The sequence below is a fragment of the Ylistrum balloti genome, unplaced genomic scaffold (genome assembly GCF_031769215.1).
Source record: "Ylistrum balloti isolate Yb309-2 unplaced genomic scaffold, AGI_CSIRO_Ybal_v1 Utg369660, whole genome shotgun sequence".
Taxonomy (NCBI): Eukaryota; Metazoa; Mollusca; class Bivalvia; order Pectinida; family Pectinidae; genus Ylistrum; species Ylistrum balloti.
Window position 1 is genome coordinate 3,296 of NW_026781911.1, and position 535,851 is coordinate 539,146.

The 535,851-nt window shown below is 35.0% G+C and overlaps 18 protein-coding genes and 1 long non-coding RNA gene across 22 annotated transcripts in view; 11 read left to right on the forward strand and 8 right to left on the reverse strand.

The window, feature by feature from the left end:
* LOC132558677 (protein unc-93 homolog A-like) overlaps window positions 1-11,105 on the forward strand; it is an 11,375-nt gene extending 270 nt beyond the window's left edge. Inside the window, exons 1-4 of the mRNA XM_060223275.1 lie at window positions 1-690; window positions 3,087-3,222; window positions 8,955-9,086; window positions 10,445-11,105. The exon at window positions 1-690 is cut by the window's left edge and continues 270 nt beyond it. Coding sequence (XP_060079258.1) covers window positions 1-690; window positions 3,087-3,222; window positions 8,955-9,086; window positions 10,445-10,740 — 1,254 coding nt within the window. The 3' untranslated portion in view covers window positions 10,741-11,105. The remainder of the gene's footprint in view (window positions 691-3,086; window positions 3,223-8,954; window positions 9,087-10,444) is intronic.
* A 12,531-nt stretch (window positions 11,106-23,636) lies between these two features.
* On the reverse strand, window positions 23,637-61,469 carry LOC132558796 (pyruvate carboxylase, mitochondrial-like). Of its 2 annotated transcripts, XM_060223405.1 has the most exons (22): window positions 61,400-61,469; window positions 52,627-52,904; window positions 48,750-48,934; window positions 47,064-47,229; window positions 46,714-46,859; window positions 45,329-45,446; window positions 44,601-44,871; window positions 43,850-44,012; window positions 43,143-43,325; window positions 41,969-42,203; window positions 41,396-41,422; window positions 37,925-38,149; window positions 37,463-37,619; window positions 36,154-36,260; window positions 33,831-33,964; window positions 33,122-33,371; window positions 32,385-32,513; window positions 32,065-32,180; window positions 31,263-31,442; window positions 30,526-30,774; window positions 29,788-29,928; window positions 23,637-29,341 (listed from the first exon to the last, which is right to left on the reverse strand). In XM_060223405.1, the coding sequence occupies exons 2-22, from the start codon at window positions 52,823-52,825 to the stop codon at window positions 29,081-29,083; spliced, it is 3,642 nt and encodes a 1,213-aa protein (XP_060079388.1). In that variant the 5' UTR covers window positions 52,826-52,904; window positions 61,400-61,469; the 3' UTR covers window positions 23,637-29,080. The 2 variants fall into 2 exon arrangements, with proteins under 2 accessions (XP_060079388.1, XP_060079396.1); XM_060223413.1 differs by lacking the exon at window positions 41,396-41,422.
* A 96-nt stretch (window positions 61,470-61,565) lies between these two features.
* On the forward strand, window positions 61,566-72,778 carry LOC132558610 (TAF6-like RNA polymerase II p300/CBP-associated factor-associated factor 65 kDa subunit 6L). The gene is made up of 12 exons (XM_060223203.1): window positions 61,566-61,651; window positions 63,607-64,043; window positions 64,511-64,597; window positions 65,350-65,500; window positions 66,614-66,673; window positions 67,129-67,217; window positions 67,398-67,475; window positions 67,736-67,837; window positions 69,074-69,198; window positions 69,521-69,653; window positions 71,035-71,163; window positions 71,568-72,778. Exons 2-12 carry the CDS (start codon window positions 63,873-63,875, stop codon window positions 72,714-72,716), a joined length of 2,274 nt encoding a protein of 757 aa, XP_060079186.1. The 5' UTR covers window positions 61,566-61,651; window positions 63,607-63,872; the 3' UTR covers window positions 72,717-72,778.
* Window positions 72,779-86,093: 13,315 nt separating this feature from the next.
* LOC132558522 (ryanodine receptor 2-like) lies at window positions 86,094-243,528 on the forward strand. Its single transcript, XM_060223095.1, is given in 119 exon segments — window positions 86,094-86,168; window positions 121,560-121,682; window positions 129,460-129,561; window positions 144,184-144,255; window positions 144,515-144,590; window positions 145,515-145,627; window positions 146,082-146,178; window positions 147,373-147,466; window positions 149,172-149,246; window positions 149,470-149,626; window positions 149,850-150,017; window positions 150,198-150,319; window positions 150,641-150,765; window positions 151,048-151,112; window positions 151,466-151,601; window positions 152,054-152,155; window positions 152,323-152,441; window positions 152,638-152,771; window positions 153,096-153,334; window positions 153,548-153,734; window positions 153,996-154,206; window positions 154,649-154,753; window positions 155,104-155,207; window positions 155,532-155,618; window positions 155,938-156,097; window positions 156,238-156,311; window positions 156,658-156,749; window positions 158,572-158,656; window positions 158,940-159,060; window positions 159,261-159,357; window positions 159,487-159,623; window positions 159,936-160,000; window positions 160,408-160,512; window positions 161,104-161,223; window positions 161,766-161,941; window positions 162,736-162,894; window positions 165,461-166,295; window positions 166,837-167,020; window positions 167,481-167,567; window positions 167,712-167,977; window positions 168,448-168,569; window positions 168,846-169,101; window positions 169,576-169,725; window positions 170,203-170,312; window positions 170,515-170,567; window positions 171,020-171,118; window positions 171,370-171,468; window positions 171,683-171,971; window positions 173,310-173,434; window positions 174,274-174,422; window positions 174,646-174,865; window positions 181,957-182,086; window positions 182,221-182,460; window positions 182,636-182,861; window positions 183,043-183,305; window positions 183,639-183,835; window positions 184,096-184,316; window positions 184,475-184,565; window positions 184,812-184,949; window positions 185,249-185,412; window positions 185,517-185,595; window positions 185,748-185,837; window positions 186,178-186,312; window positions 186,504-186,569; window positions 186,664-186,739; window positions 186,998-187,121; window positions 187,841-187,873; window positions 190,035-190,278; window positions 190,446-190,564; window positions 190,814-190,924; window positions 191,088-191,326; window positions 191,759-191,840; window positions 193,582-193,608; window positions 199,136-199,284; window positions 199,767-199,902; window positions 200,100-200,144; window positions 200,482-200,600; window positions 200,898-201,073; window positions 201,476-201,634; window positions 201,874-202,146; window positions 207,438-207,467; window positions 209,665-209,724; window positions 210,035-210,169; window positions 211,717-211,761; window positions 212,628-212,675; window positions 215,026-215,138; window positions 215,825-215,918; window positions 216,695-216,865; window positions 217,677-217,748; window positions 220,010-220,109; window positions 220,345-220,424; window positions 220,559-220,635; window positions 221,102-221,256; window positions 221,689-221,906; window positions 222,263-222,367; window positions 223,192-223,273; window positions 223,639-223,709; window positions 224,509-224,574; window positions 225,075-225,154; window positions 227,981-228,299; window positions 230,015-230,113; window positions 230,306-230,391; window positions 230,606-230,806; window positions 231,101-231,307; window positions 231,714-231,866; window positions 232,040-232,133; window positions 235,516-235,602; window positions 235,865-236,227; window positions 236,420-236,538; window positions 236,898-236,958; window positions 237,146-237,292; window positions 237,674-237,805; window positions 238,544-238,592; window positions 238,837-238,944; window positions 240,073-240,137; window positions 240,439-240,539; window positions 240,689-240,740; window positions 241,719-241,751; window positions 241,753-243,528. Coding segments are annotated over 119 exon segments (15,981 nt in total). The 5' UTR covers window positions 86,094-86,108; the 3' UTR covers window positions 241,996-243,528.
* Window positions 91,621-112,527, reverse strand: LOC132558669 (uncharacterized). The gene is made up of 2 exons (XR_009554562.1): window positions 111,909-112,527; window positions 91,621-92,950 (listed from the first exon to the last, which is right to left on the reverse strand). It is a non-coding gene; the product is annotated as an uncharacterized LOC132558669 (long non-coding RNA).
* Window positions 243,529-246,517: 2,989 nt separating the features above from the next.
* On the reverse strand, window positions 246,518-284,809 carry LOC132558529 (UPF0696 protein C11orf68 homolog). Of its 2 annotated transcripts, none has more exons than XM_060223115.1 (3): window positions 284,764-284,809; window positions 253,895-254,060; window positions 246,518-247,610 (listed from the first exon to the last, which is right to left on the reverse strand). In XM_060223115.1, the coding sequence occupies exons 1-3, from the start codon at window positions 284,768-284,770 to the stop codon at window positions 246,962-246,964; spliced, it is 822 nt and encodes a 273-aa protein (XP_060079098.1). In that variant the 5' UTR covers window positions 284,771-284,809; the 3' UTR covers window positions 246,518-246,961. The 2 variants fall into 2 exon arrangements, with proteins under 2 accessions (XP_060079098.1, XP_060079091.1); XM_060223108.1 differs by lacking the exon at window positions 284,764-284,809 and adding an exon at window positions 259,031-259,091.
* Window positions 259,374-273,500, forward strand: LOC132558648 (tubulin epsilon and delta complex protein 1-like). The gene is made up of 8 exons (XM_060223247.1): window positions 259,374-259,488; window positions 261,705-261,804; window positions 262,375-262,580; window positions 263,276-263,440; window positions 263,678-263,776; window positions 265,615-265,701; window positions 271,524-271,712; window positions 271,840-273,500. Exons 1-8 carry the CDS (start codon window positions 259,375-259,377, stop codon window positions 272,230-272,232), a joined length of 1,353 nt encoding a protein of 450 aa, XP_060079230.1. The 5' UTR covers window position 259,374; the 3' UTR covers window positions 272,233-273,500.
* On the forward strand, window positions 281,131-286,760 carry LOC132558546 (globin-1-like). Its single transcript, XM_060223127.1, has 3 exons — window positions 281,131-281,336; window positions 285,755-285,974; window positions 286,258-286,760. Exons 1-3 carry the CDS (start codon window positions 281,131-281,133, stop codon window positions 286,381-286,383), a joined length of 552 nt encoding a protein of 183 aa, XP_060079110.1. The 3' UTR covers window positions 286,384-286,760.
* Window positions 286,761-293,572: 6,812 nt separating this feature from the next.
* On the forward strand, window positions 293,573-294,930 carry LOC132558513 (uncharacterized). Its single transcript, XM_060223083.1, has 3 exons — window positions 293,573-293,775; window positions 293,962-294,181; window positions 294,675-294,930. Exons 1-3 carry the CDS (start codon window positions 293,573-293,575, stop codon window positions 294,798-294,800), a joined length of 549 nt encoding a protein of 182 aa, XP_060079066.1. The 3' UTR covers window positions 294,801-294,930.
* Window positions 294,931-297,705: 2,775 nt separating this feature from the next.
* Window positions 297,706-317,364, forward strand: LOC132558619 (two pore calcium channel protein 1-like). Its single transcript, XM_060223215.1, has 19 exons — window positions 297,706-298,243; window positions 298,557-298,639; window positions 299,235-299,355; window positions 299,625-299,753; window positions 300,081-300,203; window positions 303,183-303,301; window positions 305,166-305,270; window positions 305,502-305,628; window positions 306,314-306,515; window positions 307,121-307,265; window positions 307,550-307,714; window positions 308,419-308,483; window positions 311,460-311,541; window positions 312,156-312,225; window positions 313,734-313,956; window positions 315,076-315,166; window positions 315,489-315,605; window positions 316,519-316,712; window positions 316,920-317,364. Exons 1-19 carry the CDS (start codon window positions 297,992-297,994, stop codon window positions 317,039-317,041), a joined length of 2,535 nt encoding a protein of 844 aa, XP_060079198.1. The 5' UTR covers window positions 297,706-297,991; the 3' UTR covers window positions 317,042-317,364.
* A 46,069-nt stretch (window positions 317,365-363,433) lies between these two features.
* LOC132558551 (NF-kappa-B inhibitor cactus-like) lies at window positions 363,434-367,226 on the reverse strand. Its single transcript, XM_060223140.1, has 4 exons — window positions 366,452-367,226; window positions 365,427-365,868; window positions 364,958-365,191; window positions 363,434-364,737 (listed from the first exon to the last, which is right to left on the reverse strand). The coding sequence occupies exons 1-4, from the start codon at window positions 366,844-366,846 to the stop codon at window positions 364,720-364,722; spliced, it is 1,089 nt and encodes a 362-aa protein (XP_060079123.1). The 5' UTR covers window positions 366,847-367,226; the 3' UTR covers window positions 363,434-364,719.
* Window positions 367,227-367,381: 155 nt separating this feature from the next.
* Window positions 367,382-375,571, forward strand: LOC132558636 (phosphatidylinositol N-acetylglucosaminyltransferase subunit H-like). The gene is made up of 5 exons (XM_060223236.1): window positions 367,382-367,597; window positions 371,206-371,281; window positions 372,010-372,137; window positions 372,546-372,623; window positions 373,282-375,571. Exons 1-5 carry the CDS (start codon window positions 367,382-367,384, stop codon window positions 373,360-373,362), a joined length of 579 nt encoding a protein of 192 aa, XP_060079219.1. The 3' UTR covers window positions 373,363-375,571.
* Window positions 375,572-379,618: 4,047 nt separating this feature from the next.
* On the forward strand, window positions 379,619-389,704 carry LOC132558727 (DNA replication complex GINS protein PSF1-like). Its single transcript, XM_060223326.1, has 7 exons — window positions 379,619-379,693; window positions 386,979-387,043; window positions 387,416-387,511; window positions 387,942-388,032; window positions 388,705-388,821; window positions 389,360-389,434; window positions 389,633-389,704. Exons 1-7 carry the CDS (start codon window positions 379,619-379,621, stop codon window positions 389,702-389,704), a joined length of 591 nt encoding a protein of 196 aa, XP_060079309.1.
* LOC132558659 (uncharacterized) lies at window positions 379,835-383,919 on the forward strand. Its single transcript, XM_060223258.1, has 2 exons — window positions 379,835-379,909; window positions 382,187-383,919. Exons 1-2 carry the CDS (start codon window positions 379,862-379,864, stop codon window positions 383,531-383,533), a joined length of 1,395 nt encoding a protein of 464 aa, XP_060079241.1. The 5' UTR covers window positions 379,835-379,861; the 3' UTR covers window positions 383,534-383,919.
* Window positions 389,705-392,639: 2,935 nt separating the features above from the next.
* Window positions 392,640-410,442, reverse strand: LOC132558561 (adenylosuccinate synthetase-like). 2 transcript variants are annotated; one of them, XM_060223149.1, is made up of 13 exons: window positions 410,251-410,442; window positions 405,687-405,789; window positions 402,906-403,019; window positions 400,440-400,497; window positions 400,057-400,102; window positions 398,830-398,891; window positions 398,222-398,309; window positions 397,992-398,115; window positions 397,556-397,710; window positions 396,970-397,094; window positions 396,659-396,756; window positions 395,782-395,931; window positions 392,640-395,535 (listed from the first exon to the last, which is right to left on the reverse strand). In XM_060223149.1, the coding sequence occupies exons 1-13, from the start codon at window positions 410,440-410,442 to the stop codon at window positions 395,477-395,479; spliced, it is 1,374 nt and encodes a 457-aa protein (XP_060079132.1). In that variant the 3' UTR covers window positions 392,640-395,476. The 2 variants fall into 2 exon arrangements, with proteins under 2 accessions (XP_060079132.1, XP_060079140.1); XM_060223157.1 differs by lacking the exons at window positions 405,687-405,789; window positions 410,251-410,442 and adding an exon at window positions 402,555-402,614 and having other exon boundaries at window positions 402,906-402,995.
* Window positions 410,443-413,646: 3,204 nt separating this feature from the next.
* Window positions 413,647-418,362, reverse strand: LOC132558696 (uncharacterized). Its single transcript, XM_060223294.1, has 6 exons — window positions 417,916-418,362; window positions 417,046-417,235; window positions 416,598-416,803; window positions 415,970-416,129; window positions 414,784-414,929; window positions 413,647-414,330 (listed from the first exon to the last, which is right to left on the reverse strand). Exons 1-6 carry the CDS (start codon window positions 418,338-418,340, stop codon window positions 414,180-414,182), a joined length of 1,278 nt encoding a protein of 425 aa, XP_060079277.1. The 5' UTR covers window positions 418,341-418,362; the 3' UTR covers window positions 413,647-414,179.
* Window positions 418,363-422,615: 4,253 nt separating this feature from the next.
* On the reverse strand, window positions 422,616-441,918 carry LOC132558707 (crossover junction endonuclease MUS81-like). Its single transcript, XM_060223303.1, has 22 exons — window positions 441,775-441,918; window positions 440,331-440,403; window positions 439,782-439,838; window positions 439,419-439,615; window positions 438,927-439,028; window positions 433,342-433,422; window positions 432,962-433,050; window positions 432,607-432,783; window positions 432,204-432,283; window positions 431,725-431,809; window positions 431,092-431,293; window positions 430,648-430,666; window positions 429,472-429,775; window positions 428,874-428,983; window positions 427,352-427,362; window positions 426,531-426,629; window positions 425,752-425,868; window positions 424,843-424,938; window positions 424,446-424,562; window positions 423,644-423,747; window positions 422,835-422,918; window positions 422,616-422,682 (listed from the first exon to the last, which is right to left on the reverse strand). The coding sequence occupies exons 1-22, from the start codon at window positions 441,916-441,918 to the stop codon at window positions 422,616-422,618; spliced, it is 2,415 nt and encodes an 804-aa protein (XP_060079286.1).
* A 2,007-nt stretch (window positions 441,919-443,925) lies between these two features.
* On the forward strand, window positions 443,926-456,024 carry LOC132558589 (Bardet-Biedl syndrome 1 protein homolog). The gene is made up of 15 exons (XM_060223180.1): window positions 443,926-444,014; window positions 446,198-446,364; window positions 446,617-446,706; window positions 447,394-447,518; window positions 448,110-448,156; window positions 448,532-448,643; window positions 449,581-449,712; window positions 450,087-450,193; window positions 450,656-450,779; window positions 451,274-451,502; window positions 451,746-451,904; window positions 452,156-452,289; window positions 453,445-453,579; window positions 454,056-454,142; window positions 454,575-456,024. The coding sequence occupies exons 1-15, from the start codon at window positions 443,974-443,976 to the stop codon at window positions 454,659-454,661; spliced, it is 1,776 nt and encodes a 591-aa protein (XP_060079163.1). The 5' UTR covers window positions 443,926-443,973; the 3' UTR covers window positions 454,662-456,024.
* Window positions 456,025-456,380: 356 nt separating this feature from the next.
* Window positions 456,381-531,049, reverse strand: LOC132558785 (1-phosphatidylinositol 4,5-bisphosphate phosphodiesterase beta-4-like). The gene is made up of 33 exons (XM_060223395.1): window positions 530,999-531,049; window positions 517,634-517,751; window positions 510,810-510,890; window positions 507,853-507,918; window positions 501,249-501,386; window positions 500,886-500,965; window positions 487,179-487,232; window positions 486,689-486,770; window positions 485,245-485,345; window positions 484,997-485,057; window positions 484,208-484,316; window positions 483,766-483,976; window positions 483,182-483,275; window positions 482,928-483,007; window positions 482,171-482,255; window positions 481,730-481,820; window positions 481,110-481,244; window positions 476,448-476,620; window positions 473,943-474,084; window positions 472,611-472,695; window positions 470,251-470,323; window positions 469,666-469,769; window positions 468,369-468,471; window positions 467,526-467,690; window positions 467,199-467,298; window positions 466,873-466,977; window positions 466,399-466,623; window positions 466,017-466,230; window positions 465,667-465,703; window positions 464,944-465,119; window positions 464,341-464,442; window positions 463,692-463,836; window positions 456,381-463,317 (listed from the first exon to the last, which is right to left on the reverse strand). The coding sequence occupies exons 2-33, from the start codon at window positions 517,715-517,717 to the stop codon at window positions 463,249-463,251; spliced, it is 3,570 nt and encodes a 1,189-aa protein (XP_060079378.1). The 5' UTR covers window positions 517,718-517,751; window positions 530,999-531,049; the 3' UTR covers window positions 456,381-463,248.
* Between the last annotated feature and the right edge of the window lie 4,802 nt (window positions 531,050-535,851).

Below are 535,851 nucleotides of genomic sequence, written 5' to 3' on the forward strand. Positions count from 1 at the left end.
CGGAACCTCTATCTGCTCGTGCCAATTTCTGTTATGTGTGGCGCCTCTCAGGCGGCAATGTGGACTGCTGTCAGTACCTATGTTGTGGATCTAGTAGTGCAGCTCGAGGACAGAAGGTCTCTGGAAGTGCTTTCTAGAAGTCTTAAAGCTAGAATGTTTGGCATATTTTTCTTCTTTGGATCATTGGCGCCTGTGTTTGGAGCTCTCTTGACTTCCTTTATACTCTCCTACAACAGGAATGAAGGTCTTCATATTTCAGTGGAACGTAACATTACAAATTGTGGAAGCCACGAGACTTTTACCTCTAACTGTAGCAATGTGTCGTCTATAGGTAACGTAAATACGGGAGAGTACCGTTCTACAGAGACTGTGAACACATTGTGTGGCCCGCGGTTCTGTCACGCTAACTTTGATGAATATGCCGAAAGGGCTGTAAAGAAAGAAACGCGTACCCTTCTGTTCGGAGTCTATACAGCTTGTATGGCCATTGCCCTGCTTGGTTATGCTTTTCTTCTAGACGGCAGCAAAAGTTTGAAAGAAGTTCTATGTTCTAGTGAAGTATGTGTTGACTTCGCAAAGGACACCAAATCAGTCTTTAAGCTCTTTGCGGAGTGTAATTTTCTATTGATCAGTCCACTGATTCTATTCCATGGAGTACAGACAGCTTTCTTCTCAGGCGAAATCACGAAGGTAAGTCACAAAGCCAAAGGCCACCCTTGTGTATGCACTATAACAATCTAAGGGGCACATGCTTTAGTTAAGTTTGCCATATTATCAACAATGCTTTATAGTACAGTGATATAATCCTTAATAACAACCGAAATTCCTACTTCTAAATAGCTTCCAGTTATTGTCTTAGTCATTAACACACCTTTGTGAAAGAGTTGATGTTTATATATGTTGATATTGATATCTTTGTATGGCCTGGATATTAAAATTCTTGTTGTATGTCATGATTCCTGGATTTGGTATTTTTTTTGTCGAATCACCGACATGATAAAACTGACCATAATGGACACACAGCACAAATTATCACATCAATTTATATATATCCATGTCATTAATTTGCCGACTTAAATTAGTTACCTCAGTTAATTAAATCTTATTGTCCCTTGTATGTGATTGGGTTTTTACTAGAATATACTAATTTTATATCGTGTTTATTTGAGGTTTATAAAGTGTCGAATTCAACAGTATCATACGTTGCCCTCTTTATGACCCGGAGAAATGTCAATACACAGAGTATACCGTGGATATAACAACAATCTGGACATACAACAATAATTTGTTGACAGAAGATGTCATATTGTTTAAACACACCTAGGATTTTGGTACACCTGTACTGTCGTTTCTTTGCTATCGATATACACATTGTGATACGTAATGTTGATAATTAATCCAGATTTTATAGATCAACACCTCCGTAATGGTCTGTTCCATAAGCCAATTCAAAACAACGTGACAAAGAAGACGACACAATTACTTCATGTTATGTGTTGATTCTATGTTAAAAATAACCATATTGAATGCTGATTCAAAGAAAATTATTAATGGAGATTATCGTTTTTAATGAATTACTGGGTGTATTCTCTATATCGACGGTAATCGAGAAAGTACAAAATGCAAAGAAACACTTATTATATAACTAAATACCAAAGTACAAAACACACAGAAACAATGACTATACATAGTACAACATACACAGAAACGGTATTCATATATAGTATAAAACACACAGAAACAATGACTATGCATAGTACAACATACACAGAAACGGTATTTATATATAGTACAAAACACACAGAAACAATCACTATACATAGTACAACATACACAGAAACGGTATTTATATATAGTACAAAACACACAGAAACAATGACTATACATAGTACAACATACACAGAAACGTTATTTATATATAGTACAAAACACACAGAAACAATGACTATACATAGTACAACATACACAGAAACGTTATTTATATATAGTATAAAACACACAGAAACAATGACTATATATAGTACAACATACACAGAAACGGTTTTTATATATAGTACAAAACACACAGAAACAATGAATATATATAGTACAACATACACAGAAACGGTATTTATATATAGTATAAAACACACAGAAACAATGACTATACATAGTACAACATACACAGAAACGGTATTTATATATAGTATAAAACACACAGAAACAATGACTATATATAACAATGACTATATATAGTACAACATACACAGAAACGGTATTTATATATAGAACAAAACACACACAAACAATGAATATATATAGAACATATCTCACAGAGACAGTGACTACATATTATAAGAAACTCGCAGACTATTTATTGTACAAAGCTCACAGAAACAGAGACTTTATAATGATATAACTTTCGTTAGAACCTTTTTTCAGTGAATGTGATGAAAGATAGCTGACTGAAACAACGATAACTCTTTGATAGCCAATCAGAGTTTCACCATTTCACTTTGAATTATAATTGATATCGCCTATATTTGATAGGAATACGATTCTTCAACCAACTGATTTTTCATCGGTTATGCCGGTGTTAAACTCCACTAGCTGTTTTTTTCCATACGATACTTAAATTATCGAAGAGCTTTTCAAAAGTGGCCACAAAGATCTTGCAAAGTCCTTCTATTTCACTTTCAGATATATTGATGACGACTTATCTTTATATACTCACCAGAATTGAAGATCAAGGACATGACACACTCTTCAACATCAGCCGCTAATTTCAATCTTTTCCTACAACGAAACCAACATCGACAGCTTTCCACTAAGCTGCATGATAAGCGTGATGATTTGAATTTTCCCATTGTGAATTTTCCATTTCTGGATAGCAAACACCATACGAAGATTTACATGGCGGGACTCGTTGATATAGCAGAAGGCGTTTTTTCTCTTCTGGAACACCTGGTCTTATTCTCCTTGTACTTTTTCAGAAGTTTCCGTAAAAATCTTTCCTTTTTCATATTTGTTGATATCTAACACAAGTTTCATCAAAATTCAAGTGTGGATTTTCTTATTGTTTTTGATGACGTTTTCTGCTGATGTAGGCTTTTGCTGGCTGTCTATACGGAGTGGATATGGTCGGTTATTTCGTGGCTGTGTATGGTACCAGTGCTGCCCTTACCGCCTTCACAACAGGTTTCGCCTCAAAAATTGTCAACCGAACATTTCTTCTATCTACAGGCAAGTCTTTATAATTATCACACCTTTTAATCTAAATTGAAATAAAATACATATCGTCTGTTATATTGCTGCACTGAGTAAGTACCGTATCACATACCGTCTAAACACCGTTATATAGTCTTGTCTTAGTGTCATATCCTTACGTCAGTTCTCTCTGTGGAGATCGGGCCAGTCTCCCTACTGTACACTGAATATTTAACCATAACCATATGAAAAAGAATCTACCTATGAAGCGGAGTTTTATTACGAATATCTTAACCGGGTACCGAGATGCCCTAAATCTACATGAACAACTAACCACACTCCACCACACCCCCTCATGATTAAGTGCTCGAGCATCACCACACCGACCCTCCTATAATTAATCGATCTCGTATCACCTCACAACATCCCCATGGAAAAGCGCTCCAGCATCACCCCACCACACCCTCTATATTTAAGTGGCTCCAGCATCACCACATCACACCCCCTGTAGTTCAGCGTTCCAGTATCACCCCATCACACCCCCTATAATTAAGCGCTCCAGCATCACCCCACCACATCCCCTATAATTAAGCGCTCCACAGAAATATGTATATAAAAAACTTTTTGTCACAAATATCAATCTTTCATTGTATGTTACAAGTTGTATGCTTATGTCATGCACATCATTCTCCAGATGCATTTTCTAAAAGTATTAAGCAAAAAAAGTAAATTTTAGCTTGTTTACTTTCAATATTGCCTACTCGAATTCATTATGGTCTACTTATCTCCATAAGTGAAGTAAGTGAAGAAAAGTAGTCTTCAATAGATACTGATATTAAGTACTAAATTTAAAGGATTGGACAAAAGACACACAAGTGAATAACACCTTCGAGTTAGATACAGTAGAGCCAAACAATGAAGCAAACAGCACTGTACAGCTGTTTCGTCCTTCTAGGACTCGTCAGTGATGATATGGGCTTACATTTTGAAGCCTAGGAGGCGACTAAGGAAATGATCGAAAGAAAAGTCTAGACGGAGAGGTGCAGCAGCCCCACAATGAAATAAATTTCGTTATTTTTATATACCAGATAATTTTAGAAAACGTGAAGTACATGTGTGTGTGAAAGTCGAGGCAAACCTCGTAATGTACTAGAAATGAAGTTTTTTTTATATCTATATCAGAAAGACAGTATCTGATACTTACGATTATTTACAATTAAGAACGACAAGCATTATACAAATTCTGGTGGATTCATAACTAAAGTCATAGCTAGTCATAATTAGTCATAACTAGAACGTGCATTGCTAACAAAAAAAAAACAGTGAAACGAAACAGAATTAATTTAAAAGGAAAATTTATACACATATAATGCACATGCACTTAGTTAGAAATTAAATACTTTCATCTTTGTTAACGCAAAGTGGTTCGATGAAATAGTATATCGTCCCATCAACACTAGAGGGCAATCGATATAAGGTCGGTATCTTAACGGATAAATACCTAAACATAATGAAGGTCATGCCTTAAACATAGTGTAGGTCAGATGGTCAATATTACTATCTTACGTGCCACGTGGCGCTGATAATATGGTCGTATTGAGCGATAAAATATGTGACTTATAAAAATGTAGTTATAGAACATGTCATGTGTATGTCCCTATGGATTTGAAAAGCTATAAAACTGGGTACATAACCATCAATATTAATACATCAGGCCTCTGTCGAGGTATAAATTATATTGATCACAAGTATATACTTCTGTTTCATTTCACCTTGCTCATCTTATATTTTTCAATGTTTAACATATTGTTTTAGCTGGTGGATGTATTTCTATTGGGTGTTTAACTTATTCACGATGCAGGTAACTATTCCAATACCTCGGGTAAATATTAACACATGAGGCAAAAGAAGCAACTAAAGCAAAAAAAAAAAAAAAAAAAGAGGATATTTTCTGCAAGGATAAAATTTAAGGAAAGGGATAATATTGGCATTTATCATGTACAAAATACACTGCCCGAAGTGTTTACACGCGATGTTCTATTACAAACTCAATAAAACATGATTTGTCGTGAGGACAATATCATCATCTGTGTATGATGATTTTCTGGTTGATCGGTTCTCTCCCAAGCAAAGTGTCGGACAGTTAATCACATTACGTTTGACAAGACTGAGCCATTTTGAATTGGCCCTTACGCACAACATTCAACCTTTTCATGCCGGGATCTACTAACAAACATTTACGAAATGGTTATTAAATATGAATTGCAGAAAAGCTGCAGTTAACACAGCAAAGGCGATGTAAAAAAAAAATCAAGTAAATAGGTGAAGTTAATGGAAAATTGTCCCCGGTATAATCACTACTTACATCTGCATATCTAAAGGATATATATATATAACTGATAGCGAAGAGCAATGGTACATATGTACCTATATTTTTGTGTTAAGTCATGATGCTGCCTTTAACAGTGCTAATGGGTCGCACCAAAGTCCACGTCCAATACCAAGTAGGTCACCAGCCAACAACCTTTCAATAGACTTTGTAGTTTAAATTTTAGGTCAAGTAGAATTTATTTCATGAATTTAAACTGTCTATCTATACGAGTATAATACAATTGAGGATTATCGTGTGACTAACACATTCTTGATACTATGATACACCACAGCACATATATATGCTGGGGCATATTCAAAAACGTGAACGTGAATTAGTCAATTGAAAGAACATCACATGTCAAAGGAAAAAAAAGATTGATACATGTGAACATTCTGAACCAAAGTTACACAAAACGCATGTCTAAACAATTTCATTACACTAGATGACATAACAGGAAAAACACTTGTGACATCATACATCAATACTACAGTGAGTGTGACCTCATAAATGGGTAAAAAGTCACATCGAATGGCTTATGCTTTTTTCATTGTAAAATTAGACAAGGAATATAATGTTAACACATAAAACTCATATTAACATACTATCGAGATGAAACTGGGGTTTTCTTTATATATTCTCTCGTAATAGAATAATGCCATGTCCATACCTCGTTACGGTGAAATAATGTTTTACCAGGTAATTACTATTCAGTGAAAAAGGCACGCAAGTCAAAAGCACCTTTCAATACAAATTAAGAACTAGATAGAGTAGAGCTAAATAATGAATTCAATTGCATTATACAGCTATTTTGCCCTTCTAGGACTAGGTCAGTGATGCTAAGGGTCGGCATTGTTAAGACGGCTGAGGAAATACAGAATGACTTCAAAGAAGTGTCCAAGTACATATTTATATAGAAACGTGACATAAAGGTTACGACATACCTCGGGGACCAACTGAAGTGTTTACCACCTGCAATCTCAAAAAAATGCACACACGTTAATAGCCCCTCTCAGTACAGTTTAGAATAAGATACAGTCAAATATTGTCGTCTACGACTCGTCAGTACTTTCCTATCGTATTATATTACATTTTTGCTAGTAAAACATAAAAAGATATCAATTTGATACAAACTGATATCATCACTAGCCAACCTTTTCAGTAGTGCTGAATAATATGATTTTCCATCAAATAATTCGTTGTTCTTTTCTGTTTTTCTTTAATTTTGTATATAAGATATAATATGGTAACAATTCTCACCAGAAATCAGCATAGATTGGTAGAATTACATTATAAAGCATCCTATTTGATATGTTGATGTGGAAGGAGTCGCTAATAAACAAAACCTTTTTAAGAACAGCTTTATTGTATGTTCTTTTGAATTCGTGTTTCCTTCGAAAATGAAACCAGAAGACTGAATGGTTTCTCTCGGAATATTTATATTTTTCACTCGCATGATAAACAGACGAAACCAAATACTTTCCTAGATTTGCAAGGTTACTTATATATAAAAATAGACAGTTGTTTATTCGTGATATCGGATAGAGTACAGTTATGTAACTGTTTAAAAGATAAAGATTTAAAAGATTGATTGACGGTAATAATTTATCTTTGTATGTATCCCGCAGTGCAAAGTTATTTATAGTGTATGGATGGTCAATACCGATCGTGCTTTGTTTGTCGTACGTAAACGTTTCCTTTAAAGCCCTATTCTTTGGCGGATTTCAACCAAATTTGGTCTGATGCATCATTGTGTGAGGGTAATAATTTGTCAAATTCCGAATTTTGATTCGATCCCTAGGGGTCGAGGGACGGGTACCCAAAATGGGAGAAGCTGAAATTAGCTTTAAAAGCCTATTCCTCCTTTCTACCTGGGTGGATTTCAACAAGCTTTGACCTGATTCATCAGTTAGGGTAGGCAATTATTTCTTTAATACAGAAATTTGATTCGACTCCTAGGGACTGGGAAGGAGGAGGGGGGAGCAAAAGAGGAAGTTATGCAATAGTTTGATTTCGCTACTCTTTTTTAATGCCTAGGTAGATTTCAACAAAATTTTGTATGAAACATTGTTGCAGGTGGGTTCTCATTTTTTTTTAATTCATAAACTTATTTCGACCTCTGGAGACCTGGGGCGGGGCTCCAAACGGAAAAGTTAGTCAAAACGCTACTCTTTCTTAATACTTGAGTGGATTAAAACCGACTGTGGTCTGAAATATCATGATTTGTCACAACAAAACCTGCAGATTCTGAAAAATAAGAATAGGTTATATATAAAATCTATTTTATCAAATATTTACATACATAAGATGAAGAAATAAGAATTCATAGGATTGATTGATAAGAATATCCGATATAACATAGTTGAATCAATGAGTACAGGAATTGTCTTGTATACAATACTAATTATATGCACCAGTTATATGCAATATGTAGTGTCGTACTAAAAGTGACCTCTGGAAATATGCACAAGAGAAGAGGTTACTTTCAGTCATCAAACTGAATGAAAGTATTCCTTCTCTTGTTAGGGAGAGGTGCGAGTTTGTACAGTTGTGAACTGTTCTAAAGCGTATTTCGTGAATATACGTCTCATTGACTGGATGTTTTTTTCAACAGTCTCTTGGTAAACCTATGAGAACAAAATATGTCAAAATGATGGTTGTGATTTCTGTTTTCATACGAGGCTCCGTAAAGTTCATCAATCAGACACAAAAACCTTGCAAAAACCTTCATTATATCGATGATGACTTGTCTTTATTAGAAATTGTTTGATAATGTCCATAGTATATACCCATCTACCGGCTCATCTGCTGAATTTGATGTTTGAAAGGAACCTAGCTGTATGATAGCGGGATGATTTCAATTGCCTTTCAGTGGCGCAAACTTGTGATGTATACTGCCGTAATTGATTCTATTCAATGTCCTATTAACAATACCGGGATTTACATGCTTAATGCACAATATAATATGAATTTGGTCGTGGTTTAACTTGTGATTTACCTTTTTTATTATTTGGGAACGTGACATTGCTTGCTTGGATTGACAAATGTTTACATTGTGGGTATCGTCGAGGAAGCAAAGCACTTTACCTTTCAGAAAGAATGGTCTTATACTCTTTGTTTGTTTATTTTTGTGGATGAATGATTCGTTTGTTCCTATTTTGCCACATTTCATCAAATTTGGGCTTGAATAATGGTTCTTTTGACATTTCGGTATTTTCGATGTTGCTCATGAAATATTAATCAAAGCGTTAAAAGAAATTGATTGCTAGATTTTGTCTAGTGATTTCACGGCTTTAATTTCGGAGCAATGAGTCCCTTTAATGTCTATGTTTATATAATTACGACTTTAATTTCGGAGCAATTAGTCCCTTTAATGTCTATGTTTATATAATTACAGCTGCAGTTGTGGATCTGTTTGCTCTAGTTGCAATGTTGATATGGAGTGCTGAGAATGGCGACATGCTGTACGTGTTTTCCCTTGCCTTCCTGTGGGGAATAGGGGAAGGCATATGGACCACGCATCTAAACAGTGAGCAAATACACAATAATGTATTCAATAGTTCCCATAGGTGGTCAAGCAACGAGTTTGTACAATCAGAAATTAGATGTACAGCTCATGTACTAGTTGTGTTCGGTATATTGTATAGTTTTACATGGAAACAATATGTTTGACGTCGTTCTGATTTTTTTTCATAGTTTAATTGATCCTAAATGTCGAAGGAACACGTTCATGAAGCATAAAAATTGTACATATGGTATAAAGATATATAGTTACAACTATATCATAAAACAGTTAATGTGCTATGCCATTAAAATTAACAGTAAATCACTACACAGCGAAACTGTATTTTATCAAATTGATCAGTGTTTGACAAGTTTAATTGGTGTTTTGATTACAACTTTGGACTAGCTAGATAGGTAACTTATTCTTATCATTAATATTTTATATTTAATATTTATAGTTGGTACCCTGTAAACAAATAACCAAGTTATTGATTTAGTTGGTGTCATGTACATAACCAGGTTATTGGTTTAAGTTGGTGCCGTGTACATAACCAGGTTATTGGTTTAGTTGGTGCCGTGTACATAACCAGGTTATTGGTTTAGTTGGTGCCGTGTACATAACCAGGTTATTGGTTTAGTTGGTGTCATGTACATAACCAGGTTATTGATTCAGTTAATGCCATGTACATAACCAGGATATTGATTCAGTTAGTGCCATGTACATAACCAGGTTATTGGTTTAGTTGGTGCCATGTACATAACCAGGTTATTGGTTTAGTTGGTGCCGTGTACATAACCAGGTTATTGGTTTAGTTGGTGCCGTGTACATAACCAGGTTATTGGTTTAGTTGGTGTCATGTACATAACCAGGTTATTGGTTTAGTTGGTGCCATGTACATAACCAGGATATTGATTCAGTTAGTGCCATGTACATAACCAGGATATTGATTCAGTTAGTGCCATGTACATAACCAGGTTATTGGTTTAGTTGGTGCCGTGTACATAACCAGGTTATTGATTTAGTTGGTGCCATGTACATAACCAGGTTATTGGTTTAGTTGGTGCCGTGTACATAACCAGGTTATTGGTTTAGTTGGTGCCGTGTACATAACCAGGTTATTGGTTTAGTTGGTGCCGTGTACATAACCAGGTTATTGGTTTAGTTGGTGCCGTGTACATAACCAGGCTATTGATTTAGTTGGTGTCATGTACACGAACTACAATATAATTTAATCTTGTTAGTTTTTTTAAAATATTTACTTGACAAACGAATATCCATGTTATTGATATGGTTGGTACCCTGTTCACGAATAATCAGGTAATTGATTTGGTACCTTGTATAAATGAATGGCATTTAAAAAAATGTTATTTGTATTTTCCTAGGTTTAGTTGGAGTCCTGTATGCTAACAAACCAGAGGCCGCCTTCTCTGCCTACAACTTGGTTCTGTCTTTCGGATTAACAGTTGGTTATATATACTCCAACTATGTGTGTATGGATAGTAAGATATACGTGACTGGGTGTCTGTGTATTATAGGTATGTTTAGTTATGCAATATTTACAAGGAAGAAACCGTCTTATCAGACGCGGGAAGAAACCATTATAGTGCAAGTAACAGCAAATACTGATGTATTGGAGACCGAACAACTAAACACGGACTCGTCCCAAACCGAAGAATGAGGCCTTACATCTCACAATGTCTGACTCTAAACTAAGATGAATTCCAAACCGAGGAATGAGGTTAAAAAGGATACATTCCAGACCAATCGGTTCAAAACCAAGACACGTACAAGGGACCAGATAGCGTGTCTGATATTTTCAGATCGTACGATATACTACACATGAATGGTTCCAACTCCTAGAACGCGGACTATGCCAAAACCCATTAGGTTTGCTTTTACGTCTAAACAATATGCATTATGTCAAAACGTTCAGGACAGAACTGTAAATGTAATTTCGTTTTAAAATGAAGCTGAGTCGTGGTATGTACAGATCTGTGAAGTACAGAGTAATATCGGGACCAACTTGTACTTAGGCGTGTTCGACTCTCCATACAGAGGATCGACATTAATATCGGTACCAACTGTACTTAGGCGTGTTCGACTCTCCATACAGAGGATCGATATTAATATGCGTGTTTATTTATATGCATTAGTTATTTTCACTTTTACGTGACATCTGTATTTATCATAGCTTAATATTCAGCTGTAAGGTGCCTTGTGTAGTTAACGTACACTAAGATTATGGTTAATTGGACATAAAGAGATCTGGTCATTTGAATGGTAATCTAAGAAATGAAATTAGAATTCACGTCACTTTAGCAGAATGTACCAGTAAGCTTTGAAAAATCCCGCATCAAGACAATCTCAGCAAAAAATATTCAATCACTCTTTCCACATAGATGCTTTCCCAGAGGAACTATGGTCTTGACACTTTTCCGGAAATTTAAAGTCTCCGCAAATCGACGTTTCCCTGGAGAACAAATCTTCGAACACCGAGCCATTCTGAGGGGAACAAAAATGACTTCGCTCGCCATCACACCTAGAGAAAAAGTGAACTTAAAACATCACCAAAAAAGCGTGACGTCAGTCACTGTATTCAATGTTTATTTCTGATCACGATGCTTGTTTTAAACGAATGCGATCACAATCGCACAACTAACTCTATACGCGAATCAAATTAACTCATTTTAGATGGTGGATACATTCTGAAGACCAACACATATATAATGTCATTAATCAAACTTTGGACGTATCATGCAGGATTAAAACACACTCTAAACATCGCTTGGAAGCTGATGACGCCATACTCTCTTGTTAAGGAAATAGAACAAATAAAATGCTGAATCAGATGATATTTTGTATAATTTACATGCGTCTGTAAAGCACAGGGCAATCTGAATAAGAAAACCACGAGACACGTATAAAGTAATTATTAGTTATGAGTATTAAGTAGTACAAGGAAAATCCAATTATTATGACGATGTTTTATTACCTATCTAACGTTGTTGCACTGTGGTCAAACTTGGAGAAATTCTGGTATACTTGTGTATACGTCATAAGCTACACTGGCACAGATAACAGTGAATTTTCATGTTTTAGACACTCTTTATGTAAACTATTTAATATACCTGTTTATTTTATAAAAAATGTATCAATTGACCAAAAGATACCTTTTTGAAATGCCTTATATGTTCAATATAACTGTATCTTTTTTTGGGTTATCTACTGATGTTACAAAATATTGTTATACGCCCAATTACAGTATATTGTTACACGTCTAATTACAGTATATTGTGATACGCCTAATTACAGTATATTGTTATACGCCTAATTACAGTATATTGTTCTACGCCTAATTACAGTATATTGTTATACGCCTAAGTACAGTATATTGTTATACGCCTAAGTACAGTACATTGTTAGACGCCTAATTACAGTATATTGTTATACGCCTAATTACAGTATATTGTTATACACTTGTATACTTTATATTTTTATACATCTATATACAATATATTGTTATACACTTGTATACTTTATATTTTTATACATCTATATACAGTATATTGTTATACACTTGTATACTTTATATTTTTATACATCTATATACAGTATATTGTTATACACTTGTATACTTTATATTTTTATACATCTATATACAGTATATTGTTATACACCTATTTACATATTGTTATTAATTTTGTAAACATTTACGTGAGTATATTGTTATACAACTAGATACAGTATGTTGTTATACACTTAGGTAAGTATATTATTATATCCATTTATAGAGAGTGTTGTTATACACCTACGTACACTATAGGGCTAGGTACAATATATTGTTATACATCTAGGTACATTATATTGTTGTACAGCTAGGTACAGTATGATGTTATACACCTAGGTACATTATATTGTTGTACAGCTAGGTACAGTATGATGTTATACACCTAGGTGCATTATATTGTTGTACAGCTAGGTACAGTATGATGTTATACACCTAGGTACAGTATGATGTTATACACCGAAGTACATTATATTGTTGTACAGGTATGGACATAATTATGTTGTACAGCTAGGTACATGATGTTGTACAGCTATGGACATGATATTGTTGTACAGATATGGACATTATATTGTTGTACAGCTAGGTACAATATGATGTTATACACCTAGGTACAGTATGATGTTATACACCTAAGTACATTATATTGTTATACACCTAGGTACAGTATGATGTTATACACCAAGGTACATTAGAATGTTGTACAGCTAGGTACATAATATTGTTGTACAGCTGGGTGCAGTATAATGTTATACACCTAGGTACAGTATGATGTTATACACCAAGGTACATTAGAATGTTGTACAGCTAGGTACATAATATTGTTGTACAGCTGGGTGCAGTATAATGTTATACACCTAGGTACAGTATTATGTTATACACCAAGGTACATTATAATGTTGTACAGCTATGGACATTATATTGTTGTACAGCTAGGTACAGTATAATGTTTTGTTACATACATATGAATGCTGACAATGAATAATATATACAGTTAAAGACAAGCAAATATGATTAATCATTACCATTCAAGTTAAAATTCCTTTTGTTGATATTTGTAGGTAAAACTCATGTCATGCAAACGACGTCAATGAACCAAACTATCAACTGGGTTTTTTCGCAAACACATTGACTTATCATATAACGTTCTTAAAACGCCAATAAATAATCCGAATTTATCATGGTAAAGACATTGAAATAAAATATGTCTATAATACACTAGTGATAACGAACTACCAAACAAAATTCTATAGAATGATATTATATGGATTACTTTGTTCTAAGAAACTACATTAGTATTGCCTCCGTACATAAGGGACTGAACAGACGAAGGCAGAAGGAGTCTCAATCAGTTTACATTAATCATCATTATTTTCAAACCTTTATGTGTGTTTGTAATATTCTTGATTTAAAATGTACTAAATACTTGTGTCTTTTATACAATCTTCATGATTGCAGGCCGTGCAAGCTGTTGGTCGACTTCTAGTCTCAGCTGTTTGCTGCAATATGATTTAATCCATTCAAATAGCGGGGCACGGTAACAATATACACAAGGCATTTTCTGTTTTGAAAATTTCAAAATGTCCTGAAGTATTGGACTAAAGCACCTCCCCTACTAGAGTTTTACATTTCTTTCGATCATTTTTTTTTCAAATTTCCTCTGCTTCATTAAGTAATGTCACGTTCTCAAATGAGAACAATTCATATAACAACGGAACCAACATACAAACTAACGAGCATTAAACACGTCTAGCTTCATATGGCACAATGAAATAGAACATTTATCAATGAGATCACTATGATGACCGTAAAAATGTTCACCAACCTGCATATTTTGAAACTCTGTGTTATGAGTTTGTCCGTCAGTCGACGAAAATCATAATGTGAACAGGCCCTTGAATACCGAATCAAGTACTACATGTAACCAACAATGGTTGTGGATCCATGGTTTGCTATCCAGAAATGGAAAATTCACATAAGAGAAACTGAAATCATCATGCTTATCATACAGTTTGATGTCCGTGTTGGTTTCGTTGTAGGAAAAATAAAGATAAAGGTTGTGTCCTTGATTTCCCATTCTAGTGGGTATATACAATGGGCGTGGTCGATAAATCTCTTCTTAGTAAAAGACAAGACGCCATCAATATAAATATGCAAGGTTTATGTGACCGACGTTCATTGCATATACCCGCCAGAATTGGAAATACATAAAACAACCGACTTTTCTACATCGACCGCTTAAATCAACCTTTTCTTACAATGAAACCATCGTGGACAACTTTCCATAAAGCTGTATGATGAGCGTGAAGATCACAATTTGCATGATGTGATTTTTTTTGTATATTTCTGGATAGCAACATACCTGTATCCGCAACCTATGGTGTTTACATGCTACAGTTATTTCGATAGTCTAGGACTTGTTCTCAGAATCACGATTTTCGTAGAAGATGTCGACACATGCAAAATGATGAATATTGTAGAGAAGTTTACGGTCGCCATAATGATCTTGCCCATCAATATTCTATTTCTTTGCATGATATGAAGCTCGACGTGTTTGATGCACTTTCGTTCATATCTATCCCAGTTTCATAGAATTTGTGTTTGAATAAAAGTTCCGTTAACATGTAGGAATTTACCTTGTTTGTTTTTTTTTCAAATACGTGGTAATGCACAGTTCCAGATATAAAAAAATGTAATCCTGGTGCTAAATCTAAACATAGTAAACTCTAAGGTAAAATATACAGGTAACAGAGACCTACAAATAACACTGCGACTTAATACTGCTCGAGATGAGTACACAGGTCAACTTTCAAGACTCATAATGCCCACATCAGGAGTAAAATCAACTTCATGTTTCAGACGGACGGACTGACGGACGGGCGTAGGTAATTACAAAAGTATCAAGACCAAGACATTGTTATATGCTGTGGTGTTTTCTACGGAACCGTATGTGCAAAATTATATGATTTTATGTATTTCTTGGAGGTTTTGAATACACAAAGTTAAATTATGTTGTTTCTACGTATTCCTGATTAAAATGGCATCTGTTCGTTGAAATGCTGTCTTGGCGATGCTGCGTTGTGTTGACTATTGGTTTTACAATTGAATTGTTCCATTGCTTGTCGGAACTTTGAGCGTAAATTTCATAGATTCCAATTACTATGATTACTCTTGAGATTTGTAGACCTGGCGTTACATCTCGGAATTATTCTACAAACCATAGTTTCTATCCCAATAGATGTGGTGACACTGGTCTGTTGTTCCCAGTCATGATTCTGTCTCCATACCATAATGTTGGTTTTACCACTCCCTGAAGTCCGTCTTCCATTAAAGTCTCCAGTTACTATGACATGTGCCTACAACATCAATATGATCGGACAAATATATAAACGGAGTTTTGTATGGCAACATTGATTACATACCGTTTATACTCTACCAATCACCCTACTTGAACACGTTATACACTTGTAAGTAAACGAATACTAACAAGCTCTACATGAAATCCAAAATCTAATCCTCCTGAGTTTAAAGTCACACCTCCTACTGTTATAGAGAATAGGCCAGGTGCAGAATACATAAAGTAAGTCATACCTCCTACTGTTACGGAGATCAGGTGAGGTGCGGAATAAGTCACACCTCCTACTGTTACGGAGAATAGGTCAGGTGCGGAATACTAAAAGTAAGTCGCACCTCCTACTGTTACAGAGAATAGGTTTCAGGTGCGGAATAAGTCACATCTACTATTACGAAGAATAGGTCTCAGGTGCGAAAGACTAAGTCACACATCCTACTGTAACGGAGAATATGTTTCAGGTGCGGCATATGTGACTTCTCATTCTCTTGCAAAGAATAGGTTTCAGGTGCGGAATAAGTCACACCTCCTACTGTTACAGAGAATAGGCCAGGTGCAGAATACATAAAGTAAGTCACACCTACTGTTCCGGAGAATAGGTTTCAGGTGCGGAATAAGTCACACTTCCTACTGTTCCGGAGAATAGGTATTAGGTGCGGAATAAGTCACACCTCCTACTTTTACACAGAATAGGTTTCAGGTGCGGAATAAGTCACACCTCCTACTGTTACAGAGAATCGGTTTCAGGTGCGGAATAAGTCACACATCCTACTGTTACGGAGAACAGGTGAGGTGCGGAATAAGTCACATCTCCTACTGTTCCGGAGAATAGGTTTCAGGTGCGGAATAAGTCACACATCCTACTGTTACGGAGAACAGGTGAGGTGCGGAATAAGTCAGATCTCCTACTGTTACAGAGAATAGGTTTCAGGTGCGGAATAAGTCACACATCCTACTGTTACAGAGAATAGGTTTCAGGTGCAGAATAAGTCACATCTCCTACTGTTACAGAGAATAGGTTTCAGGTGCGGAATAAGTCACACCTCCTACTGTTACAGAGAATAGGTTTCAGGTGCGGAATAAGTCACATCTCCTACTGTTACAGAGAATAGGTTTCAGGTGCGGAATAAGTCACACCTCCTACTGTTACAGAGAATCGGTTTCAGGTGCGGAATAAGTCACACATCCTACTGTTACGGAGAACAGGTGAGGTGCGGAATAAGTCACATCTCCTACTGTTCCGGAGAATAGGTTTCAGGTGCGGAATAAGTCACACATCCTACTGTTATGGAGAACAGGTGAGGTGTGGAATAAGTCAGATCTCCTACTGTTACAGAGAATAGGTTTCAGGTGCGGAATAAGTCACACATCCTACTGTTACAGAGAATAGGTTTCAGGTGCAGAATAAGTCACATCTCCTACTGTTACAGAGAATAGGTTTCAGGTGCGGAATAAGTCACACCTCCTACTGTTACAGAGAATAGGTTTCAGGTGCGGAATAAGTCAGATCTCCTACTGTTACAGAGAATCGGTTTCATGAGTCTTTCTTGTGAATATTTTACCACCGGGTTTTTTTTTATTTTGAATGAAGATTTTGTTGACATGTCGGTGTTTTTCCTGTTGTTTTATGTTGTAAGTTTTTTCTAAATATCAGTTTCAGTAGTTCCCAATGCCCTATAAAACGTCCATTCTCCATCCTGACAGCGAGAACATAGTCTGGTTGGTCTCCCACCCTCCGGATTTGAATGAACAGCGAAGACTTAGGGTGATGGAGACTTTCATATTCTTCAGAGTGCGTATACGACTAGCTAGTATTGTTAAGTGTATTTTCCCGTGATTTCACGGCCTCGGTCCAGGAAGTCTGTTAACCTTGCTATCTTCAAAATATGTTTCACCCTCTTTTGCTGACCTTTTTTTGTGCAATTCAGATGCTTCTACTATAAAGCATGCATTGGTGTCGAAACCCAAGAAAATATCACTTGGATGTTTCATTTGTTTCCACCCTATATCTTGTGGGTCATTTCTGTCTGTCTGGAGAATATTCCAATAGTTTATAAAGATCCAACTAGTAGCAACGCAAACGTAACACTGTCTAGTCATTAAGTCTGTAGTTTGGCTCTTTTGTGCAATCATGCTAAGGTAGTTTTGGGGGGACCAACACATTCAACTCAGTCTACCATTATATCGTAGGTAGATCAAGATTGAAGAATCATTTACATGCACACTGACAATACTTCGTCAATACGTGGCAGTACATAACCAAAGTGACTCCTCACATTGACATTAATCAACGCTAGATCTGAGATAATACGTAAAGAACAGTGACCAGGCCAGTGGTCTTCTGAATCACTTACATGTTATATCAGTCTTAGGAATCAGATGTACCAGTCTTACGATTCAGATGTACCAGTGTCCTTCAAACTTCAGTCTTAGGATTCAGATGTACCAGAGTCCTTCAAACATGTCTTAGGATTCATATGTACCAGTGTCCTTCAAACATCAGTCTTAGGATTCAGATGTACCAGTGTCCTTCAAACATCAGTCTTAGGATTCAGATGTACCAGTGTCCTTCAAACATCAGTCTTAGGATTCAGATGTACCAGTGTCCTTCAAACATCAGTCTTAGGATCCAGATGTACCAGAGTACCAGTACCAGTGTCCTTCAAACATCAGTCTTAGGATTCATATGTACCAGAGTCCTTCAAACATCAGTCTTAGGATCCAAATGTACCAGTGTCCTTCAAACATCAGTCTTAGGATCCAGATGTACCAGTGTCCTTCAAACATCAGTCTTAGGATCCAGATGTACCAGTGTCCTTCAAACATCAGTCTTAGGATTCAGATGTACCAGAGTCCTTCAAACATCAGTCTTAGGATTCATATGTACCAGTGTCCTTCAAACATCAGTCTTAGGATCCAGATGTACCAGAGTCCTTCAAACATGTCTTAGGATTCATATGTACCAGTGTCCTTCAAACATCAGTCTTAGGATTCATATGTACCAGAGTCCTTCAAACATCAGTCTTAGGATCCAAATGTACCAGTGTCCTTCAAACATCAGTCTTAGGATCCAGATGTACCAGTGTCCTTCAAACATCAGTCTTAGGATCCAGATGTACCAGTGTCCTTCAAACATCAGTCTTAGGATTCAGATGTACCAGAGTCCTTCAAACATCAGTCTTAGGATTCATATGTACCAGTGTCCTTCAAACATCAGTCTTAGGATCCAGATGTACCAGAGTCCTTCAAACATGTCTTAGGATTCATATGTACCAGTGTCCTTCAAACATCAGTCTTAGGATTCATATGTACCAGAGTCCTTCAAACATCAGTCTTAGGATTCATATGTACCAGAGTCCTTCAAACATCAGTCTTAGGATCCAAATGTACCAGAGTCCTTCAAACATCAGTCTTAGGATTCATATGTACCAGAGTCCTTCAAACATCAGTCTTAGGATCCAAATGTACCAGTGTCCTTCAAACATGTCTTAGGCTTCATATGTACCAGTGTCCTTCAAACATCAGTCTTAGGATTCATATGTACCAGTGTCCTTCAAACATGTCTTAGGATTCATATGTACCAGTGTCCTTCAAACATCAGTCTTAGGATCCAAATGTACCAGTGTCCTTCAAACATCAGTCTTAGGATCCAGATGTACCAGTGTCCTTCAAACATCAGTCTTAGGATCCAGATGTACCAGTGTCCTTCAAACATCAGTCTTAGGATTCAGATGTACCAGTGTCCTTCAAACATCAGTCTTAGGATTCATATGTACCAGTGTCCTTCAAACATGTCTTAGGATTCATATGTACCAGAGTCCTTCAAACATGTCTTAGGATTCATATGTACCAGAGTCCTTCAAACATCAGTCTTAGGATCCAGATGTACCAGTGTCCTTCAAACATGTCTTAGGATTCATATGTACCAGAGTCCTTCAAATATCAGTCTTAGGATTCAGTTGTACCAGTGTCCTTCAAATATCAGTCTTAGGATTCATATGTACCAGTGTCCTTCAAACATCAGTCTTAGGATCCAGATGTACCAGAGTCCTTCAAACATCAGTCTTAGGATTCATATGTACCAGTGTCCTTCAAACATCAGTCTTAGGATCCAGATGTACCAGAGTCCTTCAAACATCAGTCTTAGGATCCAGATGTACCAGTGTCCTTCAAACATCAGTCTTAGGATTCATATGTACCAGTGTCCTTCAAATATCAGTCTTAGGATTCAGATGTACCAGTGTCCTTCAAACATCAGTCTTAGGATTCATATGTACCAGTGTCCTTCAAACATCAGTCTTAGGATTCATATGTACCAGAGTCCTTCAAACATCAGTCTTAGGATTCATATGTACCAGAGTCCTTCAAACATCAGTCTTAGGATCCAAATGTACCAGAGTCCTTCAAACATCAGTCTTAGGATTCATATGTACCAGAGTCCTTCAAACATCAGTCTTAGGATCCAAATGTACCAGTGTCCTTCAAACATGTCTTAGGCTTCATATGTACCAGTGTCCTTCAAACATCAGTCTTAGGATTCATATGTACCAGTGTCCTTCAAACATGTCTTAGGATTCATATGTACCAGTGTCCTTCAAACATCAGTCTTAGGATCCAAATGTACCAGTGTCCTTCAAACATCAGTCTTAGGATCCAGATGTACCAGTGTCCTTCAAACATCAGTCTTAGGATCCAGATGTACCAGTGTCCTTCAAACATCAGTCTTAGGATTCAGATGTACCAGTGTCCTTCAAACATCAGTCTTAGGATTCATATGTACCAGTGTCCTTCAAACATGTCTTAGGATTCATATGTACCAGAGTCCTTCAAACATGTCTTAGGATTCATATGTACCAGAGTCCTTCAAACATCAGTCTTAGGATCCAGATGTACCAGTGTCCTTCAAACATGTCTTAGGATTCATATGTACCAGAGTCCTTCAAATATCAGTCTTAGGATTCAGTTGTACCAGTGTCCTTCAAATATCAGTCTTAGGATTCATATGTACCAGTGTCCTTCAAACATCAGTCTTAGGATCCAGATGTACCAGAGTCCTTCAAACATCAGTCTTAGGATTCATATGTACCAGTGTCCTTCAAACATCAGTCTTAGGATCCAGATGTACCAGAGTCCTTCAAACATCAGTCTTAGGATCCAGATGTACCAGTGTCCTTCAAACATCAGTCTTAGGATTCATATGTACCAGTGTCCTTCAAATATCAGTCTTAGGATTCAGATGTACCAGTGTCCTTCAAACATCAGTCTTAGGATTCATATGTACCAGTGTCCATCAAAACAGCACAAGTCCAGCATCACTGAATTTGTTCTATTATAATATATCAAAGGCTTTGAAAGCAGCACCTTTATGTTGTATATCTTTTCTCCAAGTCCGTGTTTCCTGAACTTTATAGTAATTTATTAGAGTGATACTGGTTAAGGAATATCTGTTTCTATGTATGTTATAAAGAGATGCTGACCACTGCTATAATGATAAATCAATAAATGGACTACAAGCAGTGTTTGTGTATCCCCTTTTTAAAAATAGTATGACTGAAATGACTCAGTGTTTGTCTTTTTAAAACCGCATTGAAGTATTTTTCTATTTGTGATCATTTCACTCAAGCAAGAAAGGAAATAGGAAAAGAAGAATTCATGTTTATTTTTTATGAAAAAAAAAAAAAAAAAAAAAAAACAAAACAAAAAACAAAAAAAAACACCCACCTGAGTTGGAGAAAACTAGACCTCACCTGCTGCCACTGTTAAGCCTACACGATCAGTCATTATGGAGAATCTATAATTTACACAAATCTACACTTTTGTCCAGCTGTGCCCATTATATGCAATGCAAATATTGTAAAGTGTAACAGCAGCTTAAGGTGACATATTCACGGCATATGGCAACCTGTAATCAAAACATACAATTCTATCTATATTTAGTTACTGAGAAGTCACATGTAACGGAATCCTAACTTTTTTAACAAGCCCTGAAAACCTTTAAATCTCCCAAGCCACTGGGAACTTCTTTAACTACCGACAAGCACTTATTGAACCCTCTAACCAGAGACTATACGTGAATATTAAAAGTCCCTATAACAACTAGCTCATAAACTTTTACAGTGATCTGACCACAAATATCAAAAAATTATAAAACACCATAACAGTATGAAGGAAGTATATCTTTATCTTCAAGATGGAGATAATTGCAGCCATATTGGATTTTAGACCAACTCCAAAAATAACTTTTGGGAAGGATCATTTTGGGATCATTTCAGTATGACAGGTGAGCTGAATCTAATAGATGGAAAATGAAGATTTTTTTTCTTGAAAACCAACTGTTCACTGATGTGACTGCCATAATGAACATTAACAGCACTTTGTCAGCATCCCTTCTTGCAATCCCCACCAAAGAGGAATTTCCGTACTCTACTGTAAAGTATCCAGCTGTATACTGTAAGGTACAGGGAATGCTTATAATGCTACATCTATGTCCATGCTTACTCAACAGTAAAATATATAGCTATAATGTAGGGAAACTCTTGTATGGAAAAATCTACATCTCTAGGACTCCTGGTATATTATCAAGTTATATATCATTAAACACAGGGAATCTTTATTATGGGAAATATACCTCCATATCCTTACTTCCCCTACGGTATGAAATATACCTCCATATCCTTACTTCCTCTATGAAATATACCTCCATATCCTTACTTCCCCTACGGTATGAAATATACCTCCATATCCTTACTTCCCCTATGGTATGAAATATATCTCCATATCCTTACTTCCCCTACGGTATGAAATATACCTCCATATCCTTACTTCCCCTATGAAATATACCTCCATATCCTTACTTCCCCTACGGTATGAAATATACCTCCATATCCTTACTTCCCCTATGGTATGAAATATATCTCCATATCCTTACTTCCCCTACGGTATGAAATATACCTCCATATCCTTACTTCCCCTATGAAATATACCTCCATATCCTTACTTCCCCTACGGTATGAAATATACCTCCATATCCTTACTTCCTCTATGAAATATACCTCCATATCCTTACTTCCCTTTGGTATGAAATATACCTCCATATCCTTACTTCCCCTATGAAATATACCTCCATATCCTTACTTCCCCTACGGTATGAAATATACCTCCATATCCTTACTTCCTCTATGAAATATACCTCCATATCCTTACTTCCCTTTGGTATGAAATATACCTCCATATCCTTACTTCCCCTATGGTAATGTAGCCCCCAATATACTACAATAAACAGGACACCCTTACTATGGCACATCAACCTTGATACCAGGTTCAGTCTTGTGTATCCTGCCATCCACAACTTAATACACTTTCGCTCTTGCATGGCTTCATGAATGAATGATCCAACAGAAAATCACAGAGTGATTATCTTATACTCCTCCCACGTTTTTCTAGCTTTTTCCATCATTAAGCTATATATGTCTAGGCGATCATAAAAGACTCTTTACTCTTTATAACGTTGACAGTCACCAATCCTCCAAGGTCAATTAAGTACCATTATAATGTCTAACTGCATTGTAACTTTCCTCCCACACGTAAAGGTTAATGTTTTATAGCTTCTGTGATTAACCAAACATGTCTTTCAATAACCACACAAAAACAAAAACAATTCAATTTCATTGTTCACTTTTTCCTATATATATTTCCACACATAGCTTCAATCAAAGAGAAAACAAGACACATGCAAACACAAACAACATCAGCAATAACAAAGAATAACATGGATAGTCTCTCTGTTATTAACACACAGAACAGGTTGTACTTTAAGTCAAGAAAAAAAAAATTGGGTTTTCTCACAGTCACATGAACATCTACAAACAAATCCAATATATATATTTTCATAAATATATGTAACAAAATGAGTAATCATGAAAGAAATATTGGGGTGTAATTCTACAGCAAACACCTGATACCATAATGTATATATTGTACAGTGTTCCTCTGTGGATATTCTACTGACCTGTTACCTGGGTAAAGTTCATAATATAATGAAATTTTCTGTTTAAATCTGTTTCGTCCTTAATCTATATAATATGTACAATGCAACATTTGACCTATATAAGTGAAAACACCTACAGAAATCAGGACTCCATTACTAAAAATAGCAAAGACACAATAAAGGAAAAATCTTCATCTAAGTTATTTTCACTTACCTTATTCATCAGAGAATAAGCACATTTATCAAAAAAAAATTGAGTTACATGGGGTAATTTTTTTCTGAAATATAGGTTACCTAACAAAATGATATACAATGATAGATCATTATGGACTTATTGTCTAGTGAATATGCTGTTGTATGGACTGAAAAATAATCAATTGACCTGGTAGAGTTGAAGCATATTATCCAGTCAATACAAATGTATCAAAACACTTTCATCAGGTGAGATGTCCAAAACGTTTACCTGTATCATGTCAATTCTGAATGAAAATAAAGAAAAGCACTTAATGAAATGAATGTTATACTTTAATAAATATATTCTATGTGGGCTTAAATGGACCTTAAATGTGGTTGTGTCAATTATGCTGGGAAGACTTCACATTTAGGATGTGTATGAATTAATGGTACACTGTACTGTAGGTCAAATGAACTACCTATGGCTCGTGAGAAAGACTGTTTTTCCTCTTGTCTATTAAGTATTTAGTATGTACATGTATTTATATATATGGGGAACACTTGGGGAAGCACACACACACAATTTCCAATTATCAAAATATCAGATGATTTATTACACATGTCTATAGCACTATTCTATCTATTCTATATATATTAATGAATCAAAATAACTTGTGGATTGAACCATGTAACATTTGACATATAACATAGAGTATCAACTTCCTACACTCCCAATGGTAAGATGGTACTTTGATTCATGTGTATGATGTACATATGGTATGGGAGAGTAAAGAAAAATGCATAGAAAAAAAACTAAAAATAAATAAATTAGAAGCACTTATTACTGTTTCATTAGAAAATATCAAAGAAGTAATTAAAACTTAAAACACAATTGATAATTATTGAAATTATCATAGTGGCTGAACCTATTCCATTTACAGTAACATGGCGACTGATATAAAGCTGGAAAATTAGCATTTACAGATAACTTGTGGTATACATATAAACTGATATTATCATAGTGTTATTCTTAAGTAGATGGAATGTCATTTTTATGTTGAGCGTATTTTTCTCCTGCTTTTATCAAGTATTTCTGATTATATGTTTTCCTATTATATAATATGATTAAACCATCTCTGTAAACACTCAAACTAGCAAAGGAGGCATTATAAAACATTGAGATTAAAGTTACTGACAGAGGATGTTACTACCTCTGCAGTCCATCCACAACCAATATACTTCATGTGATTAGGAACTCTTTGGAGATGGAGGTGATTTTAGACATGTCATTGGGGCAACCATGTAAACAATAACCATGACACCTAAATTCAAACCACTAAATGGTGCTGTTCATAAATGGGGATTTAAGCTGATAATGCCTGATCAGCAGAGTATCAAGAATAACAACAAAGTAACAAATATTCAATCAAGTACTGTTTTAGTCCAGTTTAAAATTTTTGGTTTCAATTTAACTGTTAAAGTGCATTCAGGTACTTCATAATATGACTTTTAGAAGTTCACGGTTTTCTGTTCAGACACATATCTTCACTGTAATGCTTTGTGATCTGCCTCCAAAGTCATGTGGCATGTTGATAAGTTTGGTGGCACAATGAAGGGAAATAACTCTGCTGCAATTGTAATAACTCATATTCAAGTAAACAAAATTGCATAATTAAACACAATGTGGATATATTCCAACAAACCAAAATTCTCAAATTTGGCTGATTTAAAGTGAAATTTCCAAAATTTCCTACCTTGAGAATTCAAAATCAAAATTTTAAATCAATTCATTACAGTATTATGCATTTATACATTTCAAAGAATAAACTCTCCATTATTTATTTTTTCAAATAAAGGAAACATTGATTTTCTTTATAATATTTGAATAACAAAATAAGGTTCTAAGTGAAGGCAAAGACATCTAAGTGTATATGATAAAATAGTTAATAGTCTTTCCACACTACCCAGAACCCCCAAACCCCAACCCTAAAACAATCTGTTGTTACCAAAACATTTATAAATTATGCATTTATACATTTCAAAAGATTAAATACAAAATTAAATTTCAACAGGAAACATTGCTTAGCAAATAATACTAAAAAATAAGAGACTAATTCTGAAGATACTTCAAATGAAGACATCTACATGTTATAAACAAAACCACCTCTCGCCTTGGATATGTCTTTAATTTCCAAAGTTATATTATGCTTTTTACATTTCTAAAACAATAACATTGTTATTTTTAAAAAAAACCTTTATTCTCATCATTAAAGATAAAGAGCCCTGTCCCCTGTATATTAGAAAGTAACTCCTTTGTCTGGTCCTTACTTCAAATGAGTTAGCATTGAAAAACAGCTCATGTGCCATGAAATATTATCATTATTACCATGTCCCAGTTCGCCATCTTTATGAAATGAACACCAACTTTACCTATTGTATAATCATCCCCCAACCCCACTCCCATGCCCTATCCTATCTTTACATTTAAATGAATCAGTGTCCTGTTCAGTACATACCAGCTGTATAATCTTTTATATAGATGTACATAGTGTATTTTTTGACAATAAGACATATTGTGGTATATCTGAACTGGTGAACTCAACACTACCTGCACACCTTCGGACCTGTACCATAAGGTCTAATTTATCTGTTTTGCCTTTTTTTTTTTTTGAGTCTGGACCGATATAAATGAAAAATGATACATCTTTTAGAATAATTTTGAAAATACTGTTGCCTGTAGTGGTGATATTGATATGTATACACTACACATACTAGTTAACAGTTCTGAGCACTGGTGAACACAAAGAAAACTAGAATCCTTTTTTATTATTACCCGTATCATTTCGTAGGCTCAGATGTAAAAAATTCGTAAGTCTAAAAAAAATTTAATAATATATAACAAACTAAATATTTTTCAACTAGATCACACACACTATTCAAGAAATATTTTTAAACATTGATATTTAAATGCATCAGGTGAATACAGAAATATGACAGTAAGAATAGATGGCAGTAAGTCATACATTTGTAGTGAGAGATTCTCATATTTGTTGAGTGTTACTGACAGTAGATTTTGGCATTCTGATCCCGTAAAGTCATTTCCACAAAGGTTTTGAAATGGCTGTGACTAGATTTTTAATAATCGAGGTTATTATCAATATTTTGTAATGGAAATTCCATACATCATTTAGGAAATATTTTAACAAACTCCACCTAATGTAGTATGGTACACATCTTTACTGTTGCTGATCAGTGATAGTTAAAAGAAAGCATTTATGAAGTTACATTGAAGTTGTCAACAGTCAATTTCATCTGTATAAAAAAATAAAACAGTTTAGAAAAATAACTACTACAAATGCCGTTAGCTTGAGAAAATGCCCAAGAAATGTAGAATTTATATGTTATGTAAATAAAAGTAGATTATGAAATTGAATGCAAATGAAATAATTAGCACGTTTTATATGTATATGTGGTAGTTTAAAAACTACAAATATATCTACATACCTCCTAACACAATCTATTGTTCATATAACAATCATCAAAAAATATAAAGCAGCACCTTTGTTGACAAAGGATTATAGGCTGTACGGTTCAATTACATATATTAATTTTGAGAAAAATCCAAATTTGATTCAAGTACTAAAGCACACAATGCTGTGAAAAGAAATGATCCAAACATACATAGACCTATAATGTTCAAAATAGAAAATAATCTTTGACATAAAAAGGTATGGATTTCCAGAAGCCAAAGGACCTTCACTTTATTACAACAATGTGAAACATGGATATGGGCCTTCACTTCCTCGTGACAATGTGAAACATGGATATGGGCCTTCACTTCCCCAAGACAATGTGAAACATGGATATGGGCCTTCACTTCCCCGTGACAATGTGAAACATGGATATTGGCCTTCACTTCCCCGTGACAATGTGAAACATGGATATGGGCCTTCACTTCCCCATGACAATGTGAAACATGGATATGGGCCTTCACTTCCCCCTGACAATGTGAAACATGGATATGGGCCTTCACTTCCCCCTGACAATGTGAAACATGGATATGGGCCTTCACTTCCCCATGACAATGTCAAATATGGATATGGGCCTTCACTTTCCTACAACAATGTAAAACATGGATATAGGCCTTCACTTCCCCATGACAATGTGAAACATGGATATGGGCCTTCACTTCCCCATGACAATGTCAAATATGGATATGGGCCTTCACTTTCCTACAACAATGTAAAACATGGATATAGGCCTTCACTTCCCCATGACAATGTGAAATATGAATGCTGTTGTGTAGATATCCGAGAATATATTTGGTTTACTATGGTGAATTTTCTGCCCAGCCACCCTTCTCTCTTAACAAAAATTCAGTAAATAACCAGGGTACCCATCTTGAATAAAATTTAACACAATGAAAAGACATTGTGAAACGGATAACTGAACAATTCATTGGGATTAGTTTTGACAATCATTATGACAATTTCTTCAAGTCTTGAAATGACAATTTTCTTTCAAGAAAAGGTTGATTGAAAAAAAAAAGATATAAAAAAAAGAAAAATATCTTTGAGCCTTGATAAAAACCACATTAAAAAAAAATCTAGGTAGTACTGGTCCCAAGATGTTTGTGTCTACAGAATGATAATGGCGACTCTTAAAGCAGTGAAATTCATCATTATAGTGTTGATGTAAACTAATAATCATGGCTCATGTCACGTCTTGTTTAAATCAATCCCCAGTAAATAATTCTGATTAAAACGATGTTTCTGATAGGTGTTGAAGCAGATAGTGGAAGGTCACAGTCGAGAAACTGGAAAATAAAACTATTAGACTTTACAAATACAGACGCAAACAGTTCTAGAGTAGTAGAGTATCTGATGAAGTTGTTAGTGAACTGGTTGTATGTGATCAGCAGACTCAATGTTAATGAAGCGTTAATCTTTCTCACACTCCATTTCTAACAATAGGTCGTCTCCCTCCAACTTTGTGTTGAGTGCCACTGCCACACTTTTGACAACACCATCAGCAGGTGCATTGACCACCATCTCCATTTTCATTGCTGAAAGAACAACAATGGGGTCACCCTTGGAGACCCTGTCTCCCTCCTTGACCTTCACTTCCAGGACCGTCCCAGGCATTGGTGCCCCGATGGAACCCTTAACTCCCTTTTGTGCCTTTGGATGAACACTTAGCTCCTACAATGGACAAGGCATTGTAATCACCTTGGTGTAAATTATCATTAGAATTTTATTAAACCATCACTGCAACAGATTGAGAATATGACCGCTGAAGAAACAGTACAACCTGCTGATATATACAAACTTGTGATATTGCTAAACCGAATAAACAGTTGTTTGATGATACATCAACATGTGATGGGAAAGTTGCTATAGTGATAATCAAGATTTTGAGAGAATAAAAACGGTGAACTCGTCTATGAGGATGTGTGATTACACACCTGTACATGAAGATCAGAATACATAATAATGATTAATCACTTAAGCTGGTTTCCCCATCCCATATATCATGTAAGTAATTGATAATTAAATGAATTTTGTTAAAGACAAATGTGTATGGTTCATGAAGGATGAAGAAATAAATCTATTTGAAAAGCTTTATAAAGAATTTGTAACAGTTTTACCTTTGTTGCCTCACTATCTGTGATGATGACAGAGCGCAGCTGTCCATTTAACTCAAAGAATACCTCTCTCTGGCCAAGTTTGTTGAGATCTCCAACAGCCAAGGTCTTAATAGACAAGGTCTTGCCTTTCTCTATGTCAACCTGTAGCAAATCAATGTCACACCATCTTAAAAATCATCCTCTCAGAAAACAAAGTAAAGTAAGTAAAAAAATCCCTTAAGTATTTATGATACAACCCTCAAAACCAGGCCTGCATTCATGAAACTGGTCTCATGCTAAAGCATGAATTTTGTGCCCAAGTCTTATGTCTTGTTTAAGTTAAAAATTAATAAATAAGGCTGATTTTGCCGAAGATTGAAAAACAATTTTGAAAGGACTTCAAGTCAAAGCTATATTCAAGGTTTAAATTTGACATTTGTATTATTTTATATTATTTAGGTGAATTATAAAAAAGTTTGCTTGAGCACAAAATCTATGCTTGAGCTTGAGAATGGTTTCATGAATACGGGCCCTGACAGGAGTTTACAGTTTCAGTCTACTTCATTCCTATATAAATATACAGTATGTACTGCTAACAATTGATAATAACAGCACATGCCAGGACTCAGTGGGCATTAATTACTGAGTCTTGCTCTTCAATACTTTTCCATCTTTACCAAGTCATTTCACATTAAACATATTCTCCATATTCTAGATTTCCATAATGTTGGTTGACACTAATTTATAAATATACTGCACCTCTATTTCCTGTGCCATCTTGGGACCAATGAGGAACATCCTAGTGTCCAGACAATCTACAGGACCATATTTACTGCGGAACTCAAGGAACTTGTCTGTGACTTTCGGGTACAGAGCAGCACTGATCACATCCACATCGCGCACGGCATTGCCATGCTTCTCCTCCAAATTTGTTTTGAGTTGATCAAAGTCCATGGGAGGCAGTGACTCTCCAGGTCTGTGTTCAATTCTCTCCTTGTCTTTCAGAATCTGACAGTACAAAATAGTCCATTTTATTCATCATCATTGACACATTTAATAACATATATTTTGTAATTTCATGGAGAACGGTTACATAGGTTAAGTCTGTCTTATCCAATGCTTTATGTAACAAAATTTGGAGAGAAATCTTATTGCTTTAAGAAAACAATAAATAATTCTACAGTATGATTATGTACGTACCATTTCTCACTGAAATGTTCTCAAATGAATATATCATGTTAAACATCATGTCCTGTACCAAAACACATAAATGATAAAACAAACAAGGGGGTTAAGTGAATAAGCCAAACCCAACTTGTACATTGTTTGGAGGATATATGTACAGATTTTACTTGCAAATTTGAAAATCACACATGATTATCAAGTTATAAGTGTTCAAATTTTTGATTGGTACTGTTTTGAGTTATGATTAATTGTAACTATATTATATAATTGATGGTGATTTTACAATTACTTGTGTTGATGTGGAATGATACCTTTGTTCTCAGAGGCTCAGGATATCCACCTGGAGGGGCACCTAGGAAGCCCTGGAAATACTCCACAACCGATACAGGGAAGGACAACTCATCTGCCTTCTCCTCCACCATAGCTGCACTGAGTTTGTTCTGGACCATGAACTGTGCCAAATCTCCCACCACTTTGGAGGAAGGTGTAACCTATTAACACAGCAAAAAGATACATACAATGCATTCATATGTACCTAATATTACCGATATAGTCTTAACTCCTCTGAATCTTCTCATTGCAATGTATAGAGAATACAAAACATCTGTTGAGACTGTAGTACTATCTGGTCATGTGACAACCATTGTGATGCTGTTTATCTCATTACACTTACTCTGCTGATCCAAGAATTTCACAAACTGACATTAGGAGAGCGAAATGCTTAGCTTTCTTACATTTGTCAGCACTAGAAATGAATGTTATAGGACCTTAATATCTTTGTCTATATAATTCATGTCATACATGTAAATATTATACAAATTATGCAAGTGACTTCATGTAAAGTCAATTAAATTTCTGGTTTAAAATGTAATGTAAAATGAAATATTATTATTATTACACATAAAAATTCATTAGGGCTACAAATTTGATTGATGAAATAACTTCAATACCTGGAATCCATTAACATTATACAACAACAGATTCTGTCTTTTTAACTAAATAAATAAGTAAATATACTCATTTACGATGAAGAATTCATGTTAATTCATTCTCATTTCATGAAAGTAAGAGTATGCACCATTACATTTTCAGTAGACTACATGTAATCTATACCTTAGGGATATCTCCCATGAGTTTGTTGGCTACAGAGTATGTCTTCTTCACCTCTTCAAACTGGTCTGCCAGACCAAGACTGAAGGCCTGGAACTGTAGATTGGTGTACTGGCCACCTGTACAGACACACAGATTATCATCACACATCCTGATGTTGATCATATCATCTCAATGGAAAGATTTACCACTATTTATCACACATATTACTTACAAGACAACCATGACATTCTGTTAATTAGTATCTGAATGATAACATAAATTTGAAGTAATGAAATAAGAGATTGTGTATCAAAACTATTAGATCTGTATACTGGCAATACCTGGAATTTCATTGTTGTAGATGTCTGAGTTTCCACTCTTCATTGTTACACAGCATTCGAATGGAGCATACAGGTTCCTGGTTTGTTCCCAGTAAGATGAGTAATTTGACACATCAGGTAAGCTTATTCCTGTATCAACCAAAGCACAGGTTATCAGTAACATGTAAAACTTTAAACATGTTTTAAAGTATAAAACATTTCTAATGAATAATCCTAGTATAGGTCAGTTTCTCTAAAGATGTTTAATAGATCATATGTTCTTCCAATGTGAGGTGATGTCAGTTATTCTTTCGCTCAAATTTTATCTATGATAAGATATTCACATGCCATGTGCATTACATGGCATGATCTTACAAAATAAGTAAAACCATATGTTACTTGTATGTGTTCAAGATCAATTTAGTCAAGGACCGATATTTTGAAACAAAATCTCATGTGAGGGGAAGTCAAGAAGGAGAAGTTACAAAATATCAATCTGAGTCTGTGATAGTAATGGATTCTCTTTCTTGCACAAATATTAGTCAAAACTGTCTATAAATTACTCTCTAATATCATTTCAAAATTATTCAGTAGATTACATTACCTTCCTTTACAGTTATACATCTCAAAGACAATAGCATATAACAGTTAAATTATGGCAAATAATGGTACCAAATATTGTGAGAATTATAAGCCAAATATTGCAAGGATTAAAAGTCTGATCTTGAAGAACCTCAAGAGAGCACATCATGCAGTACCTGTATCTAATGCAGATCTTTCTAGGGCAGCTACCACAGCACCCATGCTTGGCTGGGAGGTCATTCCTGACATTGAGTCAACAGCCACGTCCACTACATCAGCCCCTGCATGAGCACATGCCAACATGGAGGCCACAGCAGCTCCAGCTGTGTCATGTGTATGAACATGGATGGGGATGTCAGGGAAGCGGTCCCGCAGTGCTCCGATCAGCAAGGTGGCTGCCGGTGGCTTCAGTAGACCTGCCATATCCTGGATACACAATAAATGTTTTATCACTGTATTATCAAACATATTCAGCTTATATATTTTAGATTTCTTCTTTTTGGAAAAACAATAAATGTGTCTTTATAGATGAATGCATTATGATGTAGATCAATGCCTGAGTCATCAACCAATAAGGAGTATGGACTTTTCTGACTGTGCCAGGTATTGGTTCCTCAAAGCTTAATTACCTAAAGCTGACAGTACTTTATGGATATATTAGAACAATATTTGAATTCTTAAAATCTCAACCAATGAGAACTAAAACATAATCAAGTGAAGACTTTATGCATTGATGCTATGGTGAATATATGAACAGAGGAGATATGTTTTTGTACACAATTTTTGTATTTCAAAAGTTGTGAAGTGTGATTTGTGTATTAAACTTAACACCAAAACCAAAAACCTAAATACTAGTCTTTACGAGTTGTGACATTGTGTACTTACCTTGACACCAAGGATGTGAGTACCAGCCTTAACGAGTTGGTCAGCCATGTCTAAGTAGTACTGCAGGTTGTACTTAGTTTTGCTGGGGTCTGACACATCACCAGTATAGGACATTGAGGCCTCTATTACCCCACCTACAAAAGATATGTCACATACAACATAGTATAAGCTACTGTTATTACTCTAATCTGACTTTGATGCGATTCCATAATCAGGTTACAACTCATTTATCACAATACAGATCTAACCATATTTCAGAGCATTTACGTCAAGTTGGTCATATCAACAGAATAGAAGTTTTTATATCACAACAAGTAGAAGATTTAAGTGTGATGTTTCAATGAATACATGGTCACCTTCATCAGACAAAGTGTAACCAAATTGACGACAGTACATTGTTACCATCTTTTATACTTTTTTCTCCTATAATCTGCTTACCATTTCGTCATACTATTTTCTGCCTTAGTGTTCATAGGATTATAGTACAGCTGAAAAAGTTATCAAACATATTCAGCTTATATATTTTAGATTTCTTCTTTTTGGAAAAACAATAAATGTATCTTTATAGATGAATGCATTTTGATGTAGATCAATGCCTGAGTCATCAACCAATAAGGAGTATGGACTTTTCTGACTGTGCCAGGTATTGGTTCCTCAAAGCTTAATTACCTAAAGCTGACAGTACTTTATGGATATATTAGAACAATATTTGAATTCTTAAAATCTCAACCAATGAGAACTAAAACATAATCAAGTGAAGACTTTATGTATTGATGCTATGGTGAATATATGAACAGAGGAGATCTGTTTTTGTACACAATTTTTGTATTTAAAAAGTTGTGAAGTGTGATTTGTGTATTAAACTTAACACCAAAACCAAAAACCTAAATACTAGTCTTTACGAGTTGGTTGATTCCTTACCATCTTGATACTATGTACATCAGTGCTAGTACACTTCACACAGGTCATTTGTCTGATGAAGGATACAGTCAATAAAAAGCCACACTTTTAATCTTCTTTTCTACTGCTGTATGATATTGCTATTTACCAATCTGTCAGTATTTAAGGTAAAAGCATGAATATGAAATCAGCCCTTTTGTCACGGATCAACATCAGAACACTCATCATACTGCTTTAATAGTAATGCAGTAGCTGTGCTGTGTTATTTTCACTGCTCTAACGATAATGTGGTAACAATTGTGCTAAAACTTTTTTAGAATTGAAATATTTCTCTGACTGTTTTATCATTCCTTATGATATCAATATTTGGGGGTGACATTGAAGCATTCCATATACCAGATCTTGATATCAAATTTAACTTTACCTTTGATTTAACCACCATAAAGACACTTTAATCCTGATATCTACTGTCCATATTAGGATCATTCTGTTTAGTGGTATATTCATATTTACTCAAAAAGTTTTGAAGAATATTTTTTGGTCTTTGCAGAATTTTGAAATGACTGTTACAGGATTTCACAAAACATATCACTATTATTCACATAAGGTTACAAAAGAAATTTAGTACAATGTATTACATCTCAATGAACTTTTCAATTCAATTAAATGAAAATCAGCCAGCATTGAAACTCCTATAGCACATCATTCCATTTCTTGCATTCTCTGCAGATAAAGACATCAAGCTCAGCAGCTATAGAAATCAATGGGTTACTCATCAGAATGTTAATATACTGCTTTAACCATATTGCAACCACCATACACCTTAACTGCTATAAAACTTACTGCTGTTGTCATACCGCTGTAACCATACTGCTATAATCATATTGTTGTTATCTTAATGTTGTAACCATACTGCTGTAACCATACTGCTGTAACCTTTACTGCTATAAAACTTACTGCTGTTGTCATACCGCTGTAACCATACTCTATAATCATATTGTTGTTATCTTAATGTTGTAACCATACTGCTATAACCATACTGCTATAACCTTACTGCTGTTACTGTACTGCTATTACCATACAGCTGTTACTATACTGCTATAACCATACTGCTGTAACCTTTACTGCTATAAAGTTACAGCTGTTATCATACCATTGTAACCATACTGCTTTAATCATACTTCTATAACCTTACTACTGTTACTGTACTGCTATTACCATTCAGCTGTTACCATACTGCTGTTACTATACTGCTATAACCATACTGCTGTTACTGTACTACTATAACCTTACTGATGTTACCGTACCACTATTATCATACAGCTGTTACCATACTGCTGTAACCATACTGCTATAACCTAACTGATGTTACTGTACTGCTATAACCTTACTGCTGTTATCGCACTGCTATAACCATACTTACCAGCTTTTCCAACAGCCTCCATTCCAACTATAATGTTTGGCATATAGTTCAGTGAATCAAATATCCTGAAGATGTCCATACCATGTTGTACAGCCAAGTTACAGAACCTAAAGAAAAAGTACAAATCTCAGCAAAGAATAGTGTAAGTGAAATCCTACTTGTCTGTAACCTGTCTTGTTTCTATCCTGGTTTATAATCCAACAGCCAGGGTCACTTTGAGGTGAGGTTTCCTTGTAATATCTGTTGGTTATTTCACTAAATTACATATGGCACATGACAGCTAGAGCAATGAGTGAAACTCAATGAATGGATAAATCTAGGACATAAATATTATGGGAGAATTTCAGGGTGTGGAGAAAGTGGAAGGAATTTGCCCATTAAACAAAGCACATTCTTAGAATTTCAATAAAACCCAGAGTGATGTCTTGTCAAGTGTTAAGGATACAACTATGTCAGCACTGACTGGTCCATTCCCCAGTTTCTGTGGATACACAAACTGCCCAAGTAAAGAAGTGTAAAACCATGCACCTTAAATCTTGACCTGAGATTATGGTGAAGCATACTCTGCAGACTGAACTATTGCAGCCCTCTATCTACCTGTCTTTAAACTACCACTGGTAAAGTAATAGCAACCCACTGATAATCAATACCTTTGTCTAATTACCACCTGTATATAACAATCATCTGTCCATAACTACCACCTGTGAATAACTACCATGTACCTGTGTATAACTAACACCTGTGAATAACTACCATGTACCTGTGTATAACTAACACCTGTATATAACAGCCATCAGTATATAGCTAGTACCTGTATATAACTACCATCAGTATATAGCTAGCACCTGTATATAACTACCATCAGTATATAGCTAACACCTGTATATAACAACCATCAGTATATAGCTAACACCTGTATATAACTACCATCAGTATATAGCTAACACCTGTATATAACAACCATCAGTATATAGCTAACACCTGTATATAACAACCATCGGTATATAGCTAACACCTGTATATAACAACCATCAGTATATAACTAACACCTGTATATAACTACCATAAGTATATAACTAACACCTGTATATAACAACCATCAGTATATAGCTAACACCTGTATATAACAACCATCAGTATATAGCTAACACCTGTATATAACAACCATCAGTATATAGCTAACCCTGTATATTACAATATGTACCACTTGTTTATGTTCGATATTATACCATAAGGGTGTTTTTTTTTATTAATAATTACTTCTTGTCTACATTTTGTTTGAAGTCTGCATGACAAATAGGTCACTTACTTGTACACAACATTATCAGGGTAGTTGGTATAGCCCACAGCATTTGCCCCCCGCAGCAGCATCTGGAATGGGACATTGGGGATTAACTTGCGCAGGGTTGCAAGTCTCTCCCATGGGCATTCGTGCAAAAATCTCATGGCTACATCAAAAGTGGCCCCTGAAATATACAGAATTAGGTACATAGTAATCTTACAAACTTAAAAATATGATTGAAAATGATTGAAAGTAGTCAAGAATACATAATAATTTGGAATGTTAGACAAATGTACCACGCAAGTCAAGGCTTGTCATCAAATTGTGCTGAAACATTATTTTTGAAAAGAAACACCTAACAGTTATATTATCACCACTTTTCACAAACAAGATTTCAGAAAAATGAAATAATTGTTTAGTTTTTAAACAAGTTTACATAACAGAAAAAACCCAACAAAGACAAATATTTTGTGGCCTATTTTGACCTACCTCCCCAGTTTTCACAGCTGTAGAGGTTACTAAAGCGGTGCGAAACATATGGCGATATCCTTTTAAGGTCATGAGTTCGGACTCGTGTTGCCAATAGCGACTGATGCGCATCTCTGAAGGTTGTATCCATAAGCAACAGACCTTCATGCTGCCTGACTTTTTTAGCAAATCCCTCAGGACCCTCCTTTAGAATAACATCCCTCCATCCTGCTGGCGGGGACTTCACTGTTATAGAGAATATTTAACTCAAGTACACAGTATAAGCAAGTTAATACAAAATAACGTCGATCAATATCAATCTGCCAGATACATGTATTACTGTATTTATACTATAAGTCCAGGGGGCCAACACATTAACATTGGACTCCAACATCAGGAGTTTGGCTTACTACAGGATAATGAAACAGAGATGTTGATAATGCTACTAAACAGCAATAGATGTGGGTGGGCTTATTACCAAGCATAAGCTTATTGCCGAATAAAAAACAAAAAATGATGAAAATGGTCATGACTTGATCAGTGCTCATTTATTTTTACACCAGAGAGAGAAACTGTGTCACTGACAAAGTACCATATTAATCTTTTCTGAGCTCTGCTGATCATTATTACTTAACCATAGCCAAAATCAATTCAAGATGTTAAAGAATTTACTAAAGCCATCTGGGAATTTTCTTCATTTCTGTGGTGATCTCATCATGAAAACCATTTTTCATACAGTTCTTGCTATTTGAAAAGTTGACCACTTTAAGGAATTAGCTATATTTAGTCTTTTGATATATAAGCCAGTTAGAAATACAGCCTGAAAAACCATGGATAAACTGTTTATATGAAAAGTGTACTTCACATATCAGTCTGTCCCATGAAAGACATATCTACTATCTTGTTTGATTCTTAAAAAACTTGACAAGAAAACTTTAAAAACTACCGGGTATCTTACTTTTTGTTTGAGACTGAATGAAAGCACTTTGGGTTTTTGACAATGACCATACAGATGTTATAATTTGAATGAATGCATGTCAAATACTCTACGCATGGTAAGAGAAACTAAGGAATTTAATCCTTTATCTGCAACAAGAGAAGAGACATATAACAGCACAGTTTTCATTGAGAGTATAGGGTCTAAAAACTGGTAACTTTGTCAATATCAATAACTGTGAAGCACCTATACATTGTATTGATGAGCAAGACATCTTATGGCCTGCCTATAAAAGTTTTTGGTTTATTACTAGATCGTCCTCAGACTCAATTAATACGGATTTCACTGTCAGCTATATAACTAGAGACAGATCAAGATCACTCCGGTAGGTATGCTTTGTTTTTCTGATTTGATTCAACATCGATCATGGCAATGAGAATTATCTCCCCAGCCCATTCAACAAATTTAAACTAACCAAATGAAATCAAATCAAATATGAATATATATGCATAAAAATTAATCACAAGGCATAGCATCCCCTCCCCCACACAAAACTGTTGGTATGGCAATCCAAACAAACTGTTTCCATGGTACCAGGTAGAGAAAAAATGGAAAAAAAACAAAACTAAAACCAAAAAACAGATAATTATTATTCAAAATTAAATGACACAACTAGAGCAATAAGATAGTAGTTGCAGAGATCAGTTGTCAACATGCAGTCCACAAAAGCCAGCAAACAGTGAACTTAAGCATTTGTGATTATTTCTTTTGATGGAAGGAGAAAGATATAAAAAACGAAATCTTGCCAACAGCAAATGGCACAATTAGGGCACTAGCCCCATTTTTACACCCAATTTTGATCAGATCAGTTGAAAAGTTTATAAGTTGAAGCTTTGAAAATTCATAACTTTGACACCAATTGTTGTCTGTGGACTTTGTTTTCCCCCTACAATCAGTCTTCAGATGAAAAATGCATAACAGTAGATCAAGGGTAGATAACTTATAAAATCTGAGATTGATTCATAGTGTACTTACTTAGAAATAGCAATAACATCGGTTGCCTGTCATGGAATTTCAAACTGGTCCGAAAAGAATTTCTTAAGAAATTGTAACAACAAACGGTATCAATCAAAAACATCCAAGATGGCCACCTGTTGGTCATTATTTTTCTGTACATCTAGAGACCAATGGAAATCTATATATGACATTTAGAAAAGATCTATCCTTAACATCTCAAAAAATAGAGATAACAAGGTTAGTTCAAGGACAGACAATGGACCATGGACAAGGTTCAATATGAACAGCCCACCATCGGACTATGATGGAAGTATATAAATTTAGAAACAAGACAAAGGAAGGCTATCAATAAATACATAGAGAAGTTTAAAAACAAGAAAGAAGAAGACGGACAACCTTATAACATTAGATTTAGGCAATTAATCAACAAAGCAAAATATCTATGTTATTAAGCTACCGAAGCTCATTATTATCAGCTTACCAACCAGTAGGTCGAGCTGGAGGAAGTAAATCTGAAGTAATTTAGAATCTTGATGTATCAGGATGATGTACTGTATATATATTGTTACTTACAACCTATGAAGTGCACATAAACTTACTCAAATCTTCCCTTTCTGAAATGTAATTGATTAAACGTGATAATCAGGCCACACAAAGAATGTTCACATTGCATTTTAAATATGTCCATTCTTTCTGGATTTTGATAATTCTTGTTACACAGAACCTAAACAATAGTCTTGTTTATAAACTGCAGAATACAGTATAATATAGAGCTATTATCCGTTAATGCAAAATAAATTTTGTTGTCAAATAAAGAGTGAGTATGGACTAGCTCAATAGGACAATACACTCCACTACCATCAACACCCATGTTTACAGGTTTGAGCTTTTAGCATTCAACAACAAACACAAAAATTTGCATGTGCATTTCAATATTACCATTTAATTACTTAAATATGAATTTCTAAGCTGCCTTATCATCAAATGATCAGATTCTATCAAAGAACAGCATAAAGGAAAATTGATGATAGCCAATACCACACAACAAATATTTTGAGGAATTCCAATAGCTTGCCTCTACAATGTAAGGATCTCTGCACAATTCATTAATTCTACAAAAAGCTTCATGCTCATACATGCCATACCAATACAGATCAATAGACAATAATAACTCTTTTAAAGGAAAAGTTGGTATCAGATGGCAGGATGATGTGCAACTGATGAGCTTACTTTCCCTTTGACTGAAAATTACAATATTTAATTGCTAATGACAAATGATAGTTAAAGAACTGCTGTAAAATTGGTAGTGGTAAAGAGAAAAGAGAAAAATGTTCTCCAAAAGCAATTCTGGATCTAGGCTTTGATTTTCTGGACTAGTGAGTATCATTATATTGTGAAGATCTATTTTCACTGTCCAGACTGTGACTTTTCTGAACTACTAGTGACCAGAATAATGTAAGTCCACTGTATATAGGAGGCATGGTCATCAAACTTTGTCAGGAGCCAATAATATCTAGGTTGGGTAAAGATTTTCTTACCATTATTTCTGATATCATCCACTACAACTACATAAGGACAAAGCACAATACAGCTTAAAATAGTACAGGCATTTCATACAAGATTGTAGAGCAGGAAAAAAGCATAATAAAGAAATCCTCCATAGAACACTAACTACCAGCAACAGAAAGAAATAACAAGATTGGAATAATACTACAAAATTTATATAGTTCTTCAAAGCTTTTTACAGTACTCTCATGTTCCTTGTTGTATTCAAGCAAAAACTAGTATTCAGAAATATAAAACATACCTAAATATTATTATCTTATATCTAGTGTTTCAAAACAACATGTAGAAAAGTAATACTATAATGATAGGAAAGTCTATCATTACAAAACCAGCTAGTCAAATCTACATTATCTACAACACTGGTCTGCTGAATGACATTTTGACATAAGATCTGTTTTAAGAACAATGAGAAAGCCATTTCACATTGTCCTGATCATTTATGATGAAGTATATCTGAGATTTTCCAAGTACATTACTCTGGAAATGCTTAGACAACTTAAACTGGTCTAAAAACACTTTCGCAACACGTATGTAAAAATACCTACTGAAGGGAATCTCAGGGACTGAAGGAATGATTTCAGACGGTTCCTGTGGTGTAGCGAGGGGAGTCTGTGGTCCATTTACCATCACCTGTCCTAGGTAGTGCAGTAGTTTCTGGGCTCGATTCTGGGTGGGCTCGAAGGAGAAGAGCTGTGGGTTCTCATCAATGAAGTAAGTGTCTACAGAACCTGATAGGAACTGCTGATGCTGAACAACATTCAACAGGAATGGGATGTTTGTCTGAAACAAGTGATGATCATAGATTCAAAATTAATCAATTGTAACAAGATGCATTAACACTGTATAGGACAATGAATGCAACCAAAAGTTACACAGGTACACACTGACCCTGATGCCTTGTTGATAACATTAATTGTTTAACATGTTTTCTTCTGATCAACTTCTACCTATTTTCATGGATATCAACACTTTCCACTGCTCTGATCAACTTCAACTTGTTTTCACCAATATTAATGGACTCCACATTGTTATAACCCACTTCTACTTATTTTCATGGATATCAATTGGCTCTAAAATGTTCTAAATAACATGTTTGTGCAGATTTATTGATCTGGGACTGTGAATGTTTCTGCTCACACAATAAATCTTCTGAATAGTTTTCGACAGATATTTGATGGGATGACTATTTGTCCTTTCGTTTTGTTCTTTCCCTTGGTGTTTCCTTGTTTTTTTGCTAACTTCAAATTCATTGTTGATTTTCCGGATTGCCCAATCAGAGTATCCACATGCTTTCATGGCACTCTGGATGTGATTTTGGTCTTGCTTCTGTGACAATTGTTTCTCATCTGTTGAGCAAGGTTCGTACAATTCCCAACGTCTAGTGTCAGGGGTGGTGCGTCTTTTTCCTATAGACCAATACTTTGATAGTACCATCACTTTTCTTAACTAGGAGGGTGTCAAAGAATGGCATAGCGCCATTAATTTCTTCCTCACAGGTGAATTTGATGCTATTGGTGGTATCTACTGTGACCCTTTTCTTACTATTTCCAATATGTCATCAAAATATTGCTTCCACAGACTGGGCATGCACTCTATGGGGGCCATAGTTTAGCCTCTTTCTCTAAGTGTTCAATGAATAAGTAGGCCACAATTATAATATCCCACATTCTTAACTCTACACTGACTCCAGTAAGCTACAAGCTACATATTTTCACTAACCTTTACACCACGTATTCTGAACTCACGGAGAGTCCGCAACATTTTGGCGCAAGCTGATGGGTGATCTGAGGCGTGAGCAATCACCTTCACCAGTAACGAGTCGTAATAAGGGGAGATAATAGCTCCAGCGAATCCTAAAGCACCATCAAGTCGTATGCCCATTCCCTCTCCACTGCGGAACACCTGTGTGTAAATCATATGGATACAGTATAAACATTTTACCATAATGCAAATAGTATAATTTCTTTTGCTAACTTTTACTTCTCCTTAACTTTCAACATAAATAAAATATTTAAGTAAAATATTAAAGCATAAGCTGTAATATATCAAATATCTTCAAATATGATCATAAAAAACAGGATTCCACAGCTATTTTTAAAAAAATTTTTAGTATGAAAATTTGTTAACCATGCCATCATAACCATGATTATCTACGTACACAATCTCAGTATCCTGTCATCACTGTTACAGTTATTACAAAATCCAGCCTCCCTAATCTGTCTGTCCATATTTCTAGCAACACATAACCAGTGGCCCACTATCCTACTTCATTAATCCAGATAGAACTGATACTGTGACTTCATATTCCATCCTTGTTAATCCAGCCAACACACTAGAAACTTCTGATGGAAATGCAGGTGGTTCAATTAGAAGTTTTAATCAATTTCATTACATATATATGAGTATTCTGAAATAAATAGTTGTACCTCTATACGACCAGTGTCTGGCTGGAAGTTCTTGGCGGGGTCCTCTGTAGTCATTCTACACTGTATGGCGTAGCCATGAAGGTCTATGTCCTTTTGCTGAAGACCAAGCTGTGGGAGGGTATAACCTTCTGCTATCTTTATCTGGGACTGCACCAGGTCAACCCTACAAGGCACAGAATAAAATGATGTCTATAACACGTTAAATCTACAAAACACAAAAAATTATGTATTTACATCCCTATAGAAGATACATCCAGAGTTTGGCATAAGAGAGATTGTACCTTGTGACCTCAGTGACAATATTAAGTACAGAGTTTTTACCTTTATACAATATGACATGATCAGTATAAAACACTTACTCTGTAACCTCTATGACAGTACTGACCTATACAGAAAATGTACCTCGTGACCTCTGTAGCATTACTGACCTTCATGGAAATGGTACCATATGACTTCTGTAACAGCACTTAATCTACATAGATTTGTAACCCATGACCTCTGTTACAGCACTGACTTATATGGAAATTGTACCCCATGACCTCTGTGATAGTACTCACCTATCTTATTAACAGTGCTGGCTTGTTATATATAGAATTTTTGTTGTGTGAGCTCTACAGCAGTACTGACCTACATAATATTTGTACCCTCTGACCTCTATAACAATAATGACCTATATAAAATTTGTACCCTGTAACCTCTACTATAGCACTGACCTATATAGAATTTTGTACCCTATAACATGATCAGTTACCCTGTGACCTGCTCTGTAACTGTGTGTTCCACTTGAAGCCTGGCATTGACCTCTATGAAGTAGTAGTTGCCATTGTTATCCAGCAGGAACTCCACTGTACCAGCATTCTCATAGCCAACATGTTTAGCAAGTGCAACTGCATCAGATGCCATTTTATCGCGAATGATTGGTGACAGGTGTGGGGCAGGGGCTATCTCCACCACTTTCTGATGGCGACGCTGTACAGAGCAGTCACGCTCATACAAATGAACAACATTTCCTTCTCGGTCACCTATTGCATTAAAACAGTGAATTATCATCAAGTCTTTATATAATTATCTTTCTTACTTTCTCTAGCATTATAATGTTACATAAATTTGAAGTTTTAATGCACATTTTTCTTTTGTAATTTCAGGTCTTTTTCCAGTGGCCCCATTCCAAATTAAAATTTATTTTTTCATATGACCAAATTGCCAAAATATATAACTCCTGAACATTTCTGTCTCAATCACCGATTTTTTCTCTCAATATGAGATAAAAAAAGCCCATTACCAAATGAGTAGAGAAAAGCCAATTTTCATCAATGGTGACAATACTACACCAGTTAAAAGTAATCTTGTTTTAAAAAGTTTGATGATTCAGTCCTAAAGGTTAGGGATTAGGGATATGAGCAACCATACAACAATCAATGAGATCAACTTACAACAATTAATCATCTCTTTGTTTAAATTAATCTTGTATTTACTTACCTAGGATCTGGAGCTCTATGTGTCTCGGACGCTCTATGAACTTCTCCAAGAATAAAGCACCATTTCCAAATGCTGCCTCAGCTTCAGAAGAAGCTCTTTTGAAATTCTCCTCAATCTCCTACATATATAAACACAACATATTTGATCTTCCATAAATAGAATATTCAACCATTCTAAATACATTACAGAAAACACATCTTTCATGTATGTTACAGCCAGGATTTCTATCATAAAAGTGGATCTTGGTTCCCACTATTGTTTGGCCTTCAAATATTTGGATCTCTTTCTTTCTTTTGTCTTCTTTTCTTTTCTATTTGAAAATTCCTCAGAAGAAATAGTGATATTAATCTTCAACTGTCAAATAAAAAATGGTCTTCTGTTAGTCAATTTATTTTCGAAAAAAAAAAAAAACCAAAATCAAAACTGCCTGTCTAGGGACCATGGGGAATCTACACATGAAAACTGATTAAGATCTATCCAGTACTTCTCAAGAGACAACAATCACAAACTTTTATTGTCAAAATCCAAGTTGGTCACCTGTCAGCCATTGTATTTTTCTGATCAGTCCAGAAATCAAACAGGCACAACTAGGGACCAAGGGGAACCTATATATGATATCTAAGATGGAAAATTTTGTACTTCTAATGAAATAGCTATTTGCAATCTTTCCTACTCAAAACTCCATTTTGCTGAGGGCACAACAAGGAACGTAAGGGAACATATATAGGAAATTTGGGAAAGATCCATTCAGTACTTCCAGAAATAACGATAACAAATTTTGACAGTCAAAAACCAAGAACCAGCTCTCTGTCTGCCATCTTGTTTTTCTGATCAGTCTCAATATGGGTTATGTACAAATAAGGACCAAGGTGAACCTTATGTTTGAAATTTAGTTTAAAAATGATCTAAATGATAACAAAGTATAGTTTGAACACCCCCCCCCCCCTCACCCCCATTTAATGATGGTGGGTTAAATACACTGGTAATCATTGCCTCCATCCATTTCTCTGTCCCAAGATATGACCTTGAAGCATTACAAAAAGTCTGCGGAACATTTTTTTACACTTCCCTTCTGCTAATGATTATTAAATATGAAATAATTACATCGATACTTCCATTATACCCTTCCATTCCTCTCTAATGGTGACCTTGGACCAAAACAATGAAAATTCCCATCCTCTCTACTGGTGACCTTGGACCAAAGCAATGAAAATTCTCATCCTCTCTACTGGTGACCTTGGACCAAAATAATGAAAATTGAAGGAAGTTTAGCAAAACAATAAAGCAAACTTGTATCTGACTCCATGACACAACATCAGTCTGAACGCTTTGACAAGTCTTTCGACCCCGCCTTTCCCCTTCCTTGTGATCTGCAAAGTACTTACATTGAAACTCTTGACAACTCTCATGCCCCTTCCTCCACCACCATAAGCAGCTTTGAAAATGACAGGTAGGCCATACTGCTTACAGAACTCCTTAGCTTCTTCTATAGACTGTACTGGACTGTCTGTTCCAGGTACCACCTGAACACCTACAACACAGATTGATGCATTTCAACATTTAATTGATCAGTTTACATCTACCGTGTATTTCATTTTTTTTTTTAATTTGTAGAACTTCCAACTTGTAAGAAGAAATCATTTGAAAGATATCTTATGCTCCTTTTCATCTATTAGTCTAGTGTATACAAAAAGATTAAAGATACACCAGCTAATTGACCAAGAGATTGACAAACCTGCACTAATAGCTGCCTGTCTGGCCTCAACTTTGTCCCCCATCTTGCGTACTACCTCTGGGGACGGCCCCACAAACTTAATTCCTTCATTAATTATCGTCTGTGCAAAGTCTGATCTTTCTGACAGGAAGCCATACCCTGGATGTATAGCATCAACATCATTCTCCTGAAAAAATGGCAAAATGTATAGATAACTACAGGCAGGAGCAGTGTACACAGAAAAACATATACTCACCATTGAAAATGGAAATATATTAAGTATCTAGAGAAGTTTTTTAAGAATCATATCCTTTACAACTTACACCCAAGTCTATGTGTTTAAAATGAATACTACATTTAGGAAAACTTTTGCCATGGCATAGATTTCACCTATTTCATCTTTTGACCATTTGGGCAAAGATAAAATGTGGGTGAAATTTTGAGGTTAGAGCTAAAACATGTTTCTTTATCTTCTTTGGGGTGCATTTAACTTTATATTAAAATGAAACACTTTATTGAAGGGAAATACACCCTCAGCCAATGTTTCCCTGTGTACAGTTGTAAACCATCAAATAATCAAACCAGAATGTTAACAGGTCATCAAGGTCCTGCTGTTCCTATCCATGTATATCCCTCATACTTAATGCAATTCAGAATTTCCTTGTCCTATTTAGAAACTTTGACTTTAATCTTATAGAATTTGTTTGCTGGGTTTTACGATCCCATGAAGAGCCAAGGTCATTTAGAGGTGGGCCTGGGTCTTGTAGTAACTGGTGCCCTCTTTACTGAACAACATACAGGAGGCCCATTGCGTGCCATCAAGAACAATTAGGGTAAAGTGTCTTATCCTTGGACACAACCATAACAGCATAAACCAGTTCTTATAGAAAATCTCTCATATCAATAACAATGCAGTGACTGGACAGCAGGATATTTGAACAGTACATACAGCTGTAACATGTTCTTCAAACTAAGAGTTGAGGACAATTTCTCACCTTGAGTGTTCATGTTTGGCAAATGAAACATTCTAAGAGAGATCTGTAGCATTTTTGAATTCTTTGTCTGGGTTACCTTTTATGAAGCCACGCTTTTAAATAACTTTGATCAACCATCACATTGCTATTTAAACAAAAACATAAGACTTCCAATGAATTAAAAGTGAATAAGACTGGTTTGATTTATTCTTTTGCATATTGTACCATATGTTGTTTGTAAAGTGTCACAAGTCCCTCCAGTCAATGAACAGGTCACTAATGACCTGTGTCCTGCAAACGTCCTACAGTAGGCTCACTTGTCATGGCCAACGTAGCAATCAAATAGCGGGTGAATTCTATGATGGAGGATTATCATTCACAAAAGTAAATCCGCACAAACTTTCTTGGTTTACAGCCATTGGTAAAATCTGAAGCCGCTTTCATTTTACTATTCACAGTAAATAAAGATTGCATGAAATTAAGTACCTAGTAAGCATTTCTATAATGAATGAAAATCTGAAAATATATCTTCTTATTCCTGTATACATGGACACCAGTGAATAAACATGTATGAAAGTTACAACTCGCGAAATATTAACCCTGCAAAATTAAACAAATATACAGCACAAAGGAGTACTTTTACGTAAATTTTGGAATACTTTTTACACTCATCTTTTCCCTATACCTTTGAAAATACAATTAAAAAATGACATATCTCATGACCTTGACTGACCTTGGCTATGCGGATGATATCTGGGATGTTTAGATAGGCAGCCACAGGAGGCAGACCCTTGCCTATAATATATGATTCATCGGCTTTCTGTCGGTGCAGATGCATCATGTCCTGCTCTGAGTAAATGGCCACAGTACGAATGTTCATTTCCGTACATGCTCGGAACACACGAATGGCAATTTCACCTGCAACAAGATCAAGTGATTCTTCGTGAAGACCTTTGCTGCAAATCACTGAATGAGTTAAATACATTTTGTAAAACCTTGCTTCAATTTGTGGGACACTACTCATAGTTTTATAGTTTCCATCTCCAAGACGGCAAAAATGTACCTCTGGGTTTGGTCTTAGTTTTTATAAATTTAATTTGCAAAACACCAACCAGGTTTGGATGTGGGTTTCTGAAAACAATATAACACACACATAATGATATGTATTGTAATAAAGAAATGTCAACGACTGCTCAGTTTCATAAGATATTTCATTGATTTAACACTAATTTCATTTTTTGAATATTCATTTTCTTGTTTTGTCTGTTGGATCTACAGTCAACATTATGTATAGTATCTTTTAATTTGTGTATATCCAACTGTGTCCTAAAGCATTGACTTTTATTTCACACCAGGTTAAAAGTCAGTGTGTCCTACTACAGCTAAGGGCCATTTGCAAAGGAATTCAAGACATTACTGAAACCCTATAATTAGCTTATCCATATCTATTTTTTAACTTTTAAGAAAAACTACAAACAACAGTTGTATAGACCAAGTACATTCAGCATAGTGACTCTTCAATGAATGTCAAATCTCGTACATTTTATAAATTCTGGATTTTAATTGATGATCAACCAATAAATGAACAAATGAATTAAGTGTGTCGTCATATTTTGGTGCAAAGGTAGTCATAACTGCCAAAATCGTTGGAGTATAAAGGAAAAAACCCAAGTATATACCTATACATATTTTATAGTGAAGATAACTTAAAGCTAAACACACTCTCTCTCACTTCTGCCAGACCCCTCCTTCCCATCTGACTCCACAATCATTTTATTTTAACTAAATCTGTTGTTAAGTGCGTACTATAAAAGCAATCAGTAAAGGCAATGGCAAGAAAATTTGATGTTTTAAGTCAATCTCATTATTTTATTACCATCTAGATGGGTTGTTTTGTGGAAATGATATTTTCGCTACTTTGCTGTACATGCAAGTAATCCCAAAAATTATTTCTTGAAATGATGACACACTTGAGTATGAGATGTCCATTTACATCCAGATTGGGAAATTTTAATTGGTTAAAATATGATTTTATCATTTTAAAAGAAAATCACAACAAAATTGGCCTATAAAAACCACTTGCTAAAAAGTGTTACACAAACTACAAGAAGAGGTGGTCATTGTATACTTCTATTTAATCTACAACTCCATGAGTCAGGATATCAACCATGAAAGCATTATATAAAATTTGTTTACTGACTTGTTGGAAATTAAGCATATGACAAGACTTCAATAAAGGTCAAGATAGCCATATTGTTCTTCAAATCCACAAGAAAAATATTTGTTGTAGGTACTTAGTTTATTTAACTTTTGTTTGTAAGAAATAGGGCAGCCAAAAATGTTTTAGAGGTTTAATTTATACATAAAAACTATAGAAAATTTCCTTTTGGCTTTAATGATTTTAAACTAGTTTCAAATCCTGACTTTCATCAGAATTCATTATCTCAGGAGTACAGAAACTTTCTTTACTTATTTTACATCAATTATGAAACAAGCTACCTGTATCTGCTTTGATCAGCCACTCTTGTTTGACTGAATGAAAGTAGTCAAGGGGAGTAACCTGTGCAAGGAAATCAGAGTACCAAGGGAAAACCCATGTGTTAAGGCAGATGATCCCAATATGTTTATCCTCGAAGCAGTCTTTCCTAATTTTCTTTTACCATTCCCTTTAACTGCCCTAGCCTTGGCCCACAGAATATTATGGCCAAACTAGATTTGGATCCTTTCATACCTTCACTAATCAGTAGTGTTCTTTTATAGATAGATCTGTGTGTCTTAATCCTATTGTCAGTACCATACCAGTTAACACCTTCCCCTCCAGGAGGATCAGGTCTCCTCATTTAATGTAGAGAATTCCCTTGTTTAATGGAAGATCTACCATATATATGTTAAAATAGAATTCCTTCACACATATGCAGAAATAATATGAAAATTATTTCCATTTTTTTTATTGTTTGTCCCATGGGACCACATCTTTTATTTGCTATTTTATTATTTAATTTCCTTGACACTAGAACGATCCATGCCAGTGAACGTTCCTATCATCCTGATGGTCAACAATGAACAAGTCTGATTATATTTGAAATAGTACTATTGTTAATAAATGGCCAAGCATCCTTAAGATAAAGATGCTGCGTTCATAATCAAATCATTCTGCTCTGTCTGTGGATAGGAAGATCAATACACCACAATACATTGTTTCAATAACTTGACCTTGAGATGACTTTCAGTTTCACCAAACCACAACCTATACACTTAACACGATCCAGTAAATATTAACTAAAGATCAAAAAAATATTAACAGTTGATTCTTATTTTCTAATAAAAAGCAAACACATCCATTAAAGACGAACTCCCAAATGTGATTTGGGATGTGAGAAAAAAAAATGTTGAGTTATCTATTTGCAGTGAAGTGCTGATGGGGTATTGATTTAAGCTTTCACTGTTATGGAGTGTTGGGGCCCAAGCAGCCTAAACAAAACAGCCTGATTGTACAGAGGGATATAGTATAGTACTCATTGACAAAGATGTCTGTGAAGTAATATTGATTAGATATGGACAGGTGAATGCTATTTAATGCCAGGCTATAATGCTCAAAACAGATGTCATTATCTGTCTTGTACAACCTACCATTATCGTAATAGTCTGTGATCAACTCAGAGTTCTACACACAAAGTTAGGTATATTTAGATGTCATTAGTACGTTTAGACTACTTTTTGTGCACCATGGCATCAGTCTGTTGAAGGTAGTAATTAAATAATTGATGGGTAGTCAGCATAAAGACAAGAGCACACAGACTCATTCACAGACATACAGGGAGAACAGATTACACAGGCCTATACTTAATTCACTACACTTAACGTAGTCAAAAACCATGTTTATCTGTTACAAATAAGATGGTCCTGTACAAATAATTAAACCTCACAATGAGATCATTAAATTGAAACAACAACCTGTTGTCCAGGGGAATTTGTCTAACTCCGCCTATGAAATATAAAGTCATTACTTATCATAGCATTGTGGATAACCAGTCATTATGAGTCATAACTGTACTGTTAATTAATAACAGTTAAATTTTCATGTATTTATGTAATACATATAAATCAACATCTCTACACATTATTAATATAGGTAGTACTATCATCTAACCATAATTTGTAACTATATTCTATAATCAAATGTATCAGGCTTCAGACCATTCTGGATATGTTTCTTGTCAAGTCATTTTGGGGTCAGAGACTTTGAGAGGCCCACACATGACTATAAAGTAAAATATTTCTCTTCCTTTGTAACTTGTGATTTATTGCTACACACAGCACGCTAGAAGTACTCAGCAATACTATTATCTTATTTACAGAGTACATAGTGGAGAGAAGGCGTACATGACAAGGAGGAATACACAGAAGATTTTGGATATCAGTACTTTTCAATATCAAGAATGTATTTCTGATCCAGAAAGAATAGTAACTAGTTTATATCATAGAATGGTAACTAGTTTATATCATATATTGAAAACAAGATGGAAATCAAAATAGATTTAAATATTAAGACATATTAGTTATTACAGTTATTACATGTTACACCAACCGACATGACTTTTTATTATTACCTCTGTTGGCCACCATAAGTTTCTTAATCACCCGTTCATCAGTCTTAGGTACAACACTCGCACTATGTGCCGAGTATGCTGCGACTCCCTTTGGAAGTCGGAAGCCATGACAAGGCCTTTTTGTGGCCCCTACTTCTGAGAGCAGTTGGTTCCTTCCTCCAAGGCAGAGTTTAGAGACCTGTGCTTGCAGTCGCAGCATCACAGCAGTCCTGAAAGGTCCTAACTCTAGCTTTAATTCGTCAACTCCCTCAGAATCCTAGGTACAGATATTCTTATGACTGAAATAGAAAATCAGTTTATTATCAGTGTCAACCACAATTATGTCAATCATGTTAACTTATTGAACCTGCATTTAATAATAACAAAGGCAGCAAATTTCCTTCTGATTCAATGAAGTTAAGTAACCTCTGCATAGAGTCAGTGTTATAGTGCTGTTATGTGACTGAAGTGAAAGATGTCTGGCAATGACAATGGTAATATTCTATCTTATCTGATTGAAGTGATAAGAAGTCTGACAGTGACAATGCTAATATTCTAGGTTCTTGTCAGTATGTAGAAAGCATGAGAAAAATTTGTAACAAATTTTAGAAATGTAATAAACAGAATGTTAATTGAGTTTACATTTCATATCATATGTTTTTGACATAGTTTGTGAAGTTCTTATGAAAAGGAAACACTGTCAACAAACAGAGTCAGACAGATACTCAAAATACCACTTTTCCAGGAAATATGTTGAAAAAAAAAGTTCAACTCTATCAAATCTCTGTTCAGTTGAAACACTTAACTCGTGTGGAATTATTTCCCTCTCAGAGCCTGCATATTGTTATTGCATGTAACAAGAAAATCCTTAACTTGCCACAAACACAGAAAACGTTATTGTAGTCAATAAATAGTGTATAAAAATTTATAATTTGAAATACCATACCTAGCAGAAATGTAATGAACAGATCTGGTTATACAGGTCTAGCAATAAAAGTTCCTATTGTTTAGTTATATCTTTGAAACAAGTGAACAGCATTTGGGTATATAGACTGTAGTCTAAATTTAGACCTCCTGTCTAATATTATGAATATACAAATGACATGCTATATTTACATGCATTGAAACTGGTAATTACTTTTCAGTGACCCCTTTTTTTATATTGTACTTGTAGTGTTGGCCATCCGCATCATCCTTTCTGTGTAATCCACCAAGTGTCTATAATATAGATAATCATGACCAGAGTGTTGTATCATATGGTAGCTACATGCATTTAGTTGTGTATCCCTACCTAATGTAAGATCATGTTTAAGACCCATAAAAAATGTATATCTACTATTTATCAGCTGTGGGCAACCAAACACTTACAGGTGAACCATATACCTGGTAAACCATATTCCTGGTAAACCATGTATCAGGTAAACCATATTCCAGGTAAATCATATTCCTGGTAAACCATATATCAGGTAAACCATATATTGCAGGTAGACCAGCATGTACCAGGTAAACCATATACTAGGTAAACCAGAATGTACCAGATAAACCATATACCAGATAAACCATATACCAGGTAAACCATATACTGCAGGTAAACCAGCATGTGCCAGATAAACCATATACCTGGTAAACCAGCATGTGCCAGATAAACCATATACCAGGTAAACCAGCATGTACCAGATAAACCATATACCAGGTAAACCATATACCAGGTAAACCATATACTGCAGGTAAACCAGCATGTGCCAGATAAACCATATACCTGGTAAACCAGCATGTGCCAGATAAACCATATACCAGGTAAACCAGCATGTACCAGATAAACCATATACCAGGTAAACCATATACCAGGTAAACCATATACTGCAGGTAAACCAGCATGTGCCAGATAAACCATATACCTGGTAAACCAGCATGTGCCAGATAAACCATACACCAGGTAAACCAGCATGTACCAGATAAACCATACACCAGGTAAACCAGCATGTACCAGATAAACCATACACCAGGTAAACCAGCATGTGCCAGATAAACCATATACCAGCTAAACCAGCATTACCAGGTAAACCATATACCAGGTAAACCAGCTTGTACCTGATAAACCATATACCAGGTAAACCATATACCAGGTAAACCAGCATGTGCCAGATAAACCATATACCATGTAAACCATATACCAGGTTAACCATATACTGCAGGTAAACCAGAATGTACCAGGTAAACCACATACATGTTAAACAATATATTGCAGGTAAACCAAGTAAACCATATATTTACAATGTACCATATATCAGGTTAATTCATACTGTACATTACCGACATGGAAAAAGTCTTCTCATAGGATAAACTTTTAGAAAAACTATGTTAGACTTTCCATACATTATGTGCAACATCACCACTGACCACACCAGGAAAGTGATGTTCCCTGACCACACAAAATATAGCAACCAACAAAAATAAATCACAAGATTCTGTTGAAAAAAATACTGCTGAATGACACGTTCTGTTGAGAATCTGTTGTCAATCATAAATTATAATCATCTGCATATATATACCGGTATATATATATATTCCAGTGTTAAGTACAAGCTCTTTTAAAAATACATTGAATAATGATAATTCTCTACAATATGTGTACCTGATAAATGACACATTTCAGTTGAATCTGCTGTTGATTATAATGCAAAGTTACAGATATGGATCCCCTTACAATTAAATAAAGAGCTGTCCTTGATACATTGATGTTTATGTCCTTCTGAATTCTGCTTACAGTTAAACATGTAAACACTTTTCACTATATCCTGTTTTACAGGTGTGAGTCCAAAGTCCACAGATATCACAGAATCTCTCTCTCTTTCTCCATGTTATCTTATATTCAGCCTTATATTAATTTCGTCCATAGTGTATAGTTACCAAAGCACATGTTCATTTACATAAGGCTGAATTGGACAGCCTTATATTAATTTCGTCCATAGTGTATAGTTACCAAAGCACATGTTCATTTACATAAGGCTGAATTGGAGAATACAGGTAATGATAGCTAAAACAAAATTAGTATTGCATAACAGATACATCAAGGGAAATATTACATGATTTGCCTTTTTTATCTTGTTTACACTTATTGATCACTTGTGTCTCTACATATACACTACATTGTATGCTAGCTCCTGTTCAGTACCATCTGTCATGACCCATCAATTCACAAGTACCAGTTGAACAGAGATATACTATCTCCTATAGCTACTTTATTTAGACTGACACATATATTACACATCAATTCATCCGAATTTTATCAGTCAAAATCCTCAAAAAAATTCTCTTTTCTTTTGTCTTAAGCATGTTAAGTACCTGGTACATTGTCAAGTTTCTTAAAATAAAAAAAAATTGGTTAATCTTTTATTTACTTAATTTCAAATTTAGGAACATTTTCATGAAGAGTAGATGTAATCCATACACACTTACCTCAAACACATGACATACACAACAAAAGCATCATTTGGCAAGGTCACTCGTTTCATGGTACACCAGTTTTGTATCGAGTTATATATAATTGTGTAGATTTACATCTCAAGTTTACTACAGCGGTATATTTTTTCTACCAGCTATGTACCAGTTTTTAGTGGTATCTTTTCGGTAATGAAGGATGTGTACTACATTTGTAGGTAACAGTCCCATTAATCAACCACATTCACACCAGCTATCCAGAGTATAGAGTAAACAACCTCTGTGATATTTCAGTCACCACAGTTTATAACAGAACACAATATTAGCACATGAGCTATTTCTAACATAAACATGACTAAATTAATCGTCAGTTGCTATAAATTGAAGAAGTTCTATTGTTTTTTCTCTTTATACTTGAAACAAATAACAAATTCAACAATGTTACCCTTAAATAAATGTACTGCAATTATATGCAATTATAGTTCCTAGAAGGTTAATACAAAACTGACCTTAGGTTGAGTTCTTGCTGTTTTTATTTCAGGTGGACTGTACACTGCAGCAACGGTCTCCTAACTTTCCACGTTTACACATATAACAGAGGTCATTATTTAGTTCGATGCCCCCGCTAAGATTTGAACCTGGAGCCCCCGACTTGCTAGTGTGACACTCAAACGATCAATCTAAAGAGAAGTTATCTCTAGCCGAATGGTATAGTGTTTATCAAGGTTACAAACTCCTCCTGCAGGAAATAACTTGAGTTTCCAGAGATTACAGCGATGTCTGTGAGACAAAGCTAAATATTATTACTGAGTCCCTACATCGGCTGAATGTAACAGGGGTCATTATTTATTTCAATGCTGTCGTTAGGATTCGAACCTGAGGTCCCTTGCTTATTAGTCTGACACTCAACTGACTGAGCTAAAGAGAAGTTCTCTCTAGCTGAGGCTTATATTGTGGCTAGTATTTACCAGGTTTACTCACAACTAGCCTGAACACCATGTTAAAACATGTTAATTTTTTATGTTGATGACCTTGACCTTAGTGAATTTGTTTAAGCTTTTTTGAGGCCATGGCACAGCAGGAGAGCAGAGCACTGTGTGAGTTTCTCTTTGACCATATTGCTCACCCCAGCATATAACAATATTTCTTGGGGTGGAGGATTTGTATTGTTGCATGCCCTTGTGTTGATGCAGGAGAGTACTGGACGTGTCAAAAATTTCTAGTTTCAACTTTGTTTCTGTATAATGTATTACAAATGTATATGGAAGATTCAAAATCTTTTGAGAACTTATTATTCACTAGAAGTTATCTAAGTTTCAGAACCGAAATAAGTGCATCCCATATATATAACTCTTTATCCTTTAAGGTTATCTGATCCAAAATGAGGTATTTACATGTTTATGCAGTCAGAATAAATCATATGCTGCCCGTCAAAGGTATATAATACATGTGGGTTTTGACATATACATGTTTAAATATGTATCTATCAGATCCAAATCCAGATCCAAATCAGATATGCCTGAATCGTCAATCAAATGTATCATTTCTACAATAAGGTATAATAATGCGGTCAAAACATGGATATAACCAAAACATTTTCTAAATTTCTCAAAAAAAAAAAGTAGATGTTTGTGTACAATATGACACCAACACTGTACCAGTTTGATGAATATATGATAATGTCACAAACCTTTCCAATATTTGGGATAAATCACATAGCATATCCAATGCTGAATATTGTTATAGCATTCATTTAGTATAAATATATTTTGTTCTTTTGCCTGAGGCATGTATACATAGCCAATGCATATTTTGTGGTGCAAAAGCACTTACCTGTGTTAACATAGGCACTAAAAATGCTATCATTACACATGTAAGTGTGTTTACTATACTGTGCTGTCAATTAAGTATTATTCCACATAGTAACATGCATCCAATGTGAAATAGGCATTATCTAAATGTGAGCACAAATTGATAAATGGGTTGCACTCTGAGATATAAGATATAACATGCTAAGTAAAAATCTGCTTGTTACATGGCTACACATAAGTTGTTAATACTCCAATTTTAAAGGGAATTCTATGAACAGTCACATAATTCAATTTAAATATATCCTTAAATTTTGCATCAGACAACCATATCATTTTCACATGTTAGATCACTGAGCTCTTCTTGAAATCACACTTCCCTTCGATCATATTTTAGTAACCACATTTATCAGGTAATTTTAATTTGGAACTAATTTTTAGGTTAGTTCAAACGACAACTTGTGAATAACATTGAAGACTTGGAATGGGAAAGGGTACAAATCTTGCAGATATGGCTAACTTAACATGGCTAATGCATGTTTTATTTCAGGCTTATTGTGTATCTAGCATCAGGTACCTCCACCAGTGTACACACAAGTGTATAATATAGTGACAATGGGATACAACTTATCACACTGTTGGATGTAAATGAGATTTCCTGTTGGCCTAAAAGGTATAAAGAGCCAAGTCATATTGGTACCAATACATGTTTATATCCACAGTTCTTCCTGATCAGTCAGAAAGAAGACTCAATGTGACTTTAGTAACTCCTGTTGTAACCACGAACCGTCTTCAGATTGTATCTTACCCTTGAAGGAATAATGTCCCCAAACACCCTTGCCTTAACACCGATCCTGTTATGCCATGACTACTGAATGCTGGCGATGCCCTATATTTTACAAGCTAATGATATTTGTTTAATAACATCAAACTTTAATAAATTTGAGAAATTTTTATTGCTACATTTATGTATATATTTATGTACCAACATTTATGTGCTGACATAGGATGTCACAGATGAGTAAGTCATCTGAAGCTATTCATGCATAGTGACACAAACTGAGTATATACATTGTTTACAGATATACAGTTGCCACACTTCATGAAACACTGGCATCTTAATGGTGAACATTTAGACATGTTACACGCTGTAGAACAATTTCATCTTTATGAACGAATTATGAGCAGTGTGTAAATTTGTAAATAAACAAGGGATTCAAAATGGATCTTCACACAAACCACTATTTGATCTTATTGGTTCTATGGGCAGGTGTTTGAAAGGTCTCGTAATGGGTCCCAATCCAAAACTGTCCTGTATTTTCCCAACTATGAACATTTTTGTAGGATTTTTTCTGCGGAGTCCATAGCACGTATTTAAAAATTTTGATGATTCCAAATACAAAGACATATACATGTATTGGGCTCTCAAAATTTAAGCGAGTTCTACAGAAAAAGCATGAGCCAGGCAGGACTTAAATATTTGTGTACCAAAAATCACTGATGACCTTTTGAAAGATTAGCGGTTACTGTCTGCATACAAGATGTCTAGTCTGGTTTAAGTCATTGAATAATATTCTAAATTTAAATTTTGAGAAGCATTCTAGATTCTGAGAAGTCAACAGGATTTTTTCATTGCATTCACACATCAGCAAGCATATACAGTATAGTTGAGGTGATTTGGCTCTTAGTCGCATTGCAACCAGCTCTCTTACACAGTATATAAAATATTGCCATCAAAATTATAAATAACAACAAGTGTGTACATTTGTAACTATGCCTTTATATAAAACCCAAAATGGAAACTAATTTCCAATCTAAGTCTGTGGTTTCAGCTTATCTGCATTTCATAAAATTTTACCTTTGTCAAAAAAGTAAAATAGCAATATCAGAAATATATATAACACAAAGCGTGTTATGTCTCAGTCAATATTTATAATTTACAACTTTTGATATACATTTCAAGTGTCAACAAATACATACTACATGTCAGGTAGAGCATATATGCAGAACTGAAAAATCCATTTCTAAAATATGTAAATTACAGGTACATGTAAGGATAGAATGACTGTTTTATTATTATTTTTTTTTTTTTGGTCGTTGTATAATGAAGAACAGTTGTGTATATTAATATTTAAGTGTAACCGCGATGAAAATGATGACAATTTTAGTATTTAGTATTGGTAATCTTTCCTTTCATAAAAGGAAGTTTTTGGTCACCACATACCAGGAAACGTGTTACACCATTTGAATAATTTCAAATGTCACTTGTTTGGCTAACGTACATTTGAATACAACTTGTTAGGATGCTCAGGTTGACCGTTTATAAAATTGATAAGCGTTCCACATTGTTTCGTTGTATCTGTATAATAATTACAAAGTCCTGTACTAAGTATTAGATATAATATGATTCAAATATAAATTTGAAATGTGTTTTCTATATCATTCCTGTCATTTGAAAACACCAGCCCACCTGGAAATAGGTCAATAGTATACTAATAATGGACAAAAAAATTGTCTAGTCAGTATTTAGTTGAAACAATTTCTTATGTAATATTTCAAAAATATGAAACTGATGTAGTTTACTGGCACATGAAAAAGCAAACTTAGGATTGTCACTGTAAATGAAAGAAGAGAAACATATGTTAAGAATGGACTGTGAATGCGTGTTAGACCTATGATGATTTCTGTAAAGTATGTACAATATCACAAACATTTCTAAACTAACGATAGAATGAAAGATTGCCTAAAAAGTATCCATAGCTCGTCAACGTAAAAGGATCAATATTATTGCTTAGCTGCTAATCCTCAACCCTCGCCATTCCTGCAGGAGTGATCTTAGTACAACATTGGCCAGGTAAAGAGAAGGCTGTATATAATCCTCATCAATGGACATCGCTGCGAGAGCGATGTTCCAGCAACATCTCTCAGGTGGCATTGTGGGGTGTTTTTAATCCCTTCTGCTCACCCATTGCTCATCGCTCCCACAGAGTTTGAGAACCAAATCACCTCATTTATACTGTAAATTCACTTTGTATGCTTTATTCATGATCCATTCATTATGGTGCAGAGTGGCACATGTACAGCCGAAATTTTTTTATTTGTCCATCAATAACGAGTAATGGTAAAGTGCAAACTTAAATGCGCTCCTGTTACTTCATTACATGGATTTTTTCAACTTTTCGTGGCTGTCATGTAAATAGCTAACATTTCTGGAATGTATTATCATACGACATATACATCACTTTTGCAGCGAGAGCAAATTACATGTATGCACTCTAATTGGTAATAACACAATTAACAGTATCCCTCTTGAATCATTCGATAATGTATAAAACAATACATTTGTTTTTTTAGAAGACTGACATAGCGTAAGTACAATACAAACTTGATATCTGACCTGTTGCAAAACACCTTGTTCCACACACACGATACACTCGCCTGTGGAGTTACTGAGATTGCTGATCGAACACGTGCAGACGACGTGATTTTGTTGCGCTCATTTATATAATCTCAAATGCTTAAAAATCATGTGAAAATATACTTACTTAATTCAACGATATCCTTAATAACGAAATGACACACAGCTCTGCTTCGACCGAGTTAAGCTGTCATGTGCTATGAACCTACTTTGATGATGCTGAAGAAAACACGGCTATCTACGAAACTAAACCTGGATATAAAACCGGAAGTGAACATTGAAAATAAACATGGACGACACGGGCAGTAGCAGGTGCCCGCCGGATAACGTTTACAGTCAAAATGCATTATTTCATTCATCAAATTAGCTTGAATCGTAGGTAAGAGAGATGAAAGTTTCTTTTTGAGACATTTGAAGGCGATAGAAATAGTCTATGTGTATACTTGTCGCATTTACCGCTTTTACTGACATTACTTTTGTTTTCCAGTTTTCATCGGACCTGCAACATATCTATAGTTAATCATTTTTCTCGACGCCTCAGTTAGTTTTCATATCTTGTGCTATTGATTATTAGGCAGAAGCTATACCAAATGAGCTAAAGAACAAGGGTCGTAGTATCGGTATACAGTATTTATTTAACTCCTCTGCATGAAATAACTCCGCGGGTAACTATGGCTTGATCTATTTTGAGTACCGATGGGAACGTTGATCGGGTATAATCTGTTTTTACTTTTCATAATCGATCATCGTTTGTCAGTATTTTTCTGTTTTTTTTTCTTTGTTTTAGCAAATACAAACATTTATATCATGCATAATAAATGTCAGTGTTACAGAATAAATATAATATTAATTCCACTGTGAGTGGATAAGTGAGTTGGCGTTTTACGTCAATGTTAAAAGAAAAATAACAATGTCAAATAGATGGAAAAGCCTATCTGATATTACAAATAATCATTTATGGATTTTTTTTTACAAAATTTCAATGAGTGATTTTTTTATGCTTAAGCTTGTTCTTCTATTCCGTTTAAGAATAATTAATTCAGTTATCATATACTGATCTGTATTTTTCAGATCCAAGCTTTAGACCTACAGATTAAAAAAGATAATAAGGGAACAGTTGATGTTTGTATACATAGAAACTGGAACCCTGATGAATTGCTTCCTTCAATACTACTCCCGTTACCTTCCAAATTCTTACTCAAAATGCCTGAAAACCTGATTGAAATGACTTTCCTTTATTATACATATAATCCTGGTAAATACTAGCTCCATATATTGCTAAGCTAGAGAGAACTCCTCTTTAGTTTGATCAATTGAGCGTCAGTCTCAGACTAGAAAGTCAAGTGTCCCAGGTTCAAATCCTAGCAGAGACATTAACATAAATGATGACCTCTGTTATGTCGGTGCCCACATATAAATAATAAAGGGACTTGGGAATAATACATAGCATTGTCCCACAGACATCATTGTAACCCCAGGAAAATTTTTAGGTTGAGTTTTTTCCTGTATGGGGAGTATGTAACTCTGGTAAATACTAGCCCCAATAAACTGTTCAGCTAGAGTGAACTTCTCTTTAGCTTGATTGTTTGAGCACCAGTCTAATAAGCCAAAGTTCCTGGGTTTTGTTTCCTAGTGAAGGCATTGTAATAGATAATGGCCTCTGTTACATACACTGTATATTTTGTGCCTTAAAAAGTAAGAACTTATCTGAAAGTCATAAACATTTATGTACATGAATATTAAACATTAAAACAAATGTGAATTCAATTTTGCCCAGAATTTAGTTAGTTATTAGCTTTAGGGAATAGGCCTAGCAGAAGGTACTTGATGGAAACTTGCAATTGGCTGCAAGCTGAAACAATTGCAGAACAGAAAAAGACTGAATAGCAACTCCTGAAGCTATATAAAGTAGTTTGTATACTTCAACACACACATTTACTTATTGGTCTTTGGTTCTTCTTTCAGGATTTATTCGAGATTTTCTCTAATTCCCCTCAACAATTCATTTTGACTCTTTAAATTGACAAAGACCCTCTATTTACTCTATTTCTTATATGATGTGAGACCCAGGATTCTGAAAATTCATGAATTTAAGGATTTTAGAAACAACCTTGCCACTTTTTTTTGATGAAAGTGATGTTGTTGGGTGTTTAAATTTGGTCTGAACAATGATCCTCAAAATGATTTGATAGTGGTAACAAATTGTTGCTTGTAACTGCCAATCATACACATGTATATGGATATACAGTTGTGTGTGAAAAGAAAAGATAACTAAGCCCAGGACAAAAATCAACAGTAAATTATCTTTATATATTTTTTCTTCTTTTTCACCAGGTTACAGATTGGAGGACATACATGTGCATCTTGTAATGAGAAGTAGTGACGAAAAAAAAATGATGGACCGGTTGGAAAATATTGTTTTAACATAGTATAGGGATGAATTTAAATTGAACAAATACAATTATGATTTGTCTGCATTTCTTACAATATGCAATATTGCACCAGTCAGCATTTTAAATGGCAGATACTGCCATATATGTTTTTAGAACTTGAAATGTATTAGAAGAAATATTACATAGTGTCATAAAACATCTGTAATTATGGAGAAAGAAGATAGAAGACTCCCTATCATTGATGAGAAGAGGTTTGCCATCCTGACAAAGGAATCAATAAGACTCATTGCAGAAGCTGGAGGCCATTCAGACATACCTGATGATGTAGCGTCTCTGTTAGGAGAAGATGTCAGCTATAGACTTCGGGAGGCAGCTCAGGTATTAAATCAGTGATGATTATTGCCCTGTTTTACAGCTGATAAAAAGTCTTTTTCTCTGTAACTAAAAAATATTGTCTTTACAAAAAGTTGTAACACAAACTAATAACGGTTTTTGATTATAGAAATATTAAGTTTTGAAAAGATTGGTTGAATTTTATAATAGTAATTTTTTGAAAACTAGTCAATGACACCATTAGGATAGTGGTAAGATTTGCATCTTTGTAGTGTTATGCAAAATGTCTTCATATAGTATTTATTGTCACTGAACCCATTTTAAATGATGATGACTGAAATATATGGTGCAGAATAATAATTTATTACTAACTGATAATGATTATATGTGTCCCTGATCTTGTATTCATTAATTGTTTGATTATGTTAAGAGAAAGGATATATTTGATACAAAAATTGTGAAGTTATATATGCATGTAGTTTGTATGTGCAATGATATTTTCTTGATTCCAGAATGGGGCACAGTATATGAAACATGCCAAAAGAAAAAAGATGACCACAGATGATTTTAATAAATCTCTTAAAGTCAGCGATATTCAGGTGAGTTAATTTATCTGTCAAGGAATGCACTGCTCATGAGTCAAGTTGATTTTCAAAGTCAGTGATATTCAGCTGAGTCCATCTTTCACTTGAAGTCAGCAGTGTTCAGATGAGTCAAGTTTTCATTTACAGTTAGTGATATTCAGGTGAGCCATTCTGTAAGTTGAGGTATGCAGTGCTCATGAGTCGTCTTTCAAAGTCAGTGTTGTTTAAGTGAGTCAATCTGTCAGTCAGGGTCAACAATGCTCAGATGAGTCAAATTGTCTTTAAAGTTAGTGATAACCTGGAGAGTTAATCTTCCATTCACCCTGAGTCAGTAACATCAGAAAAAGTTAATATGCAATTATATAATATAAGTTAATGATATAAAGAAGCACAGCAATCTTATTTAGAAGAATGTCCCTTGTGTTACCTATCACATTAAAATGTGTCAGCTTACAAGCTCTAAACATTATGAAATGAAGTCCTAATAAATGTTGATGAATATGCCAAGAATTTCTACTTTCTTTGTACCAAGAACTTACGATAATGCTCACTGTATTATGCATATTTCTTATAAGGTATATTTATACCTTGTTTTCTGATAAGGAACAAAATATATTTCCGTTAACCGCATACATTATCATGTGTCTATCATCTGATAGATGTAAATAATTAAGATATTATGGCAAACATATAGATTTCTACTATTCATGTTATTTAATTACATTCACAATATTTTATATGTATTTTGCTCCTTCTTGACTTGATAGCCTATTGCTGGATACCGATCACCTGAAAATTTGCCTTTCCGACAGACCAAAGATGGAGAACTCTTCTTTGTTGAAGATTCAGAATCAAATTTTGCCAATGTTGCCTTCAGTAATTATGTTCCGAAAAATCCTGGAGAAACCTCCATTAAAGGTACATTTATAAACATAATACTAGATTAAGGGATAAGGAAACACAAGTACAGACTTGTGAAATATTTGAATCAGCTCAACAGATAGCTTCACATGTTTGATAAGCTTTTCATTGCTTACCCTATACCCAGTCAAAATATGAAAATGCATTTCAATATTTATAAGGTATTTACATATCATAGAAAGTTTTACTTAGAAAAAGTATATAAGTTTTGAAATTTGCATGTCATGTTAAATCATAATTTCAATTGCAGAATCATAAAGTCTGTAAATAGATTGCCCCACAGTGACGTAACTGTTCCACCTTGTATTATGCATATTCATTAACTCTACAGTTAATTTGTCACACACTGACTTAACTGTTACATCTTTATATCATGCATATTCTTTAACTCTATAGTTAATTTGTCCCACACTGACTTAACTGTTACATCTTTATATCATGCATATTCTTTAACTCTACAGTTAATTTGTCACACACTGACTTAACTGTTACATCTTTATATCATGCATATTCTTTAACTCTACAGTTAATTTGTCCCACACTGACTTAACTGTTACATCTTTATATCATGCATATTCTTTAACTCTACAGTTAATTTGTCACACATGACTTAACTGTTACATCTTTATATCATGCATATTCTTAAACTCTATAGTTAATTTGTCCCACACTGACTTAACTGTTACATCTTTATATCATGCATATTCTTTAACTCTACAGTTAATTTGTCACACACTGACTTAACTGTTACATCTTTATATCATGCATATTCTTAAACTCTACAGTTAATTTGTCCCACACTGACTTAACTGTTACATCTTTATATCATGCATATTCTTAAACTCTATAGTTAATTTGTCCCACACTGACTTAACTGTTACATCTTTATATCATGCATATTCTTTAACTCTACAGTTAATTTGTCCCACACTGACTTAACTGTTACATCTTTATATCATGCATATTCTTAAACTCTATAGTTAATTTGTCCCACACTGACTTAACTGTTACATCTTTATATCATGCATATTCTTAAACTCTATAGTTAATTTGTCCCACACTGACTTTACTGTTACACCTTGTATCATGCATATTCAATCTTGGTTTCAGCTCATTGGCTTGCTGTTGAAGGAGTCTCTAAAGTGTCATCTGCTCTCCATCAAAATCTCAGTAAGTTTTTTGTTGAGTGAAATGTCCTTGATATTTTACATTCTGGTATCATAACCTTGAATTTATGGGAAATAATAATGTGGTATATGTTTGGAGATTTATATATTGGTAATCATATGCATTGTGATGTCATCAAAGAATGCAATATAGAAAATCAATCTAGATTTTTGATACCAGTCTTGAAATGTTGTTTTCATTGCTTGTAGAATATATGAGAAACAGAATCTTATGTTCATTTCCATTTCATATGAGATTTATTAAATTGGTCACAAATTTTTCATTTTACCTTGATGAACTAAACAACTCACCAAATTCTTTTACCAATTTCTTTTGAAATGGAAACTCATAAAAAGATCCTCTATATATTGTTAAGGAAAGGGTCGAATGTATTTTTCAACACTTGGGTGTCCTATGCTTTGACCCTGGTAACATGTTGCTGTATATTTTATTTGTAGTCAAACCCATCATTAAACGCGAGGATTTACAGATGTACTTTGACAATGTAACAAATGCCATCCTAGGTTGTGACCCTGATGCCATGAAGGTTGGTATAGATTGTTTTTAATTATGAGAAAAGAAGGTAATAGAATGTATCCATAGATTTGTAAGTACATCCTAATTCTAAATTTCATGCCGAGTTGACTGAATATTTTATATCTGTCAATGTTGGTTCTATCATTGTTTGGTGTCAACACCCCAGTATGGTACTATTGTTAACTTTCAGATTGCTCTACAAGATCTCAGGACAAACTCCCAGATTGTCCCCCTTCTTCCTCGCTTTGTCAGTTTTGTTGCCAATGGGGTAAGTACACTGTAATTCAGAAAAGTTTATGTTACTGATTCGCATATGTGTAAATGTTTTGATGAACAAAGATTGACAACACTTGTAAATTGTTACATAAGTAGTGAAAAGATTGATGTAGGGAGTACAGGCATTTCCCTCATCTTCTGATGTATCTTTGGAAAAGCCTTGAGGAGTAATACATGTCTTTGTACAGACTAGTGAAAGTAAGGTATGAAGTTTGGTATCAGGTGTGAACAAAGTCTATTATCTTTTATCAGGTTAAAACAGTGAGCCATGATATCTGCCAACTGACCAAGCTACTTCATACCATAAAAGCACTCATCAACAACACCTCATTATATCTGGAGCCACAGCCATATGTAAGTATTATACCAGACAACACCTCACTGTACCTGTATTATACCATACAACACCTCACTGTACCTGTATTATACTATACAACACCTTACTGTACCAGGTATCATACTAAACAACATCTCACTGTAACTGATGCTTAACAATATCTCATTGTACCTGGGGTCTGTCTTGTATGTGCTTTATGTTTGACTTGACGACTTGGTTTGACATTTCTATAAATTGACAGCTGGTTTCAGTTCTTTATTACTTTTTTTTTCTCTGTTTGACAGTTGTAATTTTGTGATGCTGTTCATTTTCAAATACTTATTTCTATTAGGTTGTTTCCTCTTGGTACCTAATTATGCACTGGCTCAGATTGGGACTGATCCAAAAACAAAAAAAGGCCAACAGGCGGCCATTTTAGATTTTGATTATGAATGATTATTATTGCTGTTTCCTGTAAAGTACTGGATGAATCATTCTCAAATTTCAGATGAAGGTTTCCTTTGGTCTCTGGTTTTACCTTTTTGATTTTGACACTGAAATGGAAATGGTTTAAAGACTGCCTTCTTAGATTTTGACTAAAAAGTCTGTTATCTCTATTTATTCGGAGGTACGAGATGGATACTCATCAAATTTCATGAATGGGTTTCCCTTGGTCTCTACTTGTGACCTTTTACTTCTGAGACTGATCTGAAAAACAAAATAGCTGATAGGTGGCCATCTTGGATTTCGAATAGGAAAATTTGATATTGCTATTTCTTGGGATGGAACTTCATCAGACTGCATAAAAAGATTCCTGTTGGTCCCTTGTTGTGCCCTTTTGATTTGACTTTGGGGTTGATCAGGAAGATGAAATGACTGCTGTTTGGATTTCGACATAGAAAAATTGTTATCACTATTTCTTGAGAAGTAATAGATGAATCTCGGTCATGTACAGGTTTACCTTGATCCTGAATTGTGCCCATTTGATTTTGAGACTGATTTGAAAAACAAAATAACCAACAGGTGACCATCTTGGATTTGACAATTAAAGATTATTATCCCTATTTTATAAGAGTTTTTTCAAATTTCTTTTAGTAAGGAGCAACAACAGAAAAGAAAAAAAAAACAGATGAGGGAAGAAGGGATAATATCCAATGATAAAGACCAAATAAAGGTTAAACAACGGTCAAGATTCATCAGAGATCTATAGTATTTGTAAGAAATGGACATTCTTTTTCAGTTAAATGAAACTTAAAGGGATTTTCTTTTTATAGTTAAACCTAATGGTACAGGGTACCACTTACTGTCTGCTGGAACCTCTCGCTGCCTCCATTAATCCGTCCAACGATCATTGGGCTTTACGAGACTATGCTGCTCGCCTACTGGCTCAGATCATTATGTAGGTATCAAGTAGGGTACTTCTCTCTGATGATTCATAGCTAACTCTTTACAAAAAATATATTAGCAGATAATTTTCTGTAGAGCTTGTAACAGTTAGCTCCCTTTGTTCTGTTGTTCACTTAAATGAAATCAATTTACTGGTAATATTAATAAAAAAATTATGCACATTTATAAAAGGAAGTTATTAATCTGTTAACAAAAATATAGTGTATTAAAATGCACTGTGTATTTTAGAGGTAACAACAAGGTCACAAAGCCATATAAACATTTGCTATAGAGTTTATACATGTGGTGTTAAAATTGTATTACAAACTTGTCAGGTCCTGGTCTAGTCCCATCAACCATCTGCTGTACAATACTGTGAAGAACCTGAAGGAAGTTTTATGTGACCATGCTAAACCTTTCTGTTGTCATTATGGTGCTGTCATGGGGCTTACAGCCCTTGGTTACAAGGTCAGTATTGGGGGGTAAACCAGAGTCTTATCTATGTCGATTGCTCTAACAATTCATGTTTCTATCTCTAAACATTGATCACAAAGCCACACCAAACTGATACCTAGTTCTTTGGGGAAAAATACTTCTGAAATCTGAAGAAGAGAAGATTTTTTTAAATTTGTGCCTCTTCTAAAAAAATATCTGAATCTGAATTTGTTTTGGTCTGTTTATAATATTACATAATTCTAATTTGGGTGACTTAATGCTAGAATGGCAAGGAAAGTGAAGCATTGGGAGCATTTGCGTTAGACAACTATTTGCTCAATTGAAAACAGGCATTGTCTATAACCCAAACACGAACTGTATGTGATGTATGTATATATGGTATATGTATGCAAACAAAACGACACTGGATATATATCCTGCAACTGGCAGCAAGACAGTGTTAATAATTATCAACAGTTAGGCAGTTATTGTTTGGAATATTGAATCCTGAAAATAAAATGGATATACATTAACCATATAAATAATTTCCCTTTTAAAGTCAGCACATCTGATCTGGGTTCATCATGTAATTAAAAAAAAATCTGCATTTTCACTCAAGATGGAAGTATAATTATAATTATTCTGAAATTGATTAGAAGTAATTGACAGGAAACAGAACCATGGCTAGAAGTCTTAAATTTTGGAGTCCTAGGGTCAAGTTGATGTTTTTTTTATAAAAATGTACCTAAAATCAAATAACATATAAACATTAATTTGAGCACTTTTTTTAGGTTTTGAAACCAGTTATTGCTCAATCTTACCATTGCTTTCTCCAAAATTGAAAAATAAAAATTCTTCCCTGTTGCTCCTACTTGCTCAAATTTCTGGCTGATTTGTTCTTTTTAAGAACTAATCTTAATTACATTTAAAACTATTGTTAGCATATCTCTCCTGTGGTCAGTTTGGATATGTGAAATCAGTGGGAATACTCACAGCCAAACCATCCAAATATAGCACATCAGGGAAATCCAGAACTGAAAGGTCATTGGATCATCGATTTTTATGCTGGGTATTTGTTAAATACTCCAATGTGTATGCTTCTCACTAGAATTTCTGCAGAGGGTTACAATTGTATTATTTCATTAGATTTCTTTTCTATTGGTTTTAAAATTTACACAAAAAATTCATTCTGGTCGCTTACAACAATGCAAACCTGTCATGACGGGATCAAGGCGTTGCAAACATTAGTAAATCAATCTAGCTAGATCAGTAAAGATTTTCAGCAAAAGAAATACCTTGTTTTTGTTGGAATGGTAAATTGAGGTGTACCCTTTCCACAAGAATGTGTTATAAAGTAAATAATTTTGTACAGAATCTCCCTTTAATAGTAATTTTTGAGTTGTCTCCCTTACAGCCAGTGGAGGATGTGTTGATACCTCACCTTCCCGTCTACTGGCCACATCTCACTTCTGTGTTGGAGGACACATCTTATGCCAATGCCATCACAAAGGCAGATGCCCACAAGGTCCATGGTGCCATGCTGGTAGGTTGGAAAATCTTAGTTAACCAAACAGATTCACATACCAAACTAAGATATGTTTCCAAAAAAATAATTTAGAATGGAATATCAGGGGATATGTATACTGGTAGTGGTGATGGTATGTGGAAATCTGTAACATGTTTTCAAGAACTTTATTAATAAATATCTAAAAGACTAGGATAACTTTTAATATTCTTTTAAAAGAACAAATTATAAAGGAAACTGAAAGTTGCTAGTCTGTGTAGAAATAGACAACAACTTCAGTTATCATTGACCTATAAAGGTAGATTTTAGTATACACCTTAATATAGTAAGAGATAAAAACACTCTAACTTGCAAATGATGAAGTTTTGTTATCTTGAAATTTGTTCATGTTAATCTTAGTCAGTTATCACTTTTACTTTCAGTTGGCTGTAGAATTTGTGATGAAGAAGCATATCCGAAAATTTGAGGAGCAAGTAGAAGAGTATGAAAATAATAAATTCAAGTTAAGTGTCAAACCAAAGGAGCAGGCATCTCCAACAAAGATGGATACAAGCAATTCCCAGCAACAGGCCTCACTGGGGCAGTTTTATAATGATATGTATGATTACTTTGGTGATAGTCTAGCTATCCGACTTCCAGATCTGTGTGAAAAAATTGATCTCAGAGGAAAAGTGTTTGTGGCTAAGAAAAAGGAAAAAACAATATCTTTAACTGATCCAGAGGCTGCAAAAAGTGGGGATGAACTCCTCGCAGAGTTCATGGAGCAGGTCAGAATTCAGGAAATTCTAGATAAGGAAAGACGTGAGAGAGAGAGAATTGAAAATGCTAGACTTGAAGTATTAAGAAGAGAAAGAGAAGAGAGGGAACGTATACTTAGAGAAAAACAAGAAAAGATTGACAGAGTGAAACAAGCAGAGCAGGACAAACAAGCTCATGAACTTGAGTTGTTAAGACAGCATCACATGCGACGATCAGCAGAGTTGTTAGAAATTGAAAAGCAGAGACATAAAGATATGCTAAATCAAACCAAAAAGGACCTACGTGTGTTGAAAAAGCCAAGTTATAAGGAGGTAGATACCGATGATGAAGAAGATGAATTTGGTGATGATAGAAGAAGGTCTGTTCCTATCAAAATACCTCAGCAACCCCAAGTGAATCGTGATGTGGAGGCAGCAGAAGATGGTAGTTTTCCAGGGTCGAGTCAATCTCACCTAGCTGTGAGCACCGTCAGTGACACTAGTGAAGGCATCAAACTCAAGTTTGTTAGACGGCCACCATTAAAAATACAAATTAAACCTCTAGCTGTACCATCACCTCCATCACGTGATCAAAAAGACTCGAAACACAGTGGTAAAAAACGAAAACAGAGTCAGAGAACTAGCACATCAACATCTTCTAATTTTGATGCTTATGAATTTATAGAATCAGATCCAGAAGATTTTAAACAACAGTTATCATTTAAGCCTCATTATTATTCATCAGAGGGTGAAAATTCAGATGGTGCAGGGCATAAAAAGCCACTAACATTGAAACTGAAGGTGAAGGATCCACGTGATTTTACATCAGAATAACAGGTGTAAATATAGTGTCACCAACAGAAATAAAGCCTGATATAAATTAGAAATGATTAGTGTATCTGTGTTGGTTCTCACTGGTCCATCATTGTACCTGTTATGTTTGTCTCTGATTCCACTTAGTATATACCAAAAATCAGCTATGAAATGTCAGCACTGTCTATACTAGAAAACTTTTATCTCTTTTACTTAAACTTTACCGAGTAAAGTTTCACCCAGGCCTAGTAAAACTCTTACCATGACAAAATTTTACCCAGTACAATTTTCACTCCAATTGTTGTCAGAAAAATATGTTGCTTTTTTTCTCCTATTATTACAGTTATACAGTATCTCCTCTGCTAATATATGTCAAAATGCCATTATAAATTTGCCTCAAGCATGACACATGAATATTGAAACTGTGATGAAGATTTTTCTATAGTAACCAGAATGACATTGCATTATGTGAAGTTGACTGTGTAATTTAAGACTATTAACACACTTTCCTTAAGAGGATAGACGATGAAAAACTGTGATAAACATTTAGTTATTTATGTATTCAAAGAAAGAGAACTGAATTGTATGTTACATGGGAATATTAATATTTGTGAATTATTGCTATACACCTGGAACTGCCAGGTGAAAAAAATAGGATTTGTTATGAAAATTTTATCAGCTGTTCTCAAAAAAGTTAGTAAAGTTTCAGTATCAGTATGGACATCATAGTTACTAAAAACAAAACCAACTTTTTTTAAGTTATGAAGAGTGAAGACAATGAGAAAAATATTGTAACTTTAATCTTGGTGTCAACCTGTTTTTTAACATTTCCTACACTAGTAGAGAGAGCTGACAATGGACTGTCTCAAATTCATAGCTCACATGGCAAAAAATAAGGTGTAGTGCAGCATCCATCACCTGAATCCAGATATTGGCCAGTTGTTTCCTCAAATAAATGTCCCTGACCTACTTTTAAGATCACATAAGTCAAATAGGTTAAAAGCTTTAAATCACTCATTGTGTTGATTTGAACACAAACATATACTTACTTGTGTTAGGTTAGAGTCAACTTGAAGCACAGACTCAAACTTTGTTTATAAATGGTAAAACACTTCCTAGGATCTTAAGATTCCTGATGTTTGACCAGCATGCTTTAAAATTCATCATACTTTAAATGTCCCACAAAAATATATTTAGAGTAATTATTTTTGACTATGTAGGCTGACCATGTTGTCGTCTTGTTAGAACCGATCTTTTACAAAGTCATCAAGTAGGGAATTATTTCCAACAATCTGTGGTTACAAATGTGTGATATAGTGGTGAAATTACACTAGCACCACTATGATATCTCACTAGGACTTCATGTTGTAATGTAACTTCAGATTCTTTGATTCAGAACATATGTTTGTAGGAGATAAAAAGTATGCAGCCAGCTGTGATCCAATAATATGAAAAATCTATTGAAGTATCTGTTGATATGGAACTATATTTTAATACATATGTATTTACTTCCATATATTGGTTTGAAGAGGATCATGCAACAGAGGTCATTATTTCAATACTTCCATTTGGTACTAGCTATGCTGGAATTTCTAGCTTATTAGTCTTACTGATCGAGCTAAAGAAGTTTCTCTAGCTGAGAGGTGTATTGTGGCCAGTTTTTATTAGGATTAGTCATGTAGAAAAAAAAATTACCAAAAAGAAATTTTCTGAGAGATGGCTGGGACAAATTTGTATTTTGACATCCAGTTTGCTTCATCCCCTAGAGGTCTAGGGATGGGGCCTTGAAGGGGGAGGTGCTGAAATTAGATTTAAAAACCTACTCCTCCTTTCTGCCAGATTGGATTTCAATAACTTTTGGCCTGATTCATCAATAAGGGAAGGCAATTATTTCCTACATTCTGACATTTGATTCGACACCTAGGGACTTCTGGGTGGGTCCCCAAAAGGGAAAATATGATAATATTTTGCTTCAAAACAATACTCCTTTTTAATGCTTAAATGGATATCAACCAATTTGGTCTGAAACATCATTGAGAGTGGGGATCATCAATTCTTAAATTCAGAAAGTTTATTTGATCGACCCCTAAGGACTTTTGGGTGGGTCCCCAAAAGGGGAAAATAGTCAATACATCTGTATTTTGTTTAAAACACACCTTATTTTTAATACTTGAATGGATTTCTGAAACATAATTGATAGTGGAGAATCATTTCTGATCTTCAGAAAGTTGATTTGACACCTAGTGAATTGGGGCTGTGGCATCCGAAAGGAGAAATTAGACAATATTTTGCTTCAAAATGCTACTTCTTTTTTAATGCTTGAATGGATTTCAACCAAGTTTAGTCTAAAACATCATGGAGAGAGGGGAATCATTTCTTAAAGTTACAAAGTTGATTCAATCCCTAGTTAATAGAATTGACCTTGATCCACTCGAAAGGTCACAGGATCAAATATGTTAAATTGTTATAATTTTTTGCTCAATAACCCAAAAACATCAAGGATGGTGATATAAGGCCTATAGCATGCTAAGATGAAGAATTACTAACTTTGTTAATTTGAGCAACATTGACGCACTTTCAAGGTCACAGGTATCAAATGTATGAAAAACTTTAAATGACTTCTTCTCAATAACCAAATGACCAAGGATGATGATATTAGGTCTGTAGCATGCTAAGATGAAGGACTACCAACTTTGTTTATATGAATGACATTGAACAACTTTTAAGGTCAGTTATCAAATGTGTTAAAATAAGTAAATGATTTCTTCTCAATAACGTCAAGGACTAGGGTGCTGATATTGAAAAATTTTTCAAGGTCATAGTGGTTAAACGTGATGAAATGCTTAAGCAACTTCTTCTCAATATCCAAAGGGCCAAGGGTCTGGGCCTGTAGCTTGCTTTTTCAACAAGTAATATGTGCGAGATAATGGCAATTGTTTAGTGCATGTATAAAGAATATGATTTCAAGTTTTCAGAAAATGTCTAGATGAACCAACAATGTCTTCTATGTAAGCTGAAGAGTAGTTGAGCATATATTTTAGACCTATTTTGCCTCTTTTATATGTCTTTATAGTCAGATGAGCCTCTTTTTTCTACATCCATATCCTATCTACAATGTAGATGACCACCCTTTAGTTGTCACCCAGTGGTGCATGATTCCTTCTCAGGAAGCAGAAATATGGACTGGTCTGTGTTGTCATGGTTATGTACTTGGGCAAGATACTTTACACCCGAATTGCACTTGAAAGCATTTGATGGGCATCCTGTATGTTGTCCAGTGAGTTAGCCTTCAGCTAGTACAAAGAGACCTTGCCACAAAATGACCCTGGCTATTTCATGAGGTGATAAACCTACCAAACAAATGTCACCTAGTCACATATTTACTCTTCCATCATTAAATTAGTCACATATTCACACTCCACCTGGTACCCAGTCAAATTTTCACCCTTCATACCTTGCCCAATCACATTTTCACCCTTCATACCTTGCCCAGTCACATTTTCACCCTTCATACCTTGCCCAGTCACATTTTCACCCTTCATACCTTGCCCAGTCACATTTTCATTATTCATATGTAGCCCAGTCATATATTCACCCGTCATCTGTCACTTAGTCACATATTTATTCTTCATCTGTTCCATAGTCATATATTCACCCTTTACCTGTTGCCTTGTTACATATCCACCCTTTATCTATTGCTTTGTCACATATCCATTCTTCATCAGTTCCCCAGTCACATATTCACATTTTACTTCTAGCCCAGTCTTTTTCACCCTTAGTCCATGGCTAAGTCACACATTAACACTGCACCTATTTCCCTGTCACATAGTCACATTTTACATATAGCCCAGTCTTTTTGGCCCTTTTTCCATGATTTAGTCACATATTAACACTGCACCTATTGCCCTGTCACATTCACTCATTATATATCGCTCCATCACAAATCCATTTTTCATCTGTTCCCAAATCACTCATTCACCTTTCACCTATTGCCTAGTTTTTTTTAACCCTTTATTCATGATTCAGTCACATATTCATGCTTCACCTGTTGCCAAGTTTTGTTCACATTTCATCCATGGCCCACTCACATATTCACCCTTTATCCATTTGTGTGTTTATAATCATAAAATCTAATTTTCTTCCATACTGCTCTAAATGTGATTAATGAATGTGGTACAGCTTGTGAGCTAATATTTATTGGCCTGATAACAACAGTTATATAAAATACAATGAAAAGTTCTCAGCATACAGTAAAAAAGTACATGTAGCACCTAATCTGATATTTCATCATTGGCAGACCCATACGAGAGCACACTAGGTACAGTCGCAGATTACCTTTTCAATCACAACCAAAACTTAACATGGATAAGAAAGCATTAACAAAAACCTATATTATGAAATTGGATAAGATAATTTGACAAAATTTAAGATACACATTCCTTTTTTTAAAACCATATTTTTGAATGAAAATGAAACACTTAGGACAAAGGAAGGCTGACGTATACACACACAAAGTTTACAAAAATGATCCTTCCATTTCTTCTCCGGAATAGCAGCAAGAAAAGAAACCTTTTCCGTCAAAATTCCAAAGGCAAATTTTGTCTTATTGATGGTGCAATCTTTAAATTGAACTTCCTCAGCTACAAACAGGGAGAAATTTATACATGAAAGAGAATGACCAGTAGAGCTCTTCCTAAGAAAAAACAATAAGAGGTTTTGAAGGCTATACTAGGTGGACGACAGACCTCCAGGGGCGTAGCTGCATTTATCTTTACAAAAAGGAAATTATTTGCCCAGTCATGCTATCTTTCCAGCTTTTAGGGGGCTTCCACCCTCTTCAGTCCTGATATCCTATGCCCCTTGCCTCAGACAAAGGCAATCTGTCCATCTTCCCCATACATGGGACTTAACCTCTTTGCATATAGAAATACGAAACAATCAAACTCCGGGGAAGGGGTAGAATCAGAATAGGACACAATAAAAAATAAGGAGGAATGACAGATTTTCAGTTTAGGTAACATGCTCTCCTCTTACCCAAAATGCTGGATCCATGCATGTTCATGGCCTTTCTAAGTGAACTTTTAAAATGACTTCAAGACATAACCCAAAACAATGTCAATGATTAAACAGCATAGGGGTATCACTTTTTACTGCATGTACCCTTACTCTCTGTGTGTTTAAAATGTGTCCCCATGAAATGACCATTATCCAAAAGTTGTAAACTTGAGGGACCACTGTGATTACCATGTAATGTCAGTTTTTTCTGGATTTGAAATTCAAATAGGGTTATGTTGAAATGTTTATAGTGGTCTACTCCAGACTTAAACACATGGTTTTGTACTGTAGGCATTGATTTTATGAAAATTGCTGTTTGTGAACATTTGTCTTGCTTTCTCAGGGGAACTCATGAAAAATGAAACACAATGAAATAAATTGGCTAGTATTGTGTTGTTATAGTTCTCACTGACTGGAAAATGAAGGTCTTATACCAGCAGCTTTTGTAAGCTCCATTAAAATTGTAAAAGGTTCCCTTGAACTCCTGACAAATAAGATATTATTGCAGCTTTATGTGTGGAAATCTACCTATAACTCTAATACATTGCGACTTTGAGGTAAAGCTTAATATTTCTTACGAAACATGTAGTGCATTTAACTGCAAGGTTAATAGGTTGTGACAGTTGATGTGTTGGTTTGTCACCCTGCCTTAATCTGGTGACCTTTGGTCTTGTGTTGGTTTGTTACACTGCCTTAATCTGGTGATCTTTGGCCTGGTGTTGGTTTGTTACACTGCCTTAATATGGTGATCTTTTGCCTGGTATTGGTTTGTTGCACAGCCTTAATCTGGTGATTTTTTTGCCTTGTGTTGGTGTGTGACACTGCCTTAATCTGGTGATCTTTGGCCTTGTATTGGTTTGTTACACTGCCTTAATCTGGCGATCTTTGGCCTGGTGTTGGTTTGTTACACAGCCTTAATCTGGTGATCTTTGGCCTTGTATTGGTGTGTTACACAGCCTTAATCTGGTGATTTTTTTGCCTTGTGTTGGTGTGTGACACTGCCTTAATCTGGTGGTCTTTTGCCTTGTGTTGGTTTGTCACCCTGCCTTAATCTGGTGATCTTTGGCCTTGTATTGGTTTGTTACACAGCCTTAATCTGGTGATCTTTGGCCTTCTATTGGTTTGTTACACTGCCTTAATCTGGTGATCTTTTTGGCCTTGTTTTGGTTTGTTACACAGCCTTCATCTGGTGATCTTTGGCCTTCTATTGGTTTGTTACACTGCCTTAATCTGGTGATCTTTTTGGCCTTGTTTTGGTTTGTTACACAGCCTTAATCTGGTGATCTTTGGCTTTCTATTGGTTTGTTACACTGCCTCAATCTGGTGATCTTTTTGGCCTTGTTTTGGTTTGTTACACTGCATTAATCTGGTGATCTTTTTGGCCTTGTTTTGGTTTGTTACACTGCCTTAATCTGGTGATCTTTGGCCTTCTATTGGTTTGTTACACTGCCTTAATCTGGTGATCTTTTTGGCCTTGTTTTGGTTTGTTACACTGCCTTAATCTGGTGATCTTTGGCCTTGTGTTGGTTTTTTACATTGCCTTAATCTGGTGATCTTTTTGGCCTTGTGTTGGTTTTTTACATTGCCTTAATCTGGTGATCTTTGGCCTTGTGTTGGTTTATTACAATACCTTAATCTGGTGATCTTTGGCCTTGTATTGGTTTGTTACACAGCATTAATCTGGTGATCTTTGGCCTCGTGTTGGTTTGTTCCACAGCCTTAATTCGGTGGTCATTGAACCTGTGTTAGTTTGTCACCTTTGAAAGTTAGTCAAGGTCAGTCATTTGTACAATTGGATAAACATTCATAGGAACATGATTTATGGCATATATGACCCAGAGATGCTTGGTTTCTGGAAGAAGTTGTTTACAACTCATTTGACCCTTGCAATCTTCAAAGCAATTTTATGTCATTATTAAAAGAAGCTTGAAAGATCTCAATATTCCATGAGCTAAATGTATATTTCTAGGAACTGGAGAAGATTTTAGATTTTCATATATCACTTTTGACCTAAAAATGTCTCAAAGAAAATGTACAACTGAAACCCTCTAACATTTCTGTCCAAGTAAAAGTCCTGCATGCCATTGTTTCTTTCTGACTAGCTTCCTTTTTGACACTGAGGCTCAGGTAACAAAGAAACAGCAAGCGATACGAGCCCTGTTGGCCTGTTAATTTTGATGTACTCACCAACAATATTGGTGCAGTGGTTTCATATCTGGGTGTAGAAGTTTAACATGACAATACTTAGAGTAAATCCTGTGACTAAAGTTTTAAAGACCTTGTGATCAACATGCCTTGCAACATGCTAACACCAGAATTTCGAGGAGCTAGTACAGTTTAATTCCTGAATGAAGACAGGAATGTGCAAGATCATGTAAAGCTCGAAAGTGTGTCACATTGATGTCTTCATTTATTGTCACTACAGAATGACTCTAGGTACTCAAACATCAAACGGTGACAAAGTACACATAGTGTATGACAATCTGACAATAACCTTAGGTTTGGTATACCGGTGAGAAGATACACAGGCATTCTTTGCGGACTGATCAAATGTTTTCCAGTACAAGGTCACTAATCCATCTCTGTTTAAAATGAGAATAATTACTGGTTCTGTGATGGTAAATTGTTTCTGTCACATCCTAGAAAGTTCAGTTCTCATTACTTTGCTGTGAGTCTGAATAGTCTCAAATGAATCCTATAATTTGGTAAATGTCAGAGGTATTGAGCTATATTGATAGCCAAGCAGATGTCTTAATTTAGCTGCACCATATGTTTATCCACTTGTTCCCAAGAAGAGAGAGAACAACCTCCAGTATGAGTTTTTTTTTCCTGCTTTTGTATACTAGTGATCACCTTGGTTTAATGCTATAGCGTATCGCGTGATCAGGTTTGATTACAAGTCTATGGAGCACAAAGGTGGAGAGACGTATCCATGCAGCAGTCTGGACAACATTCTCAGATGAACTTGGTAAGTCAATTTGTATCAATTTCCAGATCTACACTCTGTATTTTGTCTGTAATTCTGTGTACTTTGATGGGTCCTTGTGTATCTGCATTTTGTTACTGATCACAATCAAAAATACTTATTGCAATAAGAGTTCACTGGAACAACATGAAAGCACGCAAGAATTCAAAATAAAGAGGAACACTCAGACCTTAGAAACAAAGTCAGTACCTTTGAAATTGTTGAGCACTTCTAAAAAAAGGAAGAAACTACAAACAAAACAAATAAATTTAAATGTAAAATGGAACTAAGTATCAAAGTCGGCAAAGTGAATCAAGTCTTCCTATTTCCTGTATCTTCATGTATATTTAATCAAATTCAATACATTTATAAAACATTATGTACCACATTCACAAAGAAAAATCGCTAAATTGCAAGCTTTCAATGCATGTAATTATACAGTAAATGCTAACTTGGTAATCATGAGTGTAGCTCTCCAGCTCAGAATACTAGAAACATGGGCTGTTTTTGTTTGAAATAAGGCAGACCTGCTGATCTTATTTTATTTTCAGGTGACTTTTGACTAAGCCTCTCAGGCCCTGTATTGATATGTGTAGGTCTGTACCAATTTATGCTGTACATGTTTATCTAATTGCTGACGAACAATTTATTTTTAGCATTAACAAACAGACCCATGGTGAATGTCACAACAAACATTCTTAGCTTGTCATACATACAATATTTTCATCTTTAACATGACTTCCAACACAGTTTCTACAGCTTTTGTCTGTTTATAGAATGAAAACAAAATCACACATGGAACTTCTGAATTGATTTCAGATTTCCTTTCCTCTGTATTACTCTACTTTAATATCGGGTTTTATCAGATATTGTTGGATACTCTTGCATTCTATGCTACACTAAGTTTGATGCTGCCTTTGATATCATTGACAAAAATGCAATCATGTATTTTGAAAAGAGAAAAAAAACCCTAATTAGGCTGAAATCTGAAACAATGAAATGAAGAGAAACAATTATATTTGTAATAGTTCCTACTTGTATGTGTAAATGGTACAGAATGGAAACAAGTATCTCTTTATTGCCATCGATTTGAACCAGCATAAAGTTTTAATTTCATTTTATTGTGGGTTGTTGGGTGTTGGGTAATGACAACCATCATGATATTCTTAACTATTGCATTTCTGCTGAAGCCATAAGATAGACAAGCAAAACTGTCCCACATGGTGTCCTCTTACTGACTCCAGACTTGCTGTACATAAATAAGCCGGCTGACCTTTACAGAAAAAGAAATGATTGTGTTCATCTGGTTTGAAATGATAAGTTGGTGAGCTGTAAAGGCTTTCACTGCACTGGTCTGGCTGGATGTATGGAAAATCAGACAGCAAAAAATCAAATTTGGGTCTCGCTGTTTTTTGTAATATACAAAAATTTTCTTAGATTTATATACACATTGAAATTACTACACACTACAAGCAATCCAATGATCCAATGAACAGAAGAACCTTGTAGAGTTATGGTTTTCTTTGTCCCTTGTAAACCTATTCGGCGAAACAAGGATTTTAAGCATACAGGTGGAAAATGGACTTGTGAGATGCATACTTTTCAATGAGAAGGTCTCCAAAGTACCATGACAATTTTTGTGTTTAAAATTTCCAATGCCAAAAACAAACAGCAAAAAGGCAAACAGTATTATGAGTTGGGGGACAGGGTTACAAAATTTTAAACATAAATTGTCGTTGTACTTAAGTAATTTTCTCAAACGAAAAATATGCATATCTTTTATTGTACAAGCACTAGTAGCTAATTTACAATCCCATTTTACACCCGATAGGGTGAGGGGACAAAAAAACATAAAATGCAAACTTACCAAGCATTAAAAAGGTTGGCACAATCAATGAGATAATTTTTGTTAAAAGAATGTGAAATAATGAATAATGCCAGTTTTATTTTCATACTTTCAGAGAATTATTATAAATGGCTTCACTAGATAAGGTAAGGTTGTACACTAATCAAAAGTTCCGCAAGGTGTCCTACCTGTAAATAAGCACTTTAATGGTGATGATTTCTTGTTGTAGTCCAACTAGTCAAGCATCCCAAATAGGATCAATCCGTAGTAAGATTACCTTTAATGTAGTGTTAACATTATTGTTACTCGTAGTTGGTTAAGGTATGAATATCAATGAGCAACATAGGACTTTTGTGGAACTTTAGAGTGGTGAAAGTTTGTATCAATACCATCCTTGTAATGTCAATCACTTGCATCAATGAGCATTTGAAAGGTTAAAGTCAAGTACAGCTATAACTACACAGACTGTTTAGCAGGTAGTCAGACTCTTGCAAAAACAAACACTGAAATCTGTGTAATAACAAGACTTGGTTGTAACTCTGTGTACACAGACCAGTGTCCGGGATAACAGGGCTGATTCTATTCATATCACTAAATTAATAAAATCATAGCTGTACGGTTTTACTACATTGCCTAATATACTAGGGGCAAATATAAGTGCTCTCTAGATTACAGGTGGTTTTTCAGTATGTATTTTGGCCATTTTCCTCCTCCCCCAGGTTGACCCCTATCCTGTCATGCTGACTCCTACACTATTTGATTGGCTCCTATCTTATCAGATTGACTCCTACCCTACCTGGTCAACTCTCAACCACTTCGATTAATTTGTATCCTATCCTATCGACTCCTGTGCCACTGGATTAACCCCTATCTTATCAGATTGACTTCAATCATGTCAAATTGACTGCAATATGCTATGCTATGTATAAGTGCTATGCTAGGTTATGCTATGCTATGCTATCTTATCCTATCCTATCAGATTTACTTTAATCCTGTCAGATTGGCTCCGACTCTGTTGGCTGACACCCCCCTCCCATCCTCTCTGATGGACTTCTGTGATTTCAAATGGGCTTGTTCCTCTCAGATTGACTCCAATACTGTCAGATTGACTCATGTCCTATCAGGTTGACCCTCATCCCCTGAGAGTGACTCCTATGCTGCCAGTGTGACTCATGTCCAATTTGACTTGTATCCTGTCAGATTGACACATATCCTGTAATAGTGAATCCTACCCTGCCATGTTGCTGCATGTCCAATTAAATAGAAAACTACCAGGATGACTCATTCCCAATCAGGTATATTCACAACTGCTTATATGACAAAGTTAGACCTGACAAGTTCGATAAATGTTAATACTATTATCATTGACAGATCTGACACAAAAATGCATGTGTGCAACATCAACATGTATCACAATGCAGTATTGTTAAAAACACTCACAATGTAAAACAATAATTTACAAATAAGCTAGTGTTGTATAACAACAACATAACAGTAGTGTAATGTTCAGCAGCTCAATCACACATTGTACAACAATAAGACATTTTGTTACAAAAATATTACATTGTTCAACAATTTAATTAAGTAAATAGAGCCAAAGTCAATATCAGGTAAGTGGTTTCTTCAATGGACCTCTTCACTTGAGCTTGGATATCAAAGGTATGCAGGGCGATTAACGAAATATTAAATATAAGACCGTTAGAGAATTAATCGCAACAAGAACAAGTGTCACCAGTTAGTGGGTACCTTACTTAATTGTCTACTAGTTTCGCCTCTATTCGAGGCTTCATCAGGACAGGGGGCTAAAATGTGTAAAAAAATTGTTCAACAATAGTACAATGTTAAATGCTGTACAAAACTAATACATTTTGTAACAAGAATAGTTATGTTCCTCTCTATCACCTATCAAAATGAGAGTTATCATTATCAAACAAAAATTTTCTTTAAATAGTTGTTTACCAGTATTATAGTTATGTCAATAAATTTCAACAAAAATCCCTGATGTCTCTACCCTAGCTATATTTTTTTTACAGTGGCCAGAATTGTGCTGTGTTTGATCAATTACAGAGTTGTACTATAAAACACTTGATAAGACAGAATCTACACCTGTGGAGTGATGTATTATGTCACCATAGAAATATATGTATACACAGCCAGTTGTTTATCTATATAACACTGTTGCATATCATACTCGTGGAAGAGAGTGAGGCAAATAGTCTGTTCTCAATTGACATTTAACATGCGAGTCCATACACTTATACTTCAGCAAAGAATGCTTATTACAGCAAACAAAACAGAGTCATTTAATATAAATTGACCAAAGATATTTCTAACTGGATCTCTTTTCCTGTCTATGGATTTATTTGTCATCTGGATATGATATTGTGAGTCTGGTAAATACTTTAGTCTAAAAGATGAAAAAAAAAAAAAATAAATTTTCAATAAGGTTAACAACTAGAATTTCAAACTATAGTTATACCTCTGTTGTAGATATCAGAGTTATCAAACAGATGACTGTATGAATTTCAGAAAAGGATGTGAAATATTTGTTCAAGTTGAAAGCAGAATGGCATTGAAAACGGACAAAGTGATGAGAAAGAAAAAATTGAAATCATGATTAGATAAAAGAACATATTTCACTTATGATGTTTGATAGTTGAAATTACAGCAGTAATAATTCTTGGTTATAACTCAGAGTAGGGAAAACTTAATTACAAAACATAAAGATAAAATGATTATACATGGAAATTTGATACAAATCTAAAAGGGTGACAAAACAACAGATTTAATTTCAGTATGGTTTTAGTGATGGAGTTCAAAACTGTAACGAAGGTCAGAAAAAATATCAAATTTAAAAAAAAATAACAAAACTGCACCAGATCTGACTTACTTAGTTAATAGAAAGTGATTTGGAAACTTAACATCAAAACGAAATTGAAAAAAAAATGATGGACTAATTGTTGCATGTGGACATGCAGATCTATCGATTGCTTTGTACCATCTTTTTGTTGCCCAATAGTACTAGATACATATTTCCCTTTATGGTTATTTCATATTTAACTTGGGTTTGACGAATTGATTAAATCTCTTGAGTTGGTGTGTAGAGAGCACTCGTAATTGTGTGTAATAACTTGTCTCGACAGACAATATTTTCAAGTCGACGATATACTTATAATGCCGGTTGTGCTCGCTCTACCTGAACGGAGTTTTTCCAACGGTAGCGCGTAGTCTATTTTTAGCACACCTCTGATGCAGCAGCTGCGTGACTGCTATCTGCCATTCCATGAGTTTGCCGGTGAGATTTTGTTCAATGGGCGTTTAATCTATGTAAATGAGCGTAACACTGCTGCTCAAACTGACCCTCGGAACCTGACAGACAATTTCGTTTCCTCATGTTATGATACCCGGCTAACGAATGTCCAGGATTAGACGAGATCGGAGGACAGTTAGGCCTAGTGCGCTGCTCCCACCAAGACCCAAATAAACGTTAGCCTTCTAGTGAAAACCCGACTTACATCAACACCGGTGAAAATTTCACATACACAACATGGCGGACCCCGGAGAAGGAGGGGGCTCGGAGCAGGATGATATCTCATTTCTCCGAACGGTATGTATGTGGCTTCATCAAAGGAATTAAACTACCGTACATGTATGTAATCTTCAAAAATCATCGATTTCTTTTATCAAACTGCCTTTGACATTTTTACGTGCAACGCACGTGCATGCATGTCCGTCGTCTGCCAAAGTCGATTATTTTATCGTTTGAGGTCGTTCACGGGTACGTGCAAGAGTGTGTGTGTGATGGAAATTGTTTAAAAATGAGCTGAAACTCGTGTTGCCGTTGATTCTCTTTAAAGAAATACATAAACGCTGATCTTAGTATGAAATGAAAGTAGTCTGTATACATTTAAGATGAAAGCTTCATAAAAATATGTCAGGAATAAGATATACTTTCAAATTCAGATACTTTCAAATTAAAAAAAAGTATCATATTGAACACGGATGCTTTAATTCTTATTACTGTCTTACTTTCTGTGATATTTTCTAGGATTTTGATAAATCTTGCTTAATATGGCAATGTTGATGATGATTATGATAACATTGAGATGATTATTGAAAACAAGTAGGAGTAAGCTTGTGTAATAGATCCATATGCCCCTAATGAACAGAGGCACATCATGCCACACCAATGTAAACAATTAGCAGTGGGCTGTTGAAGAGAGAGCCTTCATAATGCTGTGATACATGATCAGATAAGAAGTAGGAGAGAGAAGTAACTGGATCAGACTATCACACTGTCTGTGGGGGTAATTAACAGTAACTCAGCCTGGTAATTACAGCTCCCTCAGCTGATAAATTCGTTAGATTGATTGTTGATGATCCAATACTGGATGTGTGACTTGGTGTTTTTTACCAATCCTTGTTCTTCACTGTTAATATGGATTACATGATCTTAAATGACCCTACACACTGATTTGTCAGAAGTCATACTGAATCAGTTAAGTAAAATAACTTATACTGGGTTGTTTTGAACATTGATGTAGAAAAAGCTATCACTGGGTATGGTTAATATTGATGTACAACAACCCTATAGTGGGTTTTTTGAAACACACATACACTGAACATATTGGTTTCTTAAACCCTGTTTTGTTTTTTGAATATGTGCAAAACTTAAAAGGACCTAGGTTTTTTTTCTATTTCCCTTCCTATTTTTTCTCACATTATTACTCAGCCAAATCATCTGAATAAGATTTTTGAAAAAGTCCAGAGCTCAAAATAACCTTATCCTTGATTATATGACACTTAGACTGAATCAATGTTTAATATCCCTTATGAATTATATAACCATTAAAAAAATTACTGAAAGAAAAATCTCAATCCAACAGTAACACCTTTACCAGGTCAAATTAAAATTTACTTATAGAAAAAACTGCTCAGGTATTAGGACAAGCAGTTACGATATTGTAATTTGTAGGGTCCCATTATAGAAAAACTCTTCAAAGTGTTCCTAGTGTAGAAAATCTGAGAGGTTACCTGGGGTATGACCTTAACTATTTAACTATGATCCCATTGTAAGAAAAGGAAAATGGCTTCAGTTAAGATTTTTTGAAAAACCATGGAATCCTTTAAACTTTAAATGATCCTAATATTGCAAAGATGAAATGTCTTCAAATATGTGAGACTTTGTAGGAGTTCCAAATATGGATAATTTTTTAAAACTTTTACAGTGGAAAGCTGTAAAAAGCCAGAGGATGCACTCTGTGAGATTACAATGTAGCAATATCATGATAGGATTCAGTCAGAGGATACAAGATGGTTATATGATATAAATTACAACCTGTGGAACATAATAGTGTGTATGTGTAGAACGTTCAGAGGCATAATGAATACAAAAGTTACAAATGTTTCATTAGCATGTAGAAAGGTCCAAGTCGTTGAACCTGTCTAACAACCACTTTTAAAGCATGCTAAATTGTGTATCAACTATCTGTAAAAGTTTGCCAGTTTGTAATTTCTGTAAATAATTCCCAGTATGTGATTACCAATAGGTCACAATATTTTGATTACCAGTAGAAGTTCCCAAAGTGTGATTACCAATAGGTCACAATATTTAGATTACCAGTAGAAGGTCCCAATGAGTGATTACCAATAGGTCACAATATTTTGATTACCTGTTAAGAAGGTGCCAAAGTGTGATTACCAATAGGTCACAATATTTAGATTACCAGTAGAAGGTCCCAATGTGTGATTACCAATAGGTCACAATATTTAGATTACCAGTAGAAGGTCCCAATGTGTGATTACCAATAGGTCACAATATTTTGATTACCAGTAGAAGGTTCCAATGTGTGATTACCAATAGGTCACAATATTTTGATTACCTGTTAAGAAGGTCCCAAAGTGTGATTACCAATAGGTCACAATATCTGATTACCTGTTAAGAAGGTCCTAATGTGTGATAACCAATAGGTCACAATATCTGATTACCTGTTAAGAAGGTCCTAATGTGTGATTACCAATAGGTCACAATATTTGATTACTAGTAAAAGGTCCCAATATGTGTTTACGAGTAGAAGGTCCCAATATGTGATTACCAGTGGAAGGTCCCAATATATGATTACCAGTAAAAGGTCTCAATATGTTAGTTCAAGTAGAAGGTCCCAATATGTGATTACAAGTAGAAAGTCCCAATATGTGATTTCTTGTAAAAGGTCCCAATATGTGATTTCCAGTAGAAGGTCCAAATCTGTGATAACCAGCAGAAGGTCACAATGTGTTTCAAGATTAATGGTAGAAGATCTCAGTGGCAATAAATATGTAATCACCAGTTGAAGGTACCAATTTGTCATTTGTAGTGACAGGATCCAAGGTGTAATTACTTGCAACAGGCTCTAATTTGCATTGATGTTTTCAGTAAAAGTTCATAAAGCATAACTGCTGCTGGGAGAACTAGTCCCCAATGTGCAATGGTCTGAAAGCGTATCTACTGTTGGGAGAACTAGTTCCCAATGTGAAATGGTCTGAAAGTATATCTACTGTTGGGAGAACTAGTTCCCAATGTGAAATGGTCTGAAAGTATAATTACTGTTGAAAGTACAAGTGTAACTACTGTTGGGAGAACTAGTTCCCAATGTGAAATGGTCTGAAAGTGTATCTACTGTTGGGAGAACTAGTTCCCAATGTGAAATGGTCTGAAAGTATATCTACTGTTGGGAGAACTAGTTCCCAATGTGAAATGGTCTGAAAGTATAATTACTGTTGAAAGTACAAGTGTAACTACTGTTGGGAGAACTAGTTCCCAATGTGTAATGATCTGAAAGTGTAACTACTGTTATGAGTACAAGTGTAACTACTGTTGGGAGAAGTGGTTCTCAATGTGTAATGATCTGAAAGTGTAACTATTTATGAGAGTACAAGTGTAACTACTGTTGGGAGAAGTAGTTCCCAATGTGTAATGATCTGAAAGTGTAACTACTGTTGTGAGTACAAGTGTAACTGCTGTTGGGAGAAGTAGTTCCCAATGTGTAATAGTACAAGTGTAACTATTGTTGGGAGAAGTAGTTCCCAATGTGTCATTATCTGAAAGTGTAACTACTGTTATGAATAAAAGCGTATCTGCTGTTGGGAGAATTAATTCCCAATGTGTAATGATCTGAAAGTGTAACTACTGTTGTGAGTACAAGTGTAACTACTGTTGGGAGAAGTAGTTCCCAATGTGAAATGATATGAAAGTGTAACTATTTATGAGAGTACAAGTGTAACTACTGTTGGGAGAAGTAGTTCCCAATGTGTAATGATCTGAAAGTGTAACTACTGTTGTGAGTACAAGTGTAACTACTGTTGGGAGAAGTAGTTCCCAATGTGTAATGATCTGAAAGTGTAACTATTTATGAGAGTACAAGTGTAACTACTGTTGGGAGAAGTAGTTCCCAATGTGTAATGATCTGAAAGTGTAACTACTGTTGTGAGTACAAGTGTAACTACTGTTGGGAGAAGTAGTTCTCAATGTGTAATGATCTGAAAGTGTAACTACTGTTGTGAGTACAAGTGTAACTACTGTTGGGAGAAGTAGTTCTCAATGTGTAATGATCTGAAAGTGTAACTACCGTTGTGAGTACAAGTGTAACTGCTGTTGGGAGAAGTAGTTCCCAATGTGTAATGATCTGAAAGTGTAACTATTTATGAGAGTACAAGTGTAACTACTGTTGGGAGAAGTAGTTCTCAATGTGTAATGATCTGAAAGTGTAACTATTTATGAGAGTACAAGTGTAACTACTGTTGGGAGTACAAGTGTAACTACTGTTATGAGTAAAAGCGTATCTTCTGTTGGGAGAAGTAGTTCCCAAATATGTAATGGTCTAAAAGTGTAACTACTGTTGTGAGAACTGGTTTCTATTTGGTAATGGTCCGAAATCGTAACTGCAATTTGGAGTTAAGATCCCAATGTGTAATGGTTTCAATGTGTATCATCTGGTGGGAATAACGGTTCTCAATGTACCAATGAACATGAACCATTTTTGGTTGAATGGGATATGCTGCAATAATTGTAATATATTGCCTATTTTGTCATTGCTATAGTTCTTATTTCACATGTATAAAAATCTATCTTATGTCATTGATAAATGATGTCAGAAATGCCATGTTTGCCATCTTAAAGGGTACACATGTCATTTCTTTTTATAAGTTTAGTGAGAAATAGGATGTTGAATCCAAGGTCAAATTAAAAATTGAATTTTTTAAATTGATTATGCCTTTCTTTAAAAGTTCATGTCATGTTGAATTACAATGTACTGTAATGATTTTGTTATTAAATTTAATATGACATGGACAATCCTGTACAATCATCTACTGGTTGTCATGGCAATTCCTATTTTCTGAAACATAACATTAGTGATGATTAAATTTATTGATTCTGGTGAAAAATGTTGATTTTTGTACAAGGAGTGTAAAAGTGATATCCATCCACATGCAATGTACACACAAAATATGACCAATCACGGTCTACTGTTTACATGCAGTGTTGTTTGTTATTAAAGTATAAATGATGGAAATGAGAGGAAGTTTTACTGACTCGAGAGCTTTGTCTGATTGGTTTTGATTTGACCATTTCTAAAATGCATCGAGAGTTAATGCTTTTCTGCTATGTACTGGTGATTGATAAAGGGCCGTTAATCTGCAAAATCACAAGCAAATTTTCTAGAAAATGTTTTCATGATAAATGTCATAAAGTTGTGTAAAGTGGACAAAATATTGTACATTATCTTATTCAGTATATAGGATTACAATACTAAATATATATATAAAAAATCAACCCTGGACAGTTTTGTTGGACTATAAATAAATCTACAAGTTATGTTCAATCAAAAAAGAATAGTTCAACATTTCCATTTAAAACTATAAAAAATATGACTGTTTACCTCCAAATTGGAGCTACATTTGGAACCCTGTAGAACAGCTGTATACAATGGCTTGATTAAACCCCAACTTCGGGAGTTTTAGTGTATAAAGTGTTACTCATTCTAATCATCAAAATGATTGATTTACAAATATACTGTATATTTCTTATCAAATTATGATTTAATGATTAAGTGGTAACTTTACTCATTAGTGCAGGTCTTGAAAAAGAGATTGTCAGTTTACATTTTCACACTTACATAGAGAGATATCAAAGTTTATGCTAAAATCTAACCTTGTCCTGATCACAAAGCTCTGTTCATACATCAGATTCTGACATTATATACACACTTTGCAAATGGCTAATATGAACTCATATATTCTCCAGTACAATGAAGGTCCATCTGTGGTGTAAAAGACAGAAAAATCAATTGAAATAATCTCAAATTTTACAAGCATATCATTGAACACATTTACATAGTATATATCACCAGTGGTAAACTACACATTCCTCTCAGTACTTTAGAAGAAAACTGTACATTGTTAATCAATGGTGGAGCAATTTTAAAGTTTTCATTTGGCTGTGATTTGCGTCATTAGTGATCAGTCTTCTACAAGCTTGTCACGAAAGTGAGTAGACAGTGTGTTTTCACCAATTGCCTTTTTGTCGTTGAGACAATATAAGGTTCTGTTCTCAATGGTTCACAGTGTGCATCTGTAGATCTGTACATAAGATAGTAGGAAAAGCTCCTGAGCATCAGAAAACACTTTACACATACCTAGGTACTGGGCCTGGCTTGGCAAATCAGCCATAATATTTTGAATAGCTCCTACCACACATGCAGTACAAACAATGTACAAATGAGATATATATGTAAGAGGCAGAACATTGGCTTCTGTAGAAAGTTGTACAAAATGTACACAAACATATAGATGATATCATCTCATAGAAAAAAAATATCTGGATTTGATCACTTTTTGTGTATCATTGCTTCCAAGAGACTGTCTCTGGGAGCCTTAAGTACAGGGGTCTGGCAAAGGGAATAGAAGATAACATATAGATGTTTAGTCATGAAATTCACAACCAGACGATTCACTATAAGTATAACAGACAATGTGTTCTAGGTTTTGACAGCCATGCATTGAACAGTTGCTCTTTCAGTCACATATGGTTGGCTAAAGTAGATACCATCAGCATTTGGTGGAGAACACCATACTACAGGTATTTCTTCTGAGATAATATCCTGTTGTAGCCTCTTTGTGATCCAGTCCTTCTCCCAGGGAACCTTAATGATACTGATGTTGAGTCCCCATGGGGATCCTCTCACTGTAGGAAGAGTCTGGCAGATAGCATGTGATTCTCCTTACCACTGGCCTGGGTAGGCCTCCCATACAAGGATAGGCAGGTACTGATACCAACAGTATTCTATGACTGGAAGGCCTAACCATGTTGCAGCACTGTTTCCAGTGTCAAATTTCTTAATTTTCTTTCCCCTTTCAATATGAAAAAGAAATTTTATTAGAAACAAGAAGACTTATCAAGTTTTAGTGATGTGTGTAGCAAAGTATTAATGATTATCTGCATTTTAATTACAAATATGATTTATTTATTATCATAACTTGGACTTATAGTTCAATTATAGACTTTTGTATTACATACAGTATAAACATACAGACATTCCATTTGCTATACACTATTCTAAAAAAGTGTCTTTTACAGTCAATTCATTAGTTCAGGTGAGAATATTCAAGGTAGATTTATCCTTCTACAGGAAATTCATTATTATATCAGGTGAGAATATACAATGTAGATTTATCCTTCTACAGGAAATTCATTATTATATCAGGTGAGAATATACAAGGTAGATTTATCCTTCTACAGGAAATTCATTATTATATCAGGTGAGAATATACAATGTAGATTTATCCTTCTACAGGAAATCCATTATTATATCAGGTGAGAATATACAATGTAGATTTATCCTTCTACAGGAAATTCATTATTATATCAGGTGAGAATATACAATGTAGATTTATCCTTCTACAGGAAATACATTATTATATCAGGTGAGAATATACAATGTAGATTTATCCTTCTACAGGAAATTCATTATTATATCAGGTGAGAATATACAATGTAGATTTATCCTTCTACAGGAAATCCATTATTATATCAGGTGAGAATATACAATGTAGATTTATCCTTCTACAGGAAATCCATTATTATATCAGGTGAGAATATACAATGTAGATTTATCCTTCTACAGGAAATTCATTATTATATCAGGTGAGAATATACAAGGTAGATTTATCCTTCAAAAGGACATATGTAATAATAAGTGTTAAAATTAAATGTTAGTTTATTTACAAGTTTAACTTAGAGAGTTTGGTTTTTGAATTAAATGATCTCTACTGAATTAAAAGTATTGTTAAAGCTACAAAGTTGTTTCTGCACTAAATGCATGTACTGTGCATTAAGATAGAATGATCGAAACCACTGGAAAATGTAAACAAACTCATCCAGTGGCATTGTGGCTTCAATTTCAAAACAAGTACTTGTACATAATGCAATGTGTATAAGAATAACATATAGATTGCCAAGGCATGTATACAAAGTTTACATAGTAACCAGAGGAATAAAGCAGAATGAAATTAGGACAAAATTAACAATTAAAGTTGCGTTAAAACCAGTCCATGACTACATCATACGGTCATGTGACATAAGAAATTTATGTCTTTGTGTAGGTGCTATCAACTGTGTCAATATCTTAAGCAAGGTATGTAGTTTCAGTTAATTTTTTATTTTTTTTTTACAAGTCTTGTGGAAGTGCTTGTATTTTATTACCTATGAGCTGCATTATACATATATTTCTTGCGTAGAAAGTGAAGCCAGTGTGTGTGGATGTCAAGACTGACCTTACATGAACTATTATACAACTTGTATATACTTTTTTGTTGTTGTTCCTGTTCTCGTGTGATTAGCTGCGTCTCCAGATAGAAGGGATATCAATGGGAGTGATTTTCCAAATATTTCTGTAAACTTCCCAACTGTTACTATCTCATTGTAATAATGTGTTAATGAGTTCATATCATATTACTCTGGAAAGCTGACATACCAAAGTTTTGATGTGGATTAAATTACCCCTCTCCTTATATCTAAGTAGTGTTTATGTATATTTATAGACTTATTGTATAATGAAATATCAAGGTCAAGGAAGGTCAATAGTGTCTTAAAAACATGTATAAAATGAAAGATGGTAATCAAGATGCATGGAGATAACCATGGTATCTGGTTTTCCTTGTCATCTTGTACACAAGTTTGCTGTGTATATATAACAAACAACATCAGCCAGTCTGCCAAATTCCATGCAGAAATAGCCATAGGCAACTATTTCCAGATGTTGGGAACAAAAACCTTGAATCAGGATGAGACCACAAATGAGTACTTAACTCAGTGACTAATTTATTCTTGAAAGATAAATTGATAAACTTTGTGCACTCCTGGGGATAAACATTGCCAATGTTTTGTTTTTTTTATGGATTGGACAGCAATATATGGGGTACTTTACACATGTAAACATGTTACCTGGAAATCATGAAAGTTTCACTGATAAATCTGGCACAGATAAGGAAAATTTACCTAAACTTCATAGATATATGTCCTTTATGAGGCACATTGGAACATACAGGTAAATTATGGCTTGTGTGAATAGTGTATATGCTTAAGTACCCTCGAAGTCTGAGGTCATTAAACATTATGTTAGCATACATTACTGTATCATTTCAGTATAATTACATCTGTGGCTTACTAATAATTAATTAGAAATTGTCACTTCTTTAACATATTGGGCTGACTAGTTGACAGTAAAAACAAGGGTCATGAATTGTCCATCAAGAATGAAGTGGACAATTGAGAAATATTGTGGCAGCCAAATCCTGTGTAAATGAATTTATCTTTTTATTGGTTCTCCCAGGCTGTGTTTATCCTGTTGTTGTGTTGGAAAGAACAGATTGCCACTCATGTTATTGATATGGTGCTGTCTATCAAAGTGGTCAGCTTTGTAATCACTCAGCTGACCAGTGTAAAACAAATTTATTTGCTTCAATAGAGTGCTATGATGTTTAACGAAGAGCTAATCATACAGCAGCTGTGTAGCCTCCCAAAGCTGTGGAATAATTAGTTAATGTGGAGGATGGATCCACCATCATTGGTGGTTTAAAGGCCTGGTATGGCACATGGGAAGGATGGTCCCTGTGATACACCAGCATCTCAGCAGTTTCCTACTCTCATGTGGGGACCATTACCTGAAATCCTGTGCCTTACATAGTAAAGTTTGTAGAAACTTTCAGGACTTCTGTTTTACATGAAAGGGAGATAAGCTATAAGAGAAATGTTGCTGGGTGTACTGTAGGGGCAGGGTACCAATCTAGTTGTGGTATGATAATGAAATCAATCATTTCTGTAGCACAGGATGACAACAATGGTCTTGTTGATGAACTTCTCAAGATTTAAGAAGAAATTGTTGGATTAATTATTCAAAATTTCGGAGATTTCTTTTTCATTATTTTACGTTGTCGTAATTAGCTTTTTCAGTGACAGTTGTGATGAAAATATTCCATTTAATTAGTTTTTTGCAGTTCTTAGAAATTTTGATTAAAATCATGATAAATCTTACAAAAATCTGTTATCCGCATAGTGCCAATAAGATCTCAAAGAAATGACTAAGGTAGAAAGGTAACCTTATAGAAAACATGATTCCAGATTTTAAGGTAATGTGTTGTGTACAGGTATGTGAGTGTAACGGGAGCTGTATAGGAGTGCTGCTTGTCATGGGTTTGTATTTGAGCAACTTGTGAAAAACAATCCATACCACTTCACACTCTTAAGTAGAAGTGGAGTACCATATACAGCTGGAGTTCAGAGTGCTATTGCTGCAGTATTGGTAATGACAAAAGGAAAACTGTGGAGTGTAACCATTATCATAGTTTTAACACTTGTAGACTAGTGATAGTTACATGTGCTTGATAGAGATATTTTTCTATCATGACATTGTAGATCTGGTTGAATACAATATGTAGTAGTCTATAGATGATAGATAAATAATCAGAAAAAAATATATTTTCATTTTTCCATTTTGAAGGTGCAAAAGAATCTGAATGAAACTGAATGAAAAATTGCGAATGAATCTATGGTTTGAATGTTAATAGGTTTTGATTCAAAGTTTCATTACTTGAACATGATCCTCGATCACTGGTTGCTGTTATATCTGGAGATGGTTCAGAGCCAGCAGGAGATCAAGAAAATATTGTTAGTAAATACACTGATTTTCAGTACTGGTTCTAACCACAGGGGTCTGTAATAATGTTTGTAGGGGATAAGGGCTTGTATGGTATACTATAACTAATATGATATAACATACAAGTCCTGACCCCCTAGAAATATTGTTACAGGACCCTGTTGTTTTATTATGAATATGCAGGAATCACATTTATTTATGTATTGACAATTTATTAGTGTGAGATGTAAATTGAGAAAAGTACAGTTAGGTGTTCATGTGAGAACACAGTATTAACAGGAGAATTGCGGTGATATTGTGTATTAATATTTCATCAGCTTGTGTCTAGGTGAACGCAAATGTCCTGAACGGTAATTATGAGTAGGGTATACAAAAACTCCCCTCATTTCACTAATACCTATATAATTAGTTGGCTGCAAAAATGTTTTGGTTGAGAAAATTCTTCCCCATGGAGATAAGGAGGCTGATGGAATATCAATGTGGAGGATTCCTCTACCAAGTTCATATACAGAATGCCCGTACATTTTAACATACTATGTTATCGGCAACGTAGTGTCATCTAGTGCCATTTTGATAACGAAATCCTCCAGATGTATTTCAAATTTTGAATATAAATTTGCATTTAAAATGTTAGTGATCTATTACTGGTAAGTTATTTCCCAAGGTTTTTATCTAACTTCTGTAGATGATATCCGTTGTTATTGTGTACATTCAATTATTACAAGGGAAGTATTACATTAACACTTGCAAAAGAGAAATTCTAGCGTTCAAATATATATTCCGGTATTAATTATTCATGACACATTGTCAGTTTTCAATTTGTTCTAGTCACAGTTATTTGCATATTTTAACCTACTGTCATCACATGTTGGACTGTTAAAATCTGTCTTCGTCCATTGTTCATCATCTGTCCATCTTTAAACAATTCTTGTTATCACTATTTCTTGAGAAGTTTGATTAAATCATTACTATATCTCCTGTGTACAAGTTTTCCATGGTCCCTGATTGTGCATTGTTTATTTTTGGACTGATTGGAATCTTGGATTTTGACAGCTACAGATTGTTATCATAATTTATTGAGAAGTACTGGATGGATAATTCTTCTTTTTCATGCATAGGATCCCCTTGGTCTCTAGAATGTGAGTTGACTTATCAGGAAAAACAAAATGGCCGTCAGGCTGCATGTCTTTGATGGTTATAGTTGTTGATGCTTTTTCATGATAGCTATTGAATGGATTCAATTAGTGTAGGTAAGGTCTATTATATTTATTGATTTACCATATAATTTATTCACTTATCAATTCAACATATCAAAAGAAAGAAGAGAAAAGAGAGTAAAATATCTAACTTATAAAAACTAAGAAATATCATGCAGTGATGACTGCTGAGATCCGTACAGGATCTCCTGTTCAGAATGTCAGATGGTATATTTCACCACTATGGTCACAGAGTATTTGCCATCACTGGTAGTAAACCCATTGACCTTTTCTTTGACTGAGGTTGCTGTGGCAACTACAGAAACCTTGAAGGAATATACAATCATCCATTCTATAGAGAAAAAGAAGATAGGATGCGGGGCTAGGATGTTTCTGCATAATGCATCTCAATGAATTCTGCAAAGATCTAGTGAGACATGTGGAGATGCATGCAATGAATACTTTACTGTATATCATTATAGACTGTCAGAGCTAGATAGTGGTATTGATGAGGGAAGGTTTGGTTGTACTTCTCCATGACAGATCTCTTGACCCACCCTGCACATGATTGTTATTAGTGATATATTTCTCTGTGGCATTGAGAGCTGGGTTGGAAACCTGGACTAATCATAGAGGAGTGTTCTGTGACATCAGGTTTCTTAAAGACTCCAAAGCCTTTAATTTATGTAAAACAAACATTCAATACTCTAATGATGACTCAGTGATCCTGTTTAATTCTGAAACAGTAGGAACGATGTACCTGATCTCATTCTATGTTCATACTATCAATGAATCCTCAGACTTTCTGCATGCTTTGTAGACTCCATTCCATGATAGAACATGCCATTATCATCTCAGAAAAGTGGGACAAAAACTAAATCCGGATTTATAAAAGAAAAAATTGCAAAACTTAGAGTAAGTGTTTACTGGTATCTGCAATAAAAGTTTACTTTTTGCAATTGATAAATCAGATTTTGTCACCAAAGTAAAGTGACTTGCAGTTTCATGAATCCTAATGTAACTCTGTTTCTGTCCATATGTTCAGTTCAGATGTGAAATCCAATCCATGTTTCCCTGCTAAAGTCCGTCAAGCAGTCGTCAAAGAATAACATCTGACCTTGTGAAATCAATCAGTACATACTGTAAGTCACACAAGGCAATGTCCTGTGTCTACATACAGGCTGTTGACTATTTTCTATTGCATGACTCAAATTCTGCGGTACACAGGATGTCCAGACTCAGTTTACATAATAGCTAGGAGGAATTTGTTCTGAAATGAGCCTCACCAGTAATGCTTAGTGCCATGCATTATAATACCTCTTGGGAAACACTCACTTATTTTGCTGGTATAATGAATGAAAGCACTAGCTATTTTGAAATATTGACATGAATTTGCTTTCTTTCAATTTAATATTGTATTTGGAAACTTAGAAGTGAAATATCTGCTAATTGGTTTTGTGAGATGGACTGCTTTTGTAATCTATTTTTTGAATTCTGGTGGTAGGTTTTGACATATAATTAATTCCTAGTAAAATTTTATTCTATTAACTCAAGGTACTTCAGGAAATGTAACAATATCATCGTTTCCTAGGCTACTGATATTATAACCATACATTTATCCTTAGTTTCCCTGGCTACTGATAAACCATATTGTTAGTTTCCCTGACAACTGATAAACCATATTGTTAGTTTCCCTGACAACTGATAAACCATATTGTTAGTTTCCCTGACTACTGATAAACCATATAGTTAGTTTCCCCGACAACTGATAAACCATATTGTTAGTTTCCCCGACTACTGTTGAACCTTACTGTTAGTTTCCCTGACAACTGATAAACCATATTGTTAGTTTCCCTGACAACTGATAAACCATACTGTTAGCTTCCCTGACTACTGATAAACCATATTGATGGTTTTACTGCAGGCCACTGATATCATAACCTGATGTCCTGAGTTTCCCTGGTTACCAATATTGTAACCATATATCTTGGTAGTCATTTAGCTCTTATTGTTTGGAATCCTAATTTTCAGACAAGGTCTTTCTTTCCTGGTGGACAATTCTCTCGCACTAATTGCAGTGGTGTTTGTTCTTCCTTCAATCAGCAGTCCCTAATATAGACAGAATATTGATCAAGACTATAAAAGGAAACTTTATATGTCCACTTATAGAAATAGGGATAGGTTTTTATACCAATCAATGGCCACATTCTTACACAAGACTTTACATCAAGTAGTTTATGTCGATCAATAGAGTTCACGTAGACATTGTACAGCCGTCATCACTTCCTGTTGATCTAGCATTTGTAAAGATTTGACAGTGTACAAGATTAAAGCTTTTATATATCAATAAAGATTGTAAGGTTGAAAGTCATTTTATTTTGACTAACTGATACAGATTTCTTTGTATGTTTTATGTATGTATTATATCTGTTACCATGTTGGAAGCCATTGTCCATTTCTTTTCTAAATGTTGCTATGGCGTTGCCTGGTTTTCTGTCTTTAAAATCTGAACTAAAAAAAAGATGGGGCCAGAGCTTATCGTTGGAGGATATGCCCTTAATAGAGTATCCCTAGCAACAATGTCTGAAATAACATCGCTTACACAACTTGTAAGCTGAGACTGTGCAGCCTTTCACAAGGCATGAACTGTAAAGTACATTAAGCAGATTTCATTTAGATCTAAGTGAATTTGGGTTGGTTTAAATCTGTTGTAGTGTCAGCTGATGAATATCCTGTCACTGGAGTGACAATGCCATTAGTCATTGATGATGAAACAATGATCTAGTAACATTAATCAGAATTCCCCCCCCCCCTCCATTTTTGGTATTGCTATAAAAAGGAACCAAGGAACAAGGCACAAGTTATTGCAACTAATGAAACACCTTCTCCTGATCAGCATCGCCATGTCAGAATGATTCTACACTATTCAAGATGTATGATGACTATAAACACTACAATATTTGTTAGATTAAAATAGTATTTGGTTTTCCTATTTTCATATTAATATTTTGATTTTATCAATACTATATCATGTTTATTGTTTTTGTCATGAACCATGCCTTCCATTGTTAAACATGATAGAATGATGTTTTTCTGATTACTGACTCAAGTTTATTGCAAATATAGCTAGCAGAATAAGTCTTCTGGATGTACCTGGTTAATGATCTACCAGGTAAGCTTCGTATAGGTCTTGGTAGGTCATTGGGTGTACTTGGTACAAATTCAACAGTCACACCTCAGTGGTTCCAGTTTTTACCCCCTTCGTGCTGAATCAAGAAGAGACAGGATTCCAGTTATACTGCCTTAGTAATGAATCAATAAATGATACAACTCCAAGGTACTCGATTTAGTACTGAATTCATAGGGACAGGATTTTAGTGTCACTACCTTAATAATGTGTTAAGTGATGTAACCCAAATGTACTCGCTTTAATATTGAATTCAGAGGAATTCCAGTGTTGCTGCCTTAGTAATGAGTCAGCTGATACAAGTCCGAGGTACACTGTACTCATTTTAGTACTGAATCTGGTATGGAATATTTCATTGAATAGTGTTCCATGGTATTATAGTAAATCGGAACTGCTCCAGTCTCCTGTTGCCAGGCAGCTGATAATTGGTTGCAAAGTCCTTCTAGAGGTTAGAGGTCTTCAGTTCATATCCCAATCTGGTTAGAATTACGTTTACAGTTGTGATAAAACCAGTGAACATTGTCATGCTACAGTCATGTTTTGATTGCATTTCGGTACTCATCATTATAATTAACAAACATTTTACTGTCATCCCATACAGTTCATATGTCAAAATTGTATTGAAGAAATTGGAAGAATTAGATTTTTGTATCTTTTAAGTTTATACGATAGACTTAATGAAGTTATTCAATGAAAATTCGTCAGAAAATGGTTTTAAAGCTAAAATAGCAACAAATAGAATCATTAATTGCTTATGTACCATAACTGTTGTTTATTCTTTTGTCCTTAATGTTACTTGTTTAAACTGCCCATTTATCCTGTAGATAAAGTAAATAACCCTGCCATGTCCCAAAGTATTCCCTACCTAGGATCAATTAGTGCCCTTAGTGGGAGCACCAAGAACTGGCCATCAGATTGTCAATACCTTCTCTCTGGTAATCTGATCTCTACAGACCTCAGCAAATTGGCTTAGCTTATGTTTGTTCTGTACAAACTATCACCAACAGTGATTCTTTGATTTTTGATTGGATTAGTTTTATTCTATTTAGCAGAAATAAAAACGTTTAAGAATGGTCCTGCTGAACCATGATTTCTTTGATTTTGTAATATTGCGTAACCGCAGCAAACACTGGTGACCGATCTGCATGTTGATAGTTTGATGGATAGTGGTCAGTCTGAATGACAGTACAGGACAGTTAACATGGATGAACTGCTTAACCAAGAAACAGAAGAAGCAGCTGATATCAGCCATGGTAGTGAGATATTCACAGGGATTATTACCACCAAAAATAGAGGGCCTGAATGGAGAACTGACATCTACAACGTATTAACTGCTGTAGGTGTTGATTTTCCGTCTTTTCGATAACAGTTAATTAACTAAAATTTGAAGATGTGAATATCTAGAATTTTCTGAAGGTTCCGGGATTTTCAATCATTACTTATCAAACATATGTTTTTCATATTTTCTGATCTCCTGTACCAAAGTAAGACAGAATTTAAAAAGAAATAAGTTTTGAATTCCATACTTGATCAAAGAGCATATCATTTATGGAGTGGGTTATTTCCAATCTTCAGTAAGAAAGTTAGAAGAAAGTCTTAGGAAATTAAAATGCAGATCAGATTACTGAAGCTATAAAATGTTACATGAAATCATATGTTTTGATGTCGACTGTGACTGAAATATTTCTGTATTGTCTGACAATAACAGTTTGTGGTGAGATTTTATTGTTTAACAGTGACAAGTTATTGAAGTTGATTTGCATTTACCAGCATACAGGAAGTTTTTATTGTACTCGGAGCTGTCTGAGCCAAGCAGAGCTTGTTCCATCTTAGACTTGTTGAAAAAAACATCATAATAAAGAAAAAAAAAATTGCTCACTTAATACTTTTATACCGAGTGACAAGGAAGATATAATGGGGTCAATCCATTTCCAGGAACAATGATTTTTTTAGGTTTCTGTGTCAAACACATTGCCTTCCATTGATCATACAGGTCTATGGGCACCAGAACTTTGGCATTTATTGTTTGTTTGGAAGATAAACTTGTCTGGGGCTGTAATGATGTCTACCAGTTATGTGTTAATATTGTCTACTTTATTGATATGTAGGAAGACTTGTGAGGTAATTTGCTCCTCCACCTGATATTACATGGCATAAAAGATTTGAAAGTTTGTCATTTTTTTCAAATTGCAAACTGTCTGTACAGTGCACATACTAAGCTTGGTAGATTGTCATGCATCAGGCCTTGGTTTCTGTATCAAAAGATTACTGAGAGCATTTGCTCCTGCACATAACTTCCAGTTACATGTTCATGTAAAAGGTCATAGGTACCTTTACGTGTTAAAGGTAACATGCTCCTATGTAGGTGGTAAAGGTTGCATGTTCCTACAGTCATAAAAGGTCAAACTTATCTGCAGGTGTTAAAGGTCACATGCTCCTATGTAGGTGGTAAATGTAGCATGTTCCTACAATTGTAAAAGGTCAAAGGTATTTGCAGGTGTTAAAGGTCACATGCTTTTACATAGGTGATAAATTTTATATCTCTTAAAGGTGAAAAAGGCCATGGATGGGTTATTGCAGGTGATGAAGGTTACCTGTAACAAAAGATGTCAAAGGTCATGATTACCAGCAGATGCTGAAGGTCATAAGTTCCTGTGGTACATTTATAGCTATAGCAGCTCAAATACTCCACATGTATTTCCTTTAGACCATATACCAGTATGACTATACATGTATATGCATACAAAATATGATCGATCTATCACCAACTTCACATGAAGTAGAGTTTTTTATCAAAGAGCTACCAAATCTCTTTCTGAAGCCCGATCATTGTGGCTGGTGCTCAGTTTGTTAGAAACTCAATTAATAACCACACACTATAATGGACAAACATACCATAGTCAGTAGATCAGTTAAATTTTTTGATCTGCATAAAATATTTGACATCTACAAAATTCTCTTAGACTCAGTGACCAGGAAGGGTCTAAGCACCAATCATTTGGAACTAAATATATATCAGAAACTGTGACTTAATTAAGTCACTGAACACAAGCTTTTTGGAAAAAATCCATAATTATAACCCCTGTGAACTTCACAAGTCAGAGTAGAGATCACAGTAAAGGTCTTTGTAAAGGTCACAGCTACCTGAGAACTTGGACAAATAGAATAGTATATATGTTACCTACTCCCTGGATACCTTTAGCTGTAGTTCAAGTGACCATGTAAAATTGAATCTCATTGTGAAAACACTGAAACACCAAAACTGACAATATCATGCACAGCAGCGATAATGATGAATAAGGTAGCACTGAAATGTATCTAAGTGTAAGATCCCCACAGTTTCAGTGAGCTTCCTTGGTTACTGAGTGGACCCTCTGGGACCTGCGGACCTGCAATGTCATGACTCCCTCACTTACCATATAGACCGAGCTGTCAGTACCACAGGATGTCAGAGCACACACATCAATAATGTAGTATCTGTTGTCCCTCAGGGAATACTGATATTTGTGGGGCAGGACATGCTTCTATCTCTACTGTAATGAATGGAACATGTCAGCACACAGTCAAACAATGATCAGGAAAACACTTAGCTGTTGACATTCACTGTAACATCAGTAAGAGTCCTAGCTGTTGACACTGTAACATCAATAAGACACCTAGCTGTTGACACTGTAACATCAATAAGACACCTAGCTGTTGACACTGTAACATCAATAAGACACCTAGCTGTTGACAGTCACTGTAACATCAATAAGACACACAGCTGTTGACAGTCACTGTAACGTCAGTAAGACACACAGCTGTTGACTGTCCCTGTAATGTCAGTAAGACACCTAGTTGTTGGCAGTCCCTGTACTGTCAGTAAGACACCTAGCTGTTGACAGTCACTGTAATGTCAGTAAGACACACAGCTGTTGACTGTCCCTGTAATGTCAGTAAGACACCTAGTTGTTGGCAGTCCCTGTAATGTCAGTAAGACACCTAGCTGTTGACAGTCACTGTAACATCAATAAGACACAGAGCTGTTGACAGTCACTGTAACGTCAGTAAGACACCTAGCTGTTGACACTGTAACATCAATAAGACACCTAGCTGTTGACAGTCACTGTAACGTCAGTAAGACACACAGCTGTTGACTGTCCCTGTACTGTCAGTAAGACACCAAGTTGTTGGCAGTCCCTGTAACATCAATAAGACACAGAGCTGTTGACAGTCACTGTAACGTCAGTAAGACACCTAGTTGTTGACAGTCACTGTAACGTCAGTAAGACACCTAGCTGTTGACTGTCCCTGTAATGTCAGTAAGACACCTAGCTGTTGACAGTCACTGTAACATCAATAAGACACAGAGCTGTTGACAGTCACTGTAACGTCAGTAAGACACCTAGTTGTTGGCAGTCCCTGTACTGTCAGTAAGACACCTAGCTGTTGACAGTCCCTGTAACATCAATAAGACACAGAGCTGTTGACAGTCACTGTAACGTCAGTAAGACACCTAGTTGTTGGCAGTTCCTGTACTGTCAGTAAGACACCTAGCTGTTGACAGTCCCTGTAACATCAATAAGACACAGAGCTGTTGACAGTCACTGTAACGTCAGTAAGACACCTAGTTGTTGGCAGTCCCTGTACTGTCAGTAAGACACCTAGCTGTTGACACTGTAACATCAATAAGACACCTAGCTGTTGACAGTCACTGTAACATCAATAAGACACAGAGCTGTTGACAGTCACTGTAACATCAATAAGACACAGAGCTGTTGACAGTCACTGTAACGTCAGTAAGACACACAGCTGTTGACTGTCTCTGCACTTAAGTAAGAATCCTAGTTGTTGGCTGTCCATGTAACATCAGGAAGACACCTAGCTGATGGCAGTCACTTTAACATCAGTAAGACAATTAGTTGAGACATTTAGCTGTTCCAAGGTTTTACACCTGAAGATACAACTATTTGCTATTTAAAGATCCTATAAAAGTAGATGATGGGGACCCACCACTTTATCAAGACACAAATGTGCAACTGTATTATCTATATTTAATGTAAAGAGTATAGGGTAAAGCACCTTGATGGTAATTTAGAATAGAGTTGTGATGCCAAGTGATTTTGAAATGAACTACTGAATTACCAGTTAGACCATTTGTTCAAAGTTATAAAATCCAATTTTATTCTCATTAACATGCTTGGAAATCAACTTCATTTGGTATTTCATACATGTTTTTGAAGTGTTAAGAATAAAACTCAACTGTCTTTAACTTTATGAACTAGGGGCATAGATTTTGCAGAGGTCCATTTACAGAAGGCAAACTGACGGCATGCTTTATTATATGGTGCATCTTCAGTGGGTACATGTCTGCTGACTTCATATCCTAGAATCAATCCTTTGCATGGCTAAATAAGTTTTCAATATAGACATCCCCTGTTAAGATCAAGTACTCCTTGATTTGGTTTCCAGGTGCTCATTAACAGAAGCCGCCACCAGGATTAGTAGCCTTGTACATTGGATTGATTGGGAAACAGAATTGTGACCTGGGAAGCCCAGGGTTGATATGTACATGTTATAGAGTTACCCACCAATAGGTCACAAATGCTTGGAGCTGTGTAGTTATACAATTGCTACATGAATGTTTAAAATTGATCTGCTCCTGAAGCACGCCAGCACTCTAGCAGGAAGATAAGTTGAACATCTCAGTAGATGCTTTTCTATTTAATGACTTGGGCCTAGTTCTAATAAGGACATATTAGACCTCATGTAAAATTCAAGCTACTAATGCAATGCTGAATATGGTAAGGTTTCATATAAAACTTTGAGGTCACCAAATGTTTCAGAAGTCCTATGGTTACGCTGTAGGTATGAGGTATGTGTATGTTGGAGTATGTCATAAGGTTCTGTGCAAGGCTATAATGTTTCGTTGAAAATATGAAGACTAAAACGTTACTGATAAATCTATAAGGTTTCCTGTAAAGTTCCTTGTAATTCAATAAGGTTTCCTGTAAAGTTCCTTGTAATTCTATAACGTTTCCTGTAATTCTATAAGGTTCCTGTAAGTCTATAAGGTTTCCTGTAAGTCAGTAAAGTTTCCTATAAGTCTGTAAGGTTTCCTGTAAGTCAGTAAAGTTTCCTGTAAGTCTGTAAGGTTTCCTGTAAGTCAGTAAAGTTTCCTGTAAGTCTGTAAGGTTTCCTGTAAGTCAGTAAAGTTTCCTGTAAGTCTGTAAGGTTTCCTGTAAGTCAGTAAAGTTTCCTGTAAGTCTGTAAGGTTTCCTGTAAGTCAGTAAAGTTTCCTGTAAGTCTGTAAGGTTTCCTGTAAGTCAGTAAAGTTTCCTGTAAGTCTGTAAGGTTTCCTGTAAGTCTGTAAGGTTTCCTGTAAGTCTGTAAGGTTTCCTGTAAGTCAGTAAAGTTTCCAGTAAGTCTGTAAGGTTTCCTATAAGTCAGTTAAGTTTCCAGTAAGTCTATAATGCTCCATGGATGCATATGAGTCTTCCTGTAACTCTATAAGGTTTCCTTTATGTATATAAGGTTCCCAATAAATCTGTTAGTTTATTACAAAAACATTCCATATAAGACAGTAAGATTGTATTTTATCCCTCAAGTTCCCGATTGGATCTGTGATATTCTACTGAATACTAACTGTGGCTTTATCAATACTTAATCTATTATATGTACTGATTTATACATACAAAAATCACTTAGTGGCAATTCAATATATGTTTACACAGATCAAATGATAGTGTTGATTTAGTGTGCTGTTCTTGGGGACTTAGAATGTGCTTTATACTTTGATTTACTAATAGCCAATAGCTTTAATGACAATTGAGATAAAAATAGCAAAATTCTGATTAAATTTGAGCCAAAATGATATTTGGTTAATGTCTGAAGCATTTATATTATTTAAATCCCCAACAGAACATGTAGAAGTGATTTCCTTAAAAGCTAAAACATTTCAGTAATATTAAGAACTGTGAAGATACCGGGAGTTTTTTTTTTCATATTGAAAATGTTACAAAAAAAATTGTGTGGTAACTTTTCTTAAGCATTATATATTTTTTCATATCTTTTCTTATTTGAGATGTAAAGTAAAACAAACACATGCAATATAAGAGAAATAAAACTGTTTTCTGTTATTGATAACATTGATGGATGCTCTAGTGCTTTCAAAACAGCGGGATGGAGAACGAATTAATTATCTAATCAAATGCAATGTCTTTAAATTCTGTTAAATACGAAGCTATCTATCAGCAACAAGCATCTTGTATCCTCCTGGTGGAGGTCATACATCACTTTGAATAGCGTTACTAGTTGTTTACATGTGCACACGCACATTTCCCTGCAATTTATGTTTCTTTGATTGACAGCTAGAGTTTTAGAATCTTCATCGTACAACATGCACGGCTCTGGGACCTCTTACAATATGTTAGATATTTTTATATAATTTGGTAGAGTAATGAAAATATCACATCATAGGAGAGATATCAATGTAAAACAAGAATATCTTGTGTAAATACTGATTTACAGCCAGCAAGTTCTTTTTTATTCAAAAAGTATTAATTAGATTTTTATATTTAAGGTATTGTCCACATCAGGTAACTTACATCTAAGGTAAGATGTACTCGAATGCCTGTAGTTAAAAGTTCACAAGAAGTAACCTTTGATTAACAAATTAGATTCTGATACCCATTTGTTCCTGTTTATGTAAATTATTAATCAAATTTATTAGATAAGCAGATGATAGTCAAACAGAAGATAATTTTAAAATGAGAAAAGTTCTCTGTTTCAAAAGCGTTGCTATCTAATACAATGTGTGACTTTCAATGTGATGAAAGAAGACATTTGTGTCCCCTTTGAGTGTTTGAATTGCTTTATTACTGTCTGCAATGCTCACACCACATTGGCTGGGGAACAGATGAGGATGAAATATGGAGTGGATAATTAACAAGTTATCTCCCTTGATGAATTATCATGGGAATGGTATTGTGTAGTTTATCATGTAATAATTATAGTGAGAACTCATCAAGTCCCTTGTAGGGACAGGAAGGTTGTAATTTAAGGAAACCATAAAATCTGAGAATATGGAGGAAGATGTTGATCTGAGTTCAATAGAGAAATGCACATGCTTGCCAAATAAATATATACACAGTTTACTGAAGGCTATTGAATTTTTTATATATGTATGACAAAACCCATCCTCCTTAGGGAGCTTGTAATAAGGTCTGGTAAGATAGATGTGTTTTATAGGCTATGTATATAGACAGTGGTCGTAGATATCCTCTGGTCTTGAGAGTCTGCCCATCATCGAAAATCAGACATTTCTCCATTAAATAGAGGAAGGTGGATTGTGTTTGTTAGCACATGTGCAAGATCATTACTTTGTAATGAGAACTTAAAATGCATTAGCATGCCTGTGACCACTTATCATGCATTTTCTCAATATGACAGCCTCTTGGTAGCTAATGAATCATTATATATATATTTTAGAGGATGTTCTGTGGTAGCTTGTTATTGTGTTTGCCTTATATTTTAGCTTAAGCCTGAATTTTTTAACCCAACATCATATCAGATGGTAGGCTATCATCCGTGATCCATGTTTGGTGATCTGTGATCTGTCCCTCTGTCTGTCTGTAAACACTGTTAACACTATTTCACTAGTACAGGATGGACCTTTTATTTAAGTTTTGTATGAAGGTTCCTTGGTCCCAAGTTGTGCCCATTTGAATTTCGGACTTAGAAAATGGAAAAAGACTGAAAAAGTTCCATCCTTTTGAAAAACACCAAAGATCAAACAATGGTGGACACCAAGATCCCTTTAGGATAATTTCAGATTATGGACAATTACATAAAAAAAAAGAAAAACAATTATACTTTTCATAAATTGACACACCTTTGGAGAAAGACCCCATTTTGAAGTCATCCTTCTCTGTTACATAATGCTGAAGTTATATTTGATATAAAGAGCTAGTTAGAAAATGTGCAGAAAGATAGGTAAAGGTCAATGTATAGTATTGTACGCTCTCTGTTACTTTGTTAGTGGACCTTGTTATGTCCTGTAGGTAATGGATTATCGTAGTTGAGACCTGGGTCCCATTCCTTTTTGGGTACTCCGTAAGAATGAGTTTTACCCTGTTTCTTTATATTAGTGAATATCGATATCCAAGGTGTTGTGGTAAACAGTTTGTGTAGAGTTGGGGAAATCTCCAGAAGAACAAGTCAGTTTGTAGTGTAAATGGAATGGATCGACATGGCTTGTATATAAGTAGCATTAAACACTTTTTCTCTGTCATTCAGCTGACAGAGTATATTTCTTTAGCTCAGTTGGTAGAACTTTGGCTGATCAATTTTCAATTGATTTTTCACTTTGGATTTATATTCTATAAGGCATAACAAGTCTGAGAAAAAAATTAGATAAGTAAATTACTATTTACATCTGTATGAGGAATAAATAAATCCAAAACAATGCAGACACTGACTTGACAATACATCACTGACAGAACAAACTTACAAAGTTCAGGGTCAAAATTCATCACTAGACAATACCAGACACAGCACTGATCATGATGGACCAATCACCCCAAGGTTTAGGTCATTAGTCATCAGTAGAAAATACCCCATTTATACTAATCATGACAAGACAGTCACCCCAATGTCAAAATAAAAAAATAACTGAAGACAATTCCCCACATAGCACTGGTCATAAAAGGACAAACCACTCAAGGTCAATATTCATCAGTAGACAATACCACATTTGTACTGACCATCTCAAGGTCAAGGTCAGAACTTAACAGTAGACTGATCATGATGGGACAGCCACCTCAATGTCAAGGTAAGAAAATTAGCTGTTGACAATATCCCACATAGCTCTAATCATTAAAGGGCAATCACTAAGTTCAAGGTTAGATGTTCATCATTAAATTATGCTCATTATGAAGTATCAAGATCAGATTTTTTTCATTGGTAAAGACTGTGTAACAGGTTGTTAATGAAATTATCACCTGACATTTCAAGTATCTAGGCATTTGCTTTTTATGGGCATGGTATTTGAACCGGACATTTATGGACAGCCTTTGAGACACACTAGATTGCAGCTATATCATGATTAGTAGCTTACAGCACTGTTTAGTCTTAGGTAAGATTCATATTACTCTAGTTGTCATTAAGAAAGATTAGAAACATCAAGTACTTGTTGAGTTTTGGCTGTAATAGATTAGGGATAATTAGTATAAAGCAATTCAATTAATATCATTGGAATTTTATCTGGGAAAGGTTAATCCTGTACTTTAGTCTCAGACACTGCTCATGGCTGATGAGAAAAGCTGTCACAACACCCACTTATTGATATTTAACCAACATGTTTTGAATCTGATAGATTGGGTCTGTGGGATGTCCCTCAGTGTGTTGTTGATTAGCATAGTCTTGGGATAATGAGGCGGTTGACACATCAGGTTTATGACCCTTCCTACCCAATTACTGTCCCAAACATTCCTCCTATTCCTTGTATACTGGCAGCCTTCACTGTAGGTCAAGTGGACAGTAATGATCTTCATTAAGAGGCAGGTTCTAATTATTAACTTATGTGATGATACAGCATATCACATAGTGAGTATGTCTCGTTATTTGATCCACTGAAATATTAACAAAATCTTACAAAGACGTCACATCACTGTGACATTTCTTTCACACTATTTTCATTTATAAATACTTTGTATATAGTTCAGAAACAATAGCCTTTATATCTTGTTAAGAAAGTGTTTACATATTAAAATGGAAATGTTGCATTTACTTACATATTAAAGAGTTCTAAACTGATCCATTCAGCATGGTCTGTTTTTCATCTGTTCCATTGTAGTGATTGCCCTGTCAGTCCAGGACCTTAGCTGCTCTGACGTCTGTTAAATGTCCACTGATGTGGAACTGTACATGTGTCGTTAACTCTTTCATCAGCTGCTCAGTTGTAACACCTGGTCATGCGCTCAACTCAATTATTGATGTATCAAACTGCAAAATATCTGCATGTAGCAGCGACGGCTATATTTCTCCTATTCCAGCGGTCTCTCATTCACCGTTGACGTCTAAAAATCATATTGCTTGTCAAGTTTGACTGTATTTGACTGGTGGATGACAAAACGGTAGCATTCAATATTGTCTGTATTTGAAGGGTTAATTATTTATCTGAACCTGGCAGGCATTGGATACTCTGTTTGCCATTAGAACTTGAGAGTCTCCATTGATTCAGGCAATGGCTCATCGTAGATGTGAGGTTGTTCTCTTTAGCATCCAAGACATCAAAACTATCAAACAGTAGTAAATGGCCAATATTTGTGTAATCTGTTATCTCAAAAGAAAGTATTGTTGCTGCACATGTCCATGCTAAGTATGATTGTTCGTGGATGAGGTTGTTGATGAAGAGGTCTATTCATGCTTGACTTTTGACCTGTATCACATGGTGGATGACAGCGCCTTCATGTAGCATTGTCAGTTTAGTTATTGGGATACCATAACCCTGTCAACCAGACACAATGTGATAGCTGGTATTAATTTATCATCAGCTGGAGTTATGTTGAGGAACAGAACATGATGGCAGAAGTTGATTGCACTGTGTTATCTCTGATATCTTGGATTAGATGGATTCGTGCCCTCACCCAGTTTTATGCCAGAGTATGAACACCCAACACCATTTCTGCGTATTCCAACTCAACCATCTTCTCTAGAACAGGAGTGAGACCAGACCCTTTGGTTGTCTGTCTGATGGGCACACTATAGAACCTGCCTTCAAACTTTAACTGCTGTCCCAGGAGTTCATTCTGTTAAAGGAGGAAATAGCTTTATTGCTCTGATTTCAGATTTGAAATTTTGCCATCGACTGTCTACATGTTGAATGTATCAGGATTTTTATTTTTCAACACATTCATCTTTATGCAGAGTGAACATTACAGAAATCACCAACCTTTTTACAGAATTGTTGAATTCATGTTCAGACCAAATGCAGCTGGTTAATTAATTTGTTTCTACCTCCATTTGGTACAGTCTTGTGACAGATGTATTAAGGACCAACAAAACTCTACAAACTGGCCAGGAGACCGGTCAGTGGATTACTTTTTCTTCGCTAGTTTTATGTGATTTCTGTTATTGATAATTCTGGTTGACTGATTGAATGGTACGAGCCAGTCTTCAAGCAGGTGTTGGTTGGTCCCGTGGAGGTTGCGGATTTTTTTGCCTTTTTTTTTGTAAATAACATTTTGACACCAAATTAAAGCTAGAAGAGAAATTATTGGATACAACCATATGTGGCTATCCTCTAGGGCAGATCTGTGTTAATGTAGCTCGCCATATAGATAGGCCTAATTCATTGGTGTCGAGAAAAGCTATTGTCTTCTCACGCATGGTTTATGACAGGGAGAACAAACTGTGGTAGACATTGATGTTGATACTGTGAGTTCACTTTTTGTGTGGAAGCTACTTCGTAGACATTGGTTTTATCCTCAAAGCATCAGTTTGTTGTTAACAAGGGAAGCAGAAGGATGATATACCATTTGTGAATGTTCAGTGCTTGTCCATTTGGCAATTAAGTCATTGCTTGCTTAGTTGCAAGCAATTCATGTGAAGTGAAATTTAAGGAGAAATATTTGAGGAAAAATATGTGTTTATAATTTGTGCTCTACAAGAATAATTTTAGATCTTTAAAGCAAATATTTGTTAAAAGTTCTTGTAAGAAGCATTTCTGTCAGACTTAAATCAATCAGTGATATAACTTACTGAAATTGCAGTCAAAAAAACGTTTATATGTTGCCTATATAACCTGATGTTATATGAAGTCTGTATAGACCTGTACTGTGCATATGCACATTCCCCACGCACCTGATCAGTGTTCTCCAGAGCAGATGTATACAAACGGATGAAACCTGTTGTTAATGGTATTGATCCATGAAAATGGTTGTGAAAAATGAGCTCGAGGAATATGAAGAAGAATCCACGTCCATTATTCGATGTGTAAGTATCTCTTGACCATCTTTGTGTCCACTGTCTATCCAGTTCCAAGTCCGGCGAAGTGATAATTAGAAACCTCTTAGGCTTTGTGCTTACTGAATTTCTGTCCACAATTTGTGGACAATTAAATCAACCTATTTTCAATGAAGTTATGCTGGATTATACTGATTCCGTGGGAAGAGATTAGAGAAGGAAATCATTTGGAGTGAGAAGGATTGGTCAGAGAGGTAGGATAGAGAAGGAATCAGAACATATAATTAAGAGAGTTAGAGATAGGGTGATTGAAAGGTGCTCCAAATAGCCTGAAGTAAATCAAGGAAAGCACTTCTTACAGAACAATTTTAACAGGGTTTATATTGAAATGTTAGTGAAAAGGAAGGAAAGGGTTGTATGGAAGGGAGTTTAGGCTAGTAACAGATGTTCAACAGATATTGAGTGAGTATTGTGATAGTTGCAGAGATTAAATATCAAGTTGGGGGTGGGGGCTTGGATGTCTAAGGTAATGTACTCATATATGTATGTTCACTCGATTATATGTTTGTAAAACTATCAACATGTGTATTATATGTGTATGTTATGGGCTAGCTAACAAAGATCTGTTGAATGTTTGAAGTCTATCATAACTATAGGTGTAGGTTGAGCTTTGTAAGGCATTGTTCATTTGTACCTTTGATGAGATCCTTTATGTTAAATACAATAGAAGATAATGCAGAGTGGAGGATTTATATTTCTAGGCTAAATATGAATTGTAATGAAAATGGGAAAATATTCTAAAAAATAACCTCTATGTATCCATGGAAACTTTAACCTTGAAACAATGAATAGTGGCCACACTAAAAATTATTCTGTACACTTTGGTGTGACATGATAAATAGCCTGATACAATTTAGAGTTTCCTTGAGAGAACTTTTAAATAGGTTTATTCTATACAATTGCTTATTTTGATCATTTATGGTGTTGGCATAAGGATAGGTGTTTAGCTTGTTGATCATGTGTAAGTATTCACTGAACTTGCGTTCTTTAGTCTACAGCTGTTACCAACATTAAGTCTTTTCTGAAACAAAAACACACACCTATCCACTCCAAACCACCATCAGAAAACTTCATTGATATATGTATAAGAACTATTTTAATTAAGAAATTTGATTCTTGGGATGAAACAGAGTTCTGATATACAGCCAAAATTGTAAAATCCATTCAGTGAATAATAATGACACACAGGATTAGGTAGAGCGTATGTCATTCAAGAGAATGTTTTTGGCACAAAAGTAGAAATGTTTACATAAAGCAGATTCATCTTTTGATTCGGTGTCCTGATTTAGGGTCGATTGCGGACATGAGATATTCATGCGTCTTTATTGCTGTGAGGGTTAGAGGTAGGCTGAAGATCTGTGGGAGGCCATCCTGTAGTGTTAACTAGTTAAACAAATTAGTTTGTATGGCTGCCAAGGGACTGAACACGATATCAATTATATTATAAAAGAAAATATATACGTATAATACTAAAAAGTTCCTCATGTCTGCATCATCTAACAGATAATAAAGACAAATCTTATTTATGCTGAAACAGTTTCGAAACATGGTTTCTCTGTATCTGTTATTTCATTGGTCTTTGCTTTAATGTTGTTGTTTGGTTTAGAGTAATCGTTAAGGAACTTCCAGAAGTGTTGTTCTATGAATGAAGTGTTATTGTAGATTGTTTCATCAGAGGAGAAAATTTCAGTTATCTCTTACAGTCTAACTGGAACAACCCATTAAATATTCTCCTCATACATGTAAGGATTTCCGGTTTGTCAACCAAGTTTGTTAGATATACTGTAATGATTTGTCCTTTGAAGAAGAATGAGCATGTTACGGGTGCTCTGGTTATTCAACATAGAACTTTACAACATTACATTATTATGATGTCGAATCCGCTTAAGAGGCATTTGTATTCCAAATATGAAGGTCATAATTGATGAAAAAGTTAACTTTTCGTCATAATAGCTTAGGTATTTATTGACTAATTTAGACCCAGTATCCATTATTTTTAACAATGAAATCTTCAATGGCTACCTGTGCAGAAATATGAGTTTATTGTTTAGTTTGAAACATATATGTTACAACTGTAGAAGACAATATCCAGCATCATTAATAAGGCATAGAAGCCAGACTGTTATTATAAAGACATGTTTGTTGTCATGAAAATGTATGTATGTTGTCATAGAGACATCATACTGTTGTCATAGAAATATCTGTCTAATGACATGGAAATGTGTCCATCCATTTTAATAGATACTTTATAGACTGTTGTTATGGAAATTAGTGAGTCTTTTGTCATTGAAACAGGTGTCGTTTTGTTGTAAAAACATATAAGACTGTTGTCATATAAATGTGTCCATCTGTTGTCATAAAGATATCGTTGGAGTGTTATCATGTGAGACTGTTGTCATAGAGATACATTAGAATGTTTTCATATAGAGACATGGCAGTCTGTTTGGTATACGAATCATGCAATCAGCCTCGCTTCACAAATTTCAGCCATTCCTTGTTTAATACTATTCTAAGATGAAATATAGATTATTGTAAATAGCATTGGACTTACACATTAGTGAGGGATACATGGTATGATATCATCCTTAATGTGAATGTAACCTTGTTATATGCTTTACACTCTGCATAGGGGATATACAGTCTAGCTTAATTTGTGTCTTGATAAATGCTGAGATTGCCTGGAACATTTAAAAGCTTCTGTGTTACTTCTCTGTTTATATATATGTAGGTAACATCTTATATAGGTTTAGAATATATATAGGTATAGATCATGTATTTGTTCATAATTCTTTAATCACTACAACTCATAATGATTATCTTGCATCACAGTGGCACCCGTAAAATTCCTCTGAAGAATATCATATTGAGACACTTGTATAAGAAAAGGAAAGCAAGAAATATCCATTTAAATGATATATAATTATCATTAATTAATATTTTTCATCTGCAGTGACATTGAGAATTGACATATTGAAAAAAAGTGAATTAACCATCAAACAACGCGGCTGTAAACTTGATAGGAATAATGGCTGAATGATTATTATTGTGGCATTTGTGGTGACATACAAATGTATTGGACTGCTTAAAATTATAAAATAGAGTGATTAGGAAATGAAACTACTGTGCTATAGAATGTTGTGGAAATGTCATCAATATCCGCAGGAGGATAAAGTTTCTTGTTACCGCCAGTGTATTGTGATATAGAAACTAAGAGCAGAAATTATTGTTCAACAGCTCTTTGAATAGGACAGCTCTTTGAATAGGACATTGTCAGGGAGTGGAGACAGTTGTGTGTCAAAGATATATATAGGTCAGGCGTGAGATAATTTCAGGATCAAAGATCAGGATGGGTATCTATAATAGATACAGGGTCATATATATATATATAGGTCAGGCGTGAGATAATTTGAGGATCAAAGATCAGGATGGGTATCTATCATAGATACAGGGTCATATATATATATATATAGGTCAGGCATGAGATAATTTCAGGATCAAAGATCAGGATGGGTATCTATCATAGATACAGGGTCATATATATATAGGTCAAGAAATCAAGATCTTTTTTATCTATAAATCTGTATCGTCCTTAAATATTGTTGTCTGGATATTTTGATATTAGCGTGTGTGCTTTTTTTTTCTGTGTGTGATTTTCTGACAGTGTTATTGTTTCAGTTTTTCTTTGTCTTTTAGTCTTAAGTATTTTTAGTGTTTGCTTAATTATGTAACTTTTTTGTCTAAGTTTATGAAATTTTGAAAGTGTTATGTGTAAGAATATCTGCATAGTATTTTCATTTCAAGCTCAAAAGGGTTAGCCTCTCTAAAACGAAAATTTATGACCCTTTAGTACTACCTTAATGCATTTAATGATAATTCATTAAGGAATATACATGTGTTACAGTGAATATTGGTTTGTGTCAAACAGAATCAATAAAACATCACATCAGTGATCTATTGAAATTGCTTCTCTCAAAACCTCAAGAAAATGTTATCAGGGAAACAAAGTTTTATGCTAATTTGCTGGAAGTCAAGCTCAGAAGTCAATACTTCCACTATTTTAGAGTATTGACTAGCCATAGCCTATGTACCTATAGCTAGTTAGCCTGACCCAACTCTTTCATCTGTCCTAGAGTAATGACGAGTGTTAACCTCTGTAAATTGTTAGTGTGACCCAAGTTGCTGCCTGTGTCCTGTTGTATCTGATTAGTCTGACCCAACTGACTGCATATGTCCTACTTGTACTGTATTAGTCTGACCCAACTGACTGTATATGCCCTGTTTGTACCCTATTAGTCTGACCCAACTGACTGTCTATGTCCTATTATTCTGACCCAACTGACTGTCTATGTCCTATTTGTACTGTGTTATTCTGACCCCAACTCGCTGCCTGTGTCCTATTTGTACCCTATTATTCTGACCCAACTGACTGTATAAGTCACATTTGTACTGTATTAGTATGACCCAACTGACTGTATAAGTCACATTTGTACTGTATTAGTATGACCCAACTGACTGTATAAGTCACATTTGTACTGTATTAGTATGACCCAACTGACTGTATAAGTCACATTTGTACTGTATTAGTATGACCCAACTGACTGTATAAGTCACATTTGTACTGTATTAATATGATTCAACTGGTTGCCTATTTCTTACTTGTACCTTATAAGGATTACCCAAATGGCAGCCTATGTCCTACTTGTATGTAGTAAAGCTGAGCTGACCGAAGTGGCGGTCTATCTACTCCTTGTACTTGGTCATACTGACCCAACTTGTGTTTATAGGAGGGCCTGTGTTACTTGGCCATTGGACAGGGTTTACAAAGAAAACAAGTGATGTAGCAATAAGACTGAGAAATCTGTATTCTATTTCAGATCAACTCATCAACCCTACACATTGTCTGTATCATAGTCTTACTACCATCCATGTCCGTATACATTTTCTTATAGAATCCTGGCAGTTCACTTTCATTTTATTATAGGAAATTCCAGCATGTCTGTACAATGTCATTGGATATTATATACTGGTACAATGCCTAAGTGATGATATGTTTTGTACAAATGATATAATCATAAAGTTTTTGGTGAGATTTATTAGGTTATATAGTTGTAGTGATGGTTAGGTTCGTAAGTTGTAGTGATGGTTAGGTTTGTTAGTTGTAGTGATGGTTAGGTTCGTTAGTTGTAGTGATGGTTAGGTTTGTTAGTTGTAGTGATGGTTAGGTTTGTTAGTTGTAGTGATGGTTAGGTTCGTTAGTTGTAGTGATGCTAAGGTTTGTTAGTTGTAGTGATGGTAAGGTTTGTTAGTTGTAGTGATGGTTAGGTTTGTTAGTTGTAGTGATGGTTAGGTTTGTTAGTTGTAGTGATGGTTAGGTTTGTTAGTTGTAGTGATGGTTAGGTTTGTTAGTTGTAGTGATGGTTAGGTTTGTTAGTTGTAGTGATGGTTAAGGTAAGTTAGTTGTAGTAATGGTTAAGGTAAGTTAGTTGTAGTGATGGTTAAGGTTCTTAGTTATAGTTAGGTAGGTTAATTGTAATGATGGATAAGGTGGGCTAGCTGTTATGATGGTCACAGATGCTTAGCTTTCAGTTTTGAGTAAATGTTATTTAATTGGTGTTATGGATAGAGGGTGATTTGTTGTAGTTAAGATTGGTTAGTATGGTTTAAATTGTAGTTATGATTTTGGGCTGTGAGTTGTAAGTTATTTTGAAGGAATGTTAAGAGTATTATTTTGGGTGGTGAGTTGTAAGTTATTGTTAAAGAATGTTAACAGTATAGTACTGTGTGAGTGGAACCATTCCAGTTTCTGTAATGATCTATTGTCTGTGACAGAGGAGAGAATGTCAGTTCAGCAAAGCATTGATTTTGCTCAAAGGAAGTAAATCTTAATTGGCTGCTGATTAACATCATCTCTGTGAAACCCTGCTCATGTATAATCTGCAGTTGATCCACTTACTTAGTGCTAGCTTGGCTTATTTTGCTTTCAATGAGTTTTTAATAGTATACATTGGTTTACAAAGAATGGCCGTCAAATTCTACCTTATTCTGATTCTGAACATTTTTTAACAGTATGGCGTGCCTAAGTATGTTCAATATATTGCTATTATCGAGACAATCAAGTTCCTGATCTATCATAAAATTTCCTACTTTCATGGCAGCAAGCAAATAAGCATCAAACAGAGAGTGCAATTTAGCCTCCACATCAGTGTCAATTCATCAAGTTCAAGAGTTAGTAACAAGTTACTAGATACAAAATTTATATGTAAGATTTCAATGGAGATCTTCAGTCATTAAGTATACTTGATTGGCTGTGTACTGATAGGGATTGAACAATGTTTAATACACTAAGCAATCATATTGAAGTGTTGCTCATACACAAATGTCGGTTTAGATGACTACTGTTTGTACATACTGGTTTATTATAAGATCATTAATAACAGACTTGCTGGTGTATACTTAATGATTACTTTATTTACTACAGCAGTGTAGTTAGTTGGCTACATGAAAATATTGAAGAAATGAAGTTTTCCTCTCCAGCTTGTATAATGATGACAAGCATATCAAACTGACATGAGTAAACATAGCACCCTGTATGGGATTTGGTTCACCACACTGTCAACAATTTATGGTTGAGCTCTGTGGAACAATCCATTTAGTAATTGAATCATAGACCATAACCATTGATCATTTGATTCCCATACTCTACAAGCATCTGTCTAGCTAATTGATGGCTGAATCTGGGTCTCAGGAAAGCTTTATGGTGATGGGTGTAGTAAGTGGTGGGATATAGAGCATGCTGAACTGTAAGATCTTTGATCCGACCTAAACCATGGTGGTCAAGTTTGTCACTTCATAGGTGAAATATATTTAATCACATTGTTACGTTCAACAAATCAACACAATGGTGAAATTATACATCTGAAATAATTGCCATATATAACAACAACTTACAGACACTGCTATTACAATTGATACAGTGGTATTTTAGTGTAAAAAGTGATGAAAAAAAAGTTACTCCTAATATAGGTATGTTTAAAGCAAGTCACAAGCCAGGCCACTTGAGTGTCAATGTTAGAATACCAAAGGATTATGGAAAGCACTTACATGTACCGTGTATATGTCTTTCTCTTCTTCATTCCACTCTATCCCTCCCCTACACTCATTAATTAATCAGTTAAAAAAACCTAAAAAACAATAACAACAAACAACAACAAACATTATAAAATTAATTAATATTTAATCACTATGAACAATATCATATGATTGATCTGTTTAGTTTTCAAGCATGCAAACATCACATTACTTATTACAGCCTTAAGGAATAAATAATTACCGAAGCAGATGTTTTACATTGATTTGTGTTTTATTTATTGTGGCAATTTACTGATAAGTTACTGAAAAAAGTTTCCTTTTCTTTGTAGGATGATACAGTATGTCTCAGCTGTGTAACATCCTCGCGGGAGAGTAGTACAACTGAGCGAGTTTGTCTAGCAGCAGAAGGCTTTGGAAACCGAACCTGTTTCCTTGAAAATGTATCAAGCAAGGTAAGATTAAAAAAATAATTTTCTCACATGGTATTTAGTCTAAAATATTGTCTTATCCAGTCAGAGTGATGTTTGCAATTGATTACCATGAAAGTTGTCTCCCTTGTTGAAACATACCTTTAGATGATGTACTTTTAAGGTTTTATCCTTTTTGTTAATCGTAATGACCTTATTTTACTCTTGACAAACTGTTAAAACGATACTGGTAGTAATACTCTTGTGATTTGAAATTTTATTAAACAATGGCTTCATTCGTAAGCTTTGTTGGTTTATGCATTATGGAAGGATATAGTGCTTGATGGTGGAATAGCAGATACGCTGTTCAGAGAGATGGTAGGAGGATGAAAGTGTTGGATGGTGAGATAGTGAAAGACTATCTGTTCATAAGTGCAGAGTTTTACTTGAAAATTTACTAGTAGAATACATGTACTTTGATTCTTGTAATCATAGTCACTTATTTTGTATATGATTTATGATGAACAAGTAGGACAGATATGAGGCTTCTCTCTATCTGAATATCACACATGTTGTAGATAGAAATACCAGAGTGTAAATGTCTGTTGTATTGTCAATCTCACCCACATAGAGTACAGTACACCTCACTAAAGCTTGGATTCAGGGGAACCTTAGTGTTGAAATAAACATCAAGGGCATCAAGGCTATCTGCTACCTTATACATTACATACATAATTTGTGTTGGTTTACTAGTACCTCCCTTACCCAATTTAATTGTATTTTGTGGTACACATCACTTTCTCACACACTTACTTCAGACTTAAGTTATTTCCCTTCAACAATATACTTCTTAATTGCAAAAAGCAGTCTCCCTCATATATTAAACAAATGATTTAAGTTAGATTGACCTGTCTAACATGATCAAATTGTAATCTGTGTTATGTTTATCTCCTTAACACTTGATAGCTGTAATCTGTGTAAGAGTTATTTCCCCTAGTAATATCCCTTAATATTGGTGAGAGTAATCACCCTTGATGTAAAATGCTTATTTGAGATCTTAGTGGTGTAGTTACTGGCATATGCATGTCCTGTTTCAGTGTGAGTTTGTTTTGTAAGTCCTTAATAATATGTAAAATATTTTGTTGTATTGATGAGTGGTTGTTTCAGTAAGTTGGTAGGTATTGCGCATTGCAAACCATCTAGACAGGTTTTTTAACTGACAGTATAATGTGACAGACATAGACAGCAAACATGATTGGCCAGGAATAAGAATACTTGGGGAAATTAGAGTCAACTAGACTAGAAAGAACTGTGGCTTATTGTCTTGTTCTTTTCATTTACTTTCTACTCAAGTGATACTTGTGTTTCTATGACAACAACTCCCAAGATCTACTTGTACCGGAATCTGGTTCTTCTCTCTAGTCAAAATATATACCTAGATATTTACTATTTGCCACTGGCCAAAGAACATAAAAAGTCTATTCACTCAGTGATAAATATTCAGTGACATGCAACTGACCACTTTACAAAATATAAAATCTTAATTGCAATTAGGATAGTAAAGATTATGGTAGGTTCCTAGCTATCAAGCATGCTGTAATGCCTGGAGAGGGTTTCACAAGCAAATATTGACTTAATTTGCACTCTTTTTGTAACAGAAAATAAACATAAGGAAATGTATCACACCAGAAAAATCATCTGGGAACGGTGATGATAATTTTCTATGGATAAAATTATAATACCAACCCTCTATCTACAACATACTGAAAAAAATCTGACCCCATACCAAATTTCCCAACATAGAACTCTGCTCAAAGCCATCACACAGACCTCAAACAATAATCAGCTGGTTTTTTTTACAGTGGAGTCAAGTGAATCAGGTCATTGTTAATTCCTAGATTATTGTTCCACTTACAACTTTCCTATTTTGTAGCCATTATTTCAGTACAATAGTTCCTAAGATGTGTGGGACTGTGAGTTAAATGTTTGCAGGTGTTGTACAGTAAGAATCACCAGTACTTGGTGTTATGTTTTCGGTGTTGTCTCATCCTATAGGCATTGTTGGCACATAGTTGTCATCAAAGGAATCTCGGCTGTTAGAATGCCACGTTGCCCTACCATTCCTCACTACTCCATTTATATCCAATCAAATATTGCCACATAATCCATTCTGTTTGATTCAGCCAATCAAATTTTGCCATCCTTGATGTTCCACTATATCCAATCAAATCATACTACACCGATCCTAGGAAGTGAGGTCATTTGAGGTGAGAGCTGACCAGATTGGCCATGCCAAGCTAATAAGTTGGCCATATGTTATTAATTATGGTCTATTTTTGCAAGTTAGTAGAGTATATTGCCATGATGTTAGGAATATTCTGTGATAAATGACACGCAAACTTTATAGCTGACTTCACTGTCAGTAGGCAAGTATGGGAACATCTAGTCAAATTATCTTTGATTGCTGTTCCTTATTATGGCCGACCATACCCCTAGGGGAGGTAACTCCATTGTATTAAAGCTTGATTCCTTTGAACAATTAGTGATATAAGTGAATATTGAACAATTTGACTTACAACATTGTTTTCACTCAATTGTGTATGATTTTAAGACAGGAAGGAATTTTATGTGGTCAATCTAGCTCTTTAAGCTCAAGTGCATTTAGTTTCACTATAATGTTTGAGAACAACAAACACAACACTGTTTATGCCTGGTATATGCATCCGTTTTGAGATTAATGTTTGATTGGTGTCAAATATTTATTGATTTAATCATTTTCTGTCTGCACATTATAAATATGTATCAGGAACATCCTGTAAAATGATTCAGGCAGGAAACTATTGTGCAGGATACATGCTGTACAATGAGGATACATGCTGCACAATGTAGATAGAATTGTATTTCATTAGATTTTTTTGTATGTCTACAGATATATCAAACAAGTAGAAATAATTTCATTCAATGTAGCTAATTTAGAGGTTTTTTGAGCAATGAAATTGATCTCAGATAACTAAATAAACAAATAACATGGGAAAATTGTGTATATTTGTACAATTAACTCATCAATTATCTTGAAATCAGTTTATTCATCTGTGAAGCTATTGTGCTTTGTCTGTCATTGTCCGCCGTTTGCCATCAGTGATGCGTAAACTTTGGACATTTTTAAACTTCTTCTCAAGTTCCACCTGTGGGAATGAGCCCAGACTTGCCTGAAGTGATTCGGAGATGGTCCTGATTAAGTGTTGTAATTTTTCAGGTATGTCTAAATTAAAAAATGGCCACCATCTTGAAAAACATATTTTAGACTTCCTCTCCAGTTCCACTGGTGCCATTGAGCTAAAAATTGGTAGGGATGTTAAAAAAAGGTAGCCAACAAAGTGTTGTTATTTTTCAACCTTGTCAAAACTTTGACACAGCAGCCAGGGAGGCCATTTTGTAACACGATACGCAATCATGGTTTTCTTGTGCAGCACCTATTTCAAACTTCTTCTCAAGTTTCACCAGTTGGATTGAGCTCCAACTTTATAGTAAAAAAATAGGTAACACTTGTTACAGTCACATACTCCTGGCCAAAACTACTATTTGCTTTATGGAAAACAGCATCTTAGTAAGATTTCATTCAAAGTAGAAAAAATAACCCTTCTCCCGACTGAAAGTTTTTGTAGTCAGATGACTGTTAAGGCCTGGTGGCATGGAAATTCCTATGACATTCATGAGAGTATGATTCCATTAATTACAGTTTGACCTCTAGACTTTGATAGCAGTACAACCACATGGCATTCAGAACAGTCTGACTGCTTGACATTCATAGCAGTATGATCACTTGGCATTCATGATAGTAGGAACACTAGACAAATATGGCAGTATGACTGCTAGATATTCATGAGAGTATGAGCACTAGACACTGATGGCAGTATGACCACTTGGCATTCATGATAGTATGAACACTAGACAACTATGGCAGTATGACTGCTAGATATTCATGAGAGTATGGGCACTAGAAACTGATGGCAGTATGACCACTTGGCATTCATGATAGTATGAACACTAGACAACTATGGCAGTATGACTGCTAGATATTCATGAGAGTATGAGCACTAGACACTGATGGCAGTATGACCACTTGGCATTCATGATAGTATGAACACTAGACAACTATGGCAGTATGACTGCTAGATATTCATGAGAGTATAAGCACTAGAAACTGATGGCAGTATGACCACTTGGCATTCATGATAGTATGAATACTAGACAACTTTGGCAGTATGACTGCTAGATATTCATGAGAGTATAAGCACTAGACACTGATGGCAATATGACCACTTGGCATTCATGATAGTATGAACACTAGACAACTATGGCAGTATGACTGCTAGATATTCATGAGAGTATGGGCACAAGACACTGATGGCAGTATGACCACTTGCCAATTACAGTAGCATGATCTCTTTGCATTTGATATTGGCACTTGGGAAATATTGACAATTTTCACGAGCATTGCTGTAACCTCCAGAAAGCTCCAATATTAGTTCTTTCCTGAAATGGGAGTATGTAATGCAGGGAAATAAAGGCTGCAAGGTATCTAGAGAGAATATCACTTTAGCTTGATCCATTTAGGGTAGGACTAGTTAGCAAGAGGTTCTGAGTTCGATTCCTTGTGGAGGCATTGATATAAAAAATGACTTCTGTTCCAAATATATCATGACAGTTGGGCCTTTACTTCTCACAATAAGAAGCAATATCAACATTAATGTTATCAGGATGAAATACTGAATCTATTAAGAAGATATATAGGATGTGTATATTGTATGTAATGCTGCCATTTTGGAGCAGACAAGCTCCAGTACACAATGATTTGGCCATATTGTTTGTGTGTATAGAAAACACATGGAACAGCCTTCCCCAAGGACGCTACAAGCAAGGCCTATGTCTGAATAGTCATCATATGCAGAAAACTATAACTAGGTCTAAGATCACCTGATATAAACATATTTCATATATTTATAGTGGAAAATATTGCCATCTGTTCAGGAAGATTTATGGAAGGGAAAAATAGTATCTTTTTTAAAAAATTCTAATATAGAACTCTTAGGGAAATGGACTTGACTAATTGCTGATAGCCACATAAACAGGGTAATTTATTAAACAATCTGCAACTTTTAGGGTAAACAGATTAATATTTGAGATGAATAATAACATTTAGGATTAATAGGGTTATTTGTAAGACAATCTGTAACATTTAGGGTAAATAGGGTTATTTGTAAGACAATCTGTAACATTTAGGGTAAACAGAGTAATTTGTAAGACAATCTGTAACATTTAGGGTAAACAGGGTAATATTTTAGATGACCTGTAATAATTAGGGTAAATAGGGTAATATGTTAGAATACTATTAACATTTAGGGTAAACAGAGTAATTTGTAAGACAATCTGTAACATTTAGGGTAAACAGGGTAATATTTTAGATGACCTGTAATAATTAGGGTAAATAGGGTAATATGTTAGAATACTATTAACATTTAGGGTAAACAGAGTAATTTGTAAGACAATCCGTAACATTTAGGGTAAACAGGGTAATATTTTAGATGACCTGTAATAATTAGGGTAAATAGGGTAATATGTTAGAATACTATTAACATTTAGGGTAAACAGAGTAATTTGTAAGACAGTCTGTAATGTTTAGGGTTGACAGGGTAATATTTTAGATGACCTGTAATAATTAGGGTAAATAGGGTAATATGTTAGAATACTATTAACATTTAGGGTAAACAGAGTAATTTGTAAGACAATCTGTAATGTTTAGGGTAAACAGGGTAATATTTTAGATGACCTGTAATAATTAGGGTAAATAGGGTAATATGTTAGAATACTATTAACATTTAGGGTAAACAGAGTAATTTGTAAGACAATCTGTAATGTTTAGGGTAGACAGCGTAATATTTTAGATGACCTGTAATAATTAGGGTATATAGGGTAATATGTTAGAATGCTTGTAACATTTAGGGTAAACAGAGTAATTTGTAAGACAATCTGTAATGTTTAGGGTAAACAGGGTAATATTTTAGATGACCTGTAATAATTAGGGTAAATAGGGTAATATGTTAGAGGATCTGTTATAATTAGGATAAATAGGGTAAGATGTTAGAGGTTGGGTAACATTGATAAGCTTGTCTTAAGAAAGAACACTGAAGAAGGCATGTGATTAACAGCTACTGCTGATATATTGGTGAGCATGTGTAACTATGTTGTTGGCTTTCTGCCATTTTGTCCTGCATAATACAGCAACCAGGTGCAGCTTTTTGTATTGTCACTGAATGGTGTGATGATATATACATAACTGTTCTACTGAATTTAGGAATATTGATTAAGATATCAAAAATACATGTTGGTTGTTGATGTAAGAAATAAATGACACTACTCATAGGGAACTAAGTTTGAGGCCAACATGTTAATGATGTTTGATCACTGATAGAGACTACAGGTCACAGGTCAGTGGTACCGAAAACATGTTAGTGATACAGGCCACTGGTCAGTGGTACCGATAACATGTTAGTGGTACAGGCCACTGGTCAGTGGTACTGAAAACATATTAGTGGTACAGGCCACTGGTCAGTGTTACCAAAAACATGTTAGTGGTACAGGTCACTGGTCAGTGGTACCAAAAACATGTTAGTGGTACAGGCCACTGGTCAGTGGTACCAAAAACATGTTAGTGGTACAGGCCACTGGTCAGTGGTACCGAAAACATGTTAGTGTTACAGGTCACAGGTCAATGGTAAAGATATCCTGTTAGTCGTACAGGTCACAGATTAGTGGTAAAGATATCCTGTTAGTCGTACAGGTCACTGGTCAGTGGTAAAGATAACCTATTGGTTATATAGGTCAGTAGTTGGTTAATACAAGTTGAAATTTGAAGGTCTAGAAATGCTATGCAGTTGCACTGACATAAACTGATAACTACTGGAGAGAGATAGTTCTGTTGTTTATTTTATGCATAGAATTCTCCATGGAAAAAAATACCAAGTACAAATGGCATTATCATTATATACTCTATTGATGTGTTCTGTTAAAGTCCATGGCCAGCAGCCCAAATCTCTGTGTTGTATCATGACTGTAAATATACAGATGTCAAAACTATTTACATGTGTGATGGATTTGATGTTTTACAATAGTCTGATCACCGAATTCTGTATTGGCAAACATTCTCTACCAATACTTAACCATGTAACAGAATTATTCTGAAGGGTAGATAGAAGTTATTGGGGCTGAACATGCTAAAGAGTGAAATGATAAATAGGTTCTCTTGTTTTTTCGTTTTCTTTTGATGATGTTTTAAATGAAATCATCTTTTTTTGGTTTGTTATTTATGTTTTAGCAAGGGGAACAAGCAAATTTGAAATTTGGGAAAAAGTAAATGGATTGAAAAAAATATACAAATAATTAACCTGCTTGATTTTCTTACTGACATTGATAGACAAAATGAAACATTAAAGGCACAGAAGATAGGATAATAGTGGATTGAACAGTGACTACCATTGTCTCATTTGGCTGTTCTACTAACAGGGTTGAAGGAAAATTCACTATAGTGTAAAGAAAATCATTGAAATTATACACACAACAAAAACTTTCTAACATATAAGATATATTGTATCTCATTTAAGATAACTTCATAAGTTCCTGTTTCATATATCTAGCTAACAAATTGTTTTAGTCTAGCCTTATTGTCCTTATGATGAATGTATGATTCTGTGTTATTTTTTCATGTCATAATCAAGAATACAAGATGTGTTTTCTTTTAATATTTTATTCTTTTCTTTTGTAGGACACCCCACCAGACATATCAGTATGTGCATTTGTACTGGAGCAAGCTCTTTCGGTCAGAGCTCTGCAGGAAATGGTTGGCTCATCATCCCAGGATTCCACCGTAAGTCAAATGATGAAATTTACATTTTAATTGTTTGTGCAGTTTCAGTCCTGTGTGTAAACATTAAAGGTATTAAATAGCATTAAAGGAATCATAGTGCGCAACAATACTATGAAGCCATTTTAAAATCATGAGACATAAGTTGATAAACTATTCAGAATTTGTCACGTAACTTCCCTGTTATCATTGTATCAACACCCAGTACATCAATATACATCATGTAATAAGTAAATTGAATCATTTCTCTCTATCTGATTTTAAAACAGAAGAGTGTTCCCTCTTAAGTTATTTTTTATTAATTGATGGTTACTCTAAATCCGTAAATTTATGGCCATGAAAGGATAAACAGACAAACGTTGGCATGGATTACAGTACTAGAGGGTTTTTTTTAGCAAAGTTTATCCACAACATCAAGAATGAACAAAAATGCATCATTTTTGGAAACCACGAAAAATATATGAATTTACAGTATATAAACTGTGATACCATTGTAAAAAAACAATATCATCCTTAGTGATATTATCAAAGAGATGCACACTATGATTTTGTCAGCATCCATCTTACAGGCTGTCTGTCTTGTCACATTCTTGATTGTAAGAATATTGATGGTCACCATGTTGTAAAATACAATTCATTTAAGAACATCAGATTCTGGAAAGATTTATTGAAGGGATCTTAAAACTATTGTAACATTTGTGATAATGAACACCTCTTCATGTCTGTACCATTTCTGATGTAACTTCCCACCTCAGCATCCATTAGTACAAGTGGATTTCCTTATTTCATTCACTCACAACATGCAGAAAATAGGTGGCACTCTTTCAGATATTGACCATGTTTCGAAATTTAATTTTGTATCAGACATTCAGTTTTGATATAGTGGATGTATAGAATTTTATAACTGAATCTTTTTTATTGCATGTTTCCAATGCAAACTGGTTTCAAGGGACAATAATACATGAGATGATTGCCAAGAACTGGTTGCTACTTGTTGGTGCTTCAAGGTCAAGCTTTTACCCTTACAGACTAACATTTATGACTGTATTATTCTCCAGGATAGAATATTTTCAAGTCTTCTTGTATGACAATTGCGTTGGTTCATTTTCCCATAAACAGCGAGGGTCATTTTGAGGTGGGGTCTCCTAGTAGTGGTCAGAAACTACCCTACTGAACAACATACAGGAGGCCCATTACAAATAATCCATGGCAAATAGGGTTAAAGGTCAAGCATAAGGACATAATCAAATCAGTGCACACCAATCCATTTCTCAGTTTCTTGAGAAAAACAATCTGCCATGGGTAGGGAGAATTGAACCACACATCTCACATCTTCACCTGAGATTACGCAAGCCAATGCGCTGCTGACTGAGCTATGGCAAATATACATATGATTCAAGTTACAAGTTGGTATATAACATTCACTGACCAGTATATATATAGATGATTCTCATGAAACACATCTCACTATTACTTTGTTAACATACAGATGTGTGTAAATACAGACACAATTTCTTTATCCTCACAGTCAGCAACACATTATTTAGAAGCTGTTTTACGAGTAACATTGGAGAGGTTAGAACAATAAATAATTGCAATTTCTTCTGTCCTTAATCAATACAGCCTATACACATGAGGTAACAGTTTTATATAATCTTCATGACGAAAATTGCTGTTGTTATATCCTATTCTTACTTTTTAACCCTGATAAGAGATATGCCCTACTTGTTGTATTGATATTCACAGAATAACGATGTATTGACCTATACAAGGCTAAATTCAACCTTTTCTGGGTGGCAGACAATGTTGTGAGAGTGTTAGGTTGGTGACAAGGACGAAGGAACTCTGTTGAAGAGGGTAGTGTTAGAATATCCCCCAGAGTCCTGGTTTGGATGGTGTCACAGTGGTTTTCAATGTGGAAGATGTTTCAGATCAGGTTTATAGCTTTGTACTGTGTCATGTTACCCTCATCACAATATATATATTCCATCATACTTTATTCCCAATGTGTAGCTTTGCAGGGAATTATTTCAGTTTTATAGTTAAAATATCTGATCCATTGGTAAGAAAATACTTCAATAAAATTGTTTTGTTCTTTATTTTAAAAAACTGCTGTTTCAGAGATTTCTATCACGAACGTTTATTGATAAATTGTTATTTTACTATCATGGTAGCTGGGATGACTTAATAGGATTTACCACTGTTATCCACATAAAACCTCTGCAAGCCTCATAGATAAAACCAGATTTTCCTGGGTCCAAATGACAATCAAAGTAGTAAGTCCACGTGATATTGCTACCCTTAATGGTATTTATTAGCCTCTCTCTGTCCATGACCTTAGAGACATGTCCCTCTATGAGCTATCCGAGACTTTTTTGAGATGTATGTCTGTCTGTAAGCTCTATTGATCTCCCTAATAGTAGTATGTTAGGCTTCAGTCTTGAGTCAATCCTATTGTCTGTGGATTTGATTATTTTATATTGGTCACTGGACTAGACTTTTCATGTCAGGTATACAAAAGATCTTTTTAGGAGGATAACATATGGTGTACAAAAAGTTTGATCTATATAAGCAACTAAAATTAGAACTGGAGGTCATTAGCTTAACCTGTTTCTGTGTGATTGCATGTTAGGATCTAGGTATAAGTGTGGTCAAGATGTACTTGCTCAGTTGCTATAGTTACAAATGGCTTTCAATGATTGGGTAAAAATTAAAGAGAGAATTAAGCTTATCTATGTCATGTATAGATAGATACAGGACCTAACCAGTCAATAAATATTTAGCATTCGCTACACGTTGTATTACTCATTTTTCTTAATGATTCTTTAGGGGTGATTTTATTTGTCATTTTTCAATGCAATATGTACGAGATAACATGTTCTCATACATACACTTTCAGTGTTCTGATATATTTCCATTCTACTATCAGTTTTCTGTTTCGTTATATGTAGACTAGATAGGAGTATATTTGGTCAAGCATATGAATAATGCATTCAGGGGTCAAGGTGAGATGTACACCAAAAAGTAATTCTGGTGGATGTAAATGTAATACTGATATTCTGTGTTGCATTTATATATCATATATATCATTATTATCCTTAGTTGTAGTATATGAGACTGTACTTGGATTCACAGTGATTCAGTTGGGGTAAGAATAAATCTAGACGTCTCTGCAATAAACTGGCTGTCAGTCAGTTTTGGTATCAATATACTGACTGAAGTTGTTGGACTAAATAAAAGGCCTTCACAAAAAATAAGTAACTTTACAAATCTGTAAAATCATAACAGAACAAATTTATTAACAAACTTGTGATTTTGCCACCTAGTCATTATTATCACCATAACTTACAAGATGACCAAGTTTTTTTCAACTTTGCTTGCAAGACATCAATCTGACAGTCCAATCATACATGTAGAATCTGTTACACAAACAAAATGATGTCATTGATAGTGGAGACTTTCATTTATAATTCCATGGTCAATCTATTCTGAAAATCGCATCAATTCACTCCATGACATGGAAACGTAAATCATTCCTGCAGGAACACTAGATACATTGTTTCGTGAAATCTGACTGAGAGCCACATCACTTTTTATTGAAATATTAATGCGGAATAAACTGCTTTTATTTCAAAGGAACAAAATATTTTCAAAAAACGTTTTCATTAAACAAATTGCAATAGTTTACACTTTTACATCAATAATCAAGATAAATTTGTGACCATACTGTTTCGGTTGTTATTTATGAAGGCACAAGGAACTATTTTATTACCGGTGTTCATGAATTTGAGCTTGCTGTTGTTAGTGCTTAGTTTAGCAGAAAATTTACCTGACAAATTCCTGGTTTTTTTGTTTTGTTTTGTTTTTTATAGAAATTTGATAATAAAAATGTTAGAAATAAAATGTTAGCATGGGGTATACATTTAATATGATGCCAATGTGGATGGAAATTAGATAGAATTACACCATATTAACTGTAAACCTCATCTGGTAACAGTTAATTGTTTAAGTGTACACATCAATACTCTGATACATACACCATCAATATTCTGATACATACACCATCAATATTCTGATAATACACCATCAATATTCTGATACATACACCATCAATATTCTGATACATACACCATCAATATTCTGATACATATACTGTCAATATTCTGATACATACACCATCAATATTCTGATACATACACCATCAATATTCTGATACATACACCATCAATATTCTGATACATACACCATCAATATTCTGATACATACACCATCAATATTCTGATACATACACTGATACATACACCATCAATATTCTGATACATACACCATCAATATTCAGATACACATGCCATCAATATTCTGATACATACACCATCAATATTCTGATACATACACCATCAATATTCTGATACGTACACTGTCAATATTCTGATACATACACCATCAATATTCAGATACACATGCCATCAATATTCTGATACATACACCATCAATATTCTGATACATACACCATCAATATTCTGATACGTACACTGTCAATATTCTGATACGTACACTGTCAATATTCTGATACATACACCATCAATACTCTGATACGTACACCATCAATATTCTGATACATACACCATCAATACTCTGATACGTACACCATCAATATTCTGATACATACACCATCAATATTCTGATACATACACCATCAATATTCTGATACATACACCATCAATATTCTGATACATACACCATCAATATTCTGATACATACACCATCAATATTCTGATACATACACCATCAATATTCTGATACATACACCATCAATATTCTGATACATACACCATCAATATTCTGATACATACACCATCAATACTCTGATACGTACACCATCAATATTCTGATACATACACCATCAATATTCTGATACATACACCATCAATATTCTGATACATACACCATCAATATTCTGATACATACACCATCAATATTCTGATACATACACCGTCAATATTCTGATACATACACCATTAATATTCTGATAAATACATCATCAATATTCAGATGATACACCATCAATATTCTGATAATACACCATCAATATTCTGATACATACACCATCAATATTCTGATACATACACCATCAATATTCTGATACATACACTGATACATACACCATCAATATTCTGATACGTACACTGTCAATATTCTGATACATACACCATCAATATTCTGATACATACACCATCAATACTCTGATACATACACCATCAATATTCTGATACATACACCATCAATATTCTGATACATACACTGATACATACACCATCAATATTCTGATACGTACACTGTCAATATTCTGATACATACACCATCAATATTCTGATACATACACCATCAATACTCTGATACATACACCATCAATATTCTGATACATACACCATCAATATTCTGATACATACACCATCAATATTCTGATACATACACCATCAATACTCTGATACATACACCATCAATATTCTGATACATATACTGTCAATATTCTGATACGTACACCATCAATATTCTGATACATACACTGATACATACACCATCAATATTCTGATACATACACCATCAATATTCTGATACATACACCATCAATATTCTGATACATACACCATCAATACTCTGATACGTACACCATCAATATTCTGATACATACACTGTCAATATTCTGATACATACACCATCAATATTCTGATACATACACCATCAATATTCTGATACATACACCGTCAATATTCTGATACATACACCATTAATATTCTGATAAATACATCATCAATATTCAGATGATACACCATCAATATTCTGATATATACACCATCAATATTCTGATACATACACCATCAATACTCTGATACATACACCATCAATACTCTGATACATACACCATCAATATTCTGATACATACACCATCAATATTCTGATACATACACCATCAATACTCTGATACGTACACCATCAATATTCTGATACATACACCATCAATATTCTGATACATACACCATCAATATTCTGATACATACACCATCAATACTCTGATACATACACCATCAATACTCTGATACATACACCATCAATACTCTGATACATACACCATCAATATTCTGATACATACACCATCAATATTCTGATACATACACCATCAATATTCTGATACATACACCATCAATATTCTGATACATACACCATCAATATTCTGATACATACACCATCAATATTCTGATAAATACACCATCAATATTCTGATACATACACCATCAATATTCTGATACATACACATACACCATCAATATTCTGATACGTACACTGTCAATATTCTGATACGTACACTGTCAATATTCTGATACATACACCATCAATATTCTGATACATACACCATCAATATTCTGATACATACACCATCAATATTCTGATACATACACCATCAATATTCTGATACATACACCATCAATATTCTGATACATACACCATCAATACTCTGATACGTACACCATCAATATTCTGATACATACACTGTCAATATTCTGATACATACACCATCAATATTCTGATACATACACCATCAATATTCTGATACATACACCATCAATACTCTGATACATATACTGTCAATATTCTGATACATACACCATCAATATTCTGATACGTACACCATCAATATTCTGATACATACACCATCAATACTCTGATACGTACACCATCAATATTCTGATACATACACTGTCAATATTCTGATACATACACCATCAATATTCTGATACATACACCATCAATATTCTGATACATACACCATCAATATTCTGATACATACACCATCAATATTCTGATACATACATCATCAATATTTTGACACATACACTATCAATATTCTGAATGTTGATAGTATATATATCAGAATGTTCACCAAAAATATTCTGATACATTCATTTTCGATATTCTGATTTTTCTGATAAGTACATTATCAAATTTTCATCTGCATTGATCTTCTTTCACCAGAATTGATTTCATGTCATTGTGCTGAGATATGGGTTAATATTGAAATACATTTTGACATTGCCACTGCTCCAGGAAGTGATTTTGTGATTTGTGGTTGGAATTAATGACTAGTTGATCCATTAATTTCCATTACTGGTACATACTGATTGGATCATTACTTGTAGAATCCCATCACTCCTACATACCACATAATCGTAGGACTTGATGCACAATCAACACAGACTTACATTTAGCCTACAGTCAAAGAATGCGTTACTTGTAAAGAAATATGCTCTTCACCCTACGGTAGTCCAGAATCACATTTAAAGATTAAAAAAAACATCATTTGTCAGACTTGCCACTTGACTTAAAGTACATATGAGGATGTGTGTTCCATAGTATTTCCTTAAATAAAAAAGAAATAAGTTACTTTATCAGTGCATTTGGTATTGAAATGGCTAACAGTACTTTTTCGTCACGACCAATATCATCACTTGGGAATATTGGAAGCAGTGTTATACTTGTTTTGCATACAGGTTTTCAAGGTCAAGTCATTCTCAGCTTCTAGACCATTGAGGCTGTCTACAAAATTTCAATAAACTTACCTACTGAGATATGTATAGAAGTCAAAACAAAAAATTGTTTTGAGAATATGACGTATACAAAGGAAATGGGAGCTGGAGAAATCAATAGGAATGACTGGCTAGAAAGAAGACAGGTTTTCTGTGGAAGTGGTTACAACTAAAATAATTTGCACATTGAATATGACAGTTGCCGTCTGAGAAAGCCACCATTGATGAGTATTGATCTGATTGGCTGCTTTTGATATACTGTCCAGTTCTCTCTAATCCTGTGGCTGGCTTGATCCAATATCATGTGTAACACTTTTTTCACATGACCAAAGACACTGGTTGGATACAACAGCCCTTCACTAACTAAAGCTCACAAAACTTGATAATTCAGGCTTCACAGACTGGTATGCTCAGGAAACATAAGGCTTTAGGGTGTGAAATTTAGCAATTACCAGTCATCAGAATAGGGATTATAGCATCTGATTACAGAATGTGTGTGGTGGCATTTTGCTGTTTTGTATAAGCAAGGATCATAGATTTAATTAGATTGCATATTTTAACAGTATTCCAAACCCACTCTTGTCTCTTTACTATAAGCTTGTGTCGGACGAGTCTTTTGTCTTGCCTGAAATTGCCGTCTTTGTTGTGTAATCATATCAAAATATATTGATTAAGGTTGAGTGAAATAAAACATGTTATCTTTTTTTAAATTGAAGTGGAACATCGAAAAGTGTGAAGAACTTGGAGAGGATAGATGTTTAAGGGTGAAGGACTTGGGGAAGAATAGATGGTAAAAGGTAGGGGACTCGGGGAAGTATAGGTGGTTAAGGATGGAGGGCTTGGGGAAGAATAGATGGTAAAAGGTAGGGGACTTGGGGAAGTATAGGTGGTTAAGGGTGGAGGACTAGGGGAAGAATAGATGGTAAAAGGTAGGGGACTTGGGGAAGTATAGGTGGTTAAGGGTGGAGGACTTGGGGAAGAATAGATGGTAAAAGGTAGGGGACTTGGGGAAGTATAGGTAGTTAAGGGTGGAGGACTTGGGGAAGTATTGGTGGTTGAGGGTGGAGGACTTGGGGAAGAATAGATGGTAAAAGGTAGGGGACTTGGGGAAGTATAGGTGGTTAAGGGTGGAGGGCTTGGGGAAGTATAGGTGGTTGAGGGTGGAGGACTTGGGGAAGAATAGATGGTAAAAGGTAGGGGACTTGGGGAAGTATAGGTGGTTAAGGGTGGAGGACTAGGGGAAGTATTGGTGGTTGAGGGTGGAGGACTTGGGGAAGAATAGATGGTAAAAGGTAGGGGACTTGGGGAAGTATAGGTGGTTAAGGGTGGAGGACTTGGGGAAGTATTGGTGGTTGAGGGTGGAGGACTTGGGGAAGAATAGATGGTAAAAGGTAGGGGACTTGGGGAAGTATAGGTGGTTAAGGGTGGAGGACTAGGGGAAGAATAGATGGTAAAAGGTAGGGGACTTGGGGAAGAATAGATGGTAAAAGGTAGGGGACTTGGGGAAGTATAGGTGGTTAAGGGTGGAGGACTTGGGGAAGTATAGGTGGTTAAGGGTGGAGGACTTGGGGAAGAATAGATGGTAAAAGGTAGGGGACTTGGGGAAGAATAGATGGTAAAAGGTAGGGGACTTGGGGAAGTATAGGTGGTTAAAGGTGGAGGACTTGGGGAAAGACAAGTGTTGAGGAAGAATAGATGTTTAAGGATGGAGGATTTGGGGAAGGATAGGTGGTAAATGGTACAGGACTTGGGGGAAGAATAGATGGGTAAGGGTGGAGGACTTGGGGAAGGATAGGTGGGTAAGGGTGGAGGACTTGGGGAAGCATCGGTGGGTAAGGGTGGAGGACTTGGGGAAGAATCATAAGGTGGTTAAGGGTAGAGGATTTTTAGGAACACTAGGGACACCATAAGTGGATTAGGGTGGTAACGGAATTGGTCAAGTATCAGTTGATATCAGTAAGTACTTGATATATGTAATACAGAAGAAAAAATGATGTTCTTAGGAGAAGGAAAGCAAGATAAAAAAGTAAAATGTTAAATAACTGAAAATTAACAGATATAATAAGAAGAGGAGGTAATTCAACATGGCTAAATAATCAACATGGTGAAAGTAATAGATACACAATGATTCAAGGGAGGATCAGAGGGAGTAGGGGTTAAACAGATTGAAAGGTCAGGGATATAAGTGACTAGGGAGTAGGGGTTAAACAGATTGAAAGGTCAGGGATATAAGTGACTAGGGAGTAGGGGTTAAACAGATTGAAAGGTCAGGGATATAAGTGACTAGGGAGTAGGGGTTAAACAGATTGAAAGGTCAGGGATATAAGTGACTAGGGAGTAGGGGTTAAACAGATTGAAAGGTCAGGGATATAAGTGACTAATGAGATTGAAAGGTCAGGGGACTGGTAACTAAATATATGGTAATATCAAGTGAACTAGTGACTAAATAGATGGGATTGTCATAAAGACAAGTGACTAAACAGATTGGAAAGCTGAGGGACCATTGAGTAAAATGATAGAACAGTCAGAGAGACCAGTGACTAAACATATGGGAATGTGAAGTGAATTAGTGACTAAACAGATGGGTAGGTCACGTAGACAAGTATCTAAACAGACAGGAATGTGAAGTGATCTAGTGACTAAACAGATTGGAAAGTAGAAGCACCAGTTATTAAACAGATGGAAAGGTCAAAATGACTTAATAGTGACAAAAAGGTGTGAAGGTCAAGGGGCCAGTTACCAAACCAATGGGAAGACAGAGGGACTAGTGACTTAATAGAAATTCTGAGAGGATTACAAGATTACTTTGTTAAGAATGTAAATATACAGCACAGAATAATACAGTATAGTTGATATGATTACAAGATGTTTAAAGGTGTATTTGTAGTGTTGGAGCTCCACAGGGATGGGTAAACACAGGAAGATTTAGTTATGATGTGCTATGGTAAATGTGAATAAACATGTTAATATCTTGACACATCCATGTTACTTTGACTGCAAAAATAAATATTTACTCCTGACTGGGGGAGGATGAAGATCTTTCTGTAGAGACCATGTGAAGAATGATAAAGTTTGCTGAAGTATTTTGTTACTAACATAAAGCCCTTTCAAATTTATGGGTGACATGTTTTTTTTCGTTACTGCTTTAACTGTCAGTGATCGATATGTTATACAATAATAAATGTTACAATAAAATGTAACAATTCAAATTCTTGCCATCAAATTTGTGGATATTTACTGCAGTAAATTGCTATGCTGTCTGTGATGGAGCAGCTGCACTATGCATCAAGCCTGTGTGTAGGTGGGGTTGTTCCAGTGTAGCACTTAGGAAGTTTGGTACAGGTACCTAATGCCTGGTGGTAGCAGACTCTAGAGTTTATTATGAATTATGTAATAAAATCTGGGTGGCAGCATGTAGTCATATAGATTGATATGAAAACACCTCAGCCTTCAGTACTTCATTACTGCAAGTTGGAATATCCTGTGGAGGTGTAAAAAAACAACACCAAAAGGGTTTTCCATATACTTTAGTAGTTGGTGGCATAGAGCTATAGGGGTTGATGTTAAGCGGAATGAAGGGAGCCCTTGGTAGGAAGTAAATAGGGATTAGTAGGTATTTAAGTCTATAGTTGAAAGATTAAGAGGTTTGACCTTGAAGAAATGTGAAATGAGGCTGTTACAACCTGCAAACCCTTGACTTATTCTTGGCAATATGTGAATTGGGGGCTGTTATTAATTCTAGGGAACCTCTGATCTTCTTCTAGAGGCTGGCAGCAGAATACCATCATTTAAGCCACCATCATCTGTAATTTAAAGTGATAGTGATGTATTTGTAACATAATTAATTAATTTGATCTGCTCGCAATATCCTACATTTTCATCCCTATAGAGTAAGCACTAGTCTTGCTTTAAACACCTGTCCTTGTAATGAGCCGTTTTAAAAGATTATCATCTTTGTGACTACAATAGTTATAAAATAAAAATGTTTAATCTGTCCAGTTAAATTCTTCATCCAGTTTCCATTCACACATTTATTATTATAGATTTAATGTCTTTGTATGAAGATTTCATTCAAAACATTAAGACTCAAACAAGATTTCCAGATTGAATTCAAAATTTAGAGTCTATAACAAGATTTCCAGATTGAATTCAAAATTTCAGAGTCTATAACAAGATTTCCAGATTGAATTCAAAATTTCAGAGTCTATAACAAGATTTCCTGATTGAATTCAAAATTTCAGAGTCTATAACAAGATTTCCTGATTGAATTCAAAATTTCAGAGTCTATAACAAGATTTCCTGATTGAATTCCAAATTTAGAGTCTATAACAAGATTTCCTGATTGAATTCAAAATTTAGAGTCTATAACAAGATTTCCTGATTGAATTCAAAATTTCAGAGTCTATAACAAGATTTCCTGATTGAATTCAAAATTTAGAGTCTATAACAAGATTTCCTGATTGAATTCAAAATTTCAGAGTCTATAACAAGATTTCCAGATTGAATTCAAAATTTCACAGTCTATAACAAGATTTCCAGATTGAATTCAAAATTTAGAGTCTATAACAAGATTTCCAGATTGAATTCAAAATTTAGAGTCTATAACAAGATTTCCAGATTGAATTCAAAATTTCAGAGTCTATAACAAGATTTCCAGATTGAATTCAAAATTTCAGAGTCTATAACAAGATTTCCAGATTGAATTCAAAATTTAGAGTCTATAACAAGATTTCCAGATTGAATTCAAAATTTAGAGTCTATAACAAGATTTCCAGATTGAATTCAAAATTTAGAGTCTATAACAAGATTTCCAGATTGAATTCAAAATTTAGAGTCTATAACAAGATTTCCAGATTGAATTCAAAATTTAGAGTCTATAACAAGATTTCCAGATTGAATTCAAAATTTAGAGTCTATAACAAGATTTCCAGATTGAATTCAAAATTTCAGAGTCTATAACAAGATTTCCTGATTGAATTCAAAATTTAGAGTCTATAACAAGATTTCCAGATTGAATTCAAAATTTAGAGTCTATAACAAGATTTCCTGATTGAATTCAAAATTTAGAGTCTATAACAAGATTTCCTGATTGAATTCAAAATTTAGAGTCTATAACAAGATTTCCTGATTGAATTCAAAATTTAGAGTCTATAACAAGATTTCCTGATTGAATTCAAAATTTAGAGTCTATAACAAGATTTCCTGATTGAATTCAAAATTTAGAGTCTATAACAAGATTTCCTGACATTTTGGTTATCCAGAACACGATTTGTACTTCATGTTCGATTCCATATTGTTAAAATTTTATGTCAATTAAGGCAAGTGAATCTACCAAATCAGTGATATAGTGGTTGCATTGTGTACTAAGGATATTGGTGTAAACAATTTGTTTTTTAATGTCTCCTGGATTAATTGACATTGACAAGTATAAGTTTGCTGAAACTGCAAAACCAACACAAATGAATTCTGGAAAGGTCAAACTGCCTTGCCAGATGTAAATGCCATCCACAGGAAGATTTCTCAAATTTTCTGTGACTGTATTCCAATAAAATTTATTTGATTACTGAAGAACTCTTGGATTTAATTTGCATCCTTTGTAAATAAAGCCCCATGTAACAATGAAACACTGAGATATTTGTTGTGTTCTACAGCAATAGTGGTCAATAGTCATTAGATTACTTCTAAGGGTTAGTTTTGTTTCTAATTTATTCTTTGATTACATTTAACCTACCTGCACAGCTGATATAAAATGTACACTGATACACCTTTATTAATTTTTTTTTTCTAAGTCATTTGACCCAAAGGATCAGGATGACTTATTGACATTGCATTCCGTCTGTTGTCATATGTTATACAGAATGTCTTCTACATAAACTTTTCACTTTTTTGACTTCTTTAAAACTAATTCACCAATATATATCATATTTGGCCACAAACAACCTTGGGGAAAAGCAGTTCAAAATTGTGATATTTATGTGTCGGGGGGCCCGCTTGACTAAATTTCCTTGTAAAGCCATTAATTAGTTTTACAAAAATTGTGAGATTCAAAGCAGTCCTGGATCCAGGTATCCACTGTTAAGAAAGTGAAGTTTACTATGGTTTATACAGGAAAAGTATATTTTTGACATATTCTGCTGCATCAGTATGCCAATGTAAATTGTATTTGGTCACAATCATCCCTATAGCACAGCAGTTGTAAAATGTATGGATTTTACCTCCAGGAAGCTAGGGGGAGGGACTTCCAGTGTGGCAAAATGTTCTAAATTTTAGAATCTTTTCAACTAGTAGAAATATTTTCTCAGCGTATATAATACAGACAAACAACATACAAATGACAGGAATTGGAAGTTGTCTATAATATTATGTTGTAACCATCAACACTGAAACCATATTTGGTCTACCGTCACAGCCAGTTGTCAGAGGAAAACTGATATAAAACATACTACTGTCTCTGTTAAATGATTTAATGCAAACTAATGAAGAATGATACATACACTCAAAAACAAATCAGAATGGTTTTATTAGTTTCCTAATTGTTCCTGTTATCACTGCTGCTGTTACACCTGGACCTTCATAGCCAATCAAATGGCTATCAAGGTCTGTGTGCCTCTTGTTTTAATTTCTAACTCATGTTTATGTCCTACCAGTGGTATTGGTTAATTGATTATTTTCTTTACTAATTGGTTCACGGTTCATCATACAAAATCATTTATAAATCCATCTGAAGCATCATTACTTGATCATTAGGCAAGTAGGTCACTGCTACCTCAAATGTTTTGCTACAGTGATTGATAGTGTAGTAAGACATTATGTTTAACCCCTTTTCTCTGATATTGCTAAATGACATTAACTTTCTACACAGATAATTCTCCAGGAATACTCCATCATAATCAGATAAATGTTATACATTGTATACAGAGACATCTCCATCATTTCAGCTGCAGCTCAGTGAGATTAAATCTCATGTTCTATATCCTTATGTTTACCTTTTTGGATATTACAGGATAATGAGAAATGAAATCTTATGATTTTCTGTTAGCAGACAGCACAGTCCGGTCACAGAACACTTCTATATGGCCATGCTGTGTTACTAAGGCATCTCCATAGCAACATGGTGAGTAAGGATTTGTTAATAATCCCCTGAATTAAAGCTTTAATGATTCAATCCTATAAACCTATTGTGTGTAATTTTCACAGTATTTACTTCAAATAATTAATCATTATGTTTTGTCTTTTAAACACACGTATCTGCTGTTGGACCCCAAACTGTTTGTCCATCGTTTGAGATTGTAGTGAACTCTATGTCAAATATAACAGCATCATACCTTTACATACAATGTATCATCACAATTAGGTTTATTGTTTCATTACAGTATCTGTCCTGCCTGTCAACCAGCTCATCAAATGATAAACTCGCCTTTGATGTCGGTCTGCAGGAAACAGCACAAGGTACATATATGCATATGTCTGCATAATTATGTTAACAGTTAGTAATCAGAACCTGACTAGACAAATGGTTTGTACAATTGAGACATGTTAATTGTCATTTGTACTTAAGTTTGAAATTTCAAAAGAGCATTATTCTTCGGTTTGACTGAGCTCAAAAATGTTTTGTAAATTATTAACTACTTGTCCAGACATTTTTTTTATCGAGTATTGTTCTCTCCTTAATCTTTTCTATAATGGCCTTCAAAGTATAATGGAATAACTGATGCAGGTGCTTGTTGATGGAGTTAAGATACCTCGAGGGACACTACTAATGGAGTCAAGACATGCAGACCTAAAACATTTATTTTACCTATAATTTGATTGACAACTGAACAACATAAGTATGTTACTCTGTACTTGCAGCAGCCAGCATTCTCTCAACCTCCTTTCTAAGGGAAAAGGAAAATCAATAGAATCATCTCGTTTTATCAATTTAAAACATCTACATTCGGATCATATATCTTATTGAAAGAAAACTATTTTGCAAAATTTCTTATCAGGTAAAAAACTTATCAAATTGAATAACTTCTGTACATTGTCCTGATCACTTTCCTGAAGCAGATACCTGAAATTGGATATTTCAGTCCACCAGTTTTAAACAGCATTGCTCAGATTTTTTCTATCCTTGGCAAGTTACAGTCCATCATCTGTCCTAAGACAATTATTCTTGTAACTGTTTCTCCCGAAATTAAGTTCCAGATAAATCTGTCTCAATATTATAGGTTTCCCTTATCCATATTTTTGCATGTTTGATTTTTGAGTTGATTGAATTAAGGAAGCCACTAATTGTGAAGAACTATTGGATAGATTTTACAAAAAGTTTATAAAAGTTCTGCTTGTTCCTATATATATATACAAATTAATAACATTTTCTCCTGGCTATAGGTGAGTCCTGTTGGTGGACCATCCATCCGGCCTCCAAACAGAGGTCAGAAGGTGAAAAGGTCAGGGTAGGAGATGACCTTATTCTTGTTAGCGTGTCATCAGAGAGATATTTGGTAAGTGTTGATCAAGAAGTGCACAATACTTCAAATTTATTTGTTAGAAATTGGAGCATGTTTATATGTTTTTACATTCCTGAATACCCATTGTAGAATCTGTCCTTGAGATGGTCCAACGGTATTTATATAACTTTTTTTCAAGAACCAGTAAATCTGTTCTAATTAGCTTTGCAGCCTGTAAATATGTCCAGTTTTATGTTTATGAATGATCAATGATTTTTTTTTTTAAATTGTCTTCAAAATTATTTGAATGCTCATAAATCTAATCAGAAATAAAGGAAACTTGAGTGATATTGAACTAGTTGGGGAAGTTCTTGTCCGATCCATTGTTTCATCCTAAACTGTGCTTTGTCATTTGACCTACAAACCCTAAGAGATTTGTATTGGGAAGTACAATATTAATTTTTATAGTATCAGTGAATGATAGTTCATGCTTTGGTATATGTTTCAGCACATCTATGGAGGCTCAATGGTGATAGCATCGTTCCAGCAGACATTATGGACTGTAGTACCCATGAGTTCAGGAGCAATCAGTCAGAAATCTCTAGGTAAATCTCCACATAACTAAGTTGTCATAAATTTGACATAGAGAAAGTTAAATCTTGTGACATCATTTAGGTAACATTTGGATGTCTACATAAGATTGTGTTTGTATTTTGATGATATTGATTGTAGGCCACCTAGAATGACAATGTGTAGGCAATGTTGGCAGTGCTTCCTTTATTGAAAGTGCTAGCTGTCATACAATAAATGGAAAAAAGTTTGTTTTTTAACAATAACTTAAGAGGCAACTCAAACACTTCCATACCGTTCTTCTTTAGCGGGCAACCCAATCTCTTCCATACAGTACTTCTTTACCGGGCAACCCAATCCCTTCCATACAGTACTTCTTTAGCGGGCAACCCAATCTCTTCCATACAGTACTTCTTTACCGGGCAACCCAATCTCTTCCATACAGTACTTCTTTACCGAGTAACCCAATCCCTTCCATACAGTACTTCTTTACCGAGTAACCCAATCTCTTCCATACAGTACTTCTTTACCGAGTATTCCAATCTCTTCCATACTGTTCTTATTTACCAGGTAACCCAATCTCTTCCATACAGTTCTTCTTTACCGGGCAACCCAATCTCTTCCATACAGTACTTCTTTACCGAGTAACCCAATCTCTTCCATACAGTACTTCTTTACCGAACAACCCAATCTCTTCAATACAGTACTTCTTTACCGAGTATTCCAATCTCTTCCATACCGTTCTTATTTACCAGGTAACCCAATCTCTTCCATACAGTACTTCTTTACCGAGTAACCCAATCTCTTCCATACAGTACTTCTTTACCGAGTATTCCAATCTCTTCCATACCGTTCTTCTTTACCGGGTAACCCAATCTCTTCCATACAGTACTTCTTAACCAAGTAACCCAATCTCTTCCATACAGTACTTCTTTACCGAGTAACCCAATCTCTTCCATACCGTTCTTATTTACCAGGTAACCCAATCTCTTCCATATAGTTCTTCTTTACCGGGCAACCCAATCTCTTCCATACAGGTCTTATTTACCGGGCAACCCAATCTCTTCCATACAGTACTTCTTTACCAAGTAACCCAATCTCTTCCATACCATTCTTATTTACCAGGTAACCCAATCTCTTCCATACCGTTCTTATTTACCTGGTAACCCAATCTCTTCCATACATTTCTTCTTTACTGTGTAACCTAATCTCTTTGCCAATTTTTACAGGTAATACTCTTGGAGGGGATGTAATAAGACTATTTCATGGTCATATGGATGAATGTTTAACTATACCAGAAGCAGGGAGCGAAAATGAATTTACGTAAGTATTTATGTTTATATGTTTATCAGGTAATTGAATAACAATATATCCCAGACTTTGGTCACCATAGTGACTGACACTACTGAAGAAGGCACTGCAGTTGCTGATGTCACTCAGAAGGTGTGTCATCATATTGACTGACACCACTGGTAACACAGTGATTGATGCCACCCAGAAGGAGGGTCACCAAAGTGACTAAGTCGCTGGTGATGGTACTATAGTTGCTGATGCCGCCCTGTAATAAGGTCACCATAGTGACTTATCAGTTGTGATGGCACTATAGTGACTGATGCCATCTAGTAAGAGGGTCATTATAGTGACTGAACAGTGATGAAGGCACAACAGTGACAGATGCCACCCAGTGGAAGGGTTATCTTTGTTTATGTTATGGTAACAAAGGCTATATAGAAGTGATGAGTGTTATCATAGAGCCTGAGATCACTCAGTAATTAGTGTGACTAGGTAGAGTGACAAAGTGGCAGAGGCTAGTGAGCAGGGATCATTAATAGAGGTCAAAGGCAGCATTACTGGAAAACAATTTTTTTCTGTAGCTCAGAACTTTGACTGTAACATTAGTACATCTATGATCTAAACAGTTCTCATTTGCTGTTAGAGTGTAGATTTGTGTCTCTATATTAGGCCTTATAGTATCGCTATTGGCCAAGTAGTAGACATGTATATTTGTTGTCTCTCAGTTGACTCAGTATTCTTAGAAGCAGTTTTGCCCTAGAATTAATCTGTCAATCCTCTTACAGTCTCAATCCTGTCACTCTAGATTACAAAAAACATGCTTGCCTTCAGACAATCTGGAAATTTCTGTTCCTGGAAATCAATAAATTATTGTAATATTTTACACAAGATTAGCGGAGTGCTGTATATATGTCTCCACAGTGATATCAGTCGGAACAGTAAATGTCCAGTCTGCCATGATTTGAAAATGCCTTAAAGAATGAGAGTAAATAAAAAAGGGTTACTACGTAATCTGACTGATGAGGATTTTAGTATCTATACTTTTCCAGTAGACAGGACAACAGATTGTATGTTACTTCATTGTCTTCTTATTCATCAGTGTCAAGTGCTAAAAGCTTTGGCAGTTGTTTATGACATGTATATATATGATCCATTACATTGTGAGGATATAACAGCAAGCAGTCTTGTTGATGTAACAGCCATCTCTTAGGACCCAGAAACTGTCAAATATTTCATGATGTGTGAATATTTAAAAATAAAAAGCAAGTTTCTTATTTGAGTGTAAATAGAAGATGGAATGAACTTCAAAACATACATGAGTGATTGGATGGTGCAGTGGTAACTCACTTGGCCTTGCAGTAGTAAGGTGTTTAGTTCCAGTAATAGACATGAGAAATTATTGGTCACCTGCCTGACCACATGGGTTTTCATCAAGTTTTCTGGTTTCCTCATACAATGATATCCCTAATACATTTCCAGGCCAACAACAGTGATTATTATGTTTTAGAAAAACTTGTTTCACAACTTCAAAGATAATAAAGTTTAAAACCTTAAAACGATCACTATAAACAACCTTCAGAATATACACAAAGGGACATGATAAACAGCATAAAATGCTAGACAGCCCACTGCCTTCTTTGTACCTCTCTTCTTCTTCAGAGAAAAATGAGCATGTAGCCGCTTTTGCCAAGACATCATCTACTGCTTCATATATATAATGTGGATTTTGTTTCAGAGCGGTCATGTATGAAACTGGAGCAGTATGTAGCCATGCAAGGTCACTTTGGAGAATAGAACTTATACGAACAAAGTAAGTCAAAAAACAATAAGTCCCTTGAATATGTAAGAAGATCAGGAAAACATTTATTTTGAGCCATACAGCTATGAAATGTAATTTTCAACATATTATTATTAGCAAATGTTCATCAGCTAACATACATAATTTGGAAAACAAGTTATACATGTACTTCCCTGTGATGCTTCTATCTTAATAACCAGTCGTATTATTGGCAATCTGACCGTCTCCCCAACAGGTGGGCTGGTGGATTTATGGGATGGGGACAGCAGTGTAGACTACGCCACGTGACATCAGGCAGGTATTTGGCTGTGACCAACGACAACAACGTCATCACTGTCCATAGACTCAAGGCAGACGAGAAGAGCATCTCGTTTGTATTGATGGCATCAAAGGTAAAATCATTTTTCCCTTGATATTGTTCACATCTTTATCACCTATCCTTTTGTGATGATAAATACAGATCATACTGTGTTATGTCCCTTTGTTGGTTTTTTGATATTCTGTTTCCTTTTTCATACAAGAAGTGGGTTTTTTTTTGTTTTTAAATTTTGTTTTGTAACATCAAAGTGATATAAATGTGACTATATTGACTACCTGGATATTTTTACCTTATAGGATGAGAAAAAACAAGCAGAGGGTCGTGAAGATGAAGGCATGGGAAAAGCAGACATAAAATATGGTGACTCTATGGTTTTCATCCAACACAGTGATACAGGAAAGTGGCTCTCCTACCAGACATTTGAGACTAAGAAACGGGGACTTGGCAGGATTGAGGAGAAAAAGGTTTGCTAAGATTCTTTTAAAAGAAGTCATTTTATAACTGCCATCTTTTTTATGGTCTTTGCAATTTGGTATCACCAAGATAATTATTTCCAAATAATATCCTGTGACAGACAACTCATTTCATCAGTAAAGTAGGTTGGGAATATTATGAAAGTAAGTTCTACTCCATTACCGTTACAGGCTGTGATGCTGGTTGAAGGTCACATGGATGATGGATTTTCATTGAGTCGTGCCCAAGAAGAAGAGTCCAGATCAGCCAGGGTTATTCGCAAATGTCAATCACTTTTCACAAAGTTCATCAAGTATGTACATTATACATTCTTCTGAATGATTGTATAAAAAACGTACAAGTGAATAGTACCTTTCCGTTCAACTTTAATTAGATACACTAGAACCAAACAATGAATTAAACTGCATCATACAGCTGTTTGGTCCTTCTAGGACTCGTCGATGATGCTACATCATAATGGTGGTTCATCCTTCTAGGACTCATCATTGGGCTTAAAATTGTTTTGGATCAAGAGTTCTATTTGTAATTTATCATTTCAACCTTTAAAGAAGGAAACTCATATGAAATGTCTTTTAATGGTCACAGAGTACACTTAACCTATATTTTCCTGCAGAGCACTGGACTCCCTGAAAACGGAAGGCAAGTCTAGTGTGACCTGGTCTCGAGTTAGCCTTTCTGAAGTACTCAAGTGCCTTGAAGATCTTATCGACTACTTTGCTCAGCCTGGGGAGGAGGAAGGTAAGTTTATCTAGCTATTAATTAAAATTTTTGGTAAATACAGTAATGAAAGTTACAAAATGTTGTAAAAATTTATGCTTAATTGCTTGATGGACATTGTTTCAAATTTGCTTTTTGCATTCAAAAGTTGCAATATATCAGTGCTAAGAGCTGTTTATAACATTTTTCTATGAATATGTTCATTCTTGACGAGTTGTACAATCACATAACATTACTGTTGTTTCATTGTTTTTTTTATTTTTATAATGTATAAAACTAGATTTTTGCATTTTCATTTTTCAGAACATGAAGAAAAACAAAACAAACTACGAGCTTTAAGAAACAGACAAGATCTTTTCCAAGAGGAGGTAACTAGATGGTCAACCTTCAACAGTCAAGTTTATATATTATAGTGCCTTGACATGAAATTACTTTCAAATTCAGAAGCAATTGATATTTTACTGATTTCAAATTTGTTTTTCTCTTTTAGCTGTACATCTGATACAGCAAGCTTCTGATTTCAGCTAATTCTGATTTCTGCGGACATGTTTTCATAAAATTTTCTCTTTACGTATTTCAAATTGTTTATTGTACATGCTTAATTCAGTCAGTTTTCTAAGATTGTCGTCTTTATCTGATATTGTAAAAACTAATGAGCTGTAAACTTAGGGTGTCCTATTATAATTATGACTCAGCTAATTAACCCATTCTGTTTGACTAGGGTATGATAGCCCTGATCCTGGAGACAATAGACAAGTTCAGCCAATACAAAAGTCGCCGCCATTTCGCTCACTATGCAGGGGAGGATGCTTCCAACAAGTATGAGGACATCTCCAGTTATCTCTACTTACTGCTGGGTGAGTTTGTCCACTTACTGCCCTTTGATTGTCTCTGTTTGTCGAAACACGTGTCTTTAGTCTGGACAGCTCAGACGGTTAGAGCATTGGCCTACTTGGCTAAGATGAAGATCTGTGGTGTAGAGTTAGACATTTCCTACTCTGACTGTTTGTGTTTCTCAGAAGGCTTGTCTTTGCTGACATGATTGTGTCCTTGTGTAAGATACTATATAGCTTTACCTTTATTGCTCTATATAGTATACTACAGGCCTCTCGTATGTTGTGTGAGGTAGCTACTACCAGGAAACCTCGCCTCAAAATAACCCTTGCTGTTCATGGATCGATACCCAGCAAAGTCATCAGAATTATAAACAGTAGTATACATGTTGTTATTTAAACTTTTAACTTTCTGAAGTTTTATGCTTTAGTTATTTCTGAAGGAATTTTTACCTTGTGTATGTTTTTGTTTGTAGCGGCGATGATTCGTGGAAATCGTGCCAACTGTGCACAGTTTGCCCAGTCATACCGCCTTGATTGGCTGGTGGACCGATTGGAGAGTCAGCAATCTTCCAAAGGTCAGTATACATCTCCTTTCCAGTAAATAAATGCCTTTTTTAGTGAAACTGTAGCTAAAGTTCCTATGTTTGAAATATATGAAAGCAAGACATTTGTTTAATGATAACAGGTTTGTTTGACAGCTGGCTTGTTTCCGCTTTGTTATGATGCTGTCTTGTACTTGTAGGAGTGTTAGAGGTGCTACACTGTGTCCTCATCGACAGCCCTGAGGCACTGAACATGATCAAAGAAAAACATATCAACACCATCATATCCCTCATAGACCGCCATGGCAGGGATCCAAAGGTACGCTCTCCATTAGCCCATATCTCACTGCTCATACTCTAAGCAAAAAGTCTCATTTCACCAACAGTACTTTGTAAAATGGCACTCAAAAAAATTCCATTGAGAAGTTTAAAACATGTCATTAAGATGAATGAACAAAATTAATCTTGATAATTTTACATTTGACCTTCATCTCTGTATTTGACATTGACATCAGGTTCTGGATGTGCTTTGTTCATTATGTGTGGGTAATGGAGTAGCTGTGAGAACCAACCAAAATCTGATCTGTGATAACTTGTTACCTGGCTGTGACTTACTACTACAAACCAAGCTCATCGACCATGTTAGCAGGTATATTTTTGTCAAGGGAAATAACTATAGGGAGAATAAGTGAAAAAGAGAATATAGAGAGAATGACAACATTTTAGATATCATTTAAAAGATTAAAGGAAATTGCATGTACAGTGTGATTTTATCTTTTCATACTTGAGAATGTTTTATCCGTTTCACAAATCAATTTTTGAAGTTGACATAGACACATTTTTGATACTAACATAATTTCTTATAGCTTCGTAATATGTATTAGAAAGTAAGGCATTGGAAGTACAACAAATTCTAATGTGACTTTTTAAAGATATCAGGTATTCACACTATTTCTTTATGTTTTGCGATCAGTATGAAGCCCAACCTGTACGTGGGTATAAAGGAGGGCTCGTCTATGTACAAGAGGTGGTACTTTGAGGTGATGCTGGACCACCTTGAAGTTGTATCACATGTTCCACCCTTGCTAAGAGTAGGTTGGGCAAACACCCAGGGTTTCGTTCCCCACCCAGGAGGTGGTGAGAAATGGGGAGCCAACGGGACAGGCGACAATCTGTACTCCTATGCCTTTGATGGACAAAGTCTGTGGACAGGTGAGTTTGTTTTTTGCTGTCTTTTTAGGTTTGTAGAAGTAAACTATTGACCCCTACTAAACTTAATAAGAGAATATATTAAACAAAGAAAAAACCAATTTTAATTCATGGAACATGTTCTATTGATATAAAGTTCTAAGTGAATTTCTGTAAAATAATGGCTTTCACAAACCAATTAACCAACTTATGTTTTTGACTGCTCTCATTCCACAGGTGGTCGACCAAAACTTGTGAGAGAGGGAAAATTCTTCAAACAAGGTGATGTGATTGGCTGTACCCTTGACCTCTCTTTGCCTCAGATTACTTTCTCTGTCAATGGAATCAAGGTCCCTGGAGTGTTTAAAGACTTCAATATTGATGGGCTCTTCCATCCTGTCCTATCCATGTCTGCCAGCACGAGGTAAATCACACAGAATAAGCTTCTCCGATATAAGTAATACCCATTAAAACTAGTTTCTTTATGCTGTGGCAGTTACTAATTGGGGTAATTAATAAATCAAGATCATAATATACAAATATAAGCTCAATGGTGGCAAAGGAAAGTTGAATAACATTTATTTCTTTGAAGAAATCCAGACATATGATTTAATTAATCTTTCTCTTGGCATCGACGTGTCTTTTTGGATACCATTGTCATGTATATGGATGCTTTGTGTTACAGTTGTCGGTTTTTACTCGGTGGTGAGCATGGACGCCTGAAATATGGTCCCCCAGACAATCACTCCCCAATAGTGGAGTGTCTCCTCCCCAAAGAAAAGGTCAAAGTTGAACCATGCTTCATGTTTGGGGAAGTCCACCGTAACGTCATCTCTGGCCCTACAGAGATCTGTGAATACTCACCATTTGTGCCAAACCCTGTGGATACATCAAATGTAAGTGTATATTGATATAGGGACCTCTCTGTTCACCATGGATAATACTGAGTTGAAGTGTGGTTTATATCCACCAGTTAAAACTACTAGGTGTCTTTATCCCGTACCCTAATTGTTGAATATATTTTGTCATATACTATATCGGTTGAATGTGAGATCAGTTTCAGTGGACAGAACACTGATAACCATCTGTGAGATGAAACCTGGTGACAAATAGAATCATGTAGTGGAAAACTCCACAGAATTTTATTACATTAAGTGCTTGGATCCCAAACTCTGAGCTTTAGGGGAGGTATTTTCTGTGAGATCATTTTTCTATGTAAAAGTGGCAATACATTTCTATACTTCATGATCACTGTAATGAATCATCAGAAAAAGCAGCCTTAATTGAAATTCTTGCACTTAGAAATATTTTCATATGATCTGAATGATTGGTTTACAGATCCAGCTGCCTGTGTATATAGAAAATGTGAGGGACAAGCTGGCAGAGAATTTACACGAGATCTGGGCCATGAACAAGATTGAACAGGGCTGGTCTTACGGGGAGGTAAATATATGTACAATATAGAACAGGGCTGGTCCTACAGAGAGGCAAGTATAATTACAAGAGAGTACAGGGCTGGTCCTACAGAGAGGTAAATATATGTACAAGAGAGTACAAGGCTAGTCCTACAGAGAGGCAAGTATAATTACAAGAGAGTACAGGGCTGGTCCTACAAGGAGGTAAGTATATGTATAAGATAGAGTAGAGCTCATACTATAGAGAATTAAATGATTAATACTTGAGTTTATGAATTGAGAATTTTACCTGATGAGTAAATATAGTATATCCTTAAAATAGCTCCGCTTGATTTTGATATATTGTAGATTTTACCACTGTTTATTCTTTTGTCACAGGTGAGAGATGATCAACTGAAGATGAATCCGTCCTTAACCAACTTTGAGAGACTTCCAATGTCTGAGAAGAAATATGTGATCACAGTGGCATTTGAGACTCTTCGGTATGTGTAGCCAGGAAACATCTTATGTTGATTTTTTTCATTTCTTAAATTTCTTCCTCCCTTTCTCTCCCTCTCTCTCCTCTCTCCTCCCTCTCTCTCTCTCTCTCTCTCTCTCTCTCTCTCTCTCTCTCTCTCTCTCTCTCTCTCTCTCTCTCTCTCTCTCTCTCTCTCTCTCTCTCTCTCTCTCCATCTCTCTCTCTCTCTATCTCTCTCTCTCTCTCTCTCTCTCTCTCTCTCTCTCTCTCTCTCTCTTTCTCTCTCTCTCTTTGGTTTTGTTTTTGTAGTTATCTATTCACTAATTTTGTTTAATATGGTATGTTACAGCACACTACTGGCCCTAGGCTACCATATCAGTATGGACCTGAAGAAAGAACAGAACAACAGGATGAAGACAGTCAAACTACCTAACAAGTCAGTCTATATCTCTAGATCTTCACTAACTTTGATCGTTCAAAACAACACAGATACCACTTACTTGATGTATTACTCTGTGTTGAATTAGCCCTGTCATAGCTGAATGGAATAAAAATCAAAATGTTGAATCAACATATCCAATAATTTTTTTATACAAACATGTAGCACTTGATTAGATGTGAACCTGAAATAAAAAATAGGAAACAAACATCCATGTAGTACTACACCAGGCCTTTCAGTTGTCAGTGGCCTTTTCTTAATGAAATTTTATAGCACCACAAGAATGTATATGAAATGATGTTAATTTTATTTTCAGCTTTTTACAGTCAAATGGCTATAAGCCAACACCCTTGGATCTGGCAGCTGTAGACATGGACCCTACCATGGAGAATCTGGTGGACATGTTAGCTGAGAACACGCACAATGTCTGGGCAAAGGACAGAATTAAACATGGCTGGACATTTGGCTGGCAAGAGGTATAAAAATCCTTCAGGCTAGACAAGCATTCTGAAATTTAAAAAAAAAATAAAATTGTAATACCAGCTGAATGTTAATCTTATTTCTGCTGAAATCAAACCCTTATTTATCTTGTGATTTTATTTATTATCTATACAAGGATCCACACACCAAGAGGAACCCTCACCTGGTACCTTACAGTAAAGTGGATGACAACATCAAAAAGGCAAACAGGTAGTTTATCAGTCATATTCTCTAAACACACTAGTATAATATCAAAAGAAGAAAAAAAACCCAATTGTAATGATTTTATTGCAAAAATCTGATTCACCTGTCTTGACAGTTGTTTGCTAACAAATGTTATCTTTCTCTTGATTCCCTTCATTTGATATCTGCGATGTAAGGTTATGGTTTTCAGACTCCGATGTATGTCTGTTGTCGAGATTAGTATCATGGTATCAAATGATGTCACTGACATGGCGTTGTACACGTTAGTATTACAGTTCCACAGCTAACATAGATAAATGTTCCCCAATTTATGTTTATGTGTATTATGTTTTTTATTGAATGACGTATCCAGGGAGACAGCCAATCAGACAGTGCGTACCTTGCTGGCTTACATGTACAGTTTAGAGCCACCGACCAGCGAGACCGGCGAGACGGGTATGACAGGTTTGTGTTGCAGCTTATGCTTCAACTTACACCCACAAAAATCTCCAGACCCTGGTCTGTACATTATATCTGTGATTACAGTCATATAAATGCTTAATTTGATTCAAAATTTTCAAATTTACATCCTGTAGAACTTGGTCTGTCCTATTTTATTAAATTTTTCCCCCAATAATTGCTGTTTCTTCGATGTGCATATTCAGAACCTTTACCAATTTTTTTATCGCAAACAGAAAGGATTTTAAAAATTTTGCCTTCCAGAATCCAGTGGGGTTGAAAAAGTTCAAGCAAGTTTTTTAAAATCTTTAGTTTTGTGGAAAAGAAAATGGTTACAGAAAGTGAATACCACTTTGGTCAAGTATTTATCATGAAAACTGTCTTAAAACATATAGATTATTTTAGAAAAAAATGATTCTGGCAAGGATTTGATTTGATGATTTTCGTTAACTATTAGTGGAGTTTGAAAGTGGAATAGGACTGCTCCCAGTAAAAAATTCCCATTAAATATTATGGGACAAACCTTTGTAAGAATAACATATGTTCAGAGATATCTTCTTTGCAAATAAAATGTGACAGAGATGATCTTTTGGAATCATGTTTGAATCAGTAAGTACAACATAATCAGATATAGTGTGGATTTTTAAACAAATAATACACTTTGTGGCTGCAATGCTAGCTCTGTCTATGCCAGACATTGCTCACCTGTATTTAACAATGATTTTCAAATGCACACATACATTGTGAGGCTAAACAATAGATAATCACAGATTTACTGACCTGCTGATGGATATGACTAGCGCTACCTCCAATGTGTTCACCGAGTGATTGGGAGTTGATTGATTAACCCTGCCTTATCATTCCTGCTGTAAAGCAATATCGACCATTTTCACCTCATCATTATCCAATATAGCACCTGCTGTATTGCAAATAAATGATTTGGAAACCTCAGCACGCTCAAACTGTCCAGTAAAACGCTGCTATTATTCATATACAATTTGTACCCATATATATACATATATATATATAAACCTATTTGGCTGATTGATGGCTTGTTTAGGTGTTTGTAAATACTTGAACCAAAATAATTTTCCTGACAAAAATTTTGTGATGTACACTGGCTATTTATACAGTATATATATTCCTATATAAAACAGCATGTATGATCTGTTTGAAAAGCTTTTACTGTATGTATAGAGACTTTTGCTTGCTTTAATGCTGCTCTTAGGGAGTAAATTATTTAATCACTTGGCCAGTCATGGACATCGGAAAGGTAGGTCTACTTAATAGGATTAGCTAATATCAGCAGTGCACTAAAATCCAACTTAAGAGTGACAATAATCTCAAAACTTAAATATAGTATGGCTGCTATGAATTTCTTACAAACAAATCAGCATGTTTTTTTAATAGAATCTTCTACTATAAAGTCATACAGTGTGTGAAATCGTATATGTATCTGATAATTTTCTGATAGTATAAATGTTATTGTATAGTTGTTGGTATATGTTGTAGTGGCGACCTTGACAAAATTTAATATTGTTCTGAATCTCTTTAAATCATTCTTTAAACATGATTCATTGTTATAATATATAATTATAATACATGTGGTAGCAATGATCAGAATAAGAAGGATGAAATACACTTCTCTAGGTAAATCATCTTTAATGAACATTCATGCTACAAGCTAAGACATGAACATCAGACATGCATTTTTTGGCGAAAATTTCATGATAAATATTAAATCATATTAATAACGAAGAAAAATATTGTGTTGGAGGAGACATTTTGACATACTGTAAATAATTTTTGTATGGTTTTTATTGAACAGCCGTGAGCCAGGACACTCCCAGTAAACAGGTGACAACGAGAACATATCGTGGGGAGCTGACATATACTGTCACGTCAGGCAAATGGTATGTTACCACTTCTCTCTCTAATAGTTATCATAGGATTGCCTGTATTATTTCTACCCTGTTTGACACAATATATATATGTAATAGTGATACTTAGTATAAAATAAACCTTAAAGTCTATGAAAAAAATATTTCAAAGTTATATGATAAGTTAGATGGAAAATTTGAAGGCTTACAATTGGATTGTCATTGAAAAATCAGTGAGGTTTCTGAATGCAACCTTGATCATAGGATTTCACTGTAGATGCTGTAATATTTATACATGGATTGTTTTTGTATAAAGGTACTACGAGTTTGAGGTGATAACTCCAGGCTACATGAAGTGTGGATGGGCTAAAGCCTTGGCAGACCCCAGTACAGAAATTGGATTGGATTGCACATCTTATGCTTTTGATGGATTTTCTGTAAGTTTTGTTTTTCTTTTGCCATTTGGATATTTCATTTCTAGATCATCTGTTGGTTCAGAATCAGTAAAATTTGATAATTTGAAATTTGAGAATATAGGAAATTCAGAAGTAAGCTATATGGCTCTGTCCTTGTTTGATAATTTAGGAGTAATTATATTAAACTTTGACGTAAGTTTTGTGCGATTCTGTTGTCACAGGGATGTAAATGGTACCAAGGAGCAGAGCAGTACGGCAAACATTGGGCCCAGGGTGATGTGATCGGCTGTATGTTAGATCTGCAGGATAGGACCATCAGTAAGTAGTGGTAAAAAAATGTCAGGCATTGAAACTTAATCATTGTTGTTGGACGAAGATCTCCTTAAAAATGAAAACGTAATGTATTTGTAGACCTTAATGAGTGATATTTTGTCTGTGACTTTGTAGCATTCTCTCTGAATGGAGAACTGATGATGGATTCCCTGGGCCAGGAGATCGCTTTCAGAGGAATTGATTGTGATGATGGATACATTCCTGCTCTTACTCTTGGCTGTCATCAGAAGGCCAGACTCAATTTTGGGCAGGTAAGGAGCTAAAATGACTTGTATATTTTGGTAAGGTAAGAACGAACAGTACCAATCAACTTAAGACTGTAAGGAACTGCAAAGACAGATGATTTTGTATAGGTAGCAAACCAACAAAGCCAATTAATTTTGGATTGATGAGAATTATTTTCATATTGGTCAAGAAAATAATCCCAGTGACTACAACAGGTAAATGAGTGTTTTTTCTGCCTGTATATACTGGACATGTTGAATCTAACATTGTTGATGAGTTTTGCCAATGATAGCAACATTTTATCAAAGTAACATGCCCACATTTATTTTATATTTTAGGATGTGAACACACTGAAGTATTTTACTTACTGTGGTCTACAGGAAGGCTATGAACCATTCTGTGTGTATGTATATCTGCTGGTGTTACTGACAGTCCAGATTGTTGTCACCTATTCATTTTTTTCCTACTTTTTAAACATTTTTGTAACGTCACAACAACAATATCAGGTTTAATAGAATGCAAAGAAGTAAGTTTTTAGGTCTTCTTTGACAAAGTCTTATTGTGACCTATTGTGATCGCCTTTTGCCATGTGTCATGTATGCATATACATGTACTTGTAACATTTTTGACTTCTTTAAAATCCCTGATCCGATCAATGAAATTTTGCAGCAACATTCCTATGCTAAAGAGGAATCAAAATAACAAATTATATGGTCCCTACCATGTGATCATCAAGGCTGATAGGCCTCGAGTTTTAAAGTTGAAATCACAAAATTTATTTTGAAATGTTTCCAATATTTACATCAACAGGAACATGACTAGAAGAATGACACTGTGGTATGGGAAGGAACAAGCTATTTTTGAGTCTGTTACTCCTACTCACCCAAGCGTGCAGGTCCAGAGGATTCCTGGCGGGTAAGTATTATAATATCAAGTGTTACGGGGTCAAAGGTTTTAGCTGTTGTAAGGTCAGTGTTGAGATGATACAGAGTCAAGGTAATGAAACCAGGGTCAAAGGTTTTAGTTGTTGTATGGTCAGTGTTTAGGTGTTACAGAGTCAACATAATGAAACCAGGGTCAAAGGTTAAGTATTAATGGGTAATAGGTATTTAAATGCTACAGAATCAGATGGTGGATGTTACAGGGTCAATGTTTTTTTGTGTTACAGGGTGAAAAGTTTGGAGTTAAAGAATCAAATGTTATATATTAATGGCTGTTAAGGTGTTGCTGGGTAAGAAGTAAAGAGTTCCTAGGGATCAGAGTTGACATGTTACTGTGTCCTAGATTAATTGTTACATGATCAAGTGTTGTTGGGTTAAAAATAATTCATTGTATGGGTCACAGGCAAGTTTTCAGTTTGTCAGTGGTATGTGTTAAGGACAGGATAGAACTGTGGGGTCAGGGTTATGTAAAAACTAGATACTATGTACACTCTTACAAAATAATGAAATGATGATAATATGTTGTTAGTACAAGCAAGTGAATGTGGACTTTTCTTTTTTACAGAGCTAATGTAACACCATGTCTGAAGGTAATGTCCAAGACTTTTGGTGGTTTGGAGAAGGTACACCTGGAGTATCTACGACTGAGTCTACCTGTTAAATGTCATGACGAGTTTGTCCCTAGGTAAGTCATCAGAGAGAAAGGAATGGTATCAATGAAGACAAGGTCATCAGGAATGCTGATATCAAAATACTGTAGGAATTGTCATTGTTCCAAAAATCATCAGAGAAATGATCAAGTTCAAGGTGTTCAAGGTCAAAGTACAAAGGGTTAGATATGTGTATCTGAGGGGGAATATCTGTATAGTGGTGTATGGTCTTTAGAGAAATGGCTGAGGACAAATCCAGTCATCAGCAGAATTATCAGACATTGTTTAGAAACTTTTATTTGAGTGGAAGTTCTATATCAACTGCATTGCTCTCACACCCCATTTTGGGACTGGGGCCCGGAGCCCTTAGAATTGGGAAAAATAGCGGCGTTTTTCTTAGAATTGGGAAAACTTGGGGTCTAAATTGGGAAAAAAGATACTATTTTGCACTGGGAATTCGGCCCCAAATCTGGCAGATCGAGAGCCCTGAAATATGCCTATTACATAAATAATTCCTTTTCATGCTCACAGATGTTTGTTTTGAAGCTAAGGATGATCTGTAATGATACATTAACAGGGACCGTACCAGTGGCTATCCAACCTCTTATGAGAGGAGGATGAACCTGGAGAACATCCGTCACCATGAGATGGACATCGAAGAGGAGCACCATGACGACTATTACCCAGGAGAGGAGTCTAGTGATGCTAACATCAGTGAGGGCTCGTTAGAGCGACGCAGCAGACTAATAGCAGGTAAAGGTGAACAGATATTGACCCAGTGATCAGTATGGTGCCAAAGAATCAGGATTATTAAAAAAAAATTCATGAAATGTGCAGAATTGTTTGTATTTGCTTATTAAAATATCATCGTCCATTGCAAATTCACTGAATGCTTTTGATCATAAACTTCTTTGAAATTCTATAACTTAGTTGTTGAAGTTGATGCATTATAATTTAAATATTGCTACTGTTAAAGTTACTGACTTCTGAAATGACTGATGATAAATATCAGTGATAGGAGATTTAGTAACAAATTAATGAATAATCTAACGGGTTTCAAGATATCATGGACTTTGAATTTTTTGTTTTTGGTGAAGATTGAACTATACAATTTTATTGTAGTGATTATTAACGTATGTTGTTTAGAGGTTGGCATGGATTCATAACTACTGACCAGATTTTGACTAGCTTATAGTGTAGATGCTTTATAATCAGATTTAACATTGCTATACATTTATATACTTAACTAGCATCAGTACAGTGTAGACATTAACCTGCAGCCAACTCTTTCGAGAGACCAGAGTCGGACACGTACCTCTTTAAAGAACAAAACAACATACATTCTGCATGATATTTCACAGTCATCAGAACATTTCCTTATATACCAATAGAATTTAAGATTCACGTTGCTGAACAGTTAATCTTGGATTAAGTGATTGAAAAAACTTGATGATCATGTGACCTGATTTGAGATGGACAAAATTGCTCTATTGGAATGTGTCATCACTTAGAGGCTGCATGCTAAGCATGGTTTTATCTTCACACAGAGGGTAAGCAGAGGGTAGGGGATATTAGTCCCACCAGCAGTGGCGGGATGGACCTTCCAGGGTCAGCCATTGTCAACGGGAATGCCGGGGATACCACACCCATGGAAGAGAAATCCCTAAGTCATACTGGGGATTCTAAGTCCCAGACAACCACCTCTCGTAAGTCTGGGTTGCCCCCTCCTGTTTCCATACAGCCATTGTGGTATAAAGGGTTACCACCCTTCCTTGTCTGTCATCTATCCTGATAATCCCAAATTCCAATCTGACCAAGCGATTTGAAGTGAAAGTTCCTCTGTAGACAAATCCTCATCTCAGTGAAGAGTTATCCCCTTTAATCTATCTGAAAAGTAGCTTTTGGTTCTGTTGTATCCATCCACTTACCTGGTAATCAATTCCTGTCTGTGTTTTAGTTCATGAATTCTCAGATACATCCATTGCATTGTTGACTTTGATCCTGTGTTCTAGTTCATGAACTGTCTGACACATCCATTGCATTGTTGAATTTGATCCCGTGTTTTAGTTCATGAACTATGCAATGTGTGCATTATGGTAAAACACATTAAACCTGCTTTTCCTATTTGCTTGCTTTATTTTAACAATAAAGTACGGCCCTTTAGTTAGTGGACAGAGGATAGAGTCCAAAGGGAATATAGGTTTTCTCTAAAAGACTACTTTCAAGTTACTGATGTGGTGAATTTCACCTGACATAATCCATCAAACCTTAACAGAGGTACCTAATCCTATAGATACAAAGAGCATGACAATACTGCTGACAGCCTGTCTTTCAGTATTGATGAATTGATTCTAAATTTCTTTGCCATGGTCATCTTTAGGTTAAGAAAATTGAAAGGTCTATAATAGATGTAGCTTGGTGGTGCAGATTGATGGGCCTTATATCTGAAAGTGGGGTTGATCTTTCAAACACTACACTACCTTTAAATGAAAGGATTTCAAACTTACAACTTGGCCCTTAAAATGGGACTTGTATATAAATTTACTGAGTACCATGTGGCCATAGGTTATGTACTCAATTATATCTAAGCCTAATTGAGACCTACAAAGGAGAGTCCAATGTGTGAATAGGTAACATATGGCAGATATTACTAGTACTACTGTTTGGCTCGTGCAAAGTGATGTTCTCTTTATTCTGAAAATAATTAAGATGAGGGAATGATATGATTGCTAAATAGAGCTGTAGATCTAATTTAGGGCAGAGGGCAGGGCTTTCTTTATTGGAAAACAAAAAAAAAGAAAATTACTTTTGTTTCTCAAAATCTTATTTCAATCTCAGTATACCAGGTGATTAACACAGACCAGATGAACCTGCTGTCTTGTTTCTTATATGTAAACATACTAATCAGATAGCCATCTTACACACTATTAAATTGCATTATCCACCTTCCTGTAACTCACCCTGCATTGTATCCTATAAGTTATAGATAGGGAAGACCTAGTTCAGAAACCCTACACTAATATCATACATATAAGTTTGGTGACAAGTTCTAGCATACTATTTAATACTAACAGCACTTATAACATGTAAATCCATGGTACATTATGTAAGATCTATGGTACCAGTACTTAAATGATGTTTATGGTTTCACCAGACGATGAGGAGGAGGACTATACTCCGAGAAGGATGCTGAACGGTGGTCCAGACATCAGGCTTCGCAAGAGTAAGAAAGCATAAGGAATTCTCCTCTTGGTGTTGTAAAGTAGTGATCTGTTACTAGGATTATTTTGGTTTACCCAACAATTCTTATTCCCTTGGTATATAAAAGCAATAATAATTATTGGGTTGTGGCAATTATATATGCATGTTTCCATTTTTTTATGACTTTATGTTAAAGAAATTGCCAATAGTCATATATTCTGTCAACTTTAGACTAGTATGTATTTCAACGACTAGTATTTCATCAATATTTCCTTAAAAAATGTTTTCATAAAAGATTGCTTTTACAATAATGAATGCTGTGTCTTTATCATACGGGTGCCTTTGATAGTACTTGGGCATAAACTTGATGAGTATTTTACAGGGTGTGAGTAGATGGGTGAGTGGGGGGCATGACTTACATGAATGCTGGTACCTATGTAAGTCTGTCATGTCCTGTTCTGTTCATGAGAACCTCTCTTAGGATTTGGTTTAGGATTACCCTATAGCATCGTTATATCAAGGTCTACACCTGATCAGATTCTGGTTTACATAGGAGCAGGGGCATTCATAGCTTATAGTCATATTCTAGTTTAGTAAATCCTACTATAGCATTATCCACCTAATTTAAGAAGCACAATTTATACCTGATACTAGGAATTGTAGTATAGATTCTGGGGGACAAAATAGATATAAAACTTTAACCTCTTTCAATCGAATACAGCAAATGCTTTTACATGTGTGTGCATGGTGAATCGTTCAAGCATGGACCCATGTCAAATCTTGGATGTGTGACAAATGTATCGGTGCTCCAAATTGAAGGAGAAAAGTATGACTTTGTAAATTATATTGAACAGATAACAGCATTTTGTATTGATGATCATCCATCCATAGACTCGTATATGTAAAATTCAATTCTGTAAAGGTAAGTTGTAAATTAATGATGTCAGGATTATCATTAATCACAGAACTAAAACCGGTTTCTGTTCTTAATCAAATCTTTATGTATTTTACATTTAAAAGAATATATTGTTTGATTTTGGATAGATTATGTCCTCCTGTTATACTTCACAGCTATGCAGCGAGGGTATGATGACGACATGCGCGCAGGTAATCGTCGCAAAAACTTCTCCAAACAAGAAGGTCGAGGGCGCTCTTTGGATGAAGCTCATCCAGATGATCGTGCCACCACTGGACTCAAAACAGCTGTTAGTGAATCACAGCTTAATGGAGACCAGAGCAGTGGTCTGCTTGTTCCAGATGAGAAGAAGTCGTCCTCGAAGTTGTCTTTACTTGGTGACAAGCTGATAGACACTGCCAAACAGCTTAGTGAAAAGAAAGCCAAAAAGTCTAAGTCACCCTTTGGAGCATTTTTGAAGAAAGCACGTGACATTTCTCCTCAGGGTTCAAAACGTACTCGAAGTGTGGAGTATGGCAGTCTGGACAGGAAGCAAATGCCTGGTTATCAAATGCAGAAGGAAAAGAAACCGAGTCCTCAGCCACGGTCACAAACTCTGCCACCATCAAAGACAATAGATTCCATGACAACAGATGGAGACACACCCACCTCACAAGGACCAGTAATTAACATTGAGGCACCAAGAGGGATCATTCCGTATGAGTTCCAAGATGCAATGGGCAAACGACACATGTTTGGACGTGATTTTACAGGAAGTGAAGGCTCTGACCCAGACAATTCTGAAGGTGACCTTCAGGAATTAATGGCTATTGCTGACACCATTGATGAGTACAACTTTTCTGTGAGAATATTTCCTGGCCAGGATCCTGCCCAGGTGTTTGTGGGTTGGGTCACTCCAGGATTTCATTTCAATGAATCAAACTTTGAGATGAAGAAGACACGTCATGTTGTCCTTTCTGTCCTTGATGACAACTATGCCATAAAACAGAGGTAAATTTTTCACATTTTGATCAAAAGTTTGAAGCAAAACTCTTGTTAAAATTTTTCTTTTTCACAGAAGACATTAAATGGACATTGGTTTTCTATGTTAACATTTTTTCAAGACGTCTTTTATCAGTTCAGCATCAAATCTTGCTTTTGCCAATTTCATGGGGATGATGAATTGAGTTGCTCTTCAGGCAAATTTAATGAACGCTCAGTAGCCTATGTATCCATGGCATGAAGAGTTAAGTTTAAAAACAGTTCTGTATCAAAATCACTCAATAGATGCTCAGTAGGAGGTTGAACAATTTTGTAGCAGATGAGTCCAATTTGAGCAGAAATTGAAGTGTTACTTCTTTCTAAAAAATAGCAAAAATAAAGAAAACCTTTGAAATAAACTCCTTTATATTATAGGATAAAAATAACCTAGGGTTAAACCATTTCACCTGTTCGATGTGATGCATGGCAAAAAGAGTATATTTGAACCATTTTATGATCTGGTGTGTATAGTGTCTCTTTGATAAAGCTGTGCTGTGATTCTTTACTTTAGTGTGAGCCGTAAGAACACCTACATGATATCTGCTGGTGACCTTCAGCAGAGGTACGGAGGGACCAATCAAGAGATGTCTTCCAAACGGTCCTCCCCTGGACTTGTCATCGGCTGTTATATCGATATATCAACTGGTGTCCTCAGCTTCTCAGTCAACGGAAAAGAGGTGGCCAACAAATACCAGGTATGGGCCTCCTTGTGGTGGTAGACAGGACATGTGTATGAAGCTGGTTTAGTTATTGTCATGCTGCAAACTTTCTCTGATACCACATATAAAACAAACAGACATCAGTACTCCATCCATCTCTATCATGAAAACCATGAATTATATGACAGTGTTTTGAATTACAATACCAGGTTTAGACCTTCATGTGGTAGACAGAATATATATACTAGGTAGAGGGATACCTATACACCAGGGAGTGACCTCTCCCAGGTAGGAGCCACAATATGAAAGGGAGACATAAGCTTGCCCCACCAGTTAGCTACAAATAACCTCCTTGTGAAGCGAAGAAAATTCAAGAGCAAAAAAACGTTTAAGTGATTTAAATTAAAGATATGGTCAAATATATTGTGTATTTTACATTTTATTTGGGATATAATATTTATCAGAGAATGTTATCTATGTATACATCACGTAACAGGTGGAGCCTGGCACCAAGTTGTTTCCAGCTGTAATCTGTGAGCCCACCATCAAAGAGATGCTCCAGTTTGAGCTTGGCCACACCAAAGTAAGTATGCATTACATTTAGTCCTAATTTTGCAAGTGGGTTTGATTAAAATTTCTAAAAATATTATAAGATCTCTGCAAATACTAATCATTGTATGAGTAGATTAAATAACTTGTTAAAATAACTTATTTTTTACTCCTTTAGCAAACATTGCCCTTGTCAGCAGCTGTGTTCCGCGGCCGTAAGCAGGTGGTTCCAGCTTGCCCCTCACGTCTGGATGTACAGGTGCTGCGACCAAGTAGCTGGGCACGTGTACCACAGTCACTACTTGATATTCACACATTACGAATGTCCACTCGTGGTTACAGCATGCTGTGTAGTACACCAGAAAGTATGATGTCTTTATATATTCCGGAGGAAGACCGAAGTCTGGACATACTAGAATTGATAGAACACAAGACACTATTGGAGTGAGTCCTACTTTAGTTACCTTTGAGTGTTGATGTAGAGTTTAGGAGTTTTAATCATCGTCTTGCCTTAGCATTTCCCCTTTCCCTTTACAGTGATGTATGTGACTAAAGTTGTTTTATCCACCAATATGGATGTGCATTTGACGTGCAGGTACATGTACCTATAGCAGGGTTGTGATGAAAACTTCCTTCAAGGCTCATAGGCTTTAAAGAAAAAAAGGAATTTAGCAGGACTAGACACTGGAGGGATAAAATAGATGAGCAGGACTGGACCCTGGATGGTCAAATAGTTCATTTGGTTGAATCCCAGTCTAAGTAATAGAGGTCAATCTGGCCCTGTTTTACTGGTATCATAAAAAAACCTTCATACAAAATGTTTATATTTACTGATGACTTTTTTTAATACAGATAACATTTCAGTAAGATATAGTGATCAATTTAACATTGTCCATTGTTGTCACCTTATTCAGTTTTCATGCCAAGACTCTGGACCTGTACAACAGTGTATGTTCCCATGGTAACCACAGAGTAGCCAATGTCCTTCAACAACACGTCAACGAAAAACAACTGATGTACTGTATACAGAGTGAGAGTAAGTATCCATAGAAACGAGTTGTATACTTTATGCTCCATGAGAACCGGTAAACTGGTACATATTAAGCTTTGTATTTAATAAAGAGTTTAAATTATATTCTCACCCATTGTGAAATTGATACTAAGCAAGAATATGTGAGGGAATGACCATAAATGGAGATCAGACTTGATAGAAATTGGTCAACATAGCAAAATATTTATGTCTCCAAAGATGTAAGCTGTAATAATGTTCTCTTTAAAATGTATTTCTTGATAATATTGCTTGTTTCCATAGGCTTGTCTGGTCCATTGAGGAATGGCTATCATAACTTGTTGATCGCCATGCACTTGGAATCGCATGCTCAGTCCAGACTTAGAACAACCAATGAATTCATCATCCCACTGTCTGCACAAAGTCCCAAGTTGACTCTGTATCGTGCTGTTAGTACAGAGAATCAGCTCCATCAGACTAAACACACCATCCCAAGCATGGACAACAGTGTGTCCATTCGACCACAACTTGCTATTTCAGAAAAGGGTATTGAAGCCAGGTAAAAATGGTCATGACCTTTCTATCATGAGGAATTACACCAGTTAGAATTTGATAGGAAGACTCATAGATTTATCATCATAAAGCCCATTCAAATGCTGTTTATCTGGATAGGTAGACTTTATAACTGTCGTTCATTGGTTATAATCTTAAAACAAACCTGTGAGGAGTAAGACGATGGTACATGTAGTGTACGTAGAGACTCTGTAGGAATATCTATTGTTGTAAAATGGACTGTGATACCTGATGAATGTTGAAGAAAATTCTCTCTCTACCCTATCATTGTACATGTAGTGTAGGAAGAGACTTTGTAGGAATATCTATTGTTGTAAAATGGACTGTGATACCTGATGAATGCTGAAGAAAATTCTCTCTCTAGCCTATCTTTAACAGCAAACAGTTGGTTAACCATTATGACATCAAAATATGTCCTTGTATTACAGTAGTTTCAATCCGGTCATGGTATATGTTGTAGGGTTAAAAGTGGTGGTAAGGATTGCACAGCTCCATACTTCCCCATGGAAAAGCTCAAGTTCTTTGTGATGAAGGCAGTGAAGGAAGCTGTACAAAATGGTGGCGCTCACGTCAGGGATCCGATTGGTGGCAGTAACGCTAATCTGTTTGTGTAGGTACCAAGGGGTCAGCCTGCAAGTAATGAGCAGGGTAAAGGGCATCTTAACATGGGTTTCAGTCTTTTATGTTGTTAAAATACCTGCCTACAGGCAATCTGACTTTGATGAATGGGTTAATATGTGTGATATATGCAGATTTACTCAACCATAGTAGTATATCACTGATATTTGCCAAAGTCATGATTCCAGCATGATGGAGAAAAAAATTGAATAAAGTTTATTTTTATGGAGATTGTCAAAGGGACCATTTCAGAACTATAACTGAATTTCTTGTTCTCAGGTTAAGATTTATATGTGGTGTTTGAAGAAGTTGTTTTAGAGTTCTGAAAGTCTTGGTGTAGGAACTTAATTAATCATCTGAAAACAATAATTGTGCACTGTATAAAGATATGTATAGTCTATCGATGGTGCCTGATACAACTATCAATTAACATTATAATATAGATTCTCATGTTGTCATTGTATTACAGCCCTCTGTTGAAAGTGATCGACCGGCTGCTTGTAATGGGCTGTCTCTATGATGATGACCTCTTGGAACTCCTTCAACTGGTCAATCCAAAGGCCTTCCCAGATATACATAGTATGTTTAACAATTACAAAATGTTCACATGAAGTATTATGCTGCATTCTTGTTCAAGTTGAAGTTATCAAATTGTCTTGAATTATCTAAAAATAGTTCAATTATAACAACAAAGAATTTTTTTTTTTCGAATTTAAAGGGCAGATTGATATTTTTTTGTTGAATTCTTGTTCTAGATTTTAATGATTTATTTTCATCACAGCTGAGAATCCAGGGCTACTTGAAATGAAACTGGATGAGCCTGTGAAATTAGAGGTAAGATTAAACAATGTAAATTGTAGCACAGTAAAACCCCACATCTTTGAACCCGTATTATTCAGATACCCCCATTCTTTGAAATGATCTCTTGGTCCCGATCATCTCCTTCTACATTTCTTGTTATCTAACCTCAAATTCCTTCTGCTGTTATTCCTCCAAAAACCCACATGCCTCGGGTTCATTTTCATCCCGTCAATGTTCATAGTATTGTAGTGAGACAATATGAAAGTATTTGTCATTATACAATGTGCTTTCTATGTTACATGTTGTAAATGAAAAAATCAGAGTGACAGTTAGTTACAGAGAGCATCATAAAAGATGTTACAGGAAGTAGTAAAATATATATAAGAATTGGCAGTGACTAGATTATAATTATTTACTTGATTCATGTGACTTAATTCTGAATTTGACTGGGCAGTATTATAATTTGATGGCTTGTGTTACTACAGATGTGTAGAATCCTGCAACACCTCTGTAACCTCCAGCTGAGACACCGGGTGGAGTCTATCGTGTCTTTCTCCGACGAGTTTGTAGGCGACTGCCAAAATGTTAGTATGACATCTGGAATTCTAGAAACAGTTCATGAACCATTGTTCTGAAAATTAAATATTTGAATTTTAGTAAATTTAAATTGCCTTTGATAAGAAATTTTAGTGAAATTTAATATTCTTATCTTTGATGACTTTTGATAGAATTGATGAAGCTGAAATTCCTTTATTAATAAGTATTAAGTTTTTGAATTGTCCTTGAAAATGTTAGACCACATTAATGAGAGCTATGACTGCTTGGTGTTGTACAGGATCAGTTGAGAAGGTACCAGGAAATCAAACAGTCCAATCTATCATCTGCTGTCACTGCCAGGATCACAAAAGAGTTCCGTTGTCCACCTCATGAACAAGTAAGAAGAGCAATAGTCAGATATGCTGTCTCTTAGTGATCATTAAATACTGCTGAATTTTATTTACTTAGTATCAGAAGCGTCCTATAGTGTTTTAGCCTTTAACACTTCAGGTTTTGAAAGTTGAATTTTGTAAGGAAGAGAAATGGATATGAACCAGTTTGTGTTTGATTGAAAAGTATTCATTTACATATTGATTGTTTGGCTCCATTAGATGAGAAATTTGCTGGCCTTCAAAACTGAGGAAGACGCTGATCCCAACATGCCTTGTCCTTGCCGAGAAGACCTGAAAGACAGACTGATGAATTTCCACAACAACTTACTGCAACACTGTGCCATGCCGAGTAAACCAGAGGATGATGAGGAGAATGGTGAGGTTGCAACAGAAGAAAGGGAACCACCACCTTCCTCAAGTGTTGGAGAAAAACTCCTTAAATTGGTATGGAAGTCAAAGGAGGAAGAACAAGAGCCAGAGGTGTCCAAGCCGAAAGATGGTAAGATAGGTAATGCATGTGTGTTGTCACAGCGATTCTTGTATACTCACCGCACGCCTTAGGTGTAGTGGTAGTTAGCAGATGTAAGCTAGCTTTGTGAAGGCCATCGCTGCACCTGCTTTGAAGATATAAACATGATCAGGCTGCTACATTCAAGTTCAGTCGAAGGGTTGGACAATCTGCACCTGCACCAGTATTTTATAACAGCTTCTAAACACCAGAGTGGTTTGGGAATTTTTTACTTATTGCAAAACCAATTAGATTGCTTTTTTTTAACTGCTTAAAATTTTGTATACATCTTTGCTCAAGATGAATAAGAAATCAACAATGTATTTTTTCTCAGTTTTCATATTTTTTAATCAGAAAAATTGATATATTTTCTGTTCTGCAAAAGTGTCATACACATTTTTTGTAAACTATATCACTTATACCAATACTGAAATTTTTCATTCACTTTTTAATAAAAGCATGTTTCAGTATCTTTTTATTTTCAACAGCAAATTAAATGGTCAGTTTTACAGAGATTTTTAACACTTTGTTCTGGAAATATAAATTTAACAGGATATCCGGTGTTGGTTACTTTGGTACTTATCTTTTGGTACTATATAATCTTTTATCTCTTTCTGTTTTGTCTTCCTTTTTTCTGTATTATTAGTAGCTTTTTCTGGATATTAGAACATACAATATAGACTTACTTTGAACTATGTTGATTTAGATCTAATAGACATTAATTTGAAACTGGAACACATTGATTTAAATCTAAAAACCATTAAATTAAAACCGTAAAACTTTAAACTGATATAAGGTTGCATTGAACAGAATCTAGAATATATTTTTACTGATACAATAACACAATAAATTACATCAAGTTACATTCTCCTGAATCTAGAACATATTGAATATTTTGGAAATATAGCTCTGCAGTGTGAATTGCATGATTTGGTAGATAATAGTAGAAGAGATCTTACTTATAAAAAACCATAGAAAGCCTATTAACATGACATATATTTGAAGTGATGACATCTTAGATATATATATTGTGGAGTTGTTGTGGTACATATATCTTAATCTAGTTGCTTAGCAATGGCTGTTTTGTTTGAAAGAAAGTGTATCTTAACACAAGTTTTCTGCTTCCAAAAAAGATAAACAATATTTCTTTTATTTTATGTCCCAATTGATAAAATTTTTTAACAAAGTTTCATTCTCTTGTTACCTTTCTTAAAAGATCCATTTGAGAGGATTAATAACACATTTATCAGTCTAAAATATTAGTCAAATACTGGATACCTTATGCTGTGTCTAGCCTATACATTGTTTGTGACAGTTGATTTGATTGGTCCTTTACAGACAGTCTTCAGAAGCTGATTCAGAACACCATGATCTCCTGGGCGGAGGAATCATTCATGACAAACCAGGACTTGGTCAGAGAAATGTTTGGCCTACTTCACCGCCAGTATGATGGCATTGGAGAGGTATGTGTAAATATTACCTATGTAGGATGAAATATAGAATTATTGTGTTTAATTCTTTATTTATAGAAGAGAAGACAACTAGAAATAAAAATTCAAAGTTACATCAAGTTTTATTTTAAACTTTGTGGCATATTTTGGTCACTGCAAATTTTACTCGTGCTGCCAAAAGGTATTTGATTAGCCTGCACAACACAAGCATCAAGTTCAAGAAATCAAATCAAGTTCGCAAGTTCAAGTTCACATGTTCAGGTTCACACAAGTCAAATTTCAACAGTTCAAGTTCATCAGTTCAAGGTTCAACAACTATAATTTGACCTTGGGTAATTGGGGAGTGTCAACGGTCAAAGTTCATCAATTGCTTTAATAAATTATTTGTCCCTGGGAACAGTGGACAAATAAGTGACAAGTAGTCTAAAAATATTATCATGGTTGTGTGCTGTGCAAATGCCAAATGACCAAGACTTGTTATAAACATGACTTGGCCACTGCCACACATACTTTACAGAAATAAGACATCTTCTATTTGCAAGATTTAATGATTTGATTTGTTAACATTAGTAAATTTCATGTTTTATTACTATACATGCTCTGACTGCTGTGAGATCAAACAGCTGAACTATGATAGCAGATGAAATGTACACCAAGACATTTTCAGACATCATTCATGTTTTTATCTCTTTATATTGAGCACTACTACCATATTGATATGAAAAGTTTTTTCGCTTAAAATTTGATTAAGGAATAATTGAAACTGTCACCTCAGCCATGTTTTTAAAGTAGCATTGAGTTCTGCTGAATCTAGGTTGATGTACTATAGATACTATATGTTATGTTTACAGCTGAATACAGCCTTGGACAAAGCCTATGTAATCAGTAGTGGCAGTAAAGAAGATATTGACCATTTGTTGCACTCTCTGGGTAACATTCGTGCCCTTCTCTTGGTGCAAGCTGGCCCTGATGAAGAGGAGCTGATGAAAAACAGCCTCAAGTAAGTTTGTCCCCAGATCATGATAAAACCTGAAAGTGTGTGAAGGATTCTTTGTTTGTCCAAAACACTGGGTTACTAGGGAGGCACTTTACTAAATCTTGACAATACTGTTCAATATTACCTATATATTAAACGAAACCTTAAGAATCTCTAAATCCTATACACTATATTAGACAAATATGCCTTCTTCTACAAACCCTTGGTTGTCTTTCTTCCCTCACAGGGACCTGATGGACAACAAAGTGTTTTTCCAGCACCCTGACCTGATGCGTGCCCTCTGTGTCCATGAGACCGTTATGCAGTTGATGGTTAATACACTCAACAAGGCCCAGCAGCAGCAACAGTCTGCTACTAGTGGTGTGGCTGAACTGACCACGACCCAGGGCCGGCGGTCATCCTTCATCCCAGCAGGCACAATGGACAGCTTGGCGGAACATACTAAGGTTAGTGAGGTTGGATTGGAATCGTGTCAGAACATTTGGGTACTACACAATTAACTTCTTTTAATATTTAAATTTGTAATAGTCTTTTTTTTTCACATGAACACAGTTACCATATGATCTATAAGTAGATATCATGCTAGCTTGACTTTGTCTCCACTGTCCTCTTGTATCAATTCAACCGTAAACAAAAGCATATCTCTGAACTCTAGAATAATCTTCAATACGAACAGATTTCTCTCTGGTTTGATGAATTTACACAACAGTGTAAAATGGCAGCCATATAATTTCTTCTGCAGTTTCCATTATATGAAGACTCATGACTTAACTACTGTAAAATTAAATACTTTCAGGAGACTCAATTTTCACAGTTTAAAAATAGCAACTATTTCACAGACACTTGATTTTGTTGATAAATGTAGATCAGTAACTCCTCTTATTACATATTTAACAGTGAACTTATGATTTTAGTTACAAATAGAACCCTCAAGATCAATTGAAATAAATCCTCCACCAAAATATATATATACTGTAGCACTAAGAGATCTGAAACCTGTTTGAAAAATACATGTAAAAGCTACCCTACCTGTAGCAATATGAATAAACATAAGTGAACATGATGTTACAGGTGAGGGATCTTTTGTGAATGGTTGAGTTGATGATAGATTCATAAGAAAACTTTATTGACATATGCATTGTGTTTCATCGAGTTATGTTTGCATTTTGTTATCAAGAGATTGTAGAATTGTTTTGTGATCTGCATTGAGTCTGCTACAGTCAGCGATCGCTTTTTTTCCTTGCTACTGACCTGACCAGATCTTTGTACCTTAACATTCTAACATTGCTTTAATACATGTTGATGCACATTTGAGCTTATTTGTCCAAACGTTGGTAGAACTACTCGTCGTCCCAGACTAGGACAGTATTCAGAAAACCTGCGTATTGATTAAATTTGAGACAAAATTTTCCCTTTACTAATGCTGTAATGATTTAGGATATTTCCAGTCACACTTGTATATCTTCTAGATTGATGCATGACTTCTCTTTACTAATTTCATCAGCCTAGTAGCACTTTTTACTCTAATTGATAATATTCTTTATATTTATGCACAGATTCAAGTGTGTTGCACATGAAAGTAATATGTTTTTCAGCATAACAGTATTTTCTTACAGAAGTGTACTTGTACTTGTGGATATGCTAGAATTCCTGGACAAAATATGAGTTTTGTAAGGAACTATCTAGTGTGAGTGATTCCAGAATTCTTGCCTTATATGTAGGTTCATTGGTACATTTGAGATATGTGTGATGTGATCAGGTATTGGGCACATGCATGAGTCTTACCATTTTTCTCACACACATGCAGTCAATGCAGGAAATGAAGAAGAAATTCTGGGTAAGTGGTTACCCTGTCATCCACACACTCCAATACTCCAGATTTTATCTCCAGAAGGTTACTTTAAACTGTCCAAAGTGAGACAGGAGAACTTGTAATACCTTCAGCTATATGTAGTGAAAAAGTGTTTAAAATCAGGAATTCTAAATATTTGAGTAAAAAAAAATTGACGTTTATACTGGACGGCTTCTAATGAATCATATAGATTAACAAAGTAAACTTATTAATTAAAGAGGCACCTGTGTATACAGTCATCAGTGTAAACTTGTAAATTGGAGAGGCTCGTGTGTATACAGTCATCAGTGTAAACTTGTAAATTGGAGAGGCTCGTGTGTATACAGTCATCAGTGTAAACTTGTAAATTGGAGAGGCTCGTGTGTATACAGTCATCAGTGTAAACTTGTAAATTGGAGAGGCTCGTGTGTATACAGTCATCAGTGTAAACTTGTAAATTGGAGAGGCTCGTGTGTATACAGTCATCAGTGTAAACTTGTAAATTGGAGAGGCTCGTGTGTATACAGTCATCAGTGTAAACTTGTAAATTGGAGAGGCTCGTGTGTATACAGTCATCAGTGTAAACTTGTAAATTGGAGAGGCTCGTGTGTATACAGTCATCAGTGTAAACTTGTAAATTGGAGAGGCTCGTGTGTATACAGTCATCAGTGTAAACTTGTAAATTGGAGAGGCTCATGTGTATACAGTCATCAGTGTAAACTTGTAAATTGGAGAGGCTCGTGTGTATACAGTCATCAGTGTAAACTTGTAAATTGGAGAGGCTCGTGTGTATACAGTCATCTTGTAAATTGGAGAGTGTGTGTATACAGTCATCAGTGTAAACTTGTAAATTGGAGAGGCTCGTGTGTATACAGTCATCAGTGTAAACTTGTAAATTGGAGAGGCTCGTGTGTATACAGTCATCAGTGTAAACTTGTAAATTGGAGAGGCTCGTGTGTATACAGTCATCAGTGTAAACTTGTAAATTGGAGAGGCTCGTGTGTATACAATCATCAGTGTAAACATATTATTTATAGGAGAGGCTCATGTGTATACAATCATCAGTGTAAACTTATTCATTGGGAGGCCCCTGTGTATACAGTCATCAGTGTAAACTTGTAAATTGGAGAGGCTCGTGTGTATACAATCATCAGTGTAAACATATTATTTATAGTAGAGTGTAAACTTATTCATTGGAGAGGCCCCTGTGTATACAATCATCAGTGTAAACTTATTCATTGGAGAGGCTCGTGTGTATACAATCGTCAGTGTAAACATATTATTTATAGGAGAGGCTCATGTGTATACAATCATCAGTGTAAACTTATTCATTGGGAGGCCCCTGTGTATACAATCATCAGTGTAAACTTATTCATTGGGAGGCCCCTGTGTATACAGTTATCAGTGTAAACATATTATTTATAGGAGAGTGTAAACTTATTCATTGGAGAGGCCCCTGTGTATACAATCGTCAGTGTAAACTTATTCATTGGGAGGCCCCTGTGTATACAGTTATCAGTGTAAACATATTATTTATAGGAGAGGCTCGTGTGTATACAATCATCAGTGTAAACATATTATTTATAGGAGAGGCTCGTGTGTATACAATCATCAGTGTAAACTTATTCATTGGGAGGCCCCTGTGTATACAGTTATCAGTGTAAACATATTATTTATAGGAGAGGCTCGTGTGTATACAATCATCAGTGTAAACATATTATTTATAGGAGAGGCTCGTGTGTATACAATCATCAGTGTAAACTTATTATTTATAGGAGAGTGTAAACTTATTCATTGGAGAGGCCCCTGTGTATACAATCATCAGTGTAAACTTATTCATTGGGAGGCCCCTGTGTATACAATTATCAGTGTAAACATATTATTTATAGGAGAGTGTAAACTTATTCATTGGAGAGGCCCCTGTGTATACAATCATCAGTGTAAACTTATTCATTGGAGAGGCTCGTGTGTATACAGTTATCAGTGTAAACATATTCATTGGAGAGGCTCGTGTGTATACAATCATCAGTGTAAACTTATTCATTGGAGAGGCCCCTGTGTATACAATCATCAGTGTAAACTTATTCATTGGAGAGGCTCGTGTGTATACAGTTATCAGTGTAAACATATTATTTATAGGAGAGTGTAAACTTATTCATTGGAGAGGCCCCTGTGTATATAGTTATCAGTGTAAACTTATTCATTGGAGAGGCCCCTGTGTATACAACCATCAGTGTAAACTTATTCATAGGAGAGGCTCGTGTGTATACAATTGTCAGTGTAAACTTTTTCATTTTAGAGGCTCGTGTGTATACAATCATCAGTGTAAACTTATTATTTATAGGAGAGTGTAAACTTATTCATTGGAGAGGCTCGTGTGTATACAATCATCAGTGTAAACAGTTTCATTGGAGAGGCTCGTGTGTATACAATTGTCAGTGTAAACTTATTCATTGGAGAGGCTCGTGTGTTTACAATCATCAGTGTAAACTTATTCATTGGAGAGGCCCCTTTGTGTACAATCGTCAGTGTAAACTTATTCATTGGAGAGGCTCGTGTGTATACAATCGTCAGTGTAAACTTATTCATTGGAGAGGCTCGTGTGTATACAATCGTCAGTGTAAACTTATTCATTGGAGAGGCTCGTGTGTATACAATCATCAGTGTAAACTTATTCATTGGAGAGGTCCCTGTGTATACAACCATCAGTGTAAACTTATTCATTGGAGAGGCCCCTTTGTGTACAATCATCAGTGTAAACTTATTCATTGGAGAGGCCCCTTTGTGTACAATCGTCAGTGTAAACTTATTCATTGGAGAGGCTCGTGTGTATACAATCATCAGTGTAAACTTATTCATTGGGAGGCCCCTGTGTATACAGTTATCAGTGTAAACATATTATTTATAGGAGAGGCTCGTGTGTATACAATCATCAGTGTAAACATATTATTTATAGGAGAGGCTCGTGTGTATACAATCATCAGTGTAAACATATTATTTATAGGAGAGGCTCGTGTGTATACAATCATCAGTGTAAACATATTATTTATAGGAGAGGCTCGTGTGTATACAATCATCAGTGTAAACTTATTATTTATAGGAGAGTGTAAACTTATTCATTGGAGAGGCCCCTGTGTATACAATCATCAGTGTAAACTTATTCATTGGGAGGCCCCTGTGTATACAACCATCAGTGTAAACATATTATTTATAGGAGAGGCTCGTGTGTATACAATTATCAGTGTAAACTTATTATTTATAGGAGAGTGTAAACTTATTCATTGGAGAGGCTCGTGTGTATACAATCATCAGTGTAAACTTATTCATTGGAGAGACTCCTGTGTATACAGTTATCAGTGTAAACTTATTCATTGTAGAGGCCCTTGTGTATACAATCATCAGTGTAAACTTATTCATTGGAGAGGCTCGTGTGTATACAATTGTCAGTGTAAACTTATTCATTGGAGAGGCCCCTGTGTATACAATTATCAGTGTAAACATATTATTTATAGGAGAGTGTAAACATATTCATTGGAGAGGCCCCTGTGTATACAATCATCAGTGTAAACTTATTCATTGGAGAGGCTCGTGTGTATACTATCTTGAGTGTAAACTTATTCATTGGAGAGGCTCGTGTGTATACAATCGTCAGTGTAAACTTATTCATTGGAGAGGCTCGTGTGTATACAATTGTCAGTGTAAACTTATTCATTGGAGAGGCTTGTGTGTATACAGTTATCAGTGTAAACATATTATTTATAGGAGAGTGTAAACTTATTCATTGGAGAGGCCCCTGTGTATACAGTTATCAGTGTAAACTTATTCATTGGAGAGGCCCCTGTGTATACAACCATCAGTGTAAACTTATTCATAGGAGAGGCTCGTGTGTATACAATTGTCAGTGTAAACTTTTTCATTGGAGAGGCTCGTGTGTATACAATCATCAGTGTAAACTTATTATTTATAGGAGAGTGTAAACTTATTCATTGGAGAGGCTCGTGTGTATACAATCATCAGTGTAAACTTTTTCATTGGAGAGGCTCGTGTGTATACAATTGTCAGTGTAAACTTATTCATTGGAGAGGCTCGTGTGTTTACAATCATCAGTGTAAACTTATTCATTGGAGAGGCCCCTTTGTGTACAATCGTCAGTGTAAACTTATTCATTGGAGAGGCTCGTGTGTATACAATCGTCAGTGTAAACTTATTCATTGGAGAGGCTCGTGTGTATACAATCGTCAGTGTAAACTTATTCATTGGAGAGGCTCGTGTGTATACAATCATCAGTGTAAACTTATTCATTGGAGAGGTCCCTGTGTATACAACCATCAGTGTAAACTTATTCATTGGAGAGGCCCCTTTGTGTACAATCATCAGTGTAAACTTATTCATTGGAGAGGCCCCTTTGTGTACAATCGTCAGTGTAAACTTATTCATTGGAGAGGCTCGTGTGTATACAATCGTCAGTGTAAACATATTCATTGGAGAGGCTCGTGTGTATACAATCGTCAGTGTAAACTTATTCATTGGAGAGGCTCGTGTGTATACAATTGTCAGTGTAAACTTATTCATTGGAGAGGCTCGTGTGTATACAATCGTCAGTGTAAACATATTCATTGGAGAGGCTCGTGTGTATACAATCGTCAGTGTAAACTTATTCATTGGAGAGGCTCGTGTGTATACAATCATCAGTGTAAACTTATTCATTGGAGAGGTCCCTGTGTATACAATCGTCAGTGTAAACTTATTCATTGGAGAGGCTCGTGTGTATACAATTATCAGTGTAAATTTACTATTGTTATAGGAGACACTCGTGTGTGTGCAATCATCAGTGTAAATTTACTGCTTGCCAGAGACACACATACTCGCATTAAGAGTAAGAATATTAAAGTATGTAGATCAGATAATTAGTGAAATAAAGTCTGGTTACATTGGAGTGGATGGTGGATGAAACATGATTATGTAGAGAGTTGGATATGCACATCCCAGCCATCGCCATGTATATATATTAGCCAACATTTGAAGTATCTGACCATGACTTTTGTTGTATTTGTTCCCATGGCAACCAACACTCTTGTTGTGCTGTTGTACCAGTATCTTTGTTGCCAATTCAACAGAAATGTCATATGTGGCTTTTATAAGTGAACTGATGTAGTTGTGCATATGAAATGGCTAATTATTGCTGCAGATGAAACCCTGAAATCTTACGGAATCCTGTGTGTAATATTGTACTGTTTGGTGTGGTGACCCCTTCTGTTGACCTGTTGTTTCACACCTTGTAGAGTATGCATGATGCTGCTTTATCATGTAGTAAAATATTGTTTTTTTTAATTTTTAGTTAATTATATTTTTTTTGTATGTCAGTTTGTTTCTTTTGCACATTTTTGGTTCTGAGAGATGTTACACTTGTATTTAGTGCAGTGCCTGTTTTACTCCATGTAACCCATGTATAAATCCGTTGTATCAAGGTAACCTGATATCATGTCAATGTGACCTTTGAACTATTGTAAATTTGATGTTTTCAGATTAATAATGAACTTGTAGTGACTTTCATTTAAAAATGTAGTAGTCATTGTAAATGGAAACTGCATTGGTACCTGAAATTATTGACCTTGGTTTACTTACTACTCTAAATACCAAAGTTAAAACTAATCATCCTAGCATGAAGAGCTGTTGATAAACTCTAGATATGTTGCTATTTTACAGGATGCTGCTGCTGAGATGGTGGTGATGTGCTGCCGATTCCTCTGCTATTTCTGCCGTACCAGTCGCCAGAACCAACGTGCTATGTTTGAACATCTCAGTTACCTGTTGGAAAATAGTAGCATGCTTTTAGGTAAAAGTGCTTTATTGTTACAGTTACAACATTAGGTGTTCTTCCTATCAAAGTATATTTATTATATTTAAAGACATGATGGATAAAATTTAAAGGTAACCTGAATAATGTTTTAATATATCTACCATTGACAGCTCGCCCATCACTAAGGGGTTCCTGTCCCCTGGATGTAGCCTACTCCTCTCTGATGGACAACAATGAGTTGGCTCTTGCCCTGAGGGAAGCACATCTAGAGAAAGTGGCTGTCTACCTATCACGCTGTGGGTTGCAGTCCAATGCAGAACTCTTGGAGAAGAACTATCCAGACATAGGCTGGGACCCAGTCGAGGGAGAACGCTTTATTGACTTCCTCAGATTCTGTGTCTGGGTCAATGGTAAGCTATTTTAATAACTGTGATGTTTGAGTTTCATGAATAATAAGTTAATCATTGATTCAGTATAAGGGTAAATTTGATCAATTAATTATGTCCAGTAATGAGTACATAGTGGAGGTGTTGTATGTTAAATTGTTACTATAATAGGTGATTGAATGTGGCTTGATTTTTACAGGTGAGAGTGTTGAGGAAAACTCCAACCTAGTGGTGCGTCTCTTGATCCGCCGTCCAGAATGTCTTGGTCCTGCTCTGAAGGGTGAGGGAGGTGGCCTCCTAAAGGCCATGAAAGATGGCATCAGAATGTCTGAACAGATCGCTGCAGCTCGTGATGGTTTGTCTGCTGGCTTCCTCTCAGCCTTGAATGATGATGATGACTCTGGTGGAAGATATCTATTCCAGACGTATGTCTAGTTTATATAATAAGTATAACATTTAAAACTTTCTTCATATGTGTTATCACAACTAAGATAATCATCTGAAAGTGTGTCTGTGTTTTGCATGAAGTGCATAGATAATAATAAGGTAGACATATCGAAATTTTAAATGTGTAACATGAAGTACTATGGTAATTTTCTGGTACAGGAAGTACAACTTTAACCAGCTGCCACCTGAGGATGATGAGGACTACATTGACATGGGGGGAGCCATTCTGAACTTCTATGCAGGACTTGTAGATCTGTTGGGCCGCTGTGCTCCTGATGCAGAAACAATCAAATCTGGTCGCAGTGACTCGATTCGAGCCAGAGCCATTCTCCGCAGTTTGGTATCCATGCAGGACCTGGAGGGCGTCCTTGGACTAAAGTTCATTCTGCCCATCAACCAGGCTGCAGCACCGGGTGATGACAGTGAGTACTCAGAATGATTGTAATAAGTTAACAGTATAAAGTACCAAAGATGAAAAATCAACTTATTCTTTATATTAGAATTCATAAATTTATATTGTTGCAGTGTAATCATGTTTAAAATCATGTCTTTTACAGAAAATAATTATTTTAAAATTCATATATTTCAAATGTTTTAAAATGTAATAATATATTTTAACATAAATATAAATACATCTTAACAATATTTAAAAATATAAAAAAAATCCCCAGCAAATTGCAAGATCCTTTTGAAATGGACATTTGGCACCTATGATGGTCCATTTAGACTAATATGGAGCCAATGTTTATTTCTAGGTGAGAGTCAGGGTGCTGGGGCTCCTGCTATGGAATTACCTCCAGGCCTGTCACCTGCACACAAGGCCTCAGTCATGCTATTCCTAGAGAGGGTCTATGGCATTGAGGATCAGGCCACATTCTTCAGGATCCTAGAGGATGGAATCCTTCCTGATTTACGTGCCGCAACAACGTTGGATACTGTACGTCCAGCTAATGTAATGTATAAAACAGGGGTTGCAGGACACTTTTATTTATTATACCTGTGTGTTCTCTATCCCTGTTTTATCCCCAACCCTACTACCGGATAAATAATTATTAAACATGTTAATTCAGAACATTTTTAACTTCTGATATTGCTATTGAGAGAAATTACAACTAACATTTGGTGTGTATATAACTAGCATGACTTTCCCCTGCCACAGGTAATCTTGTGGTTATTATACAGGTGGTCCTTAGTATTATTTGTATATTATAGGCCACAGGATCAGACAGTGACACAGCACTGGCCCTGAATCGCTATATTGGCAGTTCCATCCTGCCACTTCTCACCAACTACAGCCACTTTTTCGGGGATGCTGACCACGCCTCCACCTTGCTAGACTCCACACTTAACACAGTGTATCGTCTCTCCAAGTGTCGCTCACTTACCAAGGGGCAGATGGAGGCTGTATCCGACTTCCTTGTTGCATTTACCAAGTAAGTATCAGGTTATCAATGCAATATCCTTACTTTTGTGATTAACATGAGATGAAAATTGATGACACATTGAATTTATAATTCATGATCATATAATGAAGTCATATCTATTTCTCATGGTATCAAGAAATGCTTAATTTGTTTTTTTTTTATTAAAGCCAACTTCGACCCCCAACAATGACTAGATTGCTGAGGAAGTTGGCTTGTGATGTACCAGCTTTATCAGAAAACACAGTTGTACCCTTAAGGGTAGGTAATTGATATTAGAATCATAGCCATACTGTAAGATATTTAATATTAGATAGACCTGTGACACAGTGTTAATTGTAGATCTGATATACCTTTCGTAACTGACTCTTAAACATAATTACTGGTTTCAAAGGTTGTCTCCCCTTGGATATGATTTGTTAATGATCTCTGTGATAGGTTGCCTCCATTCACCTTTGAAATAATGTGCCACTAATTATTTTTGTGATGGATTGCCTCCCTTTGTAGGTGCTGACCTCCTACTATGAGAGGTGTGGTCGCTACTACAGTTTCGGAGGCTGGGGGTCTTATGGATCTGCTACAGAGGAGGAGAAGAGGCTCACCATGATGCTTTTCAATGGAATTTTCGATGCTTTGGGTCACAGAGTAAGTTCTCACTGTTGCAGATTTATGCAGATTTTGATAACTTTTAGGAAAAATAATTTCCTTTCAATATCAAGGTTTTTATATATTCTTTGACACAAAAGTTTGTGACAAAAAAATATGGGCAACAAATACCATGAGACATTGTTTGCAGATGGGCATTTAGTTCCCTGCAATAAAAATTCAGGAACAATATTTTGATGATTCATTTCTTTCTTGCAGAAAAAAGAATCTCATCTCCATGTTTATTTTATAAAGTATGTTTTCTTAGATTTATCTATATCTAACCTTCTCTATTACAGGCCTATGACCCAGAACTGTTTTCGAAAGCTCTACCCTGTTTGTCAGCCATCGGTTGTGCTCTGTCACCTGACTACTCACTAACATACCAGGATGACAGTTGGCTGCGACAGGCAAACATGGATGCTGAGGGCACGTACAATCCTACCCCTGTCAACACTTACAGGTTAGTTATTTACCACTTTATAAATGCTATTGTTGTTGTTGATTGCTTGACTTTAGGAAATCAATATTCTTTTTATTTTTAACATCACAACATATATTTTGTAGGATTCATCTGACTCAGTCCCTGGAGTCAGCCATTACTAAATTTGCTGAGCACTTCCATGACAACTGGGCTTTGAAGAAGGTAAGGAACATTTGGTCATGTTTGTTTTACATAACTATCATGCTTTAAGGTTTACTGTGACTTTTTCTATAATACTATGTTATTGTGACTAGCTATGTCACTTTTAAGGGATTTGTTGTGTTCAATTGAGTTACATGTCTCTGTATTTCCAGATCGATGGTGGATGGTTGTTTGGTACAAATTACGACGACGACAGAAAAACACACTACATGCTCAAACCTTATCACCTGCTGGACGAAAGTGTAGGTATACACCATATATAGGTAAAATAATAAGAAATTAGGTTAAAGGTATTTAATCACCTGTTGTTATTAATGAAGTCATATTAATCTTCTGACAAAGAATTGTATCTGGTGGAACTTCACACTCAGTAATGAATTACTGAACGGATTTCTGTTGAGGATTGTTTCAGATACATTTTGCTTTTCAAATAAAGTTTTGAATATCAGAAATCCTCCTTAAACTGGTGACACCTCTCAATTCTTTACCTGGATAAATAAAAACACCTGTTGGAACAACAGAACTTAACCTTAGAGCTTACCAGAATCACTGTTGTAATTTGTTTTGTATTTTCCTTTGCAGGACAAAGTCAGGTATGAGGAACCTGTGAGAGAGGGAGTTAAAGCTATGCTAGCCTGGGGCTGGACCCTCACACAGGACCAGAGCAGGCTGGCTGCCAACAGAGAAAGCATGAAACGTCGCATGTCCAAGGATGGGGTGAGTCATAGTCACTGAAGTGATTGGATACTAGAGAAGGGATAAAAAAGATTGATAGAATATCACAAAATAACCAGTTTTTGTAAGTGTGACTTTGTCAGCAGGAACAAAATGTAGGTAAAAAAACAAAATATTCAAAGAGGTAATGTTTTCTACTGACAGTGCACTGATTAAATATACTTTTGTTTCAGCATGACCATGGTTACAGCCCACGACCTTATGACCTCAGAAACATGACCATCACCAGGGAAATGCAGGTAATTGTTGATCAGATAAAGTCTGGATTTTAGCTTTCATTGTTGATGAGATCATTTGAAATGTTCACAACCTTTTTTTCTTTTTTTCTTTCAGACACTCGCTGAGAGATTGGCAGAAAACTCCCATGACATGTGGGCCAAGAAGAAAAAAGAGGAATTAGAGGAAATGGGTAAATAAAAAATTAACATAAGATTCCAAAAAATTGTCATCCAATCACAATCTTTGCCCCGAATATCCTGTAGCAACAGGACAAGACTATATTGTACACTCTAAATGAAGGGCAATGCTTATTATCTTTCCTAATCTTCATTCGGTATAAATTCATAGGCCTATAGCTACCAGAGGAATATGTAAGAACATATTGAAGGAGAAGTTTGTAATGAGTGGTTAATTCTATAAATGAAATCCGATCAATGTATATGTACAGGTGGAGGAGTTCACCCACAGCTGGTTCCATACGACACCCTGACAGACAAGGAGAAGAAGAAAGACCGTGACCATGCTCATGAACTCCTCAAGTTCCTTCAGTTCCTTGGCTTCAGAATTCACAGGTAGGCAGACTGATAGTGATAGTTTCTGTAATAAGTGGTATGGTTTTCTTAGTGACTGGAATAGTATTCATGGTGACTAGCATGGTTGCAATGATAAATATTCCATATGAAATGGCAGAGCATCCATGGTTACTAATATTTTTCAATAATAGTTTGTAGTCTTGAACTAGACTGAGTAAACTATCACCAAACTAACAAATTGTCCACTTGCCTTTATGAGCTGGCTGATGATATGTCTATACCAACAACATCTATTTATTAATTCAGTAGTGTGTTACTGTCAGATTAACAGCATGGGCAGTTTTATAATGTAACCTTTGTTCAGATTCATTACCAGGAAACCTTAATATCATTTAAAGCTCAAATTAATCTATTGATATTGCAAATTACCCTTTGTATAATGCAAATTAATCCTTGCTAGTGGTTAATTAATATTATATCAGTATGCTGCAAATGGATATATTTGTATGGCTAATTAACCTTTGCATAATGCAAATTAACTGTTATAATGGAATATTAAATGTAAATATACCTTTAGATCAATAGATATGAATTCAACTTTTGTTTATGCTACGATATGTTACTTCCTAGTTAAACTTGGTGGATTAACAGCTCAGTGACTCCACTTGATCAATATTTTTTTTAATGGTTCCTTGTCTCGTGAGATCCATTACCATTGTGCAGAGCTGAGTAACTTGTAATGTGATTGCTTTGTTTAGTGAGAAGGTTGACCCTTGGGAGGAAGGTGTTAGGTATATACTTAACAACAGACAGTGTTGTGTTCTCCTTCTAAGACCGTATTGGTTGAAATCACGTTTTCAGATTTTTACAGCCATCTACTTTTGCTGTGGTGTCTGCACCCTGTATTTTGCTTTGCCATAAGACTATTGAAATGAATGTGTGAACAAATGATATGTGTAGAGTTTTTTTTATTCTTGATAATTGAGATTTGAAAAATGTGTTACCGATTTCTTAATAACACCTTTAATTATTCTTCTCTTCAACATAACAAGTAAAATTCTGGTAATGTTGTTTTAATATTTGAACATAATTGATACTATCAATTAATTTTGCTCACTCATATACATGCCATTAGAAATCTTTGAGCCAATGATAATGGATCCCTCTGATTGTAACATATTAACATGCATCTGTTGCTGTGTGAGTCAACCTTTTTCTCCTCACTTTTTAAATGTGCTTGTTTAATACATATTTTTACCAAAAAGCTTTAAACATCTTCTGCTTGATTTGTTTGCCGTTTTTTTTTTTTTTTTTTTTTTTGACCTTTTGAATTTTGTTTCCCATTTTGCTTATATCTTTTTATTCCATGTTTCGTATTATTTACACTTTCATATGCACTCAACGACATACTAAAGAAATGTTTGCTTTATTGATACTAGAACTGTTTCAGAGTTTATCAGGTTATTCCAATTCTGGCTCTCAAATCATGAAAATGCTGAAATCCATTAATTTGGTCTGAAGCAGAAAAATGTTATGATCTTTACCTTTTAAATGTTATGGTTATATGATAACTTAGAATATTATCTAAATACCTGCCATGTCTCATTCCTCCCTTACATCTTGAAGGGTTATGAATGATATCTGTCTGTACTGTTATCAATTGAGGTCCATTTAGACAATGAGATATCACTACATAACAAATGCACTGTATTAAATGCAAAGTTGTGGAAAACAGAAAAGACCCCAGATTAACAACGTTTTAAAGCATTCCATAGGACACAGTCTAGACCCCCATTATACTCCATTTTTTTTGTGTTACGCCAGAAAAAATCCAGGACTGACCAGTCGGCAATGCCTCTTGTTATACTCAAATATATCTTTGTTTTACTAGAAAATAGCCAGGACTGACCAGTACGCTTAGCCTCCCATTAAACTCTGATCCTTTTATATTACAACATTAAATTGAAAACATTTGGAAGTTAAAAAAAGTGCATGATCTACCAATGACAGCAGTTAATTTTTTGATGCTTGATATCTGCATCTTGGTATAGATAATATACTTGATTAACTGATAGTTACCAGGAGGATAAAATAACATCTTTGAAAGCTTCTTATCCTCAATAAGATAATTTTTATATGAAACAGGTTTAATCAAACCCTGAATACATAATTAAGTAACAGCGACATGATTTCCTGGACCAATAAATTGTTCTTAATTGATTTCTGAATCTTGTGCATGTTATGATTTAAATGATATTTAGTGTTTTAAATGGACAATATTCTTTGTTACCGTATAGAATACCCTTGAATTGGATCAGATGGTCTCACACTTTTATTGAATGGTCTGAAATTTGGTATTATGTTATTGACCTTGAATGTATATAAAGGCAATGAGTGTGTGAATTTTCATAAAGCTGTTGATTTGACTGATTAAAAACATTTATCTAAATGTACAATGAAAAATATAGTGTACTTTCCATTCTTAATTTTGCACAAGACAAACAGTTTTGGTTATGACAATTAGCATATAGAATAAGACTTTATTAAGTTTGAATTCATGGCAAACCAGTAAAATTATCTGGTCCATATCAGTTTAGAATGATTATACTGTGTATTTCAGTTTCAAGGGTAAGTCTATTTATTTTTATTCTTCTGCATAATATTCATAATATTTTCTCTTTCTCTTTTTTCTCTTCCTCCCTTTGTATTTGTTGTGCCTCCTCCCTGTGTTTGTATTTTTTGTCAATGTCTGTTTCTACTGTTGTTTCTATCAATGTCTGTCCTTCCGTCTGTTTGTACATGTTACAACCATCAATGTGTCTCTCCCTTTGTTTGTATCTATTGTTCATGTCTTATCGTCCTTTCAATGTTTTTTTTTCATTTGTGCCCTTGTCTCCCCTTGTGAATCCCTGTAAATGTCACACCTTTTCTCCTGTCCTTGGCTCATAACAGTGACACAGCAACAACGATGCCAAGCCAGAAAAAATCATCTTCCAGACCGAGCAAGGATTCAGAAGCAGACAGTGGGGTTGGTGTTTCGGCAACAGAAAAGCGCTTTGCCTACAGCTTACTGGAGAAACTACTTCAATACTTTGATGATGCCGCCATCCACATGACTCAGAACCGACCTAGCAGTCGTTTCTCCCGACGTGAAAGTTACAGCATAGCCACGGAAGATGTCAAGTTCTTTGGAAAGGTGGGGATATGAATCTCTATTTCTTATTACTACATGTTGTGATGACTGTGGCTGAAATTGATAAGATCACTTGTGTAACATTTGATGATAAGTTTATTTAATTCTAAATAAGTATCTGATCTTCTTTGTAAAAGTCTTGCTAATGAAATTAACTTAAATTGAACCAGGTGGTCCTGCCTTTTGTGGAAAAGTACTTTGCTGCTCACCGTGAATACTTTGTGGGCAAACCCAACTCGCCTACCTGCAGCGCTTCTGCCTCAGTCAAGGAGAAGGAAATGACTGCCAGGTAGGGCAACACTTTTAGCTGATGAAATGCCTGTACATGCAGAATCATTTAAAACATGCATTGATTACAGTGATACAGGTCTAAATGTGTCTTTTAAACTCGAAATTTTTAGCCAAGAAATCTTCTACTTGTAAGTCCCCAGCAGGTGGGAAAAAAATCCCTCTTGCTTAATATTTATATTCTTTACCATGCATGATATCCCAAGAATGAGAAGTGGGCAGTATACATTTGTTTTAATTTTACTTGTAGCCTGTTCTGTAAGTTGGCCCAGACACTGAGAGCAAGGATCCAGGCATTTGGACATGATGTGAACATCTCAGTACGTTGTCTACAGGTGCTTATCCAGGCTGTAGATGCCAGGTATGTTTTATCACATGAGCCTTGTGTTCTCTGATGTACATTTTTCTGTTGATGGATACACTTCTTGTGATACTCCAGTTTACGATCTTTAGAAAACAAATCTTGGGGCAGCTTGAACCAAGGAAAATATGTACCATTTAACATGAACCTGGTTCTGTTACAGGTCTGTCATGAAGAACAGCCCAGAAATGGTGCGTTCTTCATTGTTACCATTCTTCAACAACACTGCCGATGACCTTGCCCAGGTGGTGGATAATCTCAAGCGGGGTCGTTTCAGCCACATCAAGGGCACTATACTTAAGGGTGCCACCAGCCTGGACTTTGTCCATATGGTCATCCTTCCTGTCCTTTCCTCCCTCTTTGACCACCTAGGGCGCAGCCATTTTGGAGCCGACGTCATTGGTAAATATCACAGGATTACTCAAAAGTGCATCCAAATTCTGATACAGGATAGTGTCCACATTGATATGTTGTTGCCAGATTTGTTCGTGTTCACATGAAATTTAAAAAATCATTTCCTCGGGATGGCAATGGGCACAAGAGAAATATTCCATTGATGTTATCAACCATTCTATTTTTTGCTACTCTCAATATTTGCAAATAGATAACTTAGTTCAAGCTGAGAGAAATATCAGTAAAGCTAAAGAGATATACATTACAGAATTTTTTAACATGTTGTAGTATATACACTAAGGGATGAGATTTACCTCCCCCTGTCTTCAACAACAGTGTCCTTGAACATTGTATTGTATTGCCTCCTTTTGTCTTCCATGAAAGTTATAGTACATATATATATATGGTAAGTGGTGACAGTTGTCTACCCTTGTGTTCCAGTGGGAGATATCCAACTATGTTGCTACAGAATCCTCAACTCTCTTTACTCTTTGGGAACCAGCAGCTCAGAGATTGTACAGAGGTAAGTTTAACTTGCAGACCCGTCCCAAGTAGAACCCCAATGTTTCTCATATCTACATGTTTTTCATACATTGAAAAAAGATTATTTTTGATTGAAATTCAAAAGTTTATAGTTTGAAAAAAAAGTATTGAATTCCTAAATTTTTTGTAACTCAAAAGTGATTTTTTTATTTAAATTTTACTTTAAATGACTGCATAGTAATTAATGTAAGACAATAGAGGTAATTATTTTTGTGATTTTGTATTAAATATTTGTGATAACCTACAAACAGATTTTTAAATTATTTTTGAAAAAAAAAAACCAGATTGCTAACAAATTTACCTGACAGGATGTTATAATAGGTAATGACAGGTGCAGTTCTGTTATGCAGTTACATGTCAATAGTTGTTTGAGGAACCCTAAACGTTAAGTCTACTTCTGTGTAAACTAGTCCCAGTTTTTTTAGCTGTGGCATTGTTCATGTGGATCAGATGTTATCTGAAGTATTTTCCTGAGTGTTTAACACCCAGATCGATGGTCTAGATATTATTTCTAACAAACTTTCCACAAAATATCATCTTTCTAAAAAAAATTAGAAGGAAAATTGTTCCTTAAACTTTATATAAGCTTGAATGTATATTCTTTTATAAGTCAAGATTGTTTTTACACATTTTATTTTGTAACAGATGTCTTTGTTAAAAATTTCAATCTGTAGAGAATATGAAATATATCTTGTTACATTCTCAATTATTAATCATTACAGTGTTGTTAAACATGTATTAATTTGAACATTTTGAATTACCTTTCCTAGCTGGCTTCTCAATAAAACCCAGGAAGCTAGGTACCTTATTGCCCTATATATACTGGCAGTGGTCGAATGTCGTCGTGATGAATGTCCAGCATAATCACTGTGTATCATTATATGCTTTCTCAATTTTCATTTCATACAGTACTGTAGTGACAATGTAGGCACCCAGCTTGTCCAAGTGGCAATCGTGTTGTCTCAACATCAAGTTTATAAACTTCCATATTTTTGTTTCATTTACTCCAGAACATATTTAACAAATTTTCTTAAATATATTTTTAATGGAACAAATTTTTTCTTTTCAATATATACTTAAAATAGTTTTAGTTCTTGTATATTTTGATTGGCTTTATTGACAAATTAATTCAGAGACCCAGATATAATTTGAAATATCTGGATCTCTTACCTCCTTGGATCTGGTTTACTTTACATGTTACTTTAGCACTTGGTTTTCAGCAGAACAATGGTATTGCTGAAAGTTCCATTAGCATAAGGAATGTTATGTCTAGTGTCTTGATATATACATGTAATTGACTTTAAATGTTGAAATTTTTTGTAGAAATTATCAAAAGTCTTGAAACCAATTGTTCTATTGTAATGCTGAATCATTTTAGGCAAAAGTCTCAAGATTTGCAGTGAATATACAAAATTTTACCCATCTGGGTCTCTGCAAATCGGAAAAAACAACAGATTTTTACAACACATAATTCAGTGTAAAATTTACAGTATCTAACATAATTTGTTTTTAATGGTTTTCTTTAAACTCCCACAAAAATATTTCCTTGTTTTGAATAGTTCCAGCAACTTTAGTGTATAGAAAGTTGGCTTGCTGTCTCGGTTTGTAGTTGTATTTTCACATCTATGAATGTTTTATTTTGTTATTATTTATAAAGATTATGACTGTACAGTTGTGTTTTTTTTTTCTTTATTTCCCCCTTTCAACGTCCTGTGCTGTAGGGAATCAGTCTTATCGGAGTTGTCCAGGTATAGCTATTGTAATTCAGCGTGTGATGTTTATTTCATGTTAATTCCGCATGTTGTGACTTTTTAAAAGCTGATTCCTGTTTATCTTTTGTATGTATCCTTTAATATTTCATGGCAGGCTGTGTTACTTTTATACTTTTATTTCATCATCCATTTACTCTGCCGATCTTCAAAATTTCCTTACCCAAAATGCTTTGCAATTTTCAATTTCCTGTCAGATTTCCCATTGGCCCTATGCTATTTAGATGAAAATAGAGATTATTTTATGGAATGTTGTGTGTTTCCCCATGTAGAGACTACAGATTTTTTTTTTTTTTTTTGCAACATTTTTATTTAGAATATTTTATGGATGATGTTCATAATGTTTACATTAGCTAACTTTTATGTGATAATCATAATTACCAGCAAATCTCCTGAACAAAATAACACTGGCAAGTTCATAATAAACCAGTCTTTGCTTTCTAGTGTAGTGTGGAGAAACTTTCAGCTGTTCCTATCATTTTTTAACCACTCTTTAACAAAACAAAATGACCAACTTGCATTGGCTGAAAAAGACCACCAGTGTAGTTCCTTAACATTGGTAGTTAATCTTTACCACAGAAGTAGTTATAGGGCTGGTTTAGAGAACTTCGACAATTACAGCTTTATCGTCTCTAATTAGAAATTTCTATTTCACACTGTACCATTTGGTTTGTGCTTCTATTGTATAACATAGGCTAACAGTTGTGATATGCTTAAGCTGTGTAATACCTCTCTAGTCTGAACTAATGATAAATAATAGTTCATTACAATTAACAGTATCAAATTAACAAATGTGTGGATGATTAGTTTTAAAATTTCATTCTACATAATAAATGCAATGATCGTGAAATTAATGAATTAAAACTGAAATCAGGCCTTGTCTCAGTTTATATTTACACGATGTTGGGAAAATTGCATGTACTAGTACAGATATGTGGAACTATTTCCAGTGTTGATATCTACTAACTTGCCTCTGTTCTTTTGTTATTCTTGATATTAAACTGTATCTTTCTCTCAAGAGTAGGATACCTGTATCTCTTTAGAGTAGGATACATGTATCTCCCTCTAGAGAAGGATACATTTATGTCTCTAGAGTAGGATACATGTATCTCTCTAGAGTATGGTACCTGTACAAGTCTAGAGTAGGATACATGTACATCTCTAGAGTAGGATACATGTACATCTCTAGAGTAGGATACATGTACATCTCTAGAGTATGGTACCTGTACAAGTCTAGAGTAGGATACATGTACATCTCTAGAGTAGGATACATGTACATCTCTAGAGTAGGATACATGTACATCTCTAGAGTATGGTACCTGTACATCTCTAGAGTAGGATACTTGTACATCTCTAGAGTAGGATACATGTACATCTCTAGAGTATGGTACCTGTACAAGTCTAGAGTAGGATACATGTACATCTCTAGAGTAGGATACCTGTACATCTCTAGAGTAGGATACCTGTACATCTCTAGAGTAGGATACCTGTACATCTCTAGAGTAGGATACATGTACATCTCTTTAGAGTAGGATACCTGTACATCTCTAGAGTAGGATACATGTACATCTCTAGAGTAGGATACCTGTACATCTCTAGAGTAGGATACCTGTACATCTCTAGAGTAGGATACCTGTAACTCTCTTTAGAGTAGGATACTTGTACATCTCTAGAGTAGGATACAGGTATCTCTCTTTAGAGTAGGATACCTGTACATCTCTAGAGCAGAATACCTGTACATCTCTAGAGTATGGTACCTGTACAAGTCTAGAGTAGGATACATGTACATCTCTAGAGTAGGACACCTGTACATCTCTAGAGCAGGACACCTGTACATCTCTAGAGCAGGACACCTGTATCTCTCCATAGAGTATGGTACCGGTATATCTCTAGAGTAGGAAACCTGTATCTCTCCATAGAGTATGGTACCGGTAGGAAACCTGTATCTCTCCATAGAGTATGGTACCGGTATATCTCTAGAGTAGGAAACCTGTATCTCTCCATAGAGTATGGTACCGGTATATCTCTAGAGTAGGAAACCTGTATCTCTCCATAGAGTATGGTACCGGTATATCTCTAGAGTAGGAAACCTGTATCTCTCTAGAGTAGGATACCTGTATATCATTCCTCAGAACTTGATAGCTATGCATATGTGTGGTATATTGTTGTACAAGTGACTGGTATCAATGTGGGTGAGGATGTGTGTGTGTAAGGGTGTGTGCATGTGTGTGATACTCAGTATCTGCACAGCTGTCTATAACTTGAAATCTTTTGTATTGGTTACCTGTATGGTTGTCCTGTATTGTTACCTGTATGGTTGCCCTTTATTGGTTACCTGTATTGGTTACCTGTATGGTTGTCCTGTATTGGTTACCTGTATTGGTTACCTATATGGTTGTCCTGTATTGGTTACCTGTACGGTTGACCTGTATTGGTTACCTGTACAATTGTCCTGTATTGGTTACCTGTATTGGTTACCTGTACAATTGTCCTGTATTGATTACCTGTATAGTTTTCCTGTATTGGTTACCTGTACGGTTGACCTGTATTGGTTACCTGTACAATTGTCCTGTATTGGTTACCTGTACAGGTGTCCTGAATTGGTTACCTGTACAATTGTCCTGTATTGATTACCTGTATGGTTGTCCTGTATTGGTTACCTGTATAGTTGTCCTGTATTGGTTACCTGTATTGGTTACCTGTACAATTGTCCTGTATTGATTACCTGTATAGTTGTCCTGTATTGGTTACCTGTATTGGTTACCTGTATGGTTGTCCTGTATTGGTTACCTGTATTGGTTACCTGTATGGTTGTCCTGTATTGGTTACCTGTACGGTTGACCTGTATTGGTTACCTGTACAATTGTCCTGTATTGGTTACCTGCACAGGTGTCCTGAATTGGTTACCTGTACAATTGTCCTGTATTGGTTACCTGTACGGTTGTCCTGTATTGGTTACCTGTACGGTTGTCCTGTATTGGTTACCTTTATTGGTTACCTGTATAGTTGTCCTGTATTGGTTACCTGTATAGTTGTCCTGTATTGGTTACCTGTACAATTGTCCTGTATGTTACCTGTACAATTGTTCAATATTGGTTTCCTGTTCTCTGATATCACTAACCTGTAAGATATTAATTACCTGTACAGGTGTCAGATATCAGATATATGTAAAGTTTCAAATGCTGTTTGCCTGTACAGGTGTTATATATTAATTACCTGTGCAGTTGTCAGATATTAAGGTGTTGAATACCTGTGCAAGTATCAGGTAGATTTATTCCTGTGTAGTTGTCTGACTTAAGATGTTACTTGAACAGATATTTCTTCAAGTTATGTATAAAATTACCTGCATACAAATCTGTCCAGTATATTCTGAAGTATTTAGGTAGTGGCCAGGGAGCTTAGTGCTTGATGTATGTTTATAATAAGTTTCAATTCAGTGTGCATTTGCACAAATTTGTCTCTGATTGGTATGAGCACTGCATGAGTTAACCGCACCAGTTTGTCACATCTGTGTTCTGGTCAGGTGTAAGTTCTCACTTTTAACACACTTGGGTAACACTAATGATGTTCAGTAGAACTTGTCTGGATAGGGTCATGGAGTTAAAGCTTACCTGAAATCCCTTTAAATCTGATGATGGTTACCTGTAAGTATCCTGAGTGGCGATTTTTGGTTCACTATCATCAACTTGTTATTGGTTTTTTGTCTCTCATTGATCCTGAAACAGTTTTTTAATACTTTCTCTTATGAAGTCTAAAATGGATCTTTCAAATTACTTCTTCAATTCATCAAAACTTTTTAGACTATAATTAAAGGAATAATATGGCTGACGGTTGGCCATCTTGGATTTTAAAAATTCAGTTTGTTGTTAATCTGCTTTAATGAAGACACTTTAAAATGACAATCAAGAAATCAAGGCAATATTTCAGACACAGGAATATGATATTTAAAAAATAAGCAATGTGTTTATCATTGATATGAATGTCATTGCAGTAGTCAGAAACATTAGATAAAATGAAACTTAAAAATGATGATCATGTGATGTTGAGTGTGAAAATGTATCAGACATTTGTTAGCCTGTCTTTACAATGTTAGGCACCAAGATACATATGATATATAGCTTGTTTTCCTGTTGTTGAAATATAACAATAACTTCACTTTATTTATCATTAACCAGTTACTTGTGTGCATGTATAACAGGCAATCCACACAGCCGACTGGCAATGCTTTCCTTGTGTAGTTTGTTGTAGCTAATACTGCAGTGCACTGTGCAATATGCCATGTGGTACAGGTAAAAACTAACAAAAACCTAAATAAGGTATAGATGTAGTCACAGCCAATAGAATCCCATTAAGCCCCATCTTCACCTGTTGTAAAAAGCTGGAAGTGTAAGTTAAACTTTTTCTGTAGATTGCTATTAATGACTTTGTATTTGGGAGAGAAATATGATGATGGTAGGATTTTGAGGAAGAATTACCTGATATTGTACAGAAATTTTTCTTGTCAGGATAGCTAAGAAACAGATAATGATGAGGCTCCATCCAAATCCTCAGATCTTAAAACCTATTACTTTTTTCCTCTAAAAAGTCTTCATTAGGTTTGGTTGGCCCAGTATCTGAACAATTACTCCATCATTTAAATTAGGTAAATTATGGAAGGGGTTTACTTCTCCTAATTGTTGACACAGAATTTATTACTATCATATCATTAGTAAAGTTAAAGATACAAGTAATCTGATATAGGATGTCATTAGTTGAGTTTGATGTATGAAGTGCTTTAATAGGTTTCAAACTTTAGTATTGAGATATTCTGTATGGTTGGATATTTAATACATAACTAATTGATTGATATAATTTTGGACTATCTATAATTTTGTTCAACTTACAAAACTTAAGTGTAATATAAACATTGTTTAAGATAGTGGCAGAATTTGCTGGGTTTTTCTGGAGAGCTAACTGATTCTCAGCCATTGCAAGTTGGTTTTTACAAATCATGTTTAAACACAAAGATTCTTTTAATCATAAATTCACAATTTTTTGTTAGAAATTATTTCATTTGATTTCAACTAGCTATCTTTTATCACTACTCAGATAATTGTCCTGTTTCTTTCAATCACTACACTGTATCACCTTTTATTTCTTGATTATTTTTTACTGACAAAACACCAAGCTAACAACATATATTTAATGTTTTATGGAGGTTAAAATAACCTTTCCACTAAATTAGGGGATCAAGTCTCCTTCAGCAATAAAAGATATACTGACTGCCTCTAAGTTATGTACAGTTTTTATGTTATAATTAATACATATTTTAAAAAATGGTTTTTTTTATTATCAGTATAATATGGGCCGTTCTTGGGTAAGCAAGAAAGTGCTATAAGTCTGTATCGTCAGTTATTCTTTTCACGATAGATCAGAAGTTTTATAATCTGTCATCAGACTTAGATAATTTATAACAGTTTCAAAACTTAATTAGCTTGTTATATAATGACTACTGTGTTTTGACCAGACATCGACCAGCTCTCGGAGAATGTCTTGGATCCTTTGCTGCCTGCTTCCCTGTCGCTTTCCTGGAGCCTGACCTCAACAAATACAACAAAAACTCCATCTTGTACGGACTAGAGGGCAAGATATCTGAACATTCACTTGAGGCACAAGGTACGTAGTTACCATATTTCCCTAACAATAAAACCATGTCTGACAATAAGCCCACTAACATCCATTGATGTTCAGTAGATTTACATACAGCGTCTATTTCAATGTCCTGCAATTAGCTCACCTCTAGACTTTGAGTCAGACTTTATAAGTTGGATGGACCCTGCCTTTGTTTCTAGACATTGGCACAAGGACCAACATCCTGGCATAAGGTACAGGTACCAACATACAGGTAGCAATTCTAATCATCAGCTTGTTCAGGGTAAAAACGGTAACAAAATAGGGAAAAATAAAAAATAAGAATGAAGTTATAAAACTGTTTTAAAACCCAAACCTATTTGACAATCATCAGTTTCTTGTAGATCTTTTAGTCTATGAATTAGAAAAAAGTAGAAATCATTGCAATCTGATATTAGAAACTAGAAGACTTTTGGTGGTACACATATCTGGGGAGTATTATCACTATATTTATTGTTGTTACACAGAGGTGATGGACCAGCTAAATGAGAACCTGCCTGTATTAGACAAGATCATCCTGGAGATCGAGGAGTTAGCCCAGTCTGGGGGTAAATACCACGAGGCTCCTCACGTGATAGAGGTCACCCTACCAATGCTCTGCAGGTCAGTTTCAGCAGCTACTGATGAGGCTGATATCATTCTTTTCTTATTTCTGATTTCAGTTCCTTTACTTGTTCACTCTGCATTGATACCAGGCAGATATTCCATGACCAAGTAGCTTTTGATCCTTTAGTGTGGTGTACTAATTTTACACTAATGTCTTGCTTAAAACTAGTGTACATGTTGACTCTTTATTGCAGTTACTTACCGTTCTGGCTGGTTGAAAGGCAAAAGTCCATTGATTCGTAAGTATGACTTCACATATTGTAAAATGATATATTTTCAAAAAAATCCTATTGTCAGTGTAATTATGCTTACTTTAACGGTTCATGGACATATGAACTTGTGGATTTATGTACCTTTGAAATCAACAAAAACCTGAAAAATAGTAATGTTTTACAATACAAATGCACTCCATTTATGAAAACAATTTCATGAAGCAGTTGAAATTTATCGTACAGTTAGGAGATAAAGTTTTAAAATGTTTGCTTCTATCTTCCAAATCAATAGTACTCCAATAATAGTAATAAATGTTAAAGACAGGAAATGAATCATCAGAAATGTTTCAAAACTTTGTTTCAGAGTGACTCAGGTTACCACGGTAACTGGAGAGTTGATGAACAATGTTCTTGGTAATGTGCTCAAACTCATTAGGAACAACGTAGGCAGTGCTGACGCTCCTTGGATGAACCGGATAGCAAGTAAATCTCGTCCTCTGATGCTTTTTCTGCTTCATCGCCATGTGCTGTTCAAATCATATATTGTTCTGATGTTCATTTTATGATGGCAATCATTAGCATTTTTAATAAATAAATGTTTAGGGTTTGATGAGAGATTAATTTTTTAAAATTGATATTTCCTTATATATAAGGCTATAATACACCTGGCCATACTAGTTATGAAAGAGTATATATGGTTGAAAAAATTTAGTTGTTTATTGGATGAATGAAACTAAACTATTTGGAGGTCTACATGCCAATATTTGTCATTTTTACCAGCCCGAACCCAGCCAATCATTGTCAACTCCACTCCGGACATGATCAAAGAACACTTCCTACCCATTGCCATGAAGCTAAGGGAAGGTAACTCTGGTGTTGAACAGCTGGAGAAGCGCCTTTTGGCAAGCAAGCATAGTACAACAGATGTAGCTGACCTTGAACAGGAGACACAGGAGGTAATACGTCATGGAAATAGCTAGTTGTCATCAAGCTGCATTACCTTACAATTTATTATGTTATAAAAATTCCACTGAAGTATAAAATTACTCTTATCTTACACAATATTGTGGTTAGGTTATCAGTCAGTTTCAAATTAATTTAAACACCATGTATTATTTGAATATAAAAAGATCATGATCGTTTAAAGCATGGAGATGAACTTCACATTTTACTATGTCAGTCAGAATGTCAAAAAACTAAAATATCTGAATGATGACCTTGACCTTTTGCATAAAGCTATGGTCATCACCTGAAGTATATACTACAGTACTGATTATGACCATGACCTTTCTGTTAAAAGTTATAATAATTACCTGACTATGATATTGTGCTGATGATGACCTTGACCTTGTCTACAGGCCTTTGGGATCCTAGTGAGAGATATCTATGCATTCTATCCCCTGTTGATCAAGTATGTAGACCTACACAGGTCACAATGGCTGAAGAATCCGTCCTCAGAAGCTGAAGAGCTCTTCACCTGTGTTGCTGTTATGTTTGGCCTGTGGTCAAGGTCCATTGTAAGTAATTCACCGTTTTATGGGAAAGGCAAATATCTCTTTAGTGATAGTTAACACTTTTGTGTTCAGAATTCAATTTTGTAATAAGTTATGGATAAAATCTTTATAAAAGATATTCCATGATGAAACAAGAGTTGAAAATTTCTGATTGTAATTAGAAGTATAAGCAGTTTATTGTAGGAGGTTGATACAGAATCGGTGATCAAATTTACATAGTCATACTTGATTGTATATGACAGTTGTTTAAGCGCGAGGAACAGAACTTTGTGATGGCCAATGAAATAGACAACATGGCTTTGATCATGCCAAGTCAGACCAAAGCTGCATCGACAAGCAATCCAGAGAACGTGACTACCAATAAACGCCATGGTCGTAAACGTGAGAAAAAGAGGATGGAACTTCACAATAGTCTAAATGTAGCATGCTTGAAGCGTCTCCTTCCCATTGGGTTAAGTTTCTTCAGTGGACGTGAACAAGAGTTACTACAGCATGCCAAACAGAAGTTGATTGAGGTAGGTGCCGTTTACAGATTAATGACTGGGTGACATATATATATGTGTGAAGAATGGTTAAAGCTTGGTTGGAATATCAGCCACTTCAGAAAATGTCTTTAAAAACACAACTCAATGCACAATAAAACAAAAAAAAAAAAAGACTAAGAATGAACGAAGACATATGATTGATATCATTCTTTGCATTCAAAAATGATAAAAAAAAAGTGACAAAAAAAGTTTGGGTCCATGTGACCTGACAGAGTTCACTGGGAAGTTTGGGTCCCTGTGACCTGACAGGGTTCACCAAGAAGTTTGGGTCCATGTGACCTGATAGGGTTCACCAAGAAGTTTGGGTCCATGTGACCTGATAGGGTTTACCTGAAGTTTGAGTCTGTGTGACCTGACATATGAGTTAGGTTTGGTACCTCTTGGTAGACTGGATGTGGCTGATATATACCATTTGTTTAATCTGAATTATGACTTAAATATTCATCTATTGTGCAGTATTATTTTTTCTGATCCTCAAAACTGCTTTTGTTTATAATCACTGTATATCTGGTTATATATTTTGATGTTTGTAAAGCTGATTCCTTCACTTTGACATGAAATCCCAAACAGCATTTTAACAAAATGATAACCAGCTGTATGGTGCTCTATTTCTTGTCCCACAATTTTCCAAAAAAGAGAGAAAAAAAAAGAAAAAAAAAACACCATGAGTGATTTTATAACTTGTGATTTCTATTTACCTTATAAGGATATCCATTGGTCCTTTCCTGTCAGTGTTAATCAGTGAATTTGCCTGGTTTCAAACCTGTTCTTCCTTGAAATGTGATTAAGTAACAGGATCAATTCAGGGAAGAATGAGTACCCATTTACTACATCACGTACAAAAGCACTAGACTGCCAAACAATGGTGCTTGATAAATGTGATGTTTGCTTACATATAGTTAATCATTATAGGTCCTTACATATGTTACTAATATTAGATATATTTTAGTTAGAATCATTTGTTATTTTAATCATATTTGTTACCATTATTAGAAATATTTCTATGCTTACTAGGTATCACTTGTTCTTTGATTCCCTTGTTTGATACTAGGAAGCAGGAGTTGGGTTATCACATGGCTACAGGTTACACAATGAACCATGAGTTGGGTTATCACATGGCTACAGGTTACACAATGAACCAGGAGTTGGGTTATCACATGGCTATAGATTACACAATGAACCACGAGTTGGGTTATCACATGGCTACAGGTTACACAATGAACCAGGAGTTGGGTTATCACATGTCTATAGATTACACAATGAACCACGAGTTGGGTTATCACATGGCTACAGGTTACAAAATGAACCACGAGTTGGGTTATCACATGGCTATAGATTACACAATGAACCACGAGTTGGGTTATCACATGGCTACAGGTTACACAATGAACCAGGAGTTGGGTTATCACATGTCTATAGATTACACAATGAACCACGAGTTGGGTTATCACATGGCTACAGGTTACACAATGAACCAGGAGTTGGGTTATCACATGGCTATAGATTACACAATGAACCACGAGTTGGGTTATCACATGGCTATAGATTACACACGGATCAGGAGTTGGGTTATCACATGGCTACAGGTTACACAATGAGCCAGGAGTTTGGTTATCACATGGCTATAGATTACACAATGAACCAGGAGTTGGGTTATCACATGGCTATAGATTACACAATGAACCACGAGTTGGGTTATCACATGGCTATAGATTACACACGGATCAGGAGTTGGGTTATCACATGGCTACAGGTTACACAATGAGCCAGGAGTTTGGTTATCATATGGCAATAGATTACACAATGAACTAGGAGTTGGGTTATCACATGGCTATAGGTTACACAATGAACCAGGAGTTGGGTTATCACATGGCTATAGATTACACAATGAACCACGAGTTGGGTTATCACATGGCTACAGGTTACACAATGAACCACGAGTTGGGTTATCACATGGCTATAGATTACACACGGATCAGGAGTTGGGTTATCACATGGCTACAGGTTACACAATGAGCCAGGAGTTTGGTTATCATATGGCTATAGATTACACAATGAACCAGGAGTTGGGTTATCACATGGCTACAGGTTACACAATGAACCAGGAGTTTGGTTATCATATGGCTATAGATTACACAATGAACCAGGAGTTGGGTTATCACATGGCTATAGATTACACACGGATCAGGAGTTGGGTTATCACATGGCTATAGATTACACAATGAACCAGGAGTTGGGTTATCACATGGCTATAGATTACACAATGAACCAGGAGTTGGGTTATCACATGGCTACAGGTTACACAATGAGCCAGGAGTTTGGTTATCATATGGCTATAGATTACACAATGAACCAGGAGTTGGGTTATCACATGGCTACAGGTTACACAATGAACCAGGAGTTGGGTTATCACATGACTATAGATTACACAATGAACCAGGAGTTGGGTTATCACATGGCTACAGGTTACACAAGGATCAAGCGTTGGGTTATCACATGGCTACAGATTACACACGGATCAGGAGTTGGGTTATCACATGACTATAGATTACACAATGAACCAGGAGTTGGGTTATCACATGACTATAGATTACACAATGAACCAGGAGTTGGGTTATCACATGGCTACAGGTTACACAATGAACCAGGAGTTGGGTTATCACATGACTATAGATTACACAATGAACTAGGAGTTGGGTTATCACATGGCTATAGATTACACAATGAACTAGGAGTTGTTTCGTCACGTACCTTAGTTCATGCATTGAACAACAAGTTGTTTTCTTGTGTTGTAGGTAAGTTGTAGCAACTGTGTCAGTTTTTTTGTTTAAGTATTTTGTTTAAATGATTTGGTATGAATGGAATCCAGTTTCTGAAATAATGTGATAATTATGCTTTACCTGTCATAGGTGTTAGGGAAGGAATTATTGTAGAGGTTACGTGATATTGGAAGGTGTGATTTGCATGTAAAAGATACAATATCCTAGTATATGTAACTTTGTGGTCCTTTAGCAGGAATCACCATTGTGCTGCAAAGTTAAAACACAAGTATTAATCAGAAAACCTTGTTAGTGTTTGTTTGTGTCTTCTTATGTAGGATAGGGAGGTCATACCTGTCCTACACACTAACACTCTCTTATCTCATACAACAAAGTGAAAAAAGTCCAACTTTCAAACCTCTCTCACAATCTGACCAAATCTTTATTTGATGACATAATCAGATATTCTGTCTGACAATGTAACCGAGTCTTCTGTCTGACAATGTAACCAAGTCTTCTGTCTGACAATGTAACCAAGTCTTCTGTCTGACAATGTAACCGAGTCTTCTGTCTGACAATGTAACCAAGTCTTCTGTCTGACAATGTAACCAAGTCTTCTGTCTGACAATGTAACCAAGTCTTCTGTCTGACAATGTAATAGAATATTCTGTCTGACAATGTAACCAAGTCTTCTGTCTGACAATGTAACCAAGTCTTCTGTCTGACAATGTAATAGAATATTCTGTCTGACAATGTAACCAAGTCTTCTGTCTGACAATGTAACCAAGTCTTCTGTCTGACAACGTAACCAAGTCTTCTGTCTGACAACCTAACCAAGTCTTCTGTCTGACAATGTAACCAAGTCTTCTGTCTGACAATGTAACCAAGTCTTCTGTCTGACAATGTAACCAAGTCTTCTGTCTGACAATGTAACCAAGTCTTCTGTCTGACAATGTAACCAAGTCTTCTGTCTGACAATGTAATAGAATATTCTGTCTGACAATGTAACCAAGTCTTCTGTCTGACAATGTAACCAAGTCTTCTGTCTGACAATGTAACCAAGTCTTCTGTCTGACAATGTAACCAAGTCTTCTGTCTGACAATGTAACCATGTCTTCTGTCTGACAATGTAACCAAGTCTTCTGTCTGACAATGTAACCAAGTCTTCTGTCTGACAATGTAACCAAGTCTTCTGTCTGACAATGTAACCAAGTCTTCTGTCTGACAATGTAACCAAGTCTTCTGTCTGACAATGTAACCAAGTCTTCTGTCTGACAATGTAACCATGTCTTCTGTCTGACAATGTAACCAAGTCTTCTGTCTGACAATGTAACCAAGTCTTCTGTCTGACAATGTAACCAAGTCTTCTGTCTGACAATGTAACCAAGTCTTCTGTCTGACAATGTAACCAAGTCTTCTGTCTGACAATGTAACCAAGTCTTCTGTCTGACAATGTAACCAAGTCTTCTGTCTGACAATGTAATAGAATATTCTGTCTGACAATGTAACCATGTCTTCTGTCTGACAATGTAACCATGTCTTCTGTCTGACAATGTAACCAAGTCTTCTGTCTGACAATGTAACCAAGTCTTCTGTCTGACAATGTAACCAAGTCTTCTGTCTGACAATGTAACCATGTCTTCTGTCTGACAATGTAACCAAGTCTTCTGTCTGACAATGTAACCAAGTCTTCTGTCTGACAATGTAATAGAATATTCTGTCTGACAATGTAACCAAGTCTTCTGTCTGACAATGTAACCAAGTCTTCTGTCTGATAACCTAACCAAGTCTCCTGTCTGACATTGTTATCAAATATTCTGTCTGATAACCTAACCAAGTCTTCTGTCTGATAACCTAACCATGTCTTCTGTCTGACAACCTAACCATGTCTTCTGTCTGACAACCTAACCAAGTCTTCTGTCTGACTATGTAACCAAGTTTTCTGTCTGACAACCTAACCAAGTCTTCTGTCTGACAATGTAACCAAGACTTCTGTCTAAAAGCCTAACCAAGACCAGACAATATTTGCGGGACTTTGTGACCTAATTTCCTCAGTTTTCTTCTGCTTTGATTATCGTTTTCAAAATAACAACTCCTGTGTGATACAATCTGTTGGCTTTGTAAAAATTTCTGTCCTTAGGAACTTCAATTGATCTAACTCTATCCTATTTTGGTCTTTTTTCAGTTTATATAGTATGCTATTGTGTCAGATTTAATGTATGTGTTTTCTGTTTACCTGGTGGAAAGTTGTAGATGTCATTCTGTTTTAATTGTGATCCATTTTGCTAAAGAGGCAAGTGTTCTTCCCACTTTAGTGCTTTTAGTGGTCAGATTTTGGTGTAGATATATCTCCCAATGAAAATCTGTCCATTCTGATGTCAATGCATACCTTCCTCCTCACCAAGTTTACTGATGTGTGACCTGTAAGTTTGTGTACAGGCGGGTAGGATTTATTAGGTAATTGTTACCAAACTAAGATGTGCCACATCACTACTGTTTCAGGACACCGATCGTGAGGAAATCATATCAGGGGTATTGCCAGCTTTCTTGTCTTGTACTGGTCACTAGATGGCGAGTGGCAGTCATTTTGTATATTTTAAATACTTATAATTAGCTTTTGTATCCATTAATTCATTTGAGATAAAACATATTGAAAAATTCCTATATAAATTTGATTAATTTTAAGTTAAAGCATTACTTTTTATTCAAGAATATATCATTATATTGACACTTTGTCATCTATTAACATACAAAGGAAACTTACTGTATTGATACTCTTACGCTACAAAATGGCTGTCCCACGTCAATGCTGTGAACTATTGAACAATTGAAGTGGATGGTCCTTGCCAATTTATTTCTTCTTCTTTCCACGTTTCCTCTAGTTCTGTGTTTCAACGCGATTGGAATAAATCACAGGAAAAGAATCCAAGATAATTTGCATTGTTATATATATGTAAATTGAGGATCTAAAACAATCAATAAGAGAAACAATTGTTTTTTCAAAAGATGTTTTCATTTATGAAATTTGATGATTTGAAATAAAGGGGAAATAATTTTTTTTTTTAATTGTGGATCCATTGATAAAGGAACAATTGAGGGTCTTATGACTGCCTTTGCTTTCATTTGGTGTTAAAATTTAAATAAAAAAATTGATATGGAATTTTACATAATTCAGCAAATATTTTGAAATTGAATTCATTATTTTAGATGTTATATGAGTATAAAAAAATAGTTTTTTCATTATATTTTCAACTCAAAGGTAGATAAAGTTGCTGCACAGAACTAGCTACGTCTTGTTGCATGTTGTTATTTGGTTGAGAATTTTGTTTATAAAAAGTTCTCCGGTTTTGATAATTGTGTAGTAGGTAAATACCACATTATATATCTTCCCTTATGTAAACCTGTAATTACGTGTTGTACCTATATATATATCCGTAGAAGTTGTTGTATACATATGTATTTTATACCTTATAAACTGCATGATGTTTAATTCAATTTTCATATAGTCATTTTTCCAGACCACGTCATTTCTAATTTTCTTCAAGTACTCACATGCCATGTTGACCACAGTGTTCACTTGGATTTATTCTTTTGAGTGCTCAAATATCACGTCAACCATTATGTTCTTTTTCTGCTCACAAGTCAACCACAGCGAGATAGCTTCCATGAAGTTTCCTTCTCTCTGTTAAAGAAGTTCTCAAAATCTGATCTGTGTTATAAAATCATAAATTTTTCTTTTTTCCTTAACTTTGAAATACAGAGAAAAGATATGTTATGGAGAAATACAAGGAACATAGATGTAAGATGTGTAATACTTTGTTTAATACATTGGCATATGTAGATTTTCTTCCTTCTGTATAGTGTTTTTCAATTTGAAAAATGTTACCAATTCAGGTATTGAAAAAAATTAAGAAATGAATCTGTTGACGCTTCTTTGTATCAGCAGTTAAAGTTAAATATTGTATTGTACAGTATTGTGTTGAAAATAACTTTTTAATTATACCAATGGGTCTTGTATTTTGTAATTTACAAATTTTTGTCAAATCCATTCATAGTTTTCTGGTCGTAGTTGATACTTATCTAATGTCCATGTGCATTCATTCTCGTGTGTTATTCAATTTCAATCATTCAAGCATGGCATCAGTTTTTGCCTTAATTTTTTTACTAAAAATACTGTATCATTGGTAATTTTTTTTAAAAATCTATCATCATTTCCCTGTGTGCATTAGACAAACATTACATTGAGTTTGACTTTTTCTTCAATCTCTTCTCATTTTTTGTATTCGTTCATGTATCCTTTCTGAAAATGAAGTAGTATCTAATTTCTTGATCCATTTACAAGCGTGACCGTGACAGATGGTACTGGTAATGTATTAAATCAGAACTGACAGCTTCTGTAGATATGAGGAAGATGTATACCCAAACCATTTGGTTTTGGAGCATGCTACCATCAGTGGATACATTGAGTCTTGTGTCGGTAGAGGTGCTAAGTTATATTGTAGTAAACAATGTGCATACCTGTCTTAATTAGTCTGTGTACTCTGTAAAATTCATGTTTTATTTTGTAGATATAGGAGTTCCTCTAGTTAAATAAAAAGGATTTTTTTTATCTTTTGTTTATGATTGAATTGTTTTAGAATAATTAGAATGTTTTGTTTATGTTAATTGCTGTATATATATATTAAGATTTTTATTGTAACATTCATTATATGATTATGTGTGATTACAGAAAGATACAGAGGCAGATATTGAAGAATACTTGATTGAAAGTCTGGCAGCAGATGAAGGTGTAAGTATCAAACGATAAAGAACTGAAAAGTCCTATGTACAAGGCAGTCATAAAAATCATTTAATAGTACAAGGTAACTTTGACAAATCAAAAACATAACAAACTCTCTCAAAGTTTTAATTTCATGTTAAGTTTAAGTTCAATTAGAAGAAAGGTTAATTACATGACTTAATTAATGCAAAAATTTTAAGAAAAAAGAAGTTCCTTTATTGTCAAAATCCATCTTGACATCTGATTGGCTATTTCTGATTTATGATATTAAGAAAAGTTAAAAGAATAAAAAACTTGAATTTTCATTTTACATTTGTAGCCAGCAGATGACAAAGTAAAATGGCAGAAAGTGTTGTATCGCAAGATAGGCGGTAACCATGGAGGGGAGATAAACCAGAGACAGGCTATAGATAGGATCCTGTCCATGGCCAAGGTCATGCATGGTCTCCACATGGTATGTACAACTTTCATATTAACATACAGAAATATATAGATGTAGGGGTAGTTTGCATCGACTGTACATGTAGTGCCTATGATATAGTAGCTGTAGACCAAACTGATAATCACTCCAGTTTCACCAATGTTCTTTAACTAAAGTCATCCTATAGGAAAGCATTATTGTTGGCATTCAGGGAAAATCTTTCATGCAATTTTCCTTAACTTCAATAATGTTTTCTAACAGGGAAATTTAGATTGAGATATTTATACCTTGGATAAAAGAAAGTCCATGAAACCGGGGCAAAATACCTAATTGTTAGAGAAAAAGTAAACTTTGATTTTTAATGAACTTGATTAAATTATCTTGGCAGAAATAACTCTGTAATTCTCATGTATTGTAGTTAGTATATTAATGAAACAAATATTTTATGGTTTATGTATTAACAGTGTTGTTATAGTGGACTGTGGATATTAGTTGCTTATATGAAAATTTTGTTCACATGTAATTGGGTTTTTAAGTCACAAATTCCTTTGGAATGATAACTTTAAATCTTTTATGTTTTGATGAACAAGGGTGCTAAGATTTATCAAATTTGACTAATAGATGTCTGGAGGAAAGGCTATTATTCTTTTTCCATATGGAATAAATGTTTCACAAAGTTTGAACTAATGTTATTTGGATAACTACTTGGTATGTGGATGACCAAATGAATTCTTGCAGTGAACAATCAGGCCATGCTCAGTGTCTAGTGGCCTGCTCGGGTAAAGAGTGTTAACATCGTTAGATGTGATGAAAACTCAGTTTTTTCTAACTGAATACTTTATTCTAGAACCATAGCAGATGAGTACTATGGAGCCTTGTGTTGTGTTTTCTTTTGTAAAACATTAAGTCTGTAACTAAAGAAATTTGATATCGAAAATTTGAGTCAGAAACTTTTGGTAAATGTTTTGTATCTCAAAAAGTAAGAATTAACATAAATAAGCTCTTTTTATTGGCTTCTGAATTAAAGTTATATTTTTAAGAAAAAACTTTTATCTTTTAACATTGAACATTGAAGTTGTTTCTAGATTATGTATATTCATTTCCTTTGTATGGTTTTAGAATTTACTTTATTTTAGTAAACTGTTTATGACCTTAGAGCTATTTTGTGTCCAACTTTTTATAATGGCCAGAAAACAGATTGATTGTACCCAAGATTTTCATTTTTGAGAAGAGAAAAAAAGATGGGTTGAAATTTTTAAATAGAACAGTTATTAAATCATCAGTATACAATGTATATTTCAAGTTATATTTTTAAGTTATCTTCATGTATGAATTGAAAGATTGAAAGTGAGTGTGTTTATCTGACATGTGTGATCTTGGGTGATATTTTTTGGTGACATCATAGCAATTCGGGTGTCCGTAAGTAATTGTTCATCTCCTCTACACAGTTGAGCTGTATTTATTATACCTAGAGTAAGGCTTGGAATTACTACAAGATTTCTGAAATACTTAACTGAGCTGTTGTCACTGTCCTTGATGTATAAAGTGTAACCAGGGAGCTATCTTTGACGTGTTTTCAGCAACAGGATCCTTCGTTAGCTTCTAGCCTCATGACGAATTCTAAGGTAATCTTGTATGGCAAGAAGATGTATCTGTATGGATAGCTCACTCTTCACTTATGCCTGGTAGTTCAATAATATATCTCATCATCCCATTATTTCATGGCTGCCAGAACAAAGTATTTGTAGGATGCTTATCTACAGTCTTTGTGTAGGCAGTATCTGTTGTATTGTTCTTTGTTTCAGTAATACTTGCATGGAATACCTTCCACATGTCCGTGCATTTCAATCCCTGGTGATACAGGTTATCAAATTATGTCTTACTTCCACGTGTTGTAGAAAGGGTTTGAATTGCAGACAGCCTATCATGTAGACTTGTCTGGATCCAATAAATGCCAATGAAAGCCAATAAGAATTAGGGGTAATGCAAGAATTCCTCTCTGCAGAAGGTAGCAGATCTTAAGCAGATATTTGTTTTTTCATTAATTATTAGAATTTGTTGAATTAGAGAAAAGAAAGGAAGGAAAGAAATGGGACAGATGTGGCCTAGCTGGAACAGTTTGGCTTTATAACATTTTCTTGAGACGATCAGCTTCTATATAAGTTTGAGTGTAAGCTTGCATGAAGAAAAATGTACTTGCAGCATCAAGTACTTCAGCCTTAATAGAATGTATGGAAATAACTTTGCTCAACAGCTGTATTACAGGTATTGACAGAAGTTGTCATCTATATGACAAAGCTTAACATAATTCCTAGGCACACTGTAGTGCAGTAAACAAACTAACCCATCACAAAGAGGAGGTAACATGACTAATTAACAATGAGGTTTCAGAAAATTAAAGGAGTCCATAGGAGCTATCTTTCTTCCTTTTTTCATTTTTTATCATTTTGCCGTTTTGTGTAACCTTACTTGTTGTTTATTGCCTTTATAGTTTGAAATGAATGTGAAGGTGGATGGGAGGTATGGCGGCATGCTCTCCGTAAGTTGATAGGTTGTTGTATCGCGAAGTTACTCGTCCACTAAGAACACTACATGTTACTAATAGAAGGATTTTCTACACATCGACATTTTAATGCAGATTTTTGACATAGAATAGTTTGATGTTGATGTAACTTTAAATGCCGTTCAGATTTTTTTTTTTTTATTTAAACAAAAACATGTTATATTAATCACAAAAAATAAGGTCAGTCAAATAATTGTCAGCTCTTGGTGAAATTTTCAACTATTTATATTCACTCATTAGAACCATGCAAAAATTTCAAAAGCCTGCATTTTTGGAATATATCCCTCCCCTGTGTGGTTCTTCAGGGTTATACTGTCGACGGCTGTTCCTGAAAATTGGCTTATTTATTAACATGGCAATCTTAGTTACAGGAAAAATATGTTGAGCTGCTGTTGGAATGGTGTGGATACACTAACATTATATCCATACATAACTTCTCCCATTTTGAAGTTGGAATTGTATAATGAAACCTAAAAATACATTTACATATTTCTGTCTTTGTGGAATTCTATTATGTTTTTTTTAATACTTTTATTTTTGTGTTTTGAAACCCTTAACTTTACCAATGGGAGAATTTAATTTCATATTCAAGACAATGATTTGCTATTTCTGATAAAATTTAATACTCCTAAACTTCTGAAAGGAATATTTTAACACAGTAACTATAAATAGATCTCCAGTTTATTTTTTTTTTGCTTCTATTTCTTTTTTTTTTTTTTTTTTTTTTTAGTGATTATCAAGGGGCTGGAAAAATTGTAATATTTATGGTGAATGTGAATGATTTTTGAAAGTTAATACCTACAATTCCTCTCTTTGAGATATACATTAAATGTGTAAAAATAACTAATTGTTGAACAGAGCTGTTTTTTCAGGAAAATAATGTCTAGATAAGAGACTGATTTATTGTAAAAACCTGCATTATTTGCATAATTACATAGTGAGGGTTTAATTCATCATAGATAAATTTTTATGTTTTTGAAAAAAAATGACTTCTTTAGAAATATGATAATCATTGACTTGAAATCATCATGAGTTCAAAGCTGGAACCTAAACTTGCGAATTAATCATTGTTTTGTAGCACAGCTTGTGATTTGTAAGGATGGTGTGATTGTCACCAAGTCGTGGTTGTTTTTTATTGTATAATCTTTTTTGTGAATGCATTGTTTATATGTGTATCAGTATATATGTTTTATAACCTCTGTTACAAACCCTTTATTTTACTCTTTATCAAACATATCACTGATCAGTGATTGGTGTGGATTTCTAATTAATACATTCCGAAATGTTTATGACTGATTTCATTGAATTATAAACCATAAAGATTTTTGGATATTGGGGTATTTCAGAATAAGCAACAATTTGTTAAAGAGGGGTTTTTAGTGGTCAAGATTAGATTAAGGTTCTACTAAGGAGCATTATAGAGGTTATGGTTGCAGCTTTGTTATACAAAGGGAGCATTTTAGAGGGTAGAATTCTATAAAGGTTCTATAAAGGGGACATTTCAGAGGTGATAATTACATCTAAGTTATACAAAGAGGGACATTTCAGAGGTGATAATTACATCTAAGAAGTAAAAATGGGCATTTGGGGTGGATGTCAAGAGTTCACAAATTCTACTTCAACAAAATCAAAAGGAAGAACTCCATTATTTAGCAGCCTTCAAATCAGTACATAACAATACTTCAGAGATTCAATATCCTCTGAATGTTTCTCTTATATATCTTTTTTATTATCTGTTGTTAAGTTTGAATGAAATAAAAATTAGTTTGGTTACCAGATGGCTGAAAAACAGGTGATTTAGTTGATAGGTGGCTGTAATTAGCCGCCTTTGACACTAGCGTTACTACTTTCCTATATCCTTGGCTCTAAAGTAGTACGTAGAATGCTTCTCAGCTTGACATTCATGAAACTCCACAGGATATATTGAAGATACTAACCATATCTAATTTTCTTGGTTATGAATCATTATTTCTGTTTGTTTGCTTTAGTTACTTTGTCAAGATTTATTTTGCTTTTTTGTTTTATTTAGTTTTATTTCATTTCTTCCTTTCTGAATTTTATTTATTTGCTGCAGCTGATTATAACTGTATTCCCTGTAACAAGTACTAAAGTGATAGTGTAAGAAGGTGATGATACCTTGATGCCATCTCTATCTTCTCAGCCATCCAGAAATATTAATCAAATCAGGCAATTTTCCTCCACTCAATCTTTAAAAGACACTACACTATATTTGTCATTGCTTGATTGAGAGATATTTCTGGATTTAAGTATTGTCCTATGTGTGGTCGCCATATTCATAATCACTTTGTTATCTATCTGTCCACAGGTTGAACATCCTTCTCCATCTCACAAAAATGCATGGAAGAAAGTTATCTCCAGTCAAAGGAAAAGGGCTGTAATGGCTTGCTTCAGGATGGTACCTCTTCACAACCTGCCGAGGTAAGTCACTGTTACTCCACAATTTGCCAGAGTCACTGTTACTCCACAATCTGCCAAATTGAGTCACTGTTACTCCACAATCTGCCAAATTGAGTCACTGTTACTCCACAGCTTGCCATGGTGAGTCACAGTTACTCCACAATCTGCCAAAGTGAGTCACTGTTACTGCACAGCTTGCCATGGTGAGTCACAGTTACTCCACAATCTGCCAAAGTGAGTTACTGTTACTCAATAGCTTGCCATGGTGAGGCACTATTACTTCACAATCTGCCAAAATGAGTCCATGTTACTGCTCCACAATCTGCCAAAGTGAGTCACTGTTACTCGACAACCTACCAAGGTGAGTTATGTCTACTTCAAATCCTATCAAGGCCAAGGTGAGTCACTAACGATACATAACCTACCAGGGTAAGTCATGTCTACTTCAAAATCTACTAAGATGGGTCATTATTACTCCACAACATACCAAGGCCAAGGTGAGTTACTAATGATAAATAGCCTGTCATGATGAGTCTTGTCTACATCACAACATGCCAAAGTTACCATTGGAGGAGATGGACTGGAGCTCACACTTGGTGAAGAAAGTGATAACCAGAATTCTGATTAAAGCCATGTAGACAATAGTTTAAACGTTGTGACAGCTTTTGCTCCAGCACTAAAACTTATACTTACCTTCATACCAACAGGCACAGAGCCATCAACTTGTTCATGAAGTCCTACAAGAAGCAGTGGATGGATATGGAAGAAAGTGAGAAGAAAGTCCTCATAGAAGATCTCACGGTGAGGCTTCTTTTCAGTTAGTAACAAGAAATGATGAACAAGCGGTTTACATTGATGTTTTCTCATTGTCTGCGATGGCCAGAGCTTATACTGTTGTCCATGGCTTTCATTCTATCATAATTTGGTTTCCGCTCAGCCAATGAGGGTAATGACCTGAGTTCTATAATGAGAAGATATAGGTAAAGTTCTTAATTCATGGTCAACATATGTTTTCCAGAGTTATGTCATTCAACATCAAAATTGTTAAGAAATAATCAGTTTATTTTCTTTGCTAATAACACTGAAGAGCGCCATACTTTTAATTGATTGCTGGTCTATTTGGGTCATTTGTGTTGCACCAAAAATTTACTTCTTTTTTTTTTCTCCTAAAAAATCATATTTCAGATTTTATTTCATTTACACAACTTGTAGTAGTAAGTTATCATTAATGAGAAGTAACAGGTGCAATGTTAGAATTGTCTTTTCAGCAGGAAAGCGATGTATTTTGAAAGATTCCACATCACAGATTTAATAGAATTTGCACAAATCTTATATCTTTAGTACCCAAATGAAATTTTGAAAATTCCAACTCACTAAATATAACTGTTATTCAAATGTAACTATATAATATAAGCTATGCTAATTGTACATGTACCAATATCTCTACCCCATCTTTCTATACATCTGACTTCATCTAATCAAGGCTAAAAAACTCAGGATTACTGGTACAATAGAACAGAAATGACATGTTTGATATTTGTGATTTTCGTTTCAACATATAACCTTTGCATTTGTAGAAATCAGATGATGCAGAAGAAGATGCTGAGAAGAAGGAGACCGATGAGGAAGAGAAACCAGATTCCCTAAAACAGCTGATGACCTGTCTCAGTCGGGCAGCAACCAAGGAACAACAAGGCAGTCTTCCAGAGGATGAACTCTACATGGCTTACTCCAAGATCATGGCTCAGGTAGGTGTTAGATTGGCCATCAATGGTCATGACTCAGGTAGGTGTTAGATTGGCCATCAATGGTCATGGCTCAGGTAGGTGTTAGATTGGCCATCAATGGTCATGACTCAGGTAGGTGTTAGATTGGCCATCAATGGTCATGACTCAGGTAGGTGTTAGATTGGCCATCAATGGTCATGGCTCAGGTAGGTGTTAGATTGGCCATCAATGGCCATGACTCAGGTAGGTGTTAGATTGGCCATCAATGGTCATGACTCAGGTAGGTGTTAGATTGGCCATCAATGGTCATCACTCAGGTAGGTGTTAGATTGGTCATCAATGGTCATGACTCAGGTAGGTGTTAGATTGGCCATCAATGGTCATGACTCAGGTAGGTGTTAGATTGGCCATCAATGGTCATGACTCGGTTAGGTGTTAGATTGGTCATCAATGGTCATGACTCAGGTAGGTGTTAGATTGGCCATCAATGGTCATGACTCGGTTAGGTGTTAGATTGGCCATCAATGGTCATGACTCAGGTAGGTGTTAGATTGGCCATCAATGGTCATGACTCGGGTAGGTGTTAGATTGGCCATCAATGGTCATGACTCAGGTAGGTGTTAGATTGGCCATCAATGGTCATGACTCGGGTAGGTGTTAGATTGGTCATCAATGGTCATGACTCAGGTAGGTGTTAGATTGGTCATCAATGGTCCCTGTTAAATGAACAATGAATTGAAAGAGAGAGCAATTCACTGTGGATAAGAGATTACAGAGAGTAATTCATATTTCATTTCCATATATGTGAGCAGAGATTTTGATTTTTTTTCAGAGCTGCCACTGTGAGGATGAAGATGAAGATGATGATGGAGGTGATGCTGAAGGTCCTGGTTCATCATTCCAGGTAAATTGATGTGATCTTAGCTAGTTTTCTTCCTGAAGATATCTGTAATTCTATCAAGTTCTACTTTACCTGTAAGTGAATGGCAATGTTTCTTGTTACTCCTTTTTCTTCATTTGACTGTAAACAGTCAGGTCACGAAGGTCACAGGTGACATGTCAGGTTTTGTAGATCACAGGTGACATACTAGGTCCCAGAAGGTCACCGGTGATATGTTAAACCTGAAAGGACATAGGAGACACATTAGGTCTCAAAGGTCACAGATTAACAGGTGCTCATGAAACAATGTACATTATCATCTGTGTAAGCTTTATAGAGTTATTGCTATTATACATAAGTATACCCATGCCAATAACAGTAAGGCAGGTTTAGGAATGTTATTGTACAAACATATTGTACATATGTATCACCAAGATTTGTTTACACTCTGAAAAGCTGCTGCTTCGATGCTTCACACACATATAAAGGACCATAGCATCTCAAATGAGTTCAGGTTTCAGATTTGTATGGTCAAAGTCAAGGCCACTTTTACTATTCTTGGCAATTATGTGGCAGCATTCTAGTTATTTCATTCAGAATTTGCTCACCTATTAAGGGCTATAACACCTTAGACAATTATGAGTTTCAAGGTTGAAAGGTCAAGGTCACCATCTATCATTTTAGAAAGTCTTCGTCAGCACTAACAGCTTCATTATACCTACTTAGATGCATCCATGATAACATTGCGTACAAGATATCTCAGAAACATTGTGTTAGTAAAGGTTAAAGGTCAAAGGTCACTCTCAAATGAAAAATTTTAGTTCATACAAGCATCACAGTATCAAGTTGTACACCAGGTCAAATTTTGACAGTAATCATTTGAGGTTTAAAGTTGTCATTGTTGACCGTTTTTTAAATAAAAAGTTTATGTGTAACATATCTCATGAACCTGATAATAGATTAAACTCTCAATAGATTTAGATTACAAGAAGATGATGAGGGGATGGGGTTATATTTATATGAGCTCCTGCTTTAAGGGATTCATATAAGTTAAGGTTAAACTGCAAGAGAATAATGTATTGGTCAGAGTGCCTTGTAGGTACTTATTACTATGTATTTCGTTCTAACATAAAGACATTTATAGGTAATATTTAAATTACTACCATACTAATTGATATAGGTAGTGTTTATTGCTAACATCAATACAGATGTCTGTATAAAAATACAGACAGCTAACAGTATTGTTGAGTTTTAACATACAAATATACATATAGGTACACAAACAGTGTTAACTCATACGGCATTTTAGAGATCAACTTGAACTTGATCCAAGAGACAATATTTTATGGAATAAAATTTTGCTATCACCACAGCTGCAAACGGAACATTTGAAGGTATTAGAGCACTCTACATCAACACCACAATGTTGTGGGTAGAATATTTTAGTTTTGTAGAGGTCGTCAGTATACATAGCCATGACCTTCATTTGACTTCTCCCCTTAGTTACCAGTGTACATGTATTCTGTTGTGAAATTCCTGTCTTGCAGCCCTCACTGATCTTTTTCTTTGTTCTCCCGCCAACCTGGCCATAGCTGATCCATGTTCTACAACGGATTTCGCTTATAATTCATGAAATATTTTCAAAGATTTACATGAAGATTGTCATAATTTATCCATACAGACCAGATATCCTAGCGAGCTAAACTTTTTTTTGAAACAATATTATATGTAGAACAAATTGCTTTCAGCTATGACAGCTTCCTGTCCTAAACACCACATCACCCACTCTGTTCCTAGCACCTTTGTTAAAGACGATAGTTGTCAGATATCAGTGAAACAAAATGTCTGAAATACATGTAAAAATGTTCCTGATTTTTTTTTTTTTTTTTCACTAAGCTGTACAACAAGCTACTTCAAGTTAGTTTCAAGTTAAATTAGAAGTTACCTTTATTTGTAATCCTGTCAAAAAGTATGTATTTTCTTAGTTTAGCATCAATATCAAATTATTTGGCTAATAGGGATTAATTATTATACAAAAAAACCCAAAAGTACCTGTATACTCTGTCTCATCCATCATAACAGATTGTTCATGTTACTGTACAAGTGCAAAGTGTAGTACATAATTAATTATCAGCATAATGCTTTTTTAATCAGCAAGTACATTCATTGATCTGTTCAAAATTTATGGTAATGGAAAGTGAATCTTTTCCTAGGTTTCGGCCACTTTATAAATGTTTTTAATGTTAGCTGTGTTCCCTATGTAAGACCTTTGTTCTGTCCTACAGGAACAGGAAATGGAGAAGCAACAGTTGTTGTTTGAGCAGTCACGGTTGGCTGACAGAGGATCAGCAGAAATGATGCTTCTCTACATCAGTGCAAGCCGTGGTAAGTTGTGACAATGAACAGCTCCAAGGAATAAAATATTTGTTATTAGTTTGTTCCTTTTTCTCTTCTTGATCAGAGGTTTGTTTTGTTCATTACATTTATAAGTTAGAATTAAAATTTTTTATACCGAAGTAGAAGATATGGCACTTGTTCTTAGCATGCAAATTTGAATATTCCTGTGTGTTTTACAAGTTATGATCATTATGGTTAAGGTTGAATGTGACCTGTATTGCAGGTGTGTTCAGTCCAATGGTGGTTGACACAATTGAGCTGGGCATCTCCCTCCTTGGAGGAGGAAACGTTGAAGTACAGAAGGTAAAGTATAGATCATTTCTTAAATATACAACGGAAATCTGAAGACAATGTCCACCATATTTGCATATGTGGTCTTCATTTGTCTTAAAATAAATGTCTTACATGACTGATGCATTTCACTTTCATTCTTCCAGAAAATGCTCAACCACCTGAAGGATAAAAAAGATGTGGGATTCTTCACCTCTATAGCTGGTCTGATGCAGCAGTGTGGGTAGGTCATTTATCTTCTACGTCCACTTCCCGTACATCTACACACCATTTCAGATTTCTAGCAGTAGATTTGTATGTTTTGTTTTATATTTTGATTTATTATATATATCTTGTACATGGTAAGATTGGAAACCACTGTAGTGTGTTCAGTTTGTAGAGACTTCGTAACCTAAGGTGAAGGTTTGAGGCGTGCAGTTCAGCAATCACAATTCAAGACGGTTTGTATTTCTCAGGAAACTGAGAAAAGGACCATCTTGCGCTTATTTTGTTGTCTCGTTGGTCAAGACACTTTATGCCAATTTACATAGATGACCAGTGGTGGGCCTCCTGTTCAGTAAAGTTGTCACCAGCCGTTACATGGAGCCTTTGTCTCAAGAGAACCTTGCATTTGATGGGAACAGCAGAAGTACATAGTAAGATGTATTTAGATTGTGCTGACCTGTTGTCCTTTCTGACCAATGTTTCAGTGTTCTAAACCTTGATGCCTTTGAGAGAACCAACAAAGCTGAGGGTCTAGGTGTGAGCTCTGATGCAGGAGCAGGAGAAAAGAATCTCCATGATGCTGAGGTCACCATCAAACTATTCCGCTTCCTCCAACTGTTGTGTGAAGGTCACAACCTTGGTAAGACAGTCTCAGAAATAATGTATTATTTCCTTACCAACATCAATCAGCCAATGATGATACAAACAGCATGCTTAGTCATAGTGATTTCTCCAAGTTTTAATCATTTATATTTCAAAACTTGATATTGTTTTCTCTTTATGCAAATTTTTGAAAACTGTTAATTATTATTATTGTTACAGAACAATATTAATAAGCCACTTAATGTACATGCTTGTATGGAAAGATCCCACAAGCCTCTGAACAGATTTTCATTTTATCTGTAGTGTGGTACCATCAAAGTATTCACTTGGTTTGGTGGTCATTGCTCAAGTTAACATCTAATAGGTCACAGGTCACACTTTATAACTTTATGGAAGGTTTGGGAGGAAGTAGGGTGTATGTTTTTAAGCCTTTTGCTGTCTTTCATATGATTTATTTTCTACCATTCAGAGTTCCAGAACTACCTACGAACACAAGCAGGTAACAATACAACAGTCAATGTTGTCATCTGCACTGTGGACTATCTGCTGCGTCTCCAGGAGTCCATAATGGACTTTTATTGGCACTACTCTGGCAAAGATCTCATTGACCAGGCTGGCAAAGAGAATTTTGTACGAGCCATCAAGGTAGCCAAACAGATGTTCAGGTCCCTAACTGAGTACATACAGGTAGGTCAGCTAATTCTCTCTAGTATTTAAAGAGTAGACACAGTTAGACAAAGAGATTCTCTCATGTTCTTTAGATACACTTATGCCAAATATTCACTTCAGGTTCTTAAAGATAGGTCTGACACATGCATAGGTACAGTGTTCATTTCATTGTGTAAGATTACAGATTCAACAAAAAAAAAACCATACAATGATGTGAGCCAAGGCTATGACAAGCTGGTAAATCATTAACAAAAGGATTGCTAGTAAGTGCGACCATGGTGTGAAGGACATCATGATAGGTTTTGAAATAGCAGTTTTTATTGATGATTAGATGAAAGTTAAGCCAATCAGAATGCATCTTGTTTTGCTGACAGGGTCCCTGTTCCCAGAACCAGTTGGCTCTGGCTCACAGTCGACTGTGGGATGCTGTTGGAGGATTCCTATACATCTTTGCACATATGCAGGACAAGTTATCAAAGGTAGGTCATTGGACTACTTTTTTTATGCGCTAATGCCCTGCTATTTTAATGGGAAAGGAGGAGAGAGTGTGGGGTAGTAGTGTTACTCATCCCTCATGTCCCCTCCTGTCTCATTCTGAATCAATGTTCATATCTTGAGAACCTCTCAATAGATTTGGTTCACATTTATACAATAGTATCATGACATTAAGTTCTACTTTTCTTAACATGTTAAGGTGGTCATCAATCAAGATCAAAGGTTAAAGCTCACATTTGACAACTCTTGCAAATTCATCAAACACTAATATTCATATATATTGAGATCAGGGACATTCTTATTTGGGGTGGAGTTGGGGTAAGGGGTTGAAAATGTAGGAAAGAATTTCTAGGGAAAAAGGCCCCCTTTCATCTTGAAGTACATTTGCCAGCTTTCCATCATAATTCCTGAAATTTTCAAAATCTATATATTCTTGCATGGATAAATTTCTATAATTCACATTACAGTTTGTACATGTCAAATACTATTGAAACAATCTTACAGGGGTCATACTCATGGTAGTCTCTTTTGTATTGAGAGAGACATCTCCATCCATCAAGTCCCCAATTCCTTCTAGTCACAGCAGTTGTTGTTTGGTGAGCAACAAACACTGAAGTGGAAAAAGTTCGAGGTGTTCTGATAATCACAAACTATATGTTCCAATCAAATCTATTTATGGAAACAGGAGGTTTACAATGTTGTGGTCACATCCTAAATGACTTTATATACTTCACCATTGTGTTGTTTCTGGCCAATAGAAAACGTGGAATTACAGTTAAAATAATAATGGTAATTATTTGTTAATAAGGATCCATCTCAACTGGAACTGCTGAGGGAGTTTATGAGACTTCAGAAAGACATGATGATCATGCTGTTGTCTATGTTAGAAGGTAGGTTCTTGTATGTAGTAAACCTGATAGATGTTAAAATGGATGAGAAGTACACATGATCTAGGGAGACTTGAATGACCTTGAGGTGTTTCAAATGATCTTTATATGTTAGAAGAGAATTAAACTATAACAGAACAGCTCAGAGATTAAATCAAACATATATAAAGAAGACAATGAGTAATTTGACAAACTGGTAGATAGCTTTGAAAAACATTGCCATGTTGATGACCTTGTCATCTTTGAAGATAAATGTATCTTGTCATGCAGTACAACAATATTTTCTGAGTAAGGAAACCTGAGAGTATAATAATAGCAATTATTCTAAATTTTCACTCTGTACTGAACTAACACTGACATTGTTACAGGAAATGTAATGAATGGAGCAATCGGCAAACAGATGGTGGACACATTGGTGGAGTCTTCAGGGAATGTAGAGGTAGGTGTCACATAACCTGATCACAGTATAGGTAAAATTGTACAGACTAAGGTCACACCTGATCACAGTATAGGTAGGATTGTATAGATTAAGGTCACACCTGATCACAGTATAGGTAGGATTGTACAGACTAAGGTCACACCTGATCACAGTATAGGTAGGATTGTACAGACTAAGGTCACACCTGATCACAGTATAGGTAGGATTGTATAGACTAAGGTCACACCTGATCATAGTATAGGTAGGATTGTACAGACTAAGGTCACACCTGATCACAGTATAGGTAGGATTGTACAGACTAAGGTCACACCTGATCATAGTATAGGTAGGATTGTACAGACTAAGGTCACACCTGATCATAGTATAGGTAGGATTGTACAGACTAAGGTCACACCTAGGAGGATAAGGTCACAGATAGGTAGGTACAGACTAAGGTCACACCTGATCATAGTATAGGTCACACCTGGATTGTACAGACTAAGGTCACACCTGATCATAGTATAGGTAGGATTGTACAGACTAAGGTCACACCTGATCATAGTATAGGTAGGATTGTACAGACTAAGGTCACACCTGATCATAGTATAGGTAGGATTGTACAGACTAAGGTCACACCTGATCATAGTATAGGTAGGATTGTAAAGACTAAGGTCACACCTGATCATAGTATAGGTAGGATTGTACAGACTAAGGTCACACCTGATCATAGTATAGGTAGGATTGTACAGCCTCAATAATTCATTATGATATATTGTTAGACTGAATGTGGAGAAAATATATTTCTAATTTCTATTTTCAGATGATTCTGAAGTTCTTTGACATTTTCCTAAAGATGAAAGACCTGACCTCATCTGAAGCTTTCCTGGTAATATCTCAGATTTAATAGGTTGTCTTAATTCTAACATCTGTAACATATTACTGCATTAATCAAAATGTATTTGAAAAATCTTCAAAGTATAGTAATAAATCACAGGGTCATGTGACAGTCCTATTTACATTATGTATGAAACTGAATGTCATTTATTGGTATAATATGATTTTTTTTTTCACTCGGTCTGTAAATATAAAATTTACGTATCTTTAAGATCAAATGATAATAACATTGCATTGATGTAAGAGTGGATGTTGAATGGTTTTACAGTTTACTCTATCTTAACCAGACATCCTGGAGACCACAAATTGTGGTCACTTTATTAAAAATGTCTGCTTGTTGTATATTATCATTATCAATGATTGTGTGGTATTAATCCTGATTGAAGTTTAGAGCGTACTGTATGTCAGTAATGGTCTGAGACCTTTGACCTGGTACCTGTCAGAGCAGGGGCCTGCAAAGTCAGATGTGTGATTTTATTGGTCCACTTTTAGGAGTTTGACACCAACAAGGATGGGTACATATCTGCTAAAGAGTTCAGGAAAGCTATGGAAGCCCAGAAAATGTATACACGGTCCGTATATATAAACTGTTGTGGACATGTGTAATGTGCTCACACTCTTGTACTGAGTAACACATCACTCTCGTCACATGTGCATACGCTGTAGATAGATACTCAATGCGTGCTTGCTTGTCAAGTGGGGAGTTCTGTTCAGCCATCATTTAAGTCTTGTAATCATTCAAATTCTGAAAGCACTTTTGGAGCCCAAATTCATCAAACTGTTTGATTCAACTTAAAGTCTATATTTTATTACCTGATATTTGAATGCATGAGGAACTGGTACAGAATTCCCTGCTTTAGTAACCTAACTTCTCTTCACAGCCTATGTTGACTGTCTATATAATCTATGTATTCTGTCTCTTCCTGTACGACACGTCTCTTTATGTCTGTAATAGGAATTTGATGCTAACAAAGATGGTTGGATCTCACCTAAAGAGTTCCGCAAAGCTATGGAGTCAATGAAAGTCTACTCGGAGTAAGTCTGTACAATGACCCAGCCAGCATGGAATGATGTTTTCTCCATTTTTCACCAGAATTTTTGTAGGCGCGAGCACTCACAGAGTGTCGCATCCATTATTTTTGTTTCGCCGAAAGTTGTCCGTTGACACTTTGTACTAACACTGCACAAGACAAATTCGTCATCTGGTGTCCTATAATATTTGAGAAGAAATAATCTGTTCTGTTCAGCATTATACATACTTTGAACAAATAGAGACCAGTTCATGTATGTAAATACCACTTCAGCTGAAAAAGTCAATAGAGACCAGTTCATGTATGTAAATACTACTTCAGCTGAAAAAGTCAATAGAGACCAGTTCATGTATGTAAACACCACTTCAGCTGAAAAAGTCAATAGAGACCAGTTCATGTATGTAAATACTACTTCAGCTGGAAAAACCAATAGAGACCAGTTCATGTATGTAAATACAACTTCAGCTGAAAAAGTCAATAGAGACCAGTTCATGTATGTAAATACCACTTCAGCTGGAAAAACCAATAGAGACCAGTTCATGTATGTAAATACAACTTCAGCTGAAAAAGTCAATAGAGACCAGTTCATGTATGTAAATACCACTTCAGCTGAAAAAGTTAATAGAGACCAGTTCAGGTATGTAAACACCATTTCAGCTGGAAAAACCAATAGAGACCAGTTCATGTATGTAAATACCACTTCAGCTGGAAAAACCAGTAGAGACCAGTTCATGTATGAGAACTATTATGTTCGCTATTTTTAAATGTAATATTTTCTGCGATAAAGCCTGACGAATGTTAATACAAATCTTGTTCAGAGTCTTTACCCCTATTAAGTCTCTCATTATTCATTGCTGATTGGTCAGTTCCATCTTAACATCATAAGTTAACAAGTCTTGTCATAATGCTGATAATTCACCGTTACATGTTTTTTCAGAAATGTAGATATCAAGTGTACCTTAATTTGGAGTCCTTTATTTAGAAATGACCTGAAGTGCTTATAGTGGGTAGACATTCAGTAACATGTTAATTCAGCTAAATATATGCCCCCTTGTTAGTGTTCTGTATCATTGTTTGATGCAATTATACATTAATGCTAAGTCTAATATCCTGCACGATGTGACAATATAATTGCAACAACGAAGACCGAATATTTCAGCGATTCAATGACGTGGTAATTGATAGTTTTAGGCTTTTGTATTGACTCCTTTTCTAATACTTTTGTTTCTGACTAATTTTTTTAACTGTCTATGATGTTTTCGTTTTGTTTCCTTTTGAAGACCGGACACTTTCTCACTTCAATCGTACAAATCCTGTGTGGTGTGTCACATTAGGGGAATTATAGACCTGTTGCATGCGTAGATGTGGTAATGTTGTACCTGTATCTCTGACTGGCATTTTGTATACATACTTGATTAATGTCTTTATTCTCATATTCATCTATTTACTTTTTAATATTGTTTAAATTTCAGTCACAAACAATTAACGTTTCTGTCATGTGTTTCCTTTTCCTGTATCCTGTTACTGAGTATGATTTCTGACATGTTTATAAATAAATACCTGTTTGTTAATTGTCATGTTCTACTTTGAAGTTTTTCTTTTTCAGCTAGATATTGTTCTGTTTAAGTAGAGACATTTTCCCAATAACCATTATGTACACAGTGCATTTGATCTAATGAAATTGCATTTTCATATGTGATCTTTATCTTTTTTTTCTGGTTTGGGACATGTAGTCATCACAACATACAAAAATTTACAGCGTATCCTGTGGAAATTCTCAATGTGCCCAGTATCTGCATTAGACTAAGCATGCTCTGTGAAGTAAATTATTGAGTCACTTCTACATAGTTGTTTAAAACTTTTATTTATTGATAATGTTTTAAAGTTGGTTTTGCTACAATAAGGAATTTACACTTGATCTGCAGTTTGTTTATAAATCATCACATTGAAAATATTCTACTTAGATTCCTGGATGGTTTCATATACACACTCAGATTTGACACGTATTTAGACCGTCTTATTTACACATTTGTGGCTGCACTTCTGCGCTTCCAGCTTATCAGTGTATGCACAACCTGAAGGCTTGTTTAGTATTTTCTCCAAAGTCTAGAATCTTTTAAGATTTGTTTAAAATTGTGAATGTTCTCAGATGTAATTTCATTTACTTTTTAAAATTTTTGACAAACAATATAACGGAATGATTTTTGACAGAAATTGATACAATTGACAATTTCGGTATGAACAAGCCTCCTATCACATCAAAATCTTACCACAGCTTTACTCATCACTGGCACATTTGATTCAATTTAAGTTGTTAAATAATGTTAATTGATAACTGTGTAATGACCTTGATTGACCTTTGTCTAGAGAAGAGATCGAGTACATCATGATGTGTGTGGATGCTAACCAGGATGGCAAGGTAGACTTCAATGAGTTCACAGACCGTTTCCATAATCCTGCCAAAGACATTGGTTTCACAATGGCAGTGTTGCTTACCAACTTGTCAGAGCACATGCCCAATGACCCACGTCTGGAGCGCTTCCTGGAGAAGGCTCGTAGTGTACTTGATTACTTTGAGCCGTTCCTTGGAAGGATTGAGATCATGGGCAGTGCCAACAGGATTGAGCGTGTCTACTTTGAGATCACACAATCACACATTGACCAGTGGGAGAAACCTCAGATCAAGGTAGGGTTGGCAGAAGGCTACCAAAACACTGTTCTATGAGGACAGTATCTACATTCAGTATGTATATATATAACATAAAGTAGATACAATTGACATTGCTTTAAAGACTTCCTGTATATGGCAATTACCTGTCTTATATAATGAAGGTCACTTGTTTTCATTTCCCTATGTCAGACAGGTAAAGTAATAAAACCTCTGTATAAAGGTCACTTTTCTCTCCTTGTGCAGCTTTGTAGACAGGTTTGACTATACATAAAATACAAAACTTAATAAAAACTGTATCTGATTATTTCAATAAACAGTAAAGTGGGACCTTAATAACTAGCTTTATTCTCAGTAGATAATCCTGTCACTGCCATTCCCAGTAGATAATCTAACCACTGTCATGCTCAGTAGATAATCCAGTCACTCATTCTCAGTGGATAATCCAGTCACTCATTCTCAGTAGATAATCCAGTCACTCATTCTCAGTGGATAATCCAGTCACTCATTCTCAGTAGATAATCCAGTCACGCATTCTCAGTAGATAATCCAGTCACTCATTCTCAGTAGATAATCCAGTCACTCATTCTCAGTAGATAATCCAGTCACTCATTCTCAGTAGATAATCCAGTCACTCATTCTCAGTAGATAATCTAGTCACTCATTCTCAGTAGATAATCCAGTCAGTTGATAATTACCTGGTAAGTCACTCATTCTCAGTAGATAATCCAGTCACTCATTCTCAGTAGATAATCCAGTCACTCATTCTCAGTAGATAATCCAGTCACTCATTCTCAGTAGATAATCCAGTCACTCATTCTCAGTAGAGTACTCATTCTCAGTAGATAATCCAGTCACTCATTCTCAGTAGATAATCCAGTCACTCATTCTCAGTAGATAATCCAGTCACTCATTCTCAGTAGATAATCCAGTCACTCATTCTCAGTAGATAATCAGTAGATAATCCAGTCACTCAGTAGATAATCCAGTCACTCATTCTCAGTAGATAATCCAGTCACTCATTCTCAGTAGATAATCCAGTCACTCATTCTCAGTAGATAATCCAGTCAGTTGATAATTACCTGGTAAGTCACTCATTCTCAGTAGATAATCCAGTCAGTTGATAATTACCTGGTAAGTCACTCATTCTCAGTAGATAATCCAGTCACTCATTCTCAGTAGATAATCCAGTCACTCATTCTCAGTAGATAATCCAGTCACTCATTCTCAGTAGATAATCCAGTCAGTTGATAATTACCTGGTAAGTCACTCATTCTCAGTAGATAATCCAGTCAGTTGATAATTACCTGGTAAGTCACTCATTCTCAGTAGATAATCCAGTCAGTTGATAATTACCTGGTAAGTCACTCATTCTCAGTAGATAATCCAGTCACTCATTCTCAGTAGATAATCCAGTCAGTTGATAATTACCTGGTAAGTCACTCATTCTCAGTAGATAATCCAGTCACTCATTCTCAGTAGATAATCCAGTCACTCATTCTCAGTAGATAATCCAGTCACTCATTCTCAGTAGATAATCCAGTCACTCATTCTCAGTAGATAATCCAGTCACTCATTCTCAGTAGATAATCCAGTCACTCATTCTCAGTAGATAATCCAGTCACTCATTCTCAGTAGATAATCCAGTCATTTTCATTCTCAATAGATGATCAAGACACTTTCATTTTCATTATTGAATCAAAACTTAACAACATCTTTAAATTTGTTTTCAGGAATCCAAACGTTCCTTCCTCCACAGTGTGGTCAATGATGGAGGGGACAAGGAGAAGCTTGAGAGCTTTGTCAACTTCTGTGAGGACACCATCTTTGAGGTAGGTAGGATGAAAAATGTTTGATTACTATTTTTAAATATAGTACTAATATGTACTTATTTATAGGATTTTTCAAAAGAGGCACAAGATCTGTAATATTTCAATAAGTTTTGATATATGCACTTACACATGAAAAGGAAAGTAAATTAGTTATAAACTATTTCTGTAAATATTTACTGTCTTTATTACTAGATGCAACATGCCACAAGCATTAGTGCTGAAGAGCAAAGGATTGCCTCCCTTAGAAGTGGTGTTGGAACTGAAGGGGGAGGTGGAGGGTAAGTTAATGCTGGGATTTATATGTTCTATAGGTTTTGTATGTAGGATATTGTTCTGCTTACAAACTAGGATATATTTGAGTACTTTAAACTTTAACTATGCTTTGAGAGTACACTAAACTAAAATCCTCTCCTCAAGAAGAACAAAAATAACAAAAATATACAACGTTGAAATTATCTATACCTGATGCTTATATATTTTACTGGATTAAAGGATGTTGGAGCCACTGAAGATGGGCTACCGATTCATGATGGATGGCCTGTTTACAATATTATCATTCTTCACCTGGACAAATCTTAAGTCAGGGTACAGGATGTACAGGAGCATGTCCTACTGGCAACTGTTCAAAGCTCTCGTCAAACTCAACTTTAAAATCTGCTTCACGCTCCTTACATTCCTCTTCCATGTCTTCTGGTGAGTCAAAATACTGTTTACTTAAATTACTAATTGGTTACTGAACAAGATAATGTACAATTATTTGTAATGGACTAATTTACTGGCAATTTCTTACACTGTTGCTTTGCATAATCCTCTCGACATTACAAAAAGAATTCAAAGATTTTATGGGGTTATAACATATAAACATTGGCCAATGAAAATGCTTGTTTCATAGAGGATTAAATGATGAAATAATGATGTTGATGTTAGAAAGTGATAGAACTGTTACTTAAATCTTTTAAGTAATGCTACGGGTGAATACTATTACAGGACATTACTGAAGTTTGTGGCTAACATGATGATGGGTGAGAAGAGTGCAGAACCGACAACGCCCCAGGGTCCAAAGATACTGGCCCTACCTGCCCCGGAGCCAAAGGAAACGCCTAAACCACCCATTATACCACCAGTCGAGATTGAGACAGCAGAACCTGTCAGGGCATTCGGCATGGCGATCTCTACAGAGGATGGTGATCCAACGTAAGCTCAGTCACTTGAGTTGCATACTCTTGTGGAAACTATATCGACAAATATTTGCCCAAGGTTTTTCACCCTCATGTAAAACTTTTCATTTTTGCCCAGTGTTGAATTTGCCCTAACATCCTAAAAGGCATGTAATTTCAGCTTTAACATCAAACTTAAGCTCTCCTTTTATTTTTGACCTATGGATAAAGAAAGGTAAAATAGGCAAAGGTGTGACTGCAGCAAAAGTTCACTTGTATACAGTATTTCACAGTAACATGGAGTAAAACTTTTTTCTCATTATTTATTCTCAAAACACAATACATGTGTTTCATTACTGAAACTTTGTTCCATGTCCTTTTGTCAATATTTTTTGGGGAGAACAAAGAAATTATTTCATAATGATATTGAATTATATTTACAGGATTCAGTTGGACTCTGACAATGTCTCAACACAACCTAGTGCGGAAGCCACAGCTGAGGGAACTGTTACAGGAGCACCACATGAGGATCCAGTTACCACCACAAACGACGCACAAGCCACAGAACAGTCCTTCCTGTCTGCAGAGATGGCAAAGTGAGTGTCAAATATTGAAGACGTAAACAGCCAGGTCAATAGTGTCAGATAGTATAGGATAATGGACATTGAACATAGGTGTGAATAATAACCAAAATTGTGATAAGGAAGGATGTTAACAGATAATTATGGAGTGTTTTTTTAGTTTATGTGTGATACTTATTATTTTTCAGGGCTGCCTATGGCTCTAACACAACACCACAACCTGCTGATGAAGATGATGTGCCTTACGAAACTAAAGGATTTGATTACGGAAAATATGTGCTGGTAAGTACATATTGTAATGTCCCCTGTCTGTAGATACCTCAGTAGCTTATAGATGGGTATGTCATGTGCTTGCTGAGATGATGCTTTAACAATGATAATAGTTAACTAACGACAAATCTTTTGAGGATACAACATCTGTACCATATAAATTTATGGTATATAACATAAATAACAAACTTGTTCTGCAACACATGGTATGCTGTAATGTGTAGTTGAAACCGTGTTACTGCAAAATTACAAAAGAATTGTAGTAACATATATAATTTGTTATTGGTGTTATTCAATGGAAATATCAATTCGATATTTGAAACTTGTCGCCAATATTTTTTATTTTGACTCGCAAATTAAAACTCTTGCTAAAATGAAAAGCTCTACTAGCCTAGGTCTTATATGTATGTAGCTCGTATTAAAAAAAATGCTGTAACCAATATATGATGACCTGATATTGTCTTGTGTAAACCTCTATGTCAGGAGATGTATTAGGATATGACAGTATCTTGTACTAGTATTAATTCATATTTGATTCATTTATAGAAATAACACATATTAACATAATAACTAAGTATCTTAAAAGCAAAATAAAACTGAAGAATTATTGTAAAAGTGGAGATTTCATTCATTCAGTCTTACTAATGATAATGTTCATCTGAATTTTCTTTGGAAGTATCCAGTTAATGATTTTCCAAAATATGAAACTTCCTTAAAATTACAGAGAAATGTTTGAATATGAAATATCCACTTTTACACTATAATGAATGGATGTATCTGGAAACTAATTACTGTAGTGATATTAACTCCTAGTCAACTGCAGGTGTTAGTAAACGATGAATAAACCTGTGAATGTGTGAATGTGTATGGCTGGTGACTAAATCAAGGAGTGGATGTTTTTAATGATGGCATTTTCCCTGGTTGTGGTATTTCAGTAGGTTTTTTGGTTTTATTTGTCTTATTATTTCAAACATTTATTATTTTTGTTTTTCAGTGCTTAATGGTAATTGATGGAAGATATATGTATACATCGTTATCACTAACTGTTTTTGATATGAGATATATAATATATATTTAAACACTAACTGTTTGTGATGCAAAATATATCGCCATATAATCACTAATCATTTGTGATATGAGATTTATATAATCACTAACTGTTAGCAATGATGAGAAAAAATGTACAGCTTTTTATGTGATTATCACTAACTGTTTGCAATGACACATCCTTTGAAATGACACTTAATTGATTGCTTGCCTAATTTTTCAGCCCACCATCATCAATTAATTTAAATTGCTCTATGTCATTGGTCTGTTGTCCTTTTAAACAAATTTTTTGTTATCACCATTTCTTGAGAAGTATTCGATGGATCTTTCTCAAATTTGATTTGTTTGTTTCCATTAGCCCCTAATTGTACCGGTTTGAATGTTAGACTGGTCAGAAAATGAAAATGGCTGACAAGCGGTCATGTAGGATTTGGCAGTTTAAAGATTTGCCATTTCTCACAGGAGGAATTATTAAAAATCATATAATTAAGAGCAAACACAGAGGGGGAAAAAAGGAAGAACTAAGGTCCTGCATTTAAAGAATAAATAAATTTTCAAACAATGAGGGATCTTGTCTGTTATATAAACTTTATAATAATTTATTCATTCATTATCATTTTCCATGCAAAGTGACTACTATTGATATATGGGAATCCCCTCAGAGTTATACCAGTCAGCATTACCTATTTTAAAAAGACATCCAGCTACATCAATATTTGGCTTAAAAATTAATACTTTTTTTTATTTGATAGTAATTTTTTTTTCATTTTTACACAGCAGCCTTATTTATGTTGATTTATATTTTTTATGAAATGATATTTGATAATATTTTGTGAAAAGGAACCTTGAAATTTGATTTTGCATTGTAAGATTTGACAATTCAAATACATTCCAAGGACACTTCTAAGATGTTGACAAATATGCAGTTAATTATTTGGAACTTAATAATTCATCGTAGATAAAATTTTAGTCTGTTTGTTGATCATGTGAGCCATTTACGAAAAGTACTTTTACTTCTTAATTATTAACATATAGCCCATGTAAATGAGAAAAAAGTAGGTGAGAATTAAAAAATCATTGTTCACCTGAATATTAACAGTCCTAATGTAACAGTTTCCAACACTACGGGCACTTTGTCCTCCTAATTTGTTGTTTAAAGTCTTAAAACCCTAAAATAATTTTTATCTATTATGACTTGTTTATTCTTTTGATTGTTAACAATTGTTTTCCATTGATTAGTTTTCATTCCTTTGTTTTGGTTAACTGTCTAGTATCAGTTTTGTTCAATATTTATGTTTACTAATCCAATTTTTATGCTTTGATCAAGATTTTGATGTGATCTATGATGAAATGACATCGGTTTCTTCCATTTATCTCTGCATTCATCGTTAACCATATCATCAACATAAAACTTTATTAGCATGTATAATATAAACAAACACAGTTATTATTGAAGTTAAGTGAAATATTTAGCATACTGATTAGCATACTTGAGCTGTTTCACCTGTCTCTGTAATTCTATTTTATAATACATCAACAGGTTTCTTAGTATGTCACTATCTGCCATATTACATTGTCAATGCATTCTTTTTCCTGGAAAGATTATCAAACAAAACTCTGAAGATTACAGCTAATATATGGAAGTAACTAAAGCTAATAATCTGGTTATTTGGAACCATATACAACAAGTCAATCAACTACATTTCGACTTGTTACTTATCTCAACCCCCCCCCTAAACCTTGTTTTCCAACTAAGTTAATTTTTCCTTTACAACACACAAATTTTCAGGACAGTGCCCTTAGCATGCAATATGAGATCTTAGTAGAAAAAAGTGTTGTTTTGAGACTATTTAAAATCAACAATCAGTGAAGATAGTTTCATTCTATAAGACATTGGGGTATCATTTGATTAACTAAATTTACACTGGCTGCATTGCCTGCACATTTCTTGAGACTGGAAGGTTTCATACAGACATAAGTTATATTGCTAAGTATATTATACAACATTTTAATAATAAAAAAATTATGCAGAGTTAACTTGTACCATTCTTAGGGTTAGACTTTAATTTTTAGGGTGTCAGTTTTTTTTCTTCAAATTTTAAAAATTTTATTTTGAATGTATGGTAGTTTTTAAAATGAGATTTATCTCAAGTTGTGAATGAGTTTTGGCATTTATTTGATTTCAGAACTTTCAGTTCTTTGATGTTGATATCTGGTTTATAATCAGAATGAATGTGAACAGTTATAAGAATGATTTTATTACTGAAGAAAGCTTGGTCTAGTCAAAGAAAAAAGTATTTGTATTTTTACCAAATATATCATGAATGTTTATTTTTTCTGTTCCCAGAGCCTGTTTGCCAGGAACTTCTACAACTTCAAGTACATTGCTCTTGCTCTGGCCTTTGGTATCAACATTATGCTGCTGTCCTACAAGGTAAAAACTAATCTGAGTGAAAAAAAAATCAAACTAGGGAAAGTAAGAAAATACATTCTAGTTTATAACTGATGATAATACAATGTTATAAAGAAAGTGAAGATAATGTTAATCTTTTGGACTTTTAATCCCTAGTGGAATCGAGGTATACAATTGATTGTGTTAAATAGCATTCCAATCATGTGCTGTGAACTCAAGGAGGAGGATGTAGGTTTTTGTTAGAAGACTGCATGAATGATGTCATCTGTAATTGCTGTTACAGGTAAGTAAGCTTCATCATGAGGTAGACTTGGAGGATGGCGGTAATGGAACGGAGGCTGAGGATGATGACGACATGGAGTACATATCCATGGAAGGCGATGTCAACTGGAGGGAACCTACTATGTTTGGTCTAGCTTTGTTCCATACACTCACAGCCTTCTCCATGCTCATTGCCTACTACTGTCTCAAAGTGCCACTAGTCATCTTCAAAAGGGAAAAGGATATCGCCCGTAATCTGGAGTTTGAGGGGATGTGGATTGCAGAACAGCCAGGAGAAGAAGACATCAAGGGACGTTGGGACAAACTGGTCCTGAGCACTTGTTCCTTCCCTGAGAGTTACTGGGACAAGTTTGTCAAGAAGAAGGTAAGTTGAATTTTGAGTGGGTTCAACAGTTTCAAAAGGAATTTTATTTTAAAAAGGACTTCTTAATGAACAATCTTCTACCATGCTGGATAACTTTATGTAGTTTTGAGAATTTGTGAATAATATAATAAAAGATTGATGCATTATTTCTAAGCTGTGAGTTTCAAAGGATGTCCTTCGATATATGTACAGGTTCGCGCCAGGTATGCTGATCAGTACGACTATGAGGCCATTAGCAACCTCTTGGGAATGGATAAGGGCGACTCTATCAAAATTGGTGAACAACAGAACTCCAGTATAGTGCCAGATTTGTATGTATAATGAGAATTATCTTAATATGTTTATTTGTGAAGGTTGATATTTTTGCTTGCAACATATATCAGCTGCTCCAAGTAATGAAAGTAATGAGTTGTGATCATTAGAGTCTGAAATCTTTACAAGTGTGTTTGAACTACTGAAGATTTCTGAATTGGTAACATTAAGTAGAACTCATCTTGAAGTAAGAACAACGAAACACCAAGGAAAAATTTGTGTTTAAATAAAGTTGTAGTGAGCACCACTACTAGACAATATAAAAGTGTTGTTCATCTGTAAAACACTGGTTTTCTTGTTTAGTATATTCATTGTGAAGTAATAATTTGTAAAACCTACTACATCTCTCCTGTTTCAGCCTCCGCAATCTTGACTGGCAGTACCAGTTCTGGAAGTGGGGTGTTATTTTCACTGACAATGTAAGTTTATTTGATCAAGCCTTTGTCATTGAAAATATTCTGTACTTCATGCGAAACATTGAAGTGAAGATCATACATAATTTTTATATGGTTCGTTTCTAATGCTCTGTGGAAATGTGAAATAAGCTGAAGCTGATTTTGAAAGTTTGTGTGGAGGTACTGACTTGTCTGTGTAACTTGTTTTCAGTCATTCCTGTACTTACTATGGTACTTCATCTTCTCCGTCCTTGGCAATTTCAACAATTTCTTCTTCGCTGCTCACTTGTTGGATGTTGCCATCGGTTTCAAAACATTGAGGACAATCTTGCAATCTGTCACACATAATGGAAAACAGGTATGTGTTACCAGCTTAGGAATATATCATATAAATCACGGCATAGACTATCTTGTATAGTTCAATGGAGATTCAGATTTGAAATAGTGCTGATTTCTACAGAGGGCATTTCATTTGTAAAATTTTGTTTACTAACAGGCAGGCTTAATATAGAGTATTTACTTGGCTGACCTCCAACAGAATGTATTGAATAGGAGAGAGATTTAACTTCAAATAGTAACTTTGGTTATAAAACAGTAGTGAATATATCTTGGTGTGCCTTAATCTATATACATTTCAAGTTTATGTTAATATAAAGTCTTATTCTTGCTATTCTGTTCACACTACTACCATACCATACACGATACTAGTAAATAAGCATCTGTATCCGTCTTGTTACAGCTGGTGTTGACTGTGATGCTGACAAGTGTGATTGTGTATATCTACACTGTGATAGCCTTCAACTTCTTCCGTAAATTCTATGTGAAGGAGGAGGACGGTTCAGTAGACTACAAGTGTCATGACATGGCCACTGTAAGTTTATTTGTTATCTTCTCATACTCCTTCATAAAGTTAACATTCTAGATTGTTATTAAGTCACCTGTAATGAAGGTTGAGGTAAGCCCTTGCTTGATGTATGCTCTTCCTGCAATGAACTTTTCCATTAAGTACTTCTTCTTATGAACCACAATGACTAGAGTCTGAACAGTTCAGTCATAAAGGTCAGATGTGCTATCTTCTATAAAATCTTAAAAACGACTCATAATGAATTAGAATGTCTTTAATCATGCCTTTTTGTTGTCTTACTTGAAAGATTATCAATACTACAGTAGTGGTATATTGTATTCATTTCATCAAGAAAATTATTCCAACAAACCAAAATACCTGTATTTGTAGTCTTCAGACATTCATATTGCTTCTGACATGTAGTTAGCTCTTAAAACTTACTTTGAAACACAGGTAAGTCACCAGTACTTATGTAACAGTAATTGTGGCCAAGCATTGTTTTCAGTCATGCAAGTATATATACTTAGTATGTAAGTGAAACACTAGAATCATGGTATTGAGGCAGCTATATGCTAAAAAAAATCCTCATGTTTTTCTTGGTGTTAATACACACTCTTTTCACTTCTTGCATAATAAAAACACTCCAAATGAAGTATTTGTGGAAGCCTGAATTGAGTCTGCATATAAACACTACCTAAAATACAAGAGTTACACTCACTTTGGTTAAAGTTATTTTAAAGATTTTTTGATGTTTTAACTTTGCAGTGCTTTGTGTACCATCTCCATACTGGAGTGAGGGCCGGTGGTGGCATTGGTAAGTAACTAATTATGTCAGATTATCAACAGCATTTCTGTCTCTATTCATTTGGTACATGTTTGCTTGTTGAATGCATCAGTGCAGATGATGAACAGAAAACTGACCAGACTCAAAGATAGAAATATTATTACACTTAAATCATTATAACTTTGCTTGTGATCACAAGATAATGCAACTTATTAACTAGTTTTAAAATTCAACTTCAAGACTACAAACTAACAAGTATGACTTATTATTGTAGGTGACGAGATTGAGCCTGCAGACGGAGACGCATATGAAGTGTACAGGATCTTGTTCGATATCACCTTCTTCTTCTTTGTCATTGTCATTCTGCTGGCCATTATCCAGGGTAGGTATAACAAGGGTTCTCAGGCACTAAGAGACATCTTTACCAGTGTCATTATCCAGGGTAGGTATAACAAAGGTTCTCAGGCACTAAGAGACATCTGTATCAGTCTCGTTATCCAGGGTAGATATAACAAGGTTTCTCAGGCACTAACAGACATCTTTACCAGTGTCATTATCCAGGGTAGTTATAACAAGGATTCTCAGGCACTAACGGACATCTGTATCAGTCTCGTTATCCAGAGTAGTTATAACAAGGATTCTCAGGCACTAACTGACATTTTTACCAGTGTCATTATCCAGGGTAGTTATAACAATGATTCTCAGGCACTAACGGACATCTTTACCAGTGTCATTGTCCAGGATATTTATAACAAGGGTTCTCAGGCACCAAGGGACATCTTTATCAGTCTCATTATCCAGGGTAGGTATAACAAGGATTCTCAGGCACTAACGTACGTCTTTACCAGTGTCATTATCCAGGGTAGTTATAACAAGGGTTCTCAGGCACTAACAGACGTCTTTACCAGTGTCATTATCCAGGGTAGTTATAACAAAGGTTCTCAGGCACTAAGAGATATCGTTATCAGTGTCATTATCCAGGGTAGTTATAACAAAGGTTCTCAGGCACTAAGAGATATCGTCATCAGTGTCATTTTCCAGGATAGTTATAACAAAGGTTCTCGGGCACTAAGAGATATCGTCATCAGTGTCATTATCCAGGGTAGTTATAACAAAGGTTCTCAGGCACTAAGAGATATCGTTATCAGTGTCATTATCCAGGGTAGTTATAACAAAGGTTCTCAGGCACTAAGAGATATCGTTATCAGTGTCATTATCCAGGGTAGTTATAACAAAGGTTCTCAGGCACTAAGAGATATCGTTATCAGTGTCATTATCCAGGGTAGTTATAACAAAGGTTCTCATCCACTAAGAGACATATTTATTGATGATTTGATAATTTCATCAGTAAGAGATAAGCTATTTGTGATACTGTACATTTACGTAAACATCAGACCTGCTGTCATATAAGTTGGAAATTAGATTCTATTAAACTTTTGTTTAACACAGGACAACATATGTTTAGTAAATATCTTGGTTATGTTTTTACTTGAATACATTTGAATCCTAGGTTTGATCATTGATGCCTTTGGTGAGCTCAGGGACCAGCTAGAGCAAGTGAAAGAAGATATGGAGGTGAGTATATACCCAAGCTTTGTCTCCCCTATATAAAATTGGTTGTTGAATTCTTTAAGTGCTATTCTGATACAAGGATTTAACAATGTTATGAGGATATCTACATAGATCCTGCTCATATCAGGTAGAACGACATACTTTTTAACAAAACCACTTTAACAGATCAATATATGATAATACATTTTACATATTTTGAATGGATAGAAAAGCTTTCATTTGTACATTTTTTTATGTAGATCTGGTATCTACCTGGTATTTATCTTCACCGTAGGTCTAATTAGTATATTATGTTCTTTTTCAGTCAAAGTGCTTCATCTGTGGTATCGGGAAAGAATACTTTGATAAGATACCACATGGGTTTGAGACCCATGTCAAGAATGAACACAATTTCGCAAATTACATGTAAGTATTGTTGAGGATTCAATTGCATTTACCTTTTTTTGTAATTTACTGTTGAGAATTGTAAATTACCACACAAAATACATCAGAAACACTGCCAATAGCAGTTTGTAGTAAATGTTGAAAAATATTAAGATTTGGTGTCATTTCAGGTTCTTCTTGATGCATTTAATCAACAAGCCTGATACAGAATACACTGGACAGGTAAGTTATTGATAGATACAGAATACACTGGACAGGTGGGTTATAGATAGATACAGAATACACTGGACAGGTGGGTTATAGATAGATACAGAATACACTGGACAGGTGAGTTATTGATAGATACAGAATACACTGGACAGGTGGGTTATAGATAGATACAGAATACACTGGACAGGTGGGTTATAGGTAGATACAGAATACACTGGACAGGTGAGTTATTGATAGATACAGAATACACTGGACAGGTGAGTTATTGATAGATACAGAATACACTGGACAGGTGGGTTATAGATAGATACAGAATACCCTGGACAGGTGAGTTATTGATAGATACAGAATACACTGGACAGGTGGGTTATAGATAGATACAGAATACACTGGACAGGTGAGTTATTGATAGATACAGAATACACTGGACAGGTGGGTTATAGATAGATACAGAATACACTGGACAGGTAAGTTATTGATAGATACAGAATACACTGGACAGGTGGGTTATAGATAGATACAGAATACACTGGACAGGTGAGTTATTGATAGATACAGAATACATAGGACAGGTTGATTTTCTACAGATACAAAATACATATGACAGGTCAGTTCTCTATAGATACACAATATGCAGGATATATGAGTTCTCTATATACATTATGCAGGAGGACAGGCGAGCACAATAAACACTAAAGTAAAAAATTGTCAGTAGTTTGTGGTTGGTATACATTTTATGGGTGAGGTTTTAGATCCATTTACACATGCACCTATCAAATAGAACCTGGTTATTCACAAGTTTTTCTAACTGGTTAAATGTAATTGATTGTAATGATCATCTTTAATCCTTATTGCTTTTGGATAGAATTATATTTTTTTTAATACCTTTAGTCCTGCTAATGTGAAGTTGCTTTAAACTTCATGGAAGTGTCAATAGGTGAAGGTATATTTTGACATTGCTTACTGAAGTTATATGTGTGTTTTTCTCAGGAGTCCTATGTCTGGGAGCTGTATCAGCAACGGTGCTGGGATTTCTTCCCTGTGGGTGACTGCTTCAGGAAACAGTACGAAGATGAAGCCTCAACCTAATACAAACAGACTGAAGACAGTCAACGTCATTAAAGAGGCTAACAATCCTGATGTTCAAGGTCATTTAATGCAAAATTATGGCCTTGGATTATTTCAATTATTGTCCCAAACAGGAGATGAATTAAGCTGCTCAAAATTTGGGGTGTTACAAGAAATTCAACCACAGAATTTCCTCTAGGAACATGCAGAAATTCCCCATCAAAGCATTTCTTTGACCTTTCTAAAGGTAACTATAGCCTTGGAGCAAAGCTTTCTCTCTGTTGACATGGTGACAAGCCTCAAGTGCGGTTCCATTGACATGGTACCCAGACCCTTACCACACCTAGTGTGTACCCAAACCAAAGTGATATCATCTCCATGGCTCCAAGTTCCTTTTATTTCATTTAATGTCCGTGGATTAATTCAGTGTTACCCATGTATAACAGGCTACTGGTACTTTACTGCTGGTCTGTTTCTAGTGACAATCTTTGTTCATGGAATTACCTTAAGAAAGCTAACTATTCTTTTGTTAAGAAATCAGTATTATGCAAAAGAGTCCCACTCTTGTGATTAATAAATGTAAAGTAGAATTGAAAGAATGGTGTTAGGTGACAAAACGTGTGTTTTGAAGAAGGAAACAAGTATTAATCTTGATAAACCTGAAGTATGGACTGTTTTTGCAGTGAGGATGGGAAAATGTGCAATTTTTTTAAATAAACTTTTAAACAAAATTGACCCACTTTCTTCACCTGATTTTAATATTTACAGTTGTAGACAAGGACTGAAAGTTTTACATGTGATTTTTAGTAAAACACTTTGTGGTTAAATGGAAATTTATTTACAAACTTGTATATTGTTTCCAATTTTCTTTTTCCTTTTGTAGAAGAGAATTACTTCTGTTCATGAAAATTTTGGTTTTATGTAAAATTTGCTCTTACATTTTATGCCCTGTTTAGAACCTGTTCATCATGATGGAAAGTTTTAAATAGTCTTTTCATTTTAAATTTATAAAATACCTGTATTACTTAATTTTGCAAATGGGCAGTCTGATTTTTTTTGCCAAAGTTATTTCATTAATGTGCTAGATAATTGATATGAAACGACAGTATAAGTGTTCCTTGTAAATATATGAGTGTGTCCCTCTCTGTATGTGTCTGAGAAATGACTTATATATTTTCTGGATAGATTGGTACATGTACTTTTTAACTTGAAAACATAAGCTTGTTAAACTATTTGAATGTGCAATAGAATATTATACATAGCAAACTTTTGATTGTGCATTTTAAGCGACAAAGTGATTTAGTCTTCCATTTTTCATCCCCATGTTTTTTCTGGCTGTTATCCAGACCATTAACATATCATATATAGAGCCCCTAATATATAGTATACAATGTATATAGTATTTATTTACACACCTGTGTACTGACATGCTGAGGGGTGTAGGTGCTGACTGTCACTAGAAGCAGTGTGGTACCCACACAGGTCGAGCCTGTCATGTGTTTTGGCCACATTTCTCATTTTACCAGTGCATTTAATATAGGAATGTTTTATCTATAATGATCAAGGTCCTTCACAATTTCGATATTACTTGTGCATTTTTTTCTAAATATTTTGTTTCACTTGCTGGTAAATTTGATGCTGTTGTTACCACCTCGTTACTGCAAATATATAAGGTACCATGCCAATGGTCACCCTATTGAATAAAAACATTTTTTTATAAAACTTTGAAAAATCTTGGCATTGTATTTTGAAAATATGTTGTTAAGGATTGTTTATTTGTTTGTTTGCTTGCTACTGGGGTTATCATCCCATCACAGTGAGGCTCCTTGTAGTAGCTGGTGGCTAATTCATGGAATGCCATACCAGAGGCCTACCACATGTCATCCAGAGAAACTGGGGTAAAGTGTTTTGTCCAAAGACACAGAACAGTCCATTTCTGAGACACACTGAAAGAAATTCCAAGAAACATTGACAATTATATTGAACTGTCAAATCCAAAATGATGGTCACCTGTCAGCCATTTTGTTTCCCTGATCAGTCCCAAAATCAAAAGGGCACAACTAGGAATCAAGGGAAACCTTCAAATGAAAATTGAGAAATATCCATTCACTAAACTGTTCTTTTGAAGAAACAGTGAAAGCAAGAATTGTTTAAGGGCTAACAACACATAGACAGAAAGACCATGGACACAGGGTGATGAGAACAACCAATAATCTCAATTTAACATACCAGGCCCCACTTGTATAAAACATCTCAGCTTGAGATTTCCTCAAGTCGAGATTTTCCTCAGCTGATATCTCCTTAAAAACGGCTTGTATAAAATTTTCTCAAGGAACAGGAGGAAGTCATCGACTAGGATGTCCTGAAATTCCTTGAGGAATTTTCATACAAGATATTTTCAAGGAGATATTACCTGAGGAAAATCTGGGCTTGAGGAAATCTGAAATTGAGATATTTTATACAAGAGGGGCCAGAGCACATAAGCTTGCAATATGCCTCTACTATATGTATCATTGTATCATTGTAACGGAGATACATTCCATGTCATATATGAAAAATTCAATAAGATATCACACTAAATCACAACTGAAATATTTTTTAATACTTTCAAAACTCGATACAAATTATCAATAATAAAAAATAACATGGTACTCCTAGAATAATTTAACAAGCTTTTCAATATTTCACTTTGGCACTTTACCTCCAGTTTTTAAGACCAGTTTACACACAAAAAAAATGACAGTTACACATCAGCTGTCAAAAGAACCTTTCTTATTGCTGAAAATAATAAAGGTCAGGAAGACACAACAAATACAAAGGCATTTTCCTATTTTTGAACTTCCCATTAAGAAAATGATTTTTTTTTTCTTTAAAACAATAAATATGTGAATGATATACCTGCTTCATCATGCATGTCTACGAACAACACTTGTGGTTTAAGAGATTTCATTAGGTAAAACAATCACAAAATTGACATCCAATTACATGTAATATAACTTCTCAGAGACCACCAGAAATATATTGGTTCATATTTAGTAAAATTGGAGTACAATGTAGATGAATTTTTTTTTTTTTCCCATTTTTAAAAACAACCTGTTTCAGTGTGTTTGACCTTAGTTTCACATTTAATTAAATTTACAAGGTTTACCAATTAAAAATACATGTGATGTAGGCTTAATTTTAAATTCTGGTCAGTTCAGAAAGTGGTCTGCCCAGCATCTTCATTTCAAATCAATGCCTACTTTATCGAAATAACGACGGTAGTTATCAGATAGGTTTGAAACTGAAAAATTTCTTTCTGGTTCATCTGAAGAAATAATTTTTACAACCTGTAAATTTCTTAATATATTATTCAAAAGGGTCACCTTTCATTACTGTTAGTTTTAACTAAATTGAACAAACACAATTACAGACCATTAGGGAACCTATGAACAATTTATGAAGCACTTTGCAAAACATTCTGACAATCCTGTCTTAATCAAAATTGCCACCTCAGCCATATTTCTTTTTCATATTGGTATGCACTAAGAAACACACAGAATTTTCTTCTTAAAAATCCTGATCATCCCCTTACCTTAAGATAGCAATTAGAAACATCAAATACTAAAATCATTAAGGGCTGCTGACAACCATCTTTGAAATATATCTTATTGCATTCAAAATGTTACTTAAACAACAAAGACCAATACCAATTATGTGGATGGATTTCTCGGAAGCTCACTTCAGTACTTTTGACGAATAGCAATAATAAACTTCTAATGCCAAAATATAAATTGACTGGATACAGTCAGTTTGAAAATATTTTATCATACTGAAAATGTGGCTCACACAACCCATACTAACTAATCATATTGATGGAATACTTAAACTTCAGTTGTAACTTGTTATTGCAAATAAACAAAATTTAGCTCATTATCTGTCGGTATAACAAAAATCCACAGAAAATGACATTTTGGTCAGCTTTCCAAGTTCAAAGGGCTGTAAAACAACAGAAATGGTTTTTCAGAAACTAAAATTCAACATAGATCTGTACATTGTTATCTGCCTGTATCTGTAGGTATGACATGAAAAATAGGCAAAACAGAAAATAAGTTTTGTAAAATTTCTACATGAACTTATCAAAAAAGCTGGGTTATCATTGCATTACATCCTAGCTATTAACAACCAAGGTCACTTAAGGATATATCAGGTTTGGGTGGTGGAGGAAAATCAGAGTTCCTAGAGGAAAACCACTGACCTGCTGTCAGTACCTCATGACTACCTCATGTAGGTCTTGAAGCTGCCACCCAGTACATTATCTGAAGGCATGACAAAAAAAACAACTAGAAAATTCCAGATGTTATGGTAGTCACGGTAACAGCTTAGAAAACTAACAAAGTGTGAAAATTAATTTATAAATCAGAACAATGATAAAAAATCAAAGGCAGTAAAGCTCACATCACATTATAGTTTCCAAAAGTTTTGAAAACGATGTATATCTGTTACCTCATATACAAAGTATACATGGCATCGTCCAGCTGTATGTCTAAATCAAACACATTAAATGAGCACCTTATCACATACAGTTTCATTGTGGCTTTCAGAGGAAAAAATCATCATGACCAGAAATCTTAATGAAGGTTGGAGTGAAATCACTTCTAACATGGCAAAAAATGGTAATACACTACTAGAATAATTGTAAAACTTAACAAATAACTAGGAAAGTAATTACTTACTGGTAAAATTGGAAATGATATATACTAGAATGTAATGTGTAGAATTTAATTATACAAGCAAGTACTCATAATTCCTGGTAAAACTATAATTTGTATATACAAATCAACCCAAAACCGCTTAATTAACAACTAAACATTTTCAAATAAAAGATTGGAGGATAAAGATATTGATGAACCTATTTGAGGATATATTTTTCCATAAAACTGTTTTCAAAAACTTCCTCTTTCTTTGCTTTAAAATCAAACAATAGACTACTGAAAAATCATTCACTTTCATCAGGCGTTGAGGTTCGGGTCGGGGTGGTGTTGGGGTGGAAAATTTTCATTTATTTTGCGGGTACTCATGTCCACGAAATGGTAAACAGTTAAGCTTAGATTATATATATTTATGAAAACCAAAATATTTGAACCTCAAGAGAATATGATTTCACTGTATTGACTCCATGGGGTTTATGAAGTCCTTGGACAACCTAGTGTAACTTTTTCAATCCTTGACTGCTTTAATTTGACATCATAGTCACTTTTGTAAATGGTAGGCCGTATCTTCCACTTGTTCATGGAATATATACCACAATAAGTGTAAACATCAGGTTTGTAATACAGCCTGCCTCGTAATCCTATTGATCGAATACCTCTTTCCAGGGCTTTCACCTCATCCAAATCAAGAAAATTTTCATTGTGGATACATATCACATGTCCATCATTTCTATCAATCCCTTCATCCGTAATGGTGGAGACTTTGGCAAAGTGGCATGGAATGCTGCCTTCCATAATTGCCCAGGCCACCTTGGTCCACAGATGATCCACCTTTAATCCTGTCGTGACTGGAATCAGCATCCACTTTCCTGATGTGATTTGGAATCTGTCAGCTAATTCAAACAGCAACTGTTCAGTAACTTTTTTTGAGGCAACTGCTTGTTCAAAAGCTTTCAGCAAAGCCAGGACATTCACAGGATATTCTTCTTCCTCTTCTTCATCTTCCTCTTCTTCATCTTCCTCTTTTTCATCTTCCTCTTTTTCATCTTTCTCTTTTTCATCATCCTCTGCATCATTGGTACTTGTACGGTTAGGTTTGAAAACACTAATGAAATTCATTTCACTGAAAAAAACCGAAAGAGTGAAGTTCCCTACAACATACAGCAATATTGACTTGCTAACGTTATATGTTTCCAAATCCTATCTATGCCCAATGAATGACCATGTCTTACGGTATGTACACAAGAAGCCCAGGAGCCTTAATGATCATCCAAGGTCTCAAGGTCTTTGGACAGTTTTAGAACCTGTCCATCAGTCCCAGCATTTGGGCAGACAGAATAGAACTGATACTCATAAAAGTTCTATTGTTTCTAAGTTTGAAGGCTTAATTTTTAATTAAAGTCAACTGATAACAATGTCTGTTGTTGTAGTTTAGCATATTTGACCCCTGTAACCTTAATGGAGGTCAAGGTCATTCATTTGAACAAACATAATAGCCTTTCCTCCCAGCATGCTACTTGCCCAATATCAGTACTCTGGGTCATTTTGTTATCAAGAAGAAATTATTTGAAGATTTTAACACATATGACCCCTGTGACCTTGAAAGTAAGCCAAAGTCATTCATTTGAAAAAAAAAACAGGCAGCCTTACATACTACATACCCAATATCATGACTCTGGACCATTTAGTTATTGTGAAGTCGTTTAAAATTTCAACACATATGACCCCTGTGACCTTGAAAGTAAGCCAAAGTCATTCACTGGAAAAAACCTGGCAGCCTTTTATCCCAGCATGCTACTCGCCTAATATCATGACCCTGGACCTTTTCCTTATTGAGAAGAAGTCCCTTAAAGATTTCAATGCATTTCACTCCTGTGATCTTAAAAATAGGTCAAGGTGATTAATTTGAACTAACAGCATACTATCGGCCCTATACTATGATCATGGGCTTCTAGCTTATCACAACAGGTCACTTTAGACTTCATTTCAGGTGATCTAATAATTGACATGTACCACTTTGATCCTGATTATACCATATTTTGAAAAATTCAAAACGTCCTCTCAAGAACCTATGATATGTCATAATATAGGCCCTGATAATACATTGATATGAAGGCAATTGTAAAACTTAATATAATGCAAGAATTTCTGCTCTTATCAAAATGATATACATATGATTTTTTATCATTCTTTTTCATGTAAAAATTTATTCATTCAATACACAACATCAATATATTAGTAAATATAGTATGATTTATTGTCCGTGTTTTAATGACTACAAAATGTCTTACCTAATATCCGGAAGTTATCAAACTGCATATACATATACATGTATTACATAATTGCAACATCATACATATAAATAGCTGTGAATTAACAGGGGACCTAACTGGTCAGTATCTCTACCTGTGTATTAACAGGGGCTATAATGGGTCAGTATCACTACCTGTGTATTAACAGAGGACCTAACTGGTCAGTATCTCTACCTGTGTATTAACAGGGGCTATAATGGGTCAGTATCACTACCTGTGTATTAACAGAGGACCTAACTGGTCAGTATCTCTACCTGTGTATTAACAGGGGACCTAACTGGTCAGTATCACTACCTGTGTATTAACAGGGGACCTAACTGGTGAGTATCACTACCTGTGTATTAACAGGGGACCTAACTGTTCAGTATCAGTACCTGTGTATTAACAGGAGACCTATTGAGTCAGTATCATTACCTGTGTATTAACAGGGGACCTTACTGATCTGTATCACTACCTGTGTATTAACAGGGGACCTAATGGGTCAGTATCACTACCTGTGTATTAATAGGGGACCTAACTGGTCAGTATCACTACCTGTATATTAACAGGGAACCTAATGGGTCAGTATCGCTACCTGTGTATTAACAGGGGACCTAACTGGTCAGTATCTCTACCTGTGTATTTACAGGGGACCTATTGAGTCAGTATCGCTACCTGTGTATTAACAGGGGACCTAACTGGTCAGTATCACTACCTGTGTATCAACTGGGGCTATAATGGGTCAGTATCACTACCTGTGTATTAACAGGGGACCTAACTGGTCAGTATCTCTACCTGTGTATTAACAGGGGACCTAACTGGTCAGCATCTCTACCTGTGTATTAACAGGGGACCTAACTGGTGAGTATCACTACCTGTGTATTAACAGGGGACCTAACTGTTCAGTATCAGTACCGGTGTATCGACTGGGGCTATAATAGGTCAGTTTCACTACCTGTGTATTAACAGGGGACCTAACTGGTCAGTATCACTACCTGTGTATTAACAGGTGACCTACTGGGTCAGTATCACTACCTGTGTATTAACAGGTGACCTATTGAGTCAGTATCACTACCTGTGTATTAACAGGGCACCTAACTGGTCAGTATCACTACCTGTGTATTAACAGGGGACCTAATGGGTCAGTATCTCTACCTGTGTATTAATAGGGGACTTAACTGGTCAGTATCACTACCTGTATATTAACAGGGAACCTAATGGGTCAGTATCACTACCTGTGTATTTACAGGGGACCTATTGAGTCAGTATCACTACCTGTGTATTAACAGGGGACCTAATGGGTCAGTATCACTACCTGTGTATTAACAAGGGACCTTACTGGTCAGTATCACTACCTGTGTATTAACAGAGGACCTAACTAGTCAGTATCACTACCTGTGTATTAACAGGGGACCTAACTGGTCAGTATCACTACCTGTGTATTAACAGGGGACCTAACTGGTCAGTATCTCTACCTGTGTATTAGCAGGGGACTTAACTGTTCAGTATCAGTACCTGTGTATCAACTGGGGCTATAATGGGTCAGTATCACTACCTGTGAATTAACAGGGGACCTAACTTGTCAGTATCACTACCTGTGTATCAACTGGGGCTATAATGGGTCAGTTTCACTACCTGTGTATTAACAGGGGACCTAACTGGTCAGTATCTCTACCTGTGTATTAACAGGGGACCTAACTGGTCAGTATCTCTACCTGTGTATTAACAGGGGACCTAACTGGTCAGTATCACTACCTGTGTATTAACAGGTGACCTACTGGGTCAGTATCACTACCTGTGTATTAACAGGGGACCTATTGAGTCAGTATCACTACCTGTGTATTAACAGGGGACCTAACTGGTCAGTATCACTACCTGTGTATTAACAGGGGACCTAATGGGTCAGTATCACTACCTGTGTATTAACAGGGGACCTAACTGGTCAGTATCTCTACCTGTGTATTAACAGGAGACCTAACTGGTCAGTATCTCTACCTGTGTATTAACAGGAGATCTATTGAGTCAGTATCATTACCTGTGTATTAACAGGGGACCTAATGGGTCAGTATCACTACCTGTGTATTAACAGGTGACCTACTGGGTCAGTATCACTACCTGTGTATTAACAGGGGCTATAATGGGTCAGTATCACTACCTGTGTATTAACAGGGGACCTAACTGGTCAGTATCACTATCTGTGTATTAACAGGGGCTATAATGGGTCAGTATCACTACCTGTGTATTAAAAAGGGACCTAATGGGTCAGAATTTCGGACATTGTAGTAATGTCATATCAAACCACATATACCTCGAAGTTACTTCCTTGCTGTGATGGGGCAGTATTTATCATCGGGAGTGTAGGAACATAACTCACAGAAATATTCTACCCACACTGGAAAACATCAGTAGAACTCTCTCAGATGTCAAACATACCAATGATAAAAGACTTGCTAATCTTGAAAAGAAAACACAGAAGCTGGATGCTAAAGTGGAAAATCTTAAATCAGATCATGATGATGAGTTAGAAAAGCTATCGAAAGACATCAAGGAAGTACATGTAACAGCTGTGGAAGAAATTAAGGAAGGTATTGAAAAAGTTATAGATGAAAGAGTAAGAGAACTTGATGATCGAAGGAGGAGAAACACAAACATTGTCATATTCAACATACCTGAAAAAATCAATAGTGATGGCAAGCAAAAGGAAATGGAAGATGAAGAGGACATCAGACTGATAACAATAAAACTTGATGTACCCAACTTGGAAATTATAACACATTTCAGAATTGGTAGATACGCTGAAGCCAAAATTTGTCCTGTAAAAGTTGTACAAAGCAATAAACAACAAAGGAAACAAATCCTCGAAAATGTGACCAACATTGCTAAGAAATGTCCCACTCATCTCCAGAAAGTAGCTATAAAACGTGACTTAACAAAGCCACAACAAGAAGAGCTCAAGGTAAGAGGAGCAAGAAAAAACCAACTTCCGATAGCAGCCAATCAGCAACCAAGGAACATTACGAAGACTCCGACAATGATTCTGTACACACAATGAATACAACATCCTCCTTGTCAAGTACCCCATTATTTAGTCCTATTGGAGCTTTTAGGCATCTCGTACACAGGAATCGACATTCAGAATCACAGTACTATGATATGGAAACGCTTGACAATTTTGATCCCGATCAGACAATATTAAGCAGTGTCCCACACCTGCAACTCTTTGCTGGAACCCATTGATATAAATCTGAAAAGGACATAAGTTTTACTTCTGTAAATAGTGATTCTCTAAGCAACCTCCTCATTTTTTTATTCAAATGTGGATGTCCTGACCAGAAACAAGCAAGAAGAACTCAAAACACTTGTCTGGAAATAACTTTCCATTCAGGAGGAGTAATGATAACCATCAAAATCTAATCCTCAGGCTTCATCACAGTTTGCTACAGAATCAATATCAGTACCCTTGGGCCTTTTACTTATGTAGGAGAAGATGTTTGAAGATTTTAACACATTCCATGCCTGTGATTCTATAAGATGGTCAAAGACAATCATTTGAACAAAATTGGTAGCTCTTCATCTCAATATGCTGCAGGTACAATATCAGCACCCTGAGGCTCGGGATTATTGAGAAGAAATCACTCAAGATTTTAACACATTTGACCCAAGTGACCATGAAAGTGAGGCAGTCTTTCATCTTAATAAACTTGATAGCCTTTCATCAAAGCATGCTTCAGAAGTCTTTGAAAGATTTAAACACGTTTGATCCCTGTAAGGCTGAAAGTGGGTCAAGGTCATTCATTTGTATCCCTTAGGTCAAGCATGCTACAGGCCCAATGTCAATACCTTGGGCATTTTGATTATTAGAGAGAAGTAATTGGACGATTTAAATGCATATGACCTCTGTGACTTTTTAAAAAACTTGGTAGCCCTGCACTCCATCACTGTACAGAACAAATATCAGTACCCTAAGCCTCTAGGTTATTTGAGAAGTTGTTTGAAGAGAAAAGTTTCTGACAGATGTGTGGACAGATGGCCCCTTCAAGAAGGCAAACTAAAAACATGCATGTAAAATAATTCTACATTTTAAAACTTTCAGTGTTTTTAAAGAAATAAGTTTATCTAACATTGCATATAGCTAAAGGTCACTACTTGCAAGCATTATCAATCTTCACCATTAAAACCTATCAGCCAAATATTATTATTCTAGTTAATCAGAAGAAGTTGTTTGAGTGTTTTAAAAAAATTTGACCCCTGTGACTTTGACTAAGTGTCATTCTAATCTAACAGTCAATTATAACACTACATCAACTGACCAACAATGGGACAACAGGGGAGGTAAATATTGTAGGCATAAACTCAACCAACATTTTTTTTTTTATTTCAGTGAATAATTGTTTCTACAAACTATACTGGAACAAAAAGGAAATTTCAAAATGTGGTTTTCAAGATTTTGACTATGATTACCATCTCAAATGGATGCTCATAATTAGAGTCTTATTCAGGGAAAAACATTAATGGCACAACTGTGTTATAAAATGGCTTCTGTGGTTGTCATGTTTAACTAGTGACCCCGTCAAAATGTAGCAAGAGTGGAAACTGAGAAGTTCAGGTTTGGTTTTTCTAGATGACAGCCATCTTGTATTTTAGACACCATCCAAAACTAACAATACCTGGTCATGAACTAATCCAATATCATTCCAAGCAAGCCTGACTTACTGTTTGGCATCTAGTTGCTAGAATTGGACCAGAGGTTTACAATGGATGTGGTGTGGGAAAACCCTGATTTATAGTGATGTTACAAAACCAACCTGATATTACATTTCAGATAAGTTTCAGGTAAAACCCATGGGTGGAACTTCAGAAGTTAAAAAATGTGGAAACTTAAAAGACATTGATGAGCAGATGACTACAGAATGAAAGATCTTCAAATTTCTTGAATGTGATGTTCACAATGAATTGTATAATGGTTGCAAGTGGCCAGTGGAATAGTATCGACTTTAGGTTGAAGTATTTCATCACGTACTCATTCGAATTTTGCTTTGTTTATCATGTACATGTTATTATCAAGGAAAAATTATCGAAACATTACATCTAATCAGAAATATTAAACATTAATTACTTTCTGATCCGAGAAGGCATGTTGACTTGTAGCCACTCCATAAATGGCAGCTTTGTAACTCCAATGACATAGGAATCAGTCCTTTCTTCAAAGTTTCCTCTGATTTTTTCGGTGTCAACAGACAATCGTTCCAGGGAGGTGATTATCTCTTCATAAGTCACCCTTACTGTAAAAAAAACAAAAACCAAGTACTCCCAGGGAAACCTTAGTACCCACAATACAATTAGTAACAAGATCTTTGTTCTTTTGCCTTGTATGTGATCTTCATTACTATAAATCACTTTATCTTAGCAAACTTTTAATTTTGCAAAAGGTAAGTGACTGTCTTATTTGTGAATAAACAATTTCACAGGTATCACACTTCAAAAGTCGTTTATTTAAAGACAACATCTGTAAAAGCATACCGGTATCTGAATTCCCAAATGAAGCTCCTTACAAATAAATGAAATGTAATCCCTTGCGAAAAATTCATGATTTACAGTAAACAACTGCATATGTTATATTGACTATTGGCAGATGAACTAATCAGAGCTATAAAATTAATTAATCTGTAGGTGCCAATCACAGGTCATATCTTATTTGTCAAATTGTTTACAGAATTCTCAATATGCATATAGCTGAGGAACTACCAGAAGAAATTTTGTAGGATGACCATGCACCCATCAGCCATTTGGTTTTTCAGTCCCAAAATGGACAATCCACAACTAGAGATCAAGTGGATGGAACTTTCATGCATATTTGAAATTTGAAAATGATCCCTTCAGTATTTTCCAGACATATTGGTAACCAGGTATTGTTTAAGGATCAACAGACGGACGATGCATAATTTTAACATTAAAGTGTAATGAAGCACACCGCAATACTGTTTTCTATGGAAATGGTATAGATTTACCAACAAATGCTATTTTGTTGCTCTCCAATAAATCTATCCTCTGATTTAAAAAAATCATTAACGAAGTGTTGATAACTTAGGCTTATTGCAAAATAAAATACACAATGAAGTAAACAAGAAAATTTTGGCATCCCTATTACTGTACAATCAATCTAACACAATCATATCTTTTGTTTACTTTTCAATGTATTTCCAAAGTAAAGGGTGAAATGAAGTATAGGAATTAGACATTCTATACAAGAATTATACTCTATACTGAAGTCATTTCATATATATATTTCCTGCTATTTTAGTAGTATAATAGCTATATTTCACATCTAAAAATCTTTTTTAAACAAACTTTTGGATATCACAAATCATGTTAAGTGTGATTTTACTTTGGGTTGAAATTGACAGTTAACTAAAATTGAAAAATCATATTGCACACTTATGTAGGAAGGCTTCTTAACAGTTATGTATATTTAAAAGAATTAAAAATTATCTGACTTGAACAGGCAACTTGACCTTTTTAAAATCTACTCTCTTTCTTGGCACTTTTATACTATTACAAATACATCTGTACCTGGAAAATAAAAAGAATTGGGAAAGAACTTGATGTTTTATTGATATTAGTACTTTTTTCCTTATTTTGTAGGACTTCAAATTTTTCAACTGTACATTTTTGTATTTAATTCTAACTGAGGATATATTGATAAGTTATGTACTTTTTCCTATTTTCAAATGAATTTTATTTCATCTATTTCTTTTTTTTTTTTAACTTTTCAAATAAAAAAAATCATTTCACAATCTATCAAATTTCTGTTAAAGTATAACAAAATCAGTTGTCAATTCTTTATCTTTATTTTTGGTTTATATTTTTGTTATTATTATCATTATCACTTTTAGGAAAGTGTTGGGAAGTGAGCAGATATTTCATTTTATTTGAAAACTGTTGAAACTTGGATCAGCTAGAGAAATAAGTATTTTTATACCTGATTGTACCTATTGATATGCATATTTTCTTACACATTTTCTAAAAATACAAGATAACTAGTAATTTATTTGTGAAAGACAATCTATTGCCATTTACAGATGAGGGAAATTTATCTATAACAGGACTCAACTTACTGTGCATAGACAGTCAGTTCACAGACATCTAAGAATCACAGAATTTCAATAAATTAAGCATGTAAAGGCATGTCAATTAACTCATGAAATAGACTTTTGTACTTTTACAATTAAATATCACCAGCAACAACATTTTGTAGATATCTATATTTTGATATAAGTCTCATCTAGATAGTACCATAAATAAATTTTCACTTCTTTATACACCTGGTCTCAAGACATGTTATTTACCTGTATATTTTCATAGTCTACATATACTTAGAGAGAGTGGATATTGTACTGTTACTATAAACTGTAATATCAACTATAATGAACATCAATCATTTCACCTCAAAAATCTGACAGAATAGGTATATATTCTTCCAATTACACATTTACGTATTTCATTATTATAGTATATCATATAAAGTTACTTATTGCAGGGATGGATAATAGGTATACATCAATCCCTGCTCATTCGTTCCTTTTTTCAGTATCTTCAGCTGTCTTTTTACCATTAATACTGGATTACACTGTAACTATTTAAGTCTCCTCATTCCAGGATGAAAATTGGCAAACACAGAATATTAGTTATATAATATGTATATATTTGCACATTTATTGTCCCAAATGTGCCACGTGTGGAAGTGGATGATGTTGTACAGCATGTGTGCATGTATTACTGTGAAATTTGAACACTTTCCCTACGGGTTTTTCTTTGTTTTTCTATCATAACTTTTGTTCTATATTTCCTATGTGGAATGGGGCAGTAGTTGACACGGGGAGTACCAGATAGAAGATTTATTTTTTGACAATCGTTTATGTACAGATAAAAAACATTAGCTTTGTAGAGTTATGAGCAAACATGTATAACAAGTTTCAACGAAACACAAACGAAATATCACAGCATAGTAAAATTACAGAAGCAAAGCAAAACAGTTCTACACTATGGATATACTGACAAGCACAAAAGTTGTTAAGAAATATTGCAGAATGCATGACGGAAGCAAACTGTAAGTTGAAATAGCAATATTTTTATGTAGCACAGCATTCATAAGTAAGCATGTAGCGAAATAACACAAAATATCGCATTTTAGGATAAAATAAAACTGGCGATAAAAATAGTGAAATTGAAATTGTTTTGCACAAAAAAAAAAAAAAAAAAATTTCATATATCTTATTAAATTGTGAGACAGGAGTTTATTCCTTATGTAATACAGATAAAACAGGTCATCCTGCTTCCTTATCGAGTAAATTCACTGTCCATTTAACTAAATAGTGTCCAGTCATCACCACTAATCCCCTCCGAAATAAAGTTTCCCAGTAGGTATGTGTATACTTAAAAAGGCCATGAGCAATAAATTAAGTTGATGAATATTGCATTAAACAAACACATTATGTTAAGATTTAAACTACTTTATAACTCTGGCACAGAAATTTTGTTTTCAAGTAGAATTCCCACAGTTTTGCCACTCCTTTACTGAGTGACCCTTTTTTAGAAGACTTTGCTGGTTGTGGCTGACCCAAACTAAGATGGGATACAGTAGCCTTCCTTGTGAAGAAAATCCCAATATAGATTTATAATCATGTATTTGTTCTATACGTAAATGTTTTCACATTTATAATCTTTTAGTTAGCCAGCAAACTTGCTAGGTAAGGAATGCCTCATCACCTGCTACCTTGGGCTATATATATCACACCATAATATATCTAGTCTATTTACTTAATTGTCTAGTCTACCAGTACACTATGATAGAACCTTTTGTGTTGGTATATAATTATGATTTTTCCTCTCGATTGTCTTTTTAAATAGTCAGCAAGCTTGGTATAGGTAGAGACTGTCCAATCATGATCACCTACTTGCTGGATGTAAATGTGATACTACACATTCTATTAACAAGATACAAAAAATGTTTATAAACCATCTTTGATATTACATAAAAATACCTGGTATGTGCTTGCTAAATTCAATCTGTTTTCTTATTATTCTCTTTATTTCCTCCTTAAAGATGCAAACAGAATGATATATATGCAGTTTGATTATAAATTGTCATACTGAATAAAATTGGCTTCAAAATATGCAGCTATAAGTAACATAAGGTACATTATACAACAATAGTAATAATAAGATATATAACTAATGAAATCAAATTTTCAATCGTAATAAACTTTAAGCATTTTTGTTAAGAAATTGACTGATGCCACATAAAATTCATTTATATCGGACTGGCTCATTTAATTCTATAGTATTTTTCCACCAATGAGGATATGAAATAGATCAGTCTGAATGAGCATGTTAAACATATTATCATCAATAGTGATGATTCAACACCATAACTGATCTCAAATCGTTTCAGTATGATTACACTGTAATACATTCGAGTATACACATCATCATAAATGAGTCTACATTTATGACACAATCATGTTGTTTCTTATGGATACAATTAGTCACATAATACTGTGCTATGTATGGTCACTTTTATTTTGAGGAAAATTGATAAATAATTTCCACTGTATGTGAGGAGACAATTTATCCTGTATCAACATAAACCTACAAAACTCCTGATCTTAACTCATTCTCTTTCAATGCATTTTCTTCATATCAATGTACAAAAGATTTTACTTTCTTTTTAAATATACTTTAAACAGGAAATGATCACAAACCAACAGTTCTTGCTCAAGTTTGTATGACACATTTCTTTAAAACTCCAGCTATGGGGTCCAAAAATCTTTGATCGTACATATTATGTTAGTCTTCACGTATGCTATAAAAAGACAAGTAAAACATACAATACAATTGACATGCAATTTTCTCCAAATTACACTTTCTTCCTGGTTACCAAATACACTTCCTGATAAATTATTTTTGCTGCACAATCATGCTTTTTGGCCTTGTCATGACTACGTTTTTATACTTATGTTTGTCGTGAAAATACGGCTGCTGATCATGAGTTCAGGTTAAAATGTTATATGTCAATCTTATGAGAACTCCGGCGTATATGAAAGTAAAAAAAAAAAGTCTTAGTGTCTTGTATCATAATTGTAAGATGGACTGAAAAACGAGAAACATTTATGAAATACACAAATAGTATCATAAAGAAATGTTTCAAATATTTGTAGATAAGAATATTGACTATAACATTACTGCATCATACATTGTTGATTAGCTAATAGCTCCGCCATCGTCTTATAGTATGATGTAGTCCTCAACGAATGCGCCAGCCATGTAACCTTCCAGTCGTGACGATAACCCCGGTATTTTTTATTTTATTCTCGGCAATTTATTATATTTTTATTCACCAAACTTATAAATATTTATCCTACCTGAATTTTATAGTTAATAACTAGGAGAAAAAATTGTTAAATATACGATGATACTTCAATCGTTGAAATATTTACAATGGTAGAATCATACCTGTGAAATTCTACATGTGGATCATCACTAAAATGGATGTTTGGCGTTAAATTATATGAAATTATGAGGGGTTGAATTCGTAAAATGTCTCAAGTAAGAGAAACCATTGAACTCCTAACAAAACTGTTGAGAAGAAACGGTACTTCGAAGATTAAGGCGGAAGTTTTCCGACTGGCAAAATTTAATAACGATGAAGCTGTAAGTTGAATACATGTAAGCCTATCGTTTAGGTCAACTGCAGCACCTGCAGTTAACCATTGGCGTCCGGCCTTTGGAATGGCTGGTTTATGTGTATAGATATTGGCACAAACAGTAGTCCCTGAACACCTTCCATTTTGTTTACATTATGATTATAACGGGCTCATAAAAGAAACAAAAAACAATTTAACACCTGTAGTTAATCATCTACACGAAGGCTAAACAGTACTGCAAGTTAAAATCTTCATTTGGTTTTTATTGGTGACTGTCTGGAGGGGTTTGTTTGGACAGAGATGTCTCGTGTTAACCTTTTCCCACTGCATTAACTATTATGCACAAACAAATGTATTACATTAATCGTTACTAAGAACATGGGTTTAAATATGTCAACATTTGTTATTTTCTTGGATGTTTGGTTACAGGTTTTTTCCATTTCTGTGACCCCTCCTTTCTCAAAATGTTATCTCAGTTCCCTCAAAATTTCTGATTTTATATATTGGTGAGCAGTTGGATTCCCAGATGTTATTAATGAGTTTATGGGCATGTCAATGCTACAACACAATAATGTGCATACGTAACAATCTTTTCTGTGACATTTACTATCACCAAATTTTACACCATCTAGTTAAAAGTAACACTGACTTGTAGTTATTTTAGGTATAATCTCTGAATCATTCTGCATATAGAAAGGTCTGGTTGTTGAATCCCTTTCAAAATAAATTAAAAAAGAAAGAAGATACACTTTTTTTTCACTGTCATGCATCATTATGTAAACAATACACTATCACAAATCTAAGTTTCATGTTAAAACTGTTTCAAATGTTTGTAAATGAATATAGGCATAACCTCTGTAGCAGTGTTTTATTAGATAAATAGAGTATATATGGCTATCCCTGAAGTAACACTTTGACGACACATATCATGTGACCTCACTTCACACTCAAAACATGCATATTAACCAAATGTGTGCCTAGAGAGGTAGGGTACCACTGACTATATATATTAAATCATTTTAGGCTGAAATTTGGCATTGTACAAAAATTGTTGCCAAATCCCTTTAATGGAATGCATTTTTATTAATGAAGGTATGGTTTAATCATTTTTTTCCTGGCAGAAAATTTTGAAAAATGAGCTTTATGATATATAACATTTTTCACATCCTATTCAGATTCATATGTTTATTTTTTATAATTTCTGTGCCACCTGGAGCATTCCAACAAATTTACAGGAATGTGGCCTTATATTAATTGGAAGTTATTAATTAACAGTTACCAGACATTTATGTGATATTAATGACAAGGCCAGATGACATGCTGCATATAGATACTGTTGATTATATATTATCATAGATATTGGCATTGTACAATTACATAGATACTGGTCAGGCATCATATAATTATATAAACACTGGTCAAGCATTGTACAATTCAAAGATGAAAAATTTCCGCCAATCGGCGGATTTCCGCCTTTTTCATGACAAATTTGGTCATTTTTGAGATCGATGCAAATCCGGTGAGAAAAGTTCAGGGGTTGGGGGGTTAGGTATGTCTTGATGATGCATTTTATTTTTAATCAATCTTCATCAACTCCGTTCTTAAATTCTTCAATTTATATGCCCTTATAAACTGTGAATTTAAACATCGAGCAGTTACGAGCACCAAGTTTCTGGTATTGTCAAATCGATAATACGAAGGAAGATAACTCTTACATCAGTCGAACGTTTGAAAGCTATAGTTGAATTACAACAGAGATGAAAAATTTCCGCCTTTTCCAATGCTAGCCACTTTCATCTCTGACAATTACATAGATACTGGTCAGGTATCATATAATTATATAAACACTGGTCAAGCATTGTACAATTGTTATATAGACACTAGTCTAATCTTTTCCAATGATATTGACACGGTCAGGCATACATCAAACAATTATAAAGGCAATGGTTAGACAATGTAGAATTACATAGACACTGGTCCAATTATTTAGACTCTTGTCAGATGTTGTCTAGTTATATCTACATTTGTCAGATGTTGTCCAGTTATATCTACACTGGTCAAATGTTGTCTAGTTATATATACACTTGCCAGATGTTGTCCAGTTATAGACATTTGTCCAGTTAGATAGACTCTGCTCTGGTTAAAAATTGTAAAAGATGCAACATCATACACAGTTTAAGCACTGCAGATGATTTGAAGATTTTGATTTTTTGTTCATTTCAGACTGTCCCATTTTGGAAACTTCTATTTGAGTTACTCTACTTTCTGAAGTATGGGGTGATCGACGATGTAACCGTCAAGGCATATGCAGAGCTTACTCAAGGTATGTTATAAAAGTACTTAAAAGTGTATGTGAGATGCATGGTCTTTAACTCAGTACCCACTTTGTATAATCATATAGAAAGTGGTCACAGTAGATAGGCCAGCCTGACAGGTAATAAGGGATGTAAGTTACATGCATGTGCAAGAGACAGTTGTTGAAGGTAATCCTTAATCTAAAAAATTAATTTCCATGGCAGGAATTTTCTTGTGTTAAAAGGCATTTATGAAACCAGGGCAGATATTTTTGCTTCACAATAATCAGTGAGGGTTTCTAGATACATGGTTATCATCAGTATTGCAAAATTATCTCAGTCTGTTCATGTTCATATTACTTAGTCATGTAAATTTACCTGTACATATTTTTGATATTGTATTGAAATTCTGTTTTCATTCTTACATTGCATATTGGAGGAAAAAGATATTGGCGGTGATATACATTGTACATGTATATACTACCACTATAGAACATATATCTGTAATCATATGCCTTTACCTGCTTACAATACTAATGTATGTATATCAGGTATGTAAAAAGAATGCTTGTTTTTGAAGAAATGTTTCATCTTTACAGAAGAACTAGCTGTGTATGTGAAGAAGAGTATGCAGAGCCGAGGGTTCTACTCCAAAGAGTTTTCATTACTGCCCAATGATATGAGCTCAGGTAGCAGGGAGCTACTACTGGCTTTTGCTTGGCTCATGTGTAAAGAGAACGTGATTGTTAAATTCATGGAACAATGTTCCTCCCCTGTAGATGAAAACACACTATCTGTGTATGAGGTTTGTATAACTGATAGAATTTAATTGAAAAATGAATTTTAAACTCAACTGCATATCCATACAAAATATCTCATCAAAAATTGGAACTTTATCAGGTTTTCCAACTGAAGATCTAATAACAGCCCATTCTGTTTTAGCCACTTTTCAGTTTTAAGTATAAGATATCCATCTTTAGCCCACCATCATCACATGATCTGCTGTTTAAATCACCCTTTGTCTGTGGTCTGTCATCCATCTCTCTGTAAACAATTATTGTTATTGCTAATTCTTCCGAAGTACTGGAAGGATCAAACTTAGTGTGGAGATTCTGTTGTGCCTGTTTTTAATTTGATGGAGAAAACAGAATGGCCAGCAAGCTATATTCCATGATTTTTATAGTTGAATTTTGTTATTGCTGTTTCTTTGGAAGTTTTTGAATGATATTTCTGAAACAAATGTAGGTTTCTTTCCATCTCTAGTTGTGCCGATTTAATTTTTAAGCTCTTTAAACTTTAAACTTTAAACTTTATAAAGTGTTACATTTGGACCCTCTACCTATGATATCAAATACTCTAAGCTCTTATGAAATTGATTTAAAGGTTTTCTTAGCTTATATTGATACTTTTTACAAGTAATCTTATCATATTTGTTTAATACTGCTTATATTCACATGTTTACAATATCTGTTAACATGTTTGAAATGTCATTCTGTTCAGTTTGATTTGGAAGAAAACATACACTCCTCTAACTACCTAGCCTCCAGTAAGTTCCTGAATCCAGTACAGAGGGTCCAATACCTGCAGCTCCTAAACGGCAAGATGAGATCCAGTCTGAAGCGTCTGTATAGCCTTCAGAGGGAGAAGGTCAAGCTTGACCATAAGGTAAGTATTTTATATATGTAAGATTATACCAAGTTGATATATGCAAAAAGAATGATAATAGTGCTTCAGCTATAGTAATCTAAATTATTCATTTTAAAAGAAAGATTATGAAGATTTAGTAAACCATGCATGATTACAGTCTGTGGGGATAATTTAGGGAGCTTAGAGAGGTTATGATAAATGTCTATAGCACTTTTCTGTTTAGTTGATGTTAATGGATGTTATAATCTACTGTAGGTTCATGAATGTACCCAAGGGGTATCATTGTCACCTGGTGTGTCACACCTCACAGCTCTGGAGGTCCACATGCTTAAACACCCAGAACTGTTGAAGAAGGTAAACATTACTATTTACATACAGAAAACAGCAGATATGAACTCTGTATTGTGATGTTGGAAATTGATAATCACAGATCTACTTTTTCTCTAATAATTGATTACAGCATAGTTGTAAGATAAATTAAATATGAGGCATTCATACATATTTGACTATCTTTCTGATGATATATTGGATCCACCATGCAACTTTAACTTATCAGGTAACTAGGCAGTCTTGGGGAATGCTATTTATGTTGTCAGTTACTGAGATGAATAACTATCTAGTTCAAAATCATTGTCTGGATCTTTTTTTCAAGGTCACAAGTAATCAATGGATATGTTTTAATCTGATTGAAAATACCTTTTATAAGAAAGACCTAAAGGATCCTGTCCTGTAGCTTGTAGTCCAATCATTTTAAAGCAAAAAATAGCTATAAGGTCAAACTAATTGCAAAAGAATTTATTTTTTTGCAGTGTTGAATGTCCATATTAATGTATTCTAAAAGTCCCAAAAGCTCAGTCAGGTGGAACATAAAAAAAAATGAGTATAAACTGATGCTGTTTGGTCTCAACAATATTTAGTAGAAATGGGGGAAGGGGTATTCTAGATATCATAATTGAGTTTGAAACATCATTCGTCAATGTATTATATCATCAAAGATATTATGTCAGCCTTTCATTTTATACCAATTTCAATATCTTTTGACAAATAATCATAATTAGCTCCCTTGCTTAATATTTTGTAAATTTTTGTGCAAAAGTGTTTAAAATACCAATATTTTTATTACATTTATGTCTAATTTTCTATTGGAATATTACAATGACACTCTGCCTGATATTTTAAAACTGATTATGATATAACATCTACAGTACTATTAAACAAGTTCATCTAATGAAAGAAAAATAGTAAAAATCATAGGAAAACTAAAATAATGCATACTTATTTTCCATTTATGAAAATTTATCGATTTATATTACAAAAGCAAGAGTCATATATCATTACAACGTGTGGTTTATCAAGAAAACCCCACAAAATCTTCTAAGATATTTATTTATAAATTATCTCCAGTGCAGATGCCAAAAGAAATAGGCGTTGATATCATACAATTAATCAGAATCATACCTCCCTTTTCATTCAATAATCATTGTTCCCTCGTGTTATTATTACAAATTGGTAAAATCTCATATCCTTGATTTTATATTTGAGTTAATACTGATATCACATCACGTCACTATCAGTTAGTGGTAATTTGACCAAAATGTAGGTACCGTTCAATTTCCATGAATATTGGTATGTATGTGTGGTTTCATAAAAACATAATGATGACATGCATTGATTGGATAAGATTTCTGCCACAAAGTTGCTTCAGATTCATTGAATTTAGATGTCCAATTTTCAAGAAAATGAGTAGATAAATTGACTGTCTCACAAAGACGACTAATGTGGTAAAATTCAAATATTGTCAATATTTTTTTATCAAAAATACCACTAATGTGATAGAATTCAAATACTGTTGGATGCTTATGGCATTACGTATTAATCGTAATTTAGCATGATGTCCATCAATTACATCTGCAGTGGTGTGTTCAAGTCAATTAGTACTTTTTGTTGTTGCAGACAGATATTTCAAATTTGTTACATATCTTCATTGATATCACTAGTTATTACTTTATCAGAATTTGATAGGATAGGATACCTAGGATATTTGGTTTATAATCATAGATTAAGCCTGTTTAACTTTAGAAACGAATGAACTTGAAGAGGAGAGAGGGAGAGAATATATTCATATTGTCTAAGTTATGAGTGGATATACAAAATGTAATCTTTTCATAGAGATTACTTACTTTTTTCTATAGGTGTTTCATTTGCTTGAAAAAGACAATGAGCGACTACAAATACTATTGGTATGGACTGAACAAGAGGAAAGGTTCTGGAAATGGATGGTAAGATAACTGAAGGACTGCTGTAAATCATATTTTTCAAATAAAAAAGCATTTTGTGAGCATTTTATTTCTTGGATAAATATCACTCAATATATTTACTTATACCGTTTTCAGTAGTTTGTGGACATATGATTTGATGAGTAAATGTACCCACAAAATCAACTTAAAAAATCCTCCACAAATATTTATGATTTTACAGTATCATACACTCAGATCTGATTTTACAGTATCATACACTCTGATCTGATTTTACAGTATCATACACTCTGATCTGATTTTACAGTATCATACACTGTGATCTGATTTTACAGTATCATACACTGTGATCTGATTTTACAGTATCATACACTCTGATCTAATGTTACAGTATCATACACTGTGATCTGATTTTACAGTATCATACACTCTGATCTGATTTTACAGTATCATACACTGATCTGATTTTACAGTATCATACACTCTGATCTGATGTTACAGTATCATACACTCTGATCTGATTTTACAGTATCATACACTGTGATCTGATTTTACAGTATCATACACTGATCTGATTTTACAGTATCATACACTCTGATCTGATGTTACAGTATCATACACTCTGATCTGATTTTACAGTATCATACACTGTGATCTGATTTTACAGTATCATACACTGTGATCTGATTTTACAGTATCATACACTGTGATCTGATTTTACAGTATCATACACTGGGATCTGATTTTACAGTATCATACACTGTGATCTGATTTTACAGTATCATACACTCTGATCTGATTTTACAGTATCATACACTGTGATCTGATTTTACAGTATCATACACTCTGATCTGATGTTACAGTATCATACACTGTGATCTGATTTTACAGTATCATACACTCTGATCTGATTTTACAGTATCATACACTGTGATCTGATTTTACAGTATCATACACTGTGATCTGATTTTACAGTATCATACACTGTGATCTGATTTTACAGTATCATACACTGTGATCTGATTTTACAGTGATCTGATTTTACAGTATCATACACTGATCTGATTTTACAGTATCATACACTCTGATCTGATTTTACAGTATCATACACTCTGATCTGATTTTACAGTATCATACACTCTGATCTGATTTTACAGTATCATACACTCTGATCTGATTTTACAGTATCATACACTCTGATCTGATTTTACAGTATCATACACTGTGATCTGATTTTACAGTATCATACACTCTGATCTGATTTTACAGTATCATACACTGTGATCTGATTTTACAGTATCATACACTGTGATCTGATTTTACAGTATCATACACTGTGATCTGATTTTACAGTATCATACACTCTGATCTGATTTTACAGTATCATACACTGTGATCTGATTTTACAGTATCATACACTGTGATCTGATTTTACAGTATCATACACTGTGATCTGATTTTACAGTATCATACACTGTGATCTGATTTTACAGTATCATACACTCTGATCTGATTTTACAGTATCATACACTGTGATCTGATTTTACAGTATCATACACTCTGATCTGATTTTACAGTATCATACACTCTGATCTGATTTTACAGTATCATACACTGTGATCTGATTTTACAGTATCATACACTGTGATCTGATTTTACAGTATCATACACTCTGATCTGATTTTACAGTATCATACACTGTGATCTGATTTTACAGTATCATACACTGTGATCTGATTTTACAGTATCATACACTGTGATCTGATTTTACAGTATCATACACTGTGATCTGATTTTACAGTATCATACACTGTGATCTGATTTTACAGTATCATACACTGTGATCTGATTTTACAGTATCATACACTGTGATCTGATTTTACAGTATCATACACTGTGATCTGATTTTACAGTATCATACACTGTGATCTGATTTTACAGTATCATACACTCTGATCTGATTTTACAGTATCATACACTGTGATCTGATTTTACAGTATCATACACTGTGATCTGATTTTACAGTATCATACACTGATCTGATTTTACAGTATCATACACTGTGATCTGATTTTACAGTATCATACACTGTGATCTGATTTTACAGTATCATACACTGATCTGATTTTACAGTATCATACACTGTGATCTGATTTTACAGTATCATACACTGTGATCTGATTTTACAGTATCATACACTGTGATCTGATTTTACAGTATCATACACTGTGATCTGATTTTACAGTATCATACACTGTGATCTGATTTTACAGTATCATACACATCTACAGTGATCTGATTTTACAGTATCATACACTCTGATCTGATTTTACAGTATCATACACTGTGATCTGATTTTACAGTATCATACACTGTGATCTGATTTTACAGTATCATACACTGTGATCTGATTTTACAGTATCATACACTGTGATCTGATTTTACAGTATCATACACTGTGATCTGATTTTACAGTATCATACACTGTGATCTGATTTTACAGTATCATACACTGTGATCTGATTTTACAGTATCATACACTGTGATCTGATTTTACAGTATCATACACTCTGATCTGATTTTACAGTATCATACACTGTGATCTGATTTTACAGTATCATACACTCTGATCTGATTTTACAGTATCATACACTGTGATCTGATTTTACAGTATCATACACTCTGATCTGATTTTACAGTATCATACACTCTGATCTGATTTTACAGTATCATACACTGTGATCTGATTTTACAGTATCATACACTCTGATCTGATTTTACAGTATCATACACTGTGATCTGATTTTACAGTATCATCTGATTTTACAGTATCATACACTGTGATCTGATTTTACAGTATCATACACTGATCTGATTTTACAGTATCATACACTCTGATCTGATTTTACAGTATCATACACTCTGATCTGATTTTACAGTATCATACACTGTGATCTGATTTTACAGTATCATACACTGTGATCTGATTTTACAGTATTACACTGTGATCTGTATCATACACTGTGATCTGATTTTACAGTATCATACACTGTGATCTGATTTTACAGTATCATACACTGATCTGATTTTACAGTATCATACACTGTGATCTGATTTTACAGTATCATACACTCTGATCTGATTTTACAGTATCATGGTAGGGGATTAAGTATTACTGATATGTATTATGGTAGGGATTTTAATGTATTACTGATATGTATTAATGGTACACTCTGACTGATAAGGTATTAATGTATTACTGATATGTATTAATTAGTATTACTGATATGTATTAATGGTAGGGGATTAAAGTATTACTGATATGTATTATGAGAGTGACTAACATATGTACCAATATGTATTAATGGTAGGGGATTAATGTATTACTGATATGAATTTTGGGAGGGGACTAGAGTATTAATGGTAGGGGATTAATGTATTACTGATATGTATTATGGTAGGGGATTAAAGTATTACTGATATGTATTAATGTAGGGGATTAATGTATTACTGATATGTATTATGGGGGATTAATGTATTACTGATATGTATTAATGGTAGGGGATTAATGTATTACTGATATGTATTAATGGTAGGGGATTAATGTATTACTGATATGTATTATGGTAGGGGATTAATGTATTACTGATATGTATTAATGGTAGGGGACTAATGTATTACTGATATGTATTATGTATTAATGGTATTACTGATATGTATTAATGTATTACTGATATGTATTAATGGTAGGGACTATGTATTATGGTAGGGGATTAATGTATTACTGATATGTATTAATGGTAGGGGACTAATGTATTACTGATATGTATTAATGGTAGGGGATTAATGTATTACTGATATGTATTATGGTAGAGGACTAATGTATTACTGATATGTATTAATGGTAGGGGATTATTGTATTACTGATATGTATTATGGTAGAGGACCAATATGTATTAATGGTAGGTGATTATTGTATTAATGTATTACTGATATGTATTATGGTAGGGGACTAATGTATTACTGATATGTATTAATGGTAGGGGACTAATGTATTACTGATATGTATTATGGTACTGATAAGTATTAATGGTAGGGGATTAATGTATTACTGATATGTATTATGGTAGGGGATTAAAGTATTACTGATATGTATTATGAGAGAGACTAACATATGTACCAATATGTATTAATGGTAGGGGACTAAAGTATTACTGATATGTATTAATGGTAGGGGATTAATGTATTACTGATATGAATTATGGGAGGGGACTAGAGTATTAATGGTAGGGTATTAATGTATTACTGATGTGTATTATGATACTGATATGTATTATGGTAGGGGACTAAAGTATTACGGATATGTATTAATGGTAGGGGATTAATGTATTACTGATATGAATTATGGGAGGGGACTAGAGTATTAATGGTAGGGTATTAATGTATTACTGATCTGTATTATGGTAGGGGACTGTATTACTGATATTAATGGTAGGGGACTAATGTATTACTGATATGTATTAATGGTAGGGGATTAATGTATTACTGATATGTATTAATGGTAGGGGATTAATGTATTACTGATATGTATTATGGTAGGGGACTAAAGTATTACTGATATGTATTATGGTAGGGGACTAATGTATTACTGATATGTATTAATGGTAGGGGACTAATGTATTACTGATATGTATTATGGTAGGGGACTAAAGTATTACTGATATGTATTATGGTAGGGGACTAAAGTATTACTGATATGTATTATGGTAGGGGACTAAAGTATTACTGATATGTATTAATGGTAGGGGACTAAAGTATTACTGATATGTATTATGGTAGGGGACTAAAGTATTACTGATATGTATTATGGTAGGGGATTAATGTATTACTGATATGAATTAATGGTAGGGGATTAATGTATTACTGATATGTATTATGGTAGGGGACTAAAGTATTACTGATATGAATTAATGGTAGGGGATTAATGTATTACTGATATGTATTATGAGAGTGACTAACATATGTACCAATATGTATTAATGGTAAGGTATTATTGTATTACTGATATGTATTATGGTAGGGGACTAAAGTATTACTGATATGTATTATGGTAGGGGATTAATGTATTACTGATATGTATTAATGGTAGGGGACTAAAGTATTACTGATATGTATTAATGGTAGGGGATTAATGTATTACTGATATGTATTATGGTAGGGGACTAAAGTATTACTGATATGTATTATGGTAGGGGACTAAAGTATTACGGATATGTATTAATGGTAGGGGATTAATGTATTACTGATGGTAGGGGACTAAAGTATTACTGATATGTATTAATGGAGGGGTATTACTGATGTGTATTATGAGAGTGACTAACATATGTACCAATATGTATTAATGGTAAGGTATTATTGTATTACTGATATGTATTATGGTAGGGGAATAATGTATTACTGATATGTATTAATGGTAGGGGATTAATGTATTACTGATATGTATTATGGTAGGGGTATTACTATATGTATTATGATATGTATTAGGGGACTAAAATGTATTATGATATGTATTAATGGTAGGGGATTAATGTATTACTGATATGTATTAATGGTAAGGTATTATTGTATTACTGATATGTATTAATGGTAGGGGACTAATGTATTACTGATGTGTATTATGGTAGGGGATTATTATATTAATGGTAGGGGATTATTATATAAATGGTAGGGGATTAATGTATTACTGATGTGTATTATGGTAGGGGATTATTATATTAATGGTAGGGGATTATTATATAAATAGGAGGGGATTAATGTATTACAGAAACAATACCTTCTTTGTACAGGAAAGTGTTCTAGACCTTAAGATGCAGGATATGTCTGTTTCTGGGAGTCAAAGTGCATCTAAAATGATGTATTACAACATTCCACCTGACTGTGTGGGCAGCATGGAGTCAGCCAGAATACAGCTAGAAGAGGCCATTGTTAAATATGAATCTATCATTGAGCAGCTGGAGGATGTCTGGGAGTCAAAGGTAAACAGTCCTCTCAGTCAAACCATTTACAAATAATTGAGCAAATCAAAATCTTTGTCTGGTAGATGTATTTTACAGCAATAGTTGTGATGATTTCCTTAGTCTGGAATATGTTGGTTTGTTACAGAGAAACACAGTAACAGAACAAGAACTAGACCACTTACTGACTTCAATCAACATGGAGATTTCATTACAGCGAGCAAATCTTGCCCTAGATAACACTGAGCAAATGCTGAGGACATATAAGGATCCAGGACTGTTCTACTTAAGAAATACTACAAGTAGTAGCAAAAAAGTATCCAATCTGCAAGTGTCAGGACATCCTAATGACCGATCTGGACATGGTGATGGACCAGATTCACCGACAGACATACGTTCAGAAATAGCTGTTCTTGAGGTACAACTTAAAAGACTTGAGTTGGAGACTAAGCGTAAACAATCCCATTACTGCTGTGATTTGGATGCTATAGCCAATAGCATACCTGACTCTGTCTGTATTCAGCCAAAAGGATATCGGTAATACAAACTGTGTGTTAGTGATAGATACAGTGAAACCCACTGTAGTTGCTGGATCTGCAAGACATTCATTCTACAAAGAAGAGACACATGTTAATAGCAGTCAAACAGTCTTATGAATTGTAGGTGACATCCATACTATATTGTCCTCTTACAATTTGTTGCATTGTTTGATGTCTGATAATTCTCATATACAATATGCTAACGTTTTAAGTAACTCGCCATACTACAGGACATTGCTTTATACCAAGCATTTTTTCTGTTAGTATATGAATTTGTGAATTTTGCAGTATATATAACAGGTCAAATACCAGGTACCAATTACCTACAGTGTTTGGTTGTTTGCTTACTCTTAGATAGGGACCTATTTTATATAGCTTATCGTTATAATTACTCAATTTTGTATACAGTCATGTATTACTTTGGGAACTAAAGTTAATGTAGCGTTATGTCCCTTCATTCAATAAATCATATCATTGTCAGTATATATCTTAAAGCTTAGTGACCATGACCAAATTTTGAATGCATGTTTCTTAAGTTGGCAAATAAAATTCATTCTTAAATTGTGCCCAATCATCTAAATTTTATACTCTTGTAGGTCTTTTGATATTCCATAATCATTTAATAGGTGTTACAATGAGTTAGTGGTGTACTCTGCCTTGTAATTGATGTTGTTAATGGAGATACCTTGTCACAATTTCTGTGAGATGTGCTTGGGTGGGTAGAAATGCTTCCATTTTCTTTTATTTTATGCTCTCTTATCTTGGTGACAGATATGGAGGATAGAGCATGTGTTAACAACTCTAATCGGTGGAGAATATTTAAGATACAAGAATATCTTTCAGAACATATAGTTCAACTGTATCCAAAGTTCTCCTGTATTGGTGTTACAGATATTTATCTGCAGACAGTTGTCAGTTAGTGAGAATCCTGAAATGAAAGGGCACATTTTCAAACCACCACATTCCGTGTTTTAGAATTGTAAGCAGTCAGATGTTAGCAGACGGTGTTTGTCCTCTGTAGATTACCGGTAACAGTTAAATTGAACTAACATCGCCCATTAGATGACATGGAACATGATGAACAGGATCATTTTGGTAGGATATTGGTATTATACAGGCAGGTGTAATTTGTTCATTCATAGGTCCTCTGTAGATGACTTGAGGAATGGCGTGATTTGATTAAATTCAGGAACTGAAAGATATATAAGTATAACTTAATATAATGTAATATAACGGTAGATTCACCTAAGATTATATAACTGCAAAATTCAAAAGAGTTTAAATAATTGAAATATATTTTGGCTGCTGTGTATCAAGCTTAGAACTGTAATGGGAACAGCAAATATCTATCATAGAAACATGTACCTTAAACATGAAACCGGACAGGTCCTGTCAGGGTTTGGAAAATTCTATTGAATGCCAGTGTTAATTCTCCAAAAATCGTGAAACAAGTAGGTAATGTAAATATGAGTATGTTTGTTTAAAGAATTGTTTTTTTATGATTTGTTGATCTGTGATGCATTTGTTGTGTTATTATCACTGTGATGTTTAATTTTGAATTTTTTATATGTAACCTATTAACTTTGATGTACTGACCATGTCGCTTGGTTTATTGTACAGTAATTGCTATGGTAGAAGTACATCAATGTAGTCAATGGTTCAGGAAGGGCTTATATTTTCAGCTGCGGCGGAGTGGTTAAGGTGTCTGACCATCTTTTTCACGAGCCCTCCACCTCTGCCTCAGGGTTTTGACCTATGTTGGGCAGTAGCCAGGTGTTGTCCGCAGGGTTGGTGTTTTTTCCCCCCAGAAATCCAACTCTTCTCCAGCACCCAAACCTGACATGACCTTAAATGAACCTGACATGACCTTAAATAATCCTGGCTGACAATAGAACGTAAAACAACAAGAAACAATTTTGATGATGTGAAACAAAAAGTCATGTAATAAATATTTTTTACTGCTACATTTGAAAGATAATCAATGAGTACTTTGAATATTTTTTTACAATTGTATCATTATGACAGTGTCATTTAGCAGCATTAGGTAATACATAGACATATGTGTGTTACTTTTGTGGTCAGTAAATATAAAATCTTTTTTCAGTATCAGGTTTAACTTGTTTGTCATGATTAAATGATTAAGGTTAAAATCACCACCACTGTTCATTTATCTTAATGAAACTAAGGTTCAATATCTTATCTGCGATGAATTATCATTTCAGATATTCAAACTACCAGCAAAGATGGTTGTCCTTTTAGTGATCAGATACACTGAACAGTAAAGGCTTAATTTAATCCTCTTATGTAAGACTGAATATCTTATCACTGGTTGTGTGCATTTGATGGAATCTCTTCAGCTTGATCAGTTGACCTAGTTAGATCCTTAGCAGAGGCATTAACATAAATCCAGACTTTTGTCACACAAAGTTATTGCCCTTTGTTTACAGTCGCATTGTCCAGGACATATATGTTTATCGTGTTACCTGCTATTTTTACTGTATGTTAGCATATCTAGGAATGGTAGAGTGTTGCATACTGAAAGGTGTTTAGTTTATATAGAAAATCTTTGTTGGAGATTAGGAAATTCTTGATTTTTTGCAATATGTTCTACCTTGTTTCATACCTAACTTATATGGAGTATGTTAAACTGCAGCATTATCATTTCAAAGATTAAAAACATTTCTGAATTTTACAGTATATACAGTTATACAAGTTTTGTATAAATTGACATCATCTGTGTTTAGTCTGTTACGATACATTCACTCTGACACAGTTTACAAATTACATGGATAACACAAGGTAAAACAATGCATATCCATGATATTCACCATTTTAAAAGTCATTCAACTCACATTTTGAAATTGCTTTTGGACTTGTTGGCAGACTTTACATATTTTATTGAAACAGGACTGGGTGTACACGTTATATAATTATTTCCATTTTGTCAAAGGCTTGCTAAGTGTAACAAACCACGATAGCTCAAAGTGCTAATTCAAATGTTAAGAAATTGTTACCTGGTTTTTTTTTTGTTTTCTCTAGGCACAGTTTTTAGGTGCTGATACAGGTTGATGAGGAAAGCAATGTACAAGTGTATCAGTGACATAAAAGTCAAATCTGCTGCTCTGAATTAATTACATCTTTGAATAATTTCTATTTAAATTTTGTCCAATTTATTACATATCTTCATTCTTTCATTTTAATATTGGAATTTTCATAAATTTTTCATCTATATGAAGACTCCAGTTTAATCTTTTCTTGTTTTCAGTTTTGGTGTACTGTAATTATATGATCATAATTTTTTTATTTATTTTGTCAAACCGTATATTTTCAAAATTTGTTAGATTAGATGATTTGTTTGATATTATTCTTTAGTATATGATAGTGGTGAATTACCACTATAACAAACACTTGCCATGTGGAATATATTCTATATGATATTGACATGATTGTGTTTTATACTTTGGCTGTTATTTTATTTATTTAAAAAATTCAATAGTAAAATTTTATTCCTTCTTGTTCTGATTTTAAGATTAATAAATTTGTTTCTTCATATGTGTGTTTATTAGGTGTCTCTTGTATATGTTCATTTTTAGCCCACCATCACCAGATGGTCGGCTATTCAATTCACAGGCGGCCATCTTTGATTTTGACTTCGCAAGTTTGTTATTGCTATTTCTTAAGAATTACTTGATGGATCTCTCTCAAATTTCCTATGTAGGTTCCCCTTTGCCACTTTGATGTGATATTTTGTTGTAAAATTCTAAAATTTTCAAATATTTCAATCTTCTGATATTTTTGTCATCTGATTTACTATAACCATATAATTTTGTGTTTCTAATAGGTTTTTCTATAATTCTTCTCATCATATATCTCCTATAATATAAAATAGAAGTATTTGACCCCTCCCCTATTATCTACAATATTGGACCCCTTCTCCCATTCTCTACAGTATTGGACCCCTTCTCCCATTATCTACAATATTGGACCCTTCTCCCATTATCTACAATATTGGACCCCTTCTCCCATTATCTACAGTATTGGACCCTTCTCCCATTATCTACAATATAGGACCCCTTCTCCCATTATCTACAATATTGGACCCCTTCTCCCATTATCTACAATATTGGACCCTTCTCCCATTATCTACAATATAGGACCCCTTCTCCCATTATCTACAATATTGGACCCCTTCTCCTAGTATCTACAATATTGGTCCCCTTCTCCCATTATCTACAATATTGGACCCCTTCTCCCATTATCTACAATATTGGACCCCTTCTCCCATTCTCTACAATATTGGACCCCTTCTCCCATTATCTACAGTATTGGACCCCTTCTCCCAGTATCTACAATATTGGACCCCTTCTCCCATTATCTACAATATTGGACCCCTTCTCCCATTATCTACAGTATTGGACCCCTTCTCCCATTATCTACAGTATTGGACCCTTCTCCCAGTATCTACAATATTGGTCCCCTTCTCCCGTTATCTGCAATATTGGACCCCTTCTCCCATTATCTACAATATTGGACCCCTTCTCTCATTTTCTACAATATTGGACCCCTTCTCCCGTTATCTACAGCATTTGACCCCTTCTCCCGTTATCTACAGTATTTGACCTATTCTCCCGTTATCTACAATATAGGACCCCTTCTCCCATTATCTACAATATCGGACCCATTTTCCCATTATCTACAATATTGGTCCCCTTCTCCCATTATCTACAATATTGGACCCCTTCTCCCATTATCTACAATATTGGACCCCTTCTCCCATTATCTACAATATTGGACCCCTTCTCCCATTATCTACAATATTGGACCCCTTCTCCCATTATCTACAGTATTGCACCCTTCTCCCGTTATCTACAATATCGGACCCCTTCTCCCATTATCTACAGTATTGGACCCATTCTCCCATTATCTACAATATTGGTCCCCTTCTCCCAGTATCTACAATATTGGACCCCTTCTCCCAGTATCTACAATATTGGTCCCCTTCTCCCATCCTCTACAATATTGGACCCCTTCTCCCATTATCTACAATATTGGACCCCTTCTCCCATTATCTACAATATTGGACCCCTTCTCCCATTATCTACAATATTGGACCCCTTCTCCCATTATCTACAATATTGGACCCCTTCTCCCATTATCTACAATATTGGACCCCTTCTCCCATTATCTACAATATTGGACCCCTTCTCCCATTATCTACAATATTGGACCCCTTCTCCCATTATCTACAGTATTGGACCCCTTCTCCCATTATCTACAATATTGGACCCCATTATCTTCTGGACCCCCCATTATCTACAATAACAATATTGGACCCCTTCTCCCATTATCTACAATATTGAACTTCTCCCGTTATCTACAATATTGGACCCCTTCTCCCATTATCTACAATATTGGACCCCTTCTCCCATTATCTACAATATTGGACCCCTTCTCCCATTATCTACAATATTGGACCCCTTCTCCCATTATCTACAATATTGGACCCCTTCTCCCATTATCTACAATATTGAACTTCTTCTCCCGTTATCTACAATATTGGACCCCTTCTCCCATTATCTACAATATTGGACCCCTTCTCCCATTATCTACAGTATTGAACCTCTTCTTCCATTATTTACAATATTGGACCCCTTCTCCCATTATTTACAATATTGGACCCCTTCTCCCATTATCTACAGTATTGGACCCCTTCTCCCATTATTTACAATATTGGACCCCTTCTCCCATTATCTACAATATTGGACCCCTTCTCCCATTATCTACAATATTGGACCCCTTCTCCCGTTATCTACAATAATGGACCCCTTCTCCCGTTATCTACAATATTGGACCCCTTCTCCCGTTATCTACAATATTGGACCCCTTCTCCCATTATCTACAATATTGGACCCCTTTTCCCGTTATCTACAATAATGGACCCCTTCTCCCGTTATCTACAATATTGGACCCCTTCTCCCATTATCTACAATAATGGACCCCTTCTCCCTATAAGTACAATATTGGACTATTGTGTCGATTGTTTATTTTAATTATCAAATTTAATTTACGTCAACATATTTTCGCGTCTCACAAAACATTGTCTTTGACACCTATTGTTTGACTGTAAACATCATCTCAGCATGCAGGTATGGCTATAATGACAGCATGCAGAATTGCTGGTTTCTTGTTACGTGTATAGAGACTGACATAGAACAAGGCACACACATGCCTAGTATGTTAATTGTGTGATATAGAACCTTGACACTCTGCTGCATATCTGTACTTGGATCCATGGAACTGATTGTGACAAATAAAGTAATAAAAGTTTCCACATTCAGACATTCACCATCCCTCAACACATAGCGGCGTCCCTTCTCTACTCGCAAAACTCTTGGCAATAGTACAAGTAACATGTTGCAATCCAACAACTCGGATACTGTTAAGGAAAATGCTCTGTTTACACACAAGTAAAATTGATAATTTGAAGTTAAGAATTTTCTATTGGTCAAATTTAGTAATACTGATTTTATGAATATAGATACTGACATAATCTCCTTCCCAATGTTTTTTCTGTGTTTCTGTTGTTTTGTATAACAATAATCAGACCACGTATACAATTGTGATGATGGTTGGGGCGTCTCCATGATTTCAGAAAGTGGTAGATATATGGTAAGTGATACTGAACATGTTCGTAAAAATTAATATGAGTTTTCTTCGCAGGAGTAGAAAGCCAGGTATCTTTGGTGATTGAATCTCTTTGTGTCCAATGATACAATGCAATATTTCTCATTTTAATGTCAGATATCATACTTACATGTCACATGATATCTTCTGTCTCCGTGATAATTGAAAAGGGACATTCATGGAAATCTCTTAAGTCTCTTAAATGTGACACTATCTTTTCAATGTGTGTTATTGATATCAGTTGTACCTAATGAATATTCAGAAAGTATCTTACATGTATATAAATGGCCATCCTGTTTCTCCATCAGGACTGAATCAAATAGAAATTGTATTTACCTTCAATAGGACATACACATCACAGTTTAGACTGTAATTTTTCCAATTTCTTTTTTTGTGGGTTTCTATGTAAATCTTTCTTTTGTCATACTTTGCCCTAGATTCATAGAACTCGATTTAGAATTAATTTTCTGTTGACATATCGGTATTTTCATTTTTACTGACCACGATTTGTATGATGGGTGTTGTCGATGAAGCAAGTTTGGCTTTATTGTTTGTTGTAAATCTCAACTTGTTTGCGGCGACAAAGCGCCTTTAACACACTTACACAAAAGAAACACAAAAACGAAAGAAAACAAAAATTATCCTTATCGTCCGCCACAAAGTAACTGCTATCTTTAGACTCAGGTGTGAGTTCGGCCTTACAAGACGAACGCTCAACGAAAGCCCAAAAATGAGGCAGATTCGATTCTTCCAGAACACGTTGTCTAATTCTCATTTTATCTTTTAAAATTCGTCCCTATATGAAATTTTCCCTTGCTCATATTTTACCTTGATTTATTGTAAGTTTTAATTGACATTATATACTTTACGGTATTTCTTATTTTCGTAGTAAATAGTCAGAGTGACGATATATAAGATTCGAACCTCTGATTGTCTTAAAGTATGAAAAGTGCAGAGGTAATTGATGATTTTGTTGTGAACAAACAGACATGGATGATCTGGTAATGTGATAATTAAGACATTTGAAAGACACCATTATTTACTTTGTCAGTATGAATCATCGATGCCTATTTAACCAAGGGACCAATCAGTGGGTCATCGACATATAGGTATATAATCTGGCCCAATTAGGGATTTACCTTGTCGTCCACATGAAAATTACATTTACAATAATGATATGTCAAGTGAAATATGGGGTGATTTAAGGTTCCTCCACGATTGTAGCCGAAAGAATGGTGAAATTTAAACTTCTTGTCAGATGGTCGGTAGAGATCGCTGTCGCTCTATTTTACTAACGAATTAAAAGCCATATGCAAACACAAAATTTTGTGTATATAATGGGGTTAGATTTACCGTAACATTACGACAATAATTCCAGCTCAATCTAGCAGCAGCTACTTTAATTTATTATATACACACAAAGACTCCAATTCGTATTGTATTAAGCTTGGTTTATTCTACGTGTTTAACGGGTCTGTTTTCTTAATGTTGTGAAGTTGGCACATGTACAGGTAAATTTTAAGTGTATATGTTTATACCATTACTTACCTGTATAACTTACCAATCAATACTATTTAACAAACCATTTATAGCCGACCTACTCTGATCACAGATTTGTGTTTAATTTTGGTCTTATCAGCTATGTCTGACTGGTAATCTTTGGTAAATCATTGAAACATATACTATATAAACACTTTCTATCGTTTGTTTTTCTTTGCTCTCCTCCTCTTTATGTGTATTGGTGTATACCCCACAACGCAATGTCGGCACTTTCTCTGTGAAGTCTACCTGTATATACCTTTCTATTTGGTACACCGATACAGGTGTGAAAGCAAGTTTCACTGGTCGGACGGAGTTGATGAAAAGTCACGTTCTTACATTTGCATTAAGAATCAAAGATTGTGATTCCTGTGTAGAGATTTAATTTGTGAATACCCTTTTGAGTGAGAAAAAATTGTATTGTGATTATTCTGTGTTGATGTGAAGGAAATCGTGTTCTGACAAGTGCTGGGCTTCCTTTTCATATTATCACCGTACAGGTCGTGTATATATGTAAGATTTGCACCTTTGACACGTCAATACGGAGTACGGACGTGCAAGAATTTACCATATTTAAAATTGATATTTGATGCACTGCATTAACAAAATATCCTAGTGATGCAGCCTTAATTAGTGTGTGCAGGAAATAATTAATGAAGAAGAAATAACCAGCAACCATGGGAAACCTCAAGTCCAGGTTAAAACGATCCAAAAGTAAATCCAGGAAAAGTGGCCAGGTTAATTTACCTGAATCAAGTTCTTCTCGGAAAACGGTGGACCCTCGGCTACCCTTCAGTAATTATAGACAGATATTTAGCATCAAAAATGCATGGAAAAATGTGATGAGGACAATGGAGGACACATCAAAAGACCATCTAATAAGGTAAAACGTGTACTGAGACTAGACTACTGTAACTGTATTATTTTGCCCATGCTTTCAGATCAGTTGTAATTGCACACTATTTACACGTGTTTGTCAGTCGCTGATTTACCGTTGTCTTTCTTTCATTATCTTTCATTACAATTGTAGGAGCATTGCATTTTTTCTTTCATTCTTTCTTTCAGTATTATGTATTTACATGTAATTGAGGGTTGTTGTGTGTGGTTGTTGTGTGTGATTGTTGTAAACTACCCTAGGGTTTTAACATCATTCTATTTCTAACAACACACAGTTACAATATCTAGTACATATTTAATTACCGAGTGCTTAGTTAATCTGCTCTTTCATTTACTTCTTAAAAATACCATCTACAGCAAGCCATAATTACTCTAGATTTTATGTTCCTCATTCAGTAAGTTTCTGAAGAATATTTTCACAGTAAATGTCTAATGTTTAAGTCTATATTAGTGAGAGTAAGACGTAATTGAATTGGTTATATCAAATGCTACCCAAACTACCTTATATTGAATGACTATCCAATAACTATATGTAGATTCACCATACAAGTCAATCGAGCGGTCCAAGGCATTTCTGTGTCAGTGCCTTGTTTATTCATGTAAGTCAGTAAACATTCGTGTGTTTGTTTTTCCCCCTTTTTGACCTAATATATAGTTTCAACAAAGGCAATCCCGTTAACATGTAATGACGTATCCTTCTCAGATTTGAGACAAAGAATTTGGGTTTACCTGGTGAAGATACCATAGACTTTCATGATTGTTGTAAACATTTTATTGCCAGCGAGTTGGAGAGCTGGAAGTAGTATATATTCCTTATACACCCTTGTCTGCATTTTCAATCAAGTCATAGATTTTTATTCAAGTTTGTAATGTTTCACGTTTTCAGGAGTTTTTGTAGGTTTTTTTCTGATGAGTCCAGAGAAACATTTTCAATTTTTTATGACTCCAGTTATAAGGAGATATAGTGGGATCTCAAAATTTGAGTGAGTCCTACAGGAAAAGCATGAGTTAAGGACTCAAATATTCGAGTTACAAAGGTCACTGATGTTACATATGAAAGACATTTTAAAATCTTTTTTAAAATTTTACATATGAAAGACATGGCAAAGACAACTATTTCTGCCATCTGCTTCTTCTTCCACTTAGACGAGGAGACAATGATAAGTATGGCACCATTTAGAATGGTGTCTTTCAAATCATCATACTGAATGCTGACATGTCAATGAATTGTGAATATGTCTCAAAATCAATAACAAGAGATCCCAAAAGGATCTTGGTGCCCAACATCGTTTGATCTTTATTTGCTTTTTGAAATTGGGATTTTTTTTTCTTTTTCCTTCTTTTCTCGTCTCTTTTCTGTTTTTGCTCTTTATGATAAGAAATTTGAATATTCCTTTGCAGAAGTAGCGATGATAGTCTTATCTTGCCAAATACAAGATGGTCACCTGAAAGACATTTTGTTTTTTCTGATATGTCCTAAAATCTAACAGGCCCAAAAAAGGACCAAAAGGAACCTATACATGAAATTTGAGAAGTATCTATGTAGTTAGTATTTCTCACGAAGTAGTGATAAGAAAGATTCAAAGTCAAAGTCCAAGATCTGTCGGCCATTATTTTTTTAGTCCCAAAATTAAATGGGCACAATTAGGGACAAAGGGGAACCTACGTAGGGAATTTGAGAGAGATCTATCTAATTCTTCTTAAGAAATTGCGAAAACAAATTTCCAAAGTGAAAATCCAAGATGGCCACATGTCGGCCATTTCATTTTTCTGATCACTGCTGGGAAAGATAAATCATCACGCTTACCATACAGTTATGTCGAATGAATGTTATACCTGTTGTTTACGTTTATTTTAATATCAAGATAAAGAAAGGTATACCAAAGCAGACTTCACTTCGCCTAACAATGCCTATCATCGTCCATGTTCACACGTAATAGTCATAGTCGTTATATAAATTTCAAATGATAATTTGTACACAGAATGAACCTGATCCATCGGTCAAATTGAGTAATTCATGACGACGTTTAGTGTTCCTCTCTAGAACCATACTTCTATGACTGGAGGGGTTGACTGTATTCATGTGAGGTCGAGCTGGCGATGCGTGAAACAGACATCTTTTAAATAGATGGTTTTGTATGTATTTGTCTTTATAGATATTAAAGAGAAAGGTGATGCGATCGTTTGATTATCATATCTAATGGAAGGAAAGGAATTAGACCGTATCTGATATCCCTCAGCCAATATTGATTTCAATCAGATCGTGAAAGATTATAATTTCCACCTGACTGGACCTAGTTGAGATAAGTAAGATTCATTACACTGTGTATATGTGTAAGTTACCGCTAGTTTTAGTACAGGTTCTGGTGTATTGCTTTCCTATAAAAGTTTAAGGTATATAATCGTGTATTGATGTTTGTTTTGGTATCTTAAAACAATATCTAAACAACCACGGAAGGGTAAAACATCTTGTGTGCTAAAAACAAACCATAAGAACATTCGGAATCCAGTTATAGTAATGGATGTTCCGTTATACGCTAACGGCATCTGGGAGACTACATATGACTAGATTTTATCTTTTATTTACATATCTACGTACCACTCCTTCTCTCCCTCCCGGCCCCTCTCCCTCCCGGCCAATCTTCTAACTGCCACTGACATTTACCGGTGTTCGGAAAGACGCAATTTGTGAAAAAGGGATTTAATTCAGTTCCATTGTACGAGAGTCAAACATGACTCGCTTCCAGTACTCGATATTGTTCGTAAGTTAAATAATTCACGCCGAACTGTAAAATCCGCTTCATAAATAACAGGTTTTTAAATATATTTGCCCTGGTATATATGATCTATCAGATATAAACAGAGGTAGTTATACAGAGAAGTGTTTACCTTTATAAACACAGATCATGGTTATCTCACTAATTAGTATGTACCTGCCTATTATATATGAAGCTCCTGTCTGTGTAAGATTAAAGTTTGTAACAAGTATTTGGTATCTTTACAGTGTAAAGTAATTACATCATACGGATACACTACACTAATTGACGCCATATCATTACATAGTTAGATATAAATACACAAAATTCTGAAACCTATCAATCTTCAGAAAACGTTCATTACCACACGCGTACTCAATGATTCATGGCAAGGAAATTCTACTTGTTTTAATAGACACTTTTGGTGGCTGCCATTGATACCAGCTTTGAATAAAATGACATCAATACCAAAACAAAGTAGGGTGCATATTCTATCACGATTTCGATAATATAACTGTATTTCACTCATAGAACGAATTAACCGATCTACTTTTCTCGACCTTCATTGACAATGGGATCTACAGGTACAACCAACAAGGAAATTGTATGTAATTATTTCAATCTTCTTATGTGAAAAATTACGAATTTTGTACTTACAGAACATGTGGTTTAGAGAATAGCAGGTTGATTGTCATGGGTTTGACCTCTGTTGGGGATATTCTAGCTGCTGATGTCATAACACCACATGTACGGTACACCTTAGTATTAACGGTGGATCACTGACAGCATTACTTTGAGAGCATGATATTACTTTCACGTCATCTAGAAATACATATACATATGTTTGTCAACTTCATGGTCGGTTACAGTTTCTCACGTTTCATGTGATAAAACAGATTTTTACCCAATAGTAAGCTTTAAATATGCTATTTTCCCGTTTTAATTCATTTTTTTTTAAATTTTTACTTCGCACCGTGGTCACAAATAGGACTGAGTATGGCAGGGTATTCACTGCAGAGAATACGACAGTAAACTTAAGACTGTTTATTGCTGTTGTCACTTATTGCATTTAACATACAAAACAAAATCGCTGAGAGGTCATGGGATTAACTCTCTAGGATTAACCTCACAAAGTTTGCTGATGTAGGTACATTTTTACTAATGCTTAATGTCCCTCACAGCTAATCGTCGTGAATATAAACATCTTCTTGTGTTGTCTTACCAAGATCTCCGCGTGATAACTGGCTGCTTGTGGTAACAGGGTTTCTTATCGACTGATCGCCTGGGACAAATGTAGATGTTAGAGTATGCGTACTGACGTAGGTTAGTGAGGAAGAATGACGCCCGAGACTATAATCCTTGTCGTCGGCTGCAGTAGATTATGTACGACGGCGTATTTAGGTGGTAAACAATATCCAAATCAGCTGAAATTCTTTGGCATCCATTTGACTATATGATATATATACAATTAACTACTAGTATTTACACCATTCTGTAACATGGTTTGTTTATGAATTCATTTGATGGGTAAACCCGATATGTACCGAAACATTTGTTATGATGTGCTTAAAGAAATCCATACATCTTTTAAACCATTCTCAGCATAGGACGACGGAAAATAAAATTTCAGCGATTTTTTTTACTTCAGATTCTTCGAACGTTTCCCCGCCTACAAGGAAAGTTTCCCGGAAATTAAGGATTTGCCGACGGAAGACGCCATGCGAGAAAGTCTCGAGTTTGAGACAAGGGCAGTCGACATATTCCAAATGTTTGATGACGTCATCGTGAACTTAGAAAGTGTTGGTATAGGATTGGAAGAAATACATCGGGTGGCCGCATCAGGTTCCATAACAGTATTAATGGTCAAGGTATGAAAAATAATATAGAACCTAATAAAAAAGATTCATCGTCTTTAAATGATAAACGTTTTTATCCGAATGGCAACAAGGATGACAAGGATCAAAGTATAACTGTGAATATTGATTGCTCGTCAGTTGAAAAGTGTATGGTAGTGATTTATCTTCCTTTTCTGTGATTGAGAATAAATATTTCAATTTGGATCAGTTTTTAAATCCTGCTCTGCTGTTTAAAATAGTTTTAGTATATGACTATTGAGAAGAGCACTGCAGTTCTGTTCTGGTTATTTTACAGGATATGAAAGCAACCTTTATGGAGACATTGCGGCACAATCTTGGGGACAGACTGACGGATACAACTTCGGAAAACTTCAATCTGCTATATGACTTTATTGTGTCAGAAATGGAAAAGGCGTGCTGATACGGACTTAAATAACAGCGCAACTGTCATCATTTCTTCTTTGCCCAAGGCATCAAAAGCATAATTGAAATCTGATAAAAAATCTCCATGCTGCTTATTCCGTTCCGATCCCCCGAACATCGTCTTCCTGATATTGCTACTAATACGTAATAACCAGGATGATCTGTTTACAAAATGATCCCTCTAGTATTGTCCTCCTGGTTGTGGTTCTATACAAAATTATACCTCTAGTACTGTTTCCCTGCTCGTGGTTCTACACAAAATGATCCCTCTAGTACTATCTCCCTGATGGTGGTTCTACACAAAATGATCCCTCTAGTACTGTCTCCCTGATGGTGGTTCTACACAAAATGATCCCTCTAGTACTGTCTCCCTGATGGTGGTTCTACACAAAGTGATTCCTCTAGTATTGTCTTCCTAATGATGGTTCTACACAAAGTGATTCCTCTAGTATTGTCTTCCTAATGATGGTTCTACACAAAATGATCCCTCTAGTATTGTTTCTGATAGTGGTTCTACACAAAGTGAACCCTCTAGTATTGTTTCTGATGGTGGTTCTACACAAAATGATCCCTCTAGTATTGTCTTCCTAATGATGGTTCTACACAAAGTGATTCCTCTAGTATTGTCTTCCTAATGATGGTTCTACACAAAATGATCCCTCTAGTATTGTTTCTGATAGTGGTTCTACACAAAGTGAACCCTCTAGTATTGTTTCTGATGGTGGTTCTACACAAAATGATCCCTCTAGTATTGTCTTCCTAATGATGGTTCTACACAAAGTGATTCCTCTAGTATTGTCTTCCTAATGATGGTTCTACACAAAATGATCCCTCTAGTATTGTTTCTGATAGTGGTTCTACACAAAATGATTCCTCTAATATTGTTTCTGATAGTGGTTCTACACAAAGTGAACCCTCTAGTATTGTTTATGATGGTGGTTCTACACAAAATGATCCCTCTAGTATTGTCTTCCTAATGATGGTTCTACACAAAGTGATCCCTCTAGTATTGTCTTCCTAATGATGGTTCTACACAAAATGATACCTCTAATATTGTTTCTGATGGTGGTTCTACACAAAATGATACCTCTAATATTGTTTCTGATAGTAGTTCTACACAAAGTGATTCCTCTAATATTGTTTCTGATGGTGGTTCTACACAAAGTGGTCCCTCTAGTATTGTTTTTGATGGTGGTTCTACACAAAGTGATTCCTCTAATATTGTCTTCTTGGTTCGGTTCTATTCAAAAGAATTTCCTCAATGTCTTCCTCTTGGTAGTTCTATAAAAATGATCCCTTTAATATTGTGATTGTGGCCCTTACACAAGATGTTCACCACAATATTTCCTTTCGTGGTATCGGTTCTATAACCTCGTTAAAACTTAACCAAAATGATGTCTCCAATACGTGTTATCGTGTTAGTTGTTCTTGATGACGTATATACAACAACAAGCTATATTGACACAAGGTTGTTATAACATGGATTTGTCGATTCGTAACAGTTTTTTTTATCTTTTGAAGACTATGTCATTAATGATTATTATTCATTTTTATTCTGGTGACTATCAAAGTAGATGACTATGATTTTAATCTCCCTTCGAAACTGCTAGCTAATGATGTGCATTATTATAAACAGTTGGAGATCGAATCTCATTGAAAACGATAACTACTTAATACATCTTTGCCAGTGAAATATATGTTTAGAGAAATATCTCACTGATAAAAGAGTGATTTTCACTAGTGACTGCGCACTCGTGATATATATTAAAGTATTAGAAACACTTGTGAAATATATCTGTTATTATTGAATATATAAAAAGAAAAGGACACTCGTTTGCCGTTAGTGTTGGGTGGTATTAATGCTTACTTGCACAAATTATAAGTATCATTTGAATATTGCTCAATCATTTACTATGGAAATATACAATGTACACGTCATTGTTTTGTACTTTTTGGAATGAGTCTGACAATATGCACATTGAATGAAGAGCATTGACTAACCTTTACTGCAGTCGTTAATGACAAACCTACTTCTCTCCAGGAAGTCAGATCACGTGTTCAATATAGTACAGTGATGATGTTTACACATTTGATTTACTAGTATCTTGTATCAAATCTAGGTTTTGTTTTAAGATATCTGATATTTACGTTAAATGGTTTACGCCGTAACTGGTACCATACACAACATAAAGTATAACAGCATGCACGCCTATCAATGCGTATCGGTAGTGTGATGTACACTATCTCTCCTTCCCAATTCACACGACAATAACACATGTATTATATTCAAAAGTAGGCGAAAATACGTTTTCGTAACAAAATTTCCTCAGCATGAGACGCTCCCGCATGTAGATATTCGTGTAAGTTATGCATGTTTATGGTAAGATTGAAATAAAGTATATTACTCTTATATTATTGTTATAACACCAATTACATATTTTTCATGACATCTATGTAACATCATCTAACGGGGGTGTTATTGGATGAAGGTTTCCGGCCCCGTCAGGTATGCGTTATATCCGTTAAAATCAATTAAGGAGTTAAGTCACTGCCACAGAAATCATTGTCCTAATTATGACGCTACTACAAGTATATATTGGTTTTCCAACTTCTGTCGGAAACATAAGTTTTTGTTGTTTGTTTTTAATCTAGACTTACAGAGACATTTTACAGACTTCTTCATAATTAACTGCAGTGAGTATGTGGTTGAAGCTTATACTATAATTCACGCACCACGCTAGAGTGACGTATATTCCTAAATAAACATATGTACCTCGGAGTTTTGAGGATATAAAAGTTATCACTTGTCGTATACACTAAATCAGTTATACCTGTAATAGGAAAGACCTGTATTATGGATCTCATGAGAGTCGTATATTTGTATCAGACATAAAATTTCAATTTGGTATCTGGAAAACCGATTGATGATCGTATAATTTTATTTTTGCTTTACAGACAAAGTTGAGATTTTATGTGTCTGGATATTTCCTGGATAACCCCTTTCTAATTAGTTTGTTCTTGCTGGTGTTATTACATCATATAAAGGTACACAAGTAACACTTGACCTATTTGTTTTCGAATCGTTCAAAAGCATTATCAACTATGTTGTTGTCTTAAAAGACTGTTCGCGATTAGAAATTGATGTTGTTGCCTTTAGGGACAGTCCACTATGGACTGGTGACATTTACTGGCACCACCTCTTGAATGTAGTGTCTCAATATAGATTACGATTTTGAAAACACAACTTTTGATTTTCTGAAGATCAAGTGAACCGTGAATAGTAATAACTTCCATCACATGTACTCGACAGATGTTACAAATCAATATATATATTCTCATTCAATAAATCAAAGCTGATGGATCGAGAGTAAAATCTCTTCTGTTATCAAAGATTGTACAAAAGACACATGAGTGAATAGCACATTTTGATACCAAAGATTGTACAAAAGACACATGAGTGAATAGCACATTTTGATACCAAAGATTGTACAAAAGACACATGAGTGAATAGCACATTTTGATACCAAAGATTGTACAAAAGACACACGAGAGAAAAGTACCTTTTAATGCAAATTTAGTGCCAAATAATGAATTAAACTGTATCATACAGCTGTTTCGTCTTTCCAGGATTCATCCGGGATGCTTAGTGCCTAAATTTTGAAACAAGAAACAATTCAAGTTGATCGAGAAAGAGATACCAAAATCTAGATGGGAAGGTGCACAAGTCTTATTATTCAATAAATTTTCAAATATCTCATGGTTTTATAAGAACGTCAAGTATGTGTGTATATTCTGAACTATGTCACTGTTGGGATGAATAACCTCGGGGACTAAATGTCTACAAAAAGTGTCTACTACTTGCAATCTCGCAAAATGTATAAAAGACACACAAGTGAATAGTTCCTTTTCATATAGAACTAGTGTTAGACAAAGTAAGGCCAAACATTAAACTTAAATGCATCGTACAGTTGTTTCGTACTTTTAATGTAAAACATATATTGTCTAGGTATTAATTGGTATCTAAAGTACTGAATCCTATATGTGTATACATGTATGTTATTTGATGACAATGTTCTCAACGAAGATTTTATAATACGAGTGGAAATGATATATAGCGTACAGTTGTTACGTCATCGTCTAGAAATGTAATAATTAGTTTGCACCCTGTCCCATGTCACGTGTCATTGGTTCAACACATCCGATGTTAACATCTGAACCACATAGTAATGAATCATGTATTAAAGTCATCATCGCGCATGTCAATGTGTTAAATCGTCCTTAACCAAATATATCCACTCTGGTCAAATCGTGATGCATGAAAATATTACATCATCGATACTCGATTAATACAGAGCACAACACAGACATGCTAAATAATCGATCGTTATGATCTATGTAATCCACGTGAGAAAAAAATCAAACAGAAAACAAAATCAAGTTTAAATACAATCAATCACTGCAAATTATTTAAATATTGTGCCTTGCTGTTGAACCATGGTTCATTTCAAAATTTCCAGAGCGAATTTTCATCACTGAAAATTGGGAAAGCGCTATAGTTAATTTTCAAACCTTAAAAATCTATAAATATCGTAATATCTACTTAAAAATTAAGAATAAAGAATCACAAAAAATGCTAGAAAAGCTGCTGTACTACACATTTCTGTAACCTGGGATGATAACATCTCTATTAATTCCGTTCAATATTTCGATGCGAGATATTTTTTAACCCCCTATGGATGCATTTTCTATGGGAATTTTCACTTCATTTTCCAGAACTTATGGTATCAGCTAAATGGTGGATTTATATTTATTAAACAAAACTATATCAAGTTAACAGGAAAGTATCTGTATGATGCTTTGCCAACATCCTTCCAAATATCATAACAAGGCAACGTCGGTAATGATATATTGTTACCTACGACAAACATTACACCACTGTAAATAAAAACCGCTGCAAACTTAACACCGCCGAATAATACCACAGCAAATATGATAACGTGGCAAATATAACGCTACTGCAAATACAACAGGTGCATGACGCAACTTAATAATTTAATAGTTAAACAAAAAATACACCAAGAGGAGACCGCAAGGTCAAAGGTCAACAAAGATTGCACAAACGACACTCAAGTGAATAACGTATTTTGATACCAAGGATTTTACTAAAGACACACGAGTGAATAACACATTTTAATACAAAGTTTGTAGTAAAACACACGCAAGTAAACAAAGCCTTGTGATTAAAAATTGTGAACGGTACCTTTTAACCAGAGTTAGACACAGTTTTTTTTCCCAAACGGTGAACTAAACTGCATCACAAGTTTATCTGAATACAGAAAATCTCGAAATCGATCAATACAAGGGCATGCTACTTGTATGAACAAACGACCAGGTGTTCAGGAATAATGAGCTTCTTCTATTTCATTGAAAATACACACAATGTCAATTTTGACTAACCCAAGTAATGTCGCATTCTCAACTGAAAACATGTTATACAACAACGAAACCACATGGAGTTCTAGCGGGCAACAAACACGTCCAACCTCTCTCACTGAGATCACGATGACAACCGTAACACTTTTCCATAGTCTTCACTATCACTAACCTGTATCGAAACCTCTTGTTGTAAATACATCCGTCAGTTGCCAATATCTATGACTGCAATTTAATTATTGGGGAAAGGTCCCCGTATACCGAACCAGCTGGGACATGTAAACACCGCAGACTAGGGAAGTGGATTTCACACACTAATGTAAGAAAAAGAGTAGAAGATACAAATGCTCTGAACATGTGCTTGATGCTATCGATAACCTAAAAGCCGTTATATTTAGCTCAACAAAAAGAAACAACATCCTGAACTTTTTTTGAAAGACACATATTTCTAATAAGGTTGACTGAACTTGGTAACTGTCAGGGGCGTAGCTAGCCCAGTAGAAATGTGTAAGCCTAGGCGAGGGGTCTTGAGAAAATGAATTTCATGATATCAAAGATGTTTCGAATCGTTTCCGAGACAGTTTTTTTTATTTATTTAACAACAAACTTCAACTCCTGACTAAATTAAAGCAAACTTTCTGTTCTTTTGATTCGCGAAAATGTCCCTGACAATTTCTGTATCTTGGTTATATGTACCTTCGGTCTTTGGTGTGTCACTTTTAGTGTGGTCACTCGATTCGACTTTATTTTGTTTTAAAAATTTGTCGATCGACGTCTGTAATCCAGAAGTCTTCATTTTGAAAATTTGCACTTTAACAACATTATAATAGGAAACGTTGAAATGAGAGTAAGAAGTAGAATAGTATGACGTGTATAAAGTTCCGGAAAGCAATGCACTAGGCCTAGTTATTCAACAATTTTCTATTTATATTTATTAATTTATCAAAAATATGAGATATTTACTTTCAACCTTAGTTTTGTAATTTTGTCCGAAATACTCTATGTAAGGATTTTTTTATGTGTAAGCGCGGTTTATTTTTTTCTTTCTATGGAAGCTACGCCCCTGACTGTTTAAACTGACACCTATAACTACTGATTGACTCTTGTTCACAAACCATGTGGTATCAGCGAACGAAGCGTTTTTTTTCTGTGGGTTAGTTGATGGTTCTTACCTTGCATTGTCCTTAGCTAAGCCGCGACATGGCGTGTAAACATATCCCAGGACACGCCCGTAAGCTGCATTCTGCTATCACACAAACACAGATTTGGATCCCAAGGTTGATGACCATTGCTCCAAAGCATGTCAGGAAGCGTCGACTTGTGCGCTGATCAAAAAAGACATTTTGTTCTTTGAGACTTCGCAATGAAGCTTCGAGAAGACTTAAGAGTAGTGACTACTCTAGAAATGTATATATACCTGGTATCATCAAGAGCGTGACAATAAAGGTAGATAATCAGGTATTACCCAAACCAACGCAATCCTATTACAGCGTAGGTTTACGTTTGTATCATTGATGTTAGAGCTGGCTGTAAATGTTCTAACCAATTCGACACGTGCGGATTCTCGCCACATATATAAAACATATTGTATCCGCATGTCATCAGGATAAACACATACATGCAATCGTAAAAAATACAATCATTTGTCTTCCAGCTCTAGATGCGACAACACGATGTCATGAACATCGCCTTGTTCTTCCTCGGTTGTAATGTTGAATTAATTGTTTGCTTTTAGAGCAAATCTAAACGAGACAATGATGGGGAATTCTAAAGGAAAGGCTAGCAAAACTAACGCCGGCTCTGCCGCGGCTGCGGAGCTTCCGGTGTCCAATACCGCTGCTAAGAAAGTAGATCCAAGGCTACCTTTTAGTACCTACAGGCAGCAGTTCAACACTGTCAACTCGTGGAAACCACTTATGAGGACGCTCGAAAAAAGTGCCAAAGAGAATCTCATCAGGTATGAAGTTATGCAGGTTGTTTAATATCAAATCGACAAATATTTCGTTTAGTGTCAATTCCAGGCTTCTCGTTTATATAGTTCAATCCCGATCATATAGTCTATTTTCCCTTAAACAAAAATCAATTAACGATTTCAAATTAAAACAATCTCTTTTTATTCACTTGACAAAGGGTATTTTTTCAGATTTATTAATAAATACCCGCAATATAAAGAGTGCTTCCCGAATGCCAAGAATATGGAGCAAGAAGAGTCGATGAGAGCCAGCATTGAGTTTGGGATCGATGCAATGGGAGCCTTTCAGGTGTTTGATGACGTATTAGGTAACCTTGAGGAAGTCGACGTAGCCATTAAGAAGATAAGAAGGACCGCCAAGATTGGTCTTATGACCCTGGACATGATAAAGGCTAGTATACGTCCAGAGAAATTCCAGGGTTTTTTTTTATTTAAATATTCAGGGAGGTCTTACCTGCGAGATATTCGTTAGTCATAGGTAATTATTGGCAATTCAAGAAGAACCTATTATTTGGCGTATTTGACAGTAATTTGAAGACAATGTTTATATTGTATTTACTCAGATTATATCAGATATCTCCTACATTAACAATGCTTCGAAAAGACGCAAATGATCAGTCTTCATGTAGCAATGAATTAAACATGTTTGGCATTATGTCGTATTAATACGCCTGCTTATGCTTGGAACGATATGGAATACTAAAATAAGATGCATAATGGAAGCTGCCACTAACACAATGAAACATTGCCATAGGGGACAATTCCCCTCCCGTTTGTGGTTTTGTCACAGCTCCCTTCCAAAAGTTGTCACTGTGTAAACTAAACTCTCTTAGATCGCCGTTATGGTTGGCAGTATATTCACTAACCGGCGGTTTCTCTTTCAGGACATGAAGGTCACATTCTTGGAGACGGTCGGTGATACGCTGGGCGACAGGTGGACAGATGCCACGAAAGAAAACTTTACTCTCCTGTATGACTTTGTGATTGAAGAGTATGAAAAAGCTTTATGAACTCCACATTGACATCACCCAAAGTGGAAATTGTGTAACAATCAGACACATATGGACAGCTGTCAAGTGCAACATGATATTGTTGGAGCTATAAGGAACAGGTTATTGCTGTTGGGATAAGTTGGAAGAAATGCTGGAGTACATTATCGGAAATGATAAACAGAAAGAACAAGAGAATCTTTAGAACCGATGGATGATCCCCAAATAAACGCTTGAAGTTTCGTGTTGATATATCTTATAGTTTTTGTATTATGCTCCGGAACATAACAAAGGGCAATAACTCCTAAAAATGCAAAAGGGAGTTATGGTTCTTGTACACTGCACTTCTCCCTACCGAGATATACCTATGAAGTTTCATGTTAATACCGCTTGTAGTTTTTGTGATATGCTCTGGACAAAATTATGACGGACGGACAAAGCGGCGACTAAATGCTCTCCCTTCGGCGAGCATAAAAACACAAGATGAATTCTATTCATTTGTTGCCATGTTTAATCGTCAGGAAACTGGATATGAAAGCCATAATGTCATTGAAGTAGGTGACGACTAACAAGAATGCAAGCGTCTACCATTTAGTAAGGATAAAGCATCATGTGAATATTACTACCGGCACAACAATGTATGGTGTGAATTAACATTGGTAGACAAGAAACAAGATGGATTCCCACGCAATATCATTAGATAGAAGTTATCGTTTATTTTGAAACCCAGGACGTATCAGCAGTAAACCTCGAGTATATCGGACAACAAGTATGTTCCATCACGAAATAGAGGGGCTTCTACACTCTTGCTGTTGATGATTTGAATGTCAGCTTGTCGCCTAAATATGTTTACAGTATTATCACTCTTCAGTTAGTCACAGCACTTCTCTTTCCCTCTCCATATCTAACTGGATGCTGGCCAGGGCTGCTTAACTGTTCTGGTTCCACTACTTCCAGTAATTTTTTATGCAATTTATCGCATGAAGAATTCCTTTGTCCAAATTTATTATCAAGCGCAATACTCCTTCAATCTGTTGCTGACAAAGTCTACAATCAGTTGCTTGTGCTTCATGCACTTTCTTTCGTGCGTTTCCTCTATCATGGCCTCTCGTGCCATGACGTCACCAGTTCTTACATCAAAATAAACACTTAGAATTTGTAAACCACGGAACAATATCAAGACGGGGTGGTTTATAATCCATCTAAGCTAGGAAGCTGACTGTCCTCATATTTGAGTCAACATTTGTTGTAGTGTATTGCCAGCCCTCCAACTTATCCTACTCTTTAGCTCATACAATTGATCAGGTAAGGAAAAACAACACACAGACATGTTGTCTTTCAATGCAAAGTGAACATGTCAGAGTACTTGGTGACACGTCACACCGTTTATACAACAGGCATCCTAGACTGTAAATTTCCTTTCTCTTACACTTCCACTTACAATATAATTGATTGTCCAGTTTTTCCTTTTTTAAATAACAAACTCATATACGTGCCTTGTCTCCTTTTTCATCACACTGGTCGCTTTATGATTGAGTTTGTTAAGTTTTTTTTTTCTAGCTCTTGATTTGTCGCTGCAATTCTGAAAATTCTGAATGTGGCTAGTTACCGTAGTTTCGGTAATATGAGCACCCAACGTTCGTTTCTGCGTGTCCCTCGTTCTTTTAATGTTAAGTTTACTCTTCTTTAGTTGATTTTTAAACCCGTTTCTACCGATATCAACAGTGCCTTCACCCTGTCAGGGTAGGTCTTGTCATAATGATTAAACGAAGACATTTGGTTTCTTATTTAGAATATTGTCAATACGCGTCAGCGTTCTTTACTGGACTATAACTTATAGTTCGTTTTTACTTTGCGTATTCTCTCTCCACCTTGTCTAATTTCTGTATATATAATAAGTAATGTATAGACCGTGAATTTCAAACTATTAACATCTTTTCCACCAATAATATTTCACAATTGAGTAATGTGTATGAATGTTGCTAATAAAACACATAATAAACACGTTCATTTGTACTGTCTTTTTTTATAATATACTTATGTAGACTGGTACACTCGGTGTGAAATCATTAGTATAATAGTAGTAAGCTGTTTGATTGATATTACATATATTTGTAATTGAAGAGACTCAAAACGGAAAACTTTTGAGTGAAAATGTGAAAAACCAAACTGATTTACTGAATAAGGAAAATCAGACAATAAGATGTTGTTTTAGAGAGGGGGTTATACCATCGTATCATTGTGGTGGTGATGGTGGTGGTAATGGTGGTGGTGGTGGTGGTGGTGATTATGTAAATTCATGGATATTGACATTTCAGTCGCTGCCATTAAATGTAACGTGCACTGGCTACAACGGAACTGTCATCCATGAAAGTCCTGACAGGTCCATACTTCTTTCAATGATTCTTTTTTAGTCGAAATAAGATTCCGTGATTTACAAGTGAATCTTTCTGGGTTTACACATCCGTGATTAGGAAAAAATGCAGGACAAAAGAAAAAAAAACCAAGTAAATCAATTTAATCAAATTAACGAAAATCAAATGAAGTTTATGTGGGTAAAAATAGACAACGAACGAAGAATTATTTGAATTAGAAGAGTCCATTTAATTGGAATACCCGAAGTTTTCAATCACAACAAGGGAGGTAACCGTCGTGCATATTCCCAAACCGAATGCGCCGTGCAGGGAGTAATAATTGTATGTGGTTGCAGATAAACAAAGAATGTTTTTAAACAATGTACTTTTGATATGGTTTTGTAATAAGTGCTGGTATAAATTATAATATTCTTAAATATTAAGTAAAAATATAAACCAACAAGAAATGTATTGAGAATTGAATAATCTTAATAAGAGGAAGTTAATTAATTTGTGTGCGCTCCCTAGATAAGTTCACTGGTAAAAACGCCCCTTATGCTGTCTGCTAAGGATTTATGGCTATTGTATGGTTTGTCCACGAAGGTTGTGTTTTATATCAATTGTCCAACAGGTATCACTGATGTGTTTCAATGAAATGATATATTTACACGGAGTTTGTCAGTAACAACTTAATTATCATCAGGAAATTGATCGAATATCATGTTGGGCGACTTCATTTTGACAGTGTGAAGAGTTCTGCAGCAGACTCGGTGTTGGTCATTTATGGTAGATATCTTTGTACACTGATCAGATTTGTTTTAAAAGTTCAATATGTCAATGTTTTGTGGATAACAAGCAATGGCTACACCAGATCCAGTTATCCCAACCATAACTGTAGAACCAGCATTGGGGAGCGATCTGAGTAAAAACTTAAATAATGAAGACGACGGTCCAGATCAGGTGGTTATTCAGACAGACAACGGTCAACCAAGTGGGGATAAACTCGATATCGGCTCTGATCGTAATGAAGGAGCCAATGGTACAAAACTACGACTTAGAGGAAGAAAAAGTTTGTTTGGAAGCTCTGAGAAAATTCAAATAAAAGAACAGGTGCTGTATGGAAAAACATGTTCCTTATTAAATTGATAATCCATAAAAACACGATACATTGTTTAAGTTTATTCATGGAGTCTGATAAACATTATCTGGATTAACATTTTATTTCTGATAAATAATCACATGGACATCTTATCATAATGGCCTGCCTGATCAAAGCATTTGGATACATATATGCACAGGTGTAATATTTCAATAAGCGTGCAAAATCATTTATATTAGATTATCTTACAATTAATTACCAGTTGAAATGATTTTGATTTATGGAAAAATTACATGAAAACTAAATTGCTCTATCTTTTCTCAGGATTTAGTTTTGGCTGTCACATTGGTGACAGATGCCACCCAAGGCAGGAACTTTACTTTCAAAACAGAGCCTCAATATGTTCGGTATGTAACACAATTCTCTGTTAAAGGGACACTATAGTGAAGTTTAGTCTTAAGGTTGTTGATGTTATGACCTCGATGTTGACATGACTACTCTGCACCTTTTTATTGAATCTTTAATGGAACTCAAAAAAGGTGTATTGTTTCACCTGCGTGTCTGTCATTGCCATGGCTGCCATTAATGATTGTGGCTTTGAATTGTTTGAGCATCCACCTTATTTGCCTGATCTTGCTCCATCAGACTTTAATCAATTTCCAAAATTGAAAAAGATCATTTCCAGTACCCACTTTCTGTCAAATGATCATGTTATACATGCAGTGGAGGACTCTCTGAACGGTCAAGAAAAGGATTTCTTAAAAAAGTGGCATTGAGGCCCTTAAACATCGCTAGCAAAAGTGTATAGATGCTGAAGGGGATCATGTTGAAAAATAATGCAATATGTCCACCATTATTCAAACCCTTAAAGATGAGGCTCCAAGCTTATCAGTTGGTATATTTATTTTATACCGAAACCATTAAGTCTGTTATGTTCTGCATAACATGTACATTCTGGTTCTCCTGAAATATATACTTATACCACACAAACTTCTGTACCAGGTCGTACAATCTGTACCACAAGTTTTACCTAAGATGGCTGCTCTACCTGTTTATTCTGCTGGATCTGTCATTGGCATTGGTGGAGAAACCTGCACGGCCAGGATGGGAAATTCCTTACTGGGTAACAAATTTTATCACACTCATTATCTTTGTGTTTATACTGAAACATTTAGATGAATTAGTAAGCTTGGAAGTAATATTCTTTAATTAGAGCTGATTATGAGAGAGAAAAATGAGCTATAAACAGTAAGAGTGAGAGCAATGAGTTTGTTTTACAGGGTCCTGAACCCAGATCAATTATTGACAAACATAAGCAGACAGTTTAGTCAGCAGTCCTACCTAATAGTCCACTTATAATACATATGTTGTTTGTTTGATTTTTCTGGCCAGGCATCCATTACCATGGAGATTGTGTGTCTCATCTACTTCCTGTTTCGGTTCTGCCATGCAGTATACTTCACCAAGCCAGAAATCTTCTGGAGGGACACCAAAAACATACTCATCATAGTTAGCATTATAGTAGGTATAAGGTTACAGGTCAAATTCTCTTATAGGTCAGAGGTTAAACTCAAGTTCACAAGTCAACTGTCATTTGGGAATCTCTTCAGAAACAAAACGGGAATAATTCTCTTTCATTATTATAACTGTGATTGAATTTTTAACTAAAAGTCAGGATGGGTGAAAGATAGTATTAAATGAAACATAGCTGCATAAATTGAAAGTGACAAACCATTTCAGAATAAGATAAGTTGTGAAAATGTAATGTTCGAGTTATTGCTTATAGTCCTTACATAGTCATTTTATAAACATTGTATATTACATTCTTACAAAATCTGTTTGTTTCAGTTAACGTTAATCGATATCATAGGTTACATTATATGGGTGAACGTTGCTCCAAACGCTTACCCTGTCAGATGGTCCCGCCCACTTCGCCCACTGTTCATCATCAACTTCTCTGATGGGAAACAGGTAACATATTCTGTACAAGCTAGGATATTGTAATTTACATGCAATCAAAGTATTTCTGCAGACCAGTACTTGTCTGAAATGTAGAGTCTGTGAGACAGTATTGTATCTGAACATTTCTGTCTGATATGTAGTGTGTGACACAGTATTGTATCTTAACATTTTTCTTTTATTACTTTCTATTCATCTGTTACACATATTTTATTCCTTTTCTATCTCATTTTCTTTTGTTTGTAAAGTTTTGTTTTTCTGTAAAGGAATAACTCTTCAAATTTTTATGAGGTCATAACAACATTTCCAAACATTTTCCATCAATTACATAAAGGAACAAGAATGTAGTAGGCACAGTAATCCAGTTAATGGTATATTCTTTGAGTGAAGCAGAGCCTGTCACTTTGAAATCACTCCACAAAAATTGACAGCTATTAAAAACAAAATTTGCGGAAAAATCAAACATAATAGATGTCGCAAAAGCTTATAGGAGATGTCCTGTTGTTAGTAATGTGTTTAGAGACATAAAATTTGACTTAATAGAAACAATCACATAATTTGACACCTACTGTTGCTTGCCACAGCAGCCATTGAGTTTAGAGGTATTCTTTTTTTCTTAGTCTACCGTCATCATCCTGAAACAATTCTTGTTATTTCTATTTCTTGAGAAGAATCATTCTCTAATTCCATATGTAGGTTTGCCTTGGTCCCCAGTAATGCATATTCCATTTTCGGACTGATTTGAAAAACAAAAATGGCAATTGGTGGCCATCTTGGGTTTTGACAGTCATAGTGTGCAATAAGTTTTTTCTGGAAAAGTATTGGAAGAATTATTCTCAAATTGCAATGTATATTGCTTTAGTCTGTAGTTATGCATATGATATTTTGGAAAACAAAATGGCTGACAGGCGAACATTTTGGATTTTGAAAATAGAAGATTGTTATTGCAGTTTCTTGAGAAGGACTGGATGGATCTTTCTCTAATGTCATATAAGGGTATGCCTTGGTGCCTTGTTGTGCATAGTCCATTTTAGGATTGAACAGAAAAACAAAAACCCGACAGGTTGCCATTTTGTTTTTTGACAATCATATGTTTTTTATCACTATTTCTGGAGAAGCATTGGATTAATCTTTCTCAATGTTTCATAATAGTTCCTCTTGGTCCTCAGTTGTGTCCTTTTGTTTTTTGGACTGATCAGAAGGAACTACTGGGTGGAGCTTTCTCAGATTTCATATGTAGATACCCCTTTGTCCCTAGATGTGCTCTTTTGAATTTTTGGCTGATCTGAAAAATAAAATGGCGCAAAGTGGTTATTTTGGATTTTTTACTTTGAAAGTTTATATTGCTTCGTTTTGAGAAGCACTGGATGGAGTGTTCTCAAATTTGGTGTGTAGATTCTCCATAGTTCCTTGTTGTACATTTTGATTTTTCTGGCAGCTGAAAATTATCATTGCTATTTCTACAGAGGATTTTTCAATTTTCATACCATAAAAAGCAAAAAAAAAAGAGGAAAGAAGAGAAAAGAAGACCCAACTTTCAAAGAATAAATAACTACGAAATGATGATGAGATCTCTTTTTGTATTTTGTTTTCCAAGAACAATCTGATATATGATTATAAAACCATGAAAATTGTAAATATAGCTTCATTATTAAGCGATTGATTCATTTTGTCCATCTGTGTGTGTTATTTGAATGGGTTCAGATGACAGAGAACTTCATTATCGTATTGGAATGCTAATTGTTTTCTTAGTGTTGCAAGCATAGAGATAAATTGATCGGCATGCTTGATATATGCCCTCACCGACCATCCTGCCCATTGACAGGCTAGGAGGGCATGTTGCATGGTTTGAATATTACCAGATATCACTGGTTTTAACAAATAATACTATTTATTAGGGTGGTCGGGTGGTCGGGTGGCGCAGTGTTAACGCACTCGCCTTTCACCTAGCCGACCGGGGTTCGATTCCCGGAACGGACGTGAAAAGGTAAGGGGTCACCTGTCCGACCGCGTGGGTTTTCCCCGGGTACTCCGGTTTCCTCCCACAAAAAGGCCCCTCGCGCTCTTACATCCGGGCCAACAAGAGTGATTAGTATAAGTTTAAATAACTTGTTTCGCAATTGTTGTAAAACAAATAAAGTTTATATATAAATAATACTATGGCAGTAAATTTGGGAAAGCTACCCAGCTCTTCAATAGATATACAGACAGTGTCTGATAAAGGTTAACACTTCAATCACCAACACAAATTTTATTTTTTATTGGTTTATGTTTAGTTATAGATGCATTATACGAGCTTCTGATTTTTTATCCTGACATTTACGACCTCAGATAGATTTTATAAAGAATCTTTGAGGGTTCAATTGAAGTATTTGCTGGTCACGTCTAGCATATACTTGTTTCTGCAGTACAGTCAACTTCACTCAGTGACTTGAGCAGGCCCTTTGTGTTTACACTGCCAGCTAGAAATAAACATGTTCTGATTGTTGCTGTCTCTTTTCACCTTATTGTTTTCAGTTCTATTTTGTCTGAATTTTATTTCATTTTGATATGTTTGAACATACAAATATGGTGTTGGCATGTTGGATATTTTGAACTTCTGTAGGGTTATATTTCAATATTTCTGTACATTTGGAAATAAGAAAAAAATATGTTTTAACATTAAACTGTCAAAATTTGCAAAAAAAAAAAAAATAGAAACACAAATTGATGCATGGTTTCAATCAGTGTGTTCTAACATGTGTATGTAAAACCTGTCTGACCAAATAAAAAAAAAAGACAACAAAAAAACAACAAAATTAATCAAGTTTTTAGGATATATTAAAGTGAACTTTTCATTCAAACACTTAATACTCTGCTGGTCCACATGATTACCTGACAAATTTCCAATTTACCTGAGAAGACAGGTTTTCGTTTTCTTTTTTGTTGTTACCTGTATAACATTCTAACCTTTTCATTTTGCTTGTCTAACCTATCTAATGTCTCCTCCAGGTACGCAGAGCTTTCCGGAACATCCGACGGACTGTTCCGGAGATAATGAATGTTCTTATTTTGTTCCTTTTGAGTGTGCTCCTCTTTGGTTTACTTGCACTCAAGCTTTTTAGCAAAAGGTAACCTTCTTTTCTTTAGGAAATGACAATTTTGTCTTTAGTTTGATGCTGGTAAGAGTACATTAGTATGATAGAAATTGTATTGTTAGGCATGTGCTTGGGGACTAGGTTGTGTATATATTATACAGTTGGTTAGTTAGGAATGTGTTTGGGGACTAGGTTGTGTATATATTGTACAGTTGGTTAAGGGATGGTAGGTTGTGTAGAGAAAATCAATAACTGCTGGCTTATATATACATCAATCAAATAAAAGCATGGTTCAAGTGAAGAAACATAGAACTTTTAAAACAATCAATATTTCTGTTTTTGGTTAGCTGAAGCTTGCTTCAATATGAATATGTGCTTCTAAATTTCAAAACTCACTATTTCGGTACACTTGCACTTTTTTTCTATTTTGTTTGTTTTTTTGTTTTTGTGCATGTTGAACTTGAGCACTAATACCTGGTATATATAATACATGTGTATGTAACTAATTCATCTCTAGTATCCAAGGTTCTGTTCTTCATGTCTTTTCTGTAAGCTTGGAATAAGTGTCAAATTGTGTGACAACTGTTATGAAAAAATGTACCTGTGATCTCTTTGACTAAAGATAAATGGAACCACACAGTATAAAGATCTAATTAACTTTAAGTTTGGGTGTTATGTCTTCTGATTGTTTTTTCTTCAAATAATGCATTTGTATCAGGCAAACAATGGGTCATTTTTTGTCTGAAAACAATGAAATGACTAACTAGAAAGCTTTAACATTGACACGGCTTATTCCACAGGTACAGAAAAGATGATGTGAAAATGGTGACCTTGAATTTGGCAGAGGAACATTAATGTTCTTACACATTTGAAATAATATCAGTGATTGGTATATATATAATAGATAATTGACTGTGGTTTATAAAACAACAGTAGTTAACCAGATAACCATTACAAGTATGTTGTATTCCTTTTTATATCATTTGTTAATTTCTTTGATATGAATCCCTAACAAAACCAGTAACATGAAATTTAAAGTGGAATGTCTTCATTTTCTAAGTATATAAAAGATCGTTTTTCAAATCAATGATTGTCGGGGGTCAGTGAAAAACGAGTTAGAAATGTAATGCATCATTTATCCTTTATAGTATGAAACAAAAGAATATTATCCCTCTTACATACATAGCACCCAAATTTGTCCGTGCTTTAGCAGCTTCACATCCCAAAGGGTATTTTGATCACACATCACACACAAAGGCCCGTAATATATCAGATTATTTGGTGTTTCAGGATTGTAGGATCAAGGTCAAGGTCAGAGTCTATTTTTAGAAAATCTTGTAAGCACCCAAGTTGCTTCTTGCCTTCATAAAGTTTGTTTAAACTTCACACACTTATACAGGGCTATAGTATCATTGACAAGTCCAAGAATCAGGTTTTCATGGCCAAGGTCACTGTCACTATTTATAGAAAATCCTTGTCAATACTCTTGTAGCTTTCTAAAGGGACTTTCAACTGACCTCACATTAAAAGGCACCGTAATGTTTAGGACGAAGTTTAAGGAATTTAGGGTGAAGGTCACAATCACTGTTACTATTTTTAGAAAATGCTTGTCAGGGCTCTAGATACTTCATTCCTTGAAGGATTTGGATCAATTCACACACTTGGTCATCACTAAATCCACATCAGTCAAAGTTGAACCATGAGGATATTTGTACTGTTAGTATTGCCTTGTTTGATACTAAACGTCTGAACATTAACAGTATGAGGCTTGGAAGATGATTGGTTTTGTATACCATTTAAACTATATGTACACCATGTGACACACCCACCAGAGATCATTATTTTTGTGGCACAGATGATAAACGTATGATATCTAGTGTATATATCTTCACTACAGACAAGGTATGAAGTATCCCTATGGTCAGCAGTACTTTAAGAATTACCTAGACAGTATCTGGGATCTCTATGTGTTGGTCACTACAGCTAACAACCCAGATGTCATGTAAGTATTCAATATACGTAAGATTACCTGAGTGAAACCATAATCATACAGATAAAAATTATTTAAGATGTTCTACATGTTTCACATCTGATGAAAACACTTTTCAGCATACAAGCAATGATTAAAAGACCTGCACCTGATTTTTACATTGAATACTCTGTAATCAGCTAAGATACAGAAGTTATTCTGTGATATGATGCTGTATAAATAAGTGTCACTTTGTTTGTTCAGGATGCCAGCCTATGATGAGAACAAGTGGTTTGCATTGTTCTTTATTGGATATATCATCATCTGTCTATACATCTTCATGAGTATTGTGCTGGCTGCCATCTACAACAATTACCGCAAAAACCTCAAGGTATCAAATACATATTGCCAAAACCCTCGGGCATGTTCTCCAATAAAACTTGTGGCTTATGAGTGGTTCTAATGAAAACTCTCAGGTGTATTCACAAATGGATTTCAACACATATAGACTGTCCACACACGAATTTCAATGTTGCAGGGTGGTTTTGGTTTTAAATTGCTTAACATTCTACAGGTATCAACAGCTATGATCATTCAAGCACAGCCTCTCAATGCTTCGGGGGTGAGTGCTTGTGGTAAGTGTTTGACTTGTTAGGAATCTGCACTATGTTCTTTGTGATAGTGTGGAACTGAAGTCGACTTTATAGTGCTACTGCACTGAAATATACTGCTGAAGGTTACCAGCTGGACATCCCAACCAGTCCGATTATACTGACAACTGTTGAGCTTGTTGTTACACTATCACATGGAGCTGAGCTTTAAACAGGGAAATGTAACAATCAATTTTTAAACACTCTGGTGTATCTTGACTAGGGGACAGAACCCAAAGCCTTCCTCACAAAGGCAAATGCTCAACTGAAGGTCATAAGTAATGTCAAGGGAGACAGGAAAAAAGGGGAAACGGTCAGATATGAAATTCAGTCACCTCACATAAATTATGGAATGGAGACAGCATGTTCAATTCTTATTACACCCTACCTACAGTGCCAAAATATAGAGTCTGTATTGTATTGTAGAATGAGATCAAAAGTGCCGTGTACAGTAAGAGACAGAAGCTGGCCCAGGCATTTGAGATCCTCAAATTGAAGCGGGGTGCTGGCAATGTCATCAACCACAATACTTGGTGTCAGCTGATGAGACGTGTCATCCCCAATAAAAGTCAGCTCCATATTGACCTTCTGATGAGGGTGTTGGATGTTGATGCCAACAATACCATATGTAAGTAAACAGCCCAGCGTTCCTTTTTATCATGTAGTCTTATCTAATGGGAGTACATGTACAATCCTCTCCCTCTTCCTATATTATATGTATAAAGTAAGGTAGATCAGTTCTAGGAAAGTTGCCAGATAATGTGATAAACACTTTTCTCAATAGATGGACAATCTGTTAACTAAAACACTGGAGAGATAGTTAGACACTACCTTCCCTAAAACACTGGTGTGGGTTACCTAAATACAGGCAGGATGTTGGGAGATTCATATCAGTGATAGTTTTACTAACAGTGCTTTGTAGATCAGGTAAATCAGGTGAATGTTGATGTGTTTACATTAATGTACTCCACTTTTAATGTTAAATCTAAAAAGAATAGAAAATCATTTGGTGAAAACCAGCAAAATGATGGAAACAAATAAAGAAAAACTCGCAATTGGTTTGATCATAGTTTAGTTCTATGGTTCAAGTATGAGGTGAATTTAAATAGATTAAGAATAGTTATGTAGAAAGTATGAAGGGTTGTTTAGAGTGTATAATTAGGATATCATTTCCAACTCTACTGTACATATACATGGGACTAGTGGTTTTTTAATGTCTCTTCTTATATCCAGCGAAGGCAGAATTCCTCAGCTTAGCAGATTTGTTGGAGCTACGACTTTCAGAGGTGCATGACCGCCTCACGTTCCTGGAACTTAAGATTCCGTATATATACAACTCCAGGATCAGCAACTTTATCAAGAAAGTTGTTAGACACAAGTGAGTAAGGTCGGCCATAGCCACCTTTACCTTCACACAGAAATGTCAATTATAACACAGGTCCTATGAGCTCCCTTCTCATTTGTGCTTTCATAGACAGGCATTCATCAAAATTCCAGCATCAATGTATTACACCACTTAGTAATGAATACAGGTCCGATGAATTCTCTTCACTTTGGTGCTTTTATAGATAGGAGACAGTCATTTAATAAGTGACTTTTCTTGCGTTTTTGTTGCTTGTAAAACAACTTTGTTTTATTGTATATATTTTTTTCTATTTACAGATTTTTTCGCTTCTTCTTTGACTTTCTGATTTTCCTGAATGCCTGGTTTATTGGGTTTGATGTGGATAGTGCTGACTGGTTCTTCCTCTCGGTCTTTTTGTTGGAGATCAGCTTTAAACTCTATGTCTTTGGGCCTCGTGAGTTCTTCATAAGATTTTGGAACATGTAAGAATCTCTTTATTTAAACAGTAATTATCAAAGTGCTGAGATTGTACTTGCTTACAGCGTGTTTACATATGATATTGAAATCTGATAAATAAACACAATAGCAGTCTTTAAACAACATATTTTTGGCTATTGTATTGTGATGAAAATGTCCAGAATTTAAGTTTAGTTTAAGTATTAATCACAAGCTTTGTCCTGTGTTTAAGATGTATATCTAAACTACGAGTTTTGTCGTGTGTTTGTGATGTATATCTAAACTACGAGTTTTGTCGTGTGTTTGTGATGTATATCTAAACTACGAGTTTTGTCGTGTGCTTGTGATGTATATCTAAACTACGAGTTTTGTCGTGTGTTTGTGATGTATATCTAAACTACGAGTTTTGTCATGTGTTTGTGATGTATATCTAAACTACGAGTTTTGTCGCGTGTTTGTGATGTATATCTAAACTACGAGTTTTGTCGCGTGTTTGTGATGTATATCTAAACTACGAGTTTTGTCGCGTGTTTGTGATGTATATCTAAACTACGAGTTTTGTCGCGTGTTTGTGATGTATATCTAAACTACGAGTTTTGTCGTGTGTTTGTGATGTATATCTAAACTACGAGCTTTGTCGTGTGTTTGTGATGTATATCTAAACTACGAGTTTTGTCGTGTGTTTGTGATGTATATCTAAACTACGAGTTTTGCCCTGTGTTTGTTACAGATTTGATTTCCTTGTCATTGTATCAGCTGCTATAGCCACTGTAGTAGAAGCAGCAGGAGGAGCTTGTAAGTTATATTTCACCTACAAACCGTGATAGACTTTAACATTTATCTTACATGAAGTGTTTTAATCTCAATACTTAGCACCTGAAACATACAGACCACCAGGGTTGTGGGTCTGGGATAAATACAAACCACCAGAGTTGTGGGTCTGGGATACATACAGATCACCAGGGTTGTGGGTGTGAAATACATACAGATCACCAGGGTTGTGGGTCTGGGATAAATACAGATCACCAAGGTTGTGGGTGTGAAATACATACAGATCACAAGGGTTGTGGGTCTGGGATAAATACAGATCACCAGGGTTGTGGGTGTGAAATACATACAGATCACCAGGGTTGTGGGTCTGGGATAAATACAGATCACCAGGGTTGTGGGTCTGGGATACATACAGATCACCAGGGTTGTGGGTCTGGGATAGATACAGATCACCAGTGTTGTAGGTCTTGGATAGATACAGATCACCAGGGTTATGGGTCTTGGATAAATACAGATCACCAGGGTTGTGGGTGTGAAATACATACAGATCACCAGGGTTGTGGGTCTGTGGATACAGATCACCAAGGTTGTGGGTCTTGGATGATCACCAGGGTTGTAGGGTTGTGGGTCTGAAATACATACAGATCACCAGGGTTGTGGGTCTGGGATAAATACAGATCACCAGTGTTGTGGGTCTGGGATACATACAGATCACCAGGGTTGTGGGTCTGGGATACATACAGATCACCAGTGTTGTAGGTCTTGGATAAATACAGATCACCAGGGTTGTGGGTCTGGGATACATACAGATCACCAGGGTTGTGGGTCTGGGATAGATACAGATCACCAGTGTTGTAGGTCTTGGATAAATACAGATCACCAGGGTTGTGGGTCTTAGATAGATACCGATCACCAGGGTTGTGGGTCTGTGGATATAGACAGATCACCAAGGTTGTGGGTCTTGGATAGATACAGATCACCAGGGTTATGGGTCTTGGATAAATACAGATCACCAGGGTTGTGGGTGTGAAATACATACAGATCACCAGGGTTGTGGGTCTGGGATAAATACAGATCACCAGGGTTGTGGGTCTGGGATACATACAGATCACCAGGGTTGTGGGTCTGGTATAGATACAGATCACCAGTGTTGTAGGTCTTGGATAAATACAGATCACCAGGGTTGTGGGTCTTAGATAGATACCGATCATCAGGGTTGTGGGTCTGTGGATATAGACAGATCACCAAGGTTGTGGGTCTTGGATAGATACAGATCACCAGGGTTATGGGTCTTGGATAAATACAGATCACCAGGGTTGTGGGTGTGAAATACATACAGATCACCAGGGTTGTGGGTCTGGGATAGATACTGATCACCAGGGTTGTAGGTCTTGGATAAATACAGATCACCAGGGTTGTGGGTCTTAGATAGATACCGATCACCAGGGTTGTGGGTCTGTGGATATAGACAGATCACCAAGGTTGTGGGTCTTGGATAGATACAGATCACCAGGGTTATGGGTCTGTGGATATAGACAGATCACTAAGGTTGTGGGTCTGGGATAGATACAGATCACCAGGGTTGTAGGTCTTGGATAAATACAGATCACCAGGGTTGTGGGTCTTAGATAGATACCGATCACCAGGGTTGTGGGTCTGTGGATATAGACAGATCACCAAGGTTGTGGGTCTTGGATAGATACCGATCACCAGGGTTGTGGATCTGTGGATATAGACAGATCACCAAGGTTGTGGGTCTTGGATAGATACAGATCACCAGGGTTATGAGTCTTGGATAAATACAGATCACTAGGGTTTTTTGGGTCTGGAATACATATGAATTACCAGGATAGTGAGTCTGTGGGTATAGACAGATTACTAAGAGTTTTTTTTAGACATTATAGACTTGCAAAGTGCTTACTGAATGTCAAAATTACACATCTTCCCGTTGTTACATGTCATGTCAGTTCATTAAATACAGATGTATATATTTCTTTACAGGTGTTCATTAAGTGTAGTTTTTATATTAAAATACCTTCTAGCATTGCCTTACACTCTGAATTGATTCAATTTTCCACATCCCTATCTCAGCCCAGTTGGAAGTCAATCAGCATAGAATGTGTCAAATGGTTGCCTGGAATGTTTTTTATTGTATATTGTTACCAATAAGTGCATATGTAACACAATTGTGACTACATGTTTGACGCAATTGTTTATGTTTACAGTAGACATTCCTTTTACGAGTCAAATTTTTTAATGTAAAGAAAAATATCCTAGCAAAAATTCTGTCTATATGGTATCATGCATGTGGATAGGAGAAAGCAGTCTTTCTTATCTTAGCATTACTTTGCTGGGCTGTCTTCGTTATCCCAGCATTACTTTGCTGAGCAGTCTTCCTTATCTCAGCATTACTTTGCTGAGCTGTCTTACTTATCTCAGCATTACTTTGCTGAGCTGTCTTCCTTATCTCAGCATTACTTTGCTCTGTCTTCCTTATCTCAGCATTACTTTGCTGAGCTGTCTTCGTTATCTCAGCATTACTTTGCTGAGCAGTTTTCCTTATCTCAGCATTACTTTGCTGAGCTGTCTTCCTTATCTCAGCATTACTTTGCTGAGCAGTCTTCCTTATCTCAGTATTACTTTGCTGAGTAGTCTACCTTATCTAAGCATTACTTTGTTGGGCTGTCTTCCTTATCTCAGCGTTACTTTGCTGAGTAGTCTACCTTATTTAAGCATTACTTTGCTGGGCTGTCTTCCTTATCCCAGCGTTACTTTGCTGAGCAGTCTTCCTTATCTCAGCATTACTTTACTGAGCTGTCTTCGTTATCTCAGCATTACTTTACTGAGCAGTCTTCCTTATCTCAGCAATACTTTGCTGAGCAGTCTTCCTTATCTCAACATTACTTTGCTGAGCTGTCTTCGTTATCTCAGCATTACTTTGCTGAGTAATCTCCCTTATCTCAGTATTACTTTGGTGTATATGTTTTTCTTGCTCTACAGCCAGTGATGAGTTGCGGACACTGGATCCACTACTGGTTTTGAGGGTTGTACGACTCATTAAGATATTCGGCAGTATACAAAGGTTTGTAAATCACCCTTGATTGGTACTATCTGATATTTTGTAAAATACAAACTGTTTTTAATGAGTAGTATACAACACAATATCATTTCCTATTTAAGTGAAATATATTCAATATCAAATATCCGACTGAGATGGTAATTTTTGTTATAGGTCTTACAAGTTATTTAAACAGGATATGGTAGAGTTTAGAAATTGTTCAAGATAATAAACTGTAATGGATCTTACCACTTTAAATACAATACGATGTAGCTGATTTGAGAAACATTGGTAAGACCCAACTTTAAAGATTATCTACAGTAGAACCTTACATGTGAGACCACCTGTTGTATTTGTGGAGTAAACCTGTCTGTTGAGACCACCATCTTTTTTAATGAAGGGGTCTTTCTCTTTGGTTTTGTCTTCCAGAATTACAACTTTTGTGGTACATAACTTTATTACTAACAATTCTATCGCTTTGGTGCTAGCTTAAAGGATTTTAGAATTTCAGAGACTTATTCTATTCTAAGTGGATGATTCTGAAAATAGTAAAAAAAAAAAATACAAAAAACAAATTCTCCAAATGTTGCTGTAAAAAGGATTTAAATGATTACCCAACAAGTTACTTTATATTGCAGGTTCAAAGTTATATTGATGACGATTATAAATATTGGACCATCTATACTAACATACGGAGGAGTCATCTTTGTAAGTATACATTGGAGGACAACTGTAATCAGGTAAATAAGGTAGAGAGGTAAAATCCAGTGGTGTTATATAGCAGTACCAGGTAACATCAGATACACCAACGTTACTTATACTGGTGTGTGATCATGTTATCCACCAGTTTTCATTTTTGTTTACAAATATTGAAGACATAAAGAAGTCTTATCCATTTATACCCCCTGCAATGAGATGGGTTAGCTGGAAAAGCCTTGTCTCTCTGTCCATTAATCTGTTAACTGTATAAGTTACCCTCTAGCTGGAAAAGCCTTGTCTCTCTGTCCATTAATCTGTTCACTGTATAAGTTACCCTCTAGCTGGATTAGCCTTGTCTCTCTGTCCATTAATCTGTTCACTGTATAAGTTACCCTCTAGCTGGAAAAAAAGCCATTAATCTGTTCTCTCTAAGTCCATTAATCTGTCTCTCTGTCCATTAATCTGTTCACTGTATAAGTTACCCTCTAGCTGGATTAGCCTTGTCTCTCTGTCCATTAATCTGTTCACTGTATAAGTTACCCTCTAGCTGGAAAAGCCTTGTCTCTCTGTCCATTAATCTGTTCACTGTATAAGTTACCCTTTAACTGGAATAGCCTTGTCTCTCTGTCCATTAATCTGTTCACTGTATAAGTTACCCTCTAGCTGGAATAGCCTTGTCTCTCTGTCCATTAATCTGTTCACTGTATAAGTTACCCTCTAGCTGGATTAGCCTTGTCTCTCTGTCCATTAATCTATTCACTGTATAAGTTACCCTTTAACTGGAAAAGCCTTGTCTCTCTGTCCATTAATCTGTTCACTGTATAAGTTACCCTCTAGCTGTAACAGACTTGTCTCTTTGTCCATTAATCTGTTCACCCTCATGGACAACAGCTTTGTTTTGTATTTTTACACCTAACTTAAAAGTGTATGTTTACCTGTTTATCTCTCTACAGGTGTTTTACTGCACATTTTTACCAATATTTGTATCCTTTTTACCTGTATTTTACTGTACAAATGTTTTACTATATATTTGCTATTAAATTTTTCTCTATATCTCTCTACAGGTGTTTTACTATATTTTTGCCAGTAAATTTTTCTCTATATCTCTCTAAAGGTATCTTACCATATTTTTGCCAGTAAGTTTTTCCTCTTTGTCTCTCTACAGGTGTTTTACTATATTTTTGCCAGTAAATTTTTCTCTATATCTCTCTACAGGTACCTTACTATATTTTTGCCAGTAAATTTTTCTCTATATCTCTCTACAGGTATCTTACCATATTTTCGCCAGTAAGTTATTCCTCTTTGTCTCTCTACAGGTGTTTTACTATATTTTTGCCAGTAAATTTTTCTCTATATCTCTCTACAGGTGTTTTACTATATTTTTGCCAGTAAATTTTTCTCTATATCTCTCTAAAGGTATCTTACCATATTTTTGCCAGTAAGTTTTTCCTCTTTGTCTCTCTACAGGTGTTTTACTATATTTTTGCCAGTAAGTTTTTCTCAATATCTCTCTACAGGTGTTTTACTATATTTTTGCCATTATTGGTATGGAGGTGTTCCATGGCCTGATCCGTTTCTATCCGTACAATGCTGACAGGCAACCTAGTGAGCTGTTCTGTGGGAATGTACTTCTCAACAATACAGCCTTCTATAGAAACCACTACTGCAACAACAACTTCAACGACATCCTCAGGGCACTTGTTGTTCTGTTTGAGCTTACTGTCGTCAATCAGTGGCATGATATCCTTTTTATGCTTCCAAAATGTTTTGGGGAAGATATAGACACTACTTTGTTTGTCCATGTTTCCATCTGTCCCTTTGTGTGCTGAGCATAACTTTGCCCACAGTTAAGCAAGGATCATGAAACTTTGTTGAATACATTTGTCATACTAAGCAATATGTGATGTACAAAATTCAGGGCCTATGACCCCTGCATTACAGACTTAATCCCTTTGTTAAATTTTTATTCAGTATACAAAATTCAGGGCCTATGACCCCTCCATTACAGACTTAATCCCTTTGTTAAAATTGTTTGCAGTGTGCAAAATTCAGGGCCCATGACCCCACATTACAAACTTAATGCCCTTTGTTAAAATTGTTTGCAGTGTACAAAATTCAGGGCCCATGACCCCACATTACAGACTTAATGCCCTTCGTTAAAATTTTGTGCAGTGTACAAAATTCAGGGCCCATGACTCCTCCATTACAGACTTTTTGTGCAGTGTACCAAATTCAGAGCCTGTGACTCCTCCATTACAGACTTATTGCCCTTTATTAACATTTTTTGTCCAGAACACAACTTTAAATTGCTTACATTTAAATTAGGATAATGACACTTAGTGTATACATTGATCATACAAAGACAGAATTTAGTTTCCAGTTATGTTGTTTTTGGGGAGCACTTATCAGTTTCAATGATACTCCTGTTATTTACAGATTAACTAGTGAAAAAAAATGGATATATATTTAATATATGTTGTGTTTTATGACATGTTTTTATTTTGGAAATATATTATAGAAGTAGGAATTTTTAATTGCTTATTGTAAAATCATGTATAATCATGGGTCTCAATTTTCAAGGTGTTTCAAAAAAATACTGATTCATGGGTATTTTCATTGATAAGCACAATACTGGTGAAACTCACTTGCACTATTAATTCATCCTAGTCATTACTGTTTATCACTTCATGGGCAGATGAATTGGTGGATTATACCCACAAAATCAACAAAAGCTAAACCCCTCAAAATAAATTGTATTCCAGAATAAAGAGTGAATCATCTTCACAATACTTGATTGAACATGTGATAAGGTCACTGACCGTTCCAAGGTTGACATTTGATTCCTTGACCCTGTGTTACTGATCACTTCTGGGTTTGTGATAGTTACCAACAAGGCTGCCAGGATCTACTTTTTTGTATTCCATCTCTGTTGTGTTGTCATCGTCCTAAAGTAAGTCAGAATCCTTCTCACTATCTCACTATCCCAGTAATACGCCCAAAATAATGAATGTCACACTCTAATCTTCTACTGGTTGTGTTGTAAGAACTTTTATTCTATTGACATTAGCAGCCTAAAGAAAATGTTCTGAAAATGTTCTGAAATACAAAAAACAGTATTGTCATCAGATGGTTGATGCAACAGCATATTTTTCATCAGGTATTTAGATATAGATATCAATGACTTTATTTGTCCTGTAAATCATCGGTATATCATTTTGATTTTTATGCTTGCTAAATTTTTAATTTTATTCCAATTCAAATTTTACTTTCAGCATTTTCATAGCATTCATCCTTGAAGCATTTATACTAGAATACTCGCTACAGAAAGCTGGTAGAATGGAGACTTTTGTGGAGAAAAAGATCAAGGAACTGGGATTAGGTGTTGGACAGTGAGTTTGTACCATGTTATAATGTATACAGGATTCATACAGGTCCTTCAAAACTCCTGGAATTTTACTGAAGATTTGAAACTCCTTGAGAAACAGAAAAGTTGAAAAATATCTTGGAATAGTCCTTCAATTATTTGAAATTCTCCTTGATTTTGTTCAAAATTTGTTAAGAAATGAAGTTCGTTATCAAATGATTCACATACCAAATTATTATATTTTTCTAACTTGCGATATGTCAGCATAATTAAAGAGTTATATTGTTGTTCATGTGCTAGCATTAATGTCATTAAAGTTTTGTAAGTTTCATAAATAAGGTGCTGGAAAATAAACTATATCTCTTTTAATATTCCCTGAAATCTTCTGAAATTTGTTAAAGTAAAGTCTGTTTAAACCATGGTGTAGCACATTGATACCTGATACAAAGTAGTTTTCAATTTCATGAACAAAATTTCGAACTGAATACAGAAATAAACATAACTAATTACATGAATTTTGTTTATTAGTCAATATACACATGTATAATTTTTTACATGTGTAATATAGCCTACAAGTATTGTGATGTCAGATTTAGACGATGATATCACAGACAATGGAGACCATGTGTGGTAGAACTGTAATGACTACAAATTAGATATTAAAATGTATGTTTTCTGGAATATTAGCCTGAAATAATTGATGATTTGATAAAACAGATCTTGTTTCCATTTCGTATGTGATTGATGATACTGGCCATAGACATGGCAAAATTGAAAATGAAATTAGACCTGTTTCATAATTACATGTGTAATGGAAACTCATACATTGGCGAGGTCATATGTATGTATTACATTTTCTGTAGGGTACTGTACACTGTTCTGTACTAATGAATATGATATTATACAGAATAGCAGTCTGTGATTTGTTGGTATAACAGGCTGGTGAAGCCTCATGAGTCATTAAAGATGGACGACATGGAGCTTGTGTCACATGAAGAGGAACCAGACCGAACACATGTCCCTCCCACCTCCAGCCATGATGATCAGGATAATGACTCAGATGACTCTGATGTTGACAGCATTCCTGACTTGTCTGCCGAAGAGGGACTTCGTTTCCATCTAAAGAAAAAGAGTAAGTTTATGTACTAACAAAGTTATTTAATATATCACTTATTCACACCTTATAACACTGTAAAACAGTAAATTGTCATAAAAAGTAAATGCAGTTATCCCCCTTGACTATACTATATGTGATGTTCATTGACTCGCTTATCTGATGATCACCCCACTATGTATGTAAAACCAGATCTGGTACACATCTAACATGTTATACTTACAGGTAGGAAGAAAGTTGAGGTTCTACTACAGCAAATGTTTGAGGGAGAAATAGACCCTGAGGACCTGGGAAATGATTTAAATGAGGAGAGGCCACGAACCGTTACATTTGACTCTGTGACATGATCATTCTAAGGCCTCGTGACTTTTTACCTGATTGTCTTATTTTATTTTTATACTTGATTTAAGTTGTATACACAAACGCTTTTGAAAGTTATAGCAATGGTTAAGATGGGAGAAACTAGATGAATTTAAAACTTTTTAATTGGTCATACACAATGATATTCAGTAACATAAACAGTTTTTTTTTTATTTAGTTGTTATATGTCAATACTCATTGTTAAGATATAAATCATTTCAGATGTGAACAAATCAGCTTTAAACCGTGACATATTATTACATGTGCAATAGTATTAAACATTGTTTTTTGCATATTGTTGTTTTCTTCAAATTTTACTGGAACAGTAAATTGTATCAGCAATAAGTCAATTTTTCTGACTTACTTTTAATCTGCTATGATTAAGCATTATTTGACTCCTCACAAGGTAATTTATATATTAAAATCTATATTCAAATCATACATTGAATAAAAAGATGCATGTCTATAATTGGAAAACTGTGAACAAGTATAGAATTTGTGGTTCATATCTTCAACACCATTACCATCACACAAAAAAAAAACCATCAATTTTTCTTGTATATTTGTTAGAAACATCTTTGTGTGTGTAGGTTAAAAAATGTAATAGTTTGTTTTAGTTACAAACATTTTTTGTTGTTAAATCTAATCCAAAATCATATCTCTCACAGCACTTCATTTTCCTTTTTACACGGAGATCCATTGAAGCCTGTCAGAATCTATTTTTGACCAATCAGTGGGCTCCTTTCTCGCATGATTGCTTCAGGGATCAAAATGGTGCCAAATCTGTATTCATGTAATAGATGCAGTGATAAGAAAATTTCCTATTATTTTTTTAACGTCGAAAAGATTTAGAGACAGGCCAAATTTGCATAATTCAGTCATTTTCAATTACATGAATGTGACTTAATTATGAATATCTCTTTCTCTATCTTATATAAATATGTATGTCTTTATGTGTCTTTGTTACAAATGGATTTTGTGCCTTAATTACAAACAATGTGTTTTTGTTTCATCTTAGTAAATTGCTTACGAACGTTTTAATGACATTCTGAAATGACCGAGATATTTTGCAGATTATCTCCCTTACTTAACTTTTTCTCCCCAAATATCTTGAAATGCTGTTATTGAAACATCACAAGAAAGACTATGTTTGTCAAGTGTTTTATTTAAAGCAATGGAGGTCACCTGGTGACGAACAATTGCTAATTCTTATCTGGAGATGTAATATCAGAGCCATGTATTGACAGAGGACTTCATTGATATTTTTCAATCTGCTACTTAGTCATGTCTGTTTTTGTAACTTTATCATGTGCCATTTCCTTATGGAAAGATGCATAATTTTCACATAAGTAAATTTTCAGGAAAAGTTAATTTTAGCAGAAAAATGTTATTTTGAAGGGTTTATTTCCCGTGTGCTTATACAGATGTTCCATTGGTAAGGTTAAGTAGGCACTTCACATGGGATAGCGTCACTTCATCCTCTTACACCTCTTTACTATAGACTTGTAGTCTGACATTCAGGCATGATGAAAGACATATCAAGTTTGGAAAATACAAAAAAGTTCGTTAATCATAATGGGTTTCTTTTTTCCCAAAAATTCTCACAATAGTAACTAAATACTTGGCTAATTTTTTTTCTTAAATTTTACATCATTCTTCTAAGCATTTGCACTGAGTATGATTGATGATAGTGTTTTAAATGGAAAAGTAGGAAATCAGTCTCTAATCTGTGAGTGAAATTTACCAGAAAAGTTTTGTCTGTGTCCAGGATGTTATAGATCAGTATCAGTATTACTTGGTATATTGTACAATGCATCAAAAAAGTAAATTAAAAACATGCCATATAAAGCTTAAGGCTGAAAATTTAAGAAATATTCAAATTTGTATCTGATTTATTTTCTAATTAAAATGGTTTCCCACAAGTAAGAATACCAATTTGGTGTGATTATTTGCTGTATAGGATCATTACTATATAGCTGTGTAAAGATTAAGAATGAAATATTTCTGCGTGAAATTACTTTATGGATGTTATTCTGCTCCTAAGTTATCATAAATGAAATACAATTTATTGATAAGTGATTTTATGAATCAAGCTATCGGCAGAAACAGTCACAACAGAAATATGATATATCACAATGTATATTTTACTTATTCCTTTTGTGTTTTATTAATTAGGTATTTATCCCTCATTTTTCATTTCCCACTGGCCTGTAAAAACATAAATCGTTATTGCTCTTGAAAATGTGGAATAGGATGGATTTAGTGTGATAATGATGGAATTAATTAAAAAAGAAAGCATGTGAATCTTCAGTGTATTGTGTACAGAATAGTCATAAATACATACATGTTAAATGTGTTTAAGACATGTCTAAAATTAAGTTAAGTTGCAGAGAGGAAATTATTTTGAATGAAATTATATGTTTACAAAATGAGAAAATGCTAGCTTCTGTTACAGGTGCAATAACTGATTCAAAACTCAATTTTGAAACACAAATCACAACACATGGCCTTTTTTATGATGCAATTAAAGTGTCGGCGCATTGCTACATTGTATTTATCTATTGTTATGGCTAAATGTAGACAGTTTTGCAATAAAAAAATTCCAGTCTGACTCATTCTGTTCAACTCTCATTGTTGAATGGATCATCAAGTTATTGTTCTGAAATAAAGAAAACATGTGCTGTGATGTAATACAGACAAGATTTGTTGATCGACCTTTTGGCAGATAGATTATTATTCACCAGAAAGATATTCAGGCAGTTTTGGATTCATTGGAAGACACAAAAGATATTTAGATAGTCGAGGATTTGATGAAAAAGCAGACAGACATTCAATTACTGTTACAGATTTCTGATAACAACCACTGACATAAAAAGAAGTATAAAAATGTGTGATGATTGAAAACATTTAAAAAAACATGTCCATCTGAACAACAGGAATAGTAATACATGAACAGATACGTCCGAACAACATGTTCATGCAAATAACTTAAATTTGATGATACCAAAATCTAAATACTCATGAAATGCCTGAAATTGATTTAAGATATATAGACTAAGCTGATTTAGTAAACAAATTAAAGTACCAGCCAGGAAGTATATCACAAAAACGAATATGAAACTAGAATTTCGTTTCAGAATAGACCATAGATTATTTTAAAGTACATGTTTCGACCTCTAGATATGTCCTTGTGCACTTTAATTAGCTGTTGAGTGATTTCATCAGCCAGTTTGGCTGTTTAACTATACAGATTATTGATACTAATCCGATCTAAAAGAAATGCTTATGCTACATTTGGCAGGCACTGCATGCTACTGGCTTTTGACATTAACACTTGTGTAGCGTTATCATGTATTCCTTCAGCAACTGGTATAGAATAGCATATGCATCCACTAAGGTAACTTAACGTACAAGTTTACATACACAGTAGCTATTTTATAGCTGAGAATTTTGAGGTATTTATAAGAATGAAAAGAAAATATTCTGCCAGAAATATGAATTATGTAAAATAATGAAAGTTAGATCTAGTTATAAAGTACCAGCATAACAAGATCACTGACTTTTATCAATAAAGATCAACTTAAGTTTATCCATTAAGTGAAATTAGAAAATCAATCACAATGTTAATTTAATAGCAATGGAAAGGAAAGGCAATAATACTAGCTCCTCAGTTTCTGCACTGCTGGTGGCGATATGGGATGTCATGTAGTCTTTCAGATTTTCTCACGATGATTATCAAATAGCATTGATATACTTAGCAATGACTATAAATTTGGTGTTGAAGCTATAGGAAACCCTGGATAGATAACCTGGCTCCCGTATTGCTGAATATAAATACAGAATACATTCCAGGTACAACATAATGTGGAGTATAATATAGGACATTGTTACACCTAAGGCGTCGTAGAGAGTTGTAACGTTACCAACATATTGTAGGGACCTGTAACGTTACCAACATATTGTAGGGACCTGTAACGTTACCAACATATTGTAGGGACCTGTAACGTTACCAACATATTGGCGCCATTCAGGTGACACTTTTGAATCATTCTTATGTTAGGATTTTGTCCTCACACATTGTCGACCTTTTAGATCTTTTCCAAATCACTCAGTTGTCAGAAATGCGATATACGTACCGATGTTTACATTTTGTTCTGTCAGATCAGAGACGTATATATATACAGATGTAATCTAGCTATACATTACCTTGACATTCTTACGTAAAGGCTCACCGACATTTGAAGTCATACTGACCACAGTAATAGAGATCTAAAGGAACCCTTGTTTATTATCAACCTCTGTGTGATATTTAATCTCTTACGACACATTGTTTGGCATGTATACAACAACTGACGCTATGTACCTGCCAGCGGGCCAACAATTCTGACGTAAGAATATCGATTCTAACAAAACTAGGGATAATCCATTTTCTGTTCTTTTCATATTTTGCATTATGTATTTAAATAGAGAGATTAAAAAAAAGAAAGAAAATAATAAAAGTTTTATGTGTAGAAATTTCCACTTATCTAAAACGAAAGTGAAAGTAGAACCCTTATTTGTGAAGTGTGTATATTTGCTTTCAGATTGTTGTATCGATTGCTAGAACCCAATTATAACTCAACACTGATGTGAAGTACTGACATAGTCGTTTAAATTTTTAGCCCACCATCATCAGATGGTGGGGTATTCAAATCGCCCTGCCGTCCGTCGTCCGTCCGTCGTCCGTCCGTAAACAATTCTTGTTACCGCTATTTCTGGAAAAGTACTGGATGGATCAATCTCAAATTTCATATGCAGGTTCCCCTTGGTCCCTAGTTGTGCATTGTACCTTTTTTGAACTGACTCGCATTCAAGATGGCCGACAGGTGGCCATCTTGGATTTTGGAAGTAAAAGTTTGTTACCGCTATTTCTGAGAAAGTACTGGATGGATCTTTCTCAAATTTCATATGCAGTTTCCCCTTTGTCCCTAGTTGTGCATTGTACCTTTTTGGACTGATTCGAATTCAAGATGGCCGACAGGCATCCATCTTGGATTTTTGGAAGTAAAATTTTGTTACTGCTATTTCTTGGAAAGTACTGGATGGATCTTTCTCAAATTTCATATACAGGTTCCCCTTGGTCCCTAATTGTGCATTGTACCTTTTTTGGACTGATTCGAATTCAAGATGGCCGACAGGCAGCCAAGAAGTAAAAGTTTGGCTATTTCATGGAAAGACAGACCTTTCTTAAATTTCATATGCAGCCATCTTTTTTGGATTTTGGAAGTGAAAAAAGTTTGTTACTGCTATTTCTTGGAAAGTACTGGATGGATCTTTCTCAAATTTCATATACAGGTTCCCCTTGGTCCCTAATTGTGCATTGTACCTTTTTTGGACTGATTCGAATTCAAGATGGCCGACAGGCAGCCATCTTGGATTTTGGAAGTAAAAGTTTGTTACTGCTATTTCATGGAAAGTACTGGATGGACCTTTCTTAAATTTCATATGCAGTTTCCCCTTGGTCCCTAGTTGTGCATTGTACCTTTTTTGGACTGATTCGAATTCAACATGGCCGACAGGTGGCCATCTCGGATTTTGAAAGTTAAAGTTTGTTACTGCTATTTCTTGGAAAGTACTGGATGGATCTTTCTCAAATTTCATATGCAGGTTCCCTTTGGTTCCAAGTTGTGCATTATACCTTTTTGGAATGATCCGAAATCAAGATGGCTGACAGGCAGCCATATTGGATTTTGAGAGTAAAATCTTGTTACTGCTATATCTGAGGAAGTACTGGATGGTTCCTTCTGACATTTCATAGATATTGGTTTCCCTTGGTCCCTAGTTGTGCATTGTACCTTTTTTGGACTGATTTGAAATCAAGGTGGCCCACAGGCAGCCATCTTGGATGTCGACAGTAATACAACACAAGCATATTGTCCATTATCCACCTGTAACTGACTGCTATCTAATAATACTTTGGGATCTTTTTCAAATGATATTTGCTAATAGGTGCTTAATAAAAAATTCTTGTGCCATCATTGAGTACATTCAATGAAGACCAGTTCATGAACATTTACAACTCCTGTAACAAACAAAAAAAAATAAACAAATCTTCAAGAACTGAAAACAGATCCTCAAATGGTGGGCGCCAAGATCCCTCTGGGATCTCTTGTCAGTTAATTTAATGCCATTTAGCTAATAACTTGAGTTGATTCTAGATAATATTTTTAAGACACGTGTAGTTGTATGAACGGATACGTTGAAAAACACCGTATTTTGGGTGCTTCTGACTATGTAAAGTGGATGATTAATGAGTAAATTGAAAATTTTCTCTCGAATCCCATAAAACCACGAACTGATTTAATCATACAACAATTACTGTACCTGCTTACCGTAGTATTGTTTATCACTCCGGAAGTCACAATGACCAACTTCCTTCCGGGTTAACTTATTTTATGTACATTGTACCACATTTATTTCTATGATTATACATGCACGGTGAGAAGAAAGTGACATATTTCCTGAATACGTATTTTTTTCTTTGGAATACGGCGGACGTGATCTCCCATTATATTAGACATAAACCACAAGATTGGTTTCTACTTTAGCTCAGGTATAAAAAAAAATCGTCCATTGTGATAGGTTTCTGGGCTACCGAAAGTGTTCAATGATTTCTTTTGATGGAATTTCTAGGTTAGTGAAAGTGTAACTAAACTCAATTTCTTTGTATTTCTGGAATATTAGATATTGGGGATATCGAGGAAAATAAAAATGTCCATCTTGGATTTTGACTGAATAAGTTTCTATTCCTTGGTTTAGAAGAAATGATTGAATAATTCGAAAATTAAGTGCATATCTGTATGGGTTTCCATTGGTCCAAAATGCTGGATGTTCAGTTCTGATTCCAGTCGGAAAAAAACAAATGGTCTACAACATTTTTTAGAATTATACAAAACATGGGATCAAATATTAAGGCTATTCTTAACGTTCACTTATCCCATATTTGGTTTTGGAACTGACTGTAAAGGTTACTTGCTATCGTTATCTTTATAAAAGATACTTGATATTTTTCTCGAATATCATTTGTAGGTGCCAATTAATCCTTACTTTACATATTGCAGCTTGGGTATGGTAATGCTTTAGGATTTTCTGTCTCAGAACTACAGTATCACAATGACTAGGATTTTCTGTCTCAGAACCAGGGTATCACAATGATTTAGGATCTTCTGTCTCAGAACCAGGGTATCACAATGCTTTAGGATCTTGTCTCAGAACCAGGGTATCACAATGCTTTAGGATCTTCTGTCTCAGAACCAGGGTATCACAATGCTTTAGGATCTTCTGTCTCAGAACCAGGGTATCACAATGATTTAGGATCTTCTGTCTCAGAACTACAGTATCGTAACGTTTTAGGATCTTCTGTCTTAGATGGCAAAATCCTCGAACGTGGTTATGAGGACCGCACCGAGAAATTTAGTGTCAAATCCATCGGTATCCTTGATAAACATTGCTTAATATCATAGCATATACACTGTTTTGAAACCAGCTTAACATCACTTGCGACATCATTGGCGTGCTGTCATTATGGAAGAATGGTTATATTCTGCAGCTAAATAAGAAAAAAACAGGATTATGCCAAAGAGTGAGCCTGCTGACATTGTCGTTTTAATTTTTTTCTTTTGTACTTTTATCAGACATTTTTCTTAATGTTCTTCCAAGTATATGCAATTACTTGACAGCTGAACATTTAGCATGGTCATTACACGAAAACGACTAAAGTTAATAGTCCAATAACTGATAGAATATATTTTGTCTGGGCCGAACAAAAATCCTGTTCACCAATCTAAATTTCAATGTCTGCATAGCAAATAAATTATTCATCATAAAATTTGTCCTCTAACATCAACCGCCCAGTGTTTATATCCTGTCTATAGTACTCTCGCGTGATACCCGAGTCCATTATTGAATATTTGACATGTAATAATTATAACGGAAGTGCATATCTAAAGAGGCCGTTTCCGATGTACCTGATACAAGAATAATTATCCTTGTCGCCTCCAGTGTTTTCATGCATACGATAATATATGATGACGGCGATAAAAAGATAATCATGGTAAATATGACGCCTTACTGAAATCGATCGCCACGTGTTCTATAGGAGATTTTAGAATATTGTTAATTAACATCACGCAGTACACCCGTACAAATGCTGTGTATTTATCAATATCAAATACCCGTAGAATACAACAAACAATAATATTTACTGTAATACAATCTCCGGCAAATCATGAGGTATAAGCATAGCGATTTGTATCTACATTTCCTGTTGTAAGCTGAAACTTGGGATGGTCACAGTGGATCGTGGTAATTCCATTATTGTGCTTTAAACATGATCAGACATGTTTTAACATCGTGCTTTAAATGTGATCAGACGTGTGCCAGCATCGTGCTGTAAATGAGATCAGACTTGTTTAAACATCGTGCTTTAAATGAGATCAGACTTGTTTTAACACCGTTCTTTAAATGATGTCAGACTTGTTTTAACCTCGTGCTGTAAATGAGATCAGACTTGCTCCAATATCAAACGATAGGTGTTTTTTTTTCAGTTTAATGTTGAAGCGATTTTTCTATTGATATTCTAAACTATGTTCGGTCCGGTTTATTAATGGTTGGAAGAAATTGTCCTTTTCTACGTTGTTAACACTAAGTAGGAAGGTTCTATAACTAAATCAGTTCCAACGTCCTCAAGAGGCAAGGTCAAGGTCAAGGCATTTTCTCATGTCTTTGACTGCTTTTTGGGGTACAAATAAAATGTGGTTAGTTTTGAGAATATGACTTCAAAAGCCGCAAGCATACTCTAAAAGAGTGTTGCATTCCAGGACAGTGGACATGTTGATAATTATTTCGAAGATTAAACAACATCTTCATTGCTTTAGGCATTTACATGTTGTCGTAGCTACTGAATTCTCATGTTTCTGGATTTTGTACGGTTTCAGCGTTTGCTGAGTATTGCGTTTCAGACAGTTATGGGCATCGGGGAGAGAAGGGTATTCGTCACGTTGTATTTTTTTCTTTTCTTTTTTTTTTTTTTTTTTGGGGGGGGGGGGGGGGATGGGGTAGGGGGGAGGGGGGTTTGGACAATGTAGATACATATTTTAGTTGAGTGATACACATCTCGTGAACTGTGTTAATCATGATTTGTTTTTGTACGTAGACTGATGCTGAATTTTATCTATAAATACTGCAATTCGAGATAATAGTAACAGTCTATTGATTCATTCTGGTTGTACTGGGCAAGTACCCCCAAAACTACCAAGTTATGTTCGTAGGGAATCCCACATTACTATCACGTTTTAGCTTATAGTATAAAGTATGGGTGAAGTGACGAGAGTCACGTCCGACATATACTCACTCCATTTTGAATGAGTGCAACCATAACGATTTTGTGAAACATTATAGTAATATCGTAGTATTTTGTCGTCATCATCATCCACTTCCGTCAATCTTATGAATGAAACAAAAACATCATTGACGCAAAGATATTGACCAGGAAGGCAACAAGCTTTTATATGTGTTTACGTCAACATATCAAAGTGCGTCATAACTTGACCTTAATCATTTTTAAAAGGCGTGCCAAGGTCGTTTATATACATGTTAATTTTATATTTGATAACATAATTGTTATGAAGTGGCATGATTTGTATTCTATTGACAACTGCATGGCGTAGACAGAAAGAAGTACATGTAAACAACTGAACAGTGTAGTATAAGGTTCTGAATACATATATGTATGAACTTTACATAGTGTAGTGTGATGTGTTACATAATGTACAATCCCAGTGTTCAATGGTGCATTCAACGACACAAACAAGTGTATATGGAGCGACAGACACTAAGCAGACAACATAGAGAAATAATAACGACTAGAAATGGAATACTGTCGACTAAATAACTTGTTTATTTTAACGTGCAATATTTATACAGCTCTCATCACGATTGATCTTTTTAACATCGATAAATAGCTATGGCGCGTTTGTCCAAACCACAAGTAGGAAGGTAGTGTATAATTAATTACCTCACCTGTCAAAGTCTAGACAACAAGACAAACTGCAGTGCTTGCCCGTAAATAGTATCTAGAAAAGTCATTCCGTAAACATAAGTGGGGTGCAATATTCCAGCTCACTAAAGTCGCTAGTAGTGTAAATTATGCAGGTGCAAATGAGCATTGCAAACCCAACATATCGTGAGTAGTGAGAGAGGATCAAACGGGCCACTTATTTCAGTGTAAATTCTGTATATACATTGTTCAAACTAGACTTACCTAACATGAAAAAGTAGCTAAAACATGCATCATAATGTAACGTCATGTGGGTCTTTGGAATCTGAACATTTATAGATCTGACATCAAATCGGAGTAGTAATACTAAAACAAACTTCACAGGAGAGCAAACACTTGCCAGTCAACTCATCTACTTAGCCAAGAATAATTCATATAAGGATCACCAGGCTTACGGGAATACAATACAAATTCGCGATTTTTATTTTAAAATTTCACTAAGAAGCACTTTATATATATATTTTAAAAATATTTTTGAATGCTAATACTGCCTCCTGTATTCGGTAGCGATAGTTTACCTACAACTAGAGTACATTTCACGACGGCCTACTACGGCATAGTGTCATGTGATGTGTTGGAAATGTAAACTCTTTACGCAGTATGGTGTTACATTTTGTTGAAACTGATACAAGCCAGTATATATACACTTCCTGGACTGCCTATGAAACCAGCGACACAAATATAAAAGTTTTATGTGGATATGTTAGGTGTTTCACTTAAGAAGATTATTTTGCAGGGAGTTATATAGAACACTGACGAAACATACAATTATTACAAAATCAAAGTCAGACTCTAGTTACGTACATGTTAAAGTTGAATTCGTGAGGTTTTTGTCAGCACGATTTTACAGCTCAATAAATTACAACATACTTATTATTCCTGGTTCAATGGAAGTCTGAATTTTATGGAAGAAGGTAATAAAATGTATTCGGACATTTGTTTCGCTCTTTGTGAATATCGGAAAGGGATTGGCACAATTTTTAATACGTTCAGTTGGATTTTATTATATAGATAAATAATGATGCGGTCTTATGACACGTAATCTATGATTTTACAGTCAATCCACGCAAAATAAAGAATAATGAAAAGAGGAATGAAATAAAAAAAATAAACCCAAAAGAATCATTCACATGGAGACGCCGTAAAACATTATAAGATTGAACAAAAGACACACAGGTGAATGGCGCCTTTAATGTCAATTTAGAGTTACAGTAGAGCCAAACAAGGAATTAAAGTGTATGGTACAGTTGTATTGTCCTAGGACTTGTCAGTGATGCACAGTCATTGTAATATAGAATGTTAAAGATACCAACGGTTTCGGAAGGGTAAACGTAACATGTGCTGAAAATTGAATACATGTACAATGTAACATTGCAATCAAATCGAAATTTGATATGTATTCACAACCCAGGGATCGTACGTTGCTTTTGTTCTATCCTATCATTTAGTTTGTTCATGTTTTGTATCTAAACTTAAATTTCATTACTGAAGATTGCTTTCAAAATTATCTTAAGATAAAATATAGGTCGTATAACTAATGGCATGACGTCGGTTAGGACTAATAATATTGATACACTATTACTACAAGATATCGATATCATGTACAGAACATGTGTTATATCGACATACAGTACATGTATAGAATAGTGGTCCATGAAATATAAACAACAGGTTAAATAAGTACGAAAAAAGAACAAAACAAAATAAGAAAAGATAACTAAGTGCAAGTCGGCAATTCATACGTAAATTTTCACCAGAAATCGTGTGGAGATTTCTCTCTCCCCATCCCGGAAGTTTACATGATTTACATTTGTTATGTTAAACACATGTTAAAGGGAACACACCCTTATATTGTTTACACGTGGTGGTGTCGTCATCACATACTGATATGGGATGACTTTCTCTCTTTGTTTCCTTTACCTTTTTTTCATTTTCTAAACAATAAGATTGAAGATTATTTTGCAGGGAGTTATATAGAACACTGACGAAACATACATTATTACAAAATCAAAGTCAGACTCTAGTTACGTACATGTTAAAGTTGAATTCGTGAGGTTTTTGTCAGCACGATTTTACAGCTCAATAAATTACAACATACTTATTATTCCTGGTTCAATGGAAGTCTGAATTTTATGGAAGAAGGTAATAAAATGTATTCGGACATTTGTTTCGCTCTTTGTGAATATCGGAAAGGGATTGGCACAATTTTTAATACGTTCAGTTGGATTTTATTATATAGATAAATAATGATGCGGTCTTATGACACGTAATCTATGATTTTACAGTCAATCCACGCAAAATAAAGAATAATGAAAAGAGGAATGAAATAAAAAAAATAAGAGAAAAGAATCATTCACATGGAGACGCCGTAAAACATTATAAGATTGAACAAAAGATACACAGGTGAATGGCGCCTTTAATGTCAATTTAGAGTTACAGTAGAGCCAAACAAGGAATTAAAGTGTATGGTACAGTTGTATTGTCCTAGGACTCGTCAGTGATGCACAGTCATTGTAATATAGAATGTTAAAGATACCAACGGTTTCGGAAGGGTAAACGTAACATGTGCTGAAAATTGAATACATGTACAATGTAACATTGCAATCAAATCGAAATTTGATATGTATTCACAACCCAGGGATCGTACGTTGCTTTTGTTCTATCCTATCATTTAGTTTGTTCATGTTTTGTATCTAAACTTAAATTTCATTACTGAAGATTGCTTTCAAAATTATCTTAAGATAAAATATAGGTCGTATAACTAATGGCATGACGTCGGTTAGGACTAATAATATTGATACACTATTACCACAAGATATCGATATCATGTACAGAACATGTGTTATATCGACATACAGTACATGTATAGAATAGTGGTCCATGAAATATAAACAACAGGTTAAATAAGTACGAAAAAAGAACAAAACAAAATAAGAAAAGATAACTAAGTGCAAGTCGGCAATTCATACGTAAATTTTCACCAGAAATCGTGTGGAGATTTCTCTCTCCCCATCCCGGAAGTTTACATGATTTACATTTGTTATGTTAAACACATGTTAAAGGGAACACACCCTTATATTGTTTACACGTGGTGGTGTCGTCATCACATACTGATATGGGATGACTTTCTCTCTTTGTTTCCTTTACCTTTTTTTCATTTTCTAAACAATAAGATTGAAGATTATTTTGCAGGGAGTTATATAGAACACTGACGAAACATACAATTATTACAAAATCAAAGTCAGACTCTAGTTACGTACATGTTAAAGTTGAATTCGTGAGGTTTTTGTCAGCACGATTTTACAGCTCCATAAATTACAACATACTTATTATTCCTGGTTCAATGGAAGTCTGAATTTTATGGAAGAAGGTAATAAAATGTATTCGGACATTTGTTTCGCTCTTTGTGAATATCGGAAAGGGATTGGCACAATTTTTAATACGTTCAGTTGGATTTTATTATATAGATAAATAATGATGCGGTCTTATGACACGTAATCTATGATGTTTACAGTCAATCCACGCAAAATAAAGAATAATGAAAAGAGGAATGAAATAAAAAAAATAAACCCAAAAGAATCATTCACATGGAGACGCCGTAAAACATTATAAGATTGAACAAAAGATACACAGGTGAATGGCGCCTTTAATGTCAATTTAGAGTTACAGTAGAGCCAAACAAGGAATTAAAGTGTATGGTACAGTTGTATTGTCCTAGGACTCGTCAGTGATGCACAGTCATTGTAATATAGAATGTTAAAGATACCAACGGTTTCGGATATATATAAACGTAACATGTGCTGAAAATTGAATACATGTACAATGTAACATTGCAATCAAATCGAAATTTGATATGTATTCACAACCCAGGGATCGTACGTTGCTTTTGTTCTATCCTATCATTTAGTTTGTTCATGTTTTGTATCTAAACTTAAATTTCATTACTGAAGATTGCTTTCAAAATTATCTTAAGATAAAATATAGGTCGTATAACTAATGGCATGACGTCGGTTAGGACTAATAATATTGATACACTATTACCACAAGATATCGATATCATGTACAGAACATGTGTTATATCGACATACAGTACATGTATAGAATAGTGGTCCATGAAATATAAACAACAGGTTAAATAAGTTTGCTAAAAAAGAACAAAACAAAATAAGAAAAGATAACTAAGTGCAAGTCGGCAATTCATACGTAAATTTTCACCAGAAATCGTGTGGAGATTTCTCTCTCCCCATCCCGGAAGTTTACATGATTTACATTTGTTATGTTAAACACATGTTAAAGGGAACACACCCTTATATTGTTTACACGTGGTGGTGTCGTCATCACATACTGATATGGGATGACTTTCTCTCTTTGTTTCCTTTACCTTTTTTTCATTTTCTAAACAATAAGATTGAAGCAAACAGAAGAAACAAAGAGAAACTTTACCCGGAAGAATTGTGTTTGAACTAATCCTAAAATAACAACTCCACTATAACGATCACATAAGCATACGAACTATATGTCATTAATTATTTATTTCTCGATAAAGACACGAAGCATCCATTTTTGTAAAACGATAGAAATGAAGGGTAATGATCTTTAAAGCAGATAACTATTTATGTGTGTAATATATGAAATGTTAACTAGTTTTTTTTCATTGTATTATCATATTAGACGTCAAAAACTTTGGTCAGTAAGTTTTTCCAGCTTTAGGCGACTTATCTCTAGATACACGTGTTCTATCGTACAACAAAAAACACATGGTTACATATTAAAATACGAAATATATAAAGATTAGAGAAACATTTTGTACTACATATAGCTACTACATATAGAAAGGCAATGGAGAGAGAGAGATAGAGATCAATATGTTGGCTGTTGATGGTTTAAACTTGTCCATTTGTAATCTGAAGATTAAATGTCTACTGGAAATTTTCAGTGTACAGTAAATAGGTCAAGTAAGACCTTATTCTAGAATAGTTATTTTGAAGGGAGCTAAAGTTGTTTGTTTTCCACGTTATCAATCAGGTTTGCTACTGTGTTATTTGATAAATTTATGTTGCAATAAATAAGTTTCAAGCTTGATTTTCCTTCCCATATGAAATGCATGTATATGTTTGTGTATATGTGTAATATGGTTGAATATTCAATAAATATTGTTTAAACTAACCAAACTAGATTATCGAACCACCAAGCCGCATATTCTTTATACAACTGAGGACCGGTTTCTGTAACAAGTCCATTACCGAATTGAATTTAGCATTGGAGAAGACGTCGTTACATCAAATCCGAATTCACTCAAGGAGAGCATTATTTTAGAAACGTAATTTAGATCAGAATTAATTTACATGTAATGGCTTAACCCTTCCATGCCTTTGTCTTGTTAACGATTTTGCCAACTGTAAACTGATGACTTATATGCTGCCAAGATTAAAACTTTCTGTTGTTCGTGAGAAATTGAAAGAACTTGATGTTACATGTATATATTTCAGTCCATACTAAAATGAAAACAGAGTTAGAAGCGTTGTCCAGAGGAAGTGAATTACTGATTTTCAGAATTGGTCAATGATGACCAAGAAAGGTACACGTATAGGGAAAGACAAAAGTATCTCAGTACGACATATTACATCCTACACTTTGTTAGTAAATTTTCAGAAAAAGAGTTGTTCACGGATAAATTACCTATTTGGACATAATGTCGTTTATCTGACTCAATGATAAGATCAATCTGATTTAATTAGGTTTTACGAGTAAATTAGCATGATAAAAATACGGTATGTTGTCATACTTCCTTATTTCATGTACATGTACTCGAGACACGAACTGTATGTTTCATCATACCTTTGGAAAGATTGCTATCTGGCATGGACTTAAAACGTTCTAGCATATTAAAATTACATTTATCAGTTCAAAGGTAGGAATTAATGTATGTTCTAATAGTTCAATAGTATTGATTACTGATAAGGAGTCCCCATAAAACGTTACCAAATACAGTCAAACTTCGGTATTTCGAACTTCAATATTTCGAATTTTTTTTACTATATTACTATAGTAATTTTACCTTACTTATTTCGAACTTTTACATATCGAATTTCTCGCTATTTCGAACTTCTTTCTAGTCCTATTGCAATAAAAACATAGGAACATACACACCGGCGTGTATGACTGCACTCGGAGTGTGTGTATACAAGAGTGATTAATTAAAAAAACATAACACGGACCAATCTATGATGTTTACTTCACGGCAATTTGGACAGTGTACGAGATTTTCTTATATCAGCATGGAGTCGGTAACGACACCGACAGTGTTAGCGTGACACTCGGTGACATTAGTGCTACTTTAGAAAAACATTTTGTGCGGGGGGTTGACAGAAGACTACGGAAGCCGGTTAGTCCGGCTTCCGTAGAAGACAAACAACGATGCAAGACTTCTTCATAGACACAACTCGAGAAAAGTAGTTATTTAAAACAGACTTTAGTGCTTTGATTCAATCATTTAAATGGTTAACGATAATGCTGGAATACAGTAATCACTATTACCCAAGCTTGTGTATAAACTTATTCCCCAGTCCCCATAAAACGTTACCAAATATAGAATTATTCCCCAGTCTTTTTATTCATCATTTCGAATCGGGAAACAGCCTATGTTATACAAGCTCTCTTCCTTGAAATACAGGCATTTCAAACAATAACAGGATGATTACTTAGTCATAAACAGGTCAGCACTGGCTTGGAAGATGAAGTGGGATTGATTAAATAAAATTCCAGGTTGCGGTAGACAGCTGTTTTAAATAAACAATACATTTACCACATCATACATGTATGGACACGTGGATATAAAACTAATGATATTTAATGATTATACGCATAATGTTATTTGAATTAAGTTAAGGACAGAAAGAGAATATAAATTACATTATTATACTCCTTAGTCTCCAGATATCAATTATAACAAGCCTGCGCGAAAATGTTCTTAATAATGTTAAGGTTTTTAATGTTACAAACAAATTGGAAACTCTATATTAACTCTATAAAGTAACAAAGGTAAGGTATGTAGAAAGACAGTTGTAATATAATATTATATACCACACTTAGGGAGACTTTTGACACTGTTCACTAGTGTTTGAGATCAGTCTCCATATATAGATATATATTGATTTGGCGGGTATTTTAACAGTATTCTTTTACGGAAGGGTTGCGCTTCGGACATTCTGAACTTTCCACCTGTATGACCTTATTACCGGGACGTTATATATATATATATACTGAACTTTTCACTGATATATCTTATCACAGGCTGTGCAATTAAACACTTCCTGGTTGTAGTGTTGATAATAGAGATCGATTCCGAGAACCAAATGAACCGATATCAGTGAAATAACCCGTGATAGGTCACGTATACAGAAAACTGATAGTCAACGTCCTGTTAGCTTAAGTAACAAAATATATGTTTTGTTATCTCCATCTTCCTCCAAAACATCATATTATAGTTATGAATAAAACTACGCTGACAGATGGCGTTGAACTGCAGAAAACTTTTGTCATTGAAGCTCCTGACCAGTAACCAGTGAAGATGTGTGGGGCGGCAGAAAATTTTCAATTAAATTAGTTGGTTGGAATGAAACGTGTGTGTCATATATTGTCCTGAGAGGAGGAAATAACTGACTGTGTTGGATGTAAACCCAATGCATCAAGATTACTGATCGGGACGAAATCATTCAGCATGATTTATTTACAATTCTATCTTTAATCCCTTACGAAACAAGCATTTTCATTGGCCATTATTTTTATATAAACATCACCATAACATAAAAAAAAAAAATCGACGTCATTTTGTACTTTTATGTTTGATTGACGAATGCGGCGGTGTTAGATATTATCAAAGAAAAAAGCTCACTGAAGGCAAAATTTTGCAAGCTTCGATATGATCTAAGGTTTAACTTAAAAAATAATTTTTATCAAACTCAAAGAAAGTTGCAATAAAACGAGAACGTAATAAGCGTTTGAATTGTATTTTTCTTTCCAGTAATAAGTTTAATGCCGTATATCTTGTACTCAACACATGTTTTATGAAGTGTGACTACCCATATCAGTTGCTGGACGTGTTTCAATCATACTTTAAACGATATGTTTGACTATGTCGTGTAAACATATTTCACAAAATCTATCATTAAGTCCCTGTGATAATTTTACATACACGTTTTATACTAGTTCGACCTAATCACTATCAAAATTTCTCAATAATATGTTGAAGTAATTATAAACTGACTTTTTGATGTTATTGTACACCTGTCTATCCATACGTATGGTCTTAAGACCAGAACTAAACATCATCAAACACCTATTAAACACAGCCGTCCGGAAAGTCTATATACATATATCTTTTTTTAAATACAAGTTTAACAGAACGATAATTGGGGTGTTGCCTCAGCGACATGGAGAGAAATAATGAAATTAAGAACATGACTCATAGAAAAATACACTTAAGAACACTCGTTGTGGTTACACAGCTATATGTAGTCAGTTTCATGGATGATATATCTACTACTGTATTACATGATAACCATACATTTAGTTAAAGTTATGTGCTATATCACATTTTATACCTAGGATTTGTGCAAGTGTAAGCTCATCAGTGTATAGCCCTTGTTATATTCCGTACATACCTGCAAGTATCATAAATAACACCTATGATAACATATATATGATAGTTTTGTTGTTAAAATATATTTTAAAGATGTTCGTATTGTGTGATTCAGAGGAGGAAACGAACAGCCTTGATATACGACACCTAGACAGTAAATTGACAACTGATTAGGGTTTTTGAAGCCCGCCGACGTATCCTCCAACGAGATATGCGAATAACTATGGCTAACATTTAGACAGAATCGTTATGTGATGAATCAGGCACTATTTACTCTATCGGAAAATTTGTCATATAAATTCTTTCCCTCCCAAGCATTACCCTGAGTCAACCGGACATGTCACAGCAAGGTTTACCTGCTTCTAGGCCACTGCTTGTTTCTATACCCACCAGTATCTATAACGGTCCGTGTTAATGGTTTAGAAACTGAGCAATGTATTCGTAATCATGGTTGAAACACATTGTTGATGGCGCATCGGATGTAGATTTTTTCCGAAAGTGTCCAGAACTAATAGGGATTTTTTTGACAATGGTATCGCTTTACCTTTCTCACATATGACTTGATATCTCAGACTTAGCTTTATGAAATCTGCAATCAAATATCTTGGAATTAATTTTTACGATAGACAGTATCTTTCAATACAAATTCGCAGTTATTCGAACTGCACCAATCAGTTGTTTCGTCCTTCTAGAACCACCAGTTCTGCTCGGAGGCTAACATGTGGGAATCTCTAAAGGGGTTTTGATATTGGTATATAGATCAAAAGATATAGGTAGTGAAGACATGTAAGTAAATACCAAATGATGAATTTAACTGATTTATGAAAACTTAAAAGGTGACTTAGTAAAATCGTAATTCGTTCCTGCAAATAATAAAAAAACAAATGGGGTCATGCATTAAACCTTTAATATTTTGTCTAGCCTTAAGAACAATTTTCAACAAAATTATTTACAACGCCATCCACAACTTGTGGAAATCCCTTGCCATTATCAGTTTTTTTACGGCCAATCTGAAATACTTGAACGCAATACTTCTATATTTGTACACAATCTTTCACATCAGCTGCTTATCTCGATCTTTTCCTACAACGAAAACCAACATGGACAGCTTGCCACCAAGCTGCAAGATAAACGTAATGATTTCAATTTTCCTTTAGTAAATTTTTCATTTCTGGATAACAATATCCATGCATCTCCAAACTATGGCATTAACATTTCACAGTTGATTCGTTATTCAAGGGCCAGTGCCTATTATCACGATATTCGTGCAAGAAGTCTTCTGACGGACAAACTCATGGCACAGGGTTTAAAAAAATGTAGGTTGGTGAAAATTATGGGAAAGTTGTATGGCTGCAATAGTAATCTAATTGAGAAATATTCTATTTCTTTGTGTGACATAAAGCTGGACATGTTTGATGCACGTTAGTTTGCCTGTTGGTTCCGCTGTGTGTTGTATACCTTGGTCTCATTTGAGAACGTGAAATTACTTACTTACTTGGATTGACCAAGGTTTACATAGAGGTGGTCGCCGATGAAGTAGAAGACGCTTACTTTTGCGGAACACCTGATCTTCTTCTCCTAGTACTTTTTCAGGAGTCTCCGTGTAAACTTTCATTTGTTCATATTTTGTCCCTGTTTTATTGAATTAGAGTTTGGATTTTGATGATGTTGAGATGTTGGTATGTTCTTGATGTTTTTAAGGTAAAGATAAACAATTGTGTACTTATACTATTTAGTAATGATACAAGAATAAATAAAAAAAATAGTTATAGACCTTAATGGGCTGTATAAACATACCTACATAAATGACTATCAATGATCACATTACCAGAAGAGCTTGTATATTTGTATGTGCTTATCAAGTGGCGTTCATAAATGGAAATAACTTTACATTTATTTACAACAAAAAGTTCTTTAAAAAAAGGGGTGGTGTGTGTGTGTGTGTGTGTGTGTGTGTGTGTGTGGTGGTATGAAAATAGAGATTTGAAACGTTTGAGCCATGAAATTATCGAACCAATCAGATCCTATCTAATTTTCGGTTATAGTTATCATGCTGTCCAACGTCTGTAGTGATACGTCTGGAACGCCGATTAAACGTACATTCAACTATTTGAATCTATTTTAAAATGATTAAACTTAGATATTATCGAATTAAACAACCTTGATTTAGATAAAACTAATTAATCCTAGTATAAATGAACTTTACCTAAAGGTAGAAATCAATTAAACCTTCAGAATGATGGAGATGCTGGATCTACCTCTGTAAAATTGAATTTGACCTAGATACAATTCTACTACACCTAGTTTAAAATAAATGTACTTAGGTTTCATTCAATTATATCTAAGTTCAATTATTTAAGATAAATTCAAATAATCTAATGTAATAAAATGGCTTTCCTTAAGTAGAGTTAAAAAAAACCCCATTTTTTTCCATATTGTTAGAGGATATAGAACTTGGGGACAAAGAGTTATTTTGGTATAAAATCTAAGATATTAGCGTGTTCCTTTTATATGTAAGTTTATTTATACCTTTGAGTAATCACCTGATTCTCCCTTTTGTCCCACATTGTCAATACCACAATGGATAGTAGTCAGACGCACGTGACGGTCATAAGTAGAAACATCTGTCGTACAATACCGTTATATAATGTTAAGTCATATCTTCATTTGGACTGAATGTATAGTTGAACAGCTTCACCTCTTCTTTCCTAAAAGGCTAACATTCAAACGCTATGTAACTGATACTTACGTTTATAAAGTTAATTAGGCGTTTTTAATCGAATGAATAATGCATGGTTTTTTGTTTGGCGGTTTTCTCACACCTACAAGGATATACCAACATAGCAACATAACCATAATCCAAACTTAAATTCAATAAAACTAGTGCAAAATGTAAACAAAACAAAGAAAGAGACTCACAAAAAAGTACAAGGATAACAAGCCAGGTGTTCCGGAAATGTAAGAGTCTTCTACTTCATCGACGACAACCTCCATGTAAACCTTGGTCAGTCAAAGAAAGGAATGCTACGTTCTCACATGAGAACAATGTATTCAACAGCGGAACTAATGGCAAAGTGAGAAGCCTCTAACACGCCCAGCTTCTTATTTCGATGAGATCATTATGACGACCGTAAAACTTCCCCATAATTTTCACCTACCTGCATCTATAAAACCCAGTGTTTCGAGTTTGTCCGTCAGTTGAATACTTCTTGTTATCGTCCTTCAAAATGAAAGAGAGGGTGATTTTTAGTCCGTAATTTTATACAGCGGACTGTTCAAATTGACCTGCGTCCGTCCGGGTGTGTGAGGTCCGTCGTCCGTCCTTAAACATGTATTGTTATGACTATTTTTAAGGAGTACTAGTTGGCTGGATGGTTCTCTCCTTTTGGACTGAGCATAAACAAAATAGCTGCCATGCAGCAATCTTTGATTTTGACAATAAAAGTTTGTTATCATTGTTTCTCGAGAAATATTGGATACACAAGTTTCTCTGGTCGGTCTCTGGTTGTGCCGTCTTGATTCTGATTCAGAAAATCAAACTCACTGGCAAAAACAAGGAAAGTTTGATAGTGCTATTTCTTGAGAAGGTCTTTCTGGACCTTTTATCAAATTTCATATGTAGGCTCCCTTGGTCCCTAGTTGTGTCCCTTTGATTTTGGGACTGATTTTATTGGTATTTCTGAAGAGGAATTCCCAGATTTCATATATAGAAGAGAAAAGTAGTGGATAAATAAAACAATGGTTTCTTTGCTTTCTTCTCGGTTTAAGGATCTGATTGTAACATCAAAATAATGAAAAAGGTCTTAAATAAAATTGTTCTATTTATTTTCTCCAGTACGAAGATTTTTTTAACAGAGAAACACATGCAGCATTCTCAAATACAATATCAGCACATTTACATCGAATTAGAGTATCTACTTTATCTGGAATAATTAACATTATGATGACATTATTTACACACTAATGAAAGTTATTAGCAATAGATTAAGAATACATTGTTTATTTACTTAGTAAACATTCAATATAAAACTAAAATAAAATTAGAATACTAAAACATTGACTAATAAGGTGACACGGGGTATTTTGCTGTGTTTATGCGAAAACGAGCGGGTATTATCTAAGGAACAATTTTTCATTTTTGTTGATTACTGGTGTGTAACTTGCAATGCTTTTAAATAATGCGTGTTATGTCGAAATATCTGTTTGGAAATGCACTTTACCGCACAACATTAAAGAACCAAAAGAAAAAGGGAAAATAAGAGAAAACATATCACTTAAATTTACATTTCGACATTTTTGTTTTATTTACGCTTCTTAAAAAAGTGATAACCGTCATTAAATGACCGTTGTACACCCTGACGGCATAGCAAATCGGTGTGTCCAAACTTGTGGAAAAAGTTGTCACTACAATTTTGTTCGTAAGGTCAAGTAGAGATGATACCACACCACGTGTGTATTGTTACTATACTTCCTTGTAATCCAGATGTCACACGTGCAGAGATATTACACGAAGTATAATTACGATATTTAAGACAATAACATATTGATTTCTAAATATAGGGAGATTTATCAACAGCAGAATCATACTTTACTAAAAAAAAAAACACATGCTGTTTATCTTTAGATGTAATACCATCCTCTGTGGTTCAAGTGTTAGATATAACCTACCACACCCATCTGCAAACAATTTGATATATACATCTGTAAACATTCGTGCGTGATGATATGTCCCTGTGACTAAAACTGTTAAAAAAACTGTTGACATATACAATATCATTCAACGCCCAAAGCAATACACAGGGAGGAAATAATTTCTGGTGGACAAGGCAAGTGAATATTTTATACCCATAGTTTGTACCCATTGCTGGTAGGCTTAAGTATCTCATTCTACTTTGAAATGTCCGAATTCAGATCAACAACTGCATTGAAAAAGAGAAGAGTGCACGATGATAACAAGAATATCATGTTTTATGTGTGAATACGATAAGAGATACCTTTCATACTGTTTCAAAATATGCGTTGTATGTAAAGTCAGTACGTACATTTTGTTTGAAGGTTTATACCACTTTTTGAATGTCATGTCATAGTTGATTTAATATTAATTTCCTTGAAGGTTGTCGACAGCTGACAACACATAGTTTCGAGAGCTTTGGGTTGATGCCAAAGACTGTAAAGAAGTTATGTAGTCGTTTTCTTGATTCTGTTGAGAAATATACACGTGTTCTTCCAAAATTACCAAATATATGAAAATTTATTTAATTATGAGGGTTGGTGCACCTTCCTTTCTAGGTTTCATATTTCTTTCGATCATTTTAAGTTTCCTCAGTCGCCTCTTACGTTTCAACATTTAGGCCCTTAGCAACACTGGCGAATCCCAGACGGAGCTGTATGAAGCAGTTTCATAGTTTGGCTCTACCATATTTAATATAAATTGTGTATGAAAAGATGCTATTCACTAACATGTCTTCTATATTCCTTGACCGATCTGCAGATACATGTGTTCGATGTATTGTGGTTTTGTTGTAACATTGTTTTTTATTTTGAGGACGTGACATTGTGACATTCGGGTACGCTAACAGACAGCACAAACAATGAATCTGTCTGGAACGCTAACAGACATCACAAACGATGAACCTGTCGGGCACGCTAACAGACAGCACAAACGATGAACCAGCCGGGCACGCTAATAGACACCACAAACGATGAACCTGCCTGGTACGCTAACAGACATCACAAACGATGAACCAGCCGGGCACGCGAACAGCAATCACAAACGATGAACCTGCCTGGTACGCTAACAGACATCACAAACGATGAACCTGCCGGGCACGCGAACAGACATCACAAACGATGAACCAGTCTGGAACGCTAACAGACATCACAAACGATGAACTTGTTGGGCACGCTAACAGACACCACAAGCAATGAACCTTTCGGGTACACTAACAGACATCACAAACGATCAACCTGTCTGGCACGCTAACAGACATCACAAACGATGAACCTGCCGGGCACGCTAATAGACATCAGAAACGATGAACCTGCCGGGCACGCGAACAGCAATCACAAACGATGAACCTGCCTGGTACGCTAACAGATAGCACAAATGATGAACCTGTCGGGCACGCTAACAGACATCACAAACGATGAACCTGCCTGCCGGGCACGCTAGACATCAGAAACGATGAACCTGCCGGGCACGCGAACAGCAATCACAAACGAAACGATGAATCACTAACGATGAACCTGTCGGGCACACTAACAGACATCACAAGCAATGAACCTGTTGGGCACGCTAATAGACACAACAAAAGATGAACCTGCCTGGCACGCTAACAGACAGCACAAACGATGAACCTTTCGGGTACACTAACGGACATCACAAACGATGAACCTATCTGGAACGCTAACAGACATCACAAACGTTGAACCTGTCTGGAACGCTCACAAACGATGAACCTGCAATGAACCTTTCGGGTACACTAACAGACACCACAAGCACGAACCTGCCGGGCACGCACACACAAACGATGAACCTGTCGGGCACGCTAACAGACATCACAAACGATGAACCTGTCGGGCACGCTAACAGACATCACAAACGATGAACCTGCCGGGCACGCTAATAGACATCAGAAACGATGAACCTGCCGGGCACGCGAACAGCAATCACAAACGATGAACCTGCCTGGTACGCTAACAGATAGCACAAATGATGAACCTGTCGGGCACGCTAACAGACATCACAAACGATGAACCTGCCGGGCACGCTAACAGACATCACAAACGATGAACCTGTCGGGCACACTTACAGACATCACAAACGATGAACTGTCGGGCACGCTAATAGACATCAGAAACGATGAACCTGCCGGGCACGCGAACAGCAATCACAAACGATGAACCTGTCTGGTACGCTAACAGACAGCACAAACGATGAACCTGCCTGGTACGCTAACAGATAGCACAAATGATGAACCTGTCGGGCACGCTAATAGACATCAGAAACGATGAACCTGCCGGGCACGCGAACAGCAATCACAAACGATGAACCTGCCTGGTACGCTAACAGACATCACTAACGATGAACCTGTCGGGCACACTAACAGACATCACAAACGATGAACTGTCGGGCACGCGAACAGCAATCACAAACGATGAACCTGCCTGGTACGCTAACAGACATCACTAACGATGAACCTGTCGGGCACACTAACAGACATCACAAGCAATGAACCTGTTGGGCACGCTAATAGACACAACAAAAGATGAACCTGCCTGGCACGCTAACAGACAGCACAAACGATGAACCTTTCGGGTACACTAACGGACATCACAAACGATGAACCTATCTGGAACGCTAACAGACATCACAAACGTTGAACCTGTCTGGAACGCTAACAGACATCACAAACGATGAACCTGTCGGGCACGCTAACAGACACCACAAGCAATGAACCTTTCGGGTACACTAACAGACACCACAAGCAATGAACCTGTCTAGTACGCTAACAGACACCACAAGCAATGAACCTGCCGGGCACGCTAATAGACATCAGAAACGATGAACCTGCCGGGCACGCGAACAGCAATCACAAACGATGAACCTGCCTGGTACGCTAACAGATAGCACAAATGATGAACCTGTCGGGCACGCTAATAGACATCACAAACGATGAACTGTCGGGCACGCTAATAGACATCAGAAACGATGAACCTGCCGGGCACGCGAACAGCAATCACAAACGATGAACCTGCCTGGTACGCTAACAGACATCACTAACGATGAACCTGTCGGGCACACTAACAGACATCACAAACGATGAACTGTCGGGCACGCTAATAGACATCAGAAACGATGAACCTGCCGGGCACGCGAACAGCAATCACAAACGATGAACCTGTCTGGTACGCTAACAGACATCACTAACGATGAACCTGTCGGGCACACTAACAGACATCACAAGCAATGAACCTGTTGGGCACGCTAATAGACATCACAAACGATGAACCTGTCGGGCACACTTACAGACATCACAAACGATGAACTGTCGGGCACGCTAATAGACATCAGAAACGATGAACCTGCCGGGCACGCGAACAGCAATCACAAACGATGAACCTGCCTGGTACGCTAACAGACATCACTAACGATGAACCTGTCGGGCACACTAACAGACATCACAAACGATGAACTGTCGGGCACGCTAATAGACATCAGAAACGATGAACCTGCCGGGCACGCGAACAGCAATCACAAACGATGAACCTGCCTGGTACGCTAACAGACATCACTAACGATGAACCTGCTTGGTACGCTAACAGACATCACAAACGATGAACCTGCCTGGTACGCTAACAGACATCACAAACGATGAACCTGCCTGGTACGCTAACAGACATAACTAACGATGAACCTGTCGGGCACACTAACAGACATCACAAGCAATGAACCTGTTGGGCACGCTAATAGACACCACAAAAGATGAACTTACCTGGTACGCTAACAGACAGCACAAACGATGAACCTGTCTAGTACGCTAACAGACATCACAAACGATGAACCAGTCTGGAACGCTAACAGACAGCACAAACGATTGACCTGTCGGGCACACTAACAGACATCACAAACAATGAACCTGTCGGGCACACTAACAGACATCACAAACGATGAACCTGTCGGGCACACTAACAGACATCACAAACGATGAACCTGTCGGGCACACTAACAGACATCACAAACGATGAACCTGTCGGGCACACTAACAGACATCACAAAAGACGAAACCTTCGAGCACGCTAACAGACATCACAAACGATGAACCTGTCGGGCACGCTTACAGGCATTATAAAAAATTTAAGCAATGAGTACACCAACATGCATAAAAACCGATGAAACCTTCAGGCATATATCAACAGACATCAGCGGACACACTAACAGGCACTTAAACGATTAAACCATCGGTCACGCCTAGAGAAAAACCAAGAAATATTTAAATACTGGAAGTAACCAAAAGGCACTAGATACTATAGAATCGCCAGTCAGTCACCCTAACATGCATCAAAGTAATGAAAGCGTCTGGCATTCAAATATGCTAATTGAAATGCAGGAACAACGAAAACTTTAGATACAAACATCTAGATCACTATTTCTTCACTAGTCATTGCTTTTAAAAAAGGATTGTTTGTTGTCTAAATATAACGTAATTTCCGTGCGTGAGGTGGAGCAGGTAGTCTTACAAACCAGATTTTCCTGTTTTAAACATGTGTATAGAAAACTGATGATATCGTTGTATTACCTCATTCTCTAGCAATTATTTATTTTAGACACGTACATTAAAAAGACATGTAACTTACTAAAGTTAGGTACAACTCAAATGTATGTAACATGGTATTAGTGACCATATGGAGCACCCAAGTAATCGGTAACAATTAGTGTCCATACAGAATAGTGTCTTAGAATTTTCTAGAATAAAAAACTGTCTTTATCACTCGTGTCTTTATTTTCGAAGTAATCTGCTCCTTTATCAAGACGCAAGTATTACATAAATTACATCACAGACATATAACATTTAAAAAGTATCTACAGATATAAAGTTAAATCGAGAGCAGTGTTGTAAATTTAGGTGTCTCGATAATCCCTTCGACCCTTTATCAGATACAAAAAGTCATCCTTAGTTATCAAAAATATGTTCAATCAATTTCGGTATGTCTTGTATGCAACGAAAACAATCGCATGTCACAGTACGAGAAAAGTAGTCTACCGGTTCATCTCGGCTACATTCTAAACGAGGAAATATAAATGTGCATATATATATATATATATAACAATACACGTAAATACACGATGTACATCGACTTACCAATTTATGACAACGGTAGATTAATACTAATAACATGATAGATGTTCGCAATCAGTTAAAGTTTTGCCTTGTAGGTAGGGCGTAAACATTGTACCTACTGTCTTCAGTTCATGATTGTGAGAGGCGACTAAACTTTTGATCTTAATGTTTCACTCTCTGTCCCTAAACACTACTTCACTGTTGGCCTGTAATGAGTGCATTCTTCACTGTGGAGAACCGTTTTGGTTCTGTCCCAGGTCGAGACATACCATTTAAAAATGATGGTTACCTCTACCTGTTTAACTTCTAGCATTTGATAAAGTAACTATTGGTTCACTCTTGTCAGTTTAATGCGACCGGGTTTGGTGTTCTGCCTGCTGGGGAGGCATTCGGTAGTAAGAAATGTAAAGCTTACTATCAAATGAGGCTTACGCATACGCCGGGAGACCATACCTAAATGAACCTAGTGGTTTATAGAAAGTTAAGCAGTATAAGCTCTGATTATCAGTATAAATCTCCCTAACAAATTGTTCCGATCATCGAACTTTTAGTACGTGTTTAGCCCTTAGAAAGATTAAACGATGAATTAACTAAAACAAAGTTAGGACCGATCTCATAGCTAACATATCACTAAATCGATAAATGTGTACCTAATGCACTTCTAACTTGGTGACAATCGTGACATCCATAAAGAACATGTAATTTGTACCTTGTCACTTCGTGTTATCAGCGCTAAGTAAAACATGATTTTATTTGAAAGACAACCCGACAATGTTCTATATATTGACCGAGCAACGAATATCATGTGTTTAGTATATCTGCATTGACTAGACCAACGCAGATTTAAGGTGCCTTATAATATCAAATGACACCAGGGTTCTTCATTATATATTTTTTTATAAATACATAGTGGATTTCCATTTTTGCCTTAACAATTTTGGTAAGTTAAAATAGCATGTTCCATGACGAATTATTGTGCAATCAATAGATATGCTAATAAATCCACAATTAAATGAAGCTTACACGGATGTGTGAACGTTCTATTTATTGGCCTTAAGTAATATATTCTGTAATAAAATCGTTAAGTTCTTCAAAAGATGTTTAAAATTTCGGGGAAATGTTATTTTTTTGCTATAATTAAGATATGTTACAGTAGACGAGCAATTTAAATAAATAAAAACAAAATTAAATTTGATTGAACCAAGAAAATTATGTTTGTTTGGTGTTATTTGGTGTTATTTATTGAATAATAAATGACTGTTTGGAAATGAAACATATAATATTAGTTAATACTTTGAATAAAGATATAAAAAGAGATGTCCATGTTTCGAATGTTCAAAAGTAAAGACTATGACTTCATATATCCAAAACGCAAACACTGTATATCCATGTAGGTTATAAGAGTGAATTTAAAACAATTGTGTACAAAAAAAAACACTTATATGTCCTTAATGTGTACCAACAGAACATTATAAGTCCTACCTAGCACCAACAGAACATCATGGTTTCTAAATGGCACTGACAGAACAATATACGTCCTTAATGGCACAGTGTATAGATAAACATTGAAGGTGTTTAATGCATATCAATTAAACATAATAGGTCCAAATTGTACCAAGTTGAGAATATTACAGTTTCTAAATGGCACGAACAGAAAGCTATACATCCTAACTGGCACTGTGTACATATAAACATTATAGGTCCTACATTTGTACCAATAGAACATTATAGTTCCTACATATATACCAATAAAGTCACACACGTGCAGTGGTATACCCTTGGAGATAGATCGTGGATGCATATAAAATGTCAGTTTTAAGTTAGAGAGACATTTCCTTTCCTTAAAGACATTTGCTAAACAATTGTGTGATCATATTCTATAAATCATACAACTGTTAGAATTGCACGAATGATGCATTTAAGAACGCACCTGTTGAATGCAGGTTGCTGGTGTTGAATTTGTCCTACATTTTATACTTTAAAATCTGGTTAAGGAGAATTATAAAGTCTATATGTAGGCAACTACAAGGATACTTAAGGTGACATTGTTTATTTACATCTTGTAATGGCGTGTAAGATTTCTATTAATTCTAAGTTTCCAGCGTGTTTTGCAATTGGAGATCTTTTACGTTGCCGTAATTGTTTTATTATTTTAAACATGTATATCAGGGTGAATATACACCGACTTAACTCCTAATATATTCAGTTGCGCAACGTTCATAAAGTACATTGACCCTGGATTTTCCTTTTTGCAAAAAAAAATTTAAAAAAATAAAGAAAAAAAGTAGATAAAATTGATAAATAAAAAATGTATCCAATGGGACCGAGCAAATACTATTTCATCTATCTATCTATCTATCTATCTATCGATACGTAGGAGTCAAAATGTCATAATCTATATGAAACAGTACGAAATAACAACAGAGAGACAACGGGGCAATACTGTTTATCTACTGGGAATCCTGCTTTTATACGTCCAGTAACAACACGTAGATTATAATCGTGATTAAGCTGGGCAATGTCATTGTTACACTATTGTGATATATACGTTTCACACCAGCCCTGAAAACCCCCTATATATCCTAGACAGAATGTAGAATCGAGATATTTATATCCATGTCCATGCCCTTCCTTGTCTAAACTGAAAATTTTCGGTCGTGTACAATGGTAAAATATGTTGTCAGCTGTTCTAGAAGGAAGCTCGATTTTTTTCCTCTGTATCCTCGATTCTTCGATATAGCAAAAGCCAACGAAAACATACTCCACACTTTATAATCTAGTAAAACAGCTAAAATTTCTTTTGGCTAAATGACAAATGTATTATCAAGATGAAAGGCTTAAAACCTTTTAGCTAATGCTGCATTAAAAAAACAATCTGAGTCCCAGCTGAAGAACACGGTACCATAAACTGAGTAAACATACTTCAGTAAAGGCATAAACATATTATCGTAAACAACTATTATGTGACACTATGTTTATGGGTTAAAGGATCTCGGTACAGGTGAACTTGTTTACAGTCTGACCGATATAAAACAAGTGAGGTGTTGATTGACCTTCTTTACTACATCCGGGCTATTTCAGTATCCTTCTTGGAAAGGCTTTCATGTACAGTTACTTAAGAAAGGATTGTACGAAATATATACCAGTGAATAAAACATTTCAGTACAAATCTACTACAGATTAAATTATAGATTGTTAAAACTTAAGAGGCGATATAGAAAAATCAATTTTTCCGGAACTAGATGTGCTTATTCCATCAATTAAAATTAATGATTTTCAATTTTGAATAATTTCAGAAGAACGTCAAGTACATGTATATATTATTAAAACGTAGCATGCAGACTGTAAGCAAAATTTTGAGACATGCCTTATCACCTGCAATGTCAAAGAACTGTACAATAACACGCAATGAAATATAACACTAGACATCATTGGCAGCTGCAAGAAACAGATTAATTCATAGTCCGACTATCGCTCCTACTGTATCATTGACACGTCTTTATGGTCAGCTTACTTCTTCATATACTTTGTATCTTTAAAGTTTGATTTCTGAGTGTGACTTATAGTGTGTTGACTAGTTAGGCATATTTCGTATTGGTTTTTTTGACGATTTAGTATATTTATAATGTTGGTGTATTTTTTTATGTTCGAGCATCTGATGTATATTATATCAACGAATGTTTTGGTATATGTTATGTCTGCTGTGTGTTGACATTGTGGTGTACCGTGTTTCTGTGTGTTAACATTATAGGATATTTTGTGCTGACATTATATTTTGTCCTCTGTGTTTAATTTAATATTTCAGGATTTGCTTTAATTATTGATCTACTGCACTGATTACTATAGTCATCAATAGTTTAACAAGACGATACCCATAAGCTTTACCTATGTACGTGATGATACTTTCTACAGGTGTACATATTTTTCGACTTCGTAACAACTGTATTCATATTTTAAATATATCATGAGTAAATGCTTGTTGTAGGTGTATTAACGGAAATCCAAAATTTCAGATTATGAATTTCTATAAAAGTAACTGTAATGCGAAACAATTTTATACATGTATTAGATTACGTGTATGCCTTAACAACATCATAAATGAAAAGCAAATTTATTTATATTCATTCTAAATATATTGTATAGTGCAATTGCAAATTTTACTTCTGAACAATTTCATTGTGTCTTTAAATAAAAACATAGGGAATCCCGTATACTATTAATAGATTTGTGATTTACACAACGTTATTCAACATGTATGATCTTTCGATTCTATCCCTGGATTTTCTGATAAATATTTCACTGGAAATGAAAGGTAGGTTTGGCGATTTATATGTGATAATACCGTATGGTTTTAAGGTAATCTTTCAATATAAACGTCCTGTTATGGCGGAAATCCTGTACCAAGTGAACAGTCGTCATGTGTAATCACACTGTGTACACACGTAAACACACGCCACAGAAGTAGCCGTTATGATGTCATATTGATAGACAAATTTACTCTATCTCTGTAGATAAAGGAACAATCACAGGTCAAACATGTATATCCTCTTTGTTGAATGACCATCAATTATCCTCTTCTACGTCTTTATAAACATGTACTAATGATCACTCGGTGCACCTAAAACTCCTCTGCGGGTCATCCGGTACACCTGTGGGGGAGATCTGGCGCCTTAAAGACAGCTTTCTTGATGTGGGATCTATTATTTTTAGACTAACTACGTAGAAATGATTCATTATTTATGATTTCACTATTGTAACCATTGATAACATCATTGAAACATGACTTCAGCAACATTCCATTTGACTATTTGAACAGGTTCTAAGTTCTAGGCCCTTCTGTCTACAGTAATAACAGCACTGGTGACATCATAATATGCCCTTATATATTTTACAATATCACAAAATTTTGCAATGGCATCATAGCCCTCTCTCGACCATGTTTTATTACACTTTTATAAAAAAAAAAACCACTCAGCCCTCTGTCAACAATATCTTCTTTAAATTCATGAAGTTTATAAAGAGTAATGACAACTAGCATAACTCTCTACTGACAATATTTACTATTTTTATTAAACATTTGATAACAGGTGACAATATCCCTCTATCGACAATGTTTTATTACAATTTGAAATAAACGTGATGACAATTTACATAACCCTCTATTGACAATATTTTATTAGTTATATATAACACGTCATGTCAAATTACAATAGCCCTCTATTGACAATATTTTACTGAGATTTTATCAAAACAACTGATGATAACTTAATAACCTAAAATCAGAATCGTTTCCCACTTAATTAATTTTTAGTAATAATTTTTTCTGTATTCAGCTGGTTTTTAAGCAGATGAATGTTGAATGTCATACTCTTCGTTTTCTTTTGACAAGAAAATCAGTGAATGAGTGATGATACACGTTAGATATTTGGTTTCATATCAAGGTATCAAGAACCTTAAGTTCAGTGAATATGTTATAGGAGTGTTGCTCTAAGCGTCGAATCATGTCCAGGATGTATAACATAAGATGCAAATAAAAGAACTGAGATTAAATTCGTTTATCCGGATACTCAGTTAGATTAGGGATCTACCATCAGATGTCATTAAAGGAAAGTAGTGTCCGGGTCCCAAATCCGGCAGCATTTGCTGTATTTGCTGTTTCATCGTCACAAAATTACCACTGATAGTGTATCGACGTTGTAATTGACATTAGTCAGAGTAATAGTTCATTTTACCGAGTATTGTAATGTACGGAAATAATAACTATATTTAAAAATTGTAAAATTTCCAAGTCCAATCTTGCATAAAGTATATCTCAACAATGAGTGTGGTTGTGGTTCCAAAAGAAAAAAATTAATGACCCATGGAGGTGTTGTGGTTAATTCATAACTACGCCTTCAGTTAAAGGAACATTAGTGTCTTTATGTCTGTTTTTAGTTATATCTGTCTAGACACTGACACACCCTTGAGAAATTTAAAGATCGAAACCAGCAAAAATATATTCTGGAAACAAGAAATCTTAGAAACATATTCTAGATACAAGCACAAAACTTACAAATATGTAGAAATATATTGTGAATACATATATCAGACTTAAAAGAAACCTACGCATCACTCCGTTGTCCTGGAAGGACGAAATAGCTGTATGATGCATTTTACTTCATTATTTGACTCCATCTAACTCTAAATTTATAAGTGTTTTTACTCGTATGTCTTTTGTATCATATTTTACCATTAGACACGATAGCATGTTCCGTTTGCAAGCATAAATCATGTTGCTTTACAGGAAACGCACTTACACTAATATTATCGTTCTTACAAGTAGGTAGGAGTAAATTACTGTCAAATATAGCAACATCCTTAACTGCCATTTCACTGTTAAGTTATATCATCGTTAGTCTTGTTTCTATACCATACAAGGAAAGAGGAATTGAAATAATAAATAATAATAGGCCGCTATGAATATTCATTTCATTTTGGGATATGAAACTGGTCATGTTTTATGCTCGTAGCATACTTGTTGGTTACCGTTTTCTCATTTTTTTCACGTTACATTTCTTAATTGGACAGATCAAGATTTACATGTCGGGTGTCATTGATGAAACAGAATACGCTCATTTCAGGTCTTATTCTCCTGTTTCTGGAATCTCCGAATACTTTTATTCATATTGTTTATAATTTCCCATAATCTTATTGAATGAGTATTTGAATTCCGGTTCTTTATATCCGGGTTTATATACAGTGAGGTTTTCGGACGAAGTTATGTTGAGGTCATTGAATAGCAACAAACACAAGTTTGTATTCTCCGCCATATTTGTTTGTTGACGGATTTGTTCCCATTGACAAGTCAAATTATCTGAATAGCTGATTCTAATAATGATAACTACTATTTTCATCCATGTTTTAATGTTCAATAAGAATATTTAAGCATGGATGTATAAAGAGTGAAACAATGAACAACCTATATATGTGAGTGGTATTTTAAACACTGAATGAAGGCAGCGTAATTTTATGTAGCTATTGTCGTTCTTAAAAGGGATCATATGCCTAGAACCAGCTATTGGAACTATTTGTCAAACAAACCATTAGCAACCAGCATTGGTGTTATATATGTGGGAGGAGTCTTGTACATGTTGAGATGCAGAACCGGCTCTGTGTTGACAACGTACTTTGGGTGTATTTATCATATCTTTGTGTAGGTAAACTTAATGCATGAAGTGACTAAATATCTAGTTATAGAACTGTATACTAGAATGTGTGTCACGCTAAATATAGATATTGTAATACACGCATTGACATATACAATGATAGTTCCCAGTTCAATACTAATCATTTTCGCTCTTGAACATGTTCCCTTTGTCTGTGCTGAAAACATATCATTAATTTGGTATCCAAAGGGAACTACATACATACGTCGTCATGAAAAGTTTCAAAACGTGTCTGTGAAGCCGTCATGTTTTTTTATTTACTATATTGATAATGTGAAAATACTGTGGATAAAAGCGACTCATCCATTTATTTTAGGGATTAGAACCTTTCCATTTTTAATTGGTTCCACGATTATTTGAATACTAGCATAAACATTCATACCAATAGAATTTTAAGTGTGGATAATCAACACACTGCACAGACTTGCCATTACTAATAAACAACCTTACCATGTAAAATCAGTTAATTAGTAAGAGTAATATGTCGCTACGCCTTGTAAAAATAATATGCCTAACGACGAAGTAGTCAATATAAATCGAACATATTGTGTACAGAAATATTGCCATTCTTATTCCCATACTGTAAATTTCCTTTTCTTCTGTAATACGTGGGACGGTGTTACAGATAACTGTAATATAAATCAGAACAGTATACTAGTATTGCATTTGGTGGTAGCGAGATAAAGTATAATTTACTGACTGAATAAAAACTGACAAGAGCAGGAGAAACCATCTTTGATCCTTTTCTCAACCTGTTAGTAATATATTCACACATAATCCTGGTCACAGAGCTTTTAATGGTGGGAACGAAATTTATTTTCGCCTGTATTTCTTTCATTGAGATATCACTAAATTGGAGCAGGCTCATTTTCTGGTCTTTAATAGTCACCTTTTAAGCGCATAAGACGAATCAGATGAATAATAACTTCTAATTACGTTTAGATGAATACAAATACATTGGAACTTTTGTCAAATATTTGCCAAATTGTTCGAATTAAACAATGTATATCTCCGAAGAGAAAGGAACGACAGTTAACTATTGATAATGCCCACAAAATACTTAAGCAGTAACATTACGATCACCGACTTTGATATGTAAAGACAATTATAGCTGAATAAGTTTCCAAACCAATCTTGCATGGCTTTTCCATTTTCAGAATTTTCAGAACAGCATACCAATTATAACAACTCGTTAAGAACATCAAAAGGCAAACACTTTGTAGTACAAAATAATGACAAAGGGCAGCTCAGAATAGCGACCTCGGCGACTTGATGTGATGTCTAAATTGGTTAATTCAACATTTAAGCCTCTTCAAGGACAGCAATTGTTCTCTACGGTCATGTTGCAAGGCAAACCGTGTCATAGTCCATGTCCGTTACTGTAGGAATCAGAAAGCGTGTTATGTTTGTAAAAAAGTCATTGTGCTATTCGTTCTTCATGCTGAACGCTGTGAAGATGAAAAGTGCGCTGTACTTTGCAGCCATAAAATAAAAACCAAACTGAGGCGTGACAACATGAGACGAGCCAATTTCCAGTGAAGAAAGGGTAGAGCTACTGAGCACAGAACCAGTCTGCCAGTCTTGTCCCCGGACACACCATTTCTATAACAAAAACACGCAGGAAGCACACCCTGAAGGCATGGAAAACAGAAAAAGCGTATAGAAGTTGAAAAAAAACCTGAAGTTGTAGAGAAGTAACCCTACAAATGGAGATATGGTGCAAGGTGCTCGACAAGATACAAAAGGAGACAAAACTGGTCGGTGCGTGTTTGTCAGCATATCAAGTACAGGTATTATTTTAAAAAGAAGTGGAAAAATTGACAAAAAGTCTTGAAACATCCTTAATTTGACGCTGTAAACATTTACCTTCTATATTTGTATGAGATCGGCAGATTTTTATTGCTATTAACGAAAATACCTTACATACATTATATATTAATAATATTTTCTTGATCTTGGCAATCAATTCCGCCATCAATTTTCATATCGGAGAGTGACCATTTTATAAAGTAATATTTGTATGACATATATTGTCATTTTATCTTCTGCATTTAAAACCTATATCTTATTTATACGTTTTATCTCAACGCATTTATGTCATCCACAAATTTGCTAAACATTAAGCCCGAGGAAATGTCTTAGTTCATAATAGCTTACAAAGATATACAATAGCAATGGCGATATTTCATTGCAATATTTGACATCCTGCAATGCATGACGCCAAGTTTGTAATATTATTTAAGATTGTGTCAAACTAATGTATAGAAAGTTAATTAAACCAGTTTTTAAGAACAGCATATGCATTCTGCAGCCTTTTGAAATAAATACTAGACAAACTTATTCATTATTAACCAGACATAAATTTTCAATCGCTTTTGTGCAAAGTAGATTTTATAGAATATAAGAATTGTAATGTTTTTGTAGGTTAAACAAAGTTAATTCTAGTTATTGTTCTTCACATGGATTACATAGGTTGTTTTGTCTGAAGGCGTCTCATAGATCTATTGTTACTTGACAGGCAATAGAATTGTGCTAGAATTATGGACATGCATCTGATTATGCCACACGTCAATAGGCACACATTGTCCGATATTTCCCCTATTCATTTTTGCGGTTTGACCTGGAAATCAATTTTCATATATATATGATATTCTGGTTTTCGTCTTTGAGAAGTGAAGTCATACGTAGGAGTGAGGATATCCATGTGTCGGATTACCTTGGGAGGTAGACAGACCAGTGTCGATATCTATCTATACATGTATTGTATCATTAATTAATTTTGTCCATATATTCTTGATTTCTTCTGTCATTCATGAACATGTGTCAAGGTTTAACATGTATAATATCAAGACTCGTACTTTATCAACATGAGAAATGTGTGGTCGGGTGACGCATTGGTAATACACATGCATGTACCGGGGTTCGATATCCGGCAGGGCCGTGAAAAGGCAATGGGTCATTAACCTGACAACGTGGGTTTTCCTCGAGTTCTGTTTCGCATATGTTTTATAATGAATAGAGTCTGTGGGTCTCAGAGCTTTTGTGTGCGCGTGTGTGTAATATCATATATAAACGTAATACATATACAACGTGCATTTGTTCGTTAGGATCCAGGACATCAATGTTACTCCCAAGATTATAGTACACACTCACACACACACACTCACACACACACACACACACACACACACACACACACACACACACACACACACACACACACACACACACACACATATATATATATATATATATCAATCTGACAAGTTGGACGATTCCACTATATACAATGCTGGAAAAGAAAACGATTAAAGAAGCATGGACAACACACTTGTATATTTAAGCCATATTTGACAAAAATAAGATGCTTGGAAATAAAGCTATTACACAATATTGTAAATTGTTTAAATCATGATTTAAATCATGTAAGTGTAAACAGCCTTTGTCCGGAATTTCTGGGAACGAGTTAATTTGGTTAGTATACCAATGTTTACATTGATCAGAATTTCAATTAATCTTGAATTATGGCCTTGTATACACCTGAGCTATTTTAATGGTCTATAAATACACTTCAACAATAGAAGATATATATCAATAGATACTAACACAGTGTATCGGATCATCTAGAACAATACCGACACCAATGAACACTGCCTAATGTGTAACTGTTGCTGTATACCAGTAACAATATATGTTTATCGTTATAAATGTATTGCCAATATAGAGCGTGCATTTAACATGAAATGTTATACTTTTGTCGTTTCATTCATTGCATATGGCATAGTTTTATTCTTTTGACATTATATAACCAATGTATATGTCACTTAATTGCTTTCTCGTGTTATTTGTTGATAACATTATTAAATGTATTTATATGTATCTTGCCAAGTTTATAGATAAGTAGGCCGATACTATTTTCAGATAACTTTATTATCCAAAATGATGGAGGTCTGAAACATACAAAAAGTAGCATTGTAAATAAAATCAACTATCTGTTGGTAAGACATAAGTAATAGACTAACAAGTACATAATCCTCTAGTTTATTTCGTTATATTGTGACTCATTATGTGCCTTTGGCCGTGTATCATATTCTGTTGTTATTGTATTATGTATGGTGAACATTTTCACTCGTATAATACACTTTTGTCATTATATATATGTATGTGTCATTACATGATCAGCATGTATAGCAACCAAGGCAAAATCACCAGACAAAAGCATAAGACATACCAAAGACAAAATCATCAGAAAACTCCTGGATGAAATCACTAGACGACCCAAAACAAAAATCCCGCGACAAACCAGAGACAAAATCACTTGACAAACCAAAGACAAAATCACTAGACAAATCCAGGACAAAATGACTAGACAAATTCAGGACAAAGCCACTAGTTAAACTGGGACAAAATCCCTAGACAAACCAAAGACAAAATAACTAAACGGCAACAATATATCATTGATATACACTATTTAAAAGAAAAAATAAACGACTTTGCAAAGTCTTTGTGGCCAGTTTTGACAAGATCTTAGATAAAGTCAGCCCGGTATGAAAATGAAAACAAGTCGACTAAAAGAAGGTGCGCCATTTTTTCCCGATAGTCTATTGGAAGATTTTAGCTGCAAATTTGGAGAAGATATTGCCAGCCAGAAATTCCTCCAATGCAAAAATATTTAAAGCGATATAAAACTCACAGTTAGCGGAAAATTATGATCGGTATTACTTTCAGTTTTGAATTTGTCACAAGGTTTCGTTTTGTACATCAATGTCTTTCAAGCCTTCCAATGACCTCGAGTTTAACATGTGCACTGGGTTTTATGTTTTCCTCCATTGAAATGAATATTGACAAAGTAATGAAACATCTATGTTATCTATTATAAATTAAGCTTCACTGCGGCTGCGCGCAAGGGGTTTTTAGAAAACTACACAAGTAGAGTTTCAGGAGAGGTTCCAGGAAAATCTTTGCTTTCTCCTCTGTATCGACGTGTTGTATTCTAAATAAATATCTAATTGTTAGTTACTATTGCTGCCGATGTTTTATCACGCTGTAGTCTATAAAAACGTGAAAAATCAGTGCTGTGATGCCATTACAATCGGTTTATTCTAGCAATGATGATACATGCGTAACGTAGCACACGAGTACACTGTAGCAATGGTTATATGACGTTTTGGTTTTGAGAAATCTATACAGTATATATATATATATATATATATTCTATAGATTGAGGAAACTAACCAGTATATATATATATATATATATATATATATATAGTTTAAACTGTATTTTATTTTGTGAAATGACAGTACAAAAGTATATATATATATTCAGAAACTACAATGTACTTATATGTACTTATACATTTTTTTTTTATCTTTTGATATCTGGGGGAATATAAAATATCCCATATTCTACTTTTTTAAAAAAATGTTGTTTGATTTCATTACGAAACGGGCTTTATTTCATATAAAGCTATCACTGATGTACAAAATTATGAACCATGAACAACTTTAAATATTATGCAATATCAACTTCAAAGTTTATCTTTCATGTGAGGTTTAATAAATCTGTTAATGTTGCTCAATTCACTAGTCCCGCGTGGGATGATATATGTAAGAGGTAGATACTTACAACTTGTATCATGGTATCCATGTGGAAGGTATTTTAATGAGTTTTTAGAAACACCAAAGATAAAACTGAGGTACTTAATAGATCATCAGGTTGAGTTAGGTACTAAACAGGGTGAAATGAATTTGAGTTAGGTACTTAATAGATCACCAGATTGAGTCAGGTACTAAACAGAGTGAAATGAATTTGAGTTAGGTACTTAATAGATCATCAGGTTGAATCAGGTACTAAACAGGGTGAAATGAATTTGAGTTAGGTACTTAATAGATCACCAGATTGAGTCAGGTACTAAACAGGGTGAAATGAATTTGAGTTAGGTACTTAATAGATCACCAGATTGAGTCAGGTACTAAACAGGGTGAAATAAATTTGAGTTAGGTACTTAATAGATCACCAGATTGAGCCAGGTACTAAACAGGGTGAAATGAATTTGAGTTAGGTACTTAATAGATCACCAGATTGAGCCAGGTACTAAACAGGGTGAAATGAATTTGAGTTAGGTACTTAATAGATCATCAGATTGAGTCAAGTACTAAACAGGGTGAAATGAATTTGAGTTAGGTACTTAATAGATCACCAGATTGAGTCAGGTACTAAACAGAGTGAAATGAATTTGAGTTAGGTACTTAATAGATCATCAGGTTGAATCAGGTACTAAACAGGGTGAAATGAATTTGAGTTAGGTACTTAATAGATCACCAGATTGAGTCAGGTACTAAACAGGGTGAAATGAATTTGAGTTAGGTACTTAATAGATCACCAGATTGAGTCAGGTACTAAACAGGGTGAAATAAATTTGAGTTAGGTACTTAATAGATCACCAGATTGAGCCAGGTACTAAACAGGGTGAAATGAATTTGAGTTAGGTACTTAATAGATCACCAGATTGAGTCAGATACTAAACAGGGTGAAATGAATTTGAGTTAGGTACTTAATAGATCACCAGATTGAGTCAGATACTAAACAGGGTGAAATGAATTTGAGTTAGGTACTTAATAGATCACCAGATTGAGCCAGGTACGACATAAGATAGAATGAAATTGAGTTAATTAATTAAAGTTAAGTATTAAATATAATGAAATGAAACTGATACAAGTACTAAATAGTATGACAGAAACTGGGATAGGTAGGTACCAAATAAGACGAAATGTAACTGAACTAGGTACCTATTAAGAAGAAATGAATTTGAGCTGAGTACTAATTAGGACCAAATGGAATTGAATTAGGTACAAAATAGGATGAATTGAATTGAGTTGGGTTCTACACAGAATGAAATGAAAATGGGTAAGGTACCGAATAAAATGAATTAATTTTAGTTAAATACTATTAAGCTTTGGCAGGAATATTTTTAGTTTCAAGCTGGTATGAAAGAAAACCTAATTTGCAAACTGAATGAATGCGTGAGCTAGGTACTAAACAGGATGGGATGAAATCGAGTTATGTACTAAATTTTATGAATTAATTTGAGCTAAGTACTAAATAGGATGAAATGAAATCTGGTAAGATACCTAACATGAATAATGAATTTGATTTAGGTACTAGATACGACGAATACATTTGAGTTCAGGATTTTCACAGAGAATCTTGAAAAGTACGAGAACAAGACCATGTGTTCTGGAAGAGTAAAGCGTCTTCTATTTCAACGACAAAAGCCATTTAAATTTTGGTCAATCCATGTAAGTAATGTCATGTCCTCAAATTAGAACAAGGTGTACAACAACGGAACCAACAGCCTAATTAACGAGCATCAAACACGTCCAGCTTCATATCACAAAGAAACAGGATATTTCTCAATGATTAGAACAAGGTGTACAACAACGGAACCAACAGGTTAATTAACGAGCATCAAACACGACTAGCTTCATATCACAAAGAAACAGGATATTTCTCAATGATTAGAACAAGGTGTACAACAACGGAACCAACAGGTTAATTAACGAGCATCAAACACGACTAGCTTCATATCACAAAGAAACGGGATATTTCTCAATGATTAGAACAAGGTGTACAACAACGGAACCAACAGTTTATTAACGAGCATCAAACACGACTAGCTTCATATCACAAAGAAACAGGATATTTCTCAATGATTAGAACAATGTGTACAACAACGGAACCAACAGTTTATTAACGAGCATCAAACACGTCCAGCTTCATATCACAAAGAAACAGGATATTTCTCAATGATTAGAACAAGGTGTACAACAACGGAACCAACAGGTTAATTAACGAGCATCAAACAAGACTAGCTTCATATCACAAAGAAACAGGATACTTCTCAATGATTAGAACAAGGTGTACAACAACGGAACCAACAGGTTAATTAACGAGCATCAAACACGACCAGCTTCATATCACAAAGAAACAGGATATTTCTCAATGATTAGAACAAGGTGTACAACAACGGAACCAACAGGTTAATTAACGAGCATCAAACACGACTAGCTTCATATCACAAAGAAACAGGATATTTCTCAATGTTTAGAACAAGGTGTACAACAACGGAACCAACAGGTTAATTAACGAGCATCAAACACGACTAGCTTCATATCACAAAGAAACAGGATATTTCTCAATGATTAGAACAAGGTGTACAACAACGGAACCAACAGGTTAATTAACAAGCATCAAACACGACCAGCTTCATATCACAAAGAAACAGGATATTTCTCGATGATTAGAACAAGGTGTACAACAACGGAACCAACAGGTTAATTAACAAGCATCAAACACGACCAGCTTCATATCACAAAGAAACAGGATATTTCTCGATGATTAGAACAAGGTGTACAACAACGGAACCAACAGGTTAATTAACAAGCATCAAACACGACCAGCTTCATATCACAAAGAAACAGGATATTTCTCGATGATTAGAACAAGGTTTACAACAACGGAACCAACAGGTTAATTAACGAGCATCAAACACGACTAGCTTCATATCACAAAGAAACAGGATATTTCTCAATGTTTAGAACAAGGTGTACAACAACGGAACCAACAGGTTAATTAACAAGCATCAAACACGACTAGCTTCATATCACAAAGAAACAGGATATTTCTCAATGATTAGAACAATGTGTACAACAACGGAACCAACAGGTTAATTAACAAGCATCAAACACGACCAGCTTCATATCACAAAGAAACAGGATATTTCTCAATGATTAGAACAAGGTGTACAACAACGGAACCAACAGGTTAATTAACAAGCATCAAACACGACCAGCTTCATATCACAAAGAAACAGGATATTTCTCAATGATTAGAACAAGGTGTACAACAACGGAACCAACAGGTTAATTAACGAGCATCAAACACGACCAGCTTCATATCACAAAGAAACAGGATATTTCTCGATGATTAGAACAAGGTGTACAACAACGGAACCAACAGGTTAATTAACAAGCATCAAACACGACCAGCTTCATATCACAAAGAAACAGGATATCTCTCAATGATTAGAACAAGGTGTACAACAACGGAACCAACAGGTTAATTAACGAGCATCAAACACGACCAGCTTCATATCACAAAGAAACAGGATATTTCTCAATGATTAGAACAAGGTGTACAACAACGGAACCAACAGGTTAATTAACAAGCATCAAACACGACTAGCTTCATATTACAAAGAAACAGGATATTTCTCGTTGAGATCACTACGACAACTGAAAACTTGACCATAATTTTCATCAACACGCATTTTTTAAAATCCTGTGTTACGACTTCTTGTACGAAAATCGCGATGATGGGAACAGGCTCTTGAATACCAAATCAATTGCAACATGTCAACATCATAGGTAGGGATGCAGAGATGCCTTTTGCTCTTCAGAAATAGAAAATTCACAATAGGGGAAATTGAAATTATCACGCTTATTACCAAGTATGAACTGAAATTGAGCTAGGTATAAAAAAGAATGAAATGAAATTGAGTTCGGTACTAAATAGGATCATTCTAGATTGAAAGAGATATTTTAATTTGATAGAAGTATATTTAGTTCCACATTCTCAACGAAAGTTCCTGCTAAATATCACGCAATTTATTGAAATATCTTTAAAATAATGTATGTGCCACTGGTAATGAATCTGTGACCATAAAAGGACATGTGTTAGACTGTGATGTTTCATTTTACACTGGTAATAAATACAGCGAGTTTTAGTTTACAGGGTAAATTCCCGAAATATGTGGCGACAGTCACGTGGTGTACATAAGCAAATATAGTTAAGTGATTTTACATTAATTATCAAATGATGACCTTTGTACGATATTGTGTAACTCTGATACACTATCACATGTATTCGAGCGAGGTTCAAGTCCAACTTCATATCAGCGTGCCTGGCACGGCAATACATTACATTAGTGAAATGTTATGTCGTGTTTTGTGGTTTAGAATAGGTATAGTGGACTGGAATGTATAATTAAGGTCCGATAGATTGGAAATTGAAATATTACACGTAATACGCTGCTAATAACATTTGAAGTAGAAAGTAGGATTTTGATTTAGCGTTAAAGGAAACTGTTCATGTTTTCATTATGATGCCGGCATCTTAAACTCAGTTGTATTTTATTGAACTCTGTTGAACATTTACTGTGTTCAGTGAAATAATAAAATTACACTGAAGACTTACCGTGAAAAACCGTGTCACGAGTACTTGTTTAAAATGTATTGGTCCGGAAACTATAGTGGGGAGAGCGGTCACTGCTAAGGCTTTTGTTGGTTATTTACCTTAAACAATCCAAATTTATTGTTTCTCAATATTTCCAATGAAAAAAAATTACTAGGGAAGTATGTCTTCTAGGATTTACTGATCCTGTACCCAAAACTGAAAATCCACAAACAATGAAGATGTGCATTTCATGTTCCTGGTTCGGGTTTTACGTCTAATGCGGACGTTTAATTATTACAATGCCGTTGAGAACGGGTCACGGCATGTTCTCACAAAGTACTTTAAAACGCAAAGAATCATAAATTCTGTGTTATTTTATTTATTTTTTTTTGCATCATATTTTGTATACACAATTTTTATTGCATAATGATTTTTCAAACTATGAACTCGTAAAAATGTTCAATAAACTTCGTACTTCAAACATTAGAAAAATGTATCTACAAATGCACACTCTACTCACTGGGCATAAAGCACTCTCTCAATTCTTACGTTTTCTCCCTTAGTCTATGACATGTCTGGCATCTTTCACATGCCATATGTCTCTGTTAATTTCCCAACATACCTCATTCTAAAGCCTGTACAGTTTTGTATGCACTCTTCCCTCAATAGGTTGAACATAGAGCGGTTTGTACATGTTATTTACGCAACTCCAAGATCGACGAACTCCTAAAGGAGCATGTTGTCTTACTACTCCTTTACATCATCATTGGCATTATTCCTTATACCAAAAGAAAACAATTCAGGAAAATTCCACGCCAACTCCTCTTGGATTCGACAGTGACCTTACAAGACTAGTAATGTGCTATATACACAGGGTCTGTGAAAGTGTGGAAAAAATCTGTATGCAAACCTCATTTAGTATTACTAATTGGTATATTGGGTGTGTTAACCCTACGTATCAAATTATGTTACATATACTTAATTGGTGCATTTCCTCATTATTATACTAACAATATCTATAGGTTCTCTCCTAACACCAGAATCGAGACAAATATATCAATTTCGACAATGAATTTAAGTCATTAATCAGTTCATGGTATGACGTGTATATGTAATCCTATGCCTAATGTTTGTGTCTACAAGTGCGAGTGTCTGATAAAACATTGTCTTAGCCCTATATAGCACTATGTGTATGATCACAAAGCACACCCTCTGATACTCTGTAAAGATATATCGGTAATGATAATTTAGTAATAACTGTATACAAGAGATCCTGATAAATGTCTATTGCAGATCTATATCTATATCGTTGTCTATCCGTCATGTTTCCATGGTGACACTTTATTTCTGTGGTTGGTTTGATTATGTGATTCTACTTGTTTTTTTGTGGTGTTGTAAAATCCTCAGTGTCACATATAAAATATTTGGCAGGATAGTGAAGCCACTAGTAAAATCACGGATAATCATAAGGGTAGTATTTTTCTGGAAGCTGCATCTGTAGGGCTGTCCGCTTCAAGTCTGACTGGCTCGGTGTCGGTAACTGAGAGTGGTTGTCATTGACTGGGTGTCCCCACATCTCCTGTCCTGTACTCTGCAATGACCTTGGTGACTTTATATCCTCTCTCGAGTTGGACAAAATATAAAGCTACGAAAAAGACTCATCCTGTAAAGATGGAAAGACGATAATTGCATTATGTATTTTATAAACAATATTTCAAACGTATTGGAAAATTTATGATATCATGACTATTGATAACCAATCACACTTACAAGATTGTACAAAATGGTTGTACAAATGTACAAAAGACACATTTAAATCATCACCAATTATAACAACAAAACCAGCTAAATCTTCATCACAGGATTATCATTAGTGTTATTACCATGTCATCATCACTATCCGAGTCTTCCCGTGGGAGTTGGAATACTGCTCCAGCCTGCAAAAGCATTTGGACGATAGCGTTGTGTCCTCGACCTTGGGCAAGCATGAGAGGTGTCTGTCCTCCATATGTCCTTGCATCGACCCTGACCTTGTAATCCTGGAGGAGAAATGCCAGGAGTTGTGTGTTGTTTGTTTCGGCAGCATAATGCAATACCGTCCTTCCGCTCTTGCCGTCCTGTAACAAAATATTAATTTTATAATATTGGAAATGATTACTTGCATTGCTACTTTAAAGGTTAATTTGTATGTTTGTAATCCAATCTTGAATTGTCAAGACACCATTTTATTTCAAAACTGAATACAAAAATTACATACAGATATCGAAATCAACCCAGTGACCCGTTCTGTATACTGAATGAGGTTTACTTATACAGAAAAGTGTTTTCCACATGAAAATCAAGTGTACGTACCATTGTGTTAATGTCTGACCCTTTGGACAATAGTTGCTTCAACACAACAAAATGTGAACTCTCTGCCGCGACATGTAGACAAGTCTGGCCATTGTAATTTCGAAGTTCCAAATTTTGTGGAATTTTCTGGTAGGGGATCTTGTATGAATTCTGCAGAGTTTCTTCATATGATACAGGTTCTAAAAGTGATCTGACAGTCTCGTGATCGCCATTTCTGGACGCAATGTGAAGTGGGGTGTCGCCCCTATGGTCGCGGAAAGTCACGTCAGCTCCAGCAACGATGAGACGTCTCACAATATTAGTCATTTTCATCATCACAGCCAGGTGAAGCACGGTTTGCATTAAATCGTTTTGTAAATTTAGGAAACCAAAATGTGGGACAATTTTGATAAAGTATAAACACAGGAGAGGCATTTCTTGAATAATTGCCGAATGAAGCTGCCTGTAAAAATAAGACAAAAACATATATATCATCTGACAATATGAACGTTGTATTTGATGTTTAGTATTGTAACACATTGGTTTACGGTATGTCTTTACTTTTAATTAAGACCAAAAAAACCCACATCAAATGTAACCAATTACTATTTTTATTTGATAATCTATGTTTATTTCTATTGTTTTCATTAACTTCTGTTGGCCTTAGCAACGAAAGTCTCGGCCCATGGGAGTTACATGTGTACAGGTACAGATTGTACAAAAGACACACATGTGAATTTTAAAACTGTTTCTTCAACTCTCTGAAAGGACAATGCATACAGTTATTAATACATAACTACATTGTATATTGTTACTTTTGTTCCATTTGATAACCGGGAAGAATATTCAAAAGCTTGCCACAAGTTGCACATTAAAGGAAATGTCATGTGACAATCTAAACCAATGAAATACGAGTATCTTGGCCAACGATCTAGGCGTCTTTCTGTACGCGTCCGGAGATCAAACTTAATTAAAACACTAAAGTTCGGTGCCCTTTTGTTCGGTGCCCTTTTGGGTCAAAATGAACGGCAGAAGTGATAACTTACGTGTCACCTTCTCCGTCCTGTTCATAAACAATGTCCTCTTGACTGACTACGGGGCTAGTGGAGAGACACTGCTTAGGTTCAACCCTGCTTTCCTCAGTTAACTCACAAAAGCTGGTCTTCCCAACGCAAGAATCAAGATGCATATTCTGAAACTGCTTCCCTAAATCCTGGCTTTTAAAACTATCTCCAATACCAGAGTCATATCGTTCAGGACTAGTAATAGCTCCTTTCTGTGGAAATGAATGGGCATCAACATGACAGAAATTACTCTTAAAATGCGGTGCACAGTCTGGTTCTAAATCGTCACATTCCAAATCGTTAGAATCCAAATTTTGGGTTATGCACATATTTCCTCCACCAATTTCGAGGTCATTGCAATTGCAATTAGTTTCCATTTTGAACTATAGGTATAGCCACAAGCCAGGCTACGCACAAGTTGAAAGCAAATGGCGGACTGCTAATATACACGGCTTCGACCAGCTGTCAAACTTGACAATATTTAGTCGGTAGACGATCACAGTAACTCCACAATGGAATATTATACTCGTTACACACCACCAAATAAACTATTTCATATCACAGTTCCACAAATGAATATAAATGTCTGAAATTGACTGGAAATCCCCAAAAGCCATTAGGTCAGCCTCATTTTTGGTTTGGGAATTCCCACATGGGTTTTTCCCCCGGTAAGGCGAGGCGTAGATCAACTGTTCATAAAAGTTTCCAAAGCAAAGTAGTCAGGAGATAAACCATCTCAAAACGTATGTAGATTGATACATTTACCAAAACAAATACGAATATCTTACCCGTTGTCACATAATGCTTCCAAAGCTAAGCCTCATAAAAACCTACTTTTCTGAAAAAATTGCTAAAATTGATTTAAGATATAAAGAGTTATTTCCCTTTTCCGGAAGAAGAAACCACGCAGCTATGGACATCACATCATTCTCCAAACGTTCAGTGAAAAATGTTATTAAAGTCTGCTATGGACAACAGGGGAAAGAGTTTTGTATACAACAACCCCCAATCAATGTGGCCAAGTGTGGTATATATTTTTCATTGATTTATTTCGCACTTAATTTCCTTCATGGATGTATACCTCTACAAACTGTTCGCGTGATTCCTAGCGAATTCACTCCAGATCAGGTAAGCTTACATGTTATTCCCACTAGCGGATCAAGATGTGAGCCGCCCCGAGCCCGCCCCCTCTCTGCGCCCCACCCCATCTTTTAACCTTTGCCAAATGACCATTTTGTGCGAAATGATAAACTGAAAATGTATAATCACACCTGCTTATTTGACAATCACCTCCGAACTGAGGACGTTATATGATAGTATTCGTATAGAAATAAAGGGGAAAAAAGTAGGGTTATGCCCCGAATTGGATCCTGAAAATCTGTTACTTTGTACTTTCATTGACAAATTTCTTCACTGAAGATGCTCTCTAGTTCTAACTCCATTTAAGTACGTTAAATTGGACCTAAATGTTGCTTAATTATTCATATACAGTATGGTCCATTTATTCATTTTTATTTTTTGGGTTACATGAGACCAAGTCTCAAGTGATCTATTGAGATCGCCTTTTGTCGGGCATCATCTGGTGTGTGTCGAGCGTCCTAAACAATTTACATTTTCAACTTCTTCTTAATAATCGAAAGGCCTAGGGTGCTGATATTGAGCCTTTAGTATGGTGGTGTGAGGGGCTACCAAGTTTGTTAAAATCAATGACCTTAACCCACTTTTGAGGTCACAGAGGCCAAATGTGTTTGAAGTCTTTAAACAATTTCTCAATAGTCAAAAGGTCCATAGTGCGGATATTGGGCATGTACTATGCTGGGATAAATGGCTACCAAGTTTGTCAAAATAAATGATGTTGCCCCCTTTTCAAGGTCACAGGGGTCAAATAGAGTAGAAACTCCTTATCTTGATATTCATGGGACAGTGGAAAATATTTTGACCTATCCAAATTCAACTGAAACAAAGTGTCCAAATAAGCATATCAGTTTCCTGACGTTCATTACAGTTGAACTAAGTAGGGGTACTATAGAATGTTGGTATAAACAGTGTAATGTAATCTGTTATTTAAAATAGCAGTAAATAAACAGAAACAAATAAATTTCTACTTTTTCCTTTTATTGTTTATTCATCCAAAAAAATGTAACAACAACAACAATTGAATACATTTGAACTCGTGTTGTTCCATCCCGCACACTTGTACACTACCCTTACTGACCAGGCACATATAGATCTATAGATCATATATTTTGTGGAATGACAATAAAAAGAAAATAACTTTTGCTTTTGATGTGCTACTGAAAACAATGTATTAAGCTACAGATCTTATTGGTAGGAACATTATGAATAAATAAACATGAAAAACACCACACTATAGAGTTTTTATCTGTTATAGAAAACATTTTACAGGCACTAGACTTAACAAATTATGCAAAATATAGATTCTATCAATGAGAGTCTATCAATGGAAAAATGCTTTCAGCACATCATTGTCAAAGCACTAAATCTAGCAAAGCGCCTGATCATAGTCCTGTAGTAAACAAACTCAAAGCTTAGTTTCTCTCAGAGTTGTGGGGATCAGATTTTGTCTTTGTGCTGGTTTGATGGTTTCATTTTGATTCATCCTGAAGATGCACACAACCAAGCTAAATGTTTTCATGTCTTGTGTAAACACACTACTCGTTTAACATACAGGTTAGTCATGACTATACGATAATGACATTAATTAATAAGCCAATTTTTAATTGAATAATTAAACTGGTAATTAATCGCCAAAGATCAAGTGTTGTGTGTACGATGGACCGATACACTATAATTAGCCAAGTGTTATACACAGGTGACTTTCTACTCTGTTTATATATTGACTGATTTTGTCAAAAGTTATGCCAATGTTTTGACAAATTTAATTTTGAGAAAACAAATGACTTTTCCCTTGCTTTACAATTGAAGGTCACTCGTACTCAAATTTTGATGCAGTGAAATTCAGGTCACCTGAACTAAAATTACACAGATATAGAAGGAAAAAATTTGGGATTTGGAAATTATTTCAACTCAAACGGAATTTGGACTCAAGCGATTTCCAGAGGAGTTTCAACTGCATGTTGAACTCTTTCAACAACTTTTTCTCAATAGCCAAAAGGCCAAGAGTGTTGATATTCCAAAGTCAAAGGGGTCAAATGTGTTGAAATCTTTAAACAACTCCTTCTCAATGATTAAAAGGCTCATAGTACCAATATTGTGCCTGTAACATGGTGGTTTGAAGGGCTACCAAGTTTGTTAAAATGTTTGACCTTGTCCCACTTCCAAGGTCACAGGTTTACTTTTGCATTATATGTACAATGTAATTAATGTTGTACAAAGTGTATTTTCTTTTGTAGACATTTACTTTGATTTTACCCAAAACTTAAAAACCAAACAATAGGAACCAAGAAAAACGGGCAAGCCACTAGTGCCTTTCTGACCCGAGTCAAATGCAGCTTAAATTTTAAGACACTGATGATGATTTCTATTTATCCTGCAATATAAATTGAAAATCAGACAATCAAAACTGCAATAGTTTTAATCTTTATATACCTGACGTTGAAGTTATGCTGAATTTCAACATATGACATTTGCGAAAATTATAGTTCCAACTTTAATGAATATAGCAGCGATTTTTTGAATTTTGTAAAACAACATATGAAATTGCTTATTTCAACAGTTATTTGTGTTGTTCAACACAATTTTTAGTAATTTCAGGAAGCAATTCTGTCAAATTATCGCACCTGCTAAAATACAACTGTTTTCAATCACTTCCAAATACAGCAAAAAGATATGGCAGGTGTATTCCGGCAGCACTAGTTGCAGGATAAAATTAATTACTAGCCACGCTATCCTGATTTCTTTCAGGCTTCCTCCTCCCAAGCCCTACTCTCCCGTGGACCCTACAACCCTGAGTGGCTACATCTCTCATTCAAGAAAAAAAAATTAGTCAGAATCTATTAAAAAACGGATGAGGTGGGGAGAAGGGGAGATTTTTCAGTTTTAGAAAAATTGTACCCTCTCTAACATGAAATCCTTGAACTTCCCCTGATTCCTACATCTATGCCAGCGGTAGATCTTCCCATATATAGTGTACATTTATTATGTATATTTGAGTATATGACTGAAGAAGTGCACAATCAGTCCACACGACAAGTTGAATAATAGTCTTTATAGGTAAGGGTTTCGGGGTTAAATAAATGTGAAAGGACAGAGAAAATACTCTTTCCTGTTTAGTGCCCCTATCAGGAATGGACCCAGGTTTGGGGCGCAAATATCAACTTGCTCTACCAACTGTGTTGAAGAAGCATGCGCTGCCAGCTGAATGACAGAGTCGTTATATAACACTATATTCAAGCCACACTGACCTGCTCCTTTTACATTAGGATTTTGTTAAGAATTTACCTCACAGTTGCATTTCTCCATAAGTATGAAAATGCATAAATTCTGAATTTGTACTCAAATGTGACTAAATGTTAATTGCGAATGATGCCCTTGTAAAGCAGTTGATACCTAATAGTAGACAAAGTTTACTAGTATTGACAGCAGACACAATGTAAGTGCTTTTAAGAACAAATGATGTAAATTATGGAAGTCAGATTACATAAAATCAAATATTTCTCTTATGAAGGTCTCAAAAGGACATATATTGTGAGTTTAGCTGTAGTAATCTGTCCTTCCTTTCACAAATTAATTGAATTCATTTTGTTTTCTTTCAGATTTATTTTCCTGTTATAGGTGTTTGTGTGGCTGCTGTTGCCACTACAGTCATATTTGGTATTCAGATTCAGTCAGGTACATCAACATCTTCAGAATGTTTTTTGTTTTGAATTATTTTGGGAGTTAATTTTTCACCAAATAAGATATTGATAACAAGACAAGCTTTCATTATATGAATGTGAATGGTAAATGTTGATTATAAAAATGTGTCACTGCAATGTTGTAACATGGCACATCATGGTAATTGGTCCAAACATAGAACATATGTATAGAAAATCTGAATAATGATTGCACCATCTGAAATGACAGTAATAATGATTGCACCATCTGAAATGACAGTAATAATGATTGCACCATCTGAAGTGACAGTAATAATGATTGCACCATCTGAAATGACAGTAATAATGATTGCACCATCTGAAATGACAGTAATAATGATTGCACCATCTGAAATGACAGTAATAATGATTGCACCATCTGAAATGACAGTAATAATGATTGCACCATCTGAAATGACAGTAATAATGATTGCACCATCTGAAATGACAGTAATAATGATTGCACCATCTGAAATGACAGTAATAATGATTGCACCATCTGAAATGACAGTAATAATGATTGCACCATCTGAAATGACAGTAATAATGATTGCACCATCTGAAATGACAGTAATAATGATTGCACCATCTGAAATGACAGTAATAATGATTGCACCATCTGAAATGACAGTAATAATGATTGCACCATCTGAAATGACAGTAATAGTGTACAAAGCTTTAAGTAACTTTTTGGTAAATCCTCAGAGTCTCTGGTCTTTATATCATCTGTTGGCATCAATGTGAAAATGAAGAACTGGTTTGGACAAGTTACAGCTGAGTTTTTTGAAATCGGTGAAATCAAGGATATTGTAATTCTTGAAGCTATCACCATGGTAAGTTTTCATTGTAACAAAGTAGACATTGTTCAGTACCTTAAGTGAGGGCTATGAGATCAATAAGAGAAGCTGTTAAAAGATACCTCTGCATATCCTGACTATTATTTTCTAATGCACAACCTATTTGAAAATCATATGGTTTTCACATACCGGTATATGCTTGATTAGGGTATTCTGTAAGTCATCAATCACGAGGTCAGAAGTGCACATACCAAACTATTAGGAATAGGTCTTGATTTAGATTTCAATAGTTTCTTTATTTTCTGTTTAATTGTTTGAATATCAAAACACATTGGAGGATATCTGCTAAAAATTAATTAGTGGTGTGTGCATCTCTTTTAGTTTAGTCTTGACTCTGTTTTGGAAGCTTTATGTATTTTGCTTGTGTTGGATGTTTTTTAACAGCAAAGAGTGGTATGTTACCTCGCCGTTCTCTTGGAGGGCAGTGAAAGTAGCAAGGAACAGCTGTACCCACTGTTTATGGTAAGAAATATCAATTATGTTGTTTTTCTAGATTTACTTGTGTGCTAATGTGTTTATGGCATGTCAGAGTGTATGTGAGGTTACATTTACTTATGAAAGGTTAGAGGTATGTCTGACAGGTTAGATGTGTGTATGACAGATAAGATGTGTGTGTGACAGGTCAGGTGTATGTATGAGTGGTTAGTTGTATATATAAGAGGTTAGATATATGTGTGAGAGGTTAGGTGTATATATGAGAGGTTAGATATATGTGTTACAGGTGAGGTGTATGTGTGAGAGATTAGGTTATGGTATGTGTGAGAGGCTAAGTGTATGTATAAGAGGTTAGATATATATGTGAGAAGTTAGTTTTATGTTTGAGAGGTTTGGTTTATGTGTGAAAGGTTAGATGTATGTGTTAGAAGTTAGGTGGTTGTATGAGAGGTTAGGTGTGTGAGAAGTTAACAGATGTATGTGTGAGGAGTTCGGTGTATGTGTGAGAGGTTAGGTGGTTGTATGACATGTTAGATATATGTTTGAGAAGTTAGTTGTATGTATGAGATGTTAGGTATATGTATGAGAAAATGGATGTTATATGATAGGTTAGATTATGTATGAGAGATATCTGAAATTTTCGGAGTTTTAGGATTGAAATGAGATGAACCTTGTGTACTTTCAGAAGTCAAGTCCGGATCTAGAAAGCCTTAAGGTCATATACAAAGATGTTCATCAACTTTTAAAGGAAAGCACTGGTAGCTGACAAACTTGTGTTAGTGTTTTAGAGAACATATCCTCATAAAAGGAACAAGTTATGTGATAGAGACAGTTTGATGTCTTTCTTTACAGGACATTCAACAGTAACATTTGTGTGATAGCATAATTGACCAATAGGTCATTGATCATGTTATTTATACAGTAGCAAGCTTGTGAAATTGTGCTTTCAAGTTCACAGAAAGAGACTTAACTGACAATTTCTCCTTTGAAAACTGTAGGACAGACAAGAGATTCAGGTCCATTTGGTCGGTAATTGTAATAATATGTACACAAAGATAGGCATTCATTGTACTTATCAAATTTTTATGCTAGAGCATGAACCAGACAAGAAGGAATTTTCATATCTGATACACTAACCTGTGATGGTGTGTAATGCCAAAAGTTATTAGCCCTGGGACATGGTTGATGGATGTAGTTGCATCATGTCTTATTTTAATGTGGTAGAGAATCTTTAGAGATAAGTAGTTGGAATTTCCAGTCATTACAGGCAAGTATACTATTTATAGAGCTGAGATGAATGTTCCCTGATGGTTCAAGGCATTTATCACACTGTCCCTTTTATAGAGCTGAGGTGAGATTTCTACATTGAAATGAAAGAAAAAATCCCTTACCCATACCAAGTGGTAATAAAACTCTTGTCAATTTATGATAATATCACTTCTCTCTCTGAAACTGTTTAATGTTAGATGGGCTCTATCCAAGTCACTTTAGAATAGCTCCCTATGAAACTAATTTCGAGGGGAAGTCACTGTGAGATTGAAACTTCAAGACACGCTCTTTATATAGCTGTCAGAATGTGTAACCCTAGAGGTGTAACTCAAAATGACTGCTGTTGGAGGTTGTATTATTTGAGAGAAGATTTTCTCATACTATTACTCTATAATAATTATCTCTAAGCCATTGTATCTCTAGAGAAGCAAGATCTAAGATTGTGTTACCCTTGGGGAGCTCACTAGCGATTGTTTTGAGATTAACTCTAGAGGAGATCTTTGGGAGACTTATTCGAGATGAGCTTTTATTCAGACTGTAACTTTAGATGAGCTCTTTTTCAGACTGTAACTCTAGATGAGCTCTTATTCAGACTGAAACTCTAGATGAGCTATCATTGAGACTGTAAATCTAGATGAGCTCTTATTACAAACTGTAACTTTAGATGAGCTCTTGTTCAGACTGTAACTCTACATGAGCTCTTATTAAAACTTTAACTTTAGATAAGCTCTTGTTCAGACTGTAACTCTAGATGAGCTATCATTGAGACTGTAACTCTAGATGAGCTCTTTTTTCAGACTGTAACTCTAGATGAGCTCTTATTCAGACTGTAACTCTACATGAGCTCTTATTAAAACTGAAACTCTAGATGAGCTATCATTGAGACTGTAAAACTAGATGAGATCTTATTCAGACTGTAACTTTAGATGAGCTCTTATTCAGACTGTAAAGCTAGATGAGCTCTTGTTCAGACTGTAACTCTACATGAGCTCTTGTTCAGACTGTAACTCTACATGAGCTCTTGTTCAGACTGTAACTTTAGATGAGCTCTTGCTCAGACTGTAACTCTAGATGAACTCTCTGTATGTCTTTAACTCTAAATGAACTCTTATTGAGTTTGTAACTCTGGAGGAGCTCTAGATGAGCTTTGTCTACAACAGTGATGGTCTCTTTCTTGTACTGTAAGGCTAGAGGAACAACTGTTTCCAAGACTATACAGTTAAGGCTAGAATCTCTCTCTATGACTATGTCTAAAAGAAAATTTCTTTCTGTAATTATGTAACATTGGAGAAAATCTCTATACAAGCGTACATTCATTCTTAGATGAGTAAATTTAAGGAGCTGAATGATTTTTGAGACTCTATACAAGAGCTCCCTCTCCCTCTCTCCCTCCCTCTCCCTCTCTCTATCTCTCCCTCCTTCCCTCTCTCTCCCTCTCTCTCTCTCCCTCTCTCTCTATCTCTCTCTCCTTCCCTCTCTCTCCCTCCTACCCTCTCTCTCTCCCTCCTACCCCCTCGCTCTCTCACTTAGATTGAGTTACCTTTAGGGAGCTTTTCTTGAATTTTGCAAGGTTTTTGTTGGAGTCTACTTTCCATTAAGAACTCAACAAATTTCCATTACTAACATGCCCTACAAACATAGACTGGTGCTGTTTCTAACTTTTTACACTTTATACACTTTATATGCACTTGTTGTGAGAATTAAAAAAAAAACAAATATTTCACATTGTTTTGTTTTGAATTGCATGTAACAGCGACAGCAGTAGGCCAAAGTATAGAATGCTGTGATGGATATTCTATTAAGAAACAATGGAAAAAAACCCCTATGATTCACAAACATGAATGGAAACTTGGAACTGATTCATACAATATGTACTGCTTCATGTTTTTGCTGTCCTGAAGCATTTAGATTTTACTTTGATTAATGGTCTTTACTTTGGATCACTACACCTTGATAACGGATCATGTGACACCAGTAGGATCAATGTTATTCCACACTGATATTATGCTGTGTGGTTTTCATTATTGACCTTGGCCTTTCATCTTAATGTATAAATGAACAAATGAGGAAAATACTGAATTTAATCATTTCTCCTTGACCTCACACTGATGAGCAAACATTTTTAGCCCAACACCTGATTCAAACTGCCATGCATCCATGGTCCATGGTCTGTCTGTCCATAATCAATTCTTGTTATTGCTATTTCTTGAGAAATTGGTGATAGGTCTTTTTCAGATTTCGTATGTAGGTTCCCGTTGGTCCCTGGTAGTGCTCATTTGATTTTGGGACTAATTAGTAAAACAAAATGGTCGTTAGATGGCAATATTGGATTTTGATTTTGAAATACTGTAAACGCTATTTCTTGAGAACTGCAACATAGATCTTCCTCAAATTTTATATATAAGTAACTTTTGATCCTTAGTTGTGTCTGTTTGATTTTGGTACTGATCAGACAAAGAAAATGGCCAACAGGTGGCCATCTTGAATTTTGTTATTGCTATTTCTTGTGAAATACTGCATAGATCTTTCCCAAATTTCATGTATAGATTCCTCTTTGTCCTTAGTTGTGCCTGTTTGAGTCAGATCTGACCCAGAAAATTAAAATGGCTGACAGACAGCCATCTTGGATTTCACCAAGGGAAGTTTATTATCCCTATTTCTTAAGAAGTGCTGAATGGAACTCTATCAAATTTCATACCAAGGTTTCCCTTTGTCGTTTGTTATGCCCGTTTGAATTTGATTCTGATCAGAAAGACAAAATGGCCGACAGTCAGCCATCTTGGATTTTGACTTAGAAAGTTTGTATTTGCTGTTTCTTGAGAACTACGGCATTGATTTTTCTCAAATTTCATGTGTGCGTTTCCCTTGATCCCTAGTTGTGCCTGTTTGATTTTGATACTAGTCAGAAAAAATGACCATCAGACGACCATGTTGGATTTTGATTTTGAAAGTTTGTTATGCTGCTTCTTGAGATATACTGTTATCGGTGCTTCTTGAGAAACACTAAATAAAAAAAATTCATGTATATGTTCCTGTTTGTCCTTAGTTGTGCCTGTTGGAGTTTGGAACTTACCAGAAATACAAAATGGAGAAAAGGCAGTCATCTTGGATTTCGCTTAGGAAAGATTGCTATTCCTATTTCTTAAGAAGTACCAAATGGATCTCTCAAATTACATACCTATGTTCTATTTTGTCTGTATTTGTGCCCATTTGATTTTGGGACAGATCAGAAAACAACTTGGCTTTCAGGCGACCATCTTGGGATTTGGTAGGTAAAGATTATCATCCCTATTTTTGCAAACTAATGTTCAAAATTCTTATCTTTAAGAGCAAAAACAGAGAAAAGAACTTCCAAAGAGAAAATAAAGATCACACACTGGTGGGCGCCGAGATCCCCCTGGGATCTCTTGTCAATCATACTGAGCTGAAAACTAATACGCCAAATATGTGTTACATACATGTACTTAATATAGATGATTGTAGCCTATATTTCATCATTTCTGACTTTGATGACTGTTGAAGTTTGCTGAATCAATAAATCATGCCCCGATGATCATTTATGAATGAAATGACTGACCTGTATGACAAAATGTTTGTTAATATTTTCAGTAGTAGAAACTTTCCAGCTAAATGCTTTCTTATCCCTATTTTCAGAAATAAAAACTACAGATCAATGACGATTGTTAACTGGGAGATCCTTTACAGATATACTCGGAGTACAGCATCTTAGTAGTGAAAACCAGACTGGTTTCCGTAAAAAATATTCAACTATTGATAGCTTGTATTTTAACAGTCTTAAAGATCAAGTCTGGTTCAAAATAATGTACAGGGGTTCAACAAGGTTAAAAAGTCAGAAACCGATTTACATATTATTAACATATTGAAATATGGTCTTTTACAGTAATTAAGCGTATCCTTTCTAAACTTTGCAATTGTGTTATACATGTCTTGATTTATCTGTCAAAACAAGAATGATAATATATTGGTCATAGTTGACTCATTCCAAAGAAAGTCAAACGAAAAATATACTGCATTACTTTGTATGTTGTAAATATTTTGTGGATAATAAGCCTTTTACATATACATGTGCATAATTTTTATCAAGCGTGGTGTGGTATGAGTTATTCATGGAATGCTCAACGTACTGAAAAATATAAAGATTGAACGACCAGGATACACAGAAATGGAAAATTGATGTAGTCACTTCAAAACGATATGCAATAGAATTTTATTAAAACTTAGCGAAAACGATACGTATCTGTGTAAAGGGATCTGAGAGCCGGGGACTCTGTCATCCATCTAGATGATATCCTTTAAAATCTCATCGCAATTTCTTGGAACAGTTCTAGGGATCATTCTCTTTATATACAGATTTTCTCTTGTCTGTAGCTGTGTAAATTCAAGCTTAGGACTGCGCCATGATATAAAAAGACTTCTTGACGCTATTTCTTTAAGAAAATTGGAGTAATCCCTTTCTTGGATTTCGACAAATTACCTTACCCAATTTTATAGGATATATTTTTGTTGATGCTTTCTTATCAATGTTTAGTTTTGAGACAGATTGGAAAGCTTAATTCAAATTCTAGAGACACTGCGCTGTATGTGTATGATACGATGCCCCCCTCCTTCCTTCAGGACCGTTCTTACGTACTGGGAAGAATGAGCACTAAAGAATAGCTTTATATAGGAGAAGTAGAGAAAGTTGTTGATGAAATTAAAAAGTACAGAAGCTTTAACACATTGTCAGAATTTGATTCTGGGTTGAAATGAATTCTAACACCAAATTTCCTCAGTTCGTGTGTAATTGAAATGCTGTAGTCGTTTAAGCAAGTGTGATGATGAAACTTCAGTTCATTAGTCTCGCAAAAAATACCTGAACTTGAACATTTTGAAGAACAATTAATTATCATAGTTGTCCTTCTTGATACAATATCGATATTGTGTTCTATATAAATTGTATTGTGAAAGAAAGAATGTTAAACTGATCAGCCCCAGCTTATCTATTTAATAGAAACCCACGTAAAAGCTGATGTATCATCTAAAGATATCTGTTGTATCATCTATTGATCTCTGTGTGTCATGAGGTAGTCTATTGTATTTACAGACATGATTGCCAGCTTGTCCCATATGCGAAGGTTGGGAATTACTGGGCACCATATTTATTTACATAATCCCCTTCATTCGTCACATCAGAGATGTATATATCACATCATGTGTTATATATGTCTCTGGTCACACACAACCGTTTATTATTGAGATGACCCAGATCTAAAAATAGAAAATTATTTGATTACACCATGATAATCAATATCGATTATTGAAATATTCAATGTGTTCAGTCTAAACTTAAGCTGGTAAAGCAAAATAATGAGCACAAGTTTGTTAGTTACAATGGAGTAATTAGTTCTATGTACAGTTGCTGGCTATTGTGATTGTAACATCTTCGTAATATCATCAACTATTTGCGCGAGAAATCTTTACCAGAGACGTATATCACAACATAGAGGTCAAAGAATTAGTAATAATATTTCTATTTATAGATAACACCAGTACCCGTGTAAATTGAATACAAATGAAAAATTGTTTTAACCACCACAAAAATTATGTAAAGTTATTTTCATTTGAGACTGCAGCAGCGGTGAAGGCCTGGTAGAGGGGAAATAACTCTAATGTAAAAATAGAACAAGCTATTATGGCGGGAGATTTGTCACGGTGTTGACGGAAGTCTTGGCGAACATCTTTTATATACAAAAATGCTAGCTGAAAAAGCTCTCGAACTGATTCGTGAACTACAACGCTCCGTTGACGGTTCCCTGCCGCCATACAATGTAAGGGCATGTACTATAGACCTACTATGCTGTGTAACTTTAACGCGTAACGTCTTTAAATCGTATTCCGAAAGGTATGTGTTTCGGTGCGGCCATTTTGTCCAGCAAAAAATCACGTGAATAATTCGCGTGACCTCAAAATTGCCGGGTGTGTATGGTAACTGCAGCATGGCCAACCAGCAGAAGAAAAACACGTTGCGAGTAAATCTATTTAAGGTAAAATATTAACAACTGTAATTTTAAGGGACAGAGCTGTATACTTGTCCTTGTTGTTAATTTATTCCTCAAATCTGGATCGTTCATCTAAGCTTTTACCTAGCGTGTCAACATGGCCGCCAATAACTTGTAGAATATCATCCTAGTTCCCACTCCTATTATGAATATAAATGTGCCAAGGGATGGGGCTCATGATTTGCTGCGACGTGCTTTGTGTTAGGCTAGGTCTACAATGAGGCCAAGGATCGCTTTCTGAATTACAGTTCTATAACGGGACAAGTAACATAGACGTCTCCTCTCCACCTCAACTATGTATCACAGTTCCCACTCTCTCCCATCTTTTCCTATTTTTCCTTTCTACTCATTTCCCGATTCTTTCTCGTCAGCTGAAAGGCTGTAATATTGAACGTAAAAACTGGTGAAATAAATAAAAGCTGATAATTCCCGAACTCTGACATCTAGTTTCTATTTTCGATTTTTCCATTTCAAGACCTACCTTAGATGTGTAAATTCACTGTACTGTAGTGAATCAGAACAAGTAACCTTCTGTTTATGAATAATTTGATCCCAAAATATGTTGTGATTCACAGTCAGGGTTTCGTAATATGCAGTTGATTGTCAACCTGATGTTATATATATATATATATGACCTAACCAGATGATGGAAAATGAAATCAGAGTAGAAAATATTCAGCTGATTAATTGTCAGGTTAAGTCTATTTTACTCTCAGAAAATAGATAATTCCATGTTAAGTTTTCACCATAAAACTACAGTAATAAAATGCAGCCCTTGTTACCACTTTGCATTTCTGGAAATGCTAGTCACCCAATAATACTTGACTTTTGACCTATGTATTTAAACATTTCAAATTATCTGTTTGATTCTAATATGAAGTCAAAATAATGTTAAAACATAACATAGAACATTATCTGAATATGTAAAGATTTGATATCTACATTATAATTTGTCTGATGATGTTGAAGGCCATGACTAGGTATTACCTGATAAGAGGTTAAATTGGCAACACAGGTGTAATACACAGAAGATTTATAATCTATCTTTGGGAACAAAATTTGAGCAGCACCAATAATGTAAATATTTATCTGCGATATTTCAATGATATCCACAAGTCATTATCTTAGATTTGAATGCCTTCTCAATATTGAGATTTATATAGAGACAAAAAAATTGGATTTTGACAATTGAAGTCTCTCAAATTTCATACAAAAATTCTCAAATTCAGTCCTTAGTGTTGTCCATTTAAGCATTGAATCTTGCTTTTGTCAATTTCATGGGGTGATGAATTGAGTTGCTCTTCAGACAAATTTCAGTTCATGACAAATTTGTTGTTATCAATTTATATTCTACTAATCTAAAGTAAATTTGATTAGTTTTATCTAAAATTTAGTATCAAATATGTGCAAGGGTTTTTCTCGGCTTACAGAATCTGTAAATAAGTATTCATACACCCAGATCAATGTTAACCTGGTCGAAAAAATTGATGAATGAAATAGGCTGAATTTGGTAGTTTCATTGAGTTCAACTTGAGTGAGTTCAACTTGAGTAGAAATTTAAATATTCTATTTTGAGAGTGATCATAATTAGAAAAACAAACTGGCTAACAGTTGTCCATCTTTGATTTTGACAATAACTGGCTTGGCGTAAAGGCACAACCAGTTTCTCTGCTCAAGTAAATGGAAAATGTTTGTACACTTTGCGAATAGAAGATTGGAAAAATAGGCCTCTGATTGATGCCATCATTTTAGAGGATTTTTTGGATTTTAGATTGATAAAGATGATTAAAATACCATATTAAGTGGGTAAGAATAAAATAGGGTGATAAAGAGTTCAATTACCCTGACTGATGAACAGAAAACAGACAGCGAGTACTTCACTGACTTCTTACAAATTTCTTTTGAAGTAGTTAATAGTTCCTTTTTGAGACTTATTAAGCAAGATGATAAAATTGAGGGTTTTGTAAGTCTAGTTTTGCAGTCATAGATCAAATCTGATCCACCAATTTTACTGTCATATATATAGGTTTTTGCCTTGTTATACTGATGTTACCACAGGACATTTAATGTCACCTGCTAATTATAGCACAAAATGTACAACATATGATTAATAATAAGAGCAGAAACAGGTAAAATGGTGAAATGAGGTAAAAGATCCGACTTATAAAGGTAAGATGTTAGATACCTGTGTGGTAAAATCAATCTATGAACCAATTTGCAAAGTTTGTCATTCACAAGTATTTTTTTTTTGCTCATTTTCAGAAGCCACGCATGAAAAGAGATTATCGTCAGTATGAAATGGATGCCTTGACGAATGCTTACTTTCGAGTAACTGAAGAAAACATGCCTGTCAAAGAAGCCGCAAGGCTTTTTAATGTGCCGGGAACCACTCTACGACAAAGGGTCATTGGTGCTGTAGATCTTGAAACTGCAAGGTCAGGACCAAGTCCATTACTTCCGGCAGAAGAAGAACAGAGGCTTGTAGATTACGTAACAACATTAGCTAGTGTGGGTTACTGTTATAATCGCCAAAGACTGTGCAATCTGGCAACAGATTTGGCTGTAGAACTTGGTCTCCGTGATAAAGAACATCACCTTTCCTACCAGTGGTATAGGAACTTCATTGCACGTTGGCCAACTTTAGCAGTGAAAAAACCAGGAACGCCTGCTATAGCAAGAGCTAAAGGAACATCACAGAAGAACATAGATTTTTATTTTGAGGAGTTAAAGAAAATTCTTACTCTGACCAATCTAAAGGATAAACCACAACATATATACATAATGGAAGAGAAGGGTATTGTGGATCACCAATCTCCCTCCAAAACAGACAAGAAAACAAAGTCTGGTGCAGTCACTAGTGGTACATCACATACAGTCACTGTTCTTGGTGCTGGTAATGCTCTTGGAACAGTAATTCCACCATATTTCGTATTTCCAGGGAAACATATGAGATCAGGATGGCTGGAAGGTGCAACACCGGGGGTGAGTGGCACAGTGAGTAAGACAGGGTTAAGTAATGATGAGGTTATCAGACAGTACCTTGAGACACACTTCATAAAATCTATACAGAGACCAGATACTTCTGAGCCACTCCTTCTGTTATATGATGGGCATCGTTCAGATATAAATTTGGGAATCATAAAGTGGGCAAAGGAACAGAATATTATCTTATTCTTCCTACCTTCTTTCATCAGTCACAAGCTGAAACCACATAACCAAGGATGCTTTGGACCTTTCCAAAAAGTTTATGACAATCTGAGTGAAAAGTTAATGAAAAAAAAATCAAATTCGTCAATCCCAAAACATTCCACTTGTGAATTGGGATGCAAAGCTTACAGTAAAAGTATGTCTGCAGCCAATCTTCGTTCCTTATTCCTGAAATGTGGCATATACCCATTCAATCCTGCTGCTGTTGACATAACATCTTTTATTCCTGCTACATCTGACTGTGATCCTGCTGAAACTAGTTCTGATCAAGAAGAAGACACAACTTCAACCCATCAAACTGAAGCTGTTGAATATCAAGCTGGTGGTAAGAAAGCAAAGATTATCACAGAGGAAAATGTTGTACAAGGGATGAAGGATCACTTGGATGATATGTCGTCATAGAAGAGTAAGAAAAACAAAGGGAAACCCAAGAAGCAAAGGAAAAAAACTCATCAAAACTGAAGTCATCTCCAGAGAAAATATTTATGTCCGAAACAGTGATTTTAATGATTCTTAATTTATTTGTTAAAGGGAGGTGATCCTGTTGACTCGTGTTGTGTATGACCATATAGATGGAAAGAAGATTAAAATAAACTGGTTTTTGGACTTTGTGCCTGAATTGGGGAGAATGTACATTTGAAATGTGTACATGTATTTTATATGTGGATCCACTTCTATAATATTCTAGTATCAGTACCGGTATGACTGTATGCGTGAAAAGAAAGAAAAAAAATGTTTATCAGAATTTTCTGACAAATCAAAAGAAACAAATTTATAATAAAGTTCTGATTTTGGATGAAGTTTCATTCCTGATCTTTTGTACTTTTTGTCTCTGTTGAACATATTTGTCAAATATTTTGACAAGAAATTATATGGTACAGTGATGACTTGTTCCCAATTTTAAAGGATTTTGTGAGGTTGTCTGCCCTGTGTAAACTTTATATGTCCAGAGATCTCCTCCCAAAGATTTTAACTGATCTCTATAAATCTTGGTAAGCTTACTAGCCATGACATGAAGTTGAGATTTTGTGAATGGCTTTTTTGCTTCAACTGTATATTGGAAGAGTTACTGCCCCTTGTTTTTAAAATATTAAACTTGCCTAAAGATCTCCTTCCAGTTTGAAACCAGTTTCCTTAAAAAAATTGCTAGGCTTATACATAAAGTTGTGTTTCCATTCATAGAAGTTTGGTGTAGCAATTTTGAAGGAGTTCTTGCTCCCCTCCCCCTTTTTTGCATTATGTTGATTTTGAACAGAGATCTCCATCAGGTTTTTACCAACTTAACCTTTATAGGCTTTACTTTTTTGCAATATTAGGAAGAGTTTCCCTTTTCTTTTTCTCAAACATTTTCATTTTGTCAAGATATCTCCTTCCTCTGATTTTTGATCATTTCTTTGAAACTTGGTAGCCTTTCAAACTTTAAAATGATATTATGTTCTTTTGCATAGCATTTTGATTTGACCATATTTCAAAACTGTAATGTCCTTTGTTCTTTTTAGCTTTTTAATTTTGTTTCTTTATCATTAGAATATTTAGCATTGTTTTCCCCCATGACACTGACTCATTATTACCATTCTGGGACTGACATAGAAGAAACTACATGATTGACAAGCCGTTATCTTGATCTTGACAGTTATAATTGGTAAACTCTCTCTATCTTTAGAAATACAATGTACAGCCCTTGGTTATTGATGTTATTATATGATTGATTCTTCTGTTGATGTTAATTTAATTTAGAGTAAATAAGAGGAAAGAAAGGGAAAGATCCAACTACATATAATAAAGAACTAGTTAGGATCATATGATGAGGGATGCCACAATATTTCTGGAATCTTTCATAAGTTCACTTGGCTTGAATCAAAGGGTCAAGTAATTATTAGCTGCTTATAAGCAACATATTTTTGTGGCATATTGTTATTTCTTTATAATAACAACAAATGTTTTTGTTTCCCTGTCATCTTTATTATGTCACATTAGAAATCACAAGAGACAACCCTGTAAGAAACAGAAAAAGATGCTACAGGTATGATCTATATATAAAAACATTCATCAGGTACATTTTCACCTGTGAATTCACAAAGGATACTGGCAAAAATCACCCAAGTCACAAAGAAACATATATGCGAAACTGACCAGTAGGACCAACCAATCAAATCACATAGACAATAGAGTTGACCAATGAAAATACATAAACAATCTTACATACCTAACAAAATAACAATCACACCCTAAAACATCAGCATCTTAAAACATACCTTATGAACACAAACACGCACTTGTAAACGTAAATCACAACATGGGGATAATTTTACCCAGCTGGATTCTGACCAAATTTGGTTAGCAGTTTCCTTTCAGGAATAGGAACCATTTTGTATGAGCTTGCTGAGGCCCAGAAAAGGATATTTGTAGCATTTTTTTTTTTTTTTTCTGTAGGGATAACAAGATTTTGTCCAAATTTGGTAAGTTTTAAAATCCTTCTTCTGGGATATATACTGATATTTTGGTCTTGTCAGAAGTAATTGCCAAGGAAGGGTGCTCAATTCTGTATACACGGTGACTTGGGCCTGTGAAAGCGTTTTGAGGAGCAGGGCTTGATAGGAATAGATTACAAAAGGAATTAAATCTGCAGCATTGTGTAAAGGAGAATCTTTATATAAACAATAGTTACTGAGAAACGAAGGTATTTCTGACCAAAGTTGGTCATCATTTGGTTAATGGGATTAGATTTTATGCAAATCAAGGATTAGACCCCCACTCTACCCATGATGTTGAAATAATATATGGCTGCTAGGTTCCTAGTATTAGGCTGATCAATGAAAAGAAATGATCTTGACTCGTATTCAAGTTGTGACAGGGGTCTAATACCTTACAACACTAAATGACTTCTGATTTATCAAAACTGTTTGACTGATTTTATACCATTTATCAAACAATTTTTAACAACTTAGTGGCAGGAGGAATGGAATTGATATACCGATAATAAATTGCACTCTGTAAAACTAATCATCAGTGAATGGTCACCACACTATAGAGACAACCATCGAGACGAAGTTGTTCCTGCCTGTCTTCTGATGGGGCATACATACCTTACACATTGCTATATCTTAAATAGCGAGGATAATCCTCTGTGTATAGAATGTGATGGGCCATTCACCATTTAACATTATTTATTGGACTGCATTGACCTTCTGACTACTCAACAATTTTTTATCATAATATAATAAATATGGAACTGCTGAGATTTATAAAATTCTTGGTTATCTGAAAGATGTTTGTCTATATTACAGACAATGGCTTACCATTTTGATCTTTTGTGATGATATAAACTTTTACCTTTTAGTTTGTTTGATATTATTTTTTTTTTGGATCGCTGTGTGTTTCACCAGTTGATCACTCTAACGACCCAGTATGTGTCGACTGGCTGTTCAGATTGTAATAATAACAAGAATAATAATTAAAAGGCCTAGGATATAAAGGTAACAAAAGGAAATTGCCTTAACCTGTGTTCAAAGACATTGATTAATCAAACATCTAGATTCACGATACTTGGCTATAAGGTTTCTTCAAGTAGATGAAGCCCAGCAAAGTTTGCAAAAAGAGCAAAGTTTGCAAAAAGAAAAGTCTTTACCCATATTCAGATCATGTGTAAAATATGTGACAAGTCTTGAAAGTTTGTATTGGAAAGCAGTAAAAACTTCTTGTAGCTTTGGGTTGTTTTAGATTTTTAAAACCTCATGAACAATGCAGGCCCTTTGGGCCTCTTGTATTTACATATATTGTTGTTAACCTATTGCTAAAAGAAATCAGCTTGGGATACAGGTATATTATTCAATTATTTTTTTTGCAGGAGGACAAAGCCCGTCAAATTCTCGAAGAAATGAAGGCTTTATTTGATCAAAATCAAAAAGATGTGTAAGTTATATGATTCTCAAAATAATTACTCATAATATTGTCTTGGCCATCATCCCAGAAGTTTCTTAACTTGCTGACTGTATATTGTTTAAGTAGGTGATAACCAAGATGCAGAGTAACTCACAAATATCACAAGTCAATGCATGATTAATCTATAACATAAGTTGACAACCTCTGGGAGGGATACAACAATGCACATCATGAAGTGAAATTGTAGGTGAAGAGTGAGTTAGTTGTCAAACATGTATTTTATGCTGTATTAAATATCCCTTAGGTCATACTTTGTGAACTATATGACATCTATATATGTTGCCTTGAAGGAATTATGTGGAAAATTTAGTTATTTTTTAATCTGCACATTTTTTTACATAGGAGTGCTACAGTTGCAGGGGAGAGTGGATTATTTTCTGGGGTTCAGCTTCGACATTCAGCCCTGGAAAGGAACAAGCGTTGTCTCCTAGCATACTTGTAAGGAAAGAAAAGAGTTATAGAGTAACAAATAAGAATAAGAAGTCCATTTATTATCTTGTACTATCCATGAGAACCTACAAATAAAATAATTTTTAAGGTTGGAATATCTACAATAAGCATCACGTCTTACAATTCCATTGTGTTGGACATGCATTGATGAAGCTTTCCACTGTTCTTGTATCAAGAGCCACACCCGATCCTTTATCTAGAGTTTCTCTGGTTGTTGACTGTTGTATTGTATACACTTGTTTCTATTACTCTCTGATCATCATGTAACATCAGTTTCACTCTCAATTAAGGGTTACACAGATTATGGACACACAATGTGTATATGGAGAGAATTCAGAAATTTGTATTTTGATTGTTTAATTATTTTGTGTTTTAATGATTAAATTTGCAGAATTTAACAAGATTAATCTGTTTTCAGGTTCAACAGGATAGAGCATATAAAAAAGATGCGATGGGAGTTTGGCAGTGTATTACCTGCAGATGTAAAATTTAATATGTGTGAGCAGGAGGTAAAATCTGTTACGCTATTGTATGTTGATGGATATTGATATTAGCATCAGATTGTCTTCTACGCTAAATTTATCCACCATATCAATTTTGTAAGTTGACATCCTAATCCAAATTTTTTATATTGATATGGAATGAACTCCAGACTGATATTAAAAAGTTAATTGAATGTCAGTATAATTTGGACTATTTGCAGCCCTGATACCTTAAATCACCAAAAGAACAGAAGGTTAGCCCTTGAAAAAAAATGTAATGTGATATTACAGTATTAATATTCTGTGGATGTTTATTTTTGTTGGTTTGCATGGTACTTTGTTTACAAATTCATATGTCCATGACCTATCAAAATTAAAGTTGATTCATTGAGATACATTAATCCTCAAAATCAAATGTCAAAAATTGCTTTTCGTTTTTTAATAAAAAAAATTAGCACCATGAAAATAAAATGTACATGATTTACCAGTATTTGATTATTAAAATTTTATTTAACAATAGATTTATGGCATGCATTTTGGAAAGTCTTCATTTTCGTTTTTTGACATTATTAAATAAAAAAATTTATTTCCGTCACTACAATTATTATGGAGGTGTGAAATAGAGCATCATATCCAAAACAGTGTTTATGAGATGGAAAACAGTATAATAACTGCTGAATTTATGACTGTTTCCACTAGGTCCAGTGGTTTGGGAAGTACAATAAGATGCTTGCAAGTTATATGAGGTCAATAGGTGGTGAAGGCGGCCTAGATCTAACACAGGATCTCAAACCACCCAAGACACTATATATAGAGGTAAAGTGTATAGTAACAATTTTACGGTGTCCTTTCAAGACCGTGTCCTAAAAGTCTAAAGGTGTAGACATGTAGGTACACAGTGACTGGTTACAGCTGAGACTGAAACCATATTCTACGATTAGGAGAAACAAAATTTCACATAGAAGTGATTACCTTAGAATACATTTCTAGACTTGTGATGCACTCAAAAGTTATTCAGAATGATTTTGGGTTCACTTCTAGACAGGGTCATTCAATTTCACATGCCATTCAATAGCATCAATGTTGAAATATTATTCTTTTTATTTTGAGTTTGCCTATTTGAAGAATGAGGAAAAAGGAGGTGGAATATATACAATAGGATCACATTGTCAGAGTTGACTGTGTCAGTCTACATCTGGCAGTAAGCATTAGAACATGCATTAACTGTTTGAAATAGGTTCTGATGAAAAGTGAGATGTACTAAAATAATTCTTATGTTAGAAACTTAGGATATATCCCGTATCAATTGAATATGTTGTTTGCACTCTACACTGCTTGTTTTCTTGCTTGAAAGGTTCGATGCATAATGGACCATGGTGAGTTTGAAACACAAGATGGGAACATACTGGTGCTAAAGAAAAACAGTCAGGTAATTTATCAATGAAGAAAATACTGTACAAACGTTCATACTTTCAAACGGCATTGTTGACATTTTGGTTTTCGTTTTGTAAGTCACAATTTCTCTGAAATACTGATCATATACTTTCTTATAAGTGAAAATGTTATCTATACTGTTTCATCAGAAATTAACCTGTCTTATTCACAAATGTTCATTTATATTTTTCAGCATTTCCTTCTGCGATCTGAATGTGAGCACTTAATACGACAAGGAATTTTGGAACATATTGTACAAGGATGAGGTTCACTCCTGAGTTTCCAAGTCTCATCACACCTATCAGTCTATACAGAACTGTCATAAGTGGTCCAAGTCTGGAAGTCTGACAAGGACTGTTCAGTTTTACAGAAGTCTGACAAGGACTGTTCAGTTTTATAGAGGTCTGACAAGGACTGTTCAATTTTATAGAGGTCTCTTCTGGTCCAACAGCAGATGTACACAAGTACAAAGTGTGTGATATGCATGAGAATAACATTCAGCGGGCGCAAAAATAAGAGAGATATGGACAATGTTACAGAAAGCAGTTGGTAAATTATGTCTGTTGTGTGTCATGGACACATTTCGCTTGTCAACAAATGTACATTCGAGTGTAATCGAAATATGAAAACTTTACAGTCAAGCCCTGTTTGCTGAATACTTTGAGATACCATCCATTACTTAGTAAAAATTTGAATTAAACAAAATTGGGAACATTAGGAACACATAGGTGTTTATGTGTGTGTGTGTGTGTGTGCACGTGTGTGTGTGTGAGCTGGATGTAATAGTTAGATGGAGGACATATATGTATTGTATATGATAATAACATGCACTAGAGATATGAGGATGTACGGTAATGAAGGTGATTATAATGACAATGAGGTGAATAGTGATGACAGGCGTGTGTACATATTCATTGTGAAAATAATAGAATGTCTTCTGATTATGCTGTTGAGGACGAATGGGCGGATGGATGGATGGATGGATGGATGGATGGACACACTCCATTCAATCAATCCTCCTGGCCATATCTTGTCACAATATAACCTTACATTAATGTATTTACTATCCCAAAATCAACATCGAAAGAGGATATTGTAACACTGCCATTTATCAACATTTCCAAATATTAACTAAAAAATTTTCTTAGAGTGCTTGCTTTGGATTGCTTTTCAGGTTTCAATATCACCCGATATAAATAGAAAATTTGCTCAAGTGATTTCTTATCTTGGCGTGTTCACTTAGCATGGTATTATGGGTCAAAAAGTCAAACATCTAGGTCACTGTTACTTTCAGGGTTTTCCATAATTTTGTTAGTAGTAGGCTGTGTAGTGAAAGTAGGAGGCTGGCCAGCTGTGTAGGTGTAGTCGTGTACGGAACATTATTACATAACTGGATTGGTGTAGGCGGCCAAATGATCAAAGTTGCCGGTCAAATTGGCCGGCGACCGGTTCTTATGGAAAACCCTGACTTTAAATAGAAAATTAGTTACTGCTCTATAACTGGTTCCTCTCTGAATAAGTCATCTTCACACAGTGCCACTCTATTGCCATGGCTTGATTTTTTTATATGAAATATGGAAGGTAAAGGTCACTGACTGTCAGAAGCTGGAGTAATTTTTGCATAAGCAGTTGAAATGCTTAGACTGGTTAAACCTACAATTGTAACACCAGGAACATATCGAGAACTAGGCTGGACTGTGGAATTTTTGGCATGTGCAGCTTGGAGGGTCCAGTCAGGTAGTCTGAAACTAGCTGGCCAAATATGAATAGTAATCAGAATTTCTGCATCATGCAGGCTCTGTGCATGCACATATTTCCAGAACTGTTAATACTATTAAGTTAAAATTCTAAAAACATGCTTTTTGAGCATTACAGATCTTTTATAACATCTAGTTCACTTCTGAACTGCCTGAAATTTCATTTTGACATAATAGCTAGTTTTACTGGACTGTTCAACCTCAAGTCTTGAAAATGGCCACTGGACAATCAAACCATAGGGGAATTAGTATCATCAGTAAATTGCATTTTGTGAGTACACCTTTGAAAGGTGTTGTATAGATTTATGTCCCTTTGGTCTATGGACATCCCTGTGGCTTGTCTATTACAGGGTCTTGCCTAGAACTGCTGATATCTGTCTGAATTTTAGAATGTTCCATACTAAAATCTAGTCTCGAAGCCTATTATATAGAGTTACCGTCCCTTGTTCACAGTATGTTAAGTTATTTTGTAAAGGGAAATTTTAAGGGAGGTCAAGCTACATATGGTCTGCTGACCTTGATCTTGCAAGTCAGCCATTAGGTTTTGGACAAGCACTGTTGGACTGTATTGTAAAGGAGTGAAAGAATTGAACTTATTACCTTCGGAAGACTAGAGGCAGGATCCATCAAAAGGAAGATACTCAATGGTACCATCAATGTACAAATGTTGCCTTAGGTAATAACTCATTGACCAATAAAATCACATCATTCTATTCTAGTTGTTTACATTATCACTAGCAGTCTGGAACTCCTTCCTTTGGTGTACATCTATATAAATTCATAATAATTTTTGTTCAGAAATAAACTTCCATTATCAAAAAAGTCTGTAAGTAATGAGTCTCTTCATGCTCAGTAATTTTACATGCAATAAGGGTCCTGCATCATGACCTATTTCATAAAGAGATCAAGGAGTTAATGTTTTACTATATTATATTGTGCATAAAAAGGCTTCAAGTGATGTCCAGGGTTGTTTCTGTAAGTGGTCAAATGTAACCTTCAACCTAAGCCACCATAATATTATGGAGAACTATATGGTAGTATCAACTGAGAATTTCACAAGATGTCTTGTATGTATACTCACTTTATTTTGAAAGTGGTCAAGTGTGACCTTTGACCTCTTGCCTTGCCCCAATACCACCAAAATCTAGAAGGCGTCTTGCAATACTATGGTGTAAATATGAACTATAATGTTGTTTACAAGATATTTGCTACACAAACTTGTGGTATTGAGACCAAGATATTACTACTATTATACTTTTGCTTTGTATTTATGATTAACTAAAACCATTCCCTTTTCAACCAAATGTAGTGCATGCCCATTCCATAATTTAGGATTAGTTGTTCTGTCTTTCTTAATCTCATGTTTGTCCTGAATCTTGTCCTTAATTTATAATCAGCTATGATTATTGTAAATCTTTGCTACAAACAACCATCACACTAGTGAAGAATTACAGACAATTTTAATCCTTCCCATATTTTTAGTTCAGGTACAGAAAGAGCGTGGTATAACTGATAAAAAATATTACACAATATACTGTATACAGAAATGTGTGTCATTTCAGGGCTATTCCAGAAAGATATTGTGGATAATGGGTTGGGACAATTCACGTCTTGTCCCCCGTCTCACAAGTAAAGATCGTTTATCTCTCTGTTTAACCATCCCTTAATGTTTTAAGTCCTCCATACTCCCAATAATATCTGGAATAGCCCTCGTCTTGCTTAGCTGTCTATGAACAGATCTATTAATGTACAAAATACAGGAACATTATTACAGCTTAACTATACATGTTTCCCACATTCCATCAGCAAGTAACAACTGGGTAGCATTCTCTATATATTTCACACCAATTCCATCAACAACATTTGTATAGAAATAACCAGGCCCAGGGATCACAAAACTTCTGATAAGCAAAAATGTTCAAAGTCATGAATTTAATGTATACCTGTTAATGAACAAAAAGTTGGTGATTTCTGTTTTAAGTGGAAAAAATTCTTCTACTGACAGATAGAATAAATACAAAAGATGACAACAACGAGCCTTAACTAAATCTTGTTAAGTTTACAAGTTTAAACTGTTTAGAATTACAAATGTATCAAAGGGAGTATATCTATATATATTTTTTTGCCAAAATCTTCGTGTGAATTTGTTGAAGACGATAAATGTTATTGCATGAAAAAATCTTGGGTAGTGTGTAAATAGATACCAGAACCGAAAATGAAAATAAAGATGTAGGATTTCAACGATCTTCACATGTTGCCAATATTGATGATAAATATTGTATATAATATAACTACATACAGGATACTGGGCCTATTATTTATTTCTTTGTTAGTTTAAGAAATGATACCTGTGCACCAAACAAGTATAGAACAGTCTTCATTTAGGATAAACATTTTATTTAATAATATGGTAAGCAAAGAGCAGTGAAATCTATTATTTTTTTTATTGTTCCAAGTTTGATTTAGAAGCCACCCATGCAAAAGAAATGTACACCAGGTACAAACATGTGGCAAATACTCTTTGAAGTCTAATTTTTGTCCCTTAAAATCTGTCTCATAACGTGTTCTCCAAATACCTGCGTTTCAATAAAGTTTTTATCGTAAAGTTGAATGTAAATGAAGTTGGATGAGAATAAGTATGTTTTCCTTCCAAATACAAGTTTCATTTCTTTCACAAATTATAATATATAACACATAATGATGACCTAGGATTAAACTGGAAACTAACAGAGAGAAAGTAGACTGCTTCAGTGATCTTACAACCCATGGTTTAATATATTTGCTTTCGGGGTCTTGCTGTGAAATTATTACAGAAGACTACCATCCATGTATACATCAATTAAAGTGCCTCCCAAAATGTACAGAATCTGGAATAGCCCTGACCAGCCCATTTGAGAAATGTAACAAACGGATATGTACACAGAGACAACAAAAGAAATCCAGTCTACCACTATAACAAACCTGATAAACTGATGCTAAACCAGCAAAATTTTGTAGTCAAAGGGAGATGATCTACAGATATCTTGACATATTCGAAAAGTAAATACAAAATTGGCGAAGCAAACAAAATCATTGACATTGGTTAACTAAAAATATTTAAGTAAATACATTGATATTTTTACATCAACATGACAGCAGGTTACCTTATAAAGAATGAAATTTAACACAAAAAACCTAAACAAGACATAAATGAATACCGGGAATTCAGAAATGCTTTTCAACAATGGGTGTATAGAATTGAAAAAACAAAACAAATTAAAAAGCATGAGGATATCCTTCAAAAAAATGTTAATATTTGAAGAAGTAATGAACCAAATGCATGGATTACTTTTGGTAGCACCTGAAGTATATACAAAAGCAGAAGTCATGATCCCAACAAGTTTTCCTTGCAATGTTGTCCTCTCCCAAACAAATAGTGATGCTTTAGTATAGAAGGTACACAAAAAATCACTCCACCCAAATTCAGTCAAATTTGGACCACATAAAAATTTCACAAAATTAGAAGGCATAATCCATTCAATGAAGTTATTACCGTCATCACCTTCAAAAATCTTGTCCAAATTTCCAACACAAATCTATCAGAAATCTATGCAGATGTGACCAATATGGCCAAGTTAAGCTTTCTTTCCATACAGTAAAATTGTATTGGAAGGTGAGATTTTTACTGAAGATTTTTCAACAAATTATAACAAACTAAAACAACATATTAAAACTAAATCAAATGATAATTTACATGTGGAGGTTTAAAATACAGTTCTTCTGGCAAAATGTCTGTTTTAGTCATCAGTTCAAATTAAGAGGTAAAAATTTCACCACTTCACATAGAGGCACCAACCAAAACTGATATCCCATAACATACCATTCAAAGTGGATTATATTTCTTTTAAATACTTTAAAATTTATTTTCAGATGAAATACAAAAATTAGATCAATATTTTATTTTCAATCACAAATGAAAATTGATTACACATTTTAAAAATATAATCATACAGATTAAGAACACCTTACATAATTTGTCACCAAAATTGCCATGCATAGACGGAGATACGACAGATTACATAAAACATTTCGCTGAGTACCATAACGCAAAAGGAAAAAGAGGAGGATGTTTAATATATGAGATTTACTGTGTTATCCTAAAAATTCATGTAAGATTTACAATTCTAAGGATAAAAATTTCAGTTACACCATATTAAAAAATATAAGATTATGACCGACACCTCTTATTTCAGTTACGTGTGCTCTTTGACATCTAATGAAGCCCTAACTAGGGCACTAGGTCAGCAGCTGCTCACTTCTATGATGGAGTCTCTCGATTGTCCAACACCAATCCATTTCACTACAAAAGTGTAACATTAGTCGCATTAAATTCAAATAAATTTATAGAAAACCAATGCCATAAACTCTTAAATCTTGTGAAATATAAGAATACTATTTATATTTATTAGGTAGAAATAAATTGATTCATTTATTAAAAATCTTCTATATAACTAGATTCAATTATTTGAATAATACTGTACTCTAATGTACATCTTTGATTTCTGAATTTTCCTTGAAATATTACAATGATTCATATTGAAATCACCTGGCACTTCCATCAATTTTTCCACTCTCCTGATGTAATTTTGAGCATTCTGAGGTAGTTCTGAAAACTTCCTAGCAGCAGAGGTCTCCTCTTCCCAGCCAGGCAGGGTCTCGTATACCACCTCAATTCGCTTCAAGTCCTCATCCAGAGCTGTACACAAAACAACAACTATGAATAGTGCAATATGAAAAATAGAGAATCTCTAATCTGAGTTAAGATTTCCTCTAAAAACACCTTTGATCGCCAACTCATGAAACTTTTTTAAAGCTCAAAATTGTTTTCTGCGCATTATGCTGATATGTTCTACATGTACACTCCACTAAACAGAGTTTAGTGTTCCATCAGTACCTTGACTTTTGATCATGTACTTACTCATGTCATTTACATCAACTTTTCTTCATAATGAATTTCACAATAAAAGACTTCACTGTTTTTGTCTCTGTAATGTTTATCAGGAGAAACATTTAGCAAAATTCTATTCGAGTAATGACAGCAAATGGCGACATAATTACAACAAAATCAACTACTCTATATATATATGTAAAGTTTAAGCACTGTATCATAACTAGTTTAAAATGTACCAATTAGAAAACAGTGTCATGAAAATCTTTTCTTATTTGAACTATGCATGCAAGGTGAAGGCCCTAATAATCTAATTTCAGTGCACTGCATATTGCATACGATATAGTTCAGTTCGAAAGTGAAGGTCCAGGCAAAACTGAAATGAAAATTTCCACTAATTTGACTGCAGATTAATATCCGTAACTTAAGATTCAGTGCATTGCATGTCACTTATGGATGATTACATTCTCATACAATATATACCCTCTCATTCAAACCAGAGATAGAATTAGTCTGCCAAATACAGATAAGTTACCTGGGAAGCTGTCAAGTTCCTGACCATCAAGGATGTACTTCACACCAATCTTCAGCTCCTTGAAACAGTCCAGTATATCCAGTTTGGTGATAGCAACACTGTTAAGAAATATAGTAATTTACAAGGTTAAGTGTTATTTCAATATTTCCTCAGTAATATTTGTCAACTATTTTCTATTTTTCACAAATGGTTTTTTCCTCATTCCTTACATCAAAAAATATGTCTACAACAATGATTATCTAACAAGTACAAACGAAATGATCTTACTAGAGTATCAATATTACAGAAACATCCTTGATCATGATACTCACGCAGTAAAACCATTGATCATGTTCGAATATCTCAGCATGACCATGTCAAGCCAGCCCACACGTCGCCTGCGACCAGTGGTCACTCCATATTCGTGACCTCTATCAACAAGAATTTGACCTTTTTCCTGTGACATATGAAAAACGACATAAGTTGAATTAAGTTATATATATCCATAAATACTCCAGATCAAACTTTACCAAAATAACATAGTTGAAGTATTTTTGCATTAAATTCTAATCTAATCCTAGTTTCTTCATATAGAAATGAAAAATCTTAAATTGCTTTCCAATATTTTCCTTATTAAGGAGAAAAGAAAGAGATAATAAAAAAACCAAATAGAAACTTGGCCATTAATTGATTACAGGCAATATCCAACCCTTACATCTCCTTCTTCAGCAGTCCTTATTTTCCCACAAGACACCGCAAAGATGTGAAGATCCCACAGACAAGGTACATTTGTACCATTTACACAAGGAATTCTGATTCTTCTCAGATATGTTTATCAACTTCTCCTGCAAAGTGTACCTACAGTAGAAGCCTTGCAGATGTAATTAAAACACTCCTGCTATCTTGAATCTAACTCACATCTGTAAGTTCTGTAGGGAACCCTCCGCTGCCCACTCTGGTGAGGTAGGCCTTGACAACACCAAACACATCGCCTAGAACATGGGGTGGAATACCCAGTCCAGTACAAATACCTCCCACACTGCAGTTTGACGAGGTCACATAGGGGTAAAGTCCTACAAATACACAAACAGTGTTAGTGAAAATGAGATAGGATTTAGGAAAGCAGAAATTACTTCTTCAATTTTTTTCACACCGACAGGCCCTTAAGTGCCCAATTCTTTATCAAGATTACTGTTACTAAGCAGAAGCTGTAACAAGGACAAAGACCCATTGCCCCTGTTGTAAGATAATGAGAAGTCAGTATTTTAGAAGTGAACAAATGAAAAGGTAGAACTCAAATATAGGATTTTCTTTTTTAACAGAATCTATGAACCACCAATCAAAACAAGCATACCAAAATCAATGTCAAGGACATTAGACTGAGCTCCCTCTATAAGGATCGTCTTGCAGTCAGTGATGGCTTTGTGCAGATAAGGAATGGTGTCACGTACCATGGGCCGAACTTCTTCCCTCAGCACCTAGAGGACAACAAACACTTGTACAAATTTTGTTGCCAAACAGAAGAAACTGAAACAGCATTGTTTAATTAATAGCTAAGCAGTATCATCTAATGATTCTACCTACTTTGTAACGTTCCAACTCTTCTTCAACATTGACGACACTCTCTAGTTCCGGAAACTGTCTGACATAGAAGTCTACCAGCTTGCGAAATCTATTTTCAAAGAAACAAAAGGAAACATTAATAATTTTGCCTTCAAAAACATTTTTTACATATCAAACAGCTTAAACACAGTCCAGTATATAGCAGTGTTGTACAGATACCATCTTTAAGCGAAGGCACAAACATGTCCACTTCTCCATTTAGTAACTTATCTGTAAGTAACAATGTATAAAATCATATGCGAGAAATCATAAAACAGAAACAACACTGTTCCATCTTTTTCAAGGCCAAAGTACACGCAATGAGAAAAGTGAAAATTAACAAACCAAAAGGAAAGAAAACCTTGATATTTTCCCTCTACAGGAGAATCTTTTCCCTCTATAGGAGAATCTTTTCCCTCTATAGGAGAATCTTTTCATAATACTTCTCTTTTTAAATATCAAATTGATTTGTAAAAGGACTTATAAACTGAAATGAATACAAGGGAGCTGTTTTTGGGAGAATAAAAAATGAGGAAAAGAAATGTAAGAAGAATACAAGATACAATAAAAATTGAACACTTTATACTTACTGTTCTGAAAAATTAGAATAGTTGCCAAGGAGATCAGCAATTCGTAGGCCATTCCTCGTTGCCTGACAAGACAGAAGATGACTCTTAGTTTATCTAGCACACCTGTCAGTTTGACATTATTACAATCCAGGTACCTGTGTTTGTACAGATTGTAATAGAGATTAAACATTTTTCAGTAAACTCTATTATACTCTGATTCCGGTTAGAATGTTTCGGTAGTCTTGTGAAACAGTTTGGTTTTGTAGTATCATTGTCTAAGAATGTTTCGGTAGTCTTGTGAAATGGTTTGGTTTTGTAGTAACATTGTCGAACAATACTCTTTTGTATTGTCTTGCCATATTCCTCTTATACTCTGACATTATTCAATGTGATATCAACTGCCTCAACTATGATGCATGTAGTATGAAATTTTAAGACAAAAAAATAATACTGGCACCTTTGTGGCAAGTACTACACTCCATTAACAGGCTTTAGTCCTCAATACTCTCTCTTACATGGTTTTGGTCCTCAATCTAAGCTCTTACTTGGCTTTAATCATCAATCTAATCTCTTACTTGGCTTTAATCATCAATCTAATCTCTTATCTGGCTTAAGTTCTCAATACACTCTCTAACCTGACTTTAGTCCTCAATCTAATCTCTTACCTGGCTTAAATTCTCAATACACTCTCTAACCTGACTTTAGTCCTCAATCTAATCTCTTATCTGGCTTAAGTTCTCAATACACTCTCTAACCTGGCTTTAATCCTCAATCTGATCTCTTATCTGGCTTAAGTTCTCAATACACTCTCTAACCTGACTTCAGTCCTCAATCTAATCTCTTATCTGGCTTAAGTTCTCCATACACTCTCTTACTTGGCTTTAATCATCAATCTAATCTCTTATCAAGGCTTAAGTTCTCAATACACTCTCTAACCTGACTTTAGTCCATAATCTAATCTCTTACCTGGCTTAAATTCTCAATACACTCTCTAACCTGACTTTAGTCCATAATCTAATCTCTTATCTGGCTTAAGTTCTCAATCTAATCTCTTAACTGACTTTAGTCCATAATCTAATCTCTTGAGTGGCTTTAGGCCTCAATACACCCTCTAACCTGGCTTTAGTCCTCAAAACAACCTTTCGTCTGACTTTCATTCTTAATAGGTATTAAAGCACCAGCACACTTCTGTGTATAAGATACAAAATAATAGTGACAATTATGTTCTCCAACACAGATTTTGCATACCTTAGATGAATACGCTGGACCAATACCCTTTTTCGTAGTACCAATTCTGAAATTTGAACAAAAACACACTGTATTCATATCATCCCCCTTTAATAAGACTAATCATAATATGAAGACTTTGCTTGTTAGATACATCCCCTCTGAATATACAAATATCTTTATATTTACATCAGAAGTGGCAGAAAGGGAAGAATTCTTTCTACAATGTGAAAATGTCTAAGTGTGAAGGGGCTTCTGAACAGCTTAATACATTTTTCTGTCTTATAATCTACTAATTCAATTTATACTTTATTTTCATCTAAAAAAACCAGCATTATTTGTTAACTTGGAGAACAAGTAATCATAATCAAAGTTGTACTTTGGTTCAGTAGTACATCACTTACAAGTTCTTGCCTCTGTTTTGTTCTTGCATACCATCAACTTGTTGGTGCAAATCAAACACTGAAATAAAAAAGGTAAAAACTGCAGTCTGTCTTGTAGGTAAAAAAAATCTGTTACTTTGGATCAAAGATGTTTCATATGGATGGTTTAATAATAATATTACGAAATTTCTTTCGGTTTAAGTACTTCAGAATTCACATTTCTATATCACAATGTTCAAAGTGGTTTAAACAGCTGTCTTTACAAGACTTGTATCCATCCACCAGCTATGTATCAACTATACAGACACTGACTTTCTGGATACAGGAGTAATAAAACTTTATTTTCTTAATCAATTTGGGCAAGATAGGTCCTCTATGTGATGTAATAACAACTAAAATGAAATGCCAACTCTATTGTTTATTAACTAGAGAAAGTTTTTAAACTGACAAAATGACCACAATCAGATGCACACACTATAGGTAAATATAAACAAAACTAACACACCGGTCAAAAGCCTTAGCAGGATACCTCGGTAACTTTGTATTAATATAAATAACCTACACACAATTCCAGCCTACAGTCGACACAAATGACAACAGTGAAATAGTCTATCCATCAACCTGTCTACTCCATGGACATGTAGCCTTTACTACCCTATGTGAACTTAAAATTTGCTAAAATTTTTAAACTGAATCAAATTATATCAAAAGATATCAAACTATATCAGCCTACAGCCTATGGCAAATGACAAAAATGAAAAATATACTGACAGAGAATGGATCAACTACACACTGTATCAGCTTTAAGCCAAGACAACCGAGGATAAAATATACTCAACTACACAATGTATCGGCTTTAAGCCAAGACAACCGAGGATAAAATATACTCAACTACACACTGTATCAGCTTTAAGCCAAGACAACCGAGGATAAAACATACTAACAGGAAAAACAACCTACAAACTTTATCAGCCTACAGCCTACGATAAATTAATTTTAACACTCATGCAGTTAATATGGACGATCTGGACATTGTCAATAGCCCTTAGAAAATGATGATGAAACATGCACAAAATACAAACACAAATTTTAAACAGTACCAGACAGGAGCCTAAGATAACATGTTAACAAACTAGAATAAAGAAAACCTTCTTATAAACACTAATAGCCTTCGACAGTTTACTTCATTAAATGTGCACAAACATGTAGGCAATATTGTGCATCACTATTCCATGAGGAAAAACAATCGTGACAAACACATATAAAATGTAAATACAGATAACCTTTACAATGTCATCCGATGGCCTTGATCAAACTGGGACAAATCTTGATAACCTTGTAGGTCATATTCCAGAGCCCATTAAATACCAGGTGATGTCACTGATACTTTTTAAAGGTTAGTTAGAACAAAAGGAATCTACACTGTAACACACTCAATTCTTAATAATTCATAGTCAATCACCTGGATCACTGCAAATCACAATACTAACTAATGCATTAGCCTGTATCAAATAGCATTGGAAATCCCTGTTAAAATACTCTGTAGGATCACATGTGTAATACACACTGACTTATTATCTGTAACTGCAATTAACCTATCAATTATTCATAACATAAACAACACCTGTTGCCTGGAGAAGAAGATAATAAACACTGTTGAATTGGAAACAAAAGATAAAATCACAGTTACTACCAAATCAAGGTCTCACAACCCATATGTTACAACTTCTGCCAACAGTCTATAGACATAAAATCTGACAAATAAACCAGCCTGCACCTGTATATATCTGGAAGAAGAAAGGAGTGGTGCCCACAACTTTCAATTCTTTTTATTGAAGTACAAGATATGAAGTTTCCATCAAATACTGCAATATTACAGAATTATTATAACAACTACTGGCATGCCCAATTACATTTCTCAGTAAAACAAAATTTAACAGTTTTTTCCCTGATTACAGTCTGGAAGTCTGATAATCTAATGCTCATGACGGAAACAACCTCAACTTCCTATAAACCTTGACAATATACATACTATGTTTTACACCCCAGCCTTCAACTGAAGCTTCAGATAGGGGAGTGATGCTATTGTTTGTAACCACTTGAACAATGTAGTGATGTGATTTCTGTAGTACTTACCCTGGCCTACAATCAGCATAAGTAAACACAAGGCCTGAACTAATGTAGTATCCCATCATCCTGTAACAACAGAATGACAGATTTTCTTTAGAAATATGCAAACAATTTCACTAATTGTGTTCTGTAAATATTGGGTATTATGACACACACTGAAATTATCAACACAAACATGTTTCATCGATTTGTCAAATCCAAACAAATTCACAAAATCAATCAATTGAACACTGTATTTGATAAGTGCTGACCAAACTTTTTTCAAGACATCACCACATTTGAAAAGTACTCCATGTTTCCAAGTAATGCTACATTGTATGCTAGACATGTGTATTTTATGTGGGTTGATTCACCTACCTAGATGTGCTCTTGTGGAGATTATCAAACGTTTCTTAAGGTCAGTCAAACCCTTGTCTTCATTCTTTCTGATCTCGTCAAACAAGTTTGGTAAGTGAATCACAACTCCATTTCCTGAAAAGAAAATGGCAGGATTTTTAACGGTTAGAAAAACTACCCGGCACTCTAACAAATTATCACAGTAAGGGTAAAACCATATTTATCCTGACAGTAGGGGTAATACCATATTTATCTTGACAGTAAGGGTAACAACATATTTATTGTGACAGTAAGGGTAACACCATATTTATCCTGACAGTAGGGGTAACACCATATTTATCCTGACAGTAAGGGTAACACCATATTTATCCTGACAGTAAGGGTAAAACCATATTTATCCTGACAGTAAGGGTAAAACCATATTTATCCTGACAGTAAGGGTAACACCATATTTATCCTGACAGTAAGGGTAAAACCATATTTATCCTGACAGTAAGGGTAAAACCATATCTATCCTGACAGTAAGGGTAAAACCATATTTATCCTGACAGTAAGGGTAACACCATATTTATCCTGACAGTAAGGGTAACACCATATTTATCCTGACAGTAAGGGTAACACCATAATTATCCTGACAGTAAGGGTAAAACCATATTTATCCTGACAGTAAGGGTAAAACCATATTTATCCTGACAGTAAGGGTAACACCATATTTATCCTGACAGTAAGGGTAACACCATAATTATCCTGACAGTAAGGGTAACACCATATCTATCCTGACAGTAAGGGTAACACCATATTTATCCTGACAGTAAGGGTAACACCATATTTATCCTGACAGTAAGGGTAAAACCATATTTATCCTGACAGTAAGGGTAACACCATATTTATCCTGACAGTAAGGGTAACACCATATTTATCCTGACAGTAAGGGTAAAACCATATTTATCCTGACAGTAGGGGTAACACCATATTTATCCTGACAGTAAGGGTAACACCATATTTATCCTGACAGTAAGTGTAACACCATATTTATCCTGACAGTAAGGGTAACACCATAATTATCCTGACAGTAAGTGTAACACCATAGTTTTCCTGACAGTAACACCATAATTATCCTGACAGTAAGGGTAACACCATATTTAACCTGACAGTAGGGGTAACACCATAATCCTGACAGTAAGGGTAACATATTTATCCTGACAGTAAGGGTAACACCATAATTATCCTGACAGTAAGGGTAACACCATATTTAACCTGACAGTAGGGGTAACACCATATTTATCCTGACAGTAAGGGTAACACCATAATTATCCTGACAGTAAGTGTAACACCATATCTATCCTGACAGTAAGGGTAACACCATATTTATCCTGACAGTAGGGGTAAAACCATATTTATCTTGACAGTAAGGGTAACACCATATTTATCTTGACAGTAAGGGTAACACCATATTTATCTTGACAGTAAGGGTAACACCATATTTATCCTGACAGTAAGGGTAACACCATATTTATCCTGACAGTAAGGGTAACCATATTTACCATACCATTATCCTGACAGTAGGGGTAACACCATATCTATCCTGACAGTAAGGGTAACACCATAATTATCCTGACAGTAAGTGTAACACCATATTTATCCTGACAGTAACACCATATTTATCCTGACAGTAAGGGTAACACCATAATTATCCTGACAGTAAGGGTAACACCATATCTATCCTGACAGTAAGTGTAACACCATATCTATCCTGACAGTAAGTGTAACACCATATCTATCCTGACAGTAAGTGTAACACCATATCTATCCTGACAGTAAGTGTAACACCATATCTATCCTGACAGTAAGGGTAACACCATATTTATCCTGACAGTAAGGGTAACACCATATTTATCCTGACAGTAAGGGTAACACCATATTTATCCTGACAGTAAGGGTAACACCATATTTATCCTGACAGTAAGGGTAACACCATATTTATCCTGACAGTAAGGGTAAAACCATATTTATCCTGACAGTAAGGGTAACACCATAATTATCCTGACAGTAAGTGTAACACCATATCTATCCTGACAGTAAGTGTAACACCATATCTATCCTGACAGTAAGTGTAACACCATATCTATCCTGACAGTAAGTGTAACACCATATCTATCCTGACAGTAAGTGTAAAACCATATCTATCCTGACAGTAAGGGTAACACCATAATTATCCTGACAGTAAGGGTAAAACCATATTTATCCTGACAGTAAGTGTAACACCATATCTATCCTGACAGTAAGTGTAACACCATATCTATCCTGACAGTAAGTGTAACACCATATCTATCCTGACAGTAAGTGTAACACCATATCTATCCTGACAGTAAGGGTAACACCATAATTATCCTGACAGTAAGTGTAACCATATTTATCCTGACAGTAAGGGTAACACCATAATTATCCTGACAGTAAGGGTAAAACCATATTTATCCTGACAGTAAGTGTAACACCATAATTATCCTGACAGTAAGTGTAACACCATATTTATCCTGACAGTAACACCATATTTATCCTGACAGTAAGGGTAACACCATATTTATCCTGACAGTAAGGGTAAAACCATATTTATGACAGAATGGGTCTTCCAGTTGTAGTTGTGATTAGCTCACTTGGCCCTTCGTGCCAGGTGAGCTCATCACTACAGGTGGACGTCCTACATATCACACTAACAGTGAACCCAAACACATCTTACTGCTAATTCCAATTAGGAGCCATACATGCATCAACACCAGCTCCAGCTAGTAGTAGTAGTCTTACCTATTACACCCACACACTCACTGTTGACGATACCACTGGGCAGCAGGTGGAAGTCGTAAGCTTTCGTTCCCACCACTACAGTGTGCCCAGCATTGTTTCCTCCCTGGTAATCAAACAAACCACTTTTAGTCAGTAAAGGGTTCCTATTCATGTACTCCTAATATTGCTAATTATAACATAGGAAATATTTCTGAAAATATAACACATGTATTGTAATGGTGGACCATAACTATAGTTCTCTGTTTGGGTTTTAATGCATTTTCTTGCAATAAGGTCAAGATATGACTTGAATAAATGCTCCACACGAAGACCAAAAGCATGGTTATGTACAAGAAATAGATTTTGAGGAGAAAATAAAGATTTTGTATCTGGGTTTGTCTTTCACCAAGAAAAATTAACCACTCATCTGGTAAGAAAATATCAGTGAAGAACCAGTTACATGTCTCACCACACAGGGTTTTCTTTTGTTATAATTCAGTTTTCACCCATGTTATAGACCCTCTACACTGCATTCCAACCATTCAGTTTTCACCCATGTTATAGACCCTCTACACTGCATTCCTACCATTTAGTTATCACCCAAGTTATAGACCCTCTACACTGCATTCCTACCATTCAGTTTTCACCCATGTTATAGACCCTCTACACTGCATTTCAACCATTCAGTTTTCACCCATGTTATAGACCCTCTACACTGCATTCCTACCATTCAGTTTTCATCCACGTTATAGACCCTCTACTCTGCATTCCAACCATTCAGTTTTCACCCATGTTATAGACCCTCTACACTGCATTCCTACCATTTAGTTATCACCCAAGTTATAGACCCTCTACACTGCATTCCTACCATTCAGTTTTCACCCATGTTATAGACCCTCTACACTGCATTTCAACCATTCAGTTTTCACCCATGTTATAGACCCTCTACACTGCATTCCTACCATTCAGTTTGCACCCATGTTATAGACCCTCTACACTGCATTCCTACCATTCAGTTTTCACCCATGTTATAGACCCTCTACACTGCATTTCAACCATTCAGTTTTCACCCATGTTATAGACCCTCTACACTGCATTCCTACCATTCAGTTTTCACCCATGTTATAGACCCTCTACACTGCATTTCTACCATTCAATTTTTTACTTCTACACTTTCTACCAAAATCGATTAATCAGAGTTGCTTGTTTCACATGTTATAATTTGAATTATTAGAGAATTCACAGTACTATGGCTAAAGGTACGGGGAAGTAAAGGGAGAACAAAAATGGAAAAATCACTGAATATCAATCTGTAGTGTACTTATTCTTTAGTGTGTAAAATAGGACACAATGAAATAATCAATACTCATAGAATACAGGTAGTAATTCATACCAGGTACAAGTGTAGCTATGTAGTCCTACATAGTACACAACTTCACCAATCAGCCATTCCTGTAATTGTACACACCTGTCCTGGCATGTACAGACACTTGCACAATAGATCATTATAAGGGTCTTTTTTGTATTTACTAAAGCAGCTTTTCTTTTGAGAATATGAAAATTATCACACTTTAGCCAACAAGTTTGAACAGTGTACACATTAATTCCTATAGCTAGCTACATAATCATATATCAGTCAAGAATACACTTCAAGTGCACTCAACAGTTTTTATAACTTTATCAATTTAAAGAAACAAAAAAAACACACTCTTCAGGTACCAAATTCAAATAAACATGACATCAGCAATTTCATGCTTTGGTATTATTTTTAAAAATAATTCTTTAATTTATTCTTATATAAATGTATGTACATCTTGATGCTAAAAGCAATTAACCAGTTGTATTTCTAGTAACAAAGAACTCCTCAGTAGTTTCTGCTAGCTTACACATAGAATATTTGTGAATCCTAGTTTTATTTTTAACTTTTTAATCTACATTTCAATCTTTAATATGTTGTCAGCATTGAACAGATTGTAGGAGAATTACTTTTTTGACGATAAAAAGATAATATGGTATGTCATTCAATATGTTACAAGTGTGTACTAACCTTGGATTTCTTATTTTCATTTCATCTCATTTTTTTCAATTCTTTAAAATTGGGAAAGCAACAGCTGAGTAGTGTGTAGTAGAAAATTATGGAAAAATATGAAATACTGTAAAATGGAATGCCAGTCATATGTTAATTTATTTCAATAGGAATATTAACAATCTGATGCATTCTTTGTTGTTCCATTGTCACCTACATATTGGTATTTGGGGGAAATCATCACCTGCTGTGAGTGCTCAGAATTTTCCCTGCTGTCCCCATTATTTACTATCTGGCAAATCATGATAATTAATATAATGTTGATGATTAATTTCATATCATAACTAAATACGTAACAATAATCTATTCTACCTTCAGTTCAACTTTATTGCTTGAAACCTAACTGAAAGTGAAAGTAGAAAGTATCTTGCATCCAATGTGACTACTTACAGCAATTAAATACACATCAATAAAGGCATCGACATAAATAATGATTCACATGGAGTTTTATTGCTACAAAATGCAATTAACAATAAGGTTTGACTATTATGATAGTCTAACTTGCAGTTGTAGTTAGCTTTTTCAGTTTTGATATTTTATCAGTTATGATATTTATATCTGGAAAATCATAATACAGGTTGCACCATATATGCTGAATGTGATGTGGGAAGTTTTATGATGTGTCAAGTTTCTTGGTTCTGGTTGTGTATATGATGCTGTCATGTCTTGACTGTGGTTATATCAATTACACTTGAACATGCAGTAGGTATGTACAAGTAAATGTATGTACACATGAGACAGCTCCAGAGGAAAAGTGGCTCACAGTCTGGAGTTCCTACCAAGCTACAGACTGTATTAATTTGTAAGTTATTACTAGCCACCTACACATAGCCCACTAACACAGTATTACAGTACCATACACTGGATGTGTTCCAAACATCATGCAAAAACTTATCTAAAGCAACCGACACTACAGTCCCTTCAAATTTATGCCAGACATTCTGTCCTCATTATCATGATCAAACACCCTGAAAAGAAATGTCAAGTATGGGTGTTTGAAACTTTAAAGGCAATACATGGATTTTGAAATGAAAGTAACAGAATATAAATAGTCTTGGTACTGAAACCTTTGTAGTAAGTAATGCTGTAGAATTCTAATGAATGTTCTTTAATGAATACAAGAACATGTTCTCCATCTCTTGTGGGTCTAATCACAAAGATAGAACTATTCACCTTATTTAATGTCAACTGACCTTCCATGTTACTTGAAGGAAGCCAAGTACTTCTGATGGTATTTTTTTCAATTCTCACAAACATATCAATTATTTTCTAAAAATTGCAGCAGTTTCAATGAATCTCTTAAGAGATTAAAAATGTTTAAAACAAGTCAAAATAACAAATATTTTCAACAAGGTGGTGAAAGAAAGATTTATATTCAACTGGAAGATATCAAACTTGTCAAATGTGTAATTCACAGCAGAGCAATCCTAGAATTCTAATGCTGTTAGATATTTTGACTGCATGATGTTTTGGAGCATGTCAACATATTAATATCCATTCACCTGCAGAGTGAAAACACAAAAAAGCAGACAAGTATTTTGTGGAGGACATTCAAAAGTAATTTAACATGTGAATATTATTTTTCTAAATATGAGAAAAATTGCATATTTTAGTCTATAACTACTTAGTCATAATAACACAAAGAAGAAAAGCAAGTTGTTTTTACCCCTCAAGGAACGAAATTTTACAATTTCTTTTTTGTTGTTGGTAATTCAATATTGGAAAATTTTCATATATGAAGAAATATAGAAGACTTGTTCCTATGTGAGTTTCAAATGATCAATTTTTTTTGTTTTGTATCAATGTGTCAACTTTTTTTGACTTCAAAGAGTACAACATCAATGAATTATTTTTATTCTCAATACTGTTGATTAACAACCTACATATGATGTATATCATGTTCCCGATGTCCTATTAACATTTTTGGTAATTAAATCTGAAAACCCCGTTTTACATCAAATAAATGATCATCTATTGGATAATTGTACCTTACAAAATAACAAATAATATAGTATCACTGAATGACTTGTAAAATTAGCACGTTGTCATATAGTCCCAAATGTCCTTATCAATATATAGCCTTCAATACTGACCTCGTACATCGACCTGTTATGCTGAAGACAACCGATTTGTTGTTTATCTTTTGTGACCTAGCACTATACATCAGAGTTGTATCGGATAAGAAAATGATCGAAGAAGTATTTCGTTTCTTGTTACTTTTAAAATTTGTTAAAGGATTTCATATTAAACAAATCGAAATTCAATGACAATCTCAAGGTCTTTGCCCATGTTTAAAAATTCTACCAAGAGAAAAGTCGTGACCAACGCATTTGTTAACACACACGTTGAAAATGCAGTAGAATAAAAATGATCTTGATCAATATTATTTCAATTTTGTTCTTTGAATGTTTAAGGATCAATCAACTTTCCAAAATCCGATGTTTATATTTATATTCCAAGATCAACAGAATATTTGTTAACAACAGGAAGATTTTTTACCTGGCATCGACAGCAGATCTCCACGTCTGTCGCCAACATGTCGACTATTTTCCCTTTTCCTTCGTCTCCCCATTGTGATCCTAAAACTACCTTTAAAGGCACACGGGTGTTAAAACGTTGCCTTTTTACAGGAACATCGCCATTCCTCGACATGATTTCTATGTTGTTTCCACCATTCATCGCCACGACCATGCGCACATGTAGCTGCCAAAACGCGGGAATTTGTGGGTTTTATAGTCGGCGCGTTCGATTGCAGCGCTCTAATAACTAACCGAGGCCCAGCTGGAGGTTCCCCGGACCGATACACCCCAGGTATTATTACTTGTGGATATTGTCAGACAAGCTTGAGTTAGGACTTAGGTATATCGTATGCTTATGAATTTTTAATAAATATCTAGACTGGTAAAATGTATTTGTGATAGCATCATGCATATTGAATTGGAGACTGCGAGTATGTGATAAAAGTATTCTGTAATGGTAAGCTGTATGAAGCTTGTTCTCCTTTCCGAAATTTAATGTATGTACGTGTAAGTCATCTACCCTGAACCCTTTTTATTGACACAGATGAGAGATCATGCTTCTTGTTTTCCTACTACATTATACCACGCACTTATGGTTATACCTACTTAAATATATTTAAGTCCATGGTACTGTGTTGTACAGACCTGAAAGAAAATGTAAATATTATATCAACAGAAATGAGTACAATGTCTTATCTACTGTTTCCCGCCAAATTCCTTACATCTCCCGCATTGCATCTAGACTCCTCTCAAAAGATGTCCCCCTCCCAGTTTAGAAAAAATAGTTGGACATATTAAAAGAATTCAGTATTTTCTGTTCCATCTATATTAGTCATAATTTGTAAATATGTTCTAGTTGGGTATAATCACGAAATGAAGAGACGGTCAAATTGCCCGTGACATAACATATCTCTTTATCATTGGATATATAACCCACTCGCACGACTGGCTTTCGTCCATTACTTACTGTTAATTCTACAGGTAGGTGGGTGATGTGCTCTATGAAGTCAAATGAAATTTAAATGTTTAGGTGTGCCATCAGCCTAGACCTGAATTCTTCATGTCCTTTTAAAAAGGCTTAGTTCGACTCTAATTGAATTAAAACATGTATCACCAGCTCAAACAAAAGAAGGACCGAGTGAAATATTTGACAAAAGGTTCAGCCATATAATGAGAAATGTGAGTAAATAAATATCAGTACATGATGGAATCAATCTGCGAAATAGCAAATGTACAAAAGCGAATCAATAGACTTGATGCTCATTTGACTCAGAAATAATCTAAGATTTCTCTTTCCAAAAGAAAATGCATGGCAAACAGTATTTTGTTCTAAGTTAATAAAGTGGTTCGCAGTAAAGTCTTATCCATACTGTCAGAGTTAGGCATGCACATGATAATGTGTCCTGACTGTAACCGTCACTGTAGAAAAGAACATCATTACGACAAATCACTTATTTTTATTGCCCATGTTTGTTTGTGAACATATGTAAAGGTTAAAATTTTATTGGATGATCAAAGTGTATGATCAACTGAAGAAATAGCGCAGTTTTCATATAACCAAATCATTGTCATGCATTAACTCTAATAATCTGATTAATACTCCTGATAGTCTGATTAAAAAGCAAATTGTTAAGGGCAAAGATGTTTCAATAATGCAATCGTCAAGCTTTTTTGTTTTGATGCACAAGGAAAATTAATGTAACTTATTGATGGAGGACAGTAAACTTTATCAAAATCTTTGTTTGGTTCGGTATCATTGAATGATGAGATGTTAGAGATCTAATTTCTGTTTCGACAATTACGCAGGAGGAATTAAAGTTCAAATCAAAAGCACAGAATTGGTGATAGAAGGAAATATGTAAAATCAACAAGTGACTGACAACAAATGACATGGATGTACAACTGAGTTTCCCAAAGATATCACCAACAAACTAAAATCAGACAATAAATGTTGGTAACACCCTCACTTATAGGTCTGTACAAAGCAGCATGAAACACCAATATGGCTGTTTTCTACCTACAACAGGGTTACCAGGGAACACTTCTACATGGCATGTTGATCAGTAATATTACCTATGGAATCAAACTGTGCTCTTCTCATGACTGACTTGTTTTGTTACTGATATTTGTTTACTCTTTATATGTGTCTCCATCTAATCACAACCTCAGAAACCAACCAAACAAACCTTGAATTGTATTATATCATATATCATGTACTGTATTACCCATGGTTGTCTACACTTGTAATATATCACCCTGTTACCCATGGTTGCCTACCCTTGTAATATATCGCCCTGTTATCCATGGTTGTCTACCCTTGTAATATATCACCCCGTTACCTATGGTTGTCTACCCTTGTTATATATCACCGTGTTACCCATGGTTGTCTACCCATGTAATATATCACCCTGTTACCTATGGTTGTCTACCCTTGTTATATATCACCCTGTTACCTATGGTTGTCTACCCTTGTAATATATCACCCTGTTACCTATGGTTGTCTACCCTTGTAATATATCACCCTGTTACCTATGGTTGTCTACCCTTGTAATATATCACCCTGTTACCTATGGTTGTCTACCCTTGTTATATATCACCCTGTTACCTATGGTTGTCTACCCTTGTAATATATCACCCTGTTACCTATGGTTGTCTACCATTGTATTGTAACTCTGATGTACTTGTAGTTCACATTGGTTTCCCTTATATTTCATACATAAAACATGTTAGATATGTAACTAGATAAATAAAAACTAAGAACACCACATTCGCATAAATCAACATTGTAATAAAAAACAAAATAATGATTTAACAAAATACAATAAAATGCATTATGCAAAACAACCGTCATAAATATCACAGTATACATTATGATTAGGAAAATCTCAGTGCTTTACTAATAAGACGATTTACAAAAGATGTCAACCTGAGATGAGAGTTACTTTTATCATAATAAGAACACTGACCTTGTTAATTACCTGAAATTTAATGGCATTAAATACATTAAAGAAAAAAACAAGAAGATAATGTCAGATTTATATTTTAATAGTGATGTTCTAGCTGTGTATTGAAATATGGTCTACATCCAAGTGGACATTTTATGCTTTGATAAATGGGCAGTAACCTTAATGACATTAAATATATAGATGTTTTATATCATAGTACATCACCAGAACACTGACACTCATCAGTGAGACAATACCTTGTGATAGGAAGAGTCATAGAGATTGAAAACCTGTAACCACCCAACAGACTACATCATTAAAAAAATTGTAAGAAACGTATTGTTTTTATGAATTTCAATAATACAATTATTTCAATAATGATTTTAAACTAGTAAAAAAAAATAATTTCTATAGATTTTAAATTTTTTCTTTTTAACTTCTCATGGAAATAATTGAAATATTCACTTCCATTTCAGCAGATTTGCAGTTACCAGCATTGTCAGGTTGGGATCAACATATATCAATAAGCGTCCTCTGGCAGGATAAAATTAATACTCTGTCACTCTCTAGACACATGTTCATTAATCCTTCATTCACTTGCACAAATGATCTAACAGGGAATTCTTGTGTAAAATGTATTCCTTACCATTCCTTTAATTACCTAATTGTTTTATTAATCACCTTACTGTCTTTCAATTAAATTACTGTACTGTTCCATTAATTACCGTACTGTTCCATTAATTACTTTACCATTCAATCGATTACTATACTGTTCCATTAATTACCCTACTGTTCCATTAATTACTTTACCATTCAATTGATTACCATACTGTTCCATTAATTACCCTACTGTTCCATTATCTATCTTACCATTCAATTAATCTTCTTACCATTCCATCATTTTACTGCATTAACAATAAGATTGAAAATACATGATGTAGTGGTACTGAAGTCATTCAAACCTTCAGTCTGTGACAGATTTTTCAGTGAAAGACACTTGAAACCAGTTTTCAGATCCTGTAGGAGAGTCAGCCTGTATACTTTGGTAGGTAATATTGCACTCGGCACTGTCTGGTAATACTCTGTAGTTAACACTGTCTGACGACTCCGTATCCCTGTAAATATACCATACTTACACTAACACCAACAGGATATCATAACACCATATCAATGTCCATTATATCTGTTATCTGAGCACAAATCATTGTTTTATCAAGCACAAACCTTATTGAATACAATATACATTTATCAAGCAGTATTTGATAATACAAAGAATGTATTATCATCATCTTACTGTGGGAGAAAGTCACGTACCCAACCAGGTGGGCTTCCTTCAGGTATTCAAGTTTCCTTCCACAGTAAGACACTTTGAAAGCTTCCCAGCCAAAAAGGGAATTCAAAATAAGTCGGCATACAATGTATTTTAATTTGCACTTGTTTCTGCATTAAACTATACATACATAAAAAGAATGAAAATTACATTTTTATTTTTCATATATGAAAAGAATGAAGAATATTTATCTCTACAGAGCTGTAAAACAGAAAAAGTTATTTTTTGGCTTACTGACCCCTTGTTGTAAACATATATAGCAGGAAGTATGATGACCACTGATACAATGCTCAGCCAGGTAGACAAATGTCCTTCAGGATTCCACTGGAAAGGATGTTCCTGGAATAATGTCCAAAACAGAAGTACCACTGGGGTCTGTAGACTCTGTGGACAAGAGGTAAACCAGAGAAGTTTTATTAGACACTTTGATAGCCAATTTATACCTCAGTCATTTTAGCTTTATACCTTTTCAGATATATTGTTGTTGTCAGTGACCATTACTTGTCATTTTCGGCTTAGCAAAATATAAGACTGGAGTATTTTTTCCTCTACACTAGAGATTATACACAAAGGAAGAAGCATTACACAAAAGATAATAAGTTGATAACATTGCAATGAAAATTATATTCATTAATGTTTGACATTTGATCTTAAGACAAACATTTCATCAAGATATCTTACACAGTTCCAAACATATTGTCTAGACAAGACTGTACTGAAACATTCCAGTTTTTTTAGATGGAGGTCACGATGACCTTATTTCAGTGTATTGAACATTGGTGAGGAAGGTATGTTTATATTTCATAAAGAAGTCTTTGATATTTTAATAGTTATGGTCTTGATAATGATGTATTGAAAAAAATTGCATTTTGATGAAGGCCACAGTGACCTAATTTCAGTGTACTTCACACTGACTGCACATAATGCTGTCATGTTTTATGAAGATAATTCTTAACTGTTCAAAATGTGATGGCCTGGAAAATATTGTATTAGAAGAAGGAAAATGATAACTACAATGATTGGCATTTGACCCCATGCTGTGATTTTGACACTAAAGATATAACTGTTATGTGTTATATATCATAGGCCTATCACTTGTATGAGTCTGTCCAGTGGAGCAGCCAGTTTGACAGCCTACCATCTTTGTTTCTAAACCAACAATAATGACAAAGTAATAGAAAGAAAAGTCATGCATAAGATATGATTTATGATTAATTATATAACAATATTGTCCTGCAGTTGCAAACATATAAAAATGAACTGGGCAAATCTCTCATAATATTGTATTATATTCTTTGGTGGAAACCCAATGTATTTTGGAGGGAAAAAATACTATGGGTTTATACAGGGGTACTTTCACATAAACAGATTGGTCATTCATGAAATATACCACTGAACAAGGTGTTTTCAACTGTTAATCTTACCTGTATGACAACTAGATAATTGGCCCCTTCATAAAAACGCAGAAACAGAACTATTAGGATCCTTTTTGTGAACATTGCCAATATGCATGCCCACGCAAAAATATACATGTCTGTTCGACAATGATCCAATCCCACAAAACACTTTAGATTGAACATGAATCTGCAAAACAAAACATTCTGGGCATAATAATAATAAATTAGTACAAGCTCGAAAATATTTATACAGTATGTACAGTACAACTCTTATCAATCTTTGTGATTATTTGTCTTGTCGGCAGTGCAGCAACATGTAAGCTGGTCAGTTAAATTGTAACATATATGCATCACTTTTTGGTAGATTACTTACAAAACTCACTTAAGTCACAGTATTTTGAAGATGTCAAGGAGCAGACTTGCCTAATCTAAAAACTTTTTTTCTATGTTTTAATAAGTTTTCCCCATGTGAAATTCTGAATCAGGTCCAAGTCATTCAATCCAACAAATTTATCAGGAGGTATGTAAGTATCAAGTTGTTTGAAGTTTTTAATACATTTAATTCCAAAATCTTTACCATATTTAAGTGTTGTTTGGTAGTCTGATATGGTTCTGACAATATATCTTTGAAAAACTTGATAGTATAGATACTCACACATCGCCAAAATCTGAGATGCCTTCAGTCATGCCAAAACCTGGTAAGATGTCTGTCCAAAAGAATGCCAACATGCTCACAAAACAGAAAAAAAAGCTCCAAAACATCAGGTAAAATGGATTGACATGGTCAAGTCCTCCTGCTTGAGTTCTCATCTGGGATTTAGTTGATCGCTCAATCACAACAACCACAACACCTTGTGGAATCTGAAAACAAAACATGATATACAATTCAACATCTCAAAAGTTCTATAATAAATAAAGAGGTATGTAGTGGTAACCTTGCTACAAATGATCAGAAATAAAGCAAAACAACTTTAAAATAAGAATTGTCTTCAAATTGTTTTCTGATGCACTATAGTACTATGAGTTACAACCGAGCAGTAAATAGAATATCTCTCTTAAAATGTAAAGGATTAGAATGATTTCATTACATTAAAGTGACTTACATAGGCCAGTGCATAACACAATGGCCACAACACTCCTGCCACACCCTTAGCACCTCCATCTTTGTCTTTGGTCTCTGTACTCTGAAGGGACGGGAAAATGGAGGGAATTAAGGCTATGAACTCTGCAACCAGCACAGTCAATGCAGCAATTGTCTTCCTTAGAGTAGGATGTTTCTTCAATAGAATAAATCTAAACAAAACAACAGTGTGATGTCATCTCTTGTGTCCCAGTCATGCTGCCAAGGCTGGCATTCAAGGGAATTAGGGGAGACATGATAGAACTCTACAAAATAACAAGTCAAGTTTATGATAATGAATGTTTAAATGCTACCAAACTATGGAAAGATACAGCTCATTGCCACAGTGGCAGAGGACAAATTAACAACAATTACTTAGGTGATCCACAAATAAGAAAGAAAATAACAATTTTTCAATCCGAACAGCGGTAATCAAGAATGAACTGCCAGAAAATGTTGAATCAGCATTGAATGTTAATTCCTTTAAAAGTATCAAGAAAATCACTTGAAAAACCAAGCAATTTTCTTCAATAACAAAGCAACAATTAAATGCTAGAGATCAAAGTACATGCATACCAATTAGAAGTATTTAAAACCTTATGTGAAACCTTATCTTGAACTTGTACTCAAAGACCCTGTTTAATCATTTCGTCAGTCCCTGCCTGATTTTACATAAAACATTTGAACTCACTTTAATTGAACACATGATTAGCTCAAGGTTTTCCATAGTCCTCTGGAGTTTGAGATAAAAAGGTTCAATTGTATTTAATTACTGTGTATTTGGTATCACAGAGGACTGAGAGTTATGAACCAGAAATATGGTTATGTTTTTCTTTTAACAAAGGTTAATTACCTGATAATGAATGTGACAGGAATAGCTAAATTGGTTGCTAAAGCCTGTAAATATGGCGCTGTTCTTGTTCCACTTGATGCATACACAGAAAAAATGGACGACAGCGCATCAGCAAATCCTATCCAGAAAAACTGAAGCTTAGAAAATGATTGATCAGCAGAAGTTAATTGATGTGAACATAACTTCATGTACAATACAATGATACCACTCAGAAGACAGAACACCAGGTTCACTTGGATTATAATGCTGAATCCATCTACGTGTCGGAAGCTGTGTGTATTACTGTTGTTTGCCGTGCTATTTACTGGTGGTGCAATGGCATCCAGCCACAGTGGAGTGAAAATTGTAGATGTCGACAGTGCTATAACTATGCCACATGACAAAACTACTTCAAGAGATCGGTTAATTAAAGTAGTGGTTGTCATGTTTTATGTTACCAGTTTGCCTGTCACATATTTTATCAGACACTTCTGTTTTCTACACATATCAACGTACTTCCAACTGTCCACCATTTTGTACAAGTCACATGATTTCACTGTACCCATTCACGTGACTGCTATTGTTAAGGATGCTTTTGCGTGATAATATATCGTTTAATATCTGATTACCTGGTAGTATTGAAAAAAGAGGATGAATTGGTCAAATGTTGAGAGAGTTCACTATAGACGATAAAAGGCAGAGCCATGTGAACGATTTTAATTCAAGGATTTAAAGAAAGAGATCTTTCAGGATACAAAATTACTCTCTTTAAAAAAATACATGGGTCTTTAATAAGATGATGAACTGTACTTACCATTTTTTCAATTACGATTATCATAAATGTAAAATTAGAGAACACTTTTGAAATCATAGCTAACCCAGAAGTGGTTGAATAAATTGGTTTAAAATGATTCTTTCTAACACAGACTGTACATTAAAAAAAAAGATTGATGAAAGAACAGAAAAAAAATAAAAGGAGAATCGAAGCTTGTAATGCTCAACATACAAACTATATATACTTTTTATTTCATTTTTTTGTCAGTAAGAACTTATGCAGCCCATTTTTTTGTTCTTTGTTGTGTTATTTCATTTTTTTTTTTGTCAGTAAGAACTTATGCAGCCCATTTTTTTTGTTCTTTGTTGTGTTTTAGTAATGTTTGGGAGGTGAAACGAGACGTATATACGTGATATATACGTCTCTGGTGAAACTATGAAAAATAGATCTCTACTGAATTACTTGTTTGTTCTCATAAATTTGTTGTATTATGGCCTTGGTTATTTCCGTTGATGAATACATGTAGTTTCACGATTACTGTGATAAAATAAAATTGTATTTGTATTTGGTAACTAAGTAGAGAAATACATAATGACCTAAGTAAGGATTGAACTACACACTTTACTTTCGTAGCACAGGTGAATATCAGAGGTGTGCGGTTGGCACAATTTGAAGCCTTTAATGGATTTAGCAGCATTTTTTCAATAAGTATTAATGCACACCGGCATTAATTTCATCTAGGTCTATATCATATCTGTTTTGGCTCACTTATTTATTATGTACTTTATATAATTTTAGAATTCAATATGTTTGATCAATTATTCTAACATGATATCGTACACTAAACGACATCAGTTTTTCATTTTCACATTTTGTCATTTCTCACAAATACTTAGGAATAGTTTCTGGTGTTCTGTATGGTCCTGAATATTATTTTCTGTTTTCAATGAGTCTGGATAAGAAGGATGAGTTTGCATTAATACTATAGTTTTATTTTCCACTGATGAGTTCCAGTCTAAATACCTTTTTGAATTTCTTATCGCTGCATTACTTTATATCTTCTAATTTCTATCCCATTCACACTGTTCTGGGATCACAAAAATAGCCAAGTCTTTTCCTTTTCTAGATAACCAAGATGAGTTTATCTGACCTGTTCTTTTTTTCTTGTATAATATTGTTATTGTACTTTTCTTCATATTTCAAACTGGGCAAACATTCAAGTTAAAATATCTTGGATTCAAATTGTTAAATTATTTCTTTTCCTCTTCGTTCTGTCTTTCTATTCCTTAGGACACTTTTCTCCGACACTCCACTACACAGACCACAGTGAGCTAATTTTAAAAAAATGTCCTTTATAAGAGTGTTCTTTGTCTTTAAACATATTGCTGAACGTGTTACATTGCTGTTAATTGTTAATCAGAGCATTGGTCCTCCAATGAAAATTCTTTCAACCTGGAATAGGGCTTAAGACATCAATTTTGTCATTGTTTCTGCCCGGTTACTTCTGGGTTTAGGTTTGCCCATATTTCTTTCTAATATGTAACTTTGTCTCTTCAAAAGGATATACCTGTAGGCCTTGTTTCATTAATAATTGAGTCAACCTGATCATAATTTGAATGCTATCTTTGCATTGAAAATATGCCAAAACTACTGCTTGTATCTACAGAGCTTTCCAATACAAACCATGAAATCATTGTTATAAACAAAAACAAGATTCACCAATATGATCTTTATGTATTTATTGCTTAACTGTTGATCAGTTTTAATATATAACTGATATTTGCTGTTATACATTGTATAATTTATTTTGTATATCTCTTAAGACACATATACATGTCTCATATAATTAACAAGATATCAAATAGGGATCCTATGGGATCTTGGCACTCACAATTGTTTGGCCTTTATTTGTTCTTTAAAAGTTGGATATTTTCCATAATTTCCTCCATTCTTGCTCTAAATTATATGAAATTTGAAAATTCTTTTTGAGAAATAGCAATAATAATTTTTACCTTTCAAATCTAAGATGGCTGCCTGTTGGCCATTTTGTTTTTCTAATCAGTCCAAAAATCAAAATGAGCACATCTGAGGACTAAGAGTAACTTAATATGGTATTGGAGAATGGTGCATTGAGTACTTCTCAAGAAATATTGACAACAATCTTTCAAATGGCAATCTTTCCAAGATGGTTGCTTGCCAACCATTTTTGGGGCACGACTAGGGACCAATGGGAGTCTACATATGAAAGTGAGAAGATCCATCCAGTATTTCTACAGAAATAGAAATGACAAGAATTGTTTACAGGCAGACAACAGACTGAAGGCAATTAGAATAGTCCATCCTCTGATGACAATGTGCTAAAAACGCAGACACAGACAGTGAATTTACAAAGATGAACCAAGTGTTCATCTAAGACTACTGTAGATCAAATAAATACGAAGAGCTAAGTAGTATACTTATGTGAACAGACACGACAGATGTACAGCAATGTAGTTGCCAATACATACATAATGTACTCCATATCATAGTGTAGTTAGCTAGATAGTCTACATACATGAATATGTTGCTGTGAACTGTATTTCTTCAAACCAAAATAAAAATATCCAACAAGACAGTTAAGGTCAAATGATGATCATCTATATTTCTTATAGATATATATATATCAGAGTGACATTAAAGATGGCTGTAAGTAACCTGAGTTATTATATGGAAAAAAGAAACTTCATTAAGTAATTAATAAATGTAAGTTTTGGGAGAAGCATTTTCATTAAGTAAATGGGTGGTCAACTATTATCAATATATTGAAATACAAAATGTCAGCCCCATCTCTTTTCCAACTGTAAATCTGACAAGACTATATTGTTGTATATTAATGAAACTTCACTAATATACAATTTCTGTACAACAATATATACCCATATCAAACTTTTTCTCTCTCTCTTTAATAAAACAAAAATCTAGATCTAGACGTATAGCCTCACCAAGTGAACCAATACCCCAAGTCCCTCCTGTTCCCACTGGAAGACTGATAAGACCAGGTATTGAGGAAGGGTAAAGTGAAACAAATTATACTGATATGATAACCTAATAATGATAACCCAAACTATTGTTAATGCACTTATAACACTGTGACAAGCATACTCATTTTATCCACCATTTTATTCACACACTTCTCTCGACAAAGTTATCTTCAAAAGAGTAAGAGTGAATGTACAGGGGAGGTAATAACTGAATGGAACATGGTAAGGATTATCTCTCTTATCTCATTATAGTAGATTAACAACTATTGTGTATATAATCAATGTAATTGTATCGACTCTGGTGCATGTGAGCATGTAATCAAAGTAATGATTCCCCATAATATATGATGTTATCACTGGTATACATGTCCACCCTTAAAATAGAATAACCAAGGCATTAAAATAATGAATGAGTTAAAACATAGGAACACAGTGATTATAAAACATAAATTGTACCAATAACTTAAGATCCAAGATATTACAATTCTGACAATGAAGTGTTTGAACAAAATGAGAAAATTTTATAGTTACACAATGAGCAAAAGTTTTGATAATTTTTTTATCATGTATAAATGAGTGTGCTACAAAATTAACACAAACAAAATAAAGGATTTCCACAATAAGTGGAATCTAATGAACACTCAGCAATCAATTTTATCAAGTCATAATAACTACTATGTCATGCATCAATTATCTGTGTAAAATATCGTGCAATTTCTGCAATGCTTGGCACAGTTTTTCATGTTGGTATCAAGTTAACAAACTCATCCTCCATCTTCTGAACTTGCTGATGGGTGGTACAAACAGTTTCATTTCTTCACAATTTTGCTTTTTCAGGTCTTTACAGAGTTCCCATCCTACGTCATTGAAATCTGCATCATCTCCATAGTACATTGAAAGCTTAGATGGCTGGGCTTACTGTACTGTCATGTAAGAGCTTGCTGAGTACAGTACAACTGGCATATTTGCTTGCTCAAACTTTGTCCAAGATTTCTGTAGAAGAATAATAACAGAGTACATAGAGTGAAAGCTTCAAATCTTAATGTTTTTAACTTCTAATAATCAAAACTATAAAAAATCTTATTGATGTAGTTTGTCTTTATATGAACAAATAAGGTTATACAAACACCTTGTATTGTACTCACCTCATGGCCTTTCCAGACTTTATGCTACTAAGCAGGTTTTCCTTTTCCTTAATACTGTGACAGTTGCCATATGCCTCCAAAATACTGTGGATACATCAAGAAGTAGATATTTTCTAAACGTTTATTAAGTACCCGTAAAATATTTTCACAGAAGTCAAAATTTCAAAACAAGGTAGAATATATAAACCATTTATCATTTCTAACTTCTGCATTTTCCCCTGTTTGACCTATCTTTATATATCCCAAGGGGACTAGCACCCCCCACCCCCACATTTATATAAGATTCCCTCCCCTTTACCTTATAAGGGTCTAAACCAAATTTAGTAAAAAAAAAAAAAAAAAAAAATTCAATGATCAGAACAGCCCTTAATTGGTTCCTCACCTCTGCCCTCAAAAGGGATAAAACCCTTGTTTTTAACCTTGTTTGTCAAATCCAATCAGGCATTCTGAACTAGTATCAGTCATGTAAAAAGTTGATGTGAACTAGTATCATTCACGTAAAAAGTTGATGTGAACTAGTATCATTCACGTAAAAAGTTGATGTGAACTAGTATCATTCACGTAAAAAGTTGATGTGAACTAGTATCATTCACGTAAAAAGTTGATGGACAACACATCATGGCATAAGCCAACTGGTTCTTTGTAACACCTTTGTAAGTTAAGAGGCTTATTTTTTCACATGGCATGAGGCCCATTTAAATAGGTGTACAGCAATCAAAGCATTCTTATCAAAACTGGTAACCATGGGTGACAAAAGAGTAAGATACATGTATATGGTAATGTTGTCAATGTACTAGAAGCTAACTTACTCTGATGGTGTGGGATATTTGTCAGTGACAGCTTTAGCCTTCTCGGCCGACATGCCATTTAACTGAATTAACTGTTTCCCAAACATTTCTCTGACAGTCAGCGCCTGTAAAGAGACATTTCTAACATATGTGAAGTCTTGTATTTATCTAAAAAAAACGACAATTTCACCAAACAACATATGCAAGAAGTCTTTGTGTTTAAGCATCATAAAGTGCTGTTTTGTGGAATGACACACCCACATTATAATTCTGATCATATCTAAAATAAACAGTGAGACAAACAATGATAAAAGACCTTCTTTGCTTCACCTTGCAATAAAAATCTGAAAATTTCATGAATTAATTTTGTATATATTTAGGATAACACATAAACCCCTAATTTACAATGACTGACATTACATCCTGCGGAATGATGCAGGTGTATTTGTAAGATGTCTAGAAATTACAGAATCCCATATAGACTGATCACAAGGCACATTAAAGCGAAGAAAATGATATTGTTCATCCTATTGTTTTCAATGTCTTTGTTTTGTTTTGGTCTTAACAGCTAGTGATAAAGGAATACAGAAAAAAAAAAAAAAAAAATACTGATCAGGATGTCCAACAAGAACATTGCTTGTATGTAGGCCTATTTATTGCTGAATTACCTTCATATATCATTGTACATAATCTAAACAGATTGCAGCATGGCATTGTAAAAGGTTTATGATTTTTACGATGATTTAGACATAGTTTTCATTCTATGTTACTGCGTCCATTTTACTGGGCCCACCCCTCCATATATAACTAACCACAGATTCACCTTGGATTTGACAGATCCCAGATTAAACTGTTCAAAAGTAAGAAGTCTTTGTTCTGCATCATTGATGTGACCTTTCACTGGAAGGTCATCTGGACTGGTAGCGTACAAGGTCTTGTTCTGAAATATAGCAAACATATATCAGTTTATCTTCAGATAACTAGATATTTCAGGTCCTATGTTGTAACTCAGTTTCCAGTGTAGATCAAGTGAAACATTAACTTTCAGTGGCTGTTTTAGTATAAATATCATGTATCAATTTCTTTATGGATATAATCAATTTCAAAAAATTACAAAATACGACACTTTAAACAAAAAATATAAAAAATATAAATCTGATGAAGAAGCAATAACAGGAAGTTAGAATTAACAAACACTGTACTGGTTATTAGCCACTCACCCTATAGCAACTATGGATGTATCGTGTCATCATGGTAAGATAGGACACAGATTCTTTTGTGTTGCCTGTCCGTTTTATTTGAAATCCATCAATAATCTGAAAGCACAGAAAAAATGTTTCATAACATCTGAGACGTTGAACCAATTTCACCAGGTGCAAAGAGCAAAATATCTAAAAAAAATCTATTTACTGACCTGTATTAATCGTTTACTGACCTGTGTTGATCGTTTACTGACCCCTTTACTGACCTGTATTGATCCTTTATTTACATGTATTGATCGTTTACTGACCTGTATTGATCGTTTACTGACCTGTATTGATCGTTTACTGACCTGTATTGATCCTTTATTTACTGACCTGTATTGATCCTTTACCCAACCTATATTGATCCTTTACCCAACCTGTATTGATCCTTTACTGACCTGTATTGATCCTTTACCCAACCTGTATTGATCCTTTACCCAACCTGTATTGATCCTTTACCCAACCTGTATTGATCCTTTACTGACCTGTATTGATCCTTTACCTTACCTGTATTGATCCTTTACTGACCTGTATTGATCCTTTACTGACCTGTATTGATCATTTACTGACCTGTATTGATCCTTTACTGACCTGTATTGATCCTTTACTGACCTGTATTGATCCTTTACTAACCTGTATTGATCCTTTACTGATTTGTATTGATCCTTTACTGATCTGTATTGATCCTTTACTGACCTGTATTGATCCTTTACTGACCTGTATTGATCCTTTACTGATCTGTATTGATCATTTACTGATCTGTATTGATCCTTTACTGACCTGTATTGATCCTTTACTGATCTGTATTGATCCTTTACTGATCTGTATTGATCCTTTACTGACCTGTATTGATCCTTTACTGATCTGTATGGATCCTTTACTGACCTGTAAGTTTGTAATTGTCTGTTTTATTCTGTCCTCAGCTATACTGTAGTGTTGCATTGAGCCATGCATCTCTATCAGAAATATGGCATTATTGATTCCACAATGTTTCAACCGAAACTACAAAGTAATAAAAAGTTTACATTTTTATAATCTAATACACATAATATATATCAGGACTTCATTAGAAAGTGTTTATTAATCACAAATAAAGGATATCAATGACACAATGTGGTCACATGACCAAATGGTGTTATACGCTCACAACACATTGCAGTCTTTCTACATTACAATGGGAGGATAGATGAAATATTTGAAAATAAAATCCAACTAGAATTGTTACCCATACATTCGGGCTGCTAGATTTCATAGCAGGAGCTATAGAAATGAGTAAATATATAAGAAGTACTGACATTTGCCACGGTGACCTTGACTTTTAACTTGTTGACTCCTTGTTTATTTCCGAATAATTTTGCTTTATACTGTCGTAAAAAAATATGCATCTGTGAAAAGATACAAAATTTGACCTTGACCTCGGATCCAGTGACCTTGATTTTTGCAGAGAGAAAAGAGTTACATGCACATCTACATATGGTCCTTTATATTGATATTTGTTTTATTAAAATTGGTTCACCAGTATAAGAGGAGTTCTCTGGACAACATATCTAGACATCTAGACTGAGTGATTCCCCCATACTTCCCAAACATTGTTGTGGCGGGTATAAAAGATTATAATAAGAAATCTTCAGATTGTCGCATCTGTCCTAAAAGACCAGTGTCACCTTTTGATCTGGAAGTCTGCCATCAATACAGCTGTGGACCAAGTCATCCATTCGCTTCCTTTCCACCACATAGTCCAACACAAGTTCTCTCCCTTTACCCTGGTTCACCTCACCTACAGCAATCAGATTAATGTACTGAGCTATTCATTTAACATCAAAAACCAGAAAAAGAATGAATGATATTTTATCGCTATCAAAGATTCTTGCCAATTTCTCAATGATTTCTTAGCTGATTAATAATGCCCTCTAACCTTTTCTTTCCAGATTCAAATAGTTCTACAGCTAAACAAGAGATTCCAGAGAGATCTTGGCATCCAACATTGTTTGATCTTTATTTGTTCTTTAAAGCCGACGATGTAAGTTGAAAAATTTCCATATTGTGATAAAAACAAGAGGCAAAGAGGGCCTGTATCACTCACCTAATTTAAGTCAATAATGAAAACTTTATATATTTCACCCAATAGATACAGCTTCAAATTCCCTAGGGGTGGGGGCAGAGACCAGCAATGATGATGTCCAGCAATGCAATTAAGTTATGGGATGGTAATCTCAATGGCTTCAAAAGTATAATCAGTCCTGAATTGGGACCGAACCCCAGGACAAATTATCATTTATGATTGTATTTATCTCCTGATGCTCAGCAATGCTATAGTTATTCAGTGGGGATCACAACTGTTTCAAAGAACCAAAGATCAAAATGAATTGTTAATGGTGCAAAGCAATTATAAGAATATGAACTAAATTGATTTGAAGATTAGATTTTCCCAGTTATGCCCTGCCTATCTGGCCCAGGAGGCCAAAACCCATGCTTTATACAAAACTGATTTTCCTGCTTCAGACCAATTTTGGACAATATCCTGCAATTCCTGCAGAACAACATAGATTTTAAAGAAATTGATAGATTTTCCCTATTGGGCCCTGCCTATCTGGTCCCAGGGGGCCAACACCCACTGTTTATACAAAACTTATCTCTCTTCTCCAAGGATGCTTCAGAGCAAATTTGGTAAAATCCACACATTCGTTCATGAATAGTTACAATATATAGTAAAAGTTGACAGACGACAGACCCTGTGGTATCCCTATACCTCACTTGGTCCTTTGGACAGGGTCAGCTAATAAAACAAGAGTATCAGTGAAACAGATGAAAATTCCCCGAAAACATCTTTATTGGACACAAATTTTAACAAATAGCAATAATTCTGTAATGAAGGGATTGCAGGACCTGAATTTGGTACATTGCACATCCCCTTAGTATGGTCAATGTATACATCAATTTTCATGATCCTTGCTTAACTTCATGCAAAGTTATGCTCCGGACATGAAGGGATGGACAGACAAACAAGGTGGCGACTATATGCTCCCTCAAAAATTTTAGGGGAGCATATTTTTTAGAATGCTCCATCCAAGCAAATAATATCTTCAAGTTGTTGTATCAAAGGAAGTAGCAGACATTTTTGTGCAAGCGTTGCTTGGAAACGTGCATGGGCATCTCGTGGTATAAAAGTCCTGCAACCTGTCAAACTGGTTCGAAAAAGACTGATAAGTACTTCTCCAGAAATAGTAATAACAAAAATTGTTTAAGGATAGACAGACAGATTAAGGACTACAAATGAAGAGCAATTTGAACAGTCCACCATATGATAATGGTGGGCTAAACATAAAACAAGAAAGTATAGTTGGCATTCCCACGTAGGAGATTCATCCATCACTCATCATTCTATATCCATCTGACATTTTAGATCTAATGTTGTTTCACATGGACGAACATGTATATCATGATAACTGTAATGTATATTCCAGACAACTGGTTATGACTGATGAGATAACCTAACATTATTGTTTTCATCTTTCTGTAGTGAGAGGTAATCTGTTAAACATCAAACTATTACTGTATCAACATAGTAGGTAAACAATTATAAGTGCCCTTATTTCCATGCATTGCTTAAATACATTTCAGATTCCAGATTATCTTACCATTTTTGCCACCACTGTTAAGTACATTATCTATTTTAGCCCATTTCCTGTTCATAACATGAGGTCATATTAAAATGATAAATATTCTTTGATTTATAGCACGTTGCTAAAACATTACTACTTTCTATAGTTCATGTTTACAGTTTCTGATTTCCTGGTTATACATCTGTTACAACTTTCTATAATGTGTTTCATTTAAGTAACACTTCTTCATGAAGCACATTACCTATTTCAACAGTATAAAATGTCTAAAATACATTTATAAGGTATGACATCAGAACTAGAACAAATTATCGTCAATATATTTACTGCTATCTATATATTGTGCTAAGTAATATCAGAACCACATACAAACACCTATAACCACACCTGTTCTCTCTCTTGCTATCCACAGCAGATCGCCTACTTGAAGTTTCCGCAGGTCACAGTTTACCCCATTTTTCATCAAATCTGGGAGTAAAGTCTTACTTCCTTTTTTCCTGCATATCAAAAAGAAAGAAATATTGACTTACACATAACAGAAATTGTGAAATTTTAAGCCTAGTGAAGTTTGAAGTTTTTAAATTGATATCATATAAGTCAATTTTCAAAATTTGTAAAAGATGAAATTGAGTCTGATTGCAGAAAGCATTTTTCTTTCCGGGTTTATCCATATTTTGCTGTTTATATCAATAATAATGAATACTTACAGAATGATAGCCCTGGTTCATCGTTTTTAAATGAAGTTAATACAAAGTATTCAACATTTGAAAAGTAATCTGATAAAGCCACACTATGTATTAACAAAAGAACTGGATTTCAATAAACAATAAATTCAACCTGAATTGAAGCATAGAGACAAAACCATACATAGGATTTTTCAAATAAGGCTCATTTTCAGTTTCTAGATTTTTTACAATCTATTTCAATATCTGACTGATTGCTTTTGGGGGATTGCAGTAAAATGCAGTAAACTGGAATTCTTTACCCTCCACCGTAGAACTCTTGGTTGTCTATACAGAGAATGACATCAAAGTTTCCTGGGGTGAGGATAAAATCTGGTCGCGGTAGACTGGACACAGATGACGCTGAGCTGATAGAGGGGATGGACTCCTGGGACTCCTGGGAGTTTGATAGTGTTGCCATGGTACTGGATTCTGTACAGTCAGACAGCTTGTCAATGAGGCTAGGCAGATGGGAACAGGAAGCACCTGCAGACAGTTGTACAGGCGATGACTTGATAGGTTTACTTCTTGCCTTGGGTTTTACTTTCCTTCCCTTGGTATTGTCAACTACAAGAAATTGACACCTTGTTTAAACAAGAATTGTAAGTCTAAAACAATTATGTTTCATTCTCACTCTCATGATAATTAAGTTTAAAATCATCAAACATAAAAGAAGTTCCAAGTTCATAAATCAAAGCACAGATCATCAGCACTAAGTTTGTCAGGAGAATGGTTGCAGACAATAAACAGCATTACTACAACTTTTGTCAGAATACCATGTTATCAGAAAAAAAACCTTGACCAATAGCCACTTACTGGCTAGTCACTGAGAAAAAGTTGTTTAAATACTAGAACACATTAAACTCCTATGACCATGAATGTGGGTCATCTAAACAAACTTTCTAGCCCTTCATCCCAATATCAGCACTTATTCAAATTTTACTTTCAATACAATTAACCCTTGTGACCAAAGTGGGTCAAGGTCACTCATTTGAACAAATTTGAAAGCTTTTTGTCTTAGAAATCGATGTAATATCAGTACTCAGGGCACTTTTGCTTTTGAGAAGTTGTTTTAAGGGAAAAGTAGATGCCAGATGACAACATGCCATGGCATAACTCACTTGCCCTCTAGGCAGGTGAGTTAACAAATATATTACAAAAGAAGTACATCTTCCAATTAAAGAACATCACCAGCACAACCTCTGAATGTCTACAGGTCAAGTAAAGCACAGATAATATTCTAGTCAAAATTTCATGTGAGTACAAACAATATAATAAAATGATAACTCAATATGAATGGAAAAGCCAGCTGTTATAACATTACCATGAAATTGAGCTGTTCAAATAACACAGTCATGTCACATAAGACAGTTAACATCATTGTGACTGGGCAGAAATATCCTCATATAGATGTTATCCATCAGATATGTAAGGAACACAATATAATGTTGGCCTGAGCTCTGTCAGTTATGACAACTATAAATACTAAAACAAGGCAGATCAATGCTATCAGACAGGATATATGAGTATATTGAAGGAAGATGCATCAAGTGTATGATTTATCATAAGATCATTGGGTGGTACGATTTTGTTTCACCAAGCTGGCTGTGATGCCCTGACAGGACATTAAGAGATTTGGAACCTATCAAACAACATGGGTAATTCTAGAGTAATTTATTTTTTCCCTTCAAGCAAACAAGAATAATTTTAATTTTAAATATCTAAAGTTGAATTTAATGATTTATCATTCATGGACTGTGACAGATAAGTGTATATCCTGTACATACGGTGTACCTATTAATCGTTTTTGAAGTTTTCTTGACTCTCAGCATACCTGTGGTAACAGAAGTAGAGTCAGTATCCTGGCTAGTACAAGAGTACACAACGCTTGGTGCAGCCTGTCTGGTCATAGGTTCTTCGTCTAATGAGGCTAACTTTGGAATTCCTTGACGGTAAGATATCAGATTATTCTCTCCCTCTTCATTGTCAGATTTATGTAGGGATGGCAGTCTTGGTGAGGATACAACAGCCCGGTCTGGGGCATCATTGTCATGGAGATAAGTATACACTTTGTCACTCATAGGTCTACAACAATATTCACATTGTCACTGATAAGTCTAAAATCTACACTGTTACACTTTATTACCTGTAGGTCTATAACAATATTCACATTGTCACTGATAAGTCTAAAATCTACACTGTTACACTTTATTACCTGTAGATCTATAACAATATTAACATTGTCACTGATAAGTCTAAAATCTAAAATTTTAAACACTTTGTCACTCATAGGTCTACAACAATATTAACATTGTCACTGATAAGTCTAAAATCTACAATTTTATACACTTTGTTAGCTGTAGGTCTACAACAATATTAACATTGTCACTGATAAGTCTAAAATCTACAATTTTATACACTTTGTTACCTGTAGGTCTAGAATAATATTCACATTGTCACTCATATATCTAAAACCTACAATGTTACACACTTTGTTATCCATGTATTATACTAACCTGCCCATGTCCAGTTTATAAAGTTTACCACTAGTCAGTAATCCATGGTAGTCACAGTGCACTAAAAACCCAATACCAAAATCATCTGTAACAAAGATTATCACTGACAGGTTATCTGTAACAAAGAGCAACACTGACAGGTTATCTGTAACAAAGAGCATCACTGACAGGTTATCTGTAACAAAGAGCATCACTGACAGGTTATCTGTAACAAAGAGTATCACTGACAGGTTATCTGTAACAAAGAGTATCACTGACAGGTTTTCAGTAACAAAGATTATCACTGACCAGCTATGTCTCAATCTCAGTCATTGCTGATGTGAGTAAGAAGTGACTACAGACTAAGCCCTGTGAAACAAGAGATCATGCAGAAAATGTAGAGTAACTATCTGACATTGATGTAGCACTCAAATAATTTGAAAATAGGTTCTAAAGGAAACAATGAAATTTCAGATTAGACAAAACAATATGAAACCTACCATCAACAAGAACTTGTGCTTTATCCTTTGTCAGAACTGGATTATCAGCTTCATCCACATACATAAACTCAAAGCTTGATCTGAGGAGAAACACTGAATTAGTCAAGATTTTATATTGTATGTAGGGATTTAATAATCAAATAATGATTTTACCTGCTGGTATGATGTTACTGTATAACATTACATTATAATGATAAACCACATCTTTATCTTTTCTCTCGTTTAAAAAATTTCTCTCTGTACACCTCACTTATGGCCTATTATTGAGAAAAAAAGGCTCTTTTTCTATCACACCACCTTGAGAGAGTTAGTGAAATTTTATCTATAGTTTAATTTAATTAAATAATTTACACTGATAAACATGTCTGACTATTCAGAGAGATGTTTTCTAATTTTGCCTTACTTGACATTTCTCCCCTGACTGATGTGCTGGTCAGAGAGACTGACAGGACTGCCCAATGAAAACACATCTCTAGGAGCACAGCTTTGTGTGTGGTCTTCTGTTGTGGACATGTGACCATCTGCTCCTACCATTTCTAGTTTGTGTGCCAGTTCACACCCAGCATCTGTGATACGGTACCTGTAGAAAAAAGTGATGCATTGTACAGAGGCAGCATAAGCAGTGTAACATGGTACAGTGCATTGTTAATCATATGATAAAACACAGAGTATTGAAATCAGTGTATAATTTGATTGAGTTCTAGAAACTTTTTCAGATTTCACTGACCATAGTTGATCAACAAGAAACAAACACTTACTTGGCTGGATTACTTTCCTTAATGACAAGAGCCCTTTTGATGAGAGTACCCATGGAGGACCAGGATGTATACCGACAACCTGCATCTGGCTAGATAGGAACAGAAAACATCAGTTATAAAACTCTGTTACAGAATATTTCTTATTTCTTAACTGTATCTGTAACAATACAAAACAGTGTACTGTACTTGAATAGAATAACTGAAATTTTCTTACAAATCATAATTTTGTTCAGCAGTTTCCTGTAACACTCCACCTGGAGGTTTACCTATGCATACAATTTGATTCCATCTTGTAGGTTTTATAACATGCTATCAACTCAAGTCCTCCAACATTATAGTTTTCAGGATTAGACAATGAACAACTTGAACATGTAACTTACAACTGTAAAAGATTTATCTGCCAGGGGTTGAGCCTTCCTGATGAGATCTAACTTGGACAGGTAACCTCTGCTACAAGGATCCTGTGATAAAAATGTCCAGGTGTCAATAAATCTGTTACTGTTATAATAATATATCTACGCCCCAATCAATGTTCTTGCTGCAATACATAAAGTGTAGAATCATGTTGTTGTTGACATTTCTCACAAATCTTTGACATGAGGCTGACAATTTTATTATTTAGTGATCTTTATCACTAATTGTTTTCATTTTCAAGTAATTTAATTTAATAATCATTCAACCCCAAACACTTCCACTTAATTACATGTATAAACAAAATGCCTCTCTGAACCCCACCTCCCAAGTTAATTTAATGTGCTTGCTTTTTTTCCCTGTAACCCATCAAATGTATGTTGTCCAGTACATTGTATTTTGAATATGTATATGTTAAAAAGGAAAAATATAGAAAACAGATACCAAATTAAATGGAACACTTTTGTTTTATTTTCACAGCTTCAAAAAATATTGATCATTTGTCATACTTTTTAGAGACATTTGTTTACCAATCATTTCTCACCAAAATAATTAGCATCCAGTACAAGTGCTTAGTACATTTCACCTAATTTTTAAGTCCAATTTTCTCTTCAACATCTAATTCAAGTATCACCATTACCTAACTTTAATATATGTACAAAAATGAAACTGAATTTTTATTTTTATGTAAATAGTCATTAAGCTTTACTTTATCTTGTTAATATACATATACTTTAATTGGAGGCTTCAGAATACACACACATCTATTTGTTCATTACCTATACATTAACAATTAATTGACTAGTTAAGTATAAGAGTAATTCATACAGAAATGTTTTCAATCTTTCTAGATGCCATGTGAATATTCAGTCAAAGCATTTTGAGGAAGAATCCACATTAATATATGTCACACACTGACGAAAATATTATGATGTTTTTTTTTCAAGTGCAAAACTCATCCTAGCTGAAGTCAAGAGATATATTTATTTAAACTGGAATTCACATGGAAACAGAATATTTCCTTACACCAGACAAACATGCGATCAAATTGACAGACTATACAAAGATGAATACACAATACCATATCATAAGATTTGTTGTCAGTGTCTCACAAGATCTTACACTTCTCTGGTGGAACTGTTAAAGGATATACCAAACAAGTTGCAGACTGCTTGAGGCTATTTCTAAATAGTTTTGACAAAATTCAAATTTAAAAAAAATCTGCCATTTAATTTACTTTCAACATATATATATTACTTGTAATATATAATACACTGTCATATTTGTTTGCAGTGCATTACAAAGGTGCAAACAGGTTAGGACACAATCAGGATCATTTGTAAATTGATCTAACTAGATCTATATTTAATTTCTAGAAACTAAATATCATTATCTGATTTTTGTGTGGAAGAAGCATACAGTTTCTATTGGGAACATATGAAGAAACTATGTACATTATTTATACAACAGTCTCTAAAGAAATCCAAACTTGTCTGGAATATTCCTTTAACATATCTATCTGGCATTATGCCCACAGGGCCATCATACAATCTCTGACTCAAGGAATTCTACCAAACAGCATTAGTCAGGGTCTGTAAAACCCTTGAAATACATGCATATAGCTATGTAAAAAATATTCTTTGATAATTAAAGCACTGACATGTGGAGTTGGGTAAAAAAATCTATTGTCTTTTATATATACAGCCATTATTTCCTGATTGCAGCATATACATTCTCTCATAACCATCCTATTACAGAGTATAAGTGTCAAGTCTTTCTGAGTAATTTTTCACAACATTTCACAGCCCCTGAATCATACTCTAAGACAATGAAGAGACTATTTATTATGTTCTGCTGACAAAAAGTCTGATACCGAGTCAATTATCTTTCTTGATCTGGTTACACACATTCTGTGTCCATCCTTTGTGGCAGTGAACATACTTTCAATTCCTTCTCGTCCTTTATTGTTATGTTCCGTTTTTAAGTCACTGTAGGTCAAACCACTGCCAGCGATATTTTTTGCTACATTAGATGAAATAACTTTTTTGTTCACCATTGTTTCTAGACTTGGAAAATTCTGCTTGACTTGTAATGAGTGGGTATATGAATCCATAATGTCTTCGACAGAAAAGGAAGCTTTCTGTCGAGCTTCCTCATCAAAGTCCACAGACCGTACCAACCTTTGAAGAGCTACAACATCCTGAAGTGCATCATGGGCCTTGTACTTCTCACCCAGCAGGCTTTCAACAAGAGACTCTTGTGTGTAGGATTTCTGAGATGGATGAATGATACGAAATAGTTTCTTGGTATCCAGAAATCCCTTGACATGAACCAAGAATTGTTCAGTCATATCCTTGTCACAGGATGATAGGGCATGTATTAGTATAGGACAGTCATATGTCTGGATGTTATGTCCAATCAGTATATTATCTTGTGTCTTACTCAGAAATCCATATAACTGCTTAAAGGCATCACTTAGAGATACTGCTTTCACAAACTTTCCATAGCGATACATTTTCTTCTTGAACATCCGGATCCCAGTGACTGCTGAAGCCTCCCTTGTCATTCGTTTTTTTGGTATAACAAAGCATGAAAATTGATCCTTCCCTCTCACAGCTGCCATCTGGGTAATACTAGACGTTCTACCTGTAACATCAAAATATATACACTGTGTCAAAACTCTTCTGTCTACACCAGAACAAGAAAGGTAGATAATTTACACCTAAACCAAGGTATACATTTAAAATATGGCTGGCTTGGACGTAAAAATAACTTATAGAAGTTCTGAATGTTGCAATTACCAAGGCCTGTTGTCTCCAAATCAAAGTAGATATCTGTTGTAGCAGAAACAGCAGATGCTTTTAAAGTATCACAGGGAGGGTCAGCAGGCTTCATGTTGTCCTCATTTGGAGTTCTTTCTCTTTTTTCCAAAGCTAATTCTCTGTAAAGAATGATTGTTTATGTCATTGTTCTGTTTAAGTTATTGTTAAATAAAAACCAAGAATATCAGTGAAACTGATAAATACTCACAGAAATTTTTTTATTGGACACAAATCACACGATTTTAGTTAAATGTAAATACCCATTAGCTTTAAACTCCAGTCTCAGTTGCCTCTTAAGTGATGCAAATTTTAAGCATAAGTTAATAGAATTATAATATTATAAATACTCAAGTGAATAAAGTGGGCTGCAGAAAAAAAGTATGTTCATTTTGTATGTAACATTATCTTAGATCAGTTTGTCATTGCTAAACTCCAACTTTAGTGATATTAATTCCTCAAAATCCAGAAGCTATTTCTCTATGAAAATATTTTGTAAATTTTCTAATTGTGAAATATTTTGTTACAATCATTGTCTTATTGACATCTGTGTAATTTGTATTTAATAGCAAATAAAATCAACACTTTCGGCATCACAAGATTCTAGTTAAATGTAAATACCCATTAGTTTTAAACTCCAGTCTCAGTTGCCTCTTAAGTGATGCATCTCTAAGAGTAGTGAGTGCCTTATTTCTCCTGGTCTGTATTTCCTTGTGTATGGACACCCTGCGGGTATGTTTTCCTGGGGTGCAGCCACCCTGGTTGTTTTCCTGAAGGAGGTATTGTACATGACCAAACAGAGAGGCAAAATCATGTTCAGTTATGATTTTTGTTTCCAGATCGTTTGTATAACTTTCAAACATTGAACCATGAATATGTGACTGTTTTATAAGTAATATTTGTTAATATATGTAAACAGGAATGCTTCTAATAAAACACAATGAAATTCACAGGATGCTGGTTTTAAAGTTGTGCTTTGTTTAAAAATGATGATGTACCTACCTGTTGTCAATTTTCACAGGTGACTCTTTAAAAACGTTCTGAAATAAGTTTCTGTTGGCACTTCAATCAGGATTACACGAAGACAACCTGGGAAAGATCATGATGCTTCAAACACTCGGCAAGCCTAATGTTTGCCAACTTAATGATCTTCCCAGCCGAGATACCTCTTTCTCACCCTATTGGATAGTCGATAAATGTTCCTTGTTCCAAATAATTGTTATCATTATTATTACAATCTTAACCGCCCGTCAACACATAAAAGGTCATTAGGGCCATCAACTGATGAAATACACAGCAATCCAAAACGGAAATAACATCAAACAAACTAAAAGGTAAAAGACAAATGCTAAAAATCTTAAATGGTTATATTATCACAAAAGATTAAAATGGTATGTCATAGTCTATAATATAGAACAACGTCTTTCAGATAACATAGAATTTTACAAATCTCAACAGTTTCAAAAAGGGTCTTTAGACTTGTAACGTTATGATAAAAAATTATTCAAGTAGACAGAAGGTCAATGCAGCCAATAATAAAAAAGTTAAACAGTAAATGGCTCATCACATCCTATGCATCAAGGATTATCTTCGCCTTTCAACATATGTGAATGTGTAAGGTATGTATGGCCCATTTGAAGACGGGCATTGACAACTTGGTCTCGGTGGTTGTCTCTATAGCATGGAGACCATTCATCAATGATAGAAGTTACGGAGTGTAATTTATTATCGGTATATCGATTCCATTCCTCCTGCCACTGAGCTATTAAAAATTGATTGATAAATGGTTTAAAATCAGTAAAATGAAGTTTAAAATCAACAGATGGTAGTGATAAAGCTGCCTTTGCTGTATGATCTGTTTTTCCATTGCCTGGTATTCCCATGTGACCAGGTCCCAACAAAAAGTTAAAGGTAAGTCCATGATACAGTATTAATGTATTACAAATGGAAATATTTTTAATATTTGTATTGCTAAGACATTATAGTACAGAAAGAGAGTCTGAATAGATAACAGCTCTCATTACTTTGTTTGAATATGTTCAAGGGCGAGGTAAATAGCTCGCACTTCTGGCGAGAAATATTCAGGTATTGTTCGGTAGCAGGCATCCAGAGGCTCCATCAGTATATAAATGTTTTATATTTCAACTGCAATTTCGAGAAGGATGGACGAAAGGTGCAACTGTCAGTGTCTGATTTAACCATTTCATGAATGGTATGGATACATGATATAGACGCAAGTGGCTAATGAGCTGGAGCACTTCATCAGTTCTGTTTAATTTAATGTGTACAAATTATGAACTTTGTTCATTTTACAACAATTGCCCTAAATTTTATGCACTGATCCCTTGATTTTAAAGATTAATCAATAACAGATTTTGGTCTAGTTATGTTTTTGAAGAAAATATCTGACAAACCTACATATTAATGTTAGGATACTTTGATTTTGAATAAATCTTATTTCAAGACATACCAGGTAACAGCAACCAGAAATCAACAAATTACTCCAAATTTAGCATGTTTTGTTTCATAGATGCTTCAAATCATTCACTTAAATTGTCAAACAGTAATGTATGCAGTGTCTTGTTTAAAAATACACCAAAACAGACGATTGTTGTTATAATCTTGTGAAATGGTGGAGTGAAAATTATGTCCATGTCTCATATTCAAAGAGTTGGATTTTTAAGTCATTACGTCCAATTTGGATTTTCAACAATCAGGAGAATAGGTCATATTACCTGTGTGTCTCTGTACAGTGCCAGCATGAGTGCATAAGCTCCGGACCTGTAAGATGGTACGTACTCTTGTTCTCCACTTTCATTGCGGGGCCGGGCAAATCTCTGAACGACACAAAACAAATGATAATAACAGATTGTTTTCAGAGAGAGAAAAAAAAGTATATATCAAATAGCAAATTGATTTCAAGAAAAAAAAACCTGTCTGTTTTATTAGTCAAGTGCAGAACCAACTAACTTTGTAATTTCCTTTATATGAGAAAAGACAGGTATACTAAAATATACAATTTTAGTTTAAAGATTGAAAGTGACATTCCTATTTTTGGTATTGACTCTGAGATCAAATGTCATTTCATATCAGATGTAAGTACATTCTACAGATGAAGGCAATTTTCTAGTTTTTATGCTATGGATAGAATAAATCGAGATGTCTATAAATCTGGTCCATTCTGGACCAGAACCAGTATTTTGAGAGGGACTTGCTGTGAATTCTACCTTTGGAGGTGGTGTTACAGTCAAGTCCACATCATCATTTACATTTGTAAGGTTAATGGATCCTGCCGTGGCTACAGGTCTAGTGGGACTTGAAATGTTAGCTGGCTGTGTCAAGTTTCCCGGCGCTGCCTGACTTTTCTTTTGCAGTTTTCGTGCTTTTCTTGGGACATCTGCAGGATCTGGTGGGACCACACATCCTAGCAAAACCAAGAAAGAAATTATATGGAGAGTACTCTGACAATACACTCTGACAATACAAGATATTAACTCTTTTCCAAAATATCATATTCTAAACAATTCTATCAGAGACAAAGTCACTGTGATAAAAATCATGTCCTTTGCACTCAAGATGTGGGTACTTACCATGCAGTTCTATATGTTCAGCCAACTTTTCGTCAATCAACTTGCATGTTTTATCACCTAAAGAGAGAAAAAGCATATCACTTCAGATACATAGCCTTAACGGCGTTGGATTCCTAATGGTTCTTCAATAAATGTTAATTTCATCTTGACTTAATGTCACACAGAATTAATCTCAGAAAATGATATACTGTTAGCATTCAATAATCTGATTCCAATCTTACATCCTCCAGCAGAGTTTTGCTATCTTATTCTCTTTCATCTAGACTTACAGTTCTTTGTTAAGGAAGATGATAGATGTCAATAAGTTCAGATAACTTTAGAAAAACATTTTAAACATATTAGACATGTGAATCTTATCAATTATCAAGGATTGTACCAGAATGTATGCATATATTATTTTCATCTAATTCAAAACTAGAATCTTATTATAATCTGTTTAGTGTAAAAAATGATTTTAAAGTAGCAACATATTAAAATATGAATTGTCACTGTGTCAGATAAATGAAAATGGTTCAACAACATTTGATGTTTACAAGTATGTTTAATTACCAAAATGTTCCAAAATCCTGCAATCTTTTCCTGTAGCCAAATGTAGAGGATAATTCTTCAAAGACTTGATTGCCTGTACCAAAAAGTCATCTTACAATTATCATTAATAGTAAAACATAATATCTGACAAAGTTCCTCTTTGCTTGGCCCCTACACCAACTTCCCTGATGTGTTACATAGATTTTGGGGATGACTTTTCCAGTCTAGGCAAACACCTATCAGAAGAAAGTAGAATATACTGGTAGGAAACCTGGCTTATGGAGTTGTTCCCCTTTTCTTTTTCACTTAGTTTTCGAGTCTTGACTTGATTTGTAACGATTTAGATAAACATATATCCACCAAGTGCATTGAAAGCATAAATGACTTACATGTGCTTCAATTTCTGGAGCTAGACTCTGTATTCAAGCATCACCAAAAATGTTACTACGTAACAAGGGCAACTAGAACCTTGACCAAAGGGGTAATATTACCTGAACCAAGTCCCCACCTGCACCCTTCCTATAATATTATCACTTGTAATTGATAGGGTCATGAAAATAATTTTCAGACAAAACATTATTTTCAACATTTCACAAACAATTTCAACAATTAAACCTATGATTTTCATTTTGAAGAAAAGACTGATGAGCCCAAATCAAATTTTATATCAATATCTACACTAACATGTTCCTGACAATCTACATTCCTTATAGCTTTATTACACCTCTATAAATGGCTTGCAAACTACCTTATTTGACCTTAAGGTCCAATATATTTATAAAGAAACAAGATGGCAGCACCGGAACAATGATTCAGCAACAAATGATTGTTGATCACACACATTGTCAGTTTGTAAAACCAATTAATGTGTTATACAATCCTTACAAATAACAACCATGAGATGTACATCAATAATGACATTATGTAATCAACAAATGAAGGCATCATTCAGATAATAGTGACAAACTGTCAATAGGTGATATATACTGAAATAACATGGATTTTCATTTATCTTAGAACAAATAATAACAGTCATCATATACAGGAATACAAAATTATCTTAATAGTTTGAGGTTACATAATTTGTTAACACCGTACCATGTGGAAAAACCATGTGTAAAATTAAAAGTATATTGGATGGATATGTGACTATTAATGTAAGGTTTTATCATATGTGTTCCAGGTATGTTTTTCAGGAAATTGAAATTGTTACCAGAGGTAGAAGTTTTATGTTGGGTACCTCAATGCACTCTGGAAGAGAATTAATTCCTGGATGAAATAGAGTTATCATCATGATCAATTCATTTAATACTATTGATAATTCAAATTGGAAATGTAAAAATGTAGATGATTATGGTCCCAAATAAACATCCTGTTCATATAATGTTTATAATTATTCAGTGGAGGAATTATAACAAGATTTAATTAGAAAAGCCGTTTACAAAGTACGACTAGGTCAACATACCTTGCCATACACATACTGTGTTTTCAAGCCTTTTTGTGCAGCCTCCTCTCTCCATTCTGTCAGCCATTGTAAAAACAATGGATTAGCACAGGCTGGTCTTCTTTTCTTCCTTTTTCCATAGAGGGGATGGTCTTGAAGATCCATACCAGACAGGCTGACATTTGGTTACTGCAAGTACAAAACATACAGTGCTATATCATATAAACAGCTGAAGAGTAATGGTACTTTCAAGTAGAAAAAGATTATAATGCTATAACATTTCACACACCTATATTTATAGGTTTTAATTACTTACACGTGATGATCATTTGTAAATTGATTATTGGCTACTATTTGTGACACATCAGATTTTATTACCCTGTAGTTAACAGGTATTAATCATACTAATTACATCTGATTGCTAATTCATGACTTGCAGGTACACAATTTGAATGGGTTTTTTTCCAAGGGATCCTTTAGCTTATAGCCATCAATATTACACATGATCATCAATAATTCATCATATATAGTTTTTCTAAATAATCATGCAGATCCATATGAGAATTATCAGGGCAATTTGTCTTGCCTTTCCAATAGGAAAAAAAATGTAAAAAAAAAAACAGGTTTTATGAAGATCCATTTTTACCTGTCCGCTGAAAGGCTGTAATAGTGGATGCAAAACTGGTTAAATGGTAAAGAAAAATGTATTTGACCTTATCTTGATGAAAGTTAACTTAAGGTGCTGGTCATGAGAACTGTACATGTTACAATTATCAGGTGTTGATGAAAAAAGAAGATTGGAATTGAATTATACTCTAGAATTGTTTTGAATTGTACTTCTAAAAAACCATATGAACTTTATCTAAACTTGTTTATTGTGGTCCAGGTGTTAAAACACTCTTTATATATCATTACATGTATAAAGGGACTTCTCACTTATAGCTCTTCTTTTATATTTTGTGTCTTGCTAATGATGCATTCTTCCATTACTGATTCAATAATAAAGATGCTGAACAGCCTTAGGCTAGTGCTATGATGCCTATGTTTTGAAACACAAGTATCACAACAGCTGCCAGTGCCTCCTTATATCACAGAGTTCAGGAAGCCGGGACAGGACAATATAATGCCTAGGATAGGCCTACATATATCATAAACCAGTCACGATACCCAGGCACCTAGCAAGGACCAACATCTGTTTTGTATAATGATCCCACATTTGAGTGACAGTAACTGCTATGAAAAATAAATAAATTAATTAATTAATGACTCAAATGCAGGATAATTTAATATAAAAACACAAAAACAAGTTTGGGAACAACCAAACATATAGGTATTAGTCTCTGAGAAGTACATGTAGTCACTGCTTTGAGCAGAGACGTATATAAATGTGTTATATACGTCTCTGCTTTGAGTAATCAATTAGTTACTTTGCAAAATCATTTCATAATCAAACATTTGCAACAAAACAGAAGGTCGATTTATGAAGATGAACCAATAGCCAATGTTACACTGTATATATCTAACAAAAATAACTTTATGTTAAAATAACAATTTATATCATCAATGTATACCCATTTGAATATCCAGTGTACGTCATATATATTGTAGGTGAGCATGAATTTGCCCGTGTTCTAATTTTAGCAACACTAGTAGCAATTGAGATGATAAAGTTGTGTGTTTTTACCGAAAGCGAGACAACTGAATTTATTCACTTGTTTTTGTTTAAAAACGTAGACAATGCTGTATTGGTTATTCGGTCATGCCAAAGATATGACGCCCCTGGAAGTCTTACAATTCGGACACCAGTGATAGAATTATCGATCGCTTTGTATATTTGTACTATAAAGTCAATTTACCTAAATTAACGTTACATATTTGACGTGGATATTCAGCATTCAGACTATTCTGCAAACGTATCTGTTGATTAAGATTTATAATTTGGCGGGAAATTAGCAGGACCGCAGAATTGAAGTGAGTTTTTGTTGTTGTATTTACAAGTGATCTGAACAGTTATGTTAAAAATTGGAAAAATATTACACTGTTTTGAGGTCTTCAATGTATTCGGTTTATAACTCATATTTGACAATCTTCTTTATATATCAACCGTATCATCGGAGCTGAAAATGAAATCCATTTCCGGTTGTGAATCGTGAGGAATGTTTACGTTCACAACTGAAGTCTACATCACAAATTCGACATTCAAAGCAATAGATTAGAAAGATGAGTGACGAACAGGCGGATCAAACAGTCGAAAAGACTAAGTAAGGAGATATTTGGATCATGAAATATATTTAAGGAAGATATGTAACCATTGTTTATTGCCAATATTGCAACTACATCCCCCACCCTCACTGGAATTATTTTTAATCAAGCTAAAGAAAGATACAAAATACATGCAAAGAAAAAAGGTTGATTTGTTTACAATTCAATAAACCATACACGACACATTACATCCAAGGGATAAATTGTATGTTATATGGTATTCCCTGTGGATAGCCATAATAAGATCATGCATGGTAGTCCCACTTGACTACACTACAGCTGCTTTCGCATAACCCGGTTGAAACGTTTCAGTTAGTCTGGAATTATTCCACTATACAAGAACACACATGTACCAGATGTTAGACCTGATATATGTAAAGTTCAAAATGTACAGTTTCGGATTTTCCTGTCAAGCTTAAATCAATGAACTAAAATTAAGATATCATCCTTTTCAACCGTTTCAACGGCCTACGCTACACAGAAGCAAACTCATTGTATATATCCATAATCATATCTTTCTATTGTTTGTGTAACCTTGCTAAAATACTAGCTGCAATATAGTGCTTAACTAAAGAGAACTTCTCTTTAGCTTAGTTGGTTGAGCATCAAATTTGTAAGGCAGGGGTTCTAGGTTTGAATCCTAGTTGGGACATTAAAATAAATAATGACCTCTTTTACATTTGCGCTCACGTAGGGACCTCTGTTACAATTGTTAGGCTCGATAGTCGGAATTCTTTCCCTTGAGATGTTAAGATAAAGTCAGAAAGGAGGGTAAGGATTATAATTTCCAAAACAGAGGCATCAGAATGAAACAAGGTGAATAAGGCAAATAAAAATTTGAGTACCGGGTAGTCTACCTGTGTTGATAAAAAAAATACCAGGTTGAATGTGTTGTTGATTTAGTGATTGATTGATAGGTCTTAACTTTCTTACCTTGTTCAGACTTTGCAAGCCTTGAATACTACCATATGCTATTGTGGTGGAGAATGAAGTTCTATCATAAAGTCATATGCAAAATCACTTTTCAGATACCAGGATATTTGCATAGTCAAACACCTAAATCCAAATTTACATATATCATGCACACTATACATGGTTTGAATGTGAGATATTCTTTAAAGGAATTTTAAATAATAAATATATTCTGGTACCAATAAATGAAGTTGTAACTCTTCATAATCACGTTAAGCAACTGTTATATGGAGTTACTAAATGAGTTTTTATTTCTTTCACCATGCTGCTTTATCTCATCGTTAAATAACGAATATTTTTCCATTAGAGAACTACTTACAGTTTTCAGACAATCCAAAAGATAAAGGTAACACTCATGGAAGGGAGGTAACTCAGTCTTGTCACTGATTTTGATTCTCAAATCCTAGTCTTTGAAGAGCATGGCTCTGGCTTCTGTGGTGTCCTAAGAGCTGCCTTACATAACATGAAATTTTAGTGACCCATGCATGAGTTGGCATTCAGACATAGTATTATATGATATATAACAGTGAGATACCTAATACATTATTAGAAAGACTGACATTTCTATAATAACTTATGTTAGTTGTTGTTATGAAGGTACGGAAAAATAAACTGTCATGAGATTGTTATGTGGAGTTAAAGACCAGTCTCTGACAGTGGCAGTCAAATGATGAATTATAAGCCTTTGATTTTGCTCTGACATAGATGCAGGAGTGCAGAAAAGAAACATCTCTTACCCCGGACAGGGAAATCATGCCATTTCCCAGTTTGTGATTTTCTTGTCTCACCTTCAGGTTGAGACAAGCTACACATGCCCTTTTGCACATTCTGAAAACAACTTAAGTGGCACCACTGACATGACCAGAAAGTGGAACTACTTTTCTGAGGTCACACACATATGCAAGTTTGTCGGCTTCTGAAATCTTGTGTTTTCCTCAAACCTGAAAATCCTGTGTTATCATCAAGATGGTAACTTATCTAAATCACCAATTTGTTAATAAAAACATGTATAGAAAAGCAAGAGTACATTTTATTGGAGCAAGCCTTGTGTTTGATGACTTAATGATCTGCCCTTTGGGTTGTGACCCCCTATCCTAAAAGGGCTGAAAGGTTCTATTAATGAATATTGAGAGTGAAATCCATACATTTCTTAGACAGCAATGTTTCCATCTTGTTGGATCATCTTGATGATTTTTTTATTTTTTTGCAGACCTGGTGCTGAAAAATGGCTGGATGCATATCATGACCCGGTGGCCTCCTTGTATACCCTGACACAGTGTGTGGCCCTGTCAGACATACAGGCAGATGGTGACTGGAAACTGGTGATAGCTGATCTTGGCACAGGGTCATATAACATGAAACTCAAAGTTTACAAAGGTATGTAAACATAGAACAATAATTAGACAAGACAAAACAAATTTATAATGGTGTTTATCAATATGTAGATCAATGATTAGACAAGATAGAACAATTTATCTATTATAAACAATAAAACAAACACACAGTTACATATATTATGATAAAAAATTGTGTGTCATATTATTGCATGCAAGATGGTTTTGTTTTAACATCGGTAAACTTTTCATTGTGAATTCTAAAATATTAATAGGTGTTTTTGTATTCTTTCAGGAACAAACTTGATGAGTGAAAATGCCATTATTGATCTACCTACTGGGGTTGTGACATTCTATATGGATATCCTGGAGCCAAGGATGCCAGGTATATATTAAATAAGTGCTTATTTGTTCATCAGGAATCACAAATGATGTACAGTTTATGATAATGTTTCTACAGATGGAAAACATTTTCTGCACCAGTATATGGAAACCAGAATTCTATGGTAGCAGATCATGTGTCCATTGAACCTGTCATTTGCATCCTGTTTGTAAATTTCTCAATTAGACATTTGTTATTGGACACATTAAAGTTGAATTCAGTCATTCTTCAGATATAAACATTGGATAAAATCAGCATCAACAAAATGTAATACCAGACGTCCCAGTTTTTTTGAAAGTTTGTAGAAATGAATTTCACATACATGGTAGTCTTTACAATGGAATCCATGGTAATAAGCATATAACTTTTTTTTTCAAAGATTTTAATTTGCTAAAAAATATGTTTGCTTGGTAGTTGATATCCCGCTTTCTTTAATCACTGCAATTGTAGCAAAATCTAATCCATACAAATATTACCAAGTTTACAGTAAAACAAGCAGTGCATAATTGTCTGTTTCTATACTCTTTCATTGTCAGTGATTACATTTTCACATTTACAAAGAATGATGCTAAAGAATTGTCCATTGATGCAGGTGTTTGAAGTGAATGTGATAGCATTGTCTGGTTACAGGATTCCGGGCTACAATATCAGTATGTTGTGACATGTTTGTGATTATTCTGTAATTCCCAGCTATAGCTGTTGCATCTGGCCCGTATATATACATCTACAAAAATTTGAGACCATACTTCAAATTCACATTGCCCACATTGGATGTGAATACAGTGGAGCTAGACCTCTGGACACAAGTTAAGGAGGTAAATGATTTTCAAAATTAGTGAAAAGTTTACATTTTAATTGATTTACTAGAAAGTCAAGTTTTTTTTTTCAATCTATATGTGGAGAGGGAATAAATTGGATACGTTGAGGCAGTTTGTGTATACTATCTTTTGCACTAAACTCTAACTTTCTAATGATTGCTCTATGAAAAGTCAGTGATGAAATGATCGGGTGTAGTAGCACTATCTGTTTAAGTTAACACAAGTACACCCTATGTCAAATTTACTGAAAGAGGTTAATGGTCAACATACATATCTCATTGACAGACTTTGTGTCAATAATGTTACTCCAGTTTATTTGATAAAGAGATGCTAAAGTCAATTAACATGTTAGTTATTTTTATCTGCTGTGTGATAACTACATGTATAGCAACCAGTACATTTTATATCTGAAATAGCATTTCATCCAAGCCTTTCATTTAAAAGCCCATGTACATATAGATAAGATGGTTTGTCAAGATTCACACATAAGTATACTGGATTATCTGTCATGATTTCACACCTAAATAGATTCAATGGTATGGCATGATTTGAGACATATAAAATGTAAGGACTTATTTTCACTTACAGGAAAAAATTAATGTATTTGTTCTGAGAGAAATGCTTGAGGGTATGAGGTAAGTATTATCATAAAGGAGAAATCTTGTGGAAATCTGATTATAAAATCTGTAAAGATTTATAACTTTTAAAAAAATCACTTATTCCTATTAATTTTTTAATAATTGCTGAAGGCATACAAAATGTTTCAGTTGTTGATTTTTCTACTGATTTACAGCTTATAGATACCTACATACATTTTAGTATGTTATTTATGCTTATTTATGCACAGTTCTGTGTATTGAGTACAGGACACAGGTATATAACACAGCATCAAAGCAAATTCTTTATATTCATCTATGTATAGTTATTATTTAGAATTTATATGTTTTAACTCAAACATCACCATGTGTCCACAATTTTGTATGGCTTAAAGAAAGCATTTTCCGTTACAGAGCTGAGGGTACAGTGTTGACAGTGCGGTCACTACGGTTCCTGCAGATGACCGACATTGGGGACATGGAAGCATTTGCTAATCTCTACAAACACATGCCACTGAAGAGGCAGGTTAGTACCCTAAGGCTTTTATACATGGAGAGTATCAATGACTGGCAGTATCCATCTCCTTATCAACCTTCTGGCAATATCAAACCTTAAGTCTTAAGGACTTTATATTATGAAATCCCTACAAGTTGAAGGTAGACTGCCTTATCCATACCTTACAATATGTATCATACCTTCAGTCTCTTAGACTTGTACCACATATCAACCCCAGCCTTCAGTCTCTTAGATTGTACCACATACCAACCCCAGCCTTCAGTCTCTTAGACTTGTATCATATATCAACCCCAGCCTTCAGTCTCTTAGACTTGTATCACATACCAACCCCAGCCTTCAGTCTCTTAGACTTGTATCACATACCAACCCTAGCCTTCAGTCTCTTAGACTTGTATCACATACCAACCCCAGCCTTCAGTCTCTTAGACTTGTATCATATATCAACCCCAGCCTTCAGTCTCTTAGACTTGTATCACATACCAACCCCAGCCTTCAGTCTCTTAGACTTGTATCACATACCAACCCTAGCCTTCAGTCTCTTAGACTTGTATCACATACCAACCCTAGCCTTCAGTCTCTTAGACTTGTATCACATACCAACCCCAGCCTTCAGTCTCTTAGACTTGTATCACATACCAACCCCAGCCTTCAGTCTCTTAGACTTGTACCACATATCAACCCCAGCCTTCAGTCTCTTAGACTTGTATCACATACCAACCCCAGCCTTCAGTCTCTTAGACTTGTACCACATATCAACCCCAACCTTCAGTCTCTTAGATTGTACCACATACCAACCCCAGCCTTTAGTCTTTTGGACATTTGCTACGTATCATTGTCTCTATGTCTTTGTGGTATCTGTGTGTTATACCATATTATACCACTTTCAATGATTTTTTAGTGCATTGCATGTTGTCATATTGCTATATGTTGATTACATTTTCTACAGACTGTGATCAGCTGTTTGAGCACAATGAAGAAGTCAATGGCAGATGAGGATGCTATTTGCTGTTTGGTACTGGGCACAGAAAACAAGGCTGTTTATGTTCTGGATCCAGAAGCCTTCACTGTTCTCACCACAGTATGTCTACCATGAAATGGGAAAGTTGTGATGTGAAAACTCCTGAAAATTGAATTTATTGAGTTAACTCTCAAATTGTCTAGTTATCAAGACCAGAGAAGGCTTACTGATATCAGAAGTCTAGTGCAGTCTCAGTCCATCACTGAAATCTTGACAAAAAATTAATTTAGTCCTGGCTACTAAAACAATTCAATTAAAAGATAGTAGTGATAAAAATCGTTTACTTCCATGCCTACATGTAATTGTACCATAAATTTTCTTGCATTGAATACATGAGATAAACTATTCCCATGTCACTAAATCATCAATTTGAAATTACATATTTATTCACACCACTTATTGTGTGGTTTACAATTGTGTATTTTGTATTGTAGATTGAGTTGCCAAGTGTACCTGTGTTCCTGAGTGTTACTGGTCTGTATGATGTTGAGTATCGGATTGTAGTGGCATGTCGTAATGGCTGTATCTACACACTTAAAAGGTACTTGTCAGGCTCTCATTTATAGCCAATTGATTCTACACTACTTTGTTCATTCCTTACTCTCAAATCGTCTTCACTGTTACATTACTTTAACTTGTCTTCACTTTCGTATCACTTTTCCAACCTTAGCCACAAAGGTGAAGGGACGCTGAATGTGTGTGATGTGCTTACACTACTTTGTTAAGTTCATGTTTAGTTTTATTCCTGTTATGTATATTGAAGAGCCTTTAGATAGTGTTTTTCTGTATTTTATACCCATTGCATGTGATATGTTCTGGACAGCAATCTTAATACCAGATAATATATTTATATCTAAATATTGTCTATTATTTGTAAATTAATTCATAACATTTATTTTCACAAGATATCTAAAAATAGAAATAAGACATTCTAATAATACAATAACAATTAGACATCAGTTCTTGTTCACACAATGAGGATGTTAATATATTTGTTTGATAGGGGAACAACAGATGTTGCCAAGAACTGTATAGAATTGAACTCTCAACCAGTTGGCCTGGAACGTATTAACAAGACTATTTATGTCGGAACTATGGATGAAATGCTCCACTGCTACACCTCAAAGGTTAGTACCAGTCTTACATTCTCCACTGCTACACCTCAAAGGTTAGTACCAGTCTTACATTCTCCACTGCTACACCTCAAAGGTTAGTACCAGTCTAACATTCTCCACTGCTATACTTCAAAGGTTAGTACAAGTCTAACATTCTCCACTGCTATACCTCAAAGGTTAGTACCAGTCTAACATTCTCCACTGCTACACCTCAAAGGTTAGTACAAGTCTAACATTCTCCACTGCTACACCTCAAAGGTTAGTACCAGTCTAACATTCTCCACTGCTACACCTCAAAGGTTAGTACAAGTCTAATGTCCTCCCAGTGATACACTTCTGAGGTTAGTACAAGTCTCCAATGATTGTTGCCTCTGATATCCTCTAAACTTTATCTGAAGTACTTTTTTTTTTTTATTTGTTTTTTCACATGTATTTCAAATATATGAATACTAAAGACATCAAACAACATAAATGAACATCCATCTTAAGTACTATTACTATATCAGGGTAAAAAGCTGTGGACAGTCAAGATGCCAGCTGCAATAACAACAATGGAAACCATGGATTACAAATCTCGTGGGTTTAAAGCAGTTATTGTGGCTCTTAATAACTGTAAAGTACACATCTACAAGGAGAAGTACCTAGTAAACGTTATCAGCACTGATGATGTCGTCACAGGACTGAAATTTGGCCGCTTTGGTCGGGAGGATGGCACATTGGTTATGACCACAAGAGGTATGTAAATGTAAACACATTGTATCCTGTTTTCTCCTTATTCATATATCTTTTGCAATCAATGGCATGATTCTTGATAATTCAAATTGTATTTTTTAATTGATTGTTTGTGTCACTGAAGTTTGATACTCACATCCACTTTATTTTATGCTTTGTATATAGTAGGTAATTAAAAGCTGCCGAAATGCTGAAAAGGGTGTTTCTACTTCAAATATTTAAAATTATAGTATAAACCTTGTGCAGGTGGAGGACTTGTGCTGAAGATCCTGCGCAGAAATGCCACCTTTGAGGAAAAAGATATATCAGCTGGTCCCCCTGTAGCCCAAAATACAAGACTTAACGTGCCAAAGAAAACAAAGCTATTTGTGGATCAGACAATGAGGGAGCGTGATAATGCTGTCAGTAAGTATACAGTGATCACATAGTCTTGCTGATGACTTGATACTACTTCATTTTTAAAAAAAAATTTAGGTAATAGAAATTGGAGAGATTTGGATAAAGTCAAAGAATTTGTTGCATAATAAACTGATCTAATTTGCAGCGATTTTCAAATACCTGATCAGTTAACAAATATAAACAATTGTTGTAACTTTATAATATTATTAAAATGAAATTATGTCTGCTGATGTATGAATTGGAAATATTTTTTACAGCAATGCACAGAACATTCCAGAGAGACCTGTATCTGCTTCGGTTAAATACTGCACGAGAGTATGTCAAGTCTCTAGAGAACAGCATGAATCCAGTGTCAGCAGATCCCACAGAACCACTGAAACTGAACGCCCAGGTAAAGTTCTCCACTCAAACCTAATGTCAGGTAAACAACTCCACTGAAACTGAACGCCCAGGTAAAGTTCTCCACTCAAACCCAATGCACAGGTAAATAACTCCACTCAAACCTAATGCCCAGGTAAACAACTCCACTCAAAACCGATGCTCAGGTAAGCATCTCTGCTCAAATCCAACACCTAAGTATACATCTTGACTCAAACCCAATGCCCAGGTAAACGTCTTGACTCAAACCCAATGCCCAGGTAAACGTCTTGACTCAAATCCAATGCCCAGGTAAACGTCTTGACTCAAACCCAATGCCCAGGTAAACGTCTTGACTCAAATCCAATGCCCAGGTAAACGTCTACTCTCAAAGCCAATGCCCAGGTAAGCATTTCTTCTCAAATCCAACATCCAGGTAAATATCTGCACTCATCTACAATGCCCTAGTAAACATCTCGACTCAAACCCAATGCCCAGGTAAACGTCTTGACTCAAACCCAATACCCAGGTAAACGTCTTGACTCAAACCCAATGCCCAGGTAAACGTCTACTCTCAAACCCAATGCCCAGGTAAACGTCTACTCTCAAACCCAATGCCCAGGTAAATGTCTGCACTCATCTACAATGCCCTGGTAAACATCTCAATATTAAACATTACCTGGATAAAATCATGACCAAGGTAAATGTCTCCCTGTTTCTTGTTTTATGTTTAAATGCATATTTCTAAGTATCAATGCATCTGTGCTAAGATTAAGATTGTATAGATCCATGTTATGAAATTAAAGAAAATTCAAGAACTTCAGAAAAGAAACATTAAATCTTTCATAAGTTTTTATTGGCATTTTTTTAGTTTTGATACAAATGATTCATCATCAGGATAGTCAGTAAGTTATGATAACTGATACTCTGTCAGCATTGTCAGTAAGTTATGATAACTGATATTCTGTCAGCATTGTCAGTAAGTTATGATAACTGATACTCTGTCAGCATTGTCAGTAAGTTATGATAACTGATACTCCGTCAGCATTGTCAGTAAGTTATGATAACTGATACTCCGTCAGCATTGTCAGTAAGTTATGATAACTGATACTCTGTCAGCATTGTCAGTAAGTTATGATAACAATGATATACATATACAATATATTTTATCTTTAATTTTCAATTTCAGGTTCAAGGGATCGGTCCTACATTTAAATTGACTGTAAATTTACAAAATACATCCTTAAGTCATCCGTCCACCAACCTGCTCATAACCTTTCAGTATGATGACAGGCTTTACACACTGAAGAAGTCTCTCATACAGGTAGCCTTGCCATATTTATCAGAATATCTGTTCTTCAAAACATTTATCCTAAAATTGGTCTATACATAACATTGTTTTTCTGGCTTAAATCAAGATGTGAACTAGTTTTGACATGTTAAGTGTATATGCTAATATCTTGTGTACAAAGGTGTCATGATCAAAATTGTGTTACCAAGTGGTGTGGTAATTGTTATTCATTTATTACTCAGCATCTGTGACTGGAATCACACAATTCCTTAGCAATCCAATAGCAATGTAACTGAAAAACAAGAAGAATCGTAACTAAGACAAAACAAATAATATATTATGAACTTAAAACATTGAGCTTATTTTTTATTTTCTGTTGTGCATATTCTAATTTTAGAGTAAGAAATAATTTGCTAGCAACAGCACTTTTGTGACATGTGTAAGTTTTCTTGGTTAAATAGAATAAAGCTGTCAGCATTGTATTTCTACCCTTTTTTTAACCCTAACAGGTACCCATGCTTGTCCCTGGCCTTAACTATGCCTTTGAGACATTTGTAGAATGTTTGAATGACAAAGGAGTATCAGACAATGTCAAGGTAAAGAGGTCATACTCGAGGTCATTCTGTTTAGAGAAAACATTTGCCTTGGGATTTTGTTTTTGGCCTCAGATGAAACTTTTTTTTGGCTAAGTGTTATGTTCAACTCTCTCATTAAATTCAATAGATTATGTAAGATTGCCTTGCATTTCAAACTTTAGGAGGCAAGAATTTTCCCCTCTGTCTTTTCTTGTTTTGAATAAAGCAGATGGTGTCATTCTCAAAGTTGTAATGATATAAGTTTAGATGCTGATACCAAAAACTTACCCATAATTTCAATCCTGAGCATTTGTACACAATAGTCCATTGATGATTGATGGATAGCTCTATTTGGGTATTGTATCAACAAGCTAAAAAGAAATGATGATATGAACCTGCTACCTAAAACAAAATTGTCATGTTATTCATGTTTGTAACTTTTCTCTGTTTCAGGTATTTGTATTAAAAGAAGGCAAGAGTATACCTATAATTACAGGTGTGATCAGCATGCCTGTCAGCGAGTCTTTGGTGGTGGCTTAGTACCTCTACCAACAAATGTGCACCTGGAAATTATACACACACTCAAACAAATGTACACCTGGAAATTATACAAACACTCAAACAGATGTACACCTGGAAATTATACACACACTGAAACAAATGTACACCTGGAAATTATACAAACACTCAAACAAATGTACACCTGGAAATTATACAAACACTCAAACAAATGTACACCTGGAAATTATACACACACTGAAACAAATGTACACCTGGAAATTATACACACACTGAAACAAGTGTACACCTGGAAATTATACACACACTGAAACAAGTGTACACCTGGAAATTATACACACTCTGAAACAAATGTACACCTGGAAATTATACACACACTGAAACAAGTGTACACCTGGAAACAAATGTACACCTGGAAATTATACAAACACTCAAACAAATGTACACCTGGAAATACTATACAGTCACAAGATCTGTTAATAGTATAAGTCGTGCTACTCTCAACTGGACAACAGAAAACAAATGCATGAGTTAAAAGGACATTTGCTATCCCAAGAGTTCAACATTTCCTTCCTTTATGCAGCCAATGAGAACAATTCCCATGCTTGAGTAATTTGTTAACACCAGGTATCTGTTTGAAATGGCAGTACTCTAATGCTGTCTCGCATCTTATGTAGACAGACTGAAGCCTATCTGCTCTTTCTGTGATTTGCTTTCCATTGGTATTCTTCCAGACACTCATCCTCTATAGAAGTCAAACTTCAAAGATTACACAGATATCCACCGGGAAAATTTACATGGTTGTAAACATGTCTGGTTGTATTTATTTCTACCAAGGACAGTTCTCTCTGAAGCTGCTGTTGAGAACATTTTGGTATAATCGTCCAATTCTCAGTTATTGTAAGTGTCTTTTTTAGTATTTAAATGTCTTGTAAATTGATGTTAATGGTTAAGTGATGTTATATACTGTATCCTGATGGGTATGTTTAATATGACTGACATGTCTTGTTTAGTTTTTCTTTTAATTTTGTATGTATGAATGTACTTTTGCCTCAAAGTTAGCCGTCCATTTTACTCTTGATAAAGGTAGATGTTTACAAATCATCAGTCTTCTGTAAGTTAACCATCCACATGAATACATTGGAGAGATTTTTGGTTTGATCCTTTATTCACTATCATAACTATAACAGAAATATTATGTCAAAATACATGTTGTATTATAGAGAAGATTATAAGATAATTTCCCACAAATTATACACACATCTGCCTGTTTAAGTTCTGTGATCATTCATCACACCTCATACAAATCTCCGATGTTTATTTATAATTGTCTGTGATACATTGATATATTTACAACTTTGTAATAAAGTTGAAATTTGTAAAATGTGTTGAAACTTTTTTTTGTATTACTCCACTCAGAGAAGTGTTTAACATAATGTAATAGGCAGAAAATTAACTACACATGTAGTTAACATGTATATTGCACCATATCATAAAACATGACCATATTAAGATCACCAGATCCAAGATCAGGGTCACAAACAAAATGTAAGATTCTTGTAATTGATTAATATGTTGTTATAAGTAAATCAATTTAGAATCAAACAAGTTGTCCCAGATACAGAAAGATGGCAAAGTCATCATGTCAAAGGTCAAGGTCATGTTAGCAAGTTCGGTTTAAACCACTGGTAATCTGGTATTGTTTTACAATATATGTATGAATAAATGAGCCAGAAAAAATTCTATGAAATCTAGTGTAAATATTTTATTTTTAAAAGACATAACTGAAAGGGTAAAACAATCATTTAAAGAACAAGTTACAGATGACTGGATACATTAGCATCATATAAAATAGACACACAAAATAAAACAAGTCAACAAGTGGGTACAACAAATGTGGTAATGCTAGAGAATATTAAAATGTCTAGATGATTCAGCACACACTCTCACTCTCTTCACATGCCTAGCAAATCATCACAGCCTTCTGTACCCATCGACTGCTATCACAAATCACGACGAGATTCTCTTAAATAGAACACAACAGGCATATCATATTGCTCTGTGGCAAGGTGCGGGTCAAAGACTTTCACAAACTTGTACATAAATTCAAAAGTACCATTCCTCTAGCAAGGTGCTTTGTCACAGTTCTCCGCCTGTTATCTGATGTATACAGAACTTCACAGGACAGTGTCTGTTCCAACGTTATAGGGCTGTCACAAGATGTTTTGAGTAGCTTGGTGGACCAGGACTGAATTTTCCATGAAAAACTTTCTTCAAAGTGGTAATTGAATGCAACGAAAGTTACTAACTGCAAACAATTTGTTTTTATCTTCATTATAATTTAGTCCTGCACCAAACACTTATCAGTATGCCATCTAGTAATCCACTAAAAGAGGCCACTAAACCTGACAGGCCTCTAGAGTAGGAGCCAAAGGAACATGGTATAACTACTTTTAAATTATGTTCTTATGGAAAAATAAATAGCAAGGCCATCAGTTTTTCATGCTGTTAAAAAATAAGTTTCATTTTACTTATAAGATCTACCAACATCAAAGCATGTTTTATAGTTTTGTAGAAATTGGATGTAATAAAAACTACAAATTTTGGGGATCAATATACCATGCCAAGAAACTCACCTATAGCTTGTAAATCTTAGCATTACAAAAAAACACAGGTCTTGAACACCATTTCGTTGAAAATATGAATAATGCAGTGCTTTATGATAATATTTTGAAGATACTACCATAATGAAAAGAACTGTTAAAGAAATCTTAAAAAAAGAAACAACATCAAGATATAAAAAAGTAATGATTATGGTTACAAAAATTGTGGCAATGTATAGCGCTTCAATACACTTTGTAAATATAACCTGTAGTTACTCCTGACTTAGCAATGTAACTATAATCTGTAATCACACCCATCTTTTAGAGGAAACCTAAATCTGTAGTCACACCTGGCTTTGTGATGAAACTATAATCTGTAGTGATAGTTGTAAACAGCAGTTGTTAGTGCCATTTACAGGTGTAGACACATTGGTCTCAGCGTGCTGGACTTTTTAATGGGGTCTACACAAAATATTTTGATTATTTTAGATAAGTAAAAATACAAACAATTCAACAGTAAAACTAACAAAAGCCTTCAGAAAACACAAAAATCTGTTATTGCACAAATAAAATCAAGCACTGTATTAAACATGTATATAATTTCAGAAGCAGGAATTTACCATACAAACAGTGTTGTGTAAAGGTAGGTATTCATAACACTAGAGCCAATGCTGCCCTCTCACACATTATTGATACAATCACTCACCCTAATAAGTTATTTTCTGACTTACTACAGCACTTAATTAGAGGAATCTTCAGTATATTGCTCATCATCGCTAACTTACTTTTTTTTTTGTGTAAAAAATGCTCACAACTAATATCCCTACTGGATAGTCCATTATATTGCTGTGATTGGCAGCCATGCTAATATTTTTTTTACAAAACCACCAAAAATAAACATGTTTGAATTGGTCTTGAGACATATCTATTGAGATTCAATACATTATGATGTAATCTTTTTTATCATATCAATACAAAAAAATATTCAATAAACAGAAATTTAGAATATATCTGGGACTTTAAAGTATACATGAGACTGACCTTATTCATGATTTTCTTAAATAATCTGCGATGAAACCTACTGAATGAATTAAATATACATTAATTTTAAAGAGATATCTTATAAATAACAAAGATCTTTGAGAAAGACAAAATACTATGGTGTCCAAGGTATACAGTGAGGTATGACTAGTAATCTGTTAAATGGCCTGTATAAACTGTAATGTATGACAAGTAGTGAGGCATTTGCCTAGTAATAAGTTTAATGGTTAGTATACTGCAATGTATGACCAGTAATGTGTTAAATGGCCTGTATAAACTGTAATGTATGAATAGTAATGTGTTTAATGGCCAGTATACTGTAACATATGACTTTAAATGTGTTTAATGGTCTGTATAGTGTAATGTATGACTATTGGTAATTATATGGTTAATTGCTGGTATACCGCAACTGCAACATATAAATAGTAACGTATTTAATGGTTTGAATAATTTAATATTTGACTAGTAATGTGGTGTTTGACTAGTAAGTGTTAAATGGCCGATATACACAATAAATAATTAGTAATGATCAACAAAGCTATATCCAATGAGCTAGATTTCATCTCAGAATGGCCAAATAAATTATACACAGCTAATAAACATCCTGAAACAATTCAGATCTAAGTGAAAGATCTCTGGGCTTTCAGAGTAATGAAACAAGCATATAGGATTTAACATGATATTCAATTTAAGTATTACAGATGTAATTCTTTGGTTATAAATCTTAAGCTTTGGCTGAAATCTGTCATAATTTTACTACAAAATAACTTTCGAGGACAATAATTTTTGATCAGGTACTTAGTTAATCAGAATGACATAGAGCGCTTTCTCATGCATCACATAACAGTCGTTGTTCTGAGAGCTTGACAAGGATACAAAAATGAAGTAAAATAACTTCTAAGTACTGGAAAGAAACAATGGTACACAAACACATCTCAATTAAATTTCTTAAAATATAACAAACAAAATCAACAATTTCATTAATACATGACAAATACAAACGCGAGTAAAGCACATAAAACTTAATTACACCTGTGATAATTCTGATGACTATAATGGTAATTTGCCTTGTGAACTTACAATTGTATGATTTTTTAAAGATGAAATATTTCAATTTGTGTTTCGTTCCTTTTTGTATGTGGATAAAGAAACCATCATGTAGTGGCAAAAGTTAATGTTGATGAATCACTTTGTATAACTTTAATTAATACCGCCACGACAGTACACCTATTTCACTTAAACTGTCTCATTGTACTTTGAAAGTGTTTATAAGTCTGATCATTATTTATGGGATATAATGATATTTTAAAGAAGTTAGCCTTTTAACTTTGGAACTCAATACAAGAAAACAAATGTCAGCCTTTTCTAAGTGGAAACACCTAATCAAACGTTCATACTCGGGTAGTATATCAATAATTTATAGCTACTGAAATTTTTGGGGACAATTATACAATCAAATTAAAGAGTAAACACAGACATCCCTTACAAATCTACTTGTCCATTTTCTTTGTACCAATCATATATTACAAACAAAAGCAAATAGATTTTGTTTCTCATGATTTTGATAGGGTTGTAAAATTAAAAAAAAAATAAGATCCTGTAAAAAAAAACCCCTGATATAAGGAACATAAGATATGTTTTAATATTTCAAACATAACCACAACTTTGTGATCTTGCAATTTAGGGATAAGGGCTAGAGAGGAAGGACTAGGGAAGAAAAATATGTGCCAGAATAAATATCTAATGACTTTACATAGAAATCTTTATACAGACAAAGAGTCTCATTTGAATGTTGCTTGAAATATTTTACCTTGGCATTAGAGAATGTTTGGGAGAGGGATTCTAAACACCAATTCATATATCTCACTTTATTATGTCTCTGATCTTGAATACATTTCCATACTTTGTGGTTATGGAGGGAGAGCCTACTGCTGATGATTGATGGTTCAGACTTCAAAAAAATGTCATCAGCTAAGAGATTAAGATATCGGATGCAAGATGCTGCCTACAATTGTGTATAAGATGAACATTAACACTGATCTTGTCCATTATAGTCTCAATTTAAAGGTGTTGATAAAAACTTACTGCATTATCCATCAGACAATATCTGCTAAGTGAAAAGGTTACAAAAGGACCCTTTTTTCAGTCTCACATGGTAAAATGTTACTTGTGCGTGACTAGCTGCAATATCCATAGTCACAGGAACAGGACATATATGGAATTATACTGTTAGCTTTAAAGGTGTCTCCAAGGGACTGTATATAGTTCATATCTAAATGTGTGTTAAAGTCTCAACAATGTTGTTAGCCCCTAAACACAGCCATTTCCCGACCAATTACCAATCCTTATAAGTCTTCCAGCTTTTCAGAATTTTTTTAAAAGATGTTAACAGAAAGTAAACATCAACAGGGCTGATGATGGCCAACAGATGCCAAGGTCTGACAACACCACACCACACCATGGATGGTCCTTCAGACCAGTTGAGCGAATACAATGGCACAATTCACAAAAAAGAACCATTGCCAGTGTACATGGAGTAGGGTATACATATCTATCAACTGTACATAAAACATAGCAAAACACATATTTGGAAGAGAAATGAGCATTATTATGATAATCAAGACTTTGTCCTCTGGATGCTTTCTGAACCTTTCTGGGTTTTTCTCACAGCAATAACATGATATCTTACATCCAAAGTCCTTCAACACTTCTTATCCAATATGAATAGATGGTATTGTTTTGTTCATTGACAGCAGATAGTATGTTTTGATCAGCTCAGTTGTCGCTGGTCCCGTAACTAGGGGCTACCATTGGTCCCTGACTTCTACTCTCATCTTTTCTTTATTTTCCTATCCACTGCTGAGCCTGCAATTGTTTTTGTAGTAATCAACTGTCATATGCGTTAACATTCTAGACCAGACACTTCAATCATTCATCTTCTGCCTCCACATGAGCTACAACTCTGATTTCAGTTGTATAGAACAGTGAAGCATGTACATTTATATGGCCTCTGTTGATTGCATGTTGACAACCAGAAGACATCACTTTTGTGGCAATGCTCTTGTTTCCTAATGATAAATGTCTACAAGTGTTTACTCTGCTATTCACACACTTTGCTAAATCTACAATCTAGCTAATATTTATGGAGGACTTCCTACCTCTTGATATATACAAGGTTATAAAAGAGCATCTGACTGAGTCACTGCTCTGTGTAACTCTATCACAGCTAGACTTTCTCTACCTTAATCACAGATCTGTCATTAACACCTCTCAACAAACTAATAATATCCTCAAGGACTCCCCACTCAATGATACTAATAATAGTCCTTTAAGGATTCCCCATTTGCATTGTGTTTACTAATAATATACCTCTAAGGATTCCCCCACACACAATGAGATCTGATGATGATATATAATTAACTACACAATAAAAAAGAACTATTTGGGAGAAATAAATTAATTATAAAATCTGATTTCATAACATGATCATAATTAATGAAATAGCTATTGAGACGGGATGAGAGACAAATTACTCATCATCTTTGACAGGTAAGTTATAGGTACCTGTCTGTAGTCAGCCCTGACAGGTAAATTATAGGTACCTGTCTGTAGTCAGCCCTGACAGGTAAGTTATAGGTACCAGTCTGTAGTCAGCCCTGACAGGTAAGTTATAGGTACCCGTCTGTAGTCAGCCCTGACAGGTAAGTTATAGGTACCAGTCTGTAGTCAGTCCTGACAGGTAAGTTATAGGTACCAGTCTGTAGTCAGCCCTGACAGGTAAATTATAGGTACCTGTCTGTAGTCAGCCCTGACAGGTAAGTTATAGGTACCTGTCTGTAGTCAGCCCTGACAGGTAAGTTATAGGTACCTGTCTGTAGTCAGTCCTGACAGGTAAATTATAGGTACCAGTCTGTAGTCAGCCCTGACAGGTAAGTTATAGGTACCACTCTGACAGGTCAGCCCTGACAGGTAAGCTATAGGTACCAGTCAATAGTCAGCCCTGACAGGTAAGTTATAGGTACCAGTCTGTAGTCAGCCCTCACAGATAAGTTATAGGTACCAGTCTGTAGTCATCCCTGACAGGTAAGTTATAGGTACCTGTCTGTAGTAAGCCGTGACAGGTAAGTTATAGGTACCTCTCTGTAGTCAGTCCGGACAGGTAAGTTATAGGTACCAGTCTGTAATCAGTCCTGACAGGTAAGTTATAGGTACCTGTCTGTAGTCAGCCCTGACAGGTAAGTTATAGGTACCTGTCTGTAGTCAGTCCTGACAGGTAAATTATAGGTACCTGTCTGTAGTCAGCCCTGACAGGTCAGCCCTGACAGGTAAGTTATAGGTACCTCTCTGTAGTCAGCACTTACAGGTAAATTATAGGTACCAGTCTGTAGTCAGTCCTGACAGGTCAGCCCTGACAGGTAAGTTATAGGTACCAGTCAATAGTCAGCCCTGACAGGTAAGTTATAGGTACCAGTCAATAGTCAGCCCTGACAGGTAAGTTATAGGTACCTGTCTGTAGTCAGCCCTGACAGGTAAGTTATAGGTACCTGTCTGTAGTCAGCCCTTACATGTCAGCCCTGACAGGTAAGTTATAGGTACCAGTCTGTAGTCAGTCCTGACAGGTCAGCCCTGACAGGTAAGTTAAAGGTACCAGTCAATAGTCAGCCCTGACAGGTAAGTTATAGGTACCAGTCAATAGTCAGCCCTGACAGGTAAGTTATAGGTACCTGTCTGTAGTCAGTCCTGACAGGTAAGTTATAGGTACCCGTCTGTAGTCAGCCCTGACAGGTAAGTTATAGGTACCTGTCTGTAGTCAGTCCTGACAGGTAAGTTATAGGTACCTGTGTGTAGTCAGCCCTGACAGGTAAGTTGTAGGACTATTTTGTAGTCTGTAATGACTATTGATACAAACAGTCCTGACATATAAGTACACATGCAATGTCTCTTTAACAAAATACTAGCAGCTATTAAACATCTGTTTCTGGTTTTGTGGCTAATTTTACTTCTTCGTGGATCATGTCTGCCTTTTCAAGCTCCTGCAAGAGAAGAAAAATATTCTGTAAATACTTTTTACCTTTAAACACTACATACATATCCTCAATTATTTTTTTCAGCGAATATTCAATTATATACATTAGTTCCTTGTGATAGAGGATTCTTTTCTCATTTAACCTTGAACTCCCTGTATAAAGATAGAAGATACACAACAGTTCCACAACTAGCTACTTCTATATAACATCTTTTTTTTCAAAAAATAACCCTGTTCAAATCCATTACATATTTTCAGGGTCAAGGGTGACCAGGACTTGCTTTGAATTATAATGAACAAGTGAAATAATAGATCTTGAAGTATTACAATCCTCCTATACCATTTAGTAGTTCTGTAAGTGTTTACCTGACAGCATCTTACCTTTTTGCTTTCCTGTAAAAACTTATCCATCTGTTTTTGATGGTTCTTTTTGAGCGATTCTAATTGTTTGGACTGTTTCATGGTTTGTTTCTTTCTTTCATCAACAAATTTCTTCATGTTATTTTCATTTAATTCACGTATTCTCCTGGAAAACATTATAAAGCCTATTAATAACTGGAGCTTACTGTTAACTTGATGGAACAAAAGAAAGTCATTAAAAATTATGTACACATACATCAAATTCTAAAGTGAGTACATTAACTTTCTTACTTCAAACTATAAAAACAATATAATCTTTATATTCAATATTGCTTATCTATGGTGACTGTCAAGGCTTCTTGTTTAGTTTAAAAAACTATCATTAATAATGTATAGTTGAAGAAATCACTGTGATAATTTTGACTTTAAAATGGTATTGACCTATTGCTATTAATAGGAACACTAATGCATAACATCAATAAGTCGGCCTATCGTTACACCACTAAGTTATTGGAGTTCATTTTGTACCATCAGTCTGATCACATTTGTCAAATATACAACATTTTTTGCTTTAGTAATTTTTTTATTGTTCACTAAATCAAATAGCTCTGGCAGATTTAAGAAATATTTCATTTATTCCTGTTCCTTAGACTTGGAAGAAATTTCTCACCTCTCCCTCTCTGCCTTATTTTTGATAGATTTATCATTCTGGACGACTTTACTTGACTCCATAGACTGTTTCACTTGGTTGGCATTCAAATCTTTCACCTCCCTGTAAAAAATGTAGTCCATGGAAAAATATTCACACAGAACAGATGACAGTCTGTTATTCTGATATCTTCAATAAATACACACACTCCCCAAACTCTGATACTAATAAAAAATACAAACATACATATTTCATTAAAATTTGTTGTCGGAAATGTCAAATATTTTTTCAATAAGAACTTAATGACTGGAATGCATTTACCTTCTAAACATCTTCTAAAATGTCTCTTAACACATGTTTGTAAATGCTCAGAGAAATGCCTGAAAACCATGGTCCTTGAGGATTCCTGGCATGTATCATTCTATCATACTTTAATCATACTTATTTTGTTACAATCAAGTTTTATCAATGACGAATTCAAGAATTCACAATAATACCTGTATGAATAACATAAAGGACTGCAATAATATTGATATAAAATATTTTTAAAGCAGAAAGTGCCGAAAAAAGATTGTTGGTTAGTTATTTACAGTATGTAAGGAATAGGTGTTCACGATTTCTCACCGACTCTGCCTTGTATTGAGCTCCTTGAGCTGATCCTGGTGGGCTTCTTCTAACAGCTTCCTCAGACAGTCATTCTGTTGATTAATGTGTTCCTTACGCTGGTCATGTTCCTCAGACACCTGTCTCATCACCATGCCTGACCACTCCTTAGTGTGGTCAGTCACCAATTCCGTTATCTGTTAAAGTGAAGCAAGTGGTCACACATTTGTTGCAAAGGTCAGTTATTGGTCATGATAAATTGATGGACTTGGATGCAGAAGAATACAGTGTACAATGGTTTATTTACCTGAAGCCCTTGGGGAATGACACCTTCAGAAAAACATACCTTCATATTACTATGTAAACTGGGACATAAATTGCTTATCAAACTGAATCCCTTCCCCCTCCCCCTAAAAAAACAATTAAAATTGAACACATTTCAAATAAGATTTAACAAATCTAGCATTGTTGCTTGAAAACATTCTTTATCAGATTGTCTGTCATTTTAGTTCCAAATGGAATGATGACAATGTTAGCAGAGTAGGACTAAGGCTCATCATTGGGGATTGTGCTCACGGGAGATCTGATGCTTTAATCCCCTATAGGGAGATAATGATGTAGTCGGTTGAATCCACTCAGCTTCAACTAATTTGTTTTCATCTATGGTCATCATATAAGATGGCTGGCCCCAAATGTTTTAACAACAGCTACGGAAATATATCATCAGAAATGTTTAACACTTACCTTGGCTGAGTCTTTCAACTCCGGAAGTGAATTATCACTGTAACATAATCAAATTATTTTGAAAATGTGACCAAAGATATTCCAAATACTAAAGTAAAATTTTTCTCTGTCACAAAACATGTATATAATTTTTTAACAAATGCTTTCAATGTTTTATCTATCAAATATCATTTTCCCTTTATAATCAAACTCTGTTGAACATGATTTTCCCCATAAAATCAGACTATGTTAAATGGAATTTTCCCCATAAAATCACACTCTTAAATGTCAGTTTCCCTGCAAAATCAGACTTTGTTAAACATCTTTTCCCCTATAAACCTTATTATTTTAGAGTGAAAGAAATTGTTTACCCATTTTTCTTTTTGTCTGACCCCTGTCGTTCTTTGTTATGAGTGGCCACCATTTTGTCAACAACTACACAGTGTTGACGATGCATTGCTGAACGCTCCTTTTGTTGTTTCTTTTTCAGTGCCTCCATCTCCCGCTGCTGTTTCTTGAGAATCTTCTGGAATGCCTTGGCTTGTTTTAGCAGGTCCCTAGTAATGGCTGGAAAGCTCATATCATCTGGAAAATTACCCACAATGGATTATACCTCAACAGAAAATAGGTCACTATAGAATGTAATTCAAAACAGAATATGTTTATGTCAAGAAATGAATTCTCCACACATTCGTAAAGTAATCATAAACATGATAAACTATTACAGGAAGTATCAATCTGAACTTAATTAACCTTTTTTTTCCTCTTTTTTCTGTGAGGCGTTTGGTGTGCCAGCAGGTTTGTCACCATAGCCTGAGTTGGAGGACACTTGACCATTACTACCAGAGGTCAAACCTGAGCCACTAAGTTGGCGACTGGCTGGACCAGGACATGGTACAGGGCTGTCAATGATGTCAGATGTGTCAATTCCCATTTCCTTCAGCTGTTTCTCAGGGTTAGACAGAAGTTTGACAAAATCTGAAAGTAATTCATATATATCATGCAGACTTAACATCATTTGAAATTTCAACATTTTATTTAATAGGACATTCCCTTTAACTCACATTTTTGCAAAAAAAGAAACATGTTCAATTATTTGTGAGTGTTGGGTAAAAAATAAGAGTTAATAGTTGTTAAGCAGGACACAGAAATTCTTATACAAATGGTTGTCTGCCTGTGGACTTCACCAAGTCTTATATGAATGTTTGTCTGAGATACCTGTCTTACCTAAATGCTTGTCTGGGATGTAAGTTTTAAGGATGATTCTACAGAAGACTGTGGGTAGAGACAATGGGAAGTTTCCTTCTGTCCGTAGGGAAATATATCTGTAACCTAAATGCAAAAAAAATATTGAGAATTTATTTTTTTCTTACATTTCAGCAAATTTTAAATGAATGAATATATTCCTCGTTAAGGAAACATGTGATTAGGTAACAAATGAATTCTTGTAAAATACTGAACTGTGAACTTTCGCTCTACGTACAACCATGGTGTTGTTACTAGTGATGAATATTATTACTGTGTACATACACAGAGGTACAATGTATTCTCACCTGCTTGAAGACCATCTAGAGGTAAAATTCTTTGTCCAATCAGTTTACCAGTTTCTTCAAAAACAGCAATTCTTAGTACTGCTAAATCAGGAAGCACCACCTGTTCAAGAAAATGACAACTTTGTTCAAAGACATTTTTCATAAGATTTCAATTTTTTTTTAAAAATTGTGTGCATATGGATATTCAAATAGTAAGATTCAGATATGCAAAGCTTCAATCTAATTAGGAAACTGAATTTCTCCAATAAAAGCTTGTAAATTTCATTTACCATAATTTGATCCCATATAAATGAAAAATGCAGTTGAATACAAGAAGAGGACCCTTACCTTTCTGAAGACAAACTCCTCCGCGTTATATACTGGGTTGAGGCCATTGGACGGCACCACCTTGGTACGGAATTCTTTGCGGATGGTATCAGTAGGAAGACCATACATGTCTACCTCAACGTAAGTCCCTACCTTCTTGTCTGACAAAAACTGTCCAGATATTACCTATAAAAGAAAAGACTTACAAATATTGCTGTTGATAGATATACCTTTACAAAGCTGTGTGTCACTGTATAGAAATATCTTACCTTTACAAAGCTTTGTCTTACTGTATAGAAATATCTTACCTTTACAAAGCTGTGTGTTACTGTATAGAAATATCTTACCTTTACAAAGCTGTGTGTTACTGTATAGAAATATCTTACCTTTACAAAGCTGTGTGTTACTGTATAGAAATATCTTACTTTCACAAAGCTTTGTCTTACTGTATAGAAATATCTTACCTTTACAAAGCTGTGTGTTACTGTATAGAAATATCTTACCTTTACAAAGCTGTATGTTATTGTATAGAAATATCTTACCTTTACAAAGCTGTGTGTTACTGTATAGAAATATCTTACCTTTACAAAGCTGTATGTTATTGTATAGAAATATCTTACCTTTACAAAGCTGAAGAAAGCTGTGTCTAACTATACAGAAATAACATAACTGGTTTATTTTTATTTACCAGTATGACAACTTGGACCAAGGTTGTTCATGTATGAAATAAGGGCAGACCTACTAATCCTAATTCACTTCCATGCAAGCTTCAATTAAGCCTGAGCTTAAATGAACAGGCCCCTGTATAATAGATAAGAATTTACACCTGTATCAAGTTGTGTATTAGCTATATGTATACCTTACCTGAACAGAGCAATGAGCTGCAATAACCCCATCAACAGGACTCTCAGAGAATGGTTCAAATGTTCTGTCAGGTCGTCGCATAAAGTCTGGTTTTAATAAATATCTGTAATCAAGTTAAATACTTGAATTAATAAAATCTAATAATGGCAAACTGTAAATAAATCAATTCGCAAAATAAATTTTTTACTTCAAGAATGAATTTCACCAACTGATAAAGCTGTTTTTTCCAAACTTTTAACTATATTGTATGCATAATGCAAATGTAAATTGTGATGTCTCATGCTAAGATTTCTATCCAAGTTTGATCTTAAAGAAACTACACTCAAGAATTGAATTTTCCTATATAAAATCTTCACAGTAGAACATCTTTGAAATAAATATCAGTCAATTGTACCCATTTTTGGTGCTGCCAATCAGCCCCTTGGGGTCAGTCAAGGTCAAGATGTGCATATAATCATTCAATCAGCTTATACTAATGAAAATTAAAATTCTAACCAAGTTTGAACTATTTCTGAAAGAAAATAAACAAATTATGCTCAAAAATGTAATTTTCCTATGTAAATATAGTAAATTTTATCCCCTTCCCTGGGGGAAAAGTGAGGCCCTGGGGTCATGAAATTTACAATTTTTAAATTGCATCATAACACATTTCCATCCATGAATAGTATTTAGTTCTACATTATCTGGGGTATTGAGAATAAGATTGTTGAAATTTCAGTTAATTTGACACGTTTTTTGGCCTCATCAGGCTCCCAGGTCAATATGAGCATACTATGAAACAGTCATCCTTTACTAGTTTTTCAATAGAAAATAAACAATAAAAATTCAAAAAAGTGTTTTTCCTATATAAACTACTCTAAGTATTACCCCATCCCCAGGGGGAAATGTGAGACCCTGGAGTCATAAAATTTACAATTTTGGTAAAGCATCTGAAGGCCTTTCCATCCATAAGAGTACTTAATTCTACCTTACCTGGGTTTTGAGAAGCAGATTTTTGAAATTTAAGTCAATTTGGCCCATTTTTAATGCCTTACCTAACAGCCTCTGAGTGTCAGCTGAGATCAATATATGCACCTCAATAACTTGTCATCTTAAACTAATATTTCTAACCAGGTTTGAACTATTTTTTATTTTTTACAAGAATGTTGGAGAATCACCTACAGTTCTTAATCAATAACCATTCTAACATGTTTGTGATAACCTTTAACAAGAGACACACATTTTCATACATCTGTAAGTACTCATCAGACTCCTTTCATATATGATGCTGCTTTGTCTGTGAGTAAGTGATACATACCCACAATTACCATTGTACTCAAATTTGCCCTGGTTAAGCTGCATGGCCAGATCTGGAGTTTGGAAGTTCAGTGCAACCATCTGGCAACCAGCATTCCAAAACAACTGTAAAGGCAAAGAGATGTAATCATAAGATTCCTGGTGTTAGTTCAACCATGGGCTGGACCCAAGGTTAAAGGTGGGATATTAAAAATATCTCACTTGTAAAAGAAACATAAGCGATCAAAATGTACACCAAATCCAGTTGTTGCCATCCATATTTTCTATTATGGTCAAGAAAGTTGTACAACTCATGTCTTCAATGATCAACACTAGGAGACATTTCCTTTCATGAAATCTGATCATAAAGTTACCTTAGTATCTATAGGACATTGAAACTAATATAAACATTTTTGATGATATCTACAGATGTCAGACAGGTACATTAACATTATTTGTAGAAGCAAAGCAGATCACAAGTTATTGCTGCTGGTCTTTTTTTTCTGATATTCGTGTATCATCATGGTACATATTGATATGATCAACTAAAATCGTTCTGTTTTTCCTGAAACAATATGCTATATACAATACTACAATACTTAATTACCTGTGGCATATAGTTGCCCGAGTCCACACGACTGCCTCGTGGATAAATCCGACTCATCTGACGTTTGTTGTAACTGTTTTTTGTCAAGGTCCTACTTACATCAAGACTCATCAGTCATGCTATATTATAACTTAACAAATTCTTCACCATTAGAGCTAACTAATTTAGGTGTTATGCAAAAAATAGATGGTCTCTGTTTTGACAGAGGGGTAAGGCAAAGAAGGGAAAGAAGATTATTCCCAAAACTATATCTACACAACAGAAACAAACATCTATCTTTAAATCAAAATGCTGAAGTATGAAGGGAAATCATGCAATGTTAAAATAGCTATAGTAGGAAAATATCACGAAGAGTACAAATATTCTAGTGATAATTAATGGTAAAATTTAATCTCTATATCCCCATGTGTTACTACTCATGATGCTTGACCCAGTTAGGTAAATGGCTGACAACAGACTGCGTGTAAATACGAATAAAGGCATACAATCATACATCATACAAAAACATATACTATGTGTATAGGATATTTACATCAAAATGATGTGTCAGGTACTGATTTCTTTCTCCTTCTTGCTAATGGAAGTGAAGAGGCAGGGAACACAGTCTTTTACAGGGAAGAGAGGTTAACAAACCATATCAAACTCCTGGTACATTTTTGTACAAATTCAAGCAAATGAGAGGATTTCAGGTGGAAGGATACTCGATGATGCTTGAACAAGTGCCTGTATGAATGGCATGCCTGATCATACTATTGGCTGTGGTCTCATTGAAGGAGGACATGTGGAAGTGCTTGTTTACAGCTAAATCACACAAACAATGCATGCAAATAAATCCACACTCTAAAACTACTCACATTTATCTACTAAACTATATGGCTGTATGCAATATCTTTATTTGTAATCCGTTGAAACAAGTATCTTAATGATATAATGGTGAATAACTCTATTTATCCTAGTTTGAAAATTAGCTGTTGACTCAATACTTTCTGACAAACACTTAATTGTACTGCTCCAAGACCAGTGTTAAAAATGATTTTAGCCATATTATTGATAAAAATTACCAGTTATTTTCTTTTATTGTCAATTTATCAAGGAAATTGTTGACTAAAACCATCACTATAAACATGTATTGAATTATAATAAAATTTAGAGATAAGCCTGAATATTTACCTTATTTGTTCACTGGTTTGTGTATAGGGCACCATATTATTTCACTTGCAGTATGCCACAACACAGTACAAGTATAAAGATATCATTGTTTTTAAACATAAAAAATCCACATAAATAATAAGGTTAAAGTAACTGTAGTTACTCTAGGTGTAATTATGTAATCAATTAGTTACTACTTGCATGTCTTCAAAAAATAACTAAGGATGAATTTTCAGAGCCATTCACAGCATCCTACAGGTTCTCAAAAAATACACAAAACACCCTTTCAATGGTTTTAGTAATAGTATATATATGTAAGATTTTTTTTGTTACCCCGTCGGAGCGGAATGTTATTCGATTGCAATCTTCAAATCATTTAGTATACAATTACAATTGGTTCTACGCCATTTGTTTCAGCCACAAATACATTGTACTTGTAAAAACCAGTTTATGACATCATGTACTACATTTTTTCCCCCATCCAGACAATCTGTTTGGTTTTGTCCACATTTAAGCCCCACTGGCATATACCGGTAAGTGGCACCCCGACTCACCAGGTAAAAGTCGAGGCTTGCAGGCCTGAAAATATGGTACATGCATATCCTATGCCACTTTTGGTCTAAAAAATGAAAATTCCAAATAAATGAAGCAAACATTTTCGCAATGACAATTTTCAAAGGCTGAAGTGTTGACAAACAGCAGCATTAAAGAATAGCTCAGAAAATGTCCCAAAAACAAGCAAGAAATTAAAGGAGCATTAATAGAGAAAAATAGGTGTATATCATAAATACATGCTGTTAAAACTCATGATTATATTCAAACACATGCATGCAAGCTTAAAAAACACAGCATACCCGTAACCTAAAATGCAGAAGGTGTAGGAATGAAGCCCCTCTCACAGATCTAAAGCTAAACAAGTGTACTAACATTCCCTGTACATAACCTAACCTAGAATTTAGAAGTGTTGATGAAAATAGTATTTAGTGTACTAGTATAACCTTGGTGGGAGTACAGAAAAACAACAACAACAAAATATCACAAAACAATATCCACCACAACAAAAATAAACAAAGTCATGCAAGGTTTGATCAGTATTCATGAAACAGGTGACCCAGATATGACATGCTGACAGTAAGATACCAAATCAACAGTAACCATGACAACAATATATCAACAATACAAACAGTCTGTGTGGTCAACTTGAAGGATACTTGACTAATTCGACAGCATGAGATTTCAGGTAGCCCAGGCCGGTACTTTCATTGAAGGAGGACATGTGATAATGAATATTTCTTTCTGAAATGTAAGATTTTAAACCATGAAACAATCTGGTATCCCGATCTAAGGCAATAAACTAACAACCAATCACAGGACAGTATCTCCTCTCATTTGGGAATGAGCCTTTTGGGAAGATAATTGATCAGTTGGAAAGGAAATTTAAGAAGTAAACTTTTTCTTTTGAGATTTTGCCATATTATGAAACATTTACTATTGCCATTATTTTTATATAGTGATAACCAAAATGTAGAAAACAACTCAGTTCAACAGCTCTCTATTTTACATCTTTGGGCCAATCACTTTCAGATGTCGACGGTCATCAACATTTTCTTTTGAATTATTTCATCCCGATACCTCAATTTCTGATACAACATATATATATATATATATATAGAATGCTTTATTCCATTAATACTAAATTAAACGCAATTATGAAAAAATTGTAACAAGTAAACTCTGGATATTTTTTGTGAAAAAAAAAATTGAACTGCAGTAACTTTTTTCTTTTGTTGTCACAGAAAATGTTCGGGTTTAGCTTTCAGTCAATAGATTTATGAAAGGCTCTTTCACTTTACGCTTTCATCGTTTACCTGGTGCTCCTTTAGATTCATGATCTTATTATGTCAAAAAATTATAAAGGTCAATCCTGAAGTAAATCCCATTGGGAAAGGGGCCAGTATTTGGCCCTACAGAGTACCCCCCTCAGAAAAAGCCCTGTCCAATCACAACTATCCACAACATACCAATAGATTTAAGTTAATACCGGTACATGTGACTCAATCAAGCTTTAATACCACCAGACTATCCACTATTTTCTTTCCTTACAAAGTCACTGACCAGATCAACTTTCCTCCGACCTTTCAAAAATAATTACCTTAGCTCTCTATACATATATAGTGGAGTATGAAACATGGGGTAACTACACACATGAAATTTGGCATTTGTAGATGATAGTATATGTGAATTTCTCAATAAAATACCCAGTATCAACATTTAGTTGTATGCTTGAAGGGAGATAGTTCACTAAAATTAAAGAAATATCCTCAGCTTTGATTTTGAATACAACAAGCTTTCATCATTTCCTTTAAGGTAATCTTAAATGAGGTATGTTTGTTACAACTTAATTGATCTTTTTCTTTTCATCACTTCAAACCCTAAATCATAACCATTATAAGGGGCTGATAAGATATAAAGCACTCAAATAGGGTAAGAGAGAGGTTAGGATTTCAATAAAATGCTGTTATGCAAGCTATCACTAGCCATACCTTCAGCTACATCAAAGCCATTGAACTTGATTGGCTGAGCGTAGTTGACCATTGCAGACAGGTAAGGATGGATGTTTGTGGTAGCTCCACTGTAGTGGTATGCTGACATTAATGCTGCCTCTTCATCTGCTGTAAGACTCCCCTGTAATTACAAAATGATAAGTTTGTATATATATATATAGTCAAAACAGCTTTATGATCTGGGGAACATCTATGGTCTCTTTTTACAAGTGGTCTCTTTTCACAGGTGGTCCCTTTAAGAAGTAGTTGCAAGGAACATATATTTTTGTATTCTTCTTTTGCAAAGGAATCCTGAACTTAATTTTTTAGCCGATTGTTTTCATCTTTACTCGTTTATATCTATAAAGTATTTGAAATAACAGGAAATTCCCTTTGTCTATGTATTAGATGCACCATCACTTTTTGAGACATTCCCTATGTCTATGTATAAGATGTACCATCACCTTTTGAGACATTCCTTATGTCTATGTATTGGATGTACCATCACCTTTTGAGACATTCCCTATGTCTATGTATTAGATGTACCATCACTTTTTAAGACATTCCCTATGTCTATGTATTGGATGTACCATCACTTTTTAAGACATTCCCTATGTCTATGTATTAGATGTACCATCACTTTTTGAGACATTCCCTATGTCTATGTATTAGATGTACCATCACTTTTTGAGACATTCCCTATGTCTATGTATTAGATGTACCATCACTTTTTAAGACATTCCCTATATCTATGTATTAGATGTACCATCACCTTTTTGAGACACTCCCTATGTCTATGTATTAGATGTACCATCACTTTTTGAGACACTCCCTATATCTATGTATTAGATGTACCATCACCTTTTTGAGACACTCCCTATGTCTATGTATAAGATGTACCATCACTTTTTGAGACATTCCCTATGTCTATGTATTAGATGTACCATCACTTTTTGAGACATTCCCTATGTCTATGTATTAGATGTACCATCACTTTTTGAGACTATTCCCTATGTCTATGTATTAGATGTACCATCACTTTTTGAGACATTCCCTATGTCTATGTATTAGATGTACCATCACTTTTTGAGACATTCCCTATGTCTATGTATTAGATGTACCATCACTTTTTAAGACATTCCCTATGTCTATGTATAAGATGTACCATCACTTTTTGAGACATTCCCTATGTCTATGTATTAGATGTACCATCACTTTTTGAGACATTCCCTATGTCTATGTATTAGATGTACCATCACTTTTTGAGACATTCCCTATGTCTATGTATTAGATGTACCATCACTTTTTGAGACATTCCCTATGTCTATGTATTAGATGTACCATCACTTTTTAAGACATTCCCTATGTCTATGTATTAGATGTACCATCACTTTTTAAGACATTCCCTATGTCTATGTATAAGATGTACTATCACCTTTTGAGACATTCCCTATGTCTATGTATTAGATGTACCATCACTTTTTGAGACATTCCCTATGTCTATGTATTAGATGTACCATCACTTTTTGAGACATTCCCTATGTCTATGTATTAGATGTACCATCACTTTTTGAGACATTCCCTATGTCTATGTATTAGATGTACCATCACTTTTTGAGACATTCCCTATGTCTATGTATTAGATGTACCATCACTTTTTGAGACATTCCCTATGTCTATGTATTAGATGCACCATCACTTTTTGAGACATTCCCTATGTCTATGTATTGGATGTACCATCACTTTTTGAGACATTCCCTATGTCTATGTATTAGATGTACCATCACTTTTTGAGACATTCCCTATGTCTATGTATTAGATGTACCATCACTTTTTGAGACACTCCCTATATCTATGTATTAGATGTACCATCACTTTTTGAGACATTCCCTATGTCTATGTATTAGATGTACCATCACTTTTGAGACACTCCCTAATCCTATGGATGTAGATCCAAAGAACAAAAGTCCTTTCCAAAAATGCCAATGATGAAATGTAAACAATGATACTTTGCTACTTCATTATTGGTGATGAAATTAAAGTGTAGATTGAAAATTCCTGAAATTTTCATTATTTTGTAATTGATTGATTTGCTCTTAAAACATGCTGTGTTTGTAAGGGAGAGAATCATAGAGTGATCTGATGTAGGTCTGAAAGAAGGAAGCCCAAAGGTAATGGACAGCTAGGATAATGTCATCCTTACACACCCTATGTCCATGTAGTAGATGCACACCCCTCATTGCGCACACCAGTATTACAGAAGTCTTTCATTTATTTCAAAGTGTTGTCTAGGATTTGAACCTGGGACTACTGGCTTACTTGTCTGACGCTCAACCGATCAAGCTAAATAGCAGTTCTTTCCAGTCTAGTGATATAAGGCGACTAGTATTTCACAGGGTTACACTATGACTTTTAAAGCCTTAATCCCTGATATGCATTATCAAACCCAGAGAATGCTTTGATGAATGTTAATTGGCAGGGGCAAAAAATGGCAGTTAAATTCACCTCTTCCTCCACTACCTTCTTGTCATTGAATTTGAAGCTGTTACTACTGGTGGTGGACATCTTGTTGTTGGAAACATCCTCAGACAACTCCAGGTTTTGTTCATTGACAGGCTTGGACATCTTAAACTCGGGATGGGCATCCGTGTCAAGATTGATCACACTTGGATCAATATCTGAGAACACAAAGATGGGTAGCAATCCACAAAAATATCAATTTATTGTTAAGTCACAGCAACCTACTAAAATGATTTAATGATAAACAAGGTCAAAGCAATTTTACTATTAAACCGATTTTATTATCAAATTGGAGAAGTACATTGTACTTCTAATGTATGGTGATTAAACCTGTTGCTTTTATGATTCAATGCATTCACTGCATATCTCATATATATATGTAAGTAAAATGAACTAAAAGTTATAAGATGCTTTTAAAAACATTCCGGTTCCTCCTGTGATAAAAAATTACACAATCAAATGTAGGATGAAAGGATGAAACAATGAAGTTCTATCACTGTTTGATTAAGGAATGACAGCTTGTTTTCTTCTCTGTTTATGGTATTAGTGACCTTGACCTTGATACCTAAAGATATACTGAAGCAAGATTTTTCAGTTAGTTAACCATGACAAAGATTGATAGAAGTGACTTACAGGGACTCATTACAGGGGTACTTGTGGAAAGAAGGAACCGCATTGTTCGGAAATAATTTCTTTCAATCTTGATCACAGGCAGGTAAATAAATAACTAATTGCTTTGACAGGGGAAAAACATGTTGTTAAGAAATAGAGGACAATAAATCTTTGTAAATGTATCATCTCCCTTCAAAAGGGGGTATGAATGTTGATATCACACACCTTCAAAAGGGGGTATGAATGTTGATATCACACACCTTCAAAAGGGGGTATGAATGTTGATATCACACACCTTCAAAAGGGGATATATGATATGGGTATCAAACACCTTCAACAGGGGGTATGAATGTGATTACCACACACCTTCAACAGGGGGTATGAATGTTGATATCACACACCTGAAACAGGGGATATAAATGTTGGTACAACACACACCTGAAACAGGGGATATAAATGTTGGTACAACACACACCTGAAACAGGGGATATAAATGTTGGTACAACACACCTGAAACAGGGGGTATAAATGTTGGTACTACACACCTGAAACGGGATATAAATGTTGGTACAACACACCTGAAACAGGGGATATCAATGTTGGTGTTACACACCTGAAACGGGATATAAATGTTTGTACAACAAACCTGAAACAGGGGATATAAATGTTGACACAACACACCTGAAATAGGGGATATAAATGTTGGTACTACACACCTGAAACAGGGGATATAAATGTTGGTACAACACACACCTGAAACAGGGGATATAAATGTTGGTACAACACACCTGAAACAGGGGATATAAATGCTGGTACAACACACCTGAAACAGGGGATATAAATGTTGGTACAACACACACCTGAAACAGGGGATATAAATGTTGGTACCACACACCTGAAACAGGGGATCTAAATGTTGGTACCACACACCTGAAACAGGGGATATAAATGTTGGTACCACACACCTGAAACAGGGGATATAAATGTTGGTACCACACACCTGAAACAGGGGATATAAATGTTGGTACACACACCTGAAACAGGGGATATAAATGTTGGTACCACACACCTGAAACAGGGGATATAAATGTTGGTACCACACAAACCTGAAACAGGGGATATAAATGTTGGTACCACACAAACCTGAAACAGGGGATATAAATGTTGGTACAACACACACCTGAAACAGGGGATATAAATGTTGGTACCATACAAACCTGAAACAGGGGATATAAATGTTGGTACAACACACCTGAAACAGGGGATATAAATGTAGGTACAACACACCTGAAACAGGGGATCTAAATGTTGGTACCACACACCTGAAACAGGGGGATATAAATGTTGGTACAACACACCTGAAACAGGGGATATAAATGTTGGTACAACACACCTGAAACAGGGGATATAAATGTTGGTACAACACACCTGAAACAGGGGATATAAATGTTGATACAACACACCTGAAACAGGGCATATAAATGTTGATACAATACACCTGAAACAGGGGATATAAATGTTGGTACAACACACACCTGAAACAGGGGATATAAATGTTGGTACAATACACCTTCCGCAAGGGGTATGAATTTTGTTGGTGTTGGTAACACATACCTAAACAGGGAGGGGGAATATTGGTAGCACATACCTAAACAGGGAGGGGAATGTTGGTTACACATACCTAAACAGGGAGGGGGAATGTTGGTAACACATACCTAAACAGGGAGGGGGAATGTTGGTTACACATACCTAAACAGGGAGGGGGAATGTTTGCACCACATACCTAAACAGGGAGGGGGAATGTTGATTACACATACCTAAACAGGGAGGGGGAATGTTGGTTACACATACCTAAACAGGGAGGGAGAATGTTGATTACACATACCTAAACAGGGAGGGGGAATGTTGATTACACATACCTAAACAGGGAGGGGGATGTTGGTAACACATACCTAAACAGGGAGGGGGAATGTTGGTTACACATACCTAAACAGGGAGGGGGAATGTTGATTACACATACCTAAACAGGGAGGGGGAATGTTGGTAACACATACCTAAACAGTAAGGGGGAATGTTGGTAACACATACCTAAACAGGGAGGGGGAATGTTGGTAGCTCATACCTAAACAGCAAGGGGGAATGTTGGTAACACATACCTAAACAGGGAGGGGGATGTTGGTAACACATACCTAAACAGGGAGGGGGAATGTTGGTTACACATACTTAAACAAGGAGGGGGAATGATTGCACCACATACCTAAACGGGGAGGGAGAATGTTGGTAACACATACCTAAACAGGGAAGGGGAATGTTGGTTACACATACCTAAACAGGGACGGGGAATGTTGGTTACACATACCTAAACAAGGAGGGGGAATGATTGCACCACATACCTAAACGGGGAGGGAGAATGTTGGTAACACATACCTAAACAGGGAGGGGGAATGTTGGTAGCTCATACCTAAACAGCAAGGGGGAATGTTGGTAACACATACCTTAACAGGGAGGGGGAATGTTGGTAACACATACCTAAACAGGAAGGGGGAATGTTGGTAACACATAGCTAAACAGGGAGGGGGATGTTGGTAACACATACCTAAACAGGGAAGGGGAATGTTGGTTACACATACCTAAACAGGGACGGGGAATGTTGGTTACACATACCTAAACAAGGAGGGGGAATGATTGCACCACATACCTAAACGGGGAGGGAGAATGTTGGTAACACATACCTAAACAGGGAGGGGGAATGTTGGTAGCTCATACCTAAACAGCAAGGGGGAATGTTGGTAACACATACCTTAACAGGGAGGGGGAATGTTGGTAACACATACCTAAACAGGGAGGGGGAATGTTGGTAACACATACCTAAACAGGGAGGGGGAATGTTGGTTACACATACCTAAACAGGGAGGGGGATGTTGGTTACACATAGCTAAACAGGGAGGGGGAATGTTGGTTACACATAGCTAAACAGGGAGGGGGAATGTTGGTAACACATACCTAAACAGGGAGGGGGAATGTTGGTTACACATACCTAAACAGGGAGGGAGAATGATGGTAATACGTACTTACACAAGACGGTATGAAAGATAGTCTTTCAACAAAAGAACCACAATTACTTAGGCATGCAAAAGTTTTCAATCAAATCTTCCAACCAACAACATAACATGCAAACACTCTGGATATTTTGAGGATAGAAAACCAAATAAATTCAGAGTTTCATTATCTGAAAACAGCTAATTACAAGTTTCTCAGTTGACAAGATAATCATGTTCTTGGTGTGAAGTAAAAATCCTGAGTATACTGCTGAATAGAAAGTGGAAAATCGGTAAGGCTCCTGAACTGGATTTGAGGAACGTAAATAACTGTTTATGAAAACTACATGTAGTATAATATTCGTTAATATTAATAACTTCATGAAAAAAGAAGACAAAAATCTTTATAAATGGCAATTTATCATTACAGAACTGTAAAGGTACTTTATGTGGATTTCATTTTTGTATATTTTTTAGCAACAAGCAAAGCAGCCAAATCATATGACAGAGTAATAGGAATGAAACGATCACAATGTTGGCATCCAAACATAGTCTGTTGAGGACTACCCGAGCTCTCCAGTTTTTTATTTCAAACGAGTACAAATGTAATCTTTGACCCTTCAGTCTAGACTCATGGTCACCATTATCGCCAATGTATAGAAGTTTATATTATGATACCATCACCTAAGATTTGAACATAAAATTAATCTGGTATTGGGTTCAATTCTTACAATTCAAATTGTGGGGTACAAATGACATCCTGTTCAGGAACTACAACAGGTAACCAATGTTATGTTACTAATAACCACTATAGGTGTTAATTCACAAACAACTAATTATACTGCATTGTTAATGTATCGTTTCATCCCTAATAATTTAGAAAAAAAAACAAAATTGAAATGATAAAAGAAAATTTTTTATATGATACAGAAAAATCCACGGAAATGAAGTTTTCACTGAAAACATACAACAGTTTGAATCAGTGAAATGTTGGTACCTTTACAGTAGTTCCATTTACCATTTAACGGTCCTTCCTCTCCATCAACACTGGCAATCACAACACTCGGGTCCTCTCCTGGCTCAGCATCCTCGTTTAACTGTTCTTGACCCTTCAGAAAGAGTTCCAGGTTTTCTGTGGGAATGACATCACAAATTTTTGTCTGAGAGTGGTCTGATGCTGCAGCGGTAGCACACTCATCATTCACCTACATGTCTGGGGTTTTTCTCACAGAGAACATGAAAAGATAGTGGTGGGGGTGAGCGGCTGCACAACCTCACAGATTTTGGGGTTTTCCCCAGTTACTCTTGTTTCCTCCTAAAGTTAATATATGTTTTTACTTTTGTTAAATGAAACAGTTTTGTTAAATGAAATTGTTTTGTAAGGCTGTTGTATAGACCAGATCTCATCGGTATAAATAGTAAACAACTATATACAGTTTTACTGTAAGCCTTCAATAGAAGGTCCATGATCTATACTATTCCAGTCATGAATGATGTTTAACCATCATAAGAATCTTTCAATTATATGACCAAGTGTCAAAAAATACATCTTCAATAACTATATCTCATTTCAATAAATCTGGTAAACTTGCTTGTTGTCATGGTTACTATACTTACTTTTCTCTACTTCAGGCTTCAACCTTTTATTTTTTATCAGTATTTTTCTTTTAAGTTGACTTGGAGAAGGGAGGGGTTGTCCTGGTTCCAGCTGAAATTTACGAAGAATTCAGTGTTATCGCTTATCAATTTGTATTAAGTCATATGTAAAAAACAATCTCTGTATCATTTCAGTACATGTATTACAATTAAGGATCAAACTAATTAATTTAGTTAATCAAGGAACCATCAAATGAAAAAGGAACCACACAATGGTATCTAAATTAAATGAGATTAAGAAACTTTCTTTATGAAGATTGTTACGATGAAGACTTCGTAAATCAAGTGCGATTAAATAACTTTCTTTATAAAGATTGTTATGATGAAGACTTCGTAAATCAAGTGCGATTAAATAACTTTCTTTATAAAGATTGTTATGATGAAGACTTTGTAAGACATTACCGGAACTGAGTCAAGGGGACGCTTCAACAAGTAGTCACCAAGGATTTCCTCACAATACTTAGCCATCTTATACTGCTGAGGTTTGCTGTAGTAAGAAAAAGATGGAATTATTGTCCCTTATTGTGAAGGAAATAGTAAACTCTGATAACATTAGATGTTATTATTGGAAACAGAAAGTTCTAAACAAGACATAAACTGTTTCAAAATTATCAACAATCTGCATTGTTTCAAAGTTGGTGGACATGAAAGATATATAGTAATAATATCATATTCTTACCTAACATATCAATACACTGACTTACCTACCATGATTTTGTAAAAGACGAGACAACAGGTAAACTTACCTATAATGATTTTGTAAAAGACGAGACAACAGGGAAACTTACCTACAATGATTCAGTAAAAGATGAGACAACAGGTAAACTTACCTATAATGATTTTGTAAAAGACGAGAAAACAGGTAAACTTACCTACAATGGTTCTCGCACAACAAAATGACAGACTGACTTGCCTACAATGATTCTCGAACAACAGAATAACACGCTGACTTACCTACAATGGTTCTCAAATGACAGAATAACTGGCTGACTTATCTACAATGGTTCACAAACGACAGAATAACTGGCTGACTTACCTACAATGGTTCACAAACGACAGAATAACAGACTGACTTATCTACAATGGTTCACAAACAACAGAATAACAGACTGACTTATCTACAATGGTTCACAAATGACAGAATAACACACTGACTTACCTACAATGGTTCTCAAACGACAAAATAACAGGCTGCTCTGAGGTGATGAATGCAGTTTCAGCTATAGCTGTTATAACGTCCTACAAAAAGAAATCACCACACCATCAAATAACAAGTCATAAAATTTGAATACTACCAAATTACTAAAAAAAACTGCAATTAGATCCTCAGTAAATACCTTGTCTATGTACTGTATTCTGATCAGATACTCAAAAGTGTGGATGAAAGTGACATCACAAGATATTCAGACTCACCTTGAAGAAGATGTCAGTACACATCGCCTTGCCATGGGTGATGATTGGTTCTTGATCCTCATTCCTGCCGTCCCAACAATCCAGTTCAACACATCTGTCAAGAAACCATTACTGTTTACAGTAAACTTGTAGCAGAATTGTATGAAAATGAAAATGTTGGTTTACTGGTCAAAATAAATTAAAGTACACATACTGTAAGTAAGTTTTGTCACACAGAGTTTAACTCAATAAGAAAGTTACAATCACATACATAATTAAATATCAATTAAGATTCTTCATTCTGAATTATTGTTAATCATTTACCTCAAGATATCAAATTGATTCAGGAAATTATTGTGATATTCTAGTGTCAACATGTACACAAATATGTAAAAGATAACAATCCTGATTTTTACATTAAAAAGTTTGCCTTGGAAAGTCTATATGTATTTTGAGGTGAATGTGAACCAGAAATGCACTGAAGGCATTACAGTGTACTTGTAAGTGTGGTACTTTTTTATCTTTAAACATTGTGTTCAGATCTCGGACTTTCTATTGCTCAATATGTTAAGTTGGAATACAAAAAAAGGCAAAAACTCCTTTACCTGCATCCAGCCAATAGCACCTGGCGGTACATCTCCACCGAGGACCGTCCACCAAACTGTCTGCCTATGAGGTACGTGTTGTGGGAGGAGTTGATGTAGTAATGAGAAAGAGGCTGGTCCATGTCCATATAGAAGTCCAGCCGATCCAGGAAAACAGGGGCATTCTCATCCGACATCAAGTAGCGACAAAATCCATCCAGACTTAATCGATCTAAAAAATAGCGTTTACTCAGCTTTTGTTTCATGTTCTCACAACAATTGTCTGTTCCAGAAGTGTTCATACAGATATGAGTAGTACATTGGAAATATAAGCCTTTCTTAATATTTTAGAGCAACTGGTTTTAAGAAAAAGATTTCGATACAAGTCTCTGATTATACCAACTGAAACAATCATCACATTTCAGATATAAACAATGCAGACTTACTAAATGTGTGTACTCACTTTGTTTAACATATTCTGGGTCTGTTTCATAATTCTGTATAATTGCCTGTGCTCTCTTTTCATCGCAATAAAGGAAGAGGATTTCATTTAGACGCGGATCTCTTTGGCGCTGAAAAACATCATCGTTGTTTTATTTTCTGTGTAGAATTTTATTACTAATAGTTTTTAAACAAAAATGCCTCCTTATAATAACCAATAGGTTTTCTGTTGTTGTCTCTCCTTTGACTTAAAGGTGAAGGACACAGTGACTTAAGTACACTGCACACTATCAGTGGGTGATACAAATACACATAATGATTATAACTGATGACAGTCTGAATTAACAACCTGGACGCATCTTTTGCTGTCTTGTTAGAATTTATAAAATTTGTTGAACATGTATATTCTAGAATTTGTTGGAACATAAAAATACTCCCCTGATGCACAATCTCAAGGGTGTAGTTATCATATTAAGTCTTATCTAATTGGCCAGAGAGTCTAAGAGGGCATGTCTTGACAAAGAGTTATGTTACTTTTTAAGAATGGGACAAAAAATCAGATCAGAATGAAAAAATTATCCCAGATGTAAAATATCAACGGGTAGTTATGATATGTAAACAATAACATTGAAATCTGCCTAAGAGTCTAGGCGGAGATGTCCAGACGAGCTCCAGTAGATAAACTGATTCCATTAAACATGTCTCCTCCACCACCCCAACCTTGTGACTGCTGCAGTGGGATAACTATATATACATCATTAAAGAATTCCATTATACTATGGAAGAAAACCACACTTGTTTTGTCTCTTACTTCATTGAAGAATGTGATAAGCTGTGGCACAGTCAGGTAAGTTCTATTGGCATCTCCGCTTCTGAAACAAGAAACATACAGAAAAAATAGTAAATGAACCATGCATGAAGTAATTATCATTTCTGTTTAACATCATGGTATCGAATACACTTTATTGATTGACATGTCATTGTAAGGAAGGCGACTGTTTTAATATGATGTCTGCTTAGGTTGTACAATCCTCAATCATAACAGTGTTCAATACTTACAGTTCCTTGAATAGGTCTTCGATGTCTGTTCGAGGACAAATCTTATGATACAATTCATAAAATTTGTCAAATGTAAATGCTGATAAGTCTATGTCGTCACACTGAAAAATAACAAAAGACATGTTCTATCAGAACATGCTCATTAAAAGTTGACGAGTACCAACAACAACCTGTTAAAAATTGGTACCAATAACAACCTGTTAAAGGTTGATGAGTACCAACAACAAACCCATTAAAGGTTGACGAGTACCAATAACAAACCTATTAAAAGTTAATGGGTACCAACAACAACCTATTAAAAAATGACGAGTACCAACTTCAAACCTATTAAAGGTTGACAAGTACCAACAACAAACCTATTAAAAGTTGACGAGTACCAACAAAAACCTATTAAAAGTTAACGGGTACCAACAACAAACCTATTAAAAGTTGACGAGTACCAGCAACAAACCTATTAAAGGTTGACGAGTACCAACAACAAACCTATTAAAAGTTAACGGGTAACAACAACCTATTAAAAGTTGACGAGTACCAACAACAAACCTATTAAAAGTTGACGACTACCAACAACAAACCTATTAAAAGTTGACGAGTACCAACAACAAACCTATTAAAAGTTGACGAGTACCAACAACAAACCTATTAAAAGTTGACGAGTACCAACAACAAACCTATTAAAAGTAGACAAACACCAACAACAACCTATTAAAAGTTGACGAACACCAACAACAACCTATATTACAGTATTTTAAAAACAAGTTGGCAAAACCAGAGCTTTTATTTTATTTTGTTTCCAAAAACTTAAACCTGAATACCAAGCCAATATCATCAATGGTATTTATCATATTAGAACATGTTCAGTAGGTTGTGATTGACATATTTGGTCAATTTCTTTGTTGCCATAAATTTCAAGTTAGTATGAATTATAGTTCTGTACAAACAAACCTTTCTACTCATGTGCCTGTGTACTCAAAACTCTGTTTGATCCTGACTTTATACCCCGTAACCTTATATGATAACAGGGGTTTTCATAGAAACATTGAATGACCACACAATATTTAAACAAACATAAAATTTACAAGCAATGGTACCTGGGCGACTTCTTTTCTTCGGACATAAATCAATGACACAATTCTGTAATGGTATTTTATAATTACATGTCTTATTTCAACAGTAAGTGAGAACATGACACTGAGTTCATACTTTTGCTACTGTATAATAATTATTTCCTGTTTTGTTAGAGCCATGTGAAGGAAAGTAGAGTCATTCAATTTTGCAGGTACAAAGACTTAAACAAGGGTGTCAAAAGATATAGTTCAGGGACGAGATTATGTTTTGCTTCCTTGTTTCACAGTGTTATATGATCATGAAGTGAGCTGTTGTAGATCATGGATCTGAACTTTCAAGAGTCTCAAGTGAAACATTTTGTCTCTACATTCTATACCTTTCCACCTGGCAGTCCTAGGTCTTTCAAACACTGCATAATCAACCTCTCTGTTCTACCTGATGCAAATGTCCGTGTAATACTGAAAGTATATTCAAATATTAATAATTATGAGCAGTTCTTGAAATAACTTTTTTTTTTATACATGCATAAAACATGTTGATAAGTTTTCTGTGTGTTACAGTAGGAACAGTCCTATGATGTAAATGATCCTGTCAAGGCTGGACATCAAACATGATTTGACATCATTGAAAATATCTATAGTATCACCAGCAATAAGACATATCCAGGTATAAATAAGTATTCTTTCCTATATAAAATGTAATCCTTCACACCAGACCCAATTAACAAAACAGTAATATGCATTAACAACTGTGCCAATGATAATGTGCAATGGACCTTTCAGATTTCCCAATATTTATCAATTTTATTTCAAAGACAAGAAAATTAGGCATCCATTTTAATATCAGTAGATAATTTTGATAACTACCTTCTAACTGGAATCTTGCCATTAGGATTCACCAGGAAACACAGCTTCATCCAACTATAAAACACAATGAAAAATATATTTAATTTGGTACAGAGAATCTCATGCATACATGTCTGTCGACCGACAAATTTTCACTTATACAATTGACCTCAGTGTGAATCCTTGACCTTGTTATAAGGACATCCAAGTAACACAATACAGCAATCACTGTATTAAAATTTATTTCTGACTGACAATAGCATGAGTTAGAAAGTGAAGTGTGAGTAAGACAGTATTAAAGGTCCTATTCTTCAAGAGGTGTAAGAATTCCTTTTTTATAGAGATCAAAGCCATGGAGGACTAAACAGCTAACTTGCTTTGAAGGATTTACTGTTGAAAGGATGTCAGAAAGAACCCTTGAGTAAAGATTTGTATTTAAGAGTCTACTTTAAAAAGAAATAAAAAGTACAGAAAAAATTGACACAAATACAAAACAAAATATAACATTACACTTTAGCAATTTCAGTCTATCATGCCTAACAGACTGTCCACATCTGTAAGGACAAACCTTTGTCAGAAGCAATTTCCTGAAGTATGGTTTACTGACAAACATTACTTTTTTTCAGATATTGGATTGGAGATTGTGCTAATGATAGTTGATATATAGAATCAGCAGCAGTTCTCGGGCCCATACATCAAATCACTTTGATTACACAAGCACCGCTGATCAACACCTCGTGCAGTTATGCTGGATGTAAGTTGGAGATTAGTATGACTTATCTCTCCTACATTTTCTTCTTCAGGAGTGTGACAGTTAATCAATGGTAGTTTGAAATTGTTGGGAGTTGTGGGTGCAGAGTAAACATTGATTTACTATCCTGATATTGTCTCTGCACCATCCTAAGAATTTGTGGCAACTAAAAAATAGCATTACTAATTAAAATCAATAAGATATTATGTACTTTCAAAACTTAAATTATCTTGGGGTTATATTTGGAATATACAATCAATCTAATTTTTTTTCTTTCAATTTGATCAATGTGTAAAGCAAATCCATTAAGGTATTGGTAAAGAAATAGCCTTCACCTTTAACAGAATAAACTCAAAATATGATTTGTGTTTTGTTTTAACTAATTACTATAAATTATCCTCACAAGTCAATCACTGAGAAATCATCAGTCAATTAGATTGACAATATTTACCTTACATGACCTTCACTTCTAGTTTTAACAGAGTGGCTTCCTTGACCCCAACCATCACATGTTAGAATACCTCAGTGATGGAGTACTACAATGCATCAGTGATAGCTGGAGTACTACAATGTATCAGTGATAGACTAAGTACTACAATGTATCAGTGATAGACTAAGTACTATAATGTATCAGTGATAGACTAAGTACTACAATGTATCAGTGATAGACTAAGTACTACAATGTATCAGTGATAGACTAAGTACTACAATGTATCAGTGATAGACTTAGTACTACAATGTATCAGTGATAGACTAAGTACTACAATGTATCAGTGATAGACTAAGTACTACAATGTATCAGTGATAGACTAAGTACTACAATGTATCAGTGATAGACTAAGTACTACAATGTATCAGTGATAGACTAAGTACTACAATGTATCAGTGATAGACTAAGTACTACAATGTATCAGTGATAGACTAAGTACTACAATGTATCAGTGATAGACTAAGTACTACAATGTATCAGTGATAGACTAAGTACTACAATGTATCAGTGATAGACTAAGTACTACAATGTATCAGTGATAGACTAAGTACTACAATGTATCAGTGATAGACTAAGTACTACAATGTATCAGTGATAGTTGGAGTACTACAATGTATCAGTGATAGACTAAGTACTACAATGTATCAGTGATAGTTGGAGTACTACAATGTATCAGTGATAGACTAAGTACTACAATGTATCAGTGATAGACTAAGTACTACAATGTATCAGTGATAGTTGGAGATACAATGTATCAATGATAGACTAAGTACTACAATGTATCAGTGATAGACTAAGTACTACAATGTATCAGTGATAGACTAAGTACTACAATGTATCAGTGATAGACTAAGTACTACAATGTATCAGTGATAGACTAAGTACTACAATGCATCAGTGATAGACTAAGTACTACAATGTATCAGTGATAGACTAAGTACTACAATGTATCAGTGATAGACTAAGTACTACAATGTATCAGTGATGATATGTATCAGTGATACAATGTATCAAGTGATAGACTAAGTACTACAATGTATCAGTGATAGACTAAGTACTACAATGTATCAGTGATAGACTAAGTACTACAATGTATCAGTGATAGACTAAGTACTACAATGTATCAGTGATAGACTAAGTACTACAATGTATCAGTGATAGACTAAGTACTACAATGTATCAGTGATAGGAGTACTACAATGTATCAGTGATAGTTGTAGTACTACAATGTATCAGTGATAGACTAAGTACTACAATGTATCAGTGATAGACTAAGTACTACAATGTATCAGTGATAGACTAAGTACTACAATGTATCAGTGATAGACTAAGTACTACAATGCATCAGTGATAGACTAAGTACTACAATGTATCAGTGATAGACTAAGTACTACAATGCATCAGTGATAGTTGGAGTACTACAATGTATCAGTGATAGTTGGAGTACTACAATGTATCAGTGATAGACTAAGTACTACAATGTATCAGTGATAGACTAAGTACTACAATGTATCAGTGATAGACTAAGTACTACAATGTATCAGTGATAGACTAAGTACTACAATGTATCAGTGATAGACTAAGTACTACAATATATCAGTGATAGACTAAGTACTACAATATATCAGTGATAGACTAAGTACTACAATGCATCAGTGATAGTTGGAGTACTACAATGTATCAGTGATGGTTGGAGTACTACAATGTATCAGTGATAGACTAAGTACTACAATATATCAGTGATAGACTAAGTACTACAATGTATCAGTGATAGTTGGAGTACTACAATGTATCAGTGATGGTTGGAGTACTACAATATATCAGTGATAGACTAAGTACTACAATGCATCAGTGATAGTTGGAGTACTACAATGTATCAGTGATGGTTGGAGTACTACAATATATCAGTGATAGACTAAGTACTATAATGCATCAGTGATAGACTAAGTACTACAATGAACATTATATTGTACTTTAGATTTTTATGGCAGAGAAAAGAAATTATCCTCATTAATATAATGCTGCTATTGCCACAAGAAGAACAATGAACTGGTGAACCTGAGGAAATAAAGGTCACAAGTTATATGTTGTAAAGGGTAACTGGCTGCCTTCTTCATTTGAGTTTTGCCTTCATTGATTTTTGACAGGTCACTGGCAACAATTCATCAAAAACATCTAGCTGTTGTAGGTATTCAGCAGGAAGTCTATTCTTGTCATCATCAGTTAGTAAGGCAAGTAAACATCTCCTTGTTACAGTCATTCAAGGAGTATTTCAGTCTCATTGTCATCAACAAGAGACACATCCTTCATAGTAGATATCCACAGCATATTTCAATCTTGTCACCATCAATGAGAGAACATATCCCCCTGTTCTAGATATTCACAAGACATTTAAGTCCTTCCACCATTAGTGACAGGAGGGAAATGTTGTTATCAAGGCGACAGACACATTTACATGTCATAGGTCCCCACAGGGTATCCAAAAGAAGAAAAATTACCCTTTCATTGGCACAGAGAAAGTTATTAAGCCTCATCATCTACATTGCCTAGCAAATGAGTTCTACGAAGATTTTTGGGGAGGGGGACACTAAGCATCTGACATAATCATAGTAATAATTCATATTCTGTGACAAGAGCTATCACTCAATTGTGCTTATAATTAAGTGCCTTGGGCTGATATAAAGTTTTCCACAAGTTTATCATGGGAACCTTAAAAGGCAAAACAAAACATTACATAACAATTCATATTAATTTAATTATCAATCAATCTCCTGGAATTGGTCAGGTATTTATAAAGAGTATACAACACTTTATTGTCAAAAATATCTTAAATTAATAAACAAAATTAATTTGATTCAAGGTAGCAGCTAGCATATTATAGACAAACAATTGTGTAAATATTAAGGTGTAAAATTTGATCCCCAACAGAAAGTTGTAAATTAGAAACAATTTTTTAAAATACACATCCTGCCATACGTGCAGACTGTATTACAAGCTGAATCACATTCCTTGCAGCAGTTTAACAGTTGTAGAGCTGATGAGAAATTATATCGTTAATCACTTGTGACAAGAAAGGAAACCACCATATACATCGTTCAAATGTACAGCTAGAGCAAGGAATTGCCAGACACATAAAACAGGTGCCAAATGCCAATTACAAACCAGGAAATCTGTCGTACAATGAAACCTATTATCAAGATACTGTTGTTAGGAATCTGATCAAACCAATAGGTCAAACTTATGACTTTAGCATTGATCAGCACATTACTAATATTACTACTAAACGTGTGTCACTGATGTCAAAATCAAAACATCAAATTATAACTTCATAGGAGGATTAAAAATACTATCAGAGGGACAAAGCCACATCTCATATCCAGAGCATGAAGGCACACTTCCTATACAGGGCATCAAGCAACAGCTCCAGGAGACAAGGTCATATCTCATGTCCTGGGAACAAGGTCAAATCTCCTATCCAGGAGACAAGGTCATATCTCATATCCTGGAAACAAGGTCAAATCTTCTATCCAGGAGACCAGGTCATATCTCATATCCTGGAAACAAGGTTAAATCTCCTATCCAGGAGACAAGGTCATACCTCTTATCCTGGAAACAATGTCAAATCTCCTATCCAGAAAAAGGTCATATCTCATATCCTGGGATTAAGGTCAAATCTCCTATCCAGGAAAAAGGTCATATCTCATCTCCTGGGATTAAGGTCAAATCTCCTATCCAGGAAAAAGGTCATATCTCATCTCCTGGGATTATGGTCAAATCTCCTATCCAGGTGACAAGGTCATATCTCATATCCTGGGATTAAGGTCAAATCTCCTATCCAGGTGACAAGGTCATATCTCATATCCTGGGATTAAGGTCAAATCTCCTATCCAGGTGACAAGGTCATATCTCATATCCTGGGATTAAGGTCAAATCTCCTATCCAGGTGACAAGGTCATATCTCATATCCTGGGATTAAGGTCAAATCTCATATCCAGACGACAAGGTCATATCTCATATCCTGGGATTAAGGTCAAATCTCCTATCCAGGAAAAAGGTCATATCTCATATGATCCAGGAGACAGGGTCTTAATACAATTTTGCCAGTGAAATTTCATTTTGTTATTTTTCACTGGTAAAAGCAAAGCAATACTTGTGATGTCTTATAAAACCTGTCATCTAAAGGAGACAAGGTTGTTTATTGGTAACATGACCTTCAATTTCATGGTAAACTTTCATTTCCATAGAAGTCAGCAAACAATGCAAGCCAGTAACTGAAATTGCCTTCTCACATGACCAACCCAATCCCCACAGGAACATGTTGAATGTAGAGCTAGACATTCAAGTGCATTTGTGTCATCAACAGCGACTACCTGGCTTGCCATCATATTTTCAATCATGTATTAACTTGTCACCAACTATTATTGTTAAACTCTCACGGAACATTATACAGTAGATTTTGTATGTTAGTGACAGGAATAAGGAACATTTTCTATGTGAATATAGAAATAACTTTACATTGAAATTCATCTTTTATGTCTTCACTGATTTTTTAAAAACTGGCTTTATTTTGCTGCAAAGTTATAAAGAGTGAGTAGTGTCTGTGAAAAGCATAGTCAGCTTCATTCATTTATTTCTTTCCTCAATACACCATTATTTGGCAAATTTGCTTGTGAAAATGCTATGAATGGAATATGTATGAGTGTCTCAGTAATAACATATATATTTTACTCAAGTATCTAATATGTTGCGAATCTTTCACTCATATTGCACAATCGTGAAAGATACGTAAGTATTATAAACACTTGTGAAATATATTTGTTATTACTGAAGACACTATTGATTATCATCTATATATTTCAAATCCTGGAGACAACATTACATGTTATAACCAGGAGGCAAGGTCTGTCTCATATCCAGGGAAAGAGGTCACATCTCATATCTATGAGATAGTCACAACTTCTACCCAGGAGTCAAGGTCAATCTAACATCTAGGAGACAAGGTGACAGTTGATGTCAAGAGACAAGGTCAAATTTATTATCCAGGAGATCAGAGCACATCTCATATAAAGGGAACAGGGCCACATTTTGTATCTACAGAACAAGCTAAGGTCATGTATCATATCCAGGGCACAAGGTCACAAATATCCAGGAAACAAGGAAATATATCTTATTCAAAGGCAAGGTCACACCTCATATCCAGAAGGCAAGGTCACATGTCATATCTAGAAGGCAAGGTCACTTCTCATATCCAGAAGGCAAGGTCACATCTCATATCCAGAAAGCAAGGTCACATCTCATATCCAGAAGGCAAGGTCACATCTCATATCCAGAGGACAAGGTTTGTTTCATATCACATATAATATCCAAGGGTCAAGACCATATATTGTATGGCTATATTTCTTATTGCATTCTTATTGGTTGAAATACTTAGCACAGGTTAAGACAAGGTTAAGTGTTCACTCAAATTTACATATCAGGTTAAAAAAGATATGAGTAGTTAAGAAATAGAGCACAAGAGGTGTCCGAAATGATTTCACAAAACTCATGTGAGAATCTAGGACTAAAAGCAAACACTGGAATTCCTTTTTCAGCCAATGAAAATTTTGCATGACGTCATTGTACAACTTTTGGTGATTCCCCTATGAGTCAGGTGACAGCTTGTACACAAAGATGGATGGCAAGATTAGGTTTGCTACTGTCAACACTGAAGAATTTCAGAAAATTTTAAGCAGTAAAACAGTTCAATCAAGTTATAATTTCATTATGAATTGAAATGAAATTTTAACAGTTCTTCATTGACAAGTAATAGATTGTTAAGATGTTGCATATTACTAGAAAATATATGTAATGAACTTATATTCACACTGAAACTTTTGTTTCATATTAACATGTTTTGTTATTTTATTGCAGGGATATGATGAGAGGTGTAAAGATTGGAGGTAGTTATAGTTACTCTTCATACAATGAAATAATTATACACTGTATGAGTTTAATACAAGGGTCAATTGAACCTCGGAAAGTAAAATTCACTTCCGGTTTCACCCTCAGTGAATACAACTTTCTTCAGGTTGATAAACCCTTGTATAACTTACAAAGAGTCAATAATTGTATAGTATATCTTGGGGACAAAGTCGCATATCATACTCAGGGGACAAGGTCACATATCATGTGAAAGAGACAAGTTAATATGTCATACCCAGGGGACAAGGTCATATATCATGTCCATGGAACAAGGTCACATATCATGTCCAAGGAACAAGGTCACATATTATATCCAAGGAACAAGGTTACATATCATGTCCAGGGGACAAGGTCACATATCATGTCTAGGGAACAAGGTTATATATCATATGAAGGAGACAAGGTCACATATCATGTCCAAGGAACAAGGTCACATATTATGTCCAAGGAACAAGGTCACATATTATGTCCAGGGAACAAGGTTACATATCATGTCCAGGGGACAAGGTTATATATCATACAAAGGGGACAAGGTCACATATCATGTCCAAGAGACAAGGATATGTATCATACCCAGGGGACAACATACTAGCACGGTACTTTGACCTGTGATCTTATAAAAAAGGGTTACTAGGATTTTCTGACATATATAAACTTCAAATGCTATTTGTTTCATGAACAAGCAAAAATAGAACTTGTTTCATGTAACTATAACTGAACATGGAAAAAACTCTGTGAAAATACAAATATACTTTGATTTCCTGTATGTAATTATTAGAAGTTGCCTATAATAGAAACATGACACCAAATTAATCAAATAGTATTCCATTGTTCTCCGGCATGCAACATGAAAAATTCATCAGCTGTAAAAAAGGGAGATAAATTACTTTTTCATAAGCCGAAAGTTATAATGATGTGTAAACCTATCAAAACATCACGTGTTGACCTACTTGATACTGTAATGTGCTTACATTTTACACGTCATCCTGCTTATCTCAGAAATAGACTTACTAACTAGAGTTTTTGTCCCATGTCTCAAGCATCAAATTGCTTTTATCTTGTGGAGCTCATTAGCAGATATTGCTATCAGCTTGGAGCAGGAATTGGTTCTGTATCTTGTATCTCTACATGGTTATCTGTTCTGCTTACATGTCACACAGCAACTAAATACTGTTAGGCAGGCCTACAAGCTAACTATATTACTCACCAATATCTTTTGTAGGAATAGTTTACCATATACAATGTATCATTCTACACTGTAGATGTTATAAACAAACAATATGTGCCACATTCCCAACCCCTTTGGTGCATGTGTGTCAGAGCTAACAAGGGCAATAATTCCCAAGTTAAGAAATCAACACAGAATATTTTGAAAAAATCCCTTATTCTACAAGTTGAAAATATTCTTTATTAAGCTTAAATTTATTCAGTCTCTTCAATGAATGTTTGGACAAGAAAATCGTCAAAGTATTGAACAAGTTAGGACATAATGAACTCGGAATTACTTGTTGATGTTATTGGGTATATATTTGGCTACTGAGTCAATTAGCTATCTTGCTGGTAATGGATAGGTCATTAACAAAACCAATCATGCTGCTTAGGTGCTGTTAAAAATTTAACACCATGTCCATGTTCCTTATTTCATCATCACTATGATGCACCTGTGGTAAATTAATTTCATGTTGACATAGTTGAGCCATTAATGAGATGACTATGCTGATTGTCTAATATTTCTTCTCAGAGCATTAGAAACAAACAAAAGTACATTATCTGCTATAGAACAGAAACATTCTCACTATCATAAACATTTCAAGGTAAACAAATGTACTGAAAATCTGCCACAGTTTAACAAAAATTTACAAAAGAAAGCTTGTCCATCACTATTTCATCAATATTAAACTCCATTTCAAACATGAATCTGATAGGTGTAAAACTCCATACATATATATAATGATACATTGGGGATAGATATGAACCAAATCTGCTGAGAGGTTCTCAAGATATGACATTGATTTAGAACAGTATGGGATGGAACAGGACATGATGGAGAATGGCCAGACATGTGTTACACAACTGACACTCTCTTTCTCCCATACAATTACAAGACACAAAACAAGAGGCCCATGGGCTTTAACGGTCATCTGTCTACAAAAACTTTCAGCAGGGAGAAGGGTTGTTTTTTTTAACTTTGAATGAAATCTTACTAAGAAGCTGTTTTCCATGATGCAGATGGTAGTTTTGGTGAGTAGTAGGTAACTGTAAGTGTTACCTTTATTTCGACAGTAGAGTTGGAGCTCAATCCAACTGGTGAAATTTAAGAAGTTTGAAATAGGTGTTGCACAGGAAAACCACGATTGCACAATCATGTCACAAAATTACCTCCCTGACTGCCATATCGAAGTTTTCACAAGGTCCAAAAATACGACACTTTGTTGGCTACCTTTTTTTAACATCCCTACCAATTTTTAGCTCAATGACACCAGTGGAACTGGAGAAGTTTAAAATATGTTTTTCAAGATGGTGGCCATGGTGGCCATCTTGGATTTCAGACATACCTGAAAAATAAGAACACTTTTCATATTATCTCAGGATCTTTTCATGCAAGTTTGAGCTCAATACCACTTGTGGAACTGGAGAAGAAGTTTGAAATGTCAAAAGTTTATGCACAGCACATGGTAGATGATGACAGATAAGCACAAAGGTTGTTCTATCAAAGGTAAGATAAAAATAACATTCTGGACATAGCAGGTTACAGATCAGCGTAATATCTGGCTCCTATTGATGACACGTAATCATTCACATTGCCTGACCCAGAGCTGCAGCATCGCAGAGGGAGAAATACATGAACATTATTGAAAGTTTGAATATGATTTCTTAGACTATTCAATTTGTTGAATAAAGAAAGCTGTATCATACTACACATATACATTCACAGCTTTGACAACAACATTTATAGTACCTGTCTTAAGAACTCTCTCTGATTTTCATGTAGCTAGAGGCTTCTAGAAAAACACCATAACCTACAAATTGATGTATCACAAACAGTTTTTGTACAAATCTGTAAGGTCAGAATGTATCTTGAATGACACAATAAGATATGAGTTCTAGTCTTAGGGCACAAGTCTTTATAGAGTTTTATTATCAATCACATTAGGGTGTCCTTTGAGAAGTGGCATCTATCTGATATTAGAAATGTCAGAATTCCTTTGATAGCTTTATCAAATCTCAGCCTTCTCCTGGAAGGATCTTAACATTTAGCTACATACCAATAGGAAAAAATATTAAACCTTGCTTGGTAAAAAACAAGTAATGGTGCACTGTACAACTTTTGTACTGCTGATACAGTTCCACTAGACTACATTTTTTCAAAGATATTGCCATATTTAACCTATAATAAGTCCAAGGGCCAACAAAACAATTCTGAAACAAAATCAGGTATGAGCTTGTTACTGGACAATAAGTCAAGAGGGGGTCCAACATCATTCGGACTCAAATTCAGGGGTGGGCTCGTTACAGGACAATAAGTTCCAGGGACCAACATACCCCAATCTGACTTAAAAGATAAGTATGGGCTTGTTACAGGACTACAAGTCCAGTGGGGCCACACACAAATTCTGAATTAAAGTCAAGTGCTTGCTTATTACAAGCAATAAGTCCAGGGGACCAACACACTGATTCTGACTCAATGTCAGGTGTGGGCTTATTACAGGACAACAAAAAAACTATTTGTTAGTAATGCAATTGAACAGTGACAGATTAAGGCTGGCTTATCACCAGGCATTGGGCTTACATGCTTATATTGTGAAAATTAGAATAGACAGAATAAGTTCACAGAAAGCAGGTAACAGCCAAGGTAGTCTAAGATTAGACCAATAGTGCGGAAAACCGTAGGATCTGACGCAATGCTGAACGTCACCTTTGGGACAAGTTGATATAATCTACTTCACATGGACGTCAGTAAGCCACCTTCAATCACAAGTACTTGGCTGTAAAATGCTATGGAGTTTTTAAAAGGTAGGCTAATACACACACTGACGCAACAAATTCACAGTCATGACATTTCTTAAAACTTTTTAATGATGATGAAATATCTAATTAGTTTGCAGTCTTGGATTTTTTTTGTGCTGTCATAATTAAAATGAAACTTTGAAGAAACATAGGCCTGGTATCTTTATAATGACAGGAAAATGAAACATTTAAGAAATGTAGGCCTGGTATCTTTATAATGACAGGAGAAGAAACATACGCCTGGTATCTTTATAATGACCGGAAAATGAAACATTTAAGAAACATAGGTCTGGTATCTTTATAATGACAGGAGAATGAAACATTTAAGAAACATAGGCCTGGTATCTTTATAATGACAGGAGAAGAAACATAGGCCTGGTATCTTTATAATGACAGGAGATGAAACATAGGCCTGGTATCTTTATAATGACAGGAGATGAAACATAGGCCTGGTATCTTTATAATGACAGGAGAATGAAACATAGGCCTGGTATCTTTATAATGACAGGAGAATGAAACATTTAAGAAACATAGGCCTGGTATCTTTATAATGACAGGAGATGAAACATAGGCCTGGTATCTTTATAATGACAGGAGATGAAACATAGGCCTGGTATCTTTATAATGACAGGAGATGAAACATAGGCCTGGTATCTTTATAATGACAGGAGAAGAAACATAGGCCTGGTATCTTTATAATGACAGGAAAATGAAACATTTAAGAAACATAGGCCTGGTATCTTTATAATGACAGGAGAAGAAACATAGGCCTGGTATCTTTATAATGACAGGAGAGTGAAACATTGAAGAAACATAGGCCTGGTATCTTTATAATGACAGAAGAAACATAGGCCTGGTATCTTTATAATGACAGGAAAATGAAACATTGAAGAAACATACGCCTGGTATCTTTATAATGACAGGAAAATGAAACATTGAAGAAACATAGGCCTGGTATCTTTATAATGACAGGAGAAGAAACATTTAAGAAACATAGGTCTGGTATCTTTATAATGACAGGGGAATGAAACATAGGCCTGGTATCTTTATAATGACAGGGGAATGAAACATAGGCCTGGTATCTTTATAATGACAGGAGAATGAAACATAGGCCTGGTATCTTTATAATGACAGGAGAAGAAACATTGAAGAAACATAGGCCTGGTATCTTTATAATGACAGGAGAAGAAACATTGAAGAAACATAGGCCTGGTATCTTTATAATGACAGGAGAATGAAACATAGGCCTGGTATCTTTATAATGACAGGAGAGTGAAACATTGAAGAAACATAGGCCTGGTATCTTTATAATGACAGGAGAAGAAACATTGAAGAAACATAGGCCTGGTATCTTTATAATGACAGGAGAATGAAACATAGGCCTGGTATCTTTATAATGACAGGAGAGTGAAACATTGAAGAAACATAGGCCTGGTATCTTTATAATGACAGGAGAATGAAACATAGGCCTGGTATCTTTATAATGACAGGAGAATGAAACAAGTGCCTTTAAGTTGGTTTTTATTGGAGTTCAATATAAAATAACATCTAAACTTGTAATGAAAGTAACTTCCAACTGACACCAAATCTAATCTACTGTAAACACTTTTGCTCATTACTTAGTAGAAGGGCTTCTCTAACACAAAGCTATGGTAATAGTCAAGACTAAAACATCATTATTTCCTAAGTGACATCATAGGGCAAATCTTGTTAGCTTTAGTGTAAGTAAAGGGCAAACGTTGTTGGCTTTAATGTAAGTAAAATTTATTATTTCCTTAGTGACATCATAGGGCAAACGTTGTTAACTTTAGTGTAAGTAAAGGGCAAACGTTGTTAACTTTTGTGTAAGTAAAGGGCAAATGTTGTTGGCTTTAATGTAAGTAAAATGCACTGTTTCCTTAGTGACACCATAGGACAAATGTTGTTAACTTTAGTGTAAGTAAAGGACAATGTTGTTAACTTTAGTGTAAGTAAAGGACAAATGTTGTTAACTTTAGTGTAAGTAAAGGACAAATGTTGTTAACTTTAGTGTAAGTAAAGGGCAAATGTTGTTAACTTTAGTGTAAGTAAAGGGCAAATGTTGTTAACTTTAGTGTAAGTAAAGGACAAATGTTGTTAACTTTAGTGTAAGTAAAGGGCAAACTTTAGAGTAAGTAAAACTCACTGTTTCCTTAGTGGCATCATTGAGCAAATGTTCACAGCTTTAGTGTGAGAAAAACTCACCATTTCCTTAATGACATCATAGAGAAAATGTTAATAGCTTTAGTGTAAATAAAACTCCCTGTTTCCTTAATGACATCATAGGTCAAATGTTGTTAGCTTTAGTGTAAGTAAAAATTACTGTTTCCTTAGTTGCATCATTGAGCAAATGTTGTTAGCTTTAGGGGTAGTAACGGGCAAATATTGTTGGCTTTAGTGTAAGTATAGGGCAAATGTTGTTAGCTTTAGTGTTAGGAAAACTCTTTCCTTACTGACATCAAACGGCAAATATTGTTAGATTCAGCATCAGAATACTCACTGTTTCCTTAGCGACATCATAGGGCAAATGTTGTTTGCTTTAGTGTTAGGAGTGAGTCGTTGGAGACTTTGAAACCAGGTCTGAAAAAAACATTGTAAAACAAACTTAAATGCAGAAACGCTTCGTTAAATCATATTCAACATCACAAAATATAATACAATATGGCTTTGCAAATGGCCATTACTATGCTTTTTATCGAGCTATATGTATGCTTGATCCTTATGTTTTCTTTCATCTTTACTGTCTTTTGTAAGAACATAAAAGTCAAGTGAACAATTCTGGTTAAGAACCATTTCTGTGTTGTTTCTACAGTACCCATGAATCATCGTTCTGAACGACACCTATAATAGAGTGATATGATACCTTTGCAGTCTCCGGATCAGCAGCAATCATAGGTGTATAGTTGATGTTGACGAGGTCAAGGCCACTACAGATGGTCACTGTGCGAGTCTCCAGGGTCCCTGATCCCTTTTGCTCCAGTTCAGCCAACACTTTGGGGTCCTGATATAAAACAAAGTTGGACCAGGAAGAATTACTCAGTTGATAACAGACATGAAGGACATGTTCTACACCTATACCAAGACTTCCGGTCGGTAAGTATGATCCTGTCAGTATTAATACCAGTTCAGGTAATTTGAGATCAGAGAAAAGCATCTCTTCCGTTGATGTCTCTGTATAAACTTACTTGGGTTTGATCCAAGTGTCTTTTCTCCCCCTGTACAGTGTTATATTGGCTTGAACGAACTGTCTCTGTTATCCCCTTGTATATGGTAACATGAGTTTGAACGAAGTGATCATTCTCCCCAGGTATAACTGTAATTGTTTTGAACCAACTGCCCTTGTTTTCCCCATGTATATGGCTACATATGTTCAAACGAAGTGTCCATTTTCCCCAAGTGTAGCATTAAACTGTTTTGAACCAACCGCTCTAGTTCTCTATATGTTTAGGGTTACACTGCTTTGAACCACCTGCCCTCTATTTGTAGATACATATACAGTAAAACATGGGTAAGTAGAAGTGGACGGGACCAAATGAAATAATCAACTTATCCAATGGTTCGATTTAGCCCTGTTTCTATGAGCGGAGACATTGTGCATGGAAGATTGGCCCTATTTTTATTGGTTGTTTACCGGATAAGTGTCTCGTAGCATCGCATGACAGTACTAAATAAGTAATAAAAAAATAAACATTTAAATTTTTTATACACTAACGATATTTTTCATTTAGATAATTGTACAAATATAAAACAAAAAATGCACTATGAAGCACTTGTCATTGCAGCACACATGTGAATATGCACCTTAGAGAAATTGATACCTTAAGTAAAACAAGTATTACACTCACATTTGTATCTATCAGAGTAACAAGTCCCGTCAACAATATTTTAAAATAAAACTCATCAAATATGTACTCATGAGCATTCTAAATTGATATAACACTGATAGCACTGAGCAGGGCTACAAGAAAGTGAAGGATGCAGCAACGTCGATGAAACATAATTATACACGGACCACGCACTGAGCAGGGCTACAAGCAGGTAAAGGATGCACCAACGTCGATGAAACATCACTATACACGGACCACACTATAAGTGTGTATACAATAAAACAGAATAAACTTGCAGTTTGTATATGTACATGTATATCCAGTAAATATTTTTAATCATAAACTAATGTTGTAAATGACAAACTAGTATTTTTATCTATCTGCATTGGTGGGGTGGTTATCGCTTTCCCCTTCTGGTTTCCTTCAGCAGTGCGCATAAAAAGTAAACAGAACAGCAGATTTATGTTAAGCAGACTACAGTGTATTTCATTTCAAGTTTGGTTGCCATATTCTTTTTAAATTTTTGTCTATATCACTGTCCCTTTTTTGTCTATATCACTGTCCCTTTTTTTATCTATATCACTGTCCCTTTTTTGTCTATATAATTGTCCCTTTTTTGTCTATATCACTGTCCCTTTTTTGCCATATAATCGTCCCTTTTTGTCTATATCACTGTCCCTTTTTTTGTCTATATCACTGTCCCTTTTTTGTCTATATCACTGTCCCTTTTTTGTCTATATAATTGTCCCTTTTTTGTCTATATCACTGTCCCTTTTTTGTCTATATCACTGTCCCTTTTTTGCCATATAATCGTCCCTTTTTGTCTATAGAAGGCCTAGTTTATTATTTTCAAATGAGCTTCCCCTCTTCTTTGAATTTGATAATTGGTTTTGAACCTTTTTTATTTTGTCAAGTGTCTTTTCATTAGTATTAGAGTTCAAATGAAGATATGGAAATTGGACAAATAGAATATACATTTTACTTAATTGTGACCTAATAAGAAAGTAATTTTTCACCAATGACAGTGTTTTTATGGGGTTTATGTGTGCATAATAAGTCAACTTAAAATTGGTAAGCAAAGATATATGCATATAAGTTCAATGAAGAATTTCAAATGCACAACAAAATGCAAATTTTCTCTTAATACAACTTATTTTCAAAACACTTGGCTAATCTCTGACCTGTAAAAATATGCACTACTAGGCAAGCTCAATGACCTTGACATGAAGAGTTGCCATGGAAGCAGGCAGAATCTAAGAGGATACATCAAGTCTGAAACACCTAGGGAAAAGGTAAACAAAGGCAGTTTTAATTTGCCAGCCTGCCAAGAAATGCCGCCCTCACACACACACCCCAGTTTTATTTTCTATCTCCTAACAGAATTAGACAAACAAGGGTCTCATGAAAGACAGAGTAGGATTGGTGGACTTTCAGCTGAGCATACCCTTCCTATATCAACTTTCCCCAATCATGTACATGGGGAGTCATTTGTAAATGGCTCTGGTACCTAGTTATTTGAACAATATTGATCAATTATTGGTATATCTTGCTGGTTTGCCTTACCAGATTTGATCAGGAGGGGCATGTAAATGGACCATTTAACTGGCCAATCACACCCCAGAGACTCTAGTGTACAAACACTGCACATTGATTAGTTTAAAACATTAGAAATCGACAACAACAACTCTTTTGGAGAAGACGTAGTACATACAGCAATTTCATTTTTGATACAATGTTTATCATATGGTTTTTGATCTTTTATCAGATAATAACTAACATACATTAGCAATTAATATCTACATAGATCTGACTTGATGTTCAATTTTCTGTAAAAGCCTTTCCTAATCCACTGTGTACCAAGTACTTACATTTACTCCAGCTTAGAAACATCAGAGACAGAAAATATGTTCTGCTGTTCTGTCAACATCCTACTTTTCTTGTTGATATTACAGAGATGATGTTTACTGTTGCTCTAATTATTCTACTTGTTTGTGTCAGAATACTGATGAGTGTATCATGATTTTTCATGATCGATCACAATGTGTCCATGATAGTATTTAACATGTAATCTGTCATCCATCTGCTCATGTAAGTACAAATCTGATTGGCAAATCAACTCAACTGAACTTCTAAACAGACAAGTTATAGGTTTGATTTCAACAGCCATGAAGTAAGTGCTGTTGATAGGAAATGCAGAATTATTTTATGAAAAGCCTTTCTTATCTTTTGATGCTATTTAATATACCTAAGATTTAAACAGAAAATTCAATCAAAACAACATGAGATGGATTTAATGGTTTATTTGTAATGTTATCTTGCCTTGTCCATACATCGGGCTTCTTTAAGTTCGGAATAATTTCATTTTCATTTTGAAATCTTTCCTTGCTGTATTAAAATTCTGGGCCCTTATGTTGTTTTAACTGATGTTAAATGACTATTACAAGGCGTCATAACAACTGCCATCACATAACTATTACATGCTGTCGTCATAACAACTGAAAGCACATATTTATTACATACTGCCATGACAACTAATATCATATGACTATTACACACTGTTATTACATTTTATATCTCATGACTATTATAAGCTGTCATGACAACTTACATCACATGACTATTATTATAAGACTATTAATATCTATGAATCACATAGAAAAGAGTTCAAACAGGATTGAACATAGTATCAAAATTGATACCTCTTCACCCAACATTGGGACAACATCCAGGTATTCCAACAGAAGTAGAAGAATTTTAAAGAATTCACTCTATTTTTCCTATTGGGCCCCGCCCCTCTGAGCCCATGGGGCCGTGACTCACAATTTATACAAAACTTATTTCCCTTCAGACCAAATTTGGAAAATATCCTGCAATTCTTAAAGAACAAGATAAATTTTAAAGATATTGATAAATTTTCCAATTGGGCCCTGCCCCTCAGGCCCCAAGGGGACCACACCCACCATTTACATAAAATTGTTTATCTTCCCCAAAGGATGCTTCAGACCAAATTTGATTAAAATCTGCTCAGTCGTTCATGTCAAGTTGCAATTTATAGGAAAATTTAACAATGCCAGATACTGCGGTATCCTTATAGCTCACTCGGCCCTTTTGGCCTGGTGAGCTAAAAATGAGGAAAGATCTTTTCCAGATGAAGATATGGTGCCTTGATAGGATCAAATCATAGTCTCCAACATGATTATGCATTTTCTACCAATTGAGCTACCGGCTGAGCAACATTAACTAACTTACTCCAAATACAGAATGATAGACACACAGTAAACAACTTATTTTTCATGAAAAGTCATATCTCAATAAAGCTTTGGTGTGAGGCTTGGTAGTAACTACTGGTTTCCTCTGGTCAGTTAACAAATCAATAGTTGTCAACATCAACAGGCTCTGGCCACACATAACACTGTATGTATATCCTTTGACTGGTACACTAAAAGGATCTAAACATCCACCATTACATGATCTTTATAACTTATTTGATCTCTTGCCTTCCTTTCTCTTCTTTTCTCTTGTTTGATCTCCATTATATGCTGTACTGATAAGTGAATTAATGATAACATCAATAAAGAAAACAAGCCTATCAGCCAATATATTTCAGGATCATTCCAAAAATTACCAATACACAACAAAGAATCAACAGGTGCATTTTGATCTATTATGTACTTATAGAAACTGTGATAATTAAGAGGCCCATGGGCCTTAACAGTCATCTGACTATAAAGACATATGAAAGAGGCATAATAGGCCTAAAATGTATTGCTCAAGTACTCATCAGCTTACACTGAAGACATTGTTGGTTCATCGAGACATTTTCTGCAAACTTGAAATCATATTCTTTATACATGCATTTGCCATTACCTTGGACTCATTGCTTGTTGAAAAAAGAAAGCTACAAGACCAATATCAAGACCCCTCCCTTGCCTTTCAGTTATTGAGAAGTTGCTTAAGCATTTCGACACTTTTGACCCCTGTGGCCTTGAACGTTAGTCCAGTACCAGCCCCCTGGGACTTTTGGTTACTGGGAAGAAGTCATTTAAACATTATAACAAATTTGATATCTGTGATCTTGAAAGTGGGTCGATGTCATTCCTATTAACAAAGTTGGTAGCCCTTATACTAGCATACTACAGGACTAATATCATCATCCTTGGCCTTTTGGTTATTGAGAAGTCATTTAAAGATTTTAATATATTTGATCTCTGTGACCTTTCAAGGGGTCCAAGGTCATTCCTATCAATTAGGGGTCAAATCAACTTTCTGAATTTAAGAAATATTAATTAACTTTTCCCATTTTTGGCCCGCCCATCCCCATGTTCCTAGGAGTCAAATCAAGTTTCTGAATTTAAGAAATTCCATTCTCAATGATGTTTCACACTAAATTTGGTTGAAATTCATTCAAGCATTAAGAAGGAAGAGCATTTTGAAAGAAAAGATTGTCTTATTTTCTATTAAGGACACTGCCCGCAAGTCCTAAGGGTCAAATCAAATTTCTGTATCTAAGAAATGATCCCCTTCTCTAAATGATGTTTCAGACTACATTTGGTTGAAATCCATTCCAGCATTATAAAGGAGTAGCGTTTCAAAGAAAAATATTGTCTCATTTTCCCATCTTTGGCCCCACCCACCCCCAGGTCCCTAGGAGTCAAATCAAGTTTCGAGTTTCTGAATTTAGAAAAAATGATTTTCTTCTCTCAATGATGTTTCACACCAAATTTGGTTGAAATTCATTCAAGCATTAGGAAAGAGTAGCATTGAAGCCTTACTTCCCCTTTTGGGACCCTGGGTTGAATCATCAATTTTCTGAATTTATGAAATGATTCCCAACTAACAATGATGTTTCAGACTAAATTTGGTTGAAATCCATTTAAGCATTGAAAAGGAGTAGTGCTCTGAAGCAAAATATTGACTACTTTCCCCTTTTGGGGCCCCACCCAAAAGTTCCAAGGGGATACATGACACACAACACATGACGCACCATGCACAACGCATGGCACATGACGCACCATGCACAACGCATGGCACATGACGCACCATGCACAACAACCGACGAAACACCATGGCTATTTGTGAATGATCTATCAAGTACTTCTCAAGAAATGGGTGCTGTTAGTCATTTTGTTTTTGCAATGATCCCAAAATGGATAATGCAAAACTAGGGACAAAGTGGAACATACAAAAAAACTGAAAATGATCCATCAAGCACTTCTCAATAATAAGACTTGCTTAAGGACAGACAAACGAAGGATGAATGATCGGCCACGGATGTAGGACTATTTTAAGCGCCAATTATATGATGGTGGGCTAATAAATCTACAAACATCAGTTAGTACTCCCCACTGTGACATGGTTTTGTTTATACAGCACCTCTGTTTATAACCATACTTGCCATCTGGACTCAGTGGTATGTATTTATATATACATGGACTATAGAAACAAATTTCTCGTGCATTATTGGCACATAGCTAGAGGTAGAGCATAAAATGGTGGAAGAAGCATAATTTCCAAAAACATCAGATATGTTTAAAAGTTAAATGGCTGAAATTAGTGAAACATACAAATGATAAGTAAAAAAATACTTCTGGAATATAAGTCTTGACATTCTTGTCGCTAAGAGAGACCATAATTACTTACATTGATTTTTGGTGCAAGGCCCAGTCTGATGTCATTGACCTGTGATATCTCCAGCACCTGGCCTTCCTATAAATAAACAGGGAGGTTTTATTTTAATGTTTCTGATCATATATCTCATCAATGAAACAGTGTTTCATGCAATACAAGTAATGGAGGAGGAGGGTTACCTTGTCTTTGTAATGCATTGAAAACAGATTTCCTCATTGTTTACATACAAATGCATATATCAACTACACATGCTGAAAATCAATGTTTACAGAATATTTATATAAAATGTAAACAACAGGGCATCTGTCAATCGATGAATGGATGGACAAACCACAGAAATTGCAGACGGTGATCTGACAAATCTGATGAATTCCCAGGATGATATTACAGACCACATTTGGCTTAAATCCACTCAAGCATTAAGGAAGAATAGCGTTTTGAAGCAAAATCATTTATTAACTTTCCCATTTGGGGCCCTGCTCCAAGGCCCTCAAGTCCCATGGGGTAGAATCAACTTTCTGAATTCAAGAAATGATGACCCACCTGCAACAATGTTTCAGTTCAAATATGGTTGAAATTCACCCTGGCATTAAGAAGGAGTAGAATTTTGAAGCAAAATACTGTCCACTTTTGGAGCCCCGTCCCCAAGTTCCTAGGGGTCAAATCAACTTTCCAAATTTGAGAAATGATCCTCCACCCTCACTGATGTTTTAGACCACATTTGGTTGAAATCCATTTAAGAATTAAGGAAGAGTAGCATTCTGCAGCAAAACCATGCCTAACTTTCCCATTTTGGGCCCCACCCCTCAGTCCCTAGGAATTACATAAGTTAATTGTTAACCCTACTGATGAAAATTTGAATGAAATCCATTCAAGCATTAAGAAAGAGTAGCATTTTGAAGTAGAATATTGTTTCATTTTCCCTGTTGGGGCCCCTGCCTCCAAGTTCCCAGGAGTCAAATCAAATTTCTGGATTTAAGAAATGATTTCCTGCTATCAATGATGTTTCAGACCATATTTGGTTGAAATCCACCAGGCATTAAGCAGAAGTTGTGTTTTAAAGGATGGCACATGAGGCACAACAACAGATAATACACGATAGCAATAGGTCACCTGGACCCTTTGGGTCAGATGACTGAAAAAAATAGTGGTATTGGAACGCTTCTTTCAGGCATTTATAGCAATGTATTTATGTAACTTCAGAACTAATGAAAGGTGCATATTGGCATTCAAAAGTGGCCAAATACAATCAACTTTCACCGATTTCCACAATAAACATTAGCTTCTAACATTCAGTTCTAAACATTGGCAGTTATGACCTGCATTAAAGGTTATCTGTAATTTCATTTTTCTTTGTTTTCTCTCAAAATTTGTTGATCTTTGACTTCGAAAAACCTTTCCACAAGATATTCTGCTTTTTGGACTTTTGGTTCATCAGAAGAAAATGTTGAAAGTTTTAACAAATTTATTGAATACAATGTGAATCTGAACCTTTAAAACTGGCATAAATTTTCCTTTAACACAACCAGTCACTGCCTTGACATAATGCTGTTCAGTAACAGTTTGCTTTGCCAAAATGTGATCATCAGATTTCATATGCTTTACAAGCACCAAGCCCTAATTATTCTTGGAACCCAAAACAAATACATTGTGTTGACGTTCAATGTTAATACAGTGAATTGCCATTATTGCATCATTTATTGACCAGTCAATCTCCTTACATGTGAAGTTTGTTTATAACATTTGGCAGTGGACAAAAACAAAAGCAAATGATTGTACCTTTTCCAAATGCACATATCTATTTATTCTTTATTCTAAGTTTTTATTTCAGTCTATACTCAAAATCCATACTGCAGTTAGTGAGCTAATGAGCATACATTGCGACAACGAGGAGCGTAGTGTTCTGTGTCACCTTTCATTTTGATGAATAACAGAATATTTCCAATTATAAAACTTGAACAGCAAGGTTGATATTAGATCATTTCTAATACAGATTCTCAAGCAGAGCTATTTTGAATAGTTCACAGGTTACCATTCTCTACTGAGAGTTGTCGTTCCTTACACTCATCAACACATTCAATAAAAATGGTGTCATAATCAAAACAGTGTTATTGCATAACACCTCATAACTGACGACAATAAGCCTATGGCATTAGTATGCCATAGCATAAAAATGGCTATAATAAGGGACCAAAGAGAATCTATGGTTTCAGAACAATCATTCCAGTACTTCTAAAATAGCAATTACAAACTTCAACTGTCAAAATCCAAGAGAGCCACCTATTTGTCATTTTGTTTTCCTGATAAGCTTAAAATTCAAACATTAAACCTTTTCCTTTCTATTTTCTCCTCTCCTTTCTTTTTTCTCTTAAGCATGTGAATTCCGAAAATTCTTCTTAACCAATAGACATGATTATCTTTAACTGTCAAATCAGAGATGGTCCCCTGTCAGTTATTTTGTTTTGCCTATCAGTTCAGAAATCAAAAGAACACAACTAGGCACCAAGGGGAGCCTACAAACAAAATTTGAGAAAGATCCATCCAATACTTCTCATAGTTTACATAGAAAATGAGTGATCAATACAATATCAAATATGTGGTTTTAAAATAACAAGGTTCCTAGAGTTACGGAAGAAATATTTGCTTTGAGTTTGTCTTATGGGTAACAAAACGGGACAGAACAGTCTGTGATATCAGCCCCCTAGGAATCACAGACCATCCTAGACCAGGACCAAAGCAAAGTCCTTGGATCTTCACTTGTATATATATGATGTAATATTAGCCTGATGCTGAATAGATGGATCCATCATTGCCCCTGTCTTAAATAGATAGTAAGATGTTTGTTACCAGGAACAAGAACACAACCAAAAAGACTAAATATAAACAATGGTATAATTTTAACTTTATGATTTTAACGCAGTATGCATAATGAAAATACACAATACATTAAGCCAGTACAAAATACTAACCCTTCCTTCACTTTTCCAGTAAATGAAGAAGCCATAATCATCAACTTTCACCATGCAGTTAGACTCCAATGTTGAGGATTCCTAAAGAAAAAGATAGAGATATTCTATAAAGGATAAAATCAAAAGCATGTTTTAATTAAGCACAACATCAAGCATACATAAAAATGTTATACTTGCATGTAGTTAAAATTAGTACTTGTAATTAAGGTAAGTTTATTGTAAGTAACTGTCTCCAAAAAAATCCATATATCTCAACAAAAGGCCGTATCAGCATGTACATGTATTGCTTACATCTTATTGAGTGATTTACCATTGCCACATCTGTGGCATTCATAATGTGTTAAAGGTGTATCTTTCCAAGTAAAACTGATTACACTGTAGCAAATCAAACCTTACTGTATTTATCCAGCAATAAGCCTTTTGGTCGATAACAAGCTCTGACAGAAACATAAATTCTAAAACAGGAGATCCCAGAGGGATCTTGAATTTGCACCCACCATAATTTGATCTTCGTTTGGGTCATGGCCCTTAACGGTCATCTGACAATCAATGAATGGATGGACAAACCATAGAATTCACAGATGGTGGTCTGACAAATCCAAGATGATATTTCAGACCACATTTGGTATAAATCCATTCAAGCAAAAAGGAAGAGTAGCGTTATGAAGCAAAATTATTGACAAACTTTTCCACTTGGGGCCCTGTCCCTAGACCCTTGGGGTCAAATCATGAAAATCTAGTCTATTGACCTAATTTTCACCACACAAAAAAACCTTATCCTGTGGTCAGACATTTAAGATGATTTGGTCTATTTACATGATACATGACCTTCAGAAAAGTAGACACAATAATTACCCACCAACCTTTCAATTGGTGAAAAGGAGATTTCAGGTATGGAATCGGATCACTAAACCAAAACACTCACATCCCTTACTTTTGATTCTCTACAGTGTAAAGCATCAATTACATTCCATGGATTTGTAATTGCTTTACCTGCTAAAAATTGTTTACTTTAGAAATCTAAACTTTCCTTGTATACATATTCAATTATGGGAGACTGCGTGAATAACACATACAGATTATGTGTACACAGATACGTTTGTTTCAGTATTTTCAATGAAGGTTTCCGAAGGAACAATCATTCTGCTGGTGTCAGACTTAATTTTTTTTCTTAATTAAATGAACTGGATGTGTGAACAGCTATAATTATCATCATAATAGGCTGTTATCTCCAAAAATACCAGTATCTAAATGTTTGGAGGCGTCAGAGTCGATAAGGAGCATCTGAGGACCAAACACAACCAAATTAAAGTCTTAATACCAATTTCAGAAGAAGATTACAGCTGACCATATTGAAAGTGACTACAGTCTAAATTTCAGTTGGAAACATCGATGGAACATACATACTGTGGAAGAAAAGATATATAATTCCACAGAATTCTCAGTATATATAGTTATTCTGATCTAATGGGAGAAATGATGTTATATAACAACAGATCCCAGAGGGATCTTGGCGCCCACCATTGTTTGATCTTTATTTATTCTTTGAAAGTTGGATCTTTTCCCTTCTCTGTTTTTGCTCTCAATGATAAGAAATTTAAGCATTCGTTTGCAGAAGCACCAATGATAATCTTTACCAGTCCAATCCATGATGGTACTTCTTAAGAAAAAGGGGATAACAATCTTTACTAGGCGAAATCTAAGATTTTCTTTAGCTGATCTGGGCACAACTGGGGATAAAGGGAAACCTACATATGAAATCTGAGAGAGATCCATTAAGAACTTTTAAAGAAAAAGCGTTTCAATCTTCATTAAAAAAAAAAGATGGCCACCTGTAAGCCATTTTGTCTTTCCAATCAGTCCAAAAATCAAATGGGCACAACTAGGGACTAAGGGGAACCTACATCTGGAAGAGGAGAAAGATCCATCTAGTAGTTCTCCAGATAAAGCCATAACAAAAACTGTTTACAGACGGATGGACAATGGACGACCACAGACGTATGACAATTTCAATAGCCCTCCATCTCATGGGCTAGAAATCCACTGATTTTGAGCTGTGGAAGTATATATTATTGAAGGAGACTGTAGCTGACTTGTCATAGGAATTGGTATGGTGGACAACAATTGGTTCATATTGTCAATAAATCCAATTCGGTGGAACTTAAACGGATTAATGCCAATATCACCAAGTCCCTAGGTTGGACTCATTTTGGGTTTGATAGTGCTGTAACTTCAATCAATCATGGCGCTGTCAGTTTGAGGTCCATCACACCGACTCCAATAAAAACCCACATATGGCAGATCACGTCAAATACTGCTTACTACAAACCTATAGCTGATGTGAAACACCAGTCAAATTTGCAACATGTTGATTCATACCGGAAAACAAATATCGACAACAATTTATCACACTTGGTAATATTATAAATCCATCAATAAATGGGCTTCATTCCAGATAGTTATACACTGTAGATGATTGTGCAGAGGTCAATGTGCTGAGGTGACAACCTTATGTCCTTTTCATATTGCGGTAAACATTGTAATCATTTTACAAAAATGCCAATCAACTTGAACAATTTCCTGGAAAGATCCACTAATAACCATACTTCATCAATCTCCATAGTGTGATTAGAGTACCGCATATACCACTGCGGCAGCATGCTGCCTGTGAAATCATTCACAGTTGGGAGTCCATTCAGTCTTAAAATGGATGTCCAATAGCAGCTAAGATGACATGCAGTGACACAAACCTAACTAATTTTAAGGACATAATTATAGACGTTTTAACAAGACCTTATTCTTAAAATACCTCCATATGATAGAAAACTACCATGACAACAATACAAAAATACTGACAAGTATCATCTGTTGTAAACAACAACTAAACCTCAATTATCATCTGTTGTAAACAACAACGAAACATCAAGTATCATTTGTTGTAAACAACAACTGAACATCAAGTATCATCTGTTGTAAACAACAACTAAACATCAAGTATCATCTGTTGTAAACAACAACTAAACATCAAGTATCATCTGTTGTAAACAACAACTAAACATCAAGTATCATCTGTTGTAAACAACAACGAAACATCAAGTATCATTTGTTGTAAACAACAACTGAACATCAAGTATCATGTGTTGTAAACAACAACGAAACATCAAGTATCATCTGTTGTAATGAACTACTAAACATCAAGTATCATCTGTTGTAATGAACTACTAAACATCAATTATCATCTGTTGTAAACAACAACTAAACATCAATTATCATCTGTCACTACATAGACTGTGGATGCTGCAGCACTTATCTGAAATTCTACAACAATGCCAATAAATGGCATCAAAGGTTTGAACGGTAAATAATTCAAACTCCTTCTCGTATCATTTCCTTGGTCTGATAAAGTTGTCATAATTTGTAATTCATTTGTAAATATTGATGAAGGCAGTTTATTGCTAATGTTTTAATTATCTACAAACGTTGTGTTGGTTGAAGGGAATATATACCGTAACTGATGGTGTGAAATGTCATCACAATGAATTGGTTAGTCATGGATTGTCATTCAGTTGGAAAGACTAACAACATTGATTATAAAAGTGTACTGGACTTAATTGGATTTTCCTCTGTCGTCTCCTCGGTTTCAATAATTTAGGCCCTTGTATCACTGACGAGTCCTAGGACAACGAAACAGCTGTATGATGCAGTTTAATTTATTTAGCTCTAATGCATCTATTTCTAAAATTTTATTGATGAAGTGTTATTCTCATGTGTGTCTTTTGTACATCTTTGAACCTATTTTTACACCCTTATGAACAAGAAAGACAACACAAACAGATATTCTTGCTTATTCTTCAACAGGTATCAGTTCATCACTGGTACTACAAACTAACTACCGTTTGAATGTAATTTACTTTTTCACCATGAATTCAGACAGGTACACTTCTTCAAAACCATACTTCTATCAACATACTGAAGACAGGTACACTTCTTCAAAACCATACTTCTATCAACATCCTGAAGACAGGTACACTTCTTCAAAACCATACTTCTATCAACATCCTGAAGACAGGTACACTTCTTCAAAACCATACTTCTATCAACATCCTGAAGACAGGTACACTTCTTCTTCAAAACCATACATCTATCAACATCCTGAAGACAGGTACACTTCTTCAAAACCATACTTCTATCAACATCCTGAAGACAGGTACACTTCTTCAGAACCATACTTCTATCAACATCCTGAAGACAGGTAAACTTCTTCAGAACCATACTTCTATCAACATCCTGAAGACAGGTAAACTTCTTCAGAACCATACTTCTATCAGCATCCTGAAGACAGGTACACTTCTTCAGAACCATACTTCTATTAACATCCTGAAAACAGGTACACTTCTTCAGAACCATCCTGGGAATCCATAATTAACCTTTTGCCTAGTTACCCCTTTTTTTGCTAATAAGGTGAAAATTAAAGGTAAATTTATAACTGGGTAGAAAACAACATTTTTTACAAGTTCAAAAGAAACCCCATAAGTGATTGTTTCTCCATGTATTTATGTTCTTATTATGTAATACTAGGGATATCCTTTGCACTTCTTTACATTTAAATACACAACCATAGAACTTTATCATCAATGTTCTGTCCAACACTGTCATTTCCTGTGTATTCAATTTTAACTGCCTTCTGGAGGCTATCTGATAAAGTGGGCTATATGATGACAAAACATTTTTTAAAACCCATAAAAAATGCAGACTTTACAATATCTATCAAATCAAATGTTGTTTAATCTAAGTAATAGACGGAAGTTATAGTATCTGACAAATCCAAGGTCATTTATCTACATTATAATCAAAAGTTATACACAAACAAGAGGCTTGATGGGCCTGCATTGCTCACCTGGTATTAAATGTTCATCTAAAATATGCGAGTATTTCTCACACCTTACTTAAACCATAAGGCATCTTGGACTTTTGATACTTAATCAAATATAAAATAAAATAAAAAAAAAATAGAGTCATTCAAAGTTATTAACATAACAGACCCATGTGACTTTTAATACAGGTCAAGGCCTTTAAGTCAATCAGAAGAATTTCTTTGATGGTTTTAACAAATTTGATTCCTTTGCCTTTGTAAATGAGTCAAGGCTATTTCTCTTCACCAATTGTGTTGATTTCATACTGGAAACCTATCAGCTAATTACCATTCTTCTGGGACTTTTGGTTAGTCAGAGGAAATTGTTTAAAGGTTTCAACACATCTGACCCCTGTGACCTTGAATAAGGGTCTTGATCCTTTCATTTCACAAAAAATTGTCAGGATTCATACTAAGAACCTCTCAGCCAAATAAGCTTTGGGCCTTTTGGTTAGTCATAAAAAGTTGAATAAAGGTTTTTACAAATTCAACCCACATTGAATATGGGCCAATGTAATTTCTTTTCGATAAACAATACAGGCTTCACCCTAAGTTACTTTCAGCAAAATATTATGCATTTGGGCCTTTTGATTTATCAGAAGAAGTAATTTTCAGGTTTCAACAAATCTGACACCTGTGACCTTGAATTTTGGTCTCAAGGTCACCTCTTTCTTTTGGAAAGAGGACACAAAACAGCATATGCTCATGTGGCCCCTTGGGCTAGGTGAGCTAAACAAGCACAAGGTACACAAATGAAATGATTAATTATAAAACATGTATTTATTAGACTAGTATGTGTTTCATCACCTGTATCTCAACAGATTTATATTATTGTTGTTATAAAATTCTAATAATCTAGATCTGTAACATTAATACACGAAAAATAGGATAGGAAAAGGTCATTCGATTTTCTTTCTTAATCTACAAAACAGGACTTTTCAAGACTTTCATAGCCACTTAGATTCTTAACAATCTTGAAATTTACTCAATCAATAGATCTTTCTTCAAAAACTACAAAAATCACTGCCCAATAAAAAATGTCATCAAACATATTCATGCTGTCATTGTAATCAAACTTTCTGTGAAGTTTGAAGTTAATTCATATATTCAATAAATATTTGAGAAATGAGGCAAACAATGTGTGGTAACACATGTATCAACATGCTGCCCAGCTCAAATGAAAACAAGTTTCTTTTTTAACAATGTTTGTATAAAAACATATGATATCAAATTAAAAATTGCAGATCCTTTAAGTTGTTCTTAGGAAATAGAGGCAATACACATTAAAACTCAGTATCAAAAATGGTTGCTGAGAGTGGCCGCCTTGAGTAGCTGATGAAACTCCAAAAGTGGTATGTACAACCTTACATTAATTATAGTAGTAACAAACTTAATATGCCAAACTTTGGAAAAGGCTACTTTTATGACGACCAACCTATGAATAATATTTCATAACATTCACAATGTGTTATACATGGTCATACTTTTACCCATACCTGAACATGTTCATAATGTTTCAACATCCTTTCAATCGTTCTTTAGTCAGTATAGGGATTAATCTCATTTATCAAAACGGAAAATGGCCACTGGCAGCGGCCTTATGTTCAAAATATACAATGACGACCTATAATGAACATGTGCTGAAAGTTTCCATAAAATTCTTTCAGCATTTCTACAGAAATCACAGTAACAGAAAATTGTTAACAGGATGGACAGAAAGATCAAGGATAAGAAATATTAAAAAAACCACCATCTGATGGTGGTGAGCTTGAATATTAAATAAAGACAGGACAAAACGAAGACAAAATCAATACTATGTGATATTGAAACACCAACCCAAAGTACTGTTATTAGTGCTCCAACGGAATTTAAATTAAGTTTGACATTACTATGAAAAATAGAAGCAACTGACCTCATCCCAGCGCTCAAATACAGCTCCATCTTGCAGGGCTTGTGGAACAGGAATCCTCCACTGGAACTCCGTCACCTTGGCCATTACCAGGAGTATGTCCGTTCAATTACATCATCATCTGGAACCACAAATACACTTACATTACCATCTTTAAGACCAGATCATGATAAAATCTGTCCGACTGCATCACATTTACCTCATCAATGACATTTTCCACTCAAGAGTTGGACAAAAATTGGAGCATCTCGATGCTATTCATGATCATGATCAGCAATACAGCAAACTAATTGATGATGTTAGAACCATAACAGTCTCCCACACATTAACACAAAAGATGATTAAGAATACTTTTATACACTTTCGTTGGTCCATGATGTATTCAAATATAGACCTTTCTTCGGGAAAAAAAATTGGGGGTACAACAATAATTTCCAAACACAAAGGAGGTTTTATTTACTATGAGGTCACCATTTCCATGGAAAAAATGAAATTATCCAGGAATTTCAGTCAGAATTGTGACTTAATTTATAAACATGAATGGTTCTTAATGACAGACCTGAAGAATTTTTAATTTTTAAGAAAAAGTGTTTCTTCAAATTTTTTGTTAATGCTTTCTTACTGTTTTGTATTGGTGGGATTGTACCGGACATATCCATGTGAGAACACCTGACACTTAATTATGGGTAAGGTATATCAATAACATTGCTGAATCAGGACTATTTACTACAATCATTACCTGTACACACTCTAAATGTACCACATGACTTACAAGTCCAGAGAGAATACAATAACAGTTTGAACAGGAGTCAGCTGGTGTCCAGGAACAAAAAACAGGCCCAGACACAATGTGTGACATATAACACACATGGCAATATCTAATACATTCAGTAGTGATAATGACCTATCATCCGACAACATGGAAAAGTACCTGTACAATGGTATCAGGGCAGACACATTAACAAATCAAATAGAGGAATGCTTATATAGCATGTCTCAGAGATTCTTTAAAGAAATTGAACTAAGGATTGCCAAAACAAGAAAATCCATCATTTTATTGCTGCTGGTATCCTCAAAATGATCATAAATTCTTTTATGTAAAGTCTTGAGCATCTATCAGTAATGCATAAACACATTATAAATGATGTACTCACCTGCCCACCTGTAATTATGTTTAAAACTCAATACATGTCTACAAGTCAATTTAAGGTCTAGATCCCTGCACATTGAGCCTCAGCTATATACAGAACATGGTTTGAAACTTATCAGTAATTCATATAAATCACCATGTAGTTACACCTAAAATGTACGGCTACTAGTACAGCATGACCGCCATTAGACCTGATTTACAACATCATATTTAACTTCAATTTAAAGTGCTTACCTTATCAATGATGTCAACTTTGTACACAATTTGAACTGTATCCTGATTACAACAAATTGAAACTATAGTAACAGGTGCTTGTTGCAGATTGCCTGTCACTCATAAATATATCCCTGCAAGTTTCCTTAGCCAAACCTAAGCAATCACACGTTCTATACAAATGTTCTTTTTTTTTCTCAAAAATTTTAGAATTATTTGATTTTGTGAAGATAGGGGAGGGCAAGATAGGTGATTGAGCAAAAGGTTAATTAGATGATTGGGTTTCTGTGCATTTCTTGTTTTAGAGTAAACACAGAATAAGCCAAATCAGACATAAAAATTTAAAATCTTTAAAATACTTGAATGAATGTATACACATTTACTAAATGTACACATGTAGTTAGCCTTGTCAATATACACCTAAACTTGTTAAACCAGTCACCTTGAATCCAATCTATATCAATTACCAGCAACCATTAATCTTTCCTGATGTCCCATTCTTCCTGGGTACTTTCTTTTTATAGTTGGCAGCTATTTACATCATTTCACAGTCGGCAGCTATTGACATTTTTTAATGGTTGGCAGATATTAAGAATAATCATGGTGGAAACCTATTAAGAATAATCATGGTGGGAAGCTATTTAGAATAATCATGGTGAGAAGCTATTAAGAATAATCATGGTGGGAAGCTATTAAGAATAATCGTGGTGGAAACCTATTAAGCATAATCGTGGTGGAAACCTATTAAGCATAATTGTGGTAGAAACCTATTAAGAATAATCATGGTGGGAAGCTATTAAGAATAATCATGGTGGGAAGCTATTAAGAATAATCGTGGTGGAAACCTATTAAGAATAATCGTGGTGGAAACCTATTAAGCATAATTGTGGTAGAAACCTATTAAGAATAATCGTGGTGGAAACCTATTAAGAATAACCATGGTGGGAATCTATTTAGAATAATCATGGTGAGAAGCTATTAAGAATAATCATGGTGAGAAGCCATTAAGAATAATCATGGTGGGAAGCTATTAAGAATAATCATGGTGAGAAGCTATTAAGAATAATCATGGTGAGAAGCTATTAAGAATAATCATGGTGGGAATCTATTAAGAATAATCATGGTGAGAAGCTATTAAGAATAATCATGGTGAGAAGCCATTAAGAATAATCATGGTGGGAATCTATTTAGAACAATATATGCTATATATACTATTCATTTTCAAGATACCACAAGAAAGACAACTACAAATCAGGTCTCATCCAACCAAATAGATACTTGTAAAGATTAAGGAGGTTGAATGAACAACTTTGTGGTGAGCGAGTGAAGAAGCTGAAAAGACCAGTTCACCTTATGAAGATGACCTGTTAACTACCTCTGGAGAAGAAAGTTATCTGGTACTTGAAGCACAGATGACTGGATTGTCATTTGAGATCGAAAGTAGTTGCAATACCTAATGGAGCGAATGGGGCTGAATTACCCATCAAGAACAAAGACATTCACATATCAGTGATCATCTATTACTATATATAGTAATGAACCTCCAGAATGTATAGGCTTTTATACATGTATGTTGTCACACTACATTCCGTCTGAAAGTTAACACTAATCACCTGGTACTTGACAAATTACATGGATACTCAACAAATCAGGATATTTAATTAGTGAAACATATACGAATCTGTGATTAGTTTTAACTGATTCAAACGTAACAGCTGTTATGACTGTTATTGATTAACTACCAGAATATTGGGTTCCAGAGTACTAGTTCAGCTTAATCACTGAAGAGTCCACCAGATGATCACATACATATACTGCAAATGACAAAAAGCTACACCTCTGCTTGATAGGTATAAACATCAATACAATGTATCGGGAGAAACACAAGGAGGGGTAATGTACATACAACTTTACAATAAGGTAATTCAGTTGAGCATTTACAGTGCAACTGTAACCCTAGGCCTGGTAAATACTAGCAGTAACATGCCACTCAACTAGTGAGAGCTTCTCCCTACTTCTGTCAATTGATCACAAGAATAGTAAGCAAGAGGTCCCTGGTTTGAACCCTCGTGGAGGCATGGAAATAAATAATGACATTTTTACATAACATTTCATAGGAAGTCCTTGTACATCTGTTAAAGCTTTATTGTGTGTTGAGGAAATTGCATATTCTTTAAAAATGTTTAACTTAAACTGCTAATCAGATCACTGAGGTATATGACCAATGGTGATAAAAATTTTGATAACACAAACAGGCAATTTATGGACTGTATTATTCATATTGTATGTACTTTTGAAAAGTGCTTTTGGAAAAGTAAAGGTTTGTGTCTTCTAATTAACATGATCCATAAAAAAATCATCTTGGACCCACCATAACTGGATTTCCTTTATTTACATTCAACTTTATACAAATATTACAAAATCTAGATCAAACCGAAGTTTCAGACACTTGTCACACTGGATGATTTTATGTACCATAGATAATATGTTCAAGTAATTTTGATCTCCATATGGTTTCATTAATTTTCCCTCATGTCCTAATTCAGTTATATTGATATCTTAATGTCAACTATTTTAGCCACAATGACTGCCCATTGCCACATCTCAATAACAACCATTAATGTGTACAGTATATTTTAATGTTTTTACTATCACATTCAAGTCACACTGAATTCCCATGTCACATTTAAGTCACATAAGTCTCCAGTGTCATGTTCAAACCAAAATGAGTCCCTAGTGTCATATTCAAACCAAAATGAGTCCCTAGTGTCACATTCAAGTCACAACAAATCCCTAGTGTCACTTTCAAGTCACAACAAGTCCCTAGTGTCACATTCAAGTCACAACAAGCCCCTAGAGTTACATTTAGGTCACAAAAAGTCCCTAGTGTCACATTCAAGTCACAACAAGTCCCTAGTGTCACATTCAAGTCACAACAAATCCCTAGTGTCACATTCAAGTCACAACAAGTCCCTAGTGTCACATTCAAGTCACAACAAGTCCCTAGTGTCACATTCAAGTCACATCAAGTCCCCAATGTCACATTTAAGTCACAACAGGTCCCTAGTGTCACATTCAAGTCACAACAAGTCCCTAGTGTCACATTCAAGTCACAACAAGTCCCTAGTGTCACATTCAAGTCACATCAAGTCCCCAATGTCACATTTAAGTCACAACAAGTCCCTATTGTCACATTCAGGTCACAACAAGTCCCTCGTGTCACATTCAAGTCACATCAAGTCCCTAGTGTAACATTTAAGTCACAACAAGTCCCTAGTGTCATAGTCAAGTCACAACAAGTCCCTAGTGTCACATTCAAACCACTGGTGGAACAGTCTTTTCCATCTTTGGCAGGGGTGAACCAAGGTGCTTTCATTGTTTCCATTGATTGTAGTTTGGCCTCTGGGGTGAAATGATGGACCCACATTTCATCCATAGTCACAAACCTCTGCAGAAAGTTAGCAGAATCTACCTTTAAACAGTTGAGATCAGCTGGCGAAAAAGTCTGCCTTGTGTACTTTTGATCAACAGTCAGAAGTCTTGGTACCCAATGGGCTAAGAGCTTTCTCATAGCAAGATCTTACGTAAGAATGGATGTACTCTTTCGTGTGAAATCCCAACAGTACTGGCTATATATCTCTGGGTAACTGTCAGCCATAACAATATCATGAACTTTATTGACCATTTCAGGGATTGCAGGCCTTCTAGGATGGGTGTCATCCCCAAGGCTCTGCCATGTTTAAATTCTGCTACCCATTTTTTCACTCTAGCATATAGAGGGGCATCATTCTCTATTGTTGTTACCATATCAGTATTGATATCATTAAGTGCTAGACCTTTCTTAAGCAAATATTGAATCACTGCTCTTTTTAGCAATTTTGTCCATTTCACAAAAGTCACTTGCCTTGTTTACTTCGGAGTGCTACCTCTTCGACATTAACTGATCAAATGATACCAGTCTTTGGGCACAAAGCCTTAAATAGTTGGGGGAATAGTAGAGTCGAAAAAGGACATCCCAGCTTAATTTCTTCAATACAAGGTTCACATCCTATCAATCAGCCTTCTTATTAAAAGTTACTGTTGTTAATATGAAGGCATGTCATATATTCATCACAATGGTCATTACACATTGTTACATCACATTTAAGTCACAATCGCCATTATGCATTGTGTTACATTACATCAGAGTCACAATGATCATCATGTATTGTGTCACATCACATCCGTGTCTCAATAATCATCATGCAATGTGTCACATCACATTTGAGTCACAATGATAATCATGCATTGTGTCACACCACATTTGAGTCACAATGACTGCACCCTCAATGTCACATTTATCTTCTATAGGCACATGTACCTCTGAGTTTCATTTATCCACTTATGTCTCATTTCTGTCTCACTGCAGCCATAATGTCCAATTAAAGCTGCTGTTAAAATTTACATACTGGCACTGATGTTAAATTCCTTTCAGTGGTATCAGTTGTCTTCTGATATCACAATATAGTGAGTCCACCATACTGATCTGCTGATGTTACATTTCAGTCACCAAATCATATATGTGTGATTAAGACAAGACAGCTGAGAGGGGCCAACTGGAATTTACAACCCACATCTTTGAATAGTTCTGCTTTCTTTGTGTTTTATTGATCAGATTTTACACATTTACCAAACACTGATGACTGAAAATCCAGTCTCCCACACTGTTTTGGCTGTGCATCCTCAAATTTTAACAAATCTGTCAGGAACTGTCATCCATCACTGTAATACAGATCAGGCAGCAATGTGAACAGAGGAGTGATTAAGAAGAGTCTGTCCTCCAGTATACCAGAACTCAATACATCCTATAATGTTATTCCCATGGCTGCTTCATACCTTCTTCTATCTAAGCATTCAAAGATTTTACTTTCTTTTCAGGAATCTTTTCAAACGATATTCATAAATCAATGATTATTTTCATTGGTTCAACGTAGAAAGCTTCATCTTTTCTCTTTTCCATTCGTTCTCCCTTCAAATGACATGACACTATCATCAATAGTGAATCCTGGGCTGGGTGGCACGGTACTAGTGGTAAGACACTCGCCTTTCACCTAGCCGTCTGGGTTTGAGTCCCAGAGCAGGCTTCAAAAGGTAAGGGGTCGCCTGCCTGATCCCATGGGTTTTCCATAGGTACTCCTGTTTCCTCTCGCAGTAAGAACCATCATGTGCTTTCATGCGGGCTAACAAGAATGATTAATAAAAGCTATAAGCTTGTTTCACAATTTGTGTAAAAAAAGTTTATATGATAGTGAATGTATCTAAATATGTTAACAATATATTGCTATGTTTGAAAACATAATTTCCATGTGAGGTTGTCATTCAACCTATAAACTAGATTATTCCAAAGCAACTTGTAAAATAAGGGAAGATTTCTAATACATTCATTTTCCTCTCATTTTGTGATAAGTCTCAAATTCCCTGTCAGCTGTTCTGTTCATCTGATCAATCATTGAATGAAGTTGTGATAGCTCAGTTGATAGAGCACCAGACTTTACAATTTCAATAGCTCAGTTGATAGAGCACCAGACTTTACAATTTCAGATCTCAGGTGCATGATTCTATCCTTGTCCAAGGTGTCTGAATACATGTTTCCTCTAGAAACTGAGATTATTGGAACTTGCTTGTGCTACTGTAACCAAGTCCTTGTGCAAGATGCTCTAATCCAATTTGCCCTGAATAGCAAATGGCACAGCAGCCTCCCAAATGTTGTTCACTGAGGTGGCTACCAGCTTTACAATGATCGAAACACCACATCATTATGACCCTGGATGTTCATGGAGCAGTATACCAAGCAAACCAAATATCAGTCTCAAACTGTACCAGGTAAATAATCAAACAAGAAATTGCCTTTCATAGGAACAAAATATTTTTTGCAGTTAAGTCATGTGGTACTGTCACAAAACACTTCTTATCATGATTGTATAATTGAGATATTATCAAATAACATGTTAACCCAGAATCTGCAGAAACTGGTCAAATGACAAAATAATGATTGTCTATCCTGTGGCTTGTGTTTGCAACATTGTTTTTGTTACAACAAGTTAAACAATCGATGTCAGTTGTCACTGCAGCCTCTGCTCCGTCTGAACTTTAGATTTAGACATGTTACGTATTGATATATCACTGGAAAATAATACACATTATATGACAATATGGTATTTAGATGGAATCCTTCCCCACTCAGGTTTCATGTGTGATTAACTGTAACTTAAATACATCATATCTCCCACTGGTCCTACTATTAATGAATAGATCGACTTTTGATCAAACATCATTACTAAACATTTATCTACACCACCGATTCTCTAGTTCAGAAATGTCCCTTGGGCTTCATATATATACCAAGTACAATGCAGGAATCATGTGACGCACATCAAAAATAGCAACTAAAACCTTGATCAGCTTAGATTTTTTGTGTAATCTCTAACTTTACCAGTAAATAGCTATTACAGTTAATTACTAACATTTCATAATAAAGGTACTTAGAATCATTGAAACACAAATTTGAACCAAGCAAGCAGTTACTGCATCAAATCATGAACTCAGCTATGCATTGTTCTGCGGCAGTGACAACTGCTTTCAGATATAAACAAGGATTTATGCCATTTTACAAAAACAAAAGAATAAAATTTGAAATTTTCAGGCCAATGTACCTCACAGCTTTCTCAAGTAACACAAATGTCTTTGTGCCATTGTGTGGACATTTTGCTTGCACTGCAGGTAATTCAACCTATACTGCCGAATGTTTTTCTATAATGCAATAAGACATTGAGAAGTCCATTCCATTATGTCTTCTTCCATAAAGTCTTTCACATTATGGGCACAATGGATGGGTTCATTATCATCGTGATAGATGTTAAGCTGTTACCAGGGAAATGACAAGCTATAAGTGACCACATTTTAGTAGTCATGATCTGGCATTCAGGTCCATAAGCAGTAATGCAAGACTGAACTATCATACTAGTATACATTTGGAGTGGTCAATGGTTAGAAATCAGTAATAGGAAAGAGTGCCAGGGTAATGAAAAAATATCCTGACCCCACTGGGCTCTAACTAATGCCCTCTTGCTCTCAAGACTATACTACACTACACTACCACTTGGCTAAGAGTAATTCCTACTAATCATGACCAGCAGAATGACCTGTACTCCCTACTTCACTTGTACATATTTGATAAAGAATATGAATACATGCTCCGGACCAAACGATTTGACAAAGGAGGCTATATGAGTAATATAATGCAACATCGGGAAAACAGGGTTCCATTGAAATGGCACTGGTGCCAGCTGGATTGAGTGCTAAAGCATATTATACCAAAGAATTGAAGTTGACACTGGTCAATGAGTCCCTATCTATATAACATCAATACAGCCAAGGTTCGAGTAGATTCCAGCCTGAAGCTCTCACTGAATGGACAGCTTTTATCATTTCTCTTTAACTTCCAAGTAAAAGCCTTGGTAGGATACAGTCATACAGATGGTGATTGGTATGGATATTAAACACATCAAGTTATGTGTCTCTGGGTGATACTTCAGCAGCTGTAACAATAGGCAGCCATAAATTTACATTGGAATAAGATGCAATGAACAAATTCTTACTTTCACTTAATTTCATGATGAGGAAGAACTTCTAGTATCAATTTCTAGATTGACTCTCATATATTACAATTATACTTAAGATTAGCACCATCAGTATCACCATGACATTCCTATCATTGAAATTTCTTTTATGGTTGAATTTATTTACCGTAGTAAGTATTTAATGTAAAAGTTAATTAATGTGTTAAGATTGACCTAAAAAACAACAATACACATCACTTATTTACTTATCCAATTAGTATTTGATGTAAAAGTTGATTAATGTGGTAAGATTGACCTAAAAACAACAATAAACATCACTAATTTACTTATTTCATAAACATTTTTAATATATAACTTAATTAAAGTGGTAAGACTTACTTAAAAAACAACCATGAACATCACTAATTTACTGCAGGGATTGAAAAAAAAAAAAACTTTCTTTATTTTAAAACAATTGTGAAATAAGCTACTCAAACTTATATTAATTACTATTGTTAGCTCGGATGGAAACGTGTAGGATCTTACTGTAGGAGAAAATCAGAGTATGCTGGGAAAACCCACATGGCCAGGCAGGTGATCCCGAACCTTTTTACGTCCATTCCAAGAAATAAACCACACATTCTGTGGTGAAAGGCGAGTATGTTACCACTGAAGCACTAAATTTATAAACATATTCGATAATTGTAAAGGTCGCCCACAATGAAAATAAAAAGTTAGTTTATTGTGAAAAATCATTAGATAATCTTTTAAAAAAGTGATCTGTATATCGCGACTTGTACAACTAGCAATATTTCTACCAGTAAACAACAAAGAAAGTTAAAATATCTAGAGTTATTTCCCTTCTGAAAAGGATTCTCATTGGTTTATCCTTTGTGACATCAATTTTGCCACCAGACACATATTCATTAATAGCGTTTATGAAGACGGTGCACATCAAATGGCTATATTTGAATGTATAAGCATGTCCAGCAATATAAAACGACTCAGAAGGAAAGTTTGTTATTAGACCATAACAGTTTTGAGTTTCAAAGTAGCTAAACAATGTCCAGTAATGATAATATGAGCGAAAGAATCATATCCTGGCTTAACCGATGCTGGCAAAAATTATAGGCATATGTAAAGTATTTTGATGAATGGTAAGTTGAAATTAACTTATTATTAACTGATAAATGTTATATCTTGTATTCCGCGTCATTACTACTCCATTCTGTGTAGGAAATACAGAACAAAAGTCACAACAGAAAAACAAAGAGCAGGACTATATCTCCAGGGGAAGTGTACAAATTGCAAACATGCACACATGCTATACAATACCATCAACTTCCACCCAAAGGACAACAAATGTGCAAATATAAACATATTATACATGTATAATTGATATATTTGGTGTTTGACAGTTGCCATCCTAGGACAAGACTTAAATCAATAGCTACCATGTAGTCAAGTACTAACCGTGTGAACAACTTATTTGTTTTAAATATATTTTCATAGATAGCTTAGGACACTAAATAAATGCAGCCAATAAGCAAGGATTGATGTATACCTATTATCCATCCCTGCAATAAGTAACTTCATATGATATACTATAATAATGAAATACGTAAATGTGGAATTGGAAGAATATAAACCTATTCTGTCAGAATTTGAAGATTAAATAATCAATGTTATCTCATTATATATTGATATAACTGATAGCTAAACATGAGGGTTTATAATCATACAATAGCCTCTCTGAAAGTCTGCTTAGCCTAAGTATGAAAATGTAAAGGTAAAGAACACGTTACGAGACCAGATGGTGACCATGGACACACACCTGAGTCCAGGTGTGTCAAGGGGTTCACTCAGGTATTTTTCTGACATGAAAGGGATGTCAGCACCAGCTGAAATTAATATGTGCCTTCCAATTAACATGTTGGACAGATATTGAAGATTTCATTCAATTAGTTTGTTACCTGTTTTTCGTCTCAGCTGTGTTAGGTCTTGCATTTTTCCATATAATTTTGTATTCAGAAGTTTGCATAAGCATTTATGATTTGTCAGTTTTATAATACCTCTACACAACACAGTGTACAATCACTCCTGAATAAAGATCAATTATAAAACTACCATATTATATGAGACTCCCACTTCCACTATTGTCCCGTCTGGGGGAATTAACTTCACGGATTTTAGGTGCTGAAGATTTCCAAAAAGCTACTGGAGAAAGTGGAATTGCAGACAGGTAATCAAACCTACCTGTAGCCGAAAGCACTCAGCTATAACCATATCGAGAGGTAAAAATTGATTCAGGGTACTACCTAGGTGATATCTATGTCAAAATCTAGATATCTACAAAATAGTGTTGCCAGTAACCTTTAAGCGACACTCACCTAATCAGTGTCTAATATCCTACCAAATTAATCAACATGTTTAATGAATCAAATATGACAATGACATCAACATTAGCTAGATTATACATAATACATTTTCTTTTTTCTAAATTAATGACCTACTTTATTGGTAAAGCATGTACGGATAAATTTAATTACAAAAACAACAAAGAAAATACTAACATGTTAACAGAATCTTAATTACAACACAAAAAATTGATGAAGCTGGCAAAATGACAATAATAATATATACCAGATCTAGAGTTGTCAATCCTTAACAGTCACAATACACCTCTGTAAACAACTCACAGACTACCAATTGCTGACCTGGCGGTCAGGGTCAAAGTTTGACATCCAGCAAAAAATATGTCATCATCCCTGACAATACCAGCAAATTAGGACTCAGCTGTAGACTGTTTTGTATTTCATGGATCAGTGTAAAAAATAGCATTTGTGATTTTTGAGATGTTATGTACAGATATCGCAGCCAAATTACCATCAATTATCACTGACATCACAGTATATGAACATTATCTTGAGAGAATATGTCGGTAGCCAAAAAGTGAAAGTAAAAAATGTAAACCTGACGGTTGGTGGATGTTTCGGCAAAATTAATCTTCCGTGTTAATGTACATAACTATGTAAACTAATATAATAATGTTCTAGATGAGCAAACCTCTATTTTCAAAATAATAATACATAAAACAAAACATGGAGATAATGAAATACATTATTATTTGACACAAATGTTTTTCAAGAATCTTGAAATGCCGAGAGCCATTTACAGAGGTATTATTGGGGTACCACAAGGCACTCTGAGAGAGATAAAAGAAAGACCGACACACAGACTCCTGAAAAAGCATGAGGAAAACAAGACCAGATATTCTTAAAGACTATGGGCCTTTTCTGCTTCATTGTGAGCATCTATCTGAAAATTATACCTGTGATGCACATGGGCCAAAATAACTGTAGAAAGTCTGGGGACATTCAAAATCTAAACTAAACGTTATAGCATCTGCTTTTAATTCTATTGATGGTGCTTATAATCAGACATGGAGCTTATTGCTGGATAAGTATGTATGTATGCAATTCAAGTGATCGATTTGACATTCAAATATTTTACTTTGCACCATGCATTGTTTTGATCCAATCAAAATGACAATCTATTTACACCATCGTGGAAGGTAGTATTTCGGTAGCATATGACCTAAACCTCTAAAAAAAAGTCTTAGATGATGTTGGGTTCACTGAACCATATCAAATTGATCAATAACTGTCAACCTGAGAGAATTAAATGACAGCGTTTATACTGTTAATTAAATGTACAGCTCATCTCTAATTCACTAGTACGTACCACCCTGCTTTTTTATCTACAATACCTACATTGTATACTAAAGTCTCTTAATCATGGTACTGAACAACCGTTAATTTTCTAGGTAAAATAAGATATAACATGTGTAAAGTAAAATTCGTACTTGTAGTGATCATATGTAATGCAACAGATATCGGAACTGAGCTGACCTCTATTAATTACAAACTAACAGTTATATCTCGAAATTTCCAGGTCGTCTCGACATGCCACATGCCTAAGGTGTGATTTAGGGAGAGGGTCAGATACAGATGGGCTAAAAACTAGTGTACCGATGCATTGTTTGTCAATAAAAACACTCGAACTGCACGCTCCACTGCCGTCTACCTAACACGGTATGACTAGCCGATAGTAAAGTAACAGTACACAACTATCAACGAAGTCCAGTGTGTTCGTCAGGATTTAACGAGTTCACAGCAAATATATCAAATATTGCAACACTTAGTATACGTTTTTGATCTGTTCATGACTCGCATGTGTTGTCTGCACAAATATCCCCGTCTTAGAAAGCCGAGAAAGTGATGGTTTTCCCAGCAACATTCCTCACCAACCGGCCTTGAAGTGCCCTCGACCAAGCATTTAAAATCACTCCGGCGGATCATGGATGGAGCAATGAGTGACTGACATTTCTAAACAAATGCAACTTACCTTTAATTACGAAACATTCAAAGTGAAGCTCTAGGTATCCTTCTTATTTCACTCGAACAGGCATTCGTGTTCTGCCATTTTCACTCACTACCGTATTATGTTGACATAGCCAGCCAATCGAATGAAGTCTAACGATCATGTGATTGGTGTTGCTCTCACTCTCCTCAGCAGCGTGAATTTCCCGGGGAATTAGCATAGTAGCCAGAAGCAAAGGAAGGAGACACTCAACACTTCTTCACTGTTACCATTATTAATGGTGACGGAGTTTATTTGATACGATTAACATTAAATTGTACTTGTACCACAGTTCTAGGAATATATATCATGTTTAAATATTATTTATATATTATTATTTTAAACTTACTCATAACAGTGAACTATGACAAATATTTGACCAAGATCTGGTTGATAATGTTTTCGGTTTGAATTTAGATTTCTGATTTTGATGAACAACTTAATTAAATAATCCTTCCAAATTAATCAGCTTTGTTATATTGCTATTGTGTGTGTGAGTATTTTTTTCTGCTTAATATTTATCATATTTATATGTGCATTGTTATTTTAAACATGTTTCAATATACGGTATATGACCAATATGTATATCAAGATAACTATTAAATGCTGAAGTTTGGACAAGGAAACCCAACATATTTGCATTTATTTTTCAGGGACCCTACAAGTGTAATGAGACATCACATGTAGATCCCTAATGCATAGTTAGTGAATATGCTGTAGACTGACATGACCAAGCTTTACTATTGAAACCAGCCATTTTTTTTTTTTTTTAACTAATTGATCACTCACCATCTATAATCCACCCTTAAACTGTTCTTGTTATCACAATTTTTTGAGAAGGATTTGATTGATGATTCTTCATATAAAGGATTCTCTTGGTTCACATTGTTGTGGCCTTTTGGTTTTTGGACAGATAAGGTGGCCTTCTTTGATTTTGAAAATGACAGATTATTATTTCTAGTTCTGGAAAAGTATCGGATCTTTTCCATGGTCCTCTTGAACTCCTGCAATACAATGTTCATTTTCAAATAGGTCAGAAAAACAAAATTGCTGACATACGGCCATGTTGAATTTTGAATATGAAAGTTTGTCACTTTTTCTTGAGATGTAATTGACAGATGTTTTTAGATTTGAGATTGACGAGAAAAACAAAATGGCTGGAGGCATTTGTCTTCAATTTTGATTAACATAGTTTGTGATTGCTATTCCCTGAGAGGTAGAGAAAAAAAGGAAAGATCTTTCTCAAATTTCATAGGTTGTTTTCCATGTTGGAACTGATAGGAAAGAATGGCTGAGAGCTGGATCATTTTCAAATATCAGATGCAGGTTCTCTTGATCCTTGGTTGATGTTACCAAGTGGTTAACTTACCTGTCATTATAACATAATATTACATGATGATGATAATGATGATGGTGGTGATGATGATGATGATGATGATGATGATGATGATGATGATGATGATGATGATGATGATGATGATGATGATGATGATGATGATGATGATGATGATGCTGATGATGATGATGATGATGATGATGATAGTATTTCAAGGTGATTGTGTGGAAGATGTTGATATTATGTTATGTTGTGTATGAAAATGACAAGGGTGGTGTGTGGGTGAAGATGCTGTTGGTAATAAAGATGTACATGTGACCGAAAAGATGTATATAATGTGAATGGTGTATGAAAGGTATTCTTATTATGTAATGCAAAAATGTTTGAAAAACAAAATAAATATCAATTTTGATTAAAAAAAAAAAAAAAATTAACAAAATATTACTAGTATGCATTAATTAGAGGGAAGAAGGGAATTTAGAACCATTTAAAAAACATGTTTCACTTCAGCTAGGCTTGTCAGACCTAGACTAAGTACAGTTAAACTGCTAAGACATAATTTTATTGCTGGTGAACTAGTCTGATATAATCTTTAAAAGTTACAGGTAAATTAGCATGACCTAGTTCTAGTATAGATAAACAACTCCGATTTGGTGCATGTGAACTACTAGCAGTTTGACCTAATTTTACTGCAGGTGATCAAGTATGATGTGGTATTACAGCTAGTAAGTTAGTCCTGCTTGGACTGCTTTCATGTAATCAGGTAAAAACGGTACAGAAAGCAGGCATTATTCCATGATAAACAAACGCACCTGTACACGATGTTGCATATATTATATGTAAAGCCCAAATGAACATTTTCGGAATTTCCTTTCAAACAATAAAACAATGATCCATTTGTAATTGTTCTATTTTAACTTTATATTTGATAGCAAAACATTTCTGGAAATATATGTGGGCACTACTTTATGCAGAAATTATGAAAACTAATGATATTGAGCAAATTGCAGGTGCTAGATATTCTTGTCCAGATCTGTCTGGTAATCTCATACAGGTTCAGGTCATTGTGGTAAATCCTCCATCCATATAAGTCCTTGAGCTGAAAGACAGGGAGGCTAGTATGACCAAAGACAACAGGAAGGCTGGTATAATCAAAGACAACAGGGAGGCTGGTATAATCAAAGACAACAGGGAGGCTAGTATGACCAAAGACAACAGGGAGGCTGGTATAATCAAAGACAACAGGGAGGCTGGTATAACCAAAGACAACAAGGAGGCTGGTATAATCAAAGACAACAGAGAGGCTGGTATAATCAAAGACAACAGGGAGGCTGGTATAATCAAAGACAACAGGGAGGCTGGTATAATCAAAGACAACAGGGAGGCTGGTATAATCAAAGACAACAGGGAGGCTGGTATGACCAAAGACAACAAGGAGGCTGGTATCATCAAAGACAACAGGGAGGCTGGTATGATCAAAGACAACAGGGAGGCTAGTATGACCAAAGACAACAGGGAGGCTGGTATAATCAAAGACAACAGGGAGGCTGGTATAATCAAAGACAACAGGGAGGCTGGTATAATCAAAGACAACAGGGAGGCTAGTATGACCAAAGACAACAGGGAGGCTGGTATCATCAAAGACAACAGCGAGGCTGGTATGATCAAAGACAACAGAGAGGCTGGTATAATCAAAGACAACAGGGAGGCTGGTATAATCAAAGACAACAGGGAGGCTGGTATAATCAAAGACAACAGGGAGGCTAGTATGACCAAAGACAACAGGGAGGCTGGTATAATCAAAGACAACAGGGAGGCTAGTATGACCAAAGACAACAAGGAGGCTGGTATAATCAAAGACAACAGAGAGGCTGGTATAAACAAAGACAACAGGGAGGCTGGTATCATCAAAGAGAACAGGGAGGCTGGTATAATCAAAGACAACAGGGAGGCTGGTATAATCAAAGACAACAGGGAGGCCGGTATAATCAAAGACAAAGGGAGGCTGGTATAATCAAAGACAACAGGGAGGCTGGTATCATCTTAACAAATATGACAGACAGCAGGAACATCAGTATCATAAACAATTGTAGGGATACTTGTTTCATCAATAACAGGAAGCAGGGGCACTTATATTATAATTTATCAATGACAACAGGAATGTTGGAATTGTCAATGACAGCAGGGACACTGGTGTTATCAGTGAAAGCAGCAAACACTGGTATTATCAATGAGAGTAGGGACACTGGTGTTATCAGTGAAAGCAGCAAACATTGGTATTATCAATGAGAGTAGGGACACTGGTGTTATCAGTGAAAGCAGCAAACACTGGTATTATCAATGAGAGTAGGGACACTGGTGTTATCAGTGAAAGCAGCAAACACTGGTATTATCAATGAGAGTAGGGACACTGGTATTATCCGTGAGAGTAGGGACACTGGTGTTATCAGTGAAAGCAGCAAACACTGGTATTATCAATGAGAGTAGGGACACTGGTGTTATCAGTGAAAGCAGCAAACACTGGTATTATCAATGAGAGTAGGGACACTGGTATTATCCGTGAGAGTAGGGACACTGGTGTTATCAGTGAAAGCAGCAAACACTGGTATTATCAATGAGAGTAGGGACACTGGTGTTATTAGTGAGAGTAGGGACACTGGTATTATCAATGAGAGTAGGGACACTGGTGTTATCAGTGAAAGCAGCAAACACTGGTATTATCAATGAGAGTAGGGACACTGGTGTTATCCGTGAGAGTAGGGACACTGGTATTATCAATGAGAGTAGGGACACTGGTATTATCAATGAGAGTAGGGACACTGGTATTATCAATGATAGCAGGGACACTGGTATTATCAATGAGAGTAGGGACACTGGTATTATCAGTGAGAGTAGGGACACTGATGACATGTTCAGTAAAACCTTTCTGTTCTGTTTTCTTGGTTTCATCATGCTGAGATCAGTCTGTGTCATTTTGAGGCTGGGTTTCCTTGTAGTTGCTGGTGACTACCTTACTGAACAACATATGGGAGGTCCATTACATACTAGTTAGAGTATTTAGGGTAAAGTGTCTATCCCAAGGTCATGACCACATCAACAAAGATTAGTTCATTTCTCAAATCCTGAGAAAAAAAAAGTGCCATGGGTAGGAAGTGTCAAACCCAGCACCTTGGATTTTCACTTGAGGTTACATAGCCAAACAATCTACCAACTGAGCTGTTACACTGCCATTGCTGTTTTGTCCACTAATTTTATTTATTCTCACATATATCATATTTTGAGTGCAATGACAAGGTTTTAGAACAAGAGGGCCACAGCCCTTAACGGTCATCTGACGATCAATGAATGGATGGACAAACAACAGAATTTGAAGATCGTGGTCTGACAAATCTGATGAATCCCCATGATAATATTTCAGACCAAAGTTGGTATAAATCAATTCATGCATTCAAGAAGAATAGTGTTTGAAGCAAATCGTTGACTAACTTTCCCTCTATTGGGC

Excerpts from the sequence above, each read along its gene's own strand:
- LOC132558796 (XM_060223405.1), bottom strand. The coding sequence starts at position 52,825 with ATGCTGCGACTGCAAGCACAGGTCTCTAAACTCTGCCTTGGAGGAAGG. Across the intron at positions 44,872-45,328 it reads CATAGAGCTCCAGATCCTAG|GTGACCGAGAAGGAAATGTT; the intron begins GTAAGTAAATAC and ends TTAATGCAATAG. Across the intron at positions 33,965-36,153 it reads GGAGGCTGTTGGAAAAGCTG|GTGGGGTAATAGAGGCCTCA; the intron begins GTAAGTATGGTT and ends TATCTTTTGTAG.
- LOC132558610 (XM_060223203.1), top strand. The coding sequence starts at position 63,873 with ATGGAGAAAGAAGATAGAAGACTCCCTATCATTGATGAGAAGAGGTTT. Across the intron at positions 64,598-65,349 it reads TTAAAGTCAGCGATATTCAG|CCTATTGCTGGATACCGATC; the intron begins GTGAGTTAATTT and ends TTGACTTGATAG. Across the intron at positions 66,674-67,128 it reads TGCTCTCCATCAAAATCTCA|TCAAACCCATCATTAAACGC; the intron begins GTAAGTTTTTTG and ends TTTTATTTGTAG.
- LOC132558529 (XM_060223108.1), bottom strand. The coding sequence starts at position 259,058 with ATGGCGGAGCTATTAGCTAATCAACAAT. Across the intron at positions 254,061-259,030 it reads GCTATTAGCTAATCAACAAT|TAAGGGTGACTTATGAAGAG; the intron begins GTATGATGCAGT and ends TTTTTTTTACAG. Across the intron at positions 247,611-253,894 it reads ATGCCTTCTCGGATCAGAAA|TGAAATGAATTTCATTAGTG; the intron begins GTAATTAATGTT and ends GGTTTTTTTCAG.
- LOC132558648 (XM_060223247.1), top strand. The coding sequence starts at position 259,375 with ATGTCTCAAGTAAGAGAAACCATTGAACTCCTAACAAAACTGTTGAGA. Across the intron at positions 261,805-262,374 it reads ATATGCAGAGCTTACTCAAG|AAGAACTAGCTGTGTATGTG; the intron begins GTATGTTATAAA and ends TCATCTTTACAG. Across the intron at positions 262,581-263,275 it reads ACACACTATCTGTGTATGAG|TTTGATTTGGAAGAAAACAT; the intron begins GTTTGTATAACT and ends CATTCTGTTCAG.
- LOC132558546 (XM_060223127.1), top strand. The coding sequence starts at position 281,131 with ATGGGAAACCTCAAGTCCAGGTTAAAACGATCCAAAAGTAAATCCAGG. Across the intron at positions 281,337-285,754 it reads TCAAAAGACCATCTAATAAG|ATTCTTCGAACGTTTCCCCG; the intron begins GTAAAACGTGTA and ends TTTTTACTTCAG. Across the intron at positions 285,975-286,257 it reads TAACAGTATTAATGGTCAAG|GATATGAAAGCAACCTTTAT; the intron begins GTATGAAAAATA and ends GTTATTTTACAG.
- LOC132558513 (XM_060223083.1), top strand. The coding sequence starts at position 293,573 with ATGATGGGGAATTCTAAAGGAAAGGCTAGCAAAACTAACGCCGGCTCT. Across the intron at positions 293,776-293,961 it reads GCCAAAGAGAATCTCATCAG|ATTTATTAATAAATACCCGC; the intron begins GTATGAAGTTAT and ends GTATTTTTTCAG. Across the intron at positions 294,182-294,674 it reads TGACCCTGGACATGATAAAG|GACATGAAGGTCACATTCTT; the intron begins GCTAGTATACGT and ends TTTCTCTTTCAG.
- LOC132558619 (XM_060223215.1), top strand. The coding sequence starts at position 297,992 with ATGGCTACACCAGATCCAGTTATCCCAACCATAACTGTAGAACCAGCA. Across the intron at positions 298,640-299,234 it reads ACAGAGCCTCAATATGTTCG|GTCGTACAATCTGTACCACA; the intron begins GTATGTAACACA and ends CTTCTGTACCAG. Across the intron at positions 316,713-316,919 it reads TTTCCATCTAAAGAAAAAGA|GTAGGAAGAAAGTTGAGGTT; the intron begins GTAAGTTTATGT and ends TTATACTTACAG.
- LOC132558551 (XM_060223140.1), bottom strand. The coding sequence starts at position 366,846 with ATGGAAACTAATTGCAATTGCAATGACCTCGAAATTGGTGGAGGAAAT. Across the intron at positions 365,869-366,451 it reads CAGGACGGAGAAGGTGACAC|GCAGCTTCATTCGGCAATTA; the intron begins GTAAGTTATCAC and ends TTATTTTTACAG. Across the intron at positions 365,192-365,426 it reads GGTCAGACATTAACACAATG|GACGGCAAGAGCGGAAGGAC; the intron begins GTACGTACACTT and ends ATTTTGTTACAG.
- LOC132558636 (XM_060223236.1), top strand. The coding sequence starts at position 367,382 with ATGGACATCACATCATTCTCCAAACGTTCAGTGAAAAATGTTATTAAA. Across the intron at positions 367,598-371,205 it reads GCGAATTCACTCCAGATCAG|ATTTATTTTCCTGTTATAGG; the intron begins GTAAGCTTACAT and ends GTTTTCTTTCAG. Across the intron at positions 371,282-372,009 it reads TGGTATTCAGATTCAGTCAG|AGTCTCTGGTCTTTATATCA; the intron begins GTACATCAACAT and ends GTAAATCCTCAG.
- LOC132558727 (XM_060223326.1), top strand. The coding sequence starts at position 379,619 with ATGCTAGCTGAAAAAGCTCTCGAACTGATTCGTGAACTACAACGCTCC. Across the intron at positions 387,044-387,415 it reads GATCAAAATCAAAAAGATGT|GAGTGCTACAGTTGCAGGGG; the intron begins GTAAGTTATATG and ends TTTTTTACATAG. Across the intron at positions 388,822-389,359 it reads CCAAGACACTATATATAGAG|GTTCGATGCATAATGGACCA; the intron begins GTAAAGTGTATA and ends CTTGCTTGAAAG.
- LOC132558659 (XM_060223258.1), top strand. The coding sequence starts at position 379,862 with ATGGCCAACCAGCAGAAGAAAAACACGTTGCGAGTAAATCTATTTAAG. Across the intron at positions 379,910-382,186 it reads TGCGAGTAAATCTATTTAAG|AAGCCACGCATGAAAAGAGA; the intron begins GTAAAATATTAA and ends GCTCATTTTCAG.
- LOC132558561 (XM_060223149.1), bottom strand. The coding sequence starts at position 410,442 with ATGGTCGTGGCGATGAATGGTGGAAACAACATAGAAATCATGTCGAGG. Across the intron at positions 405,790-410,250 it reads AGATCTGCTGTCGATGCCAG|GGAGGAAACAATGCTGGGCA; the intron begins GTAAAAAATCTT and ends TTTGATTACCAG. Across the intron at positions 400,103-400,439 it reads CAAAACAGAGGCAAGAACTT|AATTGGTACTACGAAAAAGG; the intron begins GTAAGTGATGTA and ends TTCAAATTTCAG.
- LOC132558696 (XM_060223294.1), bottom strand. The coding sequence starts at position 418,340 with ATGACAACCACTACTTTAATTAACCGATCTCTTGAAGTAGTTTTGTCA. Across the intron at positions 417,236-417,915 it reads CCTGTCACATTCATTATCAG|ATTTATTCTATTGAAGAAAC; the intron begins GTAATTAACCTT and ends TGTTTTGTTTAG. Across the intron at positions 414,930-415,969 it reads ATTATCTAGTTGTCATACAG|AGTCTACAGACCCCAGTGGT; the intron begins GTAAGATTAACA and ends TCTTGTCCACAG.
- LOC132558707 (XM_060223303.1), bottom strand. The coding sequence starts at position 441,918 with ATGGATCTTCAAGACCATCCCCTCTATGGAAAAAGGAAGAAAAGAAGA. Across the intron at positions 433,051-433,341 it reads CAGATAAATCTTTTACAGTT|CCAGATGCAGGTTGTCGGTA; the intron begins GTAAGTTACATG and ends GTTCCTATCTAG. Across the intron at positions 425,869-426,530 it reads GCAGACTTCCAGATCAAAAG|TTTCGGTTGAAACATTGTGG; the intron begins GTGACACTGGTC and ends ATTACTTTGTAG.
- LOC132558589 (XM_060223180.1), top strand. The coding sequence starts at position 443,974 with ATGAGTGACGAACAGGCGGATCAAACAGTCGAAAAGACTAA. Across the intron at positions 447,519-448,109 it reads TCTGGACACAAGTTAAGGAG|GAAAAAATTAATGTATTTGT; the intron begins GTAAATGATTTT and ends TTTCACTTACAG. Across the intron at positions 454,143-454,574 it reads GAGTATCAGACAATGTCAAG|GTATTTGTATTAAAAGAAGG; the intron begins GTAAAGAGGTCA and ends TCTCTGTTTCAG.
- LOC132558785 (XM_060223395.1), bottom strand. The coding sequence starts at position 517,717 with ATGGCCAAGGTGACGGAGTTCCAGTGGAGGATTCCTGTTCCACAAGCC. Across the intron at positions 466,624-466,872 it reads CATCCCAGACAAGCATTTAG|ATTTTGTCAAACTTCTGTCT; the intron begins GTAAGACAGGTA and ends AATTACTTTCAG. Across the intron at positions 464,443-464,943 it reads CTCAATACAAGGCAGAGTCG|GGAGGTGAAAGATTTGAATG; the intron begins GTGAGAAATCGT and ends CATTTTTTACAG.